A 558,535-nucleotide genomic window follows, 5' to 3' on the forward strand; every position below is an offset into this window, starting at 1 on the left:
AGACAAGCACAAACAGAATACTGAGAAGGGAAATTCAAACAAAACTTCAAACAGAACAAACACGACTGATAGAAATACGTAAACTTCACTGCAGTGTTTCAGAATTCCCACAGGGGGGCGTGCTGGTCGAATGGTAACAACGCGGAGGTTTTACAGGATCAACAGGTGACCGATCATGTACAATATTCCAGCAGAAGCAGTGAAAGTATCTCCGGCTGTTCACTCAGGTGTCAGGAAACCAAATCAGACTTTTGCTCACTGGCTGAATGCGTTTCTTTGTAAAACTCACTGAATTCTCGTGGCTTCTGTTTCTGTGTTGACCCTGTCACACCTGGACAGGTCCCACCTTTCTTCCTCGGTGGTGTGAAAGTGGCGTATGTGTCACTCGGGGTTTGGTAAATGTTTGGGATGCTGAGAGCCCCTCACCCTGTTGCGTCTGTTTCCTGCTGGAGACGTTTGCGCGCAGAGCAGGCGCGCGATCCTCCACGAGCCTCGCCTTTAACGTTGCTGGACGCACGCGTGACAGTGTGAACGATGAATGACTCTGTGTCCAATTTCTCCACTTGGAAAGCGGAGTCTGCGCTCGTTTGCGTGGGATTCGCCGTCATCTTCCTGCTCGGCACGGTGGGGAACTCTCTGGTGCTCGCGGTCCTGTTTCGCAGCGGGCAGATGAACACCAAAACCACCAACCTGTTCATCCTCAACCTGGCCATCGCGGATCTGTGCTTCATCGTGTTCTGTGTGCCCTTCCAGGCCACTATCTACACTCTGGATGAGTGGGTGTTCGGACCTGCAGTCTGCAAAGTGGTGCACTTCATCATCTTCCTCACCATGTACGCGAGCATCTTCACCCTGACAGCCGTGTCCCTGGACAGGTGCGCGATCTCTGCAGTTTATGAGAGTTGCTCTGGCCTGTTAGCCGCTTCTGTAGCGTGTCTACTTTCAGATTACTGAAACAAAACCTAAAACACCTAAAGAACTTAACTATTATTCTTTATGTCTTTTTTATATAAAACCTCAGACAGCTTCAACCCGTCGGGCTAGGTTTCCTTTGAGCATGAGGGTGACCATTAAGTCACAATGTCCCGATTTCTAGTGGATTTCGTGCATTTTCTTTATCAATTTAAGATGAAAAATGTCTTTTATATAAATGGAAATAGACAAATTAAGCAACAGGTGATACTTCAGCAATTAATGGAATCTAATCGAGAGTAGCTCAGAGGATTCAGTTCTACTTTTAGATCGTTATTCTCTAAACATTCTCACACAGACATGATTTGTTCTTCCATCTTTGTTGTGTTTGCGTTATTATAGGTTTCAGCCCTGGAGTGTAATGGTTACACTGTTCTGTCTGATATCAGATCAGTTTTAAAAGACGGAACTGATCTGATATCAGATTGAGATGGAGATGAAAAACCATCTTAAATCCTCAAGTCAACAAAAAAACAGCACGTCTGCGCATGTTTTAAACTTTCTGATATTAAGACGGTGTTGAGGCAAACTTTCAATAATTGTTTCAAAAACTGTGGGTCACAATATTTTTAATTCTCATGCAGGAAAAAATCAAGGAGGTTCTCATTTCTTCTGAAATTCTCAGAAATCTGGTCAGAATAGAGCCTAGATGTTCCCAAGGTTACTGTAATTAACTGAAACTGAAGTAAAAAATAAAAATAAAAACTCGACTCTTAAAAAATGTAAACCAACTGAAAAGATTTGACTCTGGATGTCAGCAAGACTGTGAGTCAACATCTTTACAAAGTTCTGTTTTTATTGTAAGGCTTGTACTGGTTTCCTCTGATCTATGCCATCCGTACAATAATAATCAAAAAAGACCAAAACAAACATGAAACTCATAAGAACTCAACTAAAATTAAGCATTTTCAACCAATAGAAATTAAACTGAAACAAACAAATCTACTCTGGAAACTAAATGAAAAAAAAGTCAAAATGAACTAATAATAATAAATAAAAAAAGAAAAATACAAAACTCTGTCCCAAAAAGGAGCCTGCCATGTTTCTAGTGTAGAGTACTTAAGTTTTATGAATTTAATATACTACACAGTGGAAAAGAACTCTGCTAAACAAATTTTATAACAAATCATTTTGATTTTTTAACAAGGCAAAGATGTGTTTATGTCACACCCCTTACAGCAAGCTTTATTAACATTTGTATTACAAATCCGAACATGAGCAGCGACCCGGACTCTTTAATCACTGCAGGAGCCTCAGACTGGACTGGAAACACCAGTGCTGTCAAAAAAAACTATCTTAAAAATCATAAAACAGAAAAAGACAAGTCAGAGGCAACAGGTGTACAAGACGAACCCCGTCAAACCCGCAGGCAGTCATGCTCAGCTTGCATCCTGGTATTTATCCCAACACACCCAGGTCTGGGCCTCAGGGACAGATGCAGTGTGATTGGAGTCATCCTGTTTTTAATGATTTCTCCGAGATACAGCGAGACGGATGGCACAGAAGAGAATGTTAATGGGAACATTTGTTTGTTTAAAGTCTCCAACTGAATGGTCGAGATTACAGAGAGCAGACAGCTCAGGGTACAAGTGGACAGAGGTGAGGCCGACCCTGGGCCAGACTCAGACACAAACATACGAAGCACTGATCTGATACATATGTTACAGTCACAGCTACAGAAGCACGCGAATCTGTAATCTCAGACTCTGAACTACCAGCTCAACTCACAGTAGATTTGCTTTACGTTTTCTACTTTTATTCTAATGCTTCTTTTCTTCAAATTAGCGGCACTTTTTCTTCATCACTTTGAAATATCTCTCATTTCAAAAATTCAATTCCTGCAAACAGCACTGTGCACGTTTATAGGCACTAAAATTAAAAGAAAAAAAACATTTTTTGTCTCAGAAACATCCATAACCTTTGCACGGCGCTCTATACATCCGCCTACAAAGCACGAAAAGTTTACTTACACTCGTCTTATCATATTAATTTGAGTCTGCACAACATCTGAGGATTACAAATGAAGGGAAATAAAAACTCTGAGCCAAGAAATTGAGTTAGAGTGTGCAGGGAACCAGGGGAGAGCTGATAATGATGACATTTGTCTTCATAAATTTCAGGTAGCACAAACATACAAGCAGCAAGATTTGGTTTATTTCTGTGTTCTGCACTTTGTATGAAGGTAACTGATGGATTAAAAAGTCTTTGTGTCATTATTTTTACAGGCAGCACAGTGTTCCACATGTGGCAGATATGACATAAATTACATCTTCTAGCTTTAATTATCTGGCAAGATCAGAGCCGGGCGAGGTCAAGTTCCAAAAATCAGTGTGCTCAGTGGTCATATTTAGAGTTTCTCTTTTAATAAAGATGTTTCTTAGTGAGTGATGATTATGTAGCTTTGCTAAGTGTTTGAACTGTAGGCCAACCTGGTTAACGTTAGAGGCAACATGTGGTTAACATCTGGCGTAGTTTAGACTCACATCTGGTGCCAGAACCGAAACCCAGCATAGAGCCAGCTGTGGTCACACAGCAAGCTGAAGCGTCAAAGAACTGCAGTTCCTATTACGGCCACTTGAGGGTGGCTTGTTTCTGCGAGTATCAAAGTCCCTAAAAACACAATTCAACTCAAACTTTAAAGACCTTTGAACAGCCTCGAGAACTGTTGTTTAAGAGCACTTTAAAAAAGACAAGTCTGGATCCTTGGAAGCAAAATATATTAATATTAATATATTAAGGCTTTGGCTGTTTTTATGATGTTAATGGTCGATTTTTAATGCCGTTATCAGATATGGCTCTATGATTATCATTGTATAATACAGACAGGGCTGATCATATATTTATTTATGTTGGTTAGCTTTACTGTTTCTGCTCCATCTTTATTTTTTGAGATTTCATCTTTTTCCAACGTCTTCATCACGTGTCTTCCTCTGCTCCTACAGGTATTTAGCCATTTGCTACCCGCTCCGCTCCCGAGAGATGAGGACGCCAAAGAACGCACTCACCTCCATCGGCCTCCTCTGGGCCCTGGCCTTGGTTTTCTCTGGACCGTATCTCAGCTACTTCTCACAGATGGACCTGGCTGGCACTGTTGTGTGCATTCCTACATGGGAGTCCAAACCTCGCATCATAATGGATATGTGCACGTTTGTCTTCGGCTACCTCGTTCCCGTGCTGGTGCTCGGCCTCACCTACGCCCGCACCATCCGATACCTGTGGACCAGCGTGGGCCCCTTGAAGGACATGTCCGAGTCGAGGCGGGCCAAGTGGAAAGTCTCCAAGATGATCATCATAGTCGCTGCTCTCTTCTGCCTTTGCTGGCTTCCCCATCACCTGGTAATCCTCTGCATGTGGGTGGGCCGATTCCCGCTCAACTACACCACCTATGTCCTCCGCATCCTCTCACACTTTGTGGCCTACGCCAACTCCTGTCTCAACCCCATCGTCTACGCCCTCGTGTCAAAGCATTTCCGCAAAGGCTTCAGGAAGGTGTTCAGCTGCTCGCTGAAGAGGAGGGAGGTGAATAAGGTGCATGTTCAGGCAGTGAACATGGTCAGCAGCATCGATGTGTCCAATTAAAGGTAACAGCCTCAGAGGAAGAGCCAGCCATCTACCACATGCTGAGTTCTAAACTAACAACGCTGATCACAGAAGATCAAGGTCTTCACAACAGTCTCCCGACCTCCAGGACATTTTTAGCCATCAAAGGCTGGCAGATGGCAACATTGTCTACAAATTCAGTCGAGGAGTCTGTTACATAAGACTGTTTCGCAATCTTTACTTACATGTAAATTAAAATGTACTAAGTCGGATCAGTTAATTAAAGTCAAAATCAGCACGAGAGAAGACGATCTTCACGAAACTATCTTAAGGTTGAGATGTCTCAGTTAATTTAAAAATATATAACAGATACTAGCTTTGGATTAAATTGATCCAATAGATGTCTGGGCACCCTCAGTGATGCTTTCTAAGGCCAGCACTTGGTGTGATCGCCTGATTGGATCCTGGATTTGATGACGGGCGTTCCTACGAGTGAATTGATGTAGTCTGTTCGATGTGATGCCAAACCTGACTGGTGTTCCCCACTGGGACTTTTTCTGTCCATGCATTGTCCCAGAAATGATCAGTGTACTTGAATGAGTTGTTGTACATAGAGAATATTCCCCATTGGATGAATCGGACCTTCCCTCTATCCCAGCCGGCCGGCAGGTGAAACCTTAGATGTGACCTGTAGTTTCTGTCGCTCTGGGCGTGTGAGCTTGAGAACAAAACAGTCACTGTCTTTAGCTTTTATTTCATGCTGTTTATATGCAGTAGTGGAGAAATCTGTGTATGGAAGGTTGTCTACTGACACAACCCGGCTCAAAAAGGAAAGACCAGACAAGGCAGGGACTTAGAAAATGATCATTTATCACCCAAACACGACTAAATCAAAAGAATGTGTTCATCAGGAGTGTAAAGCACACACAAAGTGTGTAGAAAGTAAGGAAAATCCCAGGAATTGTGCTGTAGATAAGACAGTCCGAGTCAGAGTCGGGACAGAGAGCCTTGAAGAAAGGAGGGAGCTTTGCTTCGCTGGGCTCAGGGAGCTAATTATCCCCCCATTAGCTCCTGCAGAACAAAGCACGGCACAAAAACCAAAACTAAGACAAGCATTTTCTGACTCGTTCTCCGGCGTCACTCTAACACCTTAGTTCACCTCAGGATTACTGCTAATCTCTTAAAAAGCTGTAATTAAATAGATAAATAATTGATTGATCGCACAAGCGAAATTACAGTGTTACAGCAGCAGCATGAAAAATAAACAACATGAAGTGGCACAGGTGTGCAGTCAGAGCTTTACACTGTGAGAGTGCAAAAGCACACAGCAGTATGTTTGAGTAAAATGCAACTGAAAAATATAAAATCATTTAAATAATTAATCATTAAGGAAAATGTGCTCAGCATTAACTGAATGTGTCGCAGTCAAGTAAATTTTATTTGAATATATTCCATTAAATTCATTTTTTTTTATTTAGAAAAAACTTTAATGGAACATTTACAGTTGAAATGGGGCCGTTACGCACATTTGGGACGCGTACCTGAATTCAACATTTTGGTTTCCATATTCAAACATTTATTAGTAGTTGAAAAATAAAGGTGTAAAAACAGTTGGAAAAGGCTCAGCCTCCACGCCATCCGCCCGAAAGTTGATCGAGACACTGACATTTACATATTTAAACTTGAGTCTGACTACGACACTAAATATTTTATTAGCTCCGTTAACTTCTGTTTTATGTTGTGCTTCAGTGTAGCTGCTACATTATTACATGCCAGCTGTGCCTCGTAATGCATGTTGGTGCAGGCGGGAGATCTGTGAGCGTTAAAATCATCACAAATCAGCAGAGTTTCAAACAGTTTTCAGTGCATTTGTTTTGGTTTTAGTTGTAACAGTTTCAGTCGCCGCATTAAAACAACAAAAAGTGTGTTTAATGCACCCGGTCCTGCTCTGCGTGTTTCTGTAACTGCTATTCAGCTACATACATATGTTGATTCTTACTGTATGTCATAAAGGGCAAAATATCATGAATCTACGTCTCACGCGTGGAGTGTTTCTCTCTCAGGACCGTAACAGAAGGGGTTCATTTCAGCTGTGTCTAAATGACCTGATGCTTTTATTAATATGTAACTCTGGTGTTTTGTGTGCACATGTACTCAGCATGAGGCGCAGGAGGTCACGCAACAAGGCCCAGAGCTGTGCTAAAGACACACAAAGAACATTTTAAAGCGCGAGGCCATGTTAGCATTTCTTATTTAGTGACTTGACTTTAAAAAGCACTTTTTAAAAGTGTGTCAGCCAATTACAACAAAAAAACAGAGGGATGCATAAAAACCAAGACAAAGATAAAGCGCTGCTTATTAAATGCTTTTTTGTGGTAATAAACAATAAATAAATAACATTTTTAGATATAGGCAAGCTGTGAATCATGAAGATGTGAAATACAATAAATCGTCATTTTCATGTCACAGCTGACTCACTGAGTCAGACATCTTGTTGAAATCACACTTTTCTTTAATCTCAGGCTGCTCATCAGGTCATTATGAACAGATCGCTCATTAAAATGGCAAAAAATATTTCTGTCAGATGGTTAAAGGTCTGGTGTAAGAGCTTCTTGTTTTAATATATGTATGTAGGCTGTCAGTACGTATACTTTTACTGGTCAGCTGCTGTTTGTTGATTGTATTTAGCTGGCAGTGTACCAACAGAGAGCTGATCTGTTACTGTGAAGTGAGGCGTTCCTGGTGTTTTATATGCACAAGTGTTGCTGTGACGTACAGATCATGGTCAGAGCTGTTAAAATAACACCACTGAGCTGCATCTGAACATGTTGTTTTTGGTGTCTGTGAAAAGAGACACCTGTAAATAACTTTGTTGGTTTAAAGCACTTATTTCTGTCCATTCTGCTACTGTTGTTCAATAAAGCTCCATGAAATCATTTTGAGAAAGGAAGAAGCTTCCTCTCGTCTTCACAGCCGGCACTTAAAATGTAAAAAACAACCTCGTGGTCGTCCTCGACTGAGAAAGTAAAGAATTTAAGAGCGTGTGGGCAGATGCGTTTGCTGATCTGAAGCTGGACTCGAGTCAAAATGACATCAGCTGCGCTCATTTTAAAATGTGCTATAAAAATAGACTTGATTCGATTTGTGACATGGGACAGGAAAACAGCACAAGTCAAGGTCAAGGATAAACTTTTTATCACCAAGGAAACCAGACCTGAAGATGCTGAGGTCTGGTTGCTGTGGCGATGAGACCTGTCCTCTTTACCCTGAAGAGGAATGATGGTAACACACACAGACACACACACAGCTTGATTGTTAGTTTTAAAGACTCCAGGATAAGAAAAGAATCTGAGCTGTTATAAGGTTGGCTGATGCTCGTTCTGAAGGTGCCGTCAGGCTGATAAATGTTCGTCTACGCTCAGCACGTGAGAGCACAGCTGTTAGCTGCCCGCTGGAGGAAGAACCGAAAACAAGGAACTAAAAGATGCTAACATGTTCCAAGAAGCTCTTTAGGCTTTAGTTCATTCTGTGTCTGAAATCAGCTGTTTCACCTCCTCAGCCATTAACCCAGCTTTCTTCTGATTGGCTGCCTGTCACAAACAGAAGGTGGGTGAGGTTTCTATAAGTGTGAATGTCTGTATCACAACAAACCAGCACACAGGTTCGGTCAGAGTTCCCTTTTTATTTGTCTGAAATGTTGAGCTGCAGTGGCTAAATTACATAAATACGTAAGTTCACGTCTTTGTACAAAACATTGTTTAGACACTACAAGGCTGAGAGCAGCGCGGGCGGGGGGGTTCAGGCGTAGCAGCCCGTGTTTCTTTGGGGTGGGGAAGAGGAGACTCCTCAGGCGGATGTGTCAAACAGCTTTTCGATCATCTCCTCCACCTCCTCCGGTCGATACTTGTGATACTTCTCGGGGTTCTTGGTGAAGGAAATGTTGGCACATCTGGAAGAAACGTGAACAATGAAATATGAGTGTGAAAGAAATCCGAGCAGATCATTTCAGCCTTATGGATTAATTATTATTAGGTCACATTTTCCTAATTCAAGACAAGCGCTACATTTAAGTCACTCCGTTAAAATAAATCGGTGCCCAACAGCAGACCTCTCAGAATCAGCTGATTGTTTCTGACAGTAATCGGGTCTTAATCAGATTCTCGTGCTACAGTGTTGTTTAGCTGTTTGTTGCTAGGTGGTTGCCAGGAAACATAATGATGTTATGACATCATTATGTTTCGCAATGAAATTTTTGTGGTTATAAATTAAAAGAGAAGATGGTTTTATGAGGTGTCACATGCATGCATGCTGGTAACATGTGAGGTGACATCTCGAACCTTCAGGGAACTTTCAGGATCCTTTGATGCACCAGTTTTGGCAGCTTCACCCCCCGATCATGCAGGAGGTTTGCAAAAAGAGATTTTTCAGCATGCTTGAAGAAAATCACGGAGGGTGTCGGGATCAATAGAACATGTGAGCATGAGCAGCAGATGAGGGCACTAAATTTCTAAAGTTTAGTAATGTGACTAAAAGGGGGCACGCCATCTTAAGCTATGTAAAAAAGAGCAACAGGCTAAGAGAGCATTCACTGATCCCGAGATGCTCTGTGATTCTTTTCTCCATTTCACAGAAGGAATCACAGCTTAAAGGTGAGATTAGTATTGAAAAAAAACAAAAAGAGCCTCCATATTCTTGTTGACCACCCATTAGCTAAAAACCTGTCCCACACAGAAATCTGAATAATGTTCTTATCAACATCTGCCTCCAGAATATTTGACGAAACGATGTTTTAGGTCAAATCCTCGACTCCAGACTTGTTTGTGTGAGAGCGTCTCTGACCTCTGCAGGAAGGCTCTGTAGGCATCAGACACCACCTTCTTCTGATTGTGCCGGATGAGGTCTCTCTGCTCTTTGTCCGGGATGGCCCAACCCTTCTGGATCTTACACAGCTCCTCCAAACCGTCATTGAAGCCCTGACAAAGAGAGACTGACGTCAGTTTCTTACTCAGTAACAGCTGCGTTTTACTTCATTTGATTACAGCCTCACCTTGAATTTGTCTTTAACCACTTGTCTCTCTTTATCTTTCAGCTGGAGGAAGACAAAACACACATGTGTATAAGCCAGAAGCTCCAGTTGCACAAAACAGACGAGAGGCAGCACCAAGGCTTAGTATAAGTTTATAAGATAAATAAGCCTATTATTGACCGGTGAATCATGCAAAGCTACTCTCATAAAGTCCAAGAATAAAAATAAGGATGAGCAGAACGGGTCTCCATAACAACCATTAGATACTGGATATATTTGATCAAACGCACTGAGCGCTGCGTTCGTTACTAACATCTCTGCTAAGTGTTACACCTCCCACAGGAGAAATGCTGACCTTGGTGCCGGGCTGTACGACGGGCATGTTCCTTTCTGTCAGGTGCTCGGTGACTTTCAGCCAGCTGAGGCGGAAACAAAAAGCACGGGCGTGAAGACAAAGACACAAATCGTGTTCGAGTTTGACGCGCGAAGCTTTTATTCGCTCACCTGCGCTGGTATGTTTCGATCTGCTGAGTCATGAGCTCTTTGTAGGACGTCTCCGCTCGCTTCTGAGTCACCGTCACCAGCTGGATCAGCTCAGACCTGAGGACGCAGGAAAGCATTTATCCCAAACTAACTCTCTGTCAGTGATCACTTCATTTATTAGGACATTACACCCCAAAAAAATAAAAGCAAAGAAGAAAGTGTGTGTGTTACTCCACTGCACACCCACGCACAGGTCAACAGTCTGACCTCGGACTAACCTCCGAACTCAGACTTCATCAAATATAATTAAGCCCCCCTCCCAGCTGATCTTAGACCGCCCCGTGTTCACGTGTATGTTCCACTCCCTTCGTTGTCATTATGACCACAAACCGTTTCGTGACAGCCGGCGCCTTGGCAACCAAAAAACTGAGCTTTAAGAAAAGTAGGAACAATTGAATTTGACCTCAAACCCTGATCTTTTCTAACTGGAGAAAATTATTAATCTTAACTAATTTACTAGTAGCTTATTTCCTCCATAGTCTGCAGTTGTTTTTATGCTTGAACGATTCACAGGTCAGTGTGAAGGAGTGTCCTCTGAAAAAGGTTCAGAAACTGGACTGAAAGCGAGTGAAAAAGCAGAAAAACTGAAAGCCTTTCTGAAGTCCTTCTCTTTGGGAACAACACGTTTTATATAATTTGATTTATTTATTTAAATGAGGGTTGCTCAAGACTTTAGTTTCTGTTGAATATTTTCAGGAGGTGATGACGTGACTGACGTGTAGGTTTCTCAGCAGGAGCTACTAAGATGACTGACAGACGGATTTTGGCACAGCCTGCAGGTGTAAATGGTAAACGGACAGGTACTGTTAAAGTGCTTTGGATTCAGGATGCATCAGCTTCTGTACAAGAGAAGGCAGGGATCGGTCCACCCAGCTTCTGACTGGTTGATGACCCACGGCCACCCCAAGTCCGGGCAGCTGACCAACGCACGCATGCTCTCCTGGTCATGAGCATTAAATGATGCACGTAAAACCAGACTCAGACGTTATTACTAGCTTTAGTGATCCTGCAACCAAAGTCAGGCCACTTTGAGACTGAAGCTGGTGTTTGCTCTCTGCACAGACTGGGCGGTTATTTTGACACAGGAAACGATGCTTACTTTTCCAGCGACTTGAGGATGTAGTTGTAGTTGTTGTGCAGGAAGATGGCACTCAGAGCCGAATCCTCGTACACTTTGGATTTACTGAGCAGGTTTAGCTGCAAGTTCCCCAAAACCTTACCTGCAAGAACAAAAGAACACAAAATGATGACTAACAGACTAAAACGAGGACTTCTAACACAGAGGCAGTGCACAGCATCTCTGCTTACATATGTAACTACTGAGGAGCCTTTTGTTGAAGTCGGAGGTGTAGCTGGTGGCCGAACTCGTCTCTGTAAGAAATACAGAAGATTTTAGCAGCAGAAGCTACAGATGCACTTTTGAAAGAGTGCATGCATGTGACCGCTAATTTCTTATCTTAAATCCCCCAAAACAAACTGAAAACATTCAAAGCTGACCTCATGAGGGGCCTACACAGTCTCTCTTTGATGCTTACCTCGGGGGTCTAAAGGTATATTGTAAGTGTCCCCCAGTACTAAAAGGGCCGAGGCAAGGCAGAGGACAAGAGAAAGAGAAAGAGGCACAAGTGCAAAAAGGTTAGAAGAGAATAGTTAGTGCAGAGTAAGCATACAGTCATCAGCCAGGCAGCGAGGGGTCGAGGGCTCGAAAAGAGCCGGATGCGGAAAAGGAGGCGAAGCGAAGCTGCGATAATCAAAGCACAGGAGGGAGCCACAAACACTCGCCTATAAAAACCTGAACACATGCTGGATGTGTAGAGGCTCCGTGTGAAAGGAGAGAGATGCAATTAGAAGGGGAAGGAAAAAGGTAGAGGGCTGAAGGTGAAAACAGCCTCAGATAAAGGAGCAGTGAAGGGACAACCTGGGAGCCCGACAGTGTGGAAATTGAGTTGCTTTTATACATCTGAAGTCTGGTCGCCTCATAAATGAGAGTCAGGTTAAAATGAACCTACGGATGTGGATTCATAAGCAACACTTTGCAGTCTGGAGAATCTGGACAACCAGACTGTTGAAAAAAAGCTGTAAATAAAAGACGGCTGCAGCCACTGGTGTGAAAAGCCCTGCTTCTGAAGCATTGAGCTGAGTATATTCACCATTACAAGTTTAGTTTTCTGAAACCAAACGTCAGAGTGTGAAATGATGTGCTTCGGTATCAGCATGTCAGCCATAACTCCTCAAACTCTTATCCCCTTGGAGAGCTTTTCCGAACTGAGGATTTCTGTCACATTTCAGACGCTTAAGGAACCAAATCACTGGGTTGCATCCAAGGTTATTGATGGTGGTCCCTGAATACGCAGAAACTATTTTAAAGGTTGTCAAACTACGTCTTAATAGATTAATACTGAAGATACTCATCATTAAGGGCACCGGGGAGGTCATCAAATCTCGTTTTTATGGGTGAAAGAGTTAAAGTAATCACATTTGTGGTTTTATATGAGAGATAAAAGAAAAAAAAGCGTGTAACACCATCACAGCCTGGCGAGGCAGCAGGACAGCTATGCTAACGAGAGGCTAACGCCTGCGTTGTAGTGGCTGCACCTTGTGAGGCCAGCATGGCTCCAGCTGTCTCGTGGAAGTCCAGCAGCTGCTGCAGGAACAGGATGGCCTGCAGAGGAGAGGACAGAGGAGGTGAGCTCGGCTCGGATTAATCATTAGATGGAGACGCTCCGCTCTTAGCTATCAGCCGTCCCCACGGAGACGGACGAACAGCAGAGTCCTCGCAGGAAGGTGTTGACTCTGAAGTGTAGATAGAGCGAATAAATGAGTGGTGTTATTTAACCCGGGAGGTAACGGAGCATCAGCTTACATTGCTGGTCAGTTCATGGACCGTTCCGTCCTTGGGCATGTTGTACTCCTTATCAGGATCATTCTGCAGTCACAGGAGAAAGAAGTCATGAATTATGAGTTACTGAGCAGTGAGTGGTGACACACAGAAATGAGAGCTCCGTGCCTTGATGCTGTCTGCAAACTCCTCCAGAGCTTTGGCTCCGATCGTCTCCATGGAGGTGATGAGGGTGGGCAGCTTGTTCTTGGTGCTCGCCGCCGTGCCCTGCAGACAGCACAACACATCATTACAGTAATTCATTTCTGTCATACGCAGACGTTTTGGGAGTTTTTTGGGGTGCAGCTCGGACCTGCAGCGTGGTATCAAACTCAGACTTGTTCATCTTCAGGTGTCTGAGGATGGGGAAGATGGTGAGGACAGCTGAGTAGTCGTGTCGCATTATGGCCCGGCGAGCTGCAGCCACAATGTTTTCTCCCTCCAGCATCAGGTTGTCCAGCGCCTCCTGTGGAGGAGCATGAACTGTTATCATATATTATAAGTATATATCTGACCAAAAAACCAAATATTCAATATACAACACAGAAAAGAGATTTCCAGGATCCTGAAGGTGTTATTAAACCAATTTATTAAAAGTCTTTGAACCTGTGTAAGCTCAGTTCCAACATTAAATCCTAATCAAACCTTCAAATGCTCTAAAAATGTCACAGTTTTGTCTCCCGGACCTGAATGAGGGAGTCGAAGGTCTTCTTCTGGTGGTGCTCGGGGATGATCTCCGCCAGAAGCAGATACTCGCTCTGAGCCAGCTTGACGAAGGCACTGATGCAGTGGATGTAAGAGTCGATCTCGATATCCAGGACATCATCCTTTCCTGGGTGGAAAAGCTCAGTCAGCCAGCAAATCAAACCATCCAACATCAGACGTGGAGTCTGAAGCTGAAAGTAAACCTATGTGTTCTGACTGCAACTGGATTTAAAGAAAATACAAAGTGCTAAAGCTGCAGTGGGCGTGCTTTTATCTACAGGAAAGCCCGCCTCTTTAGATCATCTGTGTTCCTTCTTTTTCCCACATGGTGCCCTCACTCACCTGTGGCGGCCCCGTGCTTCTCGGTCAGGGCGTCAGAGAGGTGTTTGACCCGCAGGTCGTGATCGTAACCTGGTGGGTGGGGCGGGACAGCAAGGAGACAGGCCAAGTCAAACCACCGGGGGTCGTGACTAGGCCAGAGGGTGAGAGTGGGGGGGAAGACAAACCTGTACCTGGAGCAGCTGTACCGACCACCAGCAAGCACCAGCCGGGGAGGGGGCGGGGGAAAGAAGCAGGGGACGCCCACAAGTTTGGGGGGAGGGGGCAAAAGACCCAGAGGGGTTTGTTTTCTGCATCGACTGATGTCTGAATCAGTCAGTGTGTTAAAACTACGAGACAGAAATCAGCTTGCACAGAAATCACAACAGCTTTCGACTGATCGCAGCTTTTCAAAGTAAAACCATCCTGACACGCTTCCACACGGGTGAGATGCTCCCACGCTTTAATTACTTAATAAGATTAATGTATAATCTTATTATACGATCTATGGCAAATTATTATCAGCCTAGCAGATTTTATCTGGATATTATTAATGTATTTTCTAATTATAAAACTGTTTGTGCAGAAATAAACAAAAATTTCGTCATCAAATATTTTTAATGTGCAAACGCGGAAATCATTTGCAGTTTAAAAAACACACAGACATTAAAAAAAAAAAAAACCCAGGTAGTTTGGAAATACTTTAAGGTAATCTTTGCACCACCTTGTGGTACAGAGTGGTATTACATGGGCACACAGTCTGTCTCTAGTTAAACATCAGTTGACATTTCTGCCATAATACATCCGTGTTTCAGGATTAAAATCATAGCGGTGATTCTTTGCATTCAGTTTTCAAACAACAGTTTGAAACCTTGAAGCCAAGTTTCACCTTTAACAGTGAAGAAGTTTATCAGGATGGATGCGCTTGTTCTTAATGTTGCATGTCGAAATTAATGAGCTGTAGTATCAGCTGTCTTTATTCCAGACCGATTAGAGATGATTTATGACTCATCAAACATGCGCAGCGACTAGCTGTTGTGACTGAGGGGACGTTCTGTGTGCCTGAAACAACAGTACACTGTCAGCATAGAGAAGACCGAGGTGCTTTACCTTCCAAAGGAGTGAGGTTAGAACCCCCCTTTTTCCCATCCAGCCCATGCTGTGAGTACTGTTTCAGAAGGTTCTGAGCCTTGCGAATGGTCCCTGGTCCCAGAAACACAGAGACAGAGTCCAGAGGAGGGTAGCGAGGTCCAGACAGCCCAGAAACAGAAACAGGAAGAAGAAGAAGGAGAAGGAAGAGAAGGGAGAGCTAGAAAGTGAGTGATGAAACACAGACACCACATCCCTCCACCACCGAGGCAGCCAGCAGAGGTTTGTACGTGGGGGAGGAGGGGGAGGCACAGCCTAACACCACGAGAGACAAACTACAGCACTACAGGACACGTGTGCTGAAACACACACTGCCGGGGTGATGTCAGAGAATAAACAGGTTAGATCAGTTATAAACAGCCATCACAATTAATACAATTAACAGTCATATCTATCATTACGATTATTATTACTATTACGAATAATAAACAGTCTGTCACATGGTTTAGAGATGCAAAAATCTGCAGATTATTCATATTTACAGCATTAAAACACAAACTGTTGGCCTGTTAGTGAGTTAGTAAGCAAGCAGCACAATTAAAGGTGCATTCAGCTTTTTTTTTTTTTTTTTTTTTACATAATTTTTTCTCTGCATGAAAGGTTATTAGTCACGTATTTGTCAAACTCACACAGTTGCAAAGGTTAGCGTGTTAGCAAACACTTTAGATGTGCAGCAATCGCAGAGCAACACTGTCGTCATGTTAGAGTCCAATAAGGCTGTTTGTAGTGGAAGTCGTACCAAAAACTCTGATTTGTTCTGCATGTGCAAAAAAACCGCTTCTTCCTTTCTTTACCTTTCACAGTTAAAGCCCTGAAAACGAAAGTTCTGGACTCTTAGAGCAGGAGAGACATCTCCTGTTAAAGAGCAACTGAATAAAAACAGAAGCAAAAAGTCGAATCTGGGATTTAAAGAAAATCCTGCTTTTGGTTTGACTACCGTAATTGTCGGGCTATAAGCCGCTACTTTTTGCACAAGCTTTGAACCCTGCGGCTTTTAGTCAGGTGCGGCTTTTCTATAGATTTTCCATGATTTTTGTGATGTCGTAAGACGATTTGTTTTGTTTGTTCCGCTGTTGTACGGCACTACGTTGCCTGGCGGAAGGATCGGGGTTCAAGAGTGGTATGTTAGTCACATGTCCATCCGCCAGGCAACGTAGTGCCGTACGAAGTAGCGCGAAAAACAAACTTCAAAGTAGCGCTACGCATTCAGCGGGAGGCGTGGATGACGAGCGGCGATAAACTTGCGAAAAGCAAGTTATGCCCAACTCCACCGGTGGATTCTGACAGCGTGGAAAAGTGCGAAAACATCCATGATCACCAACGGATTTTGAAGGGCTGGACTGCTGCATGATGGAGAGGAGGACACCGCCACGGCCCTTCTGAGGGTGTTCGACTCTGACACTGACAACGAGGATTTCTTTGGTTTTGAAAGTGACAACGAAGGAGAGAAGCGGAGAGTGGATGACGAAGCCATCCTGAGCCTGTTCGTTTCCGACATTGGAGAAGAGGACTTTGGTGGTTTTAGTGCGCAGGAAGATGGTGGTGAATGACTGACTTTTCTTCTTGTTAAAGCCGTGTCACTGCACCTGAGCCTAAAAGGTAGTCTGAATCTATTTTTCTGGTGTGCTATAGGTTACTGTTATGTATTACATGTGCAAATATGTACCCATAACTTGTTTTTCAAAATATTAATAAAAGGGGTGTGTCTCCAAACAGCCATCTCTTTCCTGACAATTCCCTTTGTGCATATTCTCTTACATATGATAAGTCAACATTGAAACACCTGCGGCTTTTAGTCAGGTGCGGCTAATGTATGTACAAAACAGGATTTTCCCCTGATTTTAGCTTGTGCGGCTAATATTCAGGTGCGCTTTGTAGTCCGGGAAATACGGTACTTGTGCAACAGAACAGTTTATTTTCCTGCTTTCTTATTAAATTATTACTTAGTTATATATATTTTTTCACTGTTTCTCCAGTTATTGAAAATATTAAAGAAACGAAATAAAATAATCAATTTTTCTTGTCAAGTACGCACATGAGCATCGTCTTTGAAGCTGAATCCAAAAGCTGTCAAAGACATTGCATTAGTTACATAGCGTAACAGTCAGAACCTTAAGTCTTCATTAAATTACGAGAGTTTCAATTTAAATTTTGGCTTATAATCATCATTTAATCCTCACTTTCATTGTTCTTTTTTGTTACAAATCAAACACATCCTCTCAAACGCACCCAAGATGACTAAAACTGACACTTTTGTTCTTTGGTTTCTTAAAAAGTTCAGTTTCAGTAATATTTGTATCTTGTTAAGTCATCAAGATTAAAGTTATTGTCTAAAACAAACACCTTAATCACGCAGCCCTCATACAGACGCTAGAGAAAACTGTTAAACCAGAACAGTGACAGGAAGTGTGCGTATTTTTGCACATGCGTCAGATCAGTCAGAGGGTTCACCTGTTTCACCTTTGACCTCAACTCTTTAACCAGGTGTGTGCAGGTAAAGCAGGCGATCAGCTAGTGACAAACTCCTTGAATCAACACTACGCACAGTTATATTATGAACCTGTCACGCACACACACACACACACACACACACACGCACGCACTGCAGCCTTTAGTTTCATGGCAGCAGTGAGCGTAAGTAGAACAGATTAAAACTCCATCATCACACTAGAAACACAAAGACAGGTAAACTTTAGGAATGTCCAGTTAGTTATTATCATAAACGCTGTGAATCCATTTCTGCTGCTCTGAAAGTCCAAATCAAAGTGACACCAGGTTCCCTGGAGAGGCCTCAATGACACAACCGCCTAAAAGGGCAGAGCAAGTGGTGACTGCAGACTGCTGCTCTCTCCTCCCCCCTCCTGACTCTAGTCTCTTGTCACTGTTGGTGACATGAGACGGTACCTACAGCCCATTCAGGTTCATCCAGCTCCTCCAGGAGGTCTCAGGAGTTACCAGGAGACAGGCTGAGAGCTGGACAGGCCCGTAGGAGGGCATCAGTCCTGCGACAGGACTTGTATTTGACGTGACCGAGCCTGGAAACACCACAGCGTCTGCCACCTGTGCTCAGCATGAACCTGCTTTCATGTGAGAGGAGAACAGGGCACCAGTAACAGACCTGTCAGTTCTGCTGCTCTCTGGCTGTGATCACAAGCCCCGTTAAAGGACGTCAGGATCTCACACAGTCTGTTCTGAAAGTTTGTGCAGAAACATGTACACGAGGAGGCCGCTGAAGGTCACTTTGTAGCGCTCTGCCAGCTCTTCCTCTTCCTCCCTAATTTATGCTTTAATTCTGTTGGGTCGCCTGAGGGTTAAAGTGAGTGAGTGCCTGTTATTAGTACAGCAGTTTCTGCATATGCATGCATGTACAGGTGTATGTGTTAACTCTTAGACTCTGATAATGAAGACTTTGTTTCTCAATCACACAACAATACGTTTGTTTGTTTGTTTGTTTGTTTGTTTGTTTGTTTTAATCAACTAAATTTCAGGAAAATAGACTACAGCTAATCCTTACACATAATCTTATAGAGCCAGGCTCAATCATAAATAATAATTTTTATTCTATGCAATTACAAATTATTCATTTCTAGTAAAATTGTAAAGAAATTTCATCAAGTTTTGTTTATCGGCGGTTTGGTGGCAACCTCCACCTTACTCATCTCATCACCGAAACGCTCTGCCGTGAAACTAGAGGTTAAAATCTCCACTGGATGACCTACTACACCATTCAACAGGACAAATAAACCTCTGCCGTCTCAGCTGCTAACAAAACGACACAAACCATCACGCTGTCTCTGATTTGCCGTGAAATGTGGCATCTGACGTACACAAGCAAGCACGAGGCACACGCTAGAGCTTTGTGTTTACCTGGGATGTAGACTGTCATCACAACACAGGGATTATGAAAGAGGAGAGGATGAAGGATTAGTTAGACCAGGGTGTAATATCACAGAGAAACACAGTGTGTGGTAGAAGTGCGCTATGGCTCGGTGAACTGAGTGATTACAGAGAGATTGTGGAGGACAACCTGAGACAGAAACAGACTGTGGATGTAGTGAAGAGTGTATAATATCCGTCACTATGCAGGATCATGCGTGTTTGTTAGGTTGATCTATGGAAGATGGATTGGACAGTGAGTTGGGATTACAGACTGGAGTGGCGTGATTGTGGATTCGGTCTGAATGAGGCGCATCTGTTGCTGACCTGGTCTCTTCGGGGCCTTTTTAGTTGGCGTGTCCTTGCGCTTGGTTTGGACGGCAGGCGAGTAGAGGACACCGGAGGAGGCGCTGTTCTTGCGGAAATGCTCTTTGAGGCCTTTGATGGAGCGATCGAGCTGGTTGGAGCGGATCTGGAAGTAGACGTTCATGAAGTCTGCAGGAAGAGGAGAGCAAAATTAGACACAATCTTTCCAGTTTCTCTACACCGCCTGCACATTTCAAAGCCATTTTAATGATTTACATCACCCCAGCTCTGGTGGTAAGATTTATAGATTGTAAGGTAGAGGACCTCCAATATTAGACAGAAAAGCCCAACAATCAGATGATATTTGCAATTGTGGTAAAGAACTTCCTTTAAACAGGAAGCGACCTCCAACAAACAAACACAGCTGTACCCTGATTACGTCCGTATTCCACCAGCCAGCCGGCGATGCAGATGATGTCCTGGAGCACGGCCTCGGGCAGGTGTTCCAGCATCACATCCTCCTGGACCTCCAGCTCCTCATCCACGCTGATGGCGTCCAGGATGAGGATGGGGGGAACAGGTTTGCTGTAGCGGGTCAGGAGGCTGCGGAATTCGCCCTCCAGCAGCTCCTTCCCCTTTTCAAAGCGTGCTTTCTGCAGAAGAAGATACGGTCATGGAATTAGTGACTCCAACTCGGAACGGCACGGAGACTGAAGCAGACGTCTGAAGTGAGGAAGAAGTGCATGAAATGTACACATAAATGAATGTAGGAATAACAGCATGATTCATTCAGAGAGCTACGCGGTGTATAATGTTGTTCAGTCACTAAATACGTGGAACTAATGGCTCAGATAGCTTTTCCTCTTTCAGACACAAGTGGCTAAAAGGAATATTTTCACTGTAGTACTGTGAGAACCACGACACATTTGGACACAAACAGAAAATGGTCGAGAATACTGTGCAGAAATCTGAACTCTCAGAAAAAGCTGCGATCGGATCATTTTATGTATTTTGCTAGAAAAAACACAAGGGCACAGAATCTGTCGGGACTGAAATGTTATGACAGCAGATCGACCTCGTTAGATCTCCAAAAACAGAAAGTCAATCACATCACAGGCACAAATGTGACAGTTACTTTTAATTATTTCCAGGGTGGTCCATCTCTTTCCAATAAGTCCATATAGCCTTAAATATATAAATACAGTCACTTTAAGCTTTTACTAAGCAGTGATGAAGGTCCAATAATGTCTTTTAAATTGACAAGGCCAAAACCTATTAGTTTCTCATGATTAACTACGACTGGTAGTTTCTCTTTGCCAGTATATAAAAAGATGTGTTTCCAGAAACCACCAATGTTCAAGCCTGGCATGAACCGGGGTCAGCTGGACACCACATCACTGTCCATGACATCCATGATGAGTGGATTGTAAACGTTTTTACCACAACTGTAATTTCAGAGAGGCAGATACTTTACCACTGTGTTGAGCTCAGGGCTGTCTGGGTTGTTGTCTTGAAAGTATTCGACAGCTTTCTGAATTCTTGCAATGCAAGCAAGATACTCGTCCAGTCTGCCCGTAGGTCTGAGACAGAAAAAGGAAATTAGTATACATACAGTTTGTGTAACCACAAAACATTTGCATACGAAGGTCATCCCCACCCCTCTCTGATGATCCTGTCCGTGTCTTTGGCCACATGGTAGTAGCTGATGACGTGATCCATGCAAGACAGAGTTTTGTCCACGTTCTCCTGCAGCCGTTGCAGGTTTTCCGTCTGCTTGTGAACCGGGATGATGGAGTTCTCCAGCTGCATCAGGCGGCTCTCGAACGAAGACAGGATGGAGACCTTTTGGGAAAGAAATAGAGGTCAAAAACCAGTTGGGCTATAAAAGCAGCTTAAATATAGCACCTTAAATAATGAGTCACATAAGAGATTCAGCTGAAGTGGGGTGAAAGCTGAAAAATGACATCACAGGCTGCTTTCATCATCTCACTCACTCTTCATGTTCATAATAGAAATGATAGAAACTATAAGTAAATATTTCAATCCAAGTACAAGAATAAGAGGCTTTATTTTTAATTATGGGTTAAAGTACTATCGAATGGAGATCAGCCCACCGCCTTTAATTATGAGAATTATGAGTGTCAGCCTGAGCTGTCCCTGGGTGTGTTTGGACCGTCCTACCATGTTTTTGGTCAGCTGATCGCTCTTTTCCAGGTTCTCCCGGATGAACGACAGCGTCTCCTGCTCCTGTAACAGCAGAAAGAAAACCAACCACTCACTCATTTCACTCTGAAGACATTAAAGACACTCTTTCGGTCAATAAGCATCATTTTAAACGCGGGTGTTGAGCTACACTGGTGGGTTGTAGCTCGAAGGGAAGCTTCCTTCCTCTCAAGCCACCAGCTGTCTGACCTGCTTCAGTTTCTCCTCGATCTCCCGCTTCCTGGCGGACGCATCCTCCGTAGGAATCATCCTGGAGGAAATTTAAAGCAAAGGAGTCTCTTCGGCGGCTAAAACGTGACTAAGTTACCGATTTAGATAATAAAAACAACAACAACGACACCACTGAGCCGCTGTCATGGATAGCTAAAAGCGATGCGGTTAAGCTAGTTTGGTTAGCCGTAACAGGGCAAGGGTTTCCGGTTAGGATTTCAAAATAAAATAGCCATCGGCACTAAACTGAAAAGTGAAAAAAATGCTCATCGATTTTTTTTTCCTCCAATCAGTTTGTACCAATGACATTGGTTTGTACTGAATCAAGATTACGTTAACTAACTGCAAATGAAAGTAAACACACAATTCTTCTTCAGTTGTCTTTTATTATGGAGCACAGTAATTTTTCTCTGTATAGTCTTTAACTAAAATTGTGAAACCTGTGTCGCACACCCCTAAAAACCTTTAGAAATTAATGCATTTACTGTTTGTATGACAATAAAATGAACAGAGTAAAGCAGTATGGGGTGCACATCCCACAAAAGTGTTAATTTTATTTTTAAATGTTTAAAAATTTTATATCCTTTAATATAAGATTTTTGTCCCCACATTTATCACAGTTAGTAGCCCTTTTTGCTAGACAATGTGTCACCTTTATTATGGAGGTCAAATACACCAACTTCCGGTAATGGGTGTCTATCCCGGACATGTTTTTTAAAAACTTTATTTACAAAAGACAAACACAGGTAATTGTCTATGAAATCAGAAGATTTCTGAGTTTAAAGAAAACTTTTCAACACTGATATTTTGTTATTCAGGCACTTTTAGACAAACGCCTAAATGTTTATGTTATTTGTGAACTGTAATCAAGAGTTCTCAAAGTTTTTGAGAAAAAGAAATGTTGGGAAAGATGCCATTACGTGCAATGTCGAGAACCAACTCCTAGGGGTCGCTGTATCATTCAGTACTAAAATAACACATTAAAAGCATGAAGAACACAGTCATAACTAATTACATAAATAAATAACAGACCGTGGAATTTGCAGACTAAATGTTTAAACTCAGTTCATTAAGTAATATTTTTACTTTTGAGTCTATAAATTTCTGAAATTAAACAAAACCCTGGAACAGTGCTGGTTAAAGGAAACAAATCTTATTTATATCCTTTTTCTTGAATCTCTAACAGGATTCTTTTTATTCGACACTTTTCTTTTCTTAGAGGCTCCCGCATTTTAAAAAGCTGGAACTTTTTCTGGACTCTCCGCATAAATAAACACGAGCACCCAGTTCGGAAAAACGTTACAAATGTATTTGCACAAAAGAAGATGCTTCACACAGTTTGTTCACTTACATATTTACAAATCTCCTGTTACACTTTACACACTTTCATACAAACCAAAATGTCTGTACGACATCTCTCAAAGGTTTTTTAATTACTGTTAATTTATAAAGTTATTAGAGACAATGAAATCTAACTAAAAGAAGAAATCTGAAGGAGCTGTGAGACTACGACACAAACTACAGTCACTCCGACTTGTCAGCCGTTTTACACTCATGCAGTTCTCGGTAATCAGAGGATTTATTGCTGGACCTCAGGTAGTGAAAACACACCTCTGACCTCTGTGTGGAAGATAAAGACAACTCTACTGAGTCATTTAAAGAAAGCACATAATTAAAAACTGCCCTTTCCAGTTCTGAGAACGCTTTCCTGCCCATGTCCACTGAGAAAAAGAAGGTTTATATATCAGAGCATTGAGAATAATGCAGATGTGTTAACGCCGCAGAGCTGCACTCTACGATTCCTCTTCCTTAGACAGCGTCTGAGGAGGAAAAACACAAAGGACTTCTTAGAAACAGGACAAATGCTTTTAATTAAAAGACTATTTATTGTGTGTTTTATTAAAACTCACCTGTTTGAGGAACTGTCGTCCAAAATAATTGGTAGCCATGTTCTTTAAGCTGGTCTTCCCTCCCACTTTGCACCTCACGTATCCGTATAGGTTGGCGCCTTGCAGCACGACGCCCATGATCACGACGGGCTGTGAGGAAGACGACAGTTTTCTGAAATAAACCCTGGTCATATTTCATATTCCCCTTATTATCAATAAATCCCACGAAAAGGCTGAAGGTGAACCACGTGTATCCTCTTCACTGCTTGTATGTTCCCAGAACACGTGAGAACATGCTGAATACACAATAAAGAGATGCACTGATCTTTTTAAGGGAGTAACTCACAGTCACAGGGAGTTTATGATTGCAGTTGTTGTCTGGGCCAACAGCTGGAACCATCTTTTTCTATGATGATTCCTTGCAAAGATTTTGATCTTAGTTTTCATTTTTTAAAAGTTATGACTTCTAAACTTAACTGGGACCTTACTGCATCAGGTCATGTGAACTTCAAACGAGCATATAGCCTCCAGGGAAAACACTGGGTGCATGTCTGACACATCACCTCATAACGGTTCAAATCACACTGTGAGCATTTCAGACATGAAGCATACAGGCTGAAGGAGTCCACTGTGTTCCTGTGTCTGACTCCCAAACAACAATCTCGAGGGATAAAACCTTTAGTTTAAAAGTGACGTTTCTCTTGGGGCCACTTGGAGGTGTCTCCCAAAGTGAGTCCGTCCACACAGACTCTCATCTTAAACTCCACAGAGAACGTTTTTACCCTCTACGGACCGTTTCTTCTTTCTTAGGTGGTTTTAGGTAACGTAGCTGCTAGCCATCTGCTAGCCAAAACCAAAACACTGAGGCTTCAAACTGTGAAGCCCAAAACCACAGGACGGCTATGCCCATCTTTCATATACAGTGTATATGCAAATAAAAGTCCCACAAAGGAGCCAATGAGTCTCATCGTCTGTGAGCTGCAAACTGATAGTGATAAGTGATTCTTTTTATAACAAATTTCCACAAACCAATTAAGTTAGCTTAAAACTTAGAGATATTACTCAGAATTGCGTCCCCCCTCATGCAGCAGGAAAACTTTGAAAGCAAGCTTGAGATGCAGGGTGAGAGCAGGGAAACACTGGCTCATGTTTACCAAGTAATTATTGTCTAATTTTACTTAAGAAAGCACCAAGAACTAATAGGGTTCAGTGGGCTTAGAGCTGAGAGACACAGCCAGGAGCTAGGTTTTATTTTCTCAGTGCTGTGAGAAAAATAAAGGTGTAACTGAGTTTTAATGGGATTTGTTGATAATAAGAAAAACAGCATTTGTCCAATCACTAAAATCTAACAACTTACCATCCATTTAATCCTGAATGAAAACAGGGTGCTAAAGACAAAGATGACCCAGAGGACGGGGCAAACAATCAGTCCGAGCCAGAATATCCTGGACTCTGAATCTGATGCTTGCTGCTTCCCTGTACCCTGAAGAAGAAGGAAACAGGATATCTCAGTTAGACATCTGCGAACACGATAAGACCCGTTGACAGTAAACATCTGGACGAAGCAACCTGACACAGAGCAACAGGTCAGGGTCATGTTTAGCCAAAGCCCCGTGTCGGAGCCGGAGCAGATTCAGCAGAGATGCATCTCACCTTCCTCGACTCAAACACCCAGTGGCTTCGTCCATCGTCATCCACCTGATTCCACCACCGCAGACCAACCATCAACCTCCCAGTGATGTTCTGCAGATGGAGAGATTTATGGCTTTGTTACGGAGATTCTGGCAAATCTTATTCACAAGGTGCTGGATCCGAGTACCGTTTCCTAGGTTTAATTATTTACACAAGTCTTTGTGTAACAGTGTAACTCTGGAAACCGAGTCCAGTTGCACATCTGACTTACAGAGGAAAACCAGAGCTATTATCCAAGGAGATTCTACAGCAGATTTAAACAAGACTAACAAAAAAAAAAAAAGGCACTCGATGAGCCAATCGATCGCCCGAACAGAAAAAACATCAACCCTGGCCGGCACATGTACGCACTAAAGGGTCACAACAGCTTCAGCTGTGTGGTAAAAAGCACCACATACTTGATACTGCAGAAAAGATCTTTTATCAGATCTAGCTCCTGATTTTCTACATGCACTTTTTCTATTCCAGTAAAAGTTTAAATGCTGCTTTCAACTGCCCCCTTGCCCCAAGGCGTCACCACAGCACATAGCGCCGCACACTTGATTTGGCAGTTTCCCACCAGATGATTTCCATTTAACCCCAAAAAGGATTTGCGTCTCCAGCTGGAATCGTACCAGCAACCTGCCAAGCAAGTGCGCTAACCACTATACCAGTGACCACTGAAATTAATCCCAGAGCTCTTCAGTCATTCATTTCTGTTGGTAAGGGATTCAGATTCATTCCAAGGAGGCAGTTTTGTTGTGAGATTTGCTTTTAGAAGGACTAGTTTATGTGGACTTCACTACCATGAGGCTATTTAAACCGATTCAACGTGAACATCATCAGCACACAATAACACATCCACAAGAACCAGTGAATGACAAACGTCCAGAAAGCAGAGGTCTTTAAATCTCACTGCAGGTAGTGAAGCTACAGTGATCAAATACAGAAAACAGCACATTACAAATGTCAGACTGGCCTGTAAACTCTGCCTCAACTCATCATGATTATGACTGGATGCCTGCAGTACCGGCTGTAGAATATCCGGTCTCCAAGGCTCCGAACTGTCTGTCAAAAAACACGATGGTTGAATCTGTGACCAAAACCTTCACCGTGTTTTTCTCACGACTGCTCATCATCTCATCCGAGCACCAACAATTCATTCAAAACTAATAATCAATAACCAAAAAGTGAGAACAGTTGGCAAGCTTTTAGGACGATTTCCAATCTTGCTTTTAAGCTCCTGATAAAACTTTTATCTCATCTGGTCCACTCTTCCTCTGAGTTCTGCCTTTAAGAAATGCACAACAAAAAGCAAAAAAGCCCCACCAAGATCATTAATTATAATCAATACAACAACTCCTTCCATCACTACAGTGGAGATATTAAAGTGATAAGAGAAACACCTTTACTGTCCAGAAGTCACATGAGAGCAGAAGGATTATTGTGACCATGCAGGCGATGAAGCTCCCGCTGATGAGCTCAGCGAGCAGGTACACGATGATGGCAATGACTCTGAAGAAGAGGTGGAAGAAGGCCGCTACCGGATGCCTGGTGACACATTTTTAACTAATTTAATATGACATGGAGTATCCACACAGATCAATAACCAATATTGTGTCATATTAATAACAATTATAATCATTATTATTAATAAGAACAAATAATAATAACAACATTTAAAAAATCTTTTTGTTTTTTTGCTCAGTGTAAAACTTAAACATAGGTCTCTGACAACAGCAAAAGTCATTGTAAAATATCGTCTCTAATAGTCAACTAGCCCACATCAGATGATAGTGATAACTTAGCAGACAGATCAGTGAAGTCCTTGTAAAAGTGTGAAAACATACCAAACAAACCCCACAAACCATTAGCCATTATTATCTTGATATCAAGTAGTGACTTGCACAACAAACAGCAAAAGCTTTTCCTTGAAATGTAAATAAATCATTTAATGAAGTATAAACTATCTTCTCTGCAGAGAAAATGTTAAATCCTTCAGCGATCTGCAAACGTACTTAACGCCTGACTTCTTCGACCTTTTCCCTGCGTCATCCTCGGCATCAAACAGAGACACGTCTTCATCGTTGGTATCCTGAGGGATCAATAAGAAAGAGGCTTAAACCTCAACATAAAACAATGTGAAAAAAAGCATCGTCTCTCTGTGGTCAGGGATCATCAGAGGAGTAAGATTGATAACAGTCTGTTTGAAACAGAAATCTGGAGGTTTCGTAATACTAATACACAATTCTGTAACAGGTTGTTTCTGAGCTTTTAACATCATAAATAAATACTCCAAGTCCTCACAGTACAACTTCATATGCCTCCAAACACACTCCTGTTGTTGGGGTAATAGTTTTTTTATTCCTATATTATCAAGAGATTCAGTTTACTAACTTCCATCCATCCATCCATTCGCTTCCGCTTATCCTTTTCAGGGTCGCGGGGGGCGCTGGAGCCTATCCCAGCTGTCATAGGGCGAGAGGCGGGGTACACCCTGGACAGGTCGCCAGTCTGTCGCAGGGCCAACACATAGGGACAGACAACCATTCGCACTCACATTCACACCTAGTGACAATTTAGATTAATCAATTAACCTATCCCCACAAGCTGCATGTCTTTGGACGGTGGGAGGAAGCCGGAGTACCCGGAGAGAACCCACGCAAACACGGGGAGAACATGCAAACTCCACACAGAAAGACCCCGGCCTGATGGAGGAATTGAACTCAGGACCTTCTTGCTGTGCGGCAACAGTGCTAACCACCGTGCCACCGTGCTCAGTTTACTAACTTAAATGGCAAAATAAATCTTCAAATGCTGACACTTAACAAGTTAGAACCAACAAGAGTACCAAGAAAATAAACAAACAGTTGTTATTATTATTGAAAACGTGCCATTTCTTCATTATTGTTGCACTCTAACAGCTGTCAGCTCAAACACAGAGCAGGCCTAACACTAAGATCTTATTAAGCTTGTGAAATTGTTTTGAAATGTTAGCAGGATAACTTCAAGTGAATTTGACCTGTAAACTGGAAAAACCAAATACTTACCAGCTGCTTAAAGAACAGCAGCTGATAATATAGATTGGAGTGAGGTCACTTTAGCTTCTCTGCGCCAGGAGACAGTTTAAAACTCACACTTTTGTTTGCTCGGATTATAAACAGCACAAACATTGCCACGTTAGCAGGATGTAGCTTCATTTCACGTTTTGTCACCTTGTTTGCTGATGTTTGTTCAGGCTGATGCTAACTTTAGCAATCGTTAGCTGACACCGCAACACAACAGATGCCCTCTAGCGTAAATTTGCCGTATACAGGTTTAAAGCGAACATTCTGATCGTGGGTTTTTTTCGAGTAGAAAACTTCATCGTTTGATCCGTTTTAAAAACATCATTTTAACGGTAGCTGAGCAGAAATGTTAGCGTCTTAACTACTTAGCAATATTAGCACCACAGATGTCCAACCGAGCTGGGAAACATTCTTCAGCTTCATTAAATAATTTTACTGACGGTTAATGCTTAAACAATCTCACGTTAGCTGTTAACCACACTAAGACATTATTTAAAAAAAAAATAGGAAATAAAAGTGCTCTTACTTACGGCTAGCATCTTGAAACTTGGTCAGGCTCTTCCTGCTTACATGCTCAGTTACACGTCACTATAGTCAGGTGACCAAAACGCGCCACGTCACTGAAGTCCACGCGGTTCCTCGATAAAAAAAAGTGTTTGACGTAATATTTTATTTTTGAAAACAACATTTTTTGTATCATAAAATGATTACCATACATAACATTAAATATATATTTAATAAAAATAATAATAAAATTATGAGTATAAAGATTTTTATACTCATAATTTGCAATAATGTGTTTTTTTGCATTCTATTTTTTGTTTTATTCCAATTTCTTTTCTTTTTTTTAATGTGTTAATTGATTCATTAAATTATGTACTCGTTGTATACTATTACTCAGAAATGACAGGTATAGAAATATTATGTTCATAGTGTCGTATATATAGGTTAATCCATCCAATTCAGGGTTGCAGGGCAGGGGAGGGGGTACACCCCAAAAAGGTCTCCAGGGATCCTGACATAAAAAGACAGTCAATCACACTCACATTCGCACCTATGGCTAATTTAGAATCGGCAGTCATCCAAACATCTGCATGTCTTTGTACTATGGGAGGAAGCCAGAGTACCTGAGAGAACTGACAAGTGGAGAACATGCAAGCTGCTGCACATAGATAGGCTTGGATTCAAAGCCCAGACCTTCTTGCTGTGAGATTAGGTACAGAATAATCATCAAAGATATTTTAAGTGTACTGATTTTTTTTTTTTTAATCCTAGCTTTGGTAATTTAACAGCACATATGGTTCACATGGATGAAAGACGCCTCTGAGCACAGAGGCACAAACTACAAACCATGCATGTAATGCTTTGTCTCTCCACCTGTGTACATGTCTGATATTTTGTCTCCGTTTGTGACTCTTCCTGCTCATGTTGCATCTCTTTATTTCTTTAATGTACATATGCAGGGGTTTTTTTTTTTTGTCAATGTCTGCATTTGTTTTGCAGCTTTTGTTCACTTTTACATCAGTGAAGAAATGTGCCTTTTTCTCCCTAAGTGACCAAAGCTTGGTGCAGTCATTTTTCTTTTTCACCAGCAAATCTCGAGGTTGATTTACTTGAACAAACCACCACAGTGTGGCCTCTGCTCTACTGAGAGATACAACAAGGAAGCTTTCCAAAAAGTATTAAACAAGGCTAAGGAATAACCCATGTCTGGAAAAGCTAAAACAAAAATTTTGAATCCTAAATGATCCACTTAGTTTTTGAAATCATATTTATGTGTGCCACAGAAATGTACATTAGCAAATGTTTAAAGGATGCTGTTGATTTGATGACGTAGAGTGTTTCAAACTGTCAAGAAAACCAGGCATTTGTTTTGCAAATGCAGATACGCCTTTTTATTTGCATACAGAAAATATAGAACATTTTCAGTAACAGTAGTCCCAAAGACACACCGGTGAAGAGCATCAACATGACGTGATCCCAAATGAGAAACAGATTATTAGTTTTGCAACAAAAATAAATCTCCTGTAAACAAGTTGTAACATTTCAAGAGTTCATCTCTTATTTTCCAGAATCAGTACAATACTCTCCTATACTTAAGTTCTCCAAGAAAAGCGGTTTATGAAGCGATATCTTCTGTTGTAGGTGAGGTGGGAGGAGACGGGGTTTTCAGAGGTAAAGGTTCCCCAGGCGCCACCAAGAGAACATTGTTCTCTTTCTTGGGCAGCCAGACCGCCGGGTACAAAGGCTCCAGGAACTCCGTCTGGTACTTGTGGATGAGCGTCATGGTCTCACCCACCCCGTAGAATGCCAGTAGGCCTTGCGTGTAGTCCACATAAACCCCAATACGACTAAACATCTCCACATTTAGGGGAGTTTCCACATCACAGTGCCAGGTGGAGAAGTTACGGCCATTCCACTGAAGGCACCAGGAGAAGCTGTTCCCCGTGATGCAGCTGTTGCTCTCATTGCCCTTGCGGTCGATGCTCTTGTACGTGAGGCCAACATGAGTGCTTTCACCTTGGATGTCTGCCTCAAAGTAGTGCCGGCCCATGTAGAAGCTCTCCACAGCCAGAACCTGACGGCAGTTCTCAAAGCGCTCGGGCACATCGGGGTAAGGATGCTGCCAGGGCGAGGTGTTTGTCACCTTTTTGTTATCCTCCGTTAGGCGGAGGAACTTATGAGCCGTTGCAGGATCAAAACTCACTTGGGCAGCATCTGCAAAGGATTGTTGAACATGTCAGTTTACTTATGTTACGCAACAAGACAGGCAGGAAAGCAAATAGCTGTAGTCCCAAAGATTACAGTGTAAACACAGATACTTCAAAACTACACTACAATATGGCTGTTGTGCTATATTAAGTAGTTTTGTGTTAGCTAATTTATAGTTTATGTTTCAGTAGACTCACTGTAGATTTACAAAGTTGTGACACCATGAGTGCAATGGGTACCTGGTTGGGATGCTGGGAAACCATGAGGAAAACATAATGCAATGATCAGGTGAAAACCAAACTTCGAGTAGATTTCCATAAAATGATACTGCATTATGTTTACTGGCTTGTCCTTATTTTCTGCCATATGCATACTACTATAATGGTGGATGTCAGTCAGTGCATTAATGTAATTCCGTAATTCCCATGAGGGAAATTAAAAAGTTGCAATCCTGCCCTGAACACTCAGTTTCACACAGTTCTCTTTTATTTCTACTCTTGGCTCTGTATTATGTCAGTGGAGGGGAATACCCTGAATATGGTCATCTCATTTACACAACTCTAGCTGTGCCCACAGAAGCTCCGCTCATGTTGTTGGTCTATTTGGTCTTTTGAACAGTACATTTGTTTTGATAGCTTGGTCGGCATTATCAGCAAAAAGCCAGACTCGTTCTCGGTGGGTGCTGTTCTATGTTCCTACTGCCTGCTGTGGTCACAAGCTCTGAGTAGTGACAGAGAGAATGAGATCGTGGGTAAAACCTGTGGAAATGAGGGACTTGGTCATTTTGGGAGGCATTCAGAGTAAAGTCCCTATTTCTCTACATCCACAGGAACCACTTGAAAGTGGTTGGGGATCGCTCAGGATGCCTTCTGAACAAGGCCCGTCAGCGTCTCTACCACCTCAGATGCTTGAGAGACTTCCGACTGCCCTCCAAGGTGCTCAGGAACTTTTACTCCTGCACCATAGAGAGCATCCTGACGGGAAACATCTCAACCTGGTTCGGGAACAGCACCATGCAGGACAGACGAGCTCTACAGAGGGTTGTGCGGTCAGCTGAGCGCACCATCCGCTCCGAGCTCCCTGACCTGCACTCAATCTACAGCAGGCGGTGCTGGACCAAGGCCAGGAAGATCATGAAGGACCTCAGCCATCCCAACAACAGACTGTTCTCTCTGCTGAGGTCAGGAAAGCGATTCCGCTCCCTGAAGACCAACACAGAGAGACTGAGGAGGAGCTTCTTCCCGCAGGCGATACGGTCTCTCAATCACACCACCACACAGTACTGACCCACACATATAGTTCTTACACACACACTGGACTTTCTGGACATTTGTTTACACTAGTGGCCACTGCACAACTACACTGCGTGGTCATCAAATCAAATCACTTTATCACAAGTCACTTAAATAAATCACTTTTAAGCATATTTGCACTGCACAAGACACTTAAATATGTGGACTGCACAACCCTGGACATTACATTTCTTTCATTACCATTTATTAGTTGTACAGCTGCTCTTATTGTTCTATATTTCTTCATATACACAATATATTTTCTATATTGTGTATTGTGTATTTTGTTGTACAGTTATTTTATTTTTAACTTTAATTTTTATATTTTATTTTATTCTTTCCAAGTTAAATTTACCCTTCATTTTAATTTTCATATTTATTTCCTATCCTAGTCATAGTCTTTTATTTTAGGTCACGAGCAGTTGTCTAAGCATTTCACTGCATATCGTACTGTGTATGACTGTGTATGAGACAAATAAAATTTGAATTTGATTTGAACTCCTAGGTAAGCATGCCCGGGCATTTCCTACTGGAGGGAGAACCTGGGGTAGACCCAGGACACTGTGCTTGTGGTCTTCATGAAATTTGCATCCTTGCCAAAACCCCATATTCATTATAGTTTTAAAATAAAAGACAGACTATAAGCACATCCAAGGTTGTTTTTTTGGTTCTGGAAGCATATTGTTTGCTACTCGCAGTTCTTAACTACAGAAATACTTACACTTTAGAAAGTCCGCCCGTGTCACCGGATCTGGAAGAGACTTGATGTGTTTTGCTGCAACAATAGCCTTTACTGTTGTCTTTATTCCCACTTTGTCTGCAAAAAAAGAAGACATATTTTAGTGTCTCATAAGACAACATGTTTAGATTTCTCTTCATGAATTTTGTTTTTATTATGCACAAAAACGTTCTCCAGGGCAACAGGTATGTGCTGTCGTTTCATTTCTTATGGTGGCATATTAATGACTAGCAAAGCAGTTTCATCATGAATCATACATTCTGCTCTTGCTCAAGCACAGCTAAAAATTCTTTACAAGACTGAACATGCCCCGGCAGCTACACAACTCTCTGGATCTCTGTGCTCTTGCTGCTGCTATGTAGTTGCTTCCTGCTCACTTTCTTACCGCTTTTGCACGTTTCTTTGACTTTGCCTATGTATGAAGACACCAGCAAGGCACAGAGCTCCTGCGTGGAGTCAACAATCACACGGCTGAAGTGATTCAGACAGTCCATCAAGCCGATGTAGACACCAGGCAGGGAGATATCAGTGGCTTCTTTTTTCCACTCTGCGTATTCCTAGAAAACAAACACGGTGGCATTCAGGAATGAAAACTGAGGCATTTCTGCTGCCTTTAGGCACGAATGACTTCCTGTCTCGTTGAGAAATACAGCAAATGGTAAAGGAAAAGGAAAAGGCAGACAGTGGAAGCATCTCATCATTCGCAAAAGATTTATATATATATATATATATATATATATATATATATATATATACACACACACACATACATACATACACACACACACTTAAATAAATTTGAATTTTAACTGAGATGCCTGTTAAACAACACTATATTTAATTCATAGACTTCATAAAGACTGTCTCACAAGTGCAGTTGTATGTGTCCAGTTGGAGGGGCCGAATATAATGCGAGTAAGCAAAATAGTGTATAAGTAGTGTACACGATGTGTTTTTAGTTGTCTTTATGAAGTTTTCTTCCTCTCTGATACACCTGTCCCTCAGTCAGGTGTACAAAGATTTTGTACTATAAGTTTAACTCATAAACTTTTAATTTGAATTTCCAACAGTTCCATTAACATTGTTGCTGTTATCATTAGGTGAAAGGTGATATTCAAAAAGCCCAACTTGTTTCCTTTCACCTTGACATGAAAAGTAGGTTGAATCAAAACAAGCTCTGCTACCTTGAAACAAGCCTAAGGACAGATTTCTACAGCTTTTCTTCCATAAGCGGGACAAAGACTAGTTATGACACTGCTGTTTTGAATTTGTACCTGCAGGAAATCCACATCATTTTTGTTCTTGGAAATCTTCTCCATCTGCACCTGAGTCTTCTTCAGATCTGTGCACCTCTGCTCCAGGTGAACCCGAATGCCCTCGGCTTGCTGCAGTGCCTGCTTCTCCTCACCCTCCAAGATCTCCGTCACCTCCTTCTTGGCTCGCTCCACCACCGCTTGCAGCTCCTCAAACTGGCTCTCGATCACTGCTCGTACATCCTTCACAGATTGCTGTAAAATACTGCCTTTAGTTTCTCTTAGTGTAAACAGAGTTCACATTCTGACATAATAACTTTTAATTACTTTAAAAGTTACAGTAAGTAACATGTAGGGAACCTGGCAGAGCCACATAACTGCAGACTCACTGCAGGAATTCTTCATTACTCATTACTACTACATGAAAAATATGGATTTCCTCTCACACCTCAGAGAAACCAGTTTGATTTGGGTGACTCTGAAATATCCAGGATTACAAACTGTTGAGTTCACAGGCCAGAAATAGCTGCAACCGACTCATTTTACTTAACTGTTGTGACTCTGTGTGACTCACAGTGAATCATTTCTAATGTTGTGTTTACCTCAATGGAGACTGTATTGAGCTGAAGTTTGTTGATGGCATTTTCTGCCGCCGTCATCGTCTTCATCATCTCATTCTGTTTCTCCCTCAGTTCGTTCTGTTAACAGAGCAAGAGTCAGTCAGCTTCCTCATAGAAAATATGTGTAGATGTTAATATCTAGATTGTTTCAGGGAAAACTTTTGCTCTCTGGTTCCTTTTATTCTGAAAGGGTCCGATATCTGACCCTAGGCTTGTATATCTGTGGTTTTCTGTCAAGTCAGGTCTAAATTGCTGAGGCAGATCCAGGCAACTCTGAAGCAGAGCAGCTATTCTGATATTAACTCCTACAATTGTAGGCCCAGCGGGAAGCGCTACAAGCGTCTCTCTGAGTCAGCATGCAAGTGCAGGTTTGAAATTAATTAAAAATATATATATTTAATTTACTGCCAGGACAGGGATGTCCTACTTCCTGACTCATTTTTATATCACTTCCTGAAACACGACACCAAGTTACAAGTGTTAGTTAATTATTGTGTCAGGCAGATGATACTTTGTGTTATTAATGCTATTGGCTTATCCAACCAATAGCATTATTGAAAATAATATTTGGGAGCTTTTGTGCCTGTGCACCAGCTTACACACTGATAACACGTGTGCCCAAATTGTGATGTTACATTACAGGTGGAGGATCATTTCATTTCCTAGTCCATGTTGCATTACATTTTTGTCCTATATAATCAACTTGGAAATAGTTGTCTCCGTATCATAGTGGCTGTTTAATATTAAAACTAATTAAAATTGATTCACATCAAGGTTCAGAGTCCTCAGCTGAAGCTGTTCCTGCTAACTCCGTGTTCATTTTAAAATCCCCACTTCCAGCTTGTATTGTTTTACACATGTTTTCCTCTGCTGTGGTACTTCTACAATATTTTATATATTTGTTGTCTATTTTGTTTGTGAAAGAGATGTGAAAATTAATAAAGATCATTTATACTATCTATTAACATGACTGCTGAGCAGTCTTCACAAAATCAGATCCGTGACTGCCTCAAGAGATCATTAATAAGACTTTGATGTGTTATTTGTGACCAATTCAATGCTTTTGATTGTTTTCATTATTCCCTGACTACATCATGTCAAACATGACGAAACATTATTCTGATGAAGAAGTTAAGCAAAGGTGACCTTTTGTTTGGCACCATGACAAATATCTGTCGTTATTAAGCGAAAAACAATCTTTGGAAATACTTCCAGTGGTTTATGTTAGTCCCACTTTGATCCACACAATATTTGCTGAAAAGGTAGTTAAACATCTGAAGAGTCTTTTCTATAATCAGTAAACCCACAACTCCTACTGAGTTCTGTAAGACAAGAAAATGTTAAAAATGATTTCATTGAATCATTTCAAACAAAATAATGTTTTAATGCTTTTCTTGTGCTGTAAAAAGGGACTGTCCTGCTCTCCCACTCCAGGAGGGTGGACAGCGGGATCAACCTAAACAGAAGTGACTTACATAATAATTCTCTATTGTTCAAATGTGGAACGAAAGCTCTGAAAAGGAAGAGGAAGCATTTATCATACTGTGCTTTCTGTTTTTCTTCTGTCTGGTGTGTGTGCGTGTGTGTGCGTGTGTGTGCGTGTGTGTGTGTGTGTGCGTGTGTGTGTGCGCGTGTGTGTGTGATGACCTCCATGTTCTTTCGTTCAAAACTAAATACAGTGGAACCCCGGCTTACGAAGACCCCATTTAACGAAAAATTCAAGTTACAAAGGCACTTAACGGCAATATTTCTGCCCGTGGTACGGCAAAATGCCCGAGTAACGAAATAGATAAAATAGAAAATTAAAAAAAAAATGAAATTAAATTCCATAATGTTATGTACATGTACACGTACGTACATATGCATACATACGCATGCTTTCTTCAACCTCCGCCACCTCCTCCTCCACCAAGAACTTCGTCTTCAGCCAGCATCGCCTCACTCAAAAGGCGATGGAAAAAGGTGCTTCGAATTTTTGACTTACGAAAGACCCTCTGGAACAAATTAAATGCGTAAGTCGGGGTACCACTGTACTTAAAATCACATTTTGCAGGTCAGCAAATAAAGAATATTTGATCAGCGTTGGTGGGATTTCCGCCTACGCTCCTCCCACCAGTGTTTTCTCTGCAGTTCTAACAAAGAAGTCAAAGGTTTTGTAACGAGAGCGCTCTTCAAATAACTGGTTTTGATTTCAGGTCTGTGCAGGAATCTAAGCTGGAATGTTTGATGGCAGTCACAAAGAGAGATGGGCTTCAGATTTAACTACAAAGCCAAACGTGAGCAGATGACCTCCAGAGTGGACGCTGAAGTACTGTTAACTGGATGAAGCATTTAGAGGAACATTTGAGCTGTGCTGCTCCGACCTGCTGACTTAGACACTTTAGATTTAGTCTCCTCTTTAGTGCAGGGAAGCAATAATCTCCGATGTGATTTAAAGGATTATTTATGAGCTCAAATTCCTAATTAATGACACAACTGCTGTCACAGTCTTATTCCTTTGATAGTTAATCTTTTATTTACTCAACACTTTACTCGCCATCCACGCGACCTTTGCCACACATTCAGCAACGCTAAATATGAGATAAGAAATCCTGACATTAAATTCTTAGAATGGACTCATTTTAATTAATAGCGTCTCTCTTTGACAGTTTAGTTTAAACAAAACTCAGGTATTTATTAAAAATAAAAATAAATGCTGAAAATATGAGTGTTTAATTGCCTTATTCTATCTCCAAAAAGAAAGTGTCTCAGTTCAGAGTCCCCTAAAGCAATGAAAGCAGCTGATTCTCACATGCTGACATGCTGACATTAAAAGATTTAAGGCAGCAGGAACTCTTAAGGAGACCCAAAATAAAACTGAATATTTTCAGTTGGGAATTCAGCCTGAAAATTCATATCAGATGTGTTGAGGTCATTCAAAGGAATGTGCACACAGTACAGGGAAACACTTGCCTCGATCTGATTACGAGCGTCCACCACAGACACGGTGTTGTGCCCCTTGTGGTCCTCGTTCACGCAGTCCTGGCAGATGCAGCAGGAGTCGGTGGAGCAGAACAGGTCCAGGGGCCACTTGTGGCTCTCGCAGGTCCGCCTCTCGATGTCCCTGAGCGGGTCCACGAGCCGATGGTTTTGAAATTTTGGATTTTCCAGGTGAGGCCTGAGGTGGGCCTCGCAGTACGACACCAAGCAGGTGAGGCAGGACTTGAGGGCCCTGCGGGGGCTTTCAATGCAAGAGTCACATACCACATCGTCGGGGCCCAAAGGTTCCTCCTTATCCTGGTCCTCTTTTGGTCCTTCTTCTGTCTGTGGTTCTGCTTCCTTTTTGTCCTCTTCAGGCTTCTTGGGGTCCTCGGACTGATTCAGGTCTTTTTGGATCTCGGTCTCCTCCGCTGTCGTTGACTCTTGACTCTGTTCCTCACTGTTTTTATTTACATGAGCGTCAGCTGTTCCATTCTGTTTGGGACTGCCAGGCTTGACGGGACACTGTGGACATCCTTTACTTTTGTCTCCGAGACAGGAACCGCATACGGAGTGACCACAAGCTGCCGGCTCCCCCTCGCTCAGTTTACCTGAGCAGACATGACACAGGTTCTGCTGCTGCTGCTGTTTGGGGAGAGGAGCTACTTCTGCAGCTGCTGTATCTGCCATGTCTTCAGCTCTTCTTTGAGCGCCTGGCGTCACTTCCACTCTTTAAAGCTGTGTGGAAATAACTGGCTCAGCCACTTCTGTCAGCCAGCAGTATCTGATCGCAGTAGAGAAAGCCACACCTAGATGATGTGAGAGACGGTCAGGACTCATAGTTTCAGTCAGAACTCAACCCGCCCCTTCAGCACTCACATGCAAACAGATACACACCCACCTCCACGTCTTTAACACTGAAAGAGGGAGGAGGTGCAGGGTGGAGTCCACAATGCAAACCAGGAACAGAGGTGTAGGATTGCATTCTCCCACATGCGCTATGTTTGAATATGCACTGAAACTTACAAGTTCTGCTACCAGTAAGCAACAACTGACCTATCTACTGTCTTTATAGACACACTGATAAGGCCACTCACTGCTTTCCCGCCCTGCTCCAACAAAATTAAATTGAAAACTGGTCTGGATAAAACAGAGGTGATCACTGCTGCAGCCTTTTGCTTACTCACCCTCTTCCTCTTTCACTTTTCTGCAGATAAGCAAGAGGAAAAAGCAAATGCTGATAGGATCAGGTTTCAGCAGCGCCAAAAGCAGACGCTGCCACCCAGTGTCCATAATAATGCTTGGCAGGTACTGCTAATGTTGGTATCAATCCAATACCATGTACCCAGTAAATACAGGGCTGGTATAGCTGATACTGATACTTCTGACCTATAAACTTATGAGATGCACATCAGTGAATTCTGAACCCATTTTAATGAGCATTAAATCTCTGTGCTGAATGTAAACGTGCCAGTCCTAAAGCCTGGGTCAGCTTGTGTTGTTTAAATGTGCTTATTGTGTTGTAAATAAAGTAGACATGACAGGTTCAAGATATTGTTCCCAGCGTGAGTGTGAGGTATCATTTTTTTAATTAAAAAGTAATTATTATTTAACACAATGGATGATGGAAACACAGCACTGATCCCATCTCGACAGTATCGATATCACTAACAGCGCAGGTAACGATTGTAGTAATACTTTTGATCAATCCGCCGGTCAGGGTAATAGAAAGTTACAGACTGTAGAGGAAGTTCCACAAACACTCACAAACTGTTAGATTTGTTTCTTCTATCGAGAATAAATGTTGCTAAACTGCAGTTTCCTAAAGTTTGTGATGCTCGTTCCTGTTTTTCACACATGTTCGTAGACATGCGCACATGTGACCACATGTCCGGGCTTTGTCCGGGTTAAACAAACACCACCTGATCATAGTTCAAGGTAAAGGTGTAGGTGGTGTTTGAAAGCACCTTAGCTGTAACAGCAGCAGCCTTCGTGTCTGACGCTTTTTAAAGTCTTAAGATTTACCTTCAGTTAGGTTTATCGTTCCCAGGCTGAGGGGAGGTGACGGGATTCTCTTCTTACCGGGGGTTTTCTCCTCGGTAACCGATCAACAGGTGAGACAGCACCGCCTACTGACCAATCAAGTGTCCTGAAAACTGCGTCGTCACTCCCGGACACACACACACACACACACACACACACACACACACACACATATATATATATATATATATATATATATATATATATATATATATATATATATATACATATATATATATATGTGTGTGTGTGTGTGTGTGTAGTAATTTCTATGAATCTTTTTTTTTACATTGTTTATTAATTGTAGTTGTATTCATTGTGTATTTTGGTTTCATGTAAATGTATGTTCTAACTTTGTGTATTGTGAATGTAAGGCAAACAAGGGACAATAGGTGGAAATTCGCAATAGCTATAAACCTATGTGCAGTGCATCAGCCTCATGTTTCATATTTGGACTATGTTAAACTGCACTGTCCCTTTTAAATAAAGGATTATTATTATAACCCATCAGATTCTCCTGTGTCTCAGTGACAGTGCTGTGATATTAACATGATATTTATCGAAAAGCCTGTCCAAGAAAACAGTTTGGCATTCACAATTGTTTTTAATTAAATGAAATGGCATGTAAAGAAAACAAAAATACTGAAAGGAAAGGTCATCTTCCAGTATGATTTATCTCATCTTAAATGATTTTATCTTGCATTTAAAACGATTTCTATCATTGCTGGATGTCTAATTTTTATGACACAGATGCTGAAGAATCTGTGTCCTCTTGTTTGTCTCATTGTCTCTGTACACAGTGACGAGTTCCTGCCTCAAGGGCCAATCAGAGTGAGAGGCACTTGCTCATCAGCATCTTGCATCATTTAAACATCGGCTCTTCACATCATGGTGTGACAGGTTTGCCACCTGGTACTAACACGATGGAACAGCATCCCCACACTCTGACTTGGAGAATGCATGGATTTTGAGGTGGCCTTTAAGAAGCAGCTACAAACTCATCTTTGTATATTTGCTTTTGAGTAACCTCTGAAATCTGGATATCTTAAGATCCCTTTTACCAGCTCGGTATCTACCTAATAAAAAAAAGCACTCTATAGTCGCTCGGGGAAGCCTCAGCTACAATAAATAAGCCTTTTAACAGGGCTGTATTATTACAGCTGTGTGCCCTCTTTCTCCTTTCTTTTTCCTTCTTCGACAGATAATGTTTTATTTATTGCACTAATGGATTTCTGTTGTTCTGTGTACTCATGTATCAGCTTCTCTTCTGAGGGGCAGCACTCTGGGATGTCCCACATCTCTGTTAGCAGTCATAAAGTTCCGGGCTTTCCCGAACGCTGCTTTGAATAAAATCCTTTTCAGTTACCTGCAAATGCTTACCTTATAATCAAAGCGCAGAAATAAAACATGTTCCAGAGTATCTCTGAATAAATGCACATTTTTTAAGAGTTTACTAAAACTGAATATTGGGCTGGCTGATTGCTTCTGCTACACTTTAAGTGTCTCAAACAGTTGCTTAAGGTATTCTCTGTGTCAGAGTATGAAACAAAGCCTTTATTCGTCCATTTTTAAGTCACATTTTCACCCCATTTACAGCCCAAGTGTTAAACAGGAGAGCGACAGCAGGGGTGACAGGCAGCTCATTCGTTTACAGGAATAAAAAGCAATAGCATGATTTTTATTTCAGTAACTTCATGTTAGAATTTATTATGTGAAACACACGCACACACACGCACGCACACGCACGCACGCACGCACACACACAATTACATCCCTGACCTCAAGTCCAGGAGCTACAGATGCTTTTTTTTAAAAAAAAGAAAAACCAAAAATAATCATTGTCATTACTTCTGCCATCGGTCAGTGGATGAGATCAGAGGCCTGCCTCATGATGCAGATTATTATGAATGAATTCCTCCCCTGGCTAAGTTAGCTTATCAAGTTCAGATTTCCCTGCAGTGTCGGGTCAAGTGCTCTGTGAGCAAAACTTTACGGGTTTAAGCACCATTTCTGAACAGCCTGGGTTGAATTCACTGATGTCCTGTAGGTAAAAAGAAACTTATTCAACAGTTTCTGCTGAACGCTCTTTACAGATTTGACAAAAAGTCTTGATTTATTTGTCCGAGGCCACTGCACCCAAATGCAACGTAATTACACCTGTCTCCTTTACACCTAACAGAAGTGTACCAGTGAAAGTACTAAGAGATAAGAGATGTTTGCAGTAATCTGTCAATGATTTCGTTCTGACTCTGTCATCCTGTTGCACACAAAGACATTTCCCACAGTATCAGACCACACCTCCACCCTGAGTACGTGGTCATCAGTTTTTTGTGGTTTTATTAAACTGGTTGTATTTTCATGACTTTTTTTTTGCTTCTGCTCCCCTTGGGGTCTCTTTTACAGCAAGGAGCTGCACACTTGGTTAAATAGCCTAAATATTAGAGTAAATGTGGTGCAGATTAAACCTCAGTTTAAACATTTTATGTTATTTCTTGTCACATCTTTTTTTAAAAACACAAATGGTCGTCACCCCTCCATTGATGTTCCCAAAAGTAGTATTGTCCTCTATTTTACTTTTGGAAACATTCTTATTTTGGGGTTATTTCTAGCCAAAGTGCTCGGGTTGTCTCAGATTTTCAAAGCAGGACTCTACAATTTCTTCACACAATGCTCACTTTGTTGTATTTGTTCATGAGGCAGGCCCCAGGTCAGCTCTACAGCTTTGTTTAATTCAGCTCCCAGTGTCTACAGTCAGGCCAGTGTTTGATTCTTCTTTGTGTTAAATGAGCTCTAAAGGTGTAGGATATTCATTCAGTTGATATGATCGTTAAGACGTGGGGTTAATTTCCTAAGATTAGAAACTGCGCATCGATTCAGGTCCTATTCCGTGTGTTAGAGGTTCAAACTGCGGCAGCAGAAATACTTGTGCTTTTGAGCGGCTGAGGTCATTAGTCCGAACAGGTTTTTTCTTCTGCTCGCCCTCCCTCTGTCACTGCACCCCCACCAGCTCTGTGATGGGTGGGGCAAACACCATCAGTTCCTGGTATTTGTGGAAGAACAGGTGCAGGCGGGACGAGTAGGTGTCCTCCTGATATGGCAGCTGCTTTTCAGTCAGGTATTTGGACACAACAGGTTTCACCTGCACAAGAGGAACAAAGTAACCATAGTGGGAAATACGTAAATACATTTAGCAATTTAATAATTATCCAAAGTTCTGTGATGGTCACTTTTTAAACTGTGTGCTCTCGTTTTGTTTGTGCCCTTTGCTCTGCAGAAGAATCCAACAGTTCTGCAACAAGCAGGTAAATATATTCATCTGTGATGTCCCACCTTTAAACACATGTTGTCTGACAGAAAGGGGAAGAGATGGTGCTCCACGTGACAGTTGATTAGCGAGTGTCCAAAGATCCGGTCCAGCAGAGGGTTTCGCGGCAGGTTCAGGACTCCGTGGGTCATCTGGTGAATCCTCTTTGGTCGACGAGTTGGAGAAAACATCGGCAGACCGATATGCTGCAATTAGAAACAGTTTGGCATCACAAGTTATGTGGCCTATTGTACTCTTGCCAGCCATGTTAATAGGTACACCTGTTTAACTACGGGTCAATCCAAAGTTCTTTTTCGTCAGTAATAAAAGACCTGGAATTGTAATTGAATTGAAATTTAGGCACGGAGACATGTCAGCTAAGAACAGGAAACTGAAGCTGCAATTCACACAAGCTTCCCAACACTGGTCTCATGAGTCTCGATTTCTGCTGCGATATTTAGGGCTCGAATTTGGTACGAACAACACAAAGCGTCGATCCATGCACACGACCCTACCAGCATTTCAGACTGCTGGCAGGGGTGTGATGGTTAGGGAACACTAAAAGATATTTAAATTAAGCTCAGATTCTTTGTATTACAACACAAAGTGTTTAGTGTAATTTCTGTGTAGTCTCAAAGATTATCGTCAGACAGAGATCATGGAGTTCAGCAGGGTGGGGGTGGGGTGGAGGTTAGTGTTGGACGTCGGCCAGCAAAACCCCAGGAGAGCTGGGAGGACAGATTTTTGATCCGAACCCCCCAGCAAGAACAAACCCTTTCCACTGGTACACTGCTGACTTCTCTTCAAGAACCTGTGTTTTCTAATCCACCTTCACACGCTTTGATCCGAACAATACACAATGACCTGCAGGCATCCATCTGGGAAAATCATGTATGAATTGTTTCTTTTTATCCCTTTAGTTCACTGCCTGCTCTGAGAACACAATGCTGCATTCAAGCTCCTCAAAAGACCCTGTTACAAAAAACACCCTTATGATCATTTCACATGAACCGAGCACATAAATCTGTGAGAAGTGACGAATACATGTGCATAAATTACTTATGTTTTCCCCAATTCAAGACCAAAGAGTATAAAGGTATGTGGTGTGGCGATTAATGGATACTGATGAGATACATGTATCTATTCATAATCATCTAAAGTTCTCTAAGATGTGGCCATTTAAAAACACTATTTAAAAAAAATAAAATTAAAATAAAGCATAATTCTTGTTTTATTTTGGATCTAGTGCTTCTATCAGTTATGTTACAAATCCAGAATCTAACTGGAAGTAGGAACATCTGAAATGCCATTAACAAAACCTGGGTAACAGACGTGTGTGCTTTCTTTTTAATGACCACTAGGCAGCAATATTCGACACTAGCGAGGTTTCTCAAACGCACATTTTTCAAGAGTTTTACTACATATTGGGCACGACAGGGTCATCGTTTGTGTGGCAGCAGTTCCTGGAGGCTGGTTGTTGCTGGATGAAGTGGTATTGCTGGTATTCCAGTGGTGGCAAATCTTGAAAAAGTAAAAGCTGCACCTCAGTGAACCGTTTCAAAAGGCACAACTTTTACTTTGAAGGAAAACCTGCATTTTTAGGTTGTTCTCACAGTTTAGCTACGGCACAGAGATTACTGGCAGAGTGTCACTTCAATTCAAATGATCAGCACAGCAATATGCTGTGAAAGCAGTCACAAGGGCATTCTTGACACCCAGATGAGGAATACACTTTTTTCCTGCAGGGGGAAATCGCTTAGACATTTTCTTGATGAGATTATGGTCCCAGTCAGCCACTTTGAGTCATTTTTACTGATCTTGATATTCAGAAGGAGGATCATTAAAAGCTTGGCGCTTATTTTAATATCTGTCATCTTACTGCTCTCTCACTGTTCAAAGACATGAAAATTTTATATAAAACTAGTTGGAAACTAATTGGACACCAACATAATCCAATTAAAACTACATACATCAGAGCTTCACAGCTATCTGAATATTTTAGCTACAAAATGACATCATTTTGAGCTGAATATGAAATACAAGACGTCACAAACAAAATTCACTGTAACTGTGTCTTATAGGTGTCAGCAGGCTGAATTCTCAGCTACAGATACCGTGTTCTCACCTGGAAGATGTTGACGTGGATATACGGCACAGAGAACATCGCCCTGCACACGAGCATACACAGCAATGCTCCGTAAGGCGACGTGAACCCGGAGACATTGATGAGCAGCCAGTACTGTGAATACAGGCCCAGGGTTACCATCAGGATGGTCCTAAGGATGTGGGCCAAAGATTGTCCTTTGAGCTGAGCTGCAAGAGAGTGTGCATGAGAGTAAACTCGCACTGCAGTGACACAGACAAGTAAGACAGAGACTCGAGGAGGATCACAAGGTTTAAAAAGTGTCTCAACTTTATGCTGAGTTTCACATTTAACCTTGAAGCAAACACGGCTCGTCTTTGGTCCTCTGGCTCCTCTTACCGAGCGCAACAAGCGGAGTGATGATCGGCACGGCCAGGGGGGCTATGAACAGGTAGATGATGCGAGGTAGGAAGGGCACCTTCCACACGCTGGAGTCACCCAGTCCAATGACATTAGTGTGAGCGTGATGCATCTTAATGTGGCCCTGAATCCCGGCTCGTGCCGAGAATGAGCCACAGATCTGAGGGGATGAAGAACAAGTGGAGGTGTTCAATAAACCAGCAATGATGGAGCACATGAAACAGTCAATGAACATTATCAAGCTCCGCTAACAGCTGGAAAGGACAATGGTCAGAAGAGATTTGGATATTCTTAGCAATTAATAATCAACCAAAGGTCATTAAAGCTTCTTAATCATATCACTTATAATGCGCATTGCTTCATTCACTCTTGCAGACATTGCTGTTTATAGCAGGTTGTAACCTTTGGGGTTGAAGGAATAAACATGCTTTGTGTGCCTAACACAGGAGGTCCAAGACATTTGTGCTCCAATATTGTTAAGAAAAATTGGAATATTTTGTCAGTCTGTTGCTTATTTAATTACACCTGTGGTGTTTCCTGCGATCAGTGATGGCTAACCCGCTAAATCCTAAATAAAACAAGGTCTGTGTCCATGTGGAGATGAAGAGTGCACTGAAATACACACCAGACGGGGAGGATATTGGCGGGACACTGCTGCATAGGCACTCAGAGGCTGAAACAACGCGCTGCAAAGATTAGTGAACCATTTATGTTCAATGTTTTTAAAATGTGTAAAGAAAACCATTTGCGTTTTTTAATGAATTTCACAGAGGCTCTTCAGAATGAACAGCATATACATGAAGGTTTTGGCAGCTCTGGTGAAATCAGAGCGCTGCTATCAGCTCAGTGTGTATATCGTTACATTCATCCAGCCATAAAAGTCCTGGAAAAACAGAGTCATGAAATCCTAATCTGATGAAACTGTGAGCAAATCACCAAATGAGGAGGGTGTGATTCAGAGCTGTATCCACTTAAAATGATGCAACTATTTACTGTTACATAGTTTCTTGGAATAATACAATCACTTAGAAATTAAGTGGTGATGTTTTCTTCTCATTTCTAGCTCTACATACAGTAAGAGAAATTATTATTTGATCTACTTCTGAATTTCACTTATCAAGAGATGAAGAGTCTCTAGTTCTTATGGTAGTTTCATGTTTAATAGAGAGACAGACAAGATTGTAGAGCTGGACAAGGGTGCAATGGCCGACAAGACCATCAGCAAGAAGCTTGGTGAGGAGGTAACAGTTGCTGCTCATGGGGTGAGGATGATCATGAGAAATGTGTTGGATCAGGTGGAAACATTATGCTTTAGGGCTGTTTTTCTGCTAAGGGTAGAGAGGGATCTGCAGAGGGAGCTGAAGCTTCAAGATGACAGGCGGCAGCCAAGAGGGATTCACACAGTTTCATTTAGCCCACATCAGTGGGCTAAAATCCCTCCTGAGATGTGCACAAACCTGGTGACCAGCATCAACAAAGGTGTCTTCACCAAGTACTAAGTCATGTTTTGCTCTGAGATCAAATACTTGCGTCGTTCGATGACATGCAAATCAATTAAAAACATGTTTTTATGGATCTTTGGTTGTTGTCAATTCATTATTTCCCACAACTGTATTTGTTCTTAGATTCTACTAGAGTAGATTTGCATGATTCACAATTTAAAATAATCCATTATCTTATACTGGGAGCCCGGTGCAGTACAAGACAGCAGCTGTAGCTTCATATTCATGATAATGACCCTCAGCAGGGAAAAAACAAATGTCCCAAAATGTCCAACTGCTGCTCTAAGCACACAGCTACAGAGCTGCGTGTGAGAATACAGAAGCTTTGCCCGCAGGTACTTAATGACAGCCTTTCAAGTCTATTTCTGCACATCTCACCTCGATGAAAAAGACGGCCCAGAACCTTCCCCAGGCCTGCGACTCGCTCAGCGCCCCATGGCTCGCCAGATGTGTCCCCTTGACGGTGATGACAGCGTGAGCCACGCCCATCAGCAGGACGCCCGCAGAAAACCCCAGAAGCCTCGAGGAGCCCAGCAGCAGGAAGGCTGCAAGACAGAACGCAGGGAATAAAGATGCTACAGATCCTAAAGATGCTGACTCTTTAACCTTAGACTGGCAGCAGGACACACACTGCATTACTGCTGCATTGACTGTACACATCTACTGTTATCGCTCACACACATTCTTTCAGCCTTTGATAGCAGACAGCTGAGGCTCAGTGCCAATAAGTGTTTGCAGTGAGCAAACATTCTCATAGCCACCATGAACAGGAAGACATCAGACGACTATTTAAAGATTTACTTTTGTGTTTTCATTGTTGAATAAAGCAGGACAGGTAACCAATAATAAATTGTGATTCTAAAATTTTCCTTGCTGCCTGTTACGGTTCAGCATGACTGGTTTGGGTTTCATTATTCTCAGGTGGGGTTGACGGCCTGGCTTTGTTGGGTTTTTCCACCCTGGGGCAGAGCCTCTGGGTGTGAGTCCCTGCTGCACCTGTTTGCAGTGAAGTCATCAGGAGTATATCAAGGACAGGCGGTGTCACAGCACCATCTCTGTCTGCGTAGTGACATTCAGGCCGCCTTTGTAAAATCTGTGTTTTGTGGTTCACTTGGAAACTTCATCCGAACCCTGTTTGTCTACCTTTTTGCACCACCTCAGCAATCAGAGGAACTGCTTACCAGGACTCCACCTGCCTGCCTGCTCTCCACCTATTCCCCCACTTGCTGATCCAGCTCCCTCAGAGTCGAATCACTAAAACATAAATTTGATACCTGCCTGTTAGATTACATTCTAATTTATACCTTCTTTGCTGGCAGAGCACCTGAGACCCTTTTTAAATAGAACATGCTCACTATTCCCTGCTCTGTCAAGGCTCAAGTGATGAGTCACATGATCAGAGTAAACCTTTGCAAGAACTGGAAATGAAAAGCAATCAGAATAAATGCTTACATTTACCATGAGTCAAACTATGTAATGTGAAGCCAGCATGATGGGCAGGAAGCTCAGGTGAAAGGATGACAGTCTGGAGGCGGACACTGTTACCACACTGGCTTCCTTCCACTGTCACTGTGTACTGTTTACTATAGTTTAGTGTCTGCATACAGTAGAAGCAGGCTGATGATGAACATGAGACGAAGCTTTAAATCCACTAATCAAAGTCAGTTCTGTTTTTGTCACAAATGTTAACAGCATGGATGGATTACATCTAATTAGACACATGAGACATTGTAGCTGCTGATACTTCTCTGGCTGCCTTTGACAGCAGAGTTTAGGTGACACATTCCCTTTTTAACCCAGTAAAACTGCTAATATGACGCACCTCCTATTTCAAAGCAGCCTATTTCGAGGTGATAAGTCACGAGCTCGGTGCTACACAGTGACAGAAAACCCGTCCGCCTCATTCTGCAACTACATCTACTTCTGAATCATTTCGACATATGAATTATACTGGCCATGATTTATATTTTAGGTAAAACTCACAAAAAAGCAGTTACAAAGACCTGCTGCTGCTGCTGCAGAACTAATCCGTGGTAATTACTGCTACGTCTAAGAGTCTGGAATCAAGCCTGAACCTTAAAGCTGTCAGATCCAATGATCAAGTGACGTGAGTCACAATAGACAGCAGTCCAAAATGAGGTCAGTAGCTGACCACCAGTGACCCACATAAAATGCGACTCCATGAATGTGCAAAGCCAGACTGAGGGGTGACGGTGAGAAAACGCTACGCTGTGTATTTCTGGAAAATAAAAAATTAACTAATGAGACTGTTTTAGTTGTAAATATTGAGTCAACATGATATCACTGTGACTTTTGTGATTTACGTCTGTTTGCTGCTATTTTATGACCAGTCTTTTCAAAACTATGACTTTCAAACAGACAAAATTAAGCAAAACACCTGAACTTTATTATTATGATGGTGCACTGTTCTCCCAACTTTGGAGGAATCATTTCCCACTATTATTAAAATTTATCTAGTCTGTTTTTTCCTTCTTTATGTCAAAATATGACAGATGAATTTTTAGGTAAAGCTTCAAAAACTTTATCCGATGTTTATCGCAGACTTGAAAGCAGGAAGACTGCAAAACACCAGATTTGGTCCTCAGAGCCAGCATTGTTTAGGGAAGTTGTCAAAAAAAAGTTAACCAAGTAAAACACAAGCAGCAACGTCCAGGACTAAAATGTTAAAGCAACACAGAAGTGTCCCCAAAACTGCAGTACCTGTAATGTCCACTTGAGGCCGGCTCCACAAACGCCCCACAGTTAAAATGTTCAACATGTTTACAGGCTGATCTATAAAAAAGTTACGTGTTTTTGTTTACACTAAGTTTGTAGCAGGCCTACATCCCCGTACAGGTGAATGTAGCTGCTAGCTGTCTGCTAGGCTCCACCCCCTCTCATTAAAGTCAAAAAATAGAACCTCTAAGCTACTTTGTTTGTTCTATTGGTTCCTTTTGGAGCATTTTCAGTACAATTACTATACACGGCTAATGTTACGCCTTGCATTGTCAGAGAGCAAGCCATAAGAGAAAGTCAAAAATTCTTCCCTTGAGGTTGGGTGAGCAAACTTATAGTATTTTAATTGTGTGTTAAAATACTATCTCTGTATCTCTGTCTGTGTGAGCGCACTTTGCTAACCAGGTAAAATGAAAACTTAGCACTTCTGCTCTCTAAAACAAACAAACAAACAAATTCCAGCATAGCTAAACTGCCCAATTTGAGGGTTTAATGTGAAACTTTACAAACCAGTCGGTGACATCACAGCTGCTATGGCCATCTTTTATTTACTAAGTTTGCAGTAAGAGAGGCCTCCCAGGCTTTGAGCTTCTGGTTGAGTCGATTACAGAAACACAAACTGACACAAATAATTGTCTCTTAAATGATAAAACCCTCCAAAACAATAACTCATCTATGCAGGTGCAATCACATCTATGACGTTGTGCCTCACCAGGTGGCAGACAGAGGAATGCTGCTGCCAGGATACTGCAATCGACCCCCCTCCTCTCCCACCAGCTGCTCTCCTTCACCACCTTCTGAACCAGCCTCGTCAGCTCCATCATGAGAGACTCCTCCACCTCTTCAGCTCCTGCGCCTCCATTCTTAATCTTTGGGTCCCCTCTCGTCTTGATTAACATCTCTTCATCACCTCTTCCTCCTCCTCTTTCCCTCTCATCCCTCCGCTCATCTTGTACGCTCTGCATCCTGATCACTGGCCTAGAGTAAAGTCACCATGCAGGTTGTGTCCTCCTGTGAGCGGCTGCTGATAAACCCTGCAGCTTGAGCACACAGTACACAGGTCAAAGTTAGCATTTCAACAGTGTGTATTGTCAGAGAAGCCCAGCCCCCTTCCTGCTGCTTCAAGAGCATTGCGGACCCTCCTTTCCTACCTCCTCCTCCTCATTCCTTTCTTCTTGTTCCACCCTGTCAGCTGACTCCTTGGGCAGTCCAGCAGCAGAGGAATTTCTTGTCCCACTGCCCAAAGATGTAAGGTTGGCCTGCGATGGGATGGATCCAAAAATCCTCCTCACACGCGCAGCAACTCAAAACTGCTGCGGCTGCTTACCTCACAGTCAACTCTTGCTCATCTCTGGTTTCTCATATATTCTGCATGTCGCTCACCCCCTGCTCTGTTCCTCTCTCTCTTTGTGTTAGCTCCTTTCCCTCCTCCCCTCCCATCCCCGTAACCTTGGCAAATGTCCTGGGAAAGCAGAGTGAGAAAGGAGGGCTGATTAACAGGGGCCGTTCAGTTGTTTCTCCACAGCAGAGAGGGGGCGAATGTTCAGAATGAAAAGGAGAAGATGCTGATGTGCGAAAATTTCCTTGGCTAGTTTAAGTGTTGGTAAAGGTGAGAGTAGTCAGTAGTGAGTTATATACATATATCTGGTGTCAGCGCCTCTTTGTCCTCTGGAGAGAGGCCACGCTGACTGCAGTGTGCTCTTTAAAAGATACAGAGTGAGTAATTTTTAAGAGAGAGGAACAGAAGAGCACCAGGCCGCCTGACAGCTTCACACACATCCTCCCACAGCCTCGGCTTGTTGGTTTTACTCAAGCACTTATCAGAGTCGGGCTTTTTATCCATTAACACCAGAGAAGGACACATTTTTAAAGGTCCACATCCAAAGGACTGTCTAGGGATGCAAAATATTGCATTTTTCTGGCTTAAGAGAAACAAAAGAGCCACAGTTTCAAAGAAGAGAGACAAACTAGGAGAAGAATCCCGCGTATATTCTATTCTATACAGGCGCTGTGGAGAGCATCCTCACACAGAACATGACATCGTGGTTTGGGAACAGCTGTGTGAAGGACCAAAAAGCTCTCCAGAGAGTGATCCGTACAGCAGAACGCTGCTGCAGGATTGCTCTCCCCCCGCTTCAGGACACCTACACCAGGAGATGCCGGACTAGAGCAGCGCAGATACTGAAGGACCCGTCCCATCCTGGCAACAAACTGTTCCAACTTCTGCAATCTGGTAGAAGGTTCCGCATCTTCCGGGCAAGGACAGAGAGACTCAAGAGGAGCTTCTATCCCCAAGCCATCCGTGCCCTAAACACACACACCCGCCCTCTCACATCATCTATAATTGACTGAGACAGGACTCTCTTCCAGACACTCTAAACCAAGGCACAATGTACATTTCAATTCCTTTAATTTTAAATCTGTTTATATTGTCTATCCTGTAAAATAGTCAGATGTCTATTCATATTAATGTACAGAATTCACCTGCTTGCTGCTACTACTGCACATTCACCCAATGTATATACTATACATATATATATATATATATATATATATATATATATACATACATATATATATATATATATATATATATATATATATATATATATATATATGTCCTTCAAGCTCGGGTCCTCTACCAGAGGCCTGGGAGCTTGAGGGTCCTGCGCAGTATCTTAGCTGTTCCCAGGACTGCGCTCTTCTGGACAGAGATCTCCGATGTTGTTCCCGGGATCTGCTGGAGCCACTCGCCTAGCTTGGGAGTCACCGCACCTAGTGCTCCGATTACCACGGGGACCACCGTTACCTTCACCCTCCACATCCTCTCGAGCTCTTCTCTGAGCCCTTGGTATTTCTCCAGCTTCTCGTGTTCCTTCTTCCTGATATTGCTGTCATTCGGAACCGCTACATCGATCACTACGGCCGTCTTCTTCTGTTTGTCTACCACCACTATGTCCGGTTGGTTAGCCACCACCATTTTGTCCGTCTGTATCTGGAAGTCCCACAGGATCTTAGCTCGGTCATTCTCCACCACCCTTGGGGGCATCTCCCATTTTGACCTCGGGACTTCCAGGTTATACTCGGCACCGATGTTCCTGTACACTATGCCGGCCACTTGGTTATGGCGTTCCATGTATGCCTTGCCTGCTAGCATCTTGCACCCTGCTGTTATGTGCTGGATTGTCTCTGGGGCATCTTTACACAGCCTGCACCTGGGGTCTTGCCTGGTGTGATAGACCCCAGCCTCTATGGATCTTGTGCTCAGAGCTTGTTCTTGTGCTGCCATGATTAGTGCCTCTGTGCTGTCTTTCAGTCCAGCTTTGTCCAGCCACTGGTAGGATTTCTGGATATCAGCCACCTCCTCTATCTGCCGGTGGTACATACCGTGCAGGGGCCTGTCCTTCCATGATGGTCCCTCGTCTCCCTCCTCTTTCTTGGGTTTCTGCTGCCTGAGGTATTCACTGAGCACTCGGTCAGTTGGGGCCATCTTCCCAATGTATTCTTGGATGTTCGTTGTCTCATCCTGGACTGTGGTGCTGACACTCACCAGTCCCCGGCCCCCTTCCTTCCGCTTAGCGTACAGCCTCAGGGTGCTGGATTTGGGGTGAAACCCTCCATGCATGGTAAGGAGCTTTCTTGTCTTTATGTCAGTGGCTTCTATCTCCTCCTTTGGCCAGCCTATTACCCCAGCAGGGTACCTGATCACGGGCAGGGCGTACGTGTTGATGGCCCGGATCTTGTTCTTACCATTCAGCTGACTCCTCAGGACTTGCCTGACCCTCTGCAGGTACTTGGTGGTTGCAGCTTTTCTAGCGGCCTCTTCATGGTTCCCATTCGCCTGTGGGATCCCCAAGTACTTGTAACTGTCCTCTATGTCTGCAATGTTGCCTTCTGGTAGTTCAATATATATATATATATATATATATATATATATATATATATATATATATATATATATATATATATATATATATATATATATATGGTTGTCTTATTTCCCTGTTTATCTGCCTTTTGTACCTACACAGTGTCTAATTGTTAAAACTGCAGAGACTACCTTACTGTCTCTGCAGTTTTATTTCTTTCCTCTATGTAGAGGGGTAGAGGAAGAACATTATACCCCCCCCCCATTTTTGCACATGTCGAGGAGCGTGTCAGGCTACACTTCACGGTGTGTTATACTTTTATAACTATGCATGTGACAAATAAAGAACTTTGAACCTTGAACCTATAGACAGAAAACACCCACAAAAAGGTGAAAAACAGCAACCAAGCAGCAAAAAACAACTAAAAATACACAGAAACGAACTGCAAAGAGATGAGAGGTAGTTACAAAAGATACAAACACAAAGAGATAATAAAACAAACTAAGAAATCTAGAAAGTGAGAAAATGAACATAGAGGAAAGAAATAAAACTGCAGAGACAGTAAGGTAGTCTCTGCGGTTTTAACAATTAGACACTGTGTAGGTACAAAAGGCAGATAAACAGGGAAATAAGACAACCATAGAGATGTTTTAAAAAACAGCTACACAAACCCAGAATAAAACTACATGGAGATGCCAACATCCATTGAGAGACTAAAACAAGGAGATAAAATATCTTCAAAAAGAGTCATAACAACTACAAACAGATGCTATAGAGGTTAAACAACAGTCAAACGGCCTTTATAGAGACAGAAAACAACTGAATTAGTAGAAAACAATAATAAAGTACCGCAAAACAGTCCCAAGAGACCAAAATGACACGAATGGTATACAAAACAATCACAAAGAGATAAATCGGATACAAATTGATGCGTCATTTTCATATGGACTAAACCACCCATCCAAACAGAAAACCATACGCAAAAATCTAAAAAGCAACAAAATCCCCACATCGAGACAGAATGACTACAGAGTGCAAGAAATGGCCACAAGATGCTGAAAAATAACAACAAAGGGACCTTAAAAGTGACAAAAGCTGTAGACAGACAAAGTGGCTACAAGCAGGAGGATTCATGTAATAACCTTCACATAAGTGACCACAAAGAGACAAAAAAAAACAATCATAAAGTGGCAAAACCAGCTACGGTGAGACAGAAGAAAAAACTATGAAGAGATGTCAACCAGACATAAAAGACACAATAGACAAAAGAGAAATTGATAAAAGGACCACAAGAAATGACACAAAGACTATAAAGCAACACAGGCAGTTAAAGTTACAGACAGGAAGTGACTAAAAAGAGGTGCTGGACAGCTACCAAAGACACAAATTTACAATGAAGAAAGACAGAGGGACTACAAAGAGATATACAGTGCAGACAAAGTGGCTACAAAAAGATAGAAAGCAACCAAAAATGCATAAAGAACAGCAAGAAAGTAGCTCAATGCATCCACAATGATAAGTCATATTACTTAAAAATGTTAGTGTTGCAAAAAGACACGAGGCTACAACATAAAGAAACAAAATGACAAACTTCAGCAGAGATGGAGGACCAGAAATGAAATGGTTCGACACCAGCTGATAGACTTCCTCTATCAGCTGTTTTAAGAAGTTTTATATGTGCTGCATAATGTAAAAGTTCCTGAGATAATAAACTCATTAACACTGAATAAATTCAAGCACAATGCAATAAGAATTTCCCCTTTATTTTACGAAAAGATAATAACGTTTGTGAGTGCATCATTACAAAAAGTTCTTTGCCAACATAAAAAGGTACATTCATGCACAGTCGTACTGTGGAGTGCAGCCGGCAGCAGACCTTCAGCGTAACCAAATAGCTGCTGCAGTAACCTGAGATAGCGGCGTTATCTAGCACCGCTCTGACACCTCATTGTTTTACTGTTGCAACACTGTTTGTCACTCCGTCTGCGGCTACATTCATACATCACAAATATACTGTTCAGTCACCACTGCATATGTGCCATGAGGTAAAATAACATTTAAATGTAAGAAAAGTGTACAATAAAAAAAACACACATATTAGGGTTGAGGTTTAGGTACATACAGGTGTCGCAGCTTTCCCGTGAAATTGTCATTACTCCACCGACTGTACAGCATCACTGCATATACATCTTCTTATTCAATTACATGAATAATTAGGTAAAATAAAATTACATATAACTGTAATGTGTAATGCCACCAACTAATATTTCTTACAGGCCCATAGATTTAAATTTTAAATTGATATGATAAGTCACCACTAGATGGTGCTGTTCAGGCATAAAAATGCTGTTTTCTGCTCAGGTTGATCTGGGGTGAAATATAAAGAAATAATGCACAACTTAGAGAACTGCTATTATTAAAAGCTCTGACATTTTATTAATACTGCACTAAATATTTTCTATATTTCTTTTTGCTTTTTGTATTTCGAGCAGCAAATTGCATTCAATTCACAAAGCTGTGGTCCTGATTTCAGACATATGGGCGATACTGAGCTTCACAGCTCAGTATCTTCAATGGCCTCTGGTTCATCCAGAGTATCCAAACGTCTCTTACAGGCATCCAACAGTTTTTTCCTGGGCCCTAGAGGGATGTGGATACTGGTGAGGTCTGTATCAGAGCATAGCAACAGAGCTTCCAAGTCGATCTTCTCCCTCCTGAATATGGGCATGAACTCACTGAGACTCTGAGAGGCCAGGAAAGTCTCCAGAGGATTGTTCTCTGGCTCCATGTCCTCATCCAGCCCAAGCTCAGTCTCCTCCCAGGGCAGCTCCTGCAGATTTCTTTCTTGCAGGCTCAAAGCGCTGCCAATACTATCCTCATCGAAGCTGGGCAAGTGTCGAGGCAGTTTTCCTCGCAGTCGGACGTTAGGCGCTCTCCCCACAGGTTCACTCCCTGCAACGCTTTCCTCTACCCCAATTCCAAACATGCCTCCGCTCATATAGTTCCTCCTGAAAACCATGGTCCCGAGCCCCGGTCGAGTGAACAGCGAGTCACGCCCGGAGTCTGCGCTGATCTCGGAATAAGCCGCCTCGTGGAGGCCTGGGTCACTCATGGCTCGGGAGATGGTGTCAGCATCGTCGTCAATGTCACGGGGAAACATATCACGGATGTTGAGCCGCGACCGCTCTCTGGGGTTGGTGTAGGTGCCCTGTTTGAGGAACATCACGTCATTGCCTAGCTGCAGGCCAGACAGCGAGCGCACGCTTTTCCTGCCATCTTCGTAGATCTTGAACGTACCGTCAACCTGCTTCTTTTTCTCGAGCTTCTTCTGTATCTTGGCCTTGCCCTTGGCTGTCGAATGCAGGGTGGCCTGAAAGGGACAAATCAGACACTGTGGATCACCCAGGGGTCTTTCAGATGATGTAAATAATTACTGTAAATGTCAAACTCAAACAGAGGCAAAGTCTTGCAACGTTTTCAAGTTTTTTACTACTCGTGTATCTGTATGTTCTCACTGTGGTCAATTATGGTCACCCACCCTCCCGCTGAAATCTCAGTCTTTACAATTGACTAGTCAATTGGGGAAAGTTAGCTTTAAAAGTTTTGTTTCTTCTGACAGGGGTTGCATTAAAGCACAGCAAAAGATAAATAAAGGTTGTTTTGAATTGGGATTCACGCAAAATTACTCTAGTAGAGTATAATAGTGAAAACATGGATCTGATAATAGATCTTCTTTTAAAAATAAAAAGCTTAACAGTGCCATTTGAGAAGCTAAGTATATTGTTTTCAAATGACTAAGACTAAAAGGTTTTGGGGGTTAAAAGGCTGACCATCAACTGCAACTGAGTCCAGGGACAGTTATTGATCTAAGGTAGAGCTTTAAATACTAGCTAAAATGTTCCCTGCTCAGTAAAGCAGAAGTTAATACTAAATCAGGGCTTTTGAACACAAAACCAACCACCTGCGAGTATGGCATGTTGGAGGTGACAGTGTTGAACTTGCGGCTCAGAGTGCTGCTGCTGGTGTAGCTAGAAAAGCTAATAGCGTCCAAGTTGTCTAAGGCCGCAGACTCCTTCATGAACTTCCTTGACATGCGTTCATGGTGTTTCTTCTGCAGCTTTGCGCACTCTTTGATCCGGCGCTCCGCGGCGCGAAACGCCCGATCCTTGAGCTTGCTGACCAGCTTTGGGTTGATGGTAATCTGCTTGGCGGCGATGGAGTCCAGGTAGCGAACGCAGTCCATGTGGCCCTTGGTGGCAGCCATGTCCAGCGGCGTGTGGTAGTCATTGTCGAGACACCACACGTTGGCACCGAAAGCCACCAGGAAGGACAGGCAGTTATGGTGGCCGTTGGCAGCTGCCAGGTGGAGCGGTGTGTTCCCCCAAATGTCGCATTTGTCCGGGTCACCTCTAGAAGTCAACAGAGGAGACGCCATGTTGAATTTATACACAAAGTTTACACACTTAGACTGCTTCTAACTTTATTTGGTGCCCACTCTAGAACAGGTTCCATCCATTTCCACCAAAGATGACCATATTACGGATATCACCTCTTTATGACATCATAAAGAGCCATGCGTAAAAAATATAGGCTGAAACCAAGTGTTTAAAGGAGTTTGACTACTCGCATACACCTGGTGGTTTTATGAGCATTCACCAATGTAACTGTGCATATGGAAGACACATATTTAAGTCTGTACCAGTATTTCGCTGGAAAACAGCTGTCATATAGATATTAGTGAAGCATCTGAAAAGCACAACTCTAATGTAGAGCAACAACAACAACAACTCCACCTCCTGCAGCTGCTGCAACGGTGACTCGTGTTAATCTGCTGTAAACTCTCCTCCTCTTCCTGTTTTCCCTCCTCCCACACGGCCGGGTCCTGATCAATAATTGAAGCGCAGCAGGTTAAACATGACAGAGGCGACTCTGCATTATTCATCTCCCACACCCAGACTCTTTTTTTCACAGACACCCAGCGACAGTGTTACCACGCACCACAGCAGGGTCACCACCTTTATTGGCACCAACCCTGATTTCAGTTCACGTCTGCGGTGCTGCACCCTGAGTGTGGACTTGAAATCACGTATATCTGAGACGAACCATGTGGGTGTTTATTTACCTGCCAGAAAGACCAATTACATAACAAAACTGAGAAATCTCTATGTCTGGACCATCACAGTCACTGCCTCACTGGTTTCCACATCCCGAAGTCAGGATTTAAAACACACATTTCTACTTTATCTGAGAATGTTTTAACTTGGTCTGAAAGGACAAGAAAAGACAATTCTGCTACACAAACTTTCCCTTGCTACAAAGTCTAAGGAAGTCCAGCAAATGCTGAAGTTACACCAGCACAGTTTCATTTTGAAACCATGTTTTTTATCAGGTTTAGACAGAAAAGACAACTATACTAAGGTAGAGTCATGTGGACTCCAGCCAGTCACATCATATGAGCAAGTGTCAGCACGATGGTGGAGGGGTGATGATTTGAGCTGGTTTGTACCTGGGCACCTCACAGTGCCTGAATCGGCCATTAGCTCCTATCTATACCAACGTATTGTAGAGTCAAATGTGAGTCCATCTATCCAACAGCTAAATCTTGACCCACACCGGGTCATGCAACAAGACCAACCCAAGCACAGCAGCAAGTTACAGCAGAATCACTAAAAAAAGAAACGAATGGAGATGCTGCAAAGTCCAGACCTTAACCCCACTGAATGCTGTGGCAGGACCTTAAAAGAGCTGTGCATAAATGAGTGTCTGCATACATCAATGTACTGAAGCAACATTGAAAACAAGCACAGGTCAGGTCAGGGTGCCGGTTTTAGCTCATAGTTGAGAAAGTTGACTGCTGCTGCTCCACGTCTTCTCCTTCTCCCGGCTTTTGTCTCCATCTTCACTTAATAATTATCTATCACAGGTGAAAGGTGTGGGCCAGAATTCCTCCACAGCAATATCAGAGACTGATAAAGGGTGACGGGGTCAGTCATTTGAGAGAAGCTTAGAGTACAGCTGATACTCCTCTTCATCAAAATGAGCCACTTGAGGAATCTGACAGGGATGCTTCCTGGGTGAGGAGTTCTGGGTATGTCCTACTGGGACAGGGGTTTAGCCTGCAAATGCTGGAGAGATTATATTCCTTGGCTTGTCTTTTGAAGCAAGCAGTCACAAGTATCAGAAAAGCATAATAGAAAAACCACCCATATGGGAAAATCCCTTAAAGAAGAGTCAGGTTTCATCTCCAAACAGGTACCACTAGTTCAGAACGTAGAACCCATTCACATTTTGGCAGTTAATATAACATGTTTTGTCTTCTTGGTGTCATTTGTCATTGGTGCTCTCACACAGCAGCAGTAATACTGGGAACTGAACAATAAGTGTCCCATTTTACAGACAATGACAACTCATGACAATCATTATGGACATTCAGAAGACTCTTTGTTCAGGATTTGGGGCGTGCTGACACCAGCTGCTCTCTGGCAGAAAGCATCATGCCCTTCCTGTGTTTTAAAAGCACTTGAGAACAACATGCAGCAACACCATATATGAGCGGGCAGAGGGAGGTAAGGGGTCTTCACCCCTTCTCTAGTCGCCATAGGAGCGGGGAGCTGGGAGGGCAAGTTGGCCGTCTGGTCAGTCTGGGATGCAGGGCCTCCCTGCTGCTGCAGGACTGGGGGGTGGTCTGCTTGTCTCCACCTCAGGGAAAAGGGTAACAGGGTCCAGGGAACCTGGACCCGGGGTATAGAGTGTGTTTGTCCATCTGTGTTTGTCTCCACGTTGGGCGAGTGCCCTGTATTTGTATATGTGTGCATGAGGGTGAGAATGCATGTTTGTGTCTGTGTGTCAGGTCTTAAACTCCACCTCTCTGGGAACATCTCTGTCTCCCCTCACCACACTCCCTGCCGGTGACTGAGGCCCTCAACTGGCGGTGCGTTGGTGGTTTTCGGTGTCCGGGGCTGGGCCCTTAGATATGTACCGTCTCATTCCCGGTGGCTTCTTGGCAGGACCTGGCGCTCGTGCCTCGGCCGGGCCCCTTCCGGGGGTGGGGGACCTCGCACCTTGGGCCTCTGGGCCAAGGGCTTGGTCCGTTCTGGCGTGGCTGGCTGCTGGCTTCTGCACCGTGGCTGCTGGGTAACCCCACATCTGGGGTTCTCCTCAGCTCTTCCCAGGAGGGTGGTGCAGTTGCCCCTCCGATGGTCTTCCTTGTGCACTCATTTAAAGCAACATAGGCACTTACTTTTGCACTTATTGTCTATAAATGTATTTTCATTTTACAGGTCACCAGAACACAAAACTATATTTACATTTGCCCAAAAAGAACGGCTCTAAAAAGCCCTTTTCAACAATGGCAAGTTGACTTCCACCATTACTTAAACGACTGATTTAAATTCTTCATATGCAATGTCTGAAAATCATCACAACCTGCTTAGTGTTTGTCTTAAAGGATTTAAAGGACTCTGAGAGGATGAGGAAAAGCATTTTGTGCTGAACTATTCAGTGTCTGTGTCTGCTGAACAACAGGCTCTACACTTCATCTGCTAACACCATCCTGACAGTAAGGTAAGCCAGTGGCAGCATCCGCAAAAACAGAGACAGGAAACTGGCAAGAACTGAGAGAAGGCCAGTGAAGTGATGGTCATTGGAAGAAAGCTCTATGTCAGGGTGCAGAGACCTAAGACTGAGAGGATGGTTCACCTTACAGCTGCACAACAGCCCAAAGCAAACAGATGAGACAACACTGGAGCAGTTCCAGGACAAGTCTCTAAATATCCACACTTCAATCCCACAAACCTCTGTGGAGAGACCTGAACGTGGCACTTCACAGATGCTTCTCATCCATTCTAAGCTTTGACTGATCGGTAAGGAATAAAAGAAGAAAGCGCCCAAATCCGTGTGCAAACCTGCAGTGGCCCAAGAACCAGAAGCGCATTCCAAAGGGGCTTTGACATAGTACTGAATACGTAGTGCTAAAAGTGCTAAAGTAGTAGCACTAAAGTGCACTAAAGTAGTGCTAAAGCAGAGAGAGATCCAAGTTAAAAAATACAGTATCATTATCATTTATCAAGTGTAAATATAAAGTGAACAAATTTCTCTTTATTTGTGTAAAATGGCAATGGCAACAAAATAAAGTAAAAAAATTAATAAAAGCCAAAAGACAATATAACCAAACATAAATCTGGACTTTCTACAGAAGATATTCTTTTCAGTTCTTTGATTCTAATGTCTGATTTACTGAAGAGTCTCTTGGTCTCCAAAGACTAGTCTCAGTCTTTACATATAAAGAAATACATGGAATTAAAAATGTTCCTATCTCAGGTATTCCTGGCCAATAAACATAAATGAACCTAGAACTCTCAAAGGGGCCCCCATGAGCCCAGGCTTCGTGAGTGAAAGTCCTGTATGTGATTTATGTTATAACCATCTACATGTTTTTTGTTTCTTTATAGAAATGTGTTGCATTTTACAATCAGGAAGAGAGTCCTTGTTCCCTCCCTGATTTCTTCATTTTTTGCATTCCTGAAAAGCTATTTAAACCTACCTGGCCTAATGTGAAAAAGTAATTGCTCCCCAATTCTAATAACTGCTTGTTCCACCCTTGACAGCAAGAAGTGCAATATACTGGTAATGAGTCTTTCTCATTGTCTTTCATGGCCCACTCTTCTTTTCAGGATTGTTTTAATTAAGTCACATTTGATGGATTTCCTGCATGAACGGTCCGTTTGAGGTTATACCAAAGCCTCTCAATCAGATTTAAGTCTGGACGTTGACCAGGTCGCTCCAAAACCTTCATTTTTTTAGACATTCAGAGCTGCCTGTGCTGGTATGTTTTGGATCAGATTTAGATCCCCAAAAGTCTTGAGGGTATTTTTTTTATTGGCTTTTGGGTTCTTTCTTTGAAGCAGTGGTTTTCTCCTTGGAACTCTCCCATGGAGGCCACTTGTGCCCACTCTCTTTCTTATGAAGTCTGACCTTAACTGAGGTGAGTGGAGCCTGCAGTTGTTCAGATGTTGTTCTGGGTTCTTTTTTGACCTCCTGGATGAGTCGTCGATGTGTTCTTGGAGTAATTGTGGTAAAACAACTACTCCTGGGAAGGTTCACCACTCAGATTTTGTCCATTTGTGAATAAGGGCTCACATTGTGAAAGCTTTGGCTATGTCCAAAGAAATGGCTTTGTAACCCTTTAAGCCTGGGCATAGCAATGAAACTGAACTCAGCTTTCAAAAAAAGTAGTTAATCACAGTCAACTCATGATTTAAGAAGAGGGACAATTACTTTTTCACACAGCCCAACATAGGTTTGGATAACTTTTTTCCCCTTAATAAATAAAATCATTATTTAAAAACTACATGTTGTGTTTACTCATGTTATTAAAATGTGTTTGTTTGGAACATTTAAATCTGAAATGATGAAATGATGCAAAAACTCACATCTAGGCTTAAATGCTGTTTTAGCTTGAATAGCACAAACTGGGCCAGTCAGGGCAGTGCAGTCAGGTCTGCATCTGTAATCGGAGCCATATTTGTTCTTTAAATAATGATTTTGCCCACTTTTAGGTACAGTTCTTTTGTAAGCTCAGTGTCAGTGGGGTTGATGAGTGTAGATTTATGACTGTTCCTGTTCCTGCTTCTTAAACTGCCCTCTTGTTGTCTTCAGTGTCGTTCTTGTTGTAATGCCCGCTCTGCTGCTCAGCTTTCTTGTCTCTGCTTCGCATGCACTCGATCCATCACTCTGACCTTTGCAGTACCCTGCACTTCACTGCACGCTTTATAAAGCTGCCGCCAGCTGCATGACACAGTGCACCTAGCCCTGCTGTTAATATGCTCCTTCTTAGAGAGCAGGAAGCAAACACGCTGCTTTGTTTGGGCCCTAAAGCCTCCGCACGGTGCTCTCGGATAGTCTACCTTACTCTATCTGTAACTTATCTGCCCTGAATATAGCCTTACTCCTAAAACCTGTTTGTGATTGTCTCCCTTTTCTCCAAGCTTCCGGTCAGTTTCAGTAACTGAGCTGTGTAAAAATGGCTTGTGTATAATGGCTCAATCAGATTTAAGGCTCTGTTGTGTCACAGATCAGCCCAAGCTTCATCTGTCAGATTTAATATATAGCCAGCACACACAAGTGACCTTTGTATGCAATTAGGCTGTTTATATGTACAGCCTCCATCTCTTGAAGTGCTGATTAGATTAGTGATGGGGGTTGGAGCAGTTTTATTTTCTCAGTTAAACACAAACTAAAGAACGTTCTACGCGGTTAGATATTTTTGTAAACTGTACAGAAACGAATTCCATTTTGTCCAGTATAATACAGAAATAACTTTAGATTACACTGGAGTTTTGTGGACGGTTGCAGCACTCTTGTGTATATATTGAATCCACAGTCACTGTCTTTAATAAAGGTAGAAATCTGGCTGGAATCCACACCTGGAGACCAAGAAGTGATCAGGTAAGGTTTGTTATCTTGTCAAATGAGCAACCCATTTTTAAATATTCACTACCTCAGATTTGGGACTATGTCTCCTTCAACTGTTCATATTGTTCTTACAGTAATTTATAGTAATTTCTTACTTTCAGCCACTAGACTGTGGTGTTTTACAGTGAACCTTGGCTAACAGACTTGAAGCAGTAAGATTTACTGCTGACGCCATTAGGTAATCATTAGCTATTATTAATATCTAACTGTCTTCCGCAGTGTTTTTTTTTTCCTGTTTTCCTACCCTCACTCCCAAACGGTCGCCCCTCCCTGAGCCTGCTTCTGCCGGTTTCTTCCTGTTAAAAGGGAGTTTTCCCTTCCCACTGTCGCCAAAGAGCTTGCTCGTAGGGGGTCAAATAATTCTATAGTTTTCACCTTGTTTTGATTTGGCGCTAAATAAATAAAAAAGAGTTGAATCAAATTGAAGCCCATGGGTAAGTTACATAATGGCCAGAATGAGGATGGAAAATTGTTCATTTAAGATAGACAGATGAATGATTAGCTGCTGTGCTTCAGCATCAACTCATTGCCATGAGGTAATTAAAATACAAGAAAGAAAAACATACAATATCCTATAATATTTTGAATTTTATTGAAGTATAAAAATCATATGAAGTAGATATATATCCATCCACCCATCCATTATTTTAAGTGGTTTTTAATATTTTAATTGTGTCGGGTTTTTTTGTATTATTTAATAATTTTAATACTGTGAATCACAATTAAAAATCTTAAATGTATGACCTCCATATTTCCAAAATACATTAACTAATCTATCTATCTATCTATCTATCTATCTATCTATCTATCTATCTATCTATCTATCTATCTATTATTTTTAGACAACTTTTTGAGTACTTTTCTCTATTTTGGTGCTTGTGGTTCTGAACTCACCCTCTGCTCACGATGAGCCGGAGCGCCTCCAGGTTGCCGTGGTAAGCGGCCCATAAGGTCGGTGTCATCCCATCCTCGTCCGGGGCGTTCAGATCCTTCCGTGTGGCCTCCTTTAGCACGTCCAGGAAGCCGTCCCGGGCCGCCCGGTGATACCGGTCGTTCATGGCGACACCTCGGCTCAGTCCCAGTCCGGTTCCATGGAAGCCTGGATGTGGAGGTAACTGTCACTCCGGGAGTCCGGACGGCCTGCAGCGGGACGTAGCGGCGGACTGACTGGTTGCTGGGAGACGAACACCAGGCGTGCTGGTTGTCAAGCGGGGGGCGTGGCCCAGACGATCCTACACACCGCCTTTCCTCATTGCTCATTACGAGCACAGAATTACTTAAAACTGAAATCTGCGAGAAAATAGTTGCCCCAGAGACGTGGCTTTGGGGCAATTATCAGCAATTTATTTATTTTTGATCGAATTTTGAATACATTTTTTTTTTGCCCTTTCAGCTCATTCATCATCCCCCATTCTTAAAATATTTCTCCATATTAAATATTTTTTATTCTTTTATTTATTTAGAGATCATAAAAGTAATGTATTATTTCTTTAATGTGAAATAACAACAATAACTATATATCAGTATTTCAAAAATAATTATTGATACATTAATAAATAATTCAAATGGATTTTACAAAAAAACATAAGCTCTCAATAAAAGCTAATTTAAAAAACCAATTTAAAATTTAAATTTAGAAAATTACTTTCAAACTCAAAATGGCCATCCCTCCCCTCGGTTTTGGGATTAGCTTCTCCATTTAGCACTTCCTTGACTATGGTCCTTCGAGAAAAACTAACGCAAATTAGCCACGGTGTGTGATGGAAGGAGCTCTCTGATTGGTTACAGAGACTCAGGCTGACTACCTGGGTTTTGTTAAGGTGCTTTTTTTGTACCGATAACTTTGTATTGCTAAACATATATAAAGGGCATTCAGTCTCGGCTTTTACACTCTGAACAACATGGAGATAAGAAGTATATGACGGGACTGCAGAGAAATGGAGAGCCGAAGCTCCGAGTGTTGAAGAAGGTAACATGCTAACATGGCTAACACTAGCATCACCTTAGCTAATGAAAATATTACGTCCCAGCAGTTCTAGATAGGTACGTTTTTAGTAAGCTAATATGCTCTTCAGAAATAAAGCTTGACACCGTTCAGAGCAAGCGCTGAGCCCTGTTACATTTATACACATATATATAGAGCAATGGCGGCAACCTACAGCCTTTAAACTCGTGATTAAAATGCTGTCTGCCCAGATGTTACCACACACCTTTCTGGTAGTTAAAGTTAATAGAACTAAAACATCTGCCAAGGCAAAGAGTAGAGATGACACGCTGCTGAATTAAGTTCATTTGTTTTAATTAGACGAGTGCACACATTCATTCTAAACTGGACATAGATGATCATCAAGAGCCACGTTCACCTAATCCCAGCCTCTCTGACACAGTATGTCAAATATTCGCATTGAATATTCAGTATATTGCAATGACTAACTGCACCTACAGTACCTATATGCAGTCAAAAATACACATGGGCAAACGTAGTTATTAATAAAATATATTTGTATTGAAAACCAAGGCTGAAATTGATTCAGTCTATTAATTTTCTCTGTATGCTCTGTAGGGACTGTCCCAATAAAGGCCCTGAATGTTGAGATCAATACAATAAATGATGTGGAAATAATTTTCACAGAGGTCATAAAGTTAGTAAATCCCTGCTGATATTTTGGCTGATGTTTACATTTTCAATTGATTTGTGTTTGTAGGTTTGCTTGTTCTTGACAACTTGGACTCCTCTGGGTGATAAGGACACACCTGCATCTGTTCCATATCATGTTCATGGAGGATGTTATGGCTTTGACAGCACTTGGTGTTAGCTTTTTGGCATCTGGCACCCACACTGGAAAACCTGCAACCTGGACTTCATGCAGGAGAGACCGCCTCAGTCATGTTCGACTCTGCGTCCTCTGCTTTACCTCCGAATGTCTTTCTGCTTTAACGCACAATTAAAAATCATTCAAAAATGATAACTTATTTCATGAGTTATATTTCAGAGGAGTAAAGGTTTTTACATAAATGAATGATTGTTTTCTTATTTTTTTTCTTTTTTTCCATTTTGCATTAGATCATACATGTGCAGATCGACCGATCACTAGTCATACTGAATTTTAATGTACAGAGCAGGTGAATGTGACTACTAAACTTTAGTTATATTCAGCAGACATCAAAGAACACCGCTGTCAAGCTTAACTGGCATTTCTTTTCAGCTTATGTTCTCAAACTCCCAAGAATAATGCCTGTCTGAATAATAATTTCTGTGATGATTGGTAGATAGTTTACAGTGTTTGTTTTTCTGCTTGCTAAGGCTGAAAATAATGTGAGAGAAATAAAAAGAAAATCAAAAAATGTCTTATTGAAATGATTAATTTCCAGGTAACAATATGCCCAAAAGTTCAGTTCCTCTGGACATTTTGTCAATGGGAGAGATCACTCATCAAAGAAGAGTGATCAAATGTTTCTACCAATGATAACCATTGACTCCAGTAGAATTAAATCAGCTATTTAAGATTTTAAAAAGAGCTGTTAGATGCTGAAATGCTGCCTAAAGCTGTGGGAAAGTTAAGATTCTTGCAATATATGTGAAAATCACCGCTTTGACTGGTTACAGATCCTCCTAACAGCTAAACCGCGTTTGCTGTTTGTATTTTTAATTTCTGCTACTTGAGATTAGTTGGACCTTGTAAGTATAAGAGCTCAGGATCATCTTTGAGCACAAAGACGTGGTCTCATACGAGGACAATGGGTTTATTTTACAGCATAGTGCAAAGCTGCCATATTGTAATATCCCCATATGATGACACATGGTCTCAGACAAATCATACATGATCCAGCATTTTACAAAGAATGCAAACTTTCTTCCTGTGTGCTGGTTGACCCTGCAAATCTTTACAGCACTCGTGTTACCAAACTTTTGATGACTGGTGTGCACTTCCTGCTTCGAAAGTGTAAATTTTTTATATTCATCAAGATATCTGATTTTGAAGAGGCTGGAAATGTTACACTTGTGTCATCTCTGCTCTTTGCATTGTCAGAGGGTTAATATGATCTAATGAGCTAACAGGAAAGGGACACGCAGTGAGGAAATGGATTTGCAGATGAGGAGTGGACTCACCATTTTTATGTCACAAATAAATCTTTGATTTTTAAATCCATTTACTTATTTCTCTTTTTTAAATTGGTTTTTTTAAAGATCTTGAAGTTCTGTTTCTTTTAATGCTTTATGGAATTAGGTTTTTGTGGAGAGTTTAATTATTTTTTGTGAAATCCGTTTGTGATTTGAAATATTTAGTAATGAGTTAATACATTTGTAGGCTAATGTCTAAATGAAGAATTAAAAAATGTATTTAATAATGCACATGCTTTGGCCCTCCATGCACAGCAAGCAGACAGCTTTGTGTCATTAAACAGTGAAAATAAAAATAATCAGCTGATCGGGTTATCGTTCCCACTCAACCATTACAGCAGCTCGAAGCGGCGAAGCGATAAGAATGGCGTCACACACTTAAGTCAGGTCCTGTTGCGGCTTGTTTGTAAACTCTACTTGTTGGCAGAGGGCAGGTTCATACATTTCAGTTCTGTAATGCTGTGTACTGACAAACACCACTTACAAGCCTTTAGATTAGATTGTTAGTTTTTTTAAATTAATAATTCATTAATTTTTCTATTAAGTAAACTTTGTCCGAATTGCTCAGCAGGTGAATAAAGGACCAGTTTGCAAAGTAAATATGATGCATTTCCTGTGTAGGTGTGTTAAAATCATGACCACACCTACAGCCGTGTGGGAGCCGTGGGAAGGCGCATTAGAGGACTGTCGCGCCCTGTCAGACGCATGTCTCCACGCTGAACTTCAGCTGAAAGGAAAGGAAACAAGTGTCTTTTGAAGACAAGAGGAAGAAGCATGAGCACGGATCGTGATGCTGGAGACTTGGAGCTGGATACTGTCTGTGGGACACCTGAAAATCCCACTAGTGAACCTCTCCAGAGCTCAGACCATCATCAGACTCATGAACAGGAGCTGGACCCGGTGCTGCTGTGGGTTCCCAGTGGGAGACGCCTAATCTCTGGTTTGGTGGGTCTCAATGTGGTTCTGCTGGGAACCGCTCTGGTGATCGGCGAAAACTTCAACCCTGAGGGTCTGAGCCACCAGGAGCCTGAGGTGTTCCTGCTGGTGCTCATGGGGATCAGCCTGATCTGGATGTTCTGGTACCTGCTGTGGGCCAGGAGACATCCGGATATAAGCCCGCACAGAGACCACCACGCCGGGGGGGTCCCTGTCATCCGTAAGTTCACGTGTTCGATCTTTAAAGCAGACTGCTCACAGGGTGTGCTTGGATTTTCTAACAGCGCTTTCATGTTACAGTGGCTCTCCTGCTCTTTGCTGCCTTCAGCCTGCTGCTGTTTGTCTTCAGGGTCGGTTATTTGATGAGTACGAGGGAGTGCAAGCCTGCTGCAACGCTGATTTCACCGTTCATGGAGGCTCCTTTTCTCACTCTGCAGGTAAAATCCGAAGGCAGGCTGAACTGGTGCAAGTTGTTACTGAGAGTGCAGGAAGCTAAGTGCTGGAGCTAAACAGAAAAAAGTGCTTATCTTTTCTACACTTAGACCAATCAGTCATCTCATGAAAATGAATATTTTATTTCATTATCTGATTCAAAGACGTTCAAGTAATTTGATGTAGAGAAACTGAGTAAACGGATCAAATTTCTAAGACTTTCTCATTTCTGTGGCCAAGGCAGCACAGGTCAGCAGGCATTCTAGGGATTATTTCACCTGCGCTTCAGCCAATTTTACCTGTTGACTCCAAATCAAGAAAATGGTGAGATTAGTCATTATATTCCAAATATTGGACGACTGGACAGCATTTGAAAAGCAAGTTTTCTCCAGAAAAAGTAAAGCCAACATTAAGGAAGGTGTTTCTGTTGGTGCTTAAATCCGTGTCCTTGGCGATGGACAGGGATGGGATATTCACGTTTAGAAGCGCAGGTGTTTCGAAACACCGCTCCGACGCGTGGGTCAAAACGCCCACGACACGTGACCTTGGAGTTTCGACAGGTGAATCAATGCCGGGGAGGTGCCCAGCACATCCAGGGGTCACAGGAAGTCTGAATATTTAGTCAGATTGTTAAGAAGTGGGAAGAAATGGTGCGCAAACCACAGTTTTCAAGCTCACGATAGGCGGTGAAAAGTGGAGCTCATAAAAAGTGAAACATAATCTTGTGATGCACAGTTCTTCTGCAAAGTGGAAAAAAGTACTCGGACTTTTTACTCAAGTAAGCATTAAAATCCCTTTTAAGTAGCGTAGCCGTTCACGGGTTGTATATCGAAAGTGACTGTACTCGTGAAATGACACTTCATGTACACGATGGGCAGTTATTGGGCTAAATTTATGAATTTATTGATGTGGGTATATCTTTGATGTTGCAGCTGTGGATTTTTTATTACTTTAATATTGTATTAATTGCACTCAAAATACTTGTCAATTAGATATTAAGACCTGAAACTGATGAAATGAATGATTAAAACTTGATCTCAGGTCCAACATGAACATTATGCTCATTTTCTCTTACATGCAGATGGACTTTTCTATCAGGGAATAAAGGAGAAGTGGATTTAAGGCACTTTTGCCTTAGGTTTAACTTTAGATTAATCATTTATGTACTTTATGTGTAATTTACTGTGCAGTCACAGGCTGTAGGAGACTGCAGCTGTTCCAGTGAGTGAGCAGATATTGCTAATAACCATCTAATTATTTCTGTGACCAGATTTATTCTAGCTCCATATTTTCACTCTTGAACTCTACTAGAGCTTTGCATGAATTTGAGTTCAAAATAATCCTTATTATAAGGAAAGGCTTTTGGGTCCACTGAGTATTCTAGTAGAAGGATGCAGCTTTGACAGCTTTGACTAAACTTTTCTCGTTTTTTGCTGTTCACTTTAAGTCAGGTGCTCTTCCTCGGGCTCATCTTTGTCCCTTTCACGTTAAGATTTCAGATCATATGTCGGCTATTTTCTGTTACATACCTTCACCTTTCCTCTCCACCCTCCCTGACTTGAAAACAAGCTTGCCGTCATTTCGGGTGTGTCCTTTTTGAATAACCAAACTTTTGTTCCTTTTGTAGACATATTTACTGTGGGCTCACTCCAAAGACTGCATTCACAGACACAAGATAATCACAAGGTGCGCATTACTAAATTCGCTATATAAATCATGCATTTTTTTCATACACCTGCTACTTTGAGAAAGAGATTTCTAACTTTAGGTTTGCAGGTCTGGACTGATGATGATCCTCTCCACTGATCTACTGCTGTGGCTGAACGCCGTGACAGAGGACAACATCCACGTGGAGATCGAGCTGGGAAAACGAAACGGCCTCGCTGATGACGACACACCTGATAGGGACAGCTCAGACTTAGCAGGTAGTTACTGCAAGAAAGGCCACATTCACTCAGGATCCTAAGGTTGTATGGTTGAGCTCACTTTATTCAATTATGACATACGACTTACTAATGTAGCTGCAAGATGGATGCAAAACTAAAAGGAATGTATTTAAAGTTCTCTTCCTTCCTGCAGGGAATTCAACCTGTCAGTGCAACGCGAGCACAGCCTGCCTCGCCTTCAGGAAGGGCTTTGAAATCTTTTTTCCCTTCAACATAGAATACTACCTGATGGCAGGCTGCTTGATCTATGTGATGTGGAAGAACGTGGGCCGCATAACGGGTCCAGATCACCACGTCACAGAGAAGAAGACCCTGTATATTGTGTGCACAGGTGGGATCACATTGGGCCTCGTGTTTGGGGGCCTGGTTCTGGCTGCAGGAGTGACTGCCTTCGTTCTCTATCAGGTCTATGTGAGCCAGCCGGAGTTTCGCCTCACCGCCTTCTTCATATTTTATGGCTATCATTTAGTCGTCATGCCCATCATGTCTCTCTGCTCTCTGGTCGGGCTAATAGTCCAAAGGTTAGAGAGTAGGGCACGCGAAGTGGGGCCTAATCCCTCTCGTAGGCTGGATGTGGTCCTCCTGATGGCGGCGGCCCTGGGCCAGCTCGCTCTGTCCTACTTCTCCGTGGTGGCAGCTTTGGGCATAGGCACCGATGGCCCTCTGGGGGAACTGGATCTGTCCTACTCCCTCTTGAGTCTGCTGGAGCTCATCCTCCAGAACATCTTCATCATTGAAGGCCTCCACAGACACCCACACCTCAGCATCAAGAAGAAGAAGAAGAAGAAGAAGCAGATGAGCAGTATTTTCAAAGTATTTTTTTTCTTCATATAGTAGCTCTGAGGTGTAACTCAGAAGTACTGAAGTTTCATTTTTAATATTGTTACATTGTCCTAAATAACCTTTTCTGAAATATTGTTTTCTCAAATGTCATCTTAGTTTATATATTGTATATTGTGGGTTTTTTTTTTTTGGTTTCCTGTCATGTTTTGGGATTATTTTTGCTGCTTTCTTGTTTTTTTTTTGTTTTGTTTTTTCTTTTCTTAAATATGTTCTGAAATGGTTCTTTTTGTGCACCTCAGAGCCCCTGTACATTTTACTGATGTGTTGAAAGGCATTAAAATTTTTCATATTTATATTAAAACTCTTTTACAGATGAAGAAAAAAGCACAAGAGAACAAAAAGACAGATATATCTCTACTGGAGGCCAAAATATCAGCGCCCCCTACAGTCCAGGAGCAGGGGGCAACAAAACCCTGGGCCAAAAGAGTGAGACAAGAGATCTGCGCTTTCCTCATTCTCTCAAATATCATGGTACTACTGTGTTTTATGAACCTGTTTTGAAAGAATATTTTAAAATGTTCAGTATTTGAATAACACGTAGATGTTCCCTCTTCTTTAGCTGTGGCTGATTCCTGCATTTGGAGTCCACCCGCAGTTCGAGAACGGCCTGGGAAAAGAGTTCTTCGGCTTCACCACTTGGTTTATTATGATGAATTTGGGTCAGCCGCTCAGCGTCTTCTACAGGATGCACTCGGTGGCAGCTTTAACGGAGCTGCTCATCTCTGCATGACACGCACAGACTCCATCCCTGTTAGACTACACGATCCAAAAACCGGATTACTGAATACACAAACCAACTCAAGAACAAGCTCGCCCCTCATCATAGAACTTCATGTTGTTTAAAATATGGAGATGACAGCACCTCGCAGTCTTCTGGCCTGTGCGTCCTGATATATGCACGTTTTTAAAAAAAGCATTTTTAAAGTTTTAGGCAGATATATTGGTAGAGCAGCAGATTCAGGACCCCGGGGTCTCTGATGAGATTATTTTAAAGACTTTTACCTTCCTGTCGTCACACATCGGAGCAACAAGCACTCACGTTTTTGGCAAAATAAATAAATGTCCTACAAAACTGCCAGATATTAACATTTTTCCTTTAATTGGACACATTTACACATTCTTCATCTTTACATTACTTGGCATCAAGAATGAGCCGTCCTGATTTTTAATAACGGTTCAGGTGTGAGGAAGATAAACCAGCAGCTCCTCTAAATCCTCTGGATCTCAAACAGCCTGATGTCGGTGTCGTACCAGATCGGAGGGTCAACATTACTGCGGGAAGAAAGAAAAAAACCAAAACGCTAATAGAGGAGTTCACTGAACACATCCCAAAGAATACAGGCAGGTTTATTTACCGTAAGTAGATGACGCCCCAAATGTATGTGCGGAACCACATGGCTGTGCCAGCGTTGGCTTGGTACTTCCTGATGAGGATGGGGTGGGGGACGGGTAGGAGACCCACGAGTGTGCCGTGCTGCAGGAACTTGAGGATTTCCGACTCGTCAGTCAGACCCCTGAGGACGACAATAAACCGCGAGACACTGAGAATAAATCTGACGTCTAAATGCAAAGAATCAATAGTAACTTTTATGTGATAAATCTGTAAAAAGTGCTACTGTTTAAATTAACATGTTTGATGCTCCACAGAAATGAGTTTATTAAAGTGAACCTGTTCTGCAAAAATAACTTTTCAATCAGAAGTGCAACAAATTTCATTTCTTCAAAGAAAAGTGCACGCTCGTTGTATTAAATGTCATACAGACACATAAATGAGGTCATTTATGTTTAATTTATGTTTTCAGAGATCAAATATAGAAGTGAAGCTTACAGGTCAAACAAAACAACTGCAGGCAGAAACGAAAGCTTCACGATTCAATAATTACCTCGAGGAGGAGGTTGTGTTTGCAGGTGTGTGTCTGTAAACACGATGGCTCAAAAAGTTCTGAATGAATTCTGTTAAAACTGTAGGCGGGCTCATGTTAATCTATTATAATAACATTCCAGGTCACAGACAATAACTTTGCATTAAGACAGTTTTGGTTCATTTCTTCCAACCCTGCCTGGTGCTGCTCATTAACTAATACAGGTATTCATTAGTTATCACATAATGCATCGTTTAGTTTAAAATCTGAGGGATTTCCTACTTGTCGATGCAAATCTTCTCCACCTGGGGAACCAGGACTTGCAGCAACCTCATGATCGTCTGCAGGGGAAGTTTGGCCTTCCACGAGGAGACCTAAATGATGGAGGACGTCACATGACAGAAAATACACCCACGGAGCAGAAGGTAGAAGGTAAATGTGAGCAGATGAAGGATTTGTTCTGACCCAGTCGGAGTTAGCGCTCCACGCAGCCGTTGATGAGACGCTCGACAGTCGACTCCTCGCCGACTCCGACTGCATGCGGTTAACCTAACACCAAAAAATAAACCACTTTAACTGCAGCAACTAAACTTCTGTGTGTGTGTGAGAGAGACGAGCCATCTGCTCACCTCGTGATCTCTCTCAGACTCGCTGTCGCTGGCTCCGGCTGCGATGCTGCTTTTAGACGTGTGCGGAGAGTCCAAATGTGGCACAGTGATCATCGTTCCATCCTGACTCACCTGAGACTTCTCTGTTATCTTATCGATTCCTACAACACATGATGACATGAAGAAGGCCTTTAAAGGAACAGTTCGATGTTTTTGGAAACCCCAGATATAGACTAAGTAAAAATCCTCGTTATTTGAAATTCTACTTCTTACTTCCTACCTGGAGTGGCCTCTAAGCTGGCTTTGAGTGTGCCGGGCTCGGCGGGTACAGCAGGTCTGGAGCCCTCCATGGACTCATTCTCTACAGAGTTCGCCCTAGAGATTCCCGTCCTCCTCTTCTTTTGCAGGGCCCTCTGAATAGACGTGGTATCGGACGGCAGGTTGGCCAGCTGGTGGAAAACGTTTCGCTTACGGATGATGGCGTACACCAGGTTGAAGTTACCTGTGAAAGGAGGGTTCAGATTGTTATTTGGGCAAAAGCCGTGACCTGCAAACCGATGAGCCTCTGTCTGCGTTCTCACCATCAAACTGATACTGGATGATGTTGTTGCAGACCTCCAGCAGGAAGAAGACCAGGTGGTGGTTCTGCAGTGAGGAGAAGAGGAACCAGGGCGTGGAGAAGGCCTCCAGGAGGTGAAGCAGTTTGTTGGCTGCCACCATGGACAGGCTCTTCAGGTAAGGTGAAACTGTGGAAGCACAAAAGGTCATCCCAAGGCTCAAGCAGCTCTGTTGATCCTCCACCAGGGGGCAGCATTTGCACTGTAATACTCACTGTTCACTATGATGGTGAGCAGGCAGTCGAACAGAGGCTGGAGACGCTGGTGTCCGCTGGAGATGATTTTGTGGAAGATCTAAACATGACAAAGTACTTGGAACAAACTCAGTGGAGACTGAAAACGAAAGTAAAAACACTCAAGCTTCCATCACAAAGTCAAACCACAAAAAATATCCTGTCTGTCTTATAAAAACGCAAAAAACTATGATGTCCTGAGATCTTTAGGAGAGCGTTTAATTGAAAATGCAAGACCAGAATGTACATGACATTTAGCTACAATTAAAAAGAGGGAAAATGTTTTATTCCAGGTCAAATAAAATGTTTTTTTGTTTTTTGTGGTTGTTGCTGCAATTTGTCTTTCTGCATTAATTAAATACCTGCTGCAGTCACAGGAACCATCCACAGATACTGGTAAAGCTGAAAGTTGGAGGATCGGACGCTAGCAGGCACCTGGGATCTACATCCCTGCAAGGCCTGAGCTCCATTAACTGGAGCCTCTGAACTCTACACTGCCAACCCATAAATGCTTTTGGTACTTTGTTATCACCAATTAAATATCTGTAAATGTGCATCGTTAACCAAGTTTGCTATCGTTAGCTGATAACTGCATAAGAATCCTGCACACATCCATCTTTTATATCCAGTCTGGACCACAGGTGTCAAACTCCAGTCGTCGAGGGCTGCTTTAATGACCTACTAAAATTAGTAGATCATTAGCAAGACTCTAATGAAGCTGACTGCATGCTGAGGATGCAGTTCAGCTACTTGATTCATGTTACAGACGCCCAGGAGTGAATGAACATGGTGCAATAAAAGTACTTTTAGAAGTACATTTTTCCAAACTCTTACATTTATTTAAATGTACTTGAGCAGGGTTGGGTGTTGCCACCTCAGCATGCAGTCAGTTTAATTCAGGTGTGCTGCAGCAGGGACACATGGAAGAGTTTCAGGACACCGGCCCTCAAGCACTGGGGTTTGATACCCCTGGTCCAGACACAAAACGGACCGTGTCTTTCTGGATCTACTACAGAGGTTAAAACTTGCCTGACTGAAATGTCCAGTTAGTACTCTGTAGTTCTCAGCACTATCCAGAAAGCCAGTAAAGCCAGGCATGTTTTACCAGGTGACTGATAATTCGCTAACCCAAGAGTTCGCTCCATCCCGTGGTTTCTTTCTGCCAAACACAGGATTTTCTGCCTTCATTCGTAGATAAATGAAAGAAATAGATTCTCTCATTTATTTCACGCCATAACGTCTCACCACTATGAGCAGGTCGGCGTGGGTTCCTGTGAACACAGGAATGTCCATGGGCACACGGAGAGCGTACGGCTTGTTCAGACGGACGCCAAAGTTTCTTTCTCCACTCAGCAGCAGCAGGATGAAGACGCCGATGTGCATGAGGCCGAGCCGGGCTGCAGACGCACACAGGGGAAATGTTTTGTTTTTAACACAGGGAGCGATGACAGTTTATACAGATTTATATTTATTGTTTCACACGCACGCGCATGCACGGAGACGTGACTCACACTGATCCGCTCGGGCATCGTTCAGGTAGAAGAGGATGGGAATCAACATGTCCAACACGTCGCTGCTCTTCAGGACGAAGAAGAGGAATTTCTAAAACACAAAAATAACAAAATCAGGTTTGGCTTGTTTGCTCCACTTCACTCCATCACACATACAACTTCATCAGCCCCACACACACCTACGAACCAGGACTAAGTCCACATTAAGAAACAATTGAGAAGGAACCAAATTTTTCAATTATTCTTGTTTATTTTGAGAATAAAGTTTTTTTTCACAAAAAAGTGAAATTACGACTTTAATCCAGGATCTTATTTTTTATTACTACTATTGTTAATTTCATTATACTAAAGTCTTCAAGATTAACGTTGTAATCGCATTTTAGGAAATAAAATGGAAAAAATATTTTCAGTTAATTCTCGAACTACTACAAAATTTATCTTGAAATGAACACCAATCATAAAAAGGAAAAACACAGAACCATGATGTGTTTTTGTAATCACAGCCTTCACCAGCAGGGGGCAGCATTTTACCACAGACTGTGTCGAAATGTTCTCATTTCTCCTGATTATTTCCTTTTCCCCATTCTGCCATTTAAACACTGTTTTGAATGAGGGTTACATGTGAGGGCCACACTTACGCTTGTTTATCTATTTAGCAGTAAGAACTTCAGTCAGCATCAGTAATGTCCCATACAAACACACTGTCCTCTCCACATTCAGTTCACTAGGACCTGACCACCGTGGTTGCACACGAGCAGCTGTTTTTGTTGATGAAATATTCTCATTTCCTGAGAATCCCTTGGCTTCCTGTTGCATTTCGTGCTCGCACCTTGTTGAAGTCGCAGAATTTCCAGAAGAGGATCAGCAGCTCCTGGTGGAACTGGATCTTCTTGGTGGATCGGGGCAGATACGTCTGGATGAGAGGGTTATTGAGCAGCCGAGCCAGACCTTTAAGGACAAAGCTCAAGTCCTGATGAACAAACAAGGAGAACACACACTCATAAACATCCCAGGGGATCATGCTGTTAGCTGCTGAACGGCTGGATGTTTCAATACCTCCTCTCTGTGTATCCTGGAGAGATAATTCACAAACAGGTTGTCAGGTCCACCAGGCTGAAAAATAAATCAGCATCAGTGTTTATATTTTAAATCATAATCTTAAAAAAAATATACTTGTATATATGTGGATTAATTACTCACTGTATGTACCTCTTGCTGCTCCTCCTCAGCTGAGGGACATGTTGAGGGGTCCAGGGCCTGGAGGGCGGCGCTGGCGGCTGAGCCAGCCTCGTGCTCCAGGGTGACGATAAGGATCTGGACCGCCTGCTCCACCAGCTGCTCCCGGTAGTCTGAGAACAGCAGGTGGTTGTACGGGATGCCGTAGCCCACGGGGTCGTAGGCACAAACCACATTGAGCAGGGAGGTGAACAGAGGCAGGGCGTGTCTGCGAAAAACAGGTGGAGGTGAGTCTGCACAAGCTTAACGAGGATGAATGAAAGGCTGTAGTGATGTATACCCCTGCTCTGTATGTCAAATATTACTGAACACAGACCTACAAACACTCCTTAAAATGAATTCCCTGTTTTTAGTTTTTAAGACGGATGAATTCACTGTCACAAAGGTTTTGGATTTTCTAATAAATTCAACGTTAAAACAGAGAAGCAGAGAGTGCAATTCAACAGGAGAGAAGTTATCTCACTCCGTCTGGTGAGGTGTTGTCAGGTATAAAGTCACCTGTTGGCTGTGGAGCAGAAGAAGGAGATCCAGGGGTTGAGGACTTTGTTTTCAGCGGAGGGAGGAAGGTACATGGCTTCAGAGAAGCAGGTGAGGAGTAACTTCAGCAGCTCTGTCCTGGAAAGGGCGTTAGCACAGGATGGAGGGATGTTAGTAGGTGAATTCAGCCTGATACAAACTGAATTTGCGAGATAGCAAAAGAATGATTATAATCAGGAATCTGTAGTGATGTCTAATCTGGGGGTTTCATCATTTTAGAAGATTAAATTCAGCAGCACAGCTTTACTTATTACTGCATACAGAAAACAAACATTGTTTCTTCTGTTAACGGCAATTAAAAAGAAACGGCTCGTCGTCCAGGCTGAAGCTGTTAGAGCACAAGCAGGAGCGCTCAATACTGATTTGTTGTTCACGTGAGGTTTTAATCTTCACTTGTCCTGCTGAAACCAGCAAATCTGGATCGGATGACAAAAACAGAGTATAAAGAGAGAAAAACTTTGACGGCCTCTTTGGGGCGAGTGTGGATGCAGAGGTGGAGCTAAGACTGGTTGGATATCGATGTGACTGACTTCAATGAAACAGATTCATCCAAAATTTCAAAAAGACTCCCGCACGGAGACGCTCAGCCCAGGCACATTAATTCTGATTACATTTCTTTTTGCAGTAGTTCCACATGTGCAGGAGCCCAAATCAGTATTGATTACATACATGTAAGCTCAGACATGAGCCAACACTGCGATGACCAGCACTGAAAGGATGCTGAAGTCTCACCTGTTCAGGTCGTGGACGTAGTTCAGAGGAGGTGCCTGAGCGAAGCCCACGCCGGCCTCCCAGATGTACTCACAGCTGTCTATGGCTCGTATGTCATCAGCTGTATCCTGCAGCAGAGACAACAGGTAAAACATTCAGTGACATTCCTCCCGAAGGTCCCCGAGAGCTGAAATTACTAATGAGCTGAACTCACGACAGGTTTGATAATCGATTATGAATTGACTTGAAGCTGAAAGTTCTTTGCAAACGTGACCTCTGCAGGAACGGTCGTTCTCGAGGCGGGGCCACAGAGGTCACTGAAAGGTGGAGCTTGACTCATAGGAATGTACTGTCTGTGTGTTTGTGACGCCAGGAGCTTCTCTCACACACTCAGCTTTCCTCCCCCTGCCTCACACCTGGAGGGAGAGGCGGTGTGTGGAGTGTTAGCCTCATTTACTCACAGACGTGGATTCTTGTCCACAGCTAAAGCTGGAGGTCTAAACAGAGCTCCGGGACTGAGTTCACACTTACTTCTACCATGCAAGTCATCAAATGGACCAAGCTAAGCCCTCCGCTGACAATATCTGCATGTAACACCTCCGCAGAGATAACTACAGCTTTATGAATAGATGTGACAAGGTGCTACCGCTGTAAGTGAACTGACAGCTCCACGTACGCCACACAATGAAGTTCACTGGTGTCAAACGCCAACCGCAGTGAACTCTGGTGTTCTTCTTGAAGCGTGGGATACTCTTTAAAAGCAAAAGCTTTGCACAGCCGTTCAGCACAAGTCACTTTCTTTACGAAAGGAAGTTATTTTAGACCTTTGAAGAAGTGTCCAAACCAAGTATGGGACGGGGACCTACACCAAACATCTGAAAGTGAAACAAAAAGGAAGCAGGTCACTGAATCCTTTTACTCTGGTGAGCATAGGATACGCACAGACTGTATGTGAAAGATGGACATAGCAGCCCTCATGTCACCCACTGATTAGTGTATGCACTGAGAAGCCTCAAGCTGAGCAGTGTTGCTCATTCTTTTTGAAACCTGTGAGACCGAGGGACACTGCAGGCTCACTATACCGTAATGCATACCTTCCTTTATTGTCTTCATTTATTCTAAAAAGAACCACAATAAAAAAAACATTAACTTCTAATAAATAAAGCTTAAAACTCATAATGGAGACCATAAACTCACTAGGAAAGTGTTTACTCAGGTCACAAGACAAGCAAGCTTTCTGCATGAGTACATTTATTTACATGCTGTGCATTGTTTTAGCCGCTCGTGTCACACGGGAGGGTCTGTGGATGCAAGCAGGGGCTTTTGACCTCTGCATCACTAAATCCATACCAGGAAGTGAAAGCTGAAATTCAAGGCACAAATGAGGTTTCCCTCCAGCCATGTGTTTCTTTGTGCACACGCCTGCTTCATGCCTCAGAGGTCACTGGGGCAGGTGGGAACAAACAGCAGCTGCTGGCTATTTTCCACATTCTCCTGCACAGTTTCCTTGATTTTAACATTTCCTCGTGAGGTAGCAAGGAGTAAGGAGTCATCCGATGAGATCACCTCCCAGTCTCTCAAACGTCTGAATGTTTGCGGAGCACAATAAAGACGTTTCCACCCTTTCCAAACATGGCCCCTCTCCTCGCGTCCCACAGAGTCACTCATTAACTTGAGCTACCGCCCGAGAAGGTTGTGTTAAGAGATAACGGCGCTAAGAGGTGCTGCCACGGGAGCAAATAACAGGCTTACTTCTTTTATATGAGCTGTAAAGTGCTGACACGCCTGTCGATTCAGAGCTAAAACAAAGCAAACAAACCACGACTCTGAAAGGCATAACTCCAAACCACCTTCAGGTCAATATTTTTATATGTCTAATCCTTTATCTACCTGAACTTTTTGTTTTCAGTGTTAATTAACAAAAACCATGTTAAGACCCTAAAAGCCCAGAAATTAAATATTTCAAACCCAACAATCAAACAGCCTCCTGTGAGCAAGTACTCGCTGACAGTGGGAAGGAAAAAACACCCTTTTAACAGGGAGAAACACAGGGCAGAACCAGGCTTACGGAGGGGCAGCTGTGACCAGCTACATAATGAGTAAGGCTACTTTTGCATGGTCAGTGATGCGGGGGGTTGCCAGACTCACCGGGCTGTTCTTCTTGTGGCTCTGGATGGTGAAATCTGGACAGAAGAGCAGGTCAGCAATGGCCAGCAGCAGGGACTCAGCCAGAGGCCGACCTTCGTCATCAGCATCGTGGTCCAAGTGCTGGAGGGAGAAGAGCTGATGCTGTGACTCTTATGGTACTTTTACTGTATCGTTGCTGGTAAGTCAATTTGTTGTTTTTGTGCCGCTCTGGATCCATTTCAGAGTTGGTTTTTATGTCACTTAAGTCCCAATTAGTTGCTTTATGTTGAGCAAACAGACAAGAAAATGATGGATGGGTCATCACATTTAACTCTAAACCACATACACAGGTTTTTCCAAACACTGTCCACTTGTATCTTTCCACAGCATAAATCCATAATCAAATATAAGAGTTCAACCATCCGTTAGCCACACAGAGTCGTTTCATTCATACAATACTGAGTAATCAGCCTGCTCCAACCAGCAGCTGCTCTGCACTTTATTTCAGTCTCCCACTTTCATTAAGAGACATTCAATCCCTTCTAAATTCAACCGCTGGCCAGAAAGAGCTGGAGACACAATATGGGCAGTGTTTGGACGCAGTCCCCTGCCGACCGGGTAACCAGAGACCCAGCAGCCCTAGGTGGGAAACGGGGGGAAGGCAGGGAGAGGAGGGATTTGGACAGACACGTCAAAGCATCAGCAATCTCATCTCACACTGCAGAGTCTGTTCTGAAAATCAGATGGACCCATCGCTTTGAACCGGCGCAGATTATTAAAGGTGGAGATATCAGAGAGGCTCAAGTCCTCAGATATCCGCAGAGCCGACAGATTAAACCTAACAAACTGTCTGCAAGCTAAAAGATTTTTCTGAGACGTGGCAGGAGTTCTTAAATAACTTTCTCCCTTTTCCCCTCTTCCTCTTCTTCTTTTGCAAAGATCAGTTTTATGAACTATAGATTCTGACTTTTCTGTCTCTACTTTTGTTTGAAAAGTTACTAAAAGCATTTAATCAGCTACCAAACTAATACCTGCAAAATATATAAATATCATCATTTCAATGATATGTGACAATAAAGCTGCAAATATTTGGTGTTTTTACTTGGAATAAATAAAATGGCCAGTATAGGTAAGACTAAAAACAGCCACGTAGATGAATACATTAAAAGATGTCAGTGCCGTACCCCCGCTCGGCCGGGGATGGTGGACCAGAAGAAGCCCCTCCAGTCGGCATCCTCGAAGATGTAGGGCAGGATGCGGGTGAGCAGGCGCGTGCAGTTCAACACGGTCTGGCGCTCCTTCTCAGAGGGGCAGCCGGAGTCTGCTCCCCGGACCAGCCTCTCCACCGCCTGGGAAAAACCAACACAAGTATCGTGCAAATATGAGATGAAATAACCAAGACAGACAAAAGTCTACTCTTATTTATTCACCCGAGGTGCCTGTTTTACCTGTCAATCATCATTTTATTTAAAGGCCACAAAAAGTGTTGGAAAATTCTATTTTCACCAGGCGACTGAAGCATCAAGCTTCTGATTGGTGAGTGGACTCATTAGTTTGAGCTTGTTTTTATTACAGCGACTCATTCTTCTAAACTCTACGTGACTTCATCGTACTTGTAAGTGTAAAACTATGTCAGCAAATTGGGTTCGGACCCCAACCCCAATCAGTGTGACCATCATGCATGACAAATAAATGCAGAAAATCTTCAATAGCATATCTTCTGACCAGCTAGCCTTTGTAGCTGCACTAAAATACATTAATACTTGCAGCTGTTTCTGTCCAGCAGCTACTTCTTTGAGGTTATGGTGAAAAGCATGGGTCGTTCCACATGAACCAAATAAAACCTCAGGAGTTTTTAAAAGCACATCTTTTTGTCACATGACCTTCAACCAGTCACCAAAGCAGCTGTCTGCCCTTTAAAACCTTAAACTACCAAATGATCTTCAGACTTAGTTTCTCTGTTTTTCTGCATTTCTATAAATTACGTTTGACCTTTGCCATCAAACTGTGGGAACAACAAACAGCTGCATTCCTTTGTCTCCGACTGTATCCAGGATGGACAAAAGCTGCTCTAAAGCAACGTACAGAAGTCCTCGCAGCTGGTGGCAACAAAGATCAGACAGAAGATGTCCTAAGAAGCCTTAAACATGTGAGAGAGGGCTGACACAGGGCAGAGTGTTTAAGGTTTCATTCCATGTGGGAGTAAAACTGATTTATACAGCAGTTTAAGACTGAAAGTAAGTCTGTGCAAAAAACTCTAAACTGACTCAGAAACAAGACGATTACACCCACTGAGTCACGCTTGCCCCAGTCCTGAGGATGTCAGGTTACCTTGTAGCAGAGGGTTGCCAGGTTTGACGGAGACTCCTCTCTGACGGCTCTGATCTCTGCCGCAGGAACCAGAGCAAAAACATCCTGAACCGTGGTGGAGGAGTCCACCCAGAACTGATCCCAGAACACGTCGTCTGAGGCTTCGACGGGCTGCAGGAGAGGAAACACACACTAACATCAGTGTGTGTGTGTGTGTGTGTGTGTGTGTGTGGCTCATCTGCTGCTAAATACATTGTGTTGATGAGGAGGTACGATCTTTCCTTTTTGCTTCATGGCCGACAGAAAACATAACCAAGGATCAACAAGCTTATCCAAATTATTCACATAGAGTAACACATTTAATTCTCTGTCAATCAACTGAATGAATTAACAACATTTACATTATTGATAACTTAGTGATTTTATTTTCCCATTAACTAATTAACAATTTCAAAGCTAAATAAAAAAAAGCTGGACATAAAAAGATCTCAAACGTTTTGAGTCACCCTTCATTTCTTCATAATTTCCATAGGAAATAGGAGCAGTGACCTATGGAAACATCTGCAAACATGTTATAAGAGGCAAAAACAGAGTTTGACAGTAAATATTTGGTGTTACTGGCTTTATTCCTCAGCACAGCCTGAACTCTCTGAGGCAGCTTTCTGTAATTTATTTCAGGAACAGCTCTCTAAGCCTCTTGCATCCCAAAAGCTCTTCTTTTGTTCCATCCTCTGTCAAGTTTTCCAAGCTCTGGGGAGGCTACTCCATCACTGATAGTCTAGCCAATCAGAATGTACTTTTCTGTGTTCATAATCTCATAAATTCTCAGTTCTCAGTGTACAACACCACAGAGGGATGTAGCTGATGAGCTGTAGCATGAAGATATGGGACAGAGTTGTTGAAGCTAGGTTAAGAAGAGAGGTGACGATCAGTGAGCAGCAGTAATGCCGAGAAAGAGCCCAGCAGAGTGCACTTCGAGAGTATTGATGGAGAAGTAAAGAGAAGTTCACAAGGAGCTTGGCTGTGTCTTTGTGGATCAGAGAAAGGATAAGGATAAGCGAGGAACTGTGGTGCTGAATGAGGAAGTCATGTGAGACAGCGGTGAGGTGTGCTGAAGGAGCCAGAGATGGGATCGAGGTGGGACGACATCACAGATGTGCTCTGAGCCCAGGCTGACAGACGAGGTCAGGCAGGAGTGTCTGTGGACTCTGATGTCTAAGCAAACAGTTGATTAATCAGACAAAGTCAGTTCTTTAAAGATCTCCTTCAGTCTGACCAACACTGAAAAATAAAGACGATGCAGGTTTAACCCAGGATAAATATACTTGAAAATTGATTCTTTTTTGTCTATTTTAGCTAATCAACCAATCACTTCTGCTTCGAACACAAGAGACCACATGAGCCCATAAACACCCAGATTCCAGCTTTACCAGCAGCTGACCTAACATCTGTTTCACGCTACAGCAAACCACCACCCACACACCACCTGGATCAGTTTCGATCACTCGACCAATCGATTAACGTTGCAGCTGTCCCGTCCAGCCCTGTTACCTTTAAACACACCTGTCAGCCAGAGAAACAACTGCTGGCCCAAAACTGATGCAATCTTTAATATTCCCATCTGCATATTAAAGCCGTTTAAGGATCACGTCACAGACAAAGTCCAAAATGACTGTTTGGAGTCCCTCAGACTGCATAAGAAAAAGAAGAAAATCCGTATTCTGAGAGGCAAGCTTGCTTTCTGTTTAAAAATCCTCGTTTATGAAATAACTCCAATGATTTTTTTCAGGTTTTTCTCTCCACTTTGTGTGACGTACGCTGCCATCTGGCACTCCAACTTTATCTCCACATCTCCACTAACGCTAAAAGCCAAACGCTCAGCGGAACTTTCCTCATGTCACCTTTTAAAGAAAACAAACCCCGACCTGAGTTTTGGTTGTCAGCTGGACCACCGCTTTCCTGAAGTGAAGTTTGCTGTCTGCGTTTCCCATATTTCTGTCTCCAGCCACCTGCTGCCTGCCTGCCTGGATCCACAGGGAGGATAATCTGCCTCATCCACAGCGCTGTGCGGCCACTGCGTTCAGGTGCAGCTCGGAAAAATCACGCTCATGCTGCTTCCAGCGTGTGTTTAATTCAAACACACATTTCATTATTTGTTTGTACTAAAAACAAGTATGAATATTTGTGAAAGTAAATGATACATAAATCCAGAGTAAAAATCAGCCTGTGCAAAACTGGGAGGAAGCTAAAGCCACGTATAAAGCCCCCTCGAAGAAACCCAAGCACAATAAAGTGGAATAAAATAACCTACACTTCAACTTAAATCTTAAATAAAGAAGCTAAGCTGCTTTATGAAGAAACAGGGAGATGCTGTAATATCCGTGTATGCATTTTCGTAGGAATATTGCAATATGGATTTTTTTCTTATAATTTCATGGAAAATTCCCAAACATTTAGTAAACCTCCCAAAAAGAAGAGTTTTTGTAGGACAGACACGAGAAGACAAACTCTTTTATAAGCCGTTTCATAGCAAACTGAACAAATGAATAAAATACTTTATTTAAAAAGTTATTTTAAAAAATGAATAAAATAATAATGAAAAGTTTTGTGGTTAAACACTGAGAGAATTGGAAATGGGAAACATGGAAATTATCCGAATATCTACGAATGCATTACAAGCACGTTAGCTAAAAAAATGCCACAAAACAAGTAAACAAACAAATAAATAGATTCAGTATTAACGAATTAAAGGCACATTAATAATACCAAATAAACAATAAAACAATAAGGGTTTTATATGCTAACAAATATAAATAGAAATATATGTAGATAAAATAAGAGAAAACCAACCGAATATCACAAAGTAAAATAAAAGATATTCAATAACATTTAACGGATAAAACATGTAAAACCATTCTGGCTAAAAATGCACATTTAATACGGTATCAATCAAATTATTGTTTATTATTGCGATATGTAATTAAAATCAGGATTTTCCTAAATTAATAGAATCTTTAATTAGCTCCTCTGTCTCAATAAGAGTTGTAGCGATTACCTCGAGTCCCTGAAGGCAACATCAGCCCAACAGGATCCAAACGAGGCGACTTCCGGGATCCTAATGTACATATTTGCTTTCCTGCTTTTCTCATTCTTCTTCAGTTTGCTTTCGTTTACATATGAGGGACATTCAAGAGACCACAGTCACCTGCATCTTCATGTCACCTGAAGGCAGGAAAGTGATGCTCGTTAACGTGCACCGTTAGCGCGCACAGAGCCCCTTCAGGTCCAGTCAGGATAAATGAGTTCTGGCGTTTATGGAGCAACAGCGACATCCAGTGACTTCACTACAAAAACAGGCCAATCACATACAATTAATGTCAGTACTGTTTATATATATATCGAGTTATTTTAACTTAAGGTTTAAAAGCAAATTATTAAATTTAATAGCAAAAATGCGTATATATTTATTTGTTATAAATTAGCTTCTGCGTAAATACATATGTTATTTTAACTTATATACTTTAGAGAAGCTGTGACAATGAAGTCAATGCTGTAAATGACTCAGTGACAAACTAGCTCAAGGCCACTTTAGCTGTGTATGATCCAGTTTTGCAGCTTGGTACAGAGCCCGCCACTGTGTTTTTGTAAATCACTTTGTAGTGATGGTACTCAAGTAAAATTTGATGCTATCATTTATTTTAAATTGAGATAGAGCACCGTGAAATCTGACTTTTTTTTTTTTTTTTGAAAAACGGGTATAGCCCCCTGCTGGGCGTCAGAGGTAGTGCAGGTTTAAGTCTAACTTTGTAACATGGGGCGAATTTGGACATTTTCTAGTTTCAGGTCTTGCTAAATACAGCAGGCCTGTGGTCTGCAACCAGAATGAAAAGAGACAACAACAAATAAACTATAAAACACGACCTGTTTGACCAATGAACCACCAAATAAATTCGTAGTCTTCAGGAATAGTTCTCCAGGCTTCTTGAAGGACATTTAAAGCTCTTCTTGGGACGTTGGTGGTTTTTGTTAATCATCCCATCAAGCTCTAAAACACCACTGGCTGAAATCAACCCATGACAGAGTCTACACCATGTTGAACAGGTTTCACACTGTTGTACTTCTCTTCTGACCTCATCCTTACAAATTTTACTTTTTTTTTGTAAACCAAGAAATGTCAGATTTAGAGTCATCACTCCATAAAACCTGCTGCCACAGGTTTCAGTCCAGTTCTTGTGTAGTTTGGCATAGTCAGCCTTTTTCTCCCAGTTTTTGTTCCTTGGAAGCAAAATGTAAAGAAATGAGGGTTGACTCAAGACTTTAGCACAGCACTGTATACACATATATACATATTTGTGTCAGACCACACCCACTAAAATCCCCAAACCATTTCTTGGTACATCAGTAGTGTGAGTTTCCCAACAGATTATGCTGTATGGAAGCAAACACAGTGCAGTAATGTGATATTCAGACAAATATGAACATGTTTTATTTAATCAAACATCCTGATTCATTTAAATCCAGTTATAGTTGCCTTCAGCATGTAAACACCTGCAGTTCTAGACTGGCTGACATACCACAGATACTGATATGCTCCCTGAAAACTGATGGTGTGGATTACCAGTGATGACTCATTCACATGTACTGTAAACAGCTATTTCTTCACTCTACATCTAGTGGGTCAGCCAGCCAGCTGTCAACCAATCAGGACTCCTCCCTCCACTGAACAGAATAAACCCCGAGGAGGCTGCCACTCTGCAAGCACGCTCATGCAAAGCCTTCAAACTGAGCCGAGAAGCATCATGAAAACAATGAGAAGCTTTTTCCTCTGCGCGCTGGCCTTCCTGTCAGCAGCTCAGGCTGTGAGGACAATTATTTTTATCTGTTTTTATTTTTTTATTAACTCCAATTTTATGTTAGTCTTCTTTCACGAGGCTTTATTTAACTTTTTAAAATGTTTTCAGGGCCTGCTGGATGAAAGGAGAAGGCGTGAGTTAGCTTTTTCCCCCCACTCCTCCTCTTCCTCGTCTTCGTTCTCCTCGTCCTCTCAGCGTTCAGGTGAGACGCTTTTATTCATCTCCTGAGCATGAAATGTGTAATTTACTTTGGCAGCAAATAAGCAAAGCTGTATTTAGACAGCACACTTCATTCCAGGTGGAAGCACAAAGTGCTGCTCCTATGATTACCTACAATACTGTGCAAAAGTCTTGAGCCACCTGTATTTATTTATATTTTGCCAGCTTGAAAGTCAATATTTGATGTGACTTCTTGTTTTCCTCAGCACAGCCTGAACTGAATTAGCTCTCCAAGCTTAATGTAGGAGATTCAGCGCTTTTGTGTGGCTGTTGGCTGCCGTCTGTTTCATGATCCCACACTGCTTCAGTAATGTTGCATTCTGGGCTCTGTGGGAGGCCAATCCATGACTGTATGACAGGAAGAATGTGAATGTAGGTCAGTGGCTTAAGGGGCTTAACAAACAACAGCAAACATTGTCAGCTACAAAGACTGGACTGAAAACAAATGAAACAGTAGCTTTAAAATAATTAACAAAAGCAATCACTGAGCCTCCCCCCCATCAAAAAAACAAACGAACTAAAATAAATAAAATCACGCAGCAGCAGAAATAAAATGATCATTTGACCCATAAATAGAGTGCTGAAAGGTGAGTCACCTAATGTGAGTCACTGGGTCGTTCCTGTGGTTTGGAGCATACAGCAGCTTCACCTGTACTCACCTGGGAATAACCAGACAGGCTGTTCCAGATTACTTGTGGCTGGTTCACCGCTTACTCACGTATCAGAGAGATAGTGCGTGACCTGGATGTTACTGAGTCAGGTTAGGGTTAGGGTCCAGCCCAGGGTCCAGACTCCCGTTTGCCGTCAGAACTTCCTTCATTTTTGCTGACAAAGATTCAACAAAGCGCTAAAAACATTCCTCAGAGATTTAGTCCATGTCGACATGATATCATCATAGTGCAAATTTCCTGTTCCACCACATCCCAAATTTTATCTACTCGATCTGAGGATTGTGATATGGCTACTTATCCCCCTGGAGGCACTCGTTATAAGATGGGCACACTGTGGTTATAAAGGGATGGACGTGGTCAGGTAGGCGGTGAAACTGCTGTGATTGGCTGATTAGATATTTCTTCTTTCTTCTAATGAACTGGCCTGTCAGTCTTACTGCTATACCTTGTATTATATGACCTCTTATTTTCCAGCCACATTTCATAATCATAAAATATGCTGTCGATGTGGGTCTCAAAAGTGTCGTCAGCTTTCGTCTTATTTTGTAGGTGAGATTTGTCTCAACGGCGGCACCTCGGTCCCAGCGCTGATTTCTGGTGCACACCTGTTCTGTCGCTGCACTGATGGCTTTGAAGGCACACATTGTGAAACAGGTGAGCAGCTCAACAGCAAACCAAACGTTACTGATAGTTTTCAGATTTTCTAATCGCCCTCACCTGTCATACTGTCACTTCAGTAAAAGCGAGTCACTGCTATGAGGGAGTGGGACTGTACTACAAAGGCACAGCATCTAAAACAGTCAGCGGACAAACATGTTTGCAGTGGGACGAGGAGACCAGGAGGCAGTACCTGCATTTGGACATCAACGCCGGGAAGCACAACTACTGCAGGTCTGAGTTTGGATCTTTGAAGTTTCACATTCCTTTTGCAAAATGTTGGATAGTTGGAAGAAAAAAAATATCAGTGTCTCCCACTAATCAGCTGGGCTCCTTCATATTTTTAAGCGAGTGTAAAAACCACAGCACTTTATCTTCAGCTGTTCTAGCAGTCCGGCTCTTTTAATTCAGGCGTTCATCAACCATAATCTTTAATCGAATAATCTAAACACCAAACATTACAGTTCATGCTACAGATTCCAGTTTTGTGACCAACTAGTCTCAGCAATCAGAGACAGTGCTCATATCAAACCTGTCAGTGTTAGCAGAGACGGTTAGAAAATGTTTTCAGGTCTTTCATGGCCAGATTCCATCATTTATACTCCAACCATTTGCATATGTTCGTCAGGCTGGACTGTTTGTTTACTTGGATGGTTTGTTTTTTATTTTTTTTATTCAGAAATCTTCACTACAGACGTCGTCCGTGGTGTAACGTTTGGAAAAACCTGCAGCTGGTGTGGGAATACTGCGACATGCCGCTTTGCAATTTCAAGCCACGTAAGTGTGTTCTCTGATAGGACTGTTATTAAAGTCAGTGAAGCATTTTTCATTGATGGTGCATCAGTCACTGGAGCAAAAGGAGCCAAATTTATGGGGACCAGGAGGGAGAATAAAAGTCCAAAATCCACCATGGATTCAAAGTATAGGGGTTTTTCCAAATGCAGATGAAAATGTAACTGAATTCTGGAAAATTGGCAAAGAAAAAAAGCTAAATAATCTCTTATTTTGTTTAGAAGGGCATAAATATATTTTCTCAGCAGTTCTTTAAGTCTCACTCTGCTCTGGTGCTGGAGACTTTGAGACTTAGAGTATATAAAAAATCTCCAATGAGAATTTAAAAAATAACCCAGAATTTAAAGGGTTAAATGTTCTGGGAAAATCAAATCTTTAGCATTAAAAAAACCCATTTCTGTCTTATAGTTCCACCTGTGGCTTCACCTGTCCCCACCCAGCCAGAGCACGGTGAGTCCTCACTAACGCCTGTGAATCCCATTTCTCGCTTCTCTCGGCGACACTTTTAAACTTTTTTTCATTTTCCAGTTGCAGAGATGACGACATGTGGCCAGCGCACCAGAAGAAAGCAGCTGAAGATCGTTGGCGGAACAGTTGCCACTGTGGAATCCCACCCGTGGATCGCTGCCATATTTTGGCGCCCTAAATCCAAAGAGAAAGTTTTCCGCTGCGGGGGCAGTCTGATCTCCGCCTGCTGGGTCCTCACAGCTGCCCACTGCTTCCCCGACGGGTAGGAAGTGAGATCATTTACTGGAAATGCAGCAGGTGCTGAGAAATAGCTGTGACTGGACTTGTTTTGTGAATTTGTGTTTCAGAAATAACACCATAGCAGAGCGCTTCACCGTCACCCTTGGGAAAAACGCCCTGAACGAGAGCAACCCGAGCGTGGAGCAAAAATTCAGGGTGGAAAAAATCTTCATCCACGAAGGGTTTGATAATAACGAGGGGAACTTCAACAACGATATTGGTGTGAACACACAAATTAAAACATCTTTTGAAACTAAGTTTTTAATCAAGCAGAGCGTTACTCCAGCCTCACTGCCCACAGTTGCAATGCATCTGCAAGCTGCTTTGCAACCCACTTCCACCCCAGCTGTTGTTCTGTGCGTTTTACTGTCAGGTGCCAAAACAGTCAATCCACCAAATAGAAGTTTCGACAGTTAGAAATAACACTTATCTTTGACTATAATTTAAAATATGGAAAAAATATATATTTATAGCAATACGTGCTGGGGGGGTTTTTCTCAAAAAACTTGAAAAGAATGTTCCGATTTTAGTCTGTTTGCCTCTATCAGTTAATGAAATCTCAACAAAGAGACACTCATCCTTTTTTTAAAAATTAGTTTAGGGGTTAATGTCTTTTTAAAATAATACTTGGCTGCTTAACACCGAGGCTGATACTGCTTCAGATCATTTCCCATTAAAAGGGAGTTCTTCCTCCATACTCTCAGCAAGTGCTGCTCAAAGGGAATCATGTGATCAAGTGTCTCAAATGGTTAAAAGTTTGATTCCTGCCTGAGACATAAATTCCAATTGGGGTTGTGTTAGGAAGAACATCTGGTGTAAAAACTCTGCCAAAATCAAACGTGCAGCACTTTGGTGACCCCTTGTGGCTTTATTTACTTTACTATGGAAACGCTCGGACCCTAAGAAGAATCTTAAACCAGCATCCCACATTAGATGGATTTTAGGATCTAGTTACCTGACAAATTTAGTCATTCTGCAATAAGATTTTAGAATTCTCTTGAATTTCAGAGACCTTTTTCTTAAAGCTGTAATTCAATCAAAGGTGTGATTGTTGATAATTGTCTTGCAGCTCTGGTGAAGCTGAAGACCAAACTTGGTAAATGTGCTAAGGAGAGCAGCGCTGTGAGGACGGTCTGCCTGCCGCCACCTCAGCAGAGCCTGCAGCCAGGATTCACCTGTGACATTGCTGGATATGGGAAAGAAAGTCACGGTGAGGAGAGTCCTCTGAGCATTGTTCTTACATCTGACAGAAACAAACGTATATCAAGTATGTCTACACTAAAATATTACACCTGTAAGTGAAGCCTGAAGCAAATCGAACATTAACTACTTGCAGATTTATGTGTTCGATCCAATAATAACTTTTGTGCTGTTTCAAGTTGAGCTGATCTGTCCACTGAATGTTTGCACACCGGCTACAAAGTCGGGAATCATTGACACACTCTGAACTTTGTGCTCATTTTTCTTTTGTTATGGGAATATTATTGGAAGCCTTACAAAGACAAGTCACCAGCTATCAGTGTAGCAGAACAAGTGAAGGAAACAGAGGCTCATTTAAAATGCCTAATTTCTGTAACTGCAGCACATAATTATAATTATGTTCACCCTTCAGGGCTTTAACACTCCTCTTCTCTCCAGCTTTGTGGTACAGGTCTCAATACCTAAAAGAGGCTCAGGTGAACCTCCTCGCCGACAACGTGTGCCGAGGGAAGGATTATTACGATAACATGATTACTGATAACATGTTTTGTGCCGCTCGTCCCGACTGGAGTCAGGATGCCTGCGAGGTATTTGCACACGTCTGGTCTCGACTTTGATTCCAGAGGTCGGTTTGTCAGTTTCCTTCAGCGCTGCTTGTCTTTTCTTCCCCCGCAGGGAGACTCAGGAGGCCCTCTGGTGTGCGAAGTCGGAAGCAGGCTCTTCCTGTTTGGAATAATCAGCTGGGGCGACGGCTGCGCCAAAGAGCTGCGTCCCGGTGTTTACACCAGAGTGACCAATTACAACAAATGGATAGAAGCGAAGACTCACCTGGGGTCCATCACCGCTGGAGCCATGTTTCCTCAGAAATGACCTTTAAGGCCCGCCCACATGTAGAGGCATTTGCTGGAGAATATTTCAGGTTGTGGTTATGCATGTAAACCTCATGTTTTGTTTCCACTGGTTGCAGTACAAATTGTTGGTGGTGGTGCTGTTTTTATTGTTCTAGTAGTTGTATAGCAATAATATGTTTATTATTCGTGTGAACAAATCCCAAGACACAACAAAAACTGGCGGTAATTGTAGCCTACGGCCCTATATTTCGGTCTGAGATGTGGGAGTAAGCCACAGTATTAGTACAACATCAAAACATGGAGTCAGAAGACCTGTGAAGCCTTGGACTGAATGCGGTTTTCTAGCCAAGAGATGTTCAGTCAGAAAGAGATCAAACACATTTGTCAAGTGCTGTAGCTGTGGTGTAGCTTTAACACAGCCAGCGTCGGTGTAAATATGTAGCACTCCAGCCAGGTGGCCAGTCAGAGTACTGACACAGAGAGACAACCATTCACACTCAGAAACCTGTGGGAGTAAGCCACAGTATTAGTATCAACATCAAAGGTCAGAAGACCTGTGAAGCCTTGGACTGACTGCGGCTTTCCGGCCAAGAGATGTTCAGTCAGAAAGAGATAATTTGATACGTAATTTGAATGGTAACATCCATCCATCCATCTTCTTCCGCTTATCCGGGGCTGGGTCGTGGGGGCAGCAGCCCAAGCAGAGAAGTTCAGACCTTCCTCTCACCAGCCATCTCCTCTAGCTTCTCTGGGGGAACACCAAGGCGTTCTCAAGCCAGCCAAGAGATATAATCTCTCCAGCGTGTCCTGGGTCTGCAGACCCCGGGGCCTCCTCCCAGTGGGACATGCCCGGAAAACGCCCAGAGGCGCCCAGGAGGCATTCTTGTCAGATGCCCGAACCACCTCAACTGGCTCCTTTTGATATGGAGGAGCAGCCGCTCTACTCTGAGCCCCTCCAGAATGGCCAGCCACCCTTCGGAGGAAGCCCATTTCCGCCGTTTGTATCAGCGATCTCATTCTTTCGGTCACTACCCACAGCTCGTGGCCATAAGTGAGGGTAGGGACGTAGATCGACCGGTAAATTGAGAGCTTCGCTTTTACACTCAGCTCTCTCTTCACCACAATGGACCAGTACAGCGTCCGCATCGCTGCGAAACATCTTTCTGAAAATTCGGCCATTTACCATGTGGCTTAAACATAATCCAGTGCTAACCTTGGAACGGTCGCCTGGACTGCAATAACTCAAAATCTTACCAAGTATATTTGTCTTATTTCTCATCAAAATTATCTCATTACACTTAAAATAAGACACAATCAGCTACAGAGCAACATTTCAGTAAGATTTCGAGTTAACTCGAAATTTTGAGTAAAGTAAGTCAAAATTTCGAGCTACTTTTCTCAAAATTTCGAGTTAATAAGTTGAAATTTCAAGTTATAGATGCTTTTTTTGTTGTTGTTTTTTTGTGGCAGAAACGGGCTTCCATACACCTGTGACCTGATGGATGTTAGCATTAAACACAAGAGACACTAAAACACATCATGAAAAACATGATTTAAGCCCTACAACAGAATAAAAGAAACAAATATAAGAATTAACCCTTTCACACATAGTGGTCACTACAGTTACAGCTATTCAAAGGCTGTGTTCTTGTATTTGTGTCAGTGTTGATGGTATACTTGCACATAAACCACTACATTGGACACTGATGTGTCACTGCATACCCTGCTACCCACTGGTCATTTAATGTTACTGTAGATGTGTGACGTGTTTCACTGTAATTATTGTTATTATTGTTATTTTTCTTAAGCATTTTTATTCATCTTTTCATGCCTAAAGATGATTAAAAATACTTAAGTAAAAAATCCTGATTGAGGTCGTCTTAATTCATGCATGAAACGGTTAAAAGACAAATTAAACATTAAGCGGTTAAGTTAGCATAACAACACCACACAAGTACACAAGCTAACACCAGTAAGCAGTGTTACTTGCTTCACTTGTCAGTGGTTTTAATGTTGTGGCTGACTGATGTGTCTCATGCAGTAGAGTGAATACACACTCTGAGTCTCCTAATATGAAAACATGTTACTGTTTCACAAACACACGAGTAAGCAATGGGCTTCAGACTGAGTTAATGTTAGTATTAAAATGAGAATTCAACAAGTTCATTCTTATCTTAAGAGCCAGTGTTACCAGTGTTTTTGCTGGTTTTATCATCTTCCAGTCAGGTTTACCTTAGCTCAAAGTTAAGCACTTTAGAAATCACTCCTGTGCTTCTGCTAGTAAAGTGTTTTGTGTGGAAACTTTAAATCTGCTGTGTTTAAATGAAATGCTGATGTTTTTAGAAACAGAGTAATGTGTAATGCTGTGTGATGGTTATTGTGTCTGTATCTAGTCAGGTCCACACCTACTTATTCACTGGTTTCATTGTAGAAGTTAAGAAATCAAAACTATGTAGTCACACAGATACCGATGACAGACCGGGACACTATTGTTGGTGTGTTGCTCAGGTTCATGAGATCATACCTTGAATAATTTGAACACGGCTCTTCCAGTAGCTGAAACCTGTTAAAATTCAGGAATCTAAAATGCTTCATTTACACTTGCTGCAGGCTACATCCATGTGTCATACTATATATATTTTGTAATTCAAAGGTCTTCATCTTTGTTCTACACGAGGCTGAAATAAGCAGGTCTGCCCAAACCTGGTTACTGTATCATCTCGAGACATATTTTTGAATTTTTATGGATTCGTCTGCAGATTTTCTTCAGATATTTTCTTCTTTAAATGAAATAAACTTTATTTTACTGTTTTTCTAACATTATTCACTGGATATTATTGAACTTTGGGAATTTCCCTGTTGATGCAAAAACACAACTTTCTGTCTGTCAAACTTTGTTATCTTTAACATTTTCATAGATTCAATCAAAGAAACTGGAACAAATGCTGTGTTTTTCCAACAGACAGATAGTAACAAAGTGCCTAAAGATGCAATTTAAAACTGGTTCTTTGCAGATGGTGAGGGGTTATCAACCAGCGTACTCCTAGTGCTGGTCTGAAGTCTGATAAATGAGGAGCACTGCACCAAGCAGAGCATCGGCATAAAATCTTTACCAAATTAAACATCTGGATTATCAAGAATGGGATTACCTGATCGATCAGGGACCAAGTTAGCAACAACAACTGCTGGCACCAACAGGGTGCCAGTTGGTCAAAGATACAGGTGGAGGAGAGGGGGATGGCATATTTGGAACTAGTGAAAGAACATGCTGGTAGGCTCTTACATACTGTGTGTGCAAGAGCCTACTGTAGGTAGAAGGAAGTAAGGTAGGGAGTATGGCAAGCACGAAGATGCTAAGATTTGTGATCCTGAACTGCTTATCCTGAAGTGGATAAGCAGTTAAGTAAAAGGAGGTCTCAAAATAAAACAGAGCTATGATCCAGGGAATTTCCTGGACGAGCCCCCACTTATCTTACAAGCCTCTTGCATGTAAAAAGCCTAGGAGACACAGTGAGTGTAAGATAAAGTATAGGCAGTACTAACTATAGACTGAGCCTCTGAACAAACCTAACCATGTGTCAAATGAATTTATTTTACAAATTACGGTGGAGTATTTATAATTATACTACATTATTTAACATAAATAGGCAAGAAAAGAAAAAAGGAAAGAAGTTAAGGCCAGGGTCTCCAAGACCAAAATAAGCAACAAATAACCCGACTCTTTAGAGAGTAAAGAAACATATTTCTAGGTTAAAACCAAAAAATACTAAATACAGATAAACTTCCCAGCTGGCCACAAAACAGGAGAAAAATGCGCATAAACAAAAACGGTAGAGAACTCCTCATCTAGCTGCCACTAACAAGTAAAACACTTTACGGACACTTTTTACTGGGGCTATATACAAAGTTACACACAAAGATCTGAATACTGTTCAGCTGTGGCAGTCAGGTGTGAGAAACCTGGAACAGCAGCTCTCTTTCAAAAAGAGGCCAAAGTGTCAGTGAACCTAACCCAGGGGTCCCCAATCCCAGTCCACGAGGGCCGGTGTCCCTGCAGGTTTTAGATATCACCCTGGATCAACACACCTGAATCACATGATTAGTTCATTACCAGGCCTCTGAAGAACGCCAAGACATGTTGAGAAGGTAATTTATCCATTTAAATCAGTTGTGATGGATCAATATAAACATATTTAAAACCTGCAGGGACACCGGCCCTCGTGGATTGGGACTGGGACCCCTGACGTAACCGATTTAAATTTAAATTGAAACACTGGTTTGAATCAGAGCTCCTGTGGTTGGCGTCGTGGTGCAGTGGGAACGATTTTACACCGGATGATCTTCTGCCACCTTTCCTATATGATCTAGCTTTGAACTGGAATGAGAGTACACTGGTGTGTCCCCCCCCTCCAGTGGATGAATTAATGGATATAGTATAAAGTCATTAAAGTTCATAGAATGAGTGTCAGGAACACTGCAAACATGATCAATTATCATTTAAAAAAACTTCTTACTTCAGGACTTTATACACACAGTGACCACAGGATGGTGCTACACACACACACACACAAATAAGACTGGCAGCAACGCAATTATCATTTATCAGCCGTCCACCTGCCTTCCTGTGTATTATAATCAAATACATAGCTATGTAACCTCCAACTGCATACAGAGAAACTCAATACAAGTCAGCATTAAAACAACTCTTCTAATACATATCGATTATAGGAACGTTAAAAAAAGACTATTAGTACAGATTTCCTATTATAGAACAATAACCATTTATGAAACTTTTTTCTGGTGAAAGCACTACATGTTCATGTGTCACACCTTATCAGTCATTCAAAGAACGCAACATCTGGGGCTCAAGGTGTCTCCTGAAATCTCCAACAGGCTCATTTTTTAGTTTAGCATTCGCTTCCATATAGCAGACCTGCTATAGGCCTCACCTTCGCTATTTGAAGTCACTGAACTGAACCTCACAACTCTGCTTGTGCTGTGTTTTACTGACAGTTCAATAGATCTGTGCTTCTTTCAGATATTTTAGTTCTAGTTTTAATGTTTTTATTAGTTTGTCCTTTAATTAGGTCACACTTGTCTCGGTGCGCTGCAGTGTTAGTTTAAAATAGTTGATAGGTTCTTTTACTATCTTAAATCCAGTAGTCCCACCAGTGGTGACCGCCCCACTGTCTGTCTGTGGTAGAAAACTTAAGAAAAGACATACATGGTAATCGGAGCACTAGGTGCAGTGACTCCCAAGCTAGGCGAGTGACTCCAACAGATCCCAGGAACAACAAAGGAGATCTCTGTCCAGAAGAGCGCAGTCCTAGGAACATCTAAGATACTGTGCAGGACCCTCAAGCTCCCAGGCCTCTGGTGGAGGAGCTTGAAGGATAGCCTGCCCGCAGGGGTGGGCGGGGAACTTTTTTTAAAAATTGTTTTTACTAAAGCCGCATGTATTTATAGTCCTGTTGCTCTTTTTTTTTTGTCATTTACCATTTCTTTTTGGTCACTTTGTGCTCCATTTCTATTTGGTTCTCATTGTTTGTCTTATTTGTACTTTTGCATGTTTATGCAGTAATTCTGCTTTTGTATTGTCATTCTGCAATTATTTGTTGAGTCACAGCAATCTGTAATACCTCTTTGTGTTTTTAGTCATAATATGTCTGAATGTGAACTGCTGGGCTGGTAACTTTTCTGCTTTCTCACTTCCAGTTTTTGCATGTTGGGACAGGCTGCGGATTCAAACATCAAGGACAAACAAATATTTAAACATCCAGACCTTTAAAAAAGGGTGTGTTGAATTCATTTGTGTCCATGAATCATGAAACTGTTGCAAGAATGTTAAATCTCCTGTGAAGAGACAGACTGTGGAAACCCCCCCCCAAAGAAAAGCAGAATTTCATGTCAGCTGCAAAGATAGACCGGTTCAGGTGGTTTAAGGATCGTGAGGTTTTGGGTGCAACTCTGCACTCGTTACCAGACTCGCAGGTACATGTGAAGTGATCACATACTGTTTGATTGAAAGCAGAGAGAAAGAGAAAGGCACACCCACTTAACTGAAGCTCATGTGTTAGGTGTGACAGAGAGGGCGTGACTTTAAACTCATCTCCAAATCGAAGTCCGACCTGTTTTCAGAGGACTCTCTGCCATCCTGTGTGTGTCACCTAACGCGAAGTAAGTGCTCATTTCTGCAGGTGTTTTTGTCAGTTTGTGAAATTAGTGAATACAGATATTTAATAGTGACTTTTTGGCTATATGTAATGTTTCGTGTTTACTTCATCTTCAGTTCATATTCCAGTGTTTATTTCAGCAGGACAGCTAAAACATTTCATGACAGAGCTTTGCTGCACTTTGCACGGCTCACACCTGTTTTTCTTGTAGCCGTTACCAGCAGTCGTCACCATGGCTGAAAATGCAGAGGCCCACTCCACCACTCTTACCACCAATCGCAACATCACCATGGAAATCACCAACATCACCACCGCCTACTGCCTCGTCAACCCAAAGTAACACAGCCCAAACTATTTCTCTTTTACTCCAGCATAAAGTTTTTGATTTCTTTGCTTATGTAAGAGAGCATTTATTGTTTGCAGTTAAACAAAAAAAAAGACATTTATCTTTTAAAATTTCAATGCCCGTGTGATGCAAAATTATCAAAAGTCAGACAAAAAGACCTGTCTATCACTCTTTAACACAAGTTATTTCTGCCATCCATCATTTGTTACTTTGTATCCTTGTGGTTTCTTGTGTCTGCATTTTAATTGTAACCAATATTTTTTTACTGATGTGTAAAAAATGGCCAGAATGATATTTGCAGTTGATGAGCTTGCACCACCTCCAGCAGTGCCAGTGTTAAATGTCTGATGGCATCAACAGTCAGGAGGATATTGCACAGTTGACTGTTTTTACATCGAGGAGCATTAATAAACCTTTGATCGTTTCCTCTGCCCTCCTTCCTTTCAGGGTTCACATGGAAAGCGGCTTCGCCCACAGCCCTCCGCAGCCCACCGTGCGCACCACTAAGACAGAGGTGTGCTCTTTCACCAAGGATGACAACACAGCATCAGGTGCTGCGGGTGTGCTGACCTATGACCTGTTTGACATGCGCAGCCGCCGCTGCGATGGCATTGTGGCCATCATGTTCTCCGTGCCGTTCGACTACAACTTCTACAAGAACTGGCTCGGCGTGGGCGTCCTTGATAAATCGAAAGCTGTCGACAGCAAGTTGTTCAACTACATGTACAACGACAAGAACTGCAGCGACTTTGTCCGCTACGAGGCCAAAGGCTCAGGGCTGGTGTTCAGAGGCAAGACGGTGGATGTGAGGGCATGTATGTCCGATGAGGGCAAAGCTATTGTTAAACTGGAGCTGTATGACAGGATGGGCTAAAGAGTCTGGTTGTATTAGGTGTGAGAATAAAATGTTCGCAAACAAATGTGTCGAGTGTATTTGCTGATATTCCTGAAAACCAAAGTGCAAGTTGTCATCCTTATGGTTTAGAGGTGCTTTAAACAAATAAAAAACAATTCAACTGACTTGTTGTCCTCTGTGTTTCTTTGTTCAATCTAAAAATAAATTGTTGGACATGACTTCAAATGTTTGCATGCAAAAGTGAATAAAAATGTAGCTAATCATTCTCAACCCTTAACCCAGCCTGTGACTTGTCCCACTATTTTCCAGTTATTTACTGAGGAATTTCTTCTAAAGTTTAAGTTCACTGCTGACAACACTTCCTGCTTACTAATGGTACGACGGAACAAAAGAGTATAAAACTGCAAAAAATACTATAAGTATTTTAAAATAATGAGTGTTTTAAAAGAGAGGAAAAGGGAGTTGGGATCATCATTAGTTCTTCTCAAATTGTAGTCTTTACTTTTATCTTACTATCTAACTTATTATCTCATCCTTAAGACATCGTTTTCACTGTTGTGAGCCATTGTTATGAAGCTAATATAAAAGTTTTCAAATGATATAGTATTGAATAAGTGTCCTAACCTCCTCAAAAGTATTAAGGATGCATGCTTTATTCTAGAGCATCCTAATCTCTAATCTAAATGCTATTTCCCTGTAAAATCATCAGATGTTCATCTCTGACATGCTGCTCCTGTAATCTGCTCTGGACAGTCACACAAATACAGGCCACTAACATTACCCTGCTGTGGTATTTTGTTTGGTCATTGCATGTAATTTTATTGAGTTATTTAATATATCTTTTTAATAAGTTATGTTTAATGTTTAGTGCCTATGGCCACGGTGTATCACATCTTTTCTTATCTTGACAAGGATGAATAACTCTTCCTGTTCTTCCAATGGGATTACACAGTAATATTAGGAGTGCAGGGTCTATTATAAAGTATTATAACCTCTCCTTATTGGAATTTTTAAAGTTTAAAGTTAATTTTCTTGTTGGTTTGGATTGGGGAATAGGTTATTCATCAACCTTTCAACAGACATGTTTCAAACTGTCTAAGCCCTCTGCAGAGACGAAGCATGTTTGTTTCCTCATGCAGACAATGGAAAAACAAAATCACAGACCCAGAAAGAAAAGGTGTAGTGCAGAAAAATCCCACAAACCTCAACAAACCAGTTCGTAGTTTCACAAATTGACAGCAGTGTGAGAACAAAAAGACTACAGTTATCCTGTGCTGTTATTGTTAGCTACACCCTTTGCTTTACACCTCTGCAGACATGCGATGGGAAGCAACATGGGAGGTGGATGCATGCTTATGGGTGGAGACACCTTTGGGTGCAACGCATTCCCCAACGAGACTCATGTAAGAGCTGAACTCAGTGTCTCAAATCTGTCCAAGCACGAGTCAGCTACGTACCAGTGATCCCGACAGGTAAGACGCTTCATTCCTGCTCAGTTATTTGAGGGTTTCAGATGGATTTGCATTTTTATTTCAATTGGTTAAACTCATTCACAGATCTGCAGTTTACACTTCTGTTCTGTCTGTCACAGCCTTTACAAGCCACACCATGAGTGAATCTGCAGAAGCTTTGGCTGCCGCTGTCGAAAGCCGAAGGAACGTCACCATAGAGATCACTAATCTCACCAACAACTACTGCCTGATTGACCCTAAGTATGTCCAAAATAAATACACTTTTGCTCACTTTGTCTGTACAGATTAAAGTTAGAATATGCTTTACGTGCAGCTTGACAAATATCCAGTTAGGAAAATTCATTTTCAAATTTTGCTTCCTGCTTTCATTTTTTCCTCACTTTTGCTGCTGTTAAAAATTAAAGGCTTTTCCTGGAAAGTGGCAGCTGCCGCAGCCCCCCACAACCGACTGTACGTCCACAAAAGACTGAAGTGTGCAACTTCGGCAAGGGCAAAGCCAAAGCCACTGGGGCAGTGGGCGTGCTGACCTACGACCTGTTCAAGAAGGAGCTCAACAGAGCCGATGAGACACTCGCTATAATGTTCTCTGTGCCATATGACTATAACATGTACAAGAACTGGTTTGCCTTGGGAATCTACAAGAAGGGCAAAGAGTGCAATGAGAGCCTGTTCAAAGAGATGTATTACAACAAAGAGCAGGTGGGATTCGTGCGGGTGGAGGCCAAAGGCTCCGACCTCACCTTTGAGGGCGGGAGCCTGGACATCAAGGGTACCATGTCCCCCCTGGGCAGGGCCATCATGAAGGTGGAGATCTGGGACAAGCTCTTCACTCCCCACATGCAGCAATCTTACTGAGTTGTTGATTCATGTTTGTCAGAGTAAACCTGCTTGAAACACCACCGTGTAGCCAATTGTACACCTGTGCTACTGTATTACCTGTAAATGCAATAAATTCTTACTAGTCTGATGTGATAAAACACAAGTGTCAGTGATCATTTGACATGAAATACACACAACGACACACCAGTTGGGTTTAACTTGTGGAGCAGGTGACTGAGTCTGTTACTCATTACTTTGATTGGGGCATGAAGTACAAACAAAACCAGCAGGTTTGGGAAGTAATTCATTACAGTTACTCAAGTACTGTGTTTGAATATAATTTTAAGAGTCAAGCTTTATATTTTTAATCATCTGTGGAATTTTACAACATTTTGATTCAGACAGTGGAAGCTGATTTAGGACACAAACACTGCAGCAATGAAAATCTTTTCTATATTGATTTATTATAGTTTCTGTCATTTGCAGGTGCACATATTAACACATACTATGTGCTGTTAGATAAATCGGATATACTTTATGCACCCAAAAGGGAAAATTAGGACATTCCAATTTCTCAATAGTAAAAAATAAAAGAATAATACGTAGTAATATAGATGTTGCATGTAAGAGTTGGAGTCATTGCCACTTTTTCCTTTGGGGCAAAGATATAGAAGTTATAGATCAGGTTATGAAAAGTTTTCTTTGATACTTCAAGTATATTTGGCTAACAAAACATCTGTGCTCTACTTTGGTAGGAATGTGCATTGTTGTTTAGTACCTGAGTAGTTCTTACACCACTGATCATTATTAGTTATTTAGTGAATCAGAATCAGAATATGAATTAGTTTGATACATACATACAACTTCAGCCGAAATGTGGAGCTACATGTATTGCACAAGGACACCACCTAGTGGTTTAAAGTGTTTTGTGCATACTTGAACTCAGCGGCAGCGCGTTGTGTATGAGTCATTTCAGTAGTGGTCATTAATATTTGCACTTTGTGTTATTCTCCTCACAGAAATGTGTATATAACAGCATTTATGTATCATTTATGTATTTTCTGTGAGGTCTGATCCGGTGCACTGCTCATAAAACACACTAACAACAGTATTGAATCTGTCCTTCAAGTACATCTCGAGTGTTTCCAGGGACATATTTCTCACATCATATCCCCTGAATTGTTTCTTAACCGTCTTATCAACAGGCACAATCTCCTCGCTGCTGTTGGGGTCGTTGCGTCCGATGCCCGCGTACGTGGGAAAGGCGTTGGTTAGCTCTTTTGGAAGACTTTGGTTGTACTTTGGACAGCAGTAGGCAGACCACATATACTCAGGCACCGCCACGCGGTGATTCTTGAGCCAGTGCTCGTCATTGCGGTAGGGGATGATGCCCGTCACGACGTAGGCATCTCCGAGACAGTAGGTTGCTAAGGTGTGATTCACACTGTGCTCCAGAAGTTCCCAAGGCCCATCATTAGAACCTTTCTTTTGGGGAACCACGTTGGTGAGGGTGAAGGTGGATGAGCGGGTGTCGTGGCTCATGTGGTGGAGGCTGGGGTTCAAGTGGCCACGGGAGTAGGTGGAGTTGATGTAGTCCAGCTGCACTGCCTGGCTCTCCACAATGTTCTGATCCAGAGGGCCTGGGGGGAACTGTTCCATGTTGCCATCTCCCCCTGGGTAGGCTAGCTGTTTATCAGCAAAGGAAGAAACGGGGTTTTATTACAGACTTTACACTTCACTGATTTCACAAATGACTTTAAGCTGTTCGGCTAAAATGTTGTCGACACTCCTAAAGCTGCATTTGTACTATTATCAGCAATGCTTCAATGGAAGTACCAGGACTATGCTTTAAACTTAACCTCCCGGTCATTACCAGTCCACCTACGGTTGAGAGGGATTTGTCCTAGCCTCATGCTAAATAAGCAAATATTCACAAAATAAAAGATGCTAAGTTATGAAGTTTATTTTGGCATTGCCACTTGATACTGCCTTTAGTCCAAGACTATAAACATGTTTTCAGTGTGGCCTTCACTTATATGTCACTTTTTTTTACTCTGGGACTAGACAGGACATCAAGCAAGTGTCCTGTTAAAAATCCTTAAACTGACCAATCTGCAGAAATGAGCAGAAAGCTAAAACTCCACAAGTTGATTCTGTTCATCTGGATGTAGCGTTTTCAGTGAGAGAAATGTTTCTTCACTCATCCAAGTGACTTCTTCAGTCTCAGCTGACTGCAGGTTTCCCCAATCTTATAAACAGTACATTTGCATAATGACTGAAACCAGCCCACTGAAGAAACAATGGGCTGGGAGGTCCAGCCCTTTGTTTCTCCCACTGAAAACGCTACATCCAGATGAACAGAATCAACTTTTGGAGACGCAGAATGCTAAGGGTTTTTGCACAATGTCAGCGTCCTAATTAGAGAAACTACAGAAGCATTGCTTTATATTATTATCATTGCTGTATTTACTAAAGTAAGATCGTTTTTTTTCTAGAAGCAGGTGTAAAAACGTATTTTACATGTTTAGCTCCAATTGCTCCTTCTCATTGAGAAGTGCTCTTGCTAGTGCCCCCTGCTGTTTGTCTGGATAAACTGCAGCCCATTTCTGTACATTCAGAAGTGTGAAATGCAAAGCAGATCATCACACTGAAATCAAAAGTGGGGACATAAATTAGGCAAATAGAGTCACAATTTCATTTCCGCCTTTGACTAATCAGAGGAGCAGGGGGGTTTCCGTTTAGGGTGGAGGAGTGGGGTATCTCCTGCTGCACATGTGGCGCTTACTATGTTTATCGTCCAAAGAACTTTCAGGCTTTTCGTCATTTTATTAGTTGGGATGAGAAATCTTAACACTTTTATTTATTCATATCACACGGCCTTTAACAGGATGTCGTGGAAAGTTTTCTTGATATAAACAGTCAAAGGGTTACAACCACCACCCCCACTTCCTTACAGTCTCACATATTGAGCCAGTGTTGGATATTTTTGACATTATAAAAGCGAGAAAGTGTCCTACAAGAAATATGCGGCACAAAAAAAGAAAAAAAAGAAGTGTTATATCCCCTTTCAACCTGTTAACTGTACCGTAAAACAGATATGGCCCAAAGGTTTGGAAGTAGCACAAAATTTGAGTTTCAAACACTTTAACACTTCAGTTTTTATTCATTTATTTCTCTTTATTCACGTTTTTAGTATGGCCAGTCCTCAGAAAGCGATCAGTTTGCAGCACTGATTGAGGCAGGATCAATCAGGGTTTACCCTTGACACAGATCTCAGCTGTGCCACTGAAAAGTGTCCTGTTAAAAATCCCTAAACTGACCAATCTGCAGAAATGAGCAGAAAGCTAAAGCTCCACAAGTTGATTCTGTTCATCTGGATGTAGCGTTTTCAGTGGGAGAAACGTTTTGTCACTCATCCAGGTGACTTCTTCAGTCTCAGCTGACTGCAGGTTTCCCCAATCTTATAAACCGTACATTTGCATAATGACTGAAACCAGCCCACTGAAGAAACAAGGAGAAAGGTCAATACTGCAAATGCTGACTGTTTGCATTAATTTGCTTTATTTGTCAGTAAAAGTTTGACTTTTGGCCTTGACTTTGCTGCAAGTGAAAATAGGATTAGATAAGCGTACAAAGAGCTTCACATAACATAACAAAAACAAACTTCACAAGAGGAAGTTGGGAAAAGCAGCATTCAAATGAAATATTTGTTCTTCTGCTTCCCACTCCAACTCTACCAAACCATCACAGTCATTTTATTTTGCCTTCCCCATTTAACTCTTGTGTGACTCTTATATTTTGGGGTTTTACAGTGGAACACACATTTTGTGTGTATTCCAGTAAATTTTATCAAATTTCTCCTTGTGGGACAATTAAAGGATTTACCAAGTCATCTTTTATCTCGTTCAAACATGCAGTGTCAAAAATATTGTGTACCAGCCAGCGCTATAGTAATTATGTCAACAGTCAACTTCCTCCCATAAACCAAATTCCTCTTGACGCACATGCTCGACAATCACATGATTTTCGCTGGCATGTCAACACACTTGGAGCGGTTAACAGTTCTGAGACGTGAAGTGTGCGGCGTGTTTGCACGCAGAGCTGACACAGCACAAAGTCTAAGTTCTGCTTAAACTCGGTTTTTTTCTTTTAGTTTAGTTTAATTTTTGTGTTTTGTGTTTTGTTTTTGTTTTTTACTTTGGCCTGTTTCCATTCCAGCTTCAATAATCACCATGATGCATGCTATCTATTACTTTTGTTGTTCTTTTTAATATAAACACACACGGATTATTCAAACTCTCACCTGTGGCTCAAACTTCCAGGATGCTGAGGGTCTCTTTCCCGCAGGTACTGTGTACAAATAGGCGGAAAACCAGGGCGAGCGGCGGGGTCGGCTGTACAGGGTGGCGAACCGATACTTGTTGATAAAACGCTGGCAGATCGGCGTCCCTGCCAGACCCTTAGGGGGCCAAGACCTGTAAAAGAACTGCAGGCACGGAGTGAAGGTCCCGACATCCGCAGCGCACAGCGAGCAGCCTGCAGCAAAGAGCAGGGCGAGCAGAGCGCACAAACGAGGCATTTTACCGGTGGCGAAGCGAGTCTCTTTAACCTCCCAGAGCCTTTTCATACATTCACACAAAGACGCGATGCCCGGAATCCACTCGTGGTTTTTCCCTTTAGATCAACACGTGACCTCCTTAAAGCAGAAACAGTTTCAGTGATAAAAAAAGAAGTAAATAGGATTACAGAATCTGTCCACCGTGTCAGCGCCATCTCAGTAAATTCCAGCTGATGTAGAACATCTGTTCAACCATGTCAGCGTTTATTTGTGACGTTGTATTTAACAAGAAGTACAAAAAATAAAAATAAAAAACATCCATAAAAGCGTAAATTAAAATAAGAACACGAAACACCTCATTGCTTTACACAGGTAGAGAATAGTTTTAAGTGTGTCTGGGTTGGAGGTATGGGATGTTGGATTGGCACATCAAAAAAAAAAAAAAAAATTTAGAACAAATTTTAAAGTCTCATTAGAGCCACCATCACACAGTAGAAACAACAGTTAACTTTACTTTGCAAAGAAATCAACAACTCCTCAAGACAGCAAGTGATTGATGTGTAATGATCAGCTCTTCATAGTGATAAACGTAAATATTTTATGGAGTGAGCCCAGTCTGCAGCAGGGACTGCAGGTGTTAAAGAGCAGCTGTATTTGACCCCGTGGGAATCAAAATGGCTCTTGTCATGGCTGACTGAGCACCTTGGGCACTATTCTGTGAAAGTCTGAAAAGAAACCTTAAAAAGTCGGGCCAGGTCTCATTTACATTTCACTTTCAGCAACAGACAAGAGTGGATGGACACAGATTACCTTGACCTTATTAATGCTGTGAGCTGCTCAGTTATAAGATCATCCAACCAAAGCATCAGCATCAGCATTCACTGTCAAATGAGGACAAAATGATCAACCTTTCCAATGAAGAGCTTCGTTAATTGATAAAATATTTTCAACACAGCACTTCTAAAAATACTTCAATAATTTGTATTTATTTATACACAATACCAGAATTATTTCAGAAAAACAAAAACTACCATGATCAATATAATCAGGCCTCAGGAGATTGAACCATGGCAAAAACCACTGCTGTTCAATGATGCGCTTTGACTTGGTAATGTTCAAAGCCAGTCTGAGCGTTACCTAAAAATGTTCTCACAGAATAAAAAACCCACCAAGGGTTTGGGCTATAACATTAAAAAGCTTTATGCCAAAAACAAAAGACATCAGTTTAGACTCAAGAAAAAGAATCGTTGACATCCACAAAGCAGAAAATAGATATTGTAACGATGGTTAAGTGTTATTGTACAGTGACATGTTGGTGATCTCTTCACACTGTTGTTGTTCCCTTAAGATTCATGTTTGGTTGTGGTACAGGAAGGGGAGGGGGGACCTGGTTTTTTTTGTGTGTGTGTGCCAGGCTGGAGAGAGGAGCTGTACGAGGGCGCTCTCCCCGGAGTTAGCAACCCGCTTGCTTATGTGCGGAATAAACGGACAAACTGAGACCCAACCGTCTGGTTCTTGTGAACGTTACAATATATAAAATTATCTCAGTCTTTCCAAGTGTCAAGAACTGAAATAAGATGTATCAAAATCAAGAGCCACATAGTACAGAACACACCTGGCAGCAGTGCTTTAAGTGGGCCGGTACGCGCCGGTGTTCCAGATCAACTGGCGTTTAGATCAACTGGCGTTGGTCGAACAGATGTGTGGCAGTCTTGCGTTTCAGGAGCTCCTACCGACAAACCAGCAAAAAAACGCCAAATGTGTCATCTGTGACACTTGTGAGGTTGTCTCAAACACACTCCGTCAGTCTTGATGCTGTTGAACAACAAAATGTTTAAAATGTGGCGAGTTTACCTGGTGATATCCTCATGCGCGACTCGATCGCGAAAACAGCAAACAAGTAACACCACGCCGTTGTTGTTCACAGGACAGCAAGAGTAAACGATCGGGAGACTCTTGTCGTCGTTATCGTTCCACTCGCACGGTTTATTTCACCGAATTCAGCGTTTTTGCTCCACAACTAAAGCGAGCAGTTTGCTCTGTGCACCAACATGGAGTCGAGTCAACCAGCGCCACCTCTGGCCAAGTGCCACAGCCTACAGCCAGATCAACTGGTGACACACATCTGCAGCACGTTTGAATTCGTGTCATGCACATTTGTACCTTTCAATTGTGTCTGTTTGTGCGTCATGCAAATAAACCTTTGAAATGATATCATGTATTTATTATCAGCCTACATTTGTACAAAATGCCAAATGACATACACATAAGAATCACCATCCTGATATCAACACTTTTGCCCATAAGAAAAATGTCGTGAACAAATATATGACACACCAATATTTCACCAGTGTTGTAACTCACATGTCGCCAGCATAGTCTGCCTGTGTCCCCCCTCTGCAAACGCACATTTCAGAGTTGGATGTGATATACAGTCTGCATAAGTGTGGTCAATCCCATAACGATCCGTAAGGGGATGGCAGCTACGCTGAATGTACAGCAGTCACACAGTGATCAGCAATAAACAGTCCCCAAAACTTGCATATAATCCCCAATGTGGAGCCCATCTACTGACTACCACATAGCAGCTGGACCAGTCCCCAATGCAGGTCAGTCCACTGCTGCCACCTGTGGCCAAGTACCATAGCCTACCACTAGATTAACTTGTGACACACATCTGCACCTGCTGCTATGATCACATTGAGTAAAGGCTGAGTGGCTGCACTCACACGTGGTGCATCTAAATCTACCCACAAATATGTTGAAACATGCAATGCCAGCAATGTGGATTGTCAACACTACAAACAATCAGTAAGCAAAGACAACAGGGATCATTTGTTTCTGTTTATTTAGCACCCACAACATTTGTAGTCGCCTTCTGCACAGGGGAAGTCCACACACACCGTGTGGTACCACTTTCCACAGAAGGTGCAATCTGCAAGATTGAATGTGATTGTCAGGGTCATTGTCTGACTGTTTATTACTAATCACTGTGTAACTGCTGTACATTCACAGTAACTGCCATCTCCTTATAAATGTTTATTAGATTGACCACACTTATGCAGACTGTATATCACATCCAACTCTGAAATGTGCGTTTGCAGAGGGGGGACACAGGCAGACTATGCTGGCGACATGTGAGTTACAACACTGGTGAAATATTGGTGTGTCATATATTTGTTCACGACATTTTTCTTATGGGCAAAAGTGTTGATATCAGGATGGTGATTCTTATGTGTATGTCATTTGGCATTTTGTACAAATGTAGGCTGATAATAAATACATGATATCATTTCAAAGGTTTATTTGCATGACGCACAAACAGACACAATTGAAAGGTACAAATGTGCATGACACGAATTCAAACGTGCTGCAGATGTGTGTCACCAGTTGATCTGGCTGTAGGCTGTGGCACTTGGCCAGAGGTGGCGCTGGTTGACTCGACTCCATGTTGGTGCACAGAGCAAACTGCTCGCTTTAGTTGTGGAGCAAAAACGCTGAATTCGGTGAAATAAACCGTGCGAGTGGAACGATAACGACGACAAGGGTCTCCCGATCGTTTACTCTTGCTGTCCTGTGAACAACAACGGCGTGGTGTTACTTGTTTGCTGTTTTCGCGATCGCGTCGCGCATGAGGATATCACCAGGTAAACTCGCCACATTTTTAAACATTTTGTTGTTCAACAGCATCAAGACTGACGGAGTGTGTTTGAGACAACCTCACAAGTGTCACAGGTGACACATTTGGCGTTTTTTTGCTGGTTTGTCGGTAGGAGCTCCTGAAACGCAAGACTGCCACACATCTGTTCAACCAACGCCAGTTGATCTAAACGCCAGTTGATCTGGAACACCGGTACTCAGTACCGCCACTTCTAAATATAGCTCTTGAGAGTACCGCCACCTCTCCATGCGCCCAGGACGCGCTTTTAGCGTACCGGTACTCTCATTTGCACATCTGTTATAATCGTTTGGCTGCGCTGCCGCTTTTCAGAGCGCCCTTCACAAGCACGCTTCCTAATTCGTCCCACCGAGAGCAGAGACTACATTACCCATACACCAATGTGTTTTACAAGTGAAAAGCGCATGCGTCGCTTTTGCCGTTGTCATGTCAACAACTCAACGTGGTCCGGAGAGTGTGTGTAAAACGCGCAAACAGCTGCTCGTTAAAATACAAAAACAATGAACACTTAATATGCTCTCCTAGCTTCAGACTCTGACTAGTAAAAGAACAAGGTCAGAATCAGAGGACTCGCTGGCTGACACCCCACCAAGCCAGAATGATATCGCTGCAGGTCAGACGCAAGCTAACGAAAGCTGCACTAGTGTCGCAGCCGCGGACGACGGCACTTTTGGCGACGACGAGGACGAGAATGACACCATTTCTACCGATGACAACAGCCGCGTTAGCGAGCATGAGTGGCCAGAATGTTGGTCCCAAGCACAAGTCCGGTATTTCTCCACAAATTACAAGTGGCTGATCAGCAGAAATCAAAAGTTGGGTTGTAGTGTGTGTAGTCAAGTTTGTGCTCGCGTGGACATGCAGCAAGGGCAGAGAGTGTCGCAGGAGTGGAGTGGGTGCTTAATCTCGTCTTTTGGAAGGGACAAGGCTGCACAACAAAACTCACCACGAAAGAAAATAAAAGAGCACAGAGACTCAATTTATCACAAGAAAGCAGTTGAAATAAAAGAGAAGGCAACACAAAATACAATGCAAAAACACATTGAAGATATGAGAAAGGCTGACTACGCTTCAACTTGCAATGTGTTTAGAACAGCTTATAAGATTGGCAAGCATGGGCGTCCCTTTACAGACATGCCAATAGATGTCCAGTTGCAAGTTTTAAATGGTGTCAAGATGGGCAGAGTTTTGCACTCTAATAACTCATGTGCAAATATACTGGATCACATTGCAGCTGAAATGAAAAAGAAGGTAGTCAATGACATAGTGATGAATGAAAGAAAATTGTGTGTGCTCATTGATGAATCCACTACAATAAGTGGAAAGTCTGTGCTTGTCGTGTGCCTGCGGTCAGCTATTTCCAGTGAAAATCCAGACACAATATTTTTTGAACTGATTGAGCTGCAGGGGACCACAGCAAAGGACATCACTGAAGCACTGTTAGGATGTCTTCATAATAATGGCTTTGACCCTCACTACCTACAGGAACATTTGTTGGCATTTGCTTGTGATGGAGCCTCAGTGATGCTTGGGAGGAAAGCAGGAGTTGCTGCACAGCTTTGTTCCAAATTCCCTTACCTGTTTGTCTGGCATTGTTCCAATCACAGACTGGAACTGGCAGTTTGTGATGTTTTGAAGGAGGTAGGAGGAATCAACCACTTTAAAATATTCTTAGATCAGCTTTACTCCCTCTACCATGCATCACCAAAAAAACCAAAGGGAGTTAACCGAGAGTGCTCACAATGTTGGACAACGTCTCCTTGTGATAGGCCGTGTTTTATCAGTGCGTTGGGTTGCTTCAAGTGAGAGAACAGTGAAAGCAGTATGGGAGAACTACCAAGCTCTGCAGGTACACTTTACAAGTGCTGCTGCTGATAGCAGCAGTGACTCAAGAGAGAGCAAAATACAAATTAGTTTATAATTTATTTTATGTACATTTTGTTAAAAAAAATTTCAATACCTTTTTGCACATTTTATTTATGTTCAGTAGCTCTTTCTAGCCCAAGCAAATCCACAAACTAATAAAATGATTTATTATTTTGTATAAGGTTGTCTGTTGACTGTTGTATATAAAACCCATTCAATATAGTTGTTGTTACCTCAGGGGAGGCGGAAAAAAAATAGAGCACCTCTTTTGGGCCACTTAAAGCACTGCCTGGCAGAGGGAGGAAGTACAAGATTTCAAAGACTCTGGAAAGAAAATTTGTGAGAAATGTGTCTAAAGATCCAAGAACAACTTCAGAGACAATGGTGCATGGCTTAGCCCACTGTAGCCTCAAAGATGACAATGATTAGAACCCTGAACAGTAATAGACTGTCAGGTTGCAGACCAAGAAAAACTCAGCTTCTGTAGAAGAGACACCTTCAAGCCAGACTGAAGTATGTGGACAACCTGGAGAAGAGAGTTGAAACTGGAGACCTTTGCTGCTTATTCATGGAGAAAGAAGGCAGAGGTGTACAAGCCAAATAAAAAGGGTGAAACACGGTTGTGGAAGTATTGTGCTATGGTGATGCTTCAGTAGTGGGATCTTGTAAAGGTGGCAGGAATCATGAAAAGGAAGGATGTGAAAGTTGAACTTTCTTGACTGGCCTACACAAAGCCCTGACCTGAGTCCTACTGAAAAACTGTGGGGTGACTAAAGTCCATGCCATAAGAACTTCAAATATGGAGGAGCTTGAGAGGTTGAAGAAAGAAGAATAGGCTGGGATTGCTCAGTATGTAAGACTTGCTGAAAACGACAACAAATGATTGTGGGCTGTTATCCAGTAAAAAGGTTACACAACTCCCTATTAGCAGCAGGGAGGCTAAGAATTGGGACCCTGGTATTCTTTGTGGAATAATTTAGCTTCTGTCTGCAAAGTTAAATAATATGAGCATCCAAAATAAAACTTGGGTGTTTGGAAGAGCCATTTGCCGCTCATTTGTGAGTTGTGACTGTGAGTCCAAATTATATATTTATATATTTATATTTAAGATCCACACGCCTCCCACCTTATGCAACACAATAATCAGGATTTGGGTTCTTTTCTTATGTAATCTGAAGTTGAGCTCCCCTCTTCCACACTAGTCTGAAAGTACTTTTCTCCACACGCTCGAGGATTGAAGGTAGGTTCATACGCCCTATGCTTCACATTAATAGTTAATTGAGTCAAAATGCTTACTTAGCAACTGTCATGCAGACAGGAAACAGAATACAAGGGTGTGTGTCTTCTTGTTGTTCTTTTAGCTTATTAGAAAGTCCCTGCTACACGCATATGATGAGATTAGAGACTGCAGGCAGGACATACCCCCCACTGGACCGTGATTTGTTGCAACATTTCATGTTAACTGGTTTGGACAGTGTAGCTGTGTGTATGTGTCTTATTATGGCAAAATGTCATCCTTAACAGAGCTCCTGCAGCGGGAACCACACCAAAAGGTTTTGAGGGCTTTGCAAGTATTTTGCGTGTCTATGAATAGATTTTGTCAAAGAAAAGAGAGTCCAAGCTACACAATATGCAGTGATGGATCTTGACAACTGCAAGGGTTGTCAAGATCAAGTTTAAGTATCTTGGGGTCTTGTTCATGAGTGATGGGAGAAGAGAGCTGGAGATTGGCTGCGGTGATGCGGACGCTGTACCGGTCTGTTGTAAGAGAGGTGAGTGTAAAAGCGAAGCTCTCGGTTTACCTGTCGATCTACGTCCCTACCCTCACCTATAGATACGAAGTGTGGGTAGTGACCGAAAGAACGAGATTTGGGATACAAGCGGCAGAAATGGGGTTCCTCCGAAGGGTGGCTGGCCTCTCCCTTAGAGATAGGGCGAGAAGTTCGGCCATCCGGGAGGGGCTCAGAGTAGAGCCGCTGCTGCTCCACATCGAAAGGAGCCAGTTGAGGTGGTTCGGGCATCTGACAAGGATGCCTCCTGGGCGTCTCCTGGGTGAGGTGTTCTGCAATGGGAGGAGGCCCCGGGGCAGACCCAGGACATCCTGGAGAGATTTTTATCTCTCAGCTGGCCTTGGAACGCCTTGGTGTTCAACCGGACAAGCTGGAGGAGGTGGCCGTGTAGAGGGAGGTTTGGGCTTCTCTGCTTGGCCTGTTGCTCCCATGACCCGGCCCTGGATAAGTGGAAGAAGATGGATGGGTGGAGACACACCTAATGATTGCCCAGTAGTTAATTAATATATTCATACCTGAATTCATATTCGGTCATCATAATGTACCGTTGAATATTGAAGAAAGGTTTGGCTGCTGAGGAATAATTTCTCCCCACAGTGCCTTGAAAATTCATGTAAAGATGAGGGTTTATATGCCTCGGAGCTGTGCTTAGAGTCCTGTGTTGAGCTTGTTTTTTTTTTCTTTTTGTACAGAAAAGTTGGGCGTGACAGCCCCCTTTTGATAATGGTCTAATCCAGTGGGTCCTGTAGCATAGCCAGGAGTGAAGACAAGCTCATAAAATAACTTAGAAGGAATTCAAGTTCTAATTTAGGCATCATTGAAATAATCATTATTATTATTTTTTTTGTTTTCCTCAGAATTGATCCATGGGGAGCATTCAAGGAGTTTCTCTGTTTCTTCTGGGCGTGACATTGTCCTTAACTGTAAGTCCTGTCCAGGGTGGAAAGATTCTGGTGTTCCCCGTTGATGGCAGCCATTGGGTGAACATGAACCTGCTGATCCAGAGCCTCCACGCCAAAGGCCATGAAGTCACTGTGGTCCGCACAGCCACTAGCTGGTATGTCAAAGAAGAGGCACCACATTACAGCTCCATCACTGTCACCTTACCAGAGGCTGTCTGCATAGAGGAGCAGGACTTCTTTGTAACTTTCCTGGTCAAGATACTGGAGATCCAAAAACAGGGGACGTCTTTCATGGCTGTCTTGAAGTTCTACTGGGAAGTGCTAGGTTCATTATCAAAAATCTACCAACAAGCTAGTCTGTTAGGTGTAGAAATATTTGAGAACAAGACTCTAATGTCGAAGATACGTGACTCTAATTTTGACCTGGTTCTTATGGACCCTGGACTTCCTGTTGGAGTTATAGTGGCCCACAAACTAAAGCTTCCAGTTGTCTTTAATGTTAAATGGATGACCAGTGGGGATGGCCATTTTGTGGTTGCTCCATCACCAACGTCATATGTCCCAACTTCTGGAAATGCCATATCTGACAAGATGACCTTTTCTGAAAGAGTCAAAAACACATTCCACTACTTCCTCAACACCTGCATTGACAAGTTTATAGCATGCCCACCTTATGATAGAATAGCAGAAAAGTACTTAGGCCCAGATGTGAACTTCTATCAGCTTCTTCAAGGAGTAGACCTGTGGCTCATGAGAGTGGACTTTGTCTTCGAATTCCCCAGGCCTACCATGCCGAACATTGTCTACATTGGAGGATTTCAGTGTAAGCCTGCTGAGGCCTTACCTTCAGAGTTGGAGGAGTTTGTTGAAAGTTCAGGAGAACACGGCTTCATCCTGATGTCTCTGGGGACGCTGGTGAATGGTTTGCCAATAGAAATAACTTCAGAAATCGCAGCTGCCTTTGCTCAGCTTCCTCAAAAGGTCGTATGGAGGCATGCTGGTGAATGCCCCAACAATGTGGGGAACAATACCCTTCTGGTGAAATGGATGCCCCAAAACGACTTGCTGGGTCACCCAAAGATAAAAGCCTTTGTGGCTCATGGTGGCACCAATGGGATCTATGAGTCCATGTACCATGGTGTGCCAATTATTGGCATTCCCCTGCTGTTTGACCAGTTTGAAAACATTTTGCGAATGGAAGTTCGAGGAGCTGCTAAAATGGTGGATGTAACAAAAGTCACCCAGCAGAATTTCCTCAAAGTCCTACAAGAAGTTCTTAACAATCCCTCCTACAGAAACAACATGAAGCATCTGTCTGCTCTCCACCGAGACAGACCAATGCATCCTCTGGATGCTGCAGTTTACTGGATTGAGTTTGTTATGAGGCACAAAGGAGCTGCACATTTACGCACCGAGTCTTATAAGATGCCCTGGTATGTGTATCATTCTGTGGATGTTATAAGCTTTTTGTTGGTCATCTTGTTTATGCTGACAGCCTGTGTAGTGGCAGTCATACGATTCACGTGGCTTCGAATGTGCAGGAGGAGGAAACCAAAGCAAGAGTGACTCCTCGAATGAAGATGGATCCAATCAAAATGTTGTATTGATATTCTAGATTTTTCTTGTTGTCGACCAATCGAAAATAAAATACTAAACTTTAAAGTCCTGGAATACTATTGTTGCTGCAATGCTTATAAGTTTGTTTTTCTTTTTTTTTTTGGGGGGGGGGGGGGGGGGGGGGAGTTGCTCCAGAAAGAGCATCCACTGTAACAGAAATGTGCCAAATCAAAGATGGGGAGCTTCCTGCTATGGTGAAAAAGAGAGCAGTCAAAATAGCTTCTATTTCTTCAGATTTAATATTTCAAAATGAATTATCTAATATGTACCAGTTTTTCTTTATTGTATTTCAGTCATATCTAAATAACAAATTACTTTTAAGAATTTCAGATAGGACAGCAGGTGACTGACAGGTGCAATAGATTGAAAATAAGTTCAGCAAGACATTCTCAGAAGACTTAGTCATTTAAACATGAAATTTCAATTCAAAACAAACATATTTCCACATTTTGTGTGAAAGGGGCAGGAATTTCTGCATGTGTAGTCTATGAAATTAAAACACATTAAGAAGTTTGAGGTTGCATTGTTGTATGTGTTGCATGGGATTTTAACATATATTATAAGACATTTCTTATTATTAAAAAACTTTATTTACATATTGAACACATTTATGTTTTCCACATGTAAACACACGTGGTTTGTATGTTTTGTCTTTCACCTTGCAGTTAGCTACCAAAATGAGTTCAATAAGTAATTCTCCAATAAACTTAAGAAAAGTGAATAGCATGTCATGCAGTTTTTGTGTTATCCTTGCGTAGACTGTCTGCTGTTATGTGCTGTGCTGCACAGTGATGCATGAGTAAACATATACAATTATCCCATTGATAGTGGGAGGAGGTAAAGGTTGGCTTAATTTGTCTGACTAAGCTTTAAGCACAGCATTTGAAACTTATCAACAAAGGACCAAACCATCAGGAAGCCTAATGCTTAATAATTAAACAGAGTGAGTCTTCAGGCTGAATCCTCCCGTGGTTCCTGTTCTGAAATACAGTCATTGGTTAGGACAGAGAAAAAGGCAGAAAATGTTAGACACATCTCTGCAGGCTTGGACAGGTAACACATTCTCACATCAATCAGGCTGCTGAACAAGAGCATCATAAGAAGCTTTTCATAAGCAATTACTGCTGTATTATTATTTTATTAATTCAGCACCATTACATTTCTCCTAAATATGATTCGAGTTTATTACTGACTTTTTACATGGAGTATTTTTTATTGGTGTTTTACCAAAACAGTAATTCCTTTTTTATATAATTGCATAAAATTAAAAAAAAAAGTCTAATCTGAATTTATGTCAAAGCATCAGTTACACTTTAATTAACAGATTTTGAAACATAAAGCCACTAATATATGATGCTGTAACATTGTAGACAAAGCTAAACAGCAGTATATAAGTAATTATAATCATCTCCAGCTGCAACACTGACATGATATACACACCAATAAATCAATAATTATCATCAGCACAAGGAGTTTTTTTACTTAAAGAACATTTACTGTGGGTATGTAATAAACATTTTGCTAAAGCTAAATTTTGTGTCATAATTTCTGCATTTCGGCTGAGCATTGTGCTCATGGCTACCCATCTGAAATATCCTGGAAACGTCCTCGGTTTCTAAGACCACATTCGGTCATTTTTCACACACAGACTCTAAAAGTATGAATGTTACCAGCTCCATGGTCACAGCTCATAAGAGGAAACCCTTTCATTGTTTGAATGAACTTTTACTGCCTTGATTCATTTCAACCTTATTCCACAGTTCCCTCAAATCTACAGAGTTTTACAGCTGATTATTTCGCTGATATCAACACCATTTTACAAACAAGATCAACATTTAGCCCCTAAAAAACCTGGTACCTTGTATTGATTAGAGAAAAAGAAACCAAACTCTAAATTATTTTGCTGTTTTATTTCATTTGTTTCATATGAAACTCTGGTGGTCTGAATCTGTGCTTTGAATACTGAAGTTGGTATAAGGGAAAAACCCTAAACGGTGGTGTTGACTGCTCAACACTTGTGGGTTTTGATTTGAAATTAAAATGAACACTAGATATATCTTTTAGATATATTTTAATCAATGGGCAATAGTGGTTTACAGGAGTGGGTGAGTGGGAGGATTATAAGGTTCAAAAATGAATAAGAAAGTGTTTACATGTTTACATGTGCAACTTCTGCAGTTCCTCTGCTGTCTCCAAACGCGAGCCAGTCCTCACAGACTTTACAGCAGAAGGAAAGATGTTTACAGCTTGATACATGAAACCTTTTTTTGTTTTCTGGGGGTAAGGTCTACCTTTATAACAACTGCATCATGGGAGACGTTTTCTATAACTTGTACTTTTACATTTTTTTAAGACTCAAAGTTTGGAGAGTGGCTGGCTTTTGACACGTGTACCAACACATGTATCCACTACATGATTATTTCTGACTCCAAGAAACTAAAATGCAAGAGCAACACCGAATAGCAGTCAAAATTCAACGTGAATCTTTCAGCCCCTGCTGCTAGTATCAAGAAAGCTCATGTCTCCCATTTCATGCACACAAATAAATCACATTTATGCTCATATTTTATGGCATAGGTATCGTCTTTGGTTTGATCCATTAGCCATGGCTGTGTGTAAGTAATTATGAGAATTAAGTAGGTAAAGTCAGTAGCGGCTGCGCACCCTGCAGGTGCAGTCTAATCACTATGAATTTCCATTCGAGGGGTAATTATTTGACCTCTAGTAATTTTCCACACTTTTTTCGAGAGCTAAAAAGCTTCACATGTTCCCAGATATTAAAGGATATATATTTATGCTACTTTTATAGATTAAACAGGCATTCATTCTGATGAGTCTGATTCTGTCTTTACCTTGTATATCAGCAGCACTGTGGTGTTGGGATTAACACTGATTACTATACAAATGCAATCATATTAAAAACTGTATAAATGTTGCACCTCTTTAAAATGTTATTTTTTGTATTGTTCCACTAAGGTCACAGGAAGCTGTGAGGGCTGCTGTGTGCATTGCTCCAGTGTCAACCTATTGGTTCTCTCAAGGTTATTTCCTGAGAATGCCGAGAGCTTTTGCAAACTCCCAGAATTTGCAATTCCAGGTTTTTTCTTTTGTCATTGGAATGTTCTTACTTTCTAGGAACAGGGATATCTCACTGGTTGAGCTCATACAGATCAAGACCACACTGGCTTTATTCTGTTTAAGAAGATATTGTGTTACTCCACAGTTTTTGTGTGTGTGCCACAGAGTATGTGCTCTGTAGGAAGACTACTTCCCTTTCCTCTCCCAACCCTAAACTGCGCACATGCATATGAAACCCACGGGTTACACACTCCTCCCACCTTATGCAACACAGTAATTAGGATTTGGGTTCTTTTCTCCTGCACTCTGAAGCTGAGCTCCTTTCTCTCAGAGAGGATCCAAAGTACTTTTGTCCACATTCTCAGGCATTTAAGGTAGGTTACAACACTTTCTATCCTTCACAGTAACAGTTAAACTATTATAAATGCTTACTCAGCACTTCCGAAATAAACTCAGAAGACTTAGTTGTTTTTTCTTCAGCAGCTGGCATTCAGAAAAGAAACTGAATACAAGGGCATGTTTCTTCCTCTTTGGTGTTTTTAGCTTGTTAGAAAATCCCTGCTAAATGTAGATGACGAGATTAGAGACTGCAGGCATTACTCAGGACATACATACACCCCCTGAACTTTGATTTGTTGCAACATTTCATGTTACACAGTGAGGTTAGCCTGTGTGTGATCTCGTTATGGCAAAGTGATCCTTGAGGGAGCTCCTATAGCAGAAACTACTCCAAAAAGCTCTGAGTTTGTTGCAAGTATTATGTGTGCCTGGACAGATTCAGTCAAAGTAACAAAGTCCAAACTAAACAATATGCAGTGATGCATCTTTCTAGGTATGATGTCATGATCCAATCCAGTCAGAGTTCAAAGAGGTGTGGGTGTTACTTAACCTCTGTTAAATGTAGCAATAAATAGAGCACAGGTTGGGCATTTAGTGGTTTTTAGTATGGTTTAATTTACAAATGATAGCTGCAGAAAACAACAGGAAATGTGGCTTAAAGAAGAATTAAAATGCTATATTACACAGAACTGTATATTTAGAGTTAATGCACACAGTGTGCATTTATGAGCAGAATGTGACAAACCATTATTTTAATAACCAGAGAAGATCTTGTGGGGGCATCTGCCTCCACAATGATGTCAGCCACATACCTCTAAGATTCTGCGACTTTATGTTACACGATTGTTGCAGACACAAAGTCACTGCACAGAAAGAGAAACAGACATATATTAATCAACTGCTCGAGTTTTAAAGTGATTCAACACATACGCAGAGTAAAAAGCTCCACTGATCTCTGACATCTGGCAAAAATTCTTCTCTTGTTGTTGTTGGTCGCTCAGACAGTGATGTTATTAAACTGTTCCAAGTCATTTTAAATGCAGTGTTTTGAATACACGCAGTGTGAGCTCACCAGTGGCACACTATAGGTGCTTTGTACATTGAATACAACCTTTGAAGTATAGTATGGTCATTTAATAACAAATAGACCACCATTATGATGACAGGGACCTCCAGGCGCAAAACCAGTAATCATCAGTTGTCCATGGATGTTGTTTTTGGACTAAATAATGTTATGATTTGGCCCTGTTTGGCCAAAGTCAAGCTTTTTGGAGCTGTCTGAAGTACATGCTACCGGAAAAAAAACACAAAAACAAAACAAATAAAACTTTAGACAGCTTTGGCAGACAGCTCACAACCTCAGAAAGTCGGCTGAAATGTTCAAGGTGAAATGAGATCTTTTCAAGTTGTGGAAAAGACATTTAGAAAAGAAGACACGTTTACATAGAAACCAATTGATTATTGATTGGGTTATCTCTGAAGAGACGTATTTCACTTTACAAATATCGTTTCCATTTAGTTTTTTAAATGAGTTGTTGCTGGATGTGACTGTGTCATTGCATTATTACACTATCAATGTTCTGTAAGGAGTGACACACTATATATCCTACATTAAGTGTTGTGGAAGATTTTCCACACTGTAATCCCTAACAGTTGTCCTAGCTCATAACTAATAAGCTCATAACACTCAAATGTCGTTTTGTAGTTGAGCAAACTATAAAGTATTGAGCTCTGTTGGCTTTTATGCAGCTTTAATTGAATAGGGCTCAATATTTTTTAGCTAATTTTTTTGGAAAGCTCAAAAAGTTTAAGAAGCTTAGTTTAGTGACGTTCTGGTGGGTGGAGTCTTGTCGCTCCCTCAGGAAAGCTGAGTCAGCCATCTTGAATTTACCTTGATGCGGGGAAGATTTGGCCAGCCCGTGTGGATTAAGAGTCCCCAACTTCAACCCACCACCTTATTTTTTTTCATCAACTGCCCTAAATTTGGTAAGTCTACGTGTTTTTGTTTTGTTTAAAGTTAATGTAGATAAACATTCTTTTTTAATTTTTTACTGGAAATATATTCGTACTTTGTGCACAGTGAATGTTTGTTATAAATGAATTCGAATCCAAGTAATTGTAATTTTAGAAGTTTTCGAATGTGACAAATACGTAATGTTATTTCAAATTAGAATGGTGTAACGTTTTGGCGGTTTTCCGTGGGGGACAACATTTCCCATAATGCATTGTATTCTTGCCCGGGAAGTTGACGGTTGGCAGTTCTAGCTCCATGCGTTTGAACTTTCTACTAAAACTTTCTACTGTCCGTTTCTACCGGTTGTCGTATTCGCCGGTAATGCACGTGCGTATTGTGAGTATACTTATTTCAATAAGTGTCCGTGTTACACAGTCAGTAGTTTACGCTGTTGAGCTGTGTGTGTGTGTGCTAGCATGAAGCGAACAATAATAAACAACGTGAGTGTGTTATCATTATGGTAATTAGACACGTTTGTATTTTTTCGTAGTCTCAAATGTGTGGTTGTGAGATAATCTCGAAATCCTTTTAACAGTTTAGAGGGGTATTCCACTAAGCGAGCTCTACAAGTCAAGGCTTGCGGAAAAATGCATCGCCTGATTCAGCCTAACATTATACACTGGTCGAACTCGGTGCTACGAACGACGTTCAGCTAAATTGTTCACGCTAATTCGACAAGGCTCAACCAGACTGAGGCGCCTCCTTGACACCTTTAAGCCAGACCCTATCGATCTTTGCTAGATAAATTGAAATGAAATGAAAATAAAGAGCCGCGTTCTGCTCCCAGGCTAAGAAAGAATCATTGATGCAGACTGTGCGGATCACAAATACTCCCTAACCTGTAAGGCTGGGGTGTCCAAACTTTTTTCACTGAGGGCCACTTACTAGAAATTAGGTAAATACCCTTAACTTTAGTGTATTAAAGATCACAAAATCACTTAAAAGTGGTCGAATATGTTATATTGTTGAATATAATTAAAGACAAAACTGCCTTCATCACAGCTTTCCATAAATGGATCTTTATCGATTCATTCAGAAAAAGCTTTGGTATCCTATTTTCAGAACAGCAGCCTCAGATTTCTTCTTAGACAGAAGATTTACAGCACAGAGAAAAAAACAATAAAGGGGAAAATAGGACGGGTAAATTTCAAGTTTGTTATTTAAGTTATTAAGCTTAGCAACACACCTATCAACATTAGTTCGAAACGGTTAACATTTACAGACTGAACTGGACTTAATAACAGGAGTGCATATAATCTTAGTAAATTATTGTGGTGAGAATCAGCTGCGCTGGGTATGTAAATCGGGCCATCCAGCTGCGATGCTGATTCGAAGTCACTCGTGCCAAAAATCCGGACAAATGTCACTTGATCAAGGAGCAGATCTGCATCAGATGAGATCAGCTGACTACATGCGTGTGTGCTGTGCAAAAAATGTTTTTGAACATTAATAAGTCATCTTTGTGCACATATTGTTTACAGATATCAGACTGCAAAGAGCTACAGAGAGTCAACATTTCACCAGTTGTCAGTGGGTGAGTTTTATAATTTGTCCTAATTTAAATAAAAAATAAATACAAAGAAATTAGAGAATTTTGCCCTGAATTAAAAATTCAAATTTTTTAGATTTTTTTGGGTTACCCTTCTAGATTGACAAGTTTAGCCCGTTACACAAAAAGTTTGGACACCCCTGATCTATAACAATGACAATCAGAACATGGCTATCCAACACTTTGTTTTTACTCTGCATTTGTGTAAATACTATTCTAATAGATATTGTATGTTCATCTAGGAACAGCATGATGTAAATACAAGACGGGCCCTCGTCCTTCGTGCACTTCCTGTGTACCTGCGTGAAGATGCCTCCACGTTATTCAGGACTTGTGATGTAAGTGTACTGGCCTCAGCATCAACCCCTTTGCCTAGCTGTTCAGTCAAACATATGACATCACTCAGAACTCAAGGAGAACCAGGGTGTATATCAGGAAGGAGGTTCAACACAGTCCTCATTTGACTTGTTTTCTCCCATATATCAACTATTGTTGAATAAGATTGTTACGCATAAACCAGAAAACATGAAAATAGTTGAAAGATTATTAAACAAAAACAAATCCACAGATAAAAACTATCTCCCTTTTAAAATTCAAGTGTTCTATTTTTTTGGAGGTGCCATGTTGTGGTCAGAGAAATGTTTGGTAAATAACAAAAACAAATATCTTGGCATATATTTATTGAAAACATTTAAAACCAAACCCAAATTAAGATTATTGTAATGCATCATGATGTATCGCAATATCAAATTAAATCGTTGACATTATAATCCTAAAAGAAACGTGTGACTTCTGAAGATTCACACCTCTAATCAGTAGCATGATTTGTGTCCTTGTGGGGCTGAACTCATTCTTATATTATTTTTGTTTTGCAGTCAGCAGATGGTCCAGACCTCACTGACACTCCTGTGGCTCTGCTGACAGTTGTCACGGATGACTCTACTGATTCGGCCCTCTTCAGTCCCGAAAGCATCTGCATTGTCGTTGAGGATGAAATACTTGTGAATGGTCCCACAAATCTGGCTGAGTCATTTCTCCTGCTCTTTGGGTACATCTATGCACTAGACCTACAATACCCAAAGAAACCTGAGCTTACATTCACATTTATCCAGAAGGTTGTGATGTGCCTTGAGGACAACAAACCACTGAAAGGGCATCTACTGATGCTGAAGAATGATTTGTTCAATGAGTGAATCACTCAGAATTGACTACTTGTTGAGCTGAGTATTGAGGAAGCTTTTTTTGTTTGTTTTTTTCCTAATCATTTGCCTCTTCTACCTCACATTTAAGATGAATGACTGTTCAGTTCATGCACTATTCATGTTTAATGTTCTGTTGCCTAACACGTAAATGCACTGCCTTGATGTTTGTTCCCTATAAGTACAGCAGTGGAAACAGTACTGTTTGTTTTTATGTATTTTTAAAAAAGAAAGTGAGCTGCAGCTGTCAAGGTACAGTAAGTGTTAAATGCCTCAATGTTCTAATAGCTGCAATTGCTGTTAATACTGAAAATGTTATTGAATTTTAGAATTGAGATGGAGACCCTTGGAGTCTTTTTCTCTTGTTTTATTTATGAAGCACTTTTTTATGAGTGAGCTCTGTTGTTTGTGCCTTTTTAAAAGCACATTGTGTTTAATAAAAAGTTGTTAAATTGTTAGTATGTGTAATTTCATGTTTTCTAACACTTTTAGCTGATTATAATTTACTGGGCAGTTTAGAATTATTTGTAAGTGTATTTTACACCGTATTTTAAAAATATTGAAGATTTTAAGGGTTATTTCCCATATTATAAGTTAGAAGATATGAAAAAGTTTGAGTTTATTTCCCACATCGTATGAGTTGCAATATCTAAAATATTTTGAGTGTATTTCCCACCTTAATTAAGTTGAAAAATATTGAACATTTTGAGTTTATTACTCCCTAATTATAAGTTGAGGAATATCAACATTTATGAGTTAACATTGAGGTAATTTAAGGCAACTGCAACTATAATTTTTATTTTAGTTAAACTTAAAACTTTTAAAAACACAACTAAAAAATTGTTGTGTAATCTGTTACACAACAATTTTTGAGTTCTGTGAACTTATTAGGTTTTACAGTGCACTGATACTGTGCAGATCTTCCAGATGACTCAAAATGTGCATAAAACACCAACTGTAGTGGAAAGTCACTGTGTGCACTAGTTAGATGCATTATACTCTTATAGCTTTGCCAACATTTTATTTTGGCCCAGGGCAAAAACAGCCATGGACTGATTGACACACACCAAGAAAGTGGCATATTTAGACACAATGGCTCTTCTCTGTCTTGCTTATACAGAGCCTTCGGTCCTTTTTTGTGTTTCTTGAGTAATAGTTTATTGTGTTTGTCTTTGCCAAGACACAAGTACAGTATTGGGTCTCTAATAGACACTTGGAAACACCTCCCCCTGTATTTAACTGCTGGATTTCCTCACTGAGAGGCCACCAGCAGTTCAGGTCAACAACAGCACATCAAGCAGGGATGTCTGCTGAGTCGTCTTCTCTTCACTCTGCTGACCCACAACCATACCCCACACTACAGCAATAACCTCTTTATTAGATTTGCAGGTTTATTTATGGTTTATTTATATTTATTTTTGGCGTTCAGTCAAATTAACAAAGTCCAAACTAAACAATATGCAGTGATGCAACTTTATAGGGATATTGTCAAAGTTTGGCACACATACATACATTATTGTGCACATCCTGAAATTGTACATATATTTATTCTCATAATTCTCACATTCCTGCTCTTATAATTGGCTTGTTTCTTACATTTCTTTGTTTTGCACACCACTGTTGCTTGTGAAGCTTGCAGAAAAGAATCTCACTCACATGTGCTGTACCAGTGATGTGACGTGACAATAAAAGTGATTTGATTTGATTTGATGATACAACTATGGTGGGTTTCAACAGCAAAAATGATGAGACATACTACAGAAGTGAGGTATCTCAATTAGTATGTGGTGCAGTGAAAACAATCTAGACAAGTGACAGCCCTAGTACCCATCATGTGCACCTTCTACTGAGGCATGATTGAGAGCATCTTCACCAGCTGCATCTCTGTGTGGTTTGAAGACTCAACCACCTTGAGCCACAGAATATAGTAAATGGAGCAGGGAAGCTATCTGGGGCCTCAATCTTCTCCCTCCCTCTACAAAACTGTTAGTATTGCGGGTGATCCCACAAACCCCTCACACAGCTTTTTTAGTCTCGTGACCCCAGAGAAAAGTTCTGGGTGGTTCCACCAGGTTTCATCAGCCAGGCTGTCGTGATAGTGAACTTCCTCCCTCACCTCTTTACCCACTCAGAGTTATCTGCTCTCAAAAAGATGCTCCATGTCTTAGCCTTTACTTTACATGAAGGACTTTCATTCTGATGTTTCCTCACTTGCAATAATTGATGGAGGCTTTTAATAAATCATTGATACTTTATATTTTTACATAAAGAAATGCAATAGCGTATATACCTTTAAGAATTCTTGTAAGCCTCAAATGTATTTGTGCATAGAAAGCAATAATAGAATCTAGGCTTTAATGTATCTTGTGTAATTCATTTTAATATGCTGAGACCTAATATGTAATTTCGAATCTGTATCTGTATGCACACTGTGGATCAGGAGGATATGACATTTGATTTCTGTGTATGTCCTGAACATAGAGCAGAACTCACAATTAAGTTGACTTTGACTTGAAGTATTTAACCTTCATACATGGATGCATTCATTCATATCAGGTCATGACACAGTGCATGCCTGTCTTACCATTATATGGTAATACATATCTTACCATTATATTCAAAACTTTTGCAACAGTATTAGATGCTGAGAGACAATTGTTCGCCCAAGACCTACAAAATCCATGTAAAGACATGGTATTGTCTGCCAGGACATTGTGATTAGAGTCCTGTGGGGGTTTTTTTGTTTTGAACTAGTATTTGTTTTTCTTCTCTTTTTATTTTTTACCTTTATTTTTGCACACCTGCCAGGTTTAGGCAATTTTAACTACCTGCTTAGAAATAAGAAAGCTATCTAAGTAGCACCATTCAAAAAGACAACCCTTTCAACTCAATCAATAATTCTGTAATCTGGTGGGTCCTGCAACTTAAATAAGTTTGCCAGTTGGAAGAAATTCAAGATGTCATTTATGCATCACTTGTACAATCATACTTGCAACATTGACTGTGAACTTAACAGTTAAATTATAATTGTTCTATGGTTTTCCTCAGACTTGATCCATGGGGAGCATTCCAGGAGTTTCTCTGTTTCTTCTGGGCGTGACTTTGTCACTACTTCCAAGTCCTGTCCAGGGTGGAAAGATTCTGGTGTTCCCTGTTGATGGCAGCCATTGGGTGAACATGAACCTGCTGATCCAGAGCCTCCACGCCAAAGGCCATGAAGTCACTGTGGTCCGCACAGCCACTAGCTGGTATGTCAAAGAAGAGGCACCACATTACAGCTCCATCACTGTCACCTTACCAGAGGCTGTCTGCATAGAGGAGCAGGACTTCTATGTAGCTTTCCTGGTCAAGATACTGGAAATCAAAAAACAAGGGGCATCTTTGATGGCCTTCATAAAGTTCTACTGGGAAATGATAGGTTCATTATCAAAAATCCACCAACAAGCTAGTCTGTTAGGTGTAGAAATATTTGAGAACAAGACTCTAATGTCGAAGATACGTGACTCTAATTTTGACCTGGTTCTTATGGACCCTGGACTTCCTGTTGGAGTTATAGTGGCCCACAAACTAAAGCTTCCAGTTGTTTTTAACATCAGATGGATCACCAGTGGGGAAGGTCATTTTGTGGTTGCTCCATCACCAACGTCATATGTCCCAACTTCTGGAAATGCCATATCTGACAAGATGACCTTTTTTGAAAGAGTCAAAAACACATTCCACTACTTCCTCAACACCTGCATTGACAAGTTTATAGTGTGTCCTCCCTATGATAGAATGGTAGAAAAGTACTTAGGCCCAGATGTGAACTTCTATCAGCTTCTTCAAGGAGTAGACCTGTGGCTCATGAGAGTGGACTTTGTCTTCGAATTCCCCAGGCCTACCATGCCGAACATTGTCTACATTGGAGGATTTCAGTGTAAGCCTGCTGAGGCCTTACCTTCAGAGTTGGAGGAGTTTGTTGAAAGTTCAGGAGAACACGGCTTCATCCTGATGTCTCTGGGGACGCTGGTGAATGGTTTGCCAATAGAAATAACTTCAGAAATCGCAGCTGCCTTTGCTCAGCTTCCTCAAAAGGTCGTATGGAGGCATGCTGGTGAATGCCCCAACAATGTGGGGAACAATACCCTTCTGGTGAAATGGATGCCCCAAAACGACTTGCTGGGTCACCCAAAGATAAAAGCCTTTGTGGCTCATGGTGGCACCAATGGGATCTATGAGTCCATGTACCATGGTGTGCCAATTATTGGCATTCCCCTGCTGTTTGACCAGTTTGAAAACATTTTGCGAATGGAAGTTCGAGGAGCTGCTAAAATGGTGGATGTAACAAAAGTCACCCAGCAGAATTTCCTCAAAGTCCTACAAGAAGTTCTTAACAATCCCTCCTACAGAAACAACATGAAGCATCTGTCTGCTCTCCACCGAGACAGACCAATGCATCCTCTGGATGCTGCAGTTTACTGGATTGAGTTTGTTATGAGGCACAAAGGAGCTGCACATTTACGCACCGAGTCTTATAAGATGCCCTGGTATGTGTATCATTCTGTGGATGTTATAAGCTTTTTGTTGGTCATCTTGTTTATGCTGACAGCCTGTGTAGTGGCAGTCATACGATTCACGTGGCTTCGAATGTGCAGGAGGAGGAAACCAAAGCAAGAGTGACTCCTCGAATGAAGATGGATCCAATTAAAATGTTATATTGATATTCTAGTCAAAGGAGCTTGCAAAGAAAAGTGTCTGGACTTCTTTACGTTACCTTCTTTACGTTTTCAAGTAACTTAAAGAAGTCCAGACGCTTTTCTTTGCAAGCTTCTTTGACTACGATGACCTGGATGACTGAGAACCTTCACAGACATATTGATATTCTAGATTTTTCTTGTCTTTACCCAATCATATGAAAAGACCAAATCTTACTTGAGATTTCTCCTGGGTTAGTCGTTCTTTACTGCTGCTCAGCCTAAAAGGAACAAATAATGAACAAAGCCAGCCCGGACATTCTGTTGCAGTTATATCTCTTGGCTTTCCTGGGAACACCTTGATGTTTTCCTGGACAAACTGGAGGAGGTAGCTAGGAAGATGGAGGTCTGGGCTTCTCTGCTTAGGCTTCTGCCCCCGCGACCTGGGCCCAGCTGTTATAAAATGGATGGATAGAAAGTAAAAAGTAAATATGGAACACAATAAAAAAAACATCCTTACACTAACTTATCCTCCAAAGATCCTGCATCCTAATATAGGGACAGAGTATTTTTCTTTTTGGCCTGTTCCATAAACTACAAAGGTTTTAGGACTGTCTATTTGATTCAAATCACTCTGGTGCTGTCACTGTCACTTAATGCTAATACAAAGTAAGTGATGCAATATTAAACTTCCAATGGTGAGCAATATCTGACTATGAAAAGAAATTTTTCATAGTCAGATTTTCTTCATATTTTGCTAGGGACATATCAAAAGCTTAGTGAAATGTGCAAACAATAATGAAAATACAGAATATACAGCCTGCCTTAGCAGCTCCAAACCGGGCCCATGACTTATGTCTGTGAAAGTTCTCAGTCATCCAGGCCCATGACTGTACCTCCACAATGTTTTACAGTTGGCTGTAGACACTGTTCTACCTTGTTCCACATCCTCTTCTTTACTTACTGCAGAACCAAAAGTTGCCACTGATTTTCTGTCTAATTTTTATGTAATTTGGGACACCTTAGCTTTCATTTCCTGTTTCCCGTCCTTGTAAATGGCTTCTTAACAGCCACCCTTCAACTTGGGACCATTTCTGATGATAGATTTTAGGTCTGATACTTCATTGTTTGTCTTCGCTTGTCCAGTTTCTTCAAATTTTTTAAGAACACACTGCACAACATGACAAGATACGTCAGGTTTTCAGCTAATAACTCTTTGGGTAACCCTTTGTCCGTGCGAAAATACTAAACTGGACTGAAAATGAGTGAAAAAGCCGCTGAAGAAAAACACAAAAGCCTGGAGAACTATCAGTCAACACCACTTTAAATTGCAAAAAAGCCTTGCTCCTTGGAATCAAAATATAAAGAAATGAAGGGTGGCTCAAGAGTTTTGGACAGTACTGTGGCAGCCAAACACAAGAGAAAATAATCTGTTAAATGTGAAGATTTGACTTTTATGGATCTGACTGACTTTTAATGTTCTGTTCAATAAGAGTCAAAACGACCAGCTAAGCTCATCACTAAAGGTTTTATAGTAGCCAATCTCTGTTTCCCCACAGAACTCACATTTAAGGCATTTCTGAATGGTCACACATCTGTGTTCAGTCTGTGTTTATAACCGCACAAACAGCAAATGCACCTCATGCTCATGTTTCAGTAATTTTACAATACAGTAGTGTCCAGCTGTTTTAGTAAGTCAATGGGTCTTGTCTAAAATAACTATCTGAAACAAAACACAAGCCTTGCTGCGAGCAGTTGCATAAAGGAACTATATTCTTTCTACTGTTTACATCCACTAACCAATAGAAGTGTGGAGCCAGCTAACATTACAGAGGAAGTACAAGCTTAACTACCCAGAACCATCCTTTGTTCTTGAATAATCACAAGGTTTGTGGATTATTTTTAGTAAATGGGTTATAATTCACTGCTGTTTTTCAAATGTATTTTCAGCCATGTTAGCCTCAGACTGAAGGTAGATGGATAAAAGGAGACGGATATGTACATTTGATTATCATATTTACATTTACATTCAATAAATAAATTCATATTTAATAAATGCTGGAAAGCTGAATGCTCGGTTACTGTTAATGTGGAATTTTGACATAGAATCAGTGAATGTGTAATTTGTAAGCCATGAGTGTGTTTTTAGCACTGTTACTGTGAACTGATGTGTAGTTCTGATGTTTAACAAGCTATGGAAAAACTGAATAATTTACCTTATTTTAATGTTCTTTCAATATTTATGTGATGCAAATGTATGTTGTTTAATAACACTTGAAGACAAAATACTTGATTAAAATTTAAAAAATGAAACTTTTTGTCAGAAGCTTTATTTGTTCTGGAAAGTCCGGCATGAGATAAATAAGGATTCTTTTAAAGTGATAATCATGAAAGGCCACTCTAGCAGAATCTAAGAATAAAAAAATAGAGCTGGAAATGTGTTTCTTTACTATTTATCAATGTAAAAGTTACTTATGATCTGCTTTGCTGAACTCGCAGAGTCTGCAGGAGGCTGAACCTGCAGACAGGCCGTCCTAATATCAGAGACGAGCTGCAGCAGCCATACACAAACAGAAAAGTGCGATAAGCTCAGTTTGAGTCATGTGGACCACAGTGGGGGGCTTTGTTTTTCTGAGCTGAGGGTTCATTAGAAAGAAGAATGCACTACTTGTTTTTCGTCATCAGCCCACACACTCTCGCTCAGACGCACATTTTGCGTGTCTAGACTTGAAATATAGGCAGAACCCAAGAGAAAAAAATAATTTAAAGACTTCCTAACCCACAGAGACAGTGAGTGTGGTTTTCCTGTTATGTATCATAAAACAGTTTCTTTAGCATGACTTTACACGGTATACACGCACAGGCAGTTTCAGGGTAAAACAGGTACATTTGGACACTGCATGTATATGATGTGACTTTGGGGTTCCTTAATGCAACGTTAGAGGGAATACTGCCCTTTACCTTCACCTAATTTATCTGTCTCTGATATAATAAAATAAATATTTTAATTATTAGATGTTTATTTAGAATTAATTAGAAACAAAAGATAAAAAGCCTGACTATGATGGCGTTCGTTATCATTTGTTATTGATGAAAATCTTACAGAGTCATAACTTCACCTATAAGAGCGATATTAACATACTGCAACGTATCGTTCACTCAAACATACTTTAAGTTTTAAATCCAATTTTTTTCCTAATGTGAATGAAATAAATTACATTTTTTGTAAGAAGTAGTCAAAGAGAATTGGCTAAATAATATTTTTCTTAATGTATAAAAATAACAAACCAAAACAACATTAGTACATTTTAAAATATGGGTCACTGGAGTAGATAAATGAAACAGAACAGATACTCAAATTCATTTTCTGGGTAAAAAAGAATCAAAACTTTTACTGAATTTTAACCAGAAGGTGGCAGTGCACCCTTCTGCATAGCAATTTAACTGACACACACACACACACACACACACACACACACACACACACACACACACACACACACACACACACACACACACACACAGGTTTACTTTTGATAAGGGAGATATTAAAAATGTTCTTATTTCATAAATTATGTTTCTCAATCATTTTTAGCTCAACCCGATCAGCTCAGGCATCAAATCTCTCTCTCAAGGCTTCTGCAGAAACCTTAAATGTCTGTTAGCCAAAACAACACAGTATAGTGGCTCAGAAAAATGGAAAGTGTTAGCAAAACAAAGCTTAAAATGTTTTTAAAAAGAACAAAAAACCCATATCTATATTTCAAACAACTTTCCTTTTCACACCAATTTGCCAATTTTCCAGTGCTCTTTTACGTTTGGCTCTCCTCCCCATCAGTGAGGCTCGCCAGAACTTCGAAAAGCTGAGTGGACTGACTGGTGCCTCTTAGCTCACATAAATAAAAAAGTCCCACATGTAGGATGGGTGTCAGAATAATTTAACAAAAGATGAACTTCAGTGGCTACAGAAAGTCAAAGACTCATAGATAAATCTAAAGCACAGCAAGAGAAACAGGAGATTGAAGAGGCGATGTAAACAGCCAAGATAAACTGAAGACATGACTTTGGATTTTGGACCATATTGTCATGATAGCAACCAGTGTTGGTCAAGTTACTTGAAAAAAAGTAATCAGTAACTAATTACTGATTACTTCCCCAAAAAAGCAATCCCGTTACTTTACTGATTACTTATTTTCAAAAGTAATTAATTACTTAGTTACTTAGTTACTCTTTAAAAACATGATTTACAACCTGAAGAGGTGATAAAGTGATAGATCTTTCAGCCCAATTCTACTTTTTCTGCATAATCCATCATACAAAATGTAATCAAATGGAAAAGTCTCCTTTTAAAACTTGTTTTATTAGTTTTTCTTTTAACTTTATGCATCAAGCAAAAATGTAATTATATGCAACATTCTCTGACTGGAAGAAATTTGTTTAATATTTAAACCTATTTTCTGCACATTCCAGCACATAAAATAAAATATTTTTTGTGTTTACACTCAGTCTTTCAAATAGATGCAAGTAAAACACAGCAGAAAATAAATAAAGTCAAAGACTCAGCGGTCCTGTTGCTCTATTTTCACCTGTAAAGCAGGAGTAGAGTAGGCGGAGGTTTACCCTGGTGCAGGTGTGCCGCGGTCAGTGGAAGAATCCGCGAGTTTCTCTGTGAGTTTCCCATTACGTCGTAGCTACTCGGTGCTTGTTGGAAGTTTAGGGGTTTTTTCACTGTAAAAAGAAGTTTTCTTCCCACGCACAACGGACACTAATGTTTTTGTCACTTTTTATGGAATCAAGCTCAAAGTAAGGTCAGTACTTCCACGCTTTAAACGCTGCACGCTCATACTCTCTCCCCACTCGATATATGATCCACTGTTGACCTGCACACAGCTGTTGCCACAAACGTCGCACTCGCTTACGTCACTGTCGTGAGACATTCTCGCAAAAAAATCACGGTTTTAGTAACGCAGTAACGCAGCGTTCCTACGGGAAAGTAACGGTAATCTAATTACCGTTTTTGCAACAGTAATCCCTTACTTTACTCGTTACTTGAAAAAAGTAATCGGATTACAGTAACGCGTTACTGCCCATCTCTGATAGCAACACACAGCTGCAGTTGTTGGTTGCACATCCATGATGGGAATTTTCTGTTCCATCACATCCAAAATGTGCTCTGTTGGATTGGTCAGTGTGGAGGCCAAAATTAAGATAATTTGAACATCACCGTGATGGATTCCACCATCAGAGGATGGTACACTCTGGCCATAAAGGAATGGACATGATCAGCTACAATACTTTAGTGTTAAATAAGGCTCAGATGTATGCCAAGAAGATATCCCCCACACCATTAAACAGTAGCTTTTGATCCATGCATTTATGTTGTTTATGCCAAATTCTGACCTATCATCCAAACGTTGGAGCACAATTCAAGAGTCACCAGAGCAAGCAACAATTATTCAGTCTTCTATTATCTGTTATTATTATTAGTGGTGCAACGGGTCAAAGAACTCACGGTTTGGATTGGATCACGATTTTAAGTCATAGATCGGATCGATTTTTGGATCAGCAAAAAAAGAAAAAAGACAAGAAAAATGTAACTCACCATTTATTTATTTACATATTTTTTGCCCATTAAAAAACATTCAACGTAAGACTCATATAAAAACTCATATAAAACAAATTAATGTGCAATATAGGGCAGTACAGAGCTTTGTATGTACCACTCTGCTGTGATATAATGCACGGTCACGGTCACGTAGCTTTATGTTGCCCTGGAGATCCACCCATCTGTAGTTAGGGAAACAGAAGAATCCTGGGACAGTTCAGCCATAACTTTAGACTTTTCCTGCTCATACATGCTTTTTACTGAAGTGGACGCGCAACAGGATATCACAGCATGGCTCAACCATGTTCATCATATGTTTAAACCACTTGTTTTGCACAACGGAATACGTCCTCATGTCTGCAGCTATAGACCCCAATAGCTTTTGTAATAGCTTTAGCCCGGTCGGATTGGGCAGCAAAGGGCTGCTTAAATGCCGCAAACTCTGCTCCTCGACTTGGACCGCTTTTTTTTCTTTTTCGAATCTTTGGATCACGTGCGTGCCAAACCGTGGAGTGGGAGCGGTTCGGATCACGGATCAACTGTGATCCGTTGCACCACTAATCATCATCATCATCATCATTATTATTATTACTATTATTATTGTGAACCTGCGCTAATTGTACCTCCTGTGTCCTGTTTTTAGCTGCAGGAGTGGCACCCAGGTTTCATGTGTTTGATGTTTGATGTGTTAATAATCTCTGGCTCTCTTCCACAGCATGTCTTTGTCCTGTTGTCATCCACTCATGCCCAACTAATCCTGGCAGATGGCCGCCCCTTCCTGCCCTGATTCTGCTGGAGGTATCTTCCTGTTAAAAGGGAGTTTTTCCTTTCCACTGTTGCCAAAGGAAGTGCTCCTAGGGGGTCATATCGTTGTTGGGGTTTTCTCTGTTTTCTTTGCATTATTGTAGGGTCTTTACCTCAACAATATAAACCCCCTTGAGACAATTGTTGTTGTAGTTTGGCATTATATAAATAAAACTGAACTGGTTCCAGAGATACTTTGAGATGAGTGGTTATTTAAGTTTACTTTAAACCTTACGTTAGGCTCAAAGCAGTCTGGCCATTCTCCTCTGACCTCTGAGATCCACTTCCCCCAGAGAATTGCTGCTCACTGGATATTTTCTCTTTTTCAGACTAGTCCCTGTAAACTCTGTAAAAATTAGTAGGTCAGCAGTTTTTGAAGTCACTTAAATCATCTTCCTTCCCCACCCCAATGATCAGTTTGAACATCAGCAGGTTGCCTTGAGCATGACTACATGCCTAAAAGCATTGAGTTGCTGCAATGTTATTGACTGATTAGATACTTGTGCTGACACATAGCTGAACCTAAGAAAGTAGCAGGAGAGCAAGTGAAAACTAGGAGGCAACAACAGAAAGTGACGCTCAAATGAAAATTAAACCTCAAAGCAAAACAGGAAATAACAAACAAAAAACAGAGGCAAGAAGAACAAGTGGTAGTGTATAGAAGAAACACAGTGTGGAACTGAGAGAGGAGCCTAAAACACAAGAAGCATAGTAAGAAAATCCAAATAGAAACCAAAGCTAAAAAAAAAAAGCTTAAAAACAGCAAGACAGTAAAGAAACCTCATTTAGTGCTGTGTAATTAACACATTGCAAACCCATATCTATTGGACCACAGAAAGCTGATAATGGCCCCGGGGCCTTATGTTTGACACCTCTGACACTGAGCTGAACTTTCTTTTGTGGGGCACAATGGTATCACTGAACTTCCCCAGAAACTTTCATTAGGATTCTTTGGGGTGAACAGAAAGGGAGGGCCGACTTGATGTGTGGTTTTGGGTGCTGTAGGTGTGCAGAAGGAAACTGTGGTTTTCCTCTGAGATGACCTGGAAATTCATTAAAAGCTGTTAAAGAGAGGTTGTTCCTGTGTGTTTACGATTCCTATCATCATCTGCTGGAGCCAACAGATCATAGCTTTTGAGTATGAGGTTAAGGATTTTGAGTGGTTGATGGAGCTCATTAGTCCTTTTCAAGTCAGTGAATTTTCGCCTGACTGTTGATTTCTTAGTCAGATTAAGTTGCCATAAGGTCACATAACTATAAATCAGATTTTAACAATGCATTGCTTAATATTTTTCAGGACAAAAACAAAGAAAAAGTTTCAGTATTTGCTTTCTTCATGCTTGCAGGTCTCAGATAACTATGTGAACTTTGTGGTCAGAAGTATGTGGACAACTCCTGATTTTAGTGTGTGGTTTTGGGTGGTGCAGTAAATGGTTTCATTCTCAGTGTTAAAATGAATAAACATTTTAGTCAGGGTTAAAGGTTGTTCACACTACTGTGTACTCATAGGTTAGGGACTTGCAAAGCATGGCCTGCTTTATCATAGATCATAATAAAGTGAAGTGATTAAAACACATGTAGCTGCTATTAGCCTCTATTACCGTCTGTTATCCTCTATTAGCTGCTGTTAGCTACTGTTAGCACATCTAACATTGTTGAAGTTGGACACTTATCAAATAAGCTCTCATATGATGTGATGTTTTCAGAAGGAAAAAGTGTTTTTTAGAACAGTCAAGTCCAACATTAGCTGGCATAATGTTCGCTTATAACTAGCTGTTGTCTTCATTTAGATAGCTCATTGTTAGCTCTCCGGAGACGTGAGGGTGATATGTTTCATCTGCTATAAGTATGCATGACAATAAACATGTTTATGCATGCTTTCACGTGTTAGAGCCCTGAAATCAGTTCAGGAGATGATGATAATGCACAAAGGAGTTAGGAGGAGAAAGACATAGTAGACAAGAAATTATGAAAACATCCATCCATCCATCCATCCATCCATCTTCATCCGCTTTATCCGAGGCCGGGTCGCGGGGGCAGCAGCCTAAGCAGAGAAGCCCAGACCTCCCTCTCCCCAGCCACCTCCTCCAGCTTATCCGGGGGAATACCAAGGCGTTCTCAGGCCAGCCGAGATATATAATCTCTCCAGCATGTCCTGGGTCTGCCCCGGGGCCTCCTCCCAGTGGGACATGCCTGGAACACCAACCCCAGGAGGCGCCCAGGAGACATCCTTGTCAGATGCCCGAACCACCTCAGCTGGCTCCTTTCGATGTGGAGCAGCAGCTGCTCTACTCTGAGCCCCTCCTGGATGGCCGAACTTCTCACCCTATCTCTAAGGGAGAGGCCAGCCACCCTTCGGAGGAAGCTCAGTTCCGCCGCTTGTATTCGCAATCTCATTCTTTCGGTCACTACCCACAGCTCGTGGCCATAGGTGAGGGTAGGGACGTAGATCGACCGGTAAATTGAGAGCTTTGCTTTTACACTCAGCTCCCTCTTCACTATGACGGACCGGTGCAGCGTCCGCATCACTGCAGCCGCCGCACCAATCAGTGTGTCGATCTCCGGCTCCCTTCTCCCATCACTCGCAAACAAGACCCCGAGATACTTGAACTCCTCCACTTGTGGCAGGAAATCATCCCCGACCCGGAGTGGGCACTCCACCCTTTTCCGGCTGAGAACCATGGCCTCAGATTTGGAGGTGCTGATCCTCATTCCCGCTATTAAATGCACATATACAGTTGTAAAAAGTTATTTAGGATGTTTCAATTAAAAGTAACTTATCAAATGTGTAACATATGCGACCGGTCTCTTTCGTCAAGCAGACTGAGATCCCTCAGTTCAGCTCCAACATGAAACAAAGGCCTAAAATCCAGCTTGTGTGTGGGTGATGGAGCACAGAGCAACAAAATGTAATATATGTAATTTTTTTGGTTCCAGATTTTGTTTGATGTCAATTTATGTAAAAAAGGTTTTTGTCTTGCTGCCCCCCAAAATAGAATATTCCAGATATAACCTGAGGCAGGTGGAGTATAAAAGGAAGCCAGTTGCTGTCTGAGAAGTTGGTCTGATTTTGAAGTCAATAAATGTCACAGTTTGGTTCTTGAATTTTATCTCCACTTCAGATCTCTTTGTTTAAACTTTGAAGCTGACTTTTACTTCCTCTTTTATTTTGGAATTCAGATCCTTGTGTGGTTTTCTGTGTGTTCACTTCCATCTTCTCTTATTTACCTGCTACTTATAGTGTCTGAGTTAATCTATTCCTTTTTATGTGTCCCTCTGTCTTTATAAAGTAGACCGTGTTTTCGTTTTTTTCCCGGCTCTCAATGTTTCTGGATTGATCTAATATTCCTGTTTGAGATGGGGGGGGGGGGGTTCTGCCACACCTTTATGAACAATGAACATATCCTTTATGTTCTTCAAAGTTAGCAGTTTTAGCAGTGCCATATTGACTTGGTCCATAGTCCCATCAGTATTTGAGTCCCCCCCAGAAGTTGTTGCAAGACAAAGACATCAGTATTTCATAGTAGCAGAAGAATGTAATTGAATGTACAAAGTGTCCACTCATTAAGAAGGGCATCTAAACAGCTGCTTTAACCTTTTATAATGTTCTAGAAACAGTAAATACAAAGTCATCAGGCTACAAATGTAAGGACAGGTGGTGCAACGGTTCCCTGGCAGACCACTGGTTAATTTTCGGCCGCTGAACTTTCTTTTGTTGGGCACAATGGTATCACTGAACTCACCATAAACTTTCGTTGGGATTTTCTTAGGTGAACAGAAAAGGGAGGGTTGGCTTGGTGTGTGGTTTTGGGTGCTGTAGGTGTGCAGAAAGAAACTGTGGTTTTCCTCTGAGATGACCTGGATTAAATTTAAAAAATGTGCTAAAGAAAGGTTGTTCTTGTGTCTTTATGATTCCTAGGGCACGTAAACCACATCTTTAACCTTTTATAGGGTTCTATAAACAAGAAATACTAAATGCCCCAGCAACTCATCCTAGGTGTTATGAACCGAGTGGGTCTGGGTTTTTGTTTTCTTCTTCCCTTTTCCCTTCTCTCTCTCTTCTTCTCTGTCTCTCTCTGGGTCAGCCCTTCCTCACCCATTGATATATTGAATCATCAGGCTACAAGTAAGACTCTTAAGCCTCTTTTCCATTAGTACCTACTTGGACTCATCACGGTTTGCCATGGTTTTCAGGGTTTTCCATTAGGTCATAGTACCTGGTACCAGGTACGTTTTAGTACCTGCTTGTCCCGGGTGCCAAGCAGGTACTAAAACATACCTGCTTGGTACCTACTAAGTAGTAAAATGTGAAGTTGTCACACGGCATGCCACCGATTTGCTGGTCGAGTCAGTTGACGAGTCATGAAAGTGTCTCATTCACAAAAATTAAAACCACCATTTTTGAAACAAAAACAATGGGGCAAATGGTTGCAAAACCCCACTGTGGTCCCCGAGACTGATGAAAAGCCACAGACCAAGCAGCAGGTATATTCTTGCCTCACTGTCCACCATTGTTGTAGCACTCGTGTTGCATATTAATCAATCACACCCAGACCCGTAGCTATGATGGCAAACACGCACACTGGGTTTTAATGGAAAACCAGTCGATCTGAGTAGAGTCGTGTTGATCCACGGCAAGTCGATCCGAGTAGGTTCAAAAGGAAAAGGGGCTTTAGGTCGCCCCAGTTAGCAACCTGTCTGAAGACTTCACAATCAAAGATCACACATAGATTTACCTGCAGTTTGGGAACAACTCCACTCCACATCACCACCTGAACTTCCTAAACATCTGTGATCCACACTCAGCCTGCCTGCTCCCAGTTTCTTAAAAACACTTTGCCACAATAAAGATCAATACAGTTCAACTTAAAACACGTTGTTGAGTCTGGTTTGTGGGTCCTTCCAGTTCCTGAGGAGGCCTCGATGAATCACCACCTTGTGATGGTGCAGGGGGGTGACATATGTTGACCAGCGCAATTTGGTGGAACGATATGGTCAGGTGCTTTGAGGAGTGGTTAGTGGCGGAAGTTGGAAGCCTTAGTGGTTTTAAAAAGTGTCCATAAATAAACTTTTTGGTCTGTGATAAATGACAAAACTTCTTGCAGAACTACACGAGTATCATGTAAATACTTTTTTGTTTGTTATTATTATTCTTAGGGTGACATTTTGGGGGAAAAAATCTGTCTTTCTTCCAGTTACACTGAAAAAAACACAGACTCATATGTTATATATAGACACAAAAAAGATGTTATTTTAGGTAGTATAGTTTATTTGCATATACATTTTCCCTCTATATAGATTACACAGTCAAACTATGCAATTAAATATGTTGCATATTTGTCAGTTAGACAAAAATGAAACAAAATAGCAAACTCAGTGCTGTATCATTGTTTTTTAAACATCATGTTCATAACATCTCAGCCAAATTGTCTTTCAAGCGCTTATGCATAGCTGCTGATGTCTACCACGCAAAGTGAAAGTGTTACAATACTCGTAAAAACACAAGATGATTTAACAAAGCACATTTTTAACCACATTTAAATGTATGACTTAAATCTTGTTAAAAAAAATACACACATCAGCCTCTGGAGTAAATTCTTGTGTACAACAAGTGCACGTCTAACTCCGAGCAACCATATAAACCATGATGGGGATGAAGCTCACAGAAAGGAGAGTGAGGCCAATCACCACCTTCTGAGGGGCATCTTCAGTCATCGGATCATTCTCATTGGTGCAGTTCTGGAAAAATTTCAAATGGATGTCGATAAAGAAGTCTTGAATATCAGGGTTTGGGAAGAAACAGCTGGTAATATTAGCCAGAAATTCCACGCAGTGTGTTAGGTCACTGTAAGCTCTGCAATAGATGGAGAAAAGTTAATGATGGGGGTGAAACAACTCCTCTGATAATGAAGAATATTTGCTCAAATGTGTTAATGTACTTGTATTTGTTTTTTCATCAGTTAAAGTACGAAACTTGCAATGTTTGAAAGTGTCTTATTGAGCCTGCAGTCACAATTTGACTTGAATGCAGCAAAAGTACGTAAAAAAGTAGAAACCTCAACAGAGTCAGATATAAAAACAAAAACAAAACAGCACATAAAATATGGGTGTAGCCACTCTTACATCTCACATACGTCCTTAGTTTCCTTCTGTCCCTTGTTGCGATCTCCCTCTATGCTGTGTTTGTCTAGTTCTGGTTCCCTAAAGTTTTAAATTTTTCTGTTGATTTAGTTCCTTTAAAGCTGACGATTTTCTTTCATCATCCAAAAACCTCCCATAACATTTAATTTCTTAGTTTTTATCACAAACATACACCAATAACTTTTAATTTGATATGCTTTTGTGTGGGGTGGCGGCATATTTCATAAGAAATTATAAAAACATAGATTTTAAGATTATGAGATGAAACTGTTGTGCTGGACCCCCAGGCACTGAAACTGAGCAGCAAATCAACCTTGAGAAAAACTGTTGTGGTTAAACTGCTTCCTGTTTGAAATTAAACAGAGGAGAGAGTGGGCTGAAGGAAGAGACCACTGCTCATATTAACCCTTCGGCAGGAGAGGCACTCGTTCTCTTTAAGCCTGTTTGGATGTTGAATATTTCCCTTTGTGACTTGTTATCGACCTAATGGGCTTTTTGACTTCTTTCCTACTTACTTTGTAATTTAGATGATATGATCACTGTTTTACAGTAAAGAACCAAAGCAAACACTACTATATTTGAGTATTTCCACATATATTTAAAAACTGTAGTAGCCAGTGACTTTTAAGATCAAAATTTACACCCAGATGACGCTCACAAAAGTCACATGTCAGGAGTTGTTAAGCACTTCATTGAACAGTCATTCTCTAAAACACATGCTTTCATTTGAGTAAACCTTCAGATGATCTGAAAATTCCAAGGTTGGATATTCAAAGCCAAAAAACTTTTTGCAGTGACTCCCAAGCTAGGCGAGTGGCTCCAGCAGATCCCGGGAACAACATCGGAGATCTCTGTCTAGAAGAGCGCAGTCCTAGGAACTGCTAAGATACTGCACAGGACCCTCAAGCTCCCAGGCCTCTGGTAGAGGACTCGAGCTTGAAGGATTGACCACCCACAGGGGCAAGTGGGGATTTATATATATATATATATATATATATATATATATATATATATATATATAAAAACACCCAGCACGCCCCTGCGGGCGGTTTATATATATATATATGTATATATATATATATATATATATATATATATATATATATATATATATATATATATATATATATATATATATATATATTTTTAAATACATATATGAATTTTTAACTTCTTAAAAAACTACTACTGCTACTAGCATGCATGTTTCATTTTGTTCTATTTAACAAATGAAACAGCGCCCCTCTGGTTAGAGGTCAAAAGGGGTACTGCAGACATTCGTCCGGTATGTCGAGTCAACTGAAAATGACATCAGTTGATCAAAGTTTATCACAAAAATATTGTTTAATTATTCATTTGGTGTCATGTATTATTGTAGGGTCTACCTTAGAATATGAAGCACCAATTGTTGTTGTGATTTGGCGCTGTATAAATAAAGTTGAAAGGAAAAATTTTTGCCACTGGAAACTGAACGAAAGAACAAGCTGCAGAGTAAAGTGAGAGATGAAGAAAATAAGCGAGAGGTTAGCTTGCAGGAACTATGGACCACTTCAGAAGAAATGGGGCTTGAGGTAAACACTCTCTGCATGCTTTCCTTCCTGCACGTGGACAGTTATGGCCTGCTGAGGCCAACTGTTGATGTCACTGACAGGAGTACTTTGATACTAAGGTACATTTGGCATGTAAACTGTTAACACTGACTTTGCACTCTGACAATTATTTTTAATTTTTCATTAGTTCATGATTGTTGAATTACATGTACAATGTCACTCAGCAGTCCATCTGCATCTTAAGGATAAAGGACACTCTTTCGAGGATGCCAATGTTCACATTTTGGACAGAGAGGACAGATGGTTTGAAAGAGGAGTGAAAGAAGCCCTCTATGTCCACTGTGAGCGACCATCTTTGAACAGAGGCGGGGGTTTACGACACCAACTCTCTGCCATCTATAATCCAGTTTTGAGATCCCTTCCCAGACGCCTTAACGCCCACTCACATCCTGGGCCATCTGACCTCAGGAATTCGCATGATAAGGTGGGGCCAGATTTCACAATGAACACACCCGAAACTCTGGCTGATTGGGACCCACGCCCAGTTTCCCACCTTGGCTCAGGCGATTAGAGGATCATCAGGGGGTCCTTTTGTCCCTCTGTGGGGGGTCACTCCCACTAGGTTTATATCTGGGACTCTCCACCATTTGACCTTAGAACTGAAGAAGCTTCTCGGATGAGAGGTGAAACGTCTTCAAGCAACTTAAAGAAGTCCAGACGCTTTTCTTTGCAAGCTCCTTTGACTACGATGACCTGGATGACTGAGAACCTTCACAGACATACATGTACAATGTACATGTAAAAACACCTCTGTCCTCACCTAGTCTTCAGGCTTGTTCTAATCGGAAGGTTGGCGCTTTGATCCCTCTCTGTTCCAGTCTGCATGCCAAATACCCTTGGGAACGATACTAACCAAGTTGCTCTCTGATGCATCCATCTGAGTATATATGTGTGTGTGAATGTTAGGCTACGTCTAATCCAGATAAATTTGAAAAATGTGTTTTCGTCTAAAAACGCTCAGCATCCACACCATAGTTTTTCCCTCGTTTCCGAAGAGTTCAGTTGAAACGACTGAAAAAAGACGATTTGACCTGCATCATTTCCGTCTGCCGTTTATTTACTTTACGGCTCTTTGAAACGTCGCGGCAAAATGTCGAGAAAAAGCGCAAAATTTTTTAAAAGGACTGACAACGCTGCAAGTAACACAAGAGTACAAAGTACCGAAACCAAGTGAGAATTAAAGAATTTGAAGAAGGGTTAGCAAACAAAACAGCTGCTGTCCACCATCTTAGTTGAATTGGTCACGTGACTGCATCACATGACTAAAATGCTTCATCGTTTTCAAAAGGCTCCATTTTCGTCCCCACTGCGACTCGAAAACTGTCTTTTTAAATTTACCCACTTTGGAGAGCATTTTAAATCTCAGTTTTCCTTGACCAAAAACGCCATCGCAGTGTGGACGGAAGGTCAAAACGGAGAGAAAAAGATGCGTTTTCAAACAAAAACTATTTAGTGTGGATATGGCCTTAGACAGAAAGAGCATAGAAAAAGGTGCTTGGATAAAAGAGGCAAGTTTTGTGCTCAGAGTAGCAAAGCGCTTTAAAACAACCCGTCCATTACCATTTCCTTTTAAAGCTCTGTATGTAAGTATGGACATTTTTTTAAATTAAAATTGACTGGGTATTGATGTGTTTTCTTATTCCCATAATTACATTCCATAAATATTAAAGGGGGCCCTATAGAGCCCATCTGTGGCAGCATCCCACTGCAGTTCCTCGAGTGGCCACATGGGGCTGGCACCAAAAGTGAGTCAATCCCCAGAAACACTCACGTTCAAATATGTGAAATTTCCATCCAGTTTATGTTTTTGGTGCCTTTTGAAGAATTTTTAATCGAATTGACTCTTTAAAATTGAATATGTGAGGCTGTCCAAAACATTTATAACTTTTGTGAGTGAAATTCTAGTATTTTATTAGCCTGTTATTCAACACTCTATAGATCAGAATTATGGAATATTTTACAGTTTCAGGAGCAAAACTTCACCAGTTTCATGTCTATGACATAGATTTTAGTGAAACAGCACTACTACCCTGAATCTTTGTGCTTTTTGAAGATTTTCTGAAGAATAAAGATTAAAAGGTCACGTCATGTTTCTTTAATACTGAAAATTAATGCAAAGAAGTCCAGAAAAGATGATTACATATTTCTCAGCAATAATTCTAATCATGCTGTTTTGTCCTTCAGAATATTGAGTTTTTAAATGCATAACGAGTATTATTCAGTGTGTTAAACATGGAGGTTTGTGGATATATTTATTCAGTTACCCGATGAAACGTTCCTGGACACACCAGTTATCTCTGCCGATATTCCACATGTCCTGGTGAAAATTTTCACCACAGTAGGTGGAACTGAAGAATTGCAGTGACTTCCAATCACAGTTTTCCCCAGTAATTTTATTTTCCTCATCCTGGAAACTCTCTGCAAAGTAATCAAAGATTTTTCTGACACATATGAACTAAAAGGAGGACACACGTAGAAAACAGAAGCTGACTCTCCGACAAATTTTTCATGTTTAATCTGCACTATATGCAAAGCACGTAAATAAGACGCGCTGATAATCATTAACTTACCTTCACCTTCTGCGATAACAGAACCTTGGTTACTTTGCAGTTTTTCCTCGACCGCCTTCTTCTCTTCGTAAAATGTGGATGTCACATTCTTTGGTTTCAGTGTACCTGCAGGCAAAACATTTTGTTTCACTCTAGGTATTATTGCACCTTGAATTCATAATGGTTGTTTATCCAAAGTGGAAAACGTTTTGCATTTAAATTTGATTTATGCATCAATAAGTCCTGTTTAGAAACAGATATGTAATTGGTGGACTTACAACAATACAAAATTCCTTTAAATCTGCATTCTTCCTTATGTTCAGAAGGGGGTAATTCCCTCTGCTGCAAAACAACTAGATGTTTCCAAGTCTATGAAAAAATAGTTCCCAACTGCCTTGATCTGTGTCTCAAGCAGACAATTTCCTGGCTTCCTGGCTGACTTAATCACTTATTTATTCTGTCCATTATGAAGACAGTTGCATGTCATTTATCAAAATCACCGTATCAAAGCAGTCCTGTCAGTAACTGAAGAAGTCACTTGGATGAGTGGCGAAATGTTTCTCCCACTGAAAAGGCTGGAACAAAACGCTCTGCAATTATTTAGACAATCCAAGGTACAGTGCACCAAACCTCTATCGCCCCCTCCTGCATCGTGGGCCCATGCCTCTCTGTTAGGCTGGGTTGGCTTTGTCTCATGGTCTAAGGCCACCAAGTGTTTGGTTTGAGCCCATAAACCTGGCCCAGGGCTGGAGCTTTGTAACCCTGTTCTGAGCAGGATGAACTGGTTTTTTGAATTGCTCTTTGGCTAGCTAGTATAACACACTTTTTGTGATCACTCAAGCATCCAAATCTGTCCAACACAGGATCCAGTCATTACATGTGCTGTGTTGGACAGGTTTCTTTTAATCCTAGTGGCATTTATGTTACAATTTATAGGCAACAGTTGCATTTTTCTAATGGAAAAACAAGAGTAAACCATTCACCAGACCAAAATGGAGCCTTTGATGGTCTATTTCTGGCTTCCACTTCCGTGTTTGACACTGTTGTACAAAGTATTTTAAGTAAGAAATGAACTTACTGTTGAATGTTTGGTTCCTCACAACTTCATCGAGCTGTCCCGCTGTGCTGTTGGCTGATTGTGATGTCACAGTACCTGCAAACAACAAATTCAAAGATGTTCCTTACGATCAGCTATGCCAGTCGGGCCACTTTTAAAAGGAATGCTCTCACTCTGACTTTCATTTGCCTCTGCTGTTTCCTTCATTACGCCCCCACACAGGGGGAAAACAATTCATGGAAATGTTAAAGCAAATCCAAAAAGCAGGAAATGTCCACAAAATCTAAAGAAAAACTCTCAAGTGAAGGCAAACACATACCGAGGACAAAAGCAGGCAAGAGCAGGTAGAGGATCATTGTGGACAGCAGTCGAGGCAGGTCTGTGACCCAACGTGTCTTTAGAGGCTATAATTTCCCTCCTGGAGCTCAGAGGAAGAAGGAAACCCAGCCCTCCTTATCTCAGCTTGCTGCAGATGCATCTGAGTGTATTTGTGCCAGGGTGTCATTGAGAGATCCTTGTTAAACATGCCTAGTGTTGGAAAACGAGCAGATGAAGATGCTGATCTGACAATGACTTAACATGATCAGATCAAAGACGAACCTACCAAAGTTAGAGAAAGAGCTTACCGAAGAAAATAAATCACAAGTTAGTTCAATTGTTACACAGTCAGAAAAAGCTTTGACTGCAACCATTTCAGCCTTGCGAGTGTCCGAGTAAAACCCCCACATATATTTTAGTAGCTAATTTTAGACACTGAATGTTGAGAAATGAGTAAAAAGGGAAGCGCAGATTAGCTTATAAAGTGAAATTCACTGATCAACATGTTTAGTTCAGTGGTTTTCAAATTGTGGGTGGAAGCCACAGCAGCTGCAATGTGATAGACAGGGCAAACTTGTGGTGGCTGCTGCTAAAATAATATTAACTTGGGTGATAATTTTGTATTAATAATGGGTCAGAAAGTAATCTTTGTTTAGCTTCTAAAGGTCGGCGCACCAGAAAAAATGTTGAGGACTCTGCACTTATTCTGCTCGAGCCAGTCAACATAACCCAGCACGAAAAATGTGTATGTTGTAAAAGGTTTTAATTGGTAGACTTTTCAGAAGATTCACTTCACAGTTACAGCTGCTCTGCATCACAGAGGCTTTCTAATTAATGCACCATCAAATGCAGCAACCTGCTTGTTTAACTGTTAAACAAGCAGGTTGTTGCATTTGAGTCAGAGTTGGATTTTCTATGATGTGTTCAGTAAACATCATCTGAAAAGTGACTGAACTTCCTTAAGTTTCTTGAAATTGTTTTAACCCTCATTTTTTTTGAAGTGTTTTCAGTTTTAAGACCAAATGGCAGAGATTCCCAGGAATTTAAAGAAGTCCAGTTGCTTTCTTTCTAAACTCCTTAGATTACTATGACCTGGATGAATGAGAACCTATACAGACATATTACCATGCACTTTGGGAGGAACATTCTTGAACTGCTGTGATATGAAAGGGAATCAAGAAAACTAGCAGATTATGGAAACCACCTCCACTTTAACCTCAAACGCAGACAGAGCAGACTTATTCCCAAGAGTTTGCACCATGGATCCACGGTCAGGGGACATAAATTGAAGTTGATTCTGCAGAGAGCACAAAACCAGCTTCAAAGTGAAAAGATAAGACACTTCTCAGAAGACCCTTATGAGGAAAACATCAAGGGAACAGTTTACCCTGCCCGGGATAGGGTTACCGGGGCCCCACCATGGAGCCAGGCCCGGGGAGGGTGCCTCAGGGCGAGTGTCTGGTGGCCGGGCCTTAGTCCATGGGGCCCGACCGGGCATAGCCCGAAAAGGGGACATGGGCCCATCCTCCCGCAGGCCCACCACCCACAGGAGGCGCCGTTGGGTGCATTGTGTGCTGGGCAGTGGCCAGGAGCGGAGGCCCTGGCGGACTGATCCCCGGCTACCAAGACTGGCAATTGGGACATGGAATGTCACCTCTCTGGTGGGGAAGGAGCTTGAGTTAGTGCGTGAGGTTGAGAGGTACCGGCTAGATATAGTCGGGCTCACCTCTACACATGGCTTGGGCTCTGGAACCAGCCTCCTGGAGAGGGGCTGGACTCTCTTTCAGTCTGGAGTTGAAACTGGAGTTGTTCGATCATAAGACTGTCCATAAGTGCACGTGGCACCAGGACGCCCTAGGCCACAGGTCGATGATCGATTTTGTTATCGTATCACCAGACCTGCGACCATATGTTCTGGGCAGTCGGGTAAAGAGAGGGGCTAAGCTGTCAACTGATCACCACCTGGTGGTGTATTGGATCAGGTGGCGGAGGAGGACACTGGACAGACCCGGCGTGCCTAAACGTGTAGTGAGGGTGTGCTGGGAATGCCTTGCAGAGGCCCCAGTCCGCGAGATCTTCAACATACACCTCCGGCAGAACTTCAACAGTATTCCAAGGGAGACTGGGGACATTGAGACCGAATGGACCATGTTCAGCATGTTCTTTGGCGAAGCTGCTGCAATGAGCTACGGCCACAAGGTGGTTGGTGCCTGTCATGGTGGTAACCCCCGAACCAAATGGTGGACACCAGAGGTGAAGGGAGCCACCAGGCTGAAGAAGGAGTCCTATTGGGCTTGGTTAGCTTGTGGGACTTCGGAAGGAGCTGACAGGTACCGACAGGCCAAGCAGGATGCGACTCAAGCAGTGGCCAAAGCAAAAACTCGGGTGTGGTAGGAGTTCGGAGAGGCCATGGAAAAAGACTTTTGGACTGCCTCGAAGAAATTCTGGCAAACCGTCAGGCGACTCAGGAGGGGAAAGCGGTGCTCTACCTGCACTGTGTATAGTGCTGGTGGAGCGCTGCTGACTTCAACTGAGAAAATTGTCGGGCGGTGGAAGGAATACTTTGAGGACCTCCTTAATCCCACTGAGGAGGAAGCAGAGTCTGGGGATGAGGGGGATGACCCGCCAATTTCCAGGGGTGATGTCACTGAGGCAGTTAAACAAGTCCTTGGTGACAGAGCCCCTGGTGTCCACCCCGTGTTCCTGAAGGCTCTGGATGTTGTAGGGCTGTCTTGGCTGACACGCCTCTGCAATGTTGCGTGGAGATCAGGGGCGGCACCCCTGGACTGGCAGACCGGGGTGGTGGTCCCCATTTTTAAGAAGGGGACCACCACCCCGGTTTTAGTCACGGTTTTAGTCTCGGTTTTAGTAACGCAGTAATGCAGCGTTCCTACAGGAAAGTAACGGTAATCTAATTAGTAATCCCTTTACTCCCTTTACTCGTTACTTAAAAAAAGTATTCAGATTACAGTAACGCGTCCATCTCTGGTTATGACCAGAAAAGAACTGACTTATTTCTGATGTTTTTTAATGATAATGAATGCTTTATTTATGGGTGGACATGTGAGTGGAGAACAACAAGGAGCCAAGGATGGAGCCCTGTGGAACACCCCAGAAATAAACAACTCATTTCAGTAATGACGTTTGAGCTGGAGTGTCATTAACAGTCAGTCCTGTACGTCTTTACCATACAACCCCAAGTTAGTAGTCATACTAAATAATTATGAATTTTTTTTCTGTTGTCAGGTGGCAGACTGTATAGTCATATTATTCTGGTTTTGCATTAAGTAATTGGATGCACTCTGTCCTATCGACATATGATAGGCCTGCTGCAGTCACAAAGTTTCTAATTGTGCTGGGACTGCCCATTAACTTCCACTGGACTCCCAGTGGAAGTTAATGGGCAGCCCAATTTCCTGATTCTTCATGATCCTTCATGTATGACTAGTAAAAAACACTCATAAGGGATTTCTTCTTTCAGGAATCAGGAAGAATGTGCAGCATGAATGTTAGACAGGAAACCCATAAACTGTGTGCCTGTCTGGACCTATTTACTAACACGACATGTTGTTGTTTTCTCAGTATTGTTGTAGAGTTTACCTTCACTTTACAATGCAAAATGTCTTGAGGCAACTGTTGTTGTGATTTGGTGCGATGTAAGTAAAACTGAGTTGAATTGACCTGAATTGCTCATATTGTCATGATAACTTAACCAGATGTTGGGAAAAATAGGCGGCCTGAAAGTAAGTTTACATTTCACACAGACAAGCTTTTACCCACTACAGATACACACAGAGGTATGAAAACAACAACTTCCTGTGTTTTGTGGTATTAAATGTGCAGGATGTCAGTTTTTTTCAGCTGGCTTGTCGGAGACAGGAAACTAAACTGGCATTCGGGGGTTTGCTGCTTGTTGACAGACATTAAGGGACAGTCGAAGGGTTTTAAATGGACATCTGCATCCTGGTTACAATCAGGTTTTTAAAGCAGTGCTTTTGTACTTCAGAAACCTAGTTTTGAGGTACACAGTATGACAGCAAGAGGAAAAGTGAGGGTGCTATTCAGGTGTATAATGCTGCAAAGACAGAGTTCCAGCCAGGTGACAACGACTGAGGAAGCATGAACAAGAGTGAAGGTTAAAGGTTACAGGAAGCCAGGATCTTAATGCAAACAAGTGCAAGTTAAATGAACAAAGTCAGATTGATTTCAGATTAACAGTTGCAGGAAAGAGAGCTTGATCGATCTAATTTATACATCACAGGGGCCTGCTAAATTACCACACTGTAACTGGATACTAATATTTATTACGCGTGGTTTTGTATGCATACTAAAATAATTTTAAAGAGCATTTGATCCTTCCCAAAGAGGAATAAACAGAAATAAAATTTTTCTTAAATGTGAGTTTATCATGCAGATCATTTGTGCTTATAATAACCTGTTAAAGGCCCCTAATAAGCCAAGAAAAACTCTGATCGGTTATACAAAGATATGCAGAACTAACATGTTAACACGTTAAACCTTGTAACAGAGTTAATCATGTTCATCTAGACGTACTGTCTTCACTGACACCACACAGGCTGTCCCTCTACTAGATGAAAATCTGGTATGTGGTGAAGCTGTTTTCCCCCCTTTCTTAAAGAAACCACTTAAATGCAAGTGAGACGTTCAGGTGTTTCGAAGCAATTTTTCCCCACACGTCACTTTTCACATGCGTGAAATCTTTCAAAGTCAGTCTTTGGTGGTTGATTTATCAACCTGAGTAAAACAACAACAACAAAAACTCTGCTTTACATTATTTGACTGAAAGATAAACTGACACAAATAAAGGATGTCTGAGTAAACAAACAAAAAAAACATGTTGATTATTTATTTTCAACTCATGAAAAACACAATTGTGCATTTGAGCTTTATTGATTAAGGAAATGATTGAACTAAGTATGAAATATGATGAGTGGTCACTTTTTTAATACATAGTTTTTATGTAATTCAAGTTCCTTTAACGCTAACACTACATTATAAATGCATATCTATATTTAATGTACATCACCCACTAATAACGGCCTGTTCTTATTGCATATTGAATTTTATTATTTTCATTTGTTAGTAATAGTAGTTCTACACTACATGAAGGGTTATGCGTGAAAGCCACTAATCAAAGAAATGTATCTGCTTAAAATAATTATATGGGGAACATGAAGGATTTTCTGGCTTAAAATAGATCTTGGGGGCGGAGGTGTGACGTTGTGCATAAGTACCATAGTTAAGACACATTGTCAAGGCAGAGAGTGTGTTTCCTGTTATTTCTAGGAATTCAATACACAGTTGTGTATTTTTGGATGATTTCCCTTTAGTTGAAAGTCACAACCTCTTGTGGAGCACCCACAATTTCTGTATGAATGAAAAAAAAACCCTGTAATGGTGAATGCTCATATTAAACATACAAACCTGTCAGACTGCTCCAAACACTTTATTACACTTTGATTCTTGGCTCTGTATGACATCATTAAAAAGGGTTATCCCAGGCACACTACTCTGTCTGTGAGCCAAGACACCCCATCAATCTGGTGTTCAGATCTTCTACTTGTGACGTGTAGCAAATCAAATATGATCTTAAATGCATTGAGGAAATCAATGACTGGTTGTGCCACAATTTTCTCCAGCTAAACAAAAACAAAACTGAGGTAATAGTCTTTGGTGCCAAAGAAAAACGATTACAGGTCACCAGAGAACTTCAATCTATACACCTAAAAACCACAAACCAGGCGAGAAATTTGGGTGTAGTGATGGATGCAGACCTAAACTTAGAAAAACACATTAAGACAATAACAAAGTCAGCTTACTATCACCTCAAGAATATATCAAGGATAAAAGATCTGATGTCTCAACAGGACCTGGAAAAACTAGTCCATGCATTCATCTTTAGTAGGCTTGATTACTGTAACAGCATCTTTACAGGTCTACCTAAAAAATCAGTCAGACAACTACAGCTCATTCAGAACTCTGCTGCTCGAGTCCTCACTAAGACCAAAAAAGTGGACCACATCAGTCCAGCTCTGAGGTCTTTACACTGGCTGCCTGTCCGTCAGAGGATAGACTTTAAAGTTCTGATGCTGGTCTATAAAGCTCTGAATGGTTTAGGACCAAAATACATCAATGACCTCCTGACCCAGTATGAACCTTCCAGATCCCTCAGGTCATCTGGATCCGGTCTTTTATCAGTTCCCAGAGTCAGAACCAGACACGGAGAAGCTGCATTCAGCTTTTATGCTCCTTATATCTGGAACAAACTCCCAGAAAGCCTCAGATGAGCTGAAACACTCAGTTTATTTAAATCCAGGTTGAAGACTCACCTGTTCTCAGCTGCATTTGAATAAAGCACCAAATCCACACTTTTAAGCTTAAATTTCAAAACTTACATTTAACTACTGATTTTATCTACTGTTCTGATTTTATCTGTTTTGATTTTATATACTGTTGTTTGTTTGTTTGTTTGTTTGTTAATTAGTTAGTTAGTTTATTTGCTTGTTTTATTCAATTTTAAATCATGCTTTTTATTTGTTCTTGTTTCTAATGTCTCTGTAAAGCACTTTGAATCACCTTGTTGTTGAATTGTGCTATACAAATAAACTTGCCTTGCCTTGCCTTGCCTTAAAGGGGGAGGAGCTAAAAAAGGTTGTTTCAGACAGAGGATGAACTCTTCTAAATTGTGAATCCTGCAAAAGCTGCTATAGTAGAGTCCTTAAAGGACATATGAAGCTAGAACTGAGTACTAAAGTTTCCCTTTTGTACGTATATACATAATTTAAAAAAATCACCACAAACACAATTTTTCTGTGAAAGTATTCTTTATTATTGTGTTACAGGCTTTATCTGCACAGCACCTGTCACGCAGTTTCATGCAGTTGAAAGTCTTTCACGGATGACTGAACATCTTAAAAACACTGATGGAGAACGTCTGTAGGTGACAAAGATTGACTCATAAAACACATGTGAGGGTTTAGAAAAAACTATCTGTAACCCTCCCACACATCAAATAAACCACTGCAGACTACTACACTGTAGGAGGTACTCAGAGGACACAAATAGACATTGAGCATTGGAAACAGCGTGCAAAACGAACACACATTTACCAAAAAAACATCACAAAATCAGTGTGTTGTACTATCCACCCATTCTCTTCTTATGCCTATCAGGGTCACAGGGTGTCTGGCGTTTGTGTTTTGTTTTATTATTTCCATAATAAAGCCACAGTACACTTTCATTGGGCAGAATTTTAAAGCCCTTTTGATGCTGGACTCATTCACATGCAGTGGAAAAAGGAAGCAGTTTTTCTAGTTAGTGATCAAAGACTTTATCGTTACATTTAGATAAAAGTAGAAGCAGCTCAATAGCTGCCAGTTTGCATATCTCATGTTTTGTGGTTTTGCACCCTTCTCCTCAGCAGATGAGCCTCCTTTCTTTTAAAATGAGCAAATGACTACTTCGTCCGCAGCAGCACTAAGCATCATCGTGATTCTGAGCCCAGGCTGTCCTGGTGTACTACTTACCTCACAGAACTGCTATCATAGAGAATACTGTAGTGTTCAAATGTAAAATTGGCTTTATGTGTGCTGAAACACTCCGTAGTTCTACATTAGCGGCACCTGTAGAAGCATTTCTATGAAATGGGCCTATCAGTGAAATATTTCAATTTCTTTCAAGTTCAGTTTTATTTATATAGTGCAATAATAGGAAGAAACCTCCAGCAGAACCAGGCTCAGGGAGGGGCGGGCATCTGCTGTGACTGGTTGGAGTCGAGGTTAGGAAGACAGGACAAAGAAATGCTGTGGAAGAGAGGCAGAGATGAATAATATTTAAATGCAGGGAGGTGTTTAAACACATAGTGAGTGACAAAAGGTGAGCGAAGAAGAGGAACACAATGCATCATGGGAATCCCACAGCCGTGTAACTAAGGGTCACCTGATCCAGCCCTAACTGTATGCTTTATCAAAAAAGAAAAACAAGTAAGCCTACAATCTGAGAGCAAAGTGCTTTAATGGGGTGATACAGTACTATAAGGTCATTAACAGAAGATGGGGTCTGATTATTCAAGACCTTCTATGTGGGGAAAAAATTGAGGAATTTTATAATAAATATTAAAACACAGACAGCAGATTTTGTTATGTAGACCTCAGTTTCAGTAAACAAATTCACAAATTCTTCCTCTGGCCTGTTGGAACAACAAATTTGAGTAAATAAGAAATTTCTGGTACATTTTCATTTTATTGTAAAAGATAGTTTCTTTCTTAATGTCAAATGTTTGCTTTGTTTTTGCTTTGTCGTTTATGGGAACTAATGTCTTTTCACACCTTAGTTTTGTTTTAGTTAACTGTAATAGTCTTGCTAGTTTCAACTTGCAGAACATTTGATACATTCACACCTTAAATGTGCTATATAAACCTGAACAACATGACATTTCACAGTGCCGTACATATAACGCGTGTGTGTGTGTGTCTGTTGCGGCAGCGTTGACATGACTATATAAACAGCTGTGCATAGAAAATGATGTAGTGCAAGAAATAAATGGAAAATATTTTTCAGGTTTGCTGTAAACATGTGTGCAATTTTAAGTAGCACAGACTATAAAGTCACCACGTGATGTTTTGAGGTCAGAGGTGAGAAATGATCTATTGAGTATCCTTTAAAGAGTGTGAACAGAATTAAGAGTAGTTTCTGTGCTGTGTACAAATTAAAAGGCATCATTGCATTACGTGCCATTTCATTATGTACAGTTTACTGAAATGATGATTCAGTTGGGCAGAGGAAGATATCCGAGGATAAAACATTGGACTTTATCAGATGATCAAAATAAATAATCTCCAGATTAAATGATAAATAACATTACTCACAAAAAGAAATGCAAAGAGTAATCTGAATTACAGACAACATGAAAAGAAAAAAAAATTCTAATTGTCTAGCAAAGTTAGACATAAAACAACAATTATGATACCCAGACAAACCTGCAGGACTAAGTCAGAACCTAAGACTCACGCTTTATCGCTCTTCTCACCTACTGATCCTTTTCTTAGTTTCAGAATTACGCTTCAGACCGAAGACAGTTCAGCCTCACTGCCTGGCTGTTTTTCAGTTGCGGCACAAAAATGTTAATTTTTAATAACTGATATCTGTGTTTCAGCAAGAGTGCATTTTTTTCAGCAAGAGTGTATTTAAAAATACAATCAAAGTTTAATGAAAGGCATGCAAACCTAAAAGAGTCTGGGGAATTAAACTGCTGCTTTTTGGCGGATAAAACTGCAGAATAATATAGTATGGGCTAATTATGCAGTGCTAAACATGCCATATCAGCATTTGTCACAGTGTTTCTATCAGTAGTTGTCACATTAAAAATGGAACATTTGAACTGCTGTCATAGAGAATACTGTAGCTGCATGTGTGTTAAACACTGTGTAGTTCTTCATTAGGGGCACCTGTAGAAGCTAATTCAATTTAATAACATGGCTGTATGATAGGTAAAGTTATAGTAAAAAACACAAACACAGAGTGATTTATAATAAAACATCACAGCCTTAAAGAATACAAAGAAAAAATGCAAAGAAAAAAAAAGGTTTAAAAAAGTCTTTTTCTAATAAAATATGTTGAAGGTTACGTTTTTACAGTTTCTTTAGGAACATCGTATACTGCGCCTTTTGTGGATCAATCAATCTATCATTGTAGAAAATAACAGATGTGATAAAAATAAAACTGAGACTTTAACATCGTTTTATAACTTGAAATCCACTCTGAAGATGCCTGTTTCTGTTTCTCCACCTTTACATTTGTTGAATCCTCCAGAGAGATTTATCTGTACTTATATCACTGTGAGGAATCACAAGGTCAGTCAGCTTATGGAGGTCTTATTCTTGTAAAATAGGTTCGTATCACTGAAATATTTCACACGTGATAAAACCAGGATTGACTCATTTAGTAATGTATTTTCTTTATGCGTGCCAATTTTAATAAACTACAAATATGTCTTACACACATTTACCTGCAGAATTTTTCAAGGCAGTTTAGCAGCATGACAGTGACTTACTTTTATAAAAGGGATGATGTCGGCCTTTAAAAATTTAGAAAGTTTATAATAAATATTAGTGATTGCTGATGAGGTCAGGAACAATTCATTAGTTATTCATTAAAATAAATAATAATGTAATAATAACATTAAAATATAATTTTTTGAAACTTTGAAAAGCTAGACATAAAAGACCAACGGTGATACCTGGAAATCTGCTGGTTTTGGAGGAAATTGTTTTATATATATATACAAACACTGAATTTTGCCATAATTGTATTCTAATAATCCATTAATGTCTAAATTATCCAAAGTCAACACTGCACTTAATATTATTTTGTTATTGGAAGGTTATTGTTATGTGATGATGTTACGATTTTTTTTTTAAATGCATAGTAAATTATGAGACTCAGTTGACATACTTAGCTGCTTAGCTACAGGCAGTTGTTGGGATCCCAAACTTGTTAATGGTCTTCAAAAAATATAAACCAATGAAAATTTGCACATGTTACACACTGACATGGTGTAGATCTTATTATAACACAGTAACAGACAATTAAATGTTCACTTTTTCAAAGTGAGACTGAAAATGTTTTCCTTTCGATTTTTGGTAGATCGTAGTCATTTATTGACCCTTATTGTCACATCGCCAAGCACTTGACTAGACCTGTCTTTAAAGACCTATATTTAAAGACAAGTTAAATTGAGAATATTTTTTACAATTACTGGTCGGATATCATTGGTGAAAAAGATATAAAGTTCTTCAGATATGCAAATTCAAAAGTTGGAAGTGAAGAAAAACGAGCCAATGACTGTTGAGAGGTTGTTCACAGGTTGAGTAGTAGGTCACCACTTTCACATCGTTTGCACCAACCACACGTACAAACATGCATGGAGGTTTGCAATCAGAAGTTAACTAAACCACACTGAGGATTAAGGATTGACAATGTGCGAGCTCAGCTGTCAACATGCCAACAAGTTCCCATCAGCAGAAACAGTGCAGAGAAACCTATTGTACAACTTTCTCATGGCCTGCAAAGCAAACGCTGTGGTCTAATCGCTGTTAACGCCTCCACAGCGATCAGACAACTAGTTTTGCATACCCGTATAAATATGCGTTCCTGCACATTTAAATCAGTCAGTTGATCTGACCCATTTCTCGAATGATGGGAAACGTAATTAAACTGGTAATACTGCTTAATTGGATTCTAGAGCAGCTCGAGTCCAGAATGGAGTTAATGATGTTGCAGCCTGACGTCATTTGGAATAATGGATGCAAGCGCACATTAGGGGTTATTTTGTAATGTCAATATTGACTTCATTTATTTATCCTACTTTACTTACACATAATTCAGAAGATTTAGATTTTACAGCAGCATGAGCTTTGGCATTTCTTCATTTGCACTGGTACAGTGCAGCACAATGCAAACTTCTCCATTTGGCCTACAAAATTTCCACTGAACGTCTTGCTAACCTAAAGCATCAAATGCATCGATACTGAAATAAAGGGTAGGAGTTAAGCTGTGTAAATGGCATGGCTAGGGTGACCAAATTACAACAAATTAAAAGTGGGTCAAAGACTGTGGTTCTGTGGGACCAATGGTTAGCGGTGAAAAATTTGCACATCGTGTTGCTCACTGGAACAATATACAGTGTTTATCTGTTTCCCCCAGGTTTTAACAAACAAACAGAAGCCAGTGATTGCTTTCATAGTCTGCGCCACTCTGTGTTACCTTTGTTGCATTGCAGTTGCAACATATCTATGCATCTAAACAAACGTCTATCTATGAGACATGTTTACTTTTGCAAAGTGTCTGAATATTCTTCTATATTAGATAATCAGACTAGCTATGTCAAGGACCACAATAAGGCCTATCACTTTCTAAGTATCACACCTTCACTCAGGGAAACTACGAGGACTGAAAATTAGACTCCGCGTGCTTCAAAGGGTTGTCTTTAAAAGTTTTATTCAATAAATAACCCAGAGAAGACTCCATTACTGTGCACAATATGATCTAGTTGCTAATCTATGACCTAAAACAACTTAATAAAAATCACTTGTATTTGTTGTTAGTGCTTTCATGACTAAAATCTGAAATATTAGGTTGAACATGAAACTTCAACACAAAGTTTGAATACGAAACTTCTGGTGGTTCTGAAACCACTTGAAGTAACAACTTTCAAAAAACAAAACGTAATTGCAAATTTGTATTTTGGGCATGTTGATTGTCTTTACATTTAATATAAATTTAAAATGTAAATTTTGTTTTAGGAAGAGGTGCAGAGAAATATATTTTGTCTTAAACAACTTTTGGAAAACATGAAAGGCAGACTGAAGACTGATGAGTCAAAGCCCGAGAATTGAAAAGTCGTTTGCATACAACATACTTTAAACATACTCTGCTATCATGTATCGAAATAAGATACAAAAGATTTAACACTAGAACATGCTGAAGAGTCATGTAGCATAAGCTAAATTCTAGCTAGCTGGCTAAAACTTTCGTTTTTGCTAATATTATTAGTAGCAAAATTCTAAACAATTGCAAATGCTTATTGGACAGCTTCTCATATTATTTTACCAGCTGATGTGGTCCATGATAATTTATATTAAATGGTATATAACAAAGAAGCAAAGATGTAACCTTTAAAGTGAGGTAAATTTATGTGGCGTATTTGGCTAATGGGTTGTTAATTGCAGGTCATTATCCAATGAGAATGAGGTAGTTGTGTTAGGAAAAGCAAATGAGCTTTTCGAAACTATGAACAGTCATTTGGAAATTACAGTGATCTTTGAAGAAAAGTAGACTAGTTCCCAGTGAATATTGATTATAACTTTTGCTTGGAATAATTGCTGATTATTTATTTCGGTGGGCAATGATAATGCTAGATCAGCTAGCTGTAACTTGGCTATGCAGCATTCATCAGGTCTAATCACTTTGTACTCGGGGATAAAGCAGGGGCATTTCCAGAGCAGGTAGCAGTGCCACGTACGTTTTTAGGCCTCGGTCACGTAGGCCTAAAGCCCTCCTGCAACCACCAGTACTGAGGGGGGAAAGGGTATTCCCTGAATAGTTATGAGTGGTTGCGGGAGGTTGCTAATGTCAAACAAAGAGGCATACAGTGCTGTCCTGAGAACCTCCTTACAATTACTTTAGTCACCTACAGGTTGCTGGGATCATCAGTATGGAAGATGCTAACTTGTCTATAAACGCTTGCAAACTACTCATCAAGCTGCAGTGAAAAGTGGGACGCAAACCAGAAATGAAACATTTTTTCCTTTCACAGTAAACTCTATACCTTTGTTAATGTTTTGGTTTTGGTAAGAAGGCAAAACTTTTACAGTAATCAGTATTTATGTCTGATGAAATTTCTAAAACCCCTAGTTTTGTTTTTGGTCATCTTCCTTTACCACCTCGTCGACAACCAATGCTCTTGGTATAACCTATATATATATATATATATAGCAGTCGATGTACAACATACATAACATCATCCAACATGCACGGAGTCTTGTGGCTCATCACTTTTTTAGCTGACTGACAGTTGATCTCATGTCTTAAGGTGTCAATAATAACGGTTCTGTGGTGGTTACACAGAGAACCTTTGGTCTCACGAGGGATGACTCTGAGTTTGGTTTGAGAAAAAATGCTTGACTGAGTTCACAAGTTGAGAGACTTATGTGGCCAGGGTCCTCAAATGATCATAAACTCTCGAAACGAAGCAGGCAGAGGTTATGAACTGGTCCTGGCACCAGTATGCAGTCACGCCCCAAGATGTGGTTTGTTACGTTTGACCTGCCAGTTGAACCTACAGCAAAATGCATTGTAATATTCAATCTATAACAAGAACAAAGACAAATTTTGGGAAATAACCTGTATCTAAAAAGGCCAATTCACATTATTTTTTTCTCTACTAACCTACTATCAGGATGATTCAACATGATCATACACAGATTTTCAAAACAGAAGCTTCATTGAGCTTTTATATATTTTATTTTAATTTAGAGCTGAATGAGCATTTATTGAAATAAGCTGCATATATAAGTGAATAAAAGAGAACAGAAAGAAGCCACAGCATGCTAGGGAGTCGACTTTGTATGAGAGAACAAAGCACTGATAGGCAAAACCCATTCTAATGATTTATCTAGATTGCACTGTTTTAATAAAGCCAAGGTACCATAAAGATCTATGTGAATCATCACAGTCGGTTCACATCCTCCTGAGGAAACAAACAGCTGGGGTACGGCGAGGTCAGCAAAACACAGATTGTGTTTCATTGGTTAAGGTTTACCCCAAAGGCGTGTTTTTAAACATGAGAGTTTCACTGATCTCTCCAACTGCCACAGGAGGAGCACCAAGGACATGCTCAACACCTCTAATAGTACAGGTAAGGGCTCTAAGACACGTAACTATAAAAAAAAAATGCAAAATGTAAGCTAAAAGACAATGCTTTCACATGTTTTGATGTGCAGATGCATATATGTAACAGTAACTTTACAAAGAACCAAATTTAGTGATTTTAATCAGTTTGCTGTGAAAAATCCACCAAGTTGAAATGTCTGGGAGTGTGGTTGTGGTTCATAACAAATCTGCAGCCACATATGACTCATAATCACTTGATTTGTGAAAACTATACCAAAGGTATGACTACCAAATTGTCAGAATTATTTCTCCCTAACCATAGAAGTGACTGTAAATTGTAAAGCATAAGCTGGGGGTTTACTCCGTCACAATGCTATTAGAAAGATGTATGCTTCAGTTAAAAATATAGTATTCTTATTTGCTACACTGATGATAAAAATATGAAACTGGCTCTTGAAAGCTGCAGGCCGACATGAAAATGTGTGAAATATAACAACGCCTGCCTACTCAAATAAAGCATTTTTGAGTTTGGTGGGGTTGTTCTCACTTTCAGGTTGATTGTAAGAGGAGGTAAAAGTTTCCTGATATTGTGACGTAAGGCACAGTATTCTGTTGTTGTTAATAAAGATTAAAAATAATAATTTTAGTGCAAAACATATTTAGAGTTCAAACTGAATCAGGGAAAAATCCATGACCAATATAAATGTCTTGTTTTTTAAAATGCAAAGTGCAACAGCAAGAAAAATGTTTCAGTTTGTTTAAAATCCACCCAAAAAATAATTATTCTTCTCTAAATATTTCATGACAAACCATTTGTAGACAAATAGCTGTAGCAGCGGCACAAATGCTGCACATCCTTTGCGGATAAAAGTATATCCGTGTTGAACATTGCATTGTTTTTAAAAATTTATAAACAAGAATTTGATAAGCCTTAAAACCAAAAAGAAAAAAACCCCAATTTTTTGTTTTACTTTTTAATTTAACATTAAAGTTTAGGAACGTTGCCCATAATTCTTTTTATTTAGACGTGAAGTCTTCATCGCCTCATCAACATAAAGAAAATCAGTAGCAAATTGAAAAAGCAGCAAAAAGTACTGCTGTGTTATATCTGGTGCTTCCATGACTAAAATCTGAAATAAAGGGATGAATTTAACGCCTCTAATGTGCCAAGAAACCCACATCCCAATGTTTACAAAACAGTCTTTTGGATGTCCAAGTTCTTCAGATTTTAGTCTTTTAAATTGAATCAAAATTTTAAACCATAAATGTTGCGATATATATAATTTGTCTTTTATGCATTTACAGAGTAAGCCCACTACTGAGAAAAGAATTAGCTCAAAGGCAGATTGAAGGCTGACGTGTCAAAGTCAGAGAAGACGAACAATCAGTGGCACGCAAAGTGCTGTTATGAGTGTTAACCCAGGCATTGAAATGCACAGTAATGTTTTGTATATTTTATAATATTTATAAAATGCTGTCTTATATAAACACATACGTAGAATATGAATTAGCATGGACCAGGAATATATCCAAGTCCGCTCCTTTGTCCATCGTTAGAGAGCGATATTTAAAGTAAGCAGCTTGCAAACCTTACTTTTAGCGGTCAGTGCTGTTAAACGCTTTAATTTACGTGTATTACTAGATTATGTTTTTAAGTAGTTAAATGCGGAAAAAACACATCTACTAGAACAAATTAGTGTGCAGAAAGGGGAAAGTTTTTCTTATTTTATTAAATTACACATGACAAGGTTATTAATGCAGGCTTTTTCTTTCAACCCTGACCCTGTATGAACTAGAGAGAGCTAATATTGCTAACAAATTATAGTGTTCTGTATGTCAGACATCTCCATTCGCCCAGACGTTTCTAATAAGGGAGATTTTCTGTTAAGTATTGCACATGACTTACATTATTTCGAGTATTGAAAACTTTACTCCCATCCTGACTGATTCCACATTTAACTGCAACCCTCACCTAACTCACACTTTAAGAGCAGAAAATCACACTGGCACCAAACCCTCTGACACTAGCCCGTCTACACGTTTTCCTTTTCCTCTTACCTTAATGTGTATCCCCACCATCAAACCGACAAGTTAAGAGAAGAAACAGGATTGCTGTAATAAACTTAACATTGTGAGCAGCCTGTTCAAACAGGCACATCGCTGAAGATGAAATGATAAAAAGGTGATTGTGGAAACTGTCTATAAAGGCTGTTAGCACGCGACACTGACTGATCTGTAAACCTTAAGCTACCCACGATTTCCCCTGTACCAACGACCTGATGCCAGTGTCACGCAACATGCTACGAAATGACTAAAATATCACAGCCGCCTAGTCAGACTGAAGAGCTTTGCTGCAGATCTCTCACTTTCAACCTGATTGTAAAGGGGTTGGTATTTCCTGATATCGTGACGTGCAGGGCAAAACATTGCTCAAAATCAGCCCCGGCTTCATGTAAAAGGAGCACTGCAGTTTTTGAACAATAATAAGTACTCACGCAAGCTGGTCTTTCTGTGGCATTTTGGAGAAGTACAGAATGACTCAAGACATTCATTACAGACATGTCAAAACAGCAGGAAGTTTTTCATATGCAGTCTATTTGCCCACAACTGACTGCTTTAACTTTATGTTGTAAATAAAATGCAGAAGGCAAAGTCTGTTCAGGAAAATTTCAGGTCCAATCTTTAGTTATATGTTGCCGTTGCACTCAACTCCATGCTTGCTTACTCTTTATTAAAGCTTAATATCATGGCCTGAAATGACATGGCCCTGCAGCTGTTGGGGTGTTATCAGTGAATAGTTGAGATGTGCCCTCTACTATATGAAAGGAAACACAACTCATAATGGGGGGAGTTTTTCAAGCAGCACATTGTCGTTAGCTGCTTCACAAGAGGGTCCTGGATCCATAAGAGGACATGCTTGGGCAGGTTTTCTCCTGAAACTCTGTCTTAGCCCAGCACCCTCATGCAAAAAAGATTAGAAATCTTCTTTGCATGAGTTTCACTTCCTGCTTAGATAAATGTTAATAAATGTTGCAGTGGTGCAGCTACAAATAATAGAGGGAGGAGACAAAAACCACAAGTCAGAGCAGCTGTTTAGTAACCAGCTTTCTGGTTGTAGTTTGTGTACATAATTACTGACAAGAGTAAGCAGAATAACTCACTTGATGAACAAACATTTAGAAATTGAATGCATACAGGCTATAAGAACAGCAGCGACTACAGGAATCAACATATGACCGTAAATTTCCTGTAATATCAGGAAATAAGCTAATGTACTGAAGGGCCTTTTGGAAAGACCCAATCAATAGTATACATGTCTGCTGACCATGTCCCTCAAGTACCGACTTTGAATTTATGACCCAAACATGTCCTTATTAATCTGTCATAATAAGTGTCAGTCTTACAATCACAAACCAAATATAATCCTGACCTGGTGGTGGCCACAGAGTGTGTCTGAGCCCAGTTTATTCCAATCTGTTTGCTAGTTTTCAAGTTGATTTACTGAAAGGCAAAAAATGTCAGCCTCTTGTTGCTCCAAGAGCAGATGTGGGCAATTATTTTTTCCCTAGGGACCGCATGTGATACTGGGATACTTTAGGCTTAAATGATACAGTTAGCCCCAAATTACGTGTGAAAGTTAAAGTGCCCACAGTGTAGGGGAAATGCTGAGGATCACCAATAGTATTTATTTATTTATTTTAATAATTCTTTGACTTACAAGTTTTATTTTCTCCAACAGCAATGCCTGACTTTACTACAGAATATGACTTCTTGAATATAATTAATGACTCATATTCCGAAGATTATCCTGACAATGAAGACTGGTGTGAAGCTGATGACCACCAGGAGGACGTCATCAAAACCTTCCAAGCTTGCGCTTTCACCGCCATCTTCCTGCTTGGCGTTGCAGGAAACTCCCTGGTGATCGCCACCTTTGCTCTCTACCGCCGCTTTCGACTTCGTTCCATGACCGATGTCTTCCTGTTCCACCTGGCGCTGGCTGACCTCCTCCTGCTCCTCACACTCCCATTGCAGGCCATTGACACTCACCAGGGTTGGATTTTCTCCTATCATCTCTGCAAGATCATGCGTGCAACCTACGCCATCAACACATACAGCGGGCTGCTGCTACTGGCATGCATCAGTGTCGACCGCTACATGGTAGTAGCACGAGCGCAGGAAATGCTCAGGCTGCGCAGCCAAATCCTAAAAGCTGGGAAGCTCACTGCCGTGGGGGTATGGCTTGTTGCAGTGGCTCTAAGCATCCCTGAAATCTGCTTCTCGGGGGTTTCAAACAGCTTCTCTGGGAATTCAAGCAACAAAACTGAAGCGTACTGTGTCATGCAAGTAAGTGGTCAAATAAGACTGGTTCCCAGTGGCGTGATCATCACCATCTTCTGCCTGTCCCTCGCCATTATGGTGGCAAGCTACACTTCGATTGCTCGAGTGCTGTGGGAAGGGCACGCACATCGGCGAGGGAAGCAATGGCAACGGCAGCGTACACTGAAGCTGATGGTTGCCCTGGTGCTGGTTTTTCTGGTATTCCAGCTGCCATACACTGCGGTGCTGTGTCGCAAAATGTTTGGCCCGTTCTGTGGTCTGATGTTGGAGTACATCACCTGCACGCTGGCGTACACCCGCTGTTGCCTCAACCCTATCCTCTACGCCCTGGTAGGTGTGCGTTTCCGTCAGGACGTGTTGAGGCTTATCTACGATTCAGGCTGCCCATATCGCAATCTGGTCGTGCCACAGACGGTGAACTCCACATCAATCTCCGCCTCCTCACCTGCTCTCACCGTGCTTTCGGCATGCTCTCCAACATCTCCCGATGGTCCCGTTGCCTTCAAGTTTTCGGAAACCAAATAAACTCTGAGTGGACGATGAACTGCTTTGCATATATTGTATTATATTGTATTTTTTATATTTCGTACAGCTGTTATGAAGAACCAAAAATTTAAATAAACATTATTAGAAATGGAACATCTTATATTCAGTTGTTGGTAACTTGTTGGTAAGTCAAGCTGAATGGGTCACCCCATGAAAAATCAATACGTTTGTCCTACCTGACCCCTTTAGCTCTATATAGATATATATTAGGGGTGCAACAATACTCGTATCGATATTGAACCGTTCGATACAGTGCTTTCGGTTCGGTACGCATGTGTATCGAACAATTTTTTTTATTTATTTTATCAACTTTTCTTCTGACGATGCTGTCTGTGTTGAGTGCTCAGTGAATCTGCGTTCGACTACTCCGCCCGCCTAGGCTACACTGTCGAGTGCAGATCCACTGAGCGCAGCGCAAGCTAGCAAGACAGAAGCTAAGCTCGTTGTAACATGGCAACTGCCTCAACGCTACCCGAAATTGAGCCTCCCCCACCCTCATTCAGATCTGGCGTTTGGAACTATCTTGGTTTTCATGTGAAGCATGACCCTGATGGTAAGCGCGTCATGGACAAAAGTAAAACAGTATGTATCTCAATTGGTGGGAACTAGTGCGTTAGCGCAGTTAGCTTGTTGACGCCGTCCAGCCCCACGCACGGGGCGATCCGCCGTAACTCGTTAACGGAGATTTGCTGCGTTATGGCGTTAATGTCATTTTAACGAGATTAACGCTGACAGCACTAGTGGGAACACAACAAATATGACTGCACATTTACGCCGACATCATCCTAGTGCAAAGACAAGTGGAAGCAGACAAAAACAACAAGCACGCATGCTACAAACTTTACCCGAGTCCTTTAGACAGCCGTTAGCACAGGATTCTCCTTATGGGGACCTGATATGTTTAATATGCTGCTGAGAATATAGCCCAGAAGAAGCGTATAGTATAGCTTTTATTTTGTAAAGAGACATTTCTCTGTAATAAACTCTCTTTTCCAAAGATGAGTGATTCCACCATCAGATAGATTTTTAAATTATTATTATTTTGCTGTTTCAGCATCATTAAATTCAAAAACTACTTTTGAGTTAAATATATATTTATAATTTTAATAAATGACAAATTAAAAAGGCATGAACATTTTTTTCTATCGAAAAAATATCGAACCGTGACACCAAAGTATCGAACTGAACCGTGAATTTTGTGTATCGTTGCACCCCTAATATATATATATATATATATATATATATAAATTATTTTTATTTTATTTTTTGCTTTTTCAGTGTCATTTCAAACCTAACAAACTTCATGTAATTCTAGAAGATTAACCCTGCACCAAAAAATAGGTAAAAAGGAGATCTTTCATGTAACACCTTGTCACATCCAACCACCTATCCCAGATATGACCAGTGATGGCGCTGTTCCTTAAAAAAAGTAACATATTCCACATGACTTTTTTTTCCATTTTGTTGAGTAACGCCGAACGTTATTTATTACTCATTGGAAAATTGATTATTTCATTCATTACACTACTCTGCATTACGTTTGTGTTGACCCGTAACATGATCTGAATGTATTGTCACATAATTACCAGTAAACTTTAAGCTACAGCTCCACCAACCAACCCAAATCCCTATCCTTTTTTTTTTTTTTTTCAAATCCCTATCCTGATGACGACACACATTATGTATGAACACACAACTGACAACACAAAGTGGCAGTGAAAGCCTGAAGAGACTTCAAAGCTACGATCTTACAAACCTGATGTGTCATCAGTGAAGATCAGGATCCAGCCGTAAGCATTAGGAGGGCCAGCATCGCCAAAGCATTCATAGCATGAAGACAATGTTTGAAAAAAGGTTACTGTACAAAAACGCAGCTTATTTGAAGATAGACCACAGCTTAGTTATATGTGCTGTTATTCACCGCAGTATACAACGGGGTGACTGACAAGACTGTCAAATGTTTGTATGTAAATATCCGATGTTCTTACTTCATTCTTACTGTGACTCTGTAGCCCAATTATTCTTGCTTTATTTTGTTTGTTTGTTTTGTATAAATTACAATAAAGTTTCATTTTAATTTTGTAGATATTTGCCTTAAGACTTGCTTTTTGTTTGAATCAACGCCTTACGGTATATTTTAAGAGCTATAGCAGATCTATAAAAAAACCAAAACCTTTCAGAAAGGGGTTGAAACAGCCAGTGAAACCTTTGAACACATTTTGTCTCTTGAATTATTTTAGTGTGTTTGATTTACCCAACAAAAGCATGTAACTAGCATGATTAAATAATCTGCATTAACAGACTCCGAGGCAGAGGAACTAGTTGAAGACAGTTTGGTTAACTTTTAGCAGAACTACATTACCCAGCATAAACAGAGTTTCTAATTTAACTCACACTCTCTACACTTCTGGTTTCACTGGGAGTTCTCACAAGATAGTCCAAAATGAATGAAGCTGTTGTCTAAAATGTTACATTTAGGGCATTAACTGTATATTTTCTTTCATTAAAATTTCATGTTGCTTTTGATTTAAGGGGTTGACACAACAGATTTCTATGGGTTTTATGAGTGTCAGCTATTTTAAAATAACTTTTTTGAGAATATTTACCTTTTAGATTAGGTTTAATTACACAGACCTTCCTTTTACTTTGGCCTTCAAACCAGAATATTTATATTTGCAGGTCTTATTGAATAAATTCAATAGAATTAGGACAGTAAGAGATAATACATTTTGCCAATAAGAAATATAGAGATGCATGTTTTTGGAGAAATTTTAAAAAACTTAAGAAAGCTCATTTGTGAGTAGGAATGCAAAAGATCTCACTGGTTCTATCAGCTTTTCTCTTCCTGCAGAATTCAGAGCTGACTGGATTTGGCTGACCTTTAGTCTTGTTTCACTCTTTGGTGACACAATAAATCCTCAGAGCTTAGAGGAGTGTTAAGTTTCCAGTCATAAAATTACTCAGAGATTGGTTGAGTGTCAGTTGAACCATTCACAGAAATGAACACCAACCCCCCTCTCATTATCCGGCTCTACAGACTCATCATTAGTACGGCTCGTCTGCCATGACTGGTTGGGAGCTAGAGAAAGGGAAGAGACATGAAAAAGAGAGCATAGGCAGCGACTGATGAAGAGACAGAGAACACAAACAAGCCAAAGTGGTATACATACACATGGGGAGTGAAAAATAATAATGAATTGCCATAGTTAAGTTAGAAGTAATGAATGCATGAACTAGTTTTTGAGTATCACCCTGCAATAGAATGCTTCCAATTTTAGAGACAGTGCACGGATGAAGTAAAGCAGTGCTACATATTTGTTTAATATCTGCATTGGAGGACATGTCTTCATCAAAAATGACACCAAGATTCTTCACAGTGTTACTGGAGGCCAACGTAATACTATCCAGGATGGCTATCTGGTTGGCTGGAACGTTTATATGACTTTTAGGACCAAATATAATATTCTCAGTTTTGTCATTATTTAGTCATTCAGGTCTTTGTCTCTGAGACATGCCTGTGTCATGTGACTTCATGGACAGAAATAACTCATCATCTGCAAAGCAATGAATATCTATGGAGTATTTTCTAATAATGTAAACAGAGTTGGTGCTTGCACAGATGATTCAAACCACTGCAGCACATTTCCTTTAATAGCAGCTTGCAACAGTCAAGCTCTGTATGACATTGTTGTGATCGGCAGTGTCGGAAGCTGCAACGAGGTCTAGCAGAACAATCAGACATGAGACGCTATAAGATTAGTTGTAACCTTCAGTAGTGCCGTCTCTGTGCTATGATGGATTGTGAAACCTGACTGAAACTCTTCAAATAGACTGAGGTCTGTTTTCTTTCACCACTGACAAATACGGAGGCTTTTTTGTAGAGCAACAAACTATTTTTCTGGGCCAAAAAACATCTCTTATACTAGTGCAATATCATTTCTACTCCAGCTTTAAGACGTGCATTTGTGAGTTATACCCCGGAGTCAGGCACTTCTGATTTATTTTTTATTTTTTTGTAGAGGAGCCACAATATCTAAAGTTGTACGTACTGCTCTGCAGTAATCTCGTAGTGGGAGTAGGATTTAGGTACCTGCATGTGTTGGCACTGAAAATGATAAAGAGGGAAGGTTTTTTTACAGCACTTTCAGAAATACATATAGCGTACTACAGTTCTTTGAGCTAAAATGAAATGTTATTGAGAAATGGTTTTCAATGTTATTTTCCATGTCACATGTCAGGACAAAATCCACAGTGTGACTAAAGCTGCGAGTGGGCTCATTGACACGCCAGCTGAGTCTAAATCATAAATAAAAACCTGGTGTTGAGTTTGTTTTTTTCAGTCTCTACATGAATGTTAAAATCAGCTACTGTCATTTTTTCTCTGAACTGAGCACAGATAAAGATCAGACAGAAATCAGACTGGAAACTCTGCGTAAGGGCCAGCTGTGACGATAGACGACAACAAATAGAACTGGGTCCTATTTTTCCATTTTAAGACGAAGAGTCAGTCAAATAAATCAAAACCTTGTCTGAGTCTACAGTGAATTAATAAGCTGGAACGTAAAATTGTTGCTATTGCTCCTCTTGTACCTGTGCTTCAAGGATTTTTTCTAGCATTTTCTTTTTGTTTTAGGTGGACTGGGAGCAGACAGCCTCTGGGGTTTGAAGTAACCGTCATCAATCTATTGGAATAAATAACGTTTTGAATTTGCGATCTATGCCTGTTGTAAGTGGTGATTAGACTGGAGCAAAATATCTGGCAGTGGTTCACTTTTCCTTCCACTTTTCCTCTTGCCTGGCTGCTCCATATTCCATTTATTTCCCAGCATACCCACTATCTCTTCCCTGCACATGTCCAAATTATCCCAGCCTCGCCTCTCAAACCTCTTCTTATCGAAGCCTCTGGGAAGAAAGGCTTTTCGGACTTCTCTAACCACATTGTTGCTGTCACTCATGCTGAGTCCTACTGATTGAAAAATCTATTTTGCAAACCTTGGTCTTAACATTTTTCACAAGACTTTTTAGTCACTTAGTTTTCTGCTAGCTCACTGGATAATGAGAGGTTAATCACAAGCACACTCAGACACACCCCTGCTACTGACTGAAGTGACGACTAATGTGATAGATAAAGCAAAATATTCTAAACCACGTTCGCAACAGTATGTTTTAGACCAAAAGAGCTCTTCAGTCATGCAAACACGAACTTTTCATAGTTGAAGGAAAGGAGAGTATTGCTAAATATACAATGATAAAAATTATTTCTTGCAGGTGGTTTCCTCCTAGCTGTTGCTTTCTCTCTTATAGTAAATGGGCTGATGTCAACAACATGTAACTTTGAGGGTAACTATCTGTAAAAAACAGGGTTATAATTGTAACAAGAAGTAACACCTCCACTGACCAAAAGAGGAAAAAAACATTATGAAGTTCGCGCCTGCAGAGGAACGTTCATATGCCGAAACTATCCTGTTCTGGTAACTGACATTACCGTGTCATTGTGTTTTGTTTTGGGGTTTTTTGTTTTGTTTTGTTTTTCTTTTGGGGGGGGGGGGGGGGGGGGTCTCTTTGTTGAGTTGATCCTTACCAGGCACACACACAGGGTCAAGTTTCTGTAATTCCAAACAGCTTTATCTTGATTTCTATCAAGGCCTTCACAGACTTAAGCACAGCCACTGGTTGAGTAACGTTAACCTCAAAGTCAGCCTTCGATGGGGATTTTTTTTATCTACCAAAGAGAGGCAAGTTTACAGCGTTGATCTGAATAAACCAGATTCTGTACCCACAGCACAAGTAATATAAGTACACACACACATGTTACAGTGGCTATCATCAAAGCTCGCTGAGGCTCTGTTTTAGTCACAGAAACTGCAGGCATATTTGCAACTGTCTCTCATTCTCTCTCCACATCACGCTGCAGTTAGACAGGTTTACCTTTTTCATGCATTCCTCTCATCTATATGTGCCTACACACGTTTTTCTTTTATAACCTGCGGTACCAGCATGTTTTTCAGAGAGAGGTTTGGTGGTTTTCGCTGCTCCCCAAACATGTTAAAGCTGCAACTTGTGAAGCTGCTCAGCTCTGGTGATAACAAAAACAGGAACATCCCAAACAGGAAAGTCACAGTCTGACGCAAGAGCAGCCACACAGGTCTGAAATTTCACACAGCTTTGGATGACAAGATGAAAGAATGCAGAAGTAAGTTTAATTGTTGAGGAGGATAAAACTGAGATTATTGTACTTGACCTTGAAATTTAGTATCTAAGCAGATACTTGCTCGAATTCAAAATCCTGCTCATCACAAACAAGGTCTTGAAATATCAGGCTCAAGACCTCATACACTGAACACCTTCACTTTCAGACTGTAGGCTTACTTGTTCCTAGAGTATTTAAAAGTAGAATGGGAGGCAGAGTCTTCAGTTTTCAGGCCCCTCTTCTGTGGAACCATCTTCCAGTTTGGATTCAGGAGACAGACACTATCTCTACTTTCAAGTGTTTCTTTTTCAGTCACCTTCTTCACTCACTATGTGTTTATACACCTCTCTGCATGTAATTCTTAATTATTATTAAAGACACAGCATGTCTTTGTCCTGTCGTGTGACAAGAACCGGTCACAGCAGATGAGGCTTCTTCTAGAGGTTTCTTCCTGTTAAAAAGGAGTTTTTCCTTCCCACTGTCGTCAAAGCAATTGCTCAAATTGAATTAAAACACTTTTTGACATTCTTTTTCAAGTTTGCATGATTAATAGGTCAGTTTTAACAAACAAACAAAAATCGTTTCTCTGCAAACGGCTGGACTGAAGATGAGTGAAAAAGTATTCAATGTTTCTCAAGACCACATTTTGAAAAATTACAAAATTACCAGCTGCTTGGAAGCAAAACCCAAGACTTGCATTATACTGTTTGAAGCTGTGTGACGCAGGTTTAAGATCCCATGCAATAAATACGTAAACCCCCCATCAGCTGTTAGACCTGAAGACGTCTTCACATTAGAGGTAATCATTGAGATTCAGAAATGACTGAGTAATATAAGTTGAATAAGCTTAGATTGTATTTTATCGACATGCAAAACAAGCAGATTTCAGAAAACTACAGGATGTTATCATGCTTACATTAGGCCCTCTTAGATTTTCTATTACAAGAATTTCCATCTACACACAACACGTAGGTGACATTTCAATAAAACAGGAGCATATTAATCCTCTCATAAGTTGTTGCACCATAATCCCGCTAAAGTCAGTCTAAAGTGCTCTGTGTGACAGAAGTCGATTTGTATCAGCTACCAGTGTGAAACTTTCCTGAAGTCAGTTTCATGGCTTAGATAATTCGTATCTGATCAAACAACACATTTAGCAGTGGCCAAAACGGAAAGTTGAAAAATTGCCTTCGGTCCTCGGTTTTCTGTGGTTTGACAAGAATCCCATGTCATCATTAGTCCCAGTGGCCACAGTACAAGAAAAAAGCAGCGTGGTCACCGGAGTTGTTTATCACCCTTCAGCAGGTGGCTGGAGTCACTTCAGTTTTGAAATGTCTAACCACACACTCATTTGCAACACATGAGAAAGAAGAAACAGAAGGTCATAAAATATCTTCTGCTTTTCAGTTAGTTTTTTTTTTTCTTTCAAGCAACCGCAGAATGCGTTCATGCTGATCGTTTCCACGCAATTAAACAAAAGCCTGAACTATGGGCGAGCGAGCTGAGAGGTGAATTTCATTTTCTAAAATGCATTTTTTATTTCAGTGCAAATTTGTACATAAGGCACGCACATTTTCCAGATGTGCGTGCCGATCAGATACATGCTTATGAATCAGGTTATCAATGTGTTTCTGTAATCTCACACAAAAACATGGATGATGTTGTTATAGTAGGATTAGGACTTTTACTTGGAGACTAAATACTTCAAAAAAATCTATTTGGAATAAAGCAGTGTTTACATTTTTGTGTAGTGCCACATCTGTATGAGGAGCATGTGCATGAGCCTGAAATGTTTTCACCACTGTTTTTATTTCTGCTCAAACACTCTGATGTCCTGTGGTCCCCGTTGTCTTTTACTTGGTTCACCACTTGTGTTGTGCATGTGAGCACCCGTGCCTGCCATCTGCACCTTTATTTAACATGTAAAATTGAAAAGTGTCTATAGGGTTTTGTATCCACCAGAGAGGTTTTGGCCTTTCACCAAACAAAACTTGGACATTGATGACTCTTTTTTGTTTAGGAAAGATTCATTGCTGAAGGTTTGTTTACAACATTTTCAAATGTCCGCAAGCAGTGTCAACTGTCTGTGGGCATCTGCTTCATATGCAGTGCGGAGCTTATGGGCATAGTTATAGGAAAACTTTTCATCATAGCATCAGATCTCCCACAGAGCCTCTCAGTAATTTAGTAGTAATAACTGATATAGTGTATCTTGTGTCTTTGTCCCTAATGCAGGGACAGGGAGCCAAAGGTTACATATATCATTTATCATATCATCTATCAGGAAAAATACAGATGAACTAATTCTAGGCCAGTATTGATTGTTTAAAATCAATCCAGTCCAAGTTAGTCTGTGTAATGAAAATAAGCTTTCAGCTTGTTGTGTTATTTTTGATGAATTTTCAGCCTAACATAAATAAACACTGTGTTTCCTCCTTAATTAGTTTGTCTGTTTCCTGTAATTTGTCAGATTTTTCTCATTCTTGTTTCATAATTTTACTCCCCCCCCATCCCCTCCTTTTTTGTGTGTAAGACCTTCAGTGGTCCTAAAACAAAAATTGTGATTTCCTGTTTTATTCCCTCATTGTGCAGAAGAAGAAAAGAGCATCTGGTTTTTGGTCATATATCAGTATTTTTCTGATATTTTTAAGACATATCAAGTACATTTGTAATGTTACAGTTAAATTAATCCTTCAGGCTATTTTTGCATCTGTTATCTCGCTGAAGGATTGATCTTTGAGATTCTCAGTATGTGTAATTAAAGATTAATATCATACATTTCCAGTTCACAAACACACACACAGAGTTGGGTTTCAGAGTGCTGTAACGACTCACATTCATGGTTGTGGAGATTTGAAGCACCGCTTGCTACATTTTAACCTCCGTCCCAGTTTCCATACTATAAATGAATGATATACCTTCTGGGGACCTTGTTTCTGTTCCCAGTAGAGTGACAGGTGCACAGAAGTGGACTGAAAAAAAAAACTAGTTTATGTGCCCACAACACGAGTAATGCATTTACACGCACATGCAAACACACACACGCTACCGTGGCTATCATCAAAGCTTGCTGAGGCTCCATTTTAGTCACAGAAACTGCAGACAAGGGTTAGCCTATTTCTCATTTCCAGCTCTTTATTAGACTCCACATTGTGCTGCAGTCAGATGGCTTTGCCTTTTCAGTGCATTCATACGTCTCAGGTCTGTTTGTGCCAGTATGTGTTGCTCTTTATAATCTCCGGTACTTGCATGTTTTTCGGAGAAAGCTTTGGTGGTTTTAGCACCCATCCGCTGAGGCATCTTTCTGTAAACACGTCTGAGCTGCAGCCCGTGAGGCCGCTCTGTTCCCTTAGTGAGAGGAGCCTACGAGTGTTTGCAAATGTGTTTTTGGACAAATTGGCACATGCTGTTTCTTATTTATGTAGTATTATTCCCATATTAATTAATAGAGATGTTTGCTACTTTAATTGGACGGCTAACTCACTAATCATGAATAAAAAGCCACAACAAGACAGTTTGACACAAGAAAATCCAGGTGTTTGTCTGCATTGTCAAATTAATTTGCTCATATTTGAAAACTTTGGAATTCTGAACCAAACGAGACCATCCATCTGTCCAACCTGTCTAACTTTAACTCTCTTCCCTTATAAATGTGATATCTGACGTCCTCCTCTTTACTCTTAATGATGAATTTTGACACAGTATATGTCAATAAATATGTGGTGTGATGCCCATTAAAATAGTTTCCAGGTTTTTCCAGCCTCACTGGCTTCTGATACACACCCAGTCATTAATTGTCTTAAAGGAGGCCTGAAATATGAAGAGTTTCAAGGGTTTCTTCTAACTGTCTTTCAATGGTAGTAGAATTAAAACAAAAATTATCCTTAAATTCAGCTTTACAGCCTGGAAGGCCAGGTTAGTGATTTCCATGTTAGCATGTTCTGTAAGTATGAAAATGGCTGAAATATACAATTCAAAAATGTCTGAGAAGCCAACGTTTTTTCGCACCGTGGTGGCCTTTAGTTCCTGTGTCATACTTTTTATTATTTCAAAGTATAATAACAAAAATAAGAGCTTGTTTGTTTTGATGTAAGTAGCAAAAAGTTGATTGAGTTTTCAAAGTTTTATTGAGCTCAGAGGACAAAACCAAACCAAAGTTGCTGACCTAATCGGAATTCTACTGACTGATTTCGTTTATTCAGCCTCTTTTGTGCTGAGCTGTTATCAAACACAACCCTCCAAAATTCCCCGAGCGTCCTGCACACACAAAATGGACAGATTAAAAGCTCGAGGTCATGCTCGGTCTGTGGGCCCTTTTCTCACTTCCTACTTAGACTTAACTTCTTGTTTGTACTTGAAACTGTGTTTATTTTTTAGATGATAAACAAACAACAGATTTGATCTGACTTAGAACATACATATTTGATCTCATTTTAATCAGAGTAATACAAAAAAATTGGTATTTCTGCACACACTAACATATGAATGTTCTCTTGCAAACAACAGCTTTCCACTATGAAGTAACCCAAACGGAAAGACACCATAAATATACCATTAAAAGATCTATAGCATCTCTCTCCCTCTCTCTATTGTGTCTTTGTGAGTCTGTTGTATATGTCTGTGTGTCAGGATAGGGTTTTGACTCCCCTTGTGTGGGGTCTATTTCCCCCGACCACACTCCCTGCCAGTGGCATTGGTGGTTCTCGGTGTCCAGTGCCAGGTGATTGTGTACTGACTCACTTGTGGCTGCCTGCCCAGGGCCCCTGCTGGGGGTGGGGTGCCCTTGGGTGTCCAATCTCTGGTGTGGACCACGGCAGAGCCTGTGGGCTCAACGTCACAGCCCCTTGTGGGCTCTGCACTGTGGCTGTTGCTTGTATTATTAGTACTGTGTGCTGTTCAGTAACATTACTTATTTATTATTTACTGTTTTTTAGGCACATGTTGTGGATTCTCTGGTGTGTCTTTTTTTTTCTTCAGCAGATTCTCAGTGTTTTTTCCTCTCTCCCTCTTCTTCTTCTCTATCTTTCTCTTCCTCCCCTCCTGTAAACTTTCTCCCCATCCTAAAAAAATCAGTAGGTCTGATAGCATTCCTCCCTATTTCTTACACCTCGCTGCAGGTCTTATAGCCCAACCAGTGTCACATATTTGTAATATTTCCACTCAAACTAATACTGTTCCTGATGTTTGGAAAACAGCTTTCACACTACCCTTAGAAAAATGTGGCTATCCCACCTTATTAACTAACTATAAACTCAGAGCTTGGAAAAAGGCATTTTCCTACAATGCTCCTTATACTTGGAACGAATTACAACAGTACTTGAAGTTGTGCAGCTTAAATGAACTGAAGGGTTTTTTAATAAATTGTAAGGATGATAGACAAAACATCATTGCATGGCTGTTCCTGTTTGTAATGTTTTATTTCTACAGTCTTTTATTTTATTTTTAGTTGAATTTTTCCAGTTAGTTGGTTTTATGAAATGTAATGACTATAGTGTGTTTAACACATTCAGGCTGCTCTTGAAAATGAGACCTTGTGTTTCAATGAGATTTATCTGTCTAAATAAAGGTGATATAAAAAAAATAAAGCAGCTCCTTTGACTTTGACCAACTGCTCTGATTGGGTCCATTTCACTGCTGCGTGTCATCTTTAGCCCACTCTTTGAAAACTGTAATACAGTTTTGCCCACAAGATGTCAGCCTGATACAAAGTCTTAGATGACAGGACACTGTAAAGCGTACAGGTACAGAGCTGAGGAAAGTTAAACATATTTAATATAATCTAAGTCCCCTTTTTGATTTAACACAGTGAGACAAGAGTAAGTCGGATCTCACCTCCACACTGACCATCTCTGTTTTAATAAATCTGCAGCACTGTGATGTTCTTGGTTTAATAAAAACCCTAGAAACTAAGCATTTAGTACTTCTGTCTGTAGCAGGTATGAGTAATAGATGCACAGATTTTGAAGGAACACTTGTTTGGTGTGTTTGTGGTGACAAAAGTCTCTAAAACTTTGGTGGAAGAAAAACCCCAAAGTTGTTCTGGGCTTGTATCTGCAAATACACAATAAATAAACAAGCATTTATGACTCTCAGTTGTTCTAAAACTGCTCTGTGATGCTGAGGAGCAACACATCCAACACATCTTAATTTGAATTTTTAATCTGTTTAATTACTGCATTCTGTAAAAAAATGCTGTTTTTATTTTGAATTCAACAATGTTTTTTTTTTTTTTTATGAGTGTTTAATGTTTATCTGTAAACTCACTTTCCATTTGTACTATTGATTGATGGATTATTTATTAATTTAGAAAGACTCATGAACTGCTTTATTTTGACTTATATAAGTACCAGTCCTCCAACGTCTGTGGCTTTAAATTACACATCACGTCAGTGTTTATGATTTTAAGGCTGATGTATTGTTTTGGAGTTTTCCATTAAAGTTAAAAATAATAATAAAAGCTATTTTATTGTTGCTCCTCAGGATGCGGTGGTGGTGAAGCTCTGTCAGTACAGATGTTTAAAAATGTGGTGTTTAAGAATAGTGTGACCTCTAAAGAGGCGTTTTCTCATTATTTCTATTTTTGTGCGAGTGAATGTGAGCACGAATGGTTGTCTGTCCCTGTGTGTTGGCCCTGCGACAGACTGGCGACCTGTCCAGGGTGTACCCCGCCTCTCGCCCTATGACAGCTGGGATAGGCTCCAGCGCCCCTGCGACCCTGAAAAGGATAAGCGGAAGCGAATGGATGGATGGATGGATTTCTCCTTTGTTCAAACAATGCAAGACACAAGACATGAATGGATTTAGTGTCATAAAATTGACAAAGAATTTTTTTTGTAAATCTGATCAAAGTGCAGATTTGAGCTTTAATTTGAGGGTTATTTTTTGTTGTTGTTGTTGTTGTTTTTTTATGCAAAACATTCACATGAACTCTTCAAGAATTAGATTCGTCTTTATGCACATTTAAGATGCAGAATTGTTTGTAATACTTGGATGAAGACAGTGATTGCTTGCAGTCTTGAATCGATCAATGTCACCAAATGCTGTAGTAAAGCAGCTCCCTCCTGTTCATTGTAGACAATGATATGCTTGCCTCCTTCAAAGTCTTCTGGATGTGGTTACATGTTATATTATTGTTTTTCTTGACCATGTCATCATACTCTTTGGTTGTCTTCTGCCTTTGGTGTTGCTGAGGAGGCCAGTGCCTTCATCTTATTTAAGAATATGCCAGATTCTTGAATTGGCTACTCTTAAAGTTTATGCTTTATTCTGGGTCTTTGGTCTGATGATGTTTTTCCTGCACTGGCCCTGATATCTCTTTGGATCTTATACTAGTTATCTGTCATAAGAATACTTCAATAATATTGAAGTCCGGGCTCTGAGAAGGCCAATCCATGACTGATAGTTTCATTGTGTTTTTCTATCCGTTTACTGCTCTCGCAATATGTTTGATAGTCTGCTTATCTGTCGATCCTGCTTACCAGTTACAGTTGCACTTTTCATTTCATGTGTCTGAGGAGGAGAATAGCGATGCAGTCTACAGCCTGGATGTGAACATAACTTTTACTCGTTTGCACAAAAGGACGAGAGCACTTGTGGTAAATGGTACACTACATCCACGAGCAAAACAGCTGCATCATTCAGCTAACATCACTTTGGCTCTTTGCAAGCATCTGCACAGACACCATGCTAACGCTAAGCTAGCCAGGAACCCAGAGTGATGCTGACACTGAATGTTTGCTGACCCCAGCCCAGCCAGACCCTGAACTTCAGCAGGTATGCGACTGATGAGCTCAGTGTTTGATCTTGACCTTCAGTGCTTGGTCTAAAGAAATCAAGAAACCACATCAAGTAATATATCACATGAAGAGGCATCGGAAATTTGTTTTGTCACAGCAGAAATTGGACAGTGCAAAGTTATATAGCAAAAATTAGAGAACACTGGAATACAATAAGAATAAGATACTGTACACAACTGTACAGAATAGAATAGAATAAAATAATATATACAATAGGATAAAAATAGAATACAAATGCTATACAACTGACTAAAAATACAACTTTGTCAGAGAACGAGTATTGCACTTACCGTAGTCTTATTGCACATGTGTGGATGTGTGTGTTTGATCAGTTGGAGTCTTTGTTGTGGAGTCTGACAGCAGTGGGGAGGAAAGACCTGTGAAATCTCTCCGTCCCACACCGTGGGTGCCGCAGCCACTGAAGGAGCTGCTCAGTGCTGTCACAGTCTCCTGCATGGGGTGGGAGATGTTGTCCAACAGGGATGACAGCTTAGCCTCCATTCTCCTGTCATTCACCACCTCCACTGGGGCCGGAAGGCATCCTAGAACAGAGCTGGCCCTGCGGATCAGCCTGTTCAGTTGCTTCCTGTCCCCGGCAGAGTGGTTGCCATCCCAGCAGACGACACTATAAAAGATGGCTGAGGCCACCTCAGAGTCACGGAAGGTCTTCAGGAGTGGGCCCTTCACCCCAAACGACCTGAGTCTCCGCAGCAGGTACAGCCTGCTCTGCCCTTTCCTGTAGAGGGCGTCTGAATTATGAGTCCAGTCCAGTTTATTGTTCAGATGAACACCAAGGTACCTGTAGCTGTCCACAGCCTCGACGTCCATACCTTGGATGTTCAGTGGTTGCAGAGGAGGATGTTTGTGCCTGTGGAAGTCTACCACCAGCTCCTTGGTTTTATTAGTGTTGATCTGGAGGTAGTTCTGCTGGCACCAGTCCACAAAGCCTTGTGTTAGTTCTCTGTACTTCCTGTCGTCACCATCAGTGATGAGGCCGACTATTGCAGAGTCGTCAGAGAACTGCATGTTATTTAGATTGTAAATTAAATTAAAGGTAGACCCTACAATCATACATACAGAGAAAAACCCAACAATCATATGATACTGTAACTTCTTTCATTTTTTCTTGAGATGCTCCTTTAATTTATTAATTATTCTTTGTTTAAGCTATTCTGTTGCTCTGGTTGAGTTTAATGTTTTCACTGCAGCAATCTCATTTTTTCTTAGAGATTAGTAGCTGTTGATCAAATTTTTGTAAACGAGTTCCTCTTTAAAAGTAAAAAAATGTGATTTTCAGAATGTACTTCTTTGCATTCATGAACTAAAGATATTTTTGTATATTGTTTGGCTTTAACTGGTTCGGCCCACTTGAACTTGACTGAGTGTCATGTGGCCTATGAACTAAAATGCATCTGACACACCTTCTCTGAAAGCTCCCATGGTCAGGTGCAGCCTGAATAGGGAGGCATTAGGACCCAGAGTGCTCTGTGCTATTAACTAATGCCACTGCTGCCTTCAGTTTCTCTCCTGTCGGATAGACAGAGTAGCTGCCTGCCGGTTCTCTGCTCTTCCCTGTTTTTTCCCCTCTTTTTTTCTTTTACTCTGGATATGGAGTTCAGAGGTCCACCGACTACCAGCATCCAGCAGCAGATGAAGAACCTCCACAGATCACCTGGAGCTCCAGCTGAGTGTGCTTACCTGCAGCAGCTTTGGGAGTAGTTTCCTCCTGAGTTTCCTCCACACCAAAGTGCTGCCTATATTTTGCTGTTTATCTTCTTCTGTTGATTTTTTTCCTGTTGTTATTTCAGCCTGCTGTTCAGCAGTTGCCTCAGGCTCTGAAGTCTCCCTCCTCCCCCTTTCCTCTGTCACTCGCTCAGCTGTCAGTCCGTCCGTCCCTGTCAGGATATCCCCTTCCCTCTTTCTAGGGTTTCATAATACACTAGGACCTGAGCCAGGTCTGAGCTGTCATTCAGAGGCTGGGGTGGATTTCATTCTTCTGTTTGTCAGAAAACTGAAAGCTGACAAGTAATAAATGTTAACCAACACAGAGGAGTTGTGGAGATAATGGAAGGCCACAAGCTACACAGAACCTAACTTTGGATGAGCAGACAGACCCACATTTGATCCTTTTTGAGACTCTGGCAGTGACTGTTCTTTTGAGTTTTGTGCATATGTGTGTTTTTTGGATCTATTGGATTGCCAGTCATGGGGAATGCAGCAGGAAGCCTTGAGGTTTCTCAGGGAAAGGATGGCAAGCCATCGGGCCCGGGGTCCACAGGGCCCCAGAGACAAACAGCCGGAGCGAAACTCCCGATGCCACCTGAAGAAGAGCTGGAGGAACGCTTCAACGCTGTGCTGGTGAGTCACGAATGCATGACTTCGTGCTGCAAGTGGAAAAAGCAAGAGTGCCACAATAGAAAGAAACAAAGAATGTGGAATATGTTGAAAATGTGCACGTCCTCGGGACAAGCTTATCGTTGTGCCAGGTACACAAAGCTTCTGTGAAAAGATACATAAGAGCTCCTTTATGCTCAGGCTTACCGCAGCTTTAGGCTCACTGCTCCCTGTTAGAGAAAGAATGATACGAGGAAGTCAGGTCTGTTTACAGCTTAGTAAAAGGTGCCTCTATTCTTTACTGCCCTATCTCAGTACTTATACTAGTACTTATAAATCACTCATGTATCAAAGTTTTACCAATGAGAGAAGATTACGTTGCCAAAAATACGCTTGGATATTAGGAAAGAGACAATGTAGATTAGGTCATATGCTGCATCACCTTTGTTGTTTGATTTTATATTTAGTGAAATGCAGGTGCCTTAAGTTGGTCCTCGTTAGTCTTCTCAAAGTCATTACTTTATTATTCCTGTAGGGGGCGCTTATCAAATCAAGAGAATTAGTAAACAGAAGTAAACTTTAAGCTCTGAAAAAGAAGCTCAAATGAGAGGAGCGTAGCTGTAAGGGAAAGAAAATCAGAGAGATAGATAATAATTCAGAAGCTACATCACTGAAATCTAACGACACTGTGATACTGAATGGATGTAGATCATTACAGAGGCCATAAATATATTCTGTCAGTGTGTGTTTTTTAGTCCTTCTTTAGATACTCAGGTGTTTTGGGATATCTTAAATGATTTCCTTGTGATTTATTCGGCATCACAGAACTTGCCGACAACAACGTTTGTTTTTGGTGTTGGGCTCATAAAAGTAACTTCCTTTGAAAACAGGTCATTACTTTCCTCATTACTTTACCTACCAGACAACAGTCTAAGACTAAGCTTGTCACCTGCCCACATATCTGCTTAAATCATTAAATCTAGAATCTAGAAACAGAAAGTAAACTGAAATGAGCAAAACAGATAAATCCACCTGAAACAGCAGCATTATCGCCCCGATTTTTTCCATGCACAACATAGATACAGTCAGCCGAAGCATGAAATACCGACATGCAGACACGTGCCTTTGTTTCTTAACTTTTGATTTGCAAAAAAGATGGTCACACAGTGTCCTCGCCATATACGCTACAGCCTTTCTTTGGACAACACCCATTTTTTTGTTTATCCACACTTAAATTGTGCCTCATTTGTTGCATGGTGAACTTAATGTGCCTTAACTTTTGGAAAACATCCTCCTTGCGTTTTCAGCATTATAAACCCCCGGCTAGTTCAGATAATAAGAAAGCGGTTACAGCATAGGTGTCAAACTCTGGCCCGCGAAGCCATACCAAATTACTATCAGAGCTGGCCTACTGGTATTATACAGCTAATATATATATTGTTTAGTATTAAGCTTTGCTTGTTCCATATTCAGTTTTTCAGCAAAACGTGTTTGAGTCCATAAGAAAAGATTCATTCTTATATCTGGAGGAATAAATATATTTCAATAAATATTAGCGTTAGCCCGCGACTTTGTTCCAGTTTTGAATTTTGGCCCACTGTGTATTTGAGTTTGACACCCCTGGGTTACAGGTTAGGACTGGGAGTCGTCCTTAACATCTGCACAGATGTTGGAACAGTTCTTCTACCCAAGACCAGATGTTGAACACAAAGATGTAAAAGCGATTAAAGCACCTCTGCTGATAACATTACTTTGACATTTGCTCCAGGGGAGGTCACGCTTGTGCCCCGACCTCAGTGCTGCTCATGAGCTTGAGGTGGAGCAAATTCCTGAAGCAAAACTTTAGTAGGAAGGCAGAAACCAGAAGGTGGGTGTCATGGTCCTGGGTCGTGTGACCCAGTGTGTTATGTTTAGCCTATTTTGATGTTTATTGTTTGTTTAGGTTCTCTAAGGTAGCCCAGCCATTTGTATATATTACCCTTGCATTAAGTCTCCCTTGCCCTTCGTGTGTTTATGTCTGTGTGTCTTGTACTGTCAAGTTCATGCTGTCAGTTATGTCATCTCCCCTGTACTAAGTTTCCCTGGGTCATGAGTCCTGTCTGCGTGGTTATGTTTAGTTCTTGTCATGTCTAATTTCCATGTTTCCTGTTTTACTTTGTAAGTCTGTATTCATTGTCAGTGTATTCAGTTGCACCCTCCTGTCCTGTCGTTAGGTTCATGTGTGTCAGCTGTGATCCCATGTGTGGCCACTTCCCCTGATCATCCCTCATGTGTATTTAGTCTCTGTGTTTCATGTAGTCTGCGTCGCGTCGTCTGTGTTATCTCCCCTACCCCTTGTCATAGTTTCCCAGCCTTAACTAGTCCTAGTTTGTACTTTGTTTAGCCATAGTTTTCCCACTCTATGTTCAGGTTTTCCCTCAGTTGCTTTGCTGCCTTGTTCCTTAAGTTTTTGGCCCTAAATAAAGGCTCGCCTTCTGTTAAGTCCGGTTTTGTGTCCTCACCTCTGTTTGCTCTTGGGTCCTCCACTCACTCCACACGGTCTGCCCCGGCGGCCCGTGACAGTGGGAGCCTGTTGTTGTGATGTTTCTCCAACTTCAGCAGCATACTGTGTTTTCATTGAAAAGCCCGCCTGTTTTCCACACCACCCAGTGGGGTGGATGACAGAATCATTAAGTCTTCAAAGCATTGCTTGAGTGCAACTCCAGCTGTGACTGAGCTGTTACATGTGCAGCAACAGTGACTGAACTCGTGTCTACACAGTGACAGCTAAAGTGAAAGATGGCAGCTATGATCAATATGTGGTCAGACAGCTTCTTCTATGATTAACCGCATTCCTCTTTTCTGAGTCCTATCATAATGATGGGCTGCACACTGAAGAATTGATAGTGTGAAACACAGCTAACAGGCCCCAGACGTGCTGTCAGTGAGCATACTTAGCAAAACCGGCTCCTAAAGGTGAAAGGCAATCAGTTAACGCCCTGATAAATGCTGCTCCCTTCCAAGTGAAGCACTTCAGTCAGTGTGTGTGTGTGTGAGCAGAAAATGCTGCCTGTGAGAGGCAGAGTTGTAATTTCCTCTGCTGAGGAGATAATGTTTTATTTTCCTTCAGTGGGATATCTCCAAACCACTTCAGCTGATTTCTTTGATATTTAGTGGACAGTCGGGATGAAATTCATTTAGCAGAATCACATGAGCCCTGAGATTCCAATTAATTTACCTTCGATTCTGAAGTGATGTCAGGGTTTACCAACTCAGAGCTGAGCCGTAAGCACTGTCCAAGCAATGCTTTCAGAAGTTTTGACCAAAATCCTGAATCCTAAGCTTCAAAATGTGAGTTCACAAACTAATGGGTGAAGCCAGGGGCGTCTGGCAAGCAGGAAAATCCTAAAATCTGATGTAGTACTGTAATGTGGAGAAAAGAACATCATCTAATCATTTCCTTGTGAGCTCCAGTAGATTTGTTTATAGGCAGTGATCAGCTGACCTGCTCTGCTGCTCTGAGATTATTTGGATTGAACCTGTTCATTCAGAAGCTTTCATGGCTCTGAGTCTAATCAGCATCTTCAGTCCAACATGACGTATTACCATAAACTTCACCACAATGCTGCAAACTACAGAGTTTTGCCAGTTTGCATACTACCCTGTATTTTCAGATAGTTTTCAGCACAAAATGATAATAATTCTGTTTATTTTTTAAGATGTTTCACAAAAAAAATATTATAGGGTCCCCACCTTTAATCTGTGAGTCTTTTTGTCACTTTACATGCAGAATATAATAATAACATCATAATAACACTCCAGTTATCAAATAAGTCATGTTGAATTACAAACCTTTTTTTCATTATTTCAATATTTTTTTTTCTAAGCCTAAACTGCAGTCTTTGCTTTCATTTGAATGTGTTTACAGTATCAGAGTAAACTCGGCCAGTGTTGCAGTGGAAGGATTTGTGTGAAAGATACAGCAATGAATTAATGTGCCAGCAGCAAGCGTCTTGTGCCAACTGCTGCAGGCGTCACTGATCGCAGAGCTGCAGCACTTTGTATGAATGTTCAGGTGTCTCCATAATAATAACAGCCTAAATCCTGCAACCGCGTCTCCCCCCAATCTCTCTGTCTTTTTGCTACATCACCTCTCTATCCTACCAAATATAGATTATCCCTCCCACCCTTATGTCTTCTGCCGAGTGTGCATAATAAATTGAATCTCCTGTGCTCAGTGTTGAAGATACTCTGTCTGCATACAAACCAGTTTCTGCCTGTTGGTGTGCAAAGCGCTGCTGGTTTCCTTCCGCAGTGGCTCAGAAGGACGAGCGGAGAGAGTGTGTCAGAGGGCTCGGAGATGGGAGGTGGATAGTGCTCTGTGTGTTCAGCACGTGCGCATTTGCATGTATTTGTTTGTAAAATGAGCCAGCAGGTTTGTTTGTGAGGCAGCATTTATGATACTTTACTCACATTTTGATGCTTTGATGTGAATCCGCAATAAAAGAATCAATGCTAAAGCTGCAGAAACCTGCAGAGAACATAGAGCACAGAATGACAAAGTGACTGCACAAAGGCTTCAGTCACGTCCAAATTTACAGTTAGTACTTTTCCCTTCAGTGTTTTACATAACACTTTGCATATTTCCCAACAGGGAATGCGGCAGGTGGGTGGATTTGTAAATGTACATCTGCGGATTTGTGTACTGTACTTATAAACTGATGCACAAAGTCAGGAAGAAGCAGAGAAAAGAACATTCAGTTTCTTTTTTAGATAGTCTGTACTTTTCTACAGGCTTATAAGTTATAAGTGTTGGGTTCTTTTAAGCATTGATGGGCATTAACTCCACTTATTCAATTTTTGCAGTAAGTTTCAGTTCTGTGCAGTTAACTTTTTTGTAACTCCAATGAATCTGAAATTTTTTTAGAATCATTATCTCCGACCAAAATACAAAGATGCTGTGTCTGGCAATCTGTGTGAAATCCCAGAATCATGACGATTATCACAGTGGATTCAGTAGCGTCGTGAACTCAACAATTCATAATCACATTTTGCCAGTATCAATCTATTGTTTCTTATCTGAGCAGCGTTATAGAATAACCAGCTTCTTTTCTTTAATTATTGGTGGGGTTTTGTTGTTATTTCTGTTTCTTCATCATCTGTCTCCTCTGTAACCCCACTGATATCTATACCCAATATCCCACAATCAGTTTCAAACTAAATATAGAAAACACTGGCTGTATTTCCATGAGACATTTTAAAGAGATTTGTGGAAGTACATTAAAAGCAGAGCAGATGTGGATGCAATTCACTGCAGCTTGGGGTGTCACGCACTTTGCAGAACATTATCATGCATCAACACAGTACAGCAATAATGTAATAATAACAGAATGAAAATGAACAAGAGCCTGTATTTGTGGAAATCCTGCCATCTCGAATTCTACCTTCATCTTTGTATATTGTGATAGAATGATGCCATACTAGCCTAGTTTTCCCATCATCCTGTTATTGTGTGATTATTACCCTAGCAATCAACTAAACAACCCTCAACTCTCTGATGGTTTACCCCACTAACAGTGGATAATTGGGGGACTCCATTCAGGCCCTCCTTATAACGAAACGTGTGCCAAATTGGGGAATTCCCAGCACCCTCACAATCATTTTTGTATTGCATCAATCTATGTTGTAGTTTTTCTCAAACATCTTGATATTTAGGAACTGTGAACAAATCATAAAGTGACAATATTGCAGCAGGTAGTTGATAACAGAATGAAAACAGAATGTCAGGAAGTTGTAGGTCAAAAAATACAAATCATCTGAAGATGTCATCTTGAACTTTGGAAAATCATTTGGGGTATTTTTCCCAATTCTACTTTTCTAATTAGCTGTTTGGGGGATTACTTAAAGGTAGATTAGTGAGCAGTGATGATCGCCTTTAGCATAAGATGAAAGCATATACATCCAGTAGGAAAAGATAGGAAAAGCACTGAATCATAAGTAATTATTCATTTTCTGTGAAGATAATAATTTCACTGATCCATCCTTTTGGGACAATCAGAACCATCAGGGATTCAGGAAGTCAGCATCATGCATCATTTAGCTTTACTCTGCTTGTAGAAATGATACCCTGTCCTCCATCTCTGCTGCTGCTTTGAGCCTCTGAGTCTCACCGCTTCTCTGGTGGTGTAGTAGCAGGTGTAAAGGTCACTGATTTTATTGTGTAACGCCACTTAATTTTAAAAAATAGCCGGGGGGATTCGTGAGCCTACAAAGCACTGAGGCAGTTACGGTGCAGGTTGCCATGGAGATTGCCACATGCCTTCACACTTAGCAGGTCTTAAAAAATAAAAATGAGCCGCAGAGGGCACACAGCCAAGAGCAAGCTCGAGATGAAAATTAAACTCATTAACATGTGAAGCCTGATGACTGCAGCACCTCACAGATTGTGTTTTATGTTACTGTCACATGCACAACTCCCTGCTGACCTGATGATGTTAGAGAAGATCGCGCCTTTAACGACACACAGGGGACGTGATTATGTGATCAGCTGCTAGCACAGAATATTTCTTTGTGCATCCGAACATACTCGGTGGAAAAAAAAGATGATCTTAATTTAGAGAGCATTTAGACATAAATGGGGTTTGCTGACAACCTTAAAGTCTTTTGGAAAACAAGCTTTGCAGCATGCCAGCTTCATTGTTTCTGCCTAAATTGGAGCACACGTCTAGTAATATTCTTGGTATTATAACTAAATCACGTGTAAAGACGGAAACAAATAGTTTCGTCCTACTAAGAGAAAAAGTGAACGTATACAGCAACAAGCACACAATTGGCATTGTCACAACAGAGAGTTAATGACAAGAATTAACAAAGAAAAAGGCTCCAAGAGTGCCAGGAGTGACACAGTAAATACATTAATTCATTTAAATTTAAATTCTTATTTTTTAGAAATGTTTAAAGAAAATTGAACCGATTTAAAAGAAAAAAAGGAAAAAGCAAGAAATAAAATACAAGAAGCAAAAAAATAAAAAATAAAAGATATGTAAGCCATAGCAGAGTTAATTTCATCAGATAACTGAACTTTAACAGCACCTCCTGCTGTCATAAATGTCAAAAATTGCCAAAATAATAACTGTTTTGTTAATCTAAGGGATTAAAAAGAGGTAACAGGTTACAAAAGCTCTAAAACATTATTAAACTGAAATATGCAAGAAACCTAAAAATAAAGTAATTGTTATCATTTATTTTGGGGTTTATGTTACATGTAAAACAAGTTCATCCTGTCTGTGTTGCTGTTTGTTGAAAGGGGAATTTTTATCTCCGGCACCTGAATCGACCATCAGCAAGACTGCCTGTGTCCTCCTGCAGAAGGAAAAGTCTACAGTTACACACCATGTCTGTTTATAATCATCATTATATGCCTCTCATAAGCTTCCTAGACCATCAGAAGATTTCCATACAGGTTATAATGGCTCATTTATGTAAAGTATTTTTATAGCCTCTCCCTGCTTCCATGTTTAGCACTGCAGGCTGCCTGTTGTCAGTTTATGTTATTAGTTGGGGGCAAATGGCTTTAAAGATTTAAAAGCATTTCATCGCTGAACCAGCTGTTATGGAAAAGCAGCTGTATGAATACAGATGTTAGCATTTTGTAGGAATATTATTATTTTACTGCAACAAAATCAATACATAACAACCTCGCTCGTGTTTTTTGTACATGTACGTATGTGTAGGTGCACATCTGTAGTAGCCTCTGCTAGTGCTTAGTGTTTAGATGAGAGGATCGAATGAAGGTCTAAGCTAGCTCTTCTGTGCTCCAAGCTGCTTTCATTAACTGTTGTCTTTTTCAACTCTTGGGCTCATAGTTTGCCGGACACTAAACATATAAATGCTTCAAAAAAGAGTGGGCATGAGACTTTTTCATAGCGAGTAATCCAAACCACACAGCAGCGTGTTGACTGGTTGTCCCAGGTCTTCTCTGGACTGAAGTTTGCTTCGTTTTCAGCATCTTTTCTCTGACATATGATTGCATTCATCTCTTTTACACCCTCACACTGGTTTATGTTGAGCGATAAAAGTCTAAAATTCATCCTCCATCTTTGCTTTCCTATATTATCCTAACCATAGGTCTGTAGGCAGCCACCTAGTAGCACACCATTATATGCTAGCTAGCCCATCTTCAATAACCCCATAAACATGGCTGCTGTTTAACTTTCTGTCTTCATTTATGAAGCAATACAGCTGCACGTTTCAGTTTTTATAAATCTCTGAGTCATAACGTGGGATTTCATCCATAGATGGAAACTAACAAGCCAACTTCCCGCTAACGTCTAAGTCAGTTTAACCTCTAAATCCTTTTTTTCATCACTGCCATGTTGTTGAACTTCAGTGTGACACCTAAGAGAGCAGCCATGCTCACAATTCATTGAAGATGAAAGTAGTTGGGCCATTTTTAGCTCTCAGTCATGTTTGAGTTTTGGAATCGAAGAAGAGTTTAGACCAGATGGCTGATCACATCAGACTTAAGAGATGGATAGAATATTTCTAGTTTTACTGGTCTGATTAATTAACCACAACAATCCACAGAATCTAGAAAAGCACAAGCACAGTGAGCTGTGATGACACACCTGTCAGTGAACTGCAGTTTTTATGCTTCCTAGTTGGCATGAAATTTCATACACATAGTTTGCAGCCCTCGTGCAAAACATCTGGTGATTGTATTGCATGACGGTGGAGAATAAAACACATCAAACCCCTTGCATATTGCTTTAGAAAACAAGTACTGCATGTAGTTCAGGATAATAATCAAATAGACTGGACTTCCTTCAGGGATTTTGTCTCAGACTGACTATAAGTTTGAACCGTGTCAGGCATTTTCGACTGGTTCATCAGATGTGGTAGATTAGAGACTGGGAAGAGATGACAAAAGGGCCACCCCCCCCACACACACAATGTGATTTAAAGTCTGATAACTTACAAGGTTTTTGTGTTTGTGGGTCACACACAGGTCTGTGTTATGTTACTATATTGGAGCCAAAGCCGTGTCGTGTCCTGCTAATGTTGTATTTTAAACCCAACACTGGAAAATGCCAGTGCTGTTTTTCTCTTTCAGTTTCCATCCGGCCACACATAACCAGCACGTATTGACCCACCAGCTTCATTCATCAGGCTTGATTTATCAGATGCACATCCAGCATTGATCTACTGACCCATTTTCCAGATTGACATGCCTGACAGCAGCTCTCCATCTTTTAGCATTTAGTGGGATTCGGCCTCTACTTCTGGATGAATAAAAAGCCTGACTTAAATTTTTGAGAAGTTCAAATTCAGACAGTGGTGTGAATTTGTTTGTTGGTGACATGACAGGGACATTCCTGAGCAGACTGAGTCAGTGTCACTGACACCATGCTGAGGTTGTGATGCCCGAGTTGCTCAGGATACCAGATAAGATACGAGGAGCTGTGTGTCATGCTTGAGCGGGATTCTCCTGTCGACTAGCCTAGTTTCACAACTCTGTGGGTTATAGTCGGTGCCGCTCGTGTGTCTGTGTTTGTTGTTTGGGACACCACCCAGTTGTGAAAATGGGAGGAATGTGGTGACAATCTTTTATCTTTACTTCTCAGCAACTTTTATAATCTGATATCAGTTATCATAAACAAAAGCAAACGTCTGGTTGACAGTATCTGACTCATCTGTCAAACAGCTGACATCAGGAGTATAGAACCAGCAGCATCCTGACTTGCACTTTATCAGAGGGGAGGATCAGCACACACTCTTCAAAACACAATGTGAACTAAAATCCCGCTCTGAGACGTAGGCTATATGTGATTAAACTGTAGTGTAACATGACAGCATACAGCTGATAATTACAAAGACCTGTGACTCTCAGAGTAACTCACTGCCAGACTTATAACGGCCTGCAGCAGAGTCTTTAATTATTGAAGATGTCGTCAAAGGGGCTTGAGAGGACCCCGTGCCTGTGACCATGTTGGTTCCTGGAAGATCTCCATATTCACACATTCACATGACTGTTTTTCAACACAGAATGTATCTGTAAATAATTCAGAGCACAGAGAGATCAATGAGAATATAGGTTACTGTGGCAGCATGGTCTGATGCTGTTTAAAAATGAAAAATAACGCACAGTAGGCCTTCTTTCACAAGCCTCTTTAAGAAAGAGCTACAAGGTAGCATGGTAGAATTATATATATGGGTATTAGAGCCATTGTAGATAAAAAATAAATAAATAAATTACAGACCAGAGGATGAGGGTAATCGACTGTGTAAACAACAAAATAGAAGAGCAATGCAGATATCTGCTGTTTAGTGTTGAGTAACACCGCTAAAATGCTAGAATTTGGATGGTTTGTACTACACAATAATGCTGTTCTTCTTTTAAATATGTCATTAAAAAGCCCACACACAGTGGAGAAGTTCAGTTTAGTGACTCCAGCTAGCAGCGGTGAAGCGTAGTACACACTGACCACTTACAAAAGCCTGTGATAAACGGGTGCATTTAAAGTCTCCACATTCTCAGACAAGAAACGCCTCAGTTACTCCAACATCCAACCAGAAGAGCAGTCTGACCACACCTTGCATGTATGTGAGCCATTAGCACAATGATCAATATTAATCGTAAATAGCATTTCTTAAAAAATGTCAAATTGTCCTTTTGTCCTCAATAGAACATGTACCTCACTATTTTATTTTTTATTTATTCATTTTTTGTGGTAATTGCTGTTGCATCATAATAGGCTAAGTATATGAACTGTAACTTGCTTGTGTTGAGCAACATTTACCTAGTTTGTACTTGTAGTTGTTGTAGTTGTACACTAAGAATGCTGAAGTTATTTACTTTGCAGTCTTATTGTAGATTTCAGTGGTGCAGCAGCTCCGACACACCTTTGTTCAAAATACAAATTAGCATTTGACTACCAAAATGAGTGATTTCACATGGACCTGAGTGTAATCAAACTGTAAATGTGGAACATTTATATGATTCTAATGATCGCAGTGTACGCATATGAATGTCTATGTGTACTGTCTGCTCTGCAATGGGGTAAATCCCAGTTATTTTGATTTTCCTATGTTTTATTTTCATTCATCGTTCCCCTGTGGATATCATGTTACACCCTTCATTTGTGTTTGTTTCACATGTCACATTCAACATAAGTGCTCGTACATAAGTGAACCATCAACAGCGTTTGTATCTCTGACTTTCTTTGACTTACCTCTACATAAAAAGTGAACAATGTGAAAAAGTTCTGCAGGTTATTGCTTCCAATCGACAGATTTGACTTTTTAACATTTATTTCATGTGTTTCTGCTGCCAGAACACGATGAATCTTCCTCCAGACAAGGTCAAGATCCTCAGCCAGTACGACAGTGAGAAGAAGTGGGACCTGATCTGTGACCAGGTAGACTTTCAATATTCTGTTCAGGACTTATTTACTTTTTTTTTTTTTTATTCTAATAAACTGTAACTGAGTTTTTCTGTTGCAGTGGGTTGAGCTGCAAAGAACAAAAAAGGCCTGCAAGGAGAAGTCTATAAGGCTTAAGAAAATACAAATGCAACAGAAAAAAGGAGAAATAAAGATGTTCCTAAAAACATGCATTTCTTATTATTTTATAGTCATAACAGTGAAAGACAAAGATTTTAAAATCCTACAGACCCTCCTACTACTCTACCTGCACACTGGGGTTTATACTCAGCAGGCAGTGATACAGCACAAATTACCACAGCAATGTAAACACTGACAATGAGGTAAATGTAAAGTTACCTCGCTAAGCAAGAGATTCTGCTTTGTAGTAAAGTACATGTTAATAGGCTTGGAGTGTAAACAAACATGAGAAGCCATTAAAGGTAGATAAAAGAAGAAACGTTAAAGGACGGTTTTAATCAATTAATCGAATTGAACTTCTTGTAAGATGGCTGAATGCCAAAGTTAAGAAACCAACACAGACTTACGTATACACTAACACAAGGAAGCTCATCAATATTGTACACCACCATAGCAACTACAAGAGAGTCCATAACAACCTGTATGTTGATGCGAGAGCGATAGATAAACCCGTTGCTGTCATACAGCTTCTCAAGTAAACAGTTTGGCACATTTCAGAAAGTGTCAGTTTTTCGGTTTAACTAAAGGCCGTGAACAGTGAAAAGTGTGTGTGTGTGAGAACGTAGCCGCTGCATGGCAGTCGAATCATTTCAACCATTTGCATAACTGAGGCGGTGTAATCAGCCTGTTCCTGTGAGACCCCGGCTGAGCTCTGCCCTGCCTTCCCCATCGCTGCAGCGCTGCAATCAAACATAATTAGAGGTCTGAATGTTTCTTTCCTCCATCTTTAGGAGCGCTTTCAAGTGAAGAATCCACCATCTGCTTACTTGGAGAAGCTGAAGAGCTTTGTGGATCACGGAGGAGTCAGTCGAAAGGTATATCGGAGCAAACTCAAATCAAACATTTTAATTTCAAGCTTCTGTTTGTTTTCGAAAAGTAAACATGAACTTCTTGAAAAAGCCTCATTGATTTTAGACCTTTTGATAAAATTCTTGAGCTTTTTGAGGCAGGAAATAGAACGGCACCACAAATATTCTACTGTAAGAAATATTTGTGGGTTGAAGTTGGCCCTGTCTGTTCAGGCAGAGTTACTTTGTGTGCTGTGATTACTGTTCTGTACTTATTAAAAATATTTAGGACACCCCTGTTCCTGACTGCAAATATATCCAGCATTCCTTTATCATGTTATGTAAAGCCAACACCTGGATAAGCCAAGGTTCATAGACTGTAGAGCCTTGGCTATATGTTTGGAAAAACTGAAATGTTTCTATTTAATTCTTTAAAAATAATAAAAGAAAACCTCCAAACTCCTCTGGTTAGTCAGTAGCTATGCAGTGACACACCTCCAGCTAAGCCTTCTGGCAATATGCAGTCTTTTTTCATCACCTGTAATCTAAAAGTATTTCAAATATTGGTATTTCAGCTGTTTTATCCAACAAACTAAGTGCAAACTAAATCCAGTCCAGTCCAGTCCATGCAACTAAAAGACCACCTGATAGCTCCGTAGCTCGCAGAACCACCTTTAACTTTAGTAATGTTGTTTTTTTTGTTTGTTTGTTTTGAATTATCAGTTTCTCGAACCTGAAAAAGCAGGTTCTTTAGGTGGATTACTTTAAATGGATGAAGAGCAGAGAGGCACATAATGATCAATTACTTAATATATTATAATGAGTATAATAAGATATCTTTAAGTATTTTTTTGACCTCATTCTCACCTTGTATATGCTTTATCAGTTTAGGAGACGGGTCCAGGAATCCACACAGGTCCTGAGAGAGCTGGAGATTTCCCTGAGGACCAATCACATCGGGTGAGTCTCTCCCATGTGGGTACAATATGATTGTACCATTGATAGAGATAAGAAGCTGATTATAGCACACAAAATTACACCGAAGCAATGAATTCAAATAAAAATGTGAATTCTTCAACCACCTGTAACACATTTAATGAAATATAGTGAGTATTAGCAAAATTACAACTTTTAACTCATGTTTTTAAAACACTTCTTTACTAACTTTTCCTGCCATGCTCTGCCTCTGAGTTACATTTGTTTTGTGTTGTCCTGCTGTAGCTGGGCTCAGGAGTTCTTAAATGAGGAGAACCAGGGTTTGGACGTTCTTGTGGATTATCTGTCTGTCGCCCACAGCGCTGTCACGTAGGTATCAGCTTACAAGATATCTCAGAGCAGTCGCTGCTGAACTGTCTCAGCCACACAGTCACTCACTAGTCCAAGAAGGTCACAAAATTTAATTAACATTGCTTTTTATGGTGATACTCACAGGTATGAGGTGGAGACTGTGGACAACGGCACTCTGCCCACAGACAAAGGCAAAACTACTGACAAACCAGGGGAAGATCTGAAAAGAAGTGCCAGCAACTCACCCACACACAGCGCCTTGAAGGGTGGCAAGGCCTTCACAGTCAGGTACAGTGTGACAAACACCAAAAGCACAGTGATAAATTTATGGGCTACTTTAATTTATTTCATTATTATTACATTAAAATGACTTACTGATGTTATTGATACTCCGAAAAGTGAGAAAAGTAACATTTTAAACTGACTTAAGTGTTTATCCAAAAACAAGTTTTCTAAAAATAGACACATGGCCGAGGGTATATCGACAGCACGCCCATGATCCACATCTCACTGCAAAACTTGTTAAGGATTTCTTAAAGCTGGCTGCAGGGACCTATTTCCATTCAGCTGATGTAGTCGTAGGAGCTCATTCTCAACCCTGGAGACTCAATTAGTACCACTTTAAAAAGCTGCCGATGTGGCTAATTTACACGTAAAGTGTCCTTTGGAGTGTGTGCTGTGATGCGCTGTTTTAATGCATAAGTGAAAGTGATTGGTCACTCCTAACAGGTCATTTGGGAATGAGCAGGGTCACATGCTTTTAAACTCAAATCATGATCTCCTCCTAGCCTTCACCTTCAGCAGCTGCAGACGTGTCCTTCTTATCTTTCTGATGGGAAGTGGCTGCATTCCTCTCATAGCGAGTACGCCTCCTTACGTAGGTGTTTGGGGTCCTTTTGTTCAGACGGGGTGTGCTTAGGTGTGAATGTGAAACATGTCGCTAAGTGACGCAAAATACAATTATGAGAGCATGCTCTCAGTGGTTTTGTTTTCATCTGGTGAATGATGGCTGGCATGAGTATTATTTGAAGTATTTACTGCAGAAGTTTTTGAGCTTCTTAAAACAGAGTCTGCAGTTTCTGACGATGGACTTTATTTATTTATTTATTTATTTCTAAATTAATTCATTAAGAATTAGTTGGCACATTCTTCTAAAAAAGTGGGTAAATGGGTAATAATTATTGGCTTTATTTTCAGTGCTATTCTAGGTCTTATTAAAGCGGCTCTTCAGTTAAGCCTCAGTTAAACCTGGCTGATTTACCTCTCTAAAACAGAAAAGCCTTGAGGAACTCGCGTGTTGTGAGCCAGAAAGATGATGTTCATCTCTGCATCATGTGTCTGCGTGCCATCATGAATTACCAGGTATCTAAAACCACTTACACACTATGTATTATTGTTATTTATTAATTGATCCTTAGAGTTTAACTTTTATTTCCCATCAGTCAATCTCTAAAGATAGCAAAAAATGTCAGAATAGGTAATGTAATTTTTTCATGTTGATATTCACTTATTATACACTTGTCCTTTGCTGTTTTAAATTCATATTAAGAAACAAATGCCATATGTAAGGTCAGAGTTCAGTTCAATTTTAAAGTATTGTTTCATTTCAGCAGTTCATATTGTTTTCTGGTCCACACAAGAGCCACTTAATCTGGTCATGTTTCATTTCATTCTTTAATCTTATTTGGCAAACTGTTGGCAGATTTTTGTGTTTTTTTACTTAGTCGGGGTTTAACCAAGTGATGAAGCATCCCTCCTGCGTGAACGAGATCACGCTCAGCCTGAACGACAGAAACCCGAGGTAAACACCACGCACAGCCTGAACATGAAACTACAGTGGCTTGCAAAAGTATTCGGCCACCTTGAACTTTTCCACATTTTGTCACATTACAGCCACAAACATGAGTCAATTTTATTGGAATTCCACATCAAAGACCAACACAAAGTGGTGCACACGTGAGAAGTGGAACGGAAATCATACATGATTCCAAACATTTTTTACAAATAAATAACTGCAAAGTGGGGTGTGCGTAATTATTCAGCCCCTGAGTCAATACTTTATTGAACCACCTTTTGCTGCAATTCCAGCTGCCAGTCTTTTAGGGTCTGTCTCTACCAGCTTCGCACATCTACAGACTGAAATCTTTGCCCATTCTTCTTTGCAAAACAGCTCCAGCTCAGTCAGATTAGATGGGCAGCGTTTGTGAACAGCAGTTTTCAGATCTTGCCACAGATTCTGGATTGGATTTAGACACCAGACAGGTCAGAGATAAAGTTATTGAGAAATGTAAAGCAGGCTTAGGCTACAAAAAGATTTCCCAAGCCTTGAACATCCCACGGAGCACTGTTCAAGCCATCATTCAGAAATGGAAGGAGTATGGCACAACTGTAAACCTACCAAGACAAGGCCGTCCACCTAAACTCACAGGCCGAACAAGGAGAGCGCTGATCAGAAATGCAGCCAAGAGGCCCATGGTGACTCTGGATGAGCTGCAGAGATCTACAGCTCAGGTGGGGGAATCTGTCCATAGGACAACTATTAGTCGTGCACTGCACAAAGTTGGCCTTTATGGAAGAGTGGCAAGAAGAAAGCCGTTGTTAACAGAAAACCATAAGAAGTCCCGTTTGCAGTTTGCCACAAGCCATGTGGGGGACACAGCAAACATTTGGAAGAAGGTGCTCTGGTCAGATGAGACCAAAATGCAAAACGCTATGTGTAACTAACACTGCACATCACTCTGAACACACCATCCCCACTGTCAGATATGGTGGTGGCAGCATCATGCTCTGGGGGGCTTCTCTTCAGCAGGGACAGGGAAGCTGGTCAGAGTTGATGGGAAGATGGATGGAGCCAAATACAGGGCAGTCTTGGAAGAAAACCTCTTGGAGTCTGCAAAAGACTTGAGACTGGGGCGGAGGTTCACCTTCCAGCAGGACAACGACCCTGAACATAAAGCCAGGGCAACAATGGAACGGTTTAAAACAAAACATATCCATGTGTTAGAATGGCCCAGTCAAAGTCCAGATCTAAATCCAGTCGAGAATCTGTGGCAAGATCTGAAAACTGCTGTTCACAAACGCTGTGCATCTAATCTGACTGAGCTGGAGCTGTTTTGCAAAGAAGAATGGGCAAAGATTTCAGTCTGTAGATGTGCGAAGCTGGTAGAGACAGACCCTAAAAGACTGGCAGCTGGAATTGCAGCAAAAGGTGGTTCAATAAAGTATTGACTCAGGGGGCTGAATAATTACGCACACCCCACTTTGCAGTTATTTATTTGTAAAAAATGTTTGGAATCATGTATGATTTCCGTTCCACTTCTCACGTGTGCACCACTTTGTGTTGGTCTTTCACGTGGAATTCCAATAAAATAGATTCATGTTTGTAGCTGTAATGTGACAAAATGTGGAAAAGTTCAAGGTGGCCGAATACTTTTGCAAGCCACTGTATACTAAACTATAAGCTGAAAAGTGTACAAGAACTATGGATGTGATTATCTGCGAGGTGTTAGTGTTCAGGACGGACTTTAAATGTCCCGCGTCTTTATTAGACATGGGACTAATAAAGGTATCTTATCTTAAAGTAGTTGCTGGGCAGTGCATAAACGTCAATCGTCTTTTCAGGACTAAAGCTCTGGTGCTGGAGCTGCTGGCGGCCGTGTGTTTGGTGAGAGGAGGTCATGACATCATCCTCGCCGCCTTTGACAACTTCAAAGAGGTCAGTAGAGTCATTGCAGTGGCTGACAGTCATCACATGTATTTTTGAGGTGTGTCATTGGTAGCTGCCGCTTTAGGAGATTCCTGCTCTCTGTGTGAACATTAATTAACTGAATTAATTTGAGCTTCTGATTGATTTAATCAACATTGGTGAACAAGAAGATGACCAGAAATAAGCTGAGACAGCTTCTAGTAGTAATGATGTGTTTTGTTATTTAATTTTTGAAGTTTTGGCCCTCCATACTAAAACATGCACGTTAGATTTAAGCTGGGTGCTCGCTGTAAAGGGGATTTCTCCACCAGTATCTCATTTAGAGCACGAAAAGTTTAGGATTTTTAAGACTCATATGGATATTTAGTGATTTTAAAATGACTATTTTTTTATTCACATTCATTATATGTAGTTTTTATGAGTTCTTACCAAAATAATATGAACATATAACTTAAAATATAATGGAAAATATCAGTTAATCCGCTGATCTGGCTGAAATTTAAAGTTTAGGTCATTTAGTAAATAATTTGTGCTGCAAAAATCTGCTTTGTTTTCCAATTTTCTGAACCACATATTCATTTCAGAGGTCTAGGGCTTACCTTGTTATTAGGATACATCCTGGATGGACTGCTTATCCATCACAGGTCTAACATAACTATAGCCAATTTAGAATCACACATTATCCTAAAAGCAGGTCTTTGGACTGATTAGAATCCCAGAGAAACCCCACACAGGAACAAGGAGATCGTGCAAAGCCAACCATGGTTTTAGACCTTCTTTCTGTGTTCAGCAGTGATGACTCATCTCACATTCACACTTAAGGGATCAGAAGCTTAACATAGATCTATGGCACAGCACTCACATACCAGCAGGTTATGGGGGAACCCCAGGTTGAGCTGCCCGCCGTCAGCTGCTCCGTCCAGCTGTTCCTCTGCCAAACAACACTGACCGAAGAGGTATAAATATGTGAAACACTTGCTGAGTGGCCTCTCACCTCTCCTTGACCTTCTTCTGTCTTTGATTGAGAAAGCAGCACCTGTTGCTTCCTGTGGCTGTGGAGACAGAAGCTTAAACCTGAACCAGGAGAAAACATTCAGGAAGTCAAAAGCTGCTCTGCAACAAGCAGACACCCATTAAGTATTTCTTTCAGTTGCTTACAGTGAGCTAAACTGACCCCTCGTATTAAATTGCTTCTTTGGTCACTGTTATGTTAATTTAAATATTCAAATTTAAGCACATCTCACATTTGAGCTCATTTTAAATAATGGATTTACCCTGGAGGAGTACAAAACACAGAACAATTTTATTTCAATTTATACTTAAAGAGGATCTTTTCTCTATTTCTCGCTCTGCATTTTTTATTAAAGGACCTGATTACGGTAGCTTTGCATCATTCACAGTTTAAAATAATCCCCATTTCTCTTGTACTGAGTTTGATTGATCTTCTGCTTCTGAGGCCATGTTGTTCGGGGCTTTTTGCACTTGGTTACGTCTCCCAAGGCAAATTAGTCCTGGGTGAAGGGGCAAATGAAGAGTCATTCGGATGATGACATGAAAAACAAAAAATCCAGGATCCAGTTTACCCTGCCTGGCATAGAGTAACCGGGGCACCACCCTGGAGCCAGGAGCAGGCGAGGGGGAGTGCCTACTGGCAAGGCCTCACCCATGGGGCCTGCAGGGCACAGCTTGAAGAGGAGACATGGGTCTGTCCTCCTGTGAATGCATGGATGAATGAATGGATGCCATTCGGAGATCTTTAGATGCTCTGAAATCTCACCTACCACGCAATATCCTTGGGAATTGGTTGGTTGGCCAGTCGTCAAGTTGTTAAGACAGAAAATAAGACCCCTGTCATCTCTAAAGCAGCTCTGTGTGTTCAGGTCAATGCCATTCTTTCATGTTTTGGTGTTTGCGGAGTTTCTTTAAAAAGACTTCTATATACATGTTAAAAAAAATGAAGTGATGAATTAAACACCCGTCCGTTTGTAAACCCTCTGGCTGCATCAGCTTTAACCCGTTTGATTAATGTGGCATTGATTATCAGAGCTGTGACTCGAGTGTCACCGTGAGCGGAGCTTGTCGTCGGTGCCGCAGCAGTGTCGGCATGTGTGTGTGGGCGAGAGCTGGAAGAAGATGGGGAGAGCGATAGAGGCGGCCGGGCACGGGGCCAGGAGCTGGCTCATGTGTCCCTCAGCAGCAGAACATGGGCTTTGTTTAGGGTTGTGCTGGCTGTTCGATTGGCCTGGTGCATTATTCAGTGGACATGAGTGGGCAAGAAAGGGGCAGGTAGATTACCACACAGCAACGGATGAGACAGGGAACTTGCTGACATGCCAGCAGTTAGGAAAACACAGTCATAAAGAAGCCACGTTTTCTCTGCCAGGAAATCATGCGGCACACAAACACCGGGGATTGTTTACACCTGCAGAGCGAGCTGCAATCATCCTGTGCTGCTTTTATTACAACCATTATTTCTGTTTGTCCCTGAAATGAGCTGAATTTCTCCACAAACAGCCGACAGAGCCTCCTCTCTCTCAACGCTGCGCTGTTTGATTAGACCGCATGTTTGCTGAAATCCTGATGCATCGTTACGGCTGCAACAATGTTTCTGTGTGAGCACACTGCCCCCATGTGTGCACACACGGGGAAGGCAGCAAGCTCCAAATCTCCACGGACGTCACCTAGATTTATAAACCTGCAATGGGCACAATAAAAAGAATAAGAGGGTTGAATACTCAGCTGCTGTTTGATCTGATCTTTATTATTATTATTATTGTTTTCAGGTTTGTGGGGAGAAAAACCGATTCGAGAAGCTCATTGAGTATTTCCACAATGAAGAAAGCAACATCGACTTCATGGTAAAGCAGCAATTGCATTCAAATACATGCATGCAAAACACTTTTCAGGTTCACTATGTAATGACAACATATGAACATTTATATGTAAAGTAGAAAACATCAACATAAAAAAGAAAAGTGCACGGATAACAAAAGAACAGGAAATAAAAACATGACATAGAACCAGAAAAAGAGTGTGATTAAATTGGAAGACGACAGGATTTAAATATCAGGTAAATCTATAATGTGAGAGCAAGACTGTGCAGGGCTTCAAAGTAATACGTTTGTTATTCTGAACCTGCTCTATAAGCTGTCCTTCTAAAGTTTTCATGCAACGAGATTCAGCTGATCTATAAAAATACGTCACATTTGTCTTTTTGGCTAATGTTCAGTTTTTTGTCTAACAAGCAAAAGATCCCAGATTTATTCCCAGCAGGAGACACAGATCCCTTTGGGGCGGTGTCAGAAAGAGCATCTGGCATAAAAACTGCCAAATCCAACATGTGGAGCTGCCAGATGTTGAGTCCCCTTAAGCAATTGACAGAGGTAGACAATTCCTGTCATCAGGAATAACGTTTATTCTGTGATCTACCTGGTCAGTCTCCGGCCTCTTAATGAGTGTCAATGTTATCCTCAGGTTGAATAAGGTCAGCTCTAAACTGACATTACTACATCCCTCCAGGTTGATGCTCTGTCAGCGTCATTTCAAAATGAACATTTTCTTTGAATTTGGTGTGCAAATCATGAAAAAAGGCCCTAAATTAAACCTGCTTTTACTCTGCAGTAATAATATGATTTTTTAAAGAAATGCATAATCATCAGGGATGTGAAATTCCCTTGAAAAATGTTTGTGTTTGTAACATCTGTGATTTAACAATCTCTCCTCGTGTCTGTACAGCTGCAGCAGATTGTTGTAAATCATTTGTTGATTGATTGATTAACTGTAGACCTGAGATGGGGCTTCAGTTGGAGTTGACTGGTGGTGTTTTTCTAATACTGGTAACTGCCAGAAAAAAAAGAATAAATCTATTATTTATGTGCACAATTTGCTCTGGGACACAAAAAGTCCTCCTTTGTGTGAGAATTTACAAAAACAAGCTAAAATAATAAAGAATAGGGGTAATTAGTTTTTATAATTGAAAGCTTTCAGGCTGAGCCTTTTGTAAAATGACAGCTTTTCTTTTAATTAGACAGATTGTGTGCAATTATATATAATATGCAGAGTGCTGTGAAGAAGGCTTGTGTATTCCTAAAAGTTTGTTCTCCACTTTCTTTTACACAAGATCAGAGCTATAAGTAGAACAGCTGAGGACGGTAATCCAAAGTCTGCCACGAATTCAGAATTTAATTTAATGATGTCGTAAATTTGCAGGAGAGGCGTTTATTTAAGGTTACTTTAGGAGACGGGAGGAACAAAACTCCTCGACTAATCAACGAATCGATCAGGAAACAAAAAAGAAAAATGCAAACTGCAGCTTCCCGGAGCCCAAGATAACAATCTAATAACTAAAGTTAATGAGTTTGTAGTAACAAAAAGAAACGCAACACAATTTCACCCCTGAGAAGTGATTATTGCTGCAGTTGTTTATTGGGAAAAAAAAAGAACAATTAGCGAGTTTAGTTTTAACGGTTTTCAGTGTTTCCTCAGTCAGCTGCAGGAGCGGCTGCCAGCTGTCTGGAGCTGCGTTTTAGTCCGCTTGAAATCTGCAGAACTTTTAATTGGCCTCTTTAAACTTAACAAACTCAAAGTGGGAAACTCTGGACAATTACCAACAACTTCACTGAGAAGCAGATGGTCTGAGGTCACAAAATATGCCTTCCACCAAAGTGAACATTACTGAGCCTGTGTGAAACATTTTATGTCAGCGGTACTTGTTCACACGTCGTGTTCTGAAGCTCGTGTCTAATATTGTGCAGCAGCTGCTCGTGTCAGCAGTTTGGCCTCCTCGCTTTCATTAGCTCTACTGACGTTCTGCTCTCTGTAAGCAGACTTTCTTTACGTCGCACGGGTAAACTTTTAAACTTGTAGCCCCTGTCCTGGTGATGGTCCTGGTGATGGTGTCGGACACTGGTCTGAGTAGGTGACGCTGCTTCCTGTTGCACAAATGAATTCTTTTTGCCACCAGGTTGCCTGTATGCAGTTCATCAACATTGTGGTCCACTCAGTGGAAAACATGAACTTCAGAGTCCACCTCCAGTACGAGTTCACGCAGCATGGCCTGGATGAATACCTGGAGGCAAGTGTAAACTTGTTTGCCAAATTAACAGCTTTAAACTTATCTTAGACTCAGAGTCACAGCTTTCAGTTAAACTGAGTTGATTATTTTTTACTCTGGTGTTTTCTCTTTGTAGAAATTAAAGTTCACAGAGAGCGACAGGCTGCTGGTGCAGATTCAGGCCTACCTGGACAACGTGTTCGATGTTGGCGCTTTGCTGGAGGACGCTGAGACCAAGAACGCATTGCTAGAACACATGGAGGAACTGCAGGAACACAACGCGCAGGTCTGGATGTAAATGCATTAAATACAAACTAACCTTAAAGACAGTCTGTATCATATCAGCATGATTTCTATCAGTCTGGCCAGGACAGATTTTCAAATAAACCTGTGAGTGTGGATGAGCACGCTCACAGGTGCAATGGTCACATGGACCTGCTACATGCAGTGTCGTTGTCAGAGCTGATATTTATTCACCTTTCAAAAAACACTACAGAATGACAGGAAATACATCAAGCTGAAATAAACCTGAATATTTTCCAACTTTATTGCTTTAAAGCAAAACTGTAATTGTTTCTTTTATTAAATGCAGCTAGCTTATTAGTTAATCCAAGTCTAAGTCTAATTGAGACATTTCCTCCATTTTTGTGTTTAAGAAATTAAATAATTTCACGGCTGCCACATTGTATCACACAAATGAAGCAGCAGCTGAATCTGTTGAATGATGCAGTTAACAGGAAGCTGATAGACTCATGGCTCTAAAGCTAACTACCTTAGCCTAGCTTATTCACATTAGCTTCCTTCTCTAGTAAAATACTTTTTTTTTTTTTTTTAAATTAAGCTACCGAAGAAAAAAAATCATACTATGTGTTAAACTCTCCAGCAGCAACATGCGGTTGCTATTTAGATTATCTATACAGAAAAATGTTTGGGTGAAATTTCATGACTTTGTCTGGTAAATGAAAACTTTAAACATTACTGTGATATTAATCATGTAGGAATTCAAAATTACACAAGCAGTACATACATGAGAGAAAATGTAATACATTATAAGTCCACTTTAGTGTTAGTTTTCTTCTATGTTTGCTGCTCTCTGTGTAAAAATACATTTACCCATTACCCATGACCACTCTGGTGTCACAGCTCACCAGCAGACTTCAGGAGACCGAGACTGAGGCGATGGAGAAAGCCTCCGAGCTTGAGAAGAAGCTCATTCAGACCACCAAAGAAGTGGAGCTCCTGAAGGTAGAGAACAGCAAGTTCATGCTTACATGTTTTTCATACAGAAACACAGACTGTGCCAAGCAGTCAGATGGTAGCAGAAACATCAGAGCCAACATATCAAACATGAATCCACATCGTGTCACCTGACAGATAAAGGTTCCTAGAATAAGGTAAATGGGCGAATGTGGCTTAGTAACAGAAAAAAAGGCCTTAAATAGAGACATAATAATCCATTTCATGTTTCTGTGCTTTTATCTGTGTCTTCTCTTAAACACCAGAAGAGAAATAGTTCACAAGTAATCACTTTTTAAAGAGTACAGTACATTTATGGTTTTTACTCCAAACATTAACAAAAAGAAAATATTTGAACTCCTTTGTTTTTAAATTGTGCGGAAGATAAAGTCAAATAAAAAATGTAGTTTTGCTAAATTTAATAATAGTCTGAAATAACTGATCAGCTTTTCTAGAACTGATAACTCAGAGTTTAAAGTTAAACTCAGAGTTGCTTGAACCTGTTTTTTAGATCAGGGCTCAGTTCAAATCCATTTACTGATAAAGACTTAAAAACCACTCAGTTCTGCTTTATAGAGTTTTTTTGCTGCTTGATATTTTTGTTTGTGGTTCCAACACGAGGAAGGGCAAAAGCTCAGCCAGCGATCTTCGTCTTTTTGTTTGTTTTTTGAGTTTTACAGAGAGGAAAAAATCAATCGCTCAGCTCTGCCAGTATCTCAGTAACCTGTAGCCGTTTGTTCTTTTCCATTAGGCTCAAATTTAATTTTCCCTGTTTTGCTGTCCCAAAGCTGTGACCCACTATGATAACTACAGTATACTGAAACCTCACACCTACACCACATGTCCGCCACATGGAAGAGATGTGATTTGATTTTTAAGCACCTTTCTGCATATATTTGAATGCTAACGAGGAAAGAAATGCTTCCTGAGATGCTGAATTCTCTTTCTCACTTCAGGCTGATGAGTTCAAATTAGTAGCAGACATGTAGCATGCAGAGACAAACGTGTTGGCGTTGAAGTACAGCTTTGAAAATAGAGGAACTAATTGGCTTAATTAGGGAGAGACTGATTGTTCTTGTGAACGTTAGTTAAGAAAAAGCACATAGCAGCACTCTCACCGCAGGTACCCCACCTGGTGAAGATGATCTGATTAGAGTTTAGTGTTGCAGCTGCATAAATCTGCATATTAATGAGCCAAAGTGTTGTGAGCACGCATGTCCTTTTGCCAAGACGATCACACCAGATCACATATTTCTTTTTTTTAAGCTGACAGAACTGGTCCAGCCTGATTAAAGACACTTATGCTCTGTGTCACAGGAGAGTCTGCGGGAGTCTCGCTCGCAGGTGATTCTGCTGCAGCAGCGAGAGCAAGAACGTGAGCTCAAGCAGGAGAAAGAACAAGACACCCAGGCCCTGAAGGAGCTCGAGGTCAAAGTTCAGGCTCTGGTGGACCAGGGTCTTGTCCAAATGGGGCGCTCTTCCTCTGGACACCTAGCTGTTCAGGTGGTGCAGCAGAACAAGAAGCAGAAAGGTCGGCAATGTTTTATCACACCTTCCTAAATCCTCAGTAACCACACATACACTCACAGCGTGAACAATTCAAGTTTGAGTTTTATGAGCTGGATTCAGAAGTTCCCTTTTTTAGTGACCAGATAGCTGTGCTGCACCTATCCAGGTAACGTCAGGGTGAACTCTGGGTTTACAGCATTACAAAGGTGATGCGCTGGTGGTACATCTTCATGGTAACTTACCTGCACACAGACAAGGCCTACCTCCAATTTCTGTTTTTGTAACTCAAGATAAGAGATCAAAAGATCTGAAACCGCCATTGAGTCCGAAAAGTGCATCGCCAGTCCGAGATGATACTTCAGACCTTGGTGTGCGGATAATTAGAAGCTCTTTGTATTTCCCTGACGGGCATCATTATGGGATATTGATTCGTGTAATCAGATTTATTCCTTAATTACAGCTACACTGTAACTGCAAGTTGATGTGTAGACTATTTCCTGACAGCTGCAGATCAGGTTGATACAGGAAACAACCTTCAGGCCGTTCCTACAACAGAAGTTCCTCCACAGTCGGTACAAGCTCCTCCTCCCCCTCCTCCTCCACTTCCAGCTCCATCCTCAACCACAGCTCCACCTCCACCTCCTCCACCACCATCAGCTCTCCTGCCTTCTGGAGGCGGTAGGACGGAGGCGTCAGCAGGGACCTCAAGTGAGTCCACAATCAGAGCAAAATGAAGGTCTTAGTAAGTCTTTAAAAACAATCAGGTTTAGCAATTTTGGTTCATATTTTATTTTCTTGTCCTTGATATCTTAAAGAAGAGATGATTTTTTTCTTTTTATACATCAAACTTGAAAATGAAGAATGATTACAACAAGCAAAAGTTTCCAGCTTTTATCGAACTGATTGTAGAGATTTAAAAAAATGTTAAACTTTATAGAAAATCAAGAAATACCACAGAGAGGAGACATGTTGGAGAAACCAAAGTTTTACCCCCTTCCTGCCTTGGTAATCATTTTCCAGCTCCACTTTGGGAACTTTTAGTAATGATTTCAGTGTCTTTTCTTGTGAAAGTAACAAACGGCAGATTCCCCAACGCAATATTTAGGAAGATATCTCTGTTACAATACGAACATTTCTCTTACAGACTGTAAAAAGAAGAAGGCCATTCAAACCAAATACCGCATGCCGCTGTTCAACTGGCAGGCCCTCAAATCCAACCAGGTCGCAGGAACAATCTTCAGTGAGGTGGACGACGAGTGCATCTTAGAGGTTTGTTCATGTTTCCTCTGCTGTCCCAAAAACATCTGGACCTGGGTTCCTTCATGGACAGTACTTACAAGATGCACGCAGCCAACATGATCACACCTGCTGGTTTTTGTTGCTGCATTTTGGAGTCAGAGGGTACTGTGCTAAGTTTTCAGCTAAGTCTAGCTAGTCTGGTTAGGAAAAGCAGCACACAGACAATTAGCTAATTAGTAAGTAACAGACTAATTATGCTTGAAAAGTCACTAAGTTGGAAGACAAAGTTCTTGGAAAGTCATTTTGTCAGATAATTTTATTAAAGATCCAACAAAAGGCATCGCAAACACTGGGCAGATGAATTATTTAAAAAAACAAGCAAACAAACAAACAAATAAACCCTCACCTCCTGAATAGTTGATGGTGGAAACTACCCGTAGGGACCCAAACAGTGTTTTGTGCCAGGCTGTCAACACACTTTGCAACGTGTTGGACATTTTTTACATGAGAGTTATGGGGATGAGCACTGGTTTGGAGTCAGCCTCCAGTGGCCATAAGTGGAACTACAGTAGTTTTGGTATTTCTGCACTGGCTTCATTTTCAGACGTGGAGGTTGCAGGTTGGGTTTTAATCCAATTGTGGTGCAAATCGTTTAGCAGAAAACAACAACATGCAATCTATGCATTTCTTTTCTTCTATATTAGTGCAATCAATCCTATTAAGACAGTACTGTGTTTTTGTGTTACATTGGAATAGCAGTAATGTATTATCATGGGAACTTGCATTTATTCTACATCACTTAAATCCATGGATATTCTTCCATGCTTTTCTCCATTTGCAAACCTTTGTGAGTATTTTAAAAAGAACAAAACGAAATTTACAATAATCTTTAGAACAAATTTTCCAGGAATTTTTCCAGCAGTCACATGCTTTATCAGGAAGTAGTTTAGTCTGTAATAGGCTGCTACGTGACTTACAGTAAACAAAAGTGAAAGTTTAATCTGAGTATTAAAAAATCTTAATGGTCTCTGTTTCTGTATTTGAACCCTGTTATTAGGAGCTAAACATGGCTGCCTTTGAGGAGCAGTTTAAGACCAAAGCCCAGTCGACCCCTGTAGATCTGGGAACCCTAAAGAAGAAAATGGCCCACAAGAGTCCCAGTAAAGTGTCTCTAATGGAGCCCAACAGGGCCAAAAACCTGGCCATCACCCTGCGTAAAGAAGGAATGGCTGCTTCTGATATCTGCTGTGTCATTGAGACGTATGTGTTAAACCCTGTTTGTGCATCAGCTGAATAATACGGCAATAAAAAGAAAATCTGAATATATTGCAAAGACACTTTATATTCAGAACGTGCACCGTCCCCGCAGGTACAACCTGAAAGCTCTGAGCCTGGACTTCCTCGAGCTGTTGGAGCGTTTCATCCCCACAGAGTATGAAATGAAGCTCATCCACAACTACGAGTGCGAGGGCAGGCCCCTGGACGAGCTCAGCGAGGAGGACCGCTTCATGGTGCGCTTTAGCAAGATCCCGCGGCTTTCCCAGCGCATCAGCACTCTCACCTTCATGGGCAATTTCCCTGAGAGCGTCCAGCTGATACAGCCTGTGAGTCCACGGTTGAACTGTATTTGAGGAAAGAGAATTAAGCAAAGTTTACAACAGGGGATTTCACAGTCATGCCGAGGAAAAGGCAGTTATTCTCTTAGAGTTTATTCCTAGAAGTGGGCTGAATAAAAGCCCACTTCTAGGAATAAAAGGCATTTATTCAGGTACTGAGGTTTAACACGGGGAAATTTCTCCTTATCAGCACTCTGGCTTTATATTTACAGTGGAATCACTCTTGTCCTCTGACTCTGCGAGAATTACAAAAAAGTAGAACTAGTCCTTTAAAATAAAAATGTTAGTGTATACTGTAATGTGCACGCACTGATCTTTGCATTATTTCTTACAGCAACTGAATGCCATCATCGCGGCCTCGATGTCCATCAAGTCTTCCACTAAGCTGAAGAAAATTCTCGAGGTGATTCTTACTTTTATATTAAGTGTCAAAGAGCTCCAGTTCATGACTAAATAATAACCTTTACTGGTTAGGACTGCTTCTCTGTGACTTCCTGTGAATCCTCAGCAACGGCAAAATGGAATCAAAGTCACTGACCTCCTAATTAGCATTAAAAATTACAGTCAAATCCTGGCTTATAACATTTTTAATTTGTTTATTGTTCTTCTAATTTCATTTTAAAATACTGGTTGATGGGGGGGCTCTCAGCAAAACAACAGAAACACATTCAGCCAAGATCTCACATAAGCTGTAAATAAACGATGGACCATCCGTTTGTAATGGAGCCTCAACGTTAGCATTTTGTGGTGTTTTTTTGTTCCCAGAGGTGACCATATTTAGATGAAGTAACAGTGGTAAGATGTCAAGTAACACTAGTTTAGGTAGGTGCAGGCTTGGCCAACTGTAGGCCTCGAGGACACTGGGTCAACACACCTGAATCAAATGATTACCAGGCCTCTGGAGAACTTCAAGACATGTTGAGGAGGTCATTTAGCCATTTAAATCAGCTGTGTTGGATCAAGGACGCACAAAACCTGCAGGACACCAGCCCTCGAGGCCTGGGTTTGGACAGCACTGGGTTAGTGAGCTGTATCAGTGCACTGTATACATGCAATACACAAACACTGATAATAGTTAATGGTAGAAACCTGGAACACTAGAAAAACAGAGCCTTGTAATTTGTCTCACAGACTGGTACTTATACGCTGCTTTCTGCTATGAGCCTCATTCACCCATTCACATTATTCTGTGCCAGAGTGTTTTCAGGCTTTGATGGAAATAATTTCAGGTCCAGTTCAGCAGTTCTGGGAAAATAGCCTCCAAAGCTTGCAAGAGCACAGCTGGTGTAATATGAGACCAAACATGCTGTGTCTTTAACCCGGAGGAATTTTTTTCCTTCAACTTTGGTTGTTGTTTTTTCTCCTAAATTTAAAGTGGCATAAAAACAATGATGAGTTGTTTCTGGAAAGGGAGAGGTTTTGTGTTTTACCTCTGTGACAGATTTCAAGTTTTGTTTTTCACTGCAGGTTTATTTTTGAGTCTGTGTGGGCTGCATATCACACATGCTGTCACTTTGTGTCACATCTGACAACATACTTTTCTGTCTGTTGCTGATGTAAAGATCATCTTGGCATTTGGAAACTACATGAACAGCAGCAAGCGAGGAGCAGCATATGGCTTCCGTCTGCAAAGCTTAGACTTGGTGAGAAAATTAATGCAGTTTTTTCCTGCAGCTACAGATGGCTTTTTGCTTCGGTTGCTATTTCTGTAGATAATTCAAAAATATTTTGTGCAACCTGTTGTTTTTATCGATCTAATGTCAGACTTTTCATTCTTTGCTGGCTCTCCCAAGCTGTTGGACACCAAATCTACAGACCGAAAACAGACACTGATGCACTTCATCGTCAACATCATCCAGGAGAGATACCCAGAGCTGCAATCCTTCCCCACAGAGCTGCACTTCCTGGATAAGGCGGCACTTGGTAAGCACATCCTCACATGTGTACAGTGATTAATGATGGCTGAACTCCTGTCACAGTTTACAAAGGTCCAAGATCCAAGCAGATCCACTACTTCCCTCCCAAATTAAGTAATTATAGATTAAACTCTAAACTATGAAACAAAGCTGCAAATAAATAAAGAAATAAAGCACAGCACAATATGATTCCTGACAGTAGCTCAAGAGTTGCTGCTATAAAAGAAAAAAAAAAATCAAAAAGAAAAACTAGCATTTGATCTGATCAACATTTGGCCTAAAATCTTGTTTTTATTAACTGTATTTGTGGTTTGTAGCCCTGTAGTAATTGGATGTTTTGACCTGTGTTGCCTTTTTAACTTCTGACTTCCTGACCCCCCTTTTTTTAATCGTGTGTCCAAGATGCTGTGAGTGTAGGCCTGAGGTCATTTTTTAAAAATGGTTTTAAAAAAAATGTTAAATATCTCCATGAACATGAAAAGCCCCCCAAAAAGATCTCAAAGTCTGTCAAGTGCATGCCAAAGAAACAGGTGGTGATATAATCCTAAGTGTGAAGAAATGCTGGCAAATAAAAAGACAGAGTGTAGTCAAAAGGGAGGTGAAGGCACATAACTTTGATCTTACGAGACAAAAATCGCTGTTTCTCTTTTCCACGTTTAAATGCAGCAGAGTTTCTGTAAATGAAAAGCTTTATTTTTAGTGACCCTCAGGACAAAAGGACAAAATTCACAGAAAAATCTGTGTTTACCAAAATATCCGTGTACATGTGGATGTAGCCTGAATCTCCCTTGTAAACTACACTTGATTAAGGCAACCTGCTAGAAACCAAAGCAGTCATGGGGCGTTTTCAGTGTAGCACCATGTTTTCACCTTGTAACTGACATGAAACTACTGCAACCGCTCACCAACAATTGGAGAACACCTAGAAGTTTCTATGGAGATGCTGACTGGTATGTCTGAGATGACCAAGAGGATAAAACCTACACAAAGCCAGAGTTATTGGTTATACTTTTGAAACTTTTATTATTACCGTTAAATGTGGTCAAACTTTAATCACATACATTTTAGTTTAAACTAATACCACAGATTGTAAATACACTGATGATAAAATGACAAATGCTCACAAGGTGTTATGACAGCAGTAGAATCACTTTATTCATGCAACACCTTGCATAACCCTTCAGTCTTCTAAAGTACATCATAATCTAGTTGATGTTTGATAAGCAATGATAAGAATGTTAATTTGAAGCTCTAACTTCACCTTGAAGTCTTTGTCTCTTTTAGTTTCTGTGGACAGTATCCTGCAGGACCTTCAGGCTCTGGAGAGAGGCATGGAGGGGACGAAGAGGGAGTTCTCCATAGAAAAAGACAATCTAGTGCTGCAGCGTTTTCTCAACACCAACGTGGAGCTGCTCAATGGTCTCATAGCCGATGGAAAGACCGCACAGGTCGGATTTAATTATCAAAATCAGAATACTTTATTAATCCCTGAGGAAATTATCCAAATTTGTCTCTGTCAATGTTAGGAACAGGAAGTACTTGTCAGTTCATGGCTGATCGTGACCTTCTTTTGCAGGATGCTTATGACTCAGCTGTGGAGTACTTCGGAGAAAACCCCAAAACAACGCCGCCCTCTATGTTCTTCCCTATTTTTGTCAGATTCATCAAAGCGTACAAGGTCAGATAACAGACAGCTGCTTCACTGATATGCACCAAGAGCTTTTACATTACACCTGCAGCCATCAGTGACTGTTTATAATCTGACCTCTGAAACATTGGTTTTGTGTTTGCCAGCAAGCAGAGCTGGACATCGAGCAGAGAAACAAGCAACACGAGGCTCCTTTAACTCCTCCTAAACCTGAAGTCATGGGGAACAAGGTGGGAACGATAAACAGTCAGTGCAGGAAAAGTACTTTCAAGTGTGTCTACAAACTTTCCAAGCACATAAAGATGATTTTCTCCTGAATAATTAGACTGTGTCATTTTGCAACAACACTTTAAAAGCTGACAGTAGACCTCAGACTTTATCTGTCGGCCCTTTCTTTTTTGATTTTTTTTAAAGTGATATTCAGCAAGGGAAACACCACCCTTCAAAAAGTACTTCTTCTCAGTGAAGGACAGAGAGAAATACTCTTTTCTGAAAGCCCTTTTCCTCTGGTAGAGACATTAATGATCTCAGTTTAGAGGAAAACTGCTTTGCTTTTAGAGAAATGTGTACAAAGACCCACGACATTAAAAGGTCAAAGTATCAACAAAAACTAGTGTGATGCTCCAGTCAGCCATGTCAAGTACAAAGACAGATAAACTACCATAAAATATAATAATATAAGGTATTGGATCTGGAACAAGCCTGGAGCTGGACTGCCCTGTTCGATGTCCAAACAGCTCTCTTCAGTTCCCAGTCATATATGAACTGTTATTAACGAAAGTGGTAAACATGGTCCGCGCTGCCATCAAATTCAAAATAAGACAATATTTTTCTTTCTTAAAATGGTCAATTCTTTTTGTTTTAGTTAGTTTTAATTTTCGAATTGAAACATTTGATCAGTTCTGTGTTGCTGACCGCTTGTACTTCTTCACCTATCAGACTTCCACACTTTAAGGACATTCCTTGAGATTATAACTTTCATGCATAAAAACGACCAGACTATTGGACATAAAAAGAACTAAAACTCTCAAAGCATGTTGTAAAAAGTTGCATTCAACTAAATCTGATTTGTTGTTTCAGGGTCCCATGATGCCCAGACCGCCCCAGATGGACCTGATAGCAGAGCTGAAGAAGAGGCAGATGTCTCCTTTGGTGAGGGAGGGGAAAGACGGAGCCATCGAGGACATTATCACAGGTACACAACAAACTGTCTGTTTTTTGTATATGTGTTGTGAACCGTTATCAGCAATTATCAGGAGGGGTTAGTTACACAGAGCTCACGCTGCCAAGGCAACAGAAAGATGCAGCTATGCAGTTACAGGTTCGTGTGGTGCTAAAGCTACACAGTGACAGCTACGTAATTAAAGTTCAAACATTGTATCAAGTGAAGTTTAGCTGCTAACATAGCAACACTTACACACTAATGCTTGCTAATTAACTAGCTAACAACTAAACTGATCACTTTTACATAGATTAGAACTAGATTTTTTAATTTGTTTTGTTTTTTGTTTGTTTTGTCTACAAACTTTGAAAGGCAGCAGCTAAATCAACATAAGCCACAAACTGTTTCTCTGCACTTGTTTATGTTGTGTTCCAGCAACCACTCCCCAACTGATTGGAGAGTACAGATTTTTCCCAACAGCAAGAACTCGTCACTGAGCGCTGACTAAGCTAAGCTAACTATCTCCTGATTTCCAGCTCTAGATTTGATGGACGCTCTAGTCCATTCATTTTTATTTTTCTGTACCTTCTGCTGTCACACACTTTTTTCACACTAATCGTCCTCAGTGTTTTTACTTTCTTATCTAAGCAGCTGTTAATCTCATTAACATTTTATCCTATTTCCTCTCCAGCAGTGCTCTTTTTTTAAATTTCCTTAGTTCAACAAACTTTCACTAAGGCTTACATCCCTCTCCTGTGCCCTTGTTTGTCCCTCCTCTCTTCCTGTCCCTGTTGTTTTTTTTTCTCTTCTGTCTTCAGCTCTTAAATCCGTGCCCTTCACGGCTCGCTCTGCCAAACGCTCCTCTCGTCTCTTCTGCGACTCTGTCTTCAGTGAAGAGGTGATGTTTTCAAATCCGCTCCTGCTGATCATGACACTGTCATTGTATTTATAACCAGGAAGAGATGGTGGATACAGAGTGTAGAGGTCACTTATAATCCTTTGAGCCCAGCTTCTATTTCTGCTCCAGTCATGGACATGAGACAAACTCAACAGTGAATAACAACAATAAACACAAAATATTAGAAACACATTATATGGCACTAAAACTGCATAGAAATTGTCCTGCTCTGCCTTCCCAATGTAACTGTATCCCAGACAGTCTGCCCTTGAAGGAATATTTTGGGTGCTGTTTATTGGATTTATGCCTCGTGACTGAGTTCTCTCCAGAGGTTTTCTGACACACTTTAAATGGCTTTCAAAGAGAAGGAGAGCAGCTCAAACTAAAACACAAGAATATGCTGTAGAATATGCTTGTCTTGGATTTGAAGGTTAAAGGAGATCTATTATGTTTTCCTTGTTTCCAGTCATAAAAGTACTCTTAGAGTGCTTGGATAATAAAGATATATTCAATATATTAAAGGGAACTAAAGTAAAGGACATTTAGCACTGTTGCCTCATTTGTTAATGGGTCCTGGTTTCAGAGCCACACAACGTCCAGCTGTGTGGAGTTTGTTGAGTTGTAGTTAATCCTGCTGATGCAGGCCCGCAGCACAAAAGACTTTATCTCAAGAATTTCACAGGCTTGTTAAATAACATCATTTAATGACTTAGAGGCTGAATTTAAATTGAACAAACAACGGTAATGGAGATATACGCTAATTCTTAGACTGATAACAGTGATTTTTAAACTAATTTACTCACCCAAAAACTGTCAAAGCTCTTCCCTTTTTATTTCAATCTGTGGTGCAGGACGTACGACATCTCTGTACTACGCTATGCTGTCCAAAAGTATACTTCTACCAGTCGTTTAAAAAGTGTTGGAAGGTTCATGTTGGTCAGTGTATGTATCAGTCATCTCAAGCACAGCCTGCTCTGAACACTTAAATTACAATTACAGTTTTTTCTATGCAGTACCCACAAAAACATTCTGTGTAGCCAATCAGAAAAGAGAAAGCTTAAATGATGGAGGGGCTGAAGTATATCTTTAGATGAGCTGATCACAGTACATTCATATAATTCTCTACAATGATTATTTTGAGCTGTGAATGCTGTAAAGTTACTCCTGTAACGTCCAACAACAAAAACACGAAGTTGGAAATCAGCGTAATAGATTCCTTTTAAGATTGATCGTACATCACATCACACCTGTGAAGAGACGAAGGTGAGAAAGACACAAAGGTTTAAAAGGTGTTTTTTTTTTAAAGCAGCAAAACACAACAAAGATTACCACAAAGCAGCCTCACACACCCACAAAGATGTGCAAAATACCACAAAGACATGAAAAACAACTGAGAGACAAAAAGTGAAATGCAAAAGAACACGCTGGTGCCTTCTGTGGGTCTTTTAAAAGCTTATGCTGAGGGGCTCATTGTCCCACACTCTATCCATGTCTGACACAGATTCTAATTAAGATTTTATAAGAGCCAGGATGGCTTGGCAGTGACTCTTTCATACCAGACGTCTTCGCATTTTCCTGTTTTTTGTGTTGTTGTTTTTTTATGGCCAATTTGATGAGTAGAAATATGTATTTTATGGCTCAGTAAATAAAGCCCAACAGGCCCTTAGTTTGCCTTTGACATATGTCAGCGGGCTGTTCTGAAGCTTCTTGTCTCACGTGGATTATTCGTGTTTGTTCTCTTTCGTCAGATCTGAGAAATCAGCCGTACAGACGGGGGGACGTCGGCCGACGCAGCGCCAAGTGGAAACCAGGGCAACAGCTGCAGGTATCCTCAGACATCTCCCTCTGAAACACAACAACGTGGACTGGGTTCATCATCGTGGCTTTACAAGCACAACGCATTTGACTCACTATGGTGACAGTCTTATCACTCTCAAGCATGTGGACGAATGCAGGGGTGGAAATGCATGCACGAAGATCCCTAAAGAGACAAAAACATAAGCTAATGCACACACACACACACACACACACACACACACACACACACACACACACACACACACACACACACACACACACACACACACACACGCACATTTCTGCTGCATTAGGGCGGCTCTCTGGATAAACTTCAAACTGACTGTAGAAATGTTCTGTGATTTGAGTGATTAAATGTTAAAGAGGGCGAATTATTAGCTGTACTCAGCGCTAATGACACTGGATGCCATCCGAGGTAATCAAGACAATTACATGGAAGAACGAGCCACTCAGCTGAGAGGTAACACGAGCGCTTCATTACTGCCGCTAAGACATCAGAGCCTCACCAGAAAATTCATCTTCAAAGGCAAAAAGCTGATAGACTCGTGGATCATTTTGATATTTTTTTATTAGTTTTAGTTTAAACAGAATTTTAATCGCAGCGTCCCATCACTCTTTCCGTGTCTGCAGTAGGTCTCAAAAATTATGGGAAAGATTTATAATATATTTAATTTATTTTTATTACTGTGTAAGTACAAAAACAGCAAGCTTCTACTTTGCTTCTGCATTTCAACAAATAAAACATTTTATACTGTTCTGGGGTTTTTGTCTGTTTTATTTGTGTCTATCCTAAAACTCAAACTTTTGTATGCTTACATTTCATACATTCAATACATTTCATTACAGTAGATGTCTTTCTAAAAGTGCTCCAAGTTTAAGGATATATTTCTTCATCTTCAACGCCATGAGCTTGTACAGTACAGCACAACTACCTCGACTCTACTCCCTCAGAGGTTGACAATAAATGGACACACATGCTGGAGTTGCAAGTTGTCCTAAGCTGCTGTACCAGCAGAGGGAGATATTTTATTTCAAGCAAACGTGAAAATCATCATGTTTAAAAATGTTTAGAGTCATTACTAACACTGGGGTACAAGGAGCCTGAATTAGAGACTTCATACCTTCCTTGGTCACTAACGAGTTCTTAACTTTAAATATATATAATATAAAAATATATCAATGTGTGTCCATTTCACCCAATGGAGAGGCAAAGTGTAACATCCCATCAAATTACACACTTTGTTGTGATTGGGTTGACAAGTGTCATCTCTTCAATCGGTTTGACCCTGGATACTGTGGCTGCTGTGCTGTGCCTGGTATAACTCACAAAAACACACCTTAAAACACATGATTCATAGGTTGGTGAGGAAATAGGATCTTACTAATTTTGAAGGGCTTCATTAAGCCTTTAAAGAGCTTCAAAGTGCCTGTTGCTCTACATTATAGGACTCTGTAAAGCTGGGTTATCTTAATATTCATCAGGTTTCTTTTCAGCACAACCAATGATTAAAATAAAATGGTTAGAGAAAAAGGTTATTCACATCTGTCTCAGATGTTGCTGTATGTTATATATTATTATGTACAGCAACTCCTTAAGTTAACTTCAACAGGTCCTTCCTCTAAACCATCTGTTTATTAGACCACAGAGTGCTTAAGGAAATCCTTTCATTAGTTATTGCTTTGATCTAAAATACAACCAAACTTTTGCTATTAATGGCAAGGTGGCAGTAATTAAACCATTACTTAAAAAGCCATCTCCTCACCCAGCTGTGTTAAGTAATTATAGGCCAGTGTCCAACCTTCCTTTTATTTTAAAAAATACTGACACTCTTCTTCAACTACTGTACAAGCACTTAGTCCACCCCTACCTAATAACTCAGTGTACACATATACTGGTGACTACTTCCAGCAGGATAACATGAGTTATCACAAAGCTCACTTCATCTAAAACTGGTTTCATGACTATGAGTTCATTGTGCTCAAAGGCATTTACAATCGTCAGATCTCAATCTACTACGGCATTGTTGGAATGTGCTGGATGAGCAACCTGCAAATTTCCAATATTTGTTTATAGCTTGAAGCTGAATAACTCAAGAATGTTTCTGGGGAATTTTGGATCAGTGCCATGAGAAATAAAGTTAGTTTTGTAGGGATAAAAACGACAATAGAAAACTGAAACATTACAACACAAATAAATCACAAAAACACAGTAAACTCAAAATGCTGGGTCAACTGATCCAGAACCATGGCAACTGTACAATGGACTAATTCTTTCAGAAGTGCTGTGATGGTTATTTTGTGTCCATGTGAGATGTGGTTCCCAGCCTGTGTTGATGAATCTAAGAAATCTGAGGTTGTGCACATTTCACAGTTGTTGCTTCAACTTGGTACTGCTCCTTGCATCTGTTCGTTTTGTAGCCAAAGATAACTGTTGTTGTGAAATCGATAAGCTGGTCGGTTTCAGTGATCATAAGGATTTTCTGTGATGCTGCATTTACATCTTCACTTCTACCTAGTGCCCGTGAGCACCGCCAGCAGCCATCTGTGCCAGAGTGACCGAGCCCCAGGCTGAGAGGTCGAGGGCACCCCACCCCCGAAGGGGCCCAAGCGAGCCCCAGGTTCCAGGTCCCGACAAGCACCCACCAGGAGTGAGCCAGTGCGTACCTGGATGCCCATCCCCGCATAGCTTCAGTTCTATATCTCTCACTCATAGGTAGGCTTTAGGCAGGGGCCTAGCCTGGAGACCTCTACTTACAAACCTTTACTGGTTACATGCTCTGGTCAGAATTTGAACCCACAGCCTATTATTCAGAAAACCCTTAGTGTGACAAATAGGTATTTACTAGCTGGGCCCACATCCTCATTTTAGGTTTGACAGCATTTTAGTAAGTAAAGGTGAATGCTTTGACATTAATTGAGCTGCGGTTCGGTGAAGGCCTCGAAGGGGACTGGCGATGGCTCCTGGGCCTGGCAGATCCCCATGCACTGAATAGAAATGAAGAAGTTAAAGAATTGAGATCATGGAGGGTGGTGATTCTAAAGTGGTTAAAGTTTATAGGGAAAGAATTGGTTAATGTGGCTATAAAAATGTTTCAGTGGCAGTGGCACTATGGTCACAGTGGCTCAGTTTATAAAGCTGAAGTGGAAACAGGATTGAGGAAATTTACAACCATTACAGTCAAATCCTAGACAGAAAAATAAAATCAATGCAGCTCCCCAGTGACATTTTTAATCCAGTTGAAACACAGCTTCATACACTTAAACAAACTTAACAAATCCTTACATGTTCTAAAAACAAACAGTTTTACCCATGTATTATAGATGCTGTTTGACTGCTGCTATAATGTAAAAACAAAAAACTTCTCTTTCAACACGACTGCCAGGAGATTAAGATTTGGCTGCGGGGCGCTGCGAAATCTTAACATCTATCTAGATATCTATCTCTATCTAGATCTATCTAGATATCTATCTCTATCTAGATCTATCTAGATATCTATCTCTATCTAGATCTATCTAGATATCTATCTCTATCTAGATCTATCTAGATATCTATCTCTATCTAGATCTATCTAGATATCTATCTCTATCTAGATCTATCTAGATATCTATCTATATCTATATCTATCTAGATCTCTATCTATATCTATATCTATCTAGATCTATCTAGATATCTATCTATATCTATCTATCTAGATATCTATCTATATCTATCTATCTAGATATCTATCTATATCTATCTAGATATCTCTCTATATCTATCTAGATATATCTCTATATCTCCATATCTCTATATATCTATATATATATATATAGATATATAGATATATAGATATATAGATATAGATATATAAATCTTTTTTATTTAATTGTATGTTAAATATGTTAAATATTCACTTTACTGTATAACTGCTTTAGATCCAGATAATTTATTTTTGTAATTATTTTTAATTTCTTTTAACTTTGTCATTCTGTCATTCCACTTTAAGCTTTTTGTTAGAGGTTTTTTTTTATGTTTTTGCCAGTGTAACGTGCAGATTCTGAATTTAGAATTTAGTATAACAGTATTTTGTATAAAGATGAGACAGCCAACATATATTAACACAGCTGATTCTGTATGAAGAGCGTATAAGAACTACAAAATGAGCAGTTAAAAACAGAAACTAAACAAATAACAAATGAACAGCTACGTAAAACAGATGAAACCATCAAGACAACAGAACAGCTCCTGTTTCACCGACAGCAACAGTGTTTCTACAGTGAAACCAGAAGTTTCTCCACTTCCTCTCTCATCATCTGCAGCTCCACAGGGATTATCTTGCATTGGCTCGATGCTTCTTTAACACAGCGGAGAAACTCTGACTCGTCCGCCTCCATCTGACTGTGGTTCATCGTTTTCTCCATTGTGTTCACTGCAGCCAGAGTCTTTGCAGTCTGATTAGCGACGCCTTTCACAGCATCACAGGAGGCCATTTGGTCACAAATCTCTTGCACCGTTTTTAGCTCGTCCACCAGCGGTTCGATGCTTTTAATGAAATCTGCTCCAGTTTTCTGCATGGTGACTACTTCTTTCGTTAGCTTTCCATTTCCTTTTCGAACTTTTGTTTTAGAAGGAAAATCGATGGCTTTTCTGACCAGATAAACTGCAGCTTTTGTAGCATGCAAAGCACCAAAACCACCACCAACAGCACCACCTGCTGCACCAATTGACCCGCCAAATGTGCTACCAGTTGCACCACCAGTGGCGAAGCCAACAGTAAACCATAATGAATCACTCACGATCCCATGAGCTTCTATACCCGCTGCTAGAGCTGCAACACCAACTGATCCACCAATAAACCCCGAAAATGCTCCTCCCACCACTCCCCCAAAGACACCGCCTACAAAGCCCACAGTTGCACTTGCTGCACTAACGTTGCCACAAAACTTGGCATAAGTTGCTGCACTAACTGCTCCCAAAGCAGCCCATACACCACCAGTAACACCCCCAAAGACTATACCAATAGCCCCTCCAAACACACCTAACAGAGCCTGGGCCATCTTGTCATCCTCATGCTTTTTATCAACTAGAGCTGCTGCATGCATGAAATGCTCAGAAGCTTGCTGAAGATCATCTTTGCGTTGGCCATAGAGCCTCACAAAAGTCTCCAGACTTGTTCTGAGATTTTTACTGATGTCAGCCGAAGTGTTGAATCTCAATGTGCTCCACATTTTTACGTTTCTGCTGCCGCCCCCCAAAAAACACCTGAAGAAACCTTGGTGAGCAAAGTCGAGAGTTCAGGTCTTTAGAAGTTGTAGAAGATGCGTGAATCGAGGCTTGTCTTTGAAAAGGCCGAGGTTAATTTTTTTTTCTTCCTGCAAGTCAGAAACAAAAAGGATCTGAAACTTATGAGATAAACTATCATCATCTAAAAAGTTCTGTGCAGAAAAAATGCTTCAACTTGATCTTTTGGGGAATCTAAACTTTTTGGCCTAGACTGGGGAACTCGTCATAGGGGATTTTGAATTCTGATGCCACTGTTAGGTGTTTGCCACAGCTGAGCACTGCCAAGATTCTCTAAAGAATTTCTAAATATTGTTAGCAAACGTAGATTTAAATTAAAAGAAGAAAACTGTACATGTCATTGTTCAGCACCGTCTAAAACCAAATCTATAAGCAATTTTTAAACATAAACACCCAGCAGATGTGGCTGAAACGCTGATGTCATAACACTGGTAATTGATAGTAGAAATAAAATGAAGACAAACTTTTTCTTGGTAGAAAGTCCATGTTTAGGCAGGTGTGAAGAAATGCTGTAAACAAAGAAAGCTTTCAGAAATATAAATGATTGTTTATTGGCCCCAAATGTATTCTGCAGCAGGACAACGACCCCAAACACACACAGCCAAAGTCATTAAGAACTATCGTCAGTGTAAAGAAGAACAAGGAGTACTGGAAGTGATGGTTTGGCCCCCACAGACAACATCTTAACATCTCAACATCATCGAGTTTGTTTTACATTTCTCTTTTATCCATTCACTGCATTTTGTTGATCGATGAAAATACATGATTAACACTTCCATTTTTGAAAGCACCCTTTGTTTACAGCATGTTTTTCTCACCTGCCTGAAACTATTGCACAGTCCTGTGTATATGGACTGCTTTGCATGCTGTGCCTTCTAATAGGGCATAGCATAAGGGAAGCACGAATATTATAAATACAACTGGTCCCGACACAGAACCCTGTGGAACCCCATAACTAACACTAGTGTGTGAGTAGAACTCCCCATTTATATAAACAAACTGGAATCTAACTTTTTATATATTTATTTTAATATAAAAATTAATCTAATATACATTAACAATAATATTGAAGACATTATGATTATTCATCTATGATTAGTAGAGATGTTCAGAGTAAAATACTTCCCACTGAATAGCGTGTTTTTAATGAATGAGACTTGATCTGTGCTGCACATCCGTAGATATCTCTTGTTGACTTTTTGAAAGAGAAGTTTGCCAGTTTAACTCTAGCTGTTATTTCAGCTCTGCACAGGTAGATGGACTGGTTTATCAGTGGCTTCACTTTGATACTGAAACAATCTTAAACAGCTGAAGAATTCAAGAATTCATGCTTTAAAGCACTTTCAGCAGTATGTGCAACTACACATGCTCGCTGCACGATGTGCGGCATTTTTGTTTAAGTTTCCTTCTTTTGGCCAACGCTGTTGTTAACTTCTGTTCACAAACTTCCTTTCCAGATCGTTGTTATAATTTTTTTCTTCTTCTTTTTAATCAATCTAAAAAGGTATGACACTGTACCACAGACTAATGGGACAGGAGTGCAGAGGCTGTCCCTAGGATCCACAGTTCCTAAACATTACACTAATCTCACAAAGCAACCAATAACTGTGGACTCTGAAAACTATATGGTTTAAAACGGGTTTCCTTTGACCGACGCTCTCCAAAATGTCAAAATTAAGGTTGAATCATGCAAGCAGCTCTGAGAGCAGAGGTACCTGTAAAATTATGAATCTTCACATAGCAGGCACTTTTACTTATGTGACGGCTTTTTTTGTGTTAGTGTATGCAAGGAATTAACCCTTTAAGACCTACCATAGAACCAAGTCCGCCAGAGCTTATATTATATTTTTACATGCTGTGGAGCCATTTTTGGGAGCATTTCAAGTTGCTATACATCAATACAACCATTATAGCCCAGATTTTAATAATATGTATTCATTAAGTGCATAGTAATTACATAAATTGCAAAAAAGTGCAATAAACTACAAAAAAATTGAAAATCGTTTTTGCTTTTTTAACATATATTTGTAGTTAGAGAAATTTAAGAGGCTTATCCCTCAAAACTGTAAATACAAAAAAGTTGCACAAAATAGTTTCCCACCACAGGAAATTTATTTTGAGTGTCTTCATAGTTTTATTTTTGAAATACACCAATTTTTATACACTGCAGGAAAAATGAAAATAAAGATTATACTGCAAATTTGCAAAAAAGCAGCATATGCATCAAAATAAACTATTTCCAGCAGTGCAATATGAGTCCTAAGAATCCCAGAAACGACACAGAAAGTCATAAAGTCAAAGATAACTTTTAAAAAGAGCAGTATAGGCCCTGAGGCCCTGATCGCAAAAAAGACTACATTTCCGCGAAAATGACGTCACTTCCGGTTTCGGGCAGGTAATGGCGGAAATGCAAAAGTTCGCGCTGACGTCTATTCCAACGTAGGAAGTGTTTTGAACAGCTGATCAGATCGGTAAAGCGTGTTTCTGGAATATTATGTTTTTGTTCCTGCAAGCGCTTTTTATGCAGTTTTTGCAAAGCTTTATGTGGAAGGAAACCGTGACCGAGGACAAGCTGATGGCATCAGATGTAAGTACAACTCCTCCGGTTTCATATGCAAAAAAATTTTTTGCGCTAGCTTATGTGGTTGCAGTGCTACTGGGATTTAAAAATAGTTACGCATAACAGAGCGTTCCCGCTCCGATCGGCTCTAAAGGGTTAAGTTACGCAAGTGGCAATAAATCTTCAGAATATGTTTTTTCTCAGCTTGGCTTTTGACATATATAATTGCACACAAAGCTGCTATTGGATCACTGAACAAGTTAACTTGATAGTTTTGTGTTAAATTGAGTCAACGAGCTGAAGTGACACATTTTTGTGTGGAAAATAAGTGTACAAAGTATGAACTTGTTATGAATGAGGGATTAAATTTGACGTGCCGCTGACAAGGAAGCCGGAGTTTCAATTCAGTGCTTCTGTAAGTTCATCTGTACTCACTGTCTGTCGGCTGCCCCACTTATTTCAATGAAGCTCTGACTGCTGTCGGCTCAGCGATGCCTAGAAATGCGTCGTTCATATGGAATCAGATAAAGTAACGTATGCAGAGCGTGAGGTTTGTTCAGATGAGGAAGCAGGAAATGGAAGAGTGAAAGCAGGGCCGGGCTGTTACTAAAACAGTCCCAGATGCCTCTAGGGGGAAAAAAATGGGGCGTGTTTCAGCATGCAAAAGTAAAAAGGGGAGAACAGTTGATTGTAAGTGACGTTTAAGCATTAAAAAAAAATAAAAGTGTAAAAGAATATAATGTTAATAAAGAGGTTTATAAGGTGTGTTTTTCAGGAACTGAGTGTCTAAAATCAGTCCAGTCGAGCCGAAGGGGTCCGCCTGACAGCAGAGGATGAAGGTCAAGCTGAAGTCTGCTTTGCATAATAATTCACTTTCTGCTCTTTGTGGAGCTGATTGAGTCGCGGATCATCTTAAGCCTCCAGCTCATGTCCCTGAAGGTAAACAAAGAGCTCTTTAACACTGATTAGTGTCCACTGACACTCTGATCCCAGCTTCAGTTCATTAAAAAGGCAAAACTAGTGTGCAGACACATTTTATAAATGAATACAGGTCTTTGGCTAATTCACTGATCTCCTGCAGAAATGGAAAACGCACAAGACCCAAAATTTAAGGATCAACTGAGTAAAAGCATCTACATACAAAAGGATGAATAAATGTATTCAATGTAAATGTTACCAGATGCTACCAAGGTTAGACTTGATGAGCAGGTGAATGCTTGAGCTTTACAATGATTTTCAAAAATAAGCGTCAGAAATAGTTGTTTTATTTATTGATTTTTTATCTCAGTCCATGTGCATTTTTTCACCTCAGGTTTTTCCAAAATTATTTTAAAAAGCGTGTTAGATGGAGGAGTTGTACAGAGAGATGGCAACAGGCAGGAATGATTTCCTGTGTCGTTCATTATGTTCTATCATATGTGTATATTGTTACACTGGAGGATGTTTGTATTATAAAGGTTCATTTTTTGGCCACTCTGTGTACAATGTGAATGAGAGGGAATATCCCTGCCACTGAAGCCCCGCCCACCAGCAAAACAATGTTTATTTTGGAGGATCAGCAAATCAGAAGGAAGTCGAGGAGAGATAACCAAGTAATGTTTTTTTTTCCCCTTTTGACAACTGGGCTGCAGCAAATAGAGACGATTTAAATGATCTTATTTCAGTGGAGTTTTCTTTTCTGATTTGAAATAAATGACGCTGTAAAATTAAGTTATGATTCTTCACACTTTTAATTTTTTAAATGTTTAAACATGGCTCCAAATTTGTTATGTGCCATTGTTCTCTTTCTACTAAAGCTACAGCTCTATAGAGGCTGAATCATGGCAGTCCCTGTTTGTGGCCCTCTCACCATATTGAACTGGAACAGTAATAGTCCCGCCCTTCCACTCCATTCTTTAGCTTTCTGATTACTCAGATATTACTGTGCCTCCTTCTGTGTGAGAATCATCTAAAAACTAAGCACCAAAGGCATCACCGAGGTGAAAACAGTTGCTGGTTCATTGAAACACTGCGTACAGGTAAACATTGCAAACTCAGTGTGACTTTTGGAGGTCTAAGTCATCATTGTTGCAATAACAATATCAGGATATATCATTTATTTATTTTTTATTGTTCTCTGAAGTATTTCAGTCAGTGTACAATAGAGATAACAATTCTAGTATGCATTGAAAACCGTTTACACTTCAAAAAACCAAAGACTTCAGACTTGACTTGGACTTGTACAATAAAGACTCAGAGTCGAGGTTTGGGACTCGAGTCTTGCATCCAGCTGTAACAAACAATAAAGTTCAAATTTATCGACTTCAACTGAGCAAGTTTTCACTTTACTTGTTTTTATTCATGTTTATTGAAACAGTCCTCTTAAGTGAGTGTGCTCTAATTGTGGAGCATCAATACAGCACAAACCATATAACATAACACAAGTTGTTTTGGGGAGACCATTTGGTGTTTATTGGACGTTAGAACATCAATTTCAGCCGTTAGAGACTTGAGACTTGCAAATAATGACTTGTGAACAGCACTAAAACATCAGATTTTACTCCTAATTTGCAAGAACGTTTTGCTTGGTACCTTAGTTAATAAGCTGCCACACCGACTTTGTCATGGCTCGGGTTCAACTTCTGAGGTTTTAGTCTTCATCAGCAATGAAACAAACATTAATCCTAATAAAACCAAATATGTCGTTTGGGGGATTTTTTGGTTTTATTTTCACATTCGTTATTACTAGTTAGACCTCAGAGAGTTAATATACACTTTAATGTCAACCTAGAACTCTGTCATGAAAAAACAAACAAAGCTGTTGGAAAATGTAAAAATTGCAGCAGGAATGTAAACGGACATTTTTTGCTCACTTCCTGCTCCACAACTTACCAATTGGAATTTACATGGAGGAATGTAATGTAGTCACTGCCGTCCTTTCTCTGCTGTGGCACTCAGGAGAAAGGACCCAAGTGCAGAATTCAAACACGGGGATGAACTGAAGGAGGCTGCTTTACTGCAACTTACACAAAAAAACACTTAAAAAACCAAACTAAAACCTAGAAACTGGGACCTAAAAGCAAAACACTGGGAAACTAGGGATGGTGATCTCAGGGAGCCCAACAGGAGAAACCCACACAGCATAAGGAGACGACGCGGCACTAACAGAGAGAAACACAGGGCTAAAATACACTGAGGGATAACGAGGGAATGGACACAGGAGGAGAGCACAGCTGGGACTGATCACACTTGACAAGACAAGGGGAGGCTAGAGACACAGACATGAGACAAGGGACCGTCAAGTAAAATAGCATGAAAACAAAGGGCGCACAGAGAACACCTAAACACTGGAAAAAAAAAAACACCAAAAAACTAGAAAACACTAAAAATTGATAAACACAAAACATAAACATGGAGTCACCAGACATGACAGAAAGAGTTTGATGTGGATGGACCTCAGTCACGCGTTGGTCCCTTAATTGGCACTCAGTGATATGCACTCTGTAGTGTGTTCATTTACTCATTTTGTCATTGCATCACATCCAACAGCTGATCTGCATAAAAAAGGACATATTTTCATGCCAATGGAAAGAAATTCACAAGTTTTTTTTTTTTTGTTTTTTTCATTGGACACATGTGTGACTACCTATCAACAGACATTGTATCGTGCTCTCAGGGACTGACAGGCTGGCTGACCCTTGGACAGTCTTGCCACTTCTTGGTATGGGTCATGTCACTGTACTTGTGTTTCAGACTCTGTCATTTTATTATTCGATTATTCTTGTTCACAGTTTGGGTTTTCTTTAGCTCTTGGTGATTGTAGTCCTTTCCCCCCTTAGTAGTTATCTTGGCGTGTGTCTACATCTCCCCGTGTAACTGCTTTCAGTGTTAGTTCCACGTTTCTTAGTGTTTTAGTTCTCATTTCCAGTGTTTTGTTTGTAGTTGTCATTTTCTGTGTCTAGTTTGGATTTTTGTGAGTTTATGTTTATGAACAATTCTCCCCAGTTACTGCGTTAAGCTTGTGTGTCCTCAGTCTAAGTTTCGGTCTGTGTGTTTCTTGTTTTGTTTTCATAGTCCTTGTCCTAGTATCTAGTTTTTCTTTCCCTTGTTTTATTTTGTCTTTTAGGCCCAACAGTGTTTCCACCAGTTCCCCATCCTGTCATGTTCCTGCCTGTGTATTTTAGTCTTCCCCTGATCGTTGCTGTGTCACACCCTCTCCGTGCTGCGTTTTCTCCTTGTGTTAATGGTGGCTTTCGAGTTCTCTGTTCACAGTTTTGTTTTATAGTTTCCCAGTTTTCTAGTTGGTGCTTATTGCTTCGAGTTTCTAGTTTTGTTTCCTTGTATTCATGTTTGAGTTTTCCCCAGCAAATAAAGCTGCCGCTTTGAGTTTAACTTTTGCTCTATGAGAGTCCTGCATTTGGGTCCTTCCTCCTGCCTGCTGCAGCACACATCATCACAGTGCACACCAAGCTTTGGTACCTTTCTGATTTTGAAGCTTGTCTTTGGTTATTTAGTGGCTTTGTCTACCATTTCAATAGAGTCTGAGGGGTTTTCACACATTGACAAGTTTTAGACGGTAAACAATGTTAGATTTTAAAGCAAAATTGGAAAAAGAAAAATCAGAATCTGATGTATTGTATTTTGGTTTCAGTTCACTCCATATTAATTCAGTTTAATTCTGGCTAATTTGCTTTAAATTGAGTTGAATTTTTTCTATGTTGTGATTTGGTTTTTGAGTGTGTGGGCAAGCTTGTGAAAGGGCATTATTATGCCCATTAGTCCACCTTACCACCGCACCTGACTGTTGTGCAGCCCGTGGAACAAATGATCCTGAATTCACTCTTACTTTTCCTGTTTTGCTTCCACCACAATAAAATCACACTTCATGCAGAGCTTGCTGTCTCTCTCTCTCTTTCTCTCAGTTTCCCGTCTAAAAATCAGTTTTCTACATTATTCGCTTGCTTGTTACGCACAAGTCTACCGTTGTTTACAGGCTGTCGGCCGATGTTTTTTTCCTTTTACTTACTTCCGAAAAGAAAACCTCATTTCTGCTGTTTAATAGGTTACTGAACAAATTTAAACTTTTTAAAATTATGCAAAATTGCAAAAGGCTCAGCTGTGTCTCTAATAAAACCTCTGTAACTTTGCTCTGCTTCACTTCAGCAGCATCAGGTAATGTTCATGTGTTGATTAATGGTTTTCTTTCATTTTTGATCTACTGCAGAATATTTTAAGGCCATCTGCTATAAAATCAGGCCAGGAAAGTCGCCTTCATGTTTTTCTGTGTTTTATCCTGTTACTTTGACACAAAAGCATCTGCTGTGATGCTCACACCTTTGATAAAGTCTCGCAAGTGTCAGCTTTCTTTTTATAGAAATAAAGATATGGAAATGTACTGATACGCGATCAGAATTACAATATTTTTGACTGTCTGAGGCAAAATTGACCCGATTCAAATCGAATTGAATTGGATCGAATCGATTGGAAACCTTGTGAATCGAAATCGAATCGATTCTAGAAATCAGTGACGATACCCAGCCCTAGTAATCAGGGGGAGTGGAAACACATGAGGAAGCAGCAGACACAAATGAGCCTAACGACGTTACAGCCGAAGGGAACCTAAAAACAATGATAACGACACAACAGACTTTTACAGAACATAAAACAGGAAACACTCAGAACATACAATAATCAAAGAATAAAACTAAAATACACAAAACACTGAGTTGCAGATCCAGTACTGTAACAATAAAATTATATTAGTACATAGAAATACAAACCTTTTTTTATTTCTTATAAATCTTCTTGGGTTTAATCAGTTAAGTAGAACATGAGCTGAGAAAACTCTGTTTTCTGTTGCTTCCGTTGTAGAGGGTGACTTGAGTATAGAAGAGGTTACAGTGGGAGAAACTTTAAGTCCATCACAGTACAGCAAACTAACCTGTTCATCCTGCATTAACCTGCAGTAGTTTCCTGAATATTTTCGTTGAACCTTTGAGGGCTTACATCTAAGCTTTATATTTCCAGTTTATCAATCGCCACTGAGCAGTCCTTATCTTTAAATCGAAGCGCTCTTCTTCCTGGTCTGTCATGCCTTTCTTATCTTTCTCCATCTCTGAGTGAAGTTCACTGTTTCTTTTCTCTTCCTGTAAAATACAGCAGCTGCACCTTTAGCTAACAACACACTGTGTGACAGACTGCACACAAACAGGTTGTGTGTTTGCTAATGTGTCTCAAGCTGATAAAAAGGTTGCATTTCAAATAACTTGAGATTTAAAAAATATCACTCCCTTCATGCCAAAGTACCGCAACTTATGGACCCCTGCAGTCCTTAAATATTGATAAATAACCCCCCGGCCCACTTTAACCCCTGACTGTGGTACAGCAGTCCCTCGTTTATCGCGGGAGTTACGCTCCCGCTCGGTGAAATCCGCAAAGTAGCCGACTTCATTTTTTACAATTATTATTATTAACCATTTTAAGGCTGTAAAACCCCTCACTGCACACTTTATACACTTTTCTCAGACAGGCAGGAACATTTACACACTTTTCTCTCTTGTTTACACACCCTCAGTCAAACCTTCGTAGAAAAATAAGTCCACTATTATAGAATGAAACCAAAGATCAAACCCTGTTTTCAGGTCCAGAACATGAGAATAGAGCAGCTGTGAGAGAATTCAACATTAATGAATCAATGGTACTGAAGTGGAGGAAGCAAGAAGAATGAGTTGAGTAAAGTTTGACTTATCTGAATGTTTTGTTTCGCTTAATGAGCCGTATAGTCTGGGAAATACGGTAACTTCTACCTTCCTTTAGCATGTCCAGAAGTCCAATTTTTTTGTGCGATGGTTATCATCATCCTCTGCCTTCTGGGTGCTACTGCAGGTGCCTTTGACAGTGCAAAACGTTTCCTCGACATTGTTGTGTTTGTTGGGGGGAAAACTTACAAACATACAGTGCAGCACTTCAGAGTCACACTGCTAGCAATCAAAGATTTATCTAAATTTGACAAACTGAACACATTCTGTACTGGACAGGAGACACGGCACAAGATTGATTGACAATGTTCTACAGCCAATCAGGACGGAGAACACAACGTGCTGTAAAAACAAAAAGCATGCAAAACTGCACCGAAAAAAAAAAATCAGCCAAGCAGCGAGGCAGCGAAAGGTGAACCGTGTTAAAGCGAAGGACCACTGTATACAGTTTTGCCTCTTTTATCTCTTTTTACCTGGTGATTAATACACAAACAGGATTCCCTTTGATGTTTTACTGTTTAGGCGCAAATCAGTTTGATGTTTGAAGGTTCGTAGTGACTTGAATAACTAACTAATAACTAGCCTCAAATACCTTAAACTAAAAGTAACAAGCCTGTTCTGAAAATGTAAGGAGTAGAAAGTAGATATTTGATTTAAAATGTAGGGAGTAAATCAAAAAGTTGTCAGAAAAAAACAACTCAAGTACCGTTACCTGAAAATTCTACTTAAGCACAGTAACAAAGTACCTGTGCTTGGTTTTTGGTAATATTTAGTTACTATGTTCTGTGATCCCTTTCTGATTTCCCAGTCGTGTCTCCATGTTGAGCTTGTCCTGGCCTTCTCTGATTTCCCATGTAGTTGTGTCAAGTTCAGTTACTTTATACTTGTTTCTAGTTTCCTCCCTGTTTAGGTTCTAGGTTTTTGTTTAGGCCCCATATCCAATCAGCCAGTCGAGCCCACTGTTGACACAAAGCTCGAGGTGCACACCACCAGGTATTCATGAATATTTTTATTTTATCCCTTTACAAACAATTTAAACAACAGAGACGAGTTACTTATCTGATATGTTAACCAAACAAATTCAGAGCAGTGTGTGAAACCTTCTGCTGTACATCAACATGTGGTATGTCTTTGGAGCTCTATTAACAAACTATGTAGCCTTTCAGTAAGTAAGGTCAGCTTGACAGAGAGACATTTCCATTACATTTGGTGCATTCTTCACAAAATGAACTACACTTGCACAGAAATAGTGAAAGTAATGTTTGAGGTTGGGGAGTGTTCAGAGGAGGAGGGCGGGCCTGTTGCTGTGAAACTGTGCCACTTCCACATGATTACAACGAGACAAATAAGGAAACATCAGACAAGCCTCTTTGTAAAAAGAAGCAGAGGTGTAATGAGCAAAAGTTAACCAGAAATCATTTTACATTTAAAAAGTGTAAAAATATCATTATAGATTTAATTTATAGCTTTATACAAATAAAGCTATAAATTAAATCTTTATAGCAGTCACTTTATAGCAGTGACCTTCTGACCCATGAACCTTCCAGATCCCTCAGGTCATCTGGATCCGTTTTTTTATCAGTTCCCAGAGTCAGAACCAGACACAGAGAAGCTGCATTCAGCTTTTATGCTCCTTATATCTGGAACAAACTCCCAGAAAGCTTCAGATCAGCTGAAACACTCAGTTTATTTAAATCCAGGTTGAAGACTCACCTGTTCTCAGCTGCATTTGAATAAAAACACAAAATCCACACTTTTAAGCTTAAATCTCAAAACTTATATTTTTACTACTGATTTTATCTACTGTTTTTTTTATCAATTTTAAATCATGCTTTTTATTGTTTTTGTTTTTTAATGTCTCTGTAAAGCACTTTGAATCACCTTGTTGTTGAATTGTGCAATATAAATAAACTTGCCTTGCCTTCATCTTTGAACAGTATCTGAGAGGGCAGGGATTTCCCCTCTCTGTGGGGGTAACAAGCATCATAAAGAGCACAAAGTAGAAAGAACAACAGTAGTTAAACAACATTACACAGAAATCTGACAGCAGTTGTTAAAGCATCCCCAAATCCCACTGACATGTTTAACAAGAAAAGGGTTGAGTTTCGATATTGTAGCATTTTGGAAAAATTAATGAATCAAAAAGAGAATTTAGGAACTCAGAAAAAAAATCAACTAAATATAAACACTAAATGTTCAGAGCTGCTGTTTCACCGACAGCCTCAGAGTTTCTCCACTCCCTCGCTCATCCTCTGCAGCTCTTCTGGGATTGGTGCTTCTTAAAAACAGGAGAGGAACTCTGACCGTTTGCCGTCCACTGACCGTTCGTCACACACTTCTCCATCCCTGTCACAGCAGTCAGAATCTTTGCACCCTAATCCACGACGTCTTTCACAGCATCGCTGGAGAACATGTTGTTGACAGTCTTTTCTATTGTTTTCAACTCTTTTACAAGTGTTTGGAAGCTTTTGTCTCCCCTAGCGTTCCTCATCATTTCTGCTTTTCGATTTTTCTTATAATTATATTTGATTAAACTTCTGCTTATACGAACTGTGGCTCTCGTTGCATACAAAGCCCCAAATCCTCCACCTATAGCACCACCTGCTGCACCTACTTGCCGACCAAAACAGCGGCCGATTCCGTGACCGATTGCCCAGCCAACAGTGAAACATAACACTTCGCCAAAAAAGCCATAATCTTCTCTATCTTTTACTAAAGCTGCCGCATTCACCGACCCACTAACTGCACCGGTAAACGCTCCTCCGACTACTCCCCCAAATACGCTGCTCACAAAGCCAACCGTTGCACTAACTGTATCAACATCTCCACAAAGTTTGGAGTAAATCATTGCGCAAACCGCTCCCAAAGTGGCACATGTTGCACCAATGATGCCTCCAAAAGTTCCACTAAAAGTGCCTCCAAACCAAACAAACGGAGCTTGGACCACCTCGTTCCGAGAACCCTCCAGATTTGCATCATCTGCAGCAGCTGCCTGTACAAAGCACTTAGAATCTCGCCCAAGGCCATCTTCAAGTTGGTCGTACAGCCTCCTAAATCTCTCCAAACGTGCTTTGCCATTTTCATCCAGGTCAGTTGAAGCCGTGAATCCAAATGTGGCCCAAAACATTTCCATTTTTATGTGTGCGCTGCACAATAATCCACCTCAAGCTAAATATAAAGTCAACTGCTGTTTAGAAGAAGATAAATAAATCAAGTTCTTGTCCTTGAAGTGGCCGATGTTAGTATTTTCCTCCCTGCAAAGAAAAATAACAGGACGTGAAACCAGATGATTCACGTCTTTTTAAACTCTTTTTAATGAACCCCTAACACCTTTTTTGTTTTGTTTTTTAATTTTGCACTGCCTTAAAATTCAGTATTTTGTGCTGTGAAAGCACAAAATTGTAAAAGTTAGCCAATAGCCCACCTGTTAGCTGGAGACGTCGTAATGAGAAAATGATCATGTCGTGCCTTTTTTCCACTAGCACCTGCTTGGCTCGACTTTACTCTGCTTGGTTTTGCTTGTTTTCCAATACAACCGAGTCACACCTCAGTCTGGGTGGGGTTGTTATAGCGAGGCAGCCTGAAAGAGCTGTGATGTCATTTGCCTGCCGCACAAACACAACACAAAAATGAAGGACATGGAGGTGATGGCATACCTGCTCCTCAGTGTCAGACCACCGTGTTGGTTTGTGCGTGCCCACTTCTCTCGTTTCAAAAATAGGGTTTGATTCTTCGTGAACGGGTTGCTTTCATGACTTAGCCAGTGATTGTCACTCCCTGGCCAATCGGTGACTTTCCATCTGCTGACATCACATTTTTGACCCAACTCAGCTCACTTGGAACCCTGGGAAAGTAGGTACAAAAAAGTACCTGGTAAACTCTATGGAAAACTCTAAAAACCTATTAGAGTTTGGTCGAGGCAAAAAGGTGCTAGTGGAAAAGGGGCAATCGTCAGGGGTCCCCAGAGTTTGGATGACTCAGCCATGACTGTCTCAAACAATCTCATTCATTGTTTATGAAATCTACAGTCTAATAAATGAAGAGGGGAGATTTGAATACATTCTGAAGTGACTAGATTTTATTCAACCACATAAATTTGATCAGTCAGATGAAGAGTGATAAAACAAACCTGTTTTTTTCAGGAAGGTTGTTTTTTTATCACCCTTCATCTGACTGATTAAATTTGTACAACAGCCTTGTCACATTTCAAATCAGTTATCTTTGCATCTTCTGTTTTTCCCAAATGCTTGACAACCTTTTAAGTTGCTATTGAAATGTTTGACATTAAATTCATGTGGTAACATAACACTGCACATAACAATACGTTCCCACAGCACTTTTTGTGCATATGCATGTCTTCTAGTGTATTGTATCGTACGTAGTAAACATTTGTACATGGTATAAATTAATTATGAATAATAATAAGGACAAAAAAAAAAACCTGACCTCTATCCCAAACCCTGACCCCCGTGTCGTTACCCAGCCTTAGGAGAGCAATTTAAAACAAAATGACATATTCTCACAGGTTATATTTAGGGTCATGATGACTTAGATTAATTTTGAGGCTCATCCATACTCACTGTTATCTGTCTTTCGATGCCTCAACGATGCTTTTGGTTCTTTCTTCTTGAAACAGACAGCACTTTCACAGAAGTGGGTAAAAGAGAATATTAGGCTGGGGTTAGTTCAGAGCAGGAATCAGGAAGTCAAGGATCGGAGTAAGAGGGAAGGGCTGCTGGTATGAAGCTATGTTCCTGTTCTATATGAATAAATTGCAGATGATTGGGAACGCCTGACAAGAGCTTGACTTTGAAATGTAGCCTGTTCGGTAAGCTGAAGGAAACAGTGCCAAAGTTAAGATAAAGGCGGACTCTAAGTCACAGCATGCAAAAAACTAAAACTAAATATGTGAAGATATAATTATACATGACTGCGTCATCAATGCAAGGTGTGAAAGTTCAGTGTGGCCTCTGGAGAAAAAAAACTTTATATAATTTGCATATAAACTCATCTTGTTATTTCTGATCTTTGGCCATCTTTTTCAGTTTTTTCTTCTCTAACAGAAACTTCACAGTAAAAGCCTGAACAAACAAATGCGTATGAAAGGATCCAGATGTGTAAACGATATGAAACGTTGGCCTTTCAAATCCAGATGAGAAAACTACCAAGTTAAAGCAGTCTATGATTTAGCCAACACTTTATACAGCTGTGTTTCCTTTTTTATTTTCACTGTGACCCTGAAAAAGGACTCTTTGTGTTAACCATTAGTAGTTGCAGGAACTAAATGGTGGTAAATCAAAAGGGGGATCAGTAAAAATAGAAGCTGAGTCCACAAGTGAGGTAGAGACAGAACTAGATAAACAAGTCCAACATGGAGGCCCCACCTTTCAACTTACGGGATCTGTTGCTAACATGTTGGTGCAGATACCGCAGCACACCTTCAGGGGTCTGATGGAGTCCATGACTCGACAGGTCCGGGCTGTTCTGGCAGCAAAAAGCACCTGGACAACACTGTAACTGTGCAAATTGTTGACAAGTTTTGCATTTTTCTGTTTCATTTTGAATGTTTGTTTGTTTTCAGTTGATTTTCTTACCAGAGTAGGTGTGACTGTAATTTCAGTCTTTATACGTGGTGTAATATGTAGGGCAAAGGCAACGTTGATAGTAGATAATAAAATACAAAAAAGAACTTTTTTCATCATGGGGAAGTCTGCAGACTTGACAGTTGTTCAGATGATGTGAATAAGCCACAGAAGGGCGCAGCTGAAAAGGCTTGCTGTATTTGTCTTGGCCCCTGGGTCTTGAATTTCTCCGTGGATTTGTGATACCGTTTGTTTTGAAGACATTTGTTTCTCTCGTTTTGTTACATCAGTGTTAATGTTCCTGTTTCCCTTGATTTATTATATCTTCCAGGGTTATGTTCGAGTTGGGTTGTGTGTCTGTAGTGCCTTGTTTGCTCTAAGCTAAATATGGTTCGGTATTTCCCTTTTGTGATCCTATTCTGTTCGTTTAGTCTTGTCTCCATGTCTGTATTATGTCTCTGTCAGTCTCAGATGTTTGAGTCTCTGTCTTGGTTATTTCCAGTTTTATTTTGATGGTCTCTTGTGATTTCTATCTAGTTTGACTTCCCTGTCTTGTTATCTCTGATTTGTTCCAGCTGTGCTGTCTGCTGTTTCCACTCCCCTCTTTATCCGGTGTGTATTTATTCTCTGAATCTCCTCTTGTCCTTTGTCACATCCTTACTCAACGCCGTGTGCTCCTCTGTTCTGTCGCGTTCCCTAGACTCCTAGTTTTATATTCCTGGCTCCAGCCCTATTTTTGTATTTTGGAAAGTCTTCAGCATTAGAACTGCCTTTTTTTCACATTCTGTCTCCTGAGTCGTGCATTTTGAGTCCGTATCTTGCCTGCCACACAGTGCTTTAAGACAGTACTGAAGCTTATTAATGGAAAGTTGGGGATTACCAAAGGGAAAAGTAGGACTCTAAGGAAAAGTTGAGTCAAGATCTCAGCAGAGCTTCACAAGCAGCAGACTGAGGCTTGTGTTAGAGCATCAGGGGCCACCTCACTGTCCCCTTACTGATATCAAACCACCTCTGAATAATAGCATAACAGTCTTCTTCAGATCAAGGTAAAGTTTTCATTTTATTTAGTTCTAAAGTCTGGAGGAAGACTGGAGACAGACTGAATCCAAGGTGCGTGAAGTCCAGTGTAAATGTTCCACAATCTGTGAGACTTTGGGCCATCTGTCATCTGCTGGTGTGGGTTGGTCCACTGTGTTTTATCAAGTCCAAAGTCAACACCGTGTCTAGGAAGATATTTTAGAGCACTTTGTGGTTCCGTTTGCTGATAACTTGTCTGGCAGGACTTAGTGTGGTGGATCATAAATTTGATTAGTTTTGAAGTTGTACATCTCTGTTCCTTATATTTCATGTGATGCCCTTATTAATGTTTTATTTGTTGCTTTGACTGTTTTCGAATAGAATATGCAGTGGGAATATAGAGGGAGATAAGCAGTGAAAGTTTTGCCTGGGTTGATTGTGCGTCGATCCATTGTTAATGCCTCAGGGCTCCAGTAGGTGGGTTCGCACGCTGCCTCCTTCACCCAATACAGACGAGTGAGAGTGAGAGCTGCGTGTCTGTGCCGTTCTTTCACCTCTCCTCACTATTTCCCCTGTTTAAGGGCACAACATTAGCGCCTCCATATATTGTCGAATAACTAGAAAACAGTTTGCTGACTGTTGTCAGACTGGACCTGGAAGATTAGAAACAGCCAACCTTAAAATACAGACATGCTCTTCATAAGTTGGACGTTTGAGAAATCAGTTTTACCCCGGTTCTTTTATTCGTCAAAACTTCCAGAGACGGCACCGGGACTCAGTAGTCATTTCACAAAACCTTTATTCATCTTCATTTAAGCATGCACTTCTAGAAGGGAAGACGAGGCCGGTGTCCCTCTCCAAATCTTCACCCCTTTGTTAGTTACAGCCAGCTTTATAGAGGCGTCCCCATCATAAAACCCCCCACGGTGTGCTGCAAACTCTGTCTGTGTCTATGTGCACGAGCACATGAATGCCTACATGTGCGCATTCCCGCGTGTCTATGTGAGTGCTCGTGTGTGACTGTGTATGCATACCTGTGTGTATGTATGAGTGCACATGAGTGAGTGTGCGTGTGGATGTGTGTGCGTGACAGTTAAAACACTGTGGGTGTAGGTGACTCCCTAGGTCATAAAACCCATCTCTCTTCCAGACGACAGTTATCCAGTTACAAATGTTGAGACCCCCACCCAAACATCCTCTGGGGAAATTCCACTCAGCATTAACTCCTCTCTGTTTTACTCTCACAGTTCAAGTGGGGGAGGGGTCTCCTACAATCTACTCCTAAGTTCACGACACAGTGAGGCCTTTATTATATTGAGGGCAGTGTCTCTACAATAGTTCTACATTCTATGTTAACACATTTCTAAACCCTAAAATCAGCTAAACATTCTACAATTACATATCCTTTTTTGATGGATTCTAATAACTTGATGCCTGGATTTCAGATTTTTCCTAACCTATAAACCACCATCATTCAAAGTAAAGCAAAAAAGGGGGATTTACACAATATATGAGTAAATGTGAAAGTTTGCCTTTTTAATTGAATTGTGAAATAAATAAACTTTTCATGGTTTTCCAAATTCTTTTGTACTATGTATGAACTAGTAAAGCACCTTCAGATGACTCTAGCCACATAAATACCAGCATGTTTAGAGGCTTACACCTTCTCTTTGTTAATCTTCTTCATTACGCTCGGCTTCCCTTCATAATTCATTAAACTTTCATCTAATCTAAATGAAAGTTGATCCGACCTCATCACACCGCAGCTCAGGTTTAACCGAGCGCATATTTGGTTAGTGTTTAAACTAATCTGAGACCTTTATTTGTCCAGAGGGAAGGCTCCAGAATCAACAAGATTAAAGCGGTTCCTCTCATCGTTACACGGTAATACATTTATCATTCATTATTAAGGATGAGCTGCCCGAGTCAAATAAATGAGGCGCCGACACTCGTCGTTTATAAGAGGGTCACCTTTATTGTCACAAAAACACAACAGGATGTACAAAAGCAGCAACCTTTTTCATTCGGTTGGTTTTTCTCACACGAAGCAGCAACTTTTAGCTTCCACACACAAAGTTGCGCAGTGTTTTTGCACTGTTTAGTTGGTCTTTAGTTATACTGACTTTGTAGTAGTTTATCATTCTTCTTCACGATTCACAAACAACACTTACCCCACACAGCAAGCACCACTCATCATTTAGTTGATATACAATATCGTTCATTTCTCTGAAGGTATAATAGTCGTGTTTTTTCTTTTCTTTTTTTTTCTCTGGGGGCTTTACTTTGCCATTTGGAACATAATACAAAAATCTAAGTAACTGTACAATTTTTGTTTTACTCTATCATACACTCACAAGTATACACAGAATTTTTGACAAGAAAATGAGACCTCTGTTGACCCAGCGTGCAGATTTCCAGGAATGTATACAGTATGCATGCCATTTTGGAGAGTTTTTTCCTCTTTTTTTAATTCCTTCTATAAAAGTTTCACATAAAATCCATTTTGTTATATATTATCTGGGTTTATATACATGATTTGAACACCCACAAATGGTTTGAACAATCACACATTCATCAAGAAACCATCGATAAACAGTTTGAATTGTATCATCTGTGTAGTGTATGCACACTATTGGTTATAGTAGAGGAAAACAGCTACAAAATGAGGCCATCCTATCAGAGAGGTGATTGTTTCATGTGCTTTCTATACATGTTCCTGCCCGCCGCGAGCATCTGGCGCCTCTCCTGGTCTCTACGATACAATGCGTTAATGGTTTGTTTCATGGTTAGCAGAAAAAATAAAGAAATCTTTAACGCAGAAAAATAAAAATTTACAGAATAAATGTGTTAAACGTGCGTATGAATCCTCTTCAAGTATAAAAATACAAAAAAAGCTTGATTATATAAAACATAGATGACACTTTTTTCTTTTTTACATGTTCTCTCCCAAATTTAAACTAAATGATTGTTAATATACATACAATATATCTGAAGTGGTTTAGGTTATACTTTAACTGCGTGCTAGCTTTTAATGCTATTTCTGACACTACTAATACATTCCATAAATGTATTAACTATATAATAAAATGTCTGCTTGTAATTTACTGTGTGCCGGTGGTATAAATACACAGTCAGTGTCAGATTTCCCTCCAGCAAGATGTCACGCACCGCGTCGAGCACCGGGTGCGCGCAGGATTATTTATCTTGTCACTTTAGATTCGGTTTACATGAAACCTTTCGTCTCAGCTCGCTGCATTTCTGCGCTTTAATCCAAACTCGACTTGTCACATTCATTAAAACTTTTATAACACACCGATTTGGGGACGGGTTAAACTCTGACAACACACGTGTTGCAGACAAAAGGTAAGGGTAACACGATTCGCTGTGTCCCAGTTTCACACTTTCACACACCTGCGAAGAGGAGAGTTTATTTTAGTAATGATCATCATTTTCATCATTTTATTTTTGACTGGAGTTGCAAATATTTCGCATTGTTTATTTTACAAATGGGAGTGAATGAGTGGGAGTGGCTAAAGTCACTGGGCGTGTGACTTAGAAAAGGGGGCGTGGTTAGAGAGGATAAAACTCGCAGTATGCATGACTAGTTAAATAGTAAAAGTTTAAAAAAGTAGTAAAAGTTTGTTTGTTATGCATCACTTTGTAGCTAACTGTTGGTCACTCATCGTGGACGTTCCAAGCTCCGGCTAGGCACCCAAATCTATCCTCCCTCACTGAAAGCTCTGACATTTTTATGGTTCTGTTGCTGTGTTACTGCTTATCATATGCATTTCGGCATAGTCACAAATTTTAGGTTTTTTTGCCCTGTCTTTTTAAGCTTTGTTTATATATTCTTGTTCAAAAATCCCCCAAAGCAGCATTTTTTTACTGAGCGTAAAAGTTATTTTTTAAAGTAGCTGAGCCGGTGCGAAGCTGGGACACAGGTATTGTGTTTAGCTGTTATGGTAAAAGATGGATTTGCGACATACATGTTAGAGGTGAAATCCTCGCACTGCTTCACAACGCAGGTCTGGAGCCGATGGAAAAACCTCCAAATGTGCAGAATAAATTTTACCCTTTTAATTTGGCTCCTTAATGTGAAAACGACCTCTGCAGCAGCCGAGAGAGTCAGACAAATTACGCTAATGACAAAATGTCACACCTTCAAGGTCTGAGCTAGGATTTAGGAGTCCAAAACCAGAACGATCCGAGTACTCACTCCTCACGTTATTAGTCCAGCTGAGGCCTGAGAGACCTGAGAAGCAGACAGAGAATGAAAAAAGGCAAAGCAAGGAGAGAGAGGAGGAAGAAAGGAGACTGGCTCACGGACCAAAATGATGTGCGAAAAAGCAGCGAGGGGAAAACGTCAGCGAAACTGATGGTGATGTGGTGATGATGATCGCCCAGATCAATGAGCGGCGTTTCTGCTGTAGCGGTGACAAAAGCTCAGCACTGCCCCAAAAAAGCAAGCAGAGAGGGAAGATTCGGGAGCAAAGGAAGAAAAAATTAGAATGGAAACGAGAAGCGGTGAAAGGGAAGGGAAAAAAGAAAAAAAGACAAAAATCAAATTTTACAAACAGACAAATGTATTTCAAGTTTCTGTTAAATCATCCATGATTTATGATCTCCTCCACCGCCCCTTCCCCCTCCCTGTCCCCCTCCTGCGCTACCACTACTTTCCGCTTCGATGTGATTGGCCGCCGGGGACGTCAGGTTTTTGGTGCATCGGCGTGACAGCCCTCGTGCTTGTGGGTAGACTAGAGAGAAGAGTGCGAAGCTGTCGCTGGGCTGCAGACGGGCAGAAATGATCACAGAGCTGCTGCTGTCAGAGACGAGGGACAGAAAATCTGCCCTTATTCAGCTCTTCTTCCTCTTCTGTGTGTGACGCAGTGACAGGAGGAAGAGGAAACGGGAGTGGAAGGAGGATGAAAAGGAGACGAGGAGAGAAAACAAGAAGACGACAAATGACGAGGGGTGACAAGGAAAGGAGGAATGAGATTATGACACAAGGAAACAAATGCATCAGACAAGAAGGACAGGGAGGAAGAAGACAGGATGAGCAGAGAAGCTAAAAAAGGAGAGGAGAATAAACAGCAAGGGGAGACAAGAGTAGGAAACATTGAGAGGAGAAAAGGAGAGGTAGCCAGGGATGAGGAAAGAAGATGAGGAAGAAAGAGATGTAAAAGGCAAGGAAAGAGGAAGTGGGGACAAGAAAAAAGGAAAGATGAGAAGTACAAAATAGAGGAAACAAGAACAGCAAGATCAAATGAGGAATGAGGGAGAGAAATCTAAAAGAAAAGGATGGAAAGGAGATAAGGAAGGAAACAAAAAGAAGAGATAAGGGAGAAAGGCATGAGTGAGAATAAAGATAGGAAGGGAAAGGAAGGAAAGGATAAGGAAACATGGGAATGAGGCCGATGGAATAACAGGTTAAAACAGATTGAGAAAAGATGGAAGAAAAGGAAAGCAGAGAGAAGAATGGGAATGGAAGGAGGAAGCAGAGGTGGAAATGAGTGGGAATGAGGAAATGAAAAATGAAGAAGATACGAAGGGGAGATAAGGAAAGAGGAGAAGAAATCATGAGGGAGATAAAGAAGGGATGGATAAGGATAGGAACGACTGGACGAAGAAAAAAGGGATGAAAGGAAACGTAATGAAGAGAGTAGAACAGTGGAAAAAGAAAAGGAGACAGGCAGAGGAGACGAGGAAAGGAACGTGACGTAGGAGGAAAGATAAGGTGTAGCAGAAGCAAGTTTTCCTCTGACCACAGCTCGGTATTAGCCGGGGCTCTGGGGTGTTCCTGAGAAAACATTTATGTTTCTGACCTGCTCTCACTTTAAACACCTCGCCTTCAGCAGCAGCAGCAGCCTCTGCAGCTCCTCTGTGTGCCAAATAAATAAACCAAGTGGAAAAACAACCAGCGGCTGGCCGTCCCCCGGCCCCCCACATGAGTGGGCTACAGATTTTCCCTCCCATTACACCTCTATGAGCCACACACGGCCCGAAACGGTCTGTCCATCCAAATGTTCGGCCGGCCGAAAGACAAACAAGTTACGTTCAGGAAGATTGACGATGGAGATGGTTTACCGCACTGGGTGTGTAAAGAGAAATTTGATGCATGTGCCAAGAACGTCGTCGCGACTCTTGTTTACCTGATGGATGGGTACTCGGTGCGTACTTGAGTAGCAGCAAACTTAAAGGACTTCTGGTGTTTTCTAGAATTATCTCAACGTTTGGCCACAGACTGTATATAAAAGATGCCACCAAAGGAGGCATAATCTGGCAGCAAGAAGAAGCTTGAGATAAATCTGCTTTCTCTGTCAATTTATGACTTCTTTAAACACCTAACTATGGTTGCGCTGGGAGGTCAAATGCAGTGCAACGGAACAAAACACCAGCAAATGGAAAAATCAGTTTAGGCCAATAAAAGGCTGGTTGGATAAAACGTGTGAGTGCTGGTATTGTCTGTAACCTTGTTGGAACAGGGCGTACAAAGGGGGAAGAATCCAACTCGACAACAGCTTAAGTTCAGCAATAAAAGAAAACTGTTTGTGGTGACAAGGTGCTGCCTGGAGCCCCGGGGGGGGGGGGGGGGGACACAGGTACATCTGAGGCGCTCTCGGGAACAAAAGGACGAGCAGAGACAGACTCCGGAGGGGATTTTTAAAAGCGTACCGCCTCCTCTACGCAGCACAGCAGCTTCTCCATCAAACTGAAGAATGCTAAACAGCAGCCGATACCACAAGAAAACCAAAACAGTGAAGCAAAAGAGTAAATCTAGTCAAGAAGAGATCAAATATGTTGCATCGCTTCACATTATTTTGGCAGATCCCGATGCCTGACACTCTGAATCTAAAAGCATTCGTCTGCCCGGAGCAACATCACACCAGTTCAGCTGATGGAGACGCGGGCATCATGTGAAGTTTACCCGCCTACAGCGGCAGTGCAGCAAAAACAGAAGCAGCGTGGGGAGGAAAACGGTTTAACTTTCCTCCTTTTCACCTTCATAACTTTACACAGCAGATCCTTCAGACTACCTAAAACTGCAGAAATGGACACTTCATCTTCAAACTGCTCTTTCAACTGTCTTGTTCTTTTTAATTTTCAAGAGAATAAGCCTTATTTTACAACTGCAGCTTATGGAGAATTGGTTCCATCTGTCTGAATACTATTAACACTCATCACATTAACATGTAAGCCAATATAATAAAATATAGACTTTAATAGATTTAACTATGTGATTTAAGCATCGATTCACTTTTTAAAAGGTGTAATCGCAGCTACAGAGAGCTGCTAAGCTAGTTAGGTCGGCTACAGTTTGATTCATCTGGATGTCTTTATTTTGCTGTTTTATTTTCTTTAATGTGCAAAAATTCCATATTTGCCAAATACTCTCGAACTTATAATGTGGCTTTGAAGTCATGTAAATTGCTCAGTGTTTGGCAAAAAAACCCCCCAAAAAAATCACTACTTGGGGGCAGGGCATTGTGGGTGGGAGCCCACCATTGGATTAGGGGTCTGACTCAGTAATATGTGAGGTATCCTGCACTGAATGACCAGGTTTGTCTTCCCTGATGGCATGGGCTTATCCAAGATGATTCGTCAGCCTCAGATTGTAAAAAAGAGTGGTTCAGGGAAAATGAGACATCATTTCCACACATGGATCGGACCCCACAGAGTCCAAACCTGAACCCCACTGAGAATCTTTGGGATGTGCTGGGGAAGGCTTTACGCAGCGGTCTGACTCTCCCAGCCGTAACAAAAGAAGACAGCAGCCCAGAAATAAATGTGACATTGCATAAGCTTACTGCAATGATGCCACAGTGAACGTGTGCCAGAGCTAACGGTGGCCAATGAAGTATCAATGTGTGACCTTTTTTTTGGACCAGTGGTGTATAAGCTTGAGATAAACCATAGTTACATGCTTCAGTTCCTCTTTGTTACTGTTACTGAATCATATCTGTACATAATCGCTTCTGCTGGGGAATCAGTAACAGGATGTAAAGTCAGCTTTATGAGCACGTGAACGGCCCCCTAACAGGCGTCCTCATCGGCTGCGTGTAGGGGGAATAAATGGCTGGCCACACTTTGTCAGTGGTGGCCGAGGCCTTGCTGAGGTTAGCCCTTTTTCATCTTGATACCAAATATAGTATCATGCACGTCCACCAATAAAAGCTTCGTGCTGCTACTGCTGCTAAATACCTGGCTGCAGCAAAAAAAGAAAAACAAGCTGGAACCACTGATGTCAGCAGGTATGGAGCTGCTACTGCAGGAGTTTCCTGCCATTTTCCTAAAGAATGAGTGAAAGCAGCAGCAGTGAGAGATTTTTTGGTAAGAAGCAGAGCTGAACCCTTGGTTCTGTTCATTTGTCATAAGGCAGACTTCGCTCCAGGTCACCGATCCTGAGGGAAAAGAAGCGTCTGTCGAGTCGTGGCAGAAAGAGCGATCGCGACTTCAGTTTACAGACAACAAAGTTCAAATTTAGTTCCTACGTTCTGGCTTTGACCACATTTTTTTGTAGATTTCTGCAGATCTGAAACACAATTTTGACCCATTTTCATTTAATTTAAAGTAGAGCAGAAGCCAAAAGGAGTGAGGCAGCCACTGAGTTTGGAACAGCATCTTTGTCCATCAACAGGAAGAAGGTAAAACATTAACATTCCTGTGAGGTGGTTTCTAATTCCAGCTCCTAGCTTCAGTGAGTAAACTCGCTGCCGCCTCCCCCAGTTGTGTATTCTTTACTCTTCACTGCCTCCCTTCTCTTTACATTAACTCGTTTACACGAGGCTTCATTTGGCCGCATGGTTGTATGTACAGTAGAGGCTGACATTGACATGACACAGATGAGCCACGCTGTTATCCCAGCGTTTCCATTACAAGTGATGCTCTACAGTTAATTTAGCCGGATGCGATAAGAGAACATGTTTGTGCATAATATTAACAGCACGTTCGATGACATTATCTCAGCCGTGCGTTGGCTCCGGCCTGCGTAATAGAAAAATTACAGTACATTATTTGACCATTTGCTTTCAGGCTGTGTGGTTATAAAATCATGAATTTTTAAAAAGCAATAAGGGAAATGAGGTGCAAAAAAAAAAAGTGAGTTAATATTCAGACCGATACAAGATGGCACCGGAGCTGAATACTAATCCTCACGGCCTCTTCGTCCACGAGCGCCCAGATGGCATCGCGTGTCAACTGGAGGTCAGCCATGTTGGCCGCATGTGAACGGCTGTTACTGCTAATATCAGGCATTGTTAAAGACGCTGGCCTGCTCGCATACATGAAAGCGAAGTCTATAAAGATATCTGGGCTCATGTGGAGGAGCTGCTTTGAGTTAATGACGGATATCTCATGGAAAAATCATTAATCATTAATCAAAACCAGCGCTGACAAATGAGAGGATGATTGACAGTGACCCGCTGCCTGCCTGCCTGAGAGGCACCAGCTGGATGCGTTTTTATTTTCATTGTCAGTATTTACTCAAAAAGGATCGTAGCCAAGGATGGGTCAAGGCTGTTACGCTCAGCAGGTCAGGGGCAGCCCGGAGCGCCTGCAGGACCAGATAAGAGCGAGTGGAGCTCCGTGGCGAAAGGGCCGTGTTTGAGGGTTCATCAGCCAACTTTAACCTCCCGTTTGCACAGACACGCTCAGGAGGAGGCGACGTGTTTTACACCGAGCTGCTGATTTACTCACCGATTTCTCTCTTTGTACTGTGCTGGTGCACGGCGACATAGCGGATGGGAATTTGTGGCAGATTCAGAATCAGCTGCGAAAGGCGTGCTAGCGTACGCGGCATTTTTATTTATTCAAGATGCCTGGATTAGCTCAGAAGCCTCTTTCTGTGTAAAAGTGATTAAACTGGAGGTTTAATTTGCCAACAAACATCGTGGTTAAGTAGTTTGGAATTGTACAAAGCCGTCACAGCACTTTAATAATGAAACACTGCAGGAGTCCATAAAAAATTTGTAAGGTTTACTTTTTAGTCTTTGTGCAACCAGGAACTCACAAAAAAAATTTACTTTATCTGCATTTTCTACAGATAACTCCTGAATGTGTGCACTGTAAATCGTCCCAGTTCTGCTCCTTCTGTCACACGGACATACTCCAGGTTTCCCCCATCCTGAATATTGGCTTCTCATGCCTCCTTTTCTTATCAAACTTGCCTGTTAAGGATATTTGAGGGAACCAAGACAAGTCTCAAGTTTGTCTTGCGGAAAGGAAGGTCGCGGTTGTGTTTGTGGTAAGAAAGAAGTGTTAGAGAGTTTTTTAAAGCAAATAAATGCCTGGTTTTGTAATTCAAGCACAACTGGAGCTAAAACAGAATAATTCACCTGTTTATCAAGGTCAAAAGCAACAGCAAATAAAAAGGTTCAAACAAATTATCAACTGGGAAAATAACGTGCAGCTTAATTAACTGAAAATGACAAATCCTGCTCTCAGCTTTACAGCCGACAGTCTGTTGCTTCTGTATATCTAGTTCATCTCCAGTTAGTGTTCGCCTCTGTCGCTCGCTTCAAAGTTAAGAAAAGTTTAACTCGTTACCCGACCACTTCTCGCCGCCAGTCATTGATAAAAGTGGCTGATATTCAGCCCCACTTCCTTTAGTGTCAGTGGTAATTAAAATGACAGATGGTTACTGGGTCACATGACCAATAGAGCCACAGGCAGTATAAAAGATGGACCGAATGCTCAGGTCTGATAGGTGAAGCCAACATAAAAACCTGCATTCTTCTAACAGCCAGCAGGGGGAGACTCACGTGACTCATCTTTGATAGGAGACTATGGGACAGCAGCCTTGTGATCTCAGAAAACACTTTCAGATCATTAAATCATCATTTCAGGTTTAGTTAAATAAACATGAAGGCTGTTTTGTAAATAATTTTGTAAATTATTGTCATTATTAGAGTCAGAAAGGAGGATTATGTAGGGGGTGTTCATTGGCTACTGAGTTGTCACATCTGGTTTTAAAATGCCAAGATTGACAGCGGTGAAAAATTAACCTCGAGGCTTCAAAACAGGACTTCTTACTGATGTGTCCATCTTTTAAATACAGTCTAAGGATAGAAGCTAACGAGAAAGTTTGAATTTTAAGTTGAATTTTTAGACGTTGAAATGAAAATAACTTTTAGAGAACTTGACATTAGTTTAAAAGTTTTTCCTGAAACTTTCCTTACACCCCGTTTTATATTCAGATCAATGATTGGAAATAATTTATCTGAAGTTCACTAGCACGACACCCCAAAGACTCCTCTTCCTGTCACATATCTTTAATGTCTGCTTGCCCCACACACCCCTCCATCACAGCCCTGCCCATCCAATTCTGGTTCCTTCCCCTCTGTAAAGTCAAGTCCCCACACTGTCTTGAATTTGCTGAGGTTTGGTTTCTGACCTGGCCCCTCCTTCAGTAGTAGAACAACCACGTCTGCCTTCAGCAAAGGATTCCCACACAACCTATTCAAAGTCACGGTCGCTTCTACCAGTTTTACAACTGCTACAGTTTTCAAAATGTGCAAAACGCTCAATCACTGCTTCCAGGGGAAGGTGGCTTTCTTTGGGGATCTGTTGCCCCTGATCCTCACTAAGGTCTTCCCCAAATTGCAGCCTGTTGTCTCGCTGCTTCTCGTTCAGCTCATCTTCATTATCTGTTTGGGTTGTGGTCCTTGCTTCCATTCTTTCCATCGATTCGTCTTTGTTTTAACATCACTGCTAAGGGTGCTACTTTAACTCTGCTTACTGCAGACACTAAACTGAAACCTGCACACCATCTTCTGCTGACCTTATGCCTTGTGTTCTGCGCTTGGTGTCTTGCAAAATAATCATAGCATCCTGGCTTTAAAAAAAGGCAAGTAAGCTAGCGTTATGGACTGGCCTAGCGGCTGGAATGTGAACCCTTCAGGTTTTTCAGTGCCTGCTGCAGCCCTGCCTGCTGACCTTGAGGTCTAAATGATGGGTAATAGAAAAAGAGCAGCATGTGGTCATTACTGGATGAACAGACTGAGAGATGAGGAGGATTCAGTGAGAGAAAACATGGTTGGATCAGGGTGAAATATCATCTCTGTGACTCTGAGATATGAAGTCTTTCCGTGGCATTACTGAAGCTTATTTCACACAACAGAGGCAGATGATGTATCGGAATAGATCTATCATAATAAAGCTAGTTTAGTCAGTCACAAGCACCGAGACCTTCCTCAGGAAATCAAAACATTGACGTACTCGCACGACAAAAACTTGACCTCTAAGCAAGCTAGGTTAGATCCAGTAACTCAAAACACACATCAAGAACTGGTAAAAAAAACCAAGGTTTCTGTAGATATTCTCCCCCACTGGTTTGTGTTTGATCTCGTGTCGTCTGCCGGTCAGGCCTATACAGTTTTCATCTCGCAGAAGTCATCGAGGAAGGGAGCGGGACTTCCTTTGGAGTGACAGCAAAGAGGAGAGGCAGAGGCAGACGAAGCATCAGAGGTGGACTTTTTAGAAGTGGAATACCTGCTGCTGACCCTGGACTTTGGGGATCTCCTCTTTTTGCCTGCGGGTTTTGGGCCTCTCCAGGCTGCCTTGCTGGAGGTGTTTGAGCCGGGCGGCGACAGAGGGTCCCTTCGTCGGGCCGGGAGAGTTACTGCTGTACTGTGGGAGCCGAGAGAGAGAGAGCAACGTCATTTTAATTTAACTTATTTCGGCTTGTGTTCATGTTGAACCAGCCAAGTGTTGGCATGAAATCAGACACAGCCTCTCTATACTGTAATGATTCGTGACTGTGATCTGCAAGCCCTCCAAATGAAAACACAGCACATGCTGAAAGTGTACTTATTTTTTTGGCCATGTGTTGTAGATTATATTTGTTGTTTTTGAATAGCTTCATTAATGGGTCTTTTTTTCTGCACAATCCGATATCCCAACATCACAGTATTGTTCCACCAGTGCAGCTATCATTAAGTCTTTTACCTCACTAGATCACCATGGCAACAGATGCTGAACATATCTTATGGATATTTAAGATATGTGAGTCCTAAAATCAGTGTCTACTTTTGTCTTGTCCTGATTGGAATCTCAAATACTTGTACGATCAGAACCATTCACTCCACAATGCTACTACAGTTTATAGTGATGCTGTATGCAGCCACCGGCCACTTTATTAGACACACCTGTTCAACTGCTCATTGACACAAATATCTGTTAGCGTACCGATTTAAGCACATGGACATGTTCAAGAACGACAAGGAAATTAGATTTAAGGGACTTTTAATGTAACATGACTGTTTGTACCAGCTGGGCTATTCTGAGTATTTCAGAAACTGGTGATCTGCTGAGATTTTCCCTAAAAACCATCTCTAGTGTTTACGGAGACTGGTCAGAAAAAGAGAAGCAATGTGGTTTTCACGTCAGAGGACCAAACTGCTTTAAGACGATAGCAGTAAGCTAATAGCTACTCAGCTGACCACCAAAGTATGCAGAGGAGCATCGTTGAGCACACAAATATTGAACCTTGAAGCAGCCTGGGCACAGCAGCAGAAGACCAGACGCCTCTACTGTCAGCTAACGTCTTGAGACTGAGGCTACATTTCATATTTTCTCACTCAAATTGGGCAAAAGAAGATTTAGAAAAATGTTTCCTCGTCTGAGGCGACTTCTGCTGTAACAATCAGATGGTTGAGTGACAATTTGATGTAAACAACATAAAAACATGGATCCATCCAGCTGCACGTCAACAAACTGGTTCCTGGAGCATGAAAACGAGCTCACTGAACTCAAATGACCTCCACTGTCACCAGATTTTAATCCAGTCTTTGGGATGTGGTGAAACGAGAGATTGACATCATCAAATCTGCAGCAACTTTGTGATGTTATCACATAAATATGGAACAAACTGCACACTAGAACAATGTACTTAATAAAGTAGGTCTTCATACACTTTTAAGATCTGTATACCAGACTTTTGTAAAAAATACTTCAGATCAGTTGTTTTCTGTGCCAGGCTGCATCAGCTGATGCCCATCTCATGCAGAGCTTCCTGTTTAAGCTCCTTTAGCCTTGCATCCTTACGTCTTCATTAAAATTACATCTGCTGTCACTGACGTTCGCTCTTTTCCGTGCATGTGCAGTGAAGGGTGGTGAATCAATGTACTGTGGAAGGACATCTTTTGAATAAAATGATTCTGACTGAGCTTAAATTGTTAAAAAGTGACAAAAAAATCTTCATTGATGACTGGATTTACATCTATTACAGTGCTGCGCTGTGACGAATGATTGCATAATGTCTACACGTCTGTAGAGAGCAGCTGTACACAGAGGATCTAGGTGCCGGTGTTCACCATTCTTGAGTTTTAACCTTTAACCTTTTTTGCGTCTCTCTGGACCAAATTTCAGTAAAAATATTCTACCACAGGAAAGCACAGATTTAATGACCAGTATTAGAAAGAGACAATTTATTTCTGCTGACTTTAATCACTGTTGGCAGGAACTTTAAAGATGCCACGCTGCTTGAAACGCCTTCAGCAAACAAAAGCGGGATCTGAATTTAAAGCACCTGCATGTGAGAAAATAGATTCTTTCAGAGAAACGTTTCTGTCTGCAGCTCTGAACCTGAAATCCCCTCCCTCGCCCTCCCTCCTCGTCTCACCGTCCCTTTATTTTGACAGCTACCTGCTTAGTGGCGTTGTGCGATAATTCCAACAAAAACAAGACCTCTTTTCTCGGCTCAACGTGCCAGCAGAGCTGTCATAAAGAGCACTCTAAACTAAATGCATGATCTGCTTCGATCCGTGCTGACTCACTGCACATCGCATCACGCCGTCAGCTACAAGGAGGTGCTGCAGCGGTTACAGAGACTTAATGCACATTTTATAAACAAACATCACAATATGCAAGACTGAAAGTCAGCAGAGGAGAGGACACATTAACAGGGTTAGAAAGAGAAGAAAAGTTCAGCCACCTTAAATTTATATTCAGCCTTCTGCCTACAACTGGATTTTTAAATATGAATGTGGAAAACACACATACGTTTTCAATTCGAATATACGCCACCAGAAAATCCAGTTATTTCTTTTAATCTTTGATATATTTCAGCGTCTGTTGATCCCACATAGGAGTAAAAAACTAAAAAAAACTAAATAGGATGTTTTAAATATAGCATACACTTTAATTAGCTTACATTATCACAGAAAAGTAATTAAGCATCACCAAACAAACTGAAACAATCTGATTCACATACAGTGCTGTTGACATGGCAACTTTAATAGATTTTAACACTTTATCTAGTTTTCTGTTAAAACAGGTCATCGTTACTCCCCCAGTCATTTATCCACATAGCAGCAAACAACAGATTAATGCCATCAGTCACGGCTTGCAGTACTGCGTGCACAGTGACAGAAAACACTGTGACGCTGCAGTCACATGACATCCTTCACCGTTGTTTGCACGACTTGTACAAGCGAAACAAATATAAGGAAGTCTCGCTCCTCAGAAACAAAATGCAAAATGTAAAGAAGACTTTTGCATGGTGCCCACGGTGCTCTCTCTTCCTCGCTCCTGTAAAGCCAGTTATTGTATTTAAATTGAATTATAATCAGTAAATAAATTCAGTCACTGCTAGCGCGCTGAGATGAATCACCAGATTTTCCTCGTCGTGTGTTTTTCTCCTCTAACAGAAACCTCACAGTATAAGGCTGATTACATGAAAGCAGAATGTATAAATGGTGGGAAATGCTGGTGTTTTTTTAAACCAAGGTCAGAAAACCACCAGATTAAAGTGCTGTCTACAATTTAGTCTGCTGGCTTTTTACAGCTGTGTTTCCGCTGCTTATTTCAGTGTGACCCTGAAAAAGGTGTTGACTCTTTGTATTAGTCGCTACAAAAGCTTCAGCAGTAGTAGGAAATACAAAGAAAGGGGGAATGAGCAGAAACAGAAGCAGAGCCCACAGGTGTGGCGGAGACAGAAGGCAGCTGGAGGTTTTTAATTTACCTTTCTGCCCATGATGCAGGGAGGGGTGGGGGTGGCCTTTGCTGGGCTGCTGTACCCTTTATTACAATCTTTTACAGGCATTCTCTGAAATATCTTTGTAGTTTTATGAAAGACACGTTATCACACCGAGACAACATGTATTAACAGAAATCTGCAACACAAATCAGATGAATAACTTCTCACTTAAAAATCCAGACTAATGTACCTCCAGCTCGGCAATAATCTTCTCTTCGTCGTCTTCATCTTGTACGGCCGAGGCTGCGATCACGGGAGGGGTCGAGGCAGGTCGGGGGGCATCGGAGGGGGTCCGCCTCAGTTTCACAAGGGTTTTTGGCAGGTCACCATCTTCTTCCATCTACAAAAGGACAAAATAAAGACAACAACATTTCTAAGGACTGACCTGCCACGGCAAACAGGTCAAATTCAATTTCATTTAATTTAGTTAAATTCCATTTTATTTATATAGCACCAAATTGCAGTTTGTCAAGGTAAAAACTCTACAATGAAAACAAAAGAAAACCCCAACAATCATATGATCCCCTTTGAGCAGAGCTTTGGCGACAGTGGGAAGGAAAAACTCCCTTTTAACATGATGAGACCTCTGGCAGAACCAGGCTCAGGATGGGGCGGCCATCTGACACGCCCAGTTTGGGATGTGGAGAAGAAGACAAGACAATGATGGAGATCCACTGTATGTAACAGAATATAACAGAACCACCATGGAGAGCACTTGCACCAGAAATGACTGGCTTGCTCAAAAAGGGAGCTACGTTTTTTTTGTGCTGCCACATGTATCACTGTAGAGACGGAGATTTAAGTCCACTTCTGACAAGAGGCTTTAGTTATGAAAGCGTGACAGGATGAAACGACTCTGGTTAGTGGGGGTAGTTTGTATAAAGAAAATAGAGACGTTTATTTCTAATAGATTTGAGAAAAGGCAGACATTTACAGCATATACCTAAAAAAACAAGTAGAAAAGTTCCCACCAAAACAATCCATATGCATTAACAACACTGTGGACCAGAGGGCAAATACAGAAACTTGATTTATAGTGTGAGCTGAAAGAGGCAGCATGCTGCTGTGAGCCTGCAGCAAAGTCTGCAGAGATCTGCCAAAATCTGAAGCTGTGTGGTAAAAACCTGTCGACGTAGCAGCATGGCAATAATCCTGAAAGTGCTGTTAAAGCTGTTAAAGCCTGGTTAACTCGCACTAATCTGGGGAAACCTGCATTACTCAAAGATCGCTCAGGTAAGTAAAGTGGAAGACTCAAACATGTTAGTTAGAAGATATGACTATAAGCACACGTGTGTCCATGTTAGCCCTGTGATGGACTGGTGACCGGTCCAAAGAGAACCTCGCCTCTCACCCCTCGACAGCTGGGATAGACTTCAGCCACCATGCGACCCTTATTGGAAAAGTGGCTCAGGAAATAGATGGATGTATTCAAACATGATCAAGTGATTGGTTCTGTGGTTGTTATCTAAAAAACAATCAAGGTATGACTCATATGTGGTTCTGGATACTGAACCCTGACTGAGTCTCACCTTCAGGTTCTTGGACGTGACGATGACTTCTCCAGTACGGTTTGTGGTGAGGCCGTGAGCGGAGGGGAAGCTTCGGCGAGGTGGAGGCGGAGGAGGAGACTTGGAGGGCTTTTCTGTTCGATACTTGGCCACGTTGAGGTCCACTTTAAAAATAAACAGATTTTTAGTATTTTAACTTTCATTTTGTTTAAATAACTTTATTTAACATTTATTTATTTATATTGTAAGGTAATATCCCCCCCCTCACCCCAGCTGGTTGGGGGTGAGGGGAGGAAGACGGCACAAAGGCACTTCAGTCAAAGCTGAAAGCTCAGATTTAAATCTGAAACACAAACTGACCTGAGCCTCGATGCGAACCAGCCCCCTCCATGCTGTTCAGCTTCTGGGCAGCCAGCTGCACCTTTCCAGGCTGCTGGTCCCCGCTGGGTGTGGTGTTTGTAGTGGTGGAGGTCGTGGCTGTGGTCCCAGTGGTCCCAGCTGCAGAGGTAGCTGCGGCGGACGTTATTGGGATGGTGATCTGGGGCTTTGGGGGCACTGCCGGCTTGTTTATGTGCCTGGCAGCGAAGTCAAGGTCGGGGATGGCTTTCATCAGCTCTGCCTGAGTCTCTTCCAGCAAGCGATTGATGTCCTGGGCGCTGAACTGGGTCAAGCTGGCACGCTTCTCCTCCCAGTCCCGCTCGGCCGCCTGACATAAATACAGATATAGACAAATGATATGCCCTAACATGCAAACTACTAAGAGGCAGAGCTGGAAACACATAACCAAGGCAGAGAGAAGCAGTTTGTTTTCTAATGCTGCATGGACAAATGGAATTATAAACAAACTGCTGGCGTGTGAACACGGTCTCATGGAGGGATTTAAGTACCTTCAGATGCAATTTCAAATGTAAATGGATATTTGCCATCTGGCCGATCCTGACAACGTGCACATTAAGATTGTTCACACCAGTAAGATGAAGAAAAACAGTCATAATGAGCAGCTCATTACCAGTCGCACTTCGGCGGACACAGACTTATCAGGAGGACGCCGGCTTGGCAGCTCATCAAGAACTCGATTTCTAAAGGTCATCGTAGGCTGGATGTCCTGCTCGGGGCCCGAGGTGTCCGCGTCGCCGGCAGACACGGGCATCCAGTTGGCCAGGCCGGCGCTGGTGCTGAGATCGGTGAGGCTGAGAGGAGGACTGTTCAGGATGTCGAGATCAGAGGTACGACTCAGGTCATCGGCTCGTTTCTGCGGTTGGCTGGAGAGGTCCTCGGGGCTCTTCCACACCCCCTCAGTGACTTGTCTTTTAACAAAGGGGACAACAGAATAACGGTAAGGTCATCAGCTAACACAATGAAGTCTATTGTCATTGATTAACCAGCTTTTATTACGTTTACTTTAACAAACTCTGGTAATGAATCATAAATGATCCAAACTGTTGCTGACTGACTGCAAAAACTTAAATATCAAAAACTTGAACTGTTGAACCCATAAAAAGGCAAAAATGGTGCCAGATTTAAGTTTGGCCAGACCATTTCTTTATGTTGTAAAACACTGGCTCCAGCACTCCTGCTAATTAGATCGCTCCTGGAAATCTTGTTCTGAGCACCTGTAGAGGAACCTTCATTGCGTCGGACAGAAAGCCTTCGACGTGTCTCAGGATGTTACAGCAGAACGAGGCCTTATGGTCTGATCCTGTTTATGGCTCACAAAGCTGTAAATGTTGAAGTAAATACACACTGCTCCTGGTTGTGCCACCTTTGGGTCAGCTCAGGCAAACTTATTAAACCCAAAGCTCCTATTAAATGTTTTGACAATCGTGCAAGTAAAGATCAAGAACAAAATGGTTCTGAAAGTTTGTTTGCACATGAACCCGTTCAAACTTGGAGCTTTGATCAGGATGTCATATGATGTCACATCTACACAAAGCTTCAAATCAAACCAGGCGTATTGTAAAGCACTGACTCTGAATGGGTTCTTTTATTTTGAAATTAACTGGCTTCCCTATGATACTTCTGTGTATATCTTCCTGCCCTTCCCTCTGCTGCTGAGAGCTACTCCTCAGATGCTTTTGGAACGTCTGCCAGACGTGCCATCACCTTTCGGGGCGGGCGCCATTAGCTCCCGTGGCCACGTCGGAACCTGAAAGCGACACAGCTGCGCCCGGCACATCCCGGGTTCATCTGTTCTGTGTGACAGTTTTATTTGTCTGTTTGTTTGTGTCTATAAATGTAACGATGTTTGCTGCCATCTTCAAGATGATATTTTCAGTCTGAATGAGACTTTTTTTACCTAGTTAGATAAAGGATTATTAAAACAAACATCACTGCAGATCACCACCGAGGGTAAGTGATATATTACTCATCGCATGAACGATTGAATTACCGCATATGAGGAACTGAAGAAAGATGACACAGCTGAAATAATTGGCCATACTTGGTGTACCGGAGAGGAGTTTCTCACATATTTTAATCCTACTGATCTTACATTAAAGTCCTGCAGCTCCCCAAGAAAACCGGCATCAACATTTTTCTGAGATTTATAATCCCGTTTACAGGATTCAGACGTCTTAATCTGAAGTTCCCGAACGGCTGCTTAGACAGTTTTTAACTTTCAACTTTTTCTTTCAATTAAAAATAAATACAAAAACCTCGATATATGACATGTTATCATTTTGATATCAGCAGAAACGAGGCGTGCTGTCTGATGACCAGAAGGTTTAACCATTAATCAGAAATACCAACAGTGGAAAGGAGAGACTGCTGCGCCCGTCAGCTCTCCTCTGATGTTCTCGGTGTTCACACAGGACTCACGGGCATTATTCAGCGTTTGGCAGCGCAGTCATGCATCAATTCTGATTTTACTTCCTTAAATGTTAATCTTAAACACATAATTGGGAATCCCATATAAGCTGCATTCCACTGATTCCATATTACAACAAATCCTTTTTCAATCCTGGACCTTTGTTTTGGATAAAACACGAAATTAAATAAAAAAAAATTGCAGAACTTTTATGTAGTCATTAGCACCGCACAAGCCTTTGTTTCTATTAAATCTGTGTAGATGTTAATATATACCAATCAGGCAAAACAAAATGACCACCTGCCTGATATTGTGTTGGCATCTGGCACCAAGATGTAACTAGGTCCCTTTTAGTGGTTGGAAAAGACCTTCTGATAAAACAGATGCATCAGCTCATCGCAGTTACTGCCTCTAAAATGAGTGTAACCTCAATCTTGAGCAGTTTGTGCAAGCTTAGTTAAATTCTGAGTACAGGTAAAGGGGGAGTAGAGATTCTCGCGAACACACAGATGGACAGGCGCCTCGGCGTGGCACGAGCTCATCGTTCTTTTTGGCTCATAGACTGTATATAAACGATGGATGTAGTCACTCTCACTTGGTTTATAAAGTCGTACTTTTGACATCAGAAGGTGACCATTTTTGCCTTTTGCCATCTCGATGTTTGAAACCAGATGTGGCGAACCAAAGATGGTCAGGACACCACCCGCTCATATTGCAGCAACGTTAAACATTCACAGTCTAATGCATTAAATTCATCCACCCAGGTGGAACTGCCAGCTGTTCTACTGTAACTTGCTGAAGTGTCTGAGGGGGAACTTCTAGGAGTGACGGTGACACGGCAAATGAAAAACTCTGAGCATTTTGCTGTCACCAGACTTGCATCCCTGTGCTCCATCCAAAAAATGAAAATCAAGTTGAAATCAAGATGCTGTTTTTAGACGATGGAGCCGATCCAGAACACATCACAGGGGGAGAAGCATAAGGACACTTCTACTGAGAGATCTCAAATGAGCAGCTGTGATGAAAAGAATTGAGAGGTGAACGGGAAAATGACCATGAAGAGGAGATCAAGTACGATTTTTGATTTATCTGGGCTCGTTCCTAAAACCTCGATCACATGTTGTGTATATATTGTAGTTTAATATCCTTATTTAAGTCCTTTTATAATCTGTAAATAAAGAAAAAACTATTTTTTATAATAATCAAATGATAAAAAAAAAATTTAAATAATTGATTGGTCCTGATAAGACTGACGTCAGCTGTATTATCTAAACCAAATTACTAAAAAATGATGACTGACTGTGTGGTTTGATGTAAATCTTGCAGAAAATACTTGAGCTGCTTTAATAACTGAGCGAGGGTTCATTTCACTTTTAATTCGAGTACCTGCGCAGCGTGCTGAGAGCATCTGTCATGGTGTTGCAGCGCTTCAGCAGGGCATCCAGACGATGAGGCTCCTCTTTCAGGAACTTCACAGCCTCCACCTCCACCCTCAGCACCACGCGCATCTTACTCTGAAGGCTCGGGAACTGGTCTGCACAGGGTGGGGAGGAAAGAGGCATCAGTGAAAACAGAAAGCTGTGTGTCAGAGAGATATGTTGAAATGTTGACGTGAGAAGAAATAGAGCCGGAGAGCAGGGACAGCGGGAGGAGGCGGATTACAGGGAAGGGGACATAAAGGGAAGACGGGATGCTGTTTCTGTCACCCAGGATTTTCCTGTCATATCCAGATGATTCCTATGAGGAGGGCTCAGCGGGGGTCAGCTAAACGAGAAGTAAGGACATGTTAGCTTGTTGTAACATCTGAGATGTTGGATTTCAGCAGAAATGGCGGCGCCTCAGGGGCGTGTCCTGGCCATGTCTTCTTATCTGTACATAAACTTTTTTTAACATATGTTTCATTCTTTGTAGTATTTATATGTCCTGTTTGGGTGTGTGTTGGTAACAAGCTGTATATGCCTCAGATTCAGACTCTGTTTTTCTTGCATACTGATTATGTTTTGTTCTCTCACTTCTTGCTTCTTCCAAGTGTGTTCCCCTTCATCTGAGTCTGATGTTTGTGTGTTTTCATTTGGTCCCTCTTATTTCCCATTTTATTTTGGAGGTTAGTTCCTCATGTGGTTTTCTATAATTTTGCTTCCCTCCTTTGTTCTTTTCCCGCCCTTGTTTTTAAAAAATATTATTTTATTTATTGGTTTTTGTTTTTCCATAAAAACATAAACATAAAGAACAAACTAGAGGCTGTGAGGCACATGGGAAATTGAAGATGATGCGACTGCTACAACGGTCACTTTAAAGAAATATGACCAAGAACAAGTTAAATAAATAACCTCCACATCTTACTGGATGAGAGTAAAGATCTTTGCTTCCTGCTAAATCAAGGTTAAAATCCTGCCCATTGTTTAATCAGGACCCATCTCCTCTTTACCACCTCATAGTACCGCATCATCCTAATAAAGAGTTAGTTGTTGTTCGTATAGGATTTAAAAGTAGAATGGGAGGCAGAGCCTTCAGTTTTCAGGCCCCTCTTCTGTGGAACCAGCTCCCAGTTTAGATTCAGGAGACAGACACTATCTCTACTTTCAAGATCAGGCTTCAAACTTTCCTTTTTGCTAAAGCATGTATTCAGGCGACCCTGAATCCTCCCTTATTAATGCTACAATAGGTGTAGGCTGCTGGGGGATTCCCATGATGCACTGAGTGTTTCTCTTCAGTCACTTTCCCCCTCATTATGTGTCCTTACACCTCTCTGCATTTAATCATTAGTTATCATTAATCCCTGGCTCTCTTCCACAGCCTGTCTTTGTCATGCTTTCCTCCTCTCACCCCAATCAGTCGTGGCAGACGGCCGCCCCTCATCGTTTTCTCTGTATCATTGTAGGATCTTTACTTCACGATACAAAGCGCCTTGAGGCAACTGTTGTGATTTGGTGCTACAGAATTAAAACTTAATTGAATTAAAACTTGCAACTAGTGAGTGATTCCAAGCGATTTCCATCTTTTATAAATGTTGTCACTGTTGTCTGATTTTCAAAGTTTTCTCTCTATTACTGGCCGATCTGTAGCTCACGATAAACAGCGCCTTGAGGCGACTGTTATTGTGATTTAAAGCTGTATAAATAAAACTGAATTGAAATCAAATTGAACTGCTTCTGAGACATATTATGGTATTACTGAAGAAAGCATCCCAATCCCTTATTAAATCAACTCTGAGTATCTGGTTTACACATAAGTAATTCTTCCATTTGAATCATAAATAAAATCTCCTCAGTGTGCAAAGGTGGGAGGAGAGGTAGACGTCCAAGTTGAGTTTGTATTAAGGTCTGATTGGGTTCACCTGCCCCTTATTTTGCTTCTCTGCTTAGTGTGTATTTAGTATGCATCTTCCCTGTTGTTGGATTTTCTTTTCTTTTTCAGTAACTTCCTGTTTATGGTCTAACCTGCAACACTTTTTATGACTTTTAAAAAAATAATTCCTTATTTTCAGTCCCTTTCCTTTTGCTGTCTTGTCCTACTAAGAACTTATAAAACCAACTAAATAAAAACTATTTTTCCATTTTCTAAGTTCACATTAAATATAAAATAGTGGAGGACACTGTTAAACTTGTAGGATCCAGGCTCACAACACAATGAGCTTCAAAGAGATTTGGAATTGCTTGTTAATATTCAGGATAGAGACAGAAGTACACAGGTCAAAGCAGCAGGAACAGAGGCCAACTGGAACTTCATGAATATTAATTAAAGGACAATAAGACTCATAAATATTAATCTGCATGTCTGCACAACATGAAAATGGACAAACACGGTATTTTGGCAGTGTTAGCACCTGAACTGTGACCTGTAACTACAGTACTGTACGTGGGGAGATTTCATGATGATCAGTGTTTGTATGAAACATTTGATTGTAAAGTCATGTTAGTGAGTGTTTACACCATCACACGCTGGCTTTTCTAGAAAAGTACATTAGCAGTAGTAATAAATATTACAGGGAATTTATCTGTTGTATTTCATGGCACTAAAATAAATTTTAAAAATCTGGCTTCTGGACCCTCAGCCACAAAATATTTGCAATTACAGTGACGCAATTATGATGATACGAAGCTTTAAAAACAAAGTGTTTCAGCTTCATTTAGATTCACGTCTCAGCACTTTTCCTTTTGCAAAACAAATAAGTGTAAAAATGAATTTGTATGGGACCACTTTCAGAGGGAGATTACTTCAGCTAATCCAGTCTCATCCTGTAAACAAAGATATGTGTTAATGTCTCGCTGGGCTACAGCAGAGGTGAAGCAACAGTGCTGGAAAGTGCAGCTAAGCCTGGCAGGTGTTTGAAACCTTTTTCCTTTGAATTTGTTGCAGTTTAAAGTTAAAAGCACCGACAGACACAGAGCTGCTCACCAGCGGAGCGGTGGGGTATCATTTGCATATAGCAGTAAAATTAAAAAACTATTATCTTAACTAAGTGGTTAATTTCATTAACCAGTCATCAGTACAGATGTTCCACTAAAGCATCCAAATCAGTTCCAATACAAAGATCAGCATGAACGTTCCCTCAGTTGTTGTAATACAGTTTAATATCCAGAAATTCATGAAAAAGAGGATTTATGACAATTAGCAGTTAGAACTCAGCAGGAAGTCACGGTAGGTCACTAATTAACATCTGAAAATGATACTGCATGCTCTGAATTCATTCTAAAAAGAAACTCAAAGGTAAAGCACGACGATGGACGTAATCAACGATGTAAAAATAAACACCAGCGCTGTGTGGAGGATTGGTGACAAGGAAATAGACTGATCTTCATTTAGCAATTTTCTATTCCTGATGACTAAAGGAGCTTGGAAAGAAAAGCACCTGGACTTCTTTAGAAGCTTCTTCACTTCTAAGAGAAACTGGTGGAGAATCCCAGGTTTTTATGCCCTATTGAAAGTGTCCCTTAGAGGGTCGTGGACCCACTATGGAACCTCTGCCTAATCACACGATTAGTTTATCACAGATTAACCTACCACACATCTCTTTGGACTGTGCGAGGTAGTCACAGAAAACATGCAAACTCCACACAAGAGCTCGGGAGAGCAGATTCAAACAAATACGGTAGCTTTTGTGCTGCGAGACAATGGTGCCAACAGTTCCTCAGTGCAAGTTGGAACATAGCATGTTTGACATATAATAATTTTCTATGTGGCATAAAGCTACAGAGATATGGCCGGGCTAATATAAACAGATTATCAGAGGGAAGATGTAGGATGAGGGTTAAACTTATCAATAACAGGTAAATGTTCTTGGTGGGCAGCAACAAACGGCAGGAAGACGAAATAAACATCAAACTTCAGCTGAGAGAATGTCTGACAACAGTTATTAATATGTTCATCCATGGTTTGGATGACTTTCTATGAATGAGTCTTGATGCTAAGCTTAATGTCCACACTAAAATCTTAGCCAGCCCAAGAGTGATTCCAGACTGTGGTGTGCACCGTGTGATTAAAATACCTTAAAGGTGCACTGCACATGAATAGTGCTACTAGAAAGATGGACAGAAAGACAGCTGGAAACTTCTGAGGGTCTCATTTCATGTTGATAAAATATAAACAGCGCACTAAAGAAATGAGAGCCTCATCCAACGCAGGACATGACTGCATCTGCAAACGAGGTCAAAACATCATCACTTAACAAGCAAACGGGATCGAGGGATCAAAGACTGAAACACAGAGACGTAACACAAAAGGTGAAAGGTCGAGGAGTTAAACACTCCAGGGGTTAGGGAAGGGCTTCCTGATCAGTAATGGCAGATGTAGTTTATGTCCTCTAGTCTCGTTAACTGAGAGGATTTTAAAGCGTCGAACATTCAAAGAACAAACAAAACATCACAGATTTGGTCATGACAGCATTTACTTTTTAGCTCAGTGAGTGTCTCTCCCAGCATCCTCAGCTCTTTGCTCTTCTGCTCCACGTCCTGCTCCGTCACGAGCCCGTGATTCACGGACGAGTTCCTCTGGAGCTCCTCCACAGACTTCTCCAGGTCGCTGTGAAGGACAGAAATTTGTAAATGTCTTTTATTTTGAAAATGTAACTGTTCACACCTGAATTCACAGTGGATGCCCTGCAAATTTTAAAACTGAGTGTAAGACTTTATTCATGTACTACTACTCATCTACTACTGGCTTCCAAAACATTTACAAAATAGTCCCAAAATTGTGCTTGTTGCCAGCACCATCGTTTAGCAGATGAATGCAAAAAGTTTTTTTTTCCTGGTTTGATTTTGATGTGAAGCTTAAACCAGGAAATAATGAAACTTCAGCTAAACATACCAGGAAACACTGTCTACACTTTGCGTAAACAACTGGAAACATCATGAATCGTTCACCTCACCGAACCAACCGAGACCACCTGACTGTTTGCTGTGCTTCTTACTTAAGATCAAACTCACTGCAGCTGTTGGATGAGCAGCTCCTCCTGGTTTAGGTATTTGAGCCTCTCCTCCTCCACTAGGAGGCGCTGTCTCTGAAGCGGGTCCTCCTGGGTGCGCATGGCATCCAGCATCATGAGGCTCAGTTCAGACTCCGTCTGTCTCAGCAGGGCGAGCACCGAGTCCTGGTTCTCCAGCTGGGAAACAGAGTCACAGCTTAAAACTTGAACTGGTTTCCATTCACACTATTGGATGAGTGCACGTACCCAAATATTCAAACTGCATTTGTGAGTTTATGAGGTAAATGTACTGAAGTTAAAACTTACTCTCCTGAGGGATCAAACAACATCTGGTGTGTTGGTCTGTTTGCAAAAAGAGCTCCTACTCTGTTAGAGGAAAACTCCCCAGTAATCCTTTATCTTAATCGAGGGACTCAACTCTAACAGTACTGCAAGCTGCACATATTACATATCCCCCTTTGAGGCTACCGCACATAGATAAAACCCTCTTAACTCAATGGTTACAAGGCTCTTTTAAATAAAGTGCAATAATATGAAACATGGATCAAAAAGTAGTTCTTAAAGGATTCTATAAGTTCTACATTTTAAACAATATATAATAATAAATGATGAAAATAAATGTATATTATTCTCCTAATCTTTGTGAACTCGTTTCACTTTAGTTCTTTTCTAAAAAATCTGCTTTTCCTCTGCTGCTGGCGCAGAGCCGAGGAGACCCACCAACAGTGAAACAGAGAGCAAAGGAGGGAAGCAGGTGATCAACGCTATTCAATGTATTGTACAGTGGGGCATTAATATTAATATTTGGTCCAAGCTTGCACAACCTTGCTGACAAAAAATATGACATCACGGGAGGGGAAAAGTGTGGGTGACACGCTAGTTTGCATATTTGAAAATAGTTTTCAGTCAAAATTGTCTGTTTACAAACCTGCATGTTGCGTAGCTGTGACAGCTGTTTGCGCAGGGCGTTGGTGTTCTGCTGCAGGCTTTGTAGGTGGAGCTGCATCTGCAGGCGGGACACCGTCACAGGCTGGTTGGGCCCCGAGGGTGGAGGAGGCATCAGGGCCAGAGGAGCAGATGGTGTCAAAGCTGCCCGGCAGAAAGTGATATTCATTTCAGGGAACTCATTCATTCCTTGTATTGGGATCCTTTAGAGCACATTTAGAGCTGATAGAAAATTGTCCCAGAGTACTGTTACCAAATCAGAGGCTTCAAATGAAATCTGCATTTTGAGAAACATCTGCTGGTTGACTGCATGAATACAGAATATACTGGATGTTTGCACATTTGAAAACAGAAATCCAGGACAAGTTCTATCTGTGCTGCAGGTCAGAGGTGGAGATTACAGTCTTATGTAGACTCAACAGTGATAAACAGCATGGGGAGGCTTCGGGGACAAACAGGATCGGGAGTGAAAAACAGCAGTTCCACTTAATCCGAGAGTCTCGTTATAGAGGCGTCTCCCAGACAGCCACAAAGTGTGAGTGTTTCTAAATGAGAAAATCCTCTTGAATGGCGATGAGTGCTACGTTCTGACACACGCATCATGCAGAACAAGACAAAGGAAAGTAACTGGAAGACAGTCAGTTAGTAACAGAGGAGGGGGTGTAAGAGTTGCATTTCAAGGCTTCTTTTAAAACTAATTACAGCTGTCCACACCAAGGAGGAAGACTGTAACACCCCAATGCTGACACCTGTACAGGTGAGGAAATGGTTCTGTGTATAACTGATTATGGGCACAGTTGCTGCAGCTCTCCCGGTCAACCAGAATTCAGCACAGCCTTCATCTTTCTGTAAGCTTTTAACTGCCAGCACAGAGTCCACAGATAAGAGCTCAAGCAAATCGAACCATTACTGACTAACTTTTATCATTCAGTGAGACACGCAGATAAAAATCTGACAGGAGAAAAAAGGAGCAGCTGGAGTGAATGGGAGAAGTTAAAATATAAAAATCACAACTAAAACGACTCTTCAGAAGAGTCTAATTCAAGTCGCAAGGGACTCAGAACATCCAGACTTATCTGTAATTTACGATGAAATAAGATATGAATTGAAATTGCAAAATATCATCTTTTTAGATCCTTAATAGGAAAAAAGGAGGCTAAAACTGAACACTTTATGTGAAGAAATCAATGTTTCTAAAGATGTTTCCGCGTTTCCCACAAGCAGCTAATTTTCTGACGCACAAACGTTCAAACATCAAACTCTTTTGATCGCCTGCAAATTCATCCTTAGTTGAAAAGCTGAAGGGAAAAACTTTGACAAAGCAAAGAGTTTGTCGTGTCCAATTTAATGCAACTCAGCGATTTCTCACTCAAAAACACAGGAAACTATGGAGGACCAAAACTGCCAAAATTACAATGCAATAAAGAAAAAAAATAAATGGCTCAAGTTTAAAAATGTGCATAATGTAAGGAATAATCCACTAAAGAATTTTTTTTTATTGTAGTTGATATGTTATACCCACACACACATATTGTTTTTCCTATTTGATTCTGTTTTTTAAATATACATTTTATTTTTTTATAGACAGTTTTACGAATCATTTAATTATAATTTTCCAGATGTATTCCCTGGCTTCTTTCTTCATCTCTGTTTCCATGCAACATTTGAGCACAGCTGTCATTTGAAAAAGTGTCGTGAGGTTGAATTTGGATCCATCTGTTGTCTGATGGTAGAATGGATGACAGGAATTAAAATATTCTCTGAGCCAATCATCATATCATCAGATAATTCAAAAGTCTGCCAGTGACAACTTAGTGAGCAAGCGAGCTAAGGTTAGTCAGCTACTGCAACGAGTAATATGTCTGGATTATCATATAAATAGTATTTTAGGCGTGAGGTTAAAATTATGATTGACAACAGAAACGTATTCGATTGATGGAGTGCAGCCCAAAGTCTTCTAAGAAAACCCTCCTTATGCCATTACGGCACCGCGAAGTGGCTCCCATGACGGTGCATTCAGAGACACTGCGCTTCATGTCTTACTTATAGTGTGTTAAAGTGTCTTATTAACCTGAAGAAGTCTGGCTATTCTCTTATGACCACTACCATCAGCAAAGCATTTTCTGAGAGAAGACACCTTATTCTGCCAGCTCAATAGATATTTTCTTTCTTCAGACATTCTCTGTAAGTCCTACAGGTGGGTTTGTGAAACTCCCAGTACATCTGCAGTTTCTCTCAGAGAGCCTGTCTGGTACCAACAACCTTACAACCTTCAAAGTCACTTAAATTGCCTGATGATTAGTTTGAACTTCAGGAGGTTGTTCCATGTGACCATATGTACATCCCTAAATGAGTTCCTGCCACATGATTGGCTGATATTTTGCCCTAATGAGCAGCTGTCCCTAAAAAAGTGGCTGATGATTGTATACTTAACATTTGCTTTGTATAATACAAACTAACAGGGGGCAGTTACCCAGCTGGCTATTACTTAGCTACTCAATGTGCTTGGCATGGGCAGTCCGAGTTAAATTCATCAGTAAACTGATAGTCAGGTATAAAAGTCTCCTGAGGTTATGAAGAGCAAATAAAAAGGTGAACTAGCGAAAAAACATGTTATGCAAATGCAAATAAAACAGAAATATCACGTATTTTAAATTTTATTAAGCCAGTTTTATTTATTTGTTTATTTAATCATTTCTAATTTTGGCAGTTTAGGCCCTCCATAGAACAAAGGGGAAAGTGAAGGACACAAGGTGTCAGAGAGGCAGATCCTTCAAAATGACATGTATACATGTACTAGGAACTCATGGGACTCCAGATAAAAACAGGGAAGGGGTGAGACGGGGGGTACCAGACACTTCAGGAACACATACAGTAGCTACCTTTCTTTTTTATAGTTCGTCCAGCTAAAACAAGAAGCATGGGCACCAGTTACAGAGCAGCAAAAGCCAGCGTGTACAGTACAGTACAGTATGAGGAAGCTTGCAGAATCAGCCATTACAATCACATATGAGGCTCCTTAAGAATTATGCAGAGAAAATGAAATAGCAGCAGCTCTGTGTGAGGAAAAAGAGCTAATTTATGTGGCTATCAAACAGGCAGCAGTGTGAAGCAGTGACAGGCAGTGATAGGAAATACTTTGTCTCCTTTTCTTTCTTTTTTTTTGGTAGTGAGCACTTACTGTCAGTTCCTGAGCAGTCACTGGCTGACTCAATCTTCTCCCTGGAAGAGGCAAGTGTTAAAGTACTTACAGCCAGAACACACTATCGACTGAGCTACTGAGAAGCTATTGATATATGGTGGAAAATGTGTGAATGTAGTGTGCGTGCTGCTGTAGTCGGGATTTTTTCCCTCGCTCCTTCACTATTCCCTACATGATCTACCGTAGTGGGAAGATCGCTGTTTAACATAAATTTAAATTTTTTCTTCCTCAGCTGAAGCAAAACACATATGAATTTTAAAGCTTTTTCCACATCATAACAACCAGAAAAAAGGCGGAAAACCAACAGAGATGATAAGGCCTGCAGTTATTTATTAAATATATGCATTTATTAAAAGGTTTCCCTGGTTTTTGGATGTTGAAATGAACACCCACAATAGTGACTCAAAAGAAATGTGGGAGGTTCAGGACACAGGAATCCTGGCTGCTACAAACTAAAAGCATCAGTAGGGCTTCTCGCCTTTAAGGTTCCAGCCAGCAGCTTCATTTTCTTTAATATGACATTGCAATAAAGTGCACAACACAGAATCAAAAACAGTTTCTCTTCAGTTTCATAAACAGTACTTGGATTGTAACCTGCCCTTCTTCTATTTTCCCACAGTGTTTAAATTTGTCTTATGTTTTAATGATGTTGGGGTACAGCAAATCTGAGGCTTCCCGGGGCTTCCAAATGCTATCCTGCTGAGTCTCTAATGCCTCCCAGAAACACACACACACACACACACCAAGAAACACACAACCAAAAAACAGCATCTGTCAGCATGTCTCTGGCTCCAGTAATACCAAATATATCCATCCAATCTCATCTGTTAATACAAAATCCCTGAAAGACAAATTAAAGGACTTAATTAAGGATGCTCGGCTCCAACATTTGGATCGAATATCAACCCGATCCTACTCAGAGAGCTCGAGTGGGTATCGGTGGCCCCGGGGTGAACTGAATTAACTTCATCAGCACATCAGCAGTGCGCTGGCTGCTACAGCAGGGAGGAAGCTCACGGCAAAAGGTCAGCAGTTTGGAGGTGTTTAATGTTGGTGACAAACAGCTTTTCTCTGGATCTTTGCAAAAGTTTTTGACTTCACCACAAACTCTGGTCAAACAACTCGACATAACCAAAACATGCAATGATAAGTCTTTCCCTGTTTCTCTCACAGCTTGGCCTGGTACTTAGAAAGTGCTGCACTTTTGCATGCACACACACCACTTTGCCTTAAATTGTTTTTATCAGTCATGGGAACACTGACTGATGCATGACTGGAGTTTAGGAAGTATTGAGCTCTCTAGTGGGCTTTTTTTAATCCTGAATGTTTAACACAAGACCCCTGAAGAATGGAGGGGAAGTGTACTGGTACTGGTACTGACTTTCAGGAGCGGCAGAGAAGTATGTCAGGCTGGTGTAGGAAATTTATGAGGACAGCAACACAAAGGTGAGGGGTGTAGTTGAAGCGACTCGGATTCAAAGTGGGGATGGGATTACATCAGGGATCAGCTGTTTGCTGTGGTGATGGACAGGCTGATCAATGAGGTCATGCAGGAGTCTCTGTGTACTATGATGTTTGCAGACATTTTTATCAGGTGGAAGAAAGCTTGGAGAGGTGGAGGTATGCTCTGGAGAGAAGAAGAATGAACGTCAGTAGAAGTAGAATAAATTCATGCGTGTGACTGAGAGCGAGACAGGTGTAACAATGAAACTATAAATATCAGAGGTTGTGAAGGTAGATGGGTTTAAAAAGCTGGGGTCAAACATCCAAAGCAAGTGCAAAAGAGAGGTGAAGAAGAGAGTGCAGGCGGGGAGGAGTGGGTGGAGGTGATTGTCAAGGGTGAGCTCAGGTTGAGCAGTTTGGAGACAAAATTAGAGAGCCATGGCTGAGATGGTTTGGACATGTGCAGAGGAGGGATAGTGAATATATTGGACAAAGGACGCTGAAGATGGAGCTGCCAGGCAGGAGGAGAAGAGGCCTGAAAGGAGGTTCATGGGTGTGATGAAGAAGGACATGCAGAGGTTTGGTGTAGCAGAGGAGGATGATAGAGATCTGCTGTGGTGAGCCCTAAAGGGAGTACCCGAATGAAGAATTCAAAGTTTTCCCCAAGGACACTTCAACATGCTGATAGGAAGAGCCAAGACTCAAACCCCTGACCCTCTGATGAAGAAGCATCCTGACATTCCCTCTCAGCCACAGCCTGCCGTGTAAAGCCTGTTAAAAAGCCTTTATCACACTAACAATATGTTTCTGTCCACTTCATTAATATCTTACAAACTTCGATCACATAAAACTTTAAGCCTGAATGCTAAAACTGCACGCTGCAAATCTCCCAGCAGTCTACAAATGTTGTAAATGTGATATTTTCTAACACATTATCAACTGAACTGAATTCTTATCAGACTTTTTATGGATGTGGGTAGGTCGTACTTCATGTACTTTTCTGTATTTTCAAGTTTTCAGGGCAGTATGTAAGGAATGGATCTGTAAATGGGCTTTGGATTAGTTCAAAAGAAGTGTAAGAACAAATCGTACACTAGGTAACAACTACAAAATGGATTTGTTCGCTTCAGACAAACGTGTGTCTGTGTTTGTGTGTATAAATGAAGTGTTTTCACAGAATTTCTATGCATGTTTGTTGCGTGTGTGTGTGTGTGTGTGTGTGTGTGTGTGTGTCTTACGGGCTTTCTGCCTCAGGCGCTTTGCTCAGTACTCTCTGCAGCAGCCCGGTCAGGCTGGCTATCTGCTTCTCCATCGCCTCCATACGCTCCCTGGATTCAAAGATGCACAGAAATGGTGGCTAACAGATGTTTCATACACATTTTACATAAAACATAACTTAAAAGGTTTCTCAGTTTTTAGTCCTCATTTAAAATGTAAAGTCAAGTGTAATTACTTTTGAGTTTTTTGTGTTATGAAATCAATGAAATTACCTCCTCACATAAAAATAAATCTACTTTTGCTTAAACAGCAGCTATCAGGACTGAAAAAGCAAATAAGTGTCGCATGCCAATGACACATGAAGCTGGCTCCAAAGTGAATCATTTGCCACAGACTCTCGTGCTAAATGCTACAAAAATGGTTCTGGTCTCTAAGTATAGTTTGCTACATTATAACAACTGCAATATGGATGCATTGTTTTAGCATGCCCTTTTGTATTTTAAGACTTGAAATTAGAGGCGTGGCCACTTTGAGCAACACTTGTGTCGTCACTGGGAGCTCTACACTAAACCAGAACATTTAAGAAGTGTGTGCTTTCATTTTGTGAAGTAAATACAATTCTAGTACTTCATTAGTTTATAAACTATCACTAAATGGCAGATATAGGTCTCTCTGCATTGCACTCGTACAGTTAAAGATGCAGCTTGCTAGCCAAGCTAGCTGATGTTAGCAAATAAAATTATATCACCATCAAACTCTCATCACTTCAAAACAAACAAACAAACATGGCAGTGGGCAATATGCCACAATTGAGGCTTTAGAACAAAACTAAATATCTGCATCCATTTTTTTTAAAAACACATTGCCACCACTACATAACTATGATAGTATCATAATTTTTTTAATCATATTTTTAATATTGATCAGTTCTGCTAAACTGTACAAATTTTATAGTACTTAAGATTGGTCATAACTGTTGTATACGATTTGTCTTCATATATATCTAATTTCTTGCTTGTGCGGTGGCTTAAAACTGTACATAAGCAGATATCCCTGAAGTCCTCATCTTTGCCTGTGATTCACCTGCCATCTCACGTGTTTCTCTATGTAAGCTTCTCAGGATCACTAATCTCTACCATAAGAATAAAGCAGCTGGGGAGTGATTCATAAATTTGCACATCTACCAGTGATAAACAGTACTGACATTCTCATATTAGAAGAGATGCAAGATCACCAAGCTCTGAGCACAAACTGGTTGTTGGTAAGGTGCGAGTAATTTCTAGTTTTAATGGCAAAATTATCAAAATCACTCATGAAGTCTGTTAACATTACCATAGGAAAACAAAGTAGACATCCTCCACACATACACATATGAATTGCCAGCAATTAATAAAAAATGATAAGTACCTGGTTTCTGTCTCATTCCCCAGCAGAGGTGAGCCGAAGCTTACAGGTCCACCTCCATCCCCTCCGGCACCAGCCAACAGGCACAGCTGCTCTGAGGTGAGACCCAGTCCTGGTCCCTGACCCCGGGCTTTGGGACTTTCCCCAAACACCGAAGAGGTCACAGAGTCTCTTCGCAAATTCTGTCTCCCTGGAGAACCCCGATTGGGCATGGTTGCTCCATAGGAATCTCTCATGTCAGGTATCTTCTGCGGGGAGGAGGGTGGAGGCACCCGCAACCCCATGGCCAACAGAGACGCAGCATAGGCATCGTTATAAAGAGGTCCTCCGGCCCTGTAGAGAGCGCTGTTTTCCATCAGTTCTCCTTGTAGTGCAGCTGCTGAATAGGAGGTGAGTGAACGCACTGATGCAGCACCTCCACCACCCCCACCTCCACCACGGCGGTATAAGGAGCCGTATGGGTCGGCTCTTGCTGGCAAAGGAGAGTGAGGACCCCCTGCGAGGCTAAGCCGACTTGGATCTGGACCCAGAGTGTAGGGGTCTGCGTAAATCCCGCCCCCACCACGATCATCCCCCCTCAGCAGCACCATGCTTCGGGATCCCCCCATTTCATCGTCGGGCTTCACGTCCCTGCGCTCAAGTATGGCACTGGAGGAGGCGCAGAAGGCCGGCTGGGGGTGGTGGGGCTGGTGGGGCTGGTGGAGCTGGGGCTGCTGGTGGGGAGAGGAGTGGTGGGACTGGGAGTGAGGGTGAGGCAGGGAGTGGGTGTGGTGGTGTGGCCCGGCATAGGAAGAAGGCCTTCCGCCACTGTAAAGTAGACGAGCACGGGAGGGTGAGCCTTGGGGAGGGGAAGCAGAGGAAGATGAATGCTGGGAAGACATCGGTGGATTGCTCAGGCGGCGGTTGGGTGGAGAGTCCTGGGGTGCATACACCATCTCCCTCTACAAACAAAGAACATAACTGTTATTCCTGGATACATAGCACATGTCCATCGAGTACAGATCAGTACAGGGTGCTGGAAAGTTTGCCCACAAGTCAAAAGTATAATTTGGGAAGAACATCGTGGGCTTTGTTGAGCATCTATTCTTTACACTCTCATGAAAATTCAAAGGCGTGTGGGAGTTTTTGCCAACAAGTCCACAAGTGGTTGTTAAACTTGCAGAAGGCTTTTGACTGTGTGGAACCTTGGGGAATCCTTTTGGGGGTGCTTTAGGACCACTGCAAGTAAATTTACTAGTCGACTCACTCTCACCTATTGCCATGAATTGAAAGTAGTCTCTAAAAGACTAAGATCAATGATATAAGTGGTGGAAATGACCTCCCTCCAAACGAGATCTAGAATTACAGAGACAGGGTGAGGAGGTCAGCAACTCAAGAGGGGTTTAGAGTAGACCTGCTGCTTTTTTTGCATCAAAAGGAGTCATTTGAGGTTATTCACATATCTGACTAGAAGGCCTCCTTGAGGCATATCTAACTAAAAGGAGACCCCAGGGCAGACCCAGGATATACTAGAGACAATTATGTCAGTTGGTTTGCCTGAGAATGATTCAGCATCCCCCCAGATGAGCTGGAGGCGAGAAGGTCGGTCTGGGCATCTTTATTTAGACCGCTGCCTCAGTGAATCAGACCTGGATAACATTACAGTGGCAAAAATAAAGGTCAACTCTTTTGGCCTGTGTAAATCATAGCGGCTCCACTGTTTTTGTTCACAGTAAATGTGACTCATGTTGACTCACCAACTAAAGAAAATGGTTTATTGGTAAATGACATTATGAGATTGAAGCCATTTTTCCATTCTTACCCAGTCAAAGGGAAGAGATACCACGTCACATGTTGGGAGTCTGCATGAGTGAGGTGGTGCATAGAGAGAACTCAGAGACGTGGTGTTACTGAACATGAACAGGCAAAATAGTCACAAACTCTTTGGTGGAAGTTGCTGCAATCTCACAGGTTGTTGGACAGATTGTGAGTCTGTTAACAGACTGAATCAGTGCTTTACTGATTTTATGTCCTTTCCCCATCTTATCTCTAGTCCACACTTCCAATCCCACAACAGCTGTCATGGGCCTGGAAGTGAGGTTTAAATAGAAAGTGAAACTGAGGATGGTGTCCGTCACCTAGCTGAATATCATTATAGTTACAGTATTAATAATTCGATGGAGCTCTGAGGTCTGAAACGACTTGTTCAAATCCAATAACAAGATTCTTTAGAAATATCATTAAAGTAACAGTTTAAAATTTAAAGTTATACTAAAAGTGCGATTTGTGGAGGAAAAAAGGAATTTGATGTTGAGCCGGGGAGATTAAAAATTTTCACATTCATGAATAATGAAACGCAGCAACCATAATGGACCTACAGGCCATGAAGAGTGCTATTATATTTATTATTTATTGCTTCTGTTAGGGTAACTTCATATAATAATCATGAATTCAAACTAAACAAGTTTAGAACCTAAACTTGACTCCTGACTCTCTAATGAGATTAATCAGTTCATTCACAAAATATTCTTAATCTCGTGTTTTGCGCTTGTACACAGTGGATTCAATCAAACACAACACAGAAGATTAAATGTTATTTAGCTGCTGCAGGCCAATCAAATCATGTTATAAAAGCATCCAGAGAAAGCGAGCTAGTTGTTGCGGAGTTCAGCATTAAAATGAAGAAGACTTGATGATTATAGCACGTCATCACACTGTTATTATATAAAAGACATTACATATTCTGCAGCATGTCACCTCTCTTTTATCCACATCTCTCCAAATCTCTGGACGGGAAAAGGAGGTAACCTCTTGTCTGCAATTCAGAAGTTTTTGAGGCAGTTTTCAAGCTAAAGAGATCTATTGATGGCAGGTATTAGGGTAGATTTGGAAAAGGATCACACACTGTATATGGTTTTAGCTGCACCATCAGAAGAGCAGCGACTGAACGTCCAAGTCTGATTTCACTGGTGGCATTAATCACTTTGGGGAAGGGATACAATTTGTTCTCACTGTGGTTGAACACAGTTAAGGAGAGGCAGAGATTTCACAATGATACTAGAATGCTTTACCCATAACGTCTGTCAGTTTTTGACTTTTCAGAAATTCAACAATCAGCTTGACAACTAGCTATTTCTTTTAAAAAAGGGCAACTTACTGTAACAGCCAGTAGTTCATAGATGCCACTTCCTGATTGACAGGAAGGACTCTAAATTGCCCCTCTGAGTGCAGTTTAAGTTGCACTTGATGCTTTATTGACAGGCTGTGCATGAAGGGATAATCTTTTGGCATCAGACCCACATGTCAGATTGAAAGACAAAACAAAGCGGGGAGCGGAGGGTGTGAGTAAAAGCCGTGCTTTGAAGGCGACCAGACAGAAGAGTAATAGATACGGCAAAGAAGCACAAAAGAAGACGACGCTGTAATTGCTTGTGACGCACAGAGCTATCTCTCCTGGAGATGATGCAAATTGAAAAGCCAATATTTCCACATAATAACCCTCGGGTCTTTTCTAACAACACCCAGTGGACAGCCTCGCAGCACTCTGGGGCCATCATCTTCCATCTTGTATCTTAGCAACAGCCTCGTATCGACACCATCCTTTAAGTGCGCCGAAGACATGCAGACATTTCATTCCACCCCCTAAAGTCGCAAGACGCCTATCGCAGGTGCGCTCCTGAAAGCTTCATCCCACTGTGCCATTCAAAACTGCCCGTTCTCCCGCTGTGGGAAATCTACCAATCAATCTCCTCTTCATTCTGTCCTCCAGTCACACAGTCCGGCTTCAGTAATCCTCGTCATGCTTTTGTGGCCTGCAATCAGGGAGTGATCTTTGGCTATGCTGGCAAGAGTTCAATAAGCTCACACATACACACACACGTCCTCGTCCTCACCTTGACAATGCACCTCACACACATCCAGCTCAAGGTAAGCCTGCTGGTTTGATAAGACTGTAAAACGCTACGAAGATTTCAGAGCTGAAGATGGGGAACAATCCCTTGGGAACAGCTGACCTCCAGCGCATTAACGGGCAGCTGCAAATCACGCACACAGGCAGACAGTAAACCAATCGCATGCACACACGCAAACAAAAAGCCCCAGGATGTTTCATAGACAGCAAACTGAAACACCGAAATGTGTCAGAAAACACGCTGCTGCCGACGGCACTCGCCTCACTTCAGCTGTTAAATACGTAGATTCGTTTTTCACAGCATGTGCGCTGCATATGTCTGCCTTCCTGTAATGTAATTTATCTAGTTCATCATTTGCTTTATCCTATAAAAGGAGCGTTCTCTAACACTTTAAATTGCAGATCCTCATTTCCATAATCACACTGTAATTAGGAGGCAACAAAATGCATTCGGGGTTTTGTGCTGAAAATGCCAACGCTGCGAAAAGTGAATGACATGCAAAGGTTTGCTTTGCTCCTGCTGTAACAAAATGCATGAAGCATTAGTAATCATGCTAATGAAGCAGATGCCACATTTATGTTGCCAGAAACTGATTGATGTGTTAAAATAAATCCCACTGTGGCTGCTGGACAGGAGGATGTGATTTACAGGCGGCTGATCATCAGCTCAAATAAAGATGGGTTGATAAGTACATTTTAATACACCAGTAGTTTTATAGCACAATGAAAACTGAGACCTCTCTGAGAAACCGAGGGACACTTTGGTTAATGACTTGTGATTGACCAGTCATTAACACAAACCCTAACCAAGCATCAGCCTCCTTTATTACTCAAACATTGATCAAAATTTACAAAATGAACTTCATATTTCATTACTGAATCTCAGTCTTTGTACTGTCTTCCTCCCCTCGCAGAGGGCTGCACATCCCAAGCTTCTGCCAGAGGTTTCTTCCTGCAAAAAAGGGAGTTTTTCCTTCCCAACGTCTCCAAAATACTTGCTTATGCTTGAATCTAGTGACTGATTCCATAAACTCATCAGGGAAAAAAAGGACATTCGAAGGACTTCTTCACAATCAGAACTTATTTTGCCACCAGATGAGTCTGCTCCTCCTGAAGGATTCAGGTATCAAGGCTTCACCTTTCAAACCTGTAAGGTATGTTCATCTTTTATACTCTGGAAGATCTAAAAATGAGTCAAAATGAATCGCTCCAAAGAGGTATCTGTGCATAGATGTTCATTATCTTTGGATAAAGGACAAGATTATTAGCATTATGCTTTCAATTTGTAGTCTAACGGCTATTAATAGTGTTTAGTGTAAAAAAAATGGCTATTGTTTGGGAAGATTTTAGCTTTTTAAATCCATTAAACTTGTGGACACAACAGGAAGTGTCCCTCCAGATAACTGCTGGCCACCCAAAAAGCCTTGAAAGAAAGCATCAAAAGGCCAAGCCAGCAGACTAGATGATGGGTTCCCAGACTGATCCCCTCAGAATCCCAGAAATCCCTAAATCTTGAAATGTTAACAGTTCTGACTGAATGATTGACTACTGGGGAGATTTTTCCCATGTTTCCCAAAGCAGAACTTCTATTAATATTGTTATTATTTATTTCCTAGACGTGTTTAGGTTGAAATACACTGCATTCATTTGCTCTCCTGTGGAAGCAATGCCATATTTAATCTGGCTGTAATGGTAGTTTGGCTCTCTGGTCTATTTGAACAGCACTAGCTTGCATGTGCATATGGTGAGTCGGTGGGAACTGTTTTCATTTGAAGTTAGGGAAATAATACCTCAGCTTCAGCAATTAAAAGACTGCATCCACGAGTCAGTCCTCAGACGAACTGGAGTACGAGTGTCATCTCAGAGAAGTGTTTCTGCAGTTTTGCAGTCTGCTGGCATGCAGCCCACTCAGCACGGGAGATGTGAAAGACTGGCGCTCGTCCAGGCTCAGTGTTGGGAAAAAGTCACATGACTCACTCTCGACGAGTGAATGAAACTAACTTAAGCCTGAACACATTGTGTAATGCAAACTAGCATGTGTAAAAAGATATAAAATCAGTGTTTCATGGGAGATTGATGTGGGCGTGAGAGTATATGAATAAGAGTTTTCAAAGGGAATTATGAAACATTATTTATGACAGGACTGCACAGAGTTTGAGTCTGCAATGAAGAAAAGGGATCATCTTCTGCCCTTACTTTGCATTTTGGTAAAACACTTAAACAGAGAACTGATTATTAAAGTAGGATACTGTATTTCTAAAGACGTTTAAAGGCAAATTTCCAAACTCCATATTTCTTTTGGTTTAGGGCTTTGTTCAACCTCCTGGTCTACTGGTGTTTTGCAATTTTAAATAGCAGAAATATTCTCTACCCATGAATGTTTATCATATTTCTAACCCTAAAGGGAAGCAGAAAATCCAGCATTAAAAATCTCCTCATCTAAATGAACAATAAATAATAAAAGTACTGGCGGCCACATGGTAGAAACACTTATGCTATCCGCTATCAACTTCAAAATTTTACAACACCTCGCCAGACCCAAAGTGATCCAAGATTTTTAGTAGGTATACCGATGATATGAATATGAAACTCTGATGTCGCCTCGTTCTTGAGTTATCGCCTTCACAAACTTGGGTGTCCACGCTGCCCACCCGGCCTCTCACCTGGCGGCTTAAAAACAGCTGAGAAGTAAAAAACATGAGTGTTTGACCTTGGCGAAGTTTATTCTTTTAGTTCTGTAGACACACGCAGTCCTCACGGCCAGAGAGAAGGAGAAAAATGGGAGAAGCTGTTCATGAATGCACCTGTAGCGTTTAACCCTCTTTCTCTGTGTTTTGAACACCAAGGCTTATTTGTCTCTTTCCTCCAGGCGTTTGTGTGCACGCAGACTCACACTTACCCGCAGGTCTCCGTTTGCCAGGTGTGGGTTGTGATGTCCAGGGTAGGTGCTGTAGATGGGCTCTTTGCAGTAAATCTTAATTACGCAGCGGTCCTGAACGTCCCGTGGGTCCTCCAGCTCATAGAAGACATTACGGGTCTCATCTTTAATCAACAGAGCCGTGCTGGGAGACCTGAATATCAATAGTTGTCAACGCACACACAAAAAAAGACGCAAACACTGATAAACAGTCCATGCAAAGACAATTTCAGCATCTGTTACACACTAATATGATACAGTGATGTACGTTCACTTGGAGAGTGGGAGGAGGATTTCTAACTGCATGAGGTGCTCGTAATGAGAGAATCAGCTGGAAGCGGACTGATATTAGGTTAATCAGAAATCTAATGTTCAGTGTTTAAAGGTAAAAAAGTGCTGTGGATAACTAACATGGGAGATTCTAGAGAGAAACAAAAATTTAGAACTTAATGAAAATGATTATTGATGTTTTTGACCCAGTTCTTTGTCCTGAACGCACACGTGTTCAAAAACATATTGCAGCTAAGATTAAATGAATGGGCAGCTTATTGGTGTTGGTCAGCAGTGCAACTTTCAAACCAAAGACACCACATGAGATTTTTATTTATATGTATTTGCTGCAACCAAGACAAGAGTTGATAAAAAAAAATAGGCTGAATTTATCAAACTTAGTGGCTTAACATGAAAAATAGAAGAATCCTTTAGATCTTGGTGCAGAATCGCGTCGTTTTATTTAAGTAATTCTGCAAAATGTGTGGATGGACACAAGATTAACACAAGGACCGTTGACTTTTTACAGTCTGCTCACTTTCCACCATCACATCAAAACCCATTAGAGATGGCTTATGGTAGCCAAACCGTTTCCTTTCTGGTTAAAGAACATAGCGATAAAAGAGCAGCACGACAAGCTAATGATGGTCACGGTTTTCAAATATTCAAACAGTTATTAAATCATATATAAAAACTAAATATTCTCTGTGATCATTTCTGGTCTTAAAATACATATTTTCACATTTTTTTAGTAGAACTTCACCATCAAAAGTTATTAAAATGAAAATAGATCAAAAATAAGGTTGATTTAAATCTAGCTGATAAAGCTACATATCTCATTTTTACCAAAAATATGATGATATATGATGAGTTCAATTCTGGGGTTGTTCTCTGGTTACATGGAGAGAAATTAGTAGTCAGCATTAGCAAGCTAAGCTAACCAAAAACATTAAATTGAGGGTTGTTTTAGACATTTTTGGAAATGAAATGTGGCATTTAAAGGATATTTAAAGAAAAATATAAGTCATCGTCATTTTCAGTGCCCTCTCCTGCTTTTATTCCCCATCTGTTTAAAGAAATGAATTTTCATGTGTGGCTGGTTGAGGATGGAGCTGAAATGAATCACCGACAGCCTCTGACCTTGAGATTGATTTATAAAACATGCCATAAATGAAGTGTAAATATTGCACTGCAGAACGTTTGTAAAAGATCTAAACAGATCGATAAACATGCAGACGTGTTAATATCCTGCGTTCGTGGATGTCGACCTACCTGAGCATGGCCATGGTGAGCCTTTGGGGGAACATGTGCACGATGAGGGCCCTCAGAGTGTCCAGGCTGGTCAGCTCGTGGGTCAGGTGAACCCTGCGAGTCTCCTCCCCAAGCTGGAGGAACAAGATCCCTGCATTTATGGATGGGGAGGAGCAATGGGGGAGATTCACAGTGGTAGATGGGGGTGGGGTGAAGTTTGGAGTCGGTGATGAAGGCAGAGAGCGTACGAACAATTTTCACCTCAAAGTTTTCAACAGTGTAGAAGCAGCTAATAATCATCCATTTTAGCTAAAAGCACACTGCTTGGCATAATCCCTCCGTTTGCGCTGCTCTTACCGTCTATACAGCAGGCACTTCCCTCGTTACCACCTCCGATCTAAAGCTCTCCATCTCAACGAAACCCATATGTGGGAGCAGGGTGAGAGTACAACATGTTTTACTTTGTTCAGCTTAATTTACTGTTAAAAAAAGGCAATTAACTAAATTAGTTGGAATAAATACTGAAGACTGAGGTCAAAATCGATATGTTACACAAAATGATTTAATGAATTTTAGTGTTAAGTTCCTGTTTAATTATACGTGGCCTGTATGCTGTGCTGCAGATTGATCTAAATGTCAGTGGTCAGATTGTAAATGTTCCTCCTGCTCACCATTAGTCAGGGTTTCTGCAGTGTTTACCAAATTAAATTCAAGACTTTGTGAGACCTTTTAATGCAACACAAAGGCATTTCATACTTGTTTTACAATAAAACCCGTAGGGTCAACGATAATTTATTAAGTGCATAATGTATAGACACAGGCGATTTTTTTCGGTGGTAATAACTGACCCAGGATAAGTTAATCTGATGCAGATCTAATGTTGCCAGCAATGTTGCCAATGATGCTCTTGCTTCTGGGAAAAAGACACGCTGTGTCACAGCGGGGTGCGCCGGTGTGTTTTATTTATAGGACCCAGAAGTGGATGCAGAGAGGAGTTGGAGGAGTTAACAAAAGGCGAGCCTTTATTTGGCTGTAAGCAGTGGTAAAATATATAACTAAGAAAAACCTATGGACACTATTCAAAGGAGCTTGCAAAGAAAAGCGTCTGGACTTCTTTAAGTTGCTTGAAGACGTTTCATCTCTCATCCGAGAAGCTTCTTCAGTTCTAAGGTCAAATGGCGGAGAGTCCCAGATGTAAACCCAGTGGGAGTGACCCCCCACAGAGGGATAAAGGACCCCCTGATGATCCTCTAATCACATGAGCCAAGGTGTGAAAACGGGTGTGGGTCCCAATCAGGCAGGGTTTCGGGTGAGCTCATTGTGAAAACTGGCCCCACCCACACCAGGAAATCGCATGATAAGGTGGGGTCCTTTTGTCCATCTTTGGGGGGATACTCCCACTGGGTTTACATCTGGGACTCTCCGCCATTTGACCTTAGAACTGAAGAAGCTTCTCGGATGAGAGGTGAAACGTCTTCAAGCAACTTAAAGAAGTCCAGACACTTTTCTTTGCAAGCTCCTTTGACTACGATGACCTGGATGACTGAGAACCTTCACAGACCTATGGACACTATGAGAATGAACACTGTGTAAATGAAGGCTACTGTGAAACACAGTGAGAGCTATGAGGAAAAACCTATGAAGACTGTGCTGACGATAACAGACGACCTGACAATGACATACAGAAAACAGAGGACACGGGAGGTGATCAGGGGAAGTGGGAACACATGGCTGATATGAGCCTAATGACAGGACAGGGGAAGTAAAACTAAATACAATGAACAAAGAACATAAGACTCCTTCAAAATAAAACAGGAAACACGGAGACGTAAATGTGACAATACAAGCTCAGACCTAAAACATATGAGAGACTAGACGAGGACCCACACACAGAAACCAAGGAGACAATGATACATAATGGCTGATTTTAACCTCAACTAAAACCTAAATAAGAATACCACATGAACCATCATCACAAATCTAACATAAGACAAATACCAACTACACTCAGCGCGCTGGGTCAGAGACCCAGCCTGTGACACGCTGGGTGGTTAATTTGTGGGTCTTCCAGTGCAAAAGATGGATTTAAGCATCAAGACGTCATGACTTGGTTTTTAGACTCAACAGTGAGCTATGCTTTCGGGTCTACTGGCCAAGTTTGATGTCAATAATCAGCACTTCTTTGGCATAACCAGCCTGCACAGGTGTGTGGTCATTAACTTGAAAGGAAAGGTGCTGATGCCTTTGTGTGTGTGATAACACACATTTCAACAGCTTTTAAAAATACTATTCTATGGCTGAAAAACGGGTTCAAACAGCTCTTTTAAGCACACTGTCCATTAAATTGAGCTCAGACTAGTCTATTTTGTGTTTGCCCTGCAACAGGCTGGCGATATGTCCAGCGTGTACCCCGCCTCTCGCCCTGTTTCAGCTGGGATAAGCTCTGTAGATCAGCTGATGTCAGTGCCAGCTAATATTAGCTGACAGTTCAGATGATGCCCATATGCACATCCAATTGAGTAGCTTAAACATGGACCATAATTCAAGCTGCTTCAGCCTGTGCACATTTGGTGTTGATATGCAAGCATCTTTGCAACCCACCTTCACCCCAGCTCCTGTTCATTTTGCAGTTTCTCACTTAAAGAACATATCTGTTTACAGTGGTGCTGGGATAAAAACAACATTACATTTCGACATATTTCTAATGGTTTGTTCTTCTTGTTCCTTTACATTCTGAGATTGTGATGTCTGTTATAAAACATGTAACTGAAAGTGGATCAATAAAAAAAGAATGTGATGGCAGAACAGTTGACGAAATGTATTGATGTACCTAATAAGAGGCTACTATAGCTAAGGCTCACACTGCTGTGCTGTGAAATGCGAAGAGAGCAACACATAATTATCAGCCTCACTTTAAATGGAAGCTGGAATTCCGAGTGGACGCAGTGAAATTCTCACCGACTCCAAGTGCAGAAAGTAAAATTAACACTGACTCAGATGTGTTATAATGTAAAAGGCTCGTTTTTAGAGAACAGTTTAAACCTTTTGAAGGGCGGAGGTGATGGTGAGATATCCCTAAGGATGGAGGCAACTTACACGTTTGGGGTTTTAGCTCACGATTGAGGATAATATAAAAAAAACTGACGCCTGCGCTACCGCCTGGTAAAGCATGAAGAAGAGCAAACATGAAATGAAATGATAGAACGTTTCACAGAGAGTTGATGCTTATCTTAATATGCTGTTTATGTGGTATAAAACATTTGAAACTCTTGACATTTTTCTGGCTTGTCCTACATTTTCTGTGTCCTGCAAATGCTATAAAGATGCTTTTAAGGAGGAAATGGTTTCGCTTGCTGCCACGGCCATTAATCAAAGACGACAGGTAACTCGGCGAGATCATTTGGAGGCATTAGACAGCTCTGTTTATATTCAGCACTCCTATAGGCAGTGCACTGAAGTCTGACTTTCACTTGACACTCAGAGGGCCTTGCCAGCTTCACTAGATTAACACTCGATGCCTTCAGTCAACTCAAACATTACCTGAAGGAGGACAGTGCCGTACAGGAACAGAGCTAATGTGTCTTGTTTACGGCTGCCTGTCAGAAACATCAAATCAGATTAAGCGAGTGATGGCCGCCCGACGTATCAATCAAAGTGAGGTTGTCAATACACGTCCACAAATGAAGGCTGATAGAAGAAGTGAAAATAAGAGTCAATTAGCTCCGCCTGCTGTGCTGACTGCTGATGAAATGAAACCTCAGTGGACAGATTTGAATCAGTGACTGGAATCAGACAACCTTTACTCTCATATCAAGCTCCAAACATAACCAGGAAGAAAGTGGAGACGAATGGTGAGAATAAAATGTTAAAGGGAATCAGAAAACAGTATCGAATCGCAGCGAAAGCACTAAAATTTGCGTTTCACAGGTCAAACATGTAAAAGGACCTGACGTGTAGTTTGTTTGAGGATCTCGGGAGGGGAAGCTGCTGTGCAAGTAACCAACTGTAGTCAGAAACTTTTCATAAGTCAAGGTAAGTTGTGTCCACAGCTGTGCAGTGGCTCAGTCAGGATGTGCTTATGCTAAGCTCAAACTACAACAGTTTAGAAGGGTTGAATGGGGTTGATGGGTTGAAATTGAGTGAACACATCAAAGCCAGTGCTAACGGTGATTTGGGACTCATTTACAAACATTTTCACACATTTTTGTGACTCCTGGAAATACTTTTAGCAGAGGGATATGCTCGGGTAGAGCGTACACGAGGACACACGATACCCACTTGTTTGTCATAAATTCTGTGGATAATGACTTGTTCTATTCATACAGGTGCTCATTCAGACACCACACAGTACTCCAACCAGCTCCAGCTCTGGTTGGATCAAACATTAAACGGTGTTTAATGTTTGATCCAACCGAGTCTGACACTTCTATTCTCACGTTCAGCTCCCCTGGGTAATATTTACGAAGCTTCAGGGGTGCAGTGCATGTCTGAAGGCTCGGGTTATCACTCTCTAATGAGAGGTGGGCAGCCAAACATCCCTCCAGTCCCAGCCCTTCTGTGCGAGTCTGTGAAACCACACTATTTTTTTAAAGATTGAGCTACAGACACTGCTGAATTTTGGCACAGTAGTTCTGACTTGTGCCTTTGAGCGTACCACCAAATGTGACTTAACCTTCAGACCCTCATATAGTTCAATAAAGATAGTAGGACAGTCCCTTGACTCCATTGGTCCTGCTTTACACTTGCATTGCATCGGCTGTAAGATCTCCGGTTCCCAGCATTATTGGGGCTGGAGCCAATGACTCGGAAACAAGGTCAATCATCACATCACACCTGCGTCAGAGTTTCTGGGCGGTGAAAAAAAACATCTTGGGGGAGCATTGATATCGATAAATGTCTTGTGAGTCAGTTGCTCTACATTTTTCTCTGGTGTGAGGATTTCACTGAGCCAATGGGTGCAGCAGTGGGCAAATTTAAGCCAAGAGCTGTTGGCAAAGCTCCCCTTTAATCAAAGGAGTCTCAGTAATGGCCACCAGCAGAGATGTCAGCACAAATAAAGGTTTTTAATCTCAAAAGTTAGTCTAGAAGTAAAAAATAAGCCTCAAATAAAATGAGCTAACATTAAAAAAAAATCAGTACTTGTAACAGTGTTTTTCTCTCAAGCATCACTTCTTTGTAATCATCAATCTGCAGTCAGCAATTTAACTCAGAGTTTGGAGAAGCAGTGGGAACCATCCTTGGAGTAACAAGCTTGTTATCTCTGACCAATCAGCCAAAGAAGTCTGAAAGTGTGACTGCATTAAAAAAAAGTAAATGTTATTACTGGGAGATGAATCCTGTCCCGACTTCTCATTTGTGGTTCAAAGAAATGAGAAACAGATTTCACCCGCACAGAGTTTAAAATGACAACTGAGGTGTTTTTTTCCCACTGAAATAACTTACTATTAAAACAACATTACAGAGACTTTATGAATAAACAGGAAAAAGGAAAACCACACCCTAAAAGGTCAAGATTTTAAACTTTAGTCTGAATAAAAATTTTGCTGAATGAAACTAAAAGCTGTCTGCATAATTGAAGGCTCCAATCTCCTGAAACATCTTTGGATTTTATTGTAGAACGTTTGTAGTCATCATCGCCGTGAGCAGATTGTACGTGCACATGTCTAACCCCTACATGATCTCATTTATTGCACAGAATCAGAAGGGTTCAAGTCGTTTTCGTCATTTCTGCTGAGTGGATATCACAGATGGGCCTCGACACAATCTAAATATGAGAGATATGAAATTTTTCAATTTTACTCAAAGACAGCGGACTGACCTGGCGCCCGCAGCTTGGCCTGGCTGGACGAGCGGGCCAGCGGCAGGCTCTGGCGGAGCCGGTTCATCCTGTTGAAGCCGATGGGAATATCAGGGTCTGACATGCTCTCCAGATTTTCGGCTGACGCGAAGGATACCCTGCTGGCCTGGTCAGCGAGAGCTGGCTGTGTCGGGCTGAGTCGTGTCACACGTGGCGTGCGAGTCTGCGAGACAGAAGTCGAGAAGTCAGGAGAGAAAAATAAAAGCACGGATGATGCAGAGCGATCAATGAGCTGACACCAAAAACACATGCAGAACAGAAAGCAAACAAAATTGGCCTCGGGAAATCAATGCAAAGAAACAAAAGAGACTGTAAAAACCTGCTTTTAGCACAAATACACACATTTAACCTCAGACAAAGAAGCTTTACGTCTTCATCTACGCACAGAGACTCAAAACAAAGTGAGCCGAACCCTAAAATTAGAGCAGCTCAGACAGCCAGGTTAAACAAACCCACGAGTCAAACTCAGGGCCGCCTGCGTTAATGGGACACAAAAAACTATTCAAACAATGTTTCCACTAAATGTTCTGATATGTAGGAGGCAGCAGCTGGTGCTGACTGAAATCTTTCTGAAGATGAAATAAATGGATGATATTCTGCTGGTGGCTCAGAGCACGTGCCCGAGAGCCTGGTGGTTTCAAATGCTCCTAAAAAAACTGAGCCAACTGGGGCATTGTGATGCTAATGACCCCAGCAAATCCAAACTCTGGCCTGGACAGCCCCTCTATCTGTAATGCAGATTGCTGCTAATATTTCACCTGTCCAATCTGAAACCACTGGGAAGCCCAAATTGAGAAGGACCTCTCATTACAGCCCTACCAGGAGCTCCTGCAGCAGGTTGGCTTTTAATGAATCCTTACTGACAGACATTTTCCAGCCCAAAGACTACAGTAATGAGCTCCCACAGTGCCACGTGAAGCCAGCCCCAATTGTCTTATGCATCCGTGCTCTTTGCTTAGTCCTCACTAACACTCTATGGGTGCTGTTTGATTTCTGGAGGCTACAGCGGGCCACGCATGTGTGCGCAAACATGTAGGAAACGCCAACAATCACGTCAAAAGACATCAAATCTGAGGATAAAATGCACACTTACAGTCTGCTCCACTAAATTATCTCTTGGGGGTTTGCTCTTTCTTCATTAATATCATTTCAAGAGTCCTTCAAGAGTGGATGCTTCTCTGGTGTCCTGGATTGTTGATTACCTGACAGGAAGACCACAATATGTACGTCTCCCACAGTGTGTGTCTGACAAGGTGATCAGCAACACAGGGGCACCACAGGGGACTGTCCTCTCCCCCTTCCTCTTCAGCCTCTACACCACAGACTTCAGCCACTGCACAGAGACCTCCATCTTCAGAAGTTTTCTGATGACTCTGCGGTGGTTGGATGCATCAGCAGGGATGATGAGACAGAGTACCGGGCTGTGGTCGACTCCTTTGTCACGTGGTGTGAGCAGAATCATCTGCAGCTCAACGTGGCAAAGACCAAGGAACTGATCGTGGACTTCAGGAAGACCAGGAAACACTTGACCCCTGTTTCAATCCAGGGGGTCAGTGTGGACATTGTGGAGGACTATAAATACCTTGGAGTACACATTGACAATAAACTGGACTGGGCTAAAAACACCACAGCACTTTACAGGAAGGGCCAGAGTCGTCTCTATTTTTTGAGGCGACTGAGGTCCTTCAACATCTGCCAGAAAATGCTGAGGATTTTCTATGAGTCTGTGGTGGCCAGTGCGATCCTCTATGCTGTTGCATGCTGGGGGAGCAGGCTGAGGGTCGCAGATGCCAACAGACTTAATAAACTGATCCGTAAGGCCAGCAATGTTGTGGGGATGGAGCTGGACTCCCTCAAGGTGGTGTCGGAGAGGCGGGTGCTGTCCAAGATAAAGACAATGTTGGATAACACCTCCCACCCACTCCATGACATGCTGGTCAGTCACAGGAGCTCGTTCAGTGAGAGACTGAGATTACCGAAAAGCACCACTGAACGACACAGGAAATCATTCCTGCCTGTGGCCATCTCCCTGTACAACGCATCCACTTAACACACTGTTTGCTGCTACAACTACACATGTTTCTTTTACAGCTATTTATTTATGAGTGACTTATGTATGTATGTATGTATGTATGTATATATATATGTATATATTGTACTATTCTTAGTTAGCGTATTGTCTGTCTTGTCTTAATGTTGGTTTAAAATGGAGCACTGTAACAAAAAATAATTTCCCCCAGGGATCAATAAAGTATTCTGATTCTGATTTCTGATTCTGATTTAAATAAAAACAAAATAGGGCGAAACACATGCACCCACATGTCTTTTAACACAGAGAACAGGCTGACAGACTATGTGTGCCTCCTCTCATATGTTTGGAGATTTATGGTCTCGGAGTGCGCTCGACAGCCAGACACTGCACACCTTCTGCCTTCCAGCGCACAAGAATCAAGCTGGCGGGGAGAAAAGAGCTGGGAATTATAAAGTTTGTGTTCAGCGAATCGTGAAGGGAAGAAGGGAAAAAGAGCAGATAAGGGTTAGAAACAGAGCGTATATTCACCAGAGAAAGAGGAGAGTAAACAGAGTAAAAAAGATTTTCTCTTTTAATTTCGGTTAACAGACAGACGTGAAGCTTGGCTGTACGTTTAACTCCGCCGTTTTATTTTCCACAGTAACAGTCAATAAAGCTTCCCACAGGATCTCTCCCAGAGGACCTCCTCCCTCACACTCCCCTCACAAGACTCATTAAAATGACTTTGGCTGCAGTGATAAGCTGGGCAAAGAAACACATGCACAGTGATATATTTTTCAAATCTCATGGAAAGCGTGATCAATTTTCAAATCTGAAGTGTACATAAAATTGATTTGTGTAATGCTAAGGCCTCGAGAGAGCCAGAGAACCTCTGAAAGGTCGGATAACGCTAAATCAGATATATAAATAAATAAAAAAATCAGATGTTTCAAAGAAAAGTGCTCTTAGCAATTCTGAAATTATGACAAGTGCTCTTTTTATTGCCTGTTCTTCCAAGTGATTCGTTTTTACACTGAAGTGATTAAAAGCAACTCTTTTCATCTCGTGCTTTACTGAAATCATTTCTGATGTCGCGGCGTAGCATCAAAGGCTAAATGATGTGTGGGTTCTGAAGGAGAAAGGTTCAGCCTGCATACTGACAAACACTTTAGAGGCAGAAACACCATCTCCATTCCAATAACACCGCCCATAATCCAGGGAGACGTTCTGGATGGACGCTTGTGTCTGTGATCTCTTTCTTTCAGTCACTAGCGAGAGCTCATAACCATAACTGAGAGTGAGGAACAAAAATCGACAGCTTCACCTCCACACTCAGCCCGCTCTTCACCACAGCAGACCAGTGTTGCATCAGCACATCAGTGCAGATGCCGAACCAATACATAGTTAGTCTCTCCTTCCTTCTTCCCCCAATTCATGAACAAGGCCCCGTGATACTCGGGGTACCAACTCATCCCCAACAGAATAATAAAATGCAATAATTCGACTCACTAAATCTGACTCACAAACCTCTTGGATGGTCTGTTTCACACAGCAGCCCACAGGAATGGTGAAATAATTTCATTAAAATGCTCCAGAAAGCACCATCAGTGCAAACACAGTAGAGTGTTTCAGTTCAGTGACTTGATCTTATACACAAACCACATAACCTTTAGTTCTCCTTCTGCCTGACTCAGTGACAAGCTGCTGCTTTACTCTACTACTCCAACAGAGATTATTTTTTTTAGCCATCGTGTATCACTACTTACATTGTTTTTGCATTAACTAAGTGACCAGTTTATGAATCCTCCCTGCAGAGGTGCAGGACACACCAAATAAACTGTGAATGATTATTATTACACACACTGGGAACGGTGTCAGCAGCGGGGCTCCAGCAGGGGTGGAAGAGCGTTGCTCCTCCTGGCCAGAGGGTGAGCACACTGAACCCCAAGTTGTTGCTCTGTGAATGAATTATTAAGTGATGTGTTCATAAAGTGATGTGTTTATACAGTGATGTGTTTCAGACATGTCCAGCTTGGAGGAGACCCCAGGGCATGCTGGAGAAATTACAGCAGAAGTCCTGGAAGGAAGGATGGTTTACAACTCGGCGCTAATTAGCAGGCGTTTGTGGCTTGCTCATATACAATTCATGAACACAGCTTGCTAATCAAGCTTGTTAGCATTAGCTCTTCAAAATAAGGATAAGCTATTGTTTTACATAAAAAATGATTCCTAATATGAATAAAATGGGTTACTCGCTCAGTGACACCCGGGACAGGCTCCAGCCCTGCTGAGACACTGGACTGACTGATTGCAGTCAATAAATTTTGTCCTTATCTCTGTTTAGCTTGAATATATTCAGGCTCCTTGCTTAAGGAGGCATTCTCAGAGTCTTATTACTCTGCAATGGACACAAAGGTCTGTGAAGTCGATCCAGCTACACAGAGTGCTTTAAACATCAGTCTTCCCTGAAAGCTGAAGCATCCAGTGCATACGTTTTCTTGCATGAGAGATTCAATGAATTTCATGAGCACAGAAGGGCGGTGCACATAATCACATGGCTTTCTCTTTCAAATTGAACTGTAATCACTGAAGGAAGACAACGTGGATAATTTCACTTGTTCCACCTTTGTCAGACTATATGAGCCGTTACAGAATAAAACTGTCAACTTTCCATTAATACATTTTTTATGTAGAAAATGCTCCTCGGTGTTGTACTGCAAAGGATAGCCTGGTTTATTCCAGCCACCTGCAGTTTGAGCTCATGTCTTTTTAAATGTACTCGTGTAAACCCGGCTTTCAATTGCACCAAACCAACAATTTGATACCAGCACAGATGGAAATGTGTGGGCTTTATCACTATTTAATGACTAAAGAAAAAAACACCAGATTCAGACCATGATGCATTACCTGCGCAGGACTCTACGGTCCTGTGTGAAACACAGTCTGTGGTTCAACAGCTTGTAACACGAGGCAGTAACTTAAAAAACCTGCTTTCTCCCTGACTTTATCAGTAACGAGCCACTTCTTATCTGTCACATGAAATATGATATATTAATTTAAGTGGAAATCAATTTAATATCTTGAAACATTAGTCATCTGCTGTGTCTTTTTTTCCATGACAATAAACAAGCAGCTGGCTGCTCACCAGGTCTGTTCCTACTGCCAGCACGGGGAGAGGTGAACTCTGTGCGATGTTATGATCACGGCAACAATCCTGAGCCAACACAATCACCCTGATTATTTAAAATGGAAGAATGATGTGGGAAAAATGGTGACTTGGTTGGCTATTGTTGGATATCAATTTTGGCTCAACTATTTCTGTGTCAAGGCACCTCAGACCTCTGTCTGACCTTTTATCCCCACCTGAGCACCATATTTAATCATTCCTGTGCTGTTCTACTGTTTTAAAACTCCCCCAGTGATCCTCCAGAGACCAGCAGGAATCTCTGCAGGGATCTGGGCGAATGTGGTGGGAATGCAGACAGTTCAAGTGTCAAGGTGCCCCTCGAGCTCTGTCACATGACTGGCAGGACTCCAGGATTCCTTAAAACTAACATTTTCTCACTAATTAGCTCATTTAGGCATATAGAAGTGGTCAAGAGGACCTGCTAAGTAGAAGGAAATAGAGAGGAAAGGTGATTTTTAGTGACTTTGAAGGGGGGCGTGGTTCTTGGTGCCAGACTGGCTGCTCAGAAACTGCAGATCTACTGGGATTTTCCCACACAACCATCTCTTGGTACAGAGAACAGTTTGAAAAAGAGAAAATATCAAGTGAGGAGCAGAGTGTGAATATTTTGATTTTTAATCTTTTTTAACAGCCTTTCTGGTGTCATGGTGGCAAGTGTGCATTTGACATTTTTGTAAGTGTTATAGAAAACAACATTTATTCTTTGCAGGAAAGAAAATGGCAGATTGAGGTTTTTACCTCAGTGCGAGCTGAAACATGACTCTCAGTTCAGCTAATGTTAAACAATTTCAGTTAATACCAGGCAGAAAAAACATGTGGTGTTATTAAGAGTATGAATCAAGTTAAACACAATATCGTGCTACTTATAACTTAAAAACCTCTCACTGAGTTTTTGAAAAGATTTACACTAAATATCATGTTCTATTCAGCACAGTTGACCCTTACCTCTACTTCCAGATTCTTGTTTAAAAGCATGAAAAGAGCTTCAGCTTCATTAGCTCCTCACCTTGATCTCTTTAGAGGCTTCTGTAAAAATATTCACAGCTCTTTCTGATGCTTTCCAAACCTCAGTGTGGCAACTCTGAATGGTTACTACCAGCTAACACACAAGATACTGACTTAAGATGCAGCTGTGCACAGCTGTGCAGAGCCCCCACCCCTGACACAGCTGCCACACCCCTGGACCCAGCAATTTCATGGACATTACCTCTACATGCCGTGGCATTCCTTTCCAGTGAGACTCACAAATGAGAGCATCCCAATCCCTACCCGCCTAACGGCATGTTTGGGTGCCACATCATACGAGGACTTTTTACAAAGCAGCCTCGGCTGGAAGATGCGAGTCGGCAGGCCGCACATCTTTGCAACAACAGCCCGAGGGGGGAGAGGCAGGTGAAGGAGGAGCACGCGTGATGTGTTCAGCGGTGCGCTGCCCGATATAGCCGCAGTCTTCTGTTATTTCCCACAGAGCAGCTTCGCAGGAGCAGCTGGGGGTTAATTGCCTTGCTCAAGGGCACTTGTTTTCGAGTTAGAGGCAAAACCTCCATGAGAGCAGGGAGCCTTTTGCTCATTTCCCTGCTCGGATTTTCCTTATTGACAATTTTGAAGTATTTTGATCTGAGCTTTTATACTTTAGCATCAAAGTGTATGTGACCCGATTTTAGTTTATTTACAAAATAAATAATAAAAAAAAACCCTTGTGAACCCTACAGCCGGCCAAGTCTGGGGTGTAAATACAGCCTTTCATCTCTACATTACTTCAGTTATATAGCCTAAAGTGAAGGATCATTTTCTTTCACATAAAATCTAGAGGGAAGTTCTCATCCAGTTATTGCTTTCCACAGAGTTCAGCCTGCTAAACAAACCTCGCAGTCTTGGCAGATGGCAGTGAAGTGTCAATAAGTGATTCTGGCCACGTGCCTCAGCGCAGTGCCAGTCGGGGAGCGCTGCAGCAGTCGGCCTCCTAAGCCTTTTAGCGGCGGAAAACGCTCCGGCTATTCTCCGAGTCAGATTGGGGAATAGCGATTTTCCACCAAGCATCATATCAACAGCCAAACAGCACGAGGGCCACAGAAGCAGTTGTCTGAATGCATTAGAGATGAGCTAGCTCACTGGGACAAATATGGCACGGGTAGTCTGGGGATGTCTCTGTATGGAAACTGCTCTGTCTGCCATATTCTCTGTGTAAGACTCATGAAAGACGAACAAGTGTCTTGCAATGCTTCTGGGCTCCCAAAAGAGACAAATCCTTTAAAAAATGTCCTTTGAATGAAAATAAAAGTTTTAGTGGATGATTCTCTTCATTACTGAAACATTTACGAGACTGCTGAGAAGAGAAAAAGACTATAAAATGTTCTTAAAGGCAATAACACATTGGAAAAGTCCAGTTCAGTGATTCCACTTAGCTTCCTAGCAGACACTAATCTAACAGGGATGCTCCTGGTGAAAAAAATGAAACAATTAGTGTAAAACTAAGAAACACTCACATATCAAAATAAATTTTGATTACTTTTTTATGGACAATATCAAAAACTGTCTTTAATCTTTAATCATCTTTTATCATCCTTTAAGTGCTGCTTATGAACACGTTAACTCTAAAATGATAGCGAAGAAGAAAAACGCTTGAAATAAGCTGTTAAATACAAAGACACATTATTAAATTATCACAAGTTATCATGCAAAAAACTAATAATTTGCCATTGAAATGTGTGGTGCATTGTGCATATAATTTTTCTATAATATATGACAACCATCCCAATAAAAGGAAAAACATCTAAAATAATAACAAACAAATCATCCATCCATTTTTTTCCACCTATCCCGAGACGACTCGCAGGTCAGCCTAAGCAGAGAGGTCCAAACCTGCCTCTCATCAACCACCTCCTCCAGCTTATCCTGGGGAACACCGAGGCATTCCCAGGCCAGATGAGAGATATAATTTCTCCAGCAGGTCTCCTCCTGGGAGGACATGCCTGGAACACCTGACCCAGGAGGGGACCATCTCAACTGGCTCTTTTTAAGGAGGAGAAGCGCCTCTCTGGACCCCTGCTGAATGAATGAAATTCTCTCCCTACGACTGCATCCTGCCCGCAGCTCGGACACCAGCATTTCACTGCATGTTCACTATATGTTGTATTGTTTATGTGACAAATAATATATGTATTTAATAATAATAATAATAATAATAATAATAATAATAATAATAAGACCAACCATGCCCACGACAACCGAAGGAACTGCCGTTTGTGCCACTTCAGCCTTGAGCTACGTTCACATGTACACGTTATATTTTTAAAACTGATCCACAGAAAAATATTTCTGTTCACATGAAACATGCAAATTTTTGATCCGTTTTATAAAAATGACAAAATCTAGTAGCTACACAGACATAACCTGATAAACATCGGTGAGGTTCGAGGAACACAAGATGTAATAAAGCCAGGTATGCATATTTAAACATTTCCTCTGCTTCGTCACTATGGTTACAAAATAATCCCAGTAGGCCCCATTATCATTCCCTCAGTAACGAAGAAGGCTGATGAACAAGTGCAATACTGGATGCAGCTTCAGTAGGATCCCCACTCCCTATCTAAGCCCCACAGTATGGTCCACCCCCCCGCCCCAAATTAAACACCAAGGCAAAGAAAAAGCGACAATAGGCGGTGATTACTCTGGCCACTCTCGACAGAAAGACAAGCGGACAAGAGATGTAAAATGCAGCATTAATATTTGTATAAGTGAGGCTGGGAGTGATGAAAAGAGGAGAATTATGCAGCACTCTGCTCCATTGTGTCTTTGACACTGTCAGCAGCAATTGCTGCCTGGTGTTTGAATCCATGTTCAGCCCCGGTGACGAGCTGAAAATCCTCATGCAAGGGGAGCATGTGAGAGGAAATGTGTGATATAATATAAGAATCTATATTCCCATTTGCTTGCGTCCAATCAGTACGAGCGCCACCGATGTTTGTGTGCATTTAGCAAGCTGGAGACATCAAAGGGGGAATAGCAGGGGACTATTAAACACATACACAGCCTCACACACATGAGCACAGCGGTGCACTGCTGCAGGGGTTTCTATTGCATCAGAAGAGGAGGCGAGACTCCCCGTCTCCCTGAGAGGAAGAGGAGCGATAACCAATCCTGTATGGGCAGCAGACCAGCAACAAATAGGGGGAGAATGGGAAAAAAGCCAACATGTGTGTTTGTCACCAGCTAAACAGACGAGGCAGCGAGAGAGCTACTGTGAACGTACATGACGAAAGGAGCACGAGATGCAAACTGTAACACGAGAGATTAGCCATATATCAAAATAAAAGAGGCTATTTTTGCAAAGTACATATGCTGGATGTATATGTAATTAAGCACCGATATTCAAGCACTTTCAGCACAGTCGAGCATTTGTTATTGTCTGTCTGTGTTAAATAATAATAATAATGGATTGGATTTATATAGCGCTTTTCAAGGCACCCAAAGCGCTTTACAATACCACTATTCATTCACTCTCACATTCACACACTGGTGGAGGCAGCTACAGTTGTAGCCACAGCTGCCCTGGGGCAGACTGACAGAAGCGAGGCTGCCATATCGCGCCATTGGCCCCTCTGGCCAACACCAGTAGGCAAGTAGGGTAAAGTGTCTTGCCCAAGGACACAACGACCAGGACAGAGAGCCCAGGGATCGAACCGGCGACCTTCCAGTTACAGATGCGATTCCCAACCCCCTGAGCCACGGTCGCCCCGTTAAAGGATAAAGCCGTCACTCTAATTTCTTATTGTCGACGATCCTCTGAAAAAACCCAAACCAACAATGTGCCCATCTGTCCCTACCCTGTCTCTGATGCTCAGCTCTCAAGCTCAGTGATTTCTGGAAGTCTTTAAGAAATACTCCTAAATATACACTTTCATTTTATGAAAACAGGCACAGTCATTTTACAAACAGATGGGCACTTATAGCACAAAGGAGGAAATACTCGATTAGCTAAGGACTATTTTCAGCCGTGGATTAATCGACAATTTTTGTGTGCTACTTCTGCAAATGACTCAACTTGGATGTTTTTTTTAATCAATCCGTAAGCCCTCCCACATCGTCTGACACTAATAATAGTTTGTTTTGTGTATTCATGTATAGTCAAGGATAATTCCAGTGCCTTTCAATTTGATGCTTTTGCCTCATTGTGACTTAACTGAGCGCCTGTTACAAAATAATTGTATTTATTCTCAGATTATTGCTCTCTTAAAAAGCACAACAGTGAATTTAGCTGTTGAGCAGTGGTTCTCGCAGGGTGGGAATATTTGACCACTGAACATTCTGCAATGAAAAACTGCACATAAGTTATGAATGAATTAATTTGCTGCTTCAGTATCCATTTCCTGTTAAATATCTTTAAAGAAAATTCTGTCAAAGAGGGTTTAGGTAACGGCGTGCAGCGCCCATAGTGGGAATTATGCGACCAAAAGAGCTCCCAACATTCAGGACACCATATCATGAAAGCTAAATGTCTTAGGGCTTCAGGCGGCCCAGGGACAGAGCACATCACCTGTTAGCAGAAGTTGATGAATTCAGTTCAATTGAGTTTTATTTACACAGCGCTGAATCACAACAACAGTCACCTCAAGGCGCTTTATATTGTAAGGTAGACCCTACAATAATACATACAGAGAAAAACCCAACAATCATATGACCCACTATGAGCAAGCACTTTGGCGACAGTAAGAAGGAAAAACTCCCTTTTAACAGGAAGAAACCTCCAGCAAAACCAGGCTCAGGGAGGGGCGGGGCCATCTGCTGCGACCAGTTGGGGTGAGAGAAGGAAGACAGGATAAAGACATGCTGTGAATGCTAACATAGTGCCAGGTAAGCTATAGAGCCATAGTTCTTAGAGAAGTTTGACCTCCTTTGAAAGAGTCCTCACTGAACCAAAAGCAACAATATGTTTGGTAGGCTATGTTAAATCGTCTGACAAGGTCCAGGCAAGATGTATGCTAACTGAGTGGTGAGTACAAATGGGACGAGAAGGAAAACTGGCAAAGTGTATGATGATATACAGGCTGATGGCTTGAAATTTCTGCTTGTACTTTGATGTACAAACAGCTGTCTTAGAGAACATTATGGTCATAGAGAAAGGCAACCTCAGACAGGCATGCAGGCATGGCCCTTAATGTAGTTAGCAAAATAGCTATTTAAGGTGGCTAATTCCAAGAAAGCTTGGAAAAAAGGTGAACCTTCCCAGGAGTGGCCTGTCTACCAAAATTACTCCAAGAGCACATCAACGCATCACCCAGCAGAAGAACCCAGAATAAGAACTGCAGTCCTCACTTGCCTCAGTTAAGGTCAGAGTTCATGATCCAACCATAAGAAAGAGACTGATGAAAAACAACAACAGCTCAACTTTTGCCAAAGAAAAAAAAATTGGGGGGAAAAATATTCTGTGGACTGAAAAGAGACAAATCTTCTAAAAGGTTCAACTTTTGAGTTCCATCTGGACTAAAACTAACAACATTTAATAAAAAACATCACCGCAACAGTTAAACATGATGTTGGGGCTGCTGTCCTACAGTCAGGACCTGCACGACTTGCTGTAACTGATGGAACCATGAATGCTCCTCTCTACCAACAAGTAGTGCTATACAGCGTTTTTAGGTAATTGTAAAAGTAGGGACTTCAGAAAAAAAAAGTCAAGATATTTTTTGGACAAAGACTCATTATACAGCCTGGAAGTGTGAGGTCTTGCAGTCCTGCTGCAGGCACACCTCTCTACGTGTCATCTTTGTTCAGTGAATGCAAAGAGAAGCAGTGAAGTAACTGTTTGCACTTGCACAGTGTTTTTCTTGGGGGTTATTTATGGGTTAGGTGCTTTGCTGGACAGAGCAAAGATAGTTTATCAGCTCCATCCTGCAGGGTCTCTGAGTCCTGGTCCTACAGGCAGGAATCTTAGCACAGCTTCTCAGATCTCCCTCTCCTCAGCCACTGCCTCCAGCTCTTCCAGGGAATGCTGAGTTTTTCCAAAGCCACCTTAGAGATAACCTCGCAAGTCCACTCTGGGTCTGCCCTGCAGTCACACCTACATTTTGTGGCCATAGGGGAGGGTATGAACATATTAGCCGTCGTGGTCAGCTCTGTCATGTTGCAAACTGCTACCTGGTGTGAATGAGTTGGACTTACTAGCAGCACAACCTTTAACTTCTCTACAAATGAAGGTATAAAATTTCACTGACCTTGATTTTTGTTTTTAAGGTTGCTCCAGGGCCAGAAACTTTAATTCAGAGCATCCTTACTGCTGTATTGACAACAATATTTGTGTAATGTTGTGCAGGTGCTATATATAAACTACAGTTTGCTGTGTTCATGGTAAAGAGGACAGCTGTTTTGGACAGCGGTGGAGCTCCACTGCAGAGAGGAACGAGACACACACACACACACATGCAGACACACAAGTTCATTGTTAGTTTTGGTTTTATCCCTTCAACCTTATCCTTTGACATTTCACATCCCATTTAATTCAAAAAGCAGCAGTGTTCTCATTGTTCCATTACAGAAAATCCTTGAGCAGAGTTCAGATTTGCTGCATCAGCAGTAGGTATGCAAGGATGCCTTTCAGATTATCAAGTAATTTTATGGTTAAGATGATGTAAGCTGCAGTAAGTGCTTAGGTTAGCACATGCACAACACAAGCTCAATGAAAGTAAGGGTCACATGGGTCCGTTCAATATGCATAATTTATTCAAGCCTGATGTGGAACTAATAATGCATTTTAGTCCCATGTTGATCCTTACATGGCCGAGATGTAAAGAAATTTGATTCTTCTTCCACAAAACAACTTAACTTTGAGCATTTTTCTATTTTCCAACTGTCAAGTCTGAAAAAACTGCTTTGTTTTCTCATCTACTTTCAGTTTATCTAGTCATTAATAGTGTTGATATGATTATGTGAGCTGAAGAACTTGAATCCACATCTATATACTAAAGGTTAAAATGGTTTGTTGTGGGGCCAAAAGCACTCTTTCTTTTCATAAACAGCATCCCAATTCCAAACTAATTTCATAGGAGACACTTTCTTTGTTTGCTATTAAAGTTTAATATCTCAGAAGAACTGAGGCACATAAATCCTCAGCGGAATCTATTTATCGCTATTCATTTTTTTATTTATTAAACCTTTATGACTCTCGAGATTAAAAATCTCTTTTGCAAGAGTGTCCTGGCCAGCACACGCAGATGTACAACTGGTGGCTGCACAGACTAGTAACACACAGAAACACACACAGCAAAATGCACAAAATAGGTACAGAAATGTGCATGAGGTGAAGAATGAAACATAAAAATACCCAAAATTATAAATTCAAAGCTAAAGGAAACTTCAAACATCAGAGTAAGTTATTGTCTGGGGCCAGAAACAGGAGCAGGAGTGTTCACACAGAACATCTGCCGCCTGTAGCAGCTGCCTCCAGCTCAATTTAAATCACCTGAAATTCATTTAGTAAGATCAGCTCATTAATTATTGTGACTTTTGTTTTAATTGCTGATCCTCTGGACATATTTGCAGGAAATGTGATACTTATTACACCCAGTCATCAACCTCCAGGGCTAAAAAATAAAAACCAAAGTGGACCTGCAGTTCTTCTAACAGCCACATGAGGTTGACTCCAAAACCAAGTTCGTCCAAATACTTCACATGTTAAAATGTCCAACTTTTCAGCAGAAATAAATATGTTCACAGCCTGGGACCAAAAGCAGCTTTAGCCTCTATGGATAGTTTTACATATGACCATCTGTATGGTGTATGAGGATTTTTATAATGAACCCATTTTTGTATTTTTAAGTCTTAAAAGTTAAAGATTTGCCTCATGTCCACTAATTCGAGACACAGAACTAGATTTCCCAACAGGTTTTTGTGCTGCTGGTGCCATTTGGAACATTTTATTTGGATTGTGTGACAAATAATACGGCTTTCTGTGTGGTAAAGACTGTCCAATCAGTCTGTATTTAGCAATAATTAGATACCTGTGCTCTACAGCTATGCACCTTGCTAACCAAGCTCAGCTAATAACTTGTATATGGTTGCTACTAGCTCTAAAACAACAACATAGCAGGGGCCAAAATGGTAACGCCGAGGCTTCAGAACCAATGGGTGATGTCACAGTGGCAACAATCTATGATTAGACTGCACACAACAACAGACGCACAACAAACCTGGAGTCTGCCCACACTCCAGCTCGCCCTGAATGATCCGTTTTCTTATTATTTAGCTGACACTTGAACTTAAGTGACATTCTTCAAACGTGCCTGTGCTAACACAGCTGAAGGCACAAACGCTGTCTGCAGATGCTGGATGTAAACTCGCTCTGTCACTTTATATAATTTTTCACAGAGTGGGAGCAAGTTCCTCGGTTTGAAACCAGCTGGTAGCTCCACAGCCGCTGAAGCTGGCAGTGAGTGATGACCACTAATGGGCCTGTTTTCAAATTAATCCTTTCATGTCATGCTATTTGCATTGCAGCCTCGCCAGCGCTTGGTGAAATTTCCGACTCCAGCCGGAAACAAGGTTTCATTCCGATGGCTGGATTCAATAAGGGCGCACTCAGGGGTCTCTGAGTGTTTTCAAAATCTTGGATAGCAGACCGCGTGTTTGTGATAGCGTGGGTTTAAATTTGGCTCTGGATTTTTGCTACATGTCAACTAATCCTATCTCTAATATTTTCTGTCACTAAGTGTGTAACTGAGTCCAGATTGCATTCAATAAAACCACAAAGAATAAAAGGGCATGATTAATGACTTCACGGCTTCCATTTAGCTAATCTTTTTTTATTCTTTTTTTCTTTTTATTTATCTTATTTTATTTACTTCAGTTGCTGCATGTTAAATAAAATATTATATGCTACTTTAAACTAGAATTTTTCTTTTGTTTTACATTTATTCTTCATGGGAATCATTCTTAAAGCACCTTGAACTGAAATAACCTGATTAAAAATGTCTTATAAATACGTTTAAGGGAGTGGATGCCTGATAATGACACCTAAAGGTTTACTAAGGTTTACTAACTACACTTATATAAGGTTCCTGAATTGTGTATAAACTGTATTTAAAAGATGAATGCAGTCATCAAACTGTATTTTGAACTGCTTAATCAGTTCAAGGTCCTGGGAGGGCTGGAGCCTATCCCAGATGTTACTGGGTAAAAGCCAGGGTAGCCCATCACAGGGAAATACGAACATGGGCTCTGAAGCCCTTAACTGTTTCCCCCATAAAGACGACATCTGATGACCTCGTCTGCACCTGTAGTTTTCTTACCTTTTAATTGGTTAATAGGTTAGAATAGTTTCCATTGTATTTCCAAGGGTAACTGCACAGCTGGAGACCACCCTCACTACCTTCTGATGCAAGGTTTCAAGGTGTAAAGAGCTACACCTTCATTCTTTCTAAGGGCCACCAGAGGGCGACCCCGTGAGTGTAAAGACTTCTACGAGAAAATGATTCTGCTGCTCGCTTGAGGTCCGAATCACTCTTTTGAATCCATCCATCCATCCATGCATGAGAAGGTAATATGCTCCAGCTTTAGGTCACATTCATCCCTTTCTCACCGCTACAGAGAACGCCAAATGTAAAGTTCACACTTCCAAGAGGTAGTCTTATATCCTTCACAGCCTATGCCTGCACAGAAAGTACACATAGCCTTTAAAGGCACCAAACTCTGCTGAAAGTTGATAAAAAGGGAAATGAAAACGTGCTGGAAATTTAAAGACAATCTGTGCGCTAGATGTTAAGAAATTAGACTCAAAATGTTAAATTGGCCTCTTGGTTGTATTAAAGGAAACGTAAGAGGATTAATGGTGTATTTGTGGTGACAGGACTGATGGATGGAATGCACCATTTTTCTTACTGAGTATGTAATCTGAATACATGAACTGTTGAAGCAAATATGGTAGCCAAAGTCTGCATCTTTTTACAGTATATTTCAAAACACTCTATGTTTATGCACTTCTTTGCTGGACCAGAAACAATGACCAAACAGAGAAATTAAAACATAGATGCATGGTTCCCAGATCAGTGGGTTCTCTACTGATGGAGGATACTACGCCTTTCAGACTGCTTAAGCCTAAAAGGCAAATTTTTCAGGGCTTCTGGGATAGCCCGCAGGTATCAAGGTTGTTATGGAATTTACAATGAGACCAGGATTAACCTCGTGCAGAAATAATTGTTGAGGAGATGCAGATGAATTGAAGCAAACATTATTGTGGGAACTGTCTCGATACCAAGGAGAATGGGAGAGACATTTTGCAGCAGCTGTGATCATGCAGTTTCATGACCCTGTTCCAACTGTCCAGATAAGGAAAGACATTATGTCTCTGCAGTATCTACAAGCAGCTGGCCCACAGTACAACCAAAACACTATCAGTACACAGACATCACTGTAGTCATAAAAGCTTCAATGAGACTATTTTTCAAATAAAGGAGTTTAACCACAAATTTAAAAAAAGCAAAAAATTTACACGGGCCAAAACCATAAAAGCATCGTTTATGAATGCAGATACATTTTAAGATTGCTGGTTAACCTTTGAGGCTGCTCAAACACAAATGGTCAAAAGAAGTCTGACAACAAAGCGGACTGGAAATGAAAACCAGAAAGCTTCTGGTGCTAAAAACCTTGTGCCCTGCCTACAGGTGCACGTGCATCTGTGCAAATATCATCAGAGTCGTTAAGATTCAGAGTCTGAATCCAGGAATTTTGTGTCTGTCAACAACCTGTCAGGCTTAGGCTGAAAATCGGACCGATCTGACACTTCATTTAAATGGCCTGTATTTGTATAGCGCAATTTCTAGTCCCTAAGGACCCCAAAGCACTTTCCACATGCAGTCATCCACCCATTCACACACTGGTGATGGCAGCTACATTGTAGCCACAGCCACCCTGGGGCGCACTGACAGAGGTGAGGCTGCCGGACACTGTCGCCACCGGGCCCTCTGACCACCACCAGTAGGCAACAGGTCAAGTGTCTTGCCCAAGGACACAACAACAGAGACTGTCTGAGCCGGGGCTCAAACCGGCAACCTTCCAATTACAAGGCGAACTCCCAACTCTTGAGCCACGATCGCACTTCACGATGTTTCCTACACAGACTTTACTTCGGTGGGATACCCCTATTTATAGACTTAGATCTTCTTTATCCATCTCAGAGAACGGATGAAGTTATCTATGTTACTAAAAAAACAACCCTTTTGGTCTTCGGTTGCAAACCAGCTGTCTTGTATCGCAGCTGTCCCCCCCCGGCTGGTGCGTGAGTTGTTTGGTACCGGTCCACAAGAGCTGAGGCTTGGGTGTGAATCGGTTTTTAACGGTTTTTATCGTTAACTCGGTTTCCCTGGGACTTTTCCTGTGTGTTATGAATAAATCTTCTATGTTTTGGTACTGGTTTTATTTTGTTGTATTTATCGGTGACGCCTTAAAGGCCGGTCCGTGAAAATATTGTCGGACATAAACCGGTCTGTGGCGCAAAAAAGGTTGGGGACTGCTGTTGTATTGTCTACCAACCTCCCCGATGGCCACATTGCTATTGTGGCGGTCCTGAATTAGTTACTCCCTATACTTCACCATCTTGCAGCTGCTTATCATAGCCCTCGCTCTGCTTTGGCGAATTAGACTACCTTCAACAGATGAGGTCCAAAATGTTGGCAATAAAGTTCTTTCACAAGATAATAAAACTTGATGGAGCAACAGCTAATTCTGTTGCTCAAATATTGATTGTCACAAAGTGCGTGGCACTTACATTACCTGCACAGAAGAAACTCAGAGAGGTAATATATCTAAAGACTGCTGATAAAAACCCTGTGCACAGCAAAACTAGCCCCACACATGCGTGCACATATTTGCATATCATACATCAAATCTCAATCTGTGGGAATCTTAGCTTTAGTTATGATGCAAGTAACAAATATTTATCACAGCAATCAAACAGGTGAATAATTCATCTGCACAACCTGCAGAACAGAATCAATCTGATCCATATTTCTGTCACTAATGACAATCCCACTGCACATCCTGCCTACTAAACTCTCATTGATTTAGTTTTACCATCAGAGACCAACACCAGGCTTAATTTGAATTACAGACAACATGGGAGTTGTAGGCAGGGATCTGCAGGTCTGGAGACAGCCAATAACAAGCTTGGTACAGTGCCTTTTTATAGGGAAATTTTAGCGAGCAGCAGCAGTAAGTTAAACTCCAGCCAGCAGCTCTCAGGCTGAACTGGACCTTTTCTTGCCTCATATTTGATGAAACAGGCATATTGTGTTCAATAATTGCATATCAGAAATCTTACTTGCATAGTTTAAAGTGAACCAAAGCACTTATTTGATTCATGCAGGGATTTTTTCTTTCTTATGTGAACACTCTGAGGGAGAAATGTCGCAGCATGCAGCACAAGAGTGTTAAAAGAGTTAAATGCAGAAGTGAGTGCCAACGTGTGACCAGCGCTAATGCAGTGGAGAAGCAGGCATGCAAAGACACAATGGAGTTATCCTATTAAGAGACGAATCCACACAGAGGCACAGATTTACGCTGAAACACAAACACAATATTGGCACTGACCTTGAAGCTCCAGTAGTTTGGTTGTTGCTAGAGGGGGAGGAAAGAAAAACAAAGAGTAAAGGAGACAGAAGAGGGGCAGGGAGGGTGAAAGAGGGAGAAAAAGAACGACTGAGTGTGAGACTTTTTGTTCTGCAAATGCCACACTAGAAATGCTCAAAGCACAAAACCGACTGGTTAGAACCAGAACAGAGAGAGAAAATGCTTTGTCACTCAGTCGCCATGCGAAGATTTGCAAGTGATACCGCAAAGTGTGCCTAATGAAGTTTGAGAGGTTTAATGGTACGTCGTTTTTACACAGCGAGAATGATATGCCCCAAAACACAAAGGCCACTTTGCTTAAAATGACCACACATTGTAGCAAAGCTTAAGCAAGAAAACCAAAAATTGCCCTTTTTATTTATTATTTTCTGTACATTAGGCCTGGTGAGGAAATGATGAGCTAATTATCGTGATGATAGCCAGATTAACTTGCGTTGTCCTTCACTGCCATCATAATAGGACTTTAATTGCTTGTAATTGCTTCTCAGCAATTAATCAAATGTTTACAGTGACTTCACACATACTAATGATGCAGGGCCAGGCAGCTCCTAAAACCAGCCCCACAGGCTCACTTGCAGAGTTTGCTGGCGTGTACCCAGGACCGGGATTAAAGCAATGCACAGACACTGGATTAACAAGCTGCCATTTTTACTTGATCTGGAAGGAAGCCAGTGCTCAGGTCAGCATTACTTTGATTCCTGAAGATGCAGACACTGAGAGCGTTTATGCACTGATCCGTCACCTTCAGTCAGAGCCCATGAATTGATACGTTCCATAGTACGACCCTGTGTGACCCTTCAAAAGTATTTGAATGACCCAGTCAGGGCAAATTTCTGCCACCTTTCTGCACTGATGTTTGATTTGATTTGGTATTGCTAATAATCTCTATGAAAAAGACAAAACCAACAAGGTGGTAAAGCATAAAGACACCGAGCTGGGAAATTAAAATGAAATACGAAAATGTGAAGAGTCAAAAATTAAGTCCAAAAGCAAGTCAATACTCATAAACTCCCGAGTAAACATGCTTACAGAGTTAAAGAAGTTAACTTAAAGAAGTCCAGACGCTTTTCTTTGCAAGCTCCTTTGACATGCTTACAGTGTTCCAGAAATCTGTTGGCCAAGATAATGTCCATTTTGGACAACACCTCTCACGCCCTGCAGGAGACTGTTAAGGCAACCGTGCAGGTTAAATACAGTACCTGCTGAAAAATACACGTGTGCATGTTATTGATTATTTGTTTATCTGAAAAATAACTTGAGGTACAGATGGGAAGAACCATGATTTTCAAATGTTTACATTTCCTTTAAGTTAGTTAGAAAATACTGAAGTTTAACCAACTATGTTTTCTCTTGAATATATATATTTTTCTTTGGTTTTTCAGTACAAGGGGGATGTAAGTTGCTCCTACAGCTAGAAGGTGGCAGTAATGGAAGAAGAACTCATTAACAACCAGGCATCAGATCAGTAAACGTCATCTGTCTTTGAGATGACACGTTCCTCCAAAAAAGGGAAAAATATGCAAATCAAAAGATGATAGTTGTCAAAAAGTTCAAAAGACGAAAAATTAGATCCACTGGAGACAGACGTGCTGGACATTTGAGGATAGTTTAAGTACAGTCTAATACTTCCCAGTGAATATTCAATAGTATTGTTGATTAAAACAGCCATCAAAGAATAGACTGTCCAAGAAATGTGTGCAACAGTTGATTATTTAGCACTAATTAGCAGGTATCTGCATCTCTGCGTTCCTCTCATTCAACTTTATGAATGCAGCCCAAACAAGCTAGGATTAGCGGATAACTTAGCGTTACTTGCCTGCAAAGCAAAGGAATTCTTATGTTAAAGCATTGTCTCCAATATTATTAGATGTGCAATAAATTTAATCTGCCTAGATTAACGTGTGTGTAGTTTAGCAGTTTTCAGAGACACTGGATTTTCTCGTCCAAACGAATGGGTTAGTCTATGAAAGACGTCTGTGCTATGACACCATAATTTAATACTGTTTTAGCCATTTAGCAGACATCCATCTCTCTATGGTCACTAATTACAGCCGGCTAAATCACTCATTACTGTATGTGAATAACGCTCTCCGACAGTCTACCTTCTTTTTTATCCAAACTGGAAGTGAGAAATAAACTTCCCAGAGTGCTTTTCCATCTCTCAGCAGCAGCTGTATTGTTGTTATGTTTGAGAAGCACAGTACGCATTATAAAAGGGTGAACTGCTCCACCTTAAGAAGTCCATGGTGGTAACTGTTTGGGTTATTAGTGATCTTACAGGCAGACTGTCCAATCCCTTACAACCAATCCTATTTTTGATGTTTATAGGGAACCCTTCAGTAGCATCATCAATCTCCTCATTTACTTAATGATTTCAGCAAACTAGCAATTGTTAGTTCATCTGGAAGAACTGAACATGATTTATTGAGACAGAGAAATCAATGAATGTATTTGGCAATTAGACTCCAATGATCCATTGTGGCAGAATGGAATCCCAGTGGTGACAGGATTTAGGACTGGGCACCTGCAGTATAGGGTCTAGGTCTCTAGCTTTGGAGCTACCCTTGGAAACTATTTTAATAGTCCTCAAACCAGGTCCTTATTTATGTATACTGAAGTTTCAAAACTCGTCCTTAAGGGTACCATGGACATCGCCAGGCCTCGTCTTTACGAGGGAAAGAATAAAGGATGCAAACTGGAGGCTGACTGGCTAAAAGAAGGCAGGAAAGAAAACGACTGGATTAATGAAATGATGACAGCTTTGAGTTTGACAGCGTGGGAAAGTGGTAGTGATGTAAAGAACAGACTGGCAGCTGAACACCCGAGCAAACAGGAAGATGAGGGATCCAGATCTTCCTTATTGAACTGACGCATGAGCTAATTTACGAAGTCTTACTTTTTAAAACAGTTTAAAACAGTTTCACCTATTGCGATCAAACACTATTGTGCACAAAACCAGCTGCGCACAAAATGTTCTCACTTTGATGTGGAAGAACTTAAACACCAGGTCCCATTAAAAACCTGCAGGATGGACTCGAACACTGACTGAAGATCTCATCATCTGCTCTTGTAGCCGAAGGGGAAATTCAAATCCCTGCAGCAGGTTCAACATCTGCTAGAAAGGGTGAAACCACTCAAGTAAAGCCCACAGCTTTTACACCTTTGCCTGAATAAATGTTATGCTCGATGATGACTGATATCAGAGCCAGTCTTTCCTGAACGAAGAGAGAAATCACCGGCCACTATTTTCCTCAACTTTCACTTATATGTAGATGCTGGCTGAATGAGGGAACTAAAGTCAGGCATGTTCATACAAATCTTTATGATAGTGAGAAAGACAATACACATAAAGGATGCTGGTACTCTGAAGACCCCTTTGCAGTGTATGAAAAGTCTGTTATTCGACACGTAGCTTCTTTTTCTATTTCAAGGAACCTTTTATTTCAATTGTTTTAATATTTGGCAGGAAAAAAAACAGACAACAGTTAAGTCGTCACTGCACGGACTACTGAACTTGTGGGTAGATGAAAAATAACCCAATAAAAATGTCTAGCAGCGTGTCACTGTGTGTGTATTTGATGCTGATTCTCCACAGGCTGTTTTTGCCTTCAGCAGCAAAATATGTGCTGCTGTTGTCAACTTGTCAGCTACTAACCAGCATGTGTTTGGTATCACGAAATGTTCTGTCTGTAACCAAATCACAGTCTCTTCCATATCTGAGACATTTTAGTGCCTAAGCTTAACCAAACATGCGAGCAGCAATGACTCAACAGTCCCCCGTGCATCGTGCACTCAGCTCTCCTGGTTAAAAGTCATCTGTCTTTGTCTTTTAATGAGCAGTTTGGTGATATTTTAAAATAGAAACACTCTCGTATGTGGTTAATATGGGGTACCCCTACAAAGAGAAACTTTTGTTGTGTCGTCGTAGTTTTGTCGTTTTCATTGGTTTTGAATGTTTATTTCGAGTTTATTTTTGTTTGTTTGTACTTCAAATACTTAAAATGTTTAAAAAAGTTAACATTTAAGACATTTTTAATGACAGTATGTTAAACAATATGAACAAAGCATATTACATTACATTAAAGTTATTTCAGTTTTCTCCAGTTATTTTTTTTATTCCAATTCATGTTTTTTTCCACCTGAATTTTCCTTTTTTTGTTTAATTTTCAAACTAAAACTGTAGAAATGATTCTAACCAATGCTGTTAATCAGGACTTCATTCACTTACAGAGACATTTGTTTATCTAATGGTCAAAAATCACGGTGGAATAGCTTTCTGTCAAATGAAGTAAAATAAAGTCATTCCCATAATTGCATTTGGACCAGAAGCACCAAGCAGCAGATCCCTCATAGATCACTGAAGCAGCAACAACAAACATTTAAGCGGAGGACTTGAAGAATGTTGATATTTTCCAGTATCTAAATAACGAACTGAGAGAATTAAAAAGCGTTGATTCCAGAAGATGAAATCAATAATTATCTTTCCAACTGCACTGAGCTACCCATTGTACAATTCTAGAAAGAAAAAAAAATCACACATGTGGCTCGAATTGCCGCTATTTATTCTCACTCTTCAATGCATCTTTGTCATAAGGACACCTGAAATGGTGAAAACAACAGCTCAGAGAGCAACTGCTTCATTCAGCATTTAGCTGGAGTGTCTATGCAGTAATTAGCTTGTTGTTATGAGCTGCCATGTTGCTCCTTGAAATCATATTCTAAGCTAAAGAACTTACAATAATGGAGTATAAACCTCAATAACCACATGGCCCCATATAAGCTAACACTTGGTGACAGTGGGAAAGAAAAACTCCTATTTAACAGGAAGAAACCTCTGGTAGAACCAGGCTCAGTGAGGGGCGGGGCCATCTGCAGTGTCTGGTTTGGGGTGAAGTAAGGAAGACTGTAAAAAAGCCACACTACAGATTTAGTGTGCAGACTGTTTCATAGAAGATCTGTCAACTTGGGTGAAATTAAACAAACGTTCAGTCCAATCAATCATAACTGAAGTAAAGCAGTTATATGAGAGAAACAGCAGGATGGGAGGGAGCAGGGAGATGGAAACCCTAGAAAACCAGTTAACCAGTTACAGGTAACTAGAAAAAAAAACTACAGCTTTCCAGCAGAGGTGGACCCTAACAAATACTTCATTTTTCCAGGAATTTGTACTTTACTTGAGTATCTGCTTTTCTGAGAACGTTTTACTTCTACTCCCTACAGACTCATTACTTTAGGTTTAAGACAACTAAGGGGAGCTTTTTTTTTTTACATCACTGTTTGCCTCCAGAAATGAATGGACAAAGAAACATAAAAGAAAATCCAGTATTGGTGCTTATTAGACACAATGAGAGGCAAAAAAAAAAAGGCATAGACAACTATTTAGAATGATTGGTTAAGCTAACCCCACCTGTATGTCTTCGGACTGTGGAAGGAAGCCACGAACTCCACACAAAAAGGTGATTGGTGATTAGTCCCCAACTGGCTGCCCCTCCCTGAGCCAGGATCTTCCTGTTAAAACGAGGTTTTTCTTTCCAACTGTCACCAAGTGCTTGCTCACTTGATTATTTGTTTGTTTTGGGTTTCTCTTTATTACTGTATTGTATAAACAGCCTTGAGTTGACCGTTGTAGTGGTTTGGCACTGAAAGTAAAACTGAATTGCATCCAAATGAATTGAATTCTCTCGGTTGACCCTGCTGGTGATCTATCCAGGGTGTAGCCCGGCATCAGGCTTAGGCTCCAGACCCCCCGTGACCCTGAGGCAGAATTACAAGTCTTATACGGTGGTGAAAATCTGCAAAACCATCTTTTTCATACAGTCTGTGACTGGATCGCACTCATCCCCAAACCTGCCACGTATAAAGACTTTACAAAATACCAAATATGACCTTTGTGCTGGTACCTGCCACAGCAGATATGTTTATGAGAACATTTTTCCACAATGACTACTCATGAGTGGGAATGTGAACATGCTCAGAGGTGTCTCAGCCTCAAACACAATGACCTCTAGTTTGCTGAGACTTCCACTCTCAAAAACAAGCACACAACTGTCATTTGGCATTTCTGTTTAAAAAGCTGCCAAAAATACTGACTGGTGGGTGGACATACGTGGAAGCACCTTTTCACACTGAACACCAGTGAGACGAGCGGAGCAAAAACAAAACAGAAATATAGAAAATCTGTCATGTAAAAAGCAGAAACTGTTCACTCTGGAGCGCTTCGTTCCCAGTCAGAAGCTGATTGAGAAAATGTGCTTTCAGGGCTTTTAATTTGAATACCTACTTGCAGTTTGGGGTGTTTTTAATAAAGCACAGGTGGGTTTCTTTCTGTCGGTGCATCTAAACTTCATTAAAACGCGGTGAGAGCTTTGAAATAACAAATTCCCTTAATAATTAAAATGAAGGTGTAGGTGGAACTTAATTCTTGTTTGAGCAGCTGTTCTGGGAGCTGTATAGATCCCCAGTATTTTCTCTTGTCTCTCCTGGAAACTCAAGTTTAAACTTTGCAAAATTCATCTCGCTGTTTTTAAATATGGAGTGAAGGAAGCAGGGCAGAGGAAACAAAGACCTCAACAGGCCTGTGGGCTGTCGTGACCCAGATTTCTGAGCAGTGTGAGGCTTCCAGGCCGCTCTCCAAGCCTGGTGACCAAAACAGAGCCATCATGCTGTACCTGATCTCATGCCACCCAGCCTCAGTGTGCCTCAGCCTAACTCAGACACTTCCAATCAAACATTTAACACTCACACAACCACATTTTTAATCCAAATGTATTCGTTTTTTTGCTTTCTCTTCTGCTTTTTTATCTTATCTATATGATCAGAAGGATCCAAGAGACAGACGCACAAGCATTTTATCATTTTAAATAAAATTCGTTTGGAGAGTAAATGGATAAAAGAAGCTCTGTTGGGGACACAGAGTACTCTGATAGGGAGCAAAAAAGCAAAGACTAGCACCTGTTTTTTAACCATAAAGCCTTTCTGGCGAAGGTGGCCATCTCTGTCAAATGATGTCATACTGATGGAGGCAAAGGGAAGCCAATAGAAAGCGGTGATTTGGCTGTCAGTTTTCAAATTAGGTGAAAGGCCCCAAGTGACCAGGAGACAAATGCAACTCTTATTAACCCTTCCACAGGTTTACCTACAGTTAGTTTTGCAGTTGAAGTCTTTAATCACAATTATTTGGATTTTATAACCAGTTGAAGCCAGAAACCAGAACTGAAAGTCAAATTTGATTAATCTCCTGGCCTTATTTGTTAAAGGTCACTGTGACATATTAGAGTCATAACATCGTGCCTGAGCGATCTGGTAAACTGCTCACTCCTCCCCAGCGAAGCACGCAGGGCGTCTTACACAACGCACACGACGTCATCGGGAAGAAGGCAGTCGTTTGCAATTTTCAAAAACATGGAGCATAAAAGAGCCATGTGTGTAATACTGACTATATACTCCAACAAACTACAGAGGCAACATCGTTTCTCCTCTGCTGTGCTCTGATTGAAGTTGTACGATGCTTAATGGTATAAAAAAAAACGCCCAACAGCTCGTGTTTTTATTGGTTCAACGTGCAGAAATCAAGGGAAGAATTTTGAACCTACTCGTCTTTCTATTTAGACATCGTGCTGAGTTCAAGAAGCAGCGCTGCTTTTTGTTCATAAAGACTTACAATAGAGGTTTGAACAGTTTTGTTCCCATCGCAAAGAGCCGTCCTACATTCTCCCCATCCAGCCGTAATCAGGGTGTTGGATTTATTTGGATTGCATTTCCCCTCATCTGCTAGAAATGAGTCCTATTGTATTGCCGGCGTTTCCCATGAGCCAATGAGCAGCTATGTTGGTATAACTAAAGAACATCATCATCACCTCATATCACTGATGACTCAATAAAGCCTGTTCCCATCATCAGCCTCATGTGTTACCCTTGAATCTTCTTCCCAAACAGTCTTTGTGGCCATTAAATCACCATTCAGTGACTTACAGGTCTGATATTCAAAATGTAGGAGATTTCAGCTTAATTATATAGAATACTGGATAGAAATCAATATTCCAGTATAATATGGAAGGAAGAAACCTTTATATCAATACTGACCATAACACATCTTCAAATATTACAACTTCATCAAATGAAGAAATCTCAGAGGGAGCTTTTAACTTCCTCCTTTTCCATTTTCATTCAAGTTTAGCATTGATCATATGACAGGTAGAATATGTGATTAAATGTGTGTTTAAATACTGGCTTATTTGAAATTTAGCCCATAAAAATGAAGAAAATAAGGATGGCTAAAGCTTTATCCTCTTCAACACTTGCTCTGTTGTGTGAAACTGCTTTTAAATGTAATCAGTACAGATTTTATTGCTCCCACATGTTGCTTTCATATAAAATATTGCAATATATCTCATACACAGGGGTTTTCCTGGCTGAGAATGGGCTTATGGGGGGGTAGCTGCACACATAAGCACATTTAGTATGCATATTTTTCTCCTAAAAACTCCAGCGAGTGTGGTTTCTTTATTTGATAATAAAAGTTATTCATTTTCTGATTATTTGATACGCAGAAATGTCTGCTATGCTCGAGTAATTTAAACCCCAGTAAGTAAAAACTTTCATTACAATGCAAGCGGCAGGAAGAGTCTGTAGGAAAAACTCTGGTTTAATCGCCATCCTGCCTGAATTTACCCTCTCGTCATCAAAAGGTTGGCATCAAAATAAAATTCATGTATCCCAATTTCACTTTCTGACTATTTCTCTCCAAAGAAACTTAATCCTGTCAAGGATTATTTCTCTATATGTAGAGCTTACAACCTCTAACCTCCAGCTGGCTTCACATTTTCAGCTCGGAGGCACTTTTGCGCGCCGGCTTCATAATTACACGTCAGCAGGAGGAAAATAGGCGTTAATGTCACCGTCCTTCTCCCAGGTTCTCGTGTGAATTACAGCAACAGCAACAAACATCTGATAATTGCAAAGTCAAGCACCCATTGTGTTCTAATCTCTGACACGTTCCCATTCGCACCGAGCTGTGTGCTGGGTAATCACCTGCTCGCCACGTCTATTCGCCTTAAATTGGAGTGGCGAAAAGAAAAGAAAAGGAATCCACCGCCAAGTCACTCCACAGATAATTTAATGCACCAACAAGCGGACATTTTTTGGAACATAAAACCTGTCTCATCTAACGCAAACAGGCCCCCTATGCACTGTGACTCGGTGATTACTGCCTGCAATATTTCTCAGTCACTTGAGCTGAAATCCCAAGACGCACATACACGCTGAGACAGGCAGGACTCGTAGAAAGGAAAGAGAGGGATGAGCAGAGAGAGACGTGCACGCCTGACCTGCATGCCAACTAGCCATCTTTGTGCCCCCGTCACCCCCGCCTCCCTCCCTCACATCACTCTGTTTCCTTCTCCAAGCCCAAACACATCAACACATGTGCACTCCCAGCCTCACACGCGTCCACACATGCATCACTGCGGCACCTCGGACACACCTGACCCTCACCTGACTACATGACAACAACTGGACCCTCCCCTCTAAAAACACACACACACACACACACACACACACACACACACACACACACACACACACACACACACACACAACACAAACACAAGAGGTGTGTGCACTCATCAGCTCTACCTGGCTTTGCATCCACATACATGAGGAGCACACACACACACACACACCTTTACTTTTACTCCACCACCCTCCTCTCCATCACCTTCCAAGCGTCACAGTCATGGCAGCACCACACAGGAAAAAGAGTGAGTTACCGTTTCTACTTAATGACGGCGCATCCTCCCGCTCCACACGCCTCCCTCTTCCTCCTCCCCCCTCTCCATTTTTTCTCCACTGCGGCTTCTCCGTGTGTGTGTGTGTTGGTGTGTGTGTCTTTCCCTTGCCCCGAGAATCCGCCAGAGTCCCCCCTCGCCGGTGCCCGTAGTAGCGCCTAAGAGGCAGTTAGCACGTCTTCCTACCCCTCCTCCTCCTCCTCCTCACCCTCCTCTTCCTCCTCTCTCTCTCTCTCTCTGTCCTCTTGTGTTTGTCACTCTATCTCGCCCCCCTCCATCCCGGACAGAGACGATAAAACGACCCCTCCCTCCTTGTCGCTCCTTCTCTCTCCCGCTGCTGCCGCCTCTCACTCAGTACAGCGTGTGCCTCCTTCCAAAGCCCAGGCATTGCCAACCATATGATATCACTCAGTTGCCTTATATGGGGAAACGGTGGGTTGCCATGACGACAGCAGACTCCACCTGTTTCTCCATCTCTCTCTCCCTCTCCCTCGGTCCACCCTGTTTCATCAGTAGAAAGAAGGTGTGGTCTGGGTAAATAAACGCAGCACATGGAGGGGGGTGATGTGAGAAGATCAGTTTCAGCCTGTGTTAAATACAGAGCTGGAATCAGGACAGGTAATCAATCAGTCTGTGCATTAGCCGCCCGCCACAGAGCAAAGAGGAGGAAGGACTCCTCTGCTGTAAACAGGGATGACGCCACAGACTGTAGGAGACATTAATAGCACAGCTGCTCATTGCTCAACAGACAAAGTTCATGAGGTCGGGACTAGAATACATCTGAAAGTATTTGTGATATTTTCAGCAATTCTTTGCTTTAGGTGATAATACATAAATGTGCCTGGGCTAAGAGATAGGCTTGGGCATTTGGGAGGGGCACAGAGGACACGTTCTTATAGGTGAGGTGCTTTGGGCATACCCATCTGGCAAGAGAACCAGGAGCAGACACAGGACAGGCTGGAGAGATTGAGTTTGTTGCCCTGGGAATGCCTCAGTGTCCCAGGACAGCTAGAAGTGGTGGGTGGGGAGAGGGAGGCGTGGCTGTCTCTGCTTAAACTGCTGCCCACGCGATCAGATGGATGGATGTACATACGAATACTAAATAACCCGTTCCACACTAATATTATGATACAGTATGCAGACTGGTTCTTTTTGGAAGATATAAGACTGAAGGGGTATTCTCAACGCAACAATCAACTGAGGAGAAGGAAAATACGGAGCATTTGAAAACAATTCAAACATCTGAAAACAACCCAGCTTACTTGGTTTGGAAAATGGTCAGACGCTGACTCTGAAGTTACAGTAAACCACAGACTGTAGATAAAACAAGGGCATGCTTCTGAGCAATGTTCCCTCTAAGCTGTGTGTGTGCACAATTGCGCACTGCTGGCACTGTCTCTGCGCACAGAAAATCTGTGTTGCGCACAAAAAAAAATCTAACCTGAATTGAAATTAAAATTAAAACTTTAACAATTCTGTTTTGCAGTGTTAGTCAGTGACTGGCTGCTCCCGTATGAGATTAGAACAATGCCACCTTACCCCATAGTCCAGCCAATAATGCGATTCACATTCGTATATACTAGGGGTCGGCAACCCTCGGCACGCGTGCCACAGTTGGTACGCGAAGGGTTACCTGATAGCACGACCATAGCTGGATTGGCCATCGGGCATATTGGGCATTTGCTCGGTGGCCCGGTGACTTTTTTTTCTTTGTAACGATATAAACAATTAAAGGTGGTGGATTGGCCAGATGCTGGTCGGAGTGTAAAAATAACTCAGTTGTTTGGTGGTGGCAGTGCTTCCTCAGATTCAGTAACATTGGCAAGTGGTGGAGGCCAGCAGGATGAGAGAAAGGGGAGGCAGGAGGAGAGACCCGAGGCAGCCGCTGGTCCGAGCGTCAGGTGAACTGAACTTCAGGTAAGAAGTTATGACTGCAGTCTATCTGGGTCAGATATAAACCAAGTTTAGGTTTATTTTCATTGTGCTGACTTTTTCGTACTGCGTACTAGCTAGCATGACAGAGTTTCTATACAGCTGGGTGGGTGCTATGTTACTGATAGTGAACTTTATTTTATTCATAAGGTTAGTTAGTAGAGTTGCCAACCATCCCGTAAAAAGACGGAATCATCTCGTATTCAGAGAAAATATTATGCGTTTCGTGTTGAGGTGAAAAGGAACAGTTTGTCCCGAACTTCAGCTAGAATGGAAAAAGACACAAAGCTGGATTTATTCTGTTGTTACGCTGCAGCTGCCTCTTCTCCTCTCATTCTCTCCTCCTCCCTCTCCTGTTGCTACTTCAATCATGAAACTGATTAATGATCAGCTGATCGGCTTTCCTCTCTTGTTTGTTTATCCCACTTTGCGCCAGAAAGAGGAAACGGTGGATGTGGCGCTAAACAACAGCAGCACGTTTAAGCTTAATCAACTGTTGTTAGAATTTATTTAATATTAATTTCTAGTATCAGCTGATGTTTGCTGGAGCCACAGCTGTAAAAGCTGCTGGTCATGATGTCGGTTTGGATATGTGGTGAGAGGGAAACATGAAGATGAAACCAGGAGATGTCCTTACTGAATCATCAGAGCTGAACAGGTGATGGAGAAACAGGTTTACCTTTTAGGTGACATAAATGAGTTGAAGGGGAGTTATGAACTGTTTCTGAGAGACAAATAACACCAGGATCCTTTTTTTTATGTAGCTGACAGCTGGTAACTGTGCAGGGGCGGATCTAGCAAAGTGCTGCCAGGGGGGCAGGTAGGGAAACAGGGAAAAGGGGGGCACAAGGAAATAGTTTTCTTTCTTATTCTCATTTAAAATGTCTCACTTTTATTAAATAATTATCTGAAGCTTACAACCAAAGTTTTTATCTGATGTAAAATGTATAGAAATCATACATATACCAACAAGACTGTACATCACTGTCACAACAGTGTCTGTTTTCATTCAAAGGCTTTATGGCTTTTCCTATAATACCTGGGGGGCCGGGCCGATTTTTTGTCCCAGTCCAGTCCTGACCAAACTGTTAGACACCATGAGGTGACTGCTGAGTGTTACAGGTGTTACAGCAGTGATACATCTGCTGCTGTCAGGCCTGCAGGTATCAGGCTGTTGTTGTCCTTCATCTCATAGTGGACAGAAATTATTTTTAGGAGTGGCACAAATAATTTGATGCAGAACAGCTGATTGTTCTGTAAATAGTTTGAAATGTTTATTAAAAAACGCCTTGGCTGCATTTTTAGGTAAACAGCTGCAAAAAATGTTGTTTGCATAACTCAGTTACTTTTTTGAAGAAGTAACTATATAATTAATTGCCCAACATTGGTCAATATATACTGTATTTTGCAGAGTTACAGACTCTCTCCCAGACCACAGACTCATAATACAAGTCAGAGCTTTATAAAAAATAAATAAATAAAAAAAAAAGAAAGTTGTGTTTTCAAAATTGGAGTTCAAGTTATTTTTACTTCCAATGGTGTTAACATGCTACACAGGTCATGAACAAGTTTTTTTTTACATTTTCTTTGTAAGTGGGCTAAAGCAGTTAATTAAAAAATAAATGTAAATGCTGTAATTTGATTATTTTAATAAACCATGTATCTTGGATGGATTGGATGCTGGCGTGACCACAGTGCACACGTCTGCTGTTGCTCACAGTGGTCCAAGGGACGCTCAGGGAGTTTGTGTGTTCGCTCAGACACGTGAAAAATTAGAGGGAACATTGCTTCTGAGTCTCAAAAGTCAAGCCCATCCAGAATTACCTTAATAACACATTCTTTCTCATGGCTAGCAGGGCGGTTATCGGTCCGGTTGCAAAAAGTGATCAGACTTTATAGAAGTCTATGGGAAAACTATGAATCTTTGACCTCAGGAAACACTTTTGTTTATGGGCTCAATCACTACTTTCATATCTTCTTGAATAAAACACTAAAGCAGGCGGCGCTTATTGTCCAACAACTTGTGAATATCAAGTTGTTAGCCATTTTTTTGTAATCAGATGAGGATGTTTTATGGTCAGATCCAGCTTTCATCACGCTGTTATATACCAAGTGCCTTCATCCAATGGGAACACTGGATGCAGAGCGATAACAGTCCAAGTTCAGAGACAAAGGAAGCCTATGTAAAGATGTTTGATGGTCAACAACCAGGTTGGTCTTTGCTGTTTTGTTACAACCGCCGGCGTGGCTCATTCACAAACTGGGTTATAGTGTTGGTAGGTGGGATCGTCATTCCCAAACCATCATTTATTAATAAGGAGGGATATTGTTGTGAAGGGATTTTTGTCTTTTCTTTCATTTCTCTCCTGAAGGTTTTTATAAAAACCACAATGTTTTTCCAATTCTAACCGAGTTTTAGTCTCTAAAGCACTAAAAAGAAGTGAAAGAAAAACTAAAATTGGCAAGTGAAAGAAATGCCAAACAACGTGGAAAGTAAATGTTCTGATGGGATGGGAACCTAACAGACAAACCTGCAACTGATGTCACCACCAGCCTGCAAAGCTCCAAATGCAGACTTTGGCCTATATAATAATCCTGTTTGGGGTAAAATGCACCCGTTTGCTGCAGAAAAATAATGTGTTGAAACTGACAGCACTATCTCAGTAATTCCAGAACTCGGTGCAGGAATGTCTTCTGTATAACTAGGACACACTAGAGCCTTTGACAAATCTGCACATTTTTTCCCCATAAGAATGAGGACAGCCTGACCTTAACTTGGGGGTTCAACAAGCACTTTGGATTCTGGCCCTCCTTTATATGTTGGAGCTTTCTTTAAACAACAGCCGGTCAGAGCGACTCGGCTTGCAGTGAGTTGGATGGCATGCTTGCACCCTACCTGGATTTGCCCTCATTTCTCCTGCACAGAAAACCAAAGTTAGGCCAAGTCCAGTTCTGTGACCCTGGAAAAGCCTCTCATGAAACCCAGAGACATTTTAGTCCCTCTGACTTTCTCTCAGGCAACAGATCCAGGTCAGCTCAGCTGACCATTTGTATTAGTCATTCAGGCTTCTTCCTTCACTAATAAGGTACAGCATCACACTGGTTGGCACCAGGATTGAGTACAGAAGGATCTTTTTAAAGTTTACATGACGATGTGTCCTGACAAAGGACTAAATTTATTGGATCTATTGCTTTTATAACTTAGAGAAACCTTGGGTGCTAATAAAGATAAATGCAAAAAAAGTCAAGTTGGAAGTGAAATAAACTGTAGTTCCTCTAATGGCCAGCAGAGGTTTTCTGGAAAACCAAAATAAACCCCAAGTTAAAATTTTCAACTTTACATCCCTAAAAGTATGTTTGGTCTCTATAGATAGTGTACATGTTCCAGCCACCAGGGGTAAAAATCAGAAAACTGATAAATGAATCTATTCATGACACAAATGACACAAATGACCCTACAGACTATGAAAAATGGACATAGCAACGTGACATGACACACTGTAAAGTTGTACATTTTAACATTTTAAGTCTGTCGGGATTGACTCGTTTTTGAAACCAGACTCAAGTGGCCATTAGAGGAACGGCGGTTTTTCTTTATTTTTGTAGCCCCGGCAGGTGCTGTTTGCTCCAGCCCCGCATTTTAGATATGACATCATCTCCTTCTGAGAAAGACTGAAAATAAGCCCCTATGGCTGAATGTTATTCCCTAAAGCCGAACAGAGAAGAGCTGCAGCAGACTATCTGTCACAGGTATCAAATGAGAGCATGCGTTGATGGATGGCAGAGTGAAGCTGAGAATATGAAGCAAAGAAAAAAAAAGACAGAGCAAAGGGAGGGAGGAGATTTGATGAAGGGAGGTGTCTCACATTTTGACATTCGCTCGCTGTCTCACTTCAATTCTTTTCTCCATATTCTATTGCTGACGTTTTTCAGGTAATAACCGCTGAGAAGGTGGCCATTTCTGGCCCAGCGAGCAGGTCGTAAACATGCCTCCACTGCATCCGTGTGTCTAAAGCCACAGAGGCGTCTCGCCACATAATGCTCTTGTTTGGGTTTGCAGGCCCGCTGATGTGCTGCTATTATCTCTCAGGAAGAAAATGTTCACATGTAGAAGCTGACAGCCCTCGGAGAGCACTCTTACCTCCCCCGAGGATGCACCCCCCTCTAGATTTGTATAAAACTGTGGATGTGGCTCTGTGTCATAATCCATACACGATATGAGCTTTTATTGATCAAATTAGGACTTCATAAGGAAACAAGTCCTTACTGGGAGGTTCTAAAACCACTGAATCAGTCCTAGTTCAATCCTAGAAATCTGTTGACCAATTAAAATGTTGCACAGGACCAGAAAACCATCAATAACTTTAACAGATGGTGTATTTTTGTTCCCTATGACCACCAATTATTTTGCTTTTTGTACTGAATTCATTTACTTTTTCTGATCTGTTCGCGTAGGAGCTGGCTACATGGATGAAAGTCACTGTCAAACTAATTTTATTCCAATGTCTTATATATTTCCTTTCATATGATATGGATATGTATGGATATATTTATGATTTGAATTGTGACATGCTGCCCTGTCAGCGATACCGAACACATTTGCTGGGAGCAGAGGCAGAGGATATCATCCTCTTTTCTTTTTGCAGACGATCCTTGCCTCCTGACTTCATCAAACGTGACCTCTAGCTTGCGCTGGGGCGATTTGGAGCAGCCAAGTGTGAAGCACATGGAAAGAGAATTAGCCCCTCTGAGTCTGAGCTGTGATTCTCCACTGGAAAGGGCTGGATTGCCCTCTCCTGCCTGGAGTATCTCTGGTTTACAAGTGAGAAGTGAGTGGAGCGGGACACTGACAGATGTATTTGCACAGCTTCTGCAGTGGTGTGGATGCTGTATCAGTCTGCTGTGGTAATGAGAGGAAGTTGTGAAACACAAACAGCCATGTTCCTGCCCTCGTCTATGGCCACAAGCTGTGCGTGCCAAAAGAGTAGGATCGTGGCAGAAATGAGCTTCCTCCAAAGGCTGTCTGGGCTCTCCCTTAGAGACAGGGTGTGCAGCTCCTTCAGGAGAGGCTCGGAGTAGAGCTGCTACACAAAATCGAAAGGAGCCGGAGGAGGTGGGTTTGAGCATACTAGGTGAAGTATACGGTGTCGATTTAATTAGTCCCCCACCAAGGCAGCAGAGCAAACCTTAACTGACCCTTTGTATAGTTTTATACAGGAGAAGGTAAAAATAAATATCGAATTTCTGTCTTCTGAATTTAAACACACGATCTCTGAGTAAAAACGATTGGTAGATTGGATGGTCGGAGTAAAAAAAAATGGAGTCATGTTTAAGTTGTTGAATTGAGTTGGATTGATAAATGACTTTTATTAAAGTGACAGGGCAGTAAAATCTGGTTTCAGGTGGTTTTTGTTGATTTCAGAATTCTAGTTTTTATTCTTATAATGTGTTTTTTTTTCACGCCTGGTTTATTTTCATTTTAGTTAACTCCAATAACCTCAGCTGTTGTCATCAGTGACAAGACAGAAGCTCACAGTGAAAGCAAAGTGTCTACTGTGACTTAAAAAACCTGCCATTTGAGTTCCCTTCATCATTTTGCGTATGCACGCTGCCTTCTGTAGGTATTCTCGCAGGACTGTTCGCTCGATTTCCTGACAAACTATAAAAGAAACCACATAAACTGCAGCCGACTGATTAGAAACTTCTTTCCGCCTGCTAAGATAAACAGTATGAGTCACGATGAAGGTGGTGTATCCTGCACCAATCGTCCTCAGGAGGATTGATGGAAACAGGAAAATAATCCCACCTTCTATTTTTATGGAAATTGGGAGTGAATGCGAGAGATTTAGCTCATTATAAGTAGAATTAACAAGGATTAAAGTGCCAAGACCACCACTGCTGCAGTTATAATTACTCATGTCACAAAGGGAAGTATTCGTCCGCTCATTGTTTCTTTTTGGTTTGTTCACGTCAGAGCAGAAAGTGTGAAAGTACCTGTCGGCCCGCAGCGGGGGAGCCCTGTGACATGCTGCTGGGGCTGTTGGAGAACTTGTTTTTCTGGAGGTCCATGATGGCGTCTCGCTGACGCTCTATGTCAGCCTTGTGGATGCTGTTCAGGGCCTCCAGGCTCTTGGCGGCCACAGAGTTGTGCCGGCGGTCCAGCGAGGACGACGTGAAGCCCCCGTTGCTGTTGTCGGGGAACCGTCGGGCCCCGCGGCCACCAGTGGCAGCCAGGGTGTGGTAATCCCGGGGGAACTCGGCATCGCCGGCAGAGATCATGGGACCCTTTCTCTTCTCTCGACCTGCAGCCAGAAGATGGAAGGGAGGGGAATTTAAAGAGTGAATGGTGAGACAGTGAAAAATGTCTTTGGTAACAAGATCATGTCTTACGATGAAATCTGAAAACAGTGGCATGATTTTCAGGCTCATGTGCACCAGTACACACGATACCACAGGAAAAGCAGCTGCACGAGAGAGAAACTCACTTGAAATTGGAGTCATTCCATCTCAGTTCATCAACATTTTAAAACATTTCCCACCTGACCATCACAGATTTACCTAAAAAATCATTAGTTCTTGATTAGTTGATAATTAAAGCTAATGGGATTTTAACATTTTGGGGGGAATGACAACAGGAGCCTGAATCTTTGTTTTATTCTGGCCATCTTTCCCAACCAAGTCTGTGATGGTCAGGTGGGAGCCATCGGATGAACTGGCACGGATTCATCCCTTTACACCCGAACAGATATTTGAACTCGGAGGTTAATAGCTGCTTAAAAACAATGCAAAAGATTTAGCAACAAAATAGCAGTCAATATGCATTATGTCCGCTGTGTCATGTGTTGCACGCAACCACCTGTATGTTATCATTCATAAGGTTATTCTTGTCTCGCTTACTGAATTGCATTCATCAAAAATGTGTGGGAAGTTATTGTTTTAGGTCTTAAGATTCTTTCCATCTGTCCCAAACAGCAGATCAGTAAGAACTCCACAAATTTAAGGCCATTTCTGTGTTTAATTGTTATTGCTCATGATTCTTGGAAAGTACACTCTTATGAAAGAGATTTTTGATTTTAATGTAATAAAAATTAAATGTAATAAATGTAATTTGTTATTCCACCATTCGAGCTTTCATTCCATGAGCATTATAAGACTCCAGTAGCATGTACTGTACATGCTGTTTATAGTCAGCTGGTAAAAGAATGGACAGGCAGATGTGCTTTAATCTGCTCATTGGGCTGTGAGTGAATGAGGTGGTTATCTCTGATATCACTGATCCAACTGTCTAAACATGCTGTAGTTAATAGTTTGGACCTTGAGGCTTGTCAGCAGTGAGTGTTAATGTGAGGGCCAACGATGATACTGCAGTAACAGCCATAAAAACTCACTTTGTCCTTCAGCAACCTGCACAGTACACAACAAAACACTCTGTTCTCTCCCCCTATACACACACACACACACACACACACACACACACACACACACACACACACACACACACTGCTGTCGTTCTGTTACACAAACACACCTCAGGCAAAATACCCCGTGTGAAAACAGTGGGAACATCTGTCTATTCCAACAACTGCAACTATCCCAGGAACCCAGAGGCGAAAGAAAAAACTGTCGAACAGCAAAATCTCTCGCTATCACATGACAGCAGCGCTGCCTCACACACGTGTCAAAGTCTGTCAAGGAAACAGTGACATGAATGGGAATGAAGTCTCCGTGCATGGGGAACAGTTTAGTGCCCCCTTGTGACCGCTGACGCATAAAGCACGGCTGGCCTCGTGGAGGTGATCCGTTACAGTCGGCGCGCTGTTTGCATGAGTGAACAGGCTTAGTTTCATTATTTATGCACAAGTTATAAGGAGACACAGAAAGGAAAATAATGTGCAGGGAGAGGATAAGGAACAGGATACACCTGACTTACTAATGTGCTCATTGAGTTTATGACCCGGACCACATGTTTTGAAATATTTGGTAAGAGGATGAAGCAGAAATATTTCACTCTCCTGCACAGTATATAAATAAAAAGGTTCATTTGTGGAAATTGTTTCTAATTTCAACCTTTACTGCAAACCCTGTCAGAGTATTTCATTTTTAGCTTTTGGCTTTGAGGTCTTGGCCTTTTTTTGTGCCAAAGAAAATCATCAATCACATGAAAGAGGATTGAGGGAATATATCTGCTCTGCCACCTTAACAGAGAGCACAGCACTGACAGTCAGGTTTCAGTTATAAAAGTGAAGTTAATCAATAAAAGAATCCACTTGTTGGCAAAATTCTTCAACTGAAAGGCTTCGCTTAGATAGCTGCTGTTCTTCGAGGGCCATACTGCACAACAAAGAGCAGCTGATGATGAAGGGTTGAGGTGGGAGGTTCATCCCCAGGATGGATCCATTGCAGGTTTGTGATGATTTACATTAAAAGAAATAAGTAAAGGAAGCTCTGGGGAATAAATTTGACTTAGTCATGGTCAGAAATAGAGAGATCATCAGTGAAACTTCAGAAATGTCAAAATTCTGCAGTAAAATAGCTGCTCGATGGTTATTTTGACAATTCAAGAAAATTCAAGCTGCTGATGGGATTTTTCTAATGAATGGCATCAGGGTAAACTCTCAGATTTTGGTGCTTGTTTCCACTTTTAAGGGATAGCAGCTCTGTGCTGTGCATGATGAAAGTGTTTAAACCCTCTAAAGAGAGAGAGAGAGGAAGAAAGTAAACAGCAGCAGCACTGCAGGAGGATCTGATAAAACACAGCAAGGACGCTGACCCCGTGGTATTTGAATCAAATACAGAGCTTCAATCTGATCAGAGGTTATCTGTTGAGTTTTCAGCCACATCCCCTGACTTTATTCTGCAGCTAATGGGAGTGGGAGTGATGCATCGAGACACACAGGCACATAATGTACCGGCGGTGGACTACAAACAAACTGTAAATTACAGGCCCTGTAGTGTAGCGTTCGACGGCCGGAGCCTCTGTGCATTATTGATCTGTCCCGTCGGGTCCTCTTATTGACCTGCCGAGCAGCACAGATGCACTAAAGCAAGACTTTTGACTTTATAAACTCAAAGTTAAGAAACTGTCATACAGCTTGAAGCTACAGATGCCCTTGCATGTATAATTTATGCTTATTTTATTAGAAATCCATCTAAAGCTGCATAATGATAGTGCCATGCTGAGTAAACACCACTCAGAAAGTTCCCATGGTGTTCAAAGTTCCACGGTTCTGGAAATGGTCGGGGTCGGGGTGTGCATCACCATGACTCGTCTGCATTCGCGCCTGTGAATCCGAAATGTTGCCAGTCTGTGGATTCAGCCTGGCAACAGAAATATTTGTAGCTGTACTGTCTGAAAGAAAAGCGTCCGAGGTGGTCACAGATGTAATTCTTCAGCAACATACCGGTGTGTATCCATGGCAGGAAAGAAAAGAAGGTTATAAAACAGAGGCAGTGGGGGTGGGGGGATCAGGAGAGACGGAGGGAATGTCGAGACAGGGGCTTGTCACTTTAAATTATGTGAAGCCTTCTGCAAACACAATATGCAGTAAAGGGGGAGGTGGTGGGAGTTTGTATGTGGGGCAAAGAGACGCTGTATCTTACCAGGCTGAGCACTGCTGGTCATCTGCTGCAATACCTGCTGGGATTTACTGTACAGTAACTGTGTTACAGTGATGGTGCAACAACATCTGTCCCACATTTCAGCGTGACTTATTCGGTCCAGCTGTTTGGTGAAAATGTGAACTCGACATGCAAATAAATACACACAATCACAACTGGGAGCTGCCCAGTAAAACCAGTGTTCAGCTGGGGGCAGTGGGCAATAACAGCCGACCCTTTTTCCAGTCATAAGATTCTCTTTTGTCCCAGTTTTGTTCAGTTGTCTTTACTTATAAAATTTGATTTGTTTCCTAAATGAAGAAAAAAGATGTGAAACGATCTGATTGTGTGATTGTCGAGATTAGATTTGTTCCTCTGGAAAGAGTTTCAGTTTGATGACAATTGTGTTACAGAAGCAATCAACTCCAAACTAAGCTTTAATTATTTTTTTTAATTCCTCCAAACTTCAGCCTTTACAGATCAGGCCTGCTATAATATCAGATTTATTTTTTAATCGGAGAACAAAAGCGCAGTGACTCAATCACAAAATGTAGACACACTTGGTAGTCGGTGCTCAGAGTACAACAGTAAAGCTTAACAGCTAAAATTAGTTCAGACCAAGCAGCAACCTCCAGGGCTGAAAGTGAAGCTAGTGCTGCCAAATGTGCAGTTCCTCCAACGGCCATTGGAGGCTCCAAAAATGAGTCTCATGCTAACGTATCCAAACTTACAGCAGAACAAACGTGTTTAGAGCCTGCTGCAAGATACACATTTCACCTCTGTGGAAGGTTCATTCCTTTATGAAAATGATACAGACCCCAAAGTACATTATCCAAACTGTATTTAGAGATCTGGCCCGTTTAGCAGGTGTCCACATGCAGGTAGTTGTAACCCATCGCTGTCTGCTAGGCCTCATCCGCTACTCTGAGTCACTGAACTGCACCTCTCGACTCTCTGCGTGTGTTTATTAATTCATTACTCAGCACTGGCAAGCAGATATGTGTGTCCAAGTCCAAGAGTAAGTCTATAAAGCCAAAGAAATCCAACAGAAGTTACACAAGGAAACAGAGAAAGAACACAAACAGTTGCTGTAACAAAAGACAAAGGGAAGACAACACCATTTATACTCCCACACTGAGGGCTAATCAAAAGAATTAGACACAGCTGGGAGGAAATGAGACACAGGTGCACAATCAATAAAACCACAGGGAGGAAGTAAAACTGGATACAAGACACAGACGGTGTCAGCCGGTGATCGGCTGTGATCAGCTGATCACGGGGCCGGGGTTAAAAGAGAGACGCCACCCACCTGTTCGCCGCTCAGACATCAGTATCCTCGTGTCACGAGCTCCGAAACTCTGCGACATCAGTCTCCGCCTGATCCAGCAACTGTGAGTTACAACCCCTTTCGATCCTTTTTCTCTTCCCGGCTCCGCTCGCTCTCTGTCTGTAACGACCGTTCCGAAGCCACGCTTCGTGCTCAGGTCATTACTAGAATAACTGCGTGTCTGCTCCAAACCCACCGCTAGCCTTCGCCGCGCTTGGGTCTAGCCAGCACGCCACACGGGCACGCCGAATTACTGTGTGCGATCCGCCCGGCCGTGACAGGATGTCTGAGCCGCATGTAGACCCAGCGGAATTCGAACGGCTGAAAGCCGAAGTGTTATATCTCCGCGGTGTGGTGGATCGGATGAGCACAAAGATGGAGTCTCTCACCGAAACTGTCCTCCAGCTTTCCTCTTCCGTCACCTCGCTGCAACGTCAGCCAGCGCCGGTGAGCGCTGAACCCCGGATCGGACTACCCGACAAGTGGAACGGAGTAGACGGCCGGCCTGATGGACTGCTCGCCACCTTAGACATGATGTTTGAATGTCAACCCACTAAATACGTCACTGCCCGTGCAAAAGTGGCGATGCTCACCTCTCTCTTGTCTGGCCAGGCTCAGGAATGGGCCGCGGCTCTCTACAACAATAAGTCTGCAGCGTGTAATGACTATGCTCTGTTTGTGGAGGAGTTAAAAAAGACCTTCGTTCCCCCCAGCAGTGAAGTGGAAGTGGAGTCACAGCTGCTTCATCTACGCCAGGGCAGCCGACCAGTCTGTTACTTCGCCTCCCGATTCCGCACCCTGGCTGCTAAGCTTCAATGGGGAGATGCTTCTCTGCGCTCCATCTTTCTAGAGGGGCTGGCTGATTACATCAGAGACGAGATGGCCGGCCGCGAGGCCCCAAAGACCTTGGATGAGGCCGTGGACCTTGCCCTGAAGATCGACCAACGCGTGATGTCGCGGCCTCGCCATGCCCCTCGGGCCTTAAAACCCTTCCAGCCTCAGCGGACCACGTCGTCGCAACCTCCTCCCCCCTCTGATGGAGCCACGGCTAGCCCAAGCAGCACATCCAGCGAGGAGCCCATGCAGCTGGGTGGACTCCCCAAAGAGGAGAAAGAGAGACGCTGGCGTGAGGGCCTCTGCGCCTACTGTGGATCAGCTCGACACCGCCGTCCCCAGTGCCCGCTACGGCCGGGAAACGACGACGCCAGGTAGACTGCGGGGGTGTCCCACCTGGCCCTTCCCACTCCTCTGATCCCTCTCGTTTTCTGCTACCGGTCACGTTTCACCTGAAACACCAACAGCTCTCGTCCGAAGCCCTCCTGGACACCGGAGCCGCCGAGAACTTCATCGACCAAAAACTAGCCTCTCGGCTCCGCATCCCATTGACTTCCGTCGACCGATTTCTCCCGGTGACCTCAGTAGACGGGCGACCACTCCAACCCTACCCGGTCCAGTTCCAGACCCAGCCAGTCCGCATGTCTGTCGGGGATCATCAGGAGGAGATCCGGTTCCTAGTAGTCTCGGCCCCTTCCTCTCCTCTCATCCTCGGATACCCCTGGTTCCGTCGACATGACCCCCACGTCTCCTGGTCTTCCTGCCAGATCCTGGACTGGGGTCCCCAGTGTTCACGCCGCTGCCTTCTCCTCCGGACTGGACAGGACTCAAAGTCAGAAGAGGCGTCACCCCCGGAGCCCGTCGATCTGAATAGGATCCCTCCGGCTTACCATGACCTGTCCGAGGTCTTCAGTAAGAGGCGAGCCGCCGCTCTCCCTCCTCATCGCTCCTACGACATGGCCATCGAGCTCCTCCCGGGAGCAGTTCCTCCTCGTGGTCGCCTGTTCTCGCTGTCAACCGCAGAGAACAAAGCCATGGAGGAGTACGTCGCTGAGGCTCTCCAACAGGGCTTCATTCGCCCTTCTACCTCCCCTGCAGCTGCGGGGTTCTTCTTTGTAAAGAAGAAAGACGGCGGGCTTCGCCCCTGTATAGACTACCGAGGCTTGAATAAAATCACTGTTAAGAACCGCCATCCTCTTCCTCTGCTATCCACCGCGCTCGATTCCCTCTCCCAGGCCTGCATCTTCACCAAACTAGACCTACGCAGCGCTTACAATTTGGTGCGGATTAGAGAAGGGGACGAATGGAAGACGGCCTTCATCACCCCTAACGGGCACTGGGAGTATCTGGTGATGCCCTTCGGCCTCTGCAACAGCCCTGCTGTCTTCCAACACCTGATCAACGACGTCTTGCGGGACATGCTGGGCCGATGGGTGTTTGCCTATCTGGATGACATCCTGATCTACTCTCGCACCGAAGTAGACCATATTCGCCATGTGCGGGCCGTGCTAAGCAGGCTGCTCGAGTACCAGCTGTTCTGCAAACTGGAAAAGTGTGCCTTCCACCAACGGTCCACTACCTTCCTGGGCTTCACCATCTCCTCCAATGGCCTGACCATGGACCCGCAAAAGCTCCAAGCCGTGACCCAGTGGCCTCAGCCTTCCAGCCTTAAGCAGCTACAGAGCTTCCTGGGCTTTGCCAATTTTTATCGGCGCTTTATCCGCAATTTCAGCACCATTGTCGCGCCACTGACATCCCTCACCAAACCAGCTAACCTGCCCAAGCCCTTCTGCCTCCCCCCTGGTGCGAAACTGGCCTTCCGAGACCTTATTCGTCGGTTTGCTACAGCTCCCGTCCTGCTCCACCCTGATCCTGCCGGAGATTTTGTGGTGGAGGTGGATGCCTCCGATGTTGGCGCTGGCGCCGTCCTCTCTCAACACGGCCCGGATGGAAAACTTCACCCGTGCTGCTACTTTTCAAGGAAGTTCTCCGACACGCAGCGACGGTATGGTGTCGGCGACCGGGAACTCCTGGCCATCAAGTGGGCCTTGGAAGAATGGCGGCATTGGCTCCTGGGAGCGAAAGAACCATTTCTGATCTGGACTGATCACCAGAACCTGATCCATATTCGTTCTGCCAAGCAGCTCAACCCAAGGCAGGCCCGTTGGGCCTTATTCTTCGAACCATACAACTTCCACCTCGCCTACCGCCCTGGCTCCAAGAACACCAAGGCAGACGCCCTCTCCCGGCAGTTCACCCAGGACGACTTCACGTCAGACCCTGGGCCTATCCTACCGTCTCATTGTTTCGCTGCCCCCCTTCGGTGGCCCTTGGAGGACTCTATCCGGGACGCCCTGACCGCCGAACCGCCTCCGCCGGAGACCCCAGCTGGGCGGCTCTATGTGCCATCCCGGTGCCGTCAGGAGGCCTTGCTCTGGGCTCACTCCTCCCCGCTCTCTGGTCACCCAGGGCCCGACAGAACCCTCCAGCTCCTCCGTCGTGCCTTCTGGTGGCCCTCCATGACTCGGGACGTCCGGGACTTCGTTTCCGCCTGTGACACCTGTGCTCGGGCCAAGTCCTCCACCCAGCCACCCGCTGGCGACCTTCACCCTCTCCCGGTGCCGAGACGTCCCTGGTCCCATGTCGGCCTTGACTTTGTTACCGGCCTTCCATCTGTAGACGGTCTTGACACCATCCTCACCTTTGTGGACCGGTTTTCTAAGGCGGTGCACCTGGTCGCCCTGGCCGGCCTCCCCTCCGCCAAACGGACGGCCGAGCTCCTCCTGGACCATGTCGTCCGGCTTCACGGATTCCCCAAGGACATAGTCTCCGATCGGGGGCCACAGTTCACCGCCAGGTTCTGGAAGGCCTTCTGCCGCCTGATCGGAGCGTCTCCCAGTCTCTCGTCCGGCTATCACCCTCAGACCAATGGGCAGGTTGAACGGACCAACCAACAGTTGGGGCGCTTCTTACGGTGCTTCGTCTCCGCCCAACCGTCGCTATGGCCTCGTTACCTGGTGTGGGCTGAGTTGTCTCATAACCTTCACATCTCTTCCGCCACCGGTCTCTCGCCCTTTGAGGTCTGTCATGGATTTCAACCTCCTATCTTCAGCCATCAGGAAGCGGAGGTCGACGTGCCGGCTGCTGAACGGATGGTCCGCCGCTGTCGCCAGGCCTGGATCAAGGCGCGGGCTGCCATTTCCCGGGCCAACGCTCTGTACACCCGGCAGCATCGTCGCCGCCACCGCCCGGGTCACCCCTTCTGGCCGGGGGACCGCGTCTGGCTCTCCTCTAAGCACCTACGGCTGCGCGGCGAGTCCAAGAAGCTCGCTCCCCGGTTCGTCGGCCCGTACGAAGTCACCGCCCGGCTCAACCCCGTGGCTTACCGTCTCCGGCTTCCGCCCGCCATGAAGGTCCATCCGGTTTTCCACGTCTCGCAGCTTAAGCGGCACGTCGCTTCCCCACTGGCGCCCCCCTCCCGGGCCCCGCCCCCGCCCAGGATCGTCGATGGGGGTCCTGTCTACACTGTCCGTCGGATCTTGGACTCCCGTCCCCGGGGCCGGGGGGTCCAGTATTTGGTGGACTGGGCTGGCTACGGCCCTGATGAGCGCTCCTGGGTGCCGTCCCGCTTCATCTTGGATCCTTCCCTCATCTCGGATTTCCGTCGCCGCCGTCCTGGCCCGTCGGGTGCCGGTCCTCGGGGGGGGGTCCTGTCAGCCGGTGATCGGCTGTGATCAGCTGATCACGGGGCCGGGGTTAAAAGAGAGACGCCACCCACCTGTTCGCCGCTCAGACATCAGTATCCTCGTGTCACGAGCTCCGAAACTCTGCGACATCAGTCTCCGCCTGATCCAGCAACTGTGAGTTACAACCCCTTTCGATCCTTTTTCTCTTCCCGGCTCCGCTCGCTCTCTGTCTGTAACGACCGTTCCGAAGCCACGCTTCGTGCTCAGGTCATTACTAGAATAACTGCGTGTCTGCTCCAAACCCACCGCTAGCCTTCGCCGCGCTTGGGTCTAGCCAGCACGCCACACGGGCACGCCGAATTACTGTGTGCGATCCGCCCGGCCGTGACAGACGGCAACTAACTATCAAAGTAAAACAGGAAGAAGGTAACAGTAACTCGGGAAACTCAGACGCAAAAACAAACTTGATACAGGAAAAGACACAAAAAGAAAACAGTGGGAAGGACTGAGGAAAATATTAAACTCTATTAACTGGAATTAAGAACTCTTAATGGCAAAATCACTGGACATCCCACATCTCATAAATGCAGTTTCTGCACTCTGGTTAGTGCTAAATTATCTCAGATTAGGGATGTGAGAGAGAAATGATTTGGATAACTGATGCAGTACTTATCAGATGTTGGGACACCACCTTCAACTAGCCCTCAACAGATGGCTTCTCCCCCTCCTCTCTGTCTTTGGCAGGAGATGCAAAGCTGTTGGGTGGAAGACAGTTGCAGAAACCTGATATTCCCACACCTCTACTCATTCCAGTGTAAGGTCCTGCTGGGAAAACATGGTTATCTGAATGTTACTACCACACACCTGAACATTGCGGCTAGGGATGGGTATCGAAAACCGGTTCTTGTTGAGAACCGGTTCCCACTGTTTCAATTCCTTGGAATCGTTTGCCACTTTTAAAAACGATTCCCTTATCGATTCCAGTCGCCCCGAATGACGTCATCACGTTGAGTAGCGTCTTTTACCCAGTAGGAAACACGGCGCCTGAGCGGCACAAACGCTCAAAAGTTTGGTTACACTTTATGAGAAAGGATGACAACAGGGCAACGTGCAATACTTGCAAAGTAGAGATTTCATCAAAGGGAGGAAACACTACGAATATGCAAAAGCATTTGCTCAAAAAACACGCGATTGCTTTCAACGAATGTCGTGTTTTTGATCCGCTCCGGACTAGCGAAGCTCAACCCAGCAGCAGCGGTAGCGTTTCCACGTCCTCTCCCGTTAATACTGCAGGTAACTAATCAATTAGAATTGCATATTATGTTAGCGCGATTTACCTTATTACAAAACCTGCTATTACTGTGCGTTGCATTTAGATAACCATGATGAGAGAGACAGAGTCTGTCTGGCTCAGATGCTGGCAGTTCTCGCTGCAGTCTACCGGTAGCGTCTCCTTTCAGGCCAGGATAGACGAATGTCACCCAGCAGTGTCTAAGTTTGTGGTCAAAGGCTTGGACCCATTTGCCACAGCAGATGCCCCCGATTTCACTTTGGTAAGTGAATGTGTTTAATTGTAGGCAGGGACATTACTGGATATTCTTGTGTAATTGCTACAGAATAATTTATGTTCAATTTTGTTATTGCTACAGGAGAATATTTATTTTATTATTTTACATATACATTTTTTTCCTGGGGACCCTGTGACACCCCATTAAAGAGCCGTAGGCTGTGAATCTCTTAAGATCTCACTGCTGCGTTTGTAAGGCCATGTTACTCCTAAATTTCTATCTTGTTCAAAGAGAAGATATAAAACACAGTTCTAAGCTAATCGACTTTAGTGTTCTCCTTTTTAAAAAAAAAAAGAATCGATAAGGAATCGAATCGTTAAACAGAATCGAAAATGGAATCGGAATCGTTAAAATCTTATCAATACCCATCCCTAATTGCGGCTGCCAAACATCACCCCATGGTAACAGCCCTCCCTGATGGCAGGAAGTGCCTTCAGGAGCGCCTCCAGAACAGGTCAAGGAGGCCAAAATTCTCCAAATTCACAGCCAGTTGTGGAAAATGTTTCCTTTTGTGTTTCTCTGAAGAAAATGCAATGGTTTTAATGCTATCATCTACATACATGAATGAGCCATTTCATTAGGTACACCTGTTCAACTGCTCGCTAATGCAAGTATGTCATGAGCCAATCACATGGCAGGAATTTGATGCATTTAGTTAGATGCATGAGTTCATTTTATTGAAATGGCCTCCACAGTCCCCAGACCTCAGTCGAACAGAGCACCGTTGGCATGCAGAGGAATGAGAGTTTCACATCACAGGTGTACAGCTGATTAATCTGCAACAACTGTGCAATGTTTTCATGTGAACATGGAATTTCTCCAGCACCTTGTTGAATCTGTGCCACAGAGAACAAAGGCAGCTCCAGAGACACCAGGGGGTCTCAAGATGTACCTAAAAAGTGTTGGGTGAGTCTATATTTCAGAGGCATTTCCAAAGTCTCCATTTGGGTGATGCGGTGGGGACTGAGTCAGGGGATCCCACAGGAAATCAGATAATTTGATTAGAAATAAATAAAACAGAGGATAAACCTGACATTGAAAGAGAGGCCCTCTTTGGACATGCACCTGCATATATTAACTGAATTTATTCACCGGTGATATACTAATTGAGCACCGTGTCTTGTTTTATCTGTAATGAGTGCTGGATTACATAATTCTTACATAACTGAATGAACTGACGGCCCCTCTGGGCTCCTTCGACTGGTTTTGAAGCCCTGGCAAAACTTTGCCACCTCCTACCGATGACAGATTTTAATGGCTGACCTTTGCTCATCAGATCTCCTTTTAAAAAAGCATCTCTGAACATGCTGACATTTTCCGTTTGAGCCTCAGTTTTACTGCATACTGATTTCAGGTGAATTTATTCCAGTCCTCCCTCTAGTATCTCATTTGTTTAGTAAATTCAAGTAGGCAAATGTTCACATAAAACCCAGAGCAGCTCGTGTTACTTAAATCATGGCATTACTCATCCGTGTGTAAAGCAGCTACAGCCCTGCATGGTGTTTTTTCTCCTTAACTCCACCATGCTATTATTGCTCCTGGTGATGGTTAATGGGCTGCCACCTCCTCCCAGCTTGCTACTGGCACCACCTTTGTTATTACGGCTCTTCAGCTGTTATCGGTGCTGCCAGTCCATCTGATGAATTGCCCTTGAATTGTTTTATTTTACTCACATTGCTGAATCTTTAAAGTTGACACTGATGTCACTGTCATATTTCTGCCTTGCTTGCATGGATGCAAACCCGTGTACAAGCCCACTGAGGATAATTCCAAGGAATTACCTCCATTTATCAAAACCAAGCCTAAACTTGGACTCGAATATTCTGGCCTTCCATATCAAGATCATAAATCCCTCTGTCCCCTTAAACTATTAAATTGTCTGTTTCATTCTCTACTGGATGCTAATAATGCAAACTCACAGAACAAGATGTTTGTTCCTCCCACACATGCTTATACAAAGTTGCCATGCTGACCTCCCTGCATGATTCATTCTTCTGTGTTCATTAGAGTTGAGGGGAGACTAAAAAGCCAGAGAATGATTGTGATTGGGCCACTGATGCCATATTTCAGCTGTCGGGAACACATTCCAAAACCTGCTCAAGGCTGCGTCCAAACATTTCTCATTACTAGCCTCTAAGTGTGTAAAAGTGTGTGTCAGCAGCACAGCCTTGGCCACTGCTGGCCAAAGAGTCTGACAGAGGCCATTTGTTAGCTTTATGGTTTCATTGGGCGGAGGTCTAATCATTCATACTCGTCTGTGCTTCACTCAGATTTACTTCAGATTATTTTTGCTCCCTGAATGTTGGATTTAGAAGCCGGAGTTTGTTACAGCAGTACAGGGTGATGACACTGCTGTGTGTAACAGCCCTCGCATTAACAATGAATCAGCAGTCGTAGTCTAGTAACGTAGTATACAGCTACAGGAGGAAGGTGGAGCAGAAGTTGGAGAGGAACAATATGAGGGAGGTCTGGAATGGTGTGAAAACCATCACAGGCCACAACACCAAGAAAAGCACAGTGGGGGGGACTGTGGAGAAGGCAAACGAACTCAACAACTTCTTCAACAGGTTTGACCAGCCCACAACCCCCCCACCCTCACCCTCACCTTCACTACAGAGTCCTCTCCCCACTCTCCTGCCTCCCTCGCTTCCCCCCCTTCCTGACACCATGACACCCCCCTCCTCCAATCCCTCTCTCAGCAGCAAGACATCTCCCCCCCTCCCCTCCTCCCAAACATCTCCCAGTGTCACAGTGGATCAGGTCAGGAGGCAACTGAGGAAGCTTCGCCCCAGAAAAGCAGCAGGCCCAGACAAGGTGTCCTAGGATGCTTAAGGCGTGTGCTGCTGAACTTGGGGAGCCGCTACAACGAGTCTTCAACCTCAGTCTGCGACTGGGGAGAGTGCCCGCCCTCTGGAAGACATCCTGCATCGTCCCGGTCCCCAAAAAGAACCGGCCCAATGAGCTGAATGACTTATGAAGACTCTAGAGCGGCTCTTCCTCAACCTCCTCCGACCACAGGTACAACATGCCCAGGACCCACTACAGTTTGCATACAAGGCGGGTGTCGGAGTGGAGGATGCCATCCTGTACCTCCTACACAGAGCCCACTCACACCTGGATGGGGGAAAAGGCACGGTCAGGATCCTGTTTCTTGACTTTTCCAGTGCCTTTAATACCATCCGGCCCTGTATGCTTCAGGAAAAACTGAACAGGATGGAGGTGGACCCCTGCCTGGTGGCTTGGATCTCCGACTACCTCACCGACAGACCACAGTACGTCAGGCTGAAGGACATCACGTCTGACACTGTGGTCAGCAGCACAGGAGCACCACAGGGAACTGTGCTGTCCCCTCTTCTCTTCACCCTGTACACCTCTGACTTCTGCTACAACTCTGAATTATGCCACATTCAGAAGTTTGCAGACGACACAGCCATCATGGGGTGTATCTGGGATGATCAGGAAGAGGAGTACAGAAGTCTGGTGAGGAACTTTGTCGCATGGAGTCACACAAACCACCTGCAACTCAACACCTCAAAGACTAAGGAACTGGTTGTGGACTTCGGGAGGTCTAGAGCAGGTCCACTGCCAGTATAGATAGAGGGGGAGGAGGTGGAGGTGGTCAACAAGTACAAGTACCTCGGGCTGTGGGTGGACAATAAACTGGACTGGTCATGCAACACAGAGCACCTGTATAAAAAAGCCCAAAGCCGACTGTACTTCCTCAGGAGGCTGAGGTCTTTTAACATCTGCAGGAAGCTCCTGAGGATGTTTTACCAGTCGGTGGTTGCTGGAGTACTTTTCTATGCTGTGGTGTGCTGGGGGAGCAGCACAGCAAAGAGGGACTCATCCAGGCTGGAGAAACTGATCAGGAAGGCTAGCTCTGTGGTCGGCATGAAGCTGGACACTCTGGTGACAGTGGCAGAGAAAAGGACATTAAAGAAACTGCTGGACATTATGGACAATGCTGGGCATCCTCTGCACACGGCCATAAACAATCAGAAGAGTCTGTTCAGTGACAGGTTGCTTCTCCCCAAGACAAGAACTAACAGACTTAAAAACTCCTTTGTCCCACACGCCATCAGACTGTTTAACTCCTCTCTGGAGGGGAGAGGGAGGGGAAACAGGAGGACAAAGGAGGGGGGAACAACTAAGCTGTAGTGCCTCTTCACCTCACTGTACAATACCTTGTGCAATACTTTTTGTAAATAGTCAACAGTGCAATAGACTCAATACTTGAAATGTGCAATTCACTTGTATTTTTATTTTTTATTCCTATTTATTCTATTTATCCCCTTTGTATATTTTATTTATATTTGTCTCTGTATTTATATATGTGTGTGTGTGTGTGTGTGTGTGTGTGTGTGTGTGTGTGTGTGTGTGTGTGTGTGTGTGTGTGTGTGTGTGTATATATATATATAACAATTCTGTAACTGTAACTTCGGTCGTTGTTGTGCTTTTTTTGGAAGTCGAATTTCCCAGAGGAACCCACCCGAGGGATTAATAAAGTTCTATCTTATCTTATCTTATACGGCGAATCTGCTGCAAGACTGCAAAGAAAAATTCACCTCCAACCATGCATCCATCTATCAATCCATCCATCCATCCATGTATCCATCCATGTATCCAACCATGCATCCATCCATCCATCCATTCATGTATCCATCCATGTATCCATCCATGCATCCATGTATCCAACCATGCATCCATGTATCCAACCATGCATCCATCTATCAATCCAGCCATCCATCCATGTATCCATCCATGTATCCAACCATGCATCCATCCATCCATCCATTCATGTATCCATCCATGTATCCAACCATGCATCCATGTATCCAACCATGCATCCATCATCCATGCATCCTTCCATGCATCCATGTATCAATCCATCCATCCATCCATGTATCCAACCATGCATCCATGTATCAATCCATCCATCCATCCATGCATCCAACCATGCATCCATGTATCCAACCATGTATCCAACCATGCATCCATCCATTCTTCCATGCATCCATCTATAGATCCATCCATCCATCCATGCATGCATCCATCCATGCATCCACCCATCCATCCATCCATCCATCCATCCATCCATCCATCCATCCATCAATCTCTGCTGCTATTGTGGAGGAAGTAGTCTAAGCAGAGATGCCCAGATCTCTCTCTCCTCTGGCTCTTCTAGGTGGGGCACTGAGGCATAACCATACCAGAGGCATCATCCCTCCAGCACGTCTCCAGGGTCTCGTCTCAGCTCGACATGCCCGAACATTACCTAAGAGGCATCCTAGCAAGATGCCCAAAGTAATTCAACCTCCACGTTTCAGTGCAGAGGTGTAGCAGCTTATCACCACCACTGACTTTCAGCTAAATCAAGAGGATAAGCAGCCAGGTGTTTGTCTGACAAATACTTCTCCTTTTTATTGGTGTGTAAGGTACTTCTTTTTAGAGTCAGAGAATGTTAAGAGTCACCTGCAGCAATGTAGGTTTGCCACTTGTAACAGAGGAGTACTTTATTAAATTAGCATCAAAGAATTTACCCCAAAACCACAGTATAGGTCGGGAACGTTCTTTTTTCCCATTTTAACGCTCCAAAACGAAATAATCTCTAAACCACATTACAGCATGTCAGGCCAAACATGACCCCCCACTGAAATATTCAGTACTCGGTTTGCTTTTTAATATCACTTAAATATTTCCATCATGAACAGTGAATAACAGTTTATTAAGACTTCCTTCGTTCTCTCCCACTTTAATCAATTCTCCCTCATTTCTCTGCCCTCCTCCCAGTGACTCACTCATTTATTCATTCATCATTTTTACATAATCTCAATCAGACTCCAAGTATGAGCTATTGGAAGGATGCCAGTGGCTGGAACCGAGTGCACTCTGTCTTTTTCTCTACTTCCCCATCACAAATTCACTACTCATCAGAGACCATTAATTACAGAGGAAGGCACTGTGGCAGGAATGAGTGCGAGGAAGAAGAAAAAAAGAACGAAACGGTGCTCCTCCATCCACAAATTATAATATCCAGTTCTCCGGGGCACTCGAAAATTAAAATAAAACCCAAACAAGATCAGAACGCAAACTCCAAGCAGGCTATAAATGGAACAAGCTCTGCCTTCGCTGAATACAAAATTTCTCCAAACTGTTGCCAGCAGCGAGGTGCTGCATTCAGGATCACAGGGAAGCAGCATGTGGCTGCGTGGAGCTTAAAAAGACGAGGTGATTGCCTCATACGTCTAACCTTAGAATCACCCGTATCAAGAACAGCCTGTGTCGTCCCTTTAGGTAAGATGTCCGCCTACATTTAACAGTGTTACTATTCTCAGATGTGCAATTACAGCAATTATTATCAGGAAAAGCAGTAGTACTCCTACTGTGGCAGAGCAGAGCATGTACCATGCAGCACAGGGACCCTGAGTTAACAATTTCAAGATCTACCAGTCCCTGGTACTTTCTCTGACCTTGAGTTCAGCTTCCAGTTCACTCCAGTTCACTCCTCAGAGTGTTTTATAATTTATTTACTAAAAAAAAAAAAAAGAAAAGTTAGGCCGTGTCTCAAAATAGCAGTTAAAAATTTTCCTACTATTACAGCCACCCATATTACAGCCACACCACCACTGAGTCCAGCTTCATACAGCTGAGCTGCAAAACCCTTTGTCAGTTTGCAGACTAAATAGACCTGAAGGACACCTAACCCTGAACAGGACTGCTCTGTGAAGCCTCAGGCAACATCAGCTTTGACTGATTCTCTGATGAGCACAGATAGAGAAGATAAGAGAGGCGAGACTGCAGGTTGAATATGGAGAAAACGCCAAAACACAAGAAATTGTTGCTTGTATGTCTAGAAAAAGGGATCAGCTAACGTGACTGGCTTTGCATCAGGATGATATTGCAAAAAATACAACAAGTGGACAGTGAGTGCAGTGATCTCGTTGATAACCTGCCTTTATAGTTAAATCTTTCCATTTACTATCATAGCTACATGTAGGTCTTCTGATTAATTGGCTGATAGTTTCAGATCTAATATAGCCTACACTGTCAACTGGCTTTTTATTACAGCTTTATCATTTGTACCACAGTAACTTTAACTTCTAGCTGATGTTGAAAATCTCTGTGAGCAATAGTTTTACATTTCTAGTCACTTTTTCTATGTTTTCTGAGAATAAATAAAATATTCACATTGTAACTTTCAGGTAAGAAGCTAGCATGTCAAACAAAATTATGCACAGTCATTTGAGAGAGGAGTGGGATGAGCAATCTTGGGAGGGAATATCAAGCAGTATTTTTACTTTAAATATTCATTCCCAACACATCCCTACCCTCCCAGCTGCACATGTGGCAGAGTAGAGAGGTGAGGAGAACAGCAGTAACGCCACAGAATGGAAATCAGCTGACAGAATAGGGAGCAGAAATTTCATGGAAACGAAGTGACTACTGTGGAGGTGGGTTGCAAAGTGGCTTGGAGCCTAAAGCAGATTAAATAGCATAATTTAAGGGAGATTTGCGAGCAGGACGTGAAGAACAGTATCAGCTGATCTGCCATAAGCTGAGCTGCTACCCCATCTAGCACCTGGATTTCTAGCAAACTAACATCAGTTTTCTAAATATTTTCCTAGTTTCCCCATCGGGTGTGGTGAACGCTTGTGAATAGGTGAGGTGAAGAAAGTAGCAGAACAGATTCTGACAAATATTTACATAACGCACAAATGTATTTCCTTAATATTTGTTGTGTGTAGTTATTTGCGTACTAGTTTATGCTCTGCTCATCTATGCGTGGGTCAGATGGTTGTTTTGTGTGTGATTTTCCGAATGCATGTATTGCCATAGGCAATCTGCAGAGTGCCCTCTGGTGGATAAACCATGCAATGTTAAATAAATACAAACCAGCGTTTGCAGTGCTTTAGTCTGCAGTTGCTGACAATAGCAGTGTTTCCCAACCAATGTGCCGCAGCACATATGTGTGCCGTGGAAGATTATCTGATTTCACCTGATTAGTACTCTAAGCGACCGGCGTGAGTAACGGGCAGAACACCCGCTTGCTCCAATTAAATGGGTTGCCAACCGCCACTAAAACAGAAGAAGACGAACACGAAATTGAATGCTGGGAGTGAAACAAGGTAGTGCATAATAACAAGACAAATATTTGAAAAGAAAAAGTAGTCAATCTGACCTGGATCTTGGAGGAAATTCCTACCCAGATGAAGGCCCTAGCAAGAGTAGTGGCCAAAAGCGGTATACTGGGGACAAACTGAGCCAATTCTGCTCCTGGTGCACGGGGAAAAAACGATCAATATGCTTTTTGCCACATTTTTGTCCAGTGGTGTGCCGTGTGATTTTTCTAATGTGAAATGGTGCTGTGGCTCGAAAAGGTTGGGAAACACTTAGTTTCCTGCCTGCCACTACAGGCAAGTGTGAGGTTTTGCGTTCACACTAAACATTTTTTCTGGGGTAAAGGTCATGTGGTATCCATGTTCTGCCATGGTTAGTTCTACTATTTGTACAGATCAGTTGCTCACATTGTGGTTTATTTACTTTCCTATAATATTAGAGACAGTGTGACACAATGAGTGCAGTGGGTTGCTGGGTTGATGGGACTGTTTTTTAGTGTTATTATTTAATTTCAAAGCTGGACATTTGAAGAAGTAAAGTTTGGAAGTGAATACAGTGAAAACACAACAGAAGCGCTAAAATGGATTCACCTGCACATCATCTTTATCTCTCATAAAACTACTAAAAATAAAAGTCATTCACACAAAGACGAGTCCTGCTTCATGTTTATGTTGGCTAAGAAGGAAATGTTACCAGTGTCGTCCTGAACAAGTAAACAAGCATCTACTCTTACTCATAATCTCCTTTGCTTTTTTCTCTCCGTAGAAATGACTTTGTCAAGTCAGTTTTAGAAGTCCGACACTTTCATGCATATAATATGAAGTTTTAACCCTTTGGAGAAATTTCTCTTGCATCAGCTCCTCTGGCATTTAAAGCAAGCAGCTTGGGAAAGATAATCAATTATATCTAATAAATATTTATTAATATAACTTGGCCTTTTTAAGACACTTTTAATCCCACACTAAGGCTATTTAATGCTTGATTCAAAGTCATACATTTTAAAGTGGAAGTACAGAGGGAACCCCTCTGAGACAATATAGCTTTAGATTTTTTAATATATGTTTTAGAGCTTCCCACAGTTTATGTCAATAATTCCTAATGATGATGATGACATTAAATTATGTAAGAGCCAGTAAGATTTTTGCTAAATGAAACTGAAATATTTGCCCCTTTTTAGGGTATTTTTTTTCCCAGCAGTAGCCGTGTAATGTGTTTACACTCAGACACCGTCGACTTACAGAATTGTAGTTTTATCTGTCGAGGCAGAGGTTGACATTTCCCACGGTGGATTTGAATTCAAACACACAGGGGATTTGCAGGACAATGATGCAGCTGTAACACATTATGTAATTGTGTAGCTGTAGAAATCAGCAGCTGCTGCTAAAAAAGCAAACCTGCAGTGTCTGTCTGCTTAGCCAATAAAAGCAGATTGCATTGATTCTTTGAGCTTTGTTGTTGCGTATTACCTTTAAATGATGACAGCACATCGATAGAGATGTTTTAAAAGGTTCAGAGTTGATAAACAGGTTTTTCTCCACAGCCCAGCACTGCCTGTGTGTGGATAGCAGTCTAGCAGTACATCCTTAAGATAAACACTGCTGCACTCTGGTAACTCCGTGTCCTCTCCTCTGCTGAGAAAGCAAGTTCATCTGTTTGGCCTTTTGTCTTCTGTCTCCTCTGTCCACCTCCCACGCCTCCTTTACCACTCCCATTTCTATTCACAACATCTCCTGCTTCAAAACGCCATGAAATACAAATTTCAAACGGGTGCACCAAAAATACTCAACTTGACCACGGTTGAAGAACCTGCATGCATCATACATGAGTAATAATGGTTGCTTCATTACTGGGAACTAGACCTGCAACCAGTTGCAGTCACTTACTCTCAGAGATGGGCGTAATCCGATTACTTTTTTCAAGTAGCGAGTAAAGTAAACCTTTTTCGTATTGTCAAATTTTAGATAAATACAAGTTTCTAAATTTTACTCATTTCAAATGATTTAAATCTTCCTGTCTAATATACAAAGTTATACATGGTCTGGCGCCTCCACCAATGAGTGATTTTATTAAACAAAAGTTTAGCAGTGTTGCCGGGTCTCGACTGACTCGATCCACTGTTAGAGGTGATTGTGAACTGGCACCTTTTCACAGATGCTCTGTCATATCAGGGAGTGAGCTTCTGGAACAGTCCACTGTCAGTGAGGGAAGTACAAGTCTCCTCATCTTTGAGAGTCACTTAAAAGGGGCGGATGAGGGACACACAAACATGTGATCATGTTTAATAATCATGCTTTATATTGGACGTGAAAAAGAGTTAGTGTATTACAAAAAGGGAAACAACTATTAGTGTAATGGGTCAGTGCAACATCGGGACAGTCAGGGCATGTGCAATAAAATTGAAGTGTTTCTGTTGTTGTTATCTATACTGTCCTCTGTGTCCACTCTTCTTGTCATTGTTTGTTCTAGTATAATGTGGTCACTGTTTTTGTCCTTGTCACATGACCTGTAAATAGTGTCTCTGTATGTTTTTACTAACTTGTGTTTAACACCAACCTGCCAGAGGGTCTGCAGATGGAAATGAGCCCAAGGCTGTAATCTGGCATATTTACATTTGTTAAAATGCTCATTAATATGTATTGATCCTCTTTCTAAATGAAATAAATAAATAAATAAAATAAATAAATAAAGTAAGGGATTACTATTGCAAAAAAGTAATTAGATTACTGTTACTTTCCCATAAGCACGCTGTGTTACTGCATTATTAAACTGATTTTGTTTGTGAGAGTGTCTCATGGCAATGATGTAAGTGTGTGCGGCGTGTGCAGATCAACAATGGATAATATGCAGAGTCCGTGGAGAGTACAACCGTGCAGCGTTTAAAGCGTGGAAGTACTGACGTTACTTTGAGTTTGATTCCGTAAAAAGTGACAAAAGCATTAGCGTCCACTGTGCATGGGAAGAAAACTTCTTTTTACAGTGAAAAAAACCCTAAACTTCTGAGCAAATACCAAGCAAGCTGCCACGGGAATGTGAAATTCACAGAGAAACCCCCGGATCCCCCCGCTGACATGACCGCTGAGGCACCAGGCAAACCTCCGTTGCAGCAACATGCAACTTGTATTTGATAATATGGAGATTTACTGTAAATGAAAGATAGAAAAGGTGAAAAGAAAAAGCCATATGCTCAGAATATAAGTGCACATTTTCTTCCCTGTAATTAAAACCCTGACAGGCTGTGAGTACAGCAAAGTTACAGTATTTCTACTCAAATCAGTGCAAACATCAAGTATTAGCCAATATTCACTTTGTTGGCTGCTATTGATCGTTCACCAGTGATGTCATTATCCAACAGCAGTTTGAGAAATAGTCACAATTAACTAATGTGTACTGATAAGTGATCGTGCAGATGGATATCAGAGCCTAATTTTAGTGTTCCAGCATGATTTTTCATTTTGTTGTGTTACCGTATGTCTGTGTGTGACATCTGTCCCATACTAGCCAGATGTTCAGAGATGGTAATGAAGAGCTGAAAGAGCTCCACATTTCAAACATTGTTATCGCCCCATAATACCTTCTAAAACATAACTAAAATGTGAATGTACATTTCAGCGTTTTAAGGTCAACTACAGCAGACTAACTTGAATAATTGGAGATTATGTATCAGAATTTCAGGAGCAGGACCACGCCTCCAAACACGCTCCTTCCGGCTGTCATCTATATAGGTTCCCCCAGTTCTGCAAGCTGCTCATTCTCGTTCACGTGCCCCACTGTCCCTCCTTGTTTTCAATTCTTTAGCTTCTTCATTTCTATTTAGTGCATGGGGATCTGCCAGGCCCAGGAGCCATCGCCAGTCCCCTTCGAGGCCTTCCCCATTTATGTCAAAACATTCACTTTTACCTACTAAAACGCTGTCAAACCTAAAATGAGGACGTGGGCCCAGCTACTGAAAAGCAACTAAAAGCTGCCACACAATGAATAAAGTGTGCGAGCTGCACGAAATTCACTACAAACAACCATCTAATTTGCCTGCATGGCTAGTGTTTCAGAAAATGCAGTTACAAGCTGTACTTTCAAACTTCTGTAATTAATACACATTCTCACAGAAAAATCCATCCATCCATTTTCTTAACCACTTATCCAATTCAAGGTCCCGAGGGGGGTTGTGAGGTTGGGGAGACTATCACAGCTGACAAGGTACACCCTGAGGGTTGTGATCACAGCGCTGTGATAGACAAATTGGGCCCAATGGGTCTTCAAAAAGATCCTTGTCAGAACATCAGCAACAGCGGTGTCAATTTTGAAGCTCATCCAGCTGATCCTCGGAGATGCTGTATTTATGAGAAACGACCATAAAGTGTCTCCCATAGAATTAGACTGTACTTTTTTAAATTACGAAATAACACTGTCACGTTTCTGCAGCTCTTGAAGGTGTGTTTTCTCTTTAGTTCTTGTTACCTTGGCTGGTCTCTGTTGAGGTTGATTCCTGCTTATATTCGGATTATTAGGTAATCCAACCTTCTCTGTATCCTTGTGTGTCTTCATCTCTTTTTGCGATTCCTCAGTTTGTTGTTTCCTGGTTTATTTTGTGACTTATTGTTCGCTGCGCCTCATTTTTAGGTTAACTTCCCCATTTCAACTCATTATTTCAATGACTTCTGCTGTGTTTTCACCTGTTTTCTATTTATTGTCTGTGTCTTTCATTGCCCTTTGTTGCATCATCCCTTGTGGTTGTGTATTTCCTTGTTCCATGTTTCTCTGGAGATTCCTTATTTTTGGATCGTTTGTTCTTGCTCAGCTATTTTATGTTATTGTATTTTTGGAAGAGTTCAGCATTAAAGCTGCTTTTTGGAGTCTCCTGAGTCCTGCATTCGGGTCCAAATCGTGCCTGTCACATATCTGAACCCTGACAGATAACATATACACCACAGTTGCCTTCCAGTAATTTCCTCATCCTCTGCAGGAACTTACTGAACCATGATTTGGGCTTGCAGCCTTAGTGAGCCCAAACCGACCTACCTGGTGATAAAAAAAAAAATACAGGGGAAATTGCTGGAGCTGGTTAGCAGTGACTGAATAACTAAGACTGTAAAATCAATCACATCTTTGTCTGATTTATTCTAATAATCACCAAATAAACCAGACGGACAGCCCAAGTAGTCAGAGTGCAGGGAAACACGATGATAGCAGTTGGAAGCATCGGATCGCTTGCTTCTGAACATTTCTGAAAGGCTGTCTCACATCAGAAAAGATTTCTGTGTCACTGTAAAAGCACAGACAAATAATGTGCTTTGTAGCCGTTCACAGAAAGCTGAGAGCCTAGTTACACTGCAAGTCTCTTATGTGTCCTTTTCAACATGGCAGGGTGTCATAAACTTGCTTTTATCGACTTCCAGAACACCGTCGGCCTCTTTGCCTTTCCACCAAAGACACGCCGTACCCATCAGTCTCCTGGCTGTGTGGTCACAGCCGGCGGGACGCTGGGATTGATATAATTTCCTTCGGGATTAATAAAGTATTTCTGATTCTGCTTCTGATGAAAATAAGGAACGAGGGCTTTGATAAAGGTACATCTATATCACAAACAATCAGGCGCGGTGTTTCAGCGTGACATTTATCCACAGCTGACATCGTTACACGGTCAGTAAACATTGACATTTATCAGTGCATCAACATTAGCCTCGCACGTACGTCGGCGCTTTCTTTCCGGGTGTCGTCTCTGAAAATCAGAGCCAGCTGGGTCAGCTGCTTCGCCGAGAACAAACCAATCGGCAGATTTCTGAGCATGACTGGGGGTTAGATCTTAAATTTGATGATCCATCTTCAAAGAGAATGATAATTCAGGACAGTCTGTGGAAGAGGGGCGGGGACAGCTGAGGCTCAGTCATCTCTCTGATCCTCTAACCGTGTATGTTCAGTGAGGCTGCTACTCGTTCCCCAAACTTTACACTCATGTCAGCTCATCCTGGTCAAAGTATCCAATTCTGGAGTCACTCAGTACATCAATACACCAACAGTCAGGATGGGGTCCATCCCTGCTGCCATTAAAGCAGGACGAGCGAGCGCATGATGAGGATGTCAGATGAAAGAGCGAGTGTAGGTATGTGAGTGAGGTTATCAAGCGGCTACCTTCTATCACAGACAGACGATTGAATTCTGCCCCCAAAGACCAGACAGCTAATACACATCCCTCTTTGGTTTCACCACCAAATTACTGCACCTACAGCAACACTCAGCTTTACACCTTTCCCACTTCACAGACCAAACCACGGTCCCACGCCTGACATCAATTCCGACCCCAAGAGGAAGTCCTGGTAATTAGAAAGTGATATTTTTGGCTTGTCTGAGCCCAGGACACATCCTGAAGGTGAGTAATTGGTATCATTGAGCGAACAGTGGGACAGATGAGTCAGGGATCGAGATCTATTAGTGGCCACTAATCAGACTCACACTGGGCTCTGGGAGGCAGCCAGCTGGATGAGTGCTTGCTTGCTGGCTCGGCTTTGTGCTGTGTCACAGAGCAGGGAAAACAGAGGAGAGCAAAAGCACTGAACATAAATACCAACAAACACGAGGCACGCAAATGGTTAAATCCTCCTATAATGGCAGTACTTTTTTTGTGTTCACACTCGTTTTATCTGACTGTCACTCTTTTCAGTGTGAGGAAATCTCATTTAAAAAGGAAACTCTTCAGAATTAATGCATGCAACTCAAAACATCTGCAACTAGGGCAACCCTCGAGTCTTTGAAATCTGACGGGCATGATTCATTTATAAAATAAACACTGGGACAGAACATCAGCATCCCTGTGTATAAATATCAGTGACAGAGCCAGACGACTCCCGCAACAAAGACCAAATAAAAGATGATTCTTTTTAGCGTTTAGGTGGAGAGCAGAGAAAATAACCCGCAGGCTCTTTTCAGACACAAGCAGCTTTAACCAAGGAGTGTGCTAAATTAGGATGACTCACAATTAGAAACTATACTGGCATCAGTTTGTATTGTATAAATGACAACTTCTGCTTAAAAATGCTCAAATTCTTCATCAGAACAAAAGCTTTTTTATGGAGAAAATCTACTAAGACTTTCTTACTTAAAGAGAAAGGCCTCCAGTCTATCCTTTGTAGACTAAAGATAAGAGCAGAAAGACACTGTATACATATTTTACAACCCTGCGAAACATAAAAGTCAATTAAAATAAAATAAGTCTTGTTAACAAAGTTAGACGTGCATCTGAGGTGCTGAGAGTTCAAACAGTCAAAATCCTTCAGAATAAAATTCAGTTCAGAGGGTTTGAACACTTTGGTTGAGGCTTTTAGGGGTAACGATTTTAGCAGCAGTTTAGCCTTCAAAGGAAATTATTAGATGATTAATGGATCTGACTGCCCACTTCAAGCTGGCTCCTAAAGCGAGTCAATCCACTTCCACTTCCAAGTTAATGGTTTTGATCTTTATGGCTAATTTCACCCTTCATGACAAATGCACAGAGACTAAAGTCTGCCGCTTAACTTCTATCATGACTTCATTTGAGGGGCGTGGCCACTTTCTGTGACGGGTGATTCGATAGCTGAGGTTGCTAAAGTTCAAACTATGAGTGAAAGAAACACTTTAGTTAAATAAAAATCAAAGTTGCTGTTTAAATCTTCCCCCTGAGAAATGCCACCCATACGAAAAACAAACTGAAAGAAGCAAATCCACCGTGGAACCCAAACAAAATTAAACTGAACTGACGTAGAAGCTCATCTGACTCAACAGATCCAACACATTTCACAAGCTATCGACTTTGACTTCGATGAAGACCCATTAGGTGATCACTGTGCATGAGTTTCACTAAACGACTTCACTGATAGAGGAGGACTTTTATGAATTGTTGAAGGACAGACGTCAAATGTCAAAGCGTGAGCTCACTGGTCTTTGGGCTAGATTAAAATCAAAGCTAAATAAAAGTAAAAACTATAACAGCTAAGAGCCAACTGCATCTCATTTGTAATAAAACTAACCTAAAATATGTCTCTCTGTGCCCATAATTATATTAAAAGATCACATATGGGCTTCTGCGTGAACCGAGACTGCTAGCATTAGCTGATAAATTAGCACTCCACCTTTTTGTCCAAACATGGCAACTTATTGTGCCATAAAAAACACAAACAGTCAAAAATGTTACACGTGAGGCTTCAAGACAAAATTTTGATTGTTAATAGGTAACAGCGTGATAGCTATACGCATCTTTTATATACAGTCTGTGGATCTGATTTAGATTAACGCATCAACACCGAGCTGTTTGGGAGTATTGTTGGACGGATGTACCTAATAAAAAGGCTGGTGAGTGTACAATTATCCTGTCCATGTCCCACCGACAGTGGTTCTATTCCCCAACACTGGACCCCAAGCTGGTTTGACCCAGCTCCTGTTGGCTTATTATTGTGCGTAATGTTCTCCTTAGATTTAGACAGAAGGAAGAGTCCTGAGTGTTTTCCTCATGCAGGTGACCGTGTTGGGAAACACTTTAAAATGTCTCAACTAGAACACTGAAACATCCAGTTTGATTTGTCAAAATGTGAAATACGGGACATCTTTTTGCTGTAGCGGTTGAGACACACACCACATATCATGAGAACAGTTTCCCTGCCAAACCTCTCCTTCCCTACACTGTCAAAAAATACAGAGCCCTGTCTATGAGTGATTAGAAGGTTTGTTTTAATTTGTAGTTCATAACCAGATGGTGCTCTTTATAAAAGTACTTTACTGAAAACGATCCTCTCCTGGTATAGCGTCTAAAAATATACTCTGCCTGCAGATGGTGCACAAGCATGGTCTGCACATGAGCAGCTTCCTAACTGGCAACATGTTAGTTACATCAATGGCCATAAGTCAACGGGTGTGGAGAAAGTGGAGCGAGCCAGGCAATTAGCAAGACTGATGTGCTCTGAGGAAAAGTGAAGCAGGAGGGAAATCCACTAAGCTGAGGAGGCCATTTCAAAGAAATCAGTCTGTGTGCAGTAATGTCTGCATCTGCCTGCCTGCCAGTCAACATATGCATATTTTTGAATTTCAAAGCTCACAGTCGCTGATAATGAAGTAAATGCCAGTCAGACGTATACAAATATTAGCCAAATCCAGAAATAACCACGTGAAAAAACATCCACCAATTCATCCTGACACTTGTTTTTACCTGATGAGACAGAATGTCTTCCATCTGTATACCAAAACGAAACCCAAAGTAGTTATTTTAAACCTGTGTAGCAGTGTAAAAGGGATGGAAGTAGCGATGTTTTTCTTTAATGGCCAGCAGGGGGCATCATCTCTAGTTTCAAAAAAGCTTCGGACCATATAGAAGCGAGTGGAAATACACCCACCACCGCTCATCACCGATCTGTCGCCTCCCTAAACATATTCCTGAACGTTTTTGGCCTCAGCTGCTAGTTTTAAGTTTTATGAGGTTATTTTTGTTGGTTATGACCATTTTTTGAGTCAGACAGGAGGACAAACCCTGTAGTTGTTACGCTTTGAGAATGCAGAGTGCACCTCTTCATCATCACCTGACAGCAAAAACATTCAGCTCCATTCTTTCTAACAGGATTTTACTTGTTGTTCCACAGGGTGTGTACGTGTGTTTGTCACTGTAGGACTCTGCTGTGCATGGGGAGGGTACAATGAAGAGTGCAGGAGAGACAGATGAGACGTTTCATGAATATATAAAAACAGAAGGCGTTAGTCAAACTGTAACCCTCGAGGAAGAAAGTCAAGAGCCAGGCAAATGTTATGACTTAATGCTGTTTGAGCTATTCTGCTGACATCCACCCACTTATAGCCACTAATTATGGTGGCTACATGATTCATTGTTGTCTGTGAGCGAGACTCTCCTGCTGGTTACTTTCTTTATTGTATGGGAAAAGAATTCCCACAGCAGCCGCAGCAGCAGCAGTAGTCGTAGCTCACTTGTGTTTTTTGTGTTCAGGCTACACATTATGCATTATAGAGTGTGGATATTGCTTCCACAGTGCACATTAACCCCATCTACACATCCTGTCGACGACAGCATAGCTCACTGGACACACGGGGACAATAGGACAATCACACTATGGCAAAAAAAAAAAACAAAAAACTGAAAAACCCAAACTGGTCTCACTTTACCATCTCAAACCCCCACAATGATTCAGTTCAGTGGCCTTGCAGCTCTCTTTCAGCTTCACTAATGCAGGCAGTCTCAGACAGACTGCAGTCTACCTCCATCTCTGCTCGTTATCCCTGATCTCCTCCATGCTGTTCATGTCCCCCGTCTCCACTTAGCCCTCGGCGTGCGAGGCTGACAGCTCAGTGGGCTCGGAGCCAGGGCCGATCATAGTGTCTGCTCCAGGTCAGCCTCCCTGCGGATATAGGGGCAACAACACCCTGATGGTCTGTCTAACAGGAGGCCGTGCCCCGGTGGCTCGGTGGGTCATGTTCCTGGAGCACTGTTGGTGTCACCTCTGACTTTCCTTCTTACATATTCGATGAGGTAGAGCTAATGACTGAAACCCGACTGGCAACTGAGCATGTCCACAAGCAGCAGCTACTTCTGCACACCAGCTGCATGGCTAAAGGCTTCAGTAATGTCTACATTGATTGGTGCTCGGTGCTTAGGCACCAATTACATAGCTGTCTGGAAGCGAGGCACTCACAGGTGATTGTGTAAATCAGCACGGGAATCATCTTGAACTGTGTAGTGTCTGCATCAGCAGAGTTAGCACAGTGACTTTTCACCATAAGATAAAGCCTTCCTCATGACTGAAGTTTTTAATCAAACTTCACTCAGGCAGTTTTTGGTTTTCTGCGATTATTTTCAGCTGAGGAACAAAGCACAGTTGGTGCACTACTGCAGAGGCGTTTCCGGGACTTTTTAAGCGAGTAACTCAATGAGGAGGAGCCCGATGGAAATGGGAATATTTGATCAAAACAGATACAGTGCAGACAGCTGGTGTAGAAAATATTAGGTATGATTTTGGGTTTTATGTGCAGCTCGTGGCCTCATACAGATGTATTATAGGAAAAGCTGCACTGCCCAGAGAGTTTAAAGATCACTTTGTGTTAGTAACTATTTTATAAAGTGCACAAGAAGTATTTAAAAATTTCACGTAAAGTAAAAGACATATTCTTAAAGCAACAGCACTTTTTATTACATACGTGATCATAACGATTATTTCATTCATGTGTTTATAACTTTAATGTTGCTTTTAGATGACTAACAATAAAGGATCATATTTCAGTGGATTTATTTTAAAATGTGCAAAGTAGGAAGTAAATAATTAAATAAAAGTAAATAAATATAATTTTAATAACTAGTATTGCTTCTTCTGGGTTGGGGGAGAGTATTTGCCTCAAGCTAGGGTATTCAAATATCTGAGGGTCGCGTTTACGAGTGAGGAAGGTGGATTGGCATTCACAGTAGCACAATACTCCAAGTTTAATGATTGGATGTGGGTAGTTATTGAAAGAATAAGACTGCAGATCCAGCCACAGACAAGAGCTTCCTGCAAGGAAGGGTGAGGAACTCAGATATCTGGAGGGGTTTCTGCACCTTTGTGTCAAAAGGTTGGCATCTCGACCAGTATGTCTCCTAGATGTAGCTGATAGGTTTGTAGCTTGAACCCATCCGCTGGAACGTTGAAGACAATATAATTACACTGCAAAGCAAGACACAAGTAGGCAAAACCTCTACCAATCTACAACTAATTACAAAACTCTAAGCATATAGAAGTAAATATTTCTAAGCATAAATGACAATCAACAATACAAATCTAACAGTAGCTCTCAGGAGGTTTTTCAAACATGCACACCTAGGAGGAAACTCAGGGATAGACCCAGAAATCTACCTATGAACACCTCAGGATCCTCCAGGAGGAACTGGAGCACGGTGCCTTCTACCACCACAACCAGATAAACAGAAAAATGATGGATGGGTGGATGGATTGAACATGGATCGAGTACAAGTAGAAGTCAGCAGTATAGGATGAAGAAGTAGTTGAGAAAACAGACAAATGGACATTGAAAGTGTTCTGTGGTAAAGTACTTCAATTAAAGCATTAAGTTACATTTCCACCACTTTTCTTTTCCATGTTTTCAATCAATGACATTAGGCAATTTAAGATTAACATGACTCTACTCCAATGCATCCCCTCTGGAAACGCCCCCGCCGATGAATATTTCAGCAACAGTGTAGTTTGGGCTTGAGCTGGCAAAGTCACAAAACCTTCATCTATAGAGTCAAATACCAGTCAAAGTGTATTAGGTCATTTTAAAATCCTCTTCCTGTAGAAGTTGTACTTCTACAACTACCTTTGCTGCTGAAGAATTTTCTGTAGATTGTGATTCAAGGTTCAGGAGAGCTGTGGCTTCTGCCTGTACAAGTTTTCCAGATATGCAGTAGATCAAGCGTCCATGACACAAGATCATCAGATCAACCAGCAGTAAATCAAAGTTCCTGCATTTCTTTTCCTTTTTGGAATGATTGCCTTTGTTTAAAAGCAGTCTAGTTGTTGCAGCTGTGAACCGAGGTCACTGCAGAATACATGAAAAACAGATTTGCTGGTGTGTAATTTAAAAGTTTCAACAATTTCCAGTGATTGCTGAAGAGACCACAATATATGTAGGTATGTTAGTCCAGTGTTTCCCAGGTGACAGATTTATATAGGCACACGGGCTTAAAATAATCATGAAAGTCTGAATTTGCACAAATATTTTCTATACTTTGTGACATATCTTAGTGTACAATACAGGAAGTCTCTGTCTGTCTACTTGCTTTTCTTTCTACACCAACTCCTACAATATCAAAGGCTGAACAACCCAAAATGGCAAACAGACACATTTTAGACTCATTAAGGTTCTTATCTATATCAGATATTATGACATTGCGATGTTGCCTAGCAACCACAATGTCATGGTCCCCGTGCCTGCTCGGCTGGCCCTGTGTGGCTACATGTTATGTTTTGTCTTTTCTCTCTCTCCTCTCTCTCTGCTCGCTGCCTGGGCGGAGCTCATTGTGAGCTCCCGGCCTCCACCACCTGTAGGCAATCACCTGTGGCTCCTCACCTTGTTTGCTCCCACTACTTAAGGCAGTGACTGAGAGCACCTCGCCGCTGGACTATTGAGTAACGCTCGTCAGTGCTACTTTAGCCTCAGCCAGTTTTGAGCTCTGTCCGTGAAAGTTCCGTGCTAACTCTTGTTCTCTGTATGCAGATTTCTCGTGCTTGGTTTGGAGACTCTGGACGCTTTTCCCGACCCCTCTCTGCACCCCTGGGAACCCTGGCCCCCTTCTCCTTCACCTGTATATAGTGCACCTGGAGTGTGTAAATAAACCTGTTTTTCTGAGATTTCAGTCTGCGCCGAGTCCTCCCTGCTCCTCCGTGACACACAAATCAACAGAGTCAAATGACCCATATTTAGAAAGAATTAACGTATAATATCTTAAAAATATATCATTTTTATTTCACTTCTAATGTACATCTCCAAAACTTACACTATATGACAACACCCTCAGGTTGCTTAGCAACCACCTAGCAATATATATGACCTGTTTTTTTTTTTTGCCGCATGCACCTACAACACCTTATGAAAGCAACCTGTCCTTTTAATTCCATAGCGAAGATTTTTTCTTTATGTCCAGAAACCTGAATTATACATAACATATTATAATGTCACCAAGTTGCCTAGCAACCACCTGGCAATGGACAATGCCCATTTATGCAACTACAGCACCTTTTAAAAGCCTTATATCATTTTCATTTCTGATCCAACAGCACAATCAGCTGGACAATATTGAGGATCTCTCCAGTAGATTCAGAGAGAGGTTAAGTTTAGCAAACTGATTGCGGGCGGCGTCTCTGTCTCTGATCGATAGAATATAATGCTAAAGACAGTTGCCAAATACACCTGGCAGCTGCTCAAGTTGAGCGTACGTATGGGAAACAGTCAACGGTGTGGTAAGTCCATACTTTCCTCAAACATGTTGCTGTCTTCACTTCAGACTGCATTACTAATTGTTTGTTAAATGGCAGCTGTGCAGCTCCGGCGTGTGTGGTGGGAGTGTGGGCCCTTGTTTGTGCTTTAAGTCCCCACAGCCTCACTGTACATATGTTTGGTAATTCCCACTCAAACTTTGTTATGCACTTATGGTTTTGTTAGTGAATCTTTTCACAGCCTCCTGTGTTTAAAACCAAAAAAAGAACAATCTGACGCTACTGTACGTGGCAATAAAGGGAGGTTTTTCCCTGTTGTTGCAGAGAGAAAAAATAAATAAATTTAACACCTCTGACAGAGTGTGAGGTCATCCTGCGTTTGTGCGTGAGTCTGTGAGAATCTGTAAGACTGAGAACACCACGGGCCAGTTTACAGTAAACCATCAGAAGCATCGGAGTCAGAATCAGCGCATGCAGCGAATGAGGAAAGTCAAAAATGTTAAAATTCTTTTTAAACTGCACACATTTAATTTTAATACCAAGTGTTTCATAACCCCCGAACACAAAGAAGAATTGCAGCTGTTTGAAAAGCTCCATCCGAACACGAGGATTTGTTTCTGATCTTGCAGCTATTTGTCAGACAGCCCTGACTCTCTGCTAAGTGCTACAGATCAAAGAAATCAGAAGGAAAGCGTCAGCAATGACTCAGATTAAAACTTCATTCGCTTTGCCTTTTCCTCTCCAGGCCAGCGCAACTCCATTCCAAAATATTCCAACAAGAAAAAGGCCCCTGCAGTCTCGAGATGTACGAGGCTGATCTCGAAACCAGCATCAAAGTGAATTCTGAAGCCCCGCGCTCTGAGTCACCAGAAAAGAAAAATACAAACAGAGTGCTACATCCACTTCAAAAAGCTGAAGTCAAACTGGGAGTCAGAGGTGTTGCTCTCGTGAGGGTTTGTGCGCAAACTCGACACACCTCACAGAGGCAAAAGCGAAAAAGGAAATCTCTCAGATGAATCCTCAGATTGGAATGAAAGCATGTGTCAACTGCCCACCCTTCCGCCCACCCACCCCTCCAGCACGCTGCCTCTGTGACAAATACAAATTAATTTCACAAGAATGAATAATCAGTTCGCTTGTCCATTTGCATTTCAAGCAACCGCAGCGAGTCCCCTGAGCACGCTCAGAACGAATGATTATTAACTCGGCCCTCTTGAGAAGACATAAAGTGTTGGGGAGGAGAGAAGGGGGGGCTAAATGTGCCTTTTAAGAGCTGGTTTTTACATGTGAAGTCTTAGTGGGCAGTGTCCCACGCACTGCTGAACAGGTGCTCAAAGTGAGTGAGTGGGCTGCCGTCCACGTGAAGGTCAAGCCAGGTTAGCTGGTCCCTGCACATGCACTGCTCACTTTGGTCTCCCCCGTTTCCTCCCCTCTGGCTGCTCCCTCTCTTTCCAGCTCTGATATCTCTTCTTTTTGCTTCTCTTGGGGGCTATGCAAAGAAGCCAGATAATCTTGGTGCATGCAGAGTGTTCTGCAGAGAGTGAGTGGCTGGATCACTAAAAGCGACAACACCCCCCACCCTCCCAAAAATAAATAAATAAATAAATCAGCTGGTGCATAATGTGGCAGTTTGAGCCGAAAAAAATTGAATGAATGAAGGCAGCGTACCTGGCTCGTGGTCCTGTGCAGGTTGGTGTCCCCCTCTGGCCGAGGCTACATGGCACTGGTGGGTTTGTGTCTGCACGTGTGTGTGCTGTGTGTGTGTGTGTGTGTGTGTGTGTGTGTGTGTGTGTGTGTGTGTGTGTGTGTGTGTGTGTGTGTGTGTGTGATGGAGCAAAGAGAGAGAAGTGAGTGCTGTTGAGGAGACGGGGAGAGTGCACAGTGCAGTGTAGAAGATTGGAGGCTGGGTACTCAGTGTGTGCTAAGACAGAGCCTGTGCATCTCTCCCTCTCTCTCTCTCTCTGTGAGTATAATCCTTTCCACAGTCTACAGGGACGAGCTGCAAATGAACCAGCTCTAGCTCTCCCTCTCTCTCCCTCCACTTCCCTCTTGTTCTGTATCTCAGCTTTGCACATGAGCCCCGAGCAGAAATACCCTCCCCGTGCCTCCACCTTGCAGTAGATAAGCCAGAATTGCAGAGAGCAGTGCTGCCCTTAATGACTGCTACAACTCTATCTCCCCACTTGCTAGGGTTTTTAACGACGCCACCGCGCTCGTTTGTGTCGCAGTGACTCCGAGTTATTAGACCGTCTCTCCAGCTGTGCTATTTAGACATGCGTGTTTATTGTTTTTACGAGCACTTAGGACGCAGTAATACCTTCGGATGTCATTTCGGCTGATTTGAGTCGCGGCTTGTTTGTGAAGCGGCATCAACTGCATTTGAAGTTTTTGAGATACACTATGCAAATGTTGTGAGTGACTCAGACCGTCTTTTATCCCATCTGGAAAAGTCTGGCAACGTATCAAGACAGGCTCCATGCTACGTGTTAGAGAGGGTACTGGCTACAGCGTTGGGTAATGATGTCTTGAGGTTAAACTTTCCAACTTTTTCATGTTGTCAGAGTTCAGTTTTCTAAAGTTAAAAGGGTCAACTCAACCAAATGTAGAAAGGTTTGCTGGAAGCAAAGGCAGCTTCCCTTCATTCTCATTTTGAAAGTTCAGTTCATGCTAATCGGATAGCCCGTTTCCCCGCTTCATATTTATCTGAGGAAATTATGCCATCTACCATCAGTTTGTTAGTGTGCAGTCCTATTTTGAATTGGTTTTGCACATTTTGAAGATTAAACATTCACATTTTTACCACAGTCATGTTGAATATTTTGAGCTAGAAGTTTAGTCTTATTTGGCTAACAAGCTAACAGCATTTAGCTTGGTCCAACAGCTTCATCCTGTAAATGTTATTGGTGCATTGCACAGATTTATCGCAAAGTAATAGCTACTAATAAAATATTAGAATTTCACTCAGAAAGAACTGAAGCTTGAAGTTCTTGGTGAACTGCACCACCTAGAAAACCATAACGTTCGATAGTTAACCCATTGAAAAGAAGTCTTTATGTCAGTCAACTTAGCAGAGGAGTGGCCTATCAGCCAAGGGCCCGTTACTCATTTCTGTAACACCCTCAAGTTAGAGGTTCTGACGGTCTGTCAGACCACCGCCTTAATTGTAGCTGGAGAAGGAAGTTACATGAGCTTATGATCATAGTAGATCAAAACAAGAACTGAAGTCAACAGCAGCTAAATTAAAAACATGGAGATCAAGTGACTGTGCTGATGGTGTTCTTTGGATCGTACATATTTCTCTTCCGGCTCAAGATGATGCCAGAGAGTTCGATTTTGGTTTCATCTGGCCACAGCACTTTCTCCCGAGCCTTCTCTGGATCATTTAACCTCCTAAGACCCGAACTCTTTCATGGCATGCATTTTTAATTTTCTTTGCTATTTGGGTTGCTTGGGACCTAAAGAATGTAATTTTTGTTTTTTGAGAAAAATGAGATCCACATATGAGGACATTTGTTTCAAATTTTGATAGAACAGTGGCAGTATAATGTCCTCGTAATGTAAAGTATTTTGGTCTAGACGTCCCAAAATGTGATGTCCACATATGTGGACGCCAGGTCCTAGGAGGTTAAAGGTGCCTTCTTGAGCGTGTGGATGTTGCAGGTGCTGCAAGATTTCCATTCATTACCAATGCTGTTCTTAGTGACTGTGGTCACAGCTGTCTCCAGCCTCCATTAATCAAGCTCCTCCCGTGTACTTATGGGCTGATCCACCATTTTTTTTTTCCATGATCTTTCTCACCCTATAAGGTGAGATCTTGCATGGAGCTCCAGACTGAGGATGACTGATGGTGTCACGGTGAGTGAGGTGAGCCGTGTGGAGGAAATAAAGCAGGATCCAAGTGCAGGCAGTCGTGAAGGTGTAAAGGTGGTTTATTGAACATGAAAGTAAATACAAACGGAAAATGGAGCTGGAACTAAACTATACTGGGAAACAACTAAACTACAAAACACAAACCTGAATGAGAACGAGCAGAGGAGAATGACGATGGACAGCAGGGAGAGCACACGGATGTGACATGGTAGATACACAGATGACGCAGGGTGGAATACACAGACGGACCAGCAACAACAATGACGGAAGACATGACTTAAATACACAGAGAACCACAGGGGAATTACACACAGGTGGTGGACACAGCTGGGAATAATCAACAAGACGAGACAAAGGTAAAACTGAACACACTCACATGAGACCCAGACCTTCACAATAAAACAGGAAATGAGAACACCACACCAAGACGCAGACCTGACACTGAGAGACAGACAGGAAATGACATATGAAACTAAACTCACATCGTAAACCCAGATAAACAGAAACATGGAACTCTAATAATAGAAATCATAATCATCACCATAACATGACAAGAGAACAAGAACACAATCCCTGATGAAAACTTAAATCAAAACACAATAAACTCAAAATACTGGGTCCAACGGACCCAGAACCGTGACAGATGGTCACTTTATATTTCTTCCACTTTCAAATAATCGCAGCAGCAGTTATTACTGTCCCACCAAGCTTCTCTTGCTGATGGTCTTGTAGACCACTCCAGACTTGAGCAAGTCAACTATCTTGAGTAAGAGCTCAAGAGCCAGGATTCAAATACAGATTTCATTTAATGACATGCAAATAAATGTTTAAGTTTGTATAAGTGTATATTTTTGGTTGATTTTCTGTCTCTCTGCATTAAAAATAAACTACAGTAAAGATTAGAGACTGTTAATTTCTTTGTAAACGAGCATTAATTATTTTTTAATTATTTCCCCATCTGTATGTGGTATTATTTATATAATAAAGCATGAGTGCGTCTCCTTTCCTCTACACGTGTGCGACCTCTGCCTTGTTTCCACCACACAATCCAATTCTGTGTCATAAAATTTTATATTTTCTAGTTTTCTTACTCCTCTGTGATAACAAGCTGAATATATTTGACTTTGAGACTGCTGGAGGGGAAAAATAAGACATTTGAAGATCATTAATATCAGTTCCAACCCCGCATAGTACACTATGCAATTATATTTTACACCAACTGAGAGCAAGGCCTCATCACCCAAGAACAGTGTGGGATCTTACTAATGCTCCTGCAGCTGAATGAGGACCAATCCCTGCAGTGAAAATCCGATTTTAGAGCAGACAGATTTTATATTGAGCTGTATAACATAAAGTCATAAGACTTTTTTAAAGACACATTACTGTAGACAGTTAAAGGTTTTAATGAGCAAGAGAACTTGATACTGATGTTACCATTGTGATTTTTTAAAGATAAGTAGTAAAATGCCACAATTGGGTTATAAACGAAGTACACCGCAGTTAAATAGATTTAATATTGCCACCGTGTTCCTGAGGTTTTGGGAAAATCTTCAAAACTAAGAATTCCAAAGTGAATTTCCTAACTAATGCTTGAAAAGGAACACTTATGTAGTCCCACCCAGGGCTGGACTGGTAATCTGACTTTGGGCTAATGGACTGTCTTGAAGGGCCTCTGCACCAAACAGTGACAGCAGTCCATTTGTTCATTTGCATTGTTAACACTGGAATACCCAATCATATCTCTTAATGCGACTGCACCCTCCCCTACCTTCGCTGTGCGCTCGTGCACCATGAAGAAAAAGTTAAGCGTGGAAGAAGTGACCAAAAGGTAGAGCTGAAAAGCTGAGAGAAAACAACATAAAGAAACTAAAAATAAATGCAGCAGTTCTGAAGATGTGAGGAAGAGACGGAGGAAAATGAAGTGAACAAAATAGCAAAATAGAAAATAGATGGAGGGACATAATTAGCAAGATTCAAGGTTTCAGGTAAAATGAACGGCACTGCTAACAGCTAAAGTGTATTGTCAGCTTATTACTGCAACTAAGGACAACAACCGTACCAACTTGATTAAAACATGTTTCAACATCTATAACGATACAAAAGCTTTAATGTTCATTTGTGAATGGCAGAGCGAACTGGACTTTCCTGAGCCCATGCAGTGATTTCCATGTCAGAATCATGTCTGTTTTTAAAGCAGCCATAAAGATCACGAGCATCCAAAAACTATTTTCTGCATTGTCCCGTGCACACAGAAATGTCTCTAGATTCTTTGAATCTTTTGATTACGTAGATGATGAGATATTCATAATTATATGTTGAAGAATTTTTTCCAAAATTGTTCCACAATTTGTAGATGCAGGTTTTTGTAGATTTGTGAATATCTGACCTTCCTTGCCTCTGAGAAACCCGGGCTCTCTAAGAAACTCTTTTTTTATACCCAATCATGCCCGAGGGTTATACTATGAACCAAGTTCATCATGACTGTCTTTGTGTTGTTGGCTTGAAAAAACCTAAAACCCCAGTTAAAGCTAACTGTTATCCTGACTGTGATTATCAACTTTCCCTGTTAAGCTGGGCTCTCTGCTTCAGGCTCTGTGTGAGTTCACATAAAAACGGCTGTTTTGGAGGTATTATTTCTCACAAAATGATCTCTATGAGCGCCACCATCAGAGATGCTATCAGATGATAAAACGGTGATTAAAGGTCTATAACGAAGCTAAAAAAATCAAATAGTAAAATGCAACACTGTTGCAAATAAGACAAGAAATTAATGCTGCAGAAAAAGCGGTAAAATAAACGTTTTCATTCCAGTTAATTATTTTAGCACCGAGTGAGCTCTCAGTGCTGCTGTTTATTTCCAAGGTGAGCACCGCACATTAGGGCTCTCAAACTTTACACTGGACCCATTTAAACATTAAAGGTTAAAGTCTCACAGCCAAATAAAGAGATGTGGAAAGTATTTTAGTTGTTAGCAAATCAAAGTGAAATTAATTGAATTGATTGAACAGGTATTTATGGTGTGTGCTGTGTACTGGGAGCTGCATTTCCAGCAGTGTTAAAGAGACTCGGCAGCAGATTAGAATCAAGTATAAGACATTTTCTGCATCACTAAATTAATACACGCACGGTTTCTGCCTCGTTCACTGGTTTTAGTACAGCTTAACTTGCCCATATAAAACATATTTCCCCAGCAGTGAATCTACACTTACAACACGCTGTGAATAAATGGACCAGTGAAAATGTGGCACTTCCAGCTGAGTTTAAACCGAAACTCGGAAAATATACTGCTCCCGACCAGGTTATGTGTTCGGCATAAGTTTCCATGGTGATTAAGGTAAAAAGAAAGCCACTTTTGCGACACAAAAAGCTCAGACTTTAAGCTCGACACAGCTCGCTCACCCTCAAATCTACTTCGTAGTACATCCCTATGATCCTACTTTGTAGTACCATTTTCCAGTCTCTTATTGGCCCAGTCCATGTTGCTGCCATCAAATTCAAACTGAGTTAATATAGTTCATAAAATATTAAAATGTCTCAGTTTAAACATTTGTTTTCTGTGTTCTGTTTTGAATAAAATATGAGCGTATGAGATTTGCAAATCATTGCATTTCGTTTACATTTACACAGCATCCCAACTTTTATGGATATCTGGGCTGTAGGCCAATATTGCAGTTGTTCCACTGGCCTCGTCCACTAACATGCGTGGCCCATGAAGTAAAATGAGTTTGATCCTGTTAATTCTCAGGACTGAAAGCCCGTTTTAGATGGCTCTCTTCAAGCTCTTGGGCATTTTATACCGGAAATCACTGCGTGGGTTCAGGAACTCTTGAACATAACAGCGTTGCAGCTGCATATATATTGATGACAAAAAAAATAAGTAAAAGCAGAATAGGCCTTCTTTAAGCTGCTCAGGTATTTTTACGCTAAATCCAGCTGTCGTGCCAGGTGGAACGAGTCAAAGACATCTTCTCTTCACTGGCTGCAGATGTACTGCATGCTGCCTATTTATGTCAGTCACTTTCACTGCTATTCACTGCTGCAAGAGCAATCAGCAGCATAGAGAGCAAATTGGTCATGATGTTAAGATATGCCTTTTTCCTCTAGCTGGGCTTTCAGTTTGTCAGAGCTACATCCATCTGTATGTGTCTGTGTTTCTTTGCATGTTTAGACCAATTTCCTCTTCCTTCATGCCCACTCAAACGCTCCCGATTCCTAATTTAGCCCCAGAGTTTCTCCCCACCCACCCCCACACTCTCAGCCTACTCTGTGTGTATCCATGATGCTACAGAGCTCCAACATGTCAAACCACTCGCTTCGCCGGGATGGCTGCAGGATGGAAACTGGAGCCCGGCGGATTATGAGTACGTCAAATTGGCAGAATGTATTAGCGTCACGCCGATCACCATCACGTTTACCCTCACTGGTCAATTATCAAGATAGATATCTCAAACAGATAATAGCCTGCAACAGCGCCTGCACCCATTTTCTGCTTAGTGGACAGTGGGGGATGAAGTGGGATGGTGAGGGGAAGGGAGAAGAAGGAAAGTAAACCCTGGCGTTGTTGTGATTGGAAGGAAATGTTACTTTTAGCAGAGCTAAAATCAGATCGGGCAGACAGGGATAGAAGAAGGGGAGAGGCAAAAAAAGAAGAGGACCTATGGTGCTGCATGCTGCATTTGGATGCAGGCTGGGGGCCCGGGTGGCAGAAATATGGAGGGAGAGGCACACTTGTCATCCCAATGAAATCATTCTCCAAGGCTGCTGAGGAAAGCGAGGGCTGCACAGAAAAAGATGAGATCCTGTGAGTGTGTGTGTGTGTGTGTGTGTGCGTTTTGGAGGAGAGGGGTTGTAGCTGTGTTTATGTGCAAGACATGTAGCGAGACAAGTGGAAGAGACCGAGAAAATACAACCGAGAAACTGTTTGCTGATTACATCGCGGAGGCTTATAGGCATGCTTCCCCTCACACTTCTCCGTGTTTGAAGATCCAAATCTTAAATCAGCTCCCACACATGAACAAACAACATGAAATTCAGCAACAAACATCCAGCCCAGTGATCCAAAAACAAAAAGAAAATCTGCTGTTCAGTACAGTGAAAGTTGCACTCGACTAGTTTCAGTGCAGGAGTGAAAGGGAAACAATTGCCTTAGATGTGATAATATTACACAACAATAAATGCATATGTAATAAAGTTCAAAAGGCTGTTGTCCATAAAACAGACGATGATATGCAACGGTGGACGTTTTCGACCAGCTGAAGTGCATCTGCCAAAACTGCTTCCCAGGCTTCCTCATGCTTCATTATCCGTGTCCAAAATCCCTCCCAGTTTACTGTGTAGTGCGCTACATTCTGTTTCTATGTGCAAACTATGAGCAGATTCACTACTGTGGAAAATCTGACTGGTCCTGGCATGTATAGATTAATCCCCCCTCCCTCCAAAAAAGACCTAATCAGATGGGAGTCTAAGCCCTGCCAGACCTGACCCAAATAGACCAGAGCGAAGCAGAGCCAAAGTGACCCACATAGAGAGAATATACAAACACCAAACTCATCCATCAGTTAATTTGATTGATTAACGGGTGGCAGGGATTGAGAAGAGCAGTGGCAGAAAGTCATATCCCCATGTTTGCACTCAGATATCGACCACACTCTTAATTAATCAGATTCCATTACGAACTCAACTCTCAGTTATTAAGAAAAAAAGAAAAGCATCATAACATGACTAACTTTTTTTTTGCCATTTTTTAAAGGTACTCTTTGGCCACAAGTCCAGACTCACTCGCAACAAGATCTATAACAATTAAGTCCTAGTAGGTTTGGATACCTAAACCTGTGGAACAATCATTACCTGTGGTCAAAAACATTTACAGGTCTGGGTCGAACTCCTTCCTTGTTTATTTATTTCATTACTTTTTTAATCAGACTAATTTTAAAGTTTCAGAAAATCCCCTGTAGAAATGCTCATGTCCTTTAAGTTTAATAATGCACCATTTATTTTAAGGTAATTAATAATAATTTTTAAGTAATCGAGATTACACTTATCAATCAAAACATATACATAGTAATTATGGGTTTTGCTTTAATCACATAGCTCTATATACAAACACACATGAGAGAAAGTAGTAAAGCTATTTGCTGCTGGACCTGTTTTAACTATAAGAAAGTTATATTCTCTTTTCTTACACATCTGTATTCTCTCTAAAGGTCAGCAGGGGGCGACTCTACTTTCTATGAAGCAACGTGGCTCTTCAGCCGAATGCTGCTCGCAGCCACACATTAAAATGAGAGTTAACCATAACCTTACTAATACATATACTATATGTGATCATTTATCCTCCCAATCCCATTTACATCTGTCATCCACCTATCTGTTCCCCAACACCTGCGTGTGCTGCGCTTTAACTCCTGTTGTTTGATTGGAGGAGCTAAAATGGCTCTTGTGATGTTGACGGTTAGCGAGGTGAAAACATCTGTTTGCTTCTGTGACCTCAGTAAATACTTTTATGATACAGTCTAACCTGCTGGTTTCAAGTCTTACTGACAACAAAATTATGTTTATTTTGTAATCCGGGCGCCACAGTAGTGCAATGGTTAGTGCTGTTGCCTCACAGCAAAAAGGTCCTGGGTTTGACTCCACCATGTGGCTACGTGTCTTTTCCCACGCAGTTACTGAGGTTAGGTTAAGTGGTGACTCTAATAGCGCTTTTCCACTAGTACCTGCTGGTCTCATTGTCTACTCTGTTTTGGTTGTTTTTCATTACAATGAAGTACCACCTTATGTGCAAAGGGTTGTTATAGAAATACAGCAGAAAGTCCTGTGACGACATTTGTACGCAACACAACAATGGAGGACATGGAGGCGATGGTACCACCGCTCTGCATGTGGCTTTTTTTAGACTCACGGACCACAGTGATGTTTTTCGTGTAGCCATTTCCGTTGTTGCCCGGTTTATGATTTTCGTGAAGGTCACACTCTCCTGACTCATCGAGTGATGCAACCGACCAGGCAATCCGTGGCGTGCAGTCTGTTGACTTAATCAGTAGAAGAAAAAGGAGGATTATACTTTGCTGTGGGATTGTCATCAGCCAATGAGCATGTAATATCACTCCATGTTTTGTCAGATCTCCTTGGTCATGTTACTGCTGAAAGCAGACCAGCTGAGAGACTCGCGGACACCCGAGCTTTTGTGAATTACTTCCTCTAGATGGATGCTGGTGACCAAAGGCTTTCTTTGGGTCATCTTGGCTCAAGAAGAACTAAACTCTTAGTGAGTTTGTGCTTTTAGGGAGAGTTGAAAAGACGTCACTGTGACGGAAAACACTTGTGTTTGATTATCTTGGTTTTATAATTGCCAGAATCGTCCAGCCTCATTCTTAACATTTCATAAGGTAAAAAAAAAAAACTGCATAAAGTTCGATCTAAAAGTAAATTAAAGTTCAAATGTTACATTAAAACCGCTCAAACAAGTACAGTTTACTCACTTTAAGTCATTGCTTATGTCAGAAAGTGTGCTACATGTTATAGATGTGAAGATTACAGTCATTTCACCGCATTTGGTTGCAAAAACTCAACATTAGCCATCACTATTAATAAACCTGATGTGGTGAATGAATGAAAGAGAGAAAGATTTTACATCCAGCTTTTCCCCAGCTGAGGGAAATGACTTCCTGCTAGCTCTCCACACATGAAAAATAATTTCTAAGCTGTTTATATATGTATGGAAAAAAGCCATTGGGCATCCTGTGACCTGCAATTCTGACTGCAGCAAATGCATCCAAGTGCCTCATTGCCCAGTGCTCTCTGCCAGCTTGGACTGCAGTGGAAAAGTGAGAAACTCCGGTAAACCTTACAAAGCACAAAATAAATGATGCAATTTCATGTTCATTTAGAACGTGAATGTGTACTTCCAAAAATAGTTTGAAACATAAGACAGAGCCATCCATCAGACGAAACCTGAAAGTTAGTATCTGAGGACGAACATGATGCTATGGTTAACTGAGCCAAAACAAACTTTGTTTATTACCTTAAGCAGCAGCATCTAATAAAACCTGGGAAGTGCTTACGGTCTCAGACAGCTGTGAAATAAGAGCCCCAGAAAAGCAGTGAAGCACCGTGAAGCAACAGCAGTAAACTGAGGCGCTTCTGTCTGCTTCATCCTGCAGTACAGCATCATAACCTTAAATGTAAATCTGGCTGCAAACATTGACACTGAGAATAACTAGAGCAAAAGATTTGTGCTCACAACAGAAATCCACGTAAACACCAGGACCAAAGATTTCCCAACAGAACACTGCATTGTAACGGCGGGAGTGATGACATTCACCCATCAGTGGTTTTAATCTCTGTTTGATGTTTTCATTAAAGAAATATAAAAGACTAAATGCTAAGAGGTTTCAGGACTTGGCTGTACCATAAATTAACCTGCAGCACAAGTCCCCAAATGATTAAAGGTGGATTCTGATAGGAAAAGAATTGCCTGCAGTTGCTAATCTGTGTGATTTATTTCAACAGATTTTCTTTTCTCAAAGCTGGAAGTACTGATTAGTTTTCTTATCAGGCGTTCGGCCTCATTCTTTATTATTTTTCTACTGAAAAATCTCTTTTTCACTTTGTGTAACAGTCAAACTACCGGTACTAGTTGTTTCTGACCAGCAGTAAAAAGAAAACTGGGTAAGACTCTCAGCCAAGATCATGGCTGAAGGGTAGGCTGGGGTGGCACTGACACAACCACAGGCTGGAGCCACACTGGGAATGACGGCGTCACCTTTTTTTCACAGAAAGTGCACCATGTTAAGTATATCTATAGAATGTGAAATATTACAGCCTGGAATGAAAGCTCTTGTTCTACTTGTAAATGCAAAACAATGCATAAACTTAAATGTGTCATTTGCCAGGTTCAAATGCTCCTTTGGTTCCTAAAAGCAAACAAACACAGAACAGTTCAAATCCTTTAAGCTCCAATAAAGTTATCAGTGTGGATGTTCTCTGTGCTTAACATCCATGTATCCATGAAAAAGCTGATAGTTCCTAACTAAAGATGATAACTTGTAACTAACTCTGTATGTAAGCAGCAACGAAGGAAGACAAGAGCATTGAGGAAATTCCAGGAGAGAGGCAGTTACTCCAGGAGAGCTGTAGAAGGTCCTTAACCCATCAGATCTGATATCTGCTCCTTTGTGCACTGCCAGAGCTGCAAAATGACCTCTAGCAGGATGCTGGTGTGAATATCTCTCACCAAACCTGAGGGCTCGACCTCTTTTAGTGTTAACTTTGCTTATTGTCTGGCACCGTGGAGCCCGACTGCCATTTTCCACAGAATAACACAATTGGCAGAACTGTGTTTTTCACAGATAAGAGCAGGTTTAGAAAGGGTCTGAGGAAGACTTGGACCATCATCGATGGTCCACGGAGGGACACAGATCTCTACAGGCTGGCCAACAGCACCCGACTGCCATCAGGTATCAGGATGAAATCCTTGGGCCACTGTCAGACCCTACACTGATGCAGTGGGTTCCAGAACAGCCATGAGACATTATGTTTCGGTTCAACCGACACCTCTAGGTTTCACCTCTGACTGTCCTGGAGCTCAGCGATACCCTGATCAATATCTGAGAGGAGATCCTCCAGCACAACATCCATCATCTCATTAGGAGCATTGTCAGGGATGGATACAAGCATGTAGGGCCATGTGAACTCCCGAATACCTGCGATGATATTTCGACAAAATGAACAGGTCTGCCAAATCTTTTATTTTTCACATTGATTTTCTAAGTATCTGTGAATTCAAACCTCTGTCGGTTTTCATTTTAATTTCCATCAAACAATGTGTCATTTTTTTCACTCCTAACCCATTACCCAGTCCAAATCAGTATCCAACAACGTATCCAACGTCTTTTTCCCATTGAGATCTGATGTGTTTTCAAAGTGTTCCTTTAAGTTTTTGGGGCGCTGTATGGTCATCTTTACCCGGTGGCTAGCTACAGCTATGTTTGGGATAATATAAACACACCAGCACAGTAAAGATTTAGGAGGAGGGTAACATAGCTCTCAATAAAAGTGATTGGCAAGAAGAAATTCCATCATGTGGTGAGAAAAACACCCACTGAAAATGAGCTCAAATGCAGGTAAGAGAAAGTCAGTCAATATGACCCGATCCTAATCTTACCTCTTAGTTGGACAAAAACTGATTCTTCTTTAAGGAGTTTAAATATTCGGTGCCCGGACCTTCATCAGTTTTCACAAACTTAGCTTAAAAACATGTTTGATTAGTGCTAGCTTTTTTTATATATAAAGAGAGACAAAGCACTGCAACATTTAGCATTTTTTAAACAAACGAACCTCTTTCAGCACAGTTGGATCGATATGTCTTCATTTAACAAGCAGATATCATTTTAAAAGATTTAAATGCATTAGAGATTCTTTTTGCCGGTATTAACTCTTATGACAAAGTTTTCCAAGTCTGTCTTCTAAACTTTTTTATACCTCACAGCCTTTTTCTAATGATATCACCTCCTCCTCCCTCTGTCCTTCTCTAAGTCTCTCTCCTCATTTCAGAGATCCATTATTCCAGAGGACAGAAGCTTTTCATTTCACAGTCTGATCAGGGTTTAAGGAGGGCTACTCTGTGTAATCAGCTAATGAGCAGCTCGTTAACTGTTGCTCACTGTAATTTAGGCATCAGCGCTGCCGAGCGGTATTTGCAGAGTTTGCTTTCGGAGGACACGTGTCGGAGCTGTCACGCCAGCTTAAGAGATACCAAGGAGCAGAGGGAGATCTGAGCTGTCGTATAGCACATGTAGAAACACAAACTGCTCACAACAATTCCACATACAACCGCATGACGTGTGCAAGCAGATGGCGGCATCTAAGCAGGCTGTTTACACAGACTGCAAATATCTCAGAAGATAAAGTATTTCTTTAAAGTTAATCTGTTAAGATTTTCTTTACTCTTCTTTCTTCACAGACCGAGATACGGTGACCTGAGATCATCAATGTAGAGTTTGAGGTCTTTAGTTACCTGCCAGGTTCAAAGTCCATTTCATTTCCTCACTTGTGCAAACATGCCAGCATGTAATGTAAGAATGGAAATGGATTCGTAAATGAACACAATCCATTTCTGTGCTGCAAAGACCGGCACTGAAATGTTAGCTACAGCTGTGATGTTAAGCAAAGAGCCTCAGATTTTAGCTGCATTTTAAACACATTTTGATTACTGATGAATGTGGCTTAAAGTCTCAGATGGCTTTTAAATACATACAAATATTTGTATGAGCAAAGCTGAAACTGCCCATAAGCTTGTTCTCGATGTTGACTGCTTTAAGAGTCTGTCAGAAGAAGAGAATTGTCCAACTACTGCATTAGTCATCAGGAAATTCTCTAATTAAGTGTCAGTGTCTGCTGGTTGTTCGTTAGTTTTAGTCCACAACAACAATGCATAGCAGACAAATAGCAGTGCATCACCTTTCTGCAGACTTGTACAGCAGTGTGTAGTCTTTATTTGTGCTTTTTTACTCCATACTATAATTTTCTGCTTTGTTTTCTCTACAAACAAACTAACAAAAGCGCCATATTATACCTTTAAACATATAGGTTAATATGCACAAATAAGCCAGCTGTAGCAGATTCTAATTGTTATGTCATGTTTCAAAAAGCCGACATTTCTTGGATTGAGAGCTGCAGAAAACTTGAAACTATAAACTGTATATAAAAGATGGAAGTAGCCACCATGACATAAACCATTTGTTTGTAAACATCAGGCTGCACTAATAAAAATCATAATTTAGAAATTGTTTTATGTTCAATCAGACCTGAAGCTGTTACTGATGATTTTACAGTCTCAGTTAAGTGTTTACTGAGGTCATGAATCAAGGAAACTGAGAGAAATTTTCACAGTGACTTCTTCACAACTAGATATCTTACTGAAAATGGAGGAGACGCCCCCTGCTGTCCATTAGAAATGTATTTAACTTTCAAATAAAATAATAGTTTTATTCATTTTAAAAAAATGTTTTACATGGAGTTTTTTGGTCAGCGTGGATGCCACTGAAACCAAGACCAAACTCGTTACTTTAACGACTTATCCTATGTGAAGCGTAGAATAACATCGTAATTTAAGTAACTAATATCACATTATATACAATAAGATATGAAACTAGCTCATCAGCTTTACTGAGGTCACAAACCAAATGAGCGGTGGTTTCCTGTGTACTTCTCGGCAGTCAAACTTCCTTTATTAACCAGAGGATCTGCCCTCTGCTGGTGAGAGAAGGGAGGGTCAGGGCACCTATTCCCATCTTTTAACTGCAGTCTATGCTTGGAACAGGGAGTCATTGTGTTGGAGCTCAATATGTTGTTCTTTAACATTATGTTCTGTTTGCACTCATTTTTCTCGCAGATATCTGCAGCGGACGTGTAAAAGCTGCTTTTTGTTTTTCACTTTGAGTAGAAAACAAACTGTCACACACCAAGACTCGCTCTCATCTCTAAAATCAATTTCTGTGCAATTCAGGTTACAAAATTCACTATATAATCCTGTCCTTTAAAGAAACAGCACGCAATATGTTTTATGGTGTCAGAGTGGGTCTGGCTACACGCTGAGCGTGCCCAATTAATTGTGAATATATGAAACAACATGCGGTGTTGTGCTTGTAGTCCAAATCAATGTCACACAGACAGACAAACACATTGAGGCATTTCCTGCAGCATACTCACTACCTGTGACAGTTTGCGTCTCCTGGAAGCAGATTCCTTTGTGCTTTTTGTGACCTGACGTGAGACAGCAATGCCATCTGATAGGCTGTTCTCTACCTGAGATACCACGGAAATAGCAGTCCTTATCAAGGACAAAACATTACAGCTGTAAAAATCTGGAGATGAATATCTGAGTCAGTCTCTCAGGGAGCGCTGTCAAATTAGTCTATGAATTTCCTACTGCACCCGGAGAGTATGTGACAGCAGCAGCAGGAAGACCTTGAAATAACCTCCTCGAATACACATTTCTCCATGATGGTTTTAAACGCCTCTCCTATAGCATTTCAAAGCTACAACAAAGACCGTTTGAGCTACGTCTCCAGAGACGGTGCAGAAGAATGCAAGAGCACCTGTGTAAAAACATATGCTGCTCTCAAATTTACCCCGACTGCTGAGGGAGACGAGAAAGCTGCAGAGACGAGCTGATTGGCCGACGTGTCTGATGAGCTAGGAATCAAACATCAACTAAATATACACAGCTGGGAACTCTGGGCCTGCTTCAAAGGAGCCTTTAAAGTGTAACAGTGGATTCTGTCTCGAACAACAACTGAGATTTAAAACAAGAGAGAGCCTTACTGTGAACTTTAATATAATAATCATGTATATTAAAGAAGTTAAAAAGTTAATAGACCCTTTTCACGGCAGGCATTTTGACCTTCTACAGCTACAGGTATAGCTAATAACATTTACGAGCTCTCCAGTGTTCCAGCATGCACAATATGAAGACCACGGAAAGGGACAATGGCAAGAAAAGTGTGCTGTGAGAAAAGGTCTGCAAGCTGTTAACATTTAACAAGTCCCTGGTGGGAGTTAAAGAGGCATTTCACCAATTTTACATGCCAAAGTCAATTTGCAAGTCACAGTAAGAGCTAATCAGGACGTGGAAATGGTTCTAATAGATTTGGAGCAGCTTTGCAAAGCATGAGTACGAAGCCTGAGAGAACGACAATCTTTGACAGGCAGGAAGGAGCAAAAACCCAGTGACTGGTTAGCAACCACCAGGAAGAACATCAGCGACAGTGATGATCATTTAAACAAACATCGTCAGCACACAGCAGGGTGAGAGGTTTATGTTCAGTGATATTTGAGCTGAAAATGTAACCAAAGGAGGAAAGGAGGTCAGCGATTGTGCAGCCTACAGGAGGAGCACAGAAGTTACCCATATGCAGCCCTCAGGCAACACACGTGTAAAGGGGAAGACACGGCAACATGGGAACCAGAAACAATGGAATGGAAATGAAATTCAGCTCCTCTAACACCCATTAACAATGAATCATTGGCCGAAGAAGCATTTATCTTGTTTGTCCTAACACTTGTTTTGGTGCAGTGCAGTTTTTGTGCAAAGGTCATTCAGCCTGGCGAGCTAAAGTGTGCAGTTTTACCTGTAGTAAATGGACTGGTTCTTATATAGTGCTTTTGTACTGGAGCACTCAAAGCACTTCATACATTATGTCTCGTTTCACCCACTCATACAAGCACTTTTCTTTCTATGTCTAAGTGCTTTCTTACATTCATGCTCCAATGAACGCATCAGGAGCACCTCAGGGTTGCAAAGGAAACTTTGGTGTGGATTTAAGCAGCCAAGGAGCAACCCACCAAACGTCTTAGTAGATGACTCTACAGCCTGATTCACCCCTGCAAAGTCATGGCAGTTTTGCTTAAGTTAAGATGCATGAACAGGTGCTGTCACGGTTTGCACTGGCAGACCGTGTGGAGGGAGGAAGAGGACCCAACTGCGAACCAGGAACTGGAACGAAAATATAATTTAACAAAAGGCGAACCGTTTATTTGAGGCTGGGAAAAGGTACAAAACCAAAGGCAGAAGCACACTGAGGCAAAACTAAATTCTAAACACAAAAGACAAAGAATAAAACCCTGAACATGGAGAGATGACGAAAACTCAACTGACAACCTGACAAGGAATGAATGAAAACACACAGACTAAATGCACACAGGAGGTGATCAGGGGAAGTGGAAACACACGGGGAAGCAGCTGATTAGAATGAACATAACGACGTTACATTGGCAGTGAAACTAAACGCAATGAACACGGGACACCAGACCTCTAAAATAAAACAGGAAACATAATGGGGCGCAGACATGACAACACGAACTTGGCAACATAAGATACGCAGACATTAAACACATGAGAGGCGAGGGAGACTTGAACACAGGGGTGAAGACACAAGGGGAATCTAATAAACAATGAACTATAACAGGGCAACATAGGCAAAATTGAACTTAGATAAGCTAATGAACTTAAACATAAACCGTGAACATCAAAATATATCAAAATTCAAAACGCTGGGTCAAATGACCCATGACAGGTACAGTGCAAAACCATGGCTGAAACCAGTTTGGACCATAGGACAATGCAGCTGAAGACCACCACAATGGGTAACACAACTGCAGGCCGGTCGGTGGGGATCAAGTTGCCCAGTTAACATCGATTGAATTTGCAAAAGACGGGATGTGCTGGTAGAGGCTGTCTGCTAGCAGTCAACACAAAATTATGTTGCAACAACAAAAAAGCTTTGCAAAATTTGCAGTTAAGTAAACGACCTTTGCAATAAAGCTTTTGCTTTAAGTAGACGTGACTAGTAACTAGTAACTAGTAACTATAATTAATTACTTTTTCAAAGTAACTTGCCCAACACTGGTAAACATAACTGGATTCAGGAGTTTGACACATTGTTACATTCCTGTTTCATATTTTTGAGAGCAATATCCAGAACAAACATGAGGTAGGTGCATCCTAGATATTGTAATATAATTTAGATTTAAAAGCAACAGGATATTGTCAGTTATGAGCTCCAAAATTTCAGCCTTATTAAGTAAGTACTTTAAACCAAATTTTTAAGTCATTGCTGGAAACTTCTATGTGTAAATTGGTTTACAATTTTGCCCACTCCTACTGAGTGGTCTCTGAGGTCCTCGTGGGCTTTGTTGTCATAGATATTAGGACTCTGTTGCAGCTGCATGGCTCTGTAATTTCAAAGGTAACCTCCCACACTGTTGACATTCTCATTTGTCAGCGTGTGTTGCGAGTTCTAATGTAATCGTACAGCAAGTCGACTGTGTGCTAAATGACTGCTGTTGTTGGTGTGGTTTATATTTCACATCTTAATTTTCCCTAAGAATTCAGCCATTTCTTGCTCTGTTAGCATTCCTCTTGTGCCCAATAAAGCAGGAAAATGAAAATAAATCATATTTTAGGCTCCGGTGGACAAAAACGCCTCTTTAATGTGGTACACAACACATTTTCAAATAAACACAGAACATGCAGAATCATTAAAGAGCTGCATGTCCACCACCAAACATCTGCCACATTAGTAATGCCACTCAGGCTGATACATACTGCAGGGATCTACTGACTAATGATGGTAATCAAGCACGTCTACAAGCATGTGTATTTAAAAAGTCCAGCCTTGCACAATAATGTATAATTATTGTGAAAACTGTGATAAACGGCCGACTGTCTAACCTTTCACTGAGTTTAAATGTGAAAATACCGTACCAGAGTGCACACATTAGCAGGCCTGAGGTCATTATCAACACTTTATGTCCAGAAACTGCCAATTGGAAGAGAAAATGGGAACAGGCTGCTACTGAGAAAAATCTGACACAGTAGTTTGCAATTAAGCTGATTTATAACAAAAGCAACCAGAATCTCCTTCCCAAGAGACAATTCTCTGCTTTATTCTGACCATTTGTCTTCCACATAGCAACTGGAGGCCGGATGGCATAAATACTGATGACACGGTCGCCAGCAAAAACATAAAAAGGTTGCTTTGCTTTTTGTCTGCCTTTCCTATTTGTCATTCTGAGATTGGTTTTTTCGCCAAATGCCTCTTTTTTAGCCAGTTATATTTATCTTCATATACAGGACAGATCATCAGCATCCAATAACAACCGTCTCCTGTAAGAATGATCCTCCGTCTCTTCTCTGCCATGCATGGCCTAATGCAGCAGTCTTAGGCGAGCTTGCAAGATGAAAGACACATGCACCCCGGGCCCTAAAGCAGGTCAGGTCGGTAAAATTTTAAAGTGGATGGATTGATGCTCTAAGAGTGTCCTAGAAACAGTGTGGTGGGACTCAAAAACAGAAACACCCTGCAAAGAAACCCCAGTCTAATGTGGTGACTCTCCTGATCATGACTAACCTGATTGGACAGATGGTTTATTTATAAAGAGCCATCTGAGGAGTCATCATTGGCAATTAAATACTTGGCAGGTAATTGGATGAACCATCTGTCTGTCACTGCTACCTTTAGCCAACCAGTTCAACAAACTTCGGAGCATGAGGAAGATCAAAACCAGTGTTTCACAAATCAAGACCTGAGGATAAAATCTCTTTGTTAATTTGCAATTTGGAGGTTTATTTTGTGAGCATTTGGTTTCCCTCTAAAAGGTCTGCCTCTAAAAGGTCACATTTAAACAACGTGACCTTTTTTAATTGAACTGATTTGTCACATTAAGGCCTTTAAGACACAATGTAAAAACTGCAAGTAGTTGTAAGTATATAAGTAAATGTCTGACCGTGTAATAGACAAAGCAAGCCAGTAAGATAAATACTGTATGTCTGGTTTTTGATGTGATGTCCACTTTCCAACATTAGTCCTCTCCATCATGGGTGATGCAGTGGAGGTTCCAGGTCATCACATTCGGGCACCTGTTCCTGAGAAACAGGAACTTTCTAGTGCGTCGCTTTTTGTTCAGCACAGACCACCAAACCCTACTTTTAACTCATCTCTCCAAATGACTGCAAATAGCTGTAGCATACCTGTCGCATGCTAGTTTCATTCTGCAGCGGTTCCTTTTTGCTCTTTTGGTTTTGGGTTGTTTTTTCCCCACACAGTTTGGAGGCCAGAGCACTATTTGGTTGCATATTTTTCCAGCTTGTACAGTCTCATCTAATCTCATCCCAACACACAATAATAGGCTGGATATCTGACAGTGACAACTTCCAGGTCTTGGACCTCATTTTTTTTAATTTTTTGGAGGGGCACACAGAGCTCTTATAGTCACCTTTGTTTTTCCTGTTTGTATAGAAGCATCAAATCTCACCATGACAATAATTTGGCAGGTAACAAGTAGCATGTGCTACCAGGTACCAGATAAGACTAAATGTATGCATTATAAAACAGGAAAAGGTCACGTCAACCATCACTGCCACAAACTGCTGTTCAGACTGTGTGTGCAGTTTAAGTTTCATTGAACACTGGTCTGCCTTTATGATCTAAATTGTGCTATAATTTAGATCACAGCACCAGCAGATAGGTCATCCTTTCTTTTTGTGGCGCTGATCTAAAGGTGGAGTACTGCGGAGGTCTGCCATTGTGCGGCTTATTCAGGCATCAACACCGCAAGACTCAAGAATTCAGCTGCCAAGCAAAGTAAGGTCATCCTGTCTCGAACACCTTGAGCCACTCAGATGAGGCTTTGATGAGCTTTCTAAGCCTCATTCACTCTGTGAATAAATCAGACAGGCTGCTGAGATCCTCGGTCAGCTTTACAGAGCCAAATTAACTGAGATTTATTGTTAATTACACTCTGATGTGTTGTGTCATAAATGTTTCACTGCTTCCTCTCAAAGGGAAGGCCGAGATTGTTTAATTATGCACATTTACTGGCTAAGAGTCTTGCTCCGTTTCAGCCCTGCAGCTCTTAAATGCAGGCTCTACAGTGATAACACAGTCAACCAATAAAAAGAACTTCCATCAATATCCATTTTATATGAACGAGTGAATGAATGGCAGCATTTCTGCAGGACTGAAGAGAGCAGACTTAGTGTGGCTCACTTCGACAAAGTGTCCTTGAACAGGAAACAGACTCCCTGCCAGTTCCACAGGTGCTGCTCACGTCCTGAACTCCATTCAAAAGGCAGTTTTCAAAGGGGAGAGTCTCTCTTCAGACAACAGGAAGATTCATACTTCACAAAGACACTTTAGGATACAAGCTGTGTCGCACCTTCACAATGCAGATAAGAGTCGGTAACATCTACATGCTGAAAATATTTAGCGTAGAAGCCACTTTGAGCTCACTTTCAGAAGTACTAAATCAAGACCTGAAATATGACTTCAACTGAGAATCCAAATTGGAGTATTTTTGCACAAAAACAAAACGCATGTTGGCTTGAGAAGAAACAAGTATCAACTGTAATAAAGAAGTAAAACATATAATACTAATCTTTTTTCACACGCACGAGATCGGGGTAGGATCAAATAATAGGCGTGTACTATTAACACTGAAAACATGGCCGTTGTGAGTTTTTGAGCAGTAACAACAAGTAGGGCAGCTTGATAGGCAGGGTGTTTTGTCAGTACACCGGCCCCTTCAGCACATCATAGGGTGAAATGTGTGCTAGTACTGATTAAGCCACTATGTAGTGTCTGCATTATGGGGTTGAGTTGCTTTGAAGTAGATTTGGAGCGCCGTTACTTGGGCGGGCCACGCAGATATACTGTGTGACATATTTTTATTTATTTCCACATCCGAGATTACAAAATTAATTTATTGTTGGTCTTATTCTGGAATTTCAGGAGTTGCTATCAACTACCTCCCATCCTTGGCATCTCATATTTCCTTATGGGCAGGCTGTTCACGTCGCTGTTGTGATACTGCTCAGTGTGAGCCAGCTGTCAGACAAACTCTGACTCCAGAGGCTGGTGTCAGTATACACAGTATTAATGTTCTTAGTACTCATCAGTAAAACCGAGTCTTATCCTTACATACTGGTGATATTCTACACCTTCACAGTCTGGTTTGGGGCTGTTTTGGTCACAAATGTGTCTACAACAAAGTCTAAACTACAGAATATGTAAACAACATATCTGGCATTAAAAACTTGATGATTAATCTTTCGTTACTTTCGAAGACTACGAAGAGCATTTTTTAAAATTAACAACTTTCATTTGTTCTGTTTAGGATGCATGTCACGGCGGGACACGCCGGTGAGTTTATGGAACGTACCCAAATGCAGACACGGAAGAAGACGGAAAACATGAGTATAAAAACAAGGCGAATCATCCAGGGGGAGTAAGCAAAAACTAGAACCTATACTGGGAAAAAACGACTTTGAACATAGAAAGACAAGACTTTCAAAATAAAACAGGAAACATGGAGAGACATAGACATGACAACAAAGAGGAGAAGAAAAGACTTATAAATCAGGAGACAAAACTAGAATGAAACGAAATCCTAACTAATAGCAGCAACACAAGAACTTAACATATTTTCAACACAATATAAGAACACAAAAATACAAAACCGACTCAAAACTGCTGGGTCACAGACCCTGCCCCTGACAATGTAAAAATATAATCAATATTCAATATCAACTAAAACACCCTGTTCATGTAGGCTAGGGATGAGTGTTTCCCACACTCTCGAGGCGCCCTTTGACCTTTGTATGACCTCTGTTTCTTATGTGCACCATGTTTTACTCTGAGACTTATTGGAGCCTTCAAACTCCATCTTGCTGCAGGAACCTGGAGAAATAAGGTGCCATCACAGTCCCACAGAAATACACGCAGACGTGTCACAATTCTGAGAAACTACGACTGCTTATTTGACCCAAACCAGTGGCTCTAAAATCCATCTGAACAGCGCGAACAGAACAGCCTGAAAAACTTGTAGCACTTGTACAACAGCATAAAATGTTACCATGTTTTAACTTTTTGTGGGTCACTTTAAGAAAAGCAGTCAAATTCAGGTTTATTTTCTCAAATTTGGTCCAGACAGAAAGCAAGGGTTAAAAGAGTCTCTTTAATCTCTGGAGTATCTTTCACTTCAGCACTTTTTTTAAAAATAATTCATTGTAAATAAGTGAACAAATATCTGTCCTTCCATTTCAGTCCAACCGGGCTCACGGGGATGTTAAAGATCGACTCGGAAAATAGTGTAAAAGTTGGAGTGTGAAAAAAGTAAATCCAGGGATTGAGAAAGAGAAAGCAGGTCAAGGACCTTCATGTCTGAGATGTTTGTAGACGATGAAAAGACATTTAACTTTTTACCGCTCGCCATCTGTGAGCTGAAGACATTTCTTCAGATGGTTTTCCACAATTATAAAGCTGCAGTTTCAGTGCCTGAAAACACATTTCTTAAAAATGTTGTTTTGACTTATGAAAAGAAGTCGAACGCTTGAACGTCGAGGATGAAAAGGCAGCAGAGTCTCTGAATGCCAGAGCGCGAGGCAGCTCTCGGGAGAACAGACATCCCTGAGTCAATATTACAGTCAGCTCACCCTCACCTGGTGGCTCTGCATCAATCAGCTCTCTGATGTCGGCACCCTCTGCTCTGCAGCTTCCTCCCTCTGCCCTTCATCTCTTCTTCTCCTTCTCTGTCTGTCTTCCATCTCCTTCCAGATGTCAACAAGTTTGATCAGGCTGACGTGGGAAAACTGCTGTTTGGCTGACGCTCCTCAGCACCCTGACAGATCCTCCAGCCTCTCGTCTCCTTTTCTTTTGCTCCCCAGTCACTTGTGATTCCAGCACGCTTGATCTGCTCCCCTCCACCTCCGCCACCCGGCAACCCCGCCCCTGTCAAAGCCTCCTGGGGAGCTGGGGAGGGCTCTGCCATGTCAGTGAGGTGACATGACTCACACAGTCATGCGGCACAAAGGAGATAAGTTTGAGATGTTCAAGGGCGACTGTATAGTTGGCGTTTCAAAACGCTCACTTCAGAATTAATCCTCTCAGCGATTTCTGAGTGAAACGGCATGCGGGATGTGACAGGCCTCAATATCCAACGCTGAATTTTAAGATAGCTGGCTGTTTTTCCAAACCGCGTCTCCCAACGCGTTCAAGAGACTCGGGTCTTTTCTTGCTCCGACACAGATTTGTGCAGAGTGGGAGCAAAGAGAAGAGGGTATCATGTAAATCAATAGCGATTAGAGATAGTGAAGACCTCCATTTTGCACTCTGCCAGCCTGCAGTCAGCAGCAGCAGCAGTCTGTGCCTCTCGTGCATTATCATTAAATTTGAATCACAGAGATAAGTATCTTCTCTGAAAGATCATCCCGGTCATCTTAGAAAAACCAAGAAGGTCATTTAACAACACTTGGCACCACAGTGGAGGTATTTACACCACCCTTACAGAACCTCTCAGGCACCTGCATGAATATGCAGTTTGCAGAAATCCAGATTTTCCAGCTCTCTGATGCAGAGTAAACTAGAGTAATTAATAAAGTGATTCATTCTTTAAACAAGCAATCTATTAGCAGCAATCCTGGTAAATAGTAACCTTATATATACAATTATCAATGCATTGTTTTAATATTCCGACCAGTAAAAATAAACCTGCCTTGCAGCATCCGTGTTATTTCTACATTCTTGTTTAAAAGAATTGGTGGGAAAACGTAACAACTTGGGGAATTTGACCATCCAAGAAGCACTTCAGTGGGATAAAGGAAATATAATAAAAGCCATGTGAACATTAACGTTAACAATAAATATTTTTTTGTCTTTCAAAAGGGCTGAACTGAGCTCAGTGGAATAAAGAAAGGAGGTCAAAACTAAATATGACACTCAAGGACAACAAAATAAAACAGGAAGTATACTGTAAGTATAAAAGGAGTAGGAGGAGTACACACATATACATAGACACAGAGAAAAATTAAAAACTTGTTGTTAGTCAAACTGATGAAGATTTACCGTGAGTGTCCTCAATGCTATGCTAGCGTTCTTACTAGCAACTAGCATGAAAGCTAACATAGCACCAAGCTTTTTGAAACTGCTATCAGGTCCAAACTGTACTTATATTTGACTGGAAACTCATTAAAATGGACAAAAACCTGAAAATGAAAAAGTGTCAGACTGTCTTCTCTTTTTGGAACGATCACAGGAAATGTGATGTTCTCATCTGGATGAGCGAACGCCATTAAAGGGTTGTTGACTTTGTTTTTGCATCTTGCCAGCAAATCCCATGAAGAGAGAGAGAGAAAAAAAAGCTAAAACAAAAGAACAAACCCAACACTGAATTGATCCTACAAACATATTGTCTGCAGCTTAGTCTTCTGTGCCTTACTGCACCATTGTTAGTGGAAGATTAGAACACATCGCTGAGCAGCACCGCTACACCGCCGGACGTGTTTATGGCGTTAAACAGAAGCACTGTATCGCCATTTTCTTGCTGGAGCTATTCCCTGCTGGTTTTGGTCACTTGATGAAGTCTTTATTTTTATTTTGTGCCTTTCACTTTTAATAAAAATATATTTCTGCCTGACTAAATGGAAAACGTGGTCACAAATAATTTTACTACAGACATGATTAGAAGTTCTACGGGACCACCTTTGCCCACCTGTTTTGATAGATACAGTTTTAGCAGTTCAGCTGAGAACCACTGGGTTATAGTTAATTAAGGTAAGGATAAATCATTATTCTTGTCTTCTCAGGTGGTATAGTCCACGTTCTTTCCCATCATCTCACTAGAAACATCGATGCTGCTGAGAGAGCGGTGTTATATATTTTCCGCATTTGGGATTCCCAGTAACTATATAACAGTAGCTATATCAGTTATCTCACTGAGGAACAACACAATGATTAGAGTATGGAGAGAAAGCCAGATTTTAAGCAGTTAACCACAATAATAAAACAACCTACTTTATATCCTAGGCTAGCTTTAAAGAGCTGGAGTAGAGATACAGGACCTCTACGGGTTTCCTGTGGATCAGAAATTCTGTGAGTGGGAAACTGGAGTCTGAGTTAATCCCTTAACCTTTTCACTCTGTTCTTGAGCCATTTTTTGAGATTTGGCAGGGAGCACTGTCCAACTGGGAGTGCTGCTGACATGGGGTGGGGTTGGTCTGCAGCAATGTTTATATACTGTCAGCAGCGTCCATATGAAGACCAACAACCAAGGTTCACCAGCTGCACACTGCCTTACAGTGAGATTAGCTGTGTTAGTCTTTTCACCTGTCAGTGGGTTTAATGTTGTGGCTGATCAGTGTATGTGGACTTTCGGGCATTTGCAGAGCTTCCCAACTCCAGATGGCTGAAAATCTACGAGGAATGTAGAGATTAGTTTTTGGCTTCACTGCCAACTTCTATTTAGGGACTTTAAGAAAAACCCAAGCGCTACCTGTGTGAGTTTAATGCAGATGCGAAAAATCCACTTAAATCATTCCTCCACCTACCCAAGAATCAAAGTGGTGATACATATGCTTACTAGATGTGTTTTGTCTCCACCGCTTTTATATTTTTCAGCCACTGCATTAATGTCCAGCTCTCTTCCTGCTTGTATCACTGTTTCCATCTCCTCTCTGATCAGCAGCAACAGCAGCCTCAGTAAATCCATCAATAGCACTCTTTCACTCCGGTCCAGATGCCAGCCTCTGAGAGCCAGGACATCCACAGCCTCCCATCCGCTCAGGCAGTAAACAAGAACTGCTGCCAGACGCAACCGACACCAGCAGACATTCACACCCCCAAATACACACAGAGTCCTCTCAATATCTGCACTGAAATGCATTTCAAAGGCACTTTTGATACATACAAAATGGACTGCAGCACTCAAAACTGGTTATTCCAACGTGATGCGGTTACTCAATCAGAAGCTGTTTCGAAAATGAATAAAAAATAATAAGTTTGGAGAAGCTTCAAAAAAGTCTTCTTCCATAAAACATGCAGGGCAAAGATACATGTGCGGAAACAACACAGACAGCAAAACACTGAAGAGAAGAAGAGGGAGAGCGGTACTTTCCCAGCATCCCCCAGCACGTCAGAGAAAGGCACTCAAGTTAGAAATACCTGCAACTACAGAATGGACGGAGAGAGAGGGGACATGCCTGGGAAGGAGGAATTGCCCATTCTCCGCCTTGATGCACCTGTTCACTTTCCTCTACTGCACACTTTCTCTTTTATCTTCTTTATTCCCTCTTCTTTCTTCCCCTGTCACTCTTCTTCTGCTGTTGTTTCTTCCCGCTTCCTCTCTTCTTCAGGTCCAGTTTTTATCCCTTTCTTCTCAGCGTGTCCATGTCTCGGCTTCTTCAGGAGCTGTGTCAGCATGAGTGTGTGAAGCGCCTGTGATGGATATGAGAGAACGCTGGAGTGCAGAGGCGTTCCTAACCATGTCTTAGCATGGCCACTGAATAAACTCATCTTTTATGGATGCACAGCCCTCCCCGTCCTGCTTCTCTTAAAGGGACTGCACCCCGTTCCCGCTGCCTTTGATCTCGTCGTGATACGCACAGGATCCGAATCGTGCGCTCACATGTGTCTGTGGGAATATACTGTGGTGTGGAGCATCAGTAATTCAGCATCACTGTGTGGGTTTGACACTTTTCCCTGTGCAGCTGAGGAGGGGGAAGCGATCGATCGGAGGATGAAAAGGAATCCAGAAAATTGGGGGTGAAGGAAAAGGGGGGGATGCTGATGTATCTCAGACAAACTAATGGTCGTGATAAATAATGAATAACAGCAAGCATAGCGTGGCATAGAAAACACTGATATCAGGATATCAAGAACAGTGCAGACACAGCTTATCTTTGTGTGTGTGTGTGTGTGTGTGTGTGTGTGTGTGTGTGTGTGTGTGTGTGTGTGTGTGTGTGTGTGTGTGTGTGTGTGTGTGTGTGTCCACTACAAAGGGATATTGTCAAAGTAAATCCTGGCCCAGCACCGGCTGTAATTCAATCTGCAGTTGAAGGCCATGAATTAATGAGACAGCGTGTGTGTGTTCAGGGTCAGAGAGGCTGTACGTCACACACACTGTGACACCTGGTAATAGGATCTCCAGGAAAGCGAGCGAAAACAGCATCTGAGAAAGTAAGAAAGAAATCCTGAACTCACCTGGAAACACAGGTGCACTGAAGTATAATAGAAAGTAAATATGATAAGCACTGATTAGAATTTATCATCTATGAAATCATTATTATTTCCATGTGTCTGAACAGATTGTAACTTTAAAATAAGTCGTGACTAATATTCTCCCTCTAAGCTTCCTTTCTTTAACATTTATTTTCATCAGCTAATCACCAACACCAGCAAATGACCAGAGGACTATACTACAAACAAAATTCCATTATGCACTCAGCTCCACTAAACCTAAAATTTCCTGCACAGCCTCAATCCTAAGCATGAAAACCCGGTGACCAACTACAAGAAACATCAAGCGGGGTATCAAACAATTATTTCTCCCACTGTAACAGTAAAATGCAACATTGTTTCAAAAAAGACAAGACATTAATGCTCCAGAAAATTGTTAATCGTGGGATTTATCGCACAGCGCAGTAAAATAAACATTTTAATTAAAGTGAATTATTATATCGCTGAGTGTGCTCTCAGCGCTGCTGTTTGTTTCTAAGGTGACGACTGCACACATTCGAGTTCTGGAACTTTAAACTGAATACATCTAATGTCATGGTCCTGCAGCTTAATAAGGGAGACGAGGAAATTGATTTAGTCTGTCGGCAGATAAAGTGAAATTGATTTTAATTATTGAGCAGGTATTCTTGGTGTGTGTTCTGTGTTCTAATAGCTGTAATTCCAGCAGCATTAAAGAGACTTAGCAGCAGATTAGAATTTTCAGCATCATCAAATTGATAAATCTTTACCTTCATGACATTACAAAGGCCAGATTGTGCTTCATTCACTGGGTTTAGTAAGGTAGTAAAACATATTCCCCTAGCAGAGAATCTAAACTGCACTTAAGGATCAAAGAAAAAGAGTCATTTCGTCTTATGTTAAACCCAGAACATGACCTACTCCTGACCAGATGACGCATTCGGCACACATTACCATAGTGTGTTATTCAAGGTTCAGTTTATTCAGGTAGTTTTTCTGCTGTGATGTGATGCCACCACGATTCTTTTCTTTTGCTGCTCTAAAAGTACAGGTAGACTTTCATGACACTAGTGTAACTTTCTTTGACGGCATGCGTTATCGCGACAGGGGTGCCATGAAAATTAGGGAAAAAGTTCACTTCTCACTTCCAGCAACAGAGAGTATAAAACATGTGCATAGCCTCTGACTGTGAATAATGAAGCCAGTGCACAAGACCCTTAGGCCTGCATTCTAATGGCCAGTAGGGGGTGACTCACCTCTTTGCAAAAAGATTGAGTCCTAGAAAACTCTACAGGAAGACCTCCCTCGACCTGTGCAAACACTTTCCTGATAAGTACATGGGTGCTATCACTAGCTAATAAGATAAATCAGTGAGTGGTTATGAGTTTTTGTGTTCCAGAAAATACATAAATCGAGCCTGAGGTGCAAAGCTTCTAATGGCAGAAACACTGATATCTGAGTGGAAGTTGGTTCGCTAGCCAAATTTCTTCGATAAGTAACATGATGCAGTTCCATGATTACATACAATAATGTAAATCAAAGGATCACAGTTATAATTGCATTTAATTTAATGAGTGTAGCTTGTGTGTAAATGATGTGTAAACTGAACTTCTTAATTTTGCTGCACCTTAGAACAAAGTTTACTAAAACTTTTATGTAAGAGACGAGTGTGGGATGTGTGCTCTGACAGAGTGGACAGGATGCTGTACACCCGCCAACACGGAGCCTTGTTTGTTGCCTAGTGGCCTGAATTGACGTGCTGGTAAATAAAACATAGCTATAAATTAAAGATGGCACTCACTGGGCCTTGGGGGGATGGATGGACGCTCGTGTGCTTGTCATAATGCTCTGGAGTGTGTGCTTTTTGCCCTTGAGCTACTCGCCCTCACTTTGCTGCACACATACACACCCCCACAGGTGTCACAGGTGGCTAATAGAAACATATAACATTGTGATGTATGCTCGGCCTTGATTTCTCTCTCGAAAGCTCATTGAGAGGTGACATCAGAGGCACTTTTCTATAGGTGGCGAAGCAATTAGCGCGCACAGCCACAGCTTAGCGAGAAACAAATGCACCCTGAGGAGAGAGAAACAGTGGAAATGTAATTACAGAGGGGTGAAAAAGGCTTGTTTACATGCTTCTTAGGTGGATTAAAAGCAGATTTTGACTTTATAAACACTGGATTGCAATATTTAAATGTAAAGCAAAAATTTGGAGAGTGCAGTGCAGAATGCGGGAGGGGGGATTGTGGTTAAAAGAAAGAACACTAGGAGGAGGAGGAGACTGAGGGTGTGACAGGCTGACAGGCCTGAATGACAGACCAAGCAGAAAAACAGACAGATGAAGAGAGAAGGAATAAATACAGAGCAGTGACAGGAAAAAGAGAGGAAAGGCAGAGAGACAGACAGAGATGACAGGATAATTAGAGATTCATGGATTCCTGGTTGACCGGTGAGAGGAAGAGCAGCTGCTCTCTTGCTACGTCTGGCCAGGGGGGCTGAATAATGAATCGCGATACTGGAAACACGCGCTGTAACCCCACATACGCCACGCCGTGCGGCAGCAATTACCCGCAGACAGATGAAGAGGCAGGTGGAGAGAACTTCAAAAGGACTCACGGTGTCCCTGTTAACTGCCATATGTCAGGAAAAGGGGACACCAGTTCAAGTCCAGTGACAGCAGGGCTGTACACAGACCTGCTGAAGGTTCACGGGTGAAAATGAAAAAGTGGCACCCCTGTCACGATAACACATGCCGTCAAAGAAAGTTACACTAGTGTCATGAAAGTCTACCTGTACTTTTAGAGCAGCAAAAGAAAAGAATCGTGGTGGCATCACATCACAGCAGAAAAACTGAACCTTGAATAACACACTATGGTAATGTGTGCCGAATGCGTCATCTGGTCAGGAGTAGGTCATGTTCTGGGTTTAACATAAGACGAAATGACTCTTTTTCTTTGATCCTTAAGTGCAGTTTAGATTCTCTGCTAGGGGAATATGTTTTACTACCTTACTAAACCCAGTGAATGAAGCACAATCTGTCCTTTGTAATGTCATGAAGGTAAAGATTTATCAATTTGATGATGCTGAAAATGTCTAAATGTTTTCAGACTATTTCCCAGATAATTTCCCACGTGAGCATAAATGGCGACTCATTGTCACAATTTGTGCTCATTTTACTTTCCCTTCAGGCTCTTATTTTGAAAGTTTAGTTGTCGTGTTAGTTTGCTGTCCTGGTTATCATCACGGTGGTCATCAATCTTATTCAGATGCTTTACCAAAATTAATGCAGCAGTTATAATTCCAAATATTCCTGTATGATTTCCTGTCAAAAAGCCTGATGCACTCACTCAAGTGACTTTATTTTGTCATGCCAATTAAGGCCACTTGCAGAGAAGGTCAGCAGGAGCTGCACTGTGTCTTTGTGGAACTAGAGAAAGTATATGATAGGAGAGGAACTGTGGTACTGCATGAGGAAGTCACTTAATGGTACATGGACTGGTTCTTGTGTTGCACTTTTCTTTTTTATTGAGCAGTCAAAGTGCTTTATACAACATGCCTCGTTCACTCGTGAAACCACTTCTTTCTGTCTCTAAGTGCTTTCTAGCACTTCTATCTATTCACACACATTGAGACGCCTGTGAATGCATCAGGAGCGACTCCACCAACCTCCTTATTAGTGAAAGACGTGCTCCACCTCAGAGAAGCCTGTGAGGGCACGGAGCAAAGCTGGATGGCAGCATACAGTCACTATAACGTCACAGTGGTTATGACCATCTTTAAGCTACAGCCTTTACAATCCCCACATTTTGTGTGGGCAAATCTGATGGCACCGCACCACAGATATGATCAAAGATGGCTCACGAGCACAGTGGACTTTTACATGGTCAGCAGCCATGAATTATATATGTTTTTAATTGCTGGCTGCAGGCGTAGGCAGTGTGCCAGCAGCCAGCTCTGGCCCTCCATTATCAGCTTTATGCTATAGGTCAGGTCAGAGAGCCCACATAAAGGACTCAGTCAGGTCCAGGATCAATTCAGAGATGCTTGTAGATAACTGGACATTTCCAAAAATGAGCTTAGCAAATGCAGGATGAGTACAGGTCTGCAGAACTCACAATACCTTACAGCTGAGGTATCCTGAGTAGTTTGGGAGGAGGAGGATTTTTGGAGTTTAAACAGATAGGAGGCAAACCTGGATAGACACAGGGATATAAAAACAGAGAAGAGAACATCAGAGTGAAATAAAGCATGTTTCACAGTCATTAAATCCACAGCTTGATAGATGAGGTATTTTAGCAACTGAGAATCAAAAGCTTCAAACTCCTGCTGGAAAAAACAACATAAAGCCAGAATTAATCAAAGACACCTTGTCATTAAAACAATAAAACTAATGTATCAGTGTGTTAACATATTATATTGGGCAAGTCTGTCATTAAATACGGATGAAATTATTGAAACGGTCTCAGGCTGCCTTTCAATTAGATGCCATCCATCTGGGTTCAGAAGAATGTCTACTTTATTGATCTCTGCATTTAACCCATTCACTCAGTGAAGCAGTGGGCAGCCATTGGGCACCCGGGGAGCAGTGGATTTGAACCACCTCCCGGTCATGGGGCCACCACTCTACCTACTGAGCTATCCCTGCCCCTGCTAAATGGCTCAAACACCTTTTGTTTGTCACTGCTCTGGTTTTAATTCAGTTCTTCTATTTTTAGACTTCACAAGAATCGGGCAGACAGACACTTTGATCCTTGCGTGAATGTGAGTTATTATGCCAAAAGTGGGTCAGGTAAACACCCCGCTATGTTATTTTAATGCATTTCTAAGACTGAGCGGACAGATTTGAATGGCTCTCCTGGATGTCATGTAATGATTTAGAGAGACAAAGAAGAGAAAGCGTTTCAGCCACTGGAACTGTGGGAGCTGCTGCAGCAGGGCTCATATTGACTAATTAATTAGGATGGAAAAGCTCCGGCACAAAAAATAAACAGTTGAGAAATAATGAGTGCTGTACAAGTATGTGCCATTTCTTTTTAATCTTGCTCTCTGCAAATTTTAACACTAAAACACACTCAGCCAAGGATGCAGTACCAGCAAAGAATTATTAAGGTGCTATATATTATAGATTTTTTACTTCAACTTTCTGTTGCTGCCCAACAAAATTGTCGGCTGTTCTTTTTTATGCTTCTCAGTTATCACTGAGTCAATATCTAAATTTTTTATGTAATACTGGTCAATTTAACAGTCAGGGGAGTCCGTGGTCAGGCACAGGAAGGCAGGCACTGTGTAAACAATCCAGGTGAGAGAAGCAGGGAAAAGGCAGTCCAGGAGGTCATACAACATGAGGTCAACACGAGGAAGAGCTGGACACACTCAAACGAGGGCAACCGCCTAATTGGGTGTAGATGAAACTGGTGAGGGTGGGGCGGACAATTACAAAGCAGTGAAAACTGAAAACTGACAGAGGAGCAAAGTGATGAGCCGCCTTTCTCATTGCTCAAACTGCACATCCTCGACTCCTCTCTTTATGTGTTATTAACTCCTACCAGAAACACAAGCGGAGGAGGTGAGGACGAGATGAGAGCAGAGAGGAGTTGAAGGAAACGGGCATTTAACCAAAAATGAGCCTTATTTTTAAGAGACGTCAATTAAATATGATAGTGGCGCAGCAGCTGTGTCATAAATCGTTTTATTATAGCCCAACCACTGTGGGATTTTATGATGTCAGATGTAACAATGCTCAGTTTTAATTAAATTCACAACATGGCACAATGTGACAAGATATTCTCCTTTTTTTAATTATCCACACATAAAAAGTGAAAGGCGTACAATTTATCATCTTAAATAACTGAAACTTATGAAAGGAGATGAAAGAATTTCCTTCCTGTATATTTCAATAACAAAAAATCATAATCGAGTGAAGCTTTTGTGGCTTCGTGATAATTTCATTGTACTCATTTCTATTGTTTTCATTTAACTGTGTGCATTTAATATCAATATGTTGGTGCAAATGGTTCAGGATGAGTGGAAGGTATTTATGTGAGGAGACTATTTTACCATGAAACCAAGTATGACCAAGAAAGACAGGAGGATGGAAAGCAAAAACAAAACCAACACAACCATGTTCATGTTCGTGTCCTGAGGGGGCGTGTCTAGAAACATCTGTAGTAGCAACAACTGCATGCATTATGTTTTTTTCTAAATGTATTACATTTCATATATTGACATGAAAAAGTTGTTTTGCCTTTACCTCCACTTTAGATTAGCGAGGCTGTGACACCAAGAGTGCAGCGGGTTGATGACCACTGGTTGGAGCACAGATAGGAGAGAGCAGTGATGCTCTGCTTAACGTGAAAATAAATTCCTGTCAAATTCAAATTATTTCCTTTGTCATGCTGATAATATTACAGTGTGAACAGTTATGATTTGACAAAAAAAGAAAAAAAAAGAGAGCAAATATGTGAATATAGGAGATGACCTAGTTGTTCTGTCTCTTATAGTTCCAGCTTGCAGCAGTTGCTCAGGGTCTGTTCAAGTTATCATGTGCAGTATGATGTTTGAAGAGTGAAGAGATAAATAAGGATTGATCTGAAGCTTCCCCCCTCACTCCATTTGGCAGACTAAATACTAAAATTTGGGTCACATCGTCAGTGCAGTACCAGTGCTGTAAACTCTATGCTCACGCTGATATGCTGACACCAAAATTTTCTATTTGTACACGTAAAAATAGCTTTTAGAGCTCTCTGTCTTCTGTACGGCACATTTGTGGTGCAGTTATTGTAAGGCAAAACTGAAAAATCTTTAGGTGACATACAACCCAGGTGCAACTGGACTTTTTTAATCCCTGGTGGTGATAAAATGTATTCCTCTAGCACTTTATTGTGAAACAACGTAAGGTTGTGACGGAGGTGACATTGTTCCATCTACACTGATCCATGCACAGCTTTTCAATATTTTACGACGTACGAACAGTGAAAGGATTCGTCATATTTTACAAGATCCGTGTAAAACGGAAAAATGTACATCAGAATTCTCCATAAGGGTGATATCTGCAAATTCTTATTTTGATTGGTTGTACTGAAGTCATGGATTTGTGGCTGCCATCCGTGAGATAGGTTGGAAACATCCTCCTGAAAAGTGTCAGGAAGAATCATCTGACCGTGATGTTTCTTAAGGTTTTCATTCAACAGTGATTCACCATGAAACAGGAAGTTCTTTTCAAGGGGTCAAAAAGGCTTAAAAAGTTCTCGAAAATTGGCAACATACATCTGAAACGATGAGAGCTTTCATCATCTATGGGTCTTATGTGGTAAAATGACTTCAGCACCACCTACAAAATGTTTATGAAGCAGCCGCGGCGTTACACTTAACTACACCTTTGTTTATGAAATCCAAGCATATCATGTAAAATCTATGATGTATAAAAAATTCCTCCAGGGTCTGTACATTAAATCCAACTGGAAGTCTACACTTTTAAATTTAAGATGTTGTAGCATGCTGAATTTCAATCATTCATCACAGCAGAGATTGTTATGACTCAGGGTGAATTGTCCAACATGTTCCAAATGTCACATGTTTGAGTCCAAATCTGGAGACATCTAGATGTTAATATTTAGTCATAGTCAAAGTGCCACCTAGTGGCAAAAGGAAGTTATAAGTACCTTATTGGTGTAGCAGCCAATTAGGCATCCACAAGACAGGAAACACCTCGAATGCAGCACACCTCAGTGTCCAAGGGATCCATCTTTGTTGGTTATGGTTTGTCAAATTTGAGTTTCCTGTTGAGGATATTTAACCTTAAAAAATTAAAGTGTGTTTAATAATTTGATTAACGTTGACTTAATCCCATTTTTATGAAAATATGCGAGTTGACTTTGTAAGGAATACAAAGACATGTAGAAAGCATTTGAAGCGCATAAGCAGTGAAAACATTTGACTTTTATGCTGTAATGTGTCAACGGTGTATTCTTGGACTGGGTTTTATTTGATTACGATGCTTAGCTTGTTGTTGGGTTCATGATTGGTGGCTGCAGCGCTCCCAAAGGGCAAAACGCTGACAATATGAGTCATACACATGATCTACCCAAGTAATTTGCTGCTAACTGATTGCTCTGTGTACGAGCTGTCTGGCTTTCCTCACCCTAATGGAAGCACCTCTATTTGGGTTTGGCAGCTACAAAATAACAGTAATCACCTGCTTTGTCAGTGTTAGATTTCTGGTCCAAAGAAAACTTCATAAGCAGCCTAATTCTGCTGTCACAGGCATTATATCAACAGATTTTCTTCCAGTTTGGCTGGATACAGGTGGCAGCAAACCAGAGACAACTGAGCTAAATAGCAAAGCTTCACTTTGTATTCCAGTGAGCCCACTAATGCGATGCTTAATCCAAAGGGTAAACTAGGACCTGCAGTGATATACGCGAGCCAAAAAGACAAAAGAGCTCGAGTCTGTCTCAAAAGCAATAAAGAAATAAGACAGAAAATGTGTGTGTGTGTGTGTGTGTGTGTGTGTGTATATATATATATATATATATATATATGTGTATATATATATATATATATATATATATATATATATATATATATATATATATATATATATATATATATATATATATATATATATAAAAAGAAGAAGTAACTGCTCTCACAGCTAGAGATTGACTAGGTACGGCACATATGCTACAGCAAGGGGGAGCCATGACAACAGGTCAGGGGGGAGATATCATCATCACCCCCACCTGAGATTGCGTACCAAGCCCCAAGTATGACTGAAGAAGTAGCATTGAGTGTGAGAGGAACTGACCTGAACGATAGGATCAGTAAAGCGCTATACAAATACAGACCATTTACCATCATGGCGACGCTCGTAAAGAAAGACAGGACCCTCAAACTCCCAGACCTCTGGTACAGGACCCGAGCTTGAAGGATAAAGACCGCCCACAGGGGCGAGAGAGACACATAAGTCTGAATATAATGAATGAAAGGAGGAATATGTGGAATGCAATGCATTTCAAATTTTTGTAGTTAAATCAATTAAAAAGTAGTTTTTAGTGCGAACAGCTAATCAGCAATTTAAAAACCAAGTTTTTACTATTTTAAAGAAGACAAAGGTCCAGACAGCAACAACAAATGAAACAAAGCTCATTTATTTCAGCGTTCACCTATCCTTCCCTACCCTATTCATTGGCCAGGTACTTCTAACTTATTATTAGTTGGACTGTACATTTTCAATAGTGTTAGATCTTCATTAATTTGGAATGCTTGATGCAAATGTTCATTCATGCTGGGAAAACATATTCCAAATTGATGATAAAAATAAGTAAGTAAATAGAAGGTGAAAGGCAAGAAACGACTAATGACAAAGGGTGGCTCATAGTCTCAACACCCAACTCAGCGTTGTTGGGGCTGTCATAGGGCACCAGTCTGTCACAGCGCTAACACAGAGAGACAGCCAATTTAGCCACCAGTTAGCCTAACAGCCGTGGTAGATCAACCCTGTAGATCAAAGACAGTTTTTCCCTTTAACTTTGTGGGTTTTATCCTATAAATTTGCTCATTTTTTCTCGTTTTCATATAAATATGTAATTTATTCTTCATAACTTCAAAATCTGTGTTCAATGTTTTCCTGATAAATCTGTGGAGGATTTTCTCATGTTTTTACTTCTTCCTTCCTCAGGAAAAAGTTTTTTTTAATATAAATTTTTTATTTTTTCCTCTTAGATTTGAGTTTTCTTCTCATAATTTTCTCTCAGGAATTTAAATTTTACTTGTTAAAAAAAAGAAGTCATAGACTAAAACATATTGGATGAGAGAAATAATGTCAAACATTCCACTAGAATGTTCATTCATATTAAAAACCAAACACTGGGTGTTTAAAGGTCTGAGACTTGTTTCTCTCTTTTTACTCATCATTTTTGTGAGAGTTTGGATTTCAGTGTGTTGAACATGAGGGTGAAACATTTTTCCTTTCCGTATCCTGTATATTTGTATCTCAGTATCATTTGCCACAGCTACAAATTAATGTGCAGTTTCATTTGGCCTGTGTTAGTGAAGGTCACCGTGTCCCTTAAAGCTATCCCAGCATGCACTGACTGAAAGTCGGTCAGGCTGACAAGGAGCCAACATGACCATATTTTTTATCTGAGGGCATTTCTAAAGCACCACTTGACCTGAGTTGCATGTCATTTTGCTGTAAAGAAAAAAAAGACTAAACATCGAGGTGAGAGTGGACCGGCTTCATTCACAAAGGCCACGATTCAAACCTGTAAGAGAAGCGATTTCAAACGAAAAGCTAAGAGTTTAAGAAGCATCAGCATCTCTCTGCCTTCCAGTTGTGCATGAAAGGCTGAAAAATTACAATTTTCTCCTCTTTTCTAAGCATCGATCCCAGCCAAGCAACACAGTCTGCATTTTAATTCCTACTAACAGCCAGTTTGCTAATTAACTATTTTGTGCATCACATTTTAAAAGTAAGAGTAAACAAATGTCCTTCACAGCTTCTCACACACCTTTTAGAACAGAAAGTTCACTCAACTGAACGATAATTAGCAGTAAAAGCTGAAACTAGAGAATTAGAGCTTTGTAATTATTATTTAGAAAGGTCAGAAAAGTCATTTACTTTCAACTGAAATCTAATGACTGCATTTTACAACCTTAGAAAACGGTGCATGTTCTGCTATCAGCTCCAGCACAGCACACAGTGCAGAAAGCTACAAAGTAAAAGTTCGTTGGTCAGATAAGTGACAATGAGATAAAGTCTTCTTGTGCAGGGTGAGAGTGGGTAAGGTGGGCAGGGAGACGAGCTCAAAGCAGGTACTCTGAGTAAACACATGTAAGCATAAAACAGTACAAACAGGTCGGTAAACTCGAGCTCCTTTTTAACCAAACTTTAACCAAAGTAGTTTCTTTTTAAAATATGGTTCCTGTTTCCCACGACGACAAAAGCATTTATGCTGCTGCAAAGAAAATGTGTGTTCATGCAACTTTTAATGCAACACAAAAATATTAGAAACATAGCAGACACAAGAAAATGACAACAGTTTGAAAAGAGACAAAGTATCAAAGTTAGTATCAGTTTTTCCCTTGTTGATTATTGTACACACAGACATATGATAGATGAATTCAGTGAATTTTATTTTATGCACACAAAAAGCAAACAAAAAAATTGCAGGACATCAGGAGCTTAATTTTATTTATTTGATCATTTATTTTTGGATTTGATTGATCATATATTCAGATGCACTTTTAATGGCAGACGTTTCTTTATCATTTCAAGCTGCTGATCCAAATTCAGTGATTTCCGCACCAGGAGTTATCAAACACAGGCCCATTGAATCACACACTTTGGCTGGATTCATTTTTAAATATCTGACTCTTGCACTGAGTGTTAAAACCTAAAGGCGTGCTCTCAGTTCCCCTCCTGAAAAGATTAGAAAATTATTTCTTCCGTCTCTTTTTCATGGATTGTTGAACTTGAGCTGAGGAGACTCATTTCTTTTTTCCACTCGGGCTCTCCAAAGAAATTAAATCAGTTATCATGTAGCCCTAATTGTGTCGCTCATTCACACGGCTCTTTTTGAAGCCTTCCTGACCTGTCTGCCTTCTGTCTCTTTTACCCTTTAATTTACCTGCCCATCTAGGCCAACAGAGAAAAGAATTTGTTGCCATAGCAACGCCTTGGCAGTAAGAGGAAGGGTTACCCGAGCACACTGGTATTTAAACACACACACACACACACACAGAGCGAGAGCGCAGGTCAGTGGAGAAATCAGCTCTTCAGCTTCTGCAGCAGCAGAGGATCTGTGCACAGTAACCTTAAGGCAGCCTTTCATGTTGCTCCACCAAAGGGCTTCCAGATTTGTCTTTTAATGTTCATCTAGTTTGGAGGCTGTTAAAAGCTTCACAGTAATCTATTTTAAGTCAGAGCGGGCCCTTCGCTCGGAGCGTCTTCAGGAAAATGTTTCGTGACTTTTCTGCACTAAAGTCACCGGAAGTCTTTCCAGAAATAAAATGCAAAAGAAAATATTGAAGCTGTCAGCAAAACCATGCCACATAAAAATATGAATAAAATAAATCAAAAACACTATTTTTCTTCAAAGAAGAAAAAGAATTGAATCGTCTTATCAACAGGGTTTCCCATCATGCAGCAGGAGAGTCCCCGCAGAGGGACACCACAGGCAGACCCTCCTTTACTATGTACGTTTTAAGTCTTTACTTCAGGAGGAATAAACTTGCTGCTCTCTCTGCTTCAGTGTCAGACAGCAGAGGTGAAGGTTCAGATCTTTACTGATCCTCGTAACTTCCACCAGGCAGCTTTTTTACATTTACATTGTTTTACCAACTTGCTAAAACACTGGTTTGCTGTGGGACAGTTATCTATGACTAGTTAATCTGTTGTATGCACTTATTTTCCCTTAGAAAAAAGTTGTTAAAAGCTTTTCTGCTATTGAGATCCTCAGTCTGATCCTACAGTATCTGGATGGCAAGAATTCACGAAGACGTCACAGAGGGGAAAGAACAGAAACTGACCACGAACCAAAGACAAGAGTATGAAAAAGAACCAGGGAGCAGGTAGAGCGGCGTCAGTCATGCAGACAAATTGCATGTGTCACGTTGGATCCAGATGGGCTGTCAAAACTGTCTGATGGCACAGGCAAAGGAAGTGATGACGTGTCAGCTAACATAGAGGTTATTTTGTTCAGACATGAGTACCTGTGTCTCACAGCATGTGTTTAACATTCAGAAACTAGAAGATGCTACCTTATAAAGTGGAGTTATTCAGCTTTGCCTTATTTTCTGTCACTTATCTTGAATATTTACATCAAACATGGACAAAACATAATGTAAATATATCATAAACTAGAGGAAATACTTCTGAATCTGAGTTCCTGCCAATACAGATACTGTACACCATATCAATCAATGCATAAACAAAGCCACATTAGGGTTAGTCAGTGTGGGCCTCTTTAATGACACAGCAGATAGTTCTGAGGGGTCTGTGAGCCCTTCCCCCCCCCCATGTACCACCAAGTTTCTGTATCGTTATATAATCTTTAAGCTCCATACTGGCCAGATGTCATTAAAATGAAGTACTTTTTAGTTTGTTTTTTACTGAAGTCTTTAATTAATCTTAAGCTGACTTTGTGACATCACCTAAACCTCAGCAATGCCTTTACAGGTCCCTCTGTGATTGAGAGAGATAGAGAGAGATTTTTTTTTTTTTAACAAATTGTAAAAGTGTCTTGTAACATTAATTGCGACTTTTTTGCCCCTTTGATATGAATTTCCATTCATTTGGCAAACATAATGGATAGCTGTGAATGTTTTTACCATCGCAAGCTTTGATTTTATTGTAATTTTCCACTTCGAATGACTACATTGTGATGTTTGCACTGAATCGTGGATAACAGACCCAGATTAATAGGATTTACTGCTGCAGAAGCCTCAAGGCAGACACTTAATACCTAGCATGAACGCACGAGATGATTCAGGTTAACCCCTTTTTGCATGAAATTGATTAAAAACTATAGTTGATGTTTTTCAATGTGTCATAAATATGGGAAACAGAACAAGAAACAAATGGAGCCTAAAAAAAAAAACAAAAAAAACAAAACAAAACAAGGATACACCTCCCCGGACCGTCACTTACCCACTGCCAAACGGGTCATGCTGGATGATGGTCTCATCTATGGTCTCTGCAGACTCTTTCACATCTGTCACACATGCTCAGTGTGAATTTGCTGTCTGCGATGAGATCAGGGTGCCAATAACAGAGCTGCCAGTTCTGTGTGTTCTCAGGCTGACGCCAACTGAACAGCGGTGTGCTAGCACAGGTCTGACTGAAGGACATCAGGTCTGCGTGTCACCTCATGGTGTCTAACAGTTTGGCCAAAACATGCTGAAGGAGCCCACTGGAGGTCAGGTACCAGTCATGCTGCTGGGTTAAGGTCCTTCATCAGCTCTTTTCCCGTGTAACAGCCCATAAATGTGCCACCCTGGAGGAGCTGGACTATGTGCAACCTAAATGGACTGTAGGCATGATGCAAACCCACCAGCCACAAGGACAAAAAAAACAAAAACAAAAGAGCTAGAGTCAGGAGGGACGAGGAGCGATCATCAAGCTGTGGTCACCTGTTAAACCATGACCTCCATGGAGGTAGTCTCATTTCCTCTCCAGCGCACCTGTAGTCAGGTCCATTTGCACTAAAGGAGCTGAAACAGGCTCGCAGTGGTTTCTGCTCCAAACTGGACAGGCTGGCATCCCTTTGTTATGCTTTAACCGACTTTACTTAATCTGATCAAAGTTTGAGTAGTAAAAATAATCATTTTAAATTCAGAATCTTTAATATGAAAGTTTATTCAACATATAAAACATCTGAAAACATTTCATGTCAATAAAAGTCACAAATGCTGTTCAACATAATAAAATGAGTGGAAACTAAATTTGTCTTTGAATGAATAATGCCCATGTGGGTATACATGCAAACATTTCAGCAACAAATCTTCATGATAAAATCCAAAAATGAAGTGTAGTCAATCGCCCCCCTCCCCCCTGCTGGATTTTTAATTTAAAAAAAAAAAGAAAAAAAAAAAAGCTGGTGCATATTTTCCAAATAAATTCGAAGCAGAAAAACATTTTGTAATTATTGCATTTTCTCTCCACCTCAACACCAGCTCTGCTTTTTGGTGTAAACTACACTTTCCCCAATTACACAGAAAACTGTCAGAAATCATCGACCTATAAAATAAAGGGTTACGACAGAGTTGATGTATAGCTTTGACCGCATCTCCTCTGCAGTTAGCTTTTTACTCTCGTAAAACCAAAACAAGACAGATTCCCCTTCACCATCATTGTGCAAATACAGCAGTGAAATAGCTTTTACTGTTACACGAATTAAAGCTGGTTCTGTTTAAGGCACAAATACAAGTACAAAAAAAAAAAAACTGCAGTCAGGAGAGTGAGAATTTACATGCTACATGATTGCAACCAGGTGCATTGTATGGTTAAATGTTCTCAGTAATCCACACATGCTCTCTTCCTACGCTGAGCTGAGAAATCCATGAATTCCTCCTCTGAGCTTTGAGTCAGAGCGCCCTCTGCTGGCCACACTTCTACTGTGCAGGTGAGAATCACACACACACCACCTCCTCTCGCTGGTGTTGCTCGTCACAGTGAAAGTCTGACTGCTCATGGCAGCCGCAGCATGGATCCGAATCAAAGTGCACGTCATCAACATGGTCCCCAAAGCGCTAAAAAGTCTGTCTAACGCGGCTAATTAAACCGTCTCCGGTGGGGCCGCTGCTCGTTAATTAAAATTTAAAAAAAAAAAAGCTACAGTCTGGAGCCGCACGATGTGGAGAATGTGTTTAAAACCAAAGGGAGGAGGAGCAGAGAGTATGCTTTTCGCCCGTCTTCCCTCGAGTCCTCGTCCCACAGCCTGATAAATTCATCACACTGCAGTGAGAGATTTTCTTTGACAACCTGAGTGGGGAGTTTGGGTGGTGGTGATGCAGCTGGGCAGAGGTGAGGTGAAGGAGCTGTGGGTTTATAGTGCTACGCAGACGCAGGGGTGTTTGAGGCACACTGGCAGGATGCCCTTGTTGATTTGATGAAACTCGACCAACTGCAGGAGGTCAATAAAGAGCGTGTCGCCGTCGTCCATGGTGTAGTACTTCCTGCCGCCGTTCTCAAACTGCAAACACGAAGATGATCAAAATTAGGGCGCGTCATACGCACAGAAGGCTTCTCCTTTTAAGCAGAGACTGAATGAAGGGAACTCACTGGGATCACCAGGTAGTGTTTGGTCTTCAGCTGATAGCACAGCGACAGGACGAAGCACTGAGCGTGCTGTTGGCTGTCACGAATCAGGAACATCCTGCAAAAAGCAGCTCGAGTTAAAACTGCGAGAGAAATGCACGACAGACAATCCTTCAGCCTGTGGGATCACTGGTAGAGCTACACAGAGGACATGCTTTATGTCAACTTGGCCAGTAAACCCAAATATATGATCTTCAGTACATCACTGAAACCTTCCTCTATTAAATCTGACAGGGTGGATGCTGTAGAGTATTTTAGTACACTGCACAAAAGCACCATGAGAGGCGACCTCTACAGGTTAAAGATTGCAACTGCAAGAAGTAAACTTTGTTCATGTTTTAAAAAAAAAAAAAAACAAAACAAAAAAAACCCACAAAGCTGTATTGAGCAAGAAAATCAGGTCGCCCAGCAAATATGGTGAAACATTCATGGGAGCTGAGCTGTAACAAAACATGGTAGCAGCATGCAAGCCTTCCAGTGAGCCATCGAGCACCAATGAGGCTTTGTGGACTACTTAGGAATTGTAAGTAAAGATGGTAACGCTTCGCACAGGAACCCTTTCAGCTCAGTGATGAGCAGAAAGTGTCAGTGGTTCCCTCTGAGAATAACAAAAGGGAGAAATAAGGGCATCACCATGTTCCCTCTGAGGTTGGGTTGTGGTGGCAGCAGGCTAAGTAGAGCAGTGGGCCTTTCCAGTTCCTTCTAGGTGACCTAACCCAGTCCGGATGAGACAGATAATCTGTCCCCATCTGTGTGTTTGGCTAACATTAATAGCAGTAGCACAACCTCAGTTTTACATTCGCATGCTAAATACTCTCCATACACAACTACTTGAATACAAACGATCAGTCCACAAGACACTCTTACAGATGTGATGCCTTTATCACTCACCCGTCCACCAGCCCCTGCTTCTCTATCAGTCTCTGTGCTTCTTTTCTGGAAACACCACCATGAAACCACAGCTGGGTCTTGTGGATGGCTAATAAGAAAATAAAAATAAAATAAAATTAAAAAAACCCCAAAAAAAACACAACCACCCCCAGACAACGACCCACATCTCCACTCATGTGAACTTACAGGAAGGGCTCACAGCAGAGTTCAGGTTAGGCAGACTGCACCTCAGGGCCTCTCGCCTCTGTGGCAGAGAAGGAAAAACAAGCAAGAGAAACCAGTTGAAACATCAGTCACCTCGCCTCCCAAAACAAAACACAGTAATCTCAGGCTGGGTGGTGAGTTAGCTGTAGTCTAGGTTTATCACATCAAGCTAAGAGCAAACGCCGATCAAACACAGGGAATCTAAATTTCTGTGGAAGAGAAAATCATGAAGAATTGAAGGTCTACATCTGTACCAGATATTTGTTGTGAAAAGAATTTATTCCCTTTTAGAGATCTGTATAAATATGCATGTTTTTATTAAATGTGGAAATAAAGCCTGCACCATCTCTGCTTGGATGCCTGACATCTCTCTCTCTCCGACAGCAGTGGCTGTCAGGCTTCAGTTGCTGATTTAGTGACTTTTCCCCTCCAAAGAGCGCCTAGTGAAAAATCTATGGACGGTGCAGAGAAGGATTTTCTCTCCTGCCGCAGGCACACCTCACTCTGACTGCTGTTTACGGCGAGCAGCACCCACTCACTGTGGAACGGGGAAAAAATAAAAAAAAATTAAATAAATAAGACATCTTGTGGTGTCTAAATTCCTCCGTCAGCAACCAATTTAGATTTTTCCATTAATTTTCCCATTGGTCCCATCTCACATGTACCAATTTGCATCGATGTACACAAAGTGAATATTTTTCACTTTTAAAAAAAAATAAATATCGTGAAAAAGTCCACATTTGGATGCCGGAGGTTTGACGCTGCCATGGATCATTTCACCACTCATGTTTATTTATTAGCCCATTAGTTATTTTAATGGTGTTGTCATCTGTTAGGATTAGACAATAAAATCTACTGTTAGGTTTAAATAGTAAAACTTCTCAGCAAGGCAATAAAAACTTTTTATGATTCTAGTTTGAATATAATGGTCTGACATTTTTTCCCTTGGTTGCCACAGCGACGGGTGAACGGTTAAGAGTGTCCACAACATGTAGTTTGTGCTGCAGACATTTCAAGCATTCTGGGCTGAATGTAAACAAAACAACAAGACAATTATTGATGTTATTTTGTGACCATTCACTGTTCGCCATGAGGTCGAGCTGAAACCACATTACATAAGCATCCTCACCAGGTTTCCTTTTAAAGCCTTTACAGCAAGTTTGATGGATGCTCAGATTAAAGACGTTTCACAAGTTTCACACAGGGATTATCTGGACATACTGAGTGAAACCCGAGCTGTGATTCAGAGGCCGCTCGAAGCACATCTCTGTAGGATGTCAGAGAGTAGATATTCCAAATATGTTCATTCCTCCCGGCTGCTGCTCAAACCTTGTGTTTGTAAAGGGGAAGTTTACAATTAAGAAAAATAAAGTATGCCAAGTTAATCAGCAGTCACCGTTTGCTGTGCAGCAGTGGAAATGCTGACAACCATCACTGGAATATTTTAAAGCAAGCTCTGAAGCCTCAGAGGGGGAGGTGGGGGGGTTACTTTCATCTGAGAGCGCTAAAATAATTTTGTTTCTATATATAAAACCGTACAAGTGTCCTTTTAAAGTTTCTGCTTCAGTGATGTTATTAAAAGCTGTGCTTTACACGGGGTCATAACGTTGCATATAAAGCTAACAGAGATTTTATGACTCTTCCAATCAGCTCTGGAGTCTCGGCCAACTCGCCGTCAGTGTCACAGGCCGGAGCTGTTCTGGATCAGCCTCACTGCTCTCAGGTAGCACACGTCAGCTGCAAACCCGTGAGTACAATCACTGGACACTATCCAACCAGGACCAAACTGTACTAACGTGCTGGAAAGGTGCTCCATTAATAGTTTCTTTAAATTAAAAATGGGGGTCTGGCCCTGCATCAGCACCTCCCTCCATCCTTACCCTCCATGCAAGCCCCTCCTCCCGCTCTGCACTCTGGGCTTCCATCGGGTTCTGGATGACCCTCCCGCCAGCCTTCCCAGAGAAGTCCATGGCCACCAGGCTAGCCTCCGACTTTGACTGCCCACACAGATAAAGAGCATGAACATGAGAGGACGATCCAAAGAGGCTCAAACTCTGTGCATCGTGTGTGAGGAGCTCACTTTGCCATCTGCTAATTTGGATCCTTCCACTTTTTGTGGAGCTGCTTTGGACATCTCATAGTTACGCTGAAGCTGCTTCCCGTACTGACAGCACACAAGATGGTTGTAAGTACACATGGAAAATAAAATGATAAACAAGGCGTTTCTTGCATAAATATGGACAATACCTTGAACAATCTGAAGGCGGACGTCCAACAAGTTCGTGTCTGCTCGTTCTCAGCACACAGGATCTTCAGGTCCTGAACACGGATGGGATTTTTGGAAGGCTGTGCAAACACAAGTGAAAAGGTATATTTAATGGAGGTGCACAGAAACATGAAAGAAACTGCCAAAACTTAGAATAAAACAGAAATAAATGTCTCAATATGAGAGACTGGGCCCCACACACACACACACACACACACAATCTTTTATTTTCCATGGCAAACAAAAAGATCGCCGTTCGATTCAGTGTAAATCTAACAAATCAAAACATGCAGTGCTACCAGCAGCCATAAGAAGCTGCTATTGGCTGACTGATGAGTTGAGCTGCTGTGAGACTCATTGCATGGTCGTCCACTGTGAGATGGAGGATTCCTCCAACCAGAACCTGCAGCAGGAGGAGAGCCAGTGCTCCATTTTCGCAAACCCTAGTCCAAGATGGTGGCGCCCGCGTACATCCAGCTCAATGACAAGAAAGCCAATATTTGCACCACAACTCCGTGTCAAACTATATTTAGTATCATTAATAAATTTAGACAATGTAGCTGCTCCACATGCACATCATGCTGCAGCTTGTAGCGATTTTTGGGTGTCATTTAATTTTCCTTTCAGGATATCAGGAACTGGACTCCTGACCATCTCAATCCAGCCTCCAGGCCAAATTTTCCCCATGTGTGTTTTCAATTCAGCGGCTAATCTGCAGTAAAGAAAACAGGAATGATGCCACATCTCAGCAAAGGAGTTCTGATTTTGTGCGTGCAGGTTCACCGTCATGGCTTCAGAGCCATCATTAATCCACCCGTTTCCTTCTTCGTGTGACAAGTGAAAGTGATCTTTATTGACTCAATGAGCCACAAAGACTACACAGGCAAGAGGAATGCTAAATTGAAGAGGTGACTGAACAAACATGAAAAGAAAAAAAAAAAGAAAAAAAAAAAAAAGGTCACCTTAATGCAGAAGGTGAAGTCTGTCGGCGCTCCGTATAGTTTACGGCTGTTCACCACAGTGTAGACGTTCAGATCGCCCAGATCAGCCACATACTGCAGGTGACGAGGCTCCTGCACGAAGACACACACAGAACCTCGATTTACTCAAACTAGAGGTCATGTAGTTACTGTGACTAAAGTCTGTGACTGTGCTGGACCTGCTGACCTTGGACGAGCCCTTGCTGGAGCTGTAGAGTCCCGAGCGGCGCAGGAAGAAATAGACCTTCTTCCAGGCCTTTCGACTTGGTTCTTTAACATGCAGGAAACCCTGGATCTCCGGACAGGTCCCAGACTTGAGCAGGTTCTGATGAGTAAACACGACTCATTACTACAGCATTACTGCAGGAACCTCAAATCACATACTTCCATACTTTGAAAGCACTTCAGCACTCAGAGACTCCAAGTACTCAGATGATTTAGGCACGAGTAAATGTGCATTTTGAAAGCATCTCTCTCATATTTTGTTTTAAATAGTTTTAAGAGCAGAGTCAAGGACAATGCTTTTCAGATTAAAAAATATATATATAAAATTCTAGTGTTTTCCTCACAGTGAGGATTACGGCTTTTTAATCCAGCACAGGTATCAAATCAGAACTTGGCTTTGACTCTCCGCCAGCACTACGGTACTGATACTTCATCATAACTGGAGAAAGCCAGATCAGTGCCGAGTGTAGAGCACAGCCAGCCAAGACTGGCAGAATTTTCAAAGCGTTGCAGGTCAGACGACACATTGCAATTTTTTCTAAAGTTCAAACGCAGAGCCCCAAATCTTTAAACTTTATACAGATTTTCTGTGAGTTAAATCTCTTAGAAACCCAGAGAGTCTGATTTGTTGGTTCTTTTGAGTTAATGAAAAAAGAAAAAAAAAAAAAGTCTTGAAATGTGAATTTCAATGTGATTAAAACAATTTAACCAGTCGTTTGGTTTTTCCATGCATCAGTAAGAGTTTGTTTTTTTTTATTAAAACTTAATTAAAAACAAATACTGGCTTTTTACTTTTTAGTAATATTCATGCTGGACCCATTTCTTTTTTTTGCTGTACCCCATCATTCTGATTGAACCTTTGTAAATACACGTTTCATTTTACATTGTCAATTATAATCTTAAGACGTTTTGGTTTCGCAGTGTAAACCACTGAGCAGCAACATTAAACATCATTAAGCTCTGAGCTGACAGATCTAGCAGTGCTTTCAGCGAGCCGTTGTGATTGAGCTTCTGATTTCAGGACGGTTTACCTTAATGAGCTCTGATGACGTCATACCCTTGTTGACATCAGCGCTGTCGGAGATCATGGACTCTGGGAAGAAGAGCTGTGAGAAGAAGCAGAGGACTGTCATTATACCCCTGAAACGATCAGACACTCATTTACATGACAAAGAAGCTTCTTCTCCTCCTGTGACTTCATCATCCAACCAATCAGTGAGCGGGGAACACGACAAACTACACAAAGATAAATATACACCACACCTTCCACCAATCATGATCCTTTGGTTCAAGACGTGGAGAGAAAAAAAAAAAAAAAAAAAATGTAATAAAATGAGAGGTGATCAGAAAAAGCCCGAGGTAAATTTCCAGTCGTGTGCACAAAGAAATCAAACTGGTGCCAAACTGGCACTTTCAAAGTGCCCAGAGGGAGACGGCTGCTGTGGTTTTGTTAGCTTAAAACATGCAGGTTTCTGCACGTTCATCAACTTAAATTTAACACTAACGCAGACGGTTAACACCCAGTGTGCCCGGAGCGTGAAGATTTGATGGAAAACCAACGAGGAAACATTAAACTCTTATTATTGGCATTAAAATCTCGTTCATATAAAGGAATAACTGCACTCGCAGGACTTGCATAACTGCTATAAAAGATAATTATGCATAAACAAAATTAAAACCCACAAAAGAAATTTCATCATCAGATTTAAAAAAAAAACAAAAAAAAAAAACTGTTGAAACCATCCAACAGTCTGCAAAGTGAAGCATTTATGTTGTAATGTGACTGAGCAAAGATTAAATAAAGAACATTTACTCTGCAGCTTTTGTTTTCAGTGCTGTAGCCACAAATGTGGCTGGATGGGTAATTCCAGCACCAGAGGAAAGAAAATAACACCCATTGTCTGACAGGTGCTAACGTGCAGAAACGTTTTACACAATCCCAGAAAGGCAAAGTGTCTGCTGGAGTCACTGGACTGTGTTACCGACTGATTTCAGTGCAGCATTGAGCAAATGCAGCATTTACAACGTGGGAAAATCCCCACAAACAGTGTTCAGCTCAACACTTCACAGATCCAGAAAGATGGGCCAGATGTGCTGCAGAGGTGGACCAACATCTGACTTGGTCAACACCCGGTGTGCACCCTCTGCTCAAAAGCTCTTGCGATCAGACTCAAGACACCAACAGAGAGCTGCAGGAGCAAAACGCCAACCTACGTCAACTGATGGAAAATAACACGAGGTTAAGAGGACAAAGAGAAAAGCTAATAAAGTTTACATAAATTATTTTAAAATCTGATCTTAAAATATCCCCGAGTATATCCAGGGTTTGAACTTAAAATGCACTTCTGGATCTGTAAAATCTACCATGATGAGATGCAGATGTGACAGGACAGCAAAAAGAAAACTACCAAAACAAAGACAAAAGCAGAGATTGCAGATATTAAAATCTATGGTAAGAAGAGGAAAATGCATAACCTGCAATTACACTCACAACTACATGCTACGCATTTAAGGAGGAACTCCAGCCAACTGTACTATGAAATATGAATTTCAAGCCCTGTATATGTATAATAGGAGCAGTTACACCAATTATTTGACATGTACTGAAGAGGAGAGGACAGTTTCCCCAGTCTGCATCCCTGACAGCTCCCCCCTCTCTGTGAGAGGACAGTGTGGTCCAGCAGTGCTTTGGCTTTAAGAAATGTGCAGCTGCAAGTTAATCAGAGGAAACTGGCATTCATATTTAACCACATTCAGCTTGAGCGCATGGATGCTAGCGTTAGCCACACCATGCAAACTAATGTGACATAATTTAGCAACACTTCAGAGAACGCAGTATTTCCTTACTTTCACTAACATCATCTTTAACTGTGCTTCACAATTTCTGTTGCTTTATGCAACTGTGCAAGTTTAAGGCCTAAATGTATGATCTTATTCACTGCTGAGCCTTCTGGAGGCAGTGTGGGCACACGTTAGAGAGCTGTGGGACGGGACTGTTTTCAGTGCGTTTCAAGTGTCGTTTCTGTTTAACAGCACAGGTGACAGCACAGAGTCGATGTAATGAAATATCTGAGGCATTAAGTCAGTGTGTCTGCACCAGCACGCAACCTGACAATCAAGCCACCATGACGTCAGGCCTTAACATCCACTGCACCGACTTGTTTAATAAAGACGCTGAAAATACCTCTGCTCAGAGTCTGCTGTTATGCAAGAAGGAAAAAGGGTTATTCATCTTAGAGTTCTCTCTTTAGATTTGCATTGTCACATGGTTTTAAACAAACGGCTAGCTGCATACCATCGGCTTCCTGAAGAACTCGTACTTGGCGTAGTTCTTGCAGAACATAAACCTCGTGTCACCCTTCAGAGACCAGGTCGCCTGAACCTCCAACACAACCTCGTGGTCCTCCAGACACCTCTCTGTGGAGACAGGATGAGGTATGAGAAATTTCGACATACCGCAGTTAAAAGGTTCGTTCACCGCGTCGTCTTACCCAGACCGAGGGTGGGATGGACTTCGAGGAGGGCCCAGTTTTCCTGGTCGCTGCAGTGAGCCGTCTGCACCAACATGTGGCATGCCTCCCTGGCTGTGGCTCCTGGAGAAACCCACACCGACCTGCTGTGGCTGTCCTCTCCATACACCTTAATCGCCTGAACCACACACACACACACACACACACACACACAAAATTACCAAAAACATCATGTTTTATCCAATACTTCACACATAATGAAGTCAGCTGATGCTAATATTAATCTTTGTTAAAACAAAATTAGAAACAAAATCTGACTTCATATGATAATATGAAGTCAGATTTAGTTTATAATTTCCCAGCCTTGCATAACAGAATTGCAGAGACGCCTTCTGTTTTCTGCATTTAGATATTAGCTTTTTAACTTAAAGAAATAAATTACATTTATGAGGGCAGTAATAGGCATTACCTAGGACAGTCAAGAGAGATGCTGCTGGCAGGCCTGGGCACGCTCTCATTGTGAGCTACTGACAGCCAATAAATCTCCCAAGAGACTTAATTTTATAGTTTGAAGTTTCAGACACAGGTTGCAGCTTTTTTTTTTTAAATTTTATTTTTTATTAGTAGCCAAGTGAGAATTAAAAACTATGAGAAAGTGCACTTTTTACAGGCAACCATGAATATTTGACATAACCTGACGGCTCAGATGGAGCAACGAACGAAACGCTGATTTACTGACAAACTTAAAATCTGTGCTCACAGCTGAACTGTATGATTTGTAGAAGAGCCTCAGTAAGCGTGAGACCCTGACCCATCCCTGTGTTTACGTCCTTGTGCCACATACAGACACCGCTATCATTTCCCCTGCACTTTAAAAATGAAAAAGAAAAAAAAAAAAACAAAAAAACCAGACCTCATTGATAAGCACGTTCTTATTTAACAGCAGAACAGATGTGATTAAAGCCCATCAGCTCAGATTCCTGAGCATCCATCCTCGGATGTGTCTTGTAGTGGGATCCGTCTTCGCTCCCACCCTCTACATTCACGTTAAGCCACCTGAACTTAACCGCGATAGGTCACCGAGTTAAGGGAGGAGCAGAAGAATGCTCCGTTTTAAGAATTCAGTGTGAGACTCAGCTTTGAGGTTCATATTACCTCCAATTACACACTTGCCGTACCACCTAGTGACAATTATCACAACCACATCAGGCAATAAATAAACTATAATAACCAGATGAGGAAAATAGATCAGTGTTGGATTTGGAATGAGCCAATGAAAACTGCTTTTTAAAAGCAGCATTTAGGATCCTGGAGAGAGTCTGCAGATGCTCTGCTCGTATCACCACTGAGGTGCTAGACGCTACGTGCACAGTATGATATCAAGCTCACTGCTGGCACCACTGGCTATACCTGTGGAACAACTGTGGTGCGAGGTAAAAACAGCACTGAGACGCAAACAAGTGCGCTACACGGGTCTTGCAGCTGGTTTTGGCACCGTTTCAACATCAGCGCATTCGAGAGAAGCAGCCAAGATCCTGCCAACTGTTGTGCAACATCAGACAGCCACAATGTATTTAATAAGCCTTGACACTTAAATTGAAGGACTTTTAAATTCTTCCTAATTTTAGTGTGATATGAGCGAGGCTTGTTTTAGTCTTCATCTTGTTTGCATCTTAACTTTGAGCATCTACACCGCAGGCTTCAGACCCAATCCTCTCCCATCTTCATCTTCTTCTGCACACGCTGAAGTAAACAGACCGATGAAGCAGTCGTGTCCATGCACTCCCGATGCTGCTGAGGTGAACTGAGTGCAGGTTATTCACCGGTCAGGATGAGACAGAGCGCTGCTGTCTGACACTGTCTGGATCTCGCAGCACGCTTTCAAGCAAAAGACAACGAACCTGCCCGACCAGAAACCCCTGAAACCTGCGCCTGTCAATCAATTAAGTCCAGACTGGTTGGGCGAGTGACTGCGTCAGACATAATAAATAATAGGTACCCATTGACCAAGTGGGATTATGGGGGAGGAAAATTCTTTTAGCTGAAATCCCCACAGGTCAGCATCCAGTCAGTCCACGGACTATTCACTCGGCTCATTTGAAAAAGATAAATACATACGTTTCCGTATTTAAGACACAAAGCTCATGATTTTATCTTTTAATCCAAAAGGAACTGGTTTCACTGGTTTACTACAAACACCTTTACACTCATGCACATGTGCGCTAATGGAAAGCAAAGAGTGAAGACTATCCTCTATGCTAGTCATTCATAACCTCCAGATCGCCACAGCCCATTTGGAAAGCTGAAAATCTTCTGCAGCCCACACGCAGCTGACTCACGACTCTGTTCACGAGCTTTTGTGTTTCCAGATTCATTTCAATCTCATCCCTCGTTTGTTTCTTTTCAGGTTAATGCTCCATTAACGACTTTGCATCCTGCGCTGGTTTAGTTTTTCCTGCTACTGATGGGATCAAAAACAGGTCAGGATGCATTATTTTTAATCAAGATTACTAAATTAAAACTTTTTAAATTAATTGTTTGATGGCTCAATGTTACCTGTGCATTTGAGTTGATCATTTCATTTTCAGAATTTTTGGAAACCAAAATGGTAAATTAAATTAAAACCCAATTAATCAGCTTGTGCAAAGATCCTCTGCTTTTTGTGCCAGCACCAGATGTTTAACCAGCTGCAGGGAGTCAGAAATTTACCAAGGTCCAACATGGATACATCCTGGCTCAGAGACGGTGTGTTGGAGGAACAGAGTTCAGGTTTCTTTGCAGGACAGTCAAGTTCTTCCACAGCAAAGTGGAAAAAGGATTTATTATTTATGGAAGTGCTTTTGGCCATTCCTTGTGTCTGCATGACTAAACTCCTGTGCACAAATTGTGGCCTCAAAGCTGGACTCACACTCTCTCGCTCAGCTTCTTGATCTGGATGAACTCACCATTCTGTGATTTTACAGATGGCAGCAAAGATCAGCTTTAGTTTCAGTATTTTATCGCTGTGTGTGGAGCTGCTGGTGATGGATGGGAGCAGCTGAAAAGATTGTTTTCTTCCCCTTTAAGCTTGCTGAGCAGGTGGTGTGACAAAAAGACTTTCACTGGGTTTTTGATTGTGATACGCTAATGAAGCGCGTCTGCTGTCGAACCTGAAAATAAATTTTTCACTCCACCTGGGTTCACCGTCCCAGTCATGGCGCCTCTGTGCTGCTGGCCATGTGTAAAAGAAGGCAGGCTGCAGCTTCATCTTAAAGCCCACGCAGAGTCACACTCAGTTTCACTAACCTCAAACGATTCATTTAAAGAGAAGGAAGTCTACTGACTATTGGGACACTGATTTTGTTGAACCCTGGAAAGACCTGAAGACTGCCTCAGGGGAACAAAAAGTTAAGTCACGCCGAGTGCATTTCAGCTCACGCAGACGTCACTCAAATCGAGGGTGACAAAAGGTAAGAGCATCGATATTTTCTGGTGGAATATTCAGAAAAAAAGTGAAGTAATAAATCCAGTCCACAGCTGGCTCGCGCAACACGCTGACATGCTGATGTAACTGCAGACATGTTTACTCTGGCAGTGTTTGTGATTCAAAATAAGTCCATGCAGGCATGGCAACATAGCTCTGCTGTCAGTCACAATCAGACAGGTAAAGGCTCCGTGTTCTGATAGCACCTGTCAGCCAAGCAGGTGTGATGGAATTCACTCAGTAGAAGCTCTGATTAGCCCAAACAAACACTTTCTAAAAGTACAATAAATCCCATGAAAATAAAAGACCTAAACCAACAGAGTGTTTCTCCATGTCGTACTTTCTAACTCCTCTAGCCTGACTCTGGCACTCAGCCGCAAGTGAAACTGAAATTACAACCTAATGTAGAAAAAAAACAGGAGGATCCACTGGGGACAGCTTTCAAAGGTGGATTAATGATAATTTGCCTGCAGAATTGTAAAACGTATTCTTTTAAAAGGCATGACTGAAAGTCTGAAATGAGGTTTGAATTCAGGGAAACTGAAAATGGGGAATGAAAGGATTAAACATGCAGTGGTCACTTTAACAAAATATTCAAAATAAAGAGACTTTAGAGCTATTAAAACACAAAAAGAATACTTACTACTGGAAACATTTAAAGGGTTACCTTGGATCTCTGAATTAGCTGATTAGGAAGGACACTTACATGTTTGTCACTCGACTGTGGTGGAAATGAACTGATGAGCACCGGAGATTTGGAAAGCTCAGGGAACGGGTTTGGTATGGACGGGACAGAGGAAGAGAACGACTCCACGCCCTTCGCCCTGAAACATTCAGACAGAAAGAACACAACGACATCAAAATGAGGCAAACTCAGAAAAACTGACAAATAAGCTCATTGTGCAGTTAAATGATAAGCCTGGTAATGTTCTATATTTATCTTGATGATAAAAAAAAATAATCTACTGTAACAAGCATGATGCAGACACAATGAAGCCGATTATATTCATATCTATTGGTGCTGAGAATTGAGACAAATGAATCCCAACAACAAGTCTCACGTGTTTGAGACAGAAGTTGACGTAGCTAACTGCAGCGTGCACATAAACTCAACAACATGACAGGTCGCCCCTGCAGGCCTGCACTCATATTGCACGTTGATCAGACATTGAGAGGTCAGGTAAGGTACCAAGACAACATTCATTAGCAGCCAGTCATCGGTATCTGGTGATGAGCAGCTCGAGATCCTAGCTGGGTCTCCCTTTAGTCTGAGATTACAGGTGGTTTGCAATACCAAGCAGGATTTGAGACTTAGTGAGGTTTAAGCCTGGGTTTTCATGGGTGCTCACTAATTACCACATATATCACCATGGTAACTTACACTGCAGACCTACCTGCTAAAGAACAGGTTGTCTATAAAAGCCTCATCTCATGATCAATCGGGAAAAAAATGGTGTCATAGTTCCTGGAATATTCCTCTCACCCAGATGTGCAGACTAAGATGATAACTGTTCAAAACCATGATAAACCTAAAACAGGGCGCCTCAGCCTTGCACCTGAATTTCTATAAAAACTTGCCAGGTCTAGTCACAGCTCAGCTAAAACTTGTAAGCAACACATCAATTAAATCGAATATTAAACCATGAATGTAGTCTGGATTTCTTCCCAGGTTTCATGGGAATCATCCCCGTCACCCTATTAAGTCTCAGCTGACACAGCTGGATTTTTTCCTTTAGTTTTAAAGTCACATAAATATTTATGCGCCACTTTTCCAAGTGCACTCCTCACATAGTGCTGCATTTGCTGTGAGATTTCCAGCTGTATAACATGCCTTTACCTCTTCTGCTCATGCAGAGTGAAGAGGGGAGGAGACAGGTCAGATAATTTACAGCTGGAGGGAAAGTGAAAGAGAGGCAGACAGATGCTGTTATCTAATACTGTTTTAGCTGTTGGGCTGATATCAGCCCACTCATGGACACTAATAAAGCTAAATGATTCATAATCGTGTGTGTGTGTGTGTGTGTGTGTGTGTGTGTGTGTGTGTGTGGGGGGGGGGGACGGGACTGCAGCAGTGGGAGAGCCTATATTCTTTCTCCCACTGCTGGAAAGAGGAACCGGTCTCCTCTTCCTGATCTTGCCTAACGTGGAACACCTATTCATTTTACTGCGCTGACACCGAGGTGATGACATCTCTGCATCATGAGAACGTCGCTCTCTTTGTCTTAGCTCATCCATCAAGCCGTGATAAAGAACCCCAGCAAAGAAAAGAAGTCAAACAGCACCTGTGTGACATCTACCCACTGACAGCTCGCAGTATTTATTACATCTTTAAGCCTGGGAGGAACAGAAACTCACTTCTTTAAACATCAGATGACTCTTGAGTCACTGACTTGAGTCAACATCCACCTCCTTCATGAGTTTAATGATTCATGTCCATGGTGTGTGTATTGAGCAGTCACCGTGACTAATGTGTGTGCTGGTCGTACCTGTTTGAGGTAATCAGGATGGGTTGGGAGCGGCGGATGGATGGCGAGTCTGATACCAGAGGAGCCAGAGTGAGAGTAGAGCTGCCCAACAGCGTCTCGGACGATTCCTCCTTCGTCTCTGAGCCCTCAAACACTTCTGACCATGAACCTGCCACCTCCATCATGTTACCTGAGGGCAAAGGTGAAGGTCAGCCCTTAGTCACAGGCTGCTCGAGAGCTCAGGTTTATTATTATAGCCGATGTCGTCCTTGTTGCAATGACCTTGCTGGTGAAATCCACATGCAAAATACTGCTGACCTTTACTCAGACAGAGGGAGTGTTCCAAGTGCTAAATGTATACTTAAAGCTTAATCAGCCAGCTGTACGTCACAAATGTGAGATTAAGCATAACAACATTTGTGCTGCATTATTGGAGCGATATTAATAGAAACAGTAAACACTTCCTGCTGATTCCAGATTTTCCATCCATTTATTTTTGACTACCCAAATCAGGGTCATGGTTGGGCTGGAGCCAGCTGTCATACGGCATTCGCACCTACAGCCAGTTTAGGATTAAACCATCATGGATGTTTTTGGACAAACTTTACATTATTTTGTATATATCCAGTATTTTTCATTAGCTATTGTTTCAGGATTATGTTCTATATTGATGGTTTAGTCAAAACATATTGACTAGATACAATTTCAAGCCCATTTTCTGTGTTACTTATGTTGGCCTTTTCTAAAAGTTTAAGCCTGTAGGGTAACAATCTCTTGTATCTGCCTCATTTTCATTCATTTCACCAAAACTACTTTCATAAGTTTTTCAAAATAAAAGACAGATATTATGCCACTGCCATTCAGAGGTACTACCTACTTTATTAGGAACACCTGTTCATCGCCTCACTAACACAGACAACAGCAGAAGTTCAAACCGAGCATCAGAATGGGGAAGGAATGGGGGGAGAGGAGGGAGAGACGCAATTTAAGGGAAGTGAGTTTGAATGTCGGAGATGATCTGAGATTTTTCCCCACATAGCCTTTATAATTTACAGATTATGATCTGAAAGGGAGAAAATGTTCAATAAGCAACGGTTCTCTTGGTTACATGATCAGTGCTCAGGTAGGCTGTGGGCTTTAGACAGCGACAGGACTACGAAGTGTTCAGAGCACCGCGAGTCACCACATGTCAGTGAACACGTCACAGACGAGCAGCTGGTCCAAAAATTATCTCCACACTTCAGTTAAATATAATTTCTTTGTTTTGAATTAAAATCTTCAATATAACATGAAGATAATAAGTGCAGAAAAATAATACTGCTTCACTTCCTAATAACAAGTACTGAAATGTGTATGCCTGCACTGAGATATCACCAAATAAAATATATATATATTTTTTTTTAAAAACCACACAACCTCACACGTTATCATTTATAATCTCAGGGAATACTTAAGCTTCTCTCTTCTCTTTAATTCATGACAGTAATATTAGAAAGGAGGTTTAGTTTTTAACCATATGTTGACAAACTACTGCACATAGAGGTTTGTTTTTCAGATCTGCTGCTGATCTCCGGAAGCTCTTTTTGTCACCATGTTTGTGCAAATTGGCGATAAACAAAATACCTCTCATAACATGACAACAATTACACGCATTAGCATACAATACTACTAGAACAACAGCTCGGTTGAGTCATGTTTGTCTTTCTGAAAATAAACCTGTGTGGCAGACAGCCCGAGATAAATGTGAACCTGATTTTCCACAAACACCTACTGCTGCGGCGCACCGTCTGAATATGAAAACAGATTTCCTTATAGGTCGCTGAACATTTCCGTAAACACCCACACCGTGCTGCAACAGAGAGCACTGATTTGGTTTGTATCAAATAAAAGAAAGCATGAAGTTTTAGTGTCGTTTTGTTTGTTTTTTTAAATCATTTGCATTTTCAGGACGGGGTCTGTCTGTGTGGAGTTCACATGTTCTCCCCGTGTCTGCGTGAATTCTCTCCGGCTTCCTCACACAGTCCAGAGACATGCAGTTACTGGGGATAGGTTAATTGGTAACTAAATTGCCCATAGATGTGAATGGTTGTCTGTGTGCGTGTGTTAGCCCTGCAACAGACTGGCGACCTGTCCAGGGTGTACCCTGCCTGTCGCTCTAAGACAGCTGGGATAGGCTCCAGGCTCCAGCCCCCCCGCACCCATAAAAAGGATCAGCAGAAGAGGATTGATGGCATTTGCATTTTTTCCTGGAGCTGAACCATTTTAAACAAAAACAGTTTAACATTCTCTCAAAGATCTCTTCTCAAACTAGTACTGATTGCCACTAATAATTGAAGTACCCGCTCGGATACTTTAGGATTTTATCAAATACAAACCTCTTAAAAATCATTTTTAATCATTTATAAGCAAATTCTAGAAAAAAAATACAAGTCAAGCTTATATAAAAACAGAGTTACAGGTTCATAAAAGCTGGAAAAGCAGGGTTAATACAGTTTTACTATCATTGTATTTACTTTGAGTTCACCGCTAACAAGGGTTTCTTTCTTTTTTTTTTAAGTTTCATATTTAGCTGGTGGAGAGGCGCTAGCCATGTGATAGACATCTTACACAGACATGTCTATCTTCTAAGACATTTGTTTATTCTGAAACACTAAAAACATTTCCTCCATACTTCTTCCAAGATTTATGTTGAACCATCAGATACAACTTTCTGTTGCTCCGTCTAATCTAGTTTATTTTTATTTTAGTGAACCGATCTTTTCTCCTTAAATGATAATCTGCCAGAGCACATTCAGTCACATCAGGCAACATCTCACTTTAATAATTCTGCATCAGTTTGCCAACGGGTCCAAAAAGTGTCGTGCAAAAAGCCGTCTGCAGCAAACCGACCAGACAAATATACCTGTGACACTTCTCCTAAACACTTTTCCTTGATCATGATGAAAAAAAAAGTCATGAGATCAAGGAAAGGTGAGAAGGATAACTCCTAAAGACGTGAGGAAACAAAAACAAAAAAGAAAAGAATCTTTCTGCGCTTGCATGTTGCTGACGTCAAACTAAAATCCAGGAGGTGAATCTTCGATACTTTACCCACGGAGTTTTTACTGGCTTTCCTGAGCCACTGGTGAAAAATACCACTTCACTGCCAGAGCTGTAATTTCAAATAAATAGAAATGATGATCGAGAGCAGCTCCTGCCTTCATTTAAGCTTTCTGTGCCTGAAGTTCAATTAATTCATGCAACACTTAAATTCAGGTTAAAACTAATACTAATTTTTAAGGTTGAAACCATATCAGTGGGTCACAGCATGAAAGGGAAGCGAAACCAAACAAAACTGCAAATTAACATTTGCATGATCTGTGTCACTGATCACTGTAAGAAAGCGAACATATGTACTATTGGATGGCATCAGCTCTTTTCCTTGCATTAAGGAGGATCCAGTATATCCTCTGCTAAAGGACGCAACAAAGGAAGCATTGCAGTACCTTACAATTTTATCCCAAAATAAGATTTCACTATTACTTCCACCATCACAGCTCTCATACACACCGTCTCTAGTTTGAAGCAGCCTAGAAGTCTCCCCTGCTCTCACTGCGAGGTTCACTGTGGTTCAGAGTTTTGCTTCATGACATTTCAAGCAAACCACAATCAATTGTACCATCGGCAGTAAACCTGCTCCACCACCTCGCTGCTGTCAGTTTTACACCTCAGATTTGATCTGAATTTTATCACGCTCCTGTCATTTATCAGATTTCTCATTTTAAAATTATGCCAAGCTGCCAATTAAAGGCCTTCGAAACAAGGTTTGTTTCCAATTTGAAAACTTGACTCGTCACTTTTGACACGCATTTTTTATGATTCATATTCGAACAATTAGACATTGTCCTCTCTCAGAAAAGCCCTGAATGTCTACGCTGTACAGACACAATGAACCCAGAGCACACTGACTGGGTTTATTGTCTCCTTGTTATTGCCATGCAGATCGCGTAGCAGGTGACGAGCTGTGCTGCCAGTCTGCAGGTTTTTTAAAAAACACCATCCTTACATCAGAGCCGGGGTATCCGAACATTGCCTTTATTCTCAAAACAGGCAGATCAATAACACTGCCCTGTTCAAACACAGACACCCAGTGTGCAGCGGTTAGTGGTGCAAAATCTCCCCAGTTTGAAAGAGCCATGTGTGAACAGGTGTACACGCGTTTAAAGAAGAAAAGCACCGGTGGACCTCAAAGCAGCTGAATGAAATCTGCAACGTCAAGTCAAGGGCTGCCAACACTATTCATCTGCTTGAAATGGCGTGTGTGCACGCGAAAAATCCCCATCACTACAAATAAAGTACCACAAACCCGAGTTACACATTAAAATATCAAAGTATTCATTTCAGACTGCAAAAGAAACAAACCCTCACCGAGTCACGTCTGATTGACTTCACTGTTAAGAAAGGGCCTTCTCACAATACAGCAGAGCAGTTTAACTGTATCAGCTGCATACTGATTACTACTAAAATAACAGTTTAAATCTGGCTAATTTTCATAATTCATTCGGCAACAATTTTCTGGGGTCTTTAAAATATCTAACAGATAAAAGTCTCAAACCTCTGAAGCTCATTAGTTTAATATATCTGATTTTGTATCATTCCTTATTAATAAGGGGCAAATCATCCCATTTTATTAGCGAAGTAGTGACCCTGTTTCTCCATAATCAAATTTCCCTCGAATAAATGCTTCACCGGTGGCAAAATTATTCATTTCACAGTTTAAGACTTGACTTTTAAGGGGTTTTTTTTTTTGGCCACATTTAGGTCTACCTCAGATGTGATTGATCATTTATCATTGACACACATTGCAATATACTCGTTCTACTATGAAATCTCTCACTTGTAATGATTTAACTTGTGAAAATGACATTTTATTGATTGATTTATTAGGATAAATAAGTCCAACTTCCTTTACAACTACTAAAAGTCGGAATGAATTATAATCCAACAGTACAGTTTACAGTAGGCCAATGATAAGGCTCCTCTTGTAGATGCAGTACCTGAAACATGCCGACACATGGAGGGAAAACACTTATCACTGATTGGCAGTGTAGGCGTTTATCCGCCAACTAAGAAACACTGTTTCATAATTTCCCATTAAAGCTTCGACCTTATGTTAAGAAATGTGACACATTTATCTGTAGGCGTCAGTGAAACTGCCAGCAAACGTAACACCTGTGAGGTACAGATGTAGCGCTAGAACTTAATACTAAAATTAAGAAAAGTGTCTTAAACGTGTTTATTTTGTCCAATTCATTCAGTTATTTAGTTGAAACCAGGCCAATGATAAAGTCGGCCACGTTCGGCTAAACCCATCCCTAGATGTAATCTTTTATTGGCGAAATCACAGTGCGCTCAAGGGAAGGAATTCATTTCACAAGTCACACTCAAACCCTTAAAGCTTATCCCGGGGAATGTTTGGGTCAGCTCACAGCCTCTTATCACATCTGTAAATGAAAAGAGAGCCAGCTGTACAAACTGACAGCAGCAATTAAGTCCCAAATCACAGCTAACACAGGTGAGGCGTAAGCGCCGTCACAGAACTCCATAGTCAAACTGTGGGATAATCGCCCACGTGCTTTCCTATAACATCAGTCCAATTGAACACAGCTGTATTTCATTAAGACAAAAACAGTGATCAATTCGGTCAAGTTCGGTTGACTACACGAGTCATTTTAACATTATTTGGGAAATATTTGTTTGTTAGGTAAATAAACTGATTTCTCAAGTCCACCTTAAAGCCTTCAAGCATGGACTCAGGAATCTTTGAGTTCTCTCGACACATCGCGCTTCTTACCGCATCTGCAAACAATAAATAACGAGCTGTGCACCCTGGAAGCCCCAATAAGGCCCGAACTCAAGCCGACACAGGTGAGTTCTAGGCACGGCGCCAAAACTCTTTAATGAAACCACGAAAAAAAAATGGTACAAGTGTCTTTACAAAGTGTCCGTCTAATTAAACACATACGTAATTAGTTTAAATTGAGCCAACGGCCAATTCGGCCGAGTTCGGCTGACACCTTGACTTAAGATAAAGCTTCATACGTGCTACAAAACCAGCCTGCACCTGTTCTGACAACCAGTTACCATCTTTGAAGACTTACCTGTAAACTCCGTCTGTTAGGTTGGCGGGTTTCAGCTGTCAACCATACTGTTAATATCCTACTCTGATGCTGAGCTTCGCGTTTTTCTAACCCACGGCAGCCAAACAGAAAGCCGATAACTGCGTATGTGTGCTAAAGAGGTGAGAGGGGGAGGAGCCAGTGCGTCAGGTGTGCACGGTGGCCCCTCCCCCTCCCTCGCCGAGGCCCTTGCTGCCGTTTACGGATTAAAAAAAAAACAGTTTAAACATGTCTGTACCTTCCGGGTTCATGTACTCTTGTGCCATTTTTATTTCTCCTGGAAAATACCAAGACACTTACATAAAGCAGAGAGTACAGAATCAAACCTGAACACAGAATATTCTGAGCCAGTAAAGCAGGGTGGACTCAGGTAAAAGGAAAGAATTTGAGGAGAAATCTCTTTTGATGGGTAGTTTTACCCATGATTCATAGATCAAATGGTCATTTTGCATCCAGAGCCTCTTGTTTTACTATAGTTTTACTTATTTCACACGTCCCTTGGGAGTGTCTCTGCAGTTTTTCCACGTCTAGTTTTACTTCCTTTATGCATCTTTCCCGTACCCTGTCACTTTGTGGTTATTTGTGCCTCTGTGCATCCCAGTTGTGAGGTCTCATTTTTTTATTTTAAGTATTTTGTATCTGTTTTGAGAATTTTCCATCTCTATGGAGATGTTTTGTATCATCTCTGCATTTTTATATCGTTTTAAATCACTTTGCATCAGTTTTATTATTATTTTCTCTCTTTCTGTCTCATTGTGATATTTTTATCCTCGTGTCACTTTGTGATCATTTGGGCCTTTTTGTCTGCTCTGCCTTACTTTGTGTCTGCTTTTTGCATCTCTCTGCTCATTTTGCATGCAGTTGTGTAACCCAGGTTTTGTTGCTTTGCATTACTTTAGTTATTCTGCACCTTTTTTGGCTCGTTTATAGCTCTATGCAGTTTTTTGTGTCTCTAAGTAGCTCTTTGTAGCACTATAGTTAGCTTGGATAATTTTGTGGTCACTTTTGAGTGTCGTTGTGTTTGCATTGCATCTGTTTATCTGTAGCTATTTTGCATCTTTTTGCATTAATTGTATGCCAGAAAAGTCTCTTTAATCTTCTTAGAGCAGAGGCCCAACTAGAAGAGCAAGAAAACATGGCCTTCTTTGTCCACGCGGGAACCAGAAATCTTTGCTGGTTTAATATTAAAAGTCACTGATTGGCTGCCTTTACTGTTTAAAGCAGGGGTCCCCAATCCCAGTCCACGAGGGCCAGTGTCCATGCAGGTTTTAGATCTCTCACCTGAATCACATGATTAGTTCATTACCAGGCCTCTGGAGAACTTCAAGACATGTTGAGAAGGCAATTTATCAATTTAAATCAGCTGTGATGGATCAAGGACACATCTAAAATCTGCAGGGACACCGGCCCTCATGGACTGGGATTGGGGACCCCTGGTTTAAAGGTTCCATCCAACTTCATCCAGCAGTTTCAGGATTGATTTATTTTCATTTACTGCATATACAAGGCTTTTATATTTTAAAGTAGTATTTTTGCTTCATTTATCAAAGTTGAACTTTTTAAAAAAAATATATATGAATAAATTATCTCACAATTTAGTCAAGAAAATAACTGGCTAGAAAAAAAAACAGATTTGGGCACTTTAGTTTTTATTATTTTGATATTTTAACATCTGAAATTTAATAGTGAATAAAAATGAACAATCTGGGCCTTTTTTGTGTTTCATATAAACTAATAAAAACTTTGTTTTTTGCTTGTTTGTTTTTACCAGACACCAAAATGCTTTTTCTGCCTTACTTATGACCAATAGCTTCTATTTTATAGTTTCATTCTCACTCAGACTGGAACTCTAGTCTGCAGTAGGCCTGCATGTACGTGACTGTGTATGTTTGTCTCCACCTAGAGGTTAAATCTGGAGGCTGGAGTTTTCTGTTCAAAGTTTAACCAGCAGTTTAGTCCTGGTTACATTTTTACAGACTGTTGTCAGAGCAAGAAACAGTTTAAAGAAGACATTCAACAATCAAAGTTAAAATTTCATAAACAAATTCATGTTTAAACTTAAAGGAAACACTTCTGCCTCTGCAAGGTAATTATGCAAACCTGTGCCTTCACAGTAATTTCACATCATGAATGCAGCAACTTCATTTATTAAATCTTTTTCTCTTCTCTTTTAGAAAGGTTTGCTGTTATTTCCTGATAGATTAAGAATTCCCACAGTTCAGTCAAACGCAGACTTTGTGCTGGCGAAAGAAAATTTTAAGAAGTGCGTCTGAGTAAACCCAACAGGAACAGAAACGCTGTCCTGAAGAGAAAACAACCTAGTATATCTTTCTTTTCCTGGTTAGTGTTTCTGCAGCCAGCAGCCACTTCAGCAGACAGACGTTTTTACTATATGGAGAGCCAGGAGAGCCAAACTGAATGAATTAATATTAAGAGGCGTTTCCTTTATTTTGCATCAATGACAGGAACCCTCCTCTGTACAGTCATCAACACATTTTGACAGCATAACATCACCTTCAGTTTGCAGAGTCATATGTTTTAGATAAAATATATCAATCACTCCTACTTTACATAAATATTTAAATTAGGTGAAATTTAACTTTGGAGAATAGATTGCCTGCATTGCAACTCATCCTTACCTCCATAGACCCCATATTAAAACGTTTAATTTGACAGCAAAAACAAACTCGTTTGCAAAAAGGTTTTGGCCTCTATGGATATTTCCTCGCTTTATGACAACTGAAAAGGTTAGCCATCGAGCATAGTGTGGTTTATCCTCCTAACTGTAATAATCAGCATAACTCAAAAAATGAGCTTTGTTTTTACTTAGTATGACTTGAAATGAATAATTGTGCCCATAAAACCACCAGAAAAATGTTGAGCAAGTCATCTGAGTAGCTCCACATTTAAAAAACAAAACAAAAAACCCACCAAACACCCTTCCTGGAGAAAAAAATTCCAAGGGATTTGCATCCCTTCTCTGGATCTCCTGCTTGTTAAACACTAGTAGTGTGCACCACCACACTGTGAACCATGTGGACAAAAAAAACAAAGCTGACCAGATTTGGGCGCCATCTAAGGCCTGAACTTTCACAGGGATTGCATCATTATTACAACCTTGTTTAATGCAAAGATCCACTACTGTAACACATGAGAAAATAAAAAGCCTCTCCAACAGCTGTTGGATCAAATCATGTTTATTAATGTGTTCAGGAAATCCCCACAGAAACAGTTTATAGGGGAACTTACAGATTTACAATCATTCTTGACAGAAGTGCCAGCTCTAACCCCCATGGTTCAACACTGAGGACGACCAGCTAACTGCACACCCATTCCCCTCAACAGGTCTACCACCAAGTCCTTCCAGCTCGCCGACGAGCCTCCGACAGAGTACTTACTGTGTTGGTCTTTCTGCCTGTAAACACCCAGACGTCTGGACCGTTCACAGTTATAGAGAGCCTTCATTATTTTATTTTTTATCATGGTTTGTTTTTTTTTTGGTGCCAATCCTTCATCCCGACCAGGAAGGGAAAAAAAAAAAAAAAAAAGATCACACACAGCTGGATGCTTTCAGACTTTCAAAATAAATGTGCCAACCGTTGGTGAGAAGAAAAAAACTCGTCTGAGGCCCTCGAGGATGCACTTTCTACTTCCATATACAGGATTTGTCATACTGCTCAAATGCATTTGGTTCAGCAGTCAAAGTACAAATAGAAATGCTAAAACTAGTTACAGAAAAAAAAAATGTAACATCTCTTTAAAGGAATAACATGTGACGCCTGTGAATGTATTAGGACACCTGCCTCAGTCTGAAGTGTGCGAAATGTCCAACACCTTGTATCTGGCATGGAAACACTGAAGGTCATCTCCAAAAAAAAAAAAAAAAGAAAAGAAAAGAAAAGAAAAGAAAAAAGAAAAAGGAAAATCCTAATTTAATCCCAGGATTTAAACGCCAGCAACCCAAAGTCAAGAATTGCATATTCTCGTAGAGTTTAATTTTTTAATTTTCTCTTCTTTTGTGCTTCACGCTCTCACTTAGTGGTGGGAGGGGAGAAAGGTAGTGTTCACTGGAGAACCATTGCTAAGAATAATCTTTTATATTCCAATATAATAATAATATTAATAAAACAAACAGCATGATTTTCAGATGACACCAGAATGATCAAGGATGGGATTTTCTCTTTTCTTACTTTTTTTTTTTTTAAATTTTCCATTTTTTGTTTTTTTTTTTCCATTTGCTTCGACCTGATACAGGTTAAGATGCAATTTACTGAATCTCTTGGTGGGTTTGAGGTCTCAAAAATCAGATTAAAATGAACACCTAAGCACTGAAGGTGGGAGGGAGGGGGGCATTTCTAGTCAACATAGATATATTCTACAGGGAGAAGTGGGGGGTTGCACCCTTGCTCTTTCTTTGCCGTATGAAAACCGTGCTTCCTCTGAAGAGTAAGGGCGGGGCAGAACAGGGTCATGGTGGGGGGGGGGGGGCCGTGCAAGACAGATTAGGTGAGGAGGGGGGTAGGCCGAGCAGGGCAGAGACTGAGTTTGGTGGATGGAGAGAGAGAGAGAGAGAGAGAGAGAGAGAGAGGGGGGGCTTGAAAACCAGACTGCTGATTCCACAGGAGGTGTGTAAAAGGCACGCCAGGGTTACTCCCGATCCCAGCCAGCATACACAGAGACGCCTTCACACCCACACATCCACACAGGCATACACACCCACAGCCACACGCACACACACAAGCAGCACAGGCTAGAGCCCCAAGAGTACGGACGAGGAGGAAGAGAAAGCAGGAGGAAGGCGTTGAAAGAAAGAGCCAGGGCAGAGGAGTTAGAGGGGCGCAGAGGGGGGCCTGAATCCGGTGCTGCCGCTGTGTCGAAACAGAAAAAAAATAAACAACAAACAAACAAACGAAAAAATAATAATTCAAAACTGCTGGAATGGATCATTTCTGGTTCTTCAGCTGGTTGGAGAGCCAGTCGAGGCCCTCATACAAGCCGTCTCCGCTGGTGGCACAGGTGGCCTGGATGTACCAGCTGCGCTGGCGGAGGGCGTGCAGGCCCAGCTTGTCTGTGATCTCTGCAGCGTTCATGGCGTTGGGGAGATCCTAGAGGGAGAGGAAAGAGCCAGTTATGATGCAGTTCTAACCATTTTTAACCATCTGAACCAAAAATCCCACAAGCTTCCATCAACAGTAGAAAAGCTTCTGAACAATTCAGCCAATGTGAAAGTGCCTTAATCATGCACTCTCTTTAATGGCCACTAGGGGGCTACAGCAGTGGCTGAGGGGAGGACAAAAAAAAACTTCCAGTCCAATACAAGTGTTTGGGGATCGGCTCTCAGTAAAACTTTCCTGCTGAGTTTGATTATAAGTCATTTGTTTCAGGTGATATTAAATAATCTTATTTTTATCATTCTCAGAGTCAGAGAGGAGGGTTATCCAGAATAGATGATGGTGGGGGCCAATAAACATCTAGTGATGTCATAATGCGGTGACAGATCATGGGAGTTGTTTTCACAACAGCCTGAACACTGAATGTGCTAAGGCTCATTTATTATTCATTTACTGAATGATCCTTAGTAGTAGTCGTAATACTGATTTAAATTTCATATTTCTATTAATATTTACATTTGGATTTTATTATTTTACTATAGGGATCTATTAATACACTACTTTATATTAATACAAGTTTTATTATGCTGCCGTTATTAATAGTATTATTATAGTAGTATAATTAATAGTAATGAATTCCATTTTTGAGGCCTTGAACATGCTCAAACCCTCATGAAAGTGTGCACACCTGCCAGAAGCAATGGAAAGTTTTGTATTTAATCAATTGTTGGTTCCCTCACATCCTGTACTTATACTGTGCTAAAATCTGCACACAGACCAGAAAGTCTGCAAAGACGGACCAACAACAGCCTCTCTGCAAGATTTTGAACAGAACCCCCTGCTAACTGAACACAGCCAAGCTTCAAAGGTGTGAACTTGACACAGAGCATGCAGACACAAAACACCAGATGAACATTGGAATCTACATGAACTGAGGAACCTGCCGAAACAAACGTATGACCTGTTCTGATAGGTAGGTGAGACGATATCCTGTTGGTTTTTCTCCGCTGTCACTGATGTCTGTGGTTAGGTCTATTGGTTAGCACATTTAAGATTTCAACAGATCAGTAACAAAGTGGTTTGTAGTGGTTTTAGTCACGGTTCATTTAGGGAGGAAAAAAAAAGGTGTTACTTCTATTAAATCTGTCTGAGATTTATCATCATTTGCATTTTTCTTGACTGACAGAGTTCTGACAAAGAAAATGAATGAGCAGCTGTTACACAGTGAGGGGCGGTGAGGGAAACATCAGACTTCACTCTATTTTAATTAAAGTAATTGTTTTATTATCTCTTGCCAACATCACGCACATGCAGACAGCAACTTCTCAAAATGGCTCCCAATCCATTTCCTGCTCCCTTTAAATACTCTCAAGACACACCTTCTTAATACAGACTGGCCTATAAAAGAGCTGCAATTGAGGCAGGCTTCCTCTTTACTGGGAAAACAAGATGGCCACCACAAAGGTAACCTGGAACACTTTTACTTAAATGCTTCCCAACAGCAGCCTAACATTTAACAAAGCTCCTTATCTAATCAATGCTTTCTTTTTCTTCTCAATACATGTGACCTACCGCAGGGCAGGTTTCAGAATAGAGAATCAATGTGCAGATGTTGATCCTGCAGTGACAGCTGTTCTTCATTGTAAAAAAATAAAAATGAAATAGCTTCTACATATGGACTGCATTTGTTTTTTAAATATTAGTTTTGTCAGGTTATTGTTTTTGGCTTATTTTTGCCAGGAGTCAAGTACAGGGCCTCAAACCAGCAACCTTCAGGTTAGTAGCAGGATGCACCAATTTATGGATTTTGTCTCCCACAATATGGCCGCCTGATATTTCTGCCTGCCCACATTAACACGGCTAGCTACACGCTCCCCAGTCCTATCTCAAAGTATATAAATCCCCGACAGGGAAACATTTAAGGTGGAAGTTCACACCATTTTGATACTTGTATTTCTGCCTCTGAACCAGCAGAGGCTTCTTTTTTTTTTTAATTAAAGAAAGGTCCTGTACAAATAAAGTCTTGATCTTTATATCTGAAAGCTTTTTCATCCAAACCAATTGAGAAGTAAATTTGAGGCTCATTTCCTTTCTTGGCTCTACGTGTGTCTGAAACGCAAACTCACCTGTTTATTTGCAAAAACAAGCAGCACGGCGTCTCTGAGTTCGTCCTCAGCAAGCATTCTGGACAGTTCCTCCCTCGCCTCGTTCACCCTCTCCCTGTCGTTGCTGTCCACCACGAAGATGAGCCCTGCATACAAAAAAAATAAAAAATAAAAAATACACAGCATAAAAAAAAAAAAAAAATGCAGAAACATGTCTTCATTTATATTCTGGTTACAATACGTGCTCTATTGTCCCAGATAAAAAGCTCTGACTCTGTTCCAGTAATAATTCAGTCTGGACCAGCTCTCCTGGCCATTTATTAATCCCCAAAACAGTAAAGTAGAGTGGGCATTAAAAAAAAAAAAAAGTATCAGTAATAATTTGTGATTTGGCAGCTGCAGGTCTGCTGACTGTGAGAATATATTAAATCCAGAAGCTGTTAAACACATCAGTCATTTGTTAAGTTCAGTACAGATTAATTTATGACTTAAAGCTGCCAAATCATTTTCAGTTGTCATAGATCATGTGAAAGCTGTATTTTGAGACAACCGACAGTTTAATGACCGTATTAAAAAAAAAAGCTTCATGACACGAATGGATGGATGAAAGTACAACAGTGTTGAATGATGTTTTCCTGCTTCAAATTTAACACAAAAAATAAAGACAAAGCCAAGAAAACTGAGGTCATTTTGTTAGATGTCCTATGGCTGAAGCACACTTCCTGATCTGTATGCTAGCTTGTTTGAGGAAATGTTTCATCATACCCACAGCTCACCGAATGTACAAACAGGATGTTTTTATATTCATGTAACAGGGGACGACGTGATCACATGCTCAGCTCCGGTCTATAACTGAGATACTATTTGTTTGTGAAGCTAGAATCTGTATGCAGCCTCACTGACCTGTTACATTACAGACTCTGTGAAGATGTGAAGGGCACAAAAATGAAAGGAATATCTACAAGACACAGTGATGCTGTTAATTTGGTCAGTTTGCCTGAAATTTAGGATTCTTGAGACTCAGCTGGTGTTCAGCTGAGGGATCATGATCAAGAACAGGAATGCTGGTTTTTCTTGGCTTTGAGGGTTGATTCTTTATTACCTTAAGCGATAGATAATTACGCATTTTTTAGGTTAACGCCAATCTGATATTTTGGTTAGATATTGGGTTAATTCTATCTACAGAACCTGGATCAGATATCAGAGACAAAAATCCGCTATATGGTCTGAACTATTCAGTTCTCTGTTTCTCATAGTGCAGAGGAAGCTAACAGCGAAGCAGTAACTTGGGAACATTTCACACAACACCAACCAGCAACTTTCTACTCATGTTTACTAATTATTACAAAGTTGTACAAACTCATTTTAACTCAAGATGTTCGGACAGAAAGACGTCATAAATGTGGAGGCCTGACTGAGATTTATCACTGTTTGGACTTTCTCTTCATGTCGGGATAAAGATATCAAGCTATAATTCAGAATGGCCATTTTCATTATGTTTTTGACAGAACTGATAGAGACAATTTCAATTTTTAGATATTCTAAGCATTTCAGTTGTAATACAATAACTTTGTCTGAGCATTAAGGGCATCACAGCACCATGACACATTTGACAGAGAAAATTACGTCTCTACAGGGTAAAAACAGTCAGTGTTAAAAACCTAAAACAGTGAGACAATACTGACTTAGATAATGTAAGAACAGGGCCATACTTTAAACAGAATTTTCTGTTAGATTGTCAAAAAAGCCACTTGCATGCTAAGAACTTTACCATTAGAGTGAAGATATAACAGGTCATCATAAAAAAAATGAAGTATCATGTGTTTTTACTTTTTTTTGTTTGTTTGTTTTTAACATTTCTTGGGGAGAGGCTAGACCATTAAGGACAGACTAGATTGAGATGGTCCACAGGCCTAATTTTGCATAGAGCCTTAATCTTTTTGCCTGGAAAAATGATGGAAAGAAAGATTTTCTGTCACCTTAATCACGAAATCATTAACCAATACTCGGCACTCTAACCCAAACACAACTTTCCTTGTTTGCTGTAGAAGAAAATTCTGTAGTCAGACATGCTGTTTGTTAAATGATGCTGCGTCTTAGATCATCACTGAAATGATTGACACATTTAGTTTCACACTTGGGTGCTCAGTATGTGGAAGGTGATGTTCATCTAATGCATGCAGGGAAACCACAGGAGCACTGATGGCAGTGCAGCAAATAAGGTGGCTTCAATCACAATAAATTTCTGCAGATTAAAGATACCACAAAATGTTCAACTTAAGTTTGCTTACAAGCGGAATCATGACTGGCAAACACAAGACAGCATAGGCTATACATTCTGATGAGTTACACATCAGGAAACAGTAGAGGAGTCACACAATACGCCCTTTGAGAATGGAACAATGGCATGTGAGTCATTGGTCTCTTTAATATCCTCTATGCACCAACGAGGCCACCTACGGGCAGTAATGCTCACTGACACAACTGCCAGCTAAGATAATGCCACTGCACACCCCCCCTTTCACCTCACCTTGAGTGTTCTGGAAGTAGTGGCGCCACAGCGGCCTGATTTTGTCCTGACCGCCCACATCCCAAACTGTGAAGCTGATGTTCTTGTATTCTACAGTTTCAACATTAAAACCTGGAAAAAGGAAAAAAGAAAAGAAAAAGAAGGAGAGGAAACATAGATGAGTCACTAAAAGGCTTTGGACCACTCGATAGCAAACACTACACGCAGGTAAAGATTTCTACATATTTTTTTTTTCCACTGTTTGTTCCTAATATGACTTTTTTATTTTTAAAGTCAACATTTCCTGACTGCATTTTAATCAAAAAAAGGTCTTCAGTTACTCTCATTTTATCACTTATTCTTTGTTAAACCATTGTTAAAATGAAATGTCCCAAAAATCGGACATAAGGAAACGTCTGGCTGCTGTAGACCAAAACACAGTAAACTTGGACCCTCGCAAAAAAAAAAAAACCCCCCAAAAAAAACCCCCACACTAATCAAAAATTACCATAACTGCTTAAAGCTACAAAATGATTGGTCACCCTGTTGACTGGTAATGGCATTCACCTGCCTTTGTGGCCAATATTTATTACATCACTCCTGGTTAAAGACTTTAAAATAGATCAGTTAATTTTAATTATGATTTAATTACTTCCCCTGAAACAAAGTAAGAAGTAAATTGCAATAAAAAAAAAAAAGTAGATATATTATTCATAGCCCTAAGTTCCGTAACAGTGTATCCCTAGTAATTAAAACAAATTAACAGTCAAATGTTTAAAAGACCTGAAGATCTGCTGAACAGGATTTTTTTTGTCCTCTCAAATAACAATGGGAAATAACTAACAACTTACAATCTTCTCATAGCAGTCTAAAAATACAGCTTCTTTACAATGACACTGGAGTGATAGATGTAAATGTTCATACCAATGGTGGGAATGGTGGTGACTATCTCTCCGAGTTTGAGTTTATATAGGATAGTTGTTTTTCCAGCCGCATCCAGCCCCACCATTAGAATCCTCATCTCTTTTTTGCCAAACAGGCCTTTGAATAAGCTTGCAAATACATTCCCCATGGTGATGAAGCTGTCAAAGCAGAGACAGAGACAGGGTTAAGACAGTGTAAGGTCTGCTGTTAATCGGTTTCAGTGCAGTATGGTGAGAGGAAGTGAACACAGGGAAAATGTATCATAGAGAAAACAGCTGACATCTGGACTGATTTACCGTCGTTTTATCGTTAGTCAGTTCGTAGAGGCACACCACATTAGAGCAGTTCGATGACAGCTGTATATTTAGTCGAAAAAAAGAGGTACATTGTGTGACACACGGAGGAGAACAAGTTAAATGTTTACACAAACGAATGATTGAGGCTTTCGTCTACGACTCTAAGTTAAGAGCTAACTCTGGCCGTCCATATCAGCCATTAACTTCTACACTACAGAAGTGTTAAAACTGCCTATGTGTCAATTATTTAACAGCAGAAAAATCGCATATCCTGAGGCTAAGCTGTACAACCATGGATAAAGCGAATAGCTAACTGATGAAAAGATAAGAGAGGCCTGTTCCAGCTAGAAAACTCTGCAATAGCAGGTTAGGATAATGTTCCTGTACGAGTGAGCCGTCACAAGACGCTAGCTTTCAACTATAAGGTCAAGCTATGTTAATGTTAAAGTTCATATCAGTACGTGTCAATAAAGGCTGAAACGTTCTGCTATGTGAACGCGCAGATTTTCTGTGAGAAGTCTGAAGTTTTCTGGTCTCTTTACCTGATTACCAGCACTCGAAACAGGATACAGTTCGCTTCACTAAGGGCGGATGCTTCAGCTAGATAGCTAGTTTTCCTAGCATATGCTAACTTGCGACGAACAGGCGACACCGTTCGTCAACGGTCTAAAGACCACTGCCGGTTACAGCATATATTATTAATACATATAACGACGACCTGCTACGAAATCCACCTGGAAAACTGAGGCCTGGTTTCTGTGGCGTGAACATTAAAAGAGCTGATACACGGTAGCTCGCTAAGCTAACAGCCTTTAGCTAAATGCCGCGTCACAGTTGAGAAAGAACCTCGTGACGTCATGCTCAGGCGAAACTAAATCGAATCGCTGGTACCGCGCGACAATCGCCGTACAATAAATGGCGTTACAGGCAAAACACAAGCGAGTTTATGTGGGTTATTACCTTTAAAACGACAGCTTCTCGATCTTTCCGTTATCTCTCACTGTCACCCCAAAATGGCGTCTTGCGCAACCAGGGAGACACCGGCGTACGGCCACTTCCCACTCTCATACCGCGTCCAATCGTAGCACGCATGGTGTAACGGATAACCCGCCCAGATGACGCCGCGGTCCAATCAGCGTGTCGGCAGAGCCCTGTGCGCACAGTGTACAAAATGTCGAGGAAGTGAGCCGTAGACAAGTTTATTCAAGTTTCAGACACTGAGAACCGGGCCCTCATAGTTTTTCTGTTTTTTCCCTTTTTTTAATCGACGAGAAATGACTACAGGGAAACAGAAATTGGCCACAAAAGAGACAAATAATGATAATAACGATTAAATGACATGAATAACCACAAAGACATGCAAAAAAGCATACAAGTCAAGCGGAAACGATCCATGAGATCCCCAACAAGTACATGGGGCCATGAATAAACATAAATAACCCTAAAAAGACACCAATAAATAAAAAAATCCACACATAAACACAAGGACTATAGGGAGTCAAAAAAACAAAACACAGAAACACAACATTAGAAAAATCTGTTTCTAGTTTATTGTTTTTCCTCTATGTTTGCTTGTGGTCATTTTGATTTACTTTTTGATCGTTTTTCATCTTTATGGATGTTTAATTTGCTTTTACTTTTAAGCACATTTTCTGAGTAAAACCTAGTGATCACTGGGGTCACCGAAGGCCTCTCCAGCACTCTTTCCAATTGTGTGAGAGAGGTGGAGAGTTCTAACATTTATTTGTTTAGAGGCCCGTTTTTCCATGCCGGGACTCAAGATCCTGGCTGATCCCAACTTTTAGGCCTTACTGTCTTCTATTGAAGAGACATCCTGACATTTCTTTTTAGATCCTGACTTATTTTAATTGTGTTAATTCAAATTGCTGACACAGAAATGCTAGCATTTATCTATTATATGATTAGTCCAAGGCTGCAGGCTATCATGAATAAATTCATTGTCTGCAAGTCTCACAACCACTGTCTTTAATCATTTATGGTTTAACTTTTAGAATGGTAATTAATCACACTTGTCAGCAGTTAACAGCACCTGATGTCTGCAATTATTATTGGCTGTGTTTGCTATTGGAGGAATGTTTAAAGAAAACTCAGAAGCTTCACATTCCTCAAGCACCAAGCTGGAAATGTGAGGCCTTATTGTAGACTGTATATAAAAGATGGGTGTAGTCATCGTAATCACCCATTGGCTAGTGAAGCGCTGGTGACTCAAGATGAGTGTTTTGTTTTTACTGTTGCCATCTTGGTATTTTGAAAAAAGTGGACACCACAGGCCAACGATTGCCATCTTATGATTAACAAGTCATGAGCCAAAGAGGAAACTTCATGTTGTTTTTCAGTATGACTTAAAATTAGCTGATTGTGCTCATAAGCACATAGCACAACCAGCTAAGACTTTACTGAGGGCACAGATCAAGGAAGGAAAAACTTCAGGAAGTGTGTTTGCATTCAAAGGAGTCGCCCCCTGCTGGTCATTAGAAAGAATGCATATTTAAGGCACTTCCACGTCAACTACACTTTCTGAAGCATATATCTTTTTACACTTTGTGGGCCTTACAGTAGCAATACATTAAAAAAAAAGTCTAATAATAAATTATTGAGCATCTTTTATTCGTAGTTTAAAGGGTTTGTAACATAACTAAAAAATGGGACTTTGTAGTGACCTTTACATCAGTGAGTCAGTTTGAATTTTCCACAAAAAGTTTAAAGATGGCTGTGCTTGTTCATGTGAACCTTGTCTGAATACCACTCTTCTGTTCACAGCATTAACAGTGAGATCATCAGCTAACCTTAGGGTAGAAAGTCTGTTAATTAGCAATGTCAACAAACAGTTAACACCACACAAGGACAAAAAGCAAGCACTGGTCTGGGTTTATGGCACTTTTGCCATTGATGTCAATGAGAAGCAAGCCAAGGTTAGCCAGCTAGTTGCTATAGTCATAAAGAGTGTCGCATGTACAGTTACTTTCATTTAATAACATGAATCTCTCTTCAGTGGGAACCTCTAGCTGAACTATTTCAAATACAAATAATACAAAATTGTATATTTCATGCCCAGACAGAAACATTTTTATATTTGATATTTATCAAATACAGTTTATACTGTACAAAAACAATTTGTATAAGATCAATACCTATATTACAATTAATGAATGAACAGGATCAGGCTGAGGCGACCGTTTTCATACACCTTCCTGGTCATATGTAAGAGCCTCACGTGTTTAACAGCATCTGTTTTTATAGGGCTGGGCCTCGTTATCAGTGCTGTAAATGTTTACAGTGTGCAGCAGGTCTAATCCTGGTCTTTCTCAAATGACACCAAGTCAGAAACCACTGGGAAAGGCAATAGCTGGAAATGAGCAGAAGACAGCAACTTTTGTGCCTCTGAGTCATTTTTTATTAGAATATAAAATGTAAGACACATTCAAGTACCAAGAGATTCCAGCCTTGTTGTATATTGTGGAAAACACACATCATTTTAAGGAGCTTCATGCCATTTAAACTCTAAATGAAACAGATGACATGACAAACTCTTTCTTCCACATCAGAAAGTAAACAGAGATACAGAGAACGGATTTTTTTTGTTGTTCCTAGTGATCCATAAAAGGAAAAAAAAAAAGCAGGAGAACGGAAAGAGGGAAACAATCTTAACACACAAAATAAAAAAATACAGATGTCACAACCTATTACAGCCCTACCAACACCATTTCTTATTCAAGCACGTTTATAACCTTGGAGTGTAAACTACTTGTATCCTTACTTAAAACACATAGAAACAGTTTAACCTGAAAATCAATTTTTTTTTATTTGTACACTCAAGTAGCACTTTATTAGGAACACCTGCTTGTGATAGTGGTTATTCAGTTAGCCAATCACGTGGCACCAGTGCAGCAGAAACTCTGAAGCTTCATTTACAGTGCTGTGCTGAATGGTTGACCATAATGGGACCATAATGTTTGCTTTTATTCTCGTTCCTCTGCTTTGCTCTGCTAACACCAGTGAAAACAGAGATGATCCTGTCAGAGCTCAACGTTTAGATGTCAACAACACTTTGCTGAAATGAAGGAAAGAGGTGAGCATGACAAAACTAACAGTTATTAAAACGAGGTAAACAACATATCTCCACATATTAGCTGTTGTATTTGCATAATGAGCAAGCTAGGTACATGTAAATCCCTCTTACATTTTATTTTGCAGAAATATTACTCCTGTGCTCATCAATATATTGTGTTCACACTACAGACCTAACACAGGGGCTGAGGTCTGGATTCCTACAATGTGTTGTTGGATTTCTGGTAGGGAGCGGCTCAGGCTGGGTGTAGGTTATGACATTGGTTTAACACAGCAGTATAAGCTAAGTACTGGGGTTCGGTAAGGTAACGGACATGTAAGTAGTTATTAAGTACAAATTACAGTTTATTTTTGCAGTTGATTCGGTTTGTTTGTGCATCTTTACCAGCTGTGGGACTTTGCACAACCTCAAAGTGGTCATCATTTCAGGTCTGGATCTGGGAGATTTTGAAGGGATCCTTTACCATTGTTTGAAGGATTGGATATTTTGTGTTACAGCTACAAAAATACATAAAAAATATCACACTAAAAGAACAAAAATGAGAAATTGTGTTGGGATTCCTTGAGGAAAAAAACAAAACAAAAAACGGATCCTGTGCATACTCAGTTCATGTGTGGCATGGAGGGAATTTTCAGCCTTGGTGGATCTGCAGGAATATGGAGTCTCAGACGGCTCCTGTTAATAATGTGATTCACTGGATTTAAAAACATGTAATCTAATCTAAACACAGGATGGTGAGATTCTCACATACAGTCCAGATAGCAGAAATGCAGCAAGGATCTATCGCCATGTAAAAGGTAGGTCAAAATCAGCATGAGCCAACCTGCCCAGGCTGCTGGTGTCAGTGGGATAACATGGGGAATGTTTTCTTGGTCTCTTTCTGCCAGCATATTACCAACAATCACCAGTCATACTGGAAGGAGTCATCTTCTAATGGTTCCTTCATCTTAAATGTGGTTTTATGAATATGAGACTGAATTCAGACGACCTACGTCGACGTCGTCCTAACCAGCAAGTCTGAATCCAGAAGAACAACTCTGGCAACACAGGAAGTAAACTGAGGCTGTTGGGTAGCAAAGAGAGGGCCTACCTGAACCCAGTGTGGTGTTCCTAATAAAGTGCTTGATTGGTATCTTTGTTTTTCCCGTGTTTAAGCTTTTTTGCCCATTTTTCTGTCAAAATGGATTATATATGTTGAGCTATGTGTAAATGCACTGAGAAAAGTTTTAAAGTGCTTAAAAGCTTTTCCCAATGGAAAAAACAAATTAAATTAGTGCAAAAGACCAAAACAACAACAGAGAACAGAAAATATCCGTCTCATTCTCGAAGTTCGAGCTTGCCGTCTCTGACTCTCCACCTCCAGTGCTGGCATCTGTCAGGAGCAGGAACACAGCGAAGCCACAGACCAGACTCTCTGATCTCTCGTTCAAAGGACACCGTCTTCCTGTCCAGAGTCTCCAAAGTGAAGGCTTTCCCTGAGATCTGAGCGACAGGTGTAATTATTCATATGGATTCTGGCTGACTGGGTGTCAGATGTATTTGCAAAGTGGTAATGATAATTTAGTATATTTGTTCTTTCATTAGATAGTTACAGATTTAAATCTAAACTTCCCCAATTTTGTTCTTTAACTGTACTTCGGGACATTTCACTTTCTGTTCCGGAAATAAGAAAAGAGAAAAAAAGCAAACCAAAATACACTTTGAGGAAACAAAACAGAAACCTCGGTCTGATGGCTAAAAGGTTTCTGGACATCTTAAAACTCTCTCATACCTGATCACTAATGCCTATGGCAACATGGCCCACTTTGATCCGCCTACGTTCGCGTATCCTCAAACACTTGCCCTCGGGGTCCTCTATCCAGATATCGATACCTGCAAATGTCAGAGCATTAGAAAAATTCTGCCAACAGCCCTCGATCAGCACAGAGGTGCGTCCCTGCCATCTTACCCTCAAAGCACTGTGAGGACGGCCGATTGGCTAAAGCTAACCACTCCAAGCACGCATCAGTCTGACTGTTGCAGGAGGAAAAGATGCCAGAGCTGAGGTCATCAGACGAGTGATCAGAGTCCTAAAAATAAGAAAGAAGATTTTCTTTTGTGGAGGATTTTATTTTGTACATAAATGTACACACGAAGCATGCATGCTCATGTTTGTTATGTAAAAGATGGACGTAGCGTAACAGTCTCAAAATTCAAGCCAGTGAAGAAGCGCCTTAAGCAAAGCTTGTCATGTCATGTCTGGTTTCTAAACGCTAAAATGGCGAAGACTTTGCAAACCAGTAAGTGACGTCAAGGTTGGCTACATCCCTCGTGCACGGGTACTCACCTTCTCTGAGGCATCTATCTGCGATGTGTCAGAGCAGCTGAAGCAGGATGGTGGTTCATCTCGAGGTTCAGGGGACGGGGTCTTGATTCTGGTACCTTTAGTCACATCTAGTAAAGGACAACATGTGAAAAGTTTCTGTTATTAGCGGACACTGATGAGGCTTTGACAACCTTGTCTGAAACAAGCCAAGTTAGCTCCAGTCCCTTTAAACCGACTTTGTTTGATTAGCTGTGCCCATAAACAAAACATTTGAAGATCATGTGGATGTGTGCCTGAAATGACCATATTAGGGATATCTTGTCTCTGTGACATCATGCAGAACCAAGAGTTTAAAAATGCATGAAAACGAGTGTTTATTGCAGTCTGAAGCTGGAATTTTTGGATTAGGTTTACATAAACAGACTACGAGCGTCCATCATTGTAACTGCAAATAAATGACAGAATAACAGAAAGAGGATAATATGTCCCATTTAAAAGTGTATCTTTGAATATGACACGAAGAACAAAGAGCTCTGTAACCTCATCTGAGCCACATTTATAATAATAATATGATTCGGGGCTTTAGTAATGAGTTGTTTTATGACTCACCATCTCTGAGGTATTCCAGCTCTGCTTCTGATCCCCATGAATTCTCTTCTATCTGGTGACTTTTTTGCAGTAAAGGGAAAAGGCCTCGGAGAGCACGAAGATACTCCGTGGACTCGGTAGAATCCCACTCTTCCTCCTCCTCTTCATCGCCTTCCTCTTCCCAATCCCCCTCATAGTCCTTGTCAGTTTTCAGCCACTTCTCCTGAATATATTCGTCCTCCGCCATGTATATATCTACCTCTGAATCAGACCCAGTCTTCCAGTCTTTGTCATTTGTGATGTAATCATCCTGCAGTGGTTTTGGCTCAGAGTCCCACTCCCCAGTTAAGCAAAATGTCTCCAACTCAGATTCTTTGTCTGAGTTTCCTTCTGACCAGTCGTTGCTGTCCTCGTCTACTGCTGCAGTTCTCCAGGGGCTCACCCAGTACATAGCAGGTGCTGAGCCAGTATGTGATGGTTTATTCTGAATCTGATGGGACAAAGAGCAGCGAGCGTCTTCATTCTGGTTCTGGACATGATACAGTTTTTCACAGGCGCTTTTCATGGACCAAGAACTCAGACCTCCAACTGTGGAGAAAATAATTTGCAGTGTCACAATATGCTTAAAATACTTGGCATCTATAGACAGCTGAGTCCCTTCTTTGGCAAAAAGTGGATTTGGATACAGGTCCTATTTTATTTTCCTCAGGAGATACTCCCTCTTGGAGATATTATATAATCTGTTTTATTTGTTTTACCAAATCATCTTTATTTATAAAGCACTTTAACATAAAACCAGAGTTCACAAAGTGCTGTACATGCAAATAGCATAAGCAAAGTAAAAATAAAATAAAAATAAGATAAAATAAGATAAAATAAATAACTAAATAATGCAAATAAAATAAAACATGTTGAGTCAAAAATTGAGTCAACCCCCTTAAACAGTGCCAAAGGCTTCAGCGAATAAATATGTTTTAAGGAGACTTTTAAACTCAGAAAGAGAAGAGGCCTGTGTAACGTGCAAGAGCAGATCATTCCACAACTTTGGAGCAGCTACAGCAAAAGGTCACCTTTAAATTTATACTTAGTTTTCGGTACCTTAAGGAGCTGCTGATTGGCGGACCTAAGGGAACGGGCAGGTGTATATGGTTGTAGTAGCTCTGAGAGGTGGGGGGCCAGGCCACTAAGAGATTTAAAAACTAATAAGAGAATTTTAAAAACAATCCTAAAATGTACAGGTAGCCAGTGGAGTGAAATTAAAATGGGGGTAATGTGCTCAGACTTTTTTGTTCCAGTTAAAAGACGTGCTGCAGCATTTGGCACAACCTGCAGACGCCTAATGGATGCATCACTAACCCCACAATAAAGTGCGTTACAATAATTCAGCCTACATGTAACAAAGGCATGGATTACTGGATTACTGTCTCAAAAAGCTGTTTTGATAAGATGGGCTTTATTTTGGCTAATTTTATGTGTTTGGTGATTACATGCAGCTTTTCTCTAAAGGCTTTGAATGCTTGTATCGTGATTTAAACTCATTTTAGTTTGTGGGCCATGATTTCACTGCTCTCACAACTCTAATGTAATATAAACTGTACACACTTAAATGATTAGAAGATCATAAGGTGCATGGACCTGCTCTGAGGGCCTTGGTGGTTTTCTTCCTGAGCTCAGTTGCTGACGCTCTTCTTTCGGGGTCCTTCTGGAATCCGGCCCTGAACACTTTAGCTGTGAAGTTGTTACACTTGGATGGCACCTCCCACAGAGGCGGAGGCTCATTGACAATCTAAAACAGATGAATACACAAGTGTGGTTTTGTCCCATTCAGCCTGTAACTGTCTGATTTTCCACAAACAGCAAATAAGAGATTTTTACCTGGAGACACAGTGGATGGGAATAGTAACGTATCCATGGCTGGCATCCATTGAGCATGTGCAGTAGCATACAACAGCTGCTCCACACATCCGCCTTGGCACAGAGTTGATCCCCTCGTGCCACCTCAGGGGCCATGTGGGTCTCTGTGCCGGGGAATGCAGCTCCTACATTCACAAACGTTAAACGAATTAAAAGTCTTTAAACTCAAAAAGCCACTCACAACGATGTAGAGGTCAAAATATGTCCAGCGTTGTGGTTAATAATCAAATACTGAGAAGACTGTTGCAAATCTTTGAATGCTAACATGGTAGGCTAAGAATATTGCATGCTATCTTTTAAAGTTATGAATGTTTAAAGGTTGAAAGATGGTGGTGAAAGGCAGATTTATTCATTGCAAACTCCTTTTTGTGTATTTATGGGAACCTAAGCAGTAGATCATTTCACAAGTAGATTTTAAAAAGACTAACAGTATGTGTGTGTGTTTTAATTAGATCAATAAAAATCATGGTGTTTGAACCAAAATGTTAGTCATCTGTAAACTGCACCATAGTTTATTTCAGACTTTTGAGGATCAACTTACCCCTGAAATTCTTGGTGCTCCATCCACTGTCATCTAAAGTCTCTGAGAGACCAAAGTCACAGAGGAATGTGTCTCTGCAGTCTGCAGACAGCAGCACATTGTCAACTGGAATAAGATCAACACGCAGGATTCAGTGGGACAGCTTGTTTTCATTGGGTGCTCATTATGAAACAGTTGACTGAGAAGCAGGAGGCTGTCAGAGGCTGTAAGAGTGATGGGTGCATGGGGGGGCTAAAGCGTGAACGGCCATCTCGAGGTAGAATGAGGTACCATCTACAAAAAAAGCACAGGAACTTTGTGCTATCTGATATGATGAGAGTGGGTAATTTGACAGATGTATGATGAGCGAAGCTTTTAGACATGAGCTCAGAGCACAATAGAGGGGCCTAATGTGAGCAAACCCCTCCTGCTCAATCGTATGAGCAGGGATTACCGAGGGTTTAGGGGTGAGGTGTCCCTTTAGGATTAGGTACCATCACAGGAGATGTTAGCTGACAGCACAACCACCAGCTTGAGGCTTCGCTGAGCTCTTTTCTCTGTATGTTCTACTGGTTATATAAAATCTCTGCAAAGGTACTTTGGGGTCTCACAAAAAACTCGGGGTAGAGTTTAGCACGTCTTATCTCAGTAGAAAGATACTCCAAAACAAGTAAAAGTCTCCATTGCAAGTTAAAGTCAAAATGAGCCTAAATAATGTGTATAATGAACTAAAGATAAAAGTACTACCTATATATTTGTGTCCTTTATTTTTTAGCAACTTCTATAAATTAAGAAAAATTTTGCTATAAAATGCACTGCCTAAAAATAAAGCATGACATCATTATTGTTTTTATCTACTCAGTGAATAATGCAAAGAGGCCAGACGCTTATAGCTCCTGCTTCTCAGTGTTTTCTTTTAATGATTATTTTTAAGAGTATTTGCTGATATTTTTTTACTTCCTCAAGTAAAATGCCTGAATACATCCGCATACACCTGCACATTTGATTTATCCTATATATAAAATGATTAGGACCACACTGGTCACTCTAAAATGTCCAGAGGGTTTGAATTCTCTTAATTTCTACATATTATCATTCAGATCTAAGTCATTATACAAAAACAGAACACATACCTTTGACATCCAAATGAACCACCCTTCTCTGGTGTAGGTGTTCTAGCGCCCCCAGTGTTTGATGAAGGTAATGCAGGGCCAGATCTTCAGGTAGGCAGTTCATCTCCTTTAGAAGCTGGGCTAAACAAGCTGATGGGGTTTGGGAGAGTATGATTACTCTCTCAGACTGCTCAGACGGTTTTTATGCAGTTTGTAGCGTGTAGTTAGGTTACCTGGCTTCAGGTCCATGAGGAGAACGACGTTAAGCCCCTCCCTCACAGCTCCAAAGAGCTCCACGACTCGAGGAGAGTTCTGAGCACTCCATGTGCTCACCTCCTCGCTGCTGAAATGACTCAGTGGAATCTGAGAAGAACGGCCAACAATGAGCTAAATAACAGAAATCAGTTTAAATAAAATCAGCATGTCAGCTCTCGGGAGTTTAAACCTCCCGGGTGGAGCACATCTGGATTGTAATGACTGACTCAGCGGATCTTGGCTTACCCTCTTGGCAGCACATTTGAAGCCAGTGCTTCTGTCACGAACGCAGAACACATCACCATATGATCCATTCTGGATGTGATGAAGGACAAAGTATTCCTCTCCCTCTCTGTACTGAAAACTGCTGGGCTGGAGATGCTTGATGAAACAAAGAGAGAAAAAGGGAAACGAGTTACATCACAAATCCCCCATAAAAAAAACCTTTTACAGCCAGTCTTCCTCATTTAAGCGCTGAAATCCCAGATGAGCCTTCCCTTCAGGCCACTTCACCTACCTCACCACCAGTATTCAAATCTAGACCAAGTTACTGTTAACAGTTCTTCATCCTGGCGTTGTTCCCTCTGGTGCAGAGGCCGCTCTTCAGCAAAGGTTTCTCCATTTGGAGAACTGCTAACAGTAAGTTACCTTATTTATTTTTATTTTTTTATTGATTTCTTTTGGCTCATAACTTTTATTGTATTTTAAATGTGTCTTTAGCTTCTAAACATTCACATCTTGTACACGAAGTAAAAGTTTCCACCTTTAAGTGGTGAAACGTCTGCATTCAGAGTTTAGATGTCACAGATTTTTACACTTCATTCATTTTTTACTAAATTATGAATTAAAAACATTGTTATTCATTATTGTTGGTTAAAGAGAAATTTTTACTTAAATCCGAGTCTTTGTGAAACGCTACGAGGTAACCTGATGTGCATCTCCTTAGAAGCTGAACCAAATGCTGCACTGATGCAGCCTGCAGCGACTGAATACTACTGCTTCTGCTGTCTACTGTCCATAAACAAAAACAGTGTGGATAGACTGGATGTGAATGTCTTACGTCATGAAATATGAGTCCTTCGTTTGCAGGTTTTGATGTTTTCCAGCTGTTTAGGATCTGTTTGATGAAATCTCTGCAGAAAGCTGAAACAAGCAGCTTTGGTATGTGTGCCACTTTGCCCCTCAGCTCATCTAAAACTGTGTCACTCATGTCATCAAACCCAAAGGAACACTGGGATGTATTCTCAGTGCTGAGGCTGTGGGAATACTCTGAATTTCCCAGTGAGTTTTGCACACTTCCTCTAGAGTCAGAATTCCATCCTGCATTGGAGGAAGGGGTAAATCCAGACACATACATGAGGTCAAAGGTCGACATGATGCCTTGTGTGCCAACATCAACGTCATAAGACGAGTCTGAGTCGCTTTCATGAGTGCGAACGGAGTCGGTATCAGAGCCCGAGCCTCCTCTGTGGTCGGTGCTGGATGTGTCTTCTGTATCTACGGATCTGCATTGGTCCTCTGACGGCGACGCCTCCTCTGATCTCCTCACACAGTCACAAACGTCTGCACAGCTGCAGCTGTCACACATGCACGAGTCTCTGCAGGGGTCTGAGGCCGAGTCAGTAAACTGAGGAGGAGGAGGTATGATTTCAGCTGATGAAGTCGTCTCTCTGTCTGCTGATTTCAGCCAATCAATCTCCTGCACCCACAGACCCTGGATGATAGGAGGCTCCTCCCCTTCCTCCAGGCTCTGTGTGGTTCTGGTTTTCCGGCGCTGTTTTCTCTGGAGGTGGTAGCGCGGGAATTTGGTGGCTGTTTCAAAGTTCTCATCATCTGAGTCGCTCACAGTCGCTTCCTTACCGAGAGTCCTGCAAATGAGAAGAAGTATGAAAATTTGGTTTCTCACACAGAAAGCGTAATGCTTTCTTTAAAATCCAGCTGATCACAATGTTGTTTGGAGCACATGAGTTATTTAAAGTGCAGGAAGAGGTCATTGTCTCATGCACACAGAAAAAGCACAGCTAAAACCTTGTTATTGTCTATGAATACAAATATGTAGCTGGTCATGAGCACAAAAGCTTCCTTCATACCCAGGCACATAAAGAACCCTGAACCCTCACGTACAAGCTAAATGGAAGCCATATAATACCTGTATCCTATATTTTTGGCCATGGAGGGCATTTAAGCCTGTGCACAGGTAATGTGTGTTGTGTTCTTTACCTGTGCTTTTGGAGGAGGCGAGACTGAGAGTAGGGGCACTGAGTGTTGGTCGGGCTGAACTCCTGGAAGTCTTCTCCTGGGACAGAGAAACAGTAGGAGTTAGAGTTAGAGAAGTCTCGTTGTGGATTAAAGTTCATAAACGTGATTTGAAAATGTGTAAATGGAGAAAAAGCCTGGACCTTTTAACTGGTCCATGTGCTACAACTGCATGCTTCCATTCAGAGGTGTAACAGTAAAAATGTTGTCTTCGGTTTCTCTGCATTCCTCTCTGGAAGCTTTTAGCTGCTATTATGTCATTTTGCACAACAGGAGCTAATGCACCACTTCTTTAATACACCTACTTGGTAGTGAACATTAGTGATCTTCGGTTGCATAAGCAGCTGTTCTGCAAACCTGAAAAGTGCTGATGTACAACTCAAAACAATTATAGGTAATTGAAAACCTTTAAGCCTGTTTTAGTCATTACTCTTTAAAAGCAAGATCAAAGCCCTTTGATTAAAGAAGTACTCATCTTGTGCTGACATGAAGTCTTTTGGCCCCTCAGGGCTTGCATTAAGTCTTGTGCAGCCCCATGATAGACTGGAGACCTGTGCTGGATGTACTCTACATGTGCTTTCATTGTGTGTTTTTTTAAACCAAAGTAATAGAAGGATGCAAGTAGCTAAGACAAAAAGGAAAACAATGTAAAACAGTCCTGACTCAGATCTGATCTCAGTCTTACTTACGCTCAGCCTGCGCGACTATAGAAACACACGGATTCTCCTCGGAAACTTCACGCCCCTGTGTGACAACATGCTTGGCTGTGCCGCGCTGCATCACTCGACTCAGGTGGGGGCCGATGGCTTGGACCAGCGAGTCCTTCTCCTCCTCGCATCCCTGATTATCGTCCACTTTGGTTAGAAACGAGATCTCAGATCCGCCGGCCACGATGATGAAGGGTGTGCTGGAGTTAAACAACCGAGGTATGGCCATGTCTCTGTCGCTGTCGGTCGGCATCTAGAACTGGAGGAGAGAAGGAGATGGAAAAATGTTTAAAAGAAGAGAAACCAAAACAGTAAGTTTCATATGGAGTATTTTGAAGTAAGTCAGATCCTACTAAAAACCCTGGTGTGGATAACTTGGCCACACAGAATGGACCCTGTTCTTTTAGTACTTTAAAGGTGTGTGTTTGCACTATGTAGAATAATGTTAAGAGAGCGTGTGCGCGGATAAAAGATGGATACATTTGTTGTTTCTTGGCGATAAAATGTCTGAGAATAACCAAAGTTAGCAGGTTTCATCCTGAATATTTTAATATAATTTGGTCCCCAACCCTTGTAGTGAATGGGGAGATATTTGTCTTGCTTGGCTGCTAATAAGTTAGAGTATAAGGAAGCTAAATGCTTTAAAAAGACTTCTAACAAGGTTAGAAGCATTTTATGATCAGTAGGCCTGTCTAAGAAAACTAATATGTGAGCTTTTTGAGCGGCAGCAGATGCAAATGCTTATCCCTAAATCTGCTTTAATTTTATACAAGAACAAAATAATAGACTGAGTTTGCTTTTTCGTTATAATCGACTGTTTAGGGACAACACCTGCACAGGTAAGGAGTTTAACCACTTGGGGTCACTATAGATCAGATTTTTTAGGTGCTGCTCAGCTCATTTCTTTCCCTGATGTGCAGATGGATCCATCCGTTTTTTTGTAAAACAAATGAATCATCATCTAAAGCCAGGAGTTGTCCTATAATAAAATGATCAGGAATATACTGTATACTGTACGGAAATGTGTGATGTTGGATATCTTTTCTGTTTTTATTTCAACAGTTGGAACCACTGAGAAATATGTATGAATATGTGAATATGTTTTATTTTTTCATTAATTATTTAAATATCTATCCTACATTTTTATGTTAAGCAGGAAAACTATTTCATTCTTATATCCTTAATTATACAACCCTAGTTTTGTCATATTTACACAAGATATGGCAGATATGATATGACAAATACCGGGTTGTAATATCAGGCAGTAATTGAGTCTAAAATAATCCTTTATGCCTTACTTTTAGGTTCCTGCAACACAAGAACCCTGATTAATTCAGCCGTAGTAGAAACCACTGATTTGTAGCTGACAAGCACTTTAATGTGGTGGCATTTGCCGTGGCGGGGTGTGAATGAAGGGACACCGGTTGTAAGCCCGGCAAGGTGAATATAAATAGCGCACAGAGGGGCGGTTGCATGCCTTCCACTGAGGCTGTCCAGCTGTCAAAGTCTCTCTTCCTCAGGGCTCGCCATGTTGACAGCGAATACAGGGGGATCAAAACAGACACTCTTCCCACTCACAGAGGCCACACTTGTCCTGGAAGTGCTCGCACAGAGCCTGCGTGAATGGATACCTGAAGAGCTTTACTTTGATAATATGGAATTAACCAGGCTTTATCTACAGATGAGCTTCATCTAAGAGCCAGTCAGACTTTCAGGACATGCAAGATCAACATGTTAGACTCTGGAAATGCTGCAACTATCACTAAACTTTCCATCAGCCTCAAACGTCCTTCTTACTCTGTGACCTGACAGTGAGGACACCTCCAGCTCAGCAAAGTCTGACTCAAACATCCAGTCACAGCAGAGCACATTACCTTAGGAGCTCAGTCAGCTGGTCTCGGGTTCAGCTGAAATCCTGCAGAAGAGATCGAGGTTTCCTCTCGTGACGCCTTCTGTCTTCTGCTGTCTGTCCGTTCTGTGTTATTATGTGTTTGTTAGTTTCCAAGTGTAACTTACCGGCTTTCTGCCCCCACAGGCCCTGCTGATTGGCTGACCATGTGTGTGAGTTACGAGCTCTTGCACCTCTGTCACCCGGGCCCACCCACTCGCCCACACCAGCCTCAAACACGCTTCATGGATTCCGTAGCTGTCCTCGATGACACTTGGGTCTTAAACCCACTCCAAGTGTCACAGTTTAAAGCCAAATTCCCACTGTTCAGCTCTAAGCCTCAGTATGACGGCTCTTATTTTCAATAAAAAAGATGTAGAGCAAGAGAAGCATTGTTTTCCAGCAATAGAAACGTGTCCCCTGTGCTTAAGAAGTTGTGAGGGCTCAAAAATGCTGGAAAAAATCAAAATAGAACGCCAAATTTCAGCCCACCCATATGTGGGGCCTATAACTGGTTTCATTAAGGGGTGGATCGGGAGATCTCAGGCGACCTCATTGATATGCTGCTGTGGGTTTCCCATGATGCACTGAGACCACATAGAAATCTGCCCCTCCCCTTGCCTGATTCTGCTGAAAGGTTCTTCCTCTCCACCGTGCTCGCAGGGGTTCGTCTGTTTGTTGGACATTTCACTCATATATCTCAGGGTCGTTACCCTGCAATACAAAGCACCCCGAGGTGTCTGTTGTGGTGAATTGGAGCTGCACAAATACAATAAAATTAAACTGAATGAAATCTTTAAAATCTTTTGTGTATTGTGGTGAAGAAAACCATGCAGCTTAATCAGCAGTTTCATAATAAAGGTACTTTGAATGGGTTAATGCATTTAACCCATTCACTGCTTCACTGAGTGAATGGGTTAAATGCAGAGAGGGATTTTCCCCACGGGGACCAATAAAGTACACTCTGATGATGATTTAATAATTAAATAGAGATGTTGTGTAAACAATGCACATATTAAGATGCTGTGAAGAATTGTGTAATTATTGTTTTGTACAGTTATGCATACGAACTCTCTTCCCACTTGTATACACAACCTTGGAGTTAATTTGCTGAAAAGGTGAAAAAGAAATCATAGTAGAAATCATACTTTGTATAAACGTAAGAATCAAATTGAGGCTCATGTTGTTATTTGGTGACAGACTGTTCAGAACCAAAAAAGAAGACAAAATCAAATTGTTGATAAATTGAACCCTATTGTTGATATGATGTCCTTACATATACACACACACTGATATCTGTTTGTGTATAGAGTTAAATAATGATTGCATAACATATTTGAAGTTACACTTGTAAAAAAAAAGCTCCGTTTCTTCTGTCCCTTGACAACTGGACGGTGCATTCCTGTGTGAATTAGTAAAATACCATAGGAGGGAGTGCGCTATGTGTGTGATTTGGGTGGAGGGTCCCTCTCCCTGGCAACACGTGAATGGAATCAGAGGTCGACCAATTGTGAGGCTGTGCAGAAAGTTTCCTCGCACGTCACTGGGTTACTGTCACTCCAGTCCTCGCTGCTGTTGGTGGGTCGAATCAGCTATACATAGAAGTGAAAAGCCTCGTTGAGGCTGTTTCAGCGTCTTCATTTCTCATTCACTGATGGAAATAATAAATCAGTGCCAATGAGGGCAAACCATAAAACCTGTTTTTATGTAATCAGGATCTATTAAAAATAATTTTTTACCACTTTCTGGGGCAAAACTGGAGAGGCCTGAGCGCAGTCATAAACAGAAACTCTGCACAGGTGCCGTGGGAAACCTGAGTTAAGTGGTACTTGTGGAGAGTTTGTACTTACTGGTAAATGCAGGCCAGTAGTTAAACTTTAACCTGATTCATTTTCAGTTTTCTTCTTTTTTGGGTAAAAAACAATCCTTGAAATGGTAATAAAAGAGTATTCTCACCAAAGTTGAATTAAACAAGTTTTATTTTGATGGAAATTAAATGTTCAGACTTTTACTAAATTTTATTTGATTAATTAAAGTATTTTATTACATTTGACTAATCAAATTAGGCCAATTTTGATGGAGCTCCTGACCCAGCCCAAGCTCTCTATGAAGACGAGGAAAAACTCCCCGGGGGGCCAGATCGATGGGAAGAAACCTGGGGAAAGCCCATTCAAAGAGAGATCCCCTTTCCTGGGATGGCTGGGGGGGTTACAGGAACTCCAGGATAACAAAATTTAGAATAGGCCAAAAAAACTAAAAACACACTTTTCCTGTAAAAAAGTTAATAAAAAGAAAGTTAGGTAATGTATCACACTTATATGATAAGATATGAAGTGTGTGTCTGTGTGTGAAAGAGACGGGCTTATCTGAGCCAGGGGTGAAGCTGGAGGTCCCCCAGCGTTGGGTGCTTCTCCGGGACGTTGGTTAAACATGCGTCCAAGAAGTTCCGGCAGTCTGGAGAGAAAGAAAGGAGAAAACAGATGAAGATGATAGTTCCAGTGATCCAAGCCATCAGTGAATGTTGAAGCGTGACGTTTTCTTACGTGGCGACAGATCCTTGTTGAATTTCAGTTCCTTTTGGAGGAACGTCATGGTATTAAAGTCCCCCACATGAAGCGCTTCATACAGCACCACTCCCATTTGCCACACCGTGGTGGGTCCAGCCCTGTATTTTTTGCGTCCGTAACATTCGGGAGGGGTGTGAATAGCTGTACCTAATAAACAGACACAATGACAATTTCTTGTAAAACAAAAGGCACAAATTGCTACATGTGTGAAGAGCAGGAGCTGAATATGTTACCATAGAAGAGGCGGCACACCGATCGCTCCTTAGCAAAGCAGCTCAGTCCAAAGTCGATGATACGAACACGAGGCACATCTGAGCCGGTCTCAATCAGAATGTTCTCACTCTTGATGTCCCGGTGAAAGATGTGTTTATCCTCCAGGTGCTTTGCTGCATCAACCAGCTGCTTCAGAATGACCTGGAAAAGATGAAAAAGACAGTAATGAGTCAACAGGTTGATGCTTCTCTGATATTCTGTGTTTTGATTGAATGCTGTACAGTCTAAGGCTCTTCCAGTCAACTTACCTTGGCCTTTTCCTCTGGTAAACATCCTCCATTTGCTGTGATGTAATCATGCAGGTCCACAGCGGGGACGGGTCTCTCCAGCACCAGGATCAGCTCTGTGCCGAGGTCAAACCAGTCCAGCAGAGACACGGGTGCTGACGCTCCCACTGGTCCATCCGCTTCAGCTGCAAGCTTCAGCATAATGGCCACTTCCACCAAGACCCGCTTCGCGTTTTCACCCTGATATATTCCAACAAAGTGGATGATGAGGAAGAGACGTTCCACAGGTGAACGCTGCACTCAGTCCAGGAATGTAAAAACAGTTCAAGTGTTGCACACTTACCGTCACTTTGATGGGGATTCTGTCCTTTGGAATGTGTTTGATGGCTACCTAAAAGACACAGAGCATTGGTGAGCATTTCCTCCGTATGGCATCACTAAAGGTGTGAAACAGCACACGTCTCAGCTTACGATATTAACCCTTATCTGCGTTACTGCCTGTCTTACTCCCACCATCTGAACACTTACTGGGCAACGATCCGTTATCCGGTAGCCAGCAAACACTGCTCTACAGCCGCCTCCTCCAAGATGGTGCTCCTCCACGTATCTGGCCTGGAATTCACCTGAAAAGACAAACACACATGTTGTTTTACTACAGCTGTGACACAAATGACTCTCTGCTGTAGCCTAAATGTTCATTTTGCTCTTCACCTGAGTATAAAAGCCAAGCTGCTTGCTACTTACCTAAACAACAACAACACAGTAGTGAAAAAGAGTGCTCGACATCAGGACTGGAAGGATTTTGATGGCATTTTAATGAGGATTGGTTAAATTCTAATAACAAGTTCATCCTTTTGATAAAAACAGAGCAACACCAGTCCATACTAGGTCTACTAAGTGTTAGAGCTTCATGACACTTGTTGGTCTGTTTTTACTGCTGAGTCCAAGAATAAACTTGTCCCATTATTTTACCAAAGACAAAGTGCCCCAGTAACCTTTCTTTGATTAGACATGTTGTATTTCTGCTATTTTCACTCAAACACAGGATTCAAATGATTCATTTTTACACAGAGTGTCAACATTTTTAGAAATGTAGATTCTGTTATTTGGGGGATTTTACACAGATTTGATGTATTTGTTTACTTACTTTGATCTCCTGGACCTTTCTTATCTGCTGGACTTGTATTTTTTCTCGTTTCCTTGTTCATCTTAATTTTTAAAATCTTTCAAACAGGAAAACGTAGTGAATATTTCTTCAAATGCATGTGCTTGTCTTTTCTAAGCTGTTTAAGCGAGTTCTGTAAGTGAGCTTTCAAAATAAACTCAGACTATGGCAACAGAATCTTGCCTTGCAGTGACATCACTGCCTGCCAGTAAAAGTGTCCCCAAGTAGTTTAAAGAGAAACGCTGTGGCACACTTAGCCATAATATTTCATATAATTCAATAATTTCATATTAATTCAACTGTTTCTTTCATTATATATATATTTTTATATTTTAATATTGTTTGTATAAAGACTTGATGTGTGGCTGCCAATTTGAACAGTTCTGGTTGACCTAATACTTATAAACACAGTGTCAGCTACGTTGTCATCTGATTTAATGTATTTATTTACATTAAACTTTCTTATTATATCAAACGATTAACCAATAACAGAGTGTGTTACTATCAAATGTGAAATAAAATATAACAGTTTTTTTATAAAGGCATTGGTAACTGGTTTTCTTTTTTTTTTTTTCTGTTAGGATCATTCAGTAATACAATGTGCACGTAGGTCCGACCATCAATTTCTATCACTTGGTCAAAGGCTGAGAGTTGGGTGTCATCCCGAGACTGCTCCAGTGGTTAATCTCTCACGGGGTGGCGGGCCCTTGTAGTGACGCCCTAGTGAGTCTCCTCCCCCCGCGTCACCCTGAGCCCAGACACTACACGCTACTAAAAGTTGTGATCACATCCCCACATACTGCCCCAAAAGGTTATTAAACCCCAGCCAATTTGTTTCCAAAATTAGGGGATGTGACAGGCACAAACTAACTGCAGCCTTTATCCTATGTGTGGTGTGACGCAGAACACCTAAGGTATCCGTCTGTGCCGCCCTTGGTGCTTTGGGTGCAGTGCCTGTTGCTTCTTGGGCCCAGGGAGGCAGAGGGGGAATACGAAAAGTCTAAAGACACCATTTGACCTTAGAACTGAAGAAGCTTCTGGGATGAGAGGTGAAACGTCTTCAAGCAACTTAAAGAAGTCCAGACGCTTTTCTTTCCAAGCTCCTTAGACTCTAAAGACAAGAGTTTGCACTTTAAGGAATGTCAACAAAAGGGAAGACTGATAAAAAAAAACACCCAGCACGCCCCTGCGGGCGGTTTATCCTTCAAGCTCGGGTCCTCTACCAGAGGCCTGGGAGCTTGAGGGTCCTGTGCAGTATCTTAGCTGTTCCCAGGACTGCGCTCTTCTGGACAGAGATCTCCGATGTTGTTCCTGGGATCTGCTGGAGCCACTCGCCTAGCTTGGGAGTCACCGCACCTAGTGCTCCGATTACCACGGGGACCACCGTTACCTTCACCCTCCACATCCATATATATATATATATATATATATATATATATATATATATATATATATATATATATATATATATATATATATATATATATATATATATATATATATATATATATAGTGCAAACTCTTGTCTTTAGAGTCTAAGGAGCTTGGTATATGTGGTACTCGAAAATCTGTCAAATGTTTTAGTGCGACTTTGCTAAGCTACGAAGCGGCGCTTGATGGATTGTCGGAGCATTACGGCTATCGTAAGCCGGAGCCTCGCGGAGTGATACGTACTGTGCTTCAACATAATATTGTGTGTGTATAACCTCTTTTTAAGTTTTGTGGATATTATACATGGTAATGCTGAGGATATGTCAGCTGGAAATGCCTTTTGGTTAAACTGTCAGCGAGGAATTTGCATTTGCACTGTTAGATTTTTATATAACTTTAATGCACATAAAAAACAGCTGCTTGTTTAAGTGAAAATACATTGATGGGATTTTTTGCACTAATAAAGTTGTGGAGTTGTAAAGTAGTTTGTCTAGTGTCAATTCTATCGTCAGTTATATCGTTATCGCAAATTTTCAAATGTATATAGAGTGATAAATATTTTTGGTCATATCGCCCTGCTCTACTTTCTACCACTAGAGGTGGCCTGGCATCTCTGACCTTCCAAGTTCAAAGTAAAGTAGGACAGGCACACATAGACCACCCCCACCATCACAGCTGTGTCTCTGCTCTGCTCTTCTGTTTACTCAGGTCGTCATAACAACTTTTGATGACGAGAAGGAGCTGGGTGGAGAGGGTGGGGTTAGATGATACAGGGAGAAAAGGTCACAGGAAGTGTGTGGGCTTGTTTTGCTTTTTGTGTACAGATGACCTCACCAAATTTAATTATCACATCATCAGACGAAGAAGCTAATTTCAGCCTCGAGTGTTTGCCTGCCTATTAAAAGGTCAAATTAAGACTGCAGGGGGAGGAAAAAACATCCTCCGGAAGGAACATTTCTTGCAAGATGAGCCAAATCCTAAATGAAGAGACAGATTACAAGCCATTAAAGTTCTTGAGATGACCAGAGGTGGCAAAAGTACAGGCATTCTGTACTTAAGTAGAAGTACAGATACTAGTGTTACAAAGTACTCCAGTAAAAGCTGAAGTACTGATTCAACTTCTTTACGCAAGTAAAAGTGAAAAAGGACAGACTTTAAAATGTACTCCCAGTAAGAAAGGAAAAAGTAACCCCTTGGAGGACATTTTTATTCTATTCAATTATTTATATAGTGCCAAATCACAACAACCAATGCCTCAATGCGCCAGCTATTTTTGTACAAAGCTAACTGAACCATGTGCTACATTAATGTAATGATGAAACAATATTAGTAGTATGAATTTTAATTCTGCTAAAAGTAATTAGCTTAAATTGGTTAAGTTGAACATGAGCAGAGAAAAAGAAGAAAAATGTAAAAAAAAATCTACTTTCTGTTGCCTTCACTGTAGAGGGTGACTTTGCCTCTAAACAGGAAAATGAGTATGGGAAGTTAAAACGGGATTCAGCAGGTGCAGGAACCCTGCAGAGGATTTTCATGCAACCTTTAAAACACAGTTAGTCTACTTCAGTTTGATGTTTCACAATATGAAAAACATGTCACATGTACAGACCCAGTATCTGATTTAAGTGTGAGGACTTACATGTCAGCTTTAACATCCAGTTTATCAAACACCACTGAGCAGTCCTTATCTTTAAATCTATCATCTCTTCTTCCTGTCCTGTTCTGTCTTTCTTATCTGTCTCCGTCTCTCAGTGAAGTTAGCTCTCTTTCCTTTCTCTCTGTGAAATAAGCAGCTGGACCTTTAGCTAGCACACAAGCAGTTCGTGTGATGATGTTGTTGAGCTGATAGAAATGCTGTAAAACATCATGTCATGTAGTTACTCCCTTTATGCTCCTCTTCTGTAGCTAGATGCTGACTACAACTCACTGACACCTGCACTCCTTCCGAGTAAATCAAGGGTGTCAAACTCAGACATTCACCCAAACAGTCCGCTTTAACCTGAAACTCCCCTTTCTGTCAGTGTAAAGAAGTTACATATTTAACTGTTTTTCTATGTGATGAAGAAAAAGCTGCTGTGACAGAGAAAGAAATCTGTCAGCACGAGTCTTTGAACTTAAATTAGAAAATGTTCTTGTAGCTCATTGCCCAGACTGTCCAGTTTTTTTAAAGACTCATCTAGACACTCAGAAACCGAGCCATGGTTCTGTGCTGAACGTGAGATGGAACATCTTATCTCTCTTCTGAGGTTACAAACCACAAAGTTACTGCTTATTTTCCGTGGTGTGTAAACTGCAGATTTTAATCATGCAACAGATAAATTCTGATTTGTAAAATCAGACTTCCAATAACTAAATATTATTTCTAAGTCCTTATCATTAACAATTTTAGGAAGGCTATACATCCCTATAATATGCTTGCATTAACGTGGTGAATTCACAGTAAAGTACTGTCAGTAAAGTGTTGTCAGTGTTGGCTTTCATCAAGTGTAGTAGAGTTTAATTTACATTAAAGCTGATGATGCTTCAATTCATTCACTGAATTCATTCACTATACCAACTTTATACAGTTTAGCATGAAGAGAACATACAGTATACTGTTAGTGGAGGAAATGAAACTCAAGCAAGATAGCTGTGTAACATCTGCTGACATCGTTGAATTCAGTGGTGTAAATCTACAAAAAGCAGCAGGTCAGCTGATCATAGCTTGGCCACTAAGAAAATCTACTGGAGCTCACAACAGAAATGATTTTGAATTCGTATTTTCCCCATGCTGAATCACTATAACAGATCTTATTGTTCCCCCACTCTCCAAATCCCACTTTAACCTCTGACTGTTCATATTTTTCTGTTTTGGCATTGAGGCAAAGCCATCCTCCACCATGTAAGGAACACAAAAAAATCCCCCTCTCGCCCCTGTGGGTGATCTATCCTTCAAGCTCGGGTCTTCTATCAGGCGCCTGGGGTTTGAGGATCCTTGTTGTTCCTGGGATCTGCTGGAGCCACACGCCTAGCTTGGGAGTCACTGCACCTAGTGCTGCGATTACCACTGGGACCAGTGTTACCTTCACCCCCCACACCTTCTCCAGCTCTTCTCTGAGCCCTTGGTACTTCTCCAGCTTCTCGTGTTCCTTCTTCCTGATGTAGCTATGTCTATCACTATGGCCGTCTTCCTCTGCTTGTCCACCACTACTATGTACAGCAGGTTAGCCATCACCATTTTGTCCGTCTGTATCTGGAAGTCCCACAGGACCTTAGCTTGTACATTCTCGGCCACCCATTTTGAACTCGAGACCTCCAGCCTCTATGGAGCTTGTGCTCAGAGCTTGTTCATGTGCTGCCATGATTCAACACATTCTCTGTGCTGGGTTTCTGTCCAGCTATGTCCAGCCACCTGTTGGGTTTCTGGATGTTAGCAGCTTCTTTTATCTGCCGGTGGTACATACAGTCCTGCCGTGATGTCTCCTCCTGTTTCTCTGGTTTCTGCTGCCTAAGGTATTTGCTAAGCACGCTGTCAGTTGTTGCAACCTTTCTGATGTACTCGTGGATGTTTGCTGTTTTATTTCGAGAACTCTAATGGCTTGTAATCTGTCATTTCATTTAAGGTTTGGCTCCATCTTGCAATATATGTTCACGTTACTCCTTTCAGAGGTTGTTTTTTCCTCCTCCTGTAATCTTAATTTGACCTTTTAACAGCAGGTTGGGAGGCAAAGACTCAAGGCTGAAATAAACGTCTTTAGAAAATCTGCCTGGCTGATGATGTGATCATTAAATTTGGTGAGGTCATCCTTACACAAAAAGCAAAACATACATCCCACTTACCTACTGTGACTTTTTCTCTTCTGCATAAATACATTTCTAAAGCTTCTGTTGATATGAAATTCTCACCATATGTAGATAACAACCTATCCAGTCCACACATAGAAAGAAACCAAACCACAGATGCCCATAAATTATGTGTAATAATGAGAAATGACACAGTGAAAAATTATTTAACATGTTTACTTAAATGTATTTGATACTTTGTACAAAAGCCTTTATATGTGATGACAGCTTCAAGACATCTCCTGTATGGAGAAACTAGTTGGATGCATTCCTCAGGTGTGATTTTGGCCCATTCACCACACAATCAGTCTTCAAATCCTAAAGGTTCTGTGGGCCCTTTCTATGAACTCTTTCCACAGATTTCCTGTTGGATCCAGGTCAGGTGATTGGCTGAGCCATTCTAACAGCTTTATTTTTTTTCTTTCTGTGCAACCAGTCAAGAGTGTCCTTGGCTGCGTGTTTGGGTTCATTGTCTTGCTGAAAAAGCTTAAATAATACATACTTTTCCACTATAGACGAATATGTTCACGTTCATTTATTTTTGTATTTATTTTTATTACTAAAACATTTTTTTATCCAGCACCAAATCACAACAACAGTCACCTCAAGATGCTTTATATTAAAAGGTAGACCCTACAATAATAAAAAAAAAACACCCACACAATCATATGACCCGGCACACCCACAGTGTGAAGGGAAAACTCGCTTTTAACAGGAAGAAACGGGGCGGGGCCATCTGCCAGGACCGGTTGGGGTGGGAGAAGGAAGACAGGATAAAAGAAATGCTGTGGAAGAGAAACAGAGATTAATTACAAGTAATTTTAGCACAATATAATGCTAAAATAGCTGGAGTCACTGTGAAGCTGGAGGAGGAACGCTAACACGTTTCCACTCGATAAAAGTTAACAGGAGGGTTCCTGATGGTTAGGGACAAATGTAATCGCATGGCAGGATGCTGGTAAATGGACCAAACTTCAGTCAGGAGAACAACTGAGATAATCCATCCACAATACGAGGTTAGTCATTAATTTACTGCAACAACACGGGAATAGAACAGCTGCGAGAGAATTCAACATTAATGAATCAATGGTACGGAAGTGGAGGAAGCGCCGTTTTTGGCTTTCCTCATATTCTAAAATGTGCTTCGTCTCTTCGCGACTACTGTAACCTGGCGTAATTTGCAGATCATGTTGTTTGCAGCCACTGCAATGCTTTTGACCAAAACAGGCACAGCTTGATGACACCATCAACATGCGCTTTCGCGGTACAGTGGTATGGTCAAAATCTCTTGGCCAAGTTCGTATCATTTGTATCATATACCGTTTATACCGCCCACCCCTAATTCTGATATAAAATAAATGTCAAATAAAATACATGTTGTGACTTTGAGCTGTGACTGATATGATGATGGACTCCTTTAATACAGAGACAAACTGAACCGACAGATCTGTGTCAATTCAAAAAAAGCAAGCGTGAGTGAAATGAAGACGCTTTACATCGAATCAAAAACCACCAAAATTAGATAAAGAAGAGGGAAGTTCCAGTTCTTCCTGTTGGAAGATAAATAGCGAGTGTAGCACATGTAATGATCAGTGCAGAGAGAAGCCCACCTTGAAATGGATCACTTTGTGGTTCTGATGGTGATGCTGCTGTTGAGCTCAGGTAGGATGCTTTGTGTTAAATACCAGCTGCTGTTAAATTAAAAAAGAACAAGAAGCACAGAAGAAGACATCCAACACGTATAAGTCAGCTTTAATATGTTTGGTATATCTTTTTATATGTAGAAGACCGTTGTGGTCATGGGTGCTAAGATGATTATAATTGTTAAATGTGCATTTCCATGGATTTGCGTTGGTGTGTGTGTGTAAATGCAAAAGCATACATAAACAAGAGAAAGGGTAGGAAAAAAACATTGTGTTTATCTTGGTGCTATGGGAAGAATATTAAGGAAAGGTAATAATGTCTGTTGACCCACTTTCAAACCATTTTTTTGCACAATGAAATCTGAAGCCTGACATTTTCACTGGTCTTTCTACCCTCAAAATCAATCAGCATCTGTAATTTGGGAAAGATAAAATACTGATGGAAGCCCTTCGCTTCCATTACTAGACCCAAGGTTGCACTATATGGTCAAAAGTTTAAGGGGGTCCAATCTGTGAGGTGGTCTAACTGTGAGAGCAGGGAGGCAGGCAGGTGATAAGAAGAAGGGAGTCCGAACCAAAGTGAGAGGGGCAAATTCAGCAGCAAAGGAAAGGAAACTGTAGGCGGTGAGGTAAAAAATCCGTGGACACAACTAGGCACAAGAGAAACAAAACGAGTACAAGCATAAATTGCAATGAAGCGCATGAGTGAGGCGACAATAACGCTGGTTAGCAGACGATCTGGTGGAGAGTTGCTGTTCCAGCTGGCCTTGAAGAGGAAATCAGTAGTGGTGTGCGGATCGATACGGAAATATTGATTCCACTGATACCTGGTATTTATGTTCTAGAATCGATTCTCATATTAAAATATCGATATTTTAGTAATTTGAGTAATTTGTACTTTATCAATAACAGGAAGACAGTGGAAAGAAACTTTATCATTCGGATTATCTAACTTGGAAGGAACTACATGTGAAATATGGCTGTATAAAGGTGTCGCAGCCCCTTAGACCACTGATTTCCTTTCCGATCCGATACCAAGTAAAATTCAGGGTGGTATCGACGATACTGATCTGATTCCGATAATTTGTACAAAAACGTAATGTTTTATTGTATTTCAAATGATAGCTTCATAATGATTACATGACAACAGACTACTTGTTCTTATTGCTTAAAAATGCAGAATTATCATATAGAAATAAAAAAACCTGCAGTTGTGCGCTATTTGAACACGTTGCCTGCCTGCAGCACTAAAGGACTCCCCGACGCATTTATACAGCCGATTCTAGAATATAAATAACTGGTATCACAGGAATCGATATTTCAGTATTGATCCACACATCACTAGTGCCCACTCACAACAATGGCTGAGCGTAAACGGAGTCATGTGTGGAAGTATTTTATGTGTTGAACCGAAAGTGAATGTACTGAAGCAGGGAAGAGGATGGAGGTGAACAGGAAGGAATGGCAAGTGAGGAGAAGCCAGGAAAAGCTTAAAATGATGCGGGAGCGTCGTAGCAAGAGTATTTAGGTTTACAGTACGTGGCAAAATGACAAATTTACTGATGGAGAGGTGGTATGAGTCTATGATTTGGATACTTTAGGGCAGTGCTTCGCAATTATTTTCTGCTACGCCCCCCTTAGGAACAAGAAAACATTTTGCATCCCCCACTCTCCCCCGCAACTATAAATAGTATAATTTGTCTAAATTGTTAATATAAGTACATCTCTGCACAACATTGTATCCTTATTAACATTAAAGAAAACAAAAAAAACCCTTAAAACAAAGAATAACTTTATTAACATTGTTTTTCACTCTGTAACAGAAACAATTTAAAGTGCATGTAATAGCACTGCATTAATGATCAAGGAACTGACCTCACAGCCCATTGTTCATTCAGTAGGCTGGCTTCAGTTATTGTGCAAAGGAACTTGGATGAGTGATGAAACGTTTCTCCCATTGAAAATGTTACATCCAGATGAACAGAATCAACTTTTTGGGAATAATTTATTTTTTTCCTGTCTATGGCTGAGCCCCAGTCAAGTTCTTGCTTAATACTGATGGATTCATTGCTTTTCTCCACAGGCGTCCAGCCTATAGGGACACACAGTTCAGCAGGTAAATAAACAAATTAAAGAAAAAATGAATCACAGAAGAGAATGAGCAGTAAAGTTTTTTTTAACTTATTATTTGCAGAAGTACATTGACTTCTTTACTATTGATACTCTGCTTTCTCGTCAGACCCTGATGTCAGGGTGGTGGGCGGAGCCAGTTGCTGTGCTGGCACAGTGGAGGTGAAAAATATGGGAGAATGGAGAGCAGTGCACAGTATTGGCTGGACTCTGAGACAAGCAGCTGTTTTCTGTAAACATCTGGGCTGTGGCTCTGCTATTTCTTTAGGAAAGAAAAGGGTGTCTGACAGGACTGTGTGGGAGCTCATACATGACTGTGTTCAGTCTGCGTTTGCTTTGAGAGAATGAGCAACATCATCGTCCTCTGTCAATACCTTGGATCTCACCTGCTCAGGTAAGCCCGTTAGTGACATCAGCAATGACTTCAGTGCTGATAGTACATGTGTTTAACACCTATGTTGTGTGTTCGTGAGGAAATGCTGACAGGTGTTCTTCTAAACCCAGATGTCATTTTTGTAAAGAGAAAAAGCAAACAGCATGACGGAGAAGACAACAAAAACACAGACACAAGTAAATTCATAAACACCACAAAACTTTCTCCAAGACAGCTCACTGTTGGGGCAGTGTTTACTTTTAAGGGAATTATAACGTATATTGTATTTTGTTTAAAAATATTACGTAGGAGTAGGTCATGGATAATAAATATTGATTTTTAAATAACTGAACAAATATGAAATCTACCAGTATCGTTTCTTTAAAGTTTGTGGGAACTGAGCAGCCTGTTGGCATAAAAAGCAGGCACTCCTGTACCTTATAGGCTGGTGGCCATGATAGAAGTGTTCACATTATGTTCCAGCAGTCTTTGCTAAGATGCAAATTCATGGTTATATTTTCACTTTCATGATGCAACATGTCTCCCGTTAATGTGGCCAAACAACAAACCTTGATTAATCTATCCAGAGGAGGTTACTCCCCTCGCTGCTCTTTGAATGCACAATGACAAACTGTAGTTGGGCTGTGATGGTCAGTATTCAAAGAAATTGGTGAAATTTTAGATACAAACATGGGCGTGAATCAATCAACTCTGTGTTGAAGTGATTGTCGGACTGCTGATGACTGAATGTGTCTGATCAGATCTTAGCATCACAGTGGTCGTCCTGCCGCTGATTCTGCTGTTGGAGAATATCGTCCCGTATTTCTACTGGAAGGTACTGAACCCATCTTTGTGCTGAGAATGAACGCTTTATTGGGCTGAAAAGACAAGTGACGCAGTCAGTCTGACGCATGTGCTGTCATGTCTCTCCAGGCCCGCAGGGGGCAGATGCTGAGCAGACAGGAGACCAGTGGGCTGATTGACACTAACCTCGGTGTTTGTGCATCTCCAGAAGGTCAAAATGAGACCTTTACATCAGTGCGATTTCCTTTTCCCCTCAAAAACCTACTGTATACAGTCAGACCCATGCAGCGCTACTGTGAGCAATAAACTGCACAAAAATGATGGGTGTATATAAAGTCTGAAGGTTATGTAAACACGCCAGAATAATTAAATGCCAGAATGTTGTAGCAATTATTTCATGGTTAAAGCTTTACAAAGTTAAGATGCGAACCCAACTTTGGCAGTGTTTCTCCAGTTGTGCCCAATATCATCAGTAAGGAAGTCATTTTTGGCCAAAAAACTACAATCTTTTATTGTGCATTTGTTTTAGTTTTCCAATTTGAGTGCTTTTCCTTTTTAAGAAGTTTGCATTTTTAATATGTACACATACACAGAAAATGTTAGTTTCTACTTTGGGATTTTGTTTTTGTTTCTTGTTTTGTGATAATCAATTGTACTTTTATGGTATATTGTAACATTTATTACAAGTGCATATTAATATTTTTCTATATTAAAAATTTGAGCTCGAAATATTATGATAGAGATATGATAAAGTTCATCTATGAAGAACACAGGTCACCATGGACAAAGTTGCTAATCAGGGTGTTCTCTAGCAAATGCCAAACATGCTGCTACGTGTTGGGCTGTAAGCAAAACCCCCACCTGTGGACGTAGGGCCCTCATGGAGTCCGTTTCTGACTGTTTGAGCAGACACATGCACATTCGTGACGTGCTGGAGGTCATTTTGCAGAGCTCTGGCAGTGCTCCTTGCACAAAGGCGTAGGTAGTGGTCCTACTGCTCCTATTGCCCTCCTACAGCATCCTCCACATCTCCTGATGCACTGGCCTGTTTCCTGGTAGCACCTTCCCTGTACACCAACTGCTGCACCTCCACCCACCAGTCTGTCAAGCTAATCAAGTTTGCAGATGACACCACCGTTATTGGACTCATCTCGGACGGGGACGAGTCTGCCTACAGGAGGGAGGTTGAACGTCTGGTGTCCTGGTGCAGCCACAACAACCTGGTGCTGAATGCCCAGAAGACAGTGGAGATTATTGTGGACTTCAGGAAGCACACAGCCCCACTCCCCCCCCATCATCCTGACTGACACCCCCATCACCTCTGTGGACTCATTCCGCTTCCTGGGTACCACCATCACCCAGGACCTGAAGTGGGAGCCCACCATCACCTCCGTCATTAAGAAAGCCCAGCAGAGGATGTACTTCCTGAGGCAGCTGAAGAAATTCAACCTGCCAACACGGACGATGATGCAGTTCTACACTGCAATCATCGAGTCCATCCTCACCTCCTCCATCACCGTGTGGTACGCTGGAGCCACTATCAGGGACAAACAGAGACTGCAGCGTGTTGTGCGCTCTGCTGAGAAGGTGATTGGCTGCAGACTCCCATCTCTGCAGGACCTGTACACCTCCAGGACACTGCGGCGTGCAGCTCGGATCTCAGCTGACCCTTCTCACCCTGGACACAGTCTGTTTGACCTGCTCCCCTCAGGCAGGAGGCTCCGGTCCATTCGCACCAGAACCTCTCGCCATAAGAACAGTTTCTTCCCCTCTGCTGTTGGACACATGAACAATAACCATATGACTGTCCCCGCCACTAACACATGACCCTACGCTGTGTCACTGCATCATTCCATGTTTGGCACTGATCACCACCTGCACTCATGTATATATCTTTCAACGTAGCACTTTTAATTCTTATCCCTACTTTTATTTTTTTCCATGTCTATTTAAGTGCTATTTATGACACTATGTTTGCACTGAAGCACCGCAGCAATTTCCTAATGTTGTAAACCTGCTCAACATTTGGCAATAAACCCCATTCTGATTCCGATTCTGATTCTGATGCTCTGGACACTACGCTGACAGACACCGCAAACCTTTTTACCACACCCCAGATTGATGTGCCATCCTGGATGAGCTGTGCTACCTGAGCCACTTGTGTGGGTTGTAGACTCCGCCTCATACTACCACTAGAGTGAAATCACTGCCAGCAGTCAAAAGTGACCAAAACATCAACCATAAAGCACAAGTACTGAGAAGTGGTCTGTGGTCACCACCTGCAGAACCACTCCTTTACTGGGGATTGCCCATCATTTACACCTGTTGTCTGTTCCATTTGCAGAACATGTGAAATTGATTGTCAGTGTTGCTTCCCAAGTGGACAGTTTGATTTCACAGAAGTGTGATTGATTTGGAGTTAAACAACACAGTTTAAGTGCTTCCTTCATTTTGAGTGACACCTGCACACATTTTAACAAAACAACACCACAAACAAGCAAAGGAAATCAGCGAAATGAACTTTTATTTTCAGATTGAGCCAATCTGTAAACCACTTTACATGACAGTTATTTAAAAGTCATTGAAATTACTTAAGTTTAAGAGATCGTTCAGCTTTTTAGGAACTCCTGAATCTACAAACTCAAACATATTACCAACTGTGACACTGACCAAGTCTCAATTCACAAATAACTCCAAAAGATTCTCCTGAGCGCCTGTGTTACGTTTCTATGAAGACAAAGACGCAAATCAATGTTACAACTGCACAAAACAAAAGACTTTCCAAAGGATACAAGTAACTCCTACTGAAGAAGGCACAAACTGCTCGATGCTCGTTCGTGTCCCGTCAGCTTCCAAATGAGGAAAGAAATGGTTTTTTAATTATTGTTGTTTATTTATTTATTTTTTATTAATGGTGCTGCTTGTTGGCGGCAACGAAAGCGTGAAATGGTTATGAAAACCTGATTAAAAACTGGCTCAGCCATGAAACGTTCCGATAAATCCTTCGTTTCTGGAAGTGAAATGTCTAAAGTTTTCCTCTCACCTTTACAGACGCCTACATTTCAGTTTGCATGTACAACAATAAATGTTTGACATTCTTAAGAGTCAGTGAAACATCGAGTCTCCAGACACCAAAACCACTTTACCATAAAGTAAATGTGCCCACAATCACAGCAGCTCTAATCGGACAGCTCGATTTCATCCTCTAAGCCTGAAACAGTCAAATTAACAACTGCATTAATAAATTCAGAAACACTGGAAACAATTCCAAAGGCTACCTGTTAGTTTGTCCAGATTTGTGGTTTTTCCACTGTTAAAGTGGTTAATTTGCAACTTTGCCATTTTAATGAATAAACCATCAGGAAAGATGATACAGTTCTGCTGACTTAACAAAAACTGCCTTTTAGAGAAGACACGTGGTTCAAGTCAGATTATTTAGGAAATGTTGCTCACAAAAAGGCAGTTTGTACATTCATGATTCTCTTCCAGAGAGTAGACCAGCTCTGTGCACTCATGTTTAAACACTAATGATCAGGGAGTTTCTTTCATGAAAGTATCAACAAATGTCATCAAAATATGCATAAGATTTGTTACACAAACTCAAAGGAACTGCCAACCTTGGTACAAAAACATGCTCCTCTATCTTAAAGGTTGAAGAGCGCATTCTCCACCCGCTGCACCCACCTGTTGTTTAAAGTTTTGGGCAGCCAATCAGAAGATACGTAGAGCTAAAGGAGTGAAGCAGCCAATTTCAGACAGAATGAACTGAGAGCAGGCGTCAAGCTCCCTGTATGGGTTCATTATTTTAAGTTCACTCATGCTAAGCTACTCTGTCTGAAGAAGAAAGGGGGAGAAAAAATATCAGCAGAAACAATAGACTTTCAAAAGAGACGAATTCACTGAAGTTTATTTTGAAATGGGGTTTGTTACCTATAAGAAAACTTCAGATCTGACATTAACAGATAACACTGCAGGTTGAAACGGACGCACTGTAAAGCTGTCCTGGAACCTAGATGTAGAGTGGTTCTGAAGGAGTGCAATAAATATTTTCAACCAGAATGCAGGCTAGGTTTCACCTGCTTCCCCCTTGAAAACTACTTCAACTTCACTAAAATTCCTTCATTGGCAAAAAGCAATTAAACAAATGTTTTTCCTGCATATGTGGACCAAATCCCCCCCAACCACACAAAACTCAAAAATACGCAAGAGTGCAAAAAACTCAGTGAATGCACCTCCACGAAATGAAACGGGAAGAAGCCCTTCTTGTCCACAGACAACACCAGTAGATGACATAACGGAAAGATTGAGATCATCATTGCACTTCAGTGGATTAGAGTCCGTGGTGGACAGTGTCTCTCTTTCGGTCCCCAAACCACGAGTCCCAGGTCAGCTGGGTCTGCAAGGTGCAGCCTCCGGCCTTGAGGTCGCACGAGTACCCGGCAGGACAGCAGTGCTTTGAGTCAAAGCAGCAGACGGCCTGAGAACAGACACAGCGTGTTCAGCACCGAATCAATCGGCAAGGCTCAAACTTATTTTATTCTAAACAAACATATGAGCTGAATGAATTCAGCAACAATAAAAGTCGATTATCAAAGATGAGTAGTAGCACAGCAACATATAGTATACCTGCTAAGTTTTAACATAAACATTCCAAAATCGAGCCTAGAACAAGGACCATCCAAAGTCACGGCTGGAAGAATGACTTCAAATGTAAATGAGTGGGAGGGACTGACAGGTGAACGTACCCTGGGGGAGGGGCAGCAGCTCCACTCCGTGGTGGAGATCTTACAGCAGGTGTCTCGTTTGGAGCAGCGAAACTCGCCCCTGCCATCACACGCCACATCCTCCTCGTCCTCCTTCACAGACTGTAGCACTTCGATCTGAGGGATGGTGCTGAGGTGGTGGTAGTGTCGTTGCTTCTCGCATGTTCCTGTCTGCATGTTGCAGGTGTAGCCCTGAGGGCAGCAGTGCTCGTGGTCAGTGCAGCAAACAGCCTGAGAAGAGACCACGATGCCAGATATTAACATGTTACAGCCACGAGTGAAGCATTTCAGTGATTCCTATTAAGCTTTTCCCTATATACACTATTGAACACTCCAAAAATATGGTCTAAATGGCAATTGTATTTCCTGCTGTAAGCACCAAATTTGTTTAAACAGGAAAGAAAGCCGGTTTTACATCACTATTGAAACTGCTGTCTGATTCATTTTAGTCTGTTGTGAAACCAAATGATATTCTACATCAGCAAGACACTGCAGAAATGTCACAGATCAGTTTGTGATCTTATCAAATGAGCACCTTTGTGGAAAACTCGAGGATTTAATGACAGTCTGAACATCACTGATGCACAAACCTTGAACAGCGGGCAGCAGCCCCACTTTCCGGTCTTCAGCTTACAGCAGGTCGTCCCTGAAGCGCAGCTGCTCTTGTTGTCACATTTAACGTCGATCACGGCGCCCGGCTCTGTTACAGCGCTCACTTTGGCGAACCACGGTATAACATGGGAACCTCTGGAGCAGGAGAAGTGGTGGGGCTCACAGGTGTGTCCGCTGGGGCAGCAATGGTTTCCATCTTTGCAGCAGACAGCCTGACGGGCAACACGGGTAACTGACACTCTCCCATTTAAAAAGAATTAATAATTTAAAAAAGGGAGGGGTTAAACTCACGTTCGGCAGAGGGCAGCAGCCCCATTTGTGTTCCTTTTCCATGAAGCAGCAGGTCGTGTCTCTGGGACAGCTGGTCTGGGTGTCGCACATGTTCTGAGTTGGATGGGAAACAGTCTGGCCGAGCTCCTCCTGCAGGGCTGGGATCTTCTGCAGCCAGGCCACACTGAGGCCACCGGGTTTGTCACAGGTGCCCTCTGCCACATTGCACTTGTAGCCTTTGGGGCAGCAGTGCTCGTGATCGTTGCAGCACACAGCCTGGAACGAAACAAGGAACGAGTTCTACATCTGGTCATCTGGATCCGGTCTTTTATCAGTTCCCAGAGTCAGAACCAGACACGGAGAAGCTGCATTCAGCTTTTATGCTCCTTATATCTGGAACAAACTCCCAGAAAGCCTCAGATCAGCTGAAACACTCAGTTTATTTAAATCCAGGTTGAAGACTCACCTGTTCTCAGCTGCATTTGAATAAAGCACCAAATCCACACTTTAAGCTTAAATTTCAAAACTTACATTTAACTACTGATTTTATCTACTGTTCTGATTTTATCTGTTTTGATTTTATATACTGTTGTTTGTTTGTTTGTTTATTAGTTAGTTTATTTGCTTGTTTTATTCAATTTTAAATCATGCTTTTTATTTGTTCTTGTTTCTAATGTCTCTGTAAAGCACTTTGAATCACCTTGTTGTTGAATTGTGCTATACAAATAAACTTGCCTTGCCTTACATCACAGACTGAAATCCTTCAAAACATCACAGGCTGCTCTTCTGTTGATGAAACAGCTGAAAAGTTATCCTCATTTTATTTGACACCATATGATCCACCTCTAGTCAGCTTCAAAACACCAACTAATTGTCTACTATTAAGAGTTCTGTTGTTAAACCACTGGTTCCAGGTGTAAATCTCAGTGTTTCCTGTTACATCTTCCCAAAAGAGAAGGAGTATTTTGGATGATTTAACACATCTATACATTTAAATTCAGACTTTTGAATTTCGATCAGTTTGTCTTTGCCTCTGAAAAATCCACTCAGGTATAACAGCTGTCTCAAAGTAGAAGTACAGAAAATCTCTACAGTCACATGAGGGAGAACAGGGTTGAGAGCATAGGTTGACCAAAATTACTGAAACTGTGCAATGAAGTCACTGAAACAGCCACTTTGACGGGCCCATGCCTGATCACCCGGTCAGCTGCCATGTGACTGAAACAGCAATAAGGATCAAGTTAGTCTGATACCGGTCTGTGACTGAATGGGGGTCATGTAGACAATTGCACTCAGAAGAGAAAAAAAAAAAAAAACCTTTAAAAACAAAGTTGCTGCAGGATGGAAACTTAACTGCAACGTTACAATGTAGCGCTTGGCAACATCCCATTTTTATGGATTAACAACAAAACAACTGGCTGTTAACCAGTTAAGTTGATTCCTGTGAACAAACAAAGATGAGATGTGGTCAGCCTTCAACTGAGACCAGTTGCCTATTGGAGGGCAGCCCATGTAGTCAGCTTATGGCCGGGTTGTCGTCCAAAGGTTGAGCATTTTTCAGGCTGGTCAACACATCTAATTGCCAACAGTTACAGACCAAATAAAGATTCAATCAGAATCAGAATGGGTTTATTGCCAGATGTTGAGGTTTACAACATTAGGAAATTGCTGCGGTGCTTCAGTGCAGACAATATGAATTAAAGTGCTATGTAGAAAGAAAGATATGTGCATGAGATATATACATGAGAATAAGAATTATGAGTGCTACGTAGAAAGATATATACATGAGTGCAGGTGGTGATCAGTGCCAGACATGAAATGATGCAGTGACACAGCGTAGGGTCATGTGTTAGTGGCGGGGACAGTCATGTGGTTATTGTTCATGTGTCCAACAGCAGAGGGGAAGAAACTGTTCTTGTGGCGAGAGGTTCTGGTGCGAATGGACCGGAGCCTCCTGCCTGAGGGGAGCAGGTCAAACAGACTGTGTCCAGGGTGAGAAGGGTCAGCTGAGATCCGGGCTGCACGCCGCAGTGTCCTGGAGGTGTACAGGTCCTGCAGAGATGGGAGTCTGCAGCCAATCACCTTCTCAGCAGAGCGCACAACACGCTGCAGTCTCTGTTTGTCCCTGATAGTGGCTCCAGCGTACCACACGGTGATGGAGGAGGTGAGGATGGACTCGATGATTGCAGTGTAGAACTGCAGCATCGTCCGTGTTGGCAGGTTGAATTTCTTCAGCTGCCTCAGGAAGTACATCCTCTGCTGGGCTTTCTTGATGACGGAGGTGATGGTGGGCTCCCACTTCAGGTCCTGGGTGATGGTGGTACCCAGGAAGCGGAATGAGTCCAGAGGTGATGGGGGTGTCAGTCAGGATGATGGGGGGGAGTGGGGCTGTGTGCTTCCTGAAGTCCACAATAATCTCCACTGTCTTCTGGGCATTCAGCACCAGGTTGTTGTGGCTGCACCAAGACACCAGACGTTCAACCTCCCTCCTGTAGGCAGACTCATCCCCGTCAGAGATGAGCCCAATGACGGTGGTGTCATCTGCGAACTTGATTAGCTTGACAGACTGGTGGGTGGAGGTGCAGCAGTTGGTGTACAGGGAGAAGAGTAGAGGAGAAAGAACACAGCCCTGAGGGGAGCCGGTGCTGATGGTCCGGGAGTCCGAGACATTCTTCCCCAGCCTCACGTGCTGCTTCCTGTCCGTTAGGAAGTCAGTGATCCACCGGCAGATGGGATCAGGCACATTCATCTGGGAGAGCTTGCCTCGGAGATGGTCTGGAAGGATGGTGTTGAAGGCAGAGCTGAAGTCCACAAACAGGATCCTGGCGTAGGTTCCTGGGGAGTCCAGATGCTGCAGGATGAAGTGTAGGGCCATGTTGATGGCGTCGTCTACAGACCTGTTGGCTCTATATGCAAACTGCAGGGGGTCCAGGAGGGGGGCCGTGAGGGTCTTGAGATGGGAGAGGACTAGGCGCTCAAATGACTTCATGACCACAGATGTCAGAGCCACGGGTCTGTAGTCATTTAGTCCAGTGATCCTAGGTTTCTTGGGGACAGGGATTATGGTAGAGGACTTGAAGCAGGCACATGACATGCCTGCAGTGAGGAGTTGAAGATGCCAGAAAACACTGGGGCCAGCTCGTTTGCACAGTGTCTGAGGGTGGCAGGAGACACACCGTCTGGGCCGGGAGCTTTCCGAGCATTCAGACTCCTAAACTGCTTCCTCACATCTGCTTCATGAATATGAAGAGTTGTGGTGGGAGGAGGTGGTGTGAAATCCTCTTTTGTGTGGGGTGAGGGGGCGGGTGTTGCAGGTGAACAGTTTGAAGGTGGTGATGGCTCTATGGAGGGGGGAGAGGTGGGGGAATGAGTGTCCAAAGTGCCTCTATTGTTGGGGTCGTTGGAGGTGTGAAGGCTGCCTGATGGCTCGTCAAAACGACAGTAGAAGTCGTTAAGGGTGTTGGCTAAGAGCAAGTCATCAGTGGAGTGGGGGGTTTTAGGCTTGTAGTTTGTAATATTCCTAAAACCTTTCCACACAGAGGCCGAGTCATTCTCTGAGATCTGCTGCTGCATCTTCTCAGAGTGCTGATGTTTGGCAATGTCCACTTCCTTAGTGAACCTGTACTTGGCCTCTCTGTAGCAGTCCCTGTCTCCGCTTCTGAACGCCTTACTCTTTTCCAGCCACAGCTTTTTGAGTTTAGGAGTAAACCAGGGTTTGTCATTGTTATAACTCACCCTGGTGCGTGATGGCACAATGCTGTCCTCACAGAAGTGGATATAGGAGGTGACAGTGTCCGTAAACTCGTCCAAGCTGTTAGAAGCAGCCTTCATTGTGTCCCAGTCTGTGGTCTCCAAACACGTGCGAAGCTCCTCCACAGCCTCGTTGCTCCACAGTTTTTTGGTCCTCACGACAGGTTTGGAGAGCTTCAGCCTCTGTCTGTACGCGGGGATTAGGTGGATCATGACGTGATCAGAAAGTCCGAGTGAAGCGCGCGGCACCGCGCGATAGGCCCCGCTGATCGTGCTGTAGCAGTGGTCCAATGTCCTCTCCTCTCTGGTCGGGCATTTAATATACTGCTTGTATTTCGGAAGCTCATGGCTCAGATTGGCTTTGTTAAAGTCCCCAAGAGCAATGATGAGAGAGTCCGGGTATGTCCGCTCCGTGTGGAGAATCTGCTCTGCGAGTGCGCACTGAGCTGCTTGCGCATCCGCGTCTGGCGGGATGTAAACAGCGTCCAGGATGAATGAAGCAAACTCCCGCGGAGAATAAAACGGTTTGCAGTGAATGAAAAGATATTCCAGAGAGGGAGAGCAGTGCTGAGCAATCACTGTTACATCTGTGCACCAGCCACTATTGATGTAGAAGCAGACACCTCCACCTTTGGTTTTACCGGAGAGAGCGGCCTGCCGGTCCGCGCGCAGCAGATGAAAACCCTCCAGCTTGAGCGCGCAGTCCGGGATGTCCTCACTGAGCCACGACTCCGTAAAACATAAGACACAGGAGGAGGCAAAGTCTCTGTTCATGCTTCTCATCAGGGCCAGTTCGTCTATCTTATTCCAGAGTGAGCGTACATTAGAAAGGAAGATCCCAGGAAGGGCCGTTCTCAGTCCGCGTTTCCTCAAACGCACGAGTACGCCGGCTCGCTTACCTCTCTTTCGACGTCTCACTTTCCTGATCAGAGTCAGCAGTAAATCTGCCGCAGATGCGACAAATATTGGAAATAAATCCACAGGCGTTGTAGTCCTGCAGTTAAGGAGCTCAAAATGAAATACAAAGACTACTTGTCAATATTGAGTATGTTTCCCTGATTGCCATAAGTCCCCATGACAGAACTGCATGGAGGTTGTTTTGAACAGAGTGTAACACTAACAGTGTGAGGTTTCATTATAATTACTAACTGCATGGAGTGTGATTATTGTTGAAAATGAATAAGAAAATCAAAAACGATAAAAACCCTTTCTCTTGGAGGTCACATCCCCTCCAGGGAGTCATGGGGGAAATATGGCTTTGGGACCTTTTTTAGTATTGGTGACAGTGCTGGAACTTTCAATGAGTCTGCCTTATGGCCTGGGGGAAATAAAGACATTGGGGGACGGTTTTATGATTGACAACATATGGAAGAAGGTACAAGACGCACCCAAGAAGAAGAGGAGTATGCTGGAGAGAAGGAGAAGAGCGGAGTAAGTGGAGATGGGATGCTTCAGTAATTCCTAGGACCGTGCACCAAAGTTTGAATTAAAAAACATCTAAGCTATAGTTTCCTAACACCTAACCAGCCTGTGCCAGGAATTTGTATCTGACATCCATCCACGATTCCTAAAAGGACCTCTTAGTAAACAGACTGATTACTCCTTGAAATATAAAACAGCATCTCCTTGGGACAAATGGAGATTACTGAGTTTATTGAATTGTTTTTCTCAAAAAGATTTAATAATCTGAATTTAACAATTTCTTTTTTTTGTATCTTCATTGTGTACAACCTGTGGGATGATCCTACCCAGGCCACTGGATCCTAAACCTAACCATTTTGCCTTAAGAAAGTGTCCCTAGAATGTGGATAATTTGGAGGATGGTCTTAACTAGACACATGGCCCTAAACCTAACCACCTTGGCTTGGCAGACACTATTAGAACTGGAGAATTAAAAGGGAAGATGACCCTGCCCAGGCCGCATGACCCTAAACTTAACATCTTGGGGGAAATATTAACAGTTAGTAACTGCATTTGGGAAACCTAAACCTCATAGTGGGGAGCTAATTTCTTAAAAATGCCAAGCATTTGGGGTAAGGTGGCCATGAAATAAGAATTAATTTACCCTCTTATTTATTTTAAGGCCTCCGCTGACCGACTGGACCTTTTATCTGATTTCGTTGTAGTGAGGTCTTCCCCCCATCATCTATTGGGGAGTATAATGGCTGTCCTAGTGCAATAGGAAAAGCAGCCTTTCAAGTTGTGGTTTTCGTTGATTGTTTATTCAATTACTCTTAAAAAGCCATTCTTAATATAGGGTCCTTATTATTATGGGTTGCCTTACATAGCCTTTTTAATTTTGGAATGAAGGTGAATATGGGTTGATTGTTTATTTAGTTTTTATAGATTTTTTTTATGTATTTTCTTTTTTCTTTTCTTTCCCTGTTTTTCACGTTCCTGCTCCGGATGTTACCCGTTGTCGGGTTCTCCCCCTGGTCCGCGACAGCCCTAAGACTCCCTCCGGACCCCACCCCCTTACCTAGTTTTTTTATTATATTTTCCCTCTCCATCCCCATTTGATCTATATTTGTCTTAACTGTAGCTTTGTTTTTTTTCCCCATCCCTCTCTCTCTCTCTCTCTATATATCTATATCTATATATCTATATCTATATCTATATCTATATCTATATCTATATCTATATCTATAGATATAGATATATAGATATATAGATATATATCTACATCTATCTACATATATATACACATATATACATATATACACACACACACACACACACACACACACACACACACGTATACACACACATATTTTATTTTATTAAACCATCCTCAGTAGGATGATGTTTTTAATCATAAAGATTATAAATAATAATTTTATGGTTTTGAATGGTATTATCATGGGTTTTATTTTTATCTTTTTACAATTTTCTATGGTTATTTTTATTTTTTTCTTATCAATTCCATATGATATTTTAAATGGGTTCTTTTTATTTTTAATTTTGTTGTTCTTTTAGAGAGAGGCCTGGACACCTTTTAATATTGGGGAGGGATCAGGTGACATGAAAACATCCATGTAACCTATGATTACCAATCCTGGGAGGGGCCCAGGACTTGGGCATCTCCCAGGAAATGTGTTTAAATGCCTCGCTCCTTCCTGACACCCAGTAGCATGTATCCCTCTGAAGAAGCGGTAACTCCGCGAAACGTCAGGGATGCTAGACCAAACTTATTGGAAGAAAGGCGACTTTTTTTTAGCCCTTCCAGAGATGGGCGACAAGTAACTTTGTTTAGCCCAGTCATATGAAAGACTATTTTAATTGACAAACTTTTTTCATAACTGTAAAGTGGGGAGTTTTTATTCACCTGTAGCGAACTGTCCGTGAACTCTAAACGGGAAGTGAGAGGTGGCGTTGGATCTGAGCGAGGCATCGGTTTGTGCACCTAAACCCTCTTGTTTTTTTTGAGTCTTAACCGACCAACAGACACTGACGCGGGGACGCCCGTGGTCGGTGGGACTACTATATTGTTCGGGTCCAGGATGGAAGCACACCGGTTGGAAACGCCACGACTGCAAGAAGACGACATGCAGGATGGCGGATGGACGTTTCCACGCCACCAGCGAAGAGCACGGAGGAGACAGAGATCACTGAGCCTGAATCGAGTGGTCCAACAAACACAAAGAAACTCAGGTGAGCTCCCCACTGACAAATAAAAGGTACAAAACAATAACTTTGAAACCTTAGGTGAAAGTTCGGCTGGTGGTGGTCTGGCTACGCATGCTGGGGGTCGGGAGGGGATGAGGCACGGGGAGGGATGGGGTCGCCCGAACATGAGACGTGTTAGACAACAAGGAGGACAAGATGCCCCCGCACCAAATCGTGCACTTGATGCTGACACAAGGAAGAGTGCGAAGAATATATTTAAATTAATACAGACAGTACACCATAAAAGTGTGATTGAGGAAGCACGCGACACGGGCTTATACCCCAGGGGTATGATAAAACAGGTGTCCAGGCTCTCTAGTTTTATAAAACCGGCTGCGCCCACAGAACAGGTTAGGAGGCAACTTGAGCAAAACACAGACTCTTGGATGTCCAAAAATCTAGATATTCTTTATGATCATTATGCCACTGTTATTGAATCTTTAAAAGGAACTAGAAAGACTGAGGTGTCATTTCAGGTGGCAAAGATGTGGGCTTTTAAAAGATACGGGGCTCGCTTACGAGTTTCTACAATGTCAACAGTTGAAACTCTGCTTAAATCGTCAGGGGAAGAGGGTGGAGGGAGGGCCCGCTCGGAGGCCGGCCACACACGGGAACAGAACACAGCACAGAGGGGGGGGGGGAAGATCGGGGTTAATGCCGATTAACTTGAGAGATGACAATGAATTTCCGCCCTTACCTACAATGGTGAAAAACCAGACTGCTAGTAGCAGTAATACACAAAATGTTTCCCATCAGAAAAACCTATCATTGGGGAAAAGGAAAACTATTTCAGAGGAGCTGAATGAGCTTCAGACTGTTAATGCCCGTGCGCCGGCCACCTCGGGAGCCCTCCCGAGGGTAATTGTAGAAAAGGGGAGAAATGTAGATGGGGGGAAGACGGGAGAGGGTGGGAGTAGGGTGGAGGCAACAGCCAGAGTCAGATCAAACGTTGTGGTAGATTTGGATGAAACTGATGACATTCTGCCTGCCTCTTTGTGCTCCCCCCCTGTGTGTCCCAGAAATACTGTGCGCCGTGACTTGCCCTTAACGGCCGCGAACAGGTTGCCATCTGAGCCCGCCACCCCTTCAGTTTCTTGCTCCACGTCTCGCGCAGGAGAACGGACGAATGGTCCGGACCCTATAATGAAACAACAAAAGCAAGTAAAAATCCAAACCTCTGCTGAAACAGGTGATAAGGTAGTGGGTGAAATGACGATTGAGGCCCTGCAACAGCAGGAGCCGGCGGAAAACCTGAGCAGTGACTCATTGGACCGCGCTGATCCCCACTATTTTAATATTGAGAGTAATTTTCACCTGAGCGAGGAGGATAATGAGAGCAATGGCTCGGTGGCAGAGTTTAAAACCGTGCGGCAAATAAAGCAGAGGGAGTCTCACAGCGGACGCGGGCTTACGGGAAAGGGAGATCCGGTCGGGGCGTGGGTGGAGACGAGGGACGCAGAGAGGGGATACCATACGCCTACGTACCATCGGGCGAGACCTAGTAGGAAACTACAGGATTGGAGAATTAAAGTTGACAAACCTGTAGTTTTCTTGGGCGACTCCAATCTAAATAGAATACCCCCCTTTGAGAATGATCAGGTTCAGGTAGAGAGCTACCCGGGTGCGAATTTTTATCACTTTTTTAACCTGTTGGAAATGACACCGGTGTGCGAAAATGCGGCAATGGTGATTTTGTCTGTAGGCCTTAATAATAAGGATCAGGACCCCCAGAAGACCTCAATTAAACAATTACGCAAGGTGGTGAATGGGGCGAAAGCCGTGTTTCCGGGTGCGGACATTTTTGTAGCCCACATTCACTTTTCCAGATCACTGTCCAAACTCCAACAGACAAATCTCACTATGATCAATAACTTCATCAGTACACATTATAATTATTTACCGTGTATACCGCAACAATACTTCCATACCACAGCTGATGGCATTCATTGGACGAGTGAGACGGCTAAAAGTATCTTTGACAGCTGGTGTGAAGGCCTGCGACTCAGCGTGGGTCTTACGATGTAGTATTGTGGGCTAATGTATGTGGGGGGGAATTTGGGCCTGTTTGGGAGCGCGCTTGCAGCAACACCGGTATGCCACACGGGCAGATCAGCTGCGCTCCACAGTGGCCACTCACTTCAGGGAACGCACAGAGGAGGCCCTGAGCATCGTGAGCCTACAGGCCAACCCGGGCTGGTCGGTCGGTCAGCGGAGTAAGATGGAGAGAGTTTGATGCCAGGATGTTATTGTCATCTTTAAATAGTTCTTTTGTGGGTATAGAATTTTTAGTACATTTGGTATTTCTTTGATGTTGTCAACACTAAGTATATGCAGTATATGGTCCAGAATAATCAATCAAGACCCCAATGTCGGAGGGAGGGAGAGTTTTTAGAATATAATTATAAGTCAGGCTTTGAGAGTGTGGTGAGAAATAAAGAAAGTTTCAAAAGAAAAAATGGTCTGGAAACCTGTTGTTTGCTTCATAACAGAAATTCTGTGAACAGATCATAATTATATTTCTAAGCAAACTGTCACCGAAAAAAAAAAAAAAAAAAAAAAAAAATGAAGTTTCCCTGAGTTACAAGCAGGCTGCTGTCCTGTTCCATTTTGTGTTTAAACTAGTGTGAATGAGACATTACTGAAATGCACTCAGAGCCACAGCTGACTTCTTATTTTCCATCCTCAGACTTGGGTTTGATTGACATTTTCTAATCATCACACGTCTTAAGCTGGACTGTAATCACTGTTCACATTGGATCTAGGATTACCTGGGGACCTCTAATGAATTTAATTCAGGATTAGGAGGGGCGTGCATGTGTCTAAATCACATAAGGTCCCCTGGTACTACTAATCCTGTGCAAATAGGGCTTAACAGATGAGTATGAACTTTCAAGACCTGGAAGCTGGAATCTACAAGCCTACTACTACTACTACAGTAAACAAATAACCACCCAGAAATAGGTCATGACCTAAAGATGAGCCACTTATGCACCATGAAAGCACTCCTGGGATCACACAGAAAAAAAAAAAAAAAAAAAAAAAAAAAAGAGAAATTACAGAGGCTCGGTGGTTAATGTTAACCAAATCATTACAATTTCTGTCGTGTTTGAATGTGCTGTGGATAAAAATAATTCAAGTATCAGTAAGAAAAATTAGAACAGGATGTCAGAAATAACCACAGCTGACACCAAGAACAAACAAACCCTTGGCTATTTGCACATCAAAGTTAAATCTGGCCAGCACATATGATCAGGAGGCAGAAAGGAGATGCTGACCTGTGGTAAAGGGCAGCAGGCCCACTGTCCGGAGTTCATTTTACAGCAGGTGGAGCCCCACGGACATCTGGTCTTCTCATCGCATTTCTCATCCTCCACCTCCAAGGTTAGAGCTGCTACCTTTGTCAGCCAGGAGACGGGCGGAGAGAAGCCCCGAGGGTCATCGCAAGTTTCGGCTGCCAGGTTGCAGACTTTGCTGTGAGGGCAGCAATGGATGTGATCATCACAGCAAACAGCCTGCAGGTACACACAATACAGACCAGGAGTGTTACACCGAACTACTAGAAAGCCATGTAAGCCAATTGATTTTTTTTTTTTTTTAATTTACAAATGTAAACTCTTAAGATCATAAATCTCCTGTGTGAGCGTCCTGGGCAGCATTAATTTAGCACATCTTTCCAAAGGCGGTGATCGGTACCCGCTCCCTCATCGAGTCTGCTTGTTTAACACACACCAATTTGCTCTGAGTCTTTGAAATAAATTGGCATGTTTGTTTACGAATTAGCTCATTGTTACTAGCTCACCCGCTGACCTGCGCCACTGTTCGCCCACTCACATCAGCATGAGTTTGCCCTCCTCAGAAAAATCTGGCTCAGTTCTCTGTTGATGGTTTGAGCCTGATGTACTTGTGGTTACAGGATTTTCATGAGCTCAGCATTTTGAATACTAGAGACAAGACAGAAGAAAGCAGTCCTCACTTCAGCCCCGGATTACCTGACGCAGCGGACAGCAGGCCCAACTGCCACTCGCAGTCTTGCAGCAGGTGGATTTCCCAGGACATGTCGTTGATTTGTCGCACCTGTTGTTACTGTCTTCCAGTAAAGGAAATACCGGCACGTGTCCAAGCATGGGAGTCACGGCGTTACCTGTGGAGTCGTCGCACGTGGAGCTTTTCAGGTTACAAATGGTGCCGTGGGGGCAGCAGTGCAGGTGGTCCTCACAGCACACAGCCTGCAGGGATGAGGAACAACCCAGACTTAGAGTCTGCAAATGAACTACTACATTACCTAAAGGAGAGTCCATTAATAAGCTCTACTCGTGTTTATTAATGGACAATAACTCACATGAGTTACAGTCTCCCTGTCGGAGAGGAGAACAGGTCATTAAAGGAAAAGTGTACCTGTGGTAACGGACAGCAGGCCCAGTCTCCTTTCAGTGTTTTACAGCAGGTGCTTCCGTCAGCACAGGCCACAGAGTCGTTGCAGGGGATGGAATGGACTGAAAGGTCTGCAGAACAATAAAAATCACCACCACAGAAGCTAACATTTTTAGATTCCTGTAACACTGCTTGACTCAATGAAACGTTTTGAGGGAAACCCCCCCCACAATGCAGCACAACCAGATATACATTTCACACATTCTTCTTCCTCCTTGTCAAATTTTGGCACAAAGAAACCCAATCATTGACAAGATGAAAACAGATGGAGAAAAGCTTCTTCCCACTCCACTCAAAACGTTAAAGTTGACGAATTTCAGTCAAACAGATTAAGGCAACATTACTGAAGATATTAATAAAACATTTGTATTAAAACATGTTTTTCTCTGAAACACATTAAATATTTAGAGTTTGATCACAGAAGATGTGACGATGGCCGTCTCACTCACCTTTTCTCTGGACTTTAAGGAGCTCGGTTGCAGCTTCTGCCAGTGTCATGGTGGGGTTTCTCTGGGTAGACTCACAGGTCCTGTGGTACAGGTCGCACTCTGAGCCTGCAGGGCAGCAGTGGATGCGATCTGAACAACAGATGGCCTGAAAGAAGTAGTAAATCTTTGCAATCAATGATTGTGTGAAAGTGAGAACTCAACCTCATCAAATACTGCATTTCCTCCCCCGAGCTGCTCTCCTGGGCCTTTACTGCAACTACCTTCATTTATGAGTCTTTGTGCTTTCAGTAACTGAAAAGCTTTTGAGCAGAGCTCAGGTGAAGGACGTACACTGAAGAATATCCCTGCCTCGATTTTGCAGTGTTTTTGGCTAATTATCCATTCATTTTGAAGCACTGTGCAGCTTATTCTGGTTTTTCAGTCTAATGATTACTTCATTCATTGCAATGTTGTAGCGTTTCTTTCAACCTCGTATTGACTTTCAGAGGAAAACTACCAAAAGGAAGTCTTAACACTTTGAATCAACTCTCCATAAGTATTTCAAATTCATAAATGAAAGGAAATTCCAACAGGGACTCATTACATTTGAGCAAAAGCAGCCTTCAGTTTGTTAGATATGCCACTTATTTGATATCTAAAAAGACTAAACACCTGATAAAATATTAAAAAGCTTCACAATGACCTTTAGCTAGTAAGAGTCGGTCTCTCTGCAACTTCCTGTTCATCTAAACTGACCCCATCGCTCAGTGACTTCATACTACTTACACTGGGCATTGGGCAGCAGCCGTAGGTGTCGTTGATCATCTTGCAGCATGTGGTGTGATCAGGACAAAATGACTTCTTGTCTGGACAACTGACTGAGGGGATGACAGAAGTGACACGGGATCCATCAATAAAATCCTATTCAATGTTTGTTTTTTAATTTAAAGATAAGACTTACTGTCACTGGCTACAGCAGGGATCTTCTTCATCAGGGGCATGACGGTCTCGCCACGCCTACACCGTGAATGCTTCAGGTCACACTCCATGTTGGCAGGGCAACAGTGAAGGTGATCCTCACAGCATGTGGCCTGCATGAGATTCAAACACAGGATGTTTTAGCCTTATTAGGAACCCTCGTGTCAATGTTTTCCTCCAATCAGTACAGCAAGAATCAAACAGCTTTAATTCAGCAACATAAAAATATGGAAAATGCTGGAAACTGTTGGAATACTTTAATTCAAATCACTTGTACTACATCTACAGCATTTATATGCACCTTTGGGTATGGGCAGCAGCCGTACTCTCCGCTGGGTAGCAGACAGCATGTGAAAGCATTCGGGCAGCTGAGTTTCCCATCAGGGCACGATATTGAACTGCCAATGGAAGCTACAAAAGTAGTAAGACCTAAAGAGAAACGCAGTCTTCTGTTAACACTACAGTATCATCTGCATATAAATTTAGAAACGTAAGTGAATACATGATCATCACATTTCACTGTTTATTTATATGATGTAATCCCCACCTGGGTTATTCCCTCTCCTTCTAGCAGGTAGTTTGGCCAGCAGAGGGAAAGACTCCAGCGAGGCAGAGACGCACCGCAAGTGAGCGATATCACACTTCGTTGCCTCAGGGCAGCAGTGGCGCCTATCGTCACAACACACCGCCTGCAGAGAGAAGATCACGGGATCGTGAAGCACACCAGCACTATAGATATACAACTGGGACATGAAAAATGAACAATTGATGCACGTGAGACATTTTAATTCAGTATATAGAGTAGTTTGAATAAAACAGGCAGATGTGCCTTTCTATTAAAGCAAATGAGCACTGATTGCTGAATGTGCAGCCAACAAACACCATCTGATTCCAAGGAAATGCTGCAGCTTCAATGAGTTTTAAATACTGAAGAAATTCAAAGTGTTTCATTTGAAGCAAATAAATGTCTAAAACTGGTCATTTCACTCTGAACAGACATTTATTTTATTTTCCACCAGGAGTATACAGAGATTATAAGACTTATATTCACACAGTATTAGCCATTATCAGAATATGAAAAAGCTGAAATGTATAAAGTTTTCATTTTTGGTGTGTCTAAATCAAATCCTAAGTGTCTGACATTTTTAACACTTACTTTAGATTCTGACATTTCTATAGTTTTAGCTGCTTTCAGGATCGATCAAGTTCTCCCCTCTTTGCCTTTGCTGGCAGCTGCAGAGTGCTGACATCAGCAGCTATGAGTGATTCAGCAAAAGGTCAGACTCACTAATTTTGACTTCAGAAAATGTGCAGTCTGTGGCAGACGTGCAGTGTCATTCTGTGTTGCCAGCCAATTTGTTCATGAAGCAACTTCAGAACCACACAACCACCCCTCAATGAGTGTTGAGGCAACATGATTGAAGACATTGGCAAATAGACGCAACACAGACAACCACAAGTCCAATGACACTTTGTTTTTTTTAATATAAAATGAATGATCACCGCTAAGGATTTAAAACAGAGTCATCACTAAATGAAGTGTCAGGAATTTGTGGTAGTAGAAGGGTTGCAAATAAACTTAAAGATTCTTAAAGCTGTTGCATTTTCTAAGCCTGTGCATCCTTTACATCATCTATAAACATGGTCTGAAACCATTTCAATGTGTGTGTGAAACTTGAGGCAAACTGAAGTGTGTATTAAACATACAGTGTTGGTGAAGAAATACATCACATTTCATTTTAAACAGCTACAAACTTTCATAGGCAGCCTGTCAAGAACTCATGCAAGAAACAGCTGATCATTTTTTGGTGTGAGAAACCTGGGGCTTGTGTGAGTCAGTGATTTTAGGCAAAGAGATGGCGTTTGTGCTTATGTGTGTCACCTTGGCTAAGGGGCAGCAGCCCCAGGAGCTGTCAGGAAGCTGGCAGCAAGTCGTGTCATCCGGACACTCAGACACCTGGTCCGGACAAACGACTGCCTTCACCGTCTCCTCGAGCTGAAGCAATCACATCACAGCCAACGCATACAAATGCAAGGACGCCACATGGTCAAACAAACAAAAGGCTTAAAAACACTCAAATATGAACAGTTCAAGGAATCAATAGTCAATTAAAACACACTGAAAATCACTCCAGCCACAGCGTAATATACATATATAAAATATAGATTTTCCTTGCAAGACAAGAGAACAAACAACTGCTGGAGAGATTAAGTCCGTGGAAACATCTTGGCGCTGCACCAAGAGAGATCAGGTAGCCTCTGTGGGGGAGGTCGAAGCATCTGTGCTTGTAGTGCCATCGTGAAACCAACACTATTGCGCCTCTCAATACTCTGCACGTTTCAAAAACATTCCCCGCACCTCTTCAAACACCTTATTTACCCATGAGTGTTGTTCTTTTAAGTCATTTGTTTTTGGGGTGGGAGGAACGTACAAAGCAGATCAGACAATTCCATTATTTTAACAAATAACACCAACTGAGCAAACGTATCCAGATAACAAAACTGAGCTTGGTTCACTGGAGATTCCTTTAAGATAATCTTCCAATGGTTGTTGGTGGGGTAATCAACGTTAAGATGTCTAAAGACAGAAGCTAAGCTTTGCCCCACCCCCTTCACCTGAGGCTGGGTCGGGAGTCGTGTCATCCACGGCAGGGAAACTGTTTTATTGACGCATTTCTCATGGACCAAATCACACAGGGTGCCCTCGTAACAGCAGTGGAGGTGGTCTGAACAGCACTCTGCCTACAGAGGGATTCAAACAGAGTGTAAGAGAAACAGGTTCACTGAGAGGAAACTTAAAAATTGAAATCAATTTTAAGTGACAGCAAACTGACATTTTATTTTACAGTACTATTTTTCCCAAGCAGAACATAAATACTGAGTTTTATTAGTTTATAGTACAAAATATCCTGCAACTCTTGTACAAAAGTCATATAATATATACTGTCAATAATATGCATAATGTTCAAGGTCATTCTATGAAACTGTATGTTGACTGTTTTGTTCTATTAAACTTTCTAATACTATATTTTTAAAAGAACTCCCCTTCAGCGTGTGAGCAATATGAACAAGCTCTCAAAATTAAAACACCGTCAGGAGGAAGACGCCCCTGCACAGAGGGAAATAAAACCCCGTGTCATCCTCGATCAGTACAACGGACACTCAGTTCTCAGTGAGAGCGCTTTATGGCTGAGAAACGGCCCGAGTTTGAGCGCTAGCCTTATTCACAGCTAGCTTCTAGGAAAATTGTACTCTACAGCTCACATGCTGCAGGTTTCCAGTTTTACTCATTTACTGTGGCAGAACAAGCCAGAGTGGTGTCTGTGGGTAAAACTGCCATGTGACCCCGCCTACTGCGCCATTGAAGGCCCTCTAATGACTGTTTTAAATGGATAAAAATACTCTTTTCCTCATTAAGTAGTCTTCATAGTCATGAGAAAGTTATTTTCACAGGACCCTCTGCCGTCATGTGAAAAACCAAGTACAAGCCGTGACTCAGCAGATCGCTACAGACAACAACTTAAAGTAATTCTTTTCTACATGACCATGAGGCTTGGACTTTGCAGTGGAGGAATTTTCCCCACTCTTTGCAGTGTTGCTACTGATCCTTGAAGCATGTAGCATTGATTTGTGCACAGCTCTCTGAAGGTCCTGACTATATTTCTGTTGGGTTGAGGTCTGCAGCTTGACCTACTACTGCAATAACTTCAGTCTTTTCTCCCCCCCCCCATTCTGTTGTAGATTTGCTGCTGTGCTTACAATCATTGTGCTGGTGCATGATCCAGTTTGGACCACGCTTTGACCATTTGACTCTAGAGTACAACGCTGTGGCTGTGAAACAAACCCTCAGCTCTCCACCACTGTGCTGACATTTGGAATGACGTTTTAAGATTAGAGTTGATAAAGCATGTACTTGGGGCTGGAACACGTGACCCTGAACCCTCCCTTATTTATGCTGCAACAGGCCTAGGCTGCTGGGCACGTCCCATGATTGTTAATGATGTTATTAATAATCTCGGGCTTTCTTCCACAGAGCATCTTTTGTCACGTCTTCCTCCCCTTACACTCGACCGGTCGTGGCAGATTGCTGCCCCTCCCTGAGCCTGATTCCAGGAGTTTCTTTCCTGTTCAAAGGGAGTTTTCTTTCCCACTGTTGCCAAGTGCTTGTTCATCAGGGTCATCCAATTTTGGGAATTTCTTTGAATCATTGTAGGGTCTTTATCATATAATATAAAGTGCATTGAGGTGCTTTTGTCATTTGGACAGATTACATCAAACGTTATTTATACAGTGCCAAACAAACATTGTTCTGCAACTCTTGTGGAATATTCACATGCAACTCTGCAAACCTAAGCTGTGCTGCCATGACAAGGCACTTTTTCCTGACACTTGTAAACAAGTCATACCCGTTTCTTTTTTTTGTAAATTGTGCGTCACAAACTTAAACACGCTGAGGCATGTAGAGTGTGAGATGCAGATCTTGGTTTTTTCAGTTTAAGCACTGGACAGTCTGATCTCATGGTAAACGTGCCGGGACCTGAACTCCTGGGAAGACTGGCAACTGTATCCAATGTTTTCCACTTATGTAGAATGACAGACTTCAGACTGACTGGAAACTGCTTTCTAACCCTCCCTTAGATTGATGGGCAGCAACAACTGCTCCTCTGAGATCATTACTGGCATCTTCCCTCTTCAGCACTGTGTTAAACACACAAATGCTTTAGACTAGCAAACTCTTCGTCGCTCACACTCACTGATGATCGATGAATCAAGTGCATTTGGTTAGCAGTACCTGGCTGCTACCCTCGTCTTAACTTATAGAAGCACGATAGTGTACTTGATTAACATCCAGGTCAGACACAACAGTGACGGGTAACTCACACGTGGTAGCGGGCAGCATCCGTATCCCCCCTCAGTATTCTTGCAGCAGGTGTTTTTGTTCTGACATGTGTGTCCATTGGGACAGACCAGCGCCGAGCTCAGACCCAGCAGGGCCAAACACAAGAACCCCATCTGCAGAGCCTGAACACAGGGAACAGAGGACAGGGCTGTGAGCGATTAATACAAACCCTTATGGGGATTTCTGGGTTTTATTCTGGCTGTGAGTGAGGAGGAGGGAAACAAAGACAAGTATGCTTAGCAGCTGCAAAAGAATTTCAACTGAAACTGGATTTCGCCACTAAACAAACCCAGATCCTTCTGAGATTGACGTTCCCTTCATATCATAACTACTTTATGTCCTAAACAGCAGCACTATAAATGGCAAGTCACGAGTTCAAGATTCAATTATTGGCTTTTGCAAAAACTCAGACTGAAAGTGACTCATGTCTATTATTTTTAGTTGGCCGCTAGCATCATTAACAGCCTTTTAGCTCAAGCAGAAAGAACAGAATAACAGACTTAACCGACTGCTGAATATGTAATGAAAAAAGATTTAGTGCCAATTTAAGACTGGTTTTCCTCTGGACTGTTGTGATACAGCAGTGACTTTTTGTCCCAGAAAAACTAAACTCATTGGACGTTCCTGCTGGCTCATGTCACAAGTTTGTGATAACATTTTAATTGCTATACATTTTACAGGCTGGATGGAAATAAATAAAAAGTTTTCCATGTTATGAAGGTGGTTCACTTCTTCCTGGAGTACATAGCCATGATGTTATTATCTGCTCCAGTGCCGGTTAGATTCCACGTTAGAGAACAGGTAAGAAATCGCCACCTACAGACCAATTAAGTCTTCAGAAAAATGGCATCACCGTTCCTGGAAGAGCTCTTGTTCATCTTGTTTGTCTTTGTTTTTCCTCAAATGAGCATCAGGAATGAAAACAGATTATTAATACCACTTTGATGATACACACTGCTAAAACACAGGTTAAGAGGAAATCACGAGAAAACACAAAACACTCTGAAATGTCTCCTAAAAGTCTGGATGCTTCTGACAAGGTGGCAATTCTGGGCTGAAACCACAAATATTTCCTCAAATATAATTTAATAACAGTATGCACTGTAGACGGCAAGCAGTAGCATCTGTGGCAGGGATTTTAAACTCAGGGCAGACAGCTGCAGTTTATGGAGATGCTTTAATTTTAATACAAGTGAAAAGTTTGCCTCATGCAGCCTCTTGGAATTTAATTTTGTTAACAAGAAGCCTTCAAGTAGTCCAAACATAAACTTTAACTTTTATAAAAGCTTAGCCTTATAGAACTCCTCATTTTACATCTAATTACAGTTCAATTCAAAGATGACGCCTGAAACTGCCCAAATATGAAAATGAAGCTTGCTTTTACAGCTCTGTCACTTGAGACCAAGTTCCAACAAATACATTTTGCTGTAGTTAAGGACTTCTCATCTTTTGCAGATTCTGTACTGAGAATGAAAAAGGGATGTTCAAACTGAACACATGCAACATGTTTAAAATAGCGTTATGCGTCTGCTCAAAACGTCAATTTTCACTTTCATATTTTTGTACTAGGTTAGCGTTGGGGTGTTTCTTTGCACTTCTCACTCTGGATAGCGTCCATATCTATTACTGATGGCATTCAGCTCCACTGCCATGAGCACAGGCAAATGCAACCTTTCAAATTTTATACACCTCAATACCCATTTAGCTTCATGAGTTCCTGTTCTACTAGAATCATTGCATTCTATTATTTAAAGATTTTACATCATTGCATTTCACAGGTTTCTATTTATTCGTTTCCTTCTCTTTTCTTTAACCTAAGTAAGACACCTGGTTTGTAATAGAGACATGTTCAATTTCAAAGATCCTATAGTCCCTCTTAAGTAGCTACTAGTACTGCAAAAAAGGGGTGGAAGAATTAAAATGCAATGTTTCTAAAAGCACAAAACACAAACTGTTTCTGTGCAGTTTGTCTCTCAGCCCGATCTCCAATTAGAGAGACTGTCCAACAATAAAATATTAATGTGCAATACTCTCAGAGATCAAGAAGATGTAGAGAGAGAAAAAAAAAGCAAACATGAGGGGAAGATTAAAGATTAGGGACTGCTCAGGATGCTGACATTTGATAAATTTCCTGGCTTATGTTAACTACGGTCATATACAGATCCACTGTCTTAATCAGAGAGCAGATCTATAAGTAACGTGCTGCTGAAATGATCTGATCAGTTCATAAGATCTTTCAGCTCTGGATTGACGTGCTGTTCATGGCATTTAGTTCAAGAGCACAAATCATTAAAGTAAATTCAAACAGGTAATCCACTTTAGTTTCACCTGCCAGATTCTAACTTTTACCAAATCGTCACACTGGCTACAAACTAGAAAGGAGTCATGATGGCTCATATAGTGGCTCAATCTCAAAATTTCTACCCAGTTTTTTTTTAGGTTTAGAAAAACTGTCCCAGGTCATTTTGGGAGCAGTGACCCAAAGTGTTTGTGCAGGTCAATCCTGTCACCTGAGCAGACAAGTAAAACCTCAGGCATTGCTCCAGCCCAGCATGATGTCAGTCACCTGAGACAAGGTGTGAAAGGACAGCATTCCCTCTCTAAAACTCAAGAAGCCTCTTGGATGACAAGTAAAATATCTTCAAAACCTTATGAAGTCCAGCTGCCTTATATTCCAGATCTAAAGACTACCATGACCCAGATAAGTGGGAACCTACACAGACAACCTACACACGATGCCAAAGGGCAACGCCACGACACCCATTTAAATCTAACGTGGGAGGGCAATATAAACTAAAAGACAAACAGATCTGGTACATAGCAAATGAAAATAGATAAGAAAAGGCTGCACCAACAGGGCAATAATGGAAGGTCTAGTTTCTTTGTAAACACACGTTAAGCTCACATTTCAATAAAAGACAAACATTACTGTCAACGACTTTAAAAGAACAACTGCAACAATTCATAACGTGAAAGATTGCTAAACTTCACCTGTGCATATGTCAATATATGGTAAAGCTCGGGGATGGGGTTTAGTCGCTTTCCGCCCACTTTTTATTTATTTTTTCTTAAATATACAAACTAAACCTTTACAAAGCCAATACTGAAGCAATATATACGAAATAAAACATTTACCATGATTAGCAGGAATCCCGAGAGCAGGTAGAAAGAGTTTAATCGTTATCAGCACTGGGCACTTTTCTGCATACTCCTGAAAAACAACAGTACACTGTCAGTCGATGTTATGCTTTTAGGAAATACTGCATTATACTACAGGGGGTAAAAGGAGTGACAACGTTTAAGAAAAATAACCTGGAACTTATAAAAAATACCAGCTGAAAGGAGAGAGCTTTCTAACGCTAGCTTTTATAATAAAAATACAAGTTAGCGTAGCAGGCTATGCAGCTAAAAACAAAGCTAGCTGGTTTAAATGAAGTTAAGCGGATGTTCTCTTTTCTTTTTCTTTTTTTTAAATCAACGTACGAAACGGAAATCATCCTCTTACCTCGCCTGAAGGGTCACATACATGTACCGTTTGATGTGGTAGTGACAGCCTGCAACACCCAGAACGCACAAAGCAAACAGTCTCTGATAATACTTATATCACATGACGCCTGACACGTGACTCTACAGGCTAGCGTCTTAAAGGGCCAGTACACTGCAGCGTTCCAGGGTTAGGAAAATAAAACAACAACAACAAAATAATATAAAAATAGAATATTAAATTAACTTTTTATCTATTGCATTATTTGAATTTATGAAAACTTACGACACTGGCACAGATGTGGTAAGAATTCAAACATCACAAAGTATTGAAAGCACGTTTTCTGTAAGAGAAGGACGTTATAACTTAAAGCGGTGGGCAACGTCAAACCTACGGTTTTCGTGTTTGTGTGTGTGTGGAGAAAAACCATGGCAAAAGTTGCTTAAAACACATAGTCTTTATTAGGTATAATAAAAAGATAATGATGGTTGAATTTCAAATAATATCTCTGTTTGTTTAGTTTTTATATTCTTTTTCTACTCAGATTTTGCAGTCAACATTCCAAAATTGGAGGCATTTTCCTTTGACGTGCGGAAATAAAATTGCGGAATTATAAAAACTATATATGAACATTTTTTTTGCATTTCAAACAGTGCATAAATTATGTGCAAATATGTATGTTGATGTTCCTGAAGTTTCTATCAACAAGGAAGCTGAAACAATACTTCAGCACTTATGAAGAAGGATTAATTATATGTGCATACTTTCCACTCCTAGATGATTAGAATATGTAAAACATTATTGTTATTATTGTATACTTTATTTTGGGTTTTTTTTTTTTTAAATCAAAGTAAATTAATTTATTTTACTTTATTTATTTGAAAACACTTAGTTTTCTAAATATTTGATACCTCAGGTTTACTTTATTCTTTTATCTTCTTGTCAGGTTTTTTGCCTGCTTCCTGATTTAGTTTGGCAGTGAGTTGTGTTTTGTGTCTTGTATTTAGATTTCCTTTAATTGTATCTTTGATCTTGATTAATTTCAGCTGTTTCTTTTCCTCCAGCTGTTTCCTCTCTCCTTGATTGCCCTCAGTATCCTTTGGTGGAACATCTATTTGCCATCTATTTGTTCTGCTACATTCACTTTTCCAACAGCTTGAGTTTGCTATTTTTCTTCATGGACTTTTGACCTAATTAGAGGCTAGTTTTGATGTGGTTTTTTAAAATAAAATCCCAAACACAGACAGACCGTGGGAACAAATTTATTTCTATTTTGTCTCATGTACAGAAAGTTGAATCAATTTACAGTTTACAAACAACTGACCAGGTGAATGAAGCCGATGATTTACTGCACAGGATGAAGGCCTACAGCTCAGTCCTCTTGATGCTCTTAACTATCAAAAACATCCAGCGCGGTAGGTTGCCAGATTTGAAGTTTCCTCTCAGGGATTCGGTGTCAAATCGTTCACCAAATCTGAGAAAACACTTCATTAGCAAAACATAAACAAGCAAGAAAAGCCACGATTGCACAACTCAATACTTTCCATATCTGGTTCAAAAAAATAAAAGTACACTTACAGCAGTGGGCGCAACATTTTAGCAGGATTCGATTCATGGTTGTGCTATTCTTCAGACTTTGATTTACATCACATTTTCAGCTTGTTCCATAGGCTACTGACACAGGCTTATGAACAGCAAGCGAATGGTACAAAGGACCAACATGTCAGCATGACTTTTATACAGCCGTTTTCCCTTCATAAGCAACCCATTACTCTGCAAAAACCACCAACAAAACAGCCGTCAGCCTCGCTAAGTTCACAGTTGTTGAATAGGCAGTGGTGATGCTAGTAACAGCAGGAGCGTGTTGGTCAGTATGTTATCGTTGTAAACATTTACGACCGGAAGTGAATTTCGTTAGAACTGGATTAAGGGAAAAGTCAGTGTATCTTCATAAAGTTCATTTGGCAACACAGTCCAATGCATCATTTTGTGCCAAACATCCTTGTTATCAATAATAATAGTTAAAAAAAATCATTAAAAACACCCTATTCTACATTTAACATGCACATTGTATACACATAAAATCTCATATAGATCATACCATTTACAGGTTCCGTGAAAAAAGAGGATAGATACAAGAAATTAAGATATCCAAGGACGGAATAGCCGCAAGAAAAGTTGTCTGTTTTGGCAGGCATGCTCCCCAGAGTGACGCGTGTTGCTGTTGTTGTTACCGCAATGCAGTGTGCTTATCAGTGCCTGCCGATCTCGACAGTGAGTTTAGGTGACCGCTGACTGCATTTTAAAAAGGGACCGGCATGCCTATCACTCGATCCTATGTGAAAGAAGGCACTTACAGGAGAGAAGTGGTTCAGGCTCTGTCTACAGGCAACCCCCGCTGATCTCAGTAGGATATTTCAGAAATAGTAAGTCTTCAAGTAAAAGCGGTTTGGAACTACGCTTGTTTCTTGGCGTTTAGGGGTTGTCTAGCAGGAACTTGTAGGGGAGGGCTTTTGGTGCCTTCTGTTTATTTCATACATTCATATGCATGCAACCTTTCTATACCAAATGGTCTTTCAAATATCTGGGCATGTATTTACACAAGATAAATGGGTCATTCCATATAAAATCAGCCCAATCTGAAAAAAAAAAAAAATCCCACCTGACCCCCTCAGAAGCTTCCACGGCTCCCCCCCCCCCCCCCTCAAATTTAATGAGGCCATGCAAATTTTTACCTTCATTCTATAAATACTGTCCAAGTTAAAGGCCCTCAAAGTACACAGGGTTTTACTTGAGTTTTTAACATCATAAATGTTAGAAACTGTGAGCAAATCAATGTTACACCATCTCCAAGTGTCACAGTCTAAAAGCCATAATGTTGCTTTTGATGAACACAGATTTTACATAAACAAATCTAATATTTCACCAGAGAAATGACATTGGTGCTCACATACTGTGTTTAATCATTTTGATAAATCACATTTATCCAAAAATTTTAGGTTCTAAAGAAGGTTTTCAAAATCCTTGAGGGTCTCCAAATTTTCTTTGGCCATTACTTTTGTTCAGCGCAAGTGTTCTCATATGTTGACCTATACTCAGAGCATCCACTCGTCCTGAGACCCTTTGGGTTGTGACAGAGTGGGTGTGAAATTGAAGTTTTTAACAGAGCTTTAATGTGAATTAAAAGGAGCTGAATTTTAAACCACTCTTAGGTATTTTGAGGGCTTATAACTGTAAAAATATCCACAGTATTAAGGTGAAACCTTACATTTCTTTATTACAGATGCTGTTGTATAAAAAATCTGCTGATTCAAACAGGGTCAGGTGGGAGGCACTGACTGATTTTTACTGGAATGACCCAAATGCAACAAAGTCTCTGCTGGCCAAAACTCTCACCAAGAGAAGAAAGGCAGAAATGCGTACTTTTGGCAAAATTGTACAGTAGATCACTGTGATATTACAGAGAAGATGGAGATGATGCTGAACAGTTCAAATCATTACTATTTGAGTAAGTAATTACAACACATGAACACAGTACAGGAGGAAGAGGAAATCAAGAACATCCCTGAAGGAGCAAAATGCAAGTTGCACGTTGGACTTTATAATATTTCTGTAATCTGTTCACAAGAGCTCAATGACAAACTTTCACAACTTCCTCAGACAGGGAAGCTGTTTCGGAGTAGAGAAGAAAAAAGAAACTCACATCTTCTACAGTCATTGTGAGCATCTGGGTAGAATTAGTCCAGGGAAAAAAACCTAATTTGCCAAGAATTCCCATCCGTCCCATAAAAAATGCCATCCACTTCCAAATACTCTGTAAGTATCAATCAATAAGTTATCAAATTATTAGCAAGTGCTCTATTCTTATATTTTGCTCTATAAAATGGCTATTTCCACAGTCAGTATGTGCAATGGCTCAGACCATGGTTCAGTGACAGGTGATAGGAGACGGGGTTCACAATAAACTGGACAGATTTCAATCTACAACTCAGTGGAAACCAGAGGGATTAACTGACAGTGAGGCTACGAGAGTAACTGGCAAACACAAAGGTCAAACAACAACCTGGATATGGATTGGTGAAGCAGTGGCTGTGCTTATTGTGACCTCCCTCTCGGTGATGTGAAAGACTCCTCTTTCACAAGGCTGTTATAGTTCCAGTGTTCATTCAAAAAGCTCACTTCCTGGGGTGGAAGACCATCAGAGGCCTGTCTTCGATCTTCTGCCAGGGGCTCTTCTTGTTCTCATCTTTGTCCTCGGAATCATCCTCTGGACTGGTCATGGAGTCGCGGCGGTTCTCGCTGTTGCTGCTGCGGCTGCTGTTCACGCGGCTGCGTCCTCTTCTAGGGATGGTGGATCCTCGGGAGGACGGGCCTTCGTCCAGAAGAGGGGTTAGGGAGTTCTCCTCGGGAGAGACGGGACGTCCCTCACTGCTGCTGGGCTCGCTGTGGTCAGGGTAGGCCAGCTTGGAGTAACTCTTCCCGCCGCTGCTGCTAACACCGTGGCCCTTCCGTCCTCCCGTCCCCCAGCGCTCATCTTTTCCCTTTCTATTTCCAGCTGATTTTCGCTCTTGGGCCTCCAGAGGCGGTTCCAGGTTGACATCCCGTGGAGTGCTGCTGGAGCCACCTCCGAATCCACCACCGCCACTGAGGTCATTCCCAACATCTATGTAGGAGTGGCGCACGTGAGCATTAGCTCGACCATCAAGAGAGATGAACCACGCCCTCGGGTGTTGTTTAACTCCAAGTTCCAGGAGCTTCTTCTCTGTCAGAGCTTGCAGTTCCCCGTTCATTTGAGCCATGGTGGAATCGTTGAATAGCACTGGGATGGTCACAGGTCCCCCGGATGAGTCAGATGCCCAGCTCGGTTCTTCAGAGTCGTCGCCTTGAGATCCTCCTTGCTGTTGCTGCTGCTGGCCTTGTTTCTGGGAGTGGTGGTGATGGTGCTGCTGGCCCCCTCCCATCTGTGTGCCATCTTTGTCGTGATCCTTCTGGTCCTTGCCATCTTTGCCAGAAAACTCAGATGGCAGGCGCATGTAGTGGGCGGGGATAACCAGGGTTGGCACCATGCTACGGTACATGTTCTCCTTCATCTGGTCAATGGAGCTGCAAAAGATGATCTGACCTGGTTGGGTGTTGAGGGAAGTAGGTCGGGCAAGGCTGTCTGCTGCTGCTGCGGAATAATCCGGAGGCTTGTCGGACTGGCTTGGGACGTAGCCTTGGAAGCGAGGTGGGGATGGGGGATCGGAGGAGTACCCTCGATTGTCGTTGGCGTTGTGGTGTCTGTGATAGTCGGACTCCTTGTTGTCTTTGGGGCTGTAGTTCCGGTTGTAGTCGTCATGCAGCAAAGGGCTGTCCAAGTTGTTGGTCTCTGTGGCACGTGTAACCTTCATGGGGAAGCTTTCACCCCGTTGGGAACCTGACGCATTTTTACCCTTTGCGTGTCGTAGCATGTGGGCTGGAACATGCTTAGTTAAATCCTCCCTTGAACTCTGGTAGTCTCGCGATGGCGACAAGTCAGATTTGTCATTGGAGGGGCCTGATTCGACATGGCCTCCACAGATCAGATTTAGCCGTGACGTGGATGTGCCCTGGTCTCTCTTAGCACCGTTTAGATTGGACGTGTGAGGTTTGCCTTGCTGTCGACGTGGTTTCAGACACTTCCGTCTGAAAGATAAACAAAAACTGAAAGTCAGAAGGAAGCAAAACAGCTGCAAAAAAGGGGAGGGATTTCAAAAACTGTCTAATGAAGCAGGAACCCCATAAAGCCAGTTTTTAAGACCTTTATCATAGGCAAGATCAGTACATCGCTGGAAAAAACAGGTACACTATCTGACGCATGCTTCTTGCCCTCTGGTGGATTATTTGTGTACTGCAGTACTCAATAGCTCCCTTAATTTGTCAAAGTTCCATTTCAAATAAAGTATGAATGCTTATTGTACACAGTAAACTTTTAATTAGTTTTTCATATGTTATTTTATAGTAAAAAAAAAAGGAAACATGTCTACTGGAGTATCTTTGCTCAAAATAAGCTTTCTTCGGACCTTAATTAAGCCCACATTTAAAATAAGCTGTTTTGGATGTGTAGAACAAGCCCGTCCTCTGGTAAGCTATTTTCCTTATAATTGGTCACCCCTCATAAACAGCAGGTGGGTGTGGTCCTAATTTATTGATAGTAGAAAAAAATAGGCTTTGCAGGACTAAAATAAACCCACGTTTTGCTACAAATAGAAACCTAAAAGTGAGACCTGGACCTATGCTCCCCACACCTGCAGTAGTAGAGCAGCACACAGAGCAAGATGAGCACCAACAGGGCCAGCGATCCCAGGATGGAGAGCAGGAACAGAGTGTGGTAGGTGGTGATATCCCTCAAGCCTGGATGAGACAAACCTAAACCTGCAAGACATCATTGCAAAAGTTAACTCAGATTCATTCATAGCATGTCAGCTCCCTATTATGCTGTCCAAACAACTGCTAGTTTGTCTGTAAAGTGAGTGAGGAGGAAAGAATTTGATTTACATTGATCATGAAATAATCAGGAACTTGGTTCAGCTGATAATAGCTACATGACGCCACCCATTGGTTTTGCTGTCACCATCTTGGTGTCTGTTTCAGCCGGAGGAGTCACCCCCTGGTGGCCATTAAAAACGGATGCAAGTTTAAGGAAGCTATCATTTTTCATACGATCAATGCTTCAAACTCAAGGCTATTTAACCTTGTCCTACAAAATCACCTTGTTTATTGATTTATTATTGAGTTCCTCAGGGACGATAAAGTGAATCTTATAGTAAAGGCTTCTCCAGCTTCTTGTTATCTGTGTTTCCACAGCAGTAAAAAGGCACATGAAGAGTCACCAGTTAACATTTTACCAATAACAGCCATTTCATTTTCAATACCTGAAGACGTCGGAAAGGCAGCCAACCAGTATCCCATCTGAGGAACCACGACGTTCCAGACAAACTGCGTCCCGTCCTTTTTGATGTAGCCCGTCCCGTTCCGAACCCACAGCCCTGGAGGAAAGAAAATGATCAGCAGCCTCTAAGTACAGTCATACATACATAGTTTACATTAATAAAAGACTATTTGTAAGTTTTAGCACACAGCTTACCCGTCTTTGGCTGATACAGCCAAGCGGGCACACTCGTGGCCATCCTGTTTCGGGTGTCTGATGGCAGCGGCACAGAGATGTGGATCGGATCTGAAACGCGGATCACGCTGCCATCTTTATCAAAAAGCTGAATGCTGACCACTGCCAGCGCCGTCAAGTCCATCCACCCAGTTTCTGCACCTGTATTGGTGGTGAGGCACAAATACAAACAGCTAAAAATGAACAGAATAATAACTCTGATCTTCATTTTGCTACCAGAGGGTGGTATACGAGTGACTATAAATGACAATAAATTAGCAAAGTAGCAGCAATTTATTTACAGCAAGCTTATAGTCAGATCTGGGACAACTATTTCTAAAACACACTAAAATATCCATGCAAACTGCGGTGCAAAATTTTATTGGAAAGACCTAGAAATGAAACCTCCTCAGATGATCCAGAAAGGCACAGAAACTTGGACCACACTGTAACATCAGTTTGACAGACTGACACTGACCTGAGCTGTTGGTCTCTTGGCCCAGCAGGAAGGGGAATCCCCCGATTTCATACTGGCTCCTGGCTGTGGTCAGCACAGCAGTGAGTGCTGTGTAGTTGGAGCTGGACGGCAGCTGAATGGACTTCCTCTGGAGCTGCACCAGCGGCTGGTTACGAGCCCCTGAAAAAGAAACAATCCCCCTCCTCACAGTCTATCACGCCTACAACCACCGTGTTTGTTTCTAAAGCTCAAAAAGGTGTAACGATATATGTGTGAGTGCATCACAGCTGTACGGAGGCGGCTGCGACTGAGCTATATTTGTAATAATAACGCACAGCTCTTCTAGGCTTAAGGTTGTGGAGAGGGGTGTGAATCCTTAATTATGGCTTATCTGTTTGTTTGTTTATCTCATTATTAGCAGGATTGTGGAGGATTTGCCACAAAATTTCTTGAAAGATGGAGACTGCTACAACTCAGAAGTGGTTAATTTTTGGAGTGGATCCAACCCTGGATCCAGTAACTGTTTAACCATAGACAAGAAAAACTGGTTACACGTTCACAAATATGCATTACTTCGCACTGAAGTAAGTAAAATTAGGAAAAAGAAAACAAACCTGATCAAAATACCTGCTGGGATCCAGGAATTTCATTTATACAGGGTGTGGAGGGAATACAGTACAGTCTCAGAGCTCTGCTGTTGTGTAACGGCTCAGTCACAGGAGGGTAAAAACAGGAACCACTGAACTGTTTCATGCTCAGTAATTGATCACAATAGTTGTGGTGACCAAATGTTCACCCAGAAGTTTAATGTGCAACGCCCTCAACCTGTCCACTCTCAATACAAAGTTGTATCGAATTTGTATTCTATTTTTATCTTATTGTATATTTTATTCTATTCTGTACAGTTGTGTACATTACAGTATATTATTCATATTGTATTCTAATTTTTGCTATATAACTTTTGCACTGTCCACTTCCTGCTGTGACAAAACAAATTTCCCACATGTGGGACTAATAAAGGTTATCTTATCTTTATCTTATCTCATCTGGTTGCCAGTTGGTTGTATTCTGGTTATATTCCTACACAGGTGAGGTGTCAGAGGTGTCGTGTGTGGATGCGAGGAAGAGATGACCCAAACGCAGGACATTAATTTATGAAGGATTACCACGGTGTTTATTATGGGCTGGATGAACAAATATTGACTGACTGACTGATTGAACTGAAAACACACACAGAAACAGCAGTGACAACATCAATGACAAGACAATGAACTGATGAAACTGAGGGACTTAAATACACAGGCTAAATGATGAGTGATTAGATAACTAGAACATAATGCACACAGACTAGGGCTAACACAATAAAACAGGAAGTGGAACATACGGAAGATAAACAGTGAATATGAACTGAAAATACCGGGTCAACGACCCAGGAAACCTGACATGAGGCTGTCGAGCACCATTGTAATTGTGCAGTTAAAGTGCCCCTGAAGCAACGGCATCGCTGTCTGTGGATTCATTTCTACATTTCTGTTTCAGATCTTTGAGTTTCAGGCTGAACTCTGAACATAAGCCAGTTAGTGTGAACTTCTGTGCAACAGATTTGCTATTTTCCGCATTTTGTTGCAGTTAATCACCAAAATGTCACAAACAGATTGCATGTAATTAGCAACTTGCCTCCTTTCAAATGCAAATTTATATCCGTCTGTCTCTTCTTACTGAATTTTATTGCTAATTTGACACACCAAGATTGCTTTCAAGACCAAGACAGCAACTGATTGGGAGTGGGTGCAGAACCAATTCAAAACAACCATTTAAAAGGCAACGAGATTGCGAGATTGTGATGATTTGCAATAATTCTGGTATTGAAAAATAAAAAATAAAAACTCAAATGGCCAAACTGAACAATCCAAATCACCACAACAGGACTATCGTTTTCTAATGAGTCTATATTATATTAAATATGTTCTGCATGAGGCTTTTTTTAGAGGCTGTTTTTACCTGGAGACCCAGAGAGCACCTGCAGGACGTCATCGTACAGAATAAGAGTTCCCGGCCTCTGAACGAGCAGGTACAGGCTGACTGCTGCATACACTACAAGAAGAAGAAAATGAAATCAGCAGATTTCACAGGTGCAGGAACACTGCTGAGACAGAGTTTGTTTTACGACTCAAAATAATAAAAATAACCATCATCTAGGCAAAAGCAGCTCCATAACCTCAAGGCTAAAGGAAAAAAACTGGATTCTGTGGGTGAATTACACATGACGCAGTTTTTAAATCCAGTCTCCTCGTCCTCATTGACAGGCCCGACTGAGATTTGAAAACTCCAGCGACAAAACAAAAAAGACATCTTTTTATTCCCACAATTAGAAACAAGAGATCCTGTGATCCTGTTCTAAAAAAAACCTGAGCTGTGGCACTACCAGGCTTTATGCAACAGAAATGCTGCTTCCATTTTAATCACAGCAGTATTGAAGCCCAGCGCACCCTTTGGAGTAACCTTAAAATGGATGAGGTAGGTCAACAGGTAAAAAATACTTTTTATACTTTTTAGGTTTTATTATCTACTGGATGTATATAAAAGATGGACATAGCATCTAATGTTTCTATATCCGACATTTTAAAGGCTCAACGTTACCGTTACGGTACTTGCCAAGTAGAGAAAAAAGCAAACAAGTCGTAAAATGCGCTGGACTTACGCGGGATGCGGCTGGAGTGCCAGGGCACAGAGTTGGTGACGTAGTCTTGTTTGGAGGCTGTAATAATGACCCATGTTCCCGCACGGTACAGGAAGTTGACTCTCACCACGCCATCCTTGCCAGCACGGCTGGACGCCAACAGGGTCTGGTTGCCGTGTACTTCCACCTGAGCGTCTGCCAACTGGGACAGGTCGCTGTTGTCGAACACCTGGACTCTTATTTGCACCTCTGCAAGGAGAAAAATAGGGAGAGTAATTAGCCAGTAGCTAACTGATGAGTGTTTTGAACAAACAAGGCTAATATTTTGTCAATTATTGAACAAAATAAAAGATATTTCTTCTATAACATTTCTGTCATATTAAAAACGAAGCTTTCCGATTCACCAGTCTTGTGTCTTGTGTCGTCTCATTAAACTGCAGTTTTAAAGATCTAATTACACTTGAGTATGGCTCAATTTATCAAGTCACCCTCAGCTGTCCTACAAGGACGGCATACTTATGCAGCAGCGTTACAATGTCATTCAAAATGACCTACACGGAGCGAAGGCCGCATAATTACCATGAAACACAGCATGTGCCCCAACAGGTGAAATAAAAACATTAAATACACTTTGTATTTTATTTACTATAATAATTAGAATTGCCTGAGGAGATAATCAGGCTTTAGGTTTAATCACATTAACAGAGATGGTTTTTGTATTAAAAGTTTTCTGAAAAGTTATGTTTAAAAATGGTAATGTTAAATTTCCTCAGTTAATTACTTACATTAAATAAGTTCAAATTAAAGTAATTAATGATTTTTGCTATAAGTGTTCAGAAAGTTTATGTTTAAATATGCAAATATATTCCTATTAAGTAAGTATTAAATTACATACGTACAAGTGACAAAATTGGGTTAAATAAACATTTTAACTTCATTTTTCCATAAAAGAAAGATAATAGAAGCAAAATGGCCCAATATTTAAAAACATATGTTTTTGTCTATAGTTAGCAAACAGCACTGTTAAATCATCTAACAGTTCATATCGACTCATAGATATTCAGGATGTTTAGCTGGCAATAATATTTTTTGTGCTGATGAAAATAAGTCATGGTGATTCTCAGTATTAACTTACTTTCATGTATATAAAAGGTAGTTTCGTTTTTTTAAAACAATGAAATCTCTTTTGCCTGACTCTATTAGACTAAATTCAGGGTGCTTTATGTTCTGAAGTATGTTATAAAATAACACAGCAAAAACCGCAATGATGAGCAAGTGCTTTGGCGACAGCAGGAAGGAAAAACTCCCCTCTAACAGGTAGAAAACTCTGGCATAGCCATTAAGGGAAGGGAAGTTATCTGCCACGACTGGCACGAGGGTGAGTGGAGGAGGACAGGACAAAGAACCGCTGTGGAAGTAAGCCAGAGATAAATAATAAGTAATAATTAAAGCAGAGTGGTGTATAAACACACAGCGAGTGGAACAAAAATCTAAATAATCTTATTTATCCTTTACTAAGCCTTGTAGCTCCTCCCACTTTAAGCCGGCTTTCTTCTGATTGGCTGACCCTTGTAAACTGAAGGTTTGAACATCAGGTGGGTGGGGCTTCTGTGCCTGAGATGAGAGCTTAAAGGTATCTCCTCTTACTGACATCACACAGATCCAAGACCAGAAAAAAGTTGCTTAAAGCTGAATGTGTAGGTCAGTCTGCAGCATGATCTATTGTGCATCCACCATAGTAACAATATATCTACGTGACAGAAAATTAGGAAAAGCATAATAGGTCTCCTTTAAGGGCATCGGCGACTATAACATCACCAGGAGGTGTAACTTATGTTGACCCCACAGCATGTATATTATGAGTCAACAGATGTGACTGATGAAGAATGCATTCAGAGTTTTAAATGTATTGACCGGTGAGCTGTGTGCGCTGCTGCTGCAGACTAATCACTTCCAGCGGGGGATGATTGTTGTTGTTAGTTTGATGATGATGTTTGTAGTCATCACAGCCACACCCGCCATAAATCCGTTGCGTGGCTATTTCCGCCCCTCATCCCCTCATCATTCTTGTCAGCTCGGGAACATTTTCTCATCTCGTCTCTTGGACGACGTAGATGTGGGTCATGCTGGGGATGTTCCCATGGATACAAGCTGACACTCCAAAAAGCTGGCTTGTTGTGTTTCAGTCCCTGAAGGACTGTGAGCTAAAACCGCGCAGGCCTCCAGTGACAAACCCCTCGATGCACAACTCTTCCAGAGACAGCAGCTAATGGCTGCATTCAGATAATAAGCAGTATGTTTGTGTGTGGGTGTTTGTGTGTCCATATCCACGGTGCATGCATAAATGCTGCCATCCATTAACATAAATTGTCCAATAAAGGCTCCTTTGTGTGTGTGTGTGTGTGTGTGTGTGTGTGTGTGTGTGTGTGTGTGTGTGTGTGTGTGTGTGTGTGTGTGTGTGTGTGTAGAGAGAGGATTTCCTCAATCTGGGCTCCTCACTTGAAGGCTTGAAGCAGCTCCATTGACACAAACACAGAGAGTCACAGTGAGACGCAGTGGGAATTTTTCACTCCCTCAGTGTCCTTCAGAAGTGATTCAGTAGACGCATCTCAAAACACAACTTAAATTCACCGAATGGTTGTCAAAATCGAAGGCAGGAAGCCTCTTATTTCTTGTACAGTTTGTGCTTTTCTTTTAATATAATCGCCATAAACTCTTCTTTAGGGACTGAAATGTCAAAGTGCCATTGTTTTTGAACCCATTATATGTTTTACAGGAAGATTATTTAAAGGCTCTGATTGTGTTTATCATACCTGCGCTGTTTCTGTTATCTCTGACGTTATGTTTTAAAGTCATATGCAAAAAGGAGTAAACCTGACTCAATACGGATGCAAAGAAAAATCTGCAGATGGATTACGCTTTGGTGTAAGCTTGTTTTGATTTAATCTATTTCCTTCCAAAACAAGCAACATCTCCACCAACCCAGATAGCAAACAATGTATGGTCTGTGTTTCACATCTGGAGTTTACTTATTAGTAATGTTTGGCCTCGACTAACTCAGGCTTTGTCAATTAAATGACCAACTGTTAGAAAAGAGTGAAATGTTCACAGAAATTCAGTGTAACATCATAAAAAGGAACGAGTGAGCCAATATTTGGTCTTACAGGGTAAGAAAATGATTTTAAAAAAATGTGTTGTTTTTTTTAACTAACACATGTTTGGACTTGCTTTCAGCCACATGTGCAGTTTTCTCATGGGCCACATTTGTCTTCGACCAACAATGTTGGCTGAGGGTGAATCTGGCTGCTCTGACTCAGTCACAGGACCACAGTGCAAGGGCCTGATCTCAGATGTGTCGTGACAGTAGCTGACCCAAAGAACACCTGCCAGGGCTGTAACCGAGCAGTAAGTACATAAAGCGGCACAACTTAGACCCGAATGTGTCAGCAATCTGACATTTCTAAATACAGGAATAGATTTGTAGCATTGTGCAAATGCTTGCAGGTCAGGAGAACTGCTGAGCTGTTCCCGAAACAAGCCTGACGCATCAATTAAATGACAATTTCCTCCCTCGAGGCAAAGGTGCAAAATCTATGTTAAAAAGTTAGTTTAACAGACAAAACATTTCTTAAAGGAGAGGTGGAAGCAGCATTCAGAACCTTTTTCTAAAAGTAAAAGTGACAATATGAAAACTAAAGTGAAGAATTATCAGTAGAAATCCACTTTTCACTGCACAGAATAAAAGATACAGGACCACTAAAGAACATTTTAGGAACGGTTTCGCAATCTTCTGTAGTTCCAGGTTATTATTAGCTTGCTTTTGAGACTCTACAAATAAGGACGATGATTAAAAAGAAGAACATTTCCTTCTACGGTGTGGAGCTGTAAACGGAGAAGGTCACAACAGGAAAGCACTGCAAGTGCAAGTAACTCAAATACTGTATACTCAGTTACATTCCTGCACTCTCTGTGCCTGTGACCATTCATGCATGTCAAAAATAGCTTCAGGCATGCATAATGCAATGTAATTACATAATGTCCTTAAACATGCACCACAATAATATAAACACGGAGTATGTTAAGGCCTCTGCTGAAGCATTATTTAACGGAACAATAGGGGGGGGGGGGGGGTTCTCATGCAGGGGAATTGATTTTGGAGTGAAGAAATCTAAAATGTTGGCTCAGGGACTGACACATTTCCAAGACCGCAGGCCCTCCTGCTCTCACCGTTACTCACTGTGCAAAGCAACAATGACACACATGAAGGCCCGGCTTAGTTGGGCCTGACACTGCACAGGAACAACAGACTCGGGCCTGCGCTCACATCTGAATCTCTCACATCTGCACAGCACGGGGACATAACCAGCTCACGGCCACCAGCGTGGCCTCTCTGTCAAAGCAACTCGCAGATATTAATTAAAGAATCTATACCGCCAAAAGACGACGCTATCCCGGGGCAAGCACGGCAAAAAGCCTCGCCTGTAATTAACCGTAAATATCTTTCAGGTTGCCATAAAATCAGGGCGCATCGCTGCACAGATCGACTGATTGTCGACAAAAGCCGTAAAAATGCAACCACTCCCATCTCCTCATTGTGCCGCATCCCCCGTATGGCGAGCTTACCCAGTGCTCCCTGATCTGGAAGAGATTTGGCCAGCGCCTCCCAGACCGCGCACACCGACACGAAGAGGAGCAAACGGGAGATGCAGTTGGCTGGCATCCTTGCAGCTACATCTCTAGTCCCAGACCGGCGGCCGTGTGTCCATATTTCTGATTTTTTTCCCCCCTTCAGACGTCTTTGAATGGAGCCGAGATGCTGCCGACTGTGTGGGCTTCGCCTTGTTTTTATTGTCTGAGGAGGAGCGCAGGAAAGAGAGCTACGTTTCCCTCTGCTGATCTCCAGTGGAACAGCGACCCATCTGCACTACTCTGATACCAATCTGGACCCTTCGTGGACCTTGAATCGGGAGGTCAAAGTCCCTGCTCAAATAGTGATTATTAATTATTAGATTATTAATCTCAGTTTTTCATCTTTTTTTTAATCAATCAATGCGTGAAACAGAGGGCATCTTTAAAAGCCTGTATTAGGATAAACCTCAATAACAGACCGGTAATTACTTCAACCAAAATAATAATCTAGTTCATCAGCATTAAACAAGGACAGATATAACAGCAGGATAATGCAGTGTTGTTTCTGATGGCATCCGTCATAATAGGTGCTGACCTTTTGCTAACCATGTATTTTAGAGGCCAAAACTATGGAAGCCTGTTTCCGCCACAAAAAAAAATATCCATAACTCGAAATTTCGACTTATTTTTTCAAAATTTTGACTTATTTTCTCAAAATTTCGACTTATTAACTCAAAATTTTGAGAAAAGTAACTCGAAATTTCGAGTTAGGGCAGCCAATCAGTAATCTATGTGAATGACGTCATTTCCTTGTTAGCCCCCAGGTATAAATGCTACAGCTAAGCTACCGGTATTACATCCAGTCATGAATGCACAGATTGCTGAGTATTTTCAGTGTGGCTTCAAAAATGATGAAATCCTTGTGTTATTAGCGGAATCACATGGCGTTACTATCAGCAAAAGTACTCGCGAAAGCGCCAATTTATTGTGATCAGGTTTTGAGTGCACGTTACTCTGCGCCATATGCTTCCGGGTAACAAAAAGTGATCTCATTCATGTAGATTACTGATTGGCAGAGCTAATTCCGTTTCTCCAAATTTTGAGTTAATAAGTCGAAATTTCAAGAAAATAACTTGAAATTTCGAGTTATGGATACTTGGTTTTTGTTTTTGTTTTGTTTTTTGTGGCAGAAACAGGCTTCCATACAAACTGACTGATAGCTGGAGTTTAATGATACAAAACCATCAAATATTCCCACCTGAAAAGATGCTAAATGTTTGGTAGTTTGTTGCTTTTTTTCATGATAAAAAGAATCTAAACTGTTACCGGACGTCCCAGCAAATTCATCCCAAGGTCAGACTGCAATGCTCAAAAAAACTACAGGCCTCAAAATGTTTTTCCATGACAGTATAATTAGAAGAAAACCGAACAAGTGTGGTTTATTTGGAAGGTCTGCAGAGAGAAAGCTGTTCTCTGTGAAAAGAATAATGCAGAATAGCTTCGATCTGTATCTGGACAAACCGCAACACTTCTGAAACAATGTCCTTTGGACAGATGAGACCAAAATGGCGATGTTTGTCAATGACCAACCACGTCTGGAGAAAACCAAACACAGCACATCAGCACAAACACACCATACTGACTGTCAGCACAGGCACGGAGGGCTGATGAGTTGGGCTTGTTCTGCAGCCACAGGACTGGGTGTCTTCCAGACACTGAGTCGATCGTGAACTCCTCTGTATACCAAAGGATTCAAATGAGACTGCAGCTGTCTGAGAGCTAAAGCTCTTCAACCTCAATGAACTGAAACAAAACAAAAGCCTTTCAGTCACAGCTCATCCAAGTGTCCATCGACCTGCATCAGGTCCTACAGGAAACTATTACTTTAAGTTATTGCTGTTAAAGTTAGTTCTGAAAGTATTCAATCACAGGTTGTACTTGGTTTTGTTTGTTGCAGAGTTCTGCAAAAACGTTTTTTTGTTTGTTTTTTAATATAATGAGTTCCTCTTCTGTGGACAGGTATAAAAACGTCACTAAATTATTTATCAGTCACCTTAAAATATTTTTGGCACGTTATCTTTAACTTTCCCACCTTTTTAAAAATCTTATCTTACATGACTATATATGCCTGACTGACTGAGCCTGATTGATATACGATAATCTAACTTTTTTTTATCCCTTTGAAACTTTTTCTGTGACCCCAGTTCTTGAAATTGGACTTCTTCTTTTAAAATCTAGCTTTATTCATTTTAGTCACCACTCATTTGCAAGGAAGAAGTCACCTTCAGGTCCAATAATTAGCCCTAATGAGTCTGTGTGTGTATTCGGGTGTTTTAGTGGTTAAATCTTTTTCAAACGTTAACTTTGAGAGGCTTCAGTATTTCTCTTAATTTGTGCATTTACAGTAAATATCAAAGGAAATTTGATATCCAGCCAGCATGAAAAGCCTATAACAAGAACAATGTAATGCAAAACTGAATGTAGGAAAGTAACACTTTCTAGTTTCTGAAAGTATGCTTGTTTAGCGTCCAGCTAAAAAACAAAAGTCAACTCTAGATGTGGCGCTGAGCTGGAGCAGGGGAGTCAAACATAAGGCCTGGGGGCCAGAATTGGCACGTGCCATGCTGATAGATGTCTTTCATATCCTGCAGCAGCATTTCTTCATCATGGAGAAAAAATGTGACATACTGCTGAAATTAAATTTCCTTTTCTCATGTTAAGACATTTGGAGGATTTAATGTGAAAATATATGATATGATACAATATGATGTGATATCAGTGTGAGCTGTGTGTGGCTCTTGTTGTAAAGTCAAAAGGAATAGCTATAAACACAAGGGATGCTCGGACATTTGACTACAAGAATAACAAAAACCTCCAGTAGCTGCGGAGGCTGACTGGCTGGAAACAGGTGTTGAGGACAACACAGGTGAAACTAATCAGAGGGGGGAAACGATCACAAAAGAAGGAAAACCAACCAAGATCAGTCAGAGACGTTATAAGAGAGAGAGGCAGTGCTCAAAGAGTCCTGAACTGAAATCAGTAACAGAAAAGATGGCAGCAGAAGCAGAATTTAGGAGGAAAAAAGTGTTTTTGATGCAAAGTTTTTAAACTTTTTCACTGTTTTGTTACTGGTGATTCTATGCACACACCTTTTATATGTTGTTGATCATTTAAATTATGCTAAATCTAAATAATGCTTCAAAATAAATAAATGTGGTGACTTTTAACGACTTCTGGTTTTGCGATGTCTGCTATTCTGATGAGGAGCTCGGTAAATCTAACTATAAATCTGTCTGTCTTTGGTTTCTTTGAGCAGAAAAGTTAAAGCACAGTGATTTTTTTCTCTCGCTCTGTTATTCACATCAGGGCAGAAATCCACAGACGGGCTTAGTGCTGGACTCTGTTCAGATCTTCCCTTCGATCCAGGTTTCGCTCTGTCTGCTTTCATCACTCACCAACGGCAGCTGGCTGTCATATTTATCATCTTTATTATTTAATTTAAAATTCTTTGGCTTGAGGATTTTTTTCCCAGGCGATGTACAGAGGTGTTTGTAGATTTATTGTTATAAAAAAAAAGTGATACATTTGACACAGTGGTATTACATTTTCATTACAGAAATCAAATCTCCTGTCTGTGGGGCTGCAATGGTTTTTCACATCTGCTTAGAGGATTTTATTGATGTATGAAATCAGGTGAAAATTTAGAAACTGTTTGGCTGAGCTCAAATATGAAGGAACAGGACAAAACAAACCTATGATATTTTAACGCTCTGCTATGGAGTTCAGTGTAGTCCTGGTTGTATGGATTCATGCAAATGTAAAAAGAGGTTTACTTCAAACACAGACACGTGGCTCATGTTTAAGACGAGCAGCAGGTGGCAGAGGTGAGATAAAATGATGCCATTAGATTAAAAGATCTTGTGGAGGAAGGTGGGATTTTTCAAAGCATCGTCTCTGAAAGTGTCTCCACCTGAGACAGACATGTCTGACTGCACAAGCGTCAAGCTTAGGCGCTTTCTTTTTTTGCAAAGCTAAGATAGTTGAGTTGGATGCAAATGAGATGCTGCACATTTTTATGTGTGTGGATGAGGCAGGATTTGACTTGAATAAAGTAAAGAGGCCTGAGTGGATGTGCCAGACCACCACAATGAGTGTTGCTAATGCTCAGCATGGGGTAATTTACCATGCTGCATCCTTGGGAGCTGCTCCACAGACTGGCTTCTTCAGCTGTTGTACATGGCCTCTCCAGTGCCCTCATTCCCCCAAATGAGAGGCTGACTGTGAAAGCCAATATGCCACCCAATGTGGAAATTTGTAGGTTTTCACCACTCGAACCATGTGAGGGAACGGATTGAAAGCCACCAACAGATAATAATGAAGTTCCTGCCACTGAAGTCATTTAAACCCTAGTAAGGAAGTCTTCTCTGTTTCGAGGTGGAAGGTGTATGATTGAGAAATTCATATTCAGATGTTCTGACTGTGAGGACATCACGCCACCGACTTGTTGAGGCTCAGGAAGGCATATAAAAGACACTCCCCTCTGTGTTTCAAGGGAAGTGATTGGATGTGATGTAGGAACAGCGATGTGGTGTGACACAGATGACAGACAGGATGTTCCTGTAATATTTCATTTTGTTTACTTTTATGGTAATTTTACATTTATGTTTGTATATATACATGTGTGTTGACTCTACTGTACTATATAGCTCCTGCTGCTGGGTTCTATGTTGGAGCCTTTTTTTCTTTGTTTCTAAGACATATAGTTTCACGTGTCATTTTGCGTTTCTCAATTTCACTTTAGTTAGAGGAGTTCAGACATTCAAGAGGGGCTCAGAGCCAGCTGAGGTGGTTCAGGCACTTTACACGGACACCATCTGGGTGACGTGTCCTACCGTGAGACCCTGGGATAGACCAAGGACACACTGAAGAGATTAGATCTCCTGGCTGACCTGAGAACACCTCGTGTTCCCCAAGATAAGGTGGAGGATGTGGTTGGGAAGAGGGAGGTCTGGGCTTCTCTGTTTAGGATGCTATCCGCACAACCCGGTCTTGGAGAAGCAGAAAATGGATCAAATGAATGGATCTGCAATATTTGTATAAAGTTTGAAATAAATCCTTAAAGTTTCATTTTTGTGTTAACACTTGAACACTTGTTACTCTACATTAGGCCTGTACTTTTTTGCAGTACTCTCTTCAAAGAGTACAGTAAGGTTTGGGAAGAAATATCAAAACATTTGGGATCTTAACACAGAGGTGATAAGTTTTTATTCATTGGCCAACATCATGGTCTGTAAGATTTATTTTAAATGTTTTTCTTGTTTAGCTCTTAGTTTGGGATTTTCTGTTGCGATTCCTTGAATCTAGTTTCTGATAACTTAGCTGTTTTTAACTGTCATATTTCTGTTGTTATGTGTCTCTAGTGTCTTTGTTAGATTTAACTTCTGTCTCATCTTTGTTCACCTGCCTCTCATCACCCTGCTGTGTCCACTTCTCATAATTACCCTCCTGTACAAAATGTTTTCTTCAGTCTTTGTTTCAGCATGCTGTTAACCTCCCTTATGTGTTTCTGGTTGTGTACACCTGTGCACATCTTTGGATTTTGACACTTTATGTATATTAGTCCTGGATTTATTGTACACGTGCCAGAATAAACAGCTCACCTTTGTTTGGATTTGGGTCCTAATTCAGTCGCTAAGTGATGGACTTTGAGTGGTTTGACATTTGAGAAAGGTTCAGATTGCTTCAGTGTCTTTTGCACAGATTATTATGAGAAATGGATTAAAAGTGGTGAGAATGAACTTTCTGGTATGAGAATTGCTTCAAAAACTATAAAGCCCAGTATAAGTTTTTCTAAGTCTGTATAAATCCATCTACTCATGACATTTTACTTCAAGGTAATGTAATTAGGAAGGGGGAGTGTTTGACTGCAGGCCTTATCTTGGCTTAACATCCACCAGAACTCTCTGAGACCTGTTCTATAAGTAGGATCTGAAATCATCAGCAGGATTTCATCTTAAACTTTGGGGTTAACCCGTGTTTGATACATCACCATGGTAACTTGTTCTCACCGGAGTGCATTCCTATGGTTAATCATACTGTCAACATTATCTGCTCTGGAGGAGGTCATGTGCCAGATTAGAGCTCACCGCTTTAAATCTCCTACCGACCAATCAAATCTCTGGAAAATAGCATCACTGTTCCTGAAAGATCTCTTGAATCTGTGCACAAAGAAGTGGGAGGAAAATGAGTTTTGAAACTTTGCCAGCGTCTGCTGCTGCTTGGAACATAATAAAACAGATTAAAGCTGCTGCTGACACTTTTGAACGGACAAAGGGATTTTTAATTAAGCTCATGAGTGAAGTGATGACTCTGCATTACATTCTTCAGCTCTCAGATCAGGAAGCATCCTTGAGTCAGCAGGGGAGGGGGATGTTTGGGCACACACAATCAGCCATTGTTCTCCTGGAGGCCTCTCCATCACATGTTTGATATTGCTTCATTTTGTTTCTTTGAAAACAGTCAAGTGATATTCCAGAAAGCTGTTGAGCAACAAAAAGCAGCAACATGGCATCCATGAAGGAATCAAAGGACTGTAAATGTGGAAACTGTCAGCACACATTTAAGTCTTTCTGCTGCTTTCATCTAGTGAGCATATATTTCATCAAAGGCAGATGGTCGCCTGTTCGATGTCTCCTTAGGAAATGAACGATAAAGTGACAGAGGCTGGTTTATATGTGGAAGTGAGAAAGTGCCATTAAATGCTCACTAAACATCCTGATCTAGCTTTACAGAGGCAGTTTAAATTTGCTGTGCTGCATTTAATAAACAACTTTTATTCTATTGTATTTTGTATTTTGATCTGAAAAGTTTTATACTGTGATATGTATACTAGGAGACTGTAATAGGTGTGTACAGTGTGTTCCTATACATGACAAAGGATTTAATTTTTCTACAAATTTTTCTAGAAAAAATAAAATAAAAAATAAAAATTAATTATATGTTCATTTGTGCATAACTGATATGATTTAGATATTAAAGTTTGACCATGTTAACCTGTGTTAGCTGAAATTCCTTATGTGAAGGTTGTTAGCCAGATCTATTATGTTGATGACTGATAATTATGTTACAGTTTTAACTCAAATTTACACAAAGGATGAGACAAAAAAAACCCCAATTGTTACATCAGATATTAAATAATATTCAATCCAAGGATTCAAAGTTACTTTGGATGCAGTTTAACGAGCTTTGGCACAGATAAGCTCTTTCAGCTTTCCACAGGTTTTTGCACAGGCAGGCTGACACATCAGGAAGAATCCCACTGATCTGGTGATGAAAGGGCAGCTGTGGTTAAATACTGCAGGTCAGTATTGATTAGAAACAGGTGTGCGAGCAGAGATAAGTACAGTTAACAACATACACATGCAGAAACGATAGAAAGGTGGTTGGTCTCAGCCTGAGAGGACAAGGGGAACATGACCTACTCACATATATTAAACTATTTCCTATCTTTGGACATTAATTTTCATACAGATGCTTTGTGCAAAATTGCATTTGTTGGGTATTTCACAGAGGACTCATTCTTTGCTGCACCAGTCACTTCAGTGCAAAGGACAGAGCAAAAAAAGAAAATTGAAATCTTGCAGAATAATGTCAGGATGTTTTTTCTTTAAAGCTTTAATGCACTTGTTAAATGAATGAACTTACTGCAGTTTTTTGTCTTTGTCTTTTGTTGCACTGTATTTAGCTTTTGACTTCATTTCACCTTTGTTTTGTCATTTTATCTATAAGATGGATCGATGAATATTTAGTCAACATCTAGCCCACTTTATAAAGCCAGTAGATTTCTCCCTGTGGTTGAGTGGCCTTTTTGACTTCTTCCCACACTCCAAACATGCATGGGTTAGGTTAATCACCCATAGGTGTGAGAGTGAATAGCTGTCTCTCAGTGTTACCCCTGTGATAGACTAGAGACCTGTCCAGGGTGCACCTACATTTCACCCCATGACAGCTTGGATAAAATGAACGGAGGATGAGGAGACATGTTGGACATTAAAATCTGGACATAGACAGCACCTGTGAGTCAGGTACACCTTACTGTACTTCTGCAGAAGACTGTATGAGAAGGACCACACCTGTCAATCATCTATCATCACTGTCTAGTGGATTGTGTATCAAGTATCCAGTGCTGTGAAGCGAGGCAATCTCTTGTGTGAAAAAAACACCCAGATGAACGGACTGTGATGCCCTAATGCACCACTAACTGCTGCGTAACAGAGACACGCCAGCAGCTTTGACAAAACAGCATTAATTGACTCCCCGGGAATAAGAAAGAGAGCGGGTAGTTTGGCAGGCTGGGTGAAGGGGGGCTGTTGTTTTGTAGCAAAGAAGCTGAGGGAATGTACCAAGAGGAGTGGAAAGCAGGGGCCAGAGATGCAGGTCTGAGCAGGTCTGGAGGGTCAAAGTGAGTTTAATAAAGAAAATGCAGAATAATAAACACAAGTCTTGCTTAAAGCGTGGACACTGACAGCTCTGGCATGTGCTTGAAAAGGCTTCATGTTTGATGAAATGGTAACTATGAGGCTCTGCTCCACTCGATATACTGCAAACCCTAAGGGAGAGAGAGACTCTCTCAGTCAGTCTGACCAAGATGCCAACAGGGAGTCAGAGGGCTTATGTAGGAACTTATACCAGGAGAGTGTGCAAACAAGCTGGATTTTCTGCTACAGGTGAACAAATAGTCACAAGGCCTTTAAAAAAGGGAGACTTACACAAATGCAGACTAAGACTATTTATTTTAAATTAAATAAACAAGGAAAGAACTTATCCCCGATTCTTTTGTCCCCATGATAGAACAGAGAAAACCGACCCATAGTGTGTTAAAACATTTATATTTCTTTTTAAACATTGCTTATATGGAAAGTTCCTCTTTTCTGTGTCTTTATCTATTAATATGCCTGTGCACTAAAACTTCCTGTTTTTTAGTCTGGGTGAGCACTTTGTGAGTCAAAAGTGGCCTTGCTCTACAAGCCTTCATTATTAAAGTACATAAAACAATATAATAGGAAAATAAGGATACTAAGGATATTGATTTCATGACAAACTCAAGCTAACTATGGTGTCTGTAGTCGGCAGAATTAGTCGTATAAATAAGTGTGTTGTAACAAAAAAATGATGTATGCAAAAGTCAAATCAAAGAGCAACCAAAATCAAAAACGGTATCCCCACTCGCTGTCTGAGGAGGGTGCACAGTATCCTGCGGGACCAACATCACCCTGCGCGCCACCTTTTCCATCTGCTGCCCTCAGGGAGAAGGTACAGGTCTATACAGGCCAGAACATCCAGACTGGCCAACAGCCTGTATCCACAGGCTGTGAGGCTCCTGAACTCTCTGCCCCCCTCTCACGGACAATAACCATATCCAACTTCTTAATAGCAATGAACTGGTCTGCATTGGTGCATCATATCTTTATTCTCTTCCCCCTCCCCCCCCCCCCCCCCCCCTCTTTCTTAAATAGATAACTATCATATCTGATATCATATCTCACAGTACAATAATATTGAATGGGTTGCATTGTTGTATTTTGTCATGTTTCTCAGGTCTTTGTCTGAATTTCTACGAACATTATTGCTAAGGATTGTCTTATTGCATTGGAGTCACACTGGGTTAAATATGTACACTTGGGTTTTAAGGGGTATTTATTATTTTCTTCTTTTTTTGGGGTTGTATGGAAGCCCCAAACGCAATTTCATTGTTCTTGACAATGACAATAAATAAATAAATACTAATACTAGGGAGGAGAGGCTCTGAGGGCTTTTGGCACATCAGTGTCACTGATGTGAAAACGAGCTGCACCAGCCCTCCAGTGCCTGCAGATTAGACCTGCCACATAAAAAGGCTGAAAGGAAGAGGGGGTGGAGTGGATCATCATATGAAGCATCAGAGATGGGTTATCTGTTAAAGCGAGACACTGAGCACGAGTCATATGCAGTTAGGATACACCATCATAAAATCTAACTTGCAGCATAAACCAGCATGAGTATGCTGGTTTATGCTGGTTTATACATCTATAGTGTCTCTTACCTGGACACTACAGATGAGTACCGACTTCCTCATGGAGAGTGCACAAGAAGTCTGAAACACTCACCCTCTGATCTCTAACCCTTCATTTAACCTACTGAGATGTGCAGCTGTGGAGCCAGGTGCTAAATCAGTAGCACCTGGAGGTTCTTACATTGTGATTATAAAATGATATAATATAAGTTTTTCTGGGCTTGAAACTTTGAGTTAAAATCCACAGAGAGATGACCGGCTGAATTCTCCAGCTTGTCTGATACTTCCTGCCAATCTGCATGTAAATCTCAAGTTTCTTCATTTATTAACTTTGTGTATTATGGTTACTATGGTGCATTATGCGTTTCTGTTTAGTTTTTTTATTATTATTTTGATTCTTTGGGGGTTTTTTGTTTGTTTGTTTGTTCTAATTGCTGATTAGGCTTAAAGCAGGAAAGCCTCTAAACTCCATAAATATTAGAGCCCTTGGTCTTTATTTAGTCCTAGCTTATATTCTGAGTTGGTTATTTCTTATGCATTTTGTTCATTCCATATTTCTGTTCTTTCTTTCTTTTTCTGTGTTCATGCCATCAGCATCCAGTGTACTTTTAAGATTATGTTTCAGGGTTTTTTTTGTGTTCAGTTTTACTTCCCACCTAATCCTTTGTGGGGAAGGGCAAGGCAGTTTCTCTGTGAGTATTTCACCCGCTTATAATTGCTTTCTCTTGTTTTCTGACCGCACCTGTGCCCTTAATTACACTGTATCTATGTGTGTGTGTGTGTGTGTGTGTGTGTGTGTGTGTGTGTGTGTGTGTGTGTGTGTAGGCAGGCTTGCCCCATGGAATGTAAAAAGCAGACATTAATTAAGACCAAAGTTGAAGCAATCTCTCGCCTTACATGCAAAGACTGCACTGTCATAAAGCTTCTAGCTTGTTTGCACAAGAAAATTTAATTAAATTTCTGCCATCTTGTGGCCACAGTTGGCTATTGTCTCCGGAAGCTGGATTAACTCCGCTCGCTTCTGATTCCATTTACATCCGTAGAACCTTAATTGAGAGCAGCATGCCGGATAAACTGTCCCAGGCTTTGCCTTTACTGCTCTGAGATCAGAAACGATCTGTGTCTTGTGTGGAATAGTGCTAGCATTAGCAAAGAAACAATCACTCTGATTTGTTTTGACAGATGTGTTTTCTCTTGCAAGCCACCTCAGGCAACATGTGTGATGTAGAGGAGTTGGAGTGCAGTGTAAAGAAGTTTTTAGAGATGGAGAGGGGAACTCCTGCCATATATGGTTTAAAAAAAAAAGGGCAATATGAACAGATGCATATGCTGTATCAGTTAGTATCTGAGAATTCACTTGGGTGTACCTGTGTTTATCTGTGTTTTCTTGCTACTTTTACTAAAGGAAAGGTTCTAAACAATTTCTCCAGCTCTTATGACGACCAAAGAATAGTAATTTTTAAGATTCTTGAGCCAGATAGATATCTATATCGATCATCTAGATATAGATGTGTTTCTGTTATGTTCTCCTCTCATTCAGCACACTTTACTCTTGGGTGTTTAATTCATTTATTGCCTGTCTTTCATGCTTTTGCATTCCTTTTTACCGTTATGGACTTTATAGTTTTGGGGCTTTGTATCAGCCACAGTAAAGGATCACTTCTATTTCGTGCTTGTTTCCCGTCTTCACTCTAAGCTGGACTCATTCATTGTGCTCTTCTAAACTAAAAATGAACATGATCTATGAAAAAATAAAAAGACCCAGACTTGAACCCTGAGCCTCTGCACGAAAAGCCACAGAGGCGACCAGCTGAGCCGTCCAGCAGCTCTGACATTTGAGCCTGATATTTCTGTACTAGATGATATTTGGCTTCATCAGCTCTCACAAAGAAGATGGTCAAGCGGTCAATCTGAAATCAGAGCAACGGCGATGGACACAGACACACAACTGGATAACATGGAATCAAATCTGCACTCCTTTAGCACAAAACAAAAGTGCTAAAGGAGTGCAAAAAAGAAAATTGAATTCTGAGTAAGACATCATTTTAGACATAAATGAACCTATACTGGTAATAAATATGGACAGCAGTTTGGAATTGTTAGGGTACCTGGGTCGTTGACCCAGTGTTTTCAGTTTTGTACCTTTATGTGTTCGCATTTTGGTTTATTACTGCGAAGGTTTTGGTTTCTGTTTTGCATTTCTCTTTTCCCCAGTTCTTCTTGGTGTGTGATTTTGTAGTTCTTAAGTTTGGTTCCATACTCCCTCTGTTCTGTGTCCAGTCAGTGTCTGTGTCTGCCCTGGTCTCACATCTCTGTTCCCTCTGTTGCAGTCTGCTTGTGAGTCTGTGTCTGTAAGTTCAGTCTGTGTTTCCTGTTTTACTTTGAAGGTCCATGTCTTATGTTAATGTGTCTGGTTTCACTTCCTTTGTCTCGTTAGCCCTGATTTGTCCCAGCTGTGTTTCCCTCCTGTTTCCCATTCTGTGTATTTAAGCCCTGTGTTTTCCTTTGTCTGTGTCGTGATCTGCTATCATATATCCTGTGTGTGTCTGCCCGCCTGCCCTATTTGTGTCAAAAATGATTTTCATATGCTCAGTTGTTTAGACCTGAGGTACAACAGACAGCCTTTCAAAGCATCAAGCATAAAAAATTGTTTTATTTGGTATTGAATCACATTTCAGCAAGTTCAGGATTAATTGCCTGACTCGTACTGCAAAAACTCATATCTCAGCCTCTGTTGAATCAATTATTATGGATATTTTCTAAATCTGTTTCTACTGAGTAAAAGCGTGTTACCAAATCTTTTTAATAGCCACAGTCTTGCTCATACTTGCGATATAGTATCCGAAAGCCTGGTTTATGTTCTAAATCATAGATTTATTTCATAGTGTTATCTTCTAATGTTCTTCTATTCCTCCAAACTAACAATATTTTTCAATATTTGTTAGTTTGTTTCCTTTTCCCCACACTTGGTAGTACGTGATTGTATTCGTCTATACCTAATAATAGCTTCTCCATGCTAGCTTTAATTCAAAAGCAGAGAAAGTGTGTCCCCTAAACACGAACGGGGAGCTGGTTCCACAGGAAACGAGCCTATTAGCTGAAGATGCTCTCTTACTTTTAAGCTTATACGCTGATACTATAGTGTTTTAAAAATATGATGAGGACTGATTATTCAAGACTTAGTATGGAAGGATAGTTCTTAAAATCTGGGGTTTACAGGAGGCCATTGAAGAGAATCGAACATGGGAGCAACATCATCAGTCTTTGCCAGTACTCTCTGTAGTATTTTGGATCAACTGAAGTCTTTCCAAAGAGCTTTTAAAACTTGATAATGAGAAATTATAGTAGTTGTAGCCTAAAAGCAACAAATGCACTGTAAACTGATACTGGTACATTTGTCAGGGTCCTCCAGTCCTTATCACAGTTAGCGTAGCCCCAACTCTCCTCGTGAGTCCCGTTTCCATCATCGTGCTATCTTGGTTTTCTGTGTGTTTCCTGTCCTTGTGCAGAACCTGCTTGGAGTGAGATTTCGGATGTGTGAGTCACAGGTTGTGTGAAGAGGAGCTTGGATGTGTGTTCCCTTTCCCGGATTCACTGGATTCCCTTGAGCCCTCTTCCCCCCCATCACTGTATATAAATATCAGTTTGTGTCTAGCTGTAAATAAACTCCGTTTAATGCATCATTCAGAGTCCTGCATTTAAGTCCTGCCTGTTTAATCGTGACAGCATTAAACTCAGTTTCTGCTGGTCTGTAGTGTGTACTTATACTGCGTTATCTATATAAACAAACCACAAACACTTCTGAACTGAGCAGCACAGATTCACAGGCCTGCTTTACTTTAAATCCTTCTCTTAGCAGAGTTGTGATCATTATTTTACTGATGTCATGTTTGGATTTAGATACTTGTAGATGTGACCGGCTGAGGCTCCTGCTGTGTTTTAATGACTCCCGGTCAGTGATCATGTGCAGATTTGTTTTGCCAGTATTATTGTAACTGTGCAGAAATGCAACATAGCCTCAGATCTATTGTTTCTAAATCTTACATAAACAAGTAAAACAAAACTCTAAAAGAAACTCCAGACCACTCACAGGGACATTTTCTCAGCTTATTTTAAATAAAGAGATTGTATGAAGTGTTTCCAACTTAAACTCTGTAAACCATAATAAGTTAATTTGCCTTGTCCCCCTGTAGTACTGTACCCCTGATGCTGACACTTGGCAGTATTTGTGAGGTATTGAAGCCTATTTTGCCAAATTACAGAAGTAAATAAAATTCTTAGACTGTTCAGATGTGGGTCTGTGCATTCGGAGCTGTTTAGCCATTAGTGTCCTTTGCTCTGCATGGCTTTCACGCTGCGAGCTGGCTGTCTCAGAGTAGTGCCATCTTGACTCAGATGAGCACAGCTTTTGAAAGGTTGGCATTCATGCACCCTCAGCTTGGGCGGTATTGCACAAGGTTTTCCAGGAAGTTGTCTCTTTTTCAGACATTGGGATGAATTGGAAAACACATGACAAGTCCAACTCCCTCAGACTAAAGTCTGCTGCCTTACCTGACTCCTTTCTCTGCAACAGCAGAGGCTAAAGAAGCCAGATTCTTCTAAATCGGCTAATTTACTGGCTTGAATGTAAATAAATTTAAAAGTCACGGTTCAAATTTTTATTACTTGTATGAAATGGAAAAGCACATCCAGTGGCTGCGGAAACAAACTTAGCAGGTAAATCTTCTCACGAGAATCAATGCTTAAAGCCATTTTAATGGGCTAGAAATATGACTGTGCCTCAAGTTTCCAGCAAGTTTCCACTTTGCTGGAAATTTAGCAACACAAAGGTGGAAAAACATCAAAAATAAATGACAGTGTCAGATTATAATCAGCAATAGTTCCATAAAAATAAGCCAGTGTCATAGTGGTCTCAGACAGGGGTGGAGCTAAGTGGTGGTTATAGCCAGTGCAGAAAAAGTGTGGCCACAGAAACTCAACGTGAAGCTCCAAAAAACCTCATAGAACTGGAGTTACATCCAGTAACTACTGTTTTCCAAGCAAAAGCATTTTGTTGTGGAAACATTTCCACATGGAAACATTTTAACATCAAAACCACTAAAATTGTAATTATCTTTTGAACTTTACCATCACTTTTACATCCTCTCCAATTAAGGGCTTCATAAAATCCTTATTAGTCTTCATGATGTACAAGGCAGTCGTGCCTTTTATAATTAAGCGTTTGATTAACCATCATAGGAACGACAGCACTATTTGCTATATTAATGCAGGGCATCAGTTTCTGTTTCATCCCAAATGTGAGTAATCATCTCAGTCTGGCAAGTCATATAAAAATTGTCTGTCTCCTCCATTGGTCTCTGAGGATGAGCGGAGCCTGTAAATCACTTTGAAGGATGGCAAATAAGGCTAAACCCTTGGAGCAGACTAAGACAGACATACCAGGATTTCAGTGTATGATGGAGAAAAAAAAGTCCTATTTCCTTATGAATCCCAGTTAGAAGTTAGTGGGAGTAACAGCAGGGGGAATGCAAGGAGGCAAACAGGAAACAGAAGGATGCCACGGTGTCTGAGATGCTTAGCTACTCTAGAGTTGGACTAAATCGACTCCACACTGACTGAGAAGAAACAGCACTCTGTTCTTCAGAAACCTGCTCCACCCTGAGCTCTGCATCCACAGTGCAGCAGGATAATAAGTCCAAACATATCTCAGAGCTTTGAAGAACTACTGGGAGACCAAAGAAGGCTTACTGTTACTCAGATCCCTTCACTGCAACCTGACCTAAATCCATGTGAACGTTTAGAAGAAGTTCTTTGAGACGTCTTCAGATAATTCTCTGACAACACGACTTATAGTTTGAGCAGACTCGATGAGTCCATGCAGCTCAGGAGCTCCATGTTAAAGCAAAGTAAATTAAGCTATAATGAAATTCTAATTTCATTAAATCTGTAAAAGTTTATCAATCAAAGCTTCTAAAACACAACAGCATGACAAATGTGGGAAATTATTTGTGTTCTTACGGTTTAAATATTGCAACAACCTTCATCTCATCTCCAGCTGGTTCAAAGTGACCCTCTTTGGTTTCTTACTGGTTCTCACTGATGGCATCAAATCCCATCATGAACTCTTCTGAGTTTCTGGATCATTTAGAACCAACTTTTATTCATCTCTTTTAACCCTCTGATATCCAAGTCATCAGAAGTGCTAACCTTATATTTTGGAGAAATGTAAAACAGACTGCTGCTTGTTAAGACTTGGGAGAACAATTTAGTAACCATTAAAAGAATATCAAGTAGGCTTATTCTGACAGGTTAGGTTTACACCTCAGTGGGTCAAAGCCCATCTTGATCCATCCCTAAGCTCCATATTAGCCAGCTCACAATTCCTCACATGCTGCCCTTCTTGGTGGTTACAAGGAGCCATCAGGATCTCATGGTTTTGGAACAACCTGCCTGAGGAGATCAGCCTCACAGAATCAGTGACATACTTTAAAATAACATCTTAAAACCTTTGGCATTAAACGTGGTGTCTTTCAGTGTCTGACTCAACCGTTTGTCCTTTTCACTGTTTCATTTTTGTTTACCATTGATGTTTTTTTATGGCTTTTGTGTAACATTTGTCTCGCTGTTTAAAATCTTGTCTTTGACTATTATATTTTTCGCTCTTTTGACAAGCGCTTTATAAATGCTAAAGCTAAAATATATTTTATTATTACATACATGAGTGTTTATGGAATAATGCAGTCTCTTACATCCTCACTGACACCTTATATTTGTGCATCGGCACTGTCACCTGCATGTCCTTACTGGATTCTGGCACATGCATGGAGTGAAGTGCACCAGCAGGGGGCAGAGGAGAGCTTGAGAAGTGGTTTCCAGCTGTCAGTGACCTGTGTCACCGTGCTCTTGCTGAATTCGGGTCACCCGCGAGTGAACAGTGGGATTTATAGAATGCATGATTATTTGAAATGAAGCACACCACTTCACCATCAGCACCTCTGATCTTCATGCGAGCCGTGGGATCACAGCACCCCTTCAGGGCTTGATGAAAGCGATGCAGAGACGTGATCAGCACCAGGCTTTAAATGATCAGATCCCCCTTGTGTGCTGACATACAGATGCTGAAATCCACGAGGGTGTTTCTGCTGCATGCTAATTGTAGTTCTGTTAGCCTTTATGGGAGTCTCATCAGATTAAAGCAGGTCACCATGTGACTCCTGTGCAGCAGGGAGGAGAAGGAATTGCCAATCAAATCGTATCTCCTGTAATTTTATGTATCTAAGTTTATCAATGCCTTTCATCAGTGCTTTTATTTTTTCTGAAAGCTGCACATTGTAAAACTCACACGGAGCTTCTCTTAGCTCAGAGATAAAGAATAATGCTGAAAACCTGTGAATTTTTCAACAGAGAAAATCTAAGTGCTATAAATAGTGCTGAGATTTTGAATTAAAATCATGCAATACTGGAGTTATTCACATCACGCTACTTGTTATATGTTATTTTTGCAATACTCCATCACCTGGGTGATATCCCTTGAGCATTTCACATTGAAACATTTCTACTTAAATACTCTTTTTAATAAGGAGATCTTTCCTTAAGTAGCCTGCTTTAGTGTGACCACAAAGCTGACAGCAGAGTAAGTGAAAACAGCCCATAGAGCAGATAAAAGTGCATCAGAGGAACAGCTCAAAGTTTGAGACGCAAGGTTGAGATGGTTCGGACATGTGCAGAGGTGCAATAGTGCAAATACTGGACAAAGGATGTTGAAGAAAGAGGAAGAGGAGGTTTGTGGATGTCATGAAGGAGGACATGCACAGGTGATATGGAGGCAGATGATCGGCTGTGGTGACTCCTAAAGGGAATAAAAATAAGGAAAATTGCACTTGAGATAAAACTGTTGTGGTGACACTGATTCTACTAAAGGAACAGGTATGAGTAGAAATGTAGCGTCCAAAGTTTAATCTCGCCACAGGGCACATGCTTCAAAGACAACATATAAGCATACATAAGGTACAATGTAACTACACTGTTACCACAATCTGAATCTCATGGTGTCAATCAAACCTTCACCATGGCGACAGCATCTGGAATTCAACACGTAGAGAATGTTGAGGGTCTGAAATGATGGTTTGTGTGCTTGAAAACACCCTGACATCAAATAGATGAAGCTTGTAAAGCACAGCTCAGGTGATCTTTCAGCCATCTCTGACTGTCTTCTCCATTTGCTCCTCTTTTTAGGATTAATCATAGAAAAGAGAAGTACTAACTCAATAAATGATTGTAAATTACATTTACATGAAAACATTGCAAGTTCCTTGAAACAAAAAAAACTAGCACTGAAAAATTTAACTTTGATCAGCGGTGGTTCAGAAGGGAAGGGAAGGGGCCCAATCCAAAAATAAACAATCATTTCTTTAGGCTTTAGCTGCATTTTCATGATGATATCTCCAGTTATACCAGTTAAGTTAATCAAGGATTGTGATTGTGATAATGCTCCACTCCCTGCAGAAGATAATTACAGAGTCATCGACACACCTAACAATAATTCTTGATCTGACTGCTCTGACCTTAATTAGCAAATAAAACAAATAAAAGCGATGAAAGCACACAACCCCAAAGGGATCCAGTGGATGATGAGCACCTACCAGGTACATTAAGCCAACTCTGTGGGATCTGGTTGTTAAAAAGTAAGTGGGCCGACTCACTGCGACATTGAAATCAGATGAAAGCCTTTGTGCAAGAAAATATGGATGAATGAAATTAAAAGCAGATGAAAAGTTAATAAAAAGCAAACATGGATGGATCTGATTTCTTTCACTGCCACTTAGTGCAGTGTTTTAACAGCGCAACCCGTTTCCCAATGTGCCCTAAAGGCAAACTGTGTGGACTTCAGCATGGCACACACTGCATATAAAACTTCAGATTTAACAATGTGATCAAATGTTTTCATAATAACAGATGCGAGGGCCACAGAACTATGATAACTGAGTGCAGTAAGAGACTTACCCTTTGTCGCTGGCATCACAGCAGATTCTTTCCATATGCTGGGAACTTTCTGTCATTCCAAAGAGGATGGTAAATGCATGCAATACTTCTGTATTTTCCCTCCCAGACCATCAGGACCAGGGCCTCTTCTCTCTGTGATAAATCTGAAGGATTTGCACATCAGTGTCTCATTAATTTTGATTTTAGAATCAGCTACATGTTTTCGAGAAAGCTCTTCATTAAAATGAGATATATCAAGCCTACATAAGCCTTTTAGGCTTGCTCTGTATCAAACTATGGTGTTTATTCCTCTGCAGGCCAGCTTCAAGGGTCCCTTCTTTAACTTTACCCTCCTTTTGTGAGTTTATTGCCCCCTCATAATGAGACAGCTTTTACTGAGAAGATGTTTACATGACTTACTTTCCACATGTGAGCAGAATCTGCTGACGCTCTCCTTGCACCTGACTTTTAGTTTTATGTCATTGTTTATATAATGATTTGAGAGTGATTTGATAGTCAAGTGTGCATCATGATCCAAATGCCACAGGTGCCTAAAAGCTTCAGCTTTGACCGCCTGAGTGGGATCGATATACACACTGCTTTGACATTACTGAGGCATAGCTGCAAACAGTTTGGCTTAGAAATCTGGAAGGGCTTCCAATTGATTGGAAGGAGATGTTGTTTGTATTTACATGATGTTGAACTCTTGAGCTGCACCTCTCTGTCACACGCATACATCCATTAAGTCATGCATGCAGCTCAGCTTCCCATTACTCATTGGTGGGATTATTCCAAAAGAAACAATCTTGTTATATGTTTGTTGTGCAGAAAACCCCCCAACTCAACCCCAATTGGTTGATATGATTTAACTCAAGTGAGAATTCTCATGAGGCCTCATATGCACATCACTCACGACTTTTCTTAGTACAAGCATTACTCGCACGTATTCACACAATTACTTTTTTCTTGGCTAGGCACTTTTAAACCTGTGATTAAACCACCAACCTTCTGATGACTAGATTATTCACTCTCTCCTAAATCACATTTTTTCATCTTTTTCTGATAATAGCATAAACTGTTATCTCCCTTTAGCGTTTTTTTAGCCAACATTTCCACTTTAAACTATTTAACAGCAAGCCAAAGACCAAGCCCACAGTTTTTCCAGAAATTGCATCATCTACTTTTGGTCTCTCTTTTGTTGTCACAATGAGCAGAGCTTAAGTGATGAAACAACAGCTAAGAGAGTCAGATTCTTTATTCACCATGTAAGTGTTCTGGCTGTGCAGAGATTATACAAGATTAACGTGAACCCAAGTGCAGACAAAAGACGACGGCCTGGCAACGAGGTAAATGAAACTTTAATTGCTCGTATAAAAAAGAAAAGCGCTGCTCGATGAGTCGGGAGAGTCCAGTCAAAAATAAATTCAACAGGAGAAAACAGCTGCTAAACACGAGGCAGTGGAGCCTAGCAGAGAGGTTAAGATTACAAAAGCAGCTGATGAAGTCCAAAATCATGTCAAAATTCAAAAGAAATGAAAGCCAGTAAACAGGCAGCCAACAGAAGATGATTTAGGAACATGAAGAAGAGACACTCTTAACAAAGACTGCAGGGAGTAGACGGACTCCCTGCAGTCACTGTGGGAGGGATAATAAGGCACAGGTGAGCTCAATTAGGACAATAACAAGGATGTGAAAAAAGGAGCGGAGGAGGTAAGTGGAGAAAAAACACGGACCCTTAACGTAAAGCAAAAACGAAATCTGAATAAAGGACAAAGAAGTAGAAGAAGAAAGTGATATAATCAGGCACAGCTGCAGCCACCTCACACCCATTCAAAACAATAAGTGTAATCCCACTCAGTGCAACACAGTTCATCTCAGAGATGTCTCAGAAGTGACTCTCTGCTCCCTACAACTCAAAATACACAAGCTGCACCGACAAGATAGTGAGGCCAGGAAGTTTGATTCAGGAGCTGCAGAGATTTCCAAAGTGTGGGTGATTGATACACGAAAAAAATCTAATGAAACATTTATTATTTAAAAAAAAGCAGCAAATTTTAAATATAAGTCACTCTTTATCTGAGCAGTTCTTGACTCAGAACTATTTTAATGTCTCTTAATTATTTGGGTTTTCTTTTAATTAACGAACCTGATCTGTGGTACAAAAATGACACCGTTTACTGTTTCTGCACCACAAAAATGGGTTTTAGTCTCTCGGGGTAATTACAGATGATCTTCAGATTCCAAAGTGCCATAGAGACAATTATATAAAAGACCATGTGCGGACTAAATGAAAGACTCCTAATGAGATCTGAAAACAACCTCTTCAGAAAGTTGAAGATGCACTGACATGGAGCACGTATATTCCCGGGATTAGATGCAGACAGGAGGAATATGCAAGGAACCAATGTTCAAAAACATGATTGAGATGTAAAGTAATCCTTGTTCTTCTCTGTAGCCTCGCTGAGTTCCACACAGCTGAAAATGCTCAGAAGAAAATCTTCTGTCGGAGGAGATGTAGTGAGATGCCCACCTCCACAACACCTACCCGACAATGGGAAAATGAGACAGGGCTAGCTTGTTAGCGGTTACCGAACTTTAAATCACTAAAAACAATTTACAATTAAAATCACAAAACATCCTCAGAAAGTAATCTGTGAATCAAGCGCAAGATAAAAGTAGAACAAGGAAGCTTATAGACCAAAATAAAAGGGTTTTAGTCATTTGCATGTTTCTATCCAGTCTTTCTCTTCATTCTGGCCCTGTTACAGAAAATGCTGGCTACACCTTTTCTACTGTTCATACTTCATAATAATAAGTAGGTAACAAAAGTGTCAGCTACCACTTGAGATCAGTAGCACCAAAGACAAAAGTCTAGCTTCAGGGTGAAAAAGTTCTTTTCATGAAAGCTCAAGAATAGGACACATTCATCAAGCGGTCCTACTTCCAGTGAAGTGCAGTGTCCTTAAAGAGCAGCTCTCAAGTCATTATAAGGGGACAATGTTGATTTTTAAAAGGAAATGCTCATATTTAGTGAGGCGTGTTATTTTCTAAAAGCTGTTATTACTCAGTAAAACCCTGATTTTCTCGTATCATTTTGTAAACTCAAAACAAGCTGCAGTAATTAAGGATGAGGCAGCAGAAAGACTGCAAAACACGTTCTGTAAGCAAAAGTTTGTTCTGAGATAACACAGCAGCTGAAGAGTTGTGAAATTATAGCCTATTTGAATTATATATGTGCTTCAGGAAAAACAGTTATATTACAATGTGAGGTGTCACCTCTGTAAACCCGGAGGAATTAATGGGTCCACTTCAGTGGAGAACAGAAAATTGCACGCGGGTGTCCACTGTTCATAGACATAAACTACACCTTTATTGGTGCTATTTCCAAGCACATTGTGCGCTGTCGGTCCTGCTTGCTACACAACAACATTCAACATTTCGTATTTACTGCTGATTAACGTGATGGTGTTGTGTTTAGTATGTTGCTCTGTTTTGTTTTGTTTTTTGCTTGTTTTCTCTTCTTTTTCTCTCAACAGGTGATCCAGGTCAGGAGATTTTCTCTTTTAAGTGCCCTCTCTCACTGTCCCTCTTCCCTTCTGTTTTTCTTTTCCTTCATCTTTCTTTTTCCCTTTCCTATCCCTCAGTCATGTCTGTCCCGTCTGTAACAACTGAAAATATAATAAAATAAATAATAACAACAAAGGTCGATCAAATGGACCAATACGGCAAGGCCATGATGATCCATTTGGTAAAGTAAATCCATTGGGTATCCTTGTTGGTCTTCAGACAACAATTCTGACGGCTAAAGAACCAAATGGGACAGGCCAAAAAAAAAAAAGAACAGAAAATTGATGCATGGCTCCATATAATCAAGAGTGTGTTTAAGTTAAAAGTGTTAATCAAATCAGTCTTAAAAGAAAAGTCTTGATTGTATCCACTGACAAATGAAAGTGAGTCATGAACAAAGGGCACATAAATACACATAATTATCCAAAGTATAACACATCTCTGTTGTTTCAGTGTAACTAGTCCTGTGGGAGCTCGCAGAGATCGTTCAGCTATAAGCTAGCATACTTAAAAGTTTTGAAAATTGAAACGACTACTTCAAAAAAAAAAAAAAAAGGTTCATGGTCAGAGATGAACTGTTAATATTTAAAAACCATAGCTAACAAATCTAACGTTAGCTAACATTCTTACATTCTTGGGTGCTTCGTGATGTCTTTGCTCTTAGCTTTGTTTATTGTGTAACCTTCATTAGTTATTGCACTTATATTTGTTTGTTTACTGACAGCTCAGGCTTCTTGAAGGACATTCAAGGCCTTTCTTTGGGTTTTCACCGCCTTTTGTTCTGTTCTCTGTCAAGATGATCCCACACTGCTTCAATAGTGTTGGTGTCCCGGCTCTGTCTCAGTGCATTGTGTGCTTTTTTCTATTCAGGTGTGCTTTTACTGTATTGTATATCAGACACTTATTTGTACAGCACCAAATCACAACAACGGTCACCACAAGGTGCTTTATATTATAAGGTAGACGCTGAAATAATACGTCCAGAGAAAAACCCAACAATCATATGACCCCCTATGACAGGGATGGGGAACTCGAGGCCTCGAGGGCCGGTGTCCTGCAGGATTTGGATATCACTCTGGGTCAACACACCTGAACCAAATGATTAGTACATTGCCAGGCCTCTGGAGAACTTCAAGACATGTTGAGGAGGTAGTTTAGCCATTTAAATCAGCTGTGTTGGATCAAGGACACATCTAAAACCTGCAGGACACCGGCCCTCCCTTTTAACAGGAAGAAACCTCCAGGAGAACCAGGTTCAGGGAGGGGCAGCCATCTGCTGCAGGTGAGTTAATAATCCAACAAGATCTTAAACCACTGACTGAAAGGCTGCTTCAAACTGTGACAGAGCCTCCACTGTGTGCAGCATTTTCTCCCTGTTTCCCTTCCTAAACAATGTAGAGTTAACAGCAGTGTTGATTTTGTTGACTGATACTTTTCTTAGTTTTCTTTTTAGACTGGTCAGTTTTTTTTTTCTGACGAAAACGAGACGATAAATAAAAACAAATGTACAATGACAAAAACTACGACGAAATGTGTTGACACTTTCATCAATGAATACAAACAGGATGAAAATATTCAAGACTATCCAATCAGAATTAAAGGCAGCAAGAGTTTGGAAGTGATCCAATTAGAAGTAACCACCTTATGCAGTAAAGTTAGACACAAACAGTTTGATCTGCCCGACTAAACAGGGAAGGCGAGGGCACTCGGGTAACTCACATGCTCCCTGTTTGTCAGGAAAATGTGACAAAATGTCACTGCTTTGGAGGAAGAGAAGGGTAGATTATTTCTGCAACAGCCAGCTGGTTCAAATGGAGCAAGTAAGTGTCTGACTGTGCTTTAGACTCCTTACAGACACACAGGAGTGGAGTCTGAAGGACATGCAACAAACCTTCTGGTAGGTAACTGCGAAGCAAGCGAGCACAGAGGATTGTACACTGTGCAAACACTAGACCTGTGAGCCAGTTTACTACCATAGCAGACAAGACAATCAGGCAGAGAATGCAGCCACAGTCGTTAAGTACACTGCAGGTGCACAGCTGCCAGTCTGGGAAACAGTAGGCCCACCTCTCCACCTCCACTTTGTCCAGTTTCCTCAAATTTTTAAGATCACACTGCACACTGTGATCAGATACGTCACACTTCCAAGTAACAGCTTGGGAATCAACTTGTTGGTGCAAAAAATAAAAATAGAAATTTCATGCCTTTTAAACACTTTTCACTAATTCAACTTAAGAAAGGGGGGGGGGGGAGAAAATATGTGTATTAAAATTGGTTCTCTGTTATGTGCAGACGTGTCTGTGTGGGCACCACACTGCTCAGCTCTTAAATTAGGTGCCTTTTTATGCTTGAATGATTCATAGGTCAGTGCTCAACAAAACACAGACAAATTCATTTTTTTGTGGTTCAACAAAATAAAGAACTTAAGAACTGACCGCTTTAAAAAATGAGTCTCACTTCTTGGTAAAGTATTTTTAATGTTGCACATTAGGTTGTGTGAGTTTATTACATAAGTAATTCCATTATTCGTCATAGTGGGACTGCTAACAGTGTAACATGCTGCGAGTACACACTGCGCTGCTGTCTTACTGTTTGTCTTTACTGGTTTAAAGATAAACAGTAAGATCCAGAGATACTGAGTGTAGTTACATTTAGTTTCCTGATAATTTTATTTTTGACTGTATTTTTAGTTACTAGTTGTAGTTTCAGCTTTGGCTTCTGTTTCTTGATTTTAGTCATTGTTCTTCTTTTCCTGCTTTACTTTGGTAATTATATTTCTGTGGTGTCTATTTGTCCCAACTGTTTCCACTTCACCTGCTTTATTTCTGTGTGTGTAAATACTCCCATCTCTCATTAGCCTTTGTCTTTGTGTCTATTGTGCTCCCCTATGGTAGTGCCTGTGTTTACACCATTGATAGTTTTAATACAAAATGCAAACATATTTGTTACAGTTGTAATGATAAGTTCACATATATGAGTAGTGATAAGCGGATGTACACAGAAAACACTTTCTCCCTGAAACATTTGAATGTGAAACTGAGCGTATTAAGTCTATAAAATTAAGAAAACAATAGACTGGAATCATTTTAAAGGCTGCACGGGATATTCAAGCTAACTATATTTAAATGACTTGATAAAGTGGCGTGCACGATTACAACCAGTGTTGTGCACTCAGAGAAATGCAGCCACAAAAACAGAAGGCGTCTTTGGTAGCTGCTCAGCAGATTAAACGGATCACCGTGGGGAAAGCTGGACTCTGTGACTGCGACAGTGAGTGAGAATCACCTCCACACTTTCCCATTTGCTTCCTAATGAGGTCTGTGTCCTCCTCAGTCATGTTGCCTACCTCTATTTAGCTATCATTAACCAAATCATTAGCTTGAACCTGGTTATAACTACAATGACTTCCTACCTAATATAGTTTGACTTGATTTGTAGTTTTAAAAGTATGTATGATTTCCAGTGAGGGAGCACAGGGATGTCTTGGATGGGCCTGGAAACCCACAGTCTGCCCATTATGCCAGCATTGTGTGTACTTGTGTGTGAAAGCTGCAGTTAGGTTCATACTGGGACATAGAAAAAAAGAAAATCAAGTTATGATTACATAATGAATTTGAGCTAAAAGTGCAGACTTACAGCTTTAACTGGAGGGGCTGAGTAAAATCACAGCACTGACCATTAAGAAATTACAGCCATTATTATACTAAGGGTTGCTTTTGTTAGCCCTGCTGTTATGCCGCTGGAGTCACAATGAAAGCCAGAAAAATAACATTCACGCCATGATTTAGAGCTTGCATCTGGTCTGCAGTAAAGTCTCCATCAAATTACTTTGCAATAATTTTCAGATAGACAGCAGATCTCACTTGTGTTGTCTGCAGCAGTTGTGAAATGTGGATTTAAGGCTTTATTGTCATTTTAAGGCTTTATGTTTGCATGAGAGACATTTCAAGGATTTGTGAACAACTTTTAGTGGATTTATAAATACCCGACTTCACCAAAATCACGGTTTCTTTGGAGTTTAGCTCGTATTTTCAGTAGTACATTTAGTTCCTGATAGTATTTGGAGCTACCAGACAGAGCAACCCTCATAAGATGAAGCAATTTGGGCTCAAACATCAGCCGTGTTTTCTAATTTGAGGAAAGCCAACGAAGCCCAGCAAGTTAATGAACAAAAAGAAAATTCTGCTCTCTTGTGTGTTTGTCTTTTGTTTCTCTCTGCACCTTCTCAGTATTCATGTACCTGTTTATTTTTCAAGGGCGTTTAATTTTCAGCCTGCCTATAAATTCACACCTTGGCTTCCACTCGGTGTTGCACCAAAGTAATCAACACGCCCTGGCGATATATAGTGATGAGGCAATTATTTTGACCGCAGCATCTACTCTGCATATAATATAAAAGCAGATGGAAACACACGCAGGCACACACATATCAGATGAGTCTCGAGCCTTGGCACACATGTCAGTAACTGCTGCCTGTGTCACTTTGTTGGTGCAGTCTGATTCCTGCTGTCAGTCTTGGCTCGAGTTCAGACTCCGGGAGCACTGCTATCGCTTCCTCGGCGCAGCCCTGTCTAGCAGACATTTATGCATAACAACAACCCCAGTGTGTATGCGTGATAATTAAAACGTGTGCGCTACAGAGCCTTTTCACATCTCCTTGAGTCTCACAGTGCAGAGCACGCTGGGGGAGTTTTATTTTTAGCTCCTTGGTCTTTGATTAAAATATGACTCTCCTGTTGACCTTCACACCTGCTGCAGCTCTGCCAGGACCATGGGAACACAACCACTTGATAAGTAAAAGCCTGACACCGGAACCACTGACAAGACATAATCAATTCTCCACGAACTGTGCCTGGTCCTGCACGCTCTCTGTGACGCCTGTATTACATATCCTAATGCTGTGCGTGTGTGAAGCCCATTTTAAACCAGGCACAGCTCTGTGGATGGCAGCATCAGCATGAGTCAGATGACCACTTTACAGATGGAAATACTTCAACAAACGTCAGTTGGAAGGCTTTAATTTTGCTCATGCTTCCCGAATTCAGGCTACTTATTGTAGTGATCCGTCAGCTTTTCCCTCAGCACCATCATAGGGGTGACGTTCCTGGCCGTTAGTGACATGCCCCCACAGCTTTTGGATGGCTCGCCATAAAATTCTGAACAATATATTCACAATGCCCAAAGGCTGGATTTGTCTGACTTTCATGCAAGTTAAAGTCTTTGTTGGATTTTATACAAACATACTGCAGCAAGATGATGAATTCCTCTTTGGGGCCAAGCCCCTGAGTTTTCCTCTTCCACCATCAGGACACTGACATTGTGTGGTTTTGAGGGACTTTAATTTGCCACCTATAGCAATGAGTCAGCCCAACTTTACCTTAAGCAATAAATCACTGGGTCAAAATTAACTTTCTAATAATACACAAACAGTTTAGTGCTAATTAGGAAAGTTAACTCTAAACCTGACCATAAACTTGGTTAGTAATCTGTATTCATGGACTTTGAAACTTTGAGTTAATCACACAGACAGATATCTGCTCATTGGTCCCAGGAGGCTAATAAAATATTATAATGTCACTTACCAAAATTGGAGATGAAGGTTGTTGGATGGCCTCACAGTAAACACGATTACTTGTTAGAACACGGCATTAAAATGCTACAAAAGGCACCAACAGCACGTTTATATTTGTTTCATTTTTCAGCTCATACAAAGAACATTTGTGCTGTTTTTATATTAAATCAGTTCATACTGCGAACATATGTTTACTGATTACAGAAGCTGTAACCACTTGCATAATCTAAAAACCTGGAAATGAAACAAATCTCTTCTTTGTTTTTACTAGCAATGCTTCAAAAATTTTATATATATATATATATATATATATATATATATATATATATATATATATATATATATATATATATATATATAAAAACACCCAGCACGCCCCTGCGGGCGGTTTATCCTTCAAGCTCGGGTCCTCTACCAGAGGCCTGGGAGCTTGAGGGTCCTGCGCAGTATCTTAGCTGTTCCCAGGACTGCGCTCTTCTGGACAGAGATCTCCGATGTTATTCCCGGGATCTGCTGGAGCCACTCGCCTAGCTTGGGAGTCACCGCACCTAGTGCTCCGATTACCACGGGGACCACCGTTACCTTCACCCTCCACATCCTCTCGAGCTCTTCTCCGCCGTCATTGTGGATGTTGGGTATCGAAGAATCCATAGGTCCCTCATCCTATTCATGTAGCCCCTTCCGCCGGGGTTACTTGCGTAGTAGCATTCCAACAACGCCCTGTTTTCGTCCCTTGCCCACCGATGCCTTCTTGTTCCAGTAGCCCACTTTTCGTCAGGGTGCCCTGGTTCCTCAACACCTGACGCGGACCTTGTTGATCCGGGCGACGTCCGAGCCGGCATGCCTTCATATTTATCTGTCTCGCTCATGTCTGCGGTAGGCTTGCTTAGCATAGGGGGTCTAGCCTTAGGACCCTTACTGGATACAGACGCCCCAGGCAGGAATCGAACTTGCGATCCTCTGTTCCAAAGGCGTGTAGTTTAACCACTACGCTATCCAGCTGCTGATAGCATATATATATGCTATCAGCATATATATATATATATATATATATATATATATATATATATATATATATATATATATATATATATATATATATATATATATATATGATTCGGATGTCGGGTTCATTTTTAAAAATTCTGCTCCACAATGGCTTCCATTAGTTTGGTGCTTGGTTAGTATTATGCCTCGAGGTTAAACTCAGATGACAAACTTTTCCACCAGGACCATCATAAGGTGCCAGGTGACCGCTATTCATGGTGCCCAGAAGGTAAATCACGCCAGCTTTGGTGCTTTTCACATTTATTCTGCCACCATCTGTTGACTTTTAGGGTTTTCTGGGAGATGTCTCAACAACTGTTTGATGGATTACTATTACTTTTCTCTACACATTTTCACTATAAACAGGACTGTCAGTCCGCTACCTTATTATTGGCTCTCACATGATGAATTCAAATAATTCACTGATCCCCTCATACAGCAATCTGACATTTGGTTTTGATGGAAGCAGCTTTTGTATTGACTGCAATGAAATTTTGTAAGATTAAATGCATTAATCCTCCAGCAACATCTCGGATCAAAATGAGCTTTTTCAGAATGCAAAACAGAAAACTAAAAGAAATAATAATTCATGCTTAGCTGAGCTTTGTGTTCTATGCTAATTGTCAGGTGTTTGTTATCCTGTCAGGCTATACTCCAGCATGGGAGAATTGTGCCCTCAGTGCTGTCAAACACACGGTTACAGCTGAAATTTTTTACCCCCAAAACTATCATCCTTACCTGAACCACATAAACATTATAACCTCTCTGGCTGAAGTGTGAAGCCATATGTGATACTTAAAAATGCAGTTCCTATAATGGCCACTAGGCGCTGGCTCCAGAAGTTGCCTCCCTTCCACCAGTTAATGTCTGTGTGTTACAACTGTGCAGTTCATAAATGCAAAACTTCTTAGACTGTCGTATTTTTGCACTTACTAGATCGCAGGATCACCCCCAGCCTGTCGTGGCAGATGGCCCCGCCCCTCCCTGAGCCTGGCTCTGCTGGAGGTTTCTTCCTGTTAAAAGGGAGTTTCTCCTTCCCACTGTCTCCAAAGTGCTTGCTCATCGGTGGTCTCTACCTTGCAATATAATAAGGCTTCAGGCAACTGTTGTTGTGATTTGGTGCAATATAAATAAAAGTTATTGAATTTAACTGAACTGAATTGACTCAGACCACAAAAAGTTTTAAATATTTGTTTACAGAACTGAGGAGGTTAACAATAGGCGGGTGGATTGGGGATCTATTAACGGTGCTGTCAAACAAGTGAGGTTTCTGAAAGCAGAGAAATAAAAAAATTACTGAGGAACAGAAAAGCATAGCACTTACTGAGGGCAGACTGTGACTAGACTCTGAGGATGGGAAGGGGCAGCGCTGATGTGTGACAAGCAGGTAGGTTTCCAGATGACTGGAGCTGAGTTGGATGGAGAGGCAGGTACTTGACTAAGGTTTGATTCCACTGTGGAGAGTGGATTCTAACGGAGACACAGGTCCGTGTAATCTGTGTATTCTGCACATCTTACTGGAACACAGGAGTGAGCTCTGAGAGACTGGATAAAGGCTTCAGGCAGACAACTGGAAAACAGGCGAGGACCAACTACTGTACACTGGACTACATAGTTCATATGCTAAATGATGGGATGATCTGGCGACAAATAGCAGCCTTAGTCGTTCCTTAGGTGCACAGAGATTGACGAGGAAATGAGCTGCAGGTGTGCAGATGCCAAGCCCAGAAAGGATACCTTCACCCGAGGAGGGGGCAAAGATGGGCTCACCCCCCCCCCCCCCCCCGAGTACAGTCAAAGAGAAATGAAAGAGAAGAAAAGAAAAACATATCTCAGAGCACATTCATCGCTCATCCAAAAATGGTCATATTTGACTCCAAACCCCGGGACTAAACCATTACACACTCAGGAAACTCTCACAGCAACTGCTGGTGTCCTACTACAGCTGCACCATTGAGATTGTCCTGACCTATGGTGTCCTTGTATGGTATGGGAGCCGCTCTGCAGCTGATAGGAAGGCTCTGCAGAGGATTATAGAAACAAGACATCACCAACTCCCACCAAGTGGCATCTTCATCCATAAAAACTCACACCAGATGATTCTTGCACAGTTTTTACCCTGCAGCCATATCCATATTAAACACTGAACTTGAAAACCACTAAATACAATGCTGTGTTCTTAATGTGAATATTTATCATGTTCTTATATTATCTTATTCATTCGGCCTTTTATACAGTTTACAGTTCTTCCTGTGCCTGCGTGGATTCTCTGTGTCCACTGGTTTCCTCTTGCAGTCCAAACACATACACGTTAAGGCAACTGGTGTTACATTTGAACGAGTGTCTCTTTGTGTTAGCCCTGTGATGTCCAAGGTGTACGAAGCATCTCAAACTGTACTGAGACGGAGAGCCGTAAGTTGCTGCAACAGAATAGCGGCACACAGTGTTGCAGCAGCTTACAGCTAACTATGGCAGTTCAGACAGGCTGTTTAGAATTTTTTTTTATCAGTGTTTCTCATTTCTTGGTATTCAAATTACATTATGCTGCAAGGATCCTAGCAACAACATTACCTACCAAATTTGGGAATATGTTACATTTATGTTCTAGAATTGTTACATTATTAAATATAACAGCATTACCCTGAGTATAATATCATAGTTAGCAAAATGCACTGCAGTCATATTGTCCATTTTAGTTCAGTAACCAATAACTGGCATTGCAGTTGTCCATCTGTTATATACAGTCTATGGATTTACTCAGCTGCTCCACACAAGTGCCCAACTATCCCAGTATCCCTCTGGCCTTCTGACTGACCTTAGACATCAGCACGTTCATGTCTTGGTGCATGATCAATAATCCACCTAAGGCATGCCAGAAAGTTAATTCATCTGGGTGCAGCATTTTCATTGGGGGAAAGCATTTTATCCCTCATCCAAGTGACTTCTTCACTCTCAGCAGGCGGCATGTTTCCCAGCTTTATACACAGCACAGATGCAGCATTGCCTACAAATGTGCCAAGAGCTCCTTCTCATGATCGTTAATATGCAAATTGTCATTTAAAGGTTTTTCCACTGAAAATGCTGCAAATCCTGCTGAACAGAAACTAATTAATGGGATCAGCATGTTAACATGCTACTCTAGTGCACAGCCTCATTAGGGTGACCAGAGCCCAACAAGCTAAAAGCAGGGAAAAGATTGTGTAGGTTGTGTAGTTTTACATTGCTGCTAATCTTACAGGTGGTTTAGCATTACAGGTTTAGCATGCTAAATGCTAAATATCACTGATATTTAGCATTTAGCATGATAAATATACAGTGTTTATTAACCCTCGAAAGGAAACTAGGGAAAGCCTCACAGTCTTTACTGTAACTGTATGCCTTTTTCTTTGTAGTAGTTTCTGTTAGATTCACTGAAATCACCATAACTTGACTGACTTTAATTCACTAAAATGTTTCCTGGTGATCAAAAGATAAAGACAGCAAAAACATGATGAAAGCTTGTTTCACACCCTTTGGATACAGTCTGCTGTGCATTGTTGGCATTTGAAAACTTAATGAAAATGTGAGGCATTGTCTCAGCATGGGGGACCAGTGTGAAGGAGGACTAAAAGTGCTGAGCTGTGATGTAAAGAGGGACACTGGCTTTCATTTACCCACTGCTGTTATATTTGAGTGTTTATGTAATCCTTCACAAAGCAACACTCACCAGATGCCAGTGATGATGCATCTATAAGCGTCCATAAATCGAGGGAGGGGTTTGTGGACAGTCATTTCCTTTTTTTCAGTCTCTGGGAAGAGACAGAAAATGTGGATAAACAAACTGTAGACGGATGAATGGACAGAAATATCGATTGACACAAAAAAATAATAATTGTCTGACATGTGGATGAAAAACTGAAGCAAACGGGCTAAAACAGGTTAAAGGAGAGTAACCCGCTGCATCCTGTTGTCCACTTATTGGTGTCTTCCTTGCACCATAATGGATGAATGTAGGACAGAAACACACTTTGGGTGTCCACATGAATTAAGGGCGCAGGCCCTTCAATTCCCTGTGGGCTAGGGACATTTGTCTTTCTGTTTGTGCACACTGTCTTTTATTTATTTATTTGTTTGTCTCTATATCTCTACAATGTTTTATTGTTTAACAGCAATAAATCAAAATAGACATGTTTAATGTTGCAGAGAAAATAAGAGAAGAAAACCCTTCATGGTCAGGGTGAAACCAGAGTTGCAGAAAGCAAAGAAGCTCCGCAAATGTGAAATATAAAATACAAACTACTTATTTTCATGAATTTTAATTTTTAATCCCTTTTTTGTTGCATTTTTTTCACTTATTTGTAAATGAGTCAGCTTTACTGTAACTCTTCCATATATAGAGTATATGGCTGAACGCAAATATAGTTTCATATGGACTAAAGTACATAACCAATAAACACACAACTGTGCACATTCAACAATAAATAGCAAAACCAGACAGACAACAACAATCACAGGGTGGTTTAGGCTTTTGATAGATTGCAGTGATTGTAGAGACTCGCAGTCTGACTCTTAATGCTGCAGAACCTTCTGCCTGATTGCAGAAGGGCAGCCAGGCTGTATGTGGGTTGGGTGGGGTTCTTCACAATAGCAGAGGCTCTGCAAATGCAGCATGTCTGGAACATGGATAAGGGGAAGGATGTTCCTATGAATGTTCTCACCTGCCTCACTGTGCTCTGCAGGAAGCTTTCTGCAGTTCCTCTGTTAAATGTTCAATTCAGTTTTATTTATTTAGTGCTAAATCACAACAACAGTCACCTCAAGGTGCTTTACATTGTAAGGTGAAGACCCCGCAATAATACAGAGAAAACCCAACAACCCTCTTTGAGCAAACACTTAGTGGGAGGGAAAAAAACAGGCTCGGGGAGGGTCGTCCATCTGTGGTGACTGGTTAGGGGTGATGGGGGGGACGGTAAGGATCGATGATGGGAGAGGTGTCAGAGATGTGCACAAAAAGAACTCTTTGCTTCTGACTCTACTTAAAAATCACTGAATTAGCAGTGAAGGCTGGTGGGCCTCTTTGGTTTTGTCTACCTTAAGAGACAGAGTGTTGTTGTGTTGTTGTGGTCCCAGCTTACCAGACGTTCCACCTCCTCTCTGTCTGATGCATCATCATTACTGCTGATCATGTCTTCAGCATACTTCATGATGAGGTTGAACTCAGACTTGGGGTTGCAGTAATGGGTGAGCCGGGTGAATAACAGAGCGCTGAGCATACAGCCTGAGGTGTTGAGGTTGAGCAGAAGGAGTTTTCTCACCAGCTGGAATTTTGACATGACGTTTGTCAAAGTGTGGTAAAGCAGACGGGTGTTGGAGATGTAGAGAGGTTGGGGAGGCAGGCAGTGGGGATGGAAGAGAGGATAGGGCTTTAGACCACTTCCTCAAAGCACTTCATTATAGTGGAAGTCAGTGCTACAAGGAGATAGTTACTGAGATAAGATTTGCTAAGATATTGATGATGTGCTCCTCAAATCAGCCATGGCCAGATGGAGCACCTGCTTCTCTATGGTGGGTGTAGAGGTAATTCAGACTCAAAATCCACCCAGCTGCCTTCCATTGGCGGTTTACAGGCCTGTCTAGCTCATAAAAGACCCAGAGGTGGACTTGAGATGTTAGCCATGGTTTCTAGTTTGGCTGACATGTGTGGTTACAGTCTTTTACTACAGTGATAGCCTTGATCTACTTCGCTGTGAACGGAGTCTATGTATTCCTCCAGACAGATGTGCTAGTCATAAGTGATTGCTTCCATGAATATATTGCAGCCTGTGCTCTCAAAGCAGTGCTGTAGGGTTGTGATGGCTCCACAGAGCAAAACTCTGATGGTTCTTTTTATTGGCCGGAATAGTTTAAGCAGTGATCTGTATGCTGGGAAGAGAAAAACACAAAGGTGGTAGGAATGACCCAGGTGGGGGACAGGGATGGCTTTGTGTGAGTCACAGATGTTGGAGTAAAATAGGTCAAACATATTCCCGCCCCTTCTGGCAATGTTGGGAAAAGTGTTGTGGGTAAAACTTTGTTTCTGCTGGTTTTTAGTTTGGTATGGTTGAAAGCACCAGGAACAATGAAAAAAAAAAAACCCTTGGGGTGGGTCGTTTTTTTTTGGTCGCTGATGGCATTGTGGAGCTCGTGCAGTGTCTCATTAGCATTCGCACCAGGAAGGATGTAAGCTGGCATGACCATAATTACACTGAATTCTCTTGATAGAAAGAACCCAGCAGAATTTCACGTTAAAAAACAATCAGTCAGTGGCGAGCAATGAGTGATAACTACTGAGGCATCAACACACCAGCCTCTTGATATAATAGACGAAGCCCACCACCACAGGCCTTATTCAGTGTTACTGTGTTCCCTGTATCTGGATGGCTGTATCAGGGATGTTACTGTACAGCCATATTTATATGATGATAAACATGCATCAGTTCTTTATTTCAGGCTGTGTATGAGACTTTGTAGTGAGATGGAGTCTAAGGCAATCTGATTTGTTTTCTAGAGAGTCTACACTGGCCAAAAGTACAAACAGTAGAGCTACTTAGTATTAGCTTTTAACCTACAGCAGACCTCCATCTGCTGGCCTCGATTCTGGGTCTCTTCGCACCTCTTTTGACACCTTGTCTTCCAGGCAGCCGAGTCAGGTGATGCTGCGGTGGACCTTGGTTTGCACAGATTACCTACACTAGTTTTCTTTGTTAGTGGTGCTGCCATTTGTATAACAGACCACAAGATCAGTTTGCATAGTGACTGTTTTTGTTTGATTTTTGTCAATAATTAAACTGAAGATTTTTTTTAAACAATCTTTCTAATTATTATTTCTTTTTCATAAATTTGTAAAATAGTTTTTAAATAAATGTTATACAATTCATTTTTCTATATCTTAGTCACTTTAACATCTCATGTACATTTATCATTTTATAGTCTTGAAATTATTTAAATCTCTTTTTGATTTTTGTGTTTTCATATTTATTTGTATTTTTATACCGCCATCTGTTTAGATTTATTTATTTATTCATAACTGTATGTTTTCAAAATGCATTTTCTCGTGCCTTTATTTTTATTTTCTGCATTTTCACATCATGTCACTCCTAATATGTTACTGCGCCTCCAGTTCCACACAATTTTACAGCTACATGGACAACACTAGACAGTTACAACACAATGACAGCTATTACTGTGCGAAGACTGCAATTCCATCTGTTTTGTTACCACGTTACACAACTGCCACCTCTCTCCTCATAAATGTCAGGAGTGTAAAATGATGATGTCACTAAAATTGCCCAAACCAAATGTATTTCTGCTAAATGTGATTGTCGGGACGTAATCCTCTGGACAGTATCTGAAATTAAATGCTGTGTTTATTTCATCCTGTGGTGAAGAACACTTCTTCTTCTTTTTTTTGCAAACAATAATCCGGTACTCTGTCATGGTAGCCTCTCCACACTGGCCTTACGCTACGGACCATAAATGTCACGGCTGTTTTGCATGTGGATGGAAAATGCTAATAAGTCTACTCATCGCTCTAAAAAAACCCAGCCTGGCTTCTTAAATGAACCTACTTGTATCCATCACAGGTTAGCGGTGCTTTAAGCCCTTCTTTGTTTGCGGCCTCATCAACATGCAGAGCTGTGTCACATTTGGAAGGTGCTACTACATCCGAGCCTGTCAGAAAATCAATACGCCATCTTCCGAAGGCTTCGGCTGTAACTCATATTGGCTTTGTGACAAACTCAGTTCAAGGACCGAGTCTTGAGATTGTTTACCACATGAAATATCTCAGAGCGTCGGGCGTGTGAGAGAAGAGCAGGATTGGGAGCGTGCACATCACACAGCGCATTGTCCTCCCTCAGTACAAAAGCAGAACCGCTGTTGCTTGTTCTCTCTGCAGCACGCTGCCTTTGTTTCTCCCTCACACACCCGTCCTGACTGCGCCTGCAGATTGTTGGAGTGTGTTTTAGACTGCTTTGTGTTTGTTATTGTTGGGAGGGCTCTTGAAGTGTTGCTCTGAATGTGCCGGTAAGACACAGTGCACAGATGTTGCAAAAAACTCAAAGCAAGAGTCAGCACGAGGATACAATGCCTCACACGTGCATGCGCACACACACACACACACATGCACACATAGAGCGACTGCTTAAATATGAAGGCGATGCCTGTTTCTAGGTCACCGTCTCACTGACTTGACGAGTTTTCCTCTCTCGGAAAGCTTTTGAAGTGTCTGCATTGATTTGATGAATGAATTCATGATATTTTCTTACTGACAACTGATGTATTTAAAACTTTAAATTTGAAAAAGTAATTTAAACTCAAGGCCTCAATCTTCACTTGTTCTGGAGCTGTCAGCAGTCACGCGCTCTCATCATTAGCAAATTGAGCTGTCATTTCTGACAGCTGTTCTCATCTGTGTTGAAATTTGACGGAGTTTCTGCTTTCTGTGTAGCTTTCGACCACATCGCGTGGTCCTCATCAAATGCTGTATCCACTCTGCCGGGGAACCTGTAGATGTTCAAACCTTTCCAATAATGGTTATCTGTGAATTTAGTGTTGAAAGGTGAGCTTTGTGGATCGTTCTTTTACTCAGGTGTTGACAGTCTTTTAGCCACATTGCAGGGTTTGCACAAGCAAGTAAGGTTTGCACTGCAGACCAGGTAGGAGAGTTCAAGTTCTAGCAGACACTTCGCAGGTCAGCAGAAGAGCCCACACAGGTGGGTGGCCCAGAGGCATCAACAGAACAACCCAAGGCTGCAGCACAGAGGACAGGCCATTTAGCTGGACAGGTCTGAGGCAGGGAAGACAGGTGGGATGGGTGGAGCAGGCGGTTGCTGCCTGAAGGTTTTGCAGACAGGAAATCTCCTGGCACCCAACCTGTAGGCTGAGTAGACAGGAGAGGACGATCCAGATAACAGCATGGAGGCAAAGCAGACAGGATAACCTGGGTCTACCTAGAACGCCGGCGGTGTTCAGTGTTGAGGTAGCTTACCTGGATGACCCAGAGGATGAGGAGACAGACAGGAGTAGTGAAGGCAGCGCTTGGCTGTGCAGAAAGTTGCATACAAAGGCAGAGCCCCTCGGGAGTCCGGACAGGAAGCCTTTGGAGAAGAGCAAAGCTCTCAGGAGGCCATGCAGGAAGTTGCAGATGTAAACAGAACCCCTGGGGAGGTGGTCAGCAGCGGTGAGGAGGCGGAGCTGAGAGGCTGTCAGGCAGGACAGGCAGAGGAGCTGTGAAGGAGCCCAGCAGAGCAGGCGGTAGCAGAGAAACTGAAGCCTCTGACTTGTGGAAATCTTTATAACAAGAACATGTCACACTGTTTGTGTGTGTGTGTGCTGTACATTGTGAGCTTTGTGTATGATCCTCATAAGGCACTGCATTTGATTCTATTGTAGGTGGCTTCAGTTTAGATTTTGACTGGTATCCCTGTACTGGTCAAAGTTTACACATAAACAAAATCCACACAAAAAACTTTAGAGATTTAGAGATGTTTGTAGCTGTAAACATGTTTATTTCTACTGTAAAGTTGTGCGTTTTAAGAGCTAGTCTATGGGAACTGATTCACAGCCTCAAGTGGCCATAAGAGGGAACTGCAGGTTGGGGCATTTGCATTGCAGCCTGTAGAGTGCCACTTGATCTCCACCCAAACAACATGTGCCAGGCTTGTTGTGGGTCTCTCCACTGTGTCACCCAGCCACTGTGAGCAGAGCTGAACCTTATAAGTTTCTGCTTACTGACTGCATGACCGAGAGGCCCACAGCAAAATATGAGCCGTGGGCCTCTATGGGTCCCCTCTGTGGATTGTTCTCTGCGAACATGCAACCCAAGGCCTCTAGATTATATAATGAAGGCCTTTACCTTATTAGACCCTTGTCATTTCAGTTATAGACTGTTAGGTTACCACACAGTGTTATGGCTATATTAATCTGCATTTTATCAAATAACTTCCACACAATGAACCTTCAGGAAGCCAGAGGCTTGTTCTACCCCAACTGGTAATTCAGCTTTGGCTGATTGTTGTAGCAATTAAATTTTTCCTCTTCAGCAACACTTGTTTGCCACCAGCCAGTAGTTCTATTCTGCTGTACGTTTTCCTGCTGTAATTAAACTCAAAGGATCATCTCGATGAAGTTCGCTGAAGGATCAGAACACGTAAGGAGATCATTTCAAGCTGTTCACATGAAAAATATGTGAAAAATGAGGGTAAATCCCAGCTGAAAATTGAACTGAGCTAATAAGGGCTGTGTGATTGGGGTGAAAAGGTAATGTGCAAAAAGTGTTCGTTCACAAGCGCAGCGGTGGAGTCTGCTTGTATTAGCTAATTGGCATCAGGTGTTTCTTTCAAGCCTTTAAATCCTTTCACAGCTGTAGCTATCATCAGACTAACACTCACAATCATGCACGAGCTCCAACACGACATTTCTCACTATTCCTTTACGTGCCGCCATTAACTGTAATTTTGGTTCACACACAGGACTTTTACTCACGTGAGTGTTTATTAAATTGATTCGTTAAACCAGCATTGAGCTGTCAGATAGAGATGAGGCTCTTACAGGAAATCTGACTACTTAAATATCTGCTTTCAGTAATTTAGTATTCTTCAAGCGCTTTGATTGAGCAGGTAGGAGAGTCGGCCTTGATTTGGCACTAAGAAATGTTGACATCTGCTGACATTCAGTTTAATCGTCACTAAGACAAAAAAAGGTAAAAATCCTTGAGTTTTATTACAGTTTTTCACAATCCCTAAGACGCGTTTCTTGGAACTCGCCATTTTTTTCTTAAAAGTCCAAACACAAACGCAAATATTTCCCTTTTGGCTCTCGGAGGAGGCGGACGCACTTTTCTCCTCTCCCTTATCTTCCCTGCTTAGCCTCTTGTGTCCTTGTCTTGTCTCGTGTGTATTACTTTCCCTGGAACACTCTCTCACAGTCTGTTCTCTAAAACCTAAAAGAGAATTGTGGATTTGATCAACTGGTCTCTGAATGCTTTTGACACCCTTTTCTCAACAAGAAGTCTGGGCTCGGGAGAGGCTGAGTTCCCTGGAGGGACTTTCCCTGCCGGATACACGATGGACGGATGGCAGAAATGGAGGGTCGTGTGCCTGGCGGGACTGTCGATCGAGGACGCTGACGATATCTACCTATTCGGAACCATGATAACAGGGTTCTTGCTGATCGGAGCTGGCTTGGCCCTGGCTTATCGGAGAATTAAGAGAGCGGAACCAGCTGTTCAAACCCCCCCAAGGCTGCCCGCTGGGATTGAAACGATGGGACGAGGCGCGACTTCTCAGAATGGGCTCACTGAGTGCAGCATGGTTAAGAGCTTGGAGAAGCTTACGGCTGCCGTGAATACTCAGAATAACACCTCTGAGCGAAAGTTGGATTACATCGTGGAACAGCTGACTGCGGTCGTGAGTTCTCAGAATTGGCTCTTTGAGCAAAAGAATGACAACACCACGGAACTGAAGGTTAATAACATCATGGAAAAACTCGCGGCTCTCCAATGGGAGATTGAGAGACCAGTGTCGGAGTGTTAAAGAACAGCTTGAAATTCTCATGAGTTGTTTGCAAAAGAAAAATTACCATCATAATGAGGCTACCCCTTCGGCGCCAGCTGTGGGCTCGAGGCTGGAGCCGAACAAAAACTCCCTGATAACGATTGTGTTGAGTCTGTTCCTTCCCATTCCATGCAAGGCCACCTGGGTTGGCTGGAAGACTGTTTACTTAGCCTGGCAGGGCGAAGGACACTGTCTCAGCTGAACTCTGGACACGCACACATACATATACTGATACTGATAAGCACTCACTGACGCATCGCCCTCCCTACCCCTGATCCAACGCCACCTCCAACGCTTACCTCCCCTCTGATGTGGACATCGGGTCAGTTGGAGGCGCAGTCGAAAGATTGCAGCGGTCCCAGATCAGATGTACACACTGGAACTCTTTCCCATGTTGCTTGTCTGTGTTTATTGTGCTATGGTGTGTTGATATCTGTGCACTCCTGTATTATCCTTTTGTGTTACACATTTCGATGTCTTTTTTCCTCGCTACCTAGCCTGACCTGTCTCCCCAATGTGATGTTTGTGTATTGTATGTACGGTCGGCAAGGTCTCGGTCTGTCATCTCGGTTGTGGGCAAAAAACCTGGAACTGACAAATAAATGCTATCTCTCATCTCATTTCATAATGCATTCACGTGGACCTCTTACTCTTCTGGTAACATCTCAAAAAAAGATCATTACACAGCCTTATCTGTCCCAAAACTACACAAAGTCTCACAAACCAACCATTCAAAACAATAATGCTGCTGAACATCATTACACAATACATAAAAAATTGAAAACTCAGTGTTCAGGATATGCAGCTTGAGTTTTTGAAGCTGTATGTGGCTCGTCTTTAAATTCAACAAAAAAAGAGACAAAAACTTGAAATAAGAATAGAAATGGGTCTCTCACCGCCACTCACGCTCCCCAGCCTGCTTTATATTTCATGAAACATGAGTTTAAAGTAAAGACTTGAGAGTACGGTGCCAACAGATGATCTACTCTTTAACATACTCCCCCATTAACATGGGAAAAGAAATAAAACACATGTTCAGTGCTTATATTTTATACCATATTTTTTTCATCATTCATAATCTACTCACTTTTTTCTCATCAATTAGAATTATAAGAAGTATGAATCACGACATTCACAACATGAGTAACTCAACCGAGACACGTGGGTGTCATTTTATCCTTTTTCTATTCTTAAAATGTAGAAAATTTTAAGAAATTTTGTGCAAATGTTTTGTTCTCAAACCAATCAGATCACCGTATTTGGCAACAAGTGCACGCTGCTCTGGGCCACTGAAGTTATTTCTCTGCCTCCTCAGATGTGGTCCACACTCAGCCAAAAAGCTCAATCTGCCCCACTGGCGTCCTGAAATATGTACGAAAGCGGCCACAATACTGCTTCAACTCCTGGTTCAAACCATGAAATTCTCCCTGATTCTTTCTTCTCGTGAGAATCGATGGATCCAGAATCTCAGTTTCCTCCTTTTCTTGTTTAGAAACATCAGGACTAGCTCGTCATCGCTTGAAGTTGACTGTTTTTTTTTTCACAGTGCATTTTTTAAGGACAAATTATTCTCTAAACGCAACTCACTCGATATGTATGTACTTTACGAGACAAGTTTGCATCCGAAAAATTCAGTTTCATGTCATGTTTTCACAATGTGGCCTTTAGACAAAATATATAAAAACTGGATGTAACTTCTGGGTCTGAAGAGTTAAACTCACAGCGCCTTTAACTGGCATTCTTTTTTTTATGTCCAGCAGGGGGCGACTTCTCTGGTATCAAAAGACTTCCTGTTGTATAGTCTTTGGGAAATTAGCCGTCTCCTTTGATCTGTGACCTCTGTAAATACTTGCCTGATTAGTTTATGGGCACAATCAAAGGTTTTAGTTCATACTGAATATCATAAGAGGTCCATTTTATCACTAATGTTACTATTAGAGTAAGAAAGGAAGACTATCCAGTGCACGCTCACTGAGCTGATGAGCATGTGGTGCTCCTCGTTTCTCAGCCAGATCTTTCCCTTGTTTTGAATCTGGTTTGAAAAAGCCCAGATGGTAAGGATGAAAACACTCAGAAGAAATTTAATTTATATAAATATCTGTATATGTATGATATAAGGATGAAGTTGACATTTTGTGCTTGAATGCTAACAGCAGCAGGTATTGATTATTGCACATTAAGATATAAAGAAACCCCACTGTGTGCATGTGTGTATTCACACGTGTGCATTCACTGCTGCTGAGAGTCTGACAGCAGCTGGAAGGAAAGACCTCCTTCACACACTGTGGGTGCAGCAGCCTGTCACTGAAGGAGCTGCTCCTGTGCTGTCAGAGTGACCTGCACAGGACGGGAGGTGTTCTCTAACAGGGGTGACAGCTTATCCACCCGTCTCCTGTCACTCACGACCTCCACTGGATCAAGAGTGCGAACCAGAACAGAGCTGGTCTCCTTGAGCAGCGATCCATGTGAATTCTGTGTATGTAGAAATGTAAATGTCAGCTTGACCTCATTCGACTGCCAACCAAGGACTGAAGACTGACTGCGTCTCATCGCCGTGTTAACGTCATGCTACCTCATCAAAGTTGCTTTAAAGATGGCAACTGGTCGCAGACGTGGCCCCTGTTTTCAATGCAACAATTTCAGCTGTTACATCATACAGTTGATGTTTCATAATTATGCATTAAGTGTGAACACATTTGAATGGCTGTATTTAACAAAGGGCACCTTTGCTGTGGTAGTTTTGAATCATTGTGCAAAAACGTGTTTGACTGAGTGCGAATATGTTTTGCAGAAAGGTGAATGAGACCTGAACACTGTGTGAAATGAGGTGACAACTTTGACAATAGCGATTCATTCAATAAATAAGCTTCCCAGACAGCATTTTGCTGCTGAGTAACATCAGCTGACTGTCTGAAATGAAATGAAAGTCGTGTGGGTGTCAGCAAAGCGAAGTTTGTCTTTATTCATCATTTTATCGATTAGAGTCAAATTAAACTAAACACTTTTCATCAGAGAAGAGTGTTAATGAAAAATATTCACCATCACGACCCCTGAACTGCTCATCGCTGTAACATTTCCTGCTTCATTATTACCTCAAAGGATCATCTCAGTGGAGTTTGCTCAATTACAGGATCAAACACATAAGAGGATCATTTCCAGCCATTCAAAGGCATTTAAACTCATAAAAAAATGTGTTAAAGATATACACCACGATGAAAACTTAAACTTCTGACCTCTTGCCGGGGAGTCTATTTCCTATCCTCCGAGCGCACCGACACTGGTGTCAGCGCATCACAGGTTTGTAATGCTCACTCTGGTGGGGGGCACAGAGGTGATGGTTGTGACAGTGCAGACACGTTAGGTTCACATTGCAATTAATGAGACAGAATTTCATTGCAGAGAAACATAAATGGCTTCGAAGGCTCAAAGAACGTCAGGGACACGATTATAAATCGACACAATGCCGGAGTCGGCTATGAGAGAAGGTGACAACAGTCGATGTGATTATTTTTAAATAGAAGAAATATGAAAATCATCAGTTGCTCCTAGTCTGGAGCTCCATGCAAGATCTTTCCTCATGGGGTGAGGAGGATGATGATGAAAAAAGTGGTGGATGAGCGAAAAACTATACAGGAGGAGCTTGTTAACCTGAAGGCAGTAGGAACACAGAGCTCTACGCCATAATGGAGTGAAATCTTACATTGCCCACAAGGTCCCCTGCTCATGTACATACCCATCATAAGTTTGCCAGTGAACATCTACATGCTTCAGAGGAAGTGCTGTGGTCAGATGGAACCAAAATCAAACTCTAAATCAGAGGAAGAGAAATGCTGAGTACAAACCAAAGAGCAGCATCCCCACAGTAAAGCACAGAGGTGGAAACATTATGCTCTGTGGCTGTTTTCCTGCTGAGGGTTCAGGACGACTTCACCATACTGAAGGACCAGCAGAAGGGGTCGTGTACACTTCTGTCCCTCAGCTAGATCACAGAAGATCTGAAGTTGGGTTTAACAGCATGGTAATGACCCAAAACATATCACCAAGACAACAAAAGAGCGGCTAAAGAAGACTCACGTGAAGGTCATGGAGTGGCATCGCCAGACTTCAGTCCTACAAAAGATCTGTGGAGGGAACTAAAGCTTCGAGACTAGTTTTGTGGTTGCAAATCAAATTATAACTATTAGGAAATTTGTGTTTTTCTGGATTTGTGGTTTATATTATGTCTCTTTCCATTAAAATAAAAGGACTGTAAAAATGTGAGACCGTTCATTTAATGCTCGCGGTGCAGCTGGATGTTCAGAACTATTTCAAAGCAGTGGACAATCAAATATTGCATTAAAAAACCAAAGACGTGCATTTGTTTTCTTCACTGGAATAATGTGATCAAGATTTCTTACTTGATAAAAGACAGTCTGACGTGACCTCTGTTGCACAATCCACAGTGCAGTTCCATTTCTTCCAGTTCTGACTGAAGAATTAACATCAGTGTTTTAACCATGTTTTCTGGGTTAGGACGCCAAGACATGGATTCAGAGAACTGGAGTTACTGGTTTATCGAGAAAAAAGAGATAAATGATCTAAAAGATCTATTTATTTTTCTTCCAGCTGTCCTTTAATGTTTTCCACTCTGTAGAAAGAATATGAACAGCTTCATTAATGCAATTAGAAATAACTTTTTCACTCCAGACCATCTTCTGTCTGAACTCGTCGCAGGATTCGTCTGCAGGTTTTCACCGCTGAATGCTCTCGTGAGAACGGGTCGTTTATCGGGACCTTTTACGGGGACCGGACACATGCTGATTACATAAATGTGTTACGCCTGCTTTGTCATCCTCCATGCATCTGGAATGACCCTTGGCACCGCTCTGCACACACACTCGCACACCGACACGCAAGCACACACAGGATTGTGTTGAGTCTCCAGCACTGGGGATGTTTCATGCCTTGATTGAAGATAAATTGTGTTTCAGATTAAACCAGAAGGAGGGGGAGGGGAGGGGGTGGACTATATTGTGCTTGATGGTGAACTCCTCCAGCTGCAGGAAGAAGGGATTAAAAAAGACCATCTTACACAACCTTCTTGAAATAAACCCGGGTGGCCCCTCACAAAATCTACACTGAGAACAAATCACACGGCTCCACTGCAGCATGCACGGCACCTGTCAGGGATATTTTTTAGCACCTGACTGCTAGTCTCACAGACAAGCATGCATGCAGCTAGAAGCAGGCTAAAGAGTGGAAACAGTATCCTAACCACATAACCCAGTTTGTTATGGTCCCCCTGTTGCCACTACTGACACTTCAAGAGATAGCATACTCAGGGGAGGGCACTGTCACCTTGGATAAAGGCATCTTTTGATTAATGGCTCTCCGCGCGTCACTGGGTCTAAAGAAAGCTTTAGCGCACTGTGCATGAAGCATTTTGTGCACTCAGAGCCTCAGCGGTGTGGTTTTTGGCAGACATGGCATGAGAGTGTAATATCACATCTGATCATTTAATAGTTAAAATATGAATCAGGATCAGAATGAATACAGCCAGGAGAACTTCAAAACTAGTACAGGGCAGGAATTAACAGTTATTCTGACACATCATAATAAACCTGTGTTTTATGGCATACAAAAAATAAAGGGGTTAAGTAAATGTTCAGATTTGGCTGTTTTTGTCTACTCGAGAGATTAAAAAATGGACAATAACCAGAACATCTGAATATAATTATACCTGACAAGCTGGGATCAGAGGATATTTGACAGCTTTCCGTCATAAAATGACTTAAAATTGTTTCCCAACTTGTTTTGGCGCACGATCACTTAAAGTGAAGCAATGCGGACAAGAACAAGCGTTTCAGCCCAAGAACGATTTCCCTCAAAGACTGTTAAGTTTGAAAGGTTTCTGGGGCCCCAAAGAAGGTAAAAGCTGCTATGATTTTATATTTATGTTGGGCAGCTCGGTCTCACGACCTCTAATCTGTTTCTGGACACAAATTTACATCTGTCTGGTCTCATATGCTCTGATTTGTGTTAACGTATTGATAATAAATATTTTCCACTGTTGTAGAGTGAAAGAAATTCCACATTTGGAGGTTGGAAGATTTGATAGAGGAATAAATCATTTCCCCACTTACACCAGACGCCACAGCTGAAGTCATACAGCACACAGATTTTTAAAAATTCATTATTACATTACATTCAACTTAAAACTCATTATTTGTTTAACACTTTATCATTTTAACATGTTTTATTCTTTATTATTAAAAATGATTTAGTTACGTCTAGAGAGAGATGATAGTTTTGAGTAAAATACAGTGGTTACCACTCTTTTTGTGTTTTCCTGGGTTCCTGTTACAAAATCATGACTGCAATGAAAAAATAAACTCGATATCTCACAAATTAATACATTATTTTTTGAGACCGGCCTGATTACAGTGGGGCAAAAAAGTATTTAGTCAGCCACCGATTGTGCAAGTTCCCCCACTTAAAATGATGACAGAGGTCAGTAATTTGCACCAGAGGTACACTTCAACTGTGAGAGACAGAATGTGGAAAAAAAAATCCATGAATTCACATGGTAGGATTTGTAAAGAATTTATTCGTAAATCAGGGTGGAAAATAAGTATTTGGTCACCTCAAACAAGGAAAATCTCTGGCTCTCACAGACCTGTAACGTCTTCTGTAAGAAGCTTTTCTGTCCCCCACTCGTTACCTGTATGAATGGCACCTGTTTGAACTCATCATCTGTATAAAAGACACCTGTCCACAGCCTCAAACAGTCAGACTCCAAACGCCGCCATGGCCAAGACCAAAGAGCTTTCGAAGGACACCAGGAAAAGTATTGCAGACCTGCACCAGACTGGGAAGAGTGAATCTACAATAGGCAAGCAGCTTGGTGTGAAAAAATCAACTGTGGGAGCAATCATCAGAAAATGGAAGACATACAAGACCACTGATAATCTCCCTCGATCTGGGGCTCCACGCAAGATCTCATCCCGTGGGGTCAAAATGATCATGAGAACGGTGAGCAAAGATCCCAGAACCACACGGGGGGACCTGGTGAATGACCTGCAGAGAGCTGGGACCAAAGTAACAAAGGTCACCATCAGTAACACACTACAACGGCAGGGAATCAAATCCCGCAGTGCCAGACGTGTTCCGCTGCTGAAGCCAGTGCATGTCCAGGCCCGTCTGAAGTTTGCCAGAGAGCACATGGATGATACAGCAGAGGATTGGGAGAATGTCATGTGGTCAGATGAAACCAAAGTAGAACTTTTTGGTATAACTCAACTCGTCGTGTTTGGAGGAAGAAGAATACTGAGTTGCATCCCAAGAACACCATACCTACTGTGAAGCATGGGGGTGGAAACATCATGCTATGGGGCTGTTTTTCTGCCAAGGGGACAGGACGACTGATCCGTGTTAAGGACAGAATGAATGGGGCCATGTATCGTGAGATTTTGAGCCAAAACCTCCTTCCATCAGTGAGAACTTTGAAGATGAAACGAGGCTGGGTCTTCCAACATGACAATGATCCAAAACACACCGCCCGGGCAACAAAGGAGTGGCTCCGTAAGAAGCATTTGAAAGTCCTGGAGTGGCCTAGCCAGTCTCCAGACCTCAACCCCATAGAAAATCTGTGGCGGGAGTTGAAAGTCCGTGTTGCTCGGCGACAGCCCCAAAACATCACTGCTCTCGAGAAGATCTGCATGGAGGAATGGGCCAAAATACCAGCTACTGTGTGTGCAAACCTGGTAAAGACCTATAGTAAACGTTTGACCTCTGTTATTGCCAACAAAGGTTATGTTACAAAGTATTGAGTTGTATTTTTGTTATTGACCAAATACTTATTTTCCTGATTTACGAATAAATTCTTTACAAATCCTACCATGTGAATTCATGGATTTTTTTTTTTCACATTCTGTCTCTCACAGTTGAAGTGTACCTCTGGTGCAAATTACTGACCTCTGTCATCATTTTAGGTGGGGGAACTTGCACAATCGGTGGCTGACTAAATACTTTTTTGCCCCACTGTATATACAGCTGCAGAAGTGCTAAAAACTGCAGTGAGGGAATTTCTAGCATTTTACTGATCACACTAATTAGCAGATCTCTGTGTCTGCAGATGCACCATTACAGTTGTCACAGTCTGGCGGTGGCAGACTGTATTAATTGTGAAGAGTGGACCCAAAATGCAGACACGAAGAAACTTGGACCAAAGCTTGAGTATTAACAAAAAGCGAGCCGTTTAATAAGGCTGGTAAAAAAGGTACAAAGAAAGGGCAAACTGAAGTAAACTAACATCAACCTAAACTGGGAGAACTAAATAAACAACAAGAAAAACTTAGACATGAAACTTGGAAACATGACATGGAAACCTTGGCGTGAACAACAGACGACCTGACCAGGAGTGAACAGAAACACAGACTAAATACACACAAGGGTGATTAGGGGAAGTGGAAACACATGGGGAAACAGCTGACACTAGTCTGACATAAGGAGACAAAGGAAGCAAAGCTGACTACACTGACATAGGACACAGACCTTCAAAATATAACAGGAAACATGGGACGCAGACAAGACAATATAAACTTGACAACATAAGACACGCAGCATGAAACACATAAGGGGCAAAGGGAGAGGGAAACTTAAATACAGCGGTAGAAAACACAAATGGAAACTAATAAACAATTTAGCTACCCTAAAGAACTCATACATATCATCCAAATAAACTAAAACTCAAAACGCTGGGTCAACAGACCCAGGAACGTGACAACAGTTTATGGTTGAAGCCTGCTAAACGAGCTTCCTTCCATCAGATGTTAACTTGTTAAAAGGG

The 558,535-nt window shown here is 41.5% G+C and overlaps 23 protein-coding genes, 1 long non-coding RNA gene and 2 pseudogenes across 55 annotated transcripts; 10 read left to right on the forward strand and 16 right to left on the reverse strand.

Moving 5' to 3' along the window:
- The first annotated feature begins 235 nt into the window (after positions 1 to 235).
- Positions 236 to 4,913, forward strand: LOC113027815 (galanin receptor type 2). Its single transcript, XM_026177634.1, has 2 exons — positions 236 to 875; positions 3,915 to 4,913. The coding sequence occupies exons 1-2, from the start codon at positions 535 to 537 to the stop codon at positions 4,549 to 4,551; spliced, it is 978 nt and encodes a 325-aa protein (XP_026033419.1). The 5' UTR covers positions 236 to 534; the 3' UTR covers positions 4,552 to 4,913.
- Positions 4,914 to 8,174: 3,261 nt separating this feature from the next.
- Positions 8,175 to 21,950, reverse strand: exoc7 (exocyst complex component 7). 11 transcript variants are annotated; one of them, XM_026177923.1, is made up of 22 exons: positions 21,726 to 21,797; positions 21,495 to 21,560; positions 20,971 to 21,155; positions 20,788 to 20,893; positions 19,744 to 19,966; positions 19,335 to 19,502; positions 18,999 to 19,010; positions 15,093 to 15,185; positions 14,007 to 14,075; positions 13,646 to 13,791; positions 13,273 to 13,425; positions 13,089 to 13,187; positions 12,945 to 13,007; positions 12,677 to 12,743; positions 11,617 to 11,655; positions 11,390 to 11,452; positions 11,181 to 11,301; positions 10,043 to 10,138; positions 9,894 to 9,957; positions 9,560 to 9,601; positions 9,352 to 9,485; positions 8,175 to 8,461 (listed from the first exon to the last, which is right to left on the reverse strand). In XM_026177923.1, exons 1-22 carry the CDS (start codon positions 21,783 to 21,785, stop codon positions 8,359 to 8,361), a joined length of 2,172 nt encoding a protein of 723 aa, XP_026033708.1. In that variant the 5' UTR covers positions 21,786 to 21,797; the 3' UTR covers positions 8,175 to 8,358. The 11 variants fall into 11 exon arrangements, with proteins under 11 accessions (XP_026033708.1, XP_026033700.1, XP_026033698.1 ...); XM_026177915.1 differs by lacking the exon at positions 15,093 to 15,185 and having other exon boundaries at positions 21,726 to 21,950; XM_026177913.1 differs by lacking the exon at positions 14,007 to 14,075 and having other exon boundaries at positions 21,726 to 21,950.
- Positions 21,951 to 23,033: 1,083 nt separating this feature from the next.
- tvp23b (trans-golgi network vesicle protein 23 homolog B (S. cerevisiae)) lies at positions 23,034 to 29,001 on the reverse strand. The gene is made up of 7 exons (XM_026177924.1): positions 28,905 to 29,001; positions 27,325 to 27,401; positions 26,713 to 26,857; positions 25,289 to 25,378; positions 24,993 to 25,118; positions 23,657 to 23,785; positions 23,034 to 23,566 (listed from the first exon to the last, which is right to left on the reverse strand). The coding sequence occupies exons 1-7, from the start codon at positions 28,911 to 28,913 to the stop codon at positions 23,540 to 23,542; spliced, it is 603 nt and encodes a 200-aa protein (XP_026033709.1). The 5' UTR covers positions 28,914 to 29,001; the 3' UTR covers positions 23,034 to 23,539.
- A 1,240-nt stretch (positions 29,002 to 30,241) lies between these two features.
- On the reverse strand, positions 30,242 to 40,034 carry trim16 (tripartite motif containing 16). Of its 2 annotated transcripts, none has more exons than XM_026177925.1 (7): positions 39,974 to 40,034; positions 37,943 to 38,757; positions 34,973 to 35,068; positions 34,392 to 34,625; positions 33,503 to 33,674; positions 33,100 to 33,195; positions 30,242 to 31,092 (listed from the first exon to the last, which is right to left on the reverse strand). In XM_026177925.1, exons 2-7 carry the CDS (start codon positions 38,636 to 38,638, stop codon positions 30,494 to 30,496), a joined length of 1,893 nt encoding a protein of 630 aa, XP_026033710.1. In that variant the 5' UTR covers positions 38,639 to 38,757; positions 39,974 to 40,034; the 3' UTR covers positions 30,242 to 30,493. The 2 variants fall into 2 exon arrangements, with proteins under 2 accessions (XP_026033710.1, XP_026033711.1); XM_026177926.1 differs by lacking the exon at positions 39,974 to 40,034 and adding an exon at positions 39,136 to 39,156.
- A 1,490-nt stretch (positions 40,035 to 41,524) lies between these two features.
- fads6 (fatty acid desaturase 6) lies at positions 41,525 to 51,384 on the reverse strand. 3 transcript variants are annotated; one of them, XM_026177932.1, is made up of 7 exons: positions 51,188 to 51,384; positions 50,749 to 51,070; positions 47,679 to 47,845; positions 45,778 to 45,958; positions 45,421 to 45,608; positions 43,322 to 43,501; positions 41,525 to 43,130 (listed from the first exon to the last, which is right to left on the reverse strand). In XM_026177932.1, exons 2-7 carry the CDS (start codon positions 50,999 to 51,001, stop codon positions 42,981 to 42,983), a joined length of 1,119 nt encoding a protein of 372 aa, XP_026033717.1. In that variant the 5' UTR covers positions 51,002 to 51,070; positions 51,188 to 51,384; the 3' UTR covers positions 41,525 to 42,980. The 3 variants fall into 3 exon arrangements, with proteins under 3 accessions (XP_026033717.1, XP_026033715.1, XP_026033716.1); XM_026177930.1 differs by having other exon boundaries at positions 50,749 to 51,076; XM_026177931.1 differs by lacking the exon at positions 51,188 to 51,384 and having other exon boundaries at positions 50,749 to 51,176.
- Positions 51,385 to 55,652: 4,268 nt separating this feature from the next.
- ush1gb (Usher syndrome 1Gb (autosomal recessive)) lies at positions 55,653 to 65,683 on the reverse strand. 3 transcript variants are annotated; one of them, XM_026177928.1, is made up of 3 exons: positions 65,273 to 65,508; positions 57,867 to 58,314; positions 55,653 to 57,275 (listed from the first exon to the last, which is right to left on the reverse strand). In XM_026177928.1, the coding sequence occupies exons 1-3, from the start codon at positions 65,434 to 65,436 to the stop codon at positions 56,460 to 56,462; spliced, it is 1,428 nt and encodes a 475-aa protein (XP_026033713.1). In that variant the 5' UTR covers positions 65,437 to 65,508; the 3' UTR covers positions 55,653 to 56,459. The 3 variants fall into 3 exon arrangements, with proteins under 3 accessions (XP_026033713.1, XP_026033712.1, XP_026033714.1); XM_026177927.1 differs by having other exon boundaries at positions 57,864 to 58,314; XM_026177929.1 differs by lacking the exon at positions 57,867 to 58,314 and having other exon boundaries at positions 65,273 to 65,683.
- Positions 65,684 to 66,066: 383 nt separating this feature from the next.
- LOC113027896 (uncharacterized) lies at positions 66,067 to 67,398 on the forward strand. The gene is made up of 2 exons (XR_003273162.1): positions 66,067 to 66,347; positions 67,084 to 67,398. It is a non-coding gene; the product is annotated as an uncharacterized LOC113027896 (long non-coding RNA).
- A 1,721-nt stretch (positions 67,399 to 69,119) lies between these two features.
- LOC113028014 (proton channel OTOP3-like) lies at positions 69,120 to 73,751 on the forward strand. The gene is made up of 7 exons (XM_026177936.1): positions 69,120 to 69,657; positions 69,738 to 69,874; positions 71,497 to 71,555; positions 71,646 to 71,794; positions 71,949 to 72,628; positions 72,971 to 73,129; positions 73,218 to 73,751. Exons 1-7 carry the CDS (start codon positions 69,276 to 69,278, stop codon positions 73,386 to 73,388), a joined length of 1,737 nt encoding a protein of 578 aa, XP_026033721.1. The 5' UTR covers positions 69,120 to 69,275; the 3' UTR covers positions 73,389 to 73,751.
- Positions 73,739 to 86,503, reverse strand: hid1b (HID1 domain containing b). Of its 3 annotated transcripts, none has more exons than XM_026177934.1 (19): positions 86,336 to 86,503; positions 84,432 to 84,581; positions 83,285 to 83,449; positions 82,122 to 82,241; positions 79,995 to 80,101; positions 79,224 to 79,340; positions 78,699 to 78,933; positions 78,546 to 78,602; positions 78,319 to 78,459; positions 77,490 to 77,580; positions 77,224 to 77,375; positions 75,961 to 76,039; positions 75,710 to 75,874; positions 75,409 to 75,630; positions 75,150 to 75,289; positions 74,986 to 75,069; positions 74,803 to 74,894; positions 74,014 to 74,172; positions 73,739 to 73,930 (listed from the first exon to the last, which is right to left on the reverse strand). In XM_026177934.1, exons 1-19 carry the CDS (start codon positions 86,399 to 86,401, stop codon positions 73,867 to 73,869), a joined length of 2,406 nt encoding a protein of 801 aa, XP_026033719.1. In that variant the 5' UTR covers positions 86,402 to 86,503; the 3' UTR covers positions 73,739 to 73,866. The 3 variants fall into 3 exon arrangements, with proteins under 3 accessions (XP_026033719.1, XP_026033718.1, XP_026033720.1); XM_026177933.1 differs by having other exon boundaries at positions 78,690 to 78,933; XM_026177935.1 differs by having other exon boundaries at positions 73,866 to 74,172; positions 78,690 to 78,933.
- A 2,639-nt stretch (positions 86,504 to 89,142) lies between these two features.
- plaub (plasminogen activator, urokinase b) lies at positions 89,143 to 95,197 on the forward strand. Its single transcript, XM_026177636.1, has 11 exons — positions 89,143 to 89,269; positions 89,372 to 89,465; positions 90,703 to 90,807; positions 90,891 to 91,044; positions 91,490 to 91,587; positions 92,011 to 92,052; positions 92,131 to 92,332; positions 92,418 to 92,569; positions 93,419 to 93,559; positions 93,988 to 94,136; positions 94,225 to 95,197. The coding sequence occupies exons 1-11, from the start codon at positions 89,177 to 89,179 to the stop codon at positions 94,417 to 94,419; spliced, it is 1,425 nt and encodes a 474-aa protein (XP_026033421.1). The 5' UTR covers positions 89,143 to 89,176; the 3' UTR covers positions 94,420 to 95,197.
- Positions 95,198 to 98,514: 3,317 nt separating this feature from the next.
- Positions 98,515 to 101,939, forward strand: LOC113027853 (bryoporin-like). Its single transcript, XM_026177680.1, has 5 exons — positions 98,515 to 98,546; positions 100,116 to 100,391; positions 100,478 to 100,577; positions 100,785 to 100,909; positions 101,367 to 101,939. The coding sequence occupies exons 4-5, from the start codon at positions 100,806 to 100,808 to the stop codon at positions 101,791 to 101,793; spliced, it is 531 nt and encodes a 176-aa protein (XP_026033465.1). The 5' UTR covers positions 98,515 to 98,546; positions 100,116 to 100,391; positions 100,478 to 100,577; positions 100,785 to 100,805; the 3' UTR covers positions 101,794 to 101,939.
- Positions 101,940 to 103,142: 1,203 nt separating this feature from the next.
- LOC113027882 (DELTA-stichotoxin-Hcr4a-like) lies at positions 103,143 to 104,224 on the forward strand. Its single transcript, XM_026177702.1, has 3 exons — positions 103,143 to 103,247; positions 103,367 to 103,487; positions 103,652 to 104,224. Exons 2-3 carry the CDS (start codon positions 103,384 to 103,386, stop codon positions 104,100 to 104,102), a joined length of 555 nt encoding a protein of 184 aa, XP_026033487.1. The 5' UTR covers positions 103,143 to 103,247; positions 103,367 to 103,383; the 3' UTR covers positions 104,103 to 104,224.
- Positions 104,225 to 104,545: 321 nt separating this feature from the next.
- Positions 104,546 to 109,588, reverse strand: LOC113027821 (endonuclease domain-containing 1 protein-like). The gene is made up of 2 exons (XM_026177641.1): positions 108,370 to 109,588; positions 104,546 to 105,752 (listed from the first exon to the last, which is right to left on the reverse strand). The coding sequence occupies exons 1-2, from the start codon at positions 108,691 to 108,693 to the stop codon at positions 105,117 to 105,119; spliced, it is 960 nt and encodes a 319-aa protein (XP_026033426.1). The 5' UTR covers positions 108,694 to 109,588; the 3' UTR covers positions 104,546 to 105,116.
- A 2,654-nt stretch (positions 109,589 to 112,242) lies between these two features.
- On the forward strand, positions 112,243 to 118,523 carry LOC113028015 (UDP-glucuronosyltransferase 2B31 pseudogene; annotated as a pseudogene).
- A 3,285-nt stretch (positions 118,524 to 121,808) lies between these two features.
- Positions 121,809 to 131,402, forward strand: LOC113028017 (UDP-glucuronosyltransferase 2B31 pseudogene; annotated as a pseudogene).
- Positions 131,403 to 142,987: 11,585 nt separating this feature from the next.
- On the reverse strand, positions 142,988 to 149,762 carry LOC113027827 (uncharacterized). Of its 2 annotated transcripts, XM_026177647.1 has the most exons (6): positions 149,723 to 149,762; positions 149,416 to 149,624; positions 149,118 to 149,192; positions 148,061 to 148,165; positions 147,755 to 147,908; positions 142,988 to 143,593 (listed from the first exon to the last, which is right to left on the reverse strand). In XM_026177647.1, exons 2-6 carry the CDS (start codon positions 149,450 to 149,452, stop codon positions 143,359 to 143,361), a joined length of 606 nt encoding a protein of 201 aa, XP_026033432.1. In that variant the 5' UTR covers positions 149,453 to 149,624; positions 149,723 to 149,762; the 3' UTR covers positions 142,988 to 143,358. The 2 variants fall into 2 exon arrangements, with proteins under 2 accessions (XP_026033432.1, XP_026033433.1); XM_026177648.1 differs by lacking the exon at positions 149,723 to 149,762 and having other exon boundaries at positions 149,416 to 149,679.
- Positions 149,763 to 163,813: 14,051 nt separating this feature from the next.
- ccr10 (chemokine (C-C motif) receptor 10) lies at positions 163,814 to 168,915 on the forward strand. Its single transcript, XM_026177708.1, has 2 exons — positions 163,814 to 163,851; positions 167,566 to 168,915. The coding sequence occupies exons 1-2, from the start codon at positions 163,827 to 163,829 to the stop codon at positions 168,690 to 168,692; spliced, it is 1,152 nt and encodes a 383-aa protein (XP_026033493.1). The 5' UTR covers positions 163,814 to 163,826; the 3' UTR covers positions 168,693 to 168,915.
- Positions 168,916 to 184,218: 15,303 nt separating this feature from the next.
- Positions 184,219 to 220,722, forward strand: fmnl1b (formin-like 1b). 3 transcript variants are annotated; one of them, XM_026177939.1, is made up of 27 exons: positions 184,219 to 185,057; positions 196,346 to 196,429; positions 197,365 to 197,448; positions 198,308 to 198,381; positions 198,643 to 198,726; positions 198,853 to 198,996; positions 199,983 to 200,070; positions 200,433 to 200,509; positions 202,330 to 202,423; positions 205,198 to 205,272; positions 207,378 to 207,488; positions 207,604 to 207,753; positions 208,611 to 208,712; positions 210,021 to 210,234; positions 210,717 to 210,920; positions 211,357 to 211,481; positions 212,509 to 212,711; positions 212,821 to 213,055; positions 213,402 to 213,470; positions 214,630 to 214,710; positions 214,861 to 214,990; positions 216,268 to 216,431; positions 216,560 to 216,661; positions 216,778 to 216,861; positions 217,712 to 217,826; positions 218,612 to 218,691; positions 220,440 to 220,501. In XM_026177939.1, the coding sequence occupies exons 1-27, from the start codon at positions 184,905 to 184,907 to the stop codon at positions 220,443 to 220,445; spliced, it is 3,132 nt and encodes a 1,043-aa protein (XP_026033724.1). In that variant the 5' UTR covers positions 184,219 to 184,904; the 3' UTR covers positions 220,446 to 220,501. The 3 variants fall into 3 exon arrangements, with proteins under 3 accessions (XP_026033724.1, XP_026033723.1, XP_026033725.1); XM_026177938.1 differs by lacking the exon at positions 218,612 to 218,691 and having other exon boundaries at positions 220,440 to 220,722; XM_026177940.1 differs by lacking the exons at positions 218,612 to 218,691; positions 220,440 to 220,501 and adding an exon at positions 218,229 to 218,605.
- Positions 220,723 to 224,403: 3,681 nt separating this feature from the next.
- On the reverse strand, positions 224,404 to 231,686 carry LOC113028466 (keratin, type I cytoskeletal 9-like). 2 transcript variants are annotated; one of them, XM_026178754.1, is made up of 3 exons: positions 231,222 to 231,686; positions 228,786 to 231,013; positions 224,404 to 225,861 (listed from the first exon to the last, which is right to left on the reverse strand). In XM_026178754.1, the coding sequence occupies exon 3, from the start codon at positions 225,715 to 225,717 to the stop codon at positions 224,761 to 224,763; it is 957 nt and encodes a 318-aa protein (XP_026034539.1). In that variant the 5' UTR covers positions 225,718 to 225,861; positions 228,786 to 231,013; positions 231,222 to 231,686; the 3' UTR covers positions 224,404 to 224,760. The 2 variants fall into 2 exon arrangements, with proteins under 2 accessions (XP_026034539.1, XP_026034540.1); XM_026178755.1 differs by lacking the exon at positions 228,786 to 231,013.
- An 11,952-nt stretch (positions 231,687 to 243,638) lies between these two features.
- srcin1b (SRC kinase signaling inhibitor 1b) lies at positions 243,639 to 389,191 on the reverse strand. Of its 8 annotated transcripts, none has more exons than XM_026177946.1 (21): positions 388,754 to 389,191; positions 371,162 to 371,287; positions 327,320 to 327,627; positions 309,570 to 309,596; positions 290,755 to 290,956; positions 284,958 to 285,087; positions 283,398 to 283,569; positions 276,613 to 277,550; positions 275,226 to 275,315; positions 272,524 to 272,564; positions 272,225 to 272,248; positions 269,326 to 269,486; positions 268,399 to 268,574; positions 267,864 to 267,994; positions 263,360 to 263,507; positions 260,177 to 260,474; positions 259,528 to 259,873; positions 259,189 to 259,331; positions 257,850 to 257,999; positions 257,645 to 257,737; positions 243,639 to 254,310 (listed from the first exon to the last, which is right to left on the reverse strand). In XM_026177946.1, exons 3-21 carry the CDS (start codon positions 327,602 to 327,604, stop codon positions 254,158 to 254,160), a joined length of 3,708 nt encoding a protein of 1,235 aa, XP_026033731.1. In that variant the 5' UTR covers positions 327,605 to 327,627; positions 371,162 to 371,287; positions 388,754 to 389,191; the 3' UTR covers positions 243,639 to 254,157. The 8 variants fall into 8 exon arrangements, with proteins under 8 accessions (XP_026033731.1, XP_026033727.1, XP_026033730.1 ...); XM_026177942.1 differs by lacking the exons at positions 371,162 to 371,287; positions 388,754 to 389,191 and adding an exon at positions 330,926 to 331,041 and having other exon boundaries at positions 243,639 to 246,135; positions 254,173 to 254,310; XM_026177945.1 differs by lacking the exon at positions 371,162 to 371,287.
- A 15,195-nt stretch (positions 389,192 to 404,386) lies between these two features.
- grb7 (growth factor receptor bound protein 7) lies at positions 404,387 to 425,845 on the reverse strand. Its single transcript, XM_026177949.1, has 15 exons — positions 425,713 to 425,845; positions 419,594 to 419,762; positions 417,814 to 417,931; positions 413,666 to 413,822; positions 413,470 to 413,591; positions 411,206 to 411,280; positions 410,137 to 410,274; positions 409,932 to 410,042; positions 408,951 to 409,049; positions 408,784 to 408,867; positions 408,584 to 408,700; positions 406,686 to 406,743; positions 406,500 to 406,587; positions 405,573 to 405,666; positions 404,387 to 405,483 (listed from the first exon to the last, which is right to left on the reverse strand). Exons 2-15 carry the CDS (start codon positions 419,755 to 419,757, stop codon positions 405,337 to 405,339), a joined length of 1,572 nt encoding a protein of 523 aa, XP_026033734.1. The 5' UTR covers positions 419,758 to 419,762; positions 425,713 to 425,845; the 3' UTR covers positions 404,387 to 405,336.
- A 4,105-nt stretch (positions 425,846 to 429,950) lies between these two features.
- arf2b (ARF GTPase 2b) lies at positions 429,951 to 437,761 on the reverse strand. 3 transcript variants are annotated; one of them, XM_026177951.1, is made up of 6 exons: positions 437,636 to 437,761; positions 436,676 to 436,735; positions 436,380 to 436,537; positions 435,477 to 435,587; positions 432,968 to 433,092; positions 429,951 to 430,835 (listed from the first exon to the last, which is right to left on the reverse strand). In XM_026177951.1, exons 3-6 carry the CDS (start codon positions 436,525 to 436,527, stop codon positions 430,674 to 430,676), a joined length of 546 nt encoding a protein of 181 aa, XP_026033736.1. In that variant the 5' UTR covers positions 436,528 to 436,537; positions 436,676 to 436,735; positions 437,636 to 437,761; the 3' UTR covers positions 429,951 to 430,673. The 3 variants fall into 3 exon arrangements, with proteins under 3 accessions (XP_026033736.1, XP_026033737.1, XP_026033735.1); XM_026177952.1 differs by lacking the exon at positions 437,636 to 437,761 and adding an exon at positions 437,218 to 437,605; XM_026177950.1 differs by lacking the exon at positions 436,676 to 436,735 and having other exon boundaries at positions 437,636 to 437,760.
- Positions 437,762 to 440,763: 3,002 nt separating this feature from the next.
- Positions 440,764 to 452,464, reverse strand: map3k14b (mitogen-activated protein kinase kinase kinase 14b). 2 transcript variants are annotated; one of them, XM_026177954.1, is made up of 15 exons: positions 452,297 to 452,464; positions 450,405 to 450,681; positions 449,680 to 449,755; positions 448,520 to 449,327; positions 447,706 to 447,840; positions 447,438 to 447,567; positions 447,226 to 447,354; positions 446,114 to 446,218; positions 445,534 to 445,697; positions 445,294 to 445,444; positions 443,680 to 444,246; positions 443,092 to 443,198; positions 442,714 to 442,834; positions 442,537 to 442,637; positions 440,764 to 442,247 (listed from the first exon to the last, which is right to left on the reverse strand). In XM_026177954.1, the coding sequence occupies exons 2-15, from the start codon at positions 450,673 to 450,675 to the stop codon at positions 442,083 to 442,085; spliced, it is 3,030 nt and encodes a 1,009-aa protein (XP_026033739.1). In that variant the 5' UTR covers positions 450,676 to 450,681; positions 452,297 to 452,464; the 3' UTR covers positions 440,764 to 442,082. The 2 variants fall into 2 exon arrangements, with proteins under 2 accessions (XP_026033739.1, XP_026033738.1); XM_026177953.1 differs by having other exon boundaries at positions 447,438 to 447,591.
- Positions 452,465 to 454,672: 2,208 nt separating this feature from the next.
- LOC113028366 (serine/threonine-protein kinase pim-1-like) lies at positions 454,673 to 456,585 on the reverse strand. The gene is made up of 7 exons (XM_026178573.1): positions 456,540 to 456,585; positions 455,906 to 456,000; positions 455,721 to 455,768; positions 455,399 to 455,617; positions 455,111 to 455,291; positions 454,854 to 455,024; positions 454,673 to 454,764 (listed from the first exon to the last, which is right to left on the reverse strand). The coding sequence occupies exons 1-7, from the start codon at positions 456,583 to 456,585 to the stop codon at positions 454,673 to 454,675; spliced, it is 852 nt and encodes a 283-aa protein (XP_026034358.1).
- A 12,667-nt stretch (positions 456,586 to 469,252) lies between these two features.
- On the reverse strand, positions 469,253 to 494,164 carry grnb (granulin b). The gene is made up of 17 exons (XM_026177956.1): positions 494,049 to 494,164; positions 493,679 to 493,754; positions 490,525 to 490,665; positions 488,260 to 488,385; positions 487,526 to 487,639; positions 486,191 to 486,332; positions 485,945 to 486,072; positions 485,627 to 485,756; positions 485,452 to 485,543; positions 484,687 to 484,831; positions 484,202 to 484,308; positions 483,796 to 484,032; positions 483,082 to 483,318; positions 472,412 to 472,666; positions 472,099 to 472,332; positions 471,491 to 471,739; positions 469,253 to 471,222 (listed from the first exon to the last, which is right to left on the reverse strand). Exons 2-17 carry the CDS (start codon positions 493,679 to 493,681, stop codon positions 471,076 to 471,078), a joined length of 2,487 nt encoding a protein of 828 aa, XP_026033741.1. The 5' UTR covers positions 493,682 to 493,754; positions 494,049 to 494,164; the 3' UTR covers positions 469,253 to 471,075.
- Positions 494,165 to 496,729: 2,565 nt separating this feature from the next.
- On the reverse strand, positions 496,730 to 509,424 carry fam171a2b (family with sequence similarity 171 member A2b). Its single transcript, XM_026177957.1, has 8 exons — positions 508,911 to 509,424; positions 504,309 to 504,536; positions 503,609 to 503,701; positions 501,629 to 501,787; positions 501,133 to 501,312; positions 500,921 to 501,034; positions 500,294 to 500,420; positions 496,730 to 499,691 (listed from the first exon to the last, which is right to left on the reverse strand). Exons 1-8 carry the CDS (start codon positions 509,005 to 509,007, stop codon positions 498,203 to 498,205), a joined length of 2,487 nt encoding a protein of 828 aa, XP_026033742.1. The 5' UTR covers positions 509,008 to 509,424; the 3' UTR covers positions 496,730 to 498,202.
- Between the last annotated feature and the right edge of the window lie 49,111 nt (positions 509,425 to 558,535).

This window comes from Astatotilapia calliptera, chromosome 8 (assembly GCF_900246225.1).
Source record: "Astatotilapia calliptera chromosome 8, fAstCal1.2, whole genome shotgun sequence".
Taxonomy (NCBI): Eukaryota; Metazoa; Chordata; class Actinopteri; order Cichliformes; family Cichlidae; genus Astatotilapia; species Astatotilapia calliptera.

Bases quoted from the DNA above. Each gene is read 5' to 3' on its own strand.
- LOC113027815 (XM_026177634.1), top strand. From the start codon at position 535: ATGAATGACTCTGTGTCCAATTTCTCCACTTGGAAAGCGGAGTCTGCG. The intron at 876-3,914 runs GTGCGCGATCTC...CTGCTCCTACAG, and splicing joins ACAGCCGTGTCCCTGGACAG to GTATTTAGCCATTTGCTACC.
- exoc7 (XM_026177923.1), bottom strand. From the start codon at position 21,785: ATGATTCCTACGGAGGATGCGTCCGCCAGGAAGCGGGAGATCGAGGAG. The intron at 11,302-11,389 runs GTAAGCAGAGAT...TTGTTCTTGCAG, and splicing joins GCTCCTCAGTAGTTACATAT to GTAAGGTTTTGGGGAACTTG. The intron at 9,602-9,893 runs GTCAGCATTTCT...GTCTTCCTCCAG, and splicing joins TCGTACAGCCCGGCACCAAG to CTGAAAGATAAAGAGAGACA.
- tvp23b (XM_026177924.1), bottom strand. The intron at 25,119-25,288 runs GTGAGATGCATC...CTTCTTCTTCAG, and splicing joins GGGTGTTTGAGTCGAGGAAG to GGTACAGGGAAGCAGCAAGC. The intron at 23,567-23,656 runs GTGAGTTTTAAT...TTTCCTCCTCAG, and splicing joins GACGACAGTTCCTCAAACAG to ACGCTGTCTAAGGAAGAGGA.
- trim16 (XM_026177925.1), bottom strand. From the start codon at position 38,638: ATGGCAGATACAGCAGCTGCAGAAGTAGCTCCTCTCCCCAAACAGCAG. The intron at 35,069-37,942 runs GCAAGTGTTTCC...CTCTGTTAACAG, and splicing joins ACGCTCGTAATCAGATCGAG to AACGAACTGAGGGAGAAACA. The intron at 33,196-33,502 runs GTAAGAAAGTGA...CTTTTTTTGCAG, and splicing joins CAAAGAAACGTGCAAAAGCG to ACAAAGTGGGAATAAAGACA.
- fads6 (XM_026177932.1), bottom strand. From the start codon at position 51,001: ATGCAGAGCGTACAAGATGAGCGGAGGGATGAGAGGGAAAGAGGAGGA. The intron at 45,609-45,777 runs GTAAGAGGAGCC...ACTCTCTTGCAG, and splicing joins CACTCCGCTTGTTGCGCTCG to CTCAGCTCAAAGGACAATCT. The intron at 43,502-45,420 runs GTGAGAACACGG...TTCTAATTGCAG, and splicing joins TCCACGTCAACATCTTCCAG to CATATCGGTCTGCCGATGTT.
- ush1gb (XM_026177927.1), bottom strand. From the start codon at position 65,436: ATGAACGACCGGTATCACCGGGCGGCCCGGGACGGCTTCCTGGACGTG. The intron at 58,315-65,272 runs GTGAGTTCAGAA...GTTGACTTCTAG, and splicing joins CGGCTCATCGTGAGCAGAGG to AGGTGACCCGGACAAATGCG. The intron at 57,276-57,863 runs GTTGGTTTTGTG...TGTCCCTTTCAG, and splicing joins ACATGCCATACTCGCAGGTG to GCCACCCTGCATTCGACAGC.
- LOC113028014 (XM_026177936.1), top strand. From the start codon at position 69,276: ATGAGCACGGATCGTGATGCTGGAGACTTGGAGCTGGATACTGTCTGT. The intron at 71,556-71,645 runs GTGCGCATTACT...TTAGGTTTGCAG, and splicing joins AGACACAAGATAATCACAAG to GTCTGGACTGATGATGATCC. The intron at 73,130-73,217 runs GTACTACTGTGT...CCTCTTCTTTAG, and splicing joins TCATTCTCTCAAATATCATG to CTGTGGCTGATTCCTGCATT.
- hid1b (XM_026177933.1), bottom strand. From the start codon at position 86,401: ATGGGAAACGCAGACAGCAAACTTCACTTCAGGAAAGCGGTGGTCCAG. The intron at 84,582-86,335 runs GTCGGGGTTTGT...CCTCTCCTGCAG, and splicing joins AGCTGACAACCAAAACTCAG to CCCGTCGAAGCCTCAGACGA. The intron at 75,290-75,408 runs GTAGGAAGTAAG...CATGTGTTGTAG, and splicing joins CAGCTTAGAGGCCACTCCAG to GAATCGATAAGATAACAGAG.
- plaub (XM_026177636.1), top strand. From the start codon at position 89,177: ATGCAAAGCCTTCAAACTGAGCCGAGAAGCATCATGAAAACAATGAGA. The intron at 92,333-92,417 runs GTAGGAAGTGAG...TTTGTGTTTCAG, and splicing joins GCCCACTGCTTCCCCGACGG to AAATAACACCATAGCAGAGC. The intron at 92,570-93,418 runs GTGTGAACACAC...ATTGTCTTGCAG, and splicing joins GAACTTCAACAACGATATTG to CTCTGGTGAAGCTGAAGACC.
- LOC113027853 (XM_026177680.1), top strand. From the start codon at position 100,806: ATGGCTGAAAATGCAGAGGCCCACTCCACCACTCTTACCACCAATCGC. The intron at 100,910-101,366 runs GTAACACAGCCC...CCTTCCTTTCAG, and splicing joins TACTGCCTCGTCAACCCAAA to GGTTCACATGGAAAGCGGCT.
- LOC113027882 (XM_026177702.1), top strand. From the start codon at position 103,384: ATGAGTGAATCTGCAGAAGCTTTGGCTGCCGCTGTCGAAAGCCGAAGG. The intron at 103,488-103,651 runs GTATGTCCAAAA...TAAAAATTAAAG, and splicing joins TACTGCCTGATTGACCCTAA to GCTTTTCCTGGAAAGTGGCA.
- LOC113027821 (XM_026177641.1), bottom strand. From the start codon at position 108,693: ATGAAAAGGCTCTGGGAGGTTAAAGAGACTCGCTTCGCCACCGGTAAA. The intron at 105,753-108,369 runs GTGAGAGTTTGA...GCTGATAAACAG, and splicing joins CCTGGAAGTTTGAGCCACAG to CTAGCCTACCCAGGGGGAGA.
- LOC113027827 (XM_026177647.1), bottom strand. From the start codon at position 149,452: ATGATCCTCTACCTGCTCTTGCCTGCTTTTGTCCTCG. The intron at 147,909-148,060 runs GTAAGTTAATGA...ATTACTTTGCAG, and splicing joins TGTTATCGCAGAAGGTGAAG to AGAGTTTCCAGGATGAGGAA. The intron at 143,594-147,754 runs GTAACTGAATAA...CATCTATTGCAG, and splicing joins GTCCAGGAACGTTTCATCGG to AGCTTACAGTGACCTAACAC.
- ccr10 (XM_026177708.1), top strand. From the start codon at position 163,827: ATGCTCAACACCTCTAATAGTACAG. The intron at 163,852-167,565 runs GTAAGGGCTCTA...TTTCTCCAACAG, and splicing joins CAACACCTCTAATAGTACAG to CAATGCCTGACTTTACTACA.
- fmnl1b (XM_026177938.1), top strand. From the start codon at position 184,905: ATGGGGAATGCAGCAGGAAGCCTTGAGGTTTCTCAGGGAAAGGATGGC. The intron at 210,921-211,356 runs GTGAGTCCACAA...TTTCTCTTACAG, and splicing joins GGCGTCAGCAGGGACCTCAA to ACTGTAAAAAGAAGAAGGCC. The intron at 216,662-216,777 runs GTCAGATAACAG...TGTGTTTGCCAG, and splicing joins GATTCATCAAAGCGTACAAG to CAAGCAGAGCTGGACATCGA.
- LOC113028466 (XM_026178755.1), bottom strand. From the start codon at position 225,717: ATGTGGAGCACATTGAGATTCAACACTTCGGCTGACATCAGTAAAAAT.
- srcin1b (XM_026177941.1), bottom strand. From the start codon at position 331,022: ATGTGGGACAGATGTTGTTGCACCATCACTGTAACACAGTTACTGTAC. The intron at 268,575-269,325 runs GTTTGTAAACAG...TCTGTTTCCCAG, and splicing joins CACAGCTACGCAACATGCAG to CTGGAGAACCAGGACTCGGT. The intron at 260,475-263,359 runs GTACTCGAATTA...CTTTGTTAAAAG, and splicing joins GCTCTCAGCACGCTGCGCAG to ACAAGTCACTGAGGGGGTGT.
- grb7 (XM_026177949.1), bottom strand. From the start codon at position 419,757: ATGATGGAGGTGGCAGGTTCATGGTCAGAAGTGTTTGAGGGCTCAGAG. The intron at 411,281-413,469 runs GTATGCAGCTAG...TTCTTCTCACAG, and splicing joins AGTTCTTCAGGAAGCCGATG to CTCTTCTTCCCAGAGTCCAT. The intron at 408,701-408,783 runs GTGAGCTCCTCA...CTGTGTGGGCAG, and splicing joins CCAAATTAGCAGATGGCAAA to TCAAAGTCGGAGGCTAGCCT.
- arf2b (XM_026177951.1), bottom strand. From the start codon at position 436,527: ATGGGGAATGTATTTGCAAGCTTATTCAAAGGCCTGTTTGGCAAAAAA. The intron at 435,588-436,379 runs GTATGAACATTT...TCCTTTTTCCAG, and splicing joins CACCACCATTCCCACCATTG to GTTTTAATGTTGAAACTGTA. The intron at 430,836-432,967 runs GTGAGTTTGCGT...CTCTCCCTCTAG, and splicing joins TTGTTTTTGCAAATAAACAG to GATCTCCCCAACGCCATGAA.
- map3k14b (XM_026177953.1), bottom strand. From the start codon at position 450,675: ATGCCGACCGACAGCGACAGAGACATGGCCATACCTCGGTTGTTTAAC. The intron at 449,756-450,404 runs GTAAGTAAGACT...TCTCTGTCCCAG, and splicing joins TATAGTCGCGCAGGCTGAGC to GAGAAGACTTCCAGGAGTTC. The intron at 442,248-442,536 runs GTATGAGAGAGT...CCTGTCGCTCAG, and splicing joins CCATAGGCATTAGTGATCAG to ATCTCAGGGAAAGCCTTCAC.
- LOC113028366 (XM_026178573.1), bottom strand. From the start codon at position 456,585: ATGAACAAGGAAACGAGAAAAAATACAAGTCCAGCAGATAAGAAAG. The intron at 455,769-455,905 runs GTAAGTGTTCAG...TGTGTCTTTTAG, and splicing joins GGATAACGGATCGTTGCCCA to GTAGCCATCAAACACATTCC. The intron at 455,292-455,398 runs GTAAGTTGACTG...CATCTTTTCCAG, and splicing joins TACCAGAGGAAAAGGCCAAG to GTCATTCTGAAGCAGCTGGT.
- grnb (XM_026177956.1), bottom strand. The intron at 486,333-487,525 runs GTGACACACATA...TTCTCTCTGCAG, and splicing joins GCTGCTGCCCCTTAGCCAAG to GCGGTGTGTTGTGACGATAG. The intron at 485,544-485,626 runs GTAAGTCTTATC...TCATCCCCTCAG, and splicing joins CCCTGCTGTAGCCAGTGACA to TCAGTTGTCCAGACAAGAAG.
- fam171a2b (XM_026177957.1), bottom strand. From the start codon at position 509,007: ATGCCAGCCAACTGCATCTCCCGTTTGCTCCTCTTCGTGTCGGTGTGC. The intron at 504,537-508,910 runs GTAAGCTCGCCA...TTCTCCTTGCAG, and splicing joins TCCAGATCAGGGAGCACTGG to AGGTGCAAATAAGAGTCCAG. The intron at 503,702-504,308 runs GTAAGTCCAGCG...TTCTTCTTGTAG, and splicing joins GCACTCCAGCCGCATCCCGC to TGTATGCAGCAGTCAGCCTG.